The sequence below is a fragment of the Botryllus schlosseri genome, chromosome 8 (assembly GCF_051294905.1).
Source record: "Botryllus schlosseri isolate E-star chromosome 8, Bs_hap1, whole genome shotgun sequence".
Classification (NCBI taxonomy): Eukaryota; Metazoa; Chordata; class Ascidiacea; order Stolidobranchia; family Styelidae; genus Botryllus; species Botryllus schlosseri.
The window spans coordinates 20,336,431-20,819,288 of NC_137243.1; the positions used below are offsets into that span (position 1 = coordinate 20,336,431).

The following is a 482,858-nucleotide window of genomic DNA, read 5'->3' on the forward strand; positions in this document are numbered from 1 at the left end:
TCTGGCGGAAGCGGTTGAAGGTGATTATACCGACCAGGCAACGACAAAGGCGTAACCAGAAAAAATATTTGGGGGGGGGCGAAAAATCCGATGACGTAAATGAGCCCCTGCCACCTAAAGATAAGGAAAAATGGGCTAAACGATGGTCTTGGGCCCTTATTGGATGATTAACACAACACCTGAGGCGATCTTTATGCATATATTCCGCTCATATAAAGTGATGTGTGATTGTAGAAAACTGTGACGTCAATACTTTCGCGCGAAGCGCGAAAATTTTTTGGTTACAGAATGAAAATTGTTCATTATATTGTTACTTGCATATTGCAAATACGTTTTCATTATCAGATTTACCGGCAAAGCTGATAGAAGTGGTGTCATCGAACATTCAGGGCAAGTACACTTGAACTATGTTCATAACACACGGCAAGACTATTTAGAGCAGTGGTTCTCAACCGGTGATCCGCAAAGCCTTTTCAAGGGATCCACGAAAACTCCAAATTTGCAAAATGGTTGATAACCTAATAATAATAAACTATTTTTGGTTTGTTTTAAATTAGAGAGATGATGAAGCACTCTCGCTTCATAACTGCTGAAAGTTCAGGACTCACGTTAGTAGTTAAGTAGATCGGTCGCATGACGCAATGGGGTTCTTATGGGCGGGGTGGCGAGCTAACGAGAAACCGGGGGTGGCGAACTAACGTTTTCGTCTTATGGCGGGGGTGGCGAACTAACGTTTTCGTCTTATGGCGGGGGTGGCGACCTAACGTTTTCGTCTTATGGCGGGGGTGGCGAACTAACGTTTTCGTCTTATGGCGGGGGTGGCGAGCTAACGTTTTCGTCTTATGGGCGGGGTGGTGAGCTAACGAGAAACCGGGGGTGGCAAGCGGCTTTTATGTCTTATGGCGGCGGCGGCATGCGGCTATTGTGTCTTGTGGTCGCACGGTAACCCTTGTCAGCATAGGGATAGCTCGCACGCGGCTTCGTTGTTGGCATGTCGTACTTCGTGTTGAATATGTATCAAGTAAATAGTCATGTGATTGATCCTTAGGTAATGTGTATATTCCAAATTACGGCGAGTACGACAATGATATATCGGTATTCTTATGGACGCGGCGACGATTCGTACTTTCAGGCATCTCTCGCGTGGTGTTGAATATGTACGAGTCACCAACAATAACCGCGCAAACGGAAACGTGCTTGCAAGAGGATTAAGCAGTACAACCTATATTTCGAATAACCTGTGCACTGAATTATTTCTCGTCCAGCCGCTACTATCGATTATTACACTAGACCAGTCAGTGTGAAATAGTTTGATCGTAAATTATGATATATGATGTCGTAGTTTAGTCGTGTCAAATGACCGATCGTGTTCTCTTTCCTCGCTATTGGTTCCCACCTGAATAATACTTTCGGCTTATTCGCTGTTTCGCACCTACAGAATAATCTGCTGTTCGCAGTCACAACAAGAATCACAAGTATACACATTTACACATTCGTTTATTACTCTGAAATCAAACTCTTCACAAAAGCACGTACAATCGTATCATTCACTTTTTTATCATCGCCAAAATTATCCAAGTATTCCTCGGCTGAAAACCCTTGAGCTCTTTTTATCAAGAATGCTATAGCATGATCTCCACACACATCCGAAGTTTTACTTTGTAACTGTTTCCCAGTCACAGAAAATTCATCCGGCTCCAGGAATCCGATTATCTGAGGTTTTAGCGGTCCGAAACCTAGTGAATCATGAAAATGAGTATCGTCATCTCTGTATATAGACACCCAGTGGGACCCGGGAAAACTCGACTCATCGTAATTAATGACGATAGCGAATTTTCCGCTAATTGGTTTCTTCGGTAACTGGTCTACTGGATAAGTTCCTAGATATAGACTTTGTGTGTCAGGATGGTTATAGAGAATATCATTAATCTCAGACAGAGCCAGCGTAGACGGCGATTCGAATATCAACAATAACAGCGTTCACAAACTAACACTTCAAATAGGTGTGACATAGTTTGCAAAACCCCGCGATCGCTGACAAGATAATGTCTCGGCCATAACCATCTTTAGCGACTTGGTGTTACAGACATACCGATCGGTCACAAGGTAATATTTCGGTAATTAGTTTGTCACAGAGCCGTCGCAGACGGTGATTCAAAAAACCAACAATTTGACACTTTCTGGTGGTCGCTATATGTTTGGACACTTCGGAACAGCGGTTGACTTTAGTTGCATGATAAGAATCATGAGAATATTCAAGCAATGTATCAATTTATCAACTTGAAATGAAACTCACTACACAAACCAAGTTGATTCGTATTTGAATGTGTTGATCCGGTACAACTCTAATCCTTTGAGAAATCCATTTACCGCGATCTGTTGATTCGAACGTAACCTGAATATTACCGACTCCAACTTCAGTCGCGTTGAATTATTCACACATTCCACGCCGCTGTTTCACACTTATAGAATCAATACCAACTATCTCTGACCCGATAATATTCAATCATTTTGGTAATTTGCCAACTTTAAATCCATTCGCGGGATGTACTAAAGGTAAATCCAAATAATCCAGAATGAAATATTTGGACTTTGACATTGCGTGAATTGAAATAGGATTGACAAACATGACTACCAACTTTGATCCAACCACATTTCAAGATTATACTTTGAAACAAGTAATGTAACATTACAACTCTATTCACAATCCTGCTTTCCGTTTGTCAAAGAGATATTTTAACATCTTACCATACTCAAAAGAATTATTCACAACATTAACAATTGTTAAAAATCTAGTTTCACTTACTTGATTATATCATTACAACTCACAAATTTGAATTAATTCATCCTGGTTGTATTCGTATGCTCTATCTTTTTATTCAATTGTAAAGGTTGTTACTATTCTGAAGACAAAGTATTTACTAATCGGCGCATATACGATTTGACTTGGACATATTATATTTTGAGTATACGAGATTTGAATGTCTGAACAATAACTGAGAATTAATTTATCACAATTAAATCCGTATATTACAGCGTAAAAGATATTGGGGTGTCAGCAACTCTGTACGGTCGTAGTTACAACCACATTAACTAATCTACCCAGGCAACTCGTCATGATCATTCCTGAAATCAACACAAACACGACCACTGACTTGAGTTAACCGCGAAACACCATCAAGTTTTAAATCCGCTTGCAGCTGACGGATTATTCGAATGCATCGATGGAGAATATTATTGAACTCGTCGGTATTGTTACTTCAACAAATTACACCGACTGCGAAAGTTAATATCGAATGGTAAGACTTGATCACATAGTTGTTGATCACAGACATGGCAAAAAAACATTACCGAGATTTTATAAACTAGTCATATTACTCTACACATCTATCAATATCAAAATGCGAGTCATCCAATTTTTCTACTAAAGTAACATTTCACTTTCGGAATCTGATTCGGTATAGTCATACAAATTGTATTAAATCCAACATCAACACAAAAGGACTTTTTAGTTCATTGAAATCAAATCATTCGTCTTCGACTTGTGCTTTTTTAGATTACCCGCGACGATTCGTTTCGAGTGAGTTGTAACCAAAGTCAAGATATCTTTGTGTCCACAGATATGGAAGATGAATATAGCTAACACAATCACGAATCGACGTTTCAGAGTATTTCACGGGTGTAATAAACTTGTTAGTGTCACCTATCTAAAAGTACGCACGCGTTCGATTTCCATACCGACTGTTGCGATGTTTAGGATTCACTTACAATAACCACGGGTGAGGATTTAACATCAATGTCGTTACTGTCGGAATTTGCGACAGAGAATTGAAACATATGCACTTTACAGAGTGTGAAAATATCACTTTGAGTATCGAGTACCGTTCGAAGCTAGCGATCAATTCTTAATCATTTCAGTAACTCCCCATTGTGCGTGCTAAATGTAAAATATCGCGAGGTTATACACTCTAAGACTTTGATTATTGTAAAAGTAAATTGTGATATGTTTGTTAGATGCATCCAATTCAACTAGAAGTGTCTAGTATCCAACACTCGTAATATCAAAAAAGTACTTGCTACACTGTTATTTGCTAAACGTGTTTTGCATTGTTGTTCATTTCTGGTATTGATTGAAATTGTTTTTGAACCCTCAAATAATAATTCCCGACATGAAACTAAGCCGCCGAAAGTCGTTACCATCACAAAGAAACAATTTGCACGATGTTTACTAAATGTATCCTATAGTTAGGTGTACTGGAATTATTTGTAAAACACACACACACACACACACGATCAGAGAAATTGGAAATTTTTCCGTTGTCATTCGCTAAAGTAAATGTCATCACAATACTCTGTCACTAAAAGACGTTACTTGGACGTGCTTGAATTCTAGACATAGTTCTGATTTACCCAACACAAGACCCAAGGACAACCCTAGTTTCAGCCGAACACAGATATCCGAAATATCACACACTTCGCTATTCCTAAAGCACAAACACACGATACAAAATAATACTTGTTGTGTTGTTGCGGCATCATCACTCAACAATATCACCCTCAATACAAATGATGTTTATGTGTAACATGCTATTGATTTGAACCACACCCACCCGACGGAAGAGGATTTACTCAATCTTTACAAAATGGATATTGACCAACATCACATCACCGGATTGTATCTGTTTCGCTGGATACGAGTTATGTTAGTTTAACAGTAAACAAATTTCACCCTCTTGGATTATGAACTCAATGCGTTAGCAGTCATTCGATCCAGCACAATTGTGGTATCCATCCGGGTTTAGTTAACACAATTTACGACACCGAGGTCACCTCATCTTTCGTAAGACAACAAACCAAGGCTTCGGGATATGTCCATGTCATAACAATAAATCAACTACTCCAACAACAGAGTACATATGTTTTCTAGCACGGTGCTTACATCTTACACACAAATCAACCTACTTTGCTAACGAAAAGCGCTGAGTCATCACATGGTTGTCCTCACAACAATACAACTAAAACATACTATCATACAAAATGGCCGTTATAGTTTGCACACCAACGATACATCGTACAAGTAGCAAGTCTCGAGAATCCAGTTATTCAAAAAACGTGAAAGTGTTTCTACGCCAAGTCAGTATGTTGACGAAAGCATATATTGTAATATCACGATCGATTTACATTCGTTGGTCACAAAATGTCACTACTCTAAATAATTATTTTTCACTCAAAGCCTACTTGTCACCATTCGTTTCATCAAGCACGAGTTCAAGAAACCTGCTACGACATGAATTGTTATTTTTATGTTGTGTAAATAGGTAATAATTAATTTTAGTAACACTATATCAACATCATCGAGTTGCGCGAATAGATTTACATGTGGTCTTGCGGTTTTAATCGAAGTACACTGCACGGTCTAATGTAGAGTCATCTCTATTGTATAGCAACTCGGTAATCGATATGCATTAACATTTAAACAGCGATCGTGTTTCGTCACGCGAAAAATATGTTCACTACCGCAATACTCTACACAGGGTGTGCAAATCCTTTTCACACTCGTAATAGTATACCAACGGCTACCGGCGACAACGTTTAACAATACCAACGACACTAAACATACGATACCTACCCAAGTAAAATTTCCATTTTCACCTGGAGGTCGGTCGTTACTCGAATAGAAATACCATTGTCCTTTGGAGATTTATCGTTTACCCAGTGTAACAAACCCCTTTTCCTTTGGAAATTTATTTTTTCTCTGGGTAACAAACCTTTTTTCACTTGGAAATATATTTTTTCTCTGTTTAACAAACCTTTTTCACTTGGAAATATATTTTTTCTCTGGTTAACAAACCTTTTTCACTTGGAAATATATTTTTTCTCTGGGTAACAAACCTTTTTCACTTGGAAATATATTTTTTCCCCCGGGTAACAAACCTTTTTCCCTGAGCAACAAACCATTTTCACTTGGTGGTCCGTCGTTTACCCGAGTAAAAATATCATTTTCTTTTGGAGATCCGGCGTTTACCCAGTGTAACAATACATTTTCACTTGGAAAAATACTTTTACCTAGAGTAACTAATCATTTTCTCCTGGGTAACAAACCCTTTTCGTCTGGAAACTATCATGTACCTGAGTACCAATACCGTTTTCACTTGGAAATCTATCTTTTCCCTGGGTAACAATACCATTTTCGTTTTGAAAACTGACAACCACACCGGTCAATTTGATATTTTTTGTATATTGTTACAACAGACAGCGACAAAATATACACCAACAACGACTCCGATACATTTGTCTAATCAAATATTCACTTGCTCTGATGCATCCCATCAAAATCATTGGTTACTCACATACAATAACAATGTGCTGTTGTACATCGACATGTATGTTTTCGGAATTGGTGAATAAAGGGGTTTCCGATATGTCCGGGTTCGTGCTTTGGATTTTCCAGAGTCAAAATGTCTGAATAAAACACCTCCTCGACTTTGGTAACTGGTTGATACACGGATAATGGTGTTTGGAAAACGGATGAATTTATGTTCCCCATCGCGCTGACAACATCGGGTTACTTGTGAGTTTCCTCGGGTCTGTTTACTATATTGTGTCTTTACTGGTCAATACATATCGCTCCAGTCAGCTGAAACCGGATCACTAATATGAGAAAGTGTGGGGGCCGGATCCGGATATTCACTCATGACCCAACGACCGATATTGAAGTAAACATGTTACAGACCGTGTTTTGTCTCCATGAAAAATACCTATGCATACACCATCACATCAAGTACGTCACGATTGTTCACAAGTATTTGCGTAAACGAGGTGTATGTACAATGTGTCGATGCACAAACATCATGGGACACAAATTCACGTTCTCAAGTCTCATCATGCGCCGACTCTGTACATTCAATGTGGGCATAGACGACACACGACATGATACAATGGATAGTGCATTATGCATACCGATATATTCTCAGTCAAATATGCGACCCATACACAACCATATACCCTGATTTTCGCTGAATATCCACAACACCAACAAATCTGTACATTTCTTTTCCCTTGACCTCGACGATAGAGTTGTCATCCCAATGTACCAATCGAGTGTATGGTTCATCAGGTGTAAAATCCAAATCAAATGTCACCAAGGTATCGTTTTTCATTTTCAATATCTCCACCGCTGCATCTTGTCTGTGTCGTAAAACCACGGTGTGAGGCCAGAGGAATCTATGGAACGTTACGCGTAATCCCATAATTACTCGTGGATAAAGTCAGGTAACGACAACGTTTTCTCAGTGGTCTGCGTGGGGTGCACCGTTTCAATACGTAGCTGGATCAACTAGACCAAAAGTTTCCAACCGTGTTTTATAACGACCTGTAGAATTACGAGATAGCTCCCTCTTGCGGTGTGATCAACACGAAATAAGCCTTCAACTCGCAGAGACACACCTTGGATTACATTATCTAATCGTAATCGAACTCGAGATTCACACACACACACACACAGAGTCCCTGTTTACGATTCCAATCCGGAGTCACTGCTCACGATGTTTATCTGTAGTCGTTATGTGGGAGTAGCGACATCTGACATATTCAACGCGTGAAAGATTGATAACGATGGTGATCACCAAATACATTATACCATGTGAAACACTGCGACCTCAGCAAAAAAGTTCGCAGGTTAGGACGAGCAATACGTGGAGGGATTGAGCGAGTTACGCAACCCGATTATGTCGAAGTCTGGATCACGATACAAGTCTACCTGAGAATCCGAACAATCTTGCAAAATCAAGGTGTGAACCCGTGAAAGGGCTGTACTCGTGTGAGATTTATTTTTCACAAGTTGGGTGGAGGTCGGTTCATACTAAGACCATGTTACGTCCAAATATGATCGCTTGCCTGTCTCCAAGTCGTCTATGCCCACATTGAATGTACAGAGTCGGCGCATGATGAGACTTGAGAACGTGAATTTGTGTCCCATGATGTTTGTGCATCGACACATTGTACATACACCTCGTTTACGCAAATACTTGTGAACAATCGTGACGTACTTGATGTGATGGTGTATGCATAGGTATTTTTCATGGAGACAAAACACGGTCTGTAACATGTTTACTTCAATATCGGTCGTTGGGTCATGAGTGAATATCCGGATCCGGCCCCCACACTTTCTCATATTAGTGATCCGGTTTCAGCTGACTGGAGCGATATGTATTGACCAGTAAAGACACAATATAGTAAACAGACCCGAGGAAACTCACAAGTAACCCGATGTTGTCAGCGCGATGGGGAACATAAATTCATCTGTTTTCCAAACACCATTATCCGTGTATCAACCAGTTACCAAAGTCGAGGAGGTGTTTTATTCAGACATTTTGACTCTGGAAAATCCAAAGCACGAACCCGGACATATCGGAAACCCCTTTATTCACCAATTCCGAAAACATACATGTCGATGTACAACAGCACATTGTTATTGTATGTGAGTAACCAATGATTTTGATGGGATGCATCAGAGCAAGTGAATATTTGATTAGACAAATGTATCGGAGTCGTTGTTGGTGTATATTTTGTCGCTGTCTGTTGTAACAATATACAAAAAATATCAAATTGACCGGTGTGGTTGTCAGTTTTCAAAACGAAAATGGTATTGTTACCCAGGGAAAAGATAGATTTCCAAGTGAAAACGGTATTGGTACTCAGGTACATGATAGTTTCCAGACGAAAAGGGTTTGTTACCCAGGAGAAAATGATTAGTTACTCTAGGTAAAAGTATTTTTCCAAGTGAAAATGTATTGTTACACTGGGTAAACGCCGGATCTCCAAAAGAAAATGATATTTTTACTCGGGTAAACGACGGACCACCAAGTGAAAATGGTTTGTTGCTCAGGGAAAAAGGTTTGTTACCCGGGGGAAAAAATATATTTCCAAGTGAAAAAGGTTTGTTACCCAGAGAAAAAATATATTTCCAAGTGAAAAAGGTTTGTTAACCAGAGAAAAAATATATTTCCAAGTGAAAAAGGTTTGTTAAACAGAGAAAAAATATATTTCCAAGTGAAAAAAGGTTTGTTACCCAGAGAAAAAATAAATTTCCAAAGGAAAAGGGGTTTGTTACACTGGGTAAACGATAAATCTCCAAAGGACAATGGTATTTCTATTCGAGTAACGACCGACCTCCAGGTGAAAATGGAAATTTTACTTGGGTAGGTATCGTATGTTTAGTGTCGTTGGTATTGTTAAACGTTGTCGCCGGTAGCCGTTGGTATACTATTACGAGTGTGAAAAGGATTTGCACACCCTGTGTAGAGTATTGCGGTAGTGAACATATTTTTCGCGTGACGAAACACGATCGCTGTTTAAATGTTAATGCATATCGATTACCGAGTTGCTATACAATAGAGATGACTCTACATTAGACCGTGCAGTATACTTCGATTAAAACCGCAAGACCACATGTAAATCTATTCGCGCAACTCGATGATGTTGATATAGTGTTACTAAAATTAATTATTACCTATTTACACAACATAAAAATAACAATTCATGTCGTAGCAGGTTTCTTGAACTCGTGCTTGATGAAACGAATGGTGACAAGTAGGCTTTGAGTGAAAAATAATTATTTAGAGTAGTGACATTTTGTGACCAACGAATGTAAATCGATCGTGATATTACAATATATGCTTTCGTCAACATACTGACTTGGCGTAGAAACACTTTCACGTTTTTTGAATAACTGGATTCTCGAGACTTGCTACTTGTACGATGTATCGTTGGTGTGCAAACTATAACGGCCATTTTGTATGATAGTATGTTTTAGTTGTATTGTTGTGAGGACAACCATGTGATGACTCAGCGCTTTTCGTTAGCAAAGTAGGTTGATTTGTGTGTAAGATGTAAGCACCGTGCTAGAAAACATATGTACTCTGTTGTTGGAGTAGTTGATTTATTGTTATGACATGGACATATCCCGAAGCCTTGGTTTGTTGTCTTACGAAAGATGAGGTGACCTCGGTGTCGTAAATTGTGTTAACTAAACCCGGATGGATACCACAATTGTGCTGGATCGAATGACTGCTAACGCATTGAGTTCATAATCCAAGAGGGTGAAATTTGTTTACTGTTAAACTAACATAACTCGTATCCAGCGAAACAGATACAATCCGGTGATGTGATGTTGGTCAATATCCATTTTGTAAAGATTGAGTAAATCCTCTTCCGTCGGGTGGGTGTGGTTCAAATCAATAGCATGTTACACATAAACATCATTTGTATTGAGGGTGATATTGTTGAGTGATGATGCCGCAACAACACAACAAGTATTATTTTGTATCGTGTGTTTGTGCTTTAGGAATAGCGAAGTGTGTGATATTTCGGATATCTGTGTTCGGCTGAAACTAGGGTTGTTCTTGGGTCTTGTGTTGGGTAAATCAGAACTATGTCTAGAATTCAAGCACGTCCAAGTAACGTCTTTTAGTGACAGAGTATTGTGATGACATTTACTTTAGCGAATGACAACGGAAAAATTTCCAATTTCTCTGATCGTGTGTGTGTGTGTGTGTGTTTTACAAATAATTCCAGTACACCTAACTATAGGATACATTTAGTAAACATCGTGCAAATTGTTTCTTTGTGATGGTAACGACTTTCGGCGGCTTAGTTTCATGTCGGGAATTATTATTTGAGGGTTCAAAAACAATTTCAATCAATACCAGAAATGAACAACAATGCAAAACACGTTTAGCAAATAACAGTGTAGCAAGTACTTTTTTGATATTACGAGTGTTGGATACTAGACACTTCTAGTTGAATTGGATGCATCTAACAAACATATCACAATTTACTTTTACAATAATCAAAGTCTTAGAGTGTATAACCTCGCGATATTTTACATTTAGCACGCACAATGGGGAGTTACTGAAATGATTAAGAATTGATCGCTAGCTTCGAACGGTACTCGATACTCAAAGTGATATTTTCACACTCTGTAAAGTGCATATGTTTCAATTCTCTGTCGCAAATTCCGACAGTAACGACATTGATGTTAAATCCTCACCCGTGGTTATTGTAAGTGAATCCTAAACATCGCAACAGTCGGTATGGAAATCGAACGCGTGCGTACTTTTAGATAGGTGACACTAACAAGTTTATTACACCCGTGAAATACTCTGAAACGTCGATTCGTGATTGTGTTAGCTATATTCATCTTCCATATCTGTGGACACAAAGATATCTTGACTTTGGTTACAACTCACTCGAAACGAATCGTCGCGGGTAATCTAAAAAAGCACAAGTCGAAGACGAATGATTTGATTTCAATGAACTAAAAAGTCCTTTTGTGTTGATGTTGGATTTAATACAATTTGTATGACTATACCGAATCAGATTCCGAAAGTGAAATGTTACTTTAGTAGAAAAATTGGATGACTCGCATTTTGATATTGATAGATGTGTAGAGTAATATGACTAGTTTATAAAATCTCGGTAATGTTTTTTTGCCATGTCTGTGATCAACAACTATGTGATCAAGTCTTACCATTCGATATTAACTTTCGCAGTCGGTGTAATTTGTTGAAGTAACAATACCGACGAGTTCAATAATATTCTCCATCGATGCATTCGAATAATCCGTCAGCTGCAAGCGGATTTAAAACTTGATGGTGTTTCGCGGTTAACTCAAGTCAGTGGTCGTGTTTGTGTTGATTTCAGGAATGATCATGACGAGTTGCCTGGGTAGATTAGTTAATGTGGTTGTAACTACGACCGTACAGAGTTGCTGACACCCCAATATCTTTTACGCTGTAATATACGGATTTAATTGTGATAAATTAATTCTCAGTTATTGTTCAGACATTCAAATCTCGTATACTCAAAATATAATATGTCCAAGTCAAATCGTATATGCGCCGATTAGTAAATACTTTGTCTTCAGAATAGTAACAACCTTTACAATTGAATAAAAAGATAGAGCATACGAATACAACCAGGATGAATTAATTCAAATTTGTGAGTTGTAATGATATAATCAAGTAAGTGAAACTAGATTTTTAACAATTGTTAATGTTGTGAATAATTCTTTTGAGTATGGTAAGATGTTAAAATATCTCTTTGACAAACGGAAAGCAGGATTGTGAATAGAGTTGTAATGTTACATTACTTGTTTCAAAGTATAATCTTGAAATGTGGTTGGATCAAAGTTGGTAGTCATGTTTGTCAATCCTATTTCAATTCACGCAATGTCAAAGTCCAAATATTTCATTCTGGATTATTTGGATTTACCTTTAGTACATCCCGCGAATGGATTTAAAGTTGGCAAATTACCAAAATGATTGAATATTATCGGGTCAGAGATAGTTGGTATTGATTCTATAAGTGTGAAACAGCGGCGTGGAATGTGTGAATAATTCAACGCGACTGAAGTTGGAGTCGGTAATATTCAGGTTACGTTCGAATCAACAGATCGCGGTAAATGGATTTCTCAAAGGATTAGAGTTGTACCGGATCAACACATTCAAATACGAATCAACTTGGTTTGTGTAGTGAGTTTCATTTCAAGTTGATAAATTGATACATTGCTTGAATATTCTCATGATTCTTATCATGCAACTAAAGTCAACCGCTGTTCCGAAGTGTCCAAACATATAGCGACCACCAGAAAGTGTCAAATTGTTGGTTTTTTGAATCACCGTCTGCGACGGCTCTGTGACAAACTAATTACCGAAATATTACCTTGTGACCGATCGGTATGTCTGTAACACCAAGTCGCTAAAGATGGTTATGGCCGAGACATTATCTTGTCAGCGATCGCGGGGTTTTGCAAACTATGTCACACCTATTTGAAGTGTTAGTTTGTGAACGCTGTTATTGTTGATATTCGAATCGCCGTCTACGCTGGCTCTGTCTGAGATTAATGATATTCTCTATAACCATCCTGACACACAAAGTCTATATCTAGGAACTTATCCAGTAGACCAGTTACCGAAGAAACCAATTAGCGGAAAATTCGCTATCGTCATTAATTACGATGAGTCGAGTTTTCCCGGGTCCCACTGGGTGTCTATATACAGAGATGACGATACTCATTTTCATGATTCACTAGGTTTCGGACCGCTAAAACCTCAGATAATCGGATTCCTGGAGCCGGATGAATTTTCTGTGACTGGGAAACAGTTACAAAGTAAAACTTCGGATGTGTGTGGAGATCATGCTATAGCATTCTTGATAAAAAGAGCTCAAGGGTTTTCAGCCGAGGAATACTTGGATAATTTTGGCGATGATAAAAAAGTGAATGATACGATTGTACGTGCTTTTGTGAAGAGTTTGATTTCAGAGTAATAAACGAATGTGTAAATGTGTATACTTGTGATTCTTGTTGTGACTATGAACAGCAGATTATTCTGTAGGTGCGAAACAGCGAATAAGCCGAAAGTATTATTCAGGTGGTAATCAATAGCGAGGAAAGAGAACACGATCGGTCATTTGACACGACTAAACTACGACATCATATATCATAATTTACGATCAAACTATTTCACACTGACTGGTCTAGTGTAATAATCGATAGTAGCGGCTGGACGAGAAATAATTCAGTGCACAGGTTATTCGAAATATAGGTTGCACTGCTTAATCCTCTTGCAAGCACGTTTCCGTTTGCGCGGTTATTGTTGGTGACTCGTACATATTCAACACCACGCGAGAGATGCCTGAAAGTACGAATCGTCGCCGCGTCCATAAGAATACCGATATATCATTGTCGTACTCGCCGTAATTTGGAATATACACATTACCTAAGGATCAATCACATGACTATTCACTTGATACATATTCAACACGAAGTACGACATGCCAACAACGAAGCCGCGTGCGAGCTATCCCTATGCTGACAAGGGTTACCGTGCGACCACAAGACACAATAGCCGCATGCCGCCGCCGCCATAAGACATAAAAGCCGCTTGCCACCCCCGGTTTCTCGTTAGCTCACCACCCCGCCCATAAGACGAAAACGTTAGCTCGCCACCCCCGCCATAAGACGAAAACGTTAGTTCGCCACCCCCGCCATAAGACGAAAACGTTAGGTCGCCACCCCCGCCATAAGACGAAAACGTTAGTTCGCCACCCCCGCCATAAGACGAAAACGTTAGTTCGCCACCCCCGGTTTCTCGTTAGCTCGCCACCCCGCCCATAAGAACCCCATTGCGTCATGCGACCGATCTACTTAACTACTCACGTTGGCCGTCTGAGATGAAATATTCCACCGTGCAAAGTCATTCTAATTGCCAATAGCCTACTTATACGAACACATTGCTGTTTAGGGATGTTTTGCTGGGATTTTGGAAATAATTGTATGCAGAGATCCATTTTCTCCTATGAAATACACCGACCGCTATTCCAGAATAACTTCACGATGAGCTGCTAGATAGAAATGACTAGGCTAGAGGATATATTGATACATGTATGTTGCCATCATAGCCAAATGTGTCGTCGGACGGGTTACGCGTTATTATTACATTCGCCACCACCTATCTCCGTGGAAATGGATTGTCGGCACTCGTTCATATCAAATCGACGACGTGGATTTTCAAGACATAGCCCTGTATTTCAAGAAATGCAGCTACAGAATTCGCTTTAAAATAATAAAAAGTCGGTGTTATTTTCAAGAAAGGTCATTACGCTGTTGTTTATCACTAGCCTACAGATAATAATTGCACAAGACAGATGAAGGTTGCATGATAATAGAGGCAAATTTGGAATAAGAACTGGGGGTCCGCCGGGGTACGTGAAGGTGCACAGAGGGTCTGCGACGACAAAAAGGTTTAGAACCACTGATTTAGAGTTTGTATAGGGTGGACGCTGGACGGGACAGTTGTCATTTATTGCTGTTACTTCATGGCTTGCGGAGAAAGCTGTCACCACTCAAGAGATCGCTCACACACAAGGTCGTAGCCAGATTTACATTTTTTTTATTGTGGGGGGGGGGGGGGATTTTTATGAGTTTAGGGAAGCTCTCCCGTGGGAACACCTCGCAGAACCGTACATCCTGCCATGGGCAATTTCATCACTACCCTTTATTCAGACGATTCTTAGACGTACGCACACACATACCCTATGGAAGCTTCCAGTTGCTTCCAGTTGAAAAGCAGTGTGCATTACGGACCTATAGTCGCGCGGAGCGTACATGTTTTTGAGTAAATGAAAGTATTTGATCAATAATATTGGTGCGTGTATATGAGCAAGTGGATTCCATTCTTAATAATTACTTCGTTGAAGCACGGTTATTTAGTGACCTCTGGTAAAGATTGATGCTATAGTTTAGAGATTGGAATTGCTGATATATATACCCGACCAAATTACAAAACTCCTTTGATAAGACTCCTGCGATTTCAAATTAGCACTTTTTAAAGGGAGGTGGCGATATTTTCCTGTGCCAGTCGCATTCATGTCGGAGAAATCTGATTGCAGGGACAGGATCATTAGGCGCCAGCCATTTAAGTAGCCTACCCGAAAATCTATATCGAATACATGCGTCGGTTTTATGGCCGTCAATCATTTTGGGAGCGCACTTTGCGGAGTCGCATGTAACCTACTTTATATGTCTTCGTGTGTCCCGTAACGGGAATTGTCGGAGCTAACAGTCCCCAATCCCCATACTAAACTGACAACCCTAAACTCAATCAACCCAACGACCTTGGGTTACTCTCGTGTGTCTACTGGTACTGTTGTATTCTCATAATTAAGAATGCAGCTAAAATCAATTGTGGGTATTTGCGGAAGATTTTTTTCGGGACACCGATAATAAAAGCAAGACTGTTATGATCATGGACACTAAATCGCGCGAAGCGCGAAGAAATTTTTTTAGGTTGCATTCATCTGCCCTAAAATAATGTCATATTTATTGATTTTACGAAAAATTTTCCAAAAACTTGGGGGGTGGCGATCGCCCCTTTCGCCCCTCGCTGGCTACGCCAGTGGGCAACAAATGCAATGCACGCTCAATGAAGGGATTTACTTATGCCACTGGAAGATACATATTCTCACAAAAAGCAGCAAATGAAAACTTACGAACGCTGTCCATTAATGCCCGAGAGTTCAAAAAAATGTACTAAATGCCCGTATACGACTGGTAAATAGGCTACAACAGCCTAAATGTAATTGTAGCCCACAAATACATTGTAATAATATTCTGCGGCCCGCAGAGTCTTTTGCTGTTGAAATGCGGCCCGTCATACAAGGGAAGTTGAGAACCCCCGATTTAGAGGGATGTAGCTCAATGCCAAGGAATTTTCCGATGTCACCTCTCGTGCATTTTTGTTACAGCACGAACACGCGCGACCCATGCCGCATTCAAGTCGACGCGTATATAATTCCATTTACTTTCAACTTGTTGATAAAAATGTCAGCACATCGTGCAATCACGTGCAATCTTGTTGGACAATACCAGGATTACCCTACATCCTTCTTTTTGAAGAAATGTCAACACAGCAAGATTTCCAGTAAATATTTCAAAATCAGTTCAATTTCGGTAAACTAACTTTCTCGATTCTAAAATATGGTAACCCTAGACATTAGGGATATAATTTCATCAATGAACAACTGAACATACAAATTTACACAGTGCAAACTGCCTCAGTCGCCAAGAAGTAACCCTAATCAATGCCTACCATACACAGGCCTGCAAACATTCAGTATTTTTTTTCTTTCGATATTGTTTCATATTATATTGAATATTAAAGCCACTCGTGATTTCTAACCATTGGTTAGCGAGTGAAGCGCTGTGATTCAATCGTATCAGCAACGATTTTGAATTGTTATCATAAGTCAGTGGTTCTTAACCTTGTCTCCAGCGCCCCACAGGGGGCGATTCGGATTTTGAAGGGGGTGGAAACGCTCAGTGGGCGAAATGGGGGCGGTAGAGGGACGCTGAAGAAAAACGACCTCGCAGTAGATGGTGTAGTAAAGACATATGATTATATAGTAGGAAAATAGTTCTATATATCCCTGAGTTCTCTTTGCAAACTAACATTCGACAAAATCTGTCCAACCTCAATGTTTTTCGTTGCACTCGTCGCGAAATATCCACCGACGATTTTTCCATAAATGCATTGGTTTATTTAATTCATGTAAAATGAATTTGGCGTACTTTTGGATTGGCAATTCCAAGTTAAAACACTCACGTCACGCTAGCTACTCCAAGTCGTTTCGACGCCTTCCTATCTTTCCGTTGTACCGCAGTTTTGTGGTGTTTTGAAATGATGAAAATATTAAAAAACTGATGCTGATACTGATAAATCGGATTATTTTTCTCAACATTTTTTGAACTAGGTATGGTATCCTGCAGCGCACTGCGTGTCGAAATCGAAAAGGCACTGTACTGTACAACTTTGAAGACTGGTGCCCTTTGTATATTAGATGTTTTGAAGCTTTTTGGCCCAAAAGATTAACTAAATATACTTGTGTTTGAGAGCTACAAAATAAAATCGTCAGAATATTTCTTCATCGTATCATAAAGGATGATACTGCTTAGTGTTGTTACCCCCATTCATGTTAAAGTTAAGAGCTTGGTGCAGTACTAAATTTAATGTGAACAAATCTCTACCACATTCTCAGTTGATTTAGTAGTCACTCAAAGTAATAAAACAAAGTCCAATACAATTAACTTCCCCGTATTAACAATCGCAGAGGAGATTTCGGGATGTGTATATCGATCTCGAACCAAATGCTCTGGGCCCGTAGGCCATACCCGAGGGTTGGTTTAACAATCCGGATTTGATCCCGAAAATATCACATAGCCTACAATTGTACCGTTAATTAATCGAGTGGTCTAATAGTGAAGTTCCAACCCGAAACCGGACTTCGACCACTTACCCATTGTTTTTTACTACAGTCCTTAAAAGAGGGGGGAGCCAGACCCAGGCAGTTTTTGAAAAAGGGCGCTGGAGAAAAAAATTCAAGAACTACTGTCAGTGTTTCTTAACCTCGTCGCCAGCGCCCCCAAGGAGCGATTTGAATTTTGAAGGGGCGGAAACGCTCAGGGGCGATTTTGGGGGCGCTGTGCTCAGTGGAGCGGTATGGGGGCGCTGTAGAAAATTGGCGTCGCAGTAGGGGGTGCAGTAAGGGCATATGATTATACAGTAGAACAACAGTTTTATATATCCCTGCGTTCTGATTGCAAATTAACCAGGGCTTTGAAGCCGGAGCCGGAGCCCGGAGCCGGAGCCCCGGAGCCGTGCATTTTCACCGGAGCTGGAGCCGGAGCCGGAGCTCTACATAAAATTCAGCCGGAGCCGGAGCCGGAGCTGGAGCCCGTTATTTGAGGAGTAGCTCCGGCTCCGACGTATTTTATAAGATGCTATTATATATTCAACAACCACATCTGCTGATTTATCATTATTAACAGCGGGCCTGAATTTTAATGCTGTGCACAGCAATGGCATAGAGTAAAGTGCTGCAACTATGTTGTTATCGACAATTGACAAGTATTCCTTATGACGTCACACGCCGGCACGGCGGCACCTATGTCTTCGTTGCTATATCGGATGCTACTGACGGCTGACAGACTCTAGATGACTATAGATAACTAACCTATGGGTATATTAGTAATCTATATAGACCAGGAATGGCCAACCTTCGGCTGAAGGGGCACATGAAATTGATAATATATTAGGGTTGCCGGGGGTAGGATATTAGGGTTGGAGGAGGGGGATATTAGGGTTGCCGGAGATGCCGAGTTCATCGAGGGACGGGTTCACCGAGGGACGGGTTCACCTAGGGACGGGTTCACCTAGGGACGGGTTCACGGGACGGGTTCACCTAGGGACGGGTTCACTGGTAATCGATGAACGAGTGCGCGGTACACTAGCCGCGCCAAGCGGGTAAAATTTTCAAAGTTTATAAATAAACTAGGTCAATAATATTATTACTTGAGTATATTACGGGTCTACTGCATACCGCCCGCTAGGCTCAGTCTGCAAGGACACGACTATTCGGCGTCTGTCCACATCAATATCGAAGGTCTCCTATAATATGCGACAATCATTTTGTGCCTACATTTCACCATCGACGATCTTTATGCTAGCGCAAATGCGAAAAGACTTTCTCCCGTAATTGCGAGTACAGTTAGACTCAATCGGGTAAATTAGGCGTTTTTTTCATTTTCAGTCGAGGGTAGGCTACCAAGCAAGAAATCGTGTGACATTTAAACACGCAAAGCGTGAAGAAAAAATTTCACTGCTATTTTAGTTTATTGTAATGCACGACGTTTTACTGAAAATGTGACTGGACCGTGGATCTGATTCGAATGCGTCGGAACTGATATTTTAGTCATCAACATCCCAAGTGTCGCAGCCAGACTTTTAATTTTTGGTTGGCATTGCAAGTTCACAATCTGAGCAATTCATTTACGATAATATAATGGGAAATTACCTCGTGGGCTACGCAAACCCTCTCGCTGGCCACATTTGGCCCGCAGGTTGGCCACCCCTGATATAAACAGGCCCTTCGATAATTTCAGAGCCGGAGCCGGAGCTGGAGCCGGAGCAGTGGTAATAATGTGGCTCCGGAGCTGGAGCCAGAGCTAATGTATGATAGAAGAAAGTTCCGGAGCCGGAGCTGGAGCAGTTTAAATTTACGGCTGCTCCAAAGCCCTGAAATTAACATTCGACAAAATCAGTCAAAACTCGAAATTTTTCGTCGCGCTGCGCTGAAATATACGCCGTCATTGTTTGCAGCAGCATGTTACCATGAATGCAGAGGTTTATTAAAATTCACTGTGCGTACCTTTAGATCGCCAATTCTCTGTTAAACAGTCATCCGTCATGCTAGCTCGGGTTATTTTACACAAAATATTTCGAGCTATAGGTATTTTATCCTGCAGCACACGGTATGTCGAAATCGAAGAAAGAGGCACCCTGTACCACTTTTGAGAGTGATGATTAAATAAAGATACTTGTATTTGAGAGCTACAAAATTAAATCTACAGAATATTTCTTCATGGAATCATAATGAAAGATACTGCCTTGTGTCGCAACCCGCAACCTCACATAAACGTTATATAAAATGGACTGCTTTGTTTGGAATACATTCATGTTAAAGTTAATAACTTGGTGCAGTACTAAATTCAATGTCAGCAAAGATCTCTACCACTATCCAAGTTGATTTACTAGTCACAGAAAGCAATAAAACAAAACCCAATATAATTATAACGTTCCCGTATTGTCAATCGCAGAGGTGAATTCGGGATGTGTATACTGGGCGCGAACCAGCTGGTATGAGCCCGTACCCGCTGGTTGTTACAATAACCTTGATGTGGTCGCGAATATAATTATTATAGCGTTAATTAGTCGAGTGGTCCGCAAGCGCGATTCAAGGTATTTCCAATAGTGAAGTCCCAAGCCGAAAAGACTGACTAGACTTCGACATCTTGTTTTTACTGCCGACCTTAAAATATGAAGGGGGCGCTAGACCTAGGTCTAAGTCAGGGGTGGACAATTATTTTTCTCCGCGGGCCAAATGAAAAGCAGAAAATATGTTGGCGGGCTGAGTCAGAAATTTTAGCTGTATTCTCCAGCGTACTGATTTTATTTCTAAATTGAAAGCAGTGAACTACACTAAATGTTGCTCATTAGATGTGTTGATATTAGGGAATGAGAAAGTGACGGCTCATTACCAAAAAAATATTTATTTGCCGTCATATTTCGATACAATATTGAGCATGATACTTTTTGAACTCTCTTTAAACCGCTATCCGCGTTTTTCCATCAATACATTAAAATGTATTTAGTATGGCCGAAACAGCCCGAAAAACGTTGGTCTTGAGGATGCATGGTACCTCAAACCAGACTTCTATCGGTAAGGACGTTTTTACCACTACTTCCGAGCGAGATTTTTGTATACCCTAATTGGTAACGTTGTATGCCCTGATCGCGCAAAGCGCGGAATTTTTTCATGATTCATGATTCAATCAGTCAATAATATTGATAATTGCATATATTTTGCTATATTTTTTTTTATCTCTCTCAGCCCACCTACTCAGTTTTACCGCTAGAGCTGAGTGAGGTGTTGTCTTAGAAATATTCGGGAGGGTCCGTTCGTATAATTACTTCGTTGGCTGTTGTTATTTCGTGACTTCCCGTCTGCTACGTGACAAAAATATTGAAATCGTCAAAGCGTACTAAATTAATAGACGCACTCGATTCCGAATTGGTATTTCTTCACTGCCAAATATTGCCTATGAACATTGGATAATTGGGCATCTTGGTTTTCGGTCAACATAAGGGCAGTGGTTTTTGGTCCATAGGTTTTCTCACTGTCGATTTTTTTCCCTTCCCTTTGTTAATGTGATCAGCAGTTGCAATTGCAGTGTCTAGTCGGAGTCCCGTGTGGGCCTGGACTAGATATGTCTTGGTGCGTCGTGGCACGGTAATTACTGACGCCGAAATGCCCAATTCTATAAACCATTGATCTCTAAATCGCGAGCAGCGCGTGAAAAATTTGAAAGAAGTTGTATAAATTTCCAAAAAATACTCTATAATTCATTATCATTGACGATATAATTTTGGGTCCCCTTCGAGCTCGCCCCCCTCCCCCAATTGGGAAATTTGGGGTGCGGCAGTTACGGTCCCGGGGATACTATAAAGCTTATGGTCTTGATCGCTGGCTTCCGAGCAGTGTGCAGCTTGGCGAAATGGCCTTGCTGTTGAGCCAAGCTTGCAGTTCTTCCGAAATTCACCGTCCCTTGACCGAGTGTATGTCTCCGTGTTTTTATCATAGAACCGACTTAAAGTATACTCCTTAAACATAGCAACCTGCTCAGCACTAACTACTAAGAAGACGGGTTTACCACTGACTCCAGTAAACAAATATCTATTCCTCCGAACCTTCTTTGAATTTCTACTTTCGGCTTTTTTGACATCCTTTATGGGTGATGATGACTCATAGAAATCACGGTCACTGATTGACTTCTTTTACGAATGCGGGATTTGGAAACGCATCACGTAACAATATGAAACACATACCATGAAATACGTAATGTGACAATGGCAACAAAGATGGTTTGGTGACTTCTTGTAAATTTAGTTGTAACGGCATAATTTGCGACATTGACTTTATTTTGAATCTGGATTACGCATGTGAGGTACGTATAGGCGGCGTAATCGCGGCATGTTAATGAACAGGCTTGATAGTATACTGTCAGTCGCGGTCAGTTTATACATCCTATGGTTTTAGACCACGCAGTAATATTAAAAAGTAGATTTTATATTTTGAATATCAAGCAACGTTTCGCGGGCCGCACAGAATAGCTCCGCGGGGGGCCGCACTTTGCCCAGGCCTGGTCTAAGTAGTCAGTCTTACAGCTAGAAGCTCGCTGATAATGCTATAATTATATCATTTGATTGCCCCAGTTGATACATTTGGCGACTGTTAAAAGTCATTATGTACTTCGCATTGAGGCATTATGTGGCCCGAGTCGTCGCAAGGTATCGGGTACATTAATATATCAATTCACTGGATGTAGTGTAGGGTTAGAATTAGCAATGTGACGTCACATGACGTCATCATGTTCAGGCTCGCGTTCACACGAACCTGAACCTTTCAGTCTTTCAACCGTTCATACATCCCTAATATGAATGTATTAGGAATGGTCTATCTAAGGAGTGGTTGCCATCTTGTGGCACACTAGAAAAATTATAAAATGCTCGCGCCATACTCACTACAGAAGTAAAGTTGCTTTAAAAGTTACTGCGCTTACAAGCTGCTTATGAGTATGACATTCATTTCTAATATTTATGAAATTATTTTCAAAAGTTCTAAAAAGATTCACCGCACATCTGATAATCTGTGGCAGCTCACAATTTAAGAATCACTGTTTTTGTAACGGTGTTCGTGTAAGTAAGTTAACACCGTTACACTTTAAGAGCTGCGAAACGGCACTGGGCTGATGAATACCGAAATGCAATTTTCAAAAATTGTGGAGTTATGTATTGTAGGTATAATTGGCTAGCAGCGCAGTTCCAAAGGCCCATCTCTATTTATTATCCATGTGGAGGATGATTGGAGTATGCCCTCCCTCAGACGAAGGCAACGCGTGTGCAATTGAAATAAATTGACCAATACGAGTCTGTCACTGCTAACTATTCATCGATCATAATTCAACCGCGTAATAATGACTATATATTTTTGGCACAACAAATCACATATATCGTTTGATGATATAACAATGACGGGCTAACAGGATTCAAATTGGTAAACTGCAGGGCCCAGAGCTTCATCATCAACTCATAATTAGGGCTGGGCAAAATCGAGTACCTGAGTGATTCGATTCTGAATCAAGTTTTACGCTTCGAGTCGAGTCGAGTATCGCTCTTTATGACGTCACAACAGAATTTACTATGTTAAAGTTCAAATATGTACCTTTTATGCCACCACAAAGAACATCATGCCTGTTATCCGTCACATTAGAGATACTTCGGTAATTTTTCGACCATAACCGATTTCATTGCACTTCTTGACAATGTTGTGGAATGATCATGACTTCGAGAATGTGTTCTTTCCAGTAACGTTTGTAGCTATGCACTTTGTCTCGTATGCCGCGACACGTCCAATCAAGGTTTCAAGACTTCCTCACCGGAAAATAGTATCAAAACTAGAATTCTCGTTAGTAAATTAACTTTCAGTACTCGCAAAAATCCTATTTTACTACTTGACTCGAATCATTAAAATTAATGCTCGATTCAGGTTCGAGTACTCGAATCATTGTGCCCAGCCCTACTCATAATTACCCTTAACGGTAAACTTTTTCTTCTGTAGCATATGAAAACATAGTTACTTCTTCCTTGACTTCATGGCAGCTACGGCCATGCCAAGGTCTTCTTGTACGCTCGGTTGAGCAACAAGATCAGCAAACTCTTTAGCATCATTCAACCTTACCGCTTTGAGCTTGTCCATAATTTCGTGTCGCAGGCGTAATTTGGTCAAGTGATAGGCTTTCGGGGGTATGGACATGAAGGAAGCCAATTGTTTCTCAGCTTTAGCCATCAGATTGTCTGCAGTATCGATATCATCAACCAAACCTAGTTTCAAAGCATCGGCGACACTGAGCATTGAACCTTGGACCAAATGGAGCTCGGCTGCTCGATGGTTTATTGTAGATCGCATGATTTCGACGATATAAAACGGTGCCACAATGCCCAACCGAGTTTCGTTTAATCCAATCATCTTGTTACCGTCCGACTGCATTAGCCGATAATCACACATCAGTGACAATACACATCCAGCTGCTGGTGAATGACCGTTAATCACCGCCACGGTAGGTATGCTACATCCATACCAGGTCAGATACCATTCTTGTACGCTGGTCCAATAATCGATCACGTGCTCACGGGATTGTTGGTAGAAATCCATTATGTTGAGTCCAGCGCAGAAAACCTTTCCGTCAAAATTTGATGATATGATGACTCCACGGACATCTTTCGACGACTCGGCCTCTTTTATCGCCTTTACTGTCGCATGCAACATGTCCTTGTCGAGAATATTGACTGGTGGGTTGTTCAGTTTCATTTTGCATATTCCAGTTTTGGAATCGACGTCGATTAAAAGTTTATCATTCGACGAGCTGAAACATCTGACGGCTTGTTGACTCTGAACCAACTGTTGGACAGATTTTCCGGCTCGCACGAGAAATTTATTCATATTTAAATAAGCTTACTATAATCTGTAAAGAGATTTAAATATATGTAGCCACGAAAATTCAAACGACATTGACTTTTGCTGTAATAAAGAACGGTAAACGGAGAGAGTAAACAGCTCCCATGCTATAGGCCTACTATTACTGCGCCCCTAAAAGCTGACTGGTGCATTCTAATTAGGCGAAGGTTCAAAATACTACTTGGAGTGAAAATGACTAGCCAGCCGTACAAAAATTTGAGACCAGCCGTAGGTTTGACATCCCTACCTTAGACTGTCATCTTAACAGATATCAACGTTCTCGCACTTTTATAACGTTGTCTAATAGTGCCATTCGTGTAAATGAGCCCGAAAAACCATGTAGTATGAGATTTGCACCCAAAATAGTCGGCGCATACGATGTGGGGTGGTTGGAACCCTCGAAATCGTCGTCGGTTAAAGAGTTTTAGCATGTAGATATGGATCATTGGTAGGGCTGGGCAAAATCGAGTACCTGAGTGATTCGATTCTGAATCACGTATTATGCTTCGAGTCGAGTCGAGTATTCGACTATGACTCATTATGACGTCACAACAGAATGTACTATGTCACCACAAATAACATCACGACTGTTATCGGTCGCATTAAAGATACTTAAAGATACTACTGGTATTTTTCGACCATACCGATTTCATTGCACTTGTTGACAATGTTGTGGGATGAGCAAGACCTCGGAAATGTGTTATTTCCAGTCGCATTCGTAGCTTTGTACTATGTCTCGTATGCTTCGACACGGCCAATCAAGGTTTCAAGGCTTCCTCGGTGGTAAATAGTATCAAAACTGTAATTCTCGTTAGTAAAATAACTTTCAGTTGCGTGGGCGTCTAATTTCAGCACTCAAAAAAATCGTATTTTACTACTCGACTCGAATCATTAAAATTTAAACTCGATTCAGATTCGAGTACTCGAATCATTGTGCCCAGCCCTAATCATTGGTACGGAATGGGTGTTCTAATGATGATGACCGCGGACCGGGCTGTTTATGACAGTGGTCGGAAGCCCTTTTCGTCGAAGGAGCCATATTTACCCTACATTTGCACTTGTCAATGCCATTACACTGTGACGTTACAATTGAATACCCGTAGCGTCATGGGTGAAAACAAAACAATAAACATCACGTTTTAAACGAGGGCCTTGTTTGAAATTGATTTTTGTGCGTGAAAATTGGACTGAGACGGGGCCTACGATATATACGGCCTAATATCGCACATTACAGTTGCAGGATATAAGAGGCCGACGCTTACAAAACAGACATCACAACTGACTCAATAATTGCTTGCGATCTCACTTCTCGATACCAGACGCCTAGCCATTCACGTCTAATAAAGTCTTATAACAGGCAAAATTAGTACTTTCAGATGAAACAACCCAATTAAGAGCCAAGTGACAGTGTCGCAATGTATTTATCCACCAACACACATAAAGACAATGTAACGAGAATCCCCAACTTGGGCATGTAAAAGTATTTTACAGCGTGGTAAAACGAATTCAAGCACGTGAAAATGAAATTCATTCATTTGGAACTACTCTAAAAACGTACGTGAAGCTTAGCCATAGAAGTTCTGCAAATGAAATGAATTACTGCAGTAAGCAAACTACGTCTTGCTCAACTGCCGTTTTTTCAAGTCCTTCACAGCATCTTTTCTCGCAGAGGCATTTACCAGCTTCTGCTTGTTATTATAATATATGTTAACAATGATTTTGCTCGCCAATTTTAAAGCTCGATCTCGATGATCACAACATGCAAAACTTGAGGTCCCCCAAAACGATGCAAAACATATTGACCAGCTTCTCTCACTGCGACTTGGGGGTGAGAACAGATGATTTTATCATAGAACCATCTAGGATTGAAAAACTTGATGCAACAAACTTGGCGAGTGGTTCTGAGGGAGCAAGCAGTCCCCCGCGATCGAGGAAGTCGAAATAACGTGAACTTGCGCCACAGGACGCATCAAAAAACGACTCATGACATATTTGACAAAACAATTTTTCGAGGACCTTCTTACCAATGTACCCAGCCACAACATACGACACCTCCTCGCTGTCAGGAGATAGAACTGATAGAACTGACCACTGCTTTGGCCAAGGGGTTTGCTGAAAATCTCTGACAGCAATTGACGATTGTCCACCAAGCATTAATAAGACTCAAAAATGAAGCCATATCTTCCCTGTGAGGCAGGTAACTTTTGCAAGCTGCAATAGTTGACTCATGGAATGGAGCAAAAGCTAAGTTAACATTCGGTTTGTTATTGCTTGGATGCAATGAGGCAAATGTCAATTTTGGCGCTTTACGCAAATTCGAATCCAGCTTATCATCACATTCCCTGATTTTGTGAAGATGCATGCAACGAATCCAGCAGGCGATGATATACCTAAAGAATCAATGGTGAATGAGAATGGAGGAAAAACAAATTTCTTGGCTCGGAGTAAATTGTTTCGTATGTTTTTACAAGATGTACAGTATCGAAAAATAGATACGTTTTCTTGGCGCAGGATGGATGATGAAAAGAGAACTCATCATTTTCAGGGTATTTTTTTCTCATTAATTCAAATGCTTTTACATTGGAAGGATGATTATCCGACACTAGTCCTCGAACAGCAAATCCATGGCAATTGAGAGTAGCAATACAATCCACCAATTCCTCTGCTAACCAAGTTCCTGTAATTTCGGTCTCTGGCAGTGCCTTCACTACGGTTGATGTTGATTTTCACAGGCCATTGATCATCATTACAACGATACCTTTATACAAGTTACCGCTTTCATCTGCTCCATAATATTTACCAGCATGATATTGAACACCTTTCTGTAAGTACATCTCATCCACCATCAACATTATATCAGTGGAGATCTCGCCCTTTTCTTTCAAAATTCCACTTCCTTTGCTGTACCGACTCAAGGTAGACATTGAGGGAAATGGAAAGCTTCTGGTATAAGCTTGTGCACCGAAGTAATAGAGCAAAACGAATCATTTCAGATGAATATGGAATATGAGAATGGCCATTGGCCATCAATCTTGTAATATATTTGATTTTGAAGTTCTTCCAGTAAATTGTGCCCGTCAAATCTGATAAGCTGTATCTTCTATCAGCCATTTGAAAAGGTTTCTACTCATCTTTCTGAAATATCCTTTTCTTTGGTGGCTTTCTGCATGGAGTCACATTCGGGATGAGTGAACGCCGTTGCAGCTCCTGCCTGGATCGAATGGTAGGGACTGGTTTTTCGTCCAAGCTAGAGTTGTTGATGTACTTTGATTCAAAGTGCAATTCACAGATTACAGAATTGAGAGTTGGCTTCCAATCGCGCCTACTCACAAAAGATATCCATTTGTTTTGTAACTCCGCATCGTCGAATGGAAAGTGAAACGACGAAACTTTTTTTTTCAGTAGTTAAATATCCAGATTTACAGCCATAAGCACAACATTTGTTGACCATTATCGTTCAATTATACATTAAGCCAAGCCTGAATCGTCAAGCATACATACAGTATGTCAACATTCTCTGTCATAAATGCCGCATGAAATACCACTATGAATTCTTGTCGATAGCCTATTAGTGTGTTTAATACTGCAATATGAAGTATTGTTTCCAACTACCTAATTACCATACTTTGATGCTACCGGATGGTCAGAACGGTTCCTTAACATATCTTCACTGCAATCGTACAGAGTTGTTACTACGGTACTAGCTGATCGTGACATCATTTAATAATAATTGTAACTTAGCGACTAGCTCGAAAACCTTGCCTCAAAATGTGAATAGCGCAATCGCAACTTCACAGTAACAGTAGCCTACCTTGTACTATAAGTATAAGACGGTCAATACAGCAGCATTTATCCAGATGCAGCCGTCAAGCTAGATCTCGCCGATTGAAATGAGTGCATTTTGCTTGAAGAAGGGAGGCATCTGTATTGTCGACAAGCAAAGTAAAAACATTTGCTGAGTCAATCGTGATGTCTGTTTGGGAGTGTCGGCCTCTTATATCCTGCAAGTGTAATGTGCGATATTAGGCCGTAAGTATCGTAGGCCCCGACTGAGATATAATCAGCGCTCAAGTAACTCTCAACCGGGTCTTTCGGGAGTTGAGCCGGAAAGTCGACCCTTTTTTTAGTCAACCAACTACGAACTTGGAGTAAATTTATCAATTTTATCGGATTTTTCTCCGGTATTGTAAGTCTGAAAATTTTGAAAAAGTATCCTATTTTCAGATTTCCAAAATCTGGTAACCCTACCATGGTCATACTTCTACTTCTTATTTAGTATAATTGAACGAACGTAGTTTATACCCTAAACTGCACCGATTGCTTGATGGCTTGAAATTGACTCGAAAATTCGCTTTGAGTCACGGCTCAATCAACATTTCTTAAACGACGAGCCAAGTCAAATCATTTTTATAAAGTGACTCCTGTCAAGCCAAGTCCTGTGAAAAAGTCGACTCGAGTTCCCCGAATACTGTTGTACTGTATTATATATAAATCTAGATTTTAGAATAAGTCACTATTACCATGCCGTATTTTTAAGCATGATATACATTTACATCACATTGTCGGCAATGACCTATACTCACCACTATCAGGATCTGGCTGCTGATATGGCCTATAGTCAAGGTTGTTCTCGACAATTATTAAAAATTAGGGACAGTGGAAAATACGAAATGTGTGAAACTGATGGCTAGAAACAGGCCGTCACATTCACCAAGTCTTGTTCACTTTGTCAACGCATATATTTTGCGAAGCTGCATGATGACTTGAAAAAATGTCATCATTGCCGCGCTGTCCTATCATGCTATCAAGCTGTTGTTTTTGTTTTTCGTGGTGTTTGTCGGCTACGATGGTCATTTAAACAAGACCGATTGTCTTTATTTTGATTCCGTAAATAGCTGCCGACTTGTAGCCCGGCCCACTTCTAGGCTTTTTTAAGACACCACTTATGCGGACCAGGTGGCGATGAGGAGCCTATATAGATAAAACTCCAACACTTCATTCCCCTGGATGTCTGGCCACGTTGGAATTCACGACAATGAAAAAGTGGACAGATTGGTGAATACTTTTACCGAACAAGAAACTCGTCATGTAATACGTCGTCACTGCATGACATGGTGTGACCATGACTATCACATATTCTGAAATAACTCCCTGGCCTATGTCGTGGAATTTGTGTTATTCTGCTACCGTAATTTGTGACTTTAGTTTATTATACTATTCTGATATCTGATTTGTGTTATTTTGTGACGCCTTATATGATCTGAGTATGTTTTCAGCCATTTTGTTATTGTCAATATTTCATACATGTACAATGTTATTGACCGTGGTGCAAAAGGCCGTAAGGCGATACGCGCCAAATCTTTTTGTTTCATAAACAACAACAACCTAGGAATACCTATTACCGTGTCCTGAAGTGGTCATTCCAGCCGTAGTATTTGGCATACAGTGTACCACTGTACAACGGGGACTCACAACCGGTGATACGAGTACCAAAGTTTTCGAAAATCGAAAAGTAATTTGTTCTAATGTAAGAAATTTCTTCATTATATTCATAGATAAATAACATATGCGTCATTCGACTCAGTTGCATCCAGCCTTGTTCAGCATGTGGAGAAGAGACAATTGCAACCAACACATTAATTTTGCCTTCTTAGTGTGTGTTATTAATAATTAGGGGCCTACTCATTTGCTAATCCGCCCATGTTAATAATCCTATATTACATACATTTTGAGTGAAGCCGAGTTTTTCGTAAATTTGTTGGTATGCAACAAAATCATAGAACCTCAAGATGATAAGAGGTAAGAAAAAACGTTGAAGACCACTGGTGTAGACTGTATAGACATATCTATGATTTAATTGTATCTCGCTCGGGCCTTGCACTTGGCTAATGAACCCCGAAATGCAATATTTTAGAATCGTTGAATAGCTATGCATATTTGCGAGCTGGGCATATCAAAATGACACATTTCTATGCAATATACATGCTCCCTATGGTGTGAGGGATTAAATTAAGCTCTCCCTCTCTCTATCTCTCTCTCTCAGACGGACACACTGGGTTTAATTGAAATAAATTTACTAATACAAATCAGTCATTTCATTTCATCAATCATATAATCCAACAGGGCAATACACAGTGAAACACTTATTTGTCGTAGAAAAAATCGCATATCCTTTCACGACCAAACATAGGAATCAAGTGCATAAATGAAAGGACTCTCGTTTTGATATACTGAGTTTGGCGTATAGACCACACATCAAGCTCACAGTTACATGAAAGGCAGAATTTAGTTCGGTATGATATGAAAACAAAGTTACTTCTTCCTGGACTTCAAGGCAGCTATGTACATGCCAAGGCGTGTTTGTGCTTTTGGATGAGAAACTTGATCAGCAAAGAGGTTGGCATCATCCTTCCTTATCGCCTTGAGCTTATTGATATTTTCCTGTCGCAGAAGAAATTTTGTCAAGCGGTAGGCTTGAGGAGGTATGGACATGAAGGAATCCAACTGTTTCTCTTTATGCCTTCCGCATCAGATTTTCCGCACTGTCGATTTCATCAACCAAACCGACTTTCAAGGCCTCCGCGACACTGAACATTGTTCCTTGGGTCAAATGGAGCTCAGTTTTCATGGTTTCAGCGATAAAAAATGGTGCCACAAGGCCCAATCGAGTTTCGTTTAATCCAATAGTCTTGTTTCCGTCCGACTGCATAATCCGATAATCACACACCAGTGCCCATACGCAACCTCCCGCTGGTGCATGACCATTAATAACCGTCACAGTTGGTTTACTGCATTCGTACCAAGACAGATACCATTCTTATACGCTGGTCCAGTAATCGACCAGGTGCGCGTGAGATTGTTGGTACATATCCATTATGTTGAGTCCGGCGCAGAATACTTGTCCATCAAAATTAGACGTCAGGGCGATTCCACGGATGTCTTTTGATGACTCAGCTTCTTTTATGGCCTTTACTGATGCATCTAACATGTTTTTGTGCAGGATATTAACTGGCGGTCCGTTCAGTTTCATTTTGCATATACCCGTTTTGGAATCGACATCGATCAGAATTTTATCATTCAACGAATTGAAACATCTGACGGCTTGTTGACTCTGAACCAACGATTGGACAGATTTGCCCGCACGCATTAGAAATTTAGTCATATCTGAAGACAGAGGCAGCTTCAAAAATCTAAAGCTTGGTACAATCTGTAACAAACCAAAATTCAAAAGACATCGGTTATTGCCGTACCGGTATTCAAACCAAGCATTATGTAACGGTAGGGTCTATACATAGTATAGGCCGTATATAGGCTACTGTCTGAAGCGGTAGCACACAGTTGATAAAGGGCATTACAATATGCAGAAATACCACCTTGGAACATAAACAAAGTATGGCTATGGCAGTGGTTCCTAAATGAGTTGTTCACAACCACTGGTACGAGTACCATTAGTGGTACGCGAAGTCATTTCAGGTGGTTTGCAGTAAATGGATTTCTTTTTAAGTAAAATTAAAGTTTTCGCAAATCGTTAAAATATTTTTTAATGTAAGAAATATATCTTCATCGAATGCATAGATAAATACTTTATGCCTCATTCGAGTAAGCTGCACCCCGCCTAGATCAGCTTGTGGTGAAGAAACAATTGCGACTAATATCACCATTAATTTTGCCTTATTGGTATGCGTGTGTTATTAGTTATCAGCTAGGGGCTGCGTTTGATTCGAAATTTGTGGGTAAACTCATTTGGTAATCTGCCCAAGGTAATAATCCTATATATACATTTCGACTAACGTTGAGTTACCAGTTATTTTGTTTGTACGCAAGAAAATCATAGAACCTTGACGTGGTACGCGACAAAAAAAGTTGAGACATTTGGTGATCCGCAAATAGGCAATATAATTACTTCCATCTGATAGTTCCGTTGCGCATAGGGTTACATTTAAAACAAATGGCATTTTAAAACCCTCTGTTTGAAACATGTTTCAAACAGTGTTTTAAGAAAACTGCCATTTCATTACGTTTTTTTTCAAATGCTGCATAATTTTGCCATAATTGTGTAAATACTTTCGAAAAACATGCAGTATTAGCCTGCAAACCATTTGCACCCGACATAGTCGTCGGTGTATACCAGGGCTGTGGAGTCGGAGTCGGAGTCGGTGGAGTCGGAGTCGGAGTCGGGGTGATTTTCGCTTGATGGAGTCGGAGTCGGAGTCGGAGTCGTGAAAACTGTAATAGCTGGAGTCGGAGTCGGAGTCGGAGTCGGTGGGAAAATACTGACTGGAGTCGGAGTCGGAGTTTGTGAGAATGACTATGATTTCGACTCCGACTCCGACTCCAACTTCTCTATCATGAAAACATTTGCTCTCAAAGAATTTTCAATATAATTTTTATGTACCACCAATCACTGTTATTATTAAGCATACAGATCAGCTGCGGCCAGCCCATGGCAGGCAGGCCAAATTTGGCACACGAGAAGGTTAGGGTGTGGCCTGCGAGGTAATTCTCGAAATTATTTATGACATCAGGTACAATTGCAAGGCCAACCAAAATTTGATTAGCATGGCCGAGAAATTTGATGATGACTAAAACAACAGTTCTGAGGCATTGATGTATCCAGGGGTCAGCCACATTGATCCCAGATCTTCGTATACGACCATGAAGTAGAATATTTCATAGCAGATTTATTTGACTTGAAATTTTTCTCGGTACTTCGCATGATTCATTGTCACTAGATTTCTTGCATTCAGTATTTGAGCCCCCTTTTGAAAATTATAAATACATATTCTTCACAGAATTGAGTCTAACTATATTCGCAATTAGGAGATACGACTTTGCTTGTGCACTCGCAGCGAGATCGTCGACAAAACATTTGCACAAAATGATAGAGGCATGTTCACTGATACCGTCTATTTTGCTATGTTCAAACGTCGAATAATCCTGTCCTTGCCAAATGAGCCCAGTGGTATACAGATGCGACCCCCAATGTATGTTAGCGACATATTTATTGATATAGCTATAGCTAGCTAATTCAGTCGTTATCTTGCAAAAAAATTTCGCGCTTCGCGCGACCACGGCCTGATTGTGCACTGCACAGTCGGATGACATAATGTTATCAATTTTAGAGCGTAGTAATATAAGTCTTGTTTGCAATGTTTCATAATTCGATTCGCTCCTATCGACGACTAAAAAAAGATTATCAACATTCCCGTTGCCCGCGCAATGGTTCGTAAATCTCAGGTGTCCCTTTCGCCGAAAAAGTTGCCCACCCCTGATATAGATAAAAGACTTGCAAATTACAACTCAGTTGCGGAGGGGAAGAAAATCGCAAGATGCGTTTTCGCGATGCAGTCAAAATTGATGCAATTTTTGGAATTATACCATGATACTGTGACGGAGAAAATGCATCGGCTGGTTTTGTAAAATTGTAAAAATATGTGAATATGACCAAACGATGCTTCCCATTTGACAAAATTAAAAATATTTGTAGTGTAGCTTAGCTGTTTGGGTCGAACAGCTGATTAAGAAAGACTGCAAGTCCCAATCCTTGAATACTTGATTAAGTACATGTAGACTAGACATAGGCTATGGTCTTTGACTAGGCCTACTTAACTAAATTCCATTTATGACCAATGTCTATTACTAGTAGTAAGAGTGTTTGTGCTTGTAATCAGGATAGTGTGTAATGACAAAATTAGTAAGTTCAATTTCTTTATTAGTTGCTGAGTCATACACCAGAGCCAGCACCGTAACTGCCGCACCCCAAACCCCCCAATTCGGGGGGGCCAGAGCTCGATGGGGGGCCCAAAATTATTTCGTGAATTAGCATAAATCATAGAGTATTTTTGAAAATTTTTTCGCGCTGTGCGCGAATTCACGTAGCCGTTTATCTTTCTTATTGGGTATTGGGCCATTACCGCGCCACGACCCACCAAGACATACAATCAAGTTTTAGGCCATATAACATGCGACTCCAAGAAGTGTGCCAGAACGATTGGCAGCGAGAAAAGCTTGGTCGAAAAGGTCTATGCCCTTATGCAGATCAAAGACTTCGCTATATATACAAAATACATATAGGTTTAATTGTCCATAGGCGCCTAAATGACTGGCGCCGAATGTTCCTGTCTTTGCAATCTGAACCTCACAAGACAAATACCATCCCGCTGGGAAAATTTTTATGCCAGTGAAGAAATACCAATTTGAAATCGTGTGCTTCTCTTAGTTTAGAAGCCTACGTTTGGGCGGTTCTATATTTTCTGATAAAGCAGACTGGAAGTCACGAAATAACATCATGTAACGAAATCATATCAACGGTTCCGCCCGCCCGAAGATGTTTAATCATTATTTACGGGCCCTCCCGTTTTCAAGAAACTTCACTCAGCTCTACCGGTAAATCTAATTACGTGAGTAGAGAAGACAATAAATTGATAGCATATTATATATGCAGTCGCCGATCTGATTTACCGATTTTATCATAAATTATCGAAAATTTTCGCGCTTGGCGCTGGCTCTCAATACAGTACGGGTAATTTCGTGACAAACGTGAACAACGTGATGGGGGGTCGTTTTATCACCCTATGGGAGCCCAAGACCCACGTTCTTGGAGGCCTGACGAGGTGCTGTTTCGTTCCTGCCAACGGGTATACGCCCGAAGATGTTTAATTATTATTGAGTGGTCCTACCATTTCAAACACACCTCACTCAGCTCTACCGGCAAATCTGATTACGTGAGTAGAGAGGACAATATATTGATAGCATATTATATATGCAGTAGCCGATCTGATTGACCGATTTTATCATAAATTATCGAAAATTTTCGCGCTTCGCGCTGGCTCACAATACAGTACGGGTAATTTCGTGACAAACGTGAACAACGTGATGGGGGGGGGCGTTTTATCACCCTATGGGAGCCCAAGACCCACGTTTTTGGGGGCCTGACGAGGTGCTGTTTTGTTCCTGCCAACGGGTATACGCCCGAAGATGTTTAATTATTATTGAGTGGTCCTACCTTTTCAAACACACCTCACTCAGCTCTACCGGCAAATCTGATTACGTGAGCAGAGAGAAGATAAAAATTGATAACAGTGTATGCAATTCCCGATCATACTGACCGATGAAATCATGAATACTAGAAATTTTGCGCGCTTCGCGCGCTTAGGCGACTAAAGCTGATTCACTAAAGAAACTCCCAATGAAAATGATGAATAGTGGTAAACAGTGTATCGCCGGAGGGGGGTCTGGGGGGCGAAGCCCCCCAGACGTTCGGTCTATAACACTATGGGGGGCCCAAGACCAAAGTTTTGGGGGGGGGCTGACGAAGTGCTGTTACGGCCCTGACCAGAGCTTCACTTGGATTTTTTATCTACATTTTTATTATACAGGATTGGATATCTGCCATATTTGAATGATTCATACATTTCAGGATATTAGAGAGTCCATGTTATAACAACTTGAATAAGGAAGGATATTTAGCAAATCTTTATTTCATGTTAATTAGATGGTGGATAATTCGAGCTGTGCAACAATGAAACAATTCAGCATGCCACAGTTAATCATATGTTTGCATATGTTTAATGGTTGTATAATAGTCATTCAACCGACAATGTGGCATATAATTTTCGAGGTAAATTGGTAATAATGCTGGAGTCGGAGTCGGAGTCGGGAGTCGGAGTCGGTACGTTTAAAGACCCAGGAGTCGGAGTCGGAGTCGGAGTCGGTACGTTTAAAGACTCAGGAGTCGGAGTCGGAGTCGGAGTCGGTATATTGAGAATGTGTGGAGTCGGAGTCGGAGCCGGAGTCGGTGGTAAAATTTACCGACTCCACAGCCCTGGTGTATACGATATGGAATGACGGGAACCCTCGAAATCGTCGCCGGTTCAACACTTGTAGTACGTAGATATAGATCATTGGTACGGAATGGATATTCTGAAGATTATTGCCGCCGACCGTAAAAATGCTGCATAACGATGTAGTCCTGATCATAGATATTTTGGTCCGTTTATGACAGGATCGGAAGCCTATTTCGTCAAAGGAGCCATTTGTACCCTATATTTTCATTTGTCAATTTCAATCCCCTGTGACGCCACACTTGAAGATTCGTGACGTCATGGATGAAAATAAAACTAAAGAAACACGTTTCAAACAAGGGCCATGTTTAAAACATGTTTGGTTTAATGTGAATATTGTTTTAAATGCAACCCTATAGTTGCACAGTACATTGTTGCCTAACCGTCATTGTGTCATTCTACTCTTTTCTGTTTTGCTGTCGGTTGTGTTCTTCGATGCTTGCTTAAAGTCACATTGGTTACCTTTACTTTAGCAAAGCTTTGATTAGTTACGACAATTTAAGCAACATAGTAGGCCTACTGTAGCAGAAAGAATTCTGAAACCAAACAAAGTCGACATCAGTCAGGCATCCGCCTCCGCTACGAAATAATATTCGCATCGGAAGATGACCTTCGATGATTTTGCTTCGTTATTTGATCGAGAGTCACAGACCGACAATATGGAGATTGTTACAAATTTCGTGTCTTCGTCGGTCTATTCCTATTTTGATGAAAGTTTTACTTACAATGCCGCAATAGAACTTACCGACAAAATTTATCTCCAGCAAAAGAACCGAATCTCTGTCCGTCACTTGCTAGTAACTCGCACTCAGAAGCCCGAAGAGACGTTCGAGGGGTTTACCCGACCGTGCCTTGGCAGATCTAGCGAAATATTGCACATTCAAGAATCCTTCCGAGGAAGATCATCGCATGGAGTCGATCCGCGACGCCTTCGTTACTGGTCTTCGATAAAACACTATTAGGCGAAGATCATTACAAAGTGACGAGACTGTAACCCTCGAATTGTCACTGACAAGAGCCCGATCGCTAGAATTCTCTCAGCAAGCTCTAGTATTGCAACAATCCGTGTTCATCTGTCGTCGTCGACCCGCTGGAAAATCGTCGAAAACAAAAGTCGGACTACCATCCGCAGAAACTCACATTCGAATCAACTCAATCAGTAGAACAATCAAACCTGATCGAAATTGCTTCATGTATGGTTGGTCAATGGTCATTTGGTCAATCATGCCACACCCGACATAAATGTCCAGCGAAAAGGAGCGAGTGTGACTATTTTGGAGTCACAGGTCATTATGAAGTTGATTGCACGAGAAAGACCATACTGACAACAGGAAAACAGTAACTGCAATGATCTCGTAATTCAGCGCCATCGCAGTACCCAAATGTCTCACAAAAGCAAAAATCATAGTGAAGATCGGATGCTACATAACCTTTGCTTTGTTTTGCTTGCATTCGCAACTCTAATTTACAGCCCCACTGCAGACTGGTTGAGAAAATTATCTCATCTCTTCTCGATTTACGACAGTGAAGTATCGATGTGGCATTTTGTGGATTCTAGGGCACACGGGGATCAGCGGAAACGAGGAAGCCGACCGGCTAGCGATAACGGCATCTTACTATTCGGCCAATGTCGGCCAGCATTTGCCGATATTATCAAAACTCGAGGTGCGGAAGATCATCCAGCGGCATTGTCTGGTTCGATGGGACGAAGAATTTCAAGCATCCGCCAACGGACATCATTATAAAAATTTTAATCCATCCATTGCGAACAAACCGCCGGCACGTAGAAACCGCGTAGAAGAAAGTATCCTGTTTCGTCTTCAGTCCGACCACTGTCATCTGAATAACCATTTGTTTAGAATAGGTTCAGTGGAATCTCCACTGTGCTCTCTTTGTCGCTATCCTGAAACCACTGAACATTTTTTGATACACTGCTCAAAATATGATTTCCATCGTACTTTCCTCATTGCTAAATGTGCTGAATTGAATGCTGATTTCCGCCTTGAAATTTTCCTCATGGAGGATCAAATCATCCCGTTTACAATTGCATTTGTGTTATCCTGCAACCGTAATTTGTGAACAGCCGTGAATGTGTTCTTTTCAACTGCTCTGTAATTTCCCTTTTCTCGCCTTGATATTCTTTCGTATTACTGAAATGCTATTTTTTTAAATGTCTATCCAATACGTACTCCATCATTGACTGATTTTCATTTATTACGCAATTCTTGATCGTGGTGCAAAAGACCAACAGGTGATAAGCGCCAAATTTTTCTTTTTAATAAACAACAACAGCAACAACTTGAAATATACTCCGTACTACAATGCGGTTACATTTGCTTCTAAATCACATTCCTGCAAGATTGAAGTAGACTACCTACAGCAGGGCTGGCCAACCTTTTCAGCCAAAGGGCCACATTCGATCGACGAAATATTGCGCGGGCCACTAGCCGCGCGAAGCGCGAAAACTTTTCGAAGTTCATAGCTCAATAATATTGTCACTTGACTATATTGCGGGGCTGCAGTATATCGCTGGGCTCAGTTTGCCAGGACTGGACTATTCAGCGCCTGGACATATCAATTTCGAAAGCTTCGACCAACATGCGTCAAATCATTTTGTGCCTAGGTTTCATAGTCGACGGTCTTTCTGCCAGCGCAAACGCTAGGTCGCATATGTAGAACGCGACACTTTGTCTCGTAATCGAGAATATAGTTAGACTCAATCTGATACATTAGGCGTTCTTTCATTTTCACTAAGGGGTACCAATATTTAAAGCAAAAATCGAGTGACAACATGTTGCGCGAAGCGTGTAGAAAATATTTACTTTTGATAAATTTATCGCAAATTATTCTGCTTTATTGTAGTGTACGAAGATCTACCAAAGTGGGACTGGCTCATGGAAATGCCAATGCGTCGTAACTGATATTTTAGTCATCACATCTCAAGTGTTGCTTCCAAACTAATCAAATTTTGGTTGGCCTTGCAAGTTCACAATCTGTGCAATCCATTTTTTATAACAATTTCGGAAATTACCTCGCGGGCCCTTCAAAACCTTCTCGCGGGCCACATGTGGCCCGCGGGCCACGGGTTGGCCGGCCCTGACCTACAGACTGGATGGACAATTGGACATTCTTGTAAACGAAATGAAATATACGAAATTCCCTCAAAGGAATGGAAGATTTATGCGGTGATGTGGTGCTTGGTCTCGATTGCATAAACGAGTAATTTTCGATATGTACGGTGATAATGATACCTTGGAATTCCCTCGAAATCAGAAGTACACTGTGTGCGGAGTTGCTCAAGCATGTGACGAAGCACCACAAATTTTCAAGTTCATGGCACCGAGTTGCAAACCGATCACTACTGAATCCAGAAGATACAGCGAAGCCGATCTACATTTTATTAACACGGAAGCTGCTGAACTCGAGTCACGATTTTGTAATGATTCGACTTAAATCGAGTCATTTTCTCAAAATACGAAAATGAATCGACTCGAGTCAATCTATGTATTGACTCGACTTCGACTCGAGTCATATGACTAGAGACTCAGACGTCCAAGACGGACATTTCATTGTAATTTCGAAGAATAGTAAAATATACCCACACTATTGGGAAATTTCTATTGGCATTGGTACTTGAAAATGCGACCATAAAAAACTGCTAAAAGTGGAAAATTAGTATATTATAAATGCGAACCATTCGATATCACCAAACAGAGGTAAAAAAGTGGGTTCAACAAGACTTTAACTAGAAACTGAGCAGTCGACACATTGACTTGGACTCGGACTCGAGTCATAATACCATGACTCGGACTCGACCATCTGCTCGCTTACTTGGACTCGGACTTGACTCGGTGGTGAATTGAAAATGAATCGACTTGACTCGAGTCAAAACTATAAAAGCGAGATTGACTTGTGACTCGGAGCCTTGGTGACTTGGTTACAGCACTGATATATACAATTATACATACATCTGATATATGTTTAATTGTCCATAGGCGTCTAAATGGCTGGCGCCGAATGTTCCTCTCCTGGGAATCTGAACCCCACAAAACATAGAAAAATTATTTACCATCAGTGAAGAAATGCCAATTTGAAATCGTGTGCGTCTTTTAGTGTAGTTTGGGCGATTTCAATATATTTTGTCATCATATTAGCTATGAGGTCACTAAATAACACCATGTTTCGAAGTAATTATACCAATCGGTTCGCCCGAATATGTTTAATTATTATTATTTACGGCTCCTAGATTTTTCAAGACAACACCACACTCAGCTCTACTGGCAAATCTGATTACGTGAGAGTCAAATCATTGATAGCAATATATACAAATCTCGTTGACAAGTAGCGGCAAATAGCCAGACTGGTGTATTCTGACCAGAGTTGGATCAATTACATTATTTCAGTTCAATTACAATTACAATTACAATTACTTTCATGCATGTTTCAATTACATTACAATTACAATTACTCCATGCTAAAAATATCAAATTACAATTACAATTACAATTACTCCTTGCATGCTTCAATTACATTACAATTACAATTACAATTGCCGCTGTTGAACATGTAATTGAATAATCATAAATTCAACCGTGCTCCTTGACAACCGTAGCGTCGTAATTACCAACAATTCAAGTATTCATGTTTCATTCATAATGCGCAAATACCCGTTAATTATTAAAAAAAAAAACGTTTTCGAACTATTCCAGTATGCAGTATGTCGTTGAAAAAAGTATTATAATATATGCGCGTGTTGGATTTGCGTATATAGTATATAATTAAAGAAATATTATTATTTTTATCGAGGGACGTAGGAATTAGGATGAGGAGTAAAAACAAAACCGTGCTTTGTCAGATAAGACGTTATATAATATCCAGTGGTCTGGTTAGTTAGCCAGACGAAGTAACGATGCAGCATCGTGATCTGAAATCGTATTGTAGATTGCCAACCCACGGATAGATGCGCAAGATGTGAGTCACGGATGAATGCACCGACAAACGTACTGCAGAGCCGGCTAAAAGCAGCAAACTTTGTAGTCCTAGAGCTGGCGATCCAAGCGTCCAAATTTGATGCATCTGGTCTTTATCGTAAGCTATTGATGCACTAATTCCGAAAATACAAATTAAAATCTCGTCAGGGCAATGTATCTGCTCCAAAATAGCCGTTTAAGGCCGACTGTTCTGAAAAGTGAGAGCGCCGCAGCAGCATGACCACAACAATGACCAATTACGCCCAGCGATTGTTCAGAACAATGCCGATTCCAAGACTTTCACGACTATTTTGGGATGGTACCATTGCCTGGAAATATACTTTTATTGCGGAATCAGTGCGATTAGGACCATACATATCAAATTTCGACGCTTGGATCGCCAGCAATAGGACTATCAATTCTGCTGCTTTTAGCCGGCTCAGCAGTTCGCTTCTCGGCGTATTCAATCGTGAGTCACGTGTTGCGAATCCATCCGTTGGATAGTAATCTAATAATTGTATACAATGGCAGCCGAGGCCAGCATAGCGGTAAAAATAAAAAAACTTCGCCTGCAAGGGCACAGTCAAGGGCTTCCGAGAATGGATCCATCAAATTCCTTGTCGACATTTAAAGAGAATGCATTATAAGTCAATTGTTTTATGTTGTGCTTGTCAGGTCTCAATAGCAATTTTATGTAATTGAAATTGTAATTGAGCAAAATTTTTGTCAAATTACAATTACAATTACACAAAATAAAAATGCTTCAATTACAATTACATTACAATTACATTGAAAAATGTAATTAATTACATTCAATTACAATTACAAATTACAATTGATCCAACTCTGATTCTGACTCGGGGAGGGGGCAGAAGTTTGCTTTATCCCCATATGAGTGGCCAAGGCCAACGTTTTTTTGGGGGGGCGGGACTGACGAAATGCTGTTTCGGCCCTAAGTGCAGTAATCCTCCGATGAGATAAAAGCGTCCTCAGTTATTGCGGCTATTCATAAATGGGCTCATTTTTGCATGGGAGACATTTCACTCTTGTTAACGACCAAAGACCTGTCGCTTCTATGTTAGACAGCAATCGGTCCGTAAAATCAGAAGTACTAAAATTCAGTTGTGGCGTGTCGAACTTGATCAATTTTCGTATGATATCGATCCAAGGGAATTGAATGTTGCGGCTGATATGTTCTTGCGGACAATATCTTCATATTTCGCATCGATTTCACTATGCCTAAACGCGATACACGATACTCTGGGTCATCCGGGAGTCACAAGGTTGCATAGTTTTATTCTTTCATTCGAAAAACCTCTCGTCCTCCCTGAATGACGTTTGTGAAACCTTCGCTCGCTGTCGCATCTGTGCTCAAATTAAACCAAATTTCTACAAAAGCAGCTACCAAGTTCTTATGAAAGTAACGAATCCTTGGGAAGGAATCAACGTAGATTTCAAAGGACCTTTGAAATCTAACAAATGCCCATTCGTGTTTGTTGTCATAGACCAGGCGTTTTCAACCTGTGGGCCATGGCCCACTGATGGGCTACCACAGGAGCATTTGAGATGGGCCGCGGATCAATTTGGAAAATTGTGGAGTCTAGTGAAAGTTAGTTCAATTAGGCCCCACAAAATATAGATTCGTATGGTCGATAGTCTTCGAGCTTTTCAGTTGACTCTTATAATGACACGTAGTGAAATGTGTGGTGTCGCAACGTACAAGTCGAAAATGGGAGGAGAACGAAGGCATAAATTTTTCCTACTGGCTACGTTTATGCTGATAACCCACGACTAACAGCAACTAGAATATTTTCGATTATATATTATATTACCGTATTGCCCATAGTTGACTGCAGCGTTTCTGACCTCTCTCTTGTATTTCAATGGGCATAAAACAAACGTAGGTAACCACATTCAAATCGAAATCAAAACTGTCGATCCCAATTTATCCTCTTCCCAATTTTATGCTTATCTTCAGAAACATGAAAACTTGTCATTATTATCAGCCTATATTACAAATTCATAGTTTCTGTCCATTGATCAGAACTGCTTGAAGCTAACCCGACTTATACGTACGTGTCCAATGTCCATTTTCCTGACGGCCGTCGAACGTATCGCTCAACGATTTGGCCCGTTTTCCTATACTATAGAAACGCCATCGAAAATTGCGGAAACGCAACAAACCGAAACTTGTCCAATGTCCAGTCCATCAACATTGATGGCCACGAGCATAGTCTCGAAGGTTCGAACGGCGAAGTGAAGTCATCTGATGAAGAACCTCAAGAATCCAACCATTCAGATGATGCAACAGATGACTCCGTAACAAATCTAGGTGCCCAATGCCCAGTCCTTCTATTCTGTTCTGCTGTCGATTGTGTTCTATGTTGAATAAAGCCGCATTGGTTACCTTTATTAAGCTTTAGTTAGTTACGACCAATGCTCCCTCTAAGCTGCGCGCACAGAAAAATCTGTGCCACGCACAAACCAGCCAAAGTGATGAATTTTTATTATTGTTTTTCGTCGTTACGCACTGTTGTCCAAGGGACCGCGCAGTGAGCTGGTGAGCGCGGACAGACTCGAGAAAAATCAGAGGGAACATTGGTTACGACTTACGACAACGCAATGGTCGGTTGACGATAACTGTAGGCTGTACCTAGTGGTTCCAAAAGTTCTTCCGCCTGTGGCACACTAGAAAAATTATAAAACGCTTGCGGAACTCTTGAACGAAAGTTGCTTTAAAATATTTATACATGCTATTGCTATGGCCGTGCTTATTTATACGACTGAAACAAGGTTGCATTGTTGACAAACATACCCGCATTTCATCGTCAATTATTTTTCCAGATTGCCAGATTATCCTAAAAACCGCTGCACACCAAATTTGGTTCAATTCAAGCAAGTATATAAGCCGCCGCAGAGCCATTTAAAATTTTTCATTTATTATGACAAAGTTAAAAAAAAAAATCTGCCAATGCCATGAAATAGTTGAGCTGTCTTAAAAACTATGCAAAACAAATTTGTCTCGATTCCAACCCGTAGAAGCGGAGATATTTAGTTTTTCATAAATAATTCTGGGATTACCCACCGTCAATGCTATTTTTGCAAATCCAGAACTTTCAACTGCAATAACTTTACTTCTACATATCGGAATCGAGTCAAATTTGTTTCGCTTCGTTTTTGAAGACAACTCAACAATTTCATGGGGTGACAGTAAAATTTAGAAAAAATCAATTATTCAAAATAAATTTACATTGGCTCTGCGGCGGCTTATACTTGTCAGAATTGAACCAAATTTGGTGTGTAGCGTTTTTTAGGGTAATCTGACAATTTAATCAGCGAATCACTGGAATCCCGAAAAAAATGACTTTTTTCTCAAATTGTACTGACTACTTTTAAAATAAAATTGTTAGGTTACCTAATTAAAGGCTGCACACCAATTTTGGTGCAATTCCAACCTATAGAGGCATTGCTATAAGAGAATAAAGTTTTGGATTTATTTAATAAAAATACACATAGAATTTTTTCAAATTTGACTGGCTATCCCATCAAATTGTTAGGTTGTCCAAAAATACGATACACAGCAATTTGGCTCAATTCCAACCAGTACAAGCGAAGTACAAAATTTTGGATATGGAAAATAGTAGGCTATTTATGGTGGCAAATGCTTCAATTATTTATTATAGGTCCACCCACCGTAAATACTGTGACCTGAAATCTAAAATTTTTAACGTCAATAACTTCGTTTCTACTGGTTGTAATTAACCCAAATTCGTTGTGCATTATTTTTCCAGACAATCTAACAATTCCATGGGGTTGCCAGTAAAATTTGAAAAAATTTAAATTTATTTCTGTTGAACAAATTTAAAGCTTTTTCTCTTATAGCAATGTCACGATAGGTTGAAATTGAGTCAAAGTTGGTGTGCAGCGTTTTTCTAGGCGACCTAACGATTTTATCAAGTAGCCAGTGGAATTCGAAAAAAAGTCATTTTCACAACACCAGTAATGTGCCAAAACAAGGTTTTAAAAAACGGGAGTCTTTATTCTTCTGCATAAAGCGCGCTGGATTCATTGCTGCCAAATGGATTAAGCAGTGTTGGGATCAAGTCACTACCTTCAAGTCACGAGTCATTTCGAGTCATTGCACATTTTGACTCGAGTCAAGTCAAGTCAATAGATATTCAAAGGTGACTCGAGTCAAGTCAAGTCACTCGATTTTTGGAGGTGACTCGAGTCAAGTCGAGTCAAGTCAAGTCAAGTCACGAGTCAAGTCACATTTCAAGTCAAGTTGCCTTTTCGAAGTAGGAGGCATGATTACGTCATTGCAATTTGCTAGCTGTCTGAAATACAGATTGAGTGGTCATTGATTCCGAACCGGTGAACGAACATAGAGTTAAATACGCACGCAAGAAGACGCTGCATCACTCACATATACGTAAAACTATTAAACTACCCAAGTAATTACATAGCATCAGTTTATAGTTACCAGCCAAAATAGAGAATGGACAAACGAATTGAGAAGCTGCAATACATTACCCGTTTACAAATAGATATGATACAATTCGAGCATGCGTTGAGGACAATATAAATTATAAAGGTAAACGAACAGAGAACAGAAATAGACATTTTGCTATTTTATTACTACTAGAGTGAACGACAACGTAAGCTGTCAGCTTCGATCACTTCGTTTGCGGTCAATTTATTTATGATAGAACAATCCCGGCTCAGTGGAACGCTCGATCATTGAATTATTGATCACTTTCGGGGGTTATACCAGCGTTTCGCGAACAATCCGAACATATGCAAGATACAGTGATTTTTATCGACACCGATTACTTGATGACTTGAAATTGACTCGTGAATTTTGCTCCGAGTCACGAGTCAATCCACATTTCTGATACGTCGAGTCAAGTCAAGTCAAGTCATTTTTGCAAAGTGACTCGAGTCAAGTCAAGTCATACGAAAAAAGTGACTCGAGTCTGACTCGAGTCAAGTCATGACTCGAGTCATCCCAACACTGGGATTAAGTATACTTATCTAAAGTTGACAGCAAACCGTGAGAATATTGCGGTGTAAGCTTCAGTTAAGACAATGTGTTAATGAAATTCTTGCCAAGATTTGATTCATTCCAAAGATTTCTTCAAGACAAGCCAGCCCAATTATGACGCCTGAATTACCACACTCATCGTCACTGCCATGATTGGTTTCATTGTCATGGTTACATGAGCTCATTTATCAGCTGTTCAAGCAGTTAAGAGTGCCTTCAAGTGGCATATCCTTGTCTGCATGCCCAATATGAAATATAATATTTCTATTTTTTTTTGCGGCACACCTTAAAATATGTGGCGGTACGCAGTTTGGGAATCACTGCTGTAGACATATCTGATTAAATTCATCTCGCTCATGCCTTGTACTGGGCTGATGAACCCCTGAATGCGTTATTTTATAATTATTGTAGTGCTACATATTATCGAGTGGCGCATGTCAAAATGACACATTCCTATGCAGTAGCCATATGGTGCGAGTAAACTCTCTCTCAGATGGAATGACACTGTGTGTAATTGAAATAAATTTACTAATATAAATCAGTCATTTCTAACTATCCATCAATCATAATCCAACAGGGCAATACACAGTTAACCACTTCTTTGGCATCGAAAAATCACATATCTTTTCACGACCAAACATAGGAATCATGTTCATAAATTAAAGGACTCTTGTTTTGATATACTGAGTTTGACCATGACCAGTAGACCAGATATCCAGCTCCAATTAGTGGAAAGGCGGAATTTTGTTCAGTTTGGAACGATATGAAAATAAAGTTACTTCTTCCTGGACTTCAAGGCCGCTACGTACATGCCTAGACCCGTTTGTACTTTAGGTTGAGAAACAAGATCAGCGAAGAGTTTGGCATCATCCTTCCTTATCTCCTTGAGCTTATTGATGTTTTCCTGTCGCAGAAGAAATTTGGTCAAGTGATAGGCTTGCGGTGGTACAGACATGAAGGATTCCAATTGTTTCTCAGCTTTTCCCATCAGGTTATCCGCAGTCTCGATATCATCAATCAAACCGACTTTCAAGGCATCAGCGGCACTGAACATTGTTCCTTGGGTCAAATGAAGCTCGGTAGCACGTTGGTTTATTGCGGCCTTCATAATTTCAACAAAAAAAAATGGTGCCACTATGCCTAAACGAGTTTCGTTCAATCCAATCGTCTTGTTACCATCCGACTGCATTATCCGATAATCACACATCAATGACCATGCACAACCTCCCGCTGGTGCATGACCATTAATCACAGCCACAGTAGGTTTGCTACATCCATACCAAGACAGATACCATTCCTGTACGCTGGTCCAGTAATCGATCAAGTGCTCACGTGATTGTTGATACATATCCATGATGTTGAGTCCGGCACAGAATACTTGCCCATCAAAATTTGATGTTAGTGCGACTCCACGGATGTCTTTCGAGGATTCCGCCTCTTTTATGGCCTTTACTGACGCATCTAACATGTCTTTGTCGAGGATGTTGACTGGTGGTCCGTTCAGTCTCATTTTGCATATCCCAGTTTTGGAATCAACGTCAGTTAGGATTTTATCGTTCAACGAGCTGAAAGATCTGGCGGCTTGCCGACTCTGAACCAATGATTGGACAGATTTGCTGGCTCGCATCAGAAATTTATTCATATTTGAAGATGGAGGTAGCTTCAAAACATTGAAGCTTGGTACAATCTGTAACAAACCAAAATTCCAAACACTACGGTTATTGCCGTACCGGTATTTAAAACAAAAATATGTACCTTACCAACAATGTCTGAACCAGTTAGACAAACTCACCTAGGGCATCGAAATATGCAGAAATATCATTGTGGCACCCATACAATGTTAGTGTAGGCTATGACAGTGGTTTCTTAAGTACGGGTTGTGAAGCATATAAATTTACGTGAAATATGCTGTAATTCTTGTGGTTAAAATGTTATTAAAAATCTTCTACAACAGCTTTCACGCGACTGTACATTTTCAAGTCCATAGTGTTGGTTACTAAACAATAACTGACCAATGCAGACAAGCTCCTATGACAATATTGTTGCTCATAAAAACCATGCCAAACCCGTTAATTACGAAGGCCGGTTTGATGTCACAGAAAGTTTCGACCAACATTTAGCAGCCGAAGTATACAAAGCTCTAGCTTGCATGACATAACAGCCACGTTTGCACTAGTTAGTCACATTGTGACTGATTACTGTGGCATCAGGTAGCCTAAAATAAGGGAACCAGTGATTTACACCCTACGTGCATTGAAATCAGTATTCAAGTGGACAAGTTTCTGTGACAATAATTTTATTGAATCAATGATTACCATGTTTTATAGAACTGTATAACCTACTATAACGCTGTTGTCTGTGTACTTAGCTCAGAATCTCAGGGGTGACGCAGTCAGTGGGGAGGGGCAAATATTTGATGAGTTCAACAAGGGAACTACTAAATGTTTGTAACAAGATGGGCTGTAATAGAACTTTTGTCACAAAAAAGAACTCTGGGGGGCATCGAGAGGTAATTTCATCATTACACCATATACAGTACATACAATTCACGGACAGACACATACGCCATTTCTGTAGTAAAATAAGTTTGGTATTGCGAACGCAAGACTTATATCTCTTTATGACTACCGGATTATTACAAACCAGTGACGCTAATAATAAAGCGTATTTTATCACATAATGATAAATTAGTGTATTTGCTAGTAGAGAGAAGATTTCTCAAAGTTGATGAGCGATGATGGTCAAAAATACTGGTGCTTTCATTTTGCATACACGTGATCGGATTTAGGCTAATGGTGCAGCTGGAGGGAAGTACCGTAGTTTCTATGAGGATTTAAGACATTTTATTATACATCTTGTATCATGTTTATGCTACCACGGCCTCAAACAATGCTATGAACGTACCGTTTCATAATTATGACTAGATTTAGACTCAATCCCATAAATTACGCATATTTCAGGTTGAATAATTCTGATAAAAACATTCTATGTTTGTTTATTTACAAAAAATTACGTCGCTTCCGACGCCTGGCTACGCCTTTGGTGCCCAGTGGGCATTGCTCACCAGATGGGTCGCGCTCTGAAAGCCTTGGTATAAAGCCCTAGTATAATAGTACAATGTACAAGAAGACAACTGATTAAGTAGGTCTACTCGTACTTTAATTGAGGTTGGACCGACGCTTATGTTGCACAGTATCATCTGCGACGCCGTGATGGCATTTCAAACTCAACAGCACACGTCTTTCTCACGCAAAACTTGTGGAATCAGTGAAAGCTAACAAGCATGCTCCACAGTTATTGGGCGCCTGGTGCGTTACCGTAGGCTTACCAGAGACGAAACGTACGTTTTTTTTGTTGAATATCCTAGCATTTAACCAAAACTTTAAAATCTCCCCACCCCGTTTGATTCTAAACAAAGCCACTTAACTACAAACTCAGTTGGTTCCACATTTATTATGCCTGAGCTGAACCTTGGACTCAACTGTAAATATTGACCTATTCACTATTCACTTCGCGTGTCACAGAAAACACTTAATAAGTCCGGATAGATTCTGGATAGTGACAGAATTGGTTCACGCCATCCAGGTGATTTCGAATGAGACTCATGTAATGTTTGATTTTCTTTGTGGGTTTCCAGTACCCTTACCCGGTAAAAAATACTAGTGTGATACTATTCTCATTTTCAATAGAAATCAGCGACTAGGTGAATAATGAAGGTATATATTCAGGTGTCATTACATTCTACGGCTTAGAAATTTAAAGAGCTTTTTGGATGTACAGAAAGAGAGAGAGAGAGAGTCTTTATTTTCATCCAACCAAAATACATAACTATAGAAATTAAACATGGAACGGCAACGACCGATTTTGCAGCTTCGTTCCGCTCCGCCGAGGCTGGAGTGGAGAGTGGTTTTGCGTAAGCGACTGTAGGATTTCTGGCAATCCAAAAGCTATCTTCCCGAGCACAGAAATTATTGAATATGGTCTTGATCGAAAGCCACTGTTGCACCGATTCCGAAAATATAAATTAAAATAATGATCAGGCACTGATCCACCTAGAATCCGTCCTCCAAGTCGAAATATCGGCATTGTTCGAACAATCGGAGAGTCGCAACGGGTCATTGTTATGGTCATTGTGTTGCGGTTACCCGATTGTTCTGAACAATGCCGATATTTCAGACTTGGAGGACAGATTCTAGCTGGATCAGTGCCTGATCATTATTTAAATTTATATTTTCGGAATCGGTGCAACAGTAGCTTTCGATCAAGACCAGATTCAATAATTTCTGGGCTCGGGAAGATAGTTTTTGGATTGCCAGAAATCCTACAGTCGCTTACGCAAAACAATTCTCCTCTCCAGCCTCTGCGAAACGGAACGAAGCTGCAAAATCGGTCGTTTCCGTTCCATGTTTAATTTCTATAACATAACACACGGCAGTGATGGTGGTACAGAAAATATGCTTGCACAGTATTCGGTATTAAAAATCAATGATCGATAAGACCGTGAAGGTAATCTAGTCTGATCACACCAGCATCAAACAGGTACACTTGACTCTAAGCCAGGGCTGGCCAACCTTTTCAGCCAAAGGGCCACATTCGATCGACGAAATATTGCGCGGGCCACTAGCCGCGCGAAGCGCGAAAACTTTTCGAAGTTCATAGCTCAATAATATTGTCACTTGACTATATTGCGGGGCTGCAGTATATCGCTGGGCTCAGTTTGCCAGGACTGGACTATTCAGCGCCTGGACATATCAATTTCGAAAGCTTCGACCAACATGCGTCAAATCATTTTGTGCCTAGGTTTCATAGTCGACGGTCTTTCTGCCAGCGCAAACGCTAGGTCGCATATGTAGGGGAGACCGGGGACAATTGTAACACTTTTCGTATTTTTCAACATTACGTGTTCTTCTCATGGAAATTTCACTTCCAAAGTTTTATATAAAGAAGCCAACAACTCGATAGTTGATATGAAAACTAAATTGGAACTCAATCAACAATCAATCATGGAAATTTTGGGTCGCAAAAATCGCTGCTCAAATGTTACAATCGCCCCGTACCCAGGGGCAATTGTACCACCCTTGCGGGGCAATTGTAACAGTGGTATTTATAACTAAACACAAACTGAATGAACAACGAAAACGGAAGCACAAATTGTAATATTGCATGAAACTAAAGGAAGAGACGTTTGAACGCTTCCAGGCTACGCCCCATCGCATTTATGGCATCTGAATGCAATATCACCCTTCGTGTCTTGTTCAAGCTTAAAGTGTACAAGAGACACATTCATCCATCATCTCCCTACACATATTCGGCCTCTTCTACCAAGGTTCTGTTGTTCAGCGGGCATAATGGTTCGGTCATTCAGTCACCTGCGAAGGTGCGAAACCGACCTGGCTAACATATCTTGGTTGAATGGGCCGATGATAGTATAGTAAAACGAGGACGCAACATTGTGTGGCGTCAAAGCTATAATGACATTTATCTGTGCTGTAGAAAATTAACATAAATTGTTCACATCAAATATCAAAATGTAAGTGGGTCATGATCAAAGTCAGAGGACGAGAATTAAGACATGACTATTGAAGTTCGACACACCAAAAGTCGATCAACATGAGAAAGGGTGGTTGAATCACGAAAATAACCGAACCGTCAGATTCACATCACCACTATTGTATGGCCGTTTCGACAGATGATCATGCTAGAATTGGTATCGCAAGGCAGTATCTGTTCTGGTGAACTTCTGGCTGTTGCAAGATTATTCTGCAGTAGATGAATGGTAATACCAACATATGAACAAAGACATTCAGAATTGATAACATATTGTAACGGGGCAAAAGTAACAGAGTGTTACGATTGCCCCTGACACGCTCGACCATGATTTTTGTCTCAGTATGGTACCTTCCCGGCGATGCAAGTCCTATTCTTTCCACCACCACGGTAGACTATAGTAACATTGTTCCAGCAACACATATTACGTTGTAACTACTTGAGGTACTATTCGTCCAGACAAATTATTCCAGACCAGAAAAACTTTACTCAAGGGTCAAAAATTTCGTTTTTTGCAAATTATTCCGGGGTTTCGCATCGTAGCTCAACGTAACTCCAGGTATAATAGGAGAGATAACTACTGCATGCGCACTTAAAATATCAAGCTGGTTTCGCCATCCTACTAGCGGTGAGGTCGATTGTTACATTTGCCCCTAGTTACATTTGTCCCCGGTCTCCCCTAGAACGCGACACTTTGTCTCGTAATCGAGAATATAGTTAGACTCAATCTGATACATTAGGCGTTCTTTCATTTTCACTAAGGGGTACCAATATTTAAAGCAAAAATCGAGTGACAACATGTTGCGCGAAGCGTGTAGAAAATATTTACTTTTGATAAATTTATCGCAAATTATTCTGCTTTATTGTAGTGTACGAAGATCTACCAAAGTGGGACTGGCTCATGGAAATGCCAATGCGTCGTAACTGATATTTTAGTCATCACATCTCAAGTGTTGCTTCCAAACTAATCAAATTTTGGTTGGCCTTGCAAGTTCACAATCTGTGCAATCCATTTTTTATAACAATTTCGGAAATTACCTCACGGGCCCTTCAAAACCTTCTCGCGGGCCAAATGTGGCCCGCGGGCCACGGGTTGGCCGGCCCTGCTCTAAGCAGTCTGGCTGTAAAAAAGGTTACAGTAGTTAAAAAAATAAAATGGAAGAAAAATTAAACGATGGTAGCAAATAATCAATGAAGCAATGTCTGGGCGAGGTGGGGCAACAGTGTTTGTGTAACGACAAGAGGTGATCAAGTAGGGCTTTTTTTAATCTATTATAAGGCAATTCACGGATATGCGGTGGTGATGCATTCCAGATGATAGGTCCCGAGTAGTCGATAGATCTCTTAGTTAGGTTGCTATTGAGTGGGGGTAAGTAGATATTTCCTTTAGACGAGGATCTCGTGTAGTGGGAGTGGACATTTTTGGCAGGCATGAAAAAGTCATCAAACACAGGAGGCAAACTATTGGAAAAATATTTGTGAATGACTTTTGATACTTCGAAGCGATATAGTTTGTCAACTTGCAAAATTTGGTGCTTACGGTAGTAAGGCGATAGTTTGGTACGTAAAGGTACAGATGAGATCAGCTGTATCGCACGGTTTTGCAGGGTTCAAATTCTGCACAAAAATGTTGTGCATGCACTTCCCCATACTACGATTCCATATTGCTTCAACTTCAATATACAATTGAATAGTACATTCATATATATTGAAATGAACCCGAATATTTTCGGCTGACACTCGTCAAGGGTAATCGTCATCAACTAGTAGAGAATTGGAAAGAACATTGTATATCAACAATCGTATCACAAAATATGACGTCACCAGCATGAAATTTCGAATGAGAGAGCGTTCAATGTACTATTTTTAGGTGGTAGAAATTATATTGAAGAGATGAAGACTCATAACCACAAATCGCTTGCCAGAATGCTACACACATCACACCAATATATTTTACGTGAAACTGATGTAAACGACTGTTTTGTGGTGAAAATACAAGTATTCTGTCTAAGTAACAATTTATTAATATGAATGTATTCTTACAACAGCAAAATATGATTGAAACATTTTAATTGAACTTTTCAAAAATTACTTTTATCGTCCCTGTGGAATTAAAGTACCATTATATGTTCGATTTTCGAATTTTGAGGCCCATTTTTGAAATTTTGAGGTAATCAAGGTTTTGTAGAATTTCCATTTTTTCAGCGGTATCTTGTCCATGGTTATGTTTGTCGCATTGTTCAAAGTCAACCATAACCAAGATGTGGCCAAAAGAAAATGAAGCTTTACAAATAAAACCTAATTAATTCTCTCAATACGTAAAATGGACATCAGCGACTCTTATTTTAAAGCGCCGATATGCAATAGTGACCAACAGCTTGTGTTGATCAACGAGCATTTGGAAAGAATCGAATTACGACGATTCGTGGGTTAGTTTGACCCAGCAGTTTTTAGAAAGAATGATATAGGCTACTTTTGCCCAAGATTTGAGTATGGGAACAATAGTAGAACACATATCTGAAAAGGAAATTACGATTTGGACTCCGCATTTGACTCGTAAAAATGAAGTTTACATCATTATTTATCGAAGATTCGGTACCCGCTAGAAGCAAGGATCTTTTTGCCCATGCAAGATAGGGCAGCGATGATTAGTAGCTTAGAACCCGTTGCCTAGAGTTGAAATTTATAATTTTCGAAATTATAAATAGTTCGGTTATTAACACTGGTACACCAAACACAATATCCCTGATATCAATGAGAAAGGCCTAACCCGTCATAATTGATTAGCTATCTTATTACTTCAGGCACGACAGAAGTGTTATTGTATGCAATGGCTCATGTTAGATTCCACGGTCGCCAGATAAAATTATCTTTTTGCCCGCGATATCACGGCAGGAATTAGTAAAATCTATTTCACAATAAAATTCCAACTCTGACTCTGCAAACATCCCTTTAGAATCGAGTTGAAATTTATAATTATGGAAATCCCGGTACCCGAAATACATAAATGGCCCATTGTACCCATATCTGGTCGTAAGAAAAGGTAATCCCCTCCAATGTTCCCTCTAATTTTTGATGAGTCTGCGCAAACACGCCAACTCACTGCGCAGGCCCATAGACAACAGTGCGCAACCAGGCCCCCCACACGGTGATAAGCCTAATTTCTGGGGGGCTTCGCCCCCCAGACCCCCCTCGAGCCTTACGCTTTTCCACATTACTTATCATCTGTATTGGGTGTCCGTTTAGTGGGTGTATAGCCTGGATGCGCGAAGCACGAAAACATTATATAATTCATGATTGAATCGGTCAATATGATCGGGAATTGCATATATATATTGCTAACAATTTTTATCCTCTCTCTGCTCACGTAACCAGATTTACCGGAAGAGCTGATCGAGTAAGGTGTGCTGGAAAAGGTAGGACCCCTAAATAATAATCATATATCTTCGGACGTACCCGTTGGTAATGACTTCGGTACATGATGCTATTTCGTGTCCTCCTATCTGCTGTGTCAAAAGATATTGAAATCGCCCAAACGTACTAATCTAAGACGTACACGATTTCAAATTGTTATTTTTTCTTTGAAAATGTTGCATAAATTTCCAAAAAATTACTCCATGATTTATGTTTATTCACGAAATAATTTTGGTTCCCCTTCGAGCTCGGGCCGCCCAATGGGGGGTTCGGGGTGCGGCAGTTACGGTCATGTGCGTAACACCAGACGTGCGTGTATCTATTCGAGTCACATGATTCATTGATAGAATCAAAATACAGCATTTACATTTAGTTTTATTGTATTACACCAGATAATCACATTATGAGTGAAGATGGGGAACTACCCTCGAAACATGCTGTGGTCTCGACTTGAAGTTAAGCCATTGAGGGCATTTTTTTCAGAAAGCCGTCGCGTTTGGGCTTCTACTGAAATATTTTCGGGATATGCACCATAGCACACGTGCGACTCTGTGGCGCCGCAAAGGGCTGAGAAGCATTCACCCGCCATTGCGATAAACCTCGACATCATGGATATCGCACGTGTTCTGTGGTTCAGGTTTTGATGGTGTTTTGGCTACTGTTCTAGTGCGGTGGCTGTCTGAAGAAAATGAATGCTATTCTCTTCCATATTTCGCTCCTCTTCATATTTTGCAGAGCACACCTTTATCGCTTGAAAAAGAAAAACTCTCACCTAATTTTACAGTTTTTCTTCCGTTTTCACATGCCCCGACAACAGCCATGTTAAACGAATCGCACTTTTCTGCTAATTTGGCTTGGTGAGTAGATGAGAAACTACCCATTCGTTTTGATATTATTAAAAGCGGTCAGTATAAACAGTGTAGAATTAGCGAATATTCACTCAACGATGGCCACACAGGCAAGCAGCTATAGCGAAAACACTAGTAGCGACACAAATGGACGCCTGTAACCGCAAGTACTATAGACAGCGAATCGGAATTTTGTGCGATAATCTATGACGTAACAATAAAACCGTGTAAATGGTGACCTAGGCTACTATAAATTACTAGTAGACATATACGCACGAGAACTCACTTCAAATCAATAACGCGATCTATGTAGGCCTACCGCGTTAAAACACTGATGTGACGTCTTAATACCGGCAATATGCGGTCATTACTATCAAGACATAGAGTCAGATATAATGATACGTATATTCAAGTCTGACTGAAGCAAGAACAATATCAGCGTATGACCTTATCGACGGAAGATTCCCGTTCAAACGAATCGAATAAACCCAAATTTGTGCTGCTGAGAAGCTGATGTAATTCAGCGCCCTTCAGTGCACAGTTGTAGCATTTCCCGATCAACGTTTGCGAAGAGATAGATTTTTAAACAATATTGGTGCTTGTACTTGCATATTCTGCTTATTATCCTATCTCACCGTACGTGATCAAATTCGCCTGATTGGAAGTGATGACTTCGAAAATTCACGGCATGTAATTGCACAGTAAATCTTAAGCAATGCTCCACCACGCGGAAAAGACTATTCGTTAGTTTCTCGCAGATTAACTTGGAGCTAGCCCATAGTTATTTATAACTTTGTCAAACCATGTTATTTCGCCATTCCCAGAAAAGATTGCGCTATTGAAATGATATCAGTATCGCTGACGCGCACGGGACCATGCTAAAAGTAAAATGTCTTTCGGGAGGCGCACGTGATTGCAATTTCTCACGGAGCGCAATATCTACCTTTGCAGGCAGCACTTGTACCTCGGTTTCAGACTTCAGCGATAGCGGTATTTGCTCCTGGCAATGTTCCCTCTAATTTTCACAAGTCTGCGCGCCTGCGCGGTCCCTTGGACAACAGTGCGAACGAATAAAAAATAGTCATAAATTTGGATTTTTTGTGCGCAGTCTAGATTTTCTGTGCGCAGAGACCGTTTCAGCACTGCGCCTTTGCGCACGTGCGCAGCTTTGAGGGAACGTTGATCCCCTCCCCCCACAGATATGACAGTAGCAGTCTCCAGTAGTCTCTAGTCAGCGGTCTCCATTGCAAAACAATGCCGACTCGAACACTACACATCATTAACTGCATCAGGACATTGTCTAAAATGGATAAATCGCTAAAAACGTTACTTGACTTCCTGTTTTAATCTGACTGCAATTAGAAGGATCCCCGCAGCATACCGGTATGTGGAATTGGGTTGAAATACTGCCAAAGATGGCTTATCTGATCCAATATCTGTGTATCGCTGTCGGAAGTTTGAAGACTGAAGCGATTGCTTCGTTCGATCGCTGATTGTTTCTCGGGCGGAGCTGATATGAGCGTGCTGCGACCAGTGGCGTAGCCAGAAAAATATTGGGAGGTGGTATTTGATGAATTCATGTATAACTGCTACACTTTCACAGTCTGAGATTCCTCTTGGTAATTTGAAAAGTGGAAGTTTTGAGACGGATAGATAATAGGCCTACTCTTTTTCGCCTGCACCACCGAAATGCTTTGACGACGGAGATGCGAACTGGCCTTTATAGTAAGGTCATCTAGTCTGCACCCCCATTTTCTCCTACATGCTATCCGATATTGCTGAGAGCCTAGCAGGATAGCCGTTGATCCCCGCTTTCGAGTCTTCGGTGTGACCGGTCGGGGATCGAACTCACCACTTACCGATCAAGAATCCGGTCGCATCACCATTACGCTATCTCAAGCTAGATATGGCTCGATAAGCTATATGTAACGCTGGAACGCGACAGCGATCGATATCCGTAAGTTTTTATATTATATGGATTTAAATAATAATTATAATTACCATTAATATTTTTTCCTTCGTTTGTGCGTTGTGCAACTCTGTTGTCTTCATAAATATCTCGACCAGGGTGTGTGGGGCTGAGTCGGAATTGAGATGTCAACAGAGATTTGTCAGTGATCGATTACACCATGTAACAAAAATTTGGTTGAGCCGATTTTTTGATATTTTCTATACCATACTACTTAGTAAAACATGTTTCTGGCCTTTATTTGCCTCAAGTGTCGTTTAAAAATGTATTTTTAAGCTTTCAATTCATAATAGGTAATTGTTAGTAACAATCATCTTCTCAGTCTCAGTTAGTCAGTATTGGCTACAACAGCAGGCAATCTCAACTTCCTTTTCCTTTTCGTTTTGTTTTGTTAATGTAGCCTACTGATTGTGGATCTACTGAGTATAATCTCAACATTAATATCAACGATCAACATCACAAATGTTTCTGATGTCTGTATATCAGTTTAAAACAAGATAAGTACAAAATATAGATAGAAGTAAGGTATTTTTTGTACTTATTAACTTTACTTTGGCATGAAGATTGGAGACAAAGATAAAACCTGGGCATTTCATGTAATCTGCGAAACACGCCGATGGAATGTGGATGGATGGCTGAGGGGAGATCGGCATTCAATGTCATTTCCTATTAAAGAATCTGAAGGAAAATTCGAAACCTTATAGATAACTAATATTTCTGTAAGGGTGACATTCCAAGGTTCAGAATAACTAAAAAATGACTTGACACTGCATATCCTTCTATGCCATCTCTTCGCACCTGTTCCTTATTGCAGTAAGTTTCAACTGCCCAAACTACCACGCAAAAAAGCTCCAGAAGACTCGACAGGACTTAAAGATACATAAAATGACTCCGATGATGACTTCAACATCTCCAATATAGATATAAATCAAGAACCATACATTCCGAACCAACAAGAACTTGTTCACTAAATCAATTGCGGAGATTCTTACTCCAAGGTTGAAACTAAGGGACGATGTCCTCAGTCGAGAAAAGGGCATGAACGATTTTCACGGTATTTTTCCGTGCCAGGTTCTTGCGTATGTGGGAATGTTGGCAATCTTTTGTAAAGCACTTGAAAATAAAATGACTGCGAGAGAAGCATGAGCATTAGGGTTGTCCAAAATTTGGAAAATCTCAAAAAGTCTCCGTGATTGTGTCTCATTCTATAGATTATTGATAAAAAACAACAATTAGCCCGAAAGAAGCTTACAGGAAAGCCGTTAAGATTTCGGTCAAGGCGTTTGAAAGTAGCTGCTCAAGAATGGGCGTGCCACTGACCATAGAACGGCGAGAAGACTAGTAATCAAATAACCACGGCTCTTGATTGGCTAATCGGCTATGCTTCAATGACCACGGCAGCAGCAGCTTGCTTATCAGGTGTTCAAGAAGTCTGCTACCGGCGGGGATTCTGAGTGCGCATTGTTAGTAGTTTGGCAAGTGATGATTTAAGATTAATTCAGGACATGTTGAGGTACGAAATACATGATGAACAAACAACACCAGCTTCACAGAAGCTTTTACAGCATGACTGCTTCATTGTGAAGGAAACGGCTGAAGCCTACATGTCGTGTTTTCATCGAGAGAAAGCAAAGGCGCTTATGCAAGTGTTGAGCGAATTCACCGTTTCAGTACGGATCCACCATCAGTGAATACAAATATATAAAGCTTAACAATGACACTATACGTTGTGTGATCTTATTGGGCTGAAGCTGTAGTATATAGGTGACGTTTTAAATGCTCTAGGGGTCGGCGGAATCAGTCGGTTATGCTTGGCCCTTATCAGATGCTTACAACAAATTGAATGCACTTGTAGGCGTTGTTAAAGTCCTTAATGATAACGCAAAAAAGAGGTGGTAATGTACGCACACTCGCACAAGCTGTGCTGGATATGGTATGTCAAAGTCCTTATTAATCCCACAGAAAAGAGGTGTAAAGCAAAGCACAGACTATGCTGCATATAGTATCCAGCATAGTTTGGATATCATATCCAGCATAGCCTGTGCTTACATTAAACCTCTTTTCTGCAGCATCATTAAGGACTTTGACAACTCTTATAAGTGAATTCAATTTGCTGTAAGTATAACTGCCACGCATAACCGGCTGATTCAGTCGATCCCTAGAACCTTCAATACTTCACTATATACTACTATCTGGATCAAATAAGATCACACAAAGTAGCCTATATAGTGTCATTGTTAAGCTTTATATATTTGTATTCACTGATGGTGGATCCGTACTGAAACGGTGAATTCGCTCAACACTTGCATAAGCGCCTTTGCTTTCTCTCGATGAAAACACGACATGTAGGCTTCAGCCGTTTCCTTCACAATGAAGCGGTCATGCTCTAAAACAGTGGTTCCCAACGTGGGCGATATCGCCCCCCAGGGGGCGATTTGCCGATCTAGGGGGGCGAAAATGACGAAGGGGGCGACAGGGGGGCGAAAATGGACAAAGGGGGCGACGGGGGGCGAAAATAGCGAAGGGGGCGATAGGGGGGCGATGACGCGTAAAAACGGCTGACCTTTTTTTTTTTTTTTTTTTTTTTTTTTAGTCATCCACCTAGCAATGCGGAGCGAAATGCACAAAATTTGGGGGGCGATGATCGGTGTTGACCTTGAAAAGGGGGCGATGGGTCGAAAAAGGTTGGGAACCACTGCTCTAAAAGCTTCTGTGAAGCAGGTGTTGTTTGTTCATCATGTATTTCGTACCTCAACATGTCCTGAATTAATCTTAAACATTACCTGCCAAACTACTAACAATGCGCACTCGGAATCCCCGCCGGTAGCAGACTTCTTGAACACCTGATCAGCAAGCTGCTGCTGCCGTGGTCATTGAAGCATAGCCGATTAGCCAATCAAGAGCCGTGGTTATTTGATTACTAGTCTTCTCGCCGTTCTATGGTCAGTGGCACGCCCATTCTTGAGCAGCTACTTTCAAACGCTTTGACCGAAATCTTAACGGCTTTCCTGTAAGCTTCTTTCAGGCTAATTGTTGTTTTTTATCAATAATCTATAGAATGAGACACAATCACGGAGACTTTTTGAGATTTTCCAAATTTTGGACAACCCTAATGAGCATTCAAGGCATTTCGGGATGAAATTGAAAATTTTCTTGGAAATAAACGAAGCACTGAATATAAATCTCTGGTAACCATGCAATATGATCGAGATATACGAAAAAATAAAGTGGGGCATGCCCTTAAAAACGCATTACCTGCACTTTTACCTTGATTTCATGAGTTCAAATATGGGTGATGTAAGCAAGGAAAATAGTTACGCGTTTCAGGAGGATATGTATGAGTTGGAAAGAAGATGTTGCAATTGCGTCATGATGGGGATTATTAGCGGTCCATGATACCAGCAGATTTCTCAGTCTATAGACCCAAATCATGCTAACAAACCCACTTTGGAAATTTTTTGAAGTGTTTCCATCCTTTTATAGTCCATACGATAGCCACCATTTGTGCATATTCCTTCGTTTTGTTAGTGTGTCAGTACGTCCAATTAGGAATTATGCATATTATTACAGGGCAATTTTGAGTAAAACGAGAAATCAGAAAAAGTGACATTTCTAAAAGACTAGGTACACTGCAGAATAAATTTTTGTATTTTAGTGATTGGTTTGGAATAGCAAAACGCATTACATAAAACTTTTACTCAACTGAAATTTAGCAAAATTTTGTGACATGATGTTATTTGTGGTCCATAGTAAGAGAAGATTTCTCATTTCACAATCGCATGTCACGCAAACAAAACCACTTCTGACGATTTGTAAAGTGTTTGCATTGTGTTTGCAAGTGAGGAATTGACATTTCGTCAAAATTTGAGACGATTCAGGAAAAATTTTTGTATTTTGGTAATTAGTTTAGAATACTAAAACACAATGCATAAGAATTTTTAGCCAACTAAAACTTTTGCATAATTATGTTACATGGTGTTATGTGAGGTTTGCAATCGACTTCACAAATCTTTCACATAGTTTTGGCAAAATTGTCCAAGTATGGAAATAATTTCCATATCACAATTAGAAATTTATGTACTGTACCGCATACTGGCACATTGCCATATTCCAGTGGTTCTCAACCGGGGGTCCGCGAAGCATTTTCAGGGGATCCGCGAGACCTCTAAATTTGTAAAATGATTGATAACCTAATTTGAAATTCATAAAATCGGGGAAATCACTAGGATGCTGTGCTCCAGAACTGCTGAAGCTTCCGGACTTACATCAACAGAACTATTGCCTGATATCAAATATCCCACCGCGCAGACGCGTGTTAATTTTCAATTGGCCAATAGCCCGCGGAAACAGGCATATTGCTGCTTAAAAATGTTTTGTAGGGGCTTTTGGAAAGAATAAAAAATCATAGTGAAGACAATCAAGTTGACTTCGAAATGTTTGCAAATTATTTTGGATTTGAGGTTGTCAGTCTCAGCAAATTAGTGAAGAGTCGTTTGAAATTGAAACCACGTCACGAAATGCATTTTCTCCTATGGTGACATATATGCTGCGATCATTCCGAAAGGTGTCGTCGCAAGCGTTACGCGCAATTATATTAGCTCCGCTAACTCCTATTCGTTTTATCAAATCGAAAGCGTGGATTTTCAATGCACGACCATTTTTTTCAAGAAATGCAGCTGCGCAGACTTTGCTTTGGTATGATAAAAGTCTACCCAATTTCCACATATATAGTAAAATGTTTTTTTCAGGACAAGTCATTTGTTGGTGTTTATCCCTAGCCTACAATCAATATTTGCACAAGACAGACGATAATTGAGATGAATTTGCACTAAAACTTGAGGGGGTCCGCGGAGGTCCGTGACGGCCCAAAAGGCGTCGGCGAAGACAAAAAGGTTGAGAACCACTGCCATATTCCATTCCGAAATTCCATACCATACTATGCCCTGAGTGCAAGTTTACAGTTCACCCTCTCTCATCTGACGCGAATGTAGTGGTATTTTAGATTGAGGGAATATAATAAGATACGAGCAGAAGATATATTGAACATTACCTGCTGTTAGCATAGCAGCCGGCTCGAACATCCGTATATCCAGATCACTGACAGTAACCGAGTAAATCTTCTATTGCGCCACTATTACCTGGCGGTTTATTCTTCTGATTTGCTTTCGATAATTCCAATCATCGCTTTCTATTGGTCCGTAAACAAACGAGTCGTGGAATTTAATGTTCATATTTTTTTTTTCTGTAGACTGAAAAAAATAATATTTTTAATACAGCTAAACTCCTCACAGCGATGTAGCCTAATTCTATCGTAGCATGTTATATGTACAACAAATATTCGATACATGGAAATAGGCTTACTGAATATGTAAACACAAGTTACTATAGTAAGTTTGTAATAAGTCTTGTCGCGAATGTGTACCCCAAAATTATTGAGGTTCGAACAGCGAAACGGAGTAAACACAAGTTATACCTACGGTAACGGGACGGGACGTGAAGTGATACGGTAACGGAGGCTCCATTCTATAATTTAAAGACTAGAAAATTATGTTGTAAATTCAATGATGTGGATAATGAGCATGAAGCAAATGATCAACAATGTTATGCCTGCGTCATTCACTTATAAACTACATATGCAGCTATGCAAGGCACGCGTGTCGCGTAGCAGCCCTGCTAACTACCGCCATCTAGGGCCGATGATGTCATGGATAACCCGTATACGGTGTCTCCTATTTTACGCCGGTCTGTTTTGCGTTTATACCACTCGATCGAAAGTATTTGTTTACGAGATCACCTGGTACACATTGATATGATTACACGGAAAGTGCACTCTGCAGTATGCAGTATGTGGGAAGTACCAAAACACGAAGATATTACATAGCGACCAGTGATTTACCCCGTTATTTTCCTTTAATTTTCAAGTTCTACTTTGAGATCGTAGAATCATTTTTCGCAGTTTCACAGCTGCCTTAAATCTATATTCACAACAAAATATGTTGAATAAAATTAATCAACAAATGTAAGGATATCATAGGAAGTATTGGACATTCATTCATAAATAACCCAAAATTCTCCAATTATTTCTCCTTGAAAAGTCATTTTTCTGCTCAGCTACACACTTATCGGAGTCAATCTAGATATCCCTGACGGGAGTATAGGTACTTCGCAACAAAAAGTACACTTCGATATTTCCAAAGATACTGTCGGTAAAAGCCAATTCAAGAGAAGCTTTTCTGTATCATGGCTTCCAGTAGTTTTTACGACCGTTACACTGTCTGAAAGCGATTACTGCAAATCTAAATCTATAATGCTAGCTACTACTATTCGCGGCAGTATACTTTGGTCTGCTAAACTTAATCCACAATGGTTGGTCTAGAGACAAACGATATACATATTAAAATCAGTCAGACCCGCGTTCCAATGCAAGGAGTTGAAAAGACTTTAAATTACTGCAATAAATCGATTAAAAACGAGAATACTAATTACTTTCCACCCTGCCCATTCGATAATAATTATCCATAGCAAAAGGACCGCTGCCCTATACATTTTGTAAGTACTGGAAGGCCATGCCAGGGAGCACCATAATATCATCTTGGTCCATTCCTAACGGAATTAACTTAAGTACATTTTCTGCGGGAAAAACATTGTTACACTTTCGGACTAAAGCACCCGTCGTGTACAGTCCCCTTCCTCTGAGTATTCCGGCTCCATTTAAAGTCGATGGCGCATATTCGAGAGAGGAAATCGCGTCAATGGCTATAGTGCCAGCCTTTGGACTATAGAGTCAAAATGAAGGTTAGATTATGTACTTTTACGTTAGTTGCCACTCACCCCTGTAAACAGTGAAATGCGATGCCCTCACTTACTATAATTTAGTGACGCATTCAATCATTAACATATTCTAAGCTCGAAATCACATCTTTGCTCATGAATCCTATCCAAACAGCAGGAGGAAGACGAGAAAGCGGCTGGCAACTATTGCGAAAGAAAGTTTGTGCGTAGGATAACGTCGCCATCGCAATTTGACGAACAGTTGTATAAATGGCACGGTCAGTGTATAAGCAGTAGGCTACATATGCGCCTATACCTACCTGTCGTTATGAATATAAACTGACGGTATTCTATAACCCTAGCACTGTATGCATTGGCGTGGACGCGATGCCTGCAAGAGAGACACATTGACACAATGACACATTATTTTTGAAAAAGAATGATTTACACATTATTAATCGAAAAGATACAGCACACGCGCGTCAACGAAGAACAACTACCATATGGTCAGGACTGAATACAAGAAAACGCATTGCTCTATCAAGTATGCCGGACCCCAATTGTGGAACAGCATATCGCCGGCTATCCGACAGTTGTCGAGCATGTCCGCATTCAAGTCGGAATACAAGCAATTTCTTCTAAATCAATACTAGCCAGTCTCAAGGATTACCGGACCACGACCTAACATCGACCTCGCTCTCCGCCACAGGCCACCTCATTTTGTCGCTTGCGTCTTATATTCTCTGCATTACTTTTCATTCAGTGTGCATGCCTCTTATTTACTTCGCCTAGGCTAAGGTGGGTGTCTGATCTTAATGGCTACTCCAAGTTGTTTCGACACCTTCCTATCTTTTCATTGTATCGCAGTCTTGTGATGTTTTGAAACGATGAAAATATTAATAAACCTGATTGATTGATTGATTGAAGATAAGTTGGGTGCGTCACTACGCGAATGCATTAGTATCAGGCATGTTAACGGCATGTTACTTGTATGCCCGACTAGGAGTCATCATCATGTTACGAAAAGGTTATGCACACACACACCCTGTTTTATACGACTTACTATATCGAATCATAATATAGATCTGACTGTGCGGATGTGCGCACTGCACACTGCACAGTAGGGTTGTTCAGAAATATTTTTTTCCAAATTTCACTCGCTTAGTGATAAAATTGTCAGGTTGCCTAAAAAAAAACGCTACATACCAAATTTGGGTCAATTCCTACATAAATTGAAATTGAAATTGAAATTTCGACCATTTTTGAATTTATAGTATTTACGTGAAAAATTTCGACACTTCGTTATGACCAAATATCGTGTTCCAGGCATGCCTGAAGGGAAAGTGATGCTTTTTTCACTCGTTTACATCTTGATAAAGGCTTGTGATCGAGATTGGATGATGAAGTTGCTAATTTATTTTGAAAAATGAATGTGTCACTGATAAGCCGGAACTACATTGAAAGAGCCTCGGGAAAACGATAGTGATCAACATCGCATATGAATACTTTCAGCACTGAAATCCGGGACCATAAAGAGAAAATAAATTGCCAAGCAGGTAAAATACAGTAAAATATATTTCCCAGACTAAGAGGCGATATCTTTGTCGCACCAGTGTGAATATCACGTAATCAGAGCAAATGAGGTTGTGGATAACAGCAATACGCAATAAAGCGCATTGTCGTATTACTATAGGCTAAGTGAAGACAATTGTATGGAAAGACAATAATCAATAATCTGGAGATTATATTTCATCCGATCAAGACACACACAATGCGATAAGACACCATGCGATGTAATGAACATATAGGAGGATGCCGAAAGACATCCACCTCGCCCTATTAGTGCCCAATGTCACAGTTCAATGTACTAAAATTGATCTTATGGGTGCCCAAGTGCGGAGCGGATCGACAGATTTTCTGGTCCGGCTCCGATCCTGTTGTTCAATTATGTGGTCCGGCTCCAATCCGGCTCCGGCCAAAAATGTAAAAGTACGGCCAGAAATTCGGCCCTACACGGTACGGAGGTTCCGTGAATTTATAAATATGCATCGTTTATTTTCGCACTGGCTTGGCGGTTACTTGTGTGTGTGTGTGTGTGGTTGATTGGTAGTTATTTAGTTATAAAAGTCATGCTTATCCATAAAGATTCTGGCCGCATCAAAAAAGTAGTGATCCGGCTCCAATCCGGCTCCGGCCGTAACTGAAAAAATACTGATCCGGCTCCGATCCGGTCCGGCCAAAATTTAAAAAATCCGGCCGGATATCCAATCCGGCTCCGGTCCATGCTCCGCACTATGCCCATATGGGACATGGGTGTATTCAGACTAGTTGACACCAATTCTCGTACTGATCATTCCTATGCGATACCGAAGATGATGTTAGCGTTTTTCTTTTGTATCATCATTCAGGTTGTCTGTTTGCTTATATATTTCTGTTGCATGAAAATAAAGACTGTCTCTCTCTCTCCCTTACAAACGCTACAAAAAGTGTCCGGGAAGCCGCAGCTCTCGTTATGTAATAATGAATCAGAAGACGGCGTAAACAAGCTTGAAAACATATTCTGAAATTTTCCCCGGAAAGTGGCATATTTATGCATTGTAACAAAAAAGCAATATGTTTACATGAATCCAGAGGTCAATATATCTGCGTTTTGAAATGATGAAATTGATTTCACTTTCAAGATATTGTTGTCGTTGTTTCACAATATGCTGTTCTCATGTGTCCAACGTCACTAGCAACTTCAACACCCCAAACATCACATTCCTCACTAGCTGATCCGGCTTCGGCGATGACAACAGCACTCCACCGAGGAAGAATGAGGTTCTACGTGCAAAGGCACAGACACTGCCAGAGACGCTTCGAATAGGGCTTAGGGCTTCCCCACTAGATAGCGCTGTACGTCGAGCTCCTCGCTAGCCACAAAATCGATTCCTTATAGTCGCCGAACAGCGTTGTCAGGTATTGTGCGCAGCTCATACTTCAAAATAAAATGAAAGTAATGATCATGGTATTTTTGTCGTAAATATATTTATTTTATGAATAATACTTCTTTTTTAGTAACCAGCATGGCCGTCGCTCAAGTTAAAGAGTACGCGGCATTGCACTGCCGCAAAATTTTAAAACGTGGTTGTTAAACTGTCGGGCCTATTTTGTCTCGATGTTTAATTCTTGCAGCATGCGCCTTTGCGAAATTTGAAAAGTGGCCCGGGACCCGTTTTGAGCTGGCGACCCCTGCACTAAATTGTGGGTTTCTTAACGAAATGTTTTGAGCTATGTGTTGTCATTTTGCAGCATACGGCATGTGCAAACCTGGGAATATGGCTCTTTTCCATTTATGGGCGTGAGTGTGCACTTTGCAGCCTGTGGATCTATTAGGCACCGTAGGCCTTTTCCGCTCCAGGGCACACCAAGACAGATAAAGGTTCGACCAGCATGCGCTGCCAAAAGGATTTGTCAAGACTGAAGTTGATCCTTTACGGCAGGGGCGGGCAGCTTCTCCAGTTGGCGGGTCGGATATGGGAAAATGAAGTACTCGGCGGGCCGGATTCCTGCATCGACACATTATTCGCATATTTATCCACCTATAGTAGAAATGAATCATATTTAATGTTGATTTTAATCGTAAAGCATAGAGACCAAAACAGTATAGTTAATGAATATATTGACACAACGTACTTCAAGAGCTGTTGAAGTCAATGAGACATCTGTGGTCGATCAAAGTTGTCGACAAGTTCTTTGAACTCTGGCGGCATGTTGGAAACATTGGCACGCAAATGCATGTAGATTCGGGCCGCGGGCCACATCATGTAAGACTGGAAGCTGTCAGCGGGCCGTATGTTGCCCGCCCCTGCTTTACATGTAAAAAATTTCTTCTACTACCTGGAACATTATTTGTCCTATCCACATAAGGAGTAAGGAGCCCAAAACTGCATACTATCTTCAGACACTTCAGTCACTTTCATTTTCAGTACCATATTGTAACCTATACTTTTAAACAGCTAGGCAGCGTTATTGTGACGTAATATAAAGTATAAAATAGTGCTGTAAATTATGGAAACGGCGATGTTTTCAATTAGTTAAAAAGTTGAAGCTTTTTTCCATGTCCGTCAACAACTTGTATTATGCAATTCAGATATAAAACTGCAATCTAACATCTGGTAGGATGATTGACCCGGGCCGGCAGTTGCGAACCACTGGTCTAAATACTTCCTCATCTCTCTACCCATCAAACGAAACAACAAGGCAACGCAACATTTCAAACAAATATTATTTTATATCCAAAAAATAATAGGTAGATATGAATTTCAATGACGACTCGCCGACAGGTCTTGACATGCATATATATATAAGAACACAATATTACTTTTAAATTCGGAAATATTCTGATCACCGAATCTTCAACATTTTCAGCAAATATAAGCAGGATACTATCATAATAAGAATTTCTATATATTCCCATGTAGTCTACGTTATGGAATAGTACTCGGCCATGTGAATATATGGTGGAAGCTGGCAAGCAAACATGCTGATTCTGAGCGACATCGGCATATATAAGTATAGTAAAATAAATATCTACTTATCGGTCATGTATTCTGTCGCCGTCATTATAAAGTAAAGCGAAGCTCAGCAAAGTATCTATATTCGTTGCTTAGCTTGGAAATACGTGTGGTGAATGCCTAATCACACTACGCACAAGAGGATGCACTATCCAAGTATACTCGCTCTATTTCCGCACAGGCATTCACATATATGCCAAGACCTATTTCTGTTTTACGATTCGTGACTGCGGACACAAAAGCCTCAGTGTCTTGTTTTCGCATACCGGACAGTTTGTTCAAATGCGGTTGCCTTGTCAGTAGCTTGGTCTTGCGATAATCTTGGGCGGGCACGCCCATCAACGATTTCAGCCGCGTCTCGGCTTTATTCATGAGATTATCGGGGCTGTCGAGTTCGTCAACAAGTCCGATTTTTAAGGCTTCCGACGAATCGAACATTGTCTCTTGGAGCTGAGCTAACTCAGACGCCTTGTTATTGATTGCTGGCCGCATAAGATTGATAAAAAAGTGCGAAGCTGGAGGAGTCAGCTTAGCTTCTGTAAGTCCAATCGCAGCCGTAGCTCCGGTCCGCATAATGCGATAATCACACATCAACGACCACGCACAGCCCGCACCAGCCGTGTACCCATTTATGACTGCAACTGTTGGTTTGCTGCACCCGTACCAGGACAGATACAAATCTTGCACACGCGTCCAGTAATCAATTAAATGTTCGCGCGGTCGACGGTACATTTCCTTCCCTTCCAATCCCTCGCTGAACACAGTATCTGAGTTTGAAGACAGTATGATCCCCCGTACTTGTGGCGACGATTCTGCGTCCCGTATGGCCTTCACCGCAGCGTCCAACATGTCCCTATCAAGACTGTTGGCGTGTGGGTTATTCAGTTTCATTTTGCAAACACCGGTATCAGTGTTGGTATCAATTAAAATTTTCTTCGCTCCACTACTGAATTGTCTGACGCCATGTCGATTGATTGTAAGTCTGCAGCTGTAGATGGTCGCTCGCCAAACTAGCCTATTCATATTTCGTGAGATCCTATGCAGTGTATAGACAACAGATATGCAGTCACAGCGTTTGCGAAGGAGTATTTATACTCGATTTGTTACTTCATTCACGAGTTACAGTAAGCGATGTGCGAATTTTCTGGAATAACAAATATATCAATTATTACCTTTGCCAGTCCATTGGGCCTGCCCCTGCGCGTGAGTTCAAATATTGCGAGAGTGAAGGGAAACTATACAAAGTAGTACATCTATGTAAATATACGACAAAAACGGGGGATGAGGATATCTTTTGATGCGGTAATGCTCATTCGCTAGCTCATTTTAGGAAACTAGGCTTCTGTTCGAACTAGAATTCGTGAACTCACAAGTATAGCGCTGGGCTATAAAGCTAGTACTTGGGCGATTCTCTTACGACTAGAGTAATAGGCTTCGATTCGAGTATAGCATTCGAGTACCACTCATTATGATGTCTGTGATGCAGAAAGTTCGAATATGTACCTTTCATGCGGCCGAAATGAAAATAATTCTAGTTCTACACCACATAAAGATAATTTGCTGACCGTAGCTATTTTATTGCACGTTGCGCCAATGCTGTGGGTTGATGACGTCGTCACAGAACTGTTATCTCTATCAACGAGCGTAGCTTTGTACTACATGTTTTAGATGCCGTGATACGACCAATTCAGGTTTCAAGGTCCTGCATGCGCTGGGGAGAACGTATAGAAACTATGATGCTCTGTGATATATACATCTTATAGCGGAAAGGGGCGCATAATTTTAGTATTAGAAAATATCTTCTTTCAGTGCTTGACTCTAATCACTATATGATTAATACTAGAATCATTGCATCTAGCCCGAATAAAACGCGCAGCTGCGCACCTAGGAAGGCTTCTTCATTCCGGGGTTCTCAAAACCACCTTACGAGAATCGACACTGCTAGCCTTTCTAAAACATGAAATCAGCTTATAATTATACCATATTCTGTCACATTTAACTGCCTCACGCACTATCAAAATTGCTCTATAACATGCAAGCATGATCAAATCAAATTATTCTTCCCACTGCAACATGGTCAGACCCAATTCAAGACACACAACTTAGTCCGCATAGGTACAAATGTATCTACGCCTTAGTCTGAGCTCGCGGGTAACGAGTTCAATGCGAAATGGGCCAAAATCTGGATAAAACATTACATTGCAATCGCAATTAATTGTACCAGGCCTAGCTATAGTTTTCATCTTTCATGAAATGTACAATAGGTGAGCCGCTCGATTTATGTCAGCCCAATAACAATGATCCCCTATAATTGAAATGCAAATAAGTGTCTCACTAAACTCAACGTTTATACCTCAGCAGCACTAATTCAGCTGCCCTGTAATGAACGCCAGAAGGGCGCTTAACAAACGTCTCATGCTATAGCAATATTGGTTGCAGTGTAAAAGATGGGAGAGGATCTGTTTAACCCTTGTTGATCAGTTTCCGCCATCAGTACTACGCGACAGTTTATAAAAATTGTGTCATATGGGATATGAGCTTCTTAAAAAATGCATCGAAAAATTACTTGATGTTGTTAAATTTATTCGCTAAAAGCTTTTCGGCTGACTGCCGTCAGTAGCAAACGTCAGTATAGACCGACATGGTCATGAGCGCTGCTGACGAATGGATTTAATCCCGCAAAGTCCCCACACAATTTATACGGTTCCATTTCACATAGCGGGTAGATATTAGGATTGATTTTCGTAATTGATTTCCAGTCATGCCGCTGACATGATTGATCGACCATGGCAAAGTTCGATGTATAAAGAATACCGCTACGATCTAAAATAGTTAACAGGGATCATCGTATCATACAGTAATAAGCAAAACTTCGTAAAATCGCTATTCCGAAAATGAAAAATGTATTAAGTTTGATTTCTATCAAGGTGGACAGCGGTGGGTCTAGATTTACGTTGGCTGTGTGGGGTTTGTTGTTTATTCAAGAGAGACATTCGGTGCTTTTTGCGAACACAAAATTCGTACGGTAACATTCCTATTAGAGGGTTATACAATTTACTGGAATCACCACTCGCCATCACTAGATCAATTATTCACTTTTCGAAGCAATAGACATCAAGAGAGGAAAACTCCAATCTCGTTATTGTATGAGCGAAATATTTCCGCCCTGAATACATCCTTTATGCCACGGCTTCCCAAACTAGGGATTGTGTAACAAATTTCTGGAATCTCAGAGAGTCTACCAATTTCATACGAAACATGTCTATATGCGCTAATGACGAATTGTACTTCGTAATGCGAAGACGTCAGAATTAAACACCATTTGGCCCTCGGGCCGCACTTTGTCCGGGTCTGGATTAAATGAATCGAGCAATTACGTATGAAGCCTCTTACTACAGCATATAGACCTACTGGGGCGGTGGCAGAGGCTAACTCCACCTCGGCTTGAAATAGCGCAGATTGATTGAGACAGACTATATGAGAACTATATCTTATATTAATTCACATTCGATTGACATGTAGTAAAATTTTAGCAAATAAGAGTCATAAGTGAGTGTCTTGACTTTTGTGTGCCTCTTATCAAGAATTATCGTCACACTAAATTGTGCTTTTCCTTGGGCAGCTATTTGGTAATATGTCGGCAAGATACTGTTATTGAGTGTTATATACTACTACTATAGATCGATGTTTTTGACATTGCAAAAAAGGCAAAATTTTGTCAAAATGGCAGCGTTAGGTTACAAAATTGTCAAAATTGTTTACAAAGTCAAAAACCTTTTTGCAAACTAATTTCATTGGTATCATAGATAGATGTTTGCACTGTTGGTGAAGTTATCATTCGACATTTTACAGCTTGTAGCCTGCTTGATAGGCCTATAACGTTGTAGACGACCCTTTGTCTGCTCATTGTGAATCACAAACGGTCAAATGATACAAAAAGGTTGGCATGGTGTTGTATGCTCAACGTAGCGCAATATCCTAACTGATTTTGTGGCAACTGTGAGTACGGTGCAGCTCTTGCTCCGGTTTTGCTTTTCGAAATGCCGAAATTGTCTAATATACACGCAACAAAGTTTTCATTCATATGCGAGAGTTTCCGAGAGTTTCGCACGCATCCAAACGGTAAACTGTTTTATGTCTTGTGCAGTCATTTCGTGAGCCGTGACAGACGTTTTAGAGTAGACAACAGATTTTAATTAATTGTACCATAAAGCGGAATGTAACTACTGGTATTCTTCCTAGGCCCAGATTTCGTTAAATAAAGTTTTTTTTCATGAAATAATTTGTCATTTCTGAAGTCAAAAAGTAGTACAATTCTAACATTATGCACGAAAATGCCTAATTTATATACAAGAGGGCAAAATTTTGTCGTAATTAAGGTTTTAACGTCAAACATTTCATTTTTAGGTCAAAATCTTCCGTTCTTTGGGCAACAAAAACCGCCCTAATGACAGTACAGTAATCATATTGAGTCCATGCGATATTTGTGAAAATAACGCACGGCCACAAAATGGCGGCGATCCTGATCGATACACAGCATCCGTTCCCGTTATGGGACTTTAACGGAAAACAAACATGGGTCAAGCCGTTTTCTAGTAATGTTGATTTAGATAAGAGATAACCGTAACATTCTGCTATTCCGCGAAAAGTGTTCACAGGAGAGAACCTGGTAAAGTTCGTTTGCGAACGTGCCCCGCTGAATTATTAAGTTTGTACGACCAAAACGAACACGGATAGTGAACACAAATATGAACCGAATATTGATACCAGCGCATTAATAGTCTCTGGAGTCTATAGTCACGAGAGCTAATTCATAGATCTAACATCCATTCGAATTTGCTTGGCAGTCAAATGCATCAGGGAAGTAAGGTGGTATTGGGTAAAGCTAAACCACTGCATACGATTAGGTCCAATCAAAGCTAAACTGAAAATAAGCATGTTATTACTTAATCTCACACTATTATAATATAAAATGCATATTTGACGATTATCAGGTATCAGTTATCTTCAGTCTTATCAGTAAAATTCGAGCTCACGCTAGTGAGAAGGAACATACAGGCTTTCCTTGAAAACAGGCTCTAAATTTCCCCGTTTCTCTCTGTCTCTTAGGTTGTTGGAGGAACTTAATATTTCTACTTAATAGACTGTAAACAGCGAAAATAAAGTATGTCATATAAATACGGCGAAGTAAAAGTACAAGTATAAGTTACTGAAATTGGATTTACTAGAGTATAGTTCCACTAGTAGAGAATAAACATTTGAGTACTCAGAAAAGTAGAAATAATTCGCTACGTGACCACCTCTGATTTTGAGCTGGTGATTACGAATATTATGACTTATTCTAACGGCAACCTTTGTACAACGCAATAGCAATATTGACATAGGCCCCCATATGGGTACTAGGTAAAGTCTGCGGTCGCGTTAACTGCGAAGATTTACCAGAAACCGCCTGTTGTTTTATGTGTTTTGAGTCATGCGCGAGGAACGTATTGACACATTTTGGTCAGATATGATCAGAAGCGGAATTGCTAGTATCCGTCTGGGTATATTCTGATTACGATTAATCGATCTCTGCACAAAAGGTTTCGCTTTACAAGGTATATACACATAAACTGAAAATCTAATATTGCGATACTTTGCATCAGCTGGGAACGTCGGGTTTGTGAACCTCGCTGCTGATTATATTGACAAGTATTCTAAGAATACCAATTCCGTCTTTACGCAGTATCTATGCCTAACGTTCGATACCGTAGGTATCCGATGTGCTAATAGTATGATTGTGTGATGCCATCGTTCTGCCATGATTCTGGTCACCAACAGGCGCCGTTAGAGCACGAAGAACGAGAATGACAAGCACCACTGCTGTCCAAGGATATCAAATTTTCTGAACAACTCGACACGATCGACATTGGTCAAATTGGCGCTTGGTTAATGCTGATCCTTCATAGGTCACGTGACGTCATATTGCTAATTCCAACCCTACATTTCAGTGAAGTGATTGCCTATTTCAATGTATACACGATACCTAGCGACGACTCGGGCCACATAATGCCGCAATGCTGAAGAACATATATTGACGTTTTAAACATCGCCAAATGTATCAACTGGGGAAATCAAAAGATATAACAATCCCATAAAATCAATAAATTCCGTCGCTTTGTCAACAATTTCGACGAGGACTTGCAAGGGAATGTAAGCTCAGGCCAGACCGGACAATGTATTCGGCGCCCGAGTATTGCTACGTTGATATTGAGCAGAGTGTATTACGGGTTTCTGCCAATATTATGCCATTAACAAGTTATAGAGCAGTAGCCAACTTTCGATTTGTCAAATCGATTGCATACCTCAGAAAATTATTGACTGACGATAGGTCTATGTTCATTATTTCAAATTGCGACTGAGACTCAACGGTCGGCATCTGTTTGAAGGCAAAAGGTAGTGCAACTCGCATACAAAGGAAAATAATATTAATGCTAATGATTATTCCAATAAAAATATCATAAAAACGAATGATATTCGACCGCTGTCAAGTTACAGTTTACATTGCGCTTATCGTAACTTCCACTCCTTAAAGTACCACGAGGAGTTTGTAAATCGTAGACTCTGTGAATGTAGCAGTTACAAGATAATGGTATCAATTTGTTGAACTTGGAACTCATTTCCTGCGTATTGCTGGGATGATCATCACGCAATATCTATTTCACATATAAGCATTATTGTATTAGCTCAAAGGCATGTAGCTTGTCTCCGAGCGACGTCACACCATGGCGGCCTTCCACACGCATTCTAACTTCATTAAATCTAGTTATCTCTGATAGGAGAATCGACACACTGATGCTGGCTAATAAAGCTAAGAAATATGACCCACGCATTGCATCGGACATTTAATCCACTGTCGCAAAATCCATAATGATTGTAGCGATGTAAAATTGTATTTCAATAGGCCTATATATTGCAATGGGACAATGCCTTTGTTTTATGTAATTTAGTAGACAATATCTCCACAGCACTATTAGCAGTGCCTTACCACACTAGGGTTACATGTCATGAGCTTTTGTAGTGATTCCCAAATAATCATTACATATTTTGCATTCCGTCTTCGATGATAAGCCAATCTACAATGCTGACATATGACACAAAGAAATTGGTGTTAGAATTGGTGCATCGGCACTGTATGAATGGATAATTTTATCCAAAACAATTAGAAAATAAACGCCGGAAAATGTCTACACATCAAAATTAGAATATATCTGGGAGATTGAGCAACGGCGACAGTATGGAAAAAGTATCATGAAAGAATGTCGCTATGGTATGGAAAATTGTAAGTATATGGTATGGAACTATTGAGGCGGGTATGGAGTATGGAAATTTCCCATTCCATACCGTACCATACCATGCCCTGGTCAAAGGTAATTCGATAGTTGAGGGCAGGTGACAGCTCGTCAGTGATTAAGTTCTAACACAGAGGTCTCAAACACGCGGCCCGCGGCCCGTGAGCATTTTGTGCGGCCGGCGGCGGCATTTTGAAATTTCAAGTAGTCAACAATATGTTCAAGTGTCATATATCTTTTTTAGATATAAGAACTTAAAGTTCACGCTTAAACGACTATAAAAACCACTGAAATCTCAACAAACTTCACTATCACATCACTTTTAAAAGCTACCATGCGGTTGAAGATCAGCTATTACGTCACGTTTCTAGTTCATGATGATAAAACATGACCCGGCCGTTGATGATTCGTGACCGAAAATTGTGATTTGGTTTGGTGCGACCTTCTCGTGAAATTACTCGATTTCGGATTGACTGGGTGATTGAATAAAAATGACTCGAGTTGAGTCGGGTGAAACGTTAAAATCAGAGGACTTGCGACTCGGAACGGTGACTTGGTAATCTTACGGACGCAACAATCTATGAAACTGTCATAGGGAATAGTGTAATATATCAAAAGCTCGTAGCTTGCGTTGCGTAAGGTATATAGGTATCTAATCGGCTCAATATGGCAACCACTGGTATTATGTGACCCCCGTGACGTGTAATTGGTTATACATGCTCAGTGTTGTTCGTTCTCTTTATCCATGTTATTATCGGTGGCGAGTAAGGTAGTATAGTACGCTCTACAGCTGTAGCACCAATGAATTGTTCGCCGATTGGACATTTCTATTCCGGGGGTTCTTAACCAGGATCCGTATAGATCCGATCGGGGTACGAAGCACCACATCAGGGTGTACGAGATGCATTGTGGAATTAGGCCTATTTGCTGTGGATTTTCATGGCCAATTTATTCAACTGGAAAATATCTTCGTTCTATACGCGCGATTTTATGTGAATGGGCTTTCTGATTATAAGAATATAATATATATACCATCAGAAATCTTGTTAAAAATGGACAGGGGGCTACGAGAAGTCTTATTGGAAGCACATGGGGTACGATCGCTAAAAAGGTTAAGAAGCAATGCTATTATTATGGCTCAATAACGATTATATTCAAGATGTTATTGATATGTACCAATAATAATCCAAGACAAAATCTAACGCTGATTTAATTTGAGTTTGACAATGACAGTAACAATAGCCGATACTTATGACGACTATATCAAAACCAGGATTAGGCTACACCGCTCAAATGCTCTGATATCAGATCAAACTTCAGTAGATTTTAAAATATTCTACATAAAATTGTGGCACGTCAAAGGTCCGCCAGCTGCAATATTAGTTTTACGATGTCATGATGTATTCACTCGCATGATGTCTATAACTCATTAATTAAAAAAATATGCCCGGCACAAAATGAATTTTATTCAAATATTTGAAAATATGATTCCGTGTTAAGCGTGAATATTACGATAGTAAACTACATTTCCACGATGTTTGTGGAATGTCTGTTTGCAAGGTCCCGTCAAATATAGCATACTTGGAAATTATACATTGAATATCCCTTTTATTGAAGCTGTGGCCCGCGGCGTCATCAAAAACTAGGAAATTGGCCCGCGAGCACATTTGAGTTTGAGACCTCTGTTCTAACATGTGTGACGCAACAAGAAATGAAGTCTTGATTTTCGAAAATATTAATCTCTCATGATGTAATCTTATCTCAATTGTTTTAATCTTATTCGAATACGAGTTCAAGGTTCAAGTTCTAGGAATTAAATAAATGTGACCGTGAATAATCGTGATTACTTTTGGTGGTAAACGTAAGCCCAATCGCCAACTTCGTAATTTTGCTGTAAAGTGATCGTACAATCGCGCGATTCAGAAGTGTCACAGTCTCCACTGGTTATATTGATGGAGTAATCACCATATGCCTGGTTCGCTGTGAAATATTTATTATACTGGACTGCAATAGGGATGGTCCATGCCCCTGAATGATCCAGGCGTTCGTGAACAAAAAAATTTAAAACTTTGTAGTAGGGATGGTGTGAACCTATGAAAGGTTCAGGTTCGTGTGAACGCGAACCTTTTTGAAAGGTTCTGTGCGAACGGGAACCTCATGAGGTCACGTGACGTCATATTGCTAATTCCAACCCTATTAATGCACAAGTACACGATACCTAGCGACGACTCGGGCCACATAATGCCACAATGCTGCAGTACATACTGACTTTCTAAACGTCGCTAAATGTATCAACTGAAGCAATGAAATGATATAATAATCCCGTAAAATCAATATCTTTCGTTGCTTTGCCAACAATTTCGACGAGGACTTGAAATGTAATATAAGCTTACGCCTTATTAGGCGTCTTGGTGTAGCTCCGTTGATATTGAGCAGAGTGTAAAACGGGCTTTACCCCATTAACAAGTTATATAGCAGTATAGCCAACACCCCAATTGCAAGGATTTGGTTTTTATGGCACAATAAACATATGAAATCGAGATGGACCCCGTACGCTAGCTAGATTTGTTACATCAAACAACGATATCAATTACACTGATTGGTTGAATACGCATCATTCGCTGACTACCTACATGTAGCGTATTTCGCTCTTGATGTTGTATGATTGCGGGTCAAGCTCACAGCAGATAGTCACTAAGTATTCACAAACGGAAAGCTGTATATTTTGAGCAAACTTTTGTAACAAAGCAAGTAAATTTTTTGAGATTGTCAAGGTACATGCTCGTTTAGTGTTGATTTTTTATGCTGCCAGCGCCATGCATAGAGTGGCCCGCAGTTGAAATGCAATAAATTTCAACCAAAGATGTCATAATGACGTGAAAATTGTAACATATGAAAAAGGTTCACAGTGCAGAACCTACCAAGGTTCGTTTGTGAACGTGAACCTCTAAATTTGTAAGGTTCACACACAGAGCGCGAACGTGAACCTCACGTTCACACCATCCCTACTTTGTAGTATTTGTTGGCATTAAGATGCAAAAGATTGAGCAACGAAAGCCGTATAAGTTACGTCTGAACGGTAACTTCATATACGACGGAATATCAAATTGCTATACAACTCTGCTCCGACAGTTTACAAGTGATCTCAACTGTGTATAGGTAAGCGGTCCAGAACAGTGGTTCCCAACCTTTTTGTCTTCATTCCCCACTTCTGATTTATTCCGATCCTTCATTCGCCACCAGGACCGTAACACCACTTCGTCAGCCCCGCCAAAAAAACGTTGGTCTTTGGCCCCCACAGGGTGATAAACCCCCCAGAACCACCTCAGCCCCGCTTAACCTGTACGCTTTTCTCCCGCTACTTGTTTGCTACATTTGGTCTACTGTTTAGTGCGTCAGCACTTCATCGCGACTAAACGCGCAAAGCGCTAAGAATTTATATAATTTGTGTTTGAATCGGTCAATATGATCGGGAATTGCATAAATTTTGTTATGAATTTTTTATCCCCTCTCTGCTCAGGTAATCAGATTCACCAGTAGAGCTGAGTGAGGTGTGTTGGAAATGGTAGGACCTCTAGATAAGAATTAAACATCTTCGAGCGGACACGTTGGTATATTGACTTCGTCAAAAGATATGGAAATCGCCAAAACTAAAAGGCACATACGATTTCAAAGTGGTATTGGAGTGGGGGACGGGTACCCAATAATCAGATATTCGGCAATAATAAATCGCGCAACTAGCGCGAAAAGTTTTTGAAAAAGTGGCATAAATTTAAAAAAAAAATACGTAATTTATGTTAATTCACGAAATAATTTTGGGCCTCCTCGAGCTCGTCCCCCCCCCAAATTGGGGGCTTTGGGGTGCGGCAGTTACGGTCCTGTTCCCCACTACCCAGCACTTTTGTCATCACAGAACTATTTGCTGGTTTGTCTACACAAGACATACAACGACACCAGTACGTAAGACAATCGCCTATAACTGCAACATAAAACGTATTGTAAACCTATACCAGTAACGCTCAAAATTTCGCGAGAGCGTTATTTCACGTCAAGCTAGTCGTGCTGGATGCGTTTGTGACGCCATCATTGACCATCCAGAGTTAAAAATGAGGTTTTGTGAACAACACGCAATATAATTTTCGATACATACATTCCAGAGCAGTTAACTGGTAACGGTAATTGCGCATGTGTCTCCGTGAATATGTAGACCAGGGGTTCTCAACCCGCGGCCCGCGGGCCGCATGCGTCCCGATGACGTATATTTTGCGGCCCGCGACATCTTTCATTATAAACGCAATTACAATGACACGGTGTTGTTACAAATTAATTTAGATACTTGGCTCTTTTATCGCACCGTCTCTGTTTCGTTTGATTACTCATTCTTGAAGGCAGTGGTTTTCAAACTGGGGGGCACGCCCCATTTGGGGCGTGAAAGCATCTGAAGGGGGTGCGAAGCTGCGGTCAACTGAAAAAAATCACGCTGCCCGAAATTCATCCCCAATTCATAGTTATTTCTCTGTGTATAGTCCAAATTTCGTATTTGAGAATTCTCTAATCAACGGCTATAACCTTCCATGCCATCAAACTAGCCGTTCGTATTGCTAGCATTCTGGTTGCATTATATGAAGATAAGGGAGAACGAAATTTTTCCCAATCAAAAAAAGGGTGGGGAGGGGGCGTGTGGCGTGTGTAAAAAAAGTTTGAGAACCACTGCTTTAATGTGTTCTCGTTTCTTGATATATGCTCGACTTCAGATTGTTATTGTTTGGAATCGTTGTTCGGCTGGACTCTGGTTCAAGAGAATTCCGCTACGTATAGTAGGCCTACACTTTTAAAGAGTGTTTGACTCGCTGCAAACGGTTGTTGAGATTGCCGACGACGTTACAGACGCATCGTTTAAAATTGCTTCGAATATCGCTAAACCCAAGAAATCTGATATGGAAGGTGTGATTTCAATAAAACCGTAACATACTTTGCGAATATTTGCTGTTTCCGGAAGTTAGCAGCAAGGACAACATCACCTGACAAATTTCGAAGATACAGTCGTCTGATTCAATTGTGACCAGACGAGTAATATCAATATCTGTCAATCTTTTATCGCATGTTATGAAACACGTAACCGCGTAGACTACTTTAACCCAACCTTGGACGAATCCACCGACATTGCATAACTAGTTATCTGGTTGAATTTTATCAGAGTGGACATATATGCAGAGGAAATGCTGGCTGGGCAAACGTGAAGTGGGGGGGGGCAGCGAAAAATATCAACTTGACGAAGCTAACTTCTATAACTATTGGTGCAAGGCCCCAGGCATGGACGGAAAGGAGAGGGGTTGATTGGTTTGCTCAGAAATGGCCTCAAACACCAGACTTGTTCTCATATCACTCAGAGCTCAATGTGATAATGGCCTCTGTAACGCAAAAGTTATCGTCATTTTATACATGCTCGCCCACGCATTGGAACAGAGAGTTCGGCTCTCTGGTATAAAGATTTGTAGTTGCATATACCGACTTGGCAACGAATGTAATTCACGCTCCATGAAGGGATTTACATGCGCCGCTAGAAGATAGATATTCTCACAAGCAGCAGCTGCAAACTTACGAACGCTGTCCAGTGTATATTAATGCTTTATAATGAATATAAAAATGTAGAAATGCCCGTATACGACTGGAAAATAGGCTACAATAGCCTAAATTTAATAGTAACCCATGAATACAATAGGTAATATTGTTCTGCGGCCCGCGACGTCTTTTGCTGTTAAAATGCGGCCCGTTATACAAGGGAAGTTGAGAACCCCTGATGTAGACTGTCGCGTATATAATTTTGAACAAATGCGTCTATTCCCCACCAGAAACCATTGAATTCCCTACCAGTGGGAATTCCCCAACGTTTGGGAACCACTGGTCTAGAAGCTATTGCGTCTCTGCAATCTATACATTGGTATAGCTAAAGCTATATTCAGGTGCAAACCCTGAGCAAGTTGGTGCATCCGTCTTGTTCGATAGGAGTAATAGTGGTAAGATCTTTAAGCTTCCTGACTGCCGGAGTAATTTTTATTCGGGGTTTTCTTGCTCCCAATCGTATGATGTCACTCATGGCGGAAAGTCATATTGGTATATACTTGCCCTATTTTAAATATGTTAGCTAATCGCTAGGTCTGTACGAATGACGTCATCAAGATAAATCAATCACAAGTAAGCTTTGGCCAGTAGTGGCCAACCTGCTGCCGTAGAAGGAAGTTTGTGTAGCTATCGACAAGTAAACAAATTTTATGTGTTGGGGCCGTCGACGTGCAAATTTAATTTACGAATTGTCTCCAGAATTTTTGAGAGATTTAATAAATCTTGAAATTTTCTTCGCACTGTGCGCAGTTCAATGTGACTTCATTTTTCGATTTTAATAGAGTAGCGCTCATACAATCTGAGCCTAACAGTGCAGATGCGAAGAGCAGAGAAAATGATGCGCCCCATATAGAAATACCAACTTGGAATCGTGCGCTCCTCCCGAATGAAATTTCTTTCTGAAACTACTGATATTAATGACGAAATTCATTCATCGATCGTAACGTATCCCAGTAACTATTCATAACATGATCACTCGCGATTTCGGTGCGTATAGTAAGCCGATACGAAGAAGAAGATTAGTCCGGAGTTCACCGGAAATGGACAGGGACAGTTTAAGATGGGTATGGCGTCCAGTTATTTCATTACGGCTATGCGTAGAATGCGGCCGTGGCCTATGCCCTGGAATGCGGTCGTAGACAACATAAGTAATCGACATTCGGACGTGAATAGTAAAAAGGTTGGCCACCCCTGCTTTATCTTTTTACTGTATACATTTCGCAGCACATGTCACACAAAATGGAGGCGACAAATGCAAGCCCCTTCATATCACAGAAGTTTGATAGAGAGCAAACAGAGTTTCAGCCGTTTTTCTGGTAAGTGAGCCCGCTAAGGGATTACTTTGTCAATATACCGAGAATATTGGTATACAGGGAAATCCGACCATAAACTGTCGCAAACTGTCGCAGTAGGTTTGCTTCAATAGCAAACGATTTGTATTCAAACATTTGATGGTATCATAATTCAGAAGATATAAGTGAAGTAAATTACTTGAAACAAAGCGAGAGACATATAGTGTATTAATGGTGATGCGTCCGGCTTCTTTATTGGTAGCGCATCTCCGTCTCTCCTCATCTCTTGAACTTTTTCGACCGCGACCCAAATCTAGGTTTTATTTCATCTGGCGACCCAAGCCTCACACATCGACATGAATGCATTTTTAATGTCAGGATTTGGGATGGTCTGAATGTGAGGTGGTTCCCAACCTTTTTGTCTTCATTCATACTTGAGTAGCTTTCTTGACTACTTTGACCACCTCTGGTTACTAGTCGTAGCAAGTTGGCAAAACTCGCATCAGTGCTACTTATACTTCGCATTGTACATTGTGTGTGTCTTGCTCAGATAAAAATATAATTGGACGACTATTATTATTACTTGTAACTGGGCAGAAATTTGAGGCGTTCTTCTGCTCCTAATTAAGTAGCAATGCTGTTACTTTGACCGCTTGGGCGTACAATCGACGAAAACTGTATTTTGTAGTTACCTTCGACGCCGATCCTTTCTTGGCATGGTTTCCGTAATTTTTCAACGCTTCCAAGATATCTGTCTCCATCGCGTACTGAAAGTGCCATTTCGAGCTCGTGTTAAGCTCAACATTAACCACACCACTATAACCACATCATAGCACTGTGTACATTACACATGCACTAAGGCTACTATAGCGACTATGGTTGGGCGAAATCGAAGTGAGTAAGAAAATGGATGATAACTTACGTGGAAAGTTCAAACATGTACTTTTTGGCGACCACAAAGAGAATGATCTTGTTCTTCGTCGCATTAAAGATTATTTGAGAATATTTTTAAATCACAATTTAACAGAAGTGTCATTTCCGCTAACATGCGTACTTCCGTACTACACGTTTTGGATGCTGCGATACTACATAAAACCTTTAGAGGTGTCAAGGCTTCCATTTTGGTAAAATCATCGATATTATAATTCCCGTTGAATTATAGTTATTATCATGTAGCCTAATTGGGCGTATAATGGCATCAGTACTAGCGACTGAAAGCAGTACAAATGAAATGCGACAGCACACAAAGCAACTAGCAAGCGACTAACCTATCGCTGGATGACGCAGTGCTAGTACTATCGTGATCGTGCGGCAAGGACGCCAACTACGCAGGCGAGCAGGATGAAGCGTGCCTCGTGTTATGGCTATCGTACCCGCGGCTGCCGATATCAGGGACTACGCGCGGCGCCCGCAACAGTGACGACACAGCCGACGAGTCGTCGTCTCTTGGTGGCGTCACAAGCGTCTTGCCTGCTGTGAACAACAACATACTGCTTGGTTAGCAAGGTCAGAGAAATTATGCGCACGAAACGGATAAAAAGTGGATGATCACATGATTGGAGCATTGGAATGATCGTGAATAGCAGGGGCAATCAGTAACGAAGAACTGCTACTTTTCGGGAGCGCTCAAGCATCTCTTACCTACTTGCACTACTTGAGTCCTTGCTTATCAGACTAGTGTGAGCATGAGCAGTGAGCACTGACCGTGACCACTTGCCAATAACAAGACCGCGTGACTTGATAGGCGAAATATCCTGAATTATTGGTATTTGCTCCTCTGTTACGCTTTGTCATTGTGACTTGCGGAGTATATGTAGATTTTGTACAGATCTGTAATAAATCATGGGCAGACCATTTGCCGTCGCAAGCATGACTAAGGCTATTCCGAAGCACCACATATTTACTATATACACCACCATACTGGAGAGACGCGTCATGTGAAGTCAATGGGGAGGTCGCAGTATCAGTATATTAATATTTTCATCATTTCAAATCACCACAAAACTGCGATACAATGAAAAGATAGGAAGGTGTCGAAACGACTTGGGGAGTAGTCTTTAAAATCAGACACCCACCTTGGCCTAGCCAGGCGATGTAAAGAAAAGACATGCACACTGAATGAAAAGTAAAGCAGAGAATGTAAAAGGCAAGCGACTTTCTGAGGTGGCATGTGAGGGAAGGCGAGATCAATATGTCATCGGCTCATCGCCCAATCAGCGATAAGATATTGTAGCCGTATCTCGTATGTCTGGTTTGAACTGAACAGCTGCCGGTACAAGCCATAACTATATATACTATTGTATATCAACTCAAATATCCGACTGTTTATCTACTATGTGTTAATTTCATAAAACTAGTATGAAATGATAACTACTATATTTAGTATAATTGGTCAATGTAGGCATATTTATATACAGCTACAGCCTGATTTTTAAGTGTGGGTGGTTAATGGTTATGACTGAGTCGGCGAGTGGAACTTGAGGCTGCAATTCCATTTGCTAATGCCGGTTTGTCTTATCTTGTTTACCGAAAGTGTATTATGGTGCAATAAAATAAGTGCCAGAGCCCTATGCCCCCAGAGATCCCTACATACTATATCTTGCTCTGTATAATTCATGTCACGTCCGTATGTACCTGCCTCTGCCTATATCAATTGGCAAGATGGCAACCCCATATTAATAACAAATACGGTGATAATAATGGACATACTTATAGATATCGAAGATTTTCATGAGAGCAGTTTTCATGTATCATTTTGTAGTCACATGATGTTTATCGTCCATTATCGTCCGTGATAGCTTACGAGTTTTCACTTACATGCCCATTCATTTAGACGATGAATCTGCACATTTTAAGCTTGCGCACAAACTCTGACTATACCCCCAACTTTCTTGACACGGTATGATCATCGGTGATGTATTGCAAAGGACCAGTTGTGTCACTCCGTGTCTTGTTTTACCAGAGTGTAGTGACGACACATATATAAGTGCGAAACGATGCAAAGAACCGTCCTAAAAATTATTTTGAGTGTTGAACAAGAAGAAGGCGTTGGAGCGAGAGTGAGACGCAGCGTTGGCGGAGCCAAACTCAGATCGTTGGATCCATTTCTGCTTCTAGATGAATTCAGAGTGAGAAAACCTGCTGGTTTTCCTGATCACCCTCACCGTGGATTTGAAACCGTTACTTACATGCTACATGGAAAATCCACTCATCAAGATTCCTGCGGCCATAAAGGCACCATTGGACCTGGCGACTTACAATGGATGACGGCGGGGCGAGGAATCGTTCATTGCGAAATGCCTGCTGAAGAAAACGACGGGGAAAGTCACGGGTTACAGCTGTGGGTGAATCTGAAGAAAGACCTGAAAATGTGCGAGCCGGCGTATCAAGAACTGGTCGCAAGTGATATACCAAAGCCGAGTAAAGACGGAGTGACGATTGCTGTAATATCTGGAGAATCGATGGGAGTCAAATCAAAAGTATACACACGCACCCCAACGATGTACTTGGATATTAAAATGGCACCAGGAGCGACGCACGATCAGGATGTACCGAAAGGTTGGACGGGATTTGTCTACACATTATCGGGAGTTGTGGATATCGGTGGCAAAGAGGTATTGCCTCATCACACTGCGATATTAACGGACGGTAATATCGTCTCCCTGGCAAATAAAAGCTCAGAAGAATGTCATTTTGTTCTTGTTGCCGGGGAACCATTGAATGAACCGGTTGTTCAACGCGGTCCGTTTGTTATGAACACGCAAGAAGAGATATTCCAGGCGATGTCCGACTATCAGAATAATAAAAATGGATTTGAGAATGCTCATTCATGGCATGCCTCTTGAAACTGAGTTTTTTTTTTGTTTTATTTACACTCATAATTGGCGCTTCCAACAACTTGGTTATATGCGCCCGCACAGTAAATTTCATACACATACGCATATTTCAGTACACATTTGCTGCCATTTTTCAGGAGTTCGGCTCTCTCTTCCTCTGAGATTTTCAATGCGCTGTATTTACAGCGGGTTCGGCGATGAGGAGCCCAGACAACCCTCCGACGCATAGAAATATGGCAGAGCCGAGACTCGAACCACCAACCATTGGTGTCGTGGCTGCAGTGTTTAATCAACTGCGCCACTCGCTTCCCCTTGACCGTCGATGATTGACCAAAACCTACGATATTGATATGTATGGTCGTCGAAATGGACGGCACCGAATAGCCTTGTCCTTACAATCTGAGTAGACAGCAGTGGCGGCTCGTCCTATAGGGCAACTGGGGCATTGCCCCACCTAAAATTCTGTTCAATAACAGTTCTTTACCATTTATAGACGCACAGCAATCTATATATACCGAAATCACAGCAAAAATCGTATTCTTCTTGTCCTTTCGCTTGTAAATGCCCATATATATAGCGAAGTCTCTGCGAAAATCGAATTCACTTCCGTGTTTTCGCTTTGCAAATGCCTAGCCGGGGCATGCCCCGGTAGCGCTCATAACAAGCTTTCACTGTCTATTCTCTCAAAGCTGCGCACAATAAAGAAACAGTGATTTACTCTCTCCTATTCATAAAATGACCGAGCAACCGGGGCAACATAGCCTGCTCGCCCTTAAGGTGTGATGTAACAATCGTATCTACATCTGAACTCGGTTACCGTCATATGCGTTTAGTCGACCTTTGCTGGTATAGGTCGATTTTGATGGTGTTTCACACCATGATAATTCTTGAAACTTGGTATGTCATGTCGTGATGGTGGTATTTAACATTGTCCCAAGTTTCAGGGTTTCTACTTAAAGTTTAGGGTAGTAATTCCGTTTCCGAAGTTGAGTGTGTGCTGATTCGTCATGTATCGCAAACAGATTTTACTCAAAAGCCGGTATTGGTATCCATTGATTTTGACGATGGTCCATACCGAGATCGGTCATGACATTTGGTACGGTAAGTCTTAATGTTAGTATTCAACGCGGTACCAAGTTTCAAGTTTGTCACTGTACTGTGTTAGTGGTAATTTAGTTTCCTAAGTCGAGTGAGAGCTGACTCGTCATTTATCGCAAACATATTTTACGCAAAGCCGGTATTGGTCTCCATTGATTTTAACGATGCTCCTTACCTAGATCCGTCATGAGCTTTTGTATGGTATGTCTTGATTTTAGTATCGAACGCTGTGCCAAGTCTCAAGGTTGGCACTCAATGATTAGGGCAGCAATTTCGTTATCAAGGTCGAGTATGTTAAAGATGTGCGCTGATCTGACACTTAGCCTACCTAACGCATTGCGGATTTCACGCAAAAGTCGGCGTATCTGTGTTAACGCTAACTGTGTTCCATACTGAGATAAGTGATGAGATGATGATATCATGAAACAGTTTACTAACATCCTCGGTTTGCATTCAAATATTTACTTTTATTTTATATTCTCCAATGTCAATTTTGACCGTGAAATTGTGGCCTTCAGGCCATTTGCTTACAATTACAACCCCTGTCAAGCGCGATAGCTGTTTCGTTTTCGATGGCGGCTAACAGCTGATCGCTTGATCAATGATAAGCCTATTCCTCAGTAAATTTTACGCAAAATTCGGTGTTGGTCTGTTTGTATTAATTTTGACAGTGTACCATACCGAAAACGGTCATGAGGCTACTTCTCGTTGATTTCATGTAACAGTGTACCAAGTTTTCGGCTTTCATCCACGTATTTATTCGGTAATATATTTTCCAAAGGCGATTTTGCAGCAGACATATAGACCGTAAGCCGTATGTGTCGTGTGACAGTGTCCAGCATCAAGGCCAAAATATCTCCTATGCTGTATCGGGACCGAATTTCCGAGGCTGCTATCCGTAGTTCTTCAGAATTATGTTTTGGATTCAATATGACATTGTCCAATCTATGAGATAACAATTGCGTATGTGTCCGAACTCGTTGACCTTTCCAGCTAGGCTTACGCAATCTCTCGAGTTATTGGGCTCGAAAGTCACGTGACTTGTGGTTCGCTGGGGCCAAACAACTATCTTAGATAGCCGCTCCCTGTGTTAATTTGCGATATTGGTCTGTTTTCAAATCGTATTTTCTGACCCAGTGAGGTTGTTTGAAGTACAGTTCTGGGTTTTATGTTATCTTCTATGACTTATTAGCTAGTTTCAGGACTTTTAGACACTAACTAGGTAGGTTTATGTTGTTTTGCAGCCGCGCAAAATGCCAGGGTATAACGTGCCAATTTGTTATAATGGATGAGAAAACAATTCGGAGTAGTCTTTCCATCGACTTCTGAATTGCCAGAAAACGACAGGAAAGTGACTGAAATTAATAAAGCTAGTGGGAATGATAAATATAATTAACATTTGATCTATGTTGACTTGTTTGTTTGGTGGTATCAAATGTCACACCGGTATTTTGTGTGCCCCAAGACAGCGTAATCGAGTCAGCTTCAATAGCAAATGATTTAAGATAACCCACAATTATTAGACTTTTATTAAAGTGTTTATATAGTGAAATTGGCCTAAGAATAGATGCATCAACTGCAGGCATCGGTTAGCTATTAAGATATCTGTGCCATTTATCGAAAAAGATAATCAAGAATTTCGGTCAGCCAAATTTAAGTTTAACCATGCCAATCAGAAGGAAGTTATTGATTGTTTCTAGGATAGTGCTGAGAAGACTGCTATTGCCGGACAAGGACAAGAGTACCGTACTTTCAACTTGGTTTTTGTGATGATGCCGCGATTTACGATTTGGTATCATTCTAACTGGAATGTAAATATTATTTTAATGGAAGACCATATAGGTCTTGCTCTTACTCATGACACTACTTCGTATAATTTAGTACTGGCACTGTTGCCAATGTTTTTTCTAAATTTTGGTCAAGTTTCTATACATCAGTGTTGTTCAAAAACAACTTTTTTTCCAAATTTCACTGTCTCATGAACAAAATTGTTAGGTTGGCTTGAAAAAAGGTTGCACACTAGATTTGGCTCAATTCCAACATGCAGAAGCTATCAGATTTTACAGAAAAATTGAATTTATTGAAAAAATAAAATAGTTTTATAAAATTTTACTGGCTATGCCATGAAATGGTTGAGTTTTCAAAAATATGTATAGCAAATTTGGCTAGATGAGCCAAATTTAAAATTTTCTACCTTCAGTAGCTTTTGCATTGCCCTATACAAAATTTACACAAATTTCTTGAAGAAAAATCAGAGTGTAGGCTAATTCATAACCATTTTATTCTCTTTATAGATACTTTTAGCTGTTTAACAAATCAATGCAAACATTGATGCTAGCCTCACTAATCTGTACCTGATTGTTGTGCTAGTGAAGTTGCACTGTTCGCTATGCGTAAACCATATCCGGGGCATCTTGTATGATGCAATTGGTATCTCTGCCAAAAACTGCTCTCCAGAAGACACCATCTCCTTCATCGCAAGAACGAGAAGCACACTATTTACCCCTTTGAACCGTGAGAAAATGCAGCTCAACTGTGGAATGGAATGACGTCACCGTAGGGAGGTGGAGAGAACACTTCAAGACGCTACCGGCCATAAAAGTCGGGACCTGAACTTGGTAGAAATCCAGCCAAAACGCTGGGAAGGAACTGACATTGTTGTCGACATACGGTACATCAGCGCCACCAGTAGGTCATTTGTGTGAGACCAGCCTCGTAACCATACGGACCCAACAACACTTGTATCCCTTACCGTCGTTCTCAGTGCCAGGGTCAGAGCATCCTAAATTTACACAGACGCCGTTCAGGATCTTGACTTGTCAATGGAAGTTACTCACGTCGGCGCGATGCAGCAACGCAATAACTACAGATTGCCATGGAGTACTCACAGTTACACTGCTTGCTGTTATTCTCGTTTACGTCAATTTCGATATACCAACACAGTCCTCTCAATTGTATTGCTTATGCCTGCCCATTTTCAAGCAAACTCTGTGTGTTTAAGTGAGTCGTCAGTTAAGACTACCTCCACAGTAGCAGTGTATAGCTTAAGTCAAAACTGCATCCGTTTATGGCAAGTTGGCAACATTAATCAGGAATACCTAATCTGTGACCAATACCTACATTCTATTTGTTTCATTCTCGGTACAAAGGAAATACATTCTCAAGTTGTGAATTTGTCGAATTTATTGGCCAGTTATTGATTTCGTCAGCACTCTTAGAGCACTCTTAGAATTTTGTAAAATCAAGCGAGAGCATGCAAGATTAAGAAAGTATTGTTGTGGAAATATTATTATATCAGAATTAGGTAGTTCTTCTATTCAGAATCTTAGGGTATCGTCGGGTCCAAAACGAATAAATGGCATAAGTTTTGAGTATGCAATGCACAAGCTGCCCTGCACTTGTCAAAGTACTTGTGATGCTGGGCAAGTACTATAGTATCACCGACTCATTTCAAATTGAAGACTTTCTTCTAAACGCTCAAGTCTATTAATGATCTTGATTTGGTAGAATAGGGACACTTGATATCTATCTACACACATCACAAAAGTGCCGCAAACATGTCCCAAAACTACTTTCAAAAATATAACACTCCCATGGCAAGTATGCAATATTACGTAGTACTCTGAAAAGGTGGAAATACTATCTTCTTCTACTTTCATTCAGTGTGCAATCTGTGCATGCCTCCTCTTTACATCGCCTAGGCCAAGATGGGTGTTTGATTCCATAGACTACTCCAAGTCGCTTCGACATCTTCCTGCCTTTTCATTGTATTGCATTTTGTGGTGTATTGAACTGATGCTAATAAACCAATGATGATGATCGTCTGATTGCACCACAGCATAAATGCTTTAAAGTTCAAAGGTCTCTTTGCTTTTTGATAAGCTTTTTCTGAGTTCCTGTCACCCATTCGTTCACCATCTTTCTTCTCTTGCTGGCTTCCATACGTCCTCATCAGTGGTGCCGATTTCCGAGCCTCATCGGCTGTACTTAGCCATCTGGGCTTGATTACATGACGCTGCTCATGTAGTTAGGTAAGCAGTGGGGAGTCCAGATAAGCCTCCGACCCACTTGCGTCAAGTGGGATTCGAACTCAATTGCAACGCTTCCCCAATCTTTCAGGTAATTTTGCAGTTACCAACCTCTACGTCATAAACTTTCATTCTACTCATGGCTGAACTGAATATTTCCCAATTCTCTGCCATCACCACCATACGTTGCGGATATTGGATGGTCGTTGTCTAAATCATTTTGACTTCTTCTGACCAGATTCGGATTATTTTTGAAGAACTCGCAAATCGTAAAAGTAGCTTAACCAAATCCATCTGGAATCAAATTTGACACAGTACGGTAATGTTACAATATTACTAATCTCCGATGTTGACTGATCACTGTCTCCGTGTCGATAAGTATACACTTGAAGCATAATAATGCTGCAGCCATACAATGAATAGTTGGTAGGTCCAGATGAAGGTACTAAACCTTGGAATTACTTGTTTGACATAGGCTATCTTAAACTGCTCTATACTCCATCATGTTAATTGAATATTATACATTGTCATCTATCTGCACGAAAAAAAAATCAATCCTGTAACACAAACACACAATGTGACAGCAGAGACCAGCGCAGTAGCAGAAATTGCGACATACAAATGCATTTTGTCGCAGAGAAGATGATACCAGAAACGCGCTTGGCCCCAGACGGTGGTTGCTATGCTGAAAAGTCACGTGACTTTCGAGCCCAATAGTCATTTCCATTTCTGCAGATAATTAGTCAAGTCAGGTATAGTTCGAACATGAGCCGTGAGAAATCTTTGTTCCGTACGCCGTTTACGCAGTTACCACACTTCAAGTCACAGCTCACCGGCAGACCTCTCGCGGCACATACGTTACATCACTGTTGTCGGGAAGTTCGTGTTACCGTAGTTCGTACCAATAAGTTACTTGTTTACGTTGGAAAACTCCATTGTGACGTCATGTTGATAAAAAGTCGCTTGCAGCCCTTGCCCCACCACCCGATATTGTCACGAGCCGCCACTGGTAGACAGTAGTACAAATGCAGTACAAATGCCACCCCAGAGGAAGATATTGCACCCCACCTGAAATCGAATGCGTCAGAAATGTTTCACAGAGTTACGCTATGTAAAACTGGGCGTTATCTATGTCAGACATGCCGAAAAAACGTAGCATATAGCTATTTTTAAAAATGCGATTTTTTTGATGCTTGGGTCGCGAGATGTCCTTAAAAGTCAGATTTGGGTCGCAGTCTAAAAATTTTAAGAACTACTGACTTGTAGCTTGACTTGTAGACTTGTCGTTTGTAATGTTCCAAAGTAACACCTTCCCGTGTGTTGACTTGACAAAAGTTTAGCTGTTAAGTGTTCATATTTTAAATAATCCATCTTCCGCTTGCCGTACACGCGCTTTTAAATAAACTAAATGCATTATTGTCCCATTGATTTTGATGAATGAAACAAACCCTGATATTGTACGAGCAGAATTACATTAATTTAAATCCCGATATTATGAATCTACCTGGGATAACTCTAACTTTAAAGTCGTACCTAACAACAATGGTGAAATTGACATGAAGGGCGATTTGCAGATCTTGTATGACGGTAACTATTCGAATCTTCCATTTCATACCGCTTTTCCGTTGCGTTTATCTTCACCTTGCTGCTTCAGTCACGAAAATGCAGGTTGCAATATGTTAACCGTAGCTTCTACCGAATTAAATCTGCGATTTCTCGTCTTAGTCTACTTCCTCAAACTCCTTACTTGAGTATTTCATAGACCTTTTGTTTTCTATTTTTACTTGAAGTAGTTTCGTTATTCATTGAAAATCACTACTTCTACTTGTATACAACTATACAATTATAATTGGGTAAGCATTCACAGGATTACTTTCAGAAGTGGTCAGTAACAAAGTACTTCAAATTTTTGGAGTACTCAAGTACTTCACTAATTACTCTGGTCTCGGTTTGTCATTTAAGACTACTATGACTTCCACTCAAGCAAAACCAGTTGTTTAGTAGCTCTGATGATTATCAGGATGATGTCGTATTACTTTGGAATAATCTAGACCAGGTGCCCTCAGCCTTCTTGGCCAAAGGGCCGCATGCGATGTACAAATGATTGCGCGGATCATTCGAGAGTTGACGATCTTTTATAGTCATCACCTAAGTTACCAGATGGCAATGAGGCCTTTATTAGGACTGGACAAGTGGCGAGATAGTTGACCTGTTTCATGCGAAATTTCACGTTCAGGCCACTCATAATTTTTGGCTGTAACCCTGGCCATCATCAAGGGCGTAGCCAGAAAATAATTGGAGGGATTTGACGAGTCCAATGGAATTAATAGACTGATCCGCAATACGTAATTGGTTATATCAATGAGCTTTAGCTACTACGCACCAAAATCTTGATTGAGGAATTTTTGTTACAAAATCAGTGTATAATGTGCGTTTATATATTACCCGTGAAAAGTTTTCAATACCAATGAATGAATGTGATCGATAATATTTCATGATTTCAAGGATCATTCCCACCCAAAAAATGAATCAAATGAAAATAAATAAATGAAGCCCAGGTTGAGTAATCAACGCAGCTTATGTGTTGCTCATTCTTTATCGAGACGCCCCATCCTTCAGCGGGCAATGTCATCGTTACCCTTCCATTTAATCGTTTCATACATTTCACAGACATGCGAATGCTGGATTTGGTCATTCAATACAGTATTGGTGCTTGCATATAAGTGATCCTATTTAGCAGTTGAGCTACGGATGCGGTAATCTTACGCAAGTATCATTGATCATGTCACACGGTTAAGACTATTCATGAGTTTCTCGTGATGGTTCGCGGGTTAGCTACGGGCAGTTCCGTTACATTGTTGAACTATGCTGTTATTCCGTGACCTCTGGTAACGATTGTCGCTACTCAAAAATACAGGAATCGCTCAAACACACCAAACCCAATGAAAAACTACTTTGGTGGGACGCATGGGATTCCAAATTAGCATTTCTTCTGCAGGTCATGTTTGTAATTGCAAAGAGCGGACTATTCGGCGACGGCAATTTCTGTACCATGGCTATATCAATATCGAAGGTTTCGCCCTTTTGTATCAATATTTTATCGCCGATGGTCTTTCTGGAAGCGCGCATAGCGACCGAAACTTTATGGCTTGGTTTGTCCTGGCGCGGAGATGACATGCGTCGAAATGCTTAGGCCTATGTCCAATATCTGCCACCCGCAGACTGTACAGTGTACACCCCTAGACTATCGCTTTTCGACCCTTTTCAGCTAGCATTACCATATTTTTGAATTCCCAATAAGAGGACACTTTTCAAAAATTCAGAAAGCTCTAATAGCCTAAATGCGTAAAATGACTCGACTAGAGTCAATTTTTTGATTGACTCGACTTGTACTCGAGTCATTGTGTATGACTCGAACCAAGTCATATGACTCGAGACCAGGGATATCTAGTTTCTAGATATCCCTGCTCGAGACTATAGGGCTGGGCAAAATCGAGTACCTGAGTGATTCGATTCTGAATCATGTATTACGCATCAAGTCGAGTCTAGCATTCGAGTTTAACATTATCGTCACAACAGAATGTACTATATCAATTTTCAAATATGTACCTTTTATGCCACCATGACAAAGAATATTACGCAGCCTGTTATCCGTCACATTAACTTACTTGGGTATTTTTCGACCGTCCCGATTTCATTGCACTTCTTGACAATGTTGTGGGATGATCATGACTTCAGAAATGTGTTATTTCCAGTTACGTTCGTAGCTTCGTAGCTTTGTCTCGTATTCTGCGACACGGCCAAACAAGGTTTCAAGGCTTCCTCAGTGGAAAATAGTATCAAAGCTGTAATTGTCGTCAGTAAATTAACTTTCAGTTGCGAGGAGCGTAAAATTTCAGCACTCGAAAAAATCATATTTTACTACTCGACTAGAATCATTAAAATTAATACTCGATTCAGATTCGAGTACTAGAATTATTGTGCCCAGCCCTACTCGTGACTAGGACTGCCAAGACAGACATTTCATTGTAACTTCGAAGAATAGCAAAGTTAGCACATTATTGGTATTTCTTCTATCAGTCCTTGTACATGGAAAATAGGCCCAGAAACTGTTAAGAATGAGGAAAACGAGTGTATTATGAATGCGAGCCATTCATTCTATATCACCCGAGAAGAGTTGTATAAAAAGTCGGTTGAACCGGATTGAACTGAAACTGAACAGTGAACATAATGACTTGGTTTCGAGTCGCAACGCTATGAGTCGGACTCGACCCTCTACTGCAGATGTGTCAAACATACGGTCGCGGGCCGCATCCGGCCCGTCAGACGATTTCATTCGGCCTGCAAAGCAATCCTGGGTAGATTGAAAAATGCTTGAATTATCCAGCATTGTCTGTAAAAATGGTGAGAATTCTCCGTAGGAAATACTTCCTGTAAATATTCCCGCGAGACAGTAAATATGGAGTATGTTCAATGTTCATAGGCGGTTGCAGTTTCCCTCAGTCACCATTAGGAACGAGTCGGTGACATTGAAACCCAATTTCGAGAAAGCGAAATGTGCACAGTCAGTACAGAGATCAATGGAAAATGGACCAAAAAGTAGTTATTCGCAGAAGCGATAACGCCAGTGCGGATCCGTTATACGCAGGTTGTATGGAGCTGCGGGTACACATATAATTCAAATATCTGTGGTCGCACTGCAGTATTAATTCGGACTCAAACGGTGCTCCGTCTCCAGAGAAACTTTTACCGCGATTTAATAATAATAATTAACCTAATTCCAACGTCCGCGTTTACAGTTAAGTCTCTTACATTCCTCGCACAGCATGCGCAGGGCCGACGCTTGATTACGACTAAAACTGAGGATAGCAATATGTGAACTTATATCGTTGTTAGCGCCACAGTTTGAGAGTTCAAAACTGTATTAAACCGGCCAATCATCGTAGTTTTTCAATTGCATTGCTCGCGAATAAGGTGTTACTAGAATAGAAACTCGATGATCCACGGTCTAATGCGGTGGTCGGGAGCCTTTTTCGACCGAAGAGCCATATTAGCCCAATATTTACAATTGTAACTCCCAAAGAGCCATACATGCCAATCAACTGTTACGTCACAATGGAACATCCGTGACGTATTGTTAACACTAATATACGAGTTTCTTGGTGTGCGCCATGCCATATGTTTCTGTCCACATGCGTAGGTGGAGCCAAACACGGTCACTACACAGTACATATACATACATACATACCCACCCTGTGATACGTCAGTGACGTGGGATTAGGGGAGGAAAGTGGGGCAGTACCTCAGACGTCGTCAGGGATGTGTGAAGGAAAATTGAGATCCCTTCAATGGTTATGGGTATCTTTATTAATGACTAGATTTTGAACAATATTATTCCCAAAATCACGGAATTCTTATATTTATTTTTTTAAAACAAAGAGTGAAAGTAGAGGTTTGGCTCAGATGAGGCACAGACGGGCCAAGCCTCACCTGTGACAGCGCAACTCATCGTAAATAACTTAGAATTTATAACCACTAATATTAATAAAATGTAATTGTCGCGCTGATTCTAAAAATCTAAGTATTGATCGACTTTTAAAATATTCGGCGTAACGTGACGTTGCGTTACACACCTAAATTTTTATGGCGGTGCCAGAAAGCTGCTAACCAATCAAGAAACTGGATAGCTATATGGCGTTATTTTCAATTTGAATTTGTAATAGTGAATGTCACTTCCATGGCATTTTATTTCTTAGTGTGGATGAGAAAGACAATGTGTATTTGAAAACGGCATTGTCCCACAACTGTCGCCATATCTGCTATTCCCTTTCGTCAATCAAGGTATCGTGCAATCCTAGATTTCTAGGCGCGCGATGGTGGGTAGATCGAATTCGCGAGTGGTGTTAGTCGCCAATGCGACAGCAACTTAAATTTGAGAATTTTGAAAAGTGGGCGGTACGAGCCCCTAACTCTGAACACCTTACTGCCTTGACCCCTCAAAGACATATTTATGGTGACACGAGAATAATTATTCTCGTTGTCATGAACATTTACGAAGAAGTTGCAGCAATATTGATAAATTAGGTCCAAAATTAAAAATTTCTCAAAGAGCCATATCTTTCACCCAAAAGAGCCATATATGGCTCGCGAGCCATAGGTTCCCGACCACTGGATTATGCATATAGGCTTGATAATAAAGTATTCAAGTGATAAACGAAGGCATGATGTAACATTTGGGAAACTGTTGACTGTTCGGCCCGCGAGCGATTTGAAGGTTTGAATCCGGCCCGCGAGGCAATATGAGTTTGACACCCCTGCTCTATACTGACTGACTTGTAACTAGGAACCTTGTGACTTGGTTACAACCCCTTCATTTTCCCTGCAGAAGTATTGATACCTTGATTGGTATTATCGCAGCATAGCAAACATGTATAGTAGGCCTACAAAGCTAAGTACGTTAGTGAAAATGACATCTGTGAAGTCGTGGTCAACACACATCATTGTAACAAAATGCAATTAAATATGCATGCAAGACTAATACCACATTATATTCAATGCGGTGGAGATCTTTCATCTCTTCTTTGTGGTAGCATGGACGGTTCATATTTGAACTTCGCCCATCTGTCAGATAGACCCGAAGCCTATATATACATCATACTGTCTCAGAGAAGCCACATCAACGCAAGTCCGTAAGGAAAGAAATTTTATTTCAAAACGAACGCGTATGATGAAGAGAATACGAAAGCACAGTGGAGATTGCGAACAGACTTGCATCAGACGTTGGCGGAATTCGCAGCCATCCTCGCCTCCTGATTGGAGGCGCGGCTCTGCTCCATTTGATAACGCTGAAACTCCTTCTTCAGCACCGCGCACCTGGATATGAAGACACGCTCTTGATACCGTTTTTTTTCGATTTGGTCAGTAACGAAGTACTTAAACTTTTTGAACTGCTACCCAAGCAGGTATATTTTTTAACTAGTTCTACTTCTGCTCGAAAAGTAACGGTGTAATTGACCATTTTAAGTTAGTCGCGATATCTGATCACTATGGCGAATTTTTATGACTTAAAAACCGGAAAATTTTCACATAATTGAAAATTTTGACATTCTTTCACCTTAAAAAACTTAATTTTGACAAAATTTTGCCCTCATGTATGTGAATTAGGCGTTTTCGAAGATACTATTAGAATTGTACTATTTATCTTCATTTCTGGTTGGAACTGTCTGTCCTTACGAAGTAGTTTATACTGGAAAAAACTTTTCGCGTTGAAAACTGATAAATTTTTACTTGAAAAAGCTTCATTTCAACGAAATCTGGACATATGAGGGATTCCAGTAGTCACATCACGCATTATGATAAAAATACTTAAAATTTGTTGTAGTACAACGAAAGAGACTCCCTACATTCTCGGGTAGAAAGTGTCTGGCCTTACCAAATAGGTTGTCACGAATGGAGAACACCAATCACCATGTCAACCTATTTCTTTCATTTGGCCGTTTATCATTCACAATGAGCAGACAACGGCCGGCCTACAACGGTAGGCCTATAAAATAGGCTATAAGATGTAAAATACAGAGCAAACGTCCACGATAGAAACGAAATGCAGGTTGCAAAGAAAATTTGACTTTGTGAACAATTTTGACATTTTTTCGACCTAACGCTACAATTTTGACAAAATTTTGGCGTGTTTTGACATTATCAAAAATAAATCGCCCGACTGATCACCTACTCCAGTTATGCAACCCTTCAACGAAATCTACTGACTCCGTACTTTTGTGAGTGTGACCATTCATATTCTACCATCACAACTGAATGTATTACCGAATATTGTACGGTTTTGCAGTGTCATTTACTCATTAGTCACTACAACTTAGCCGCGGAGATACATCTCGCAATTTCTTAGTGGACACCTCCGATTAACTTTTAAAAGTATACGACTCCTCGGCAAAACTTGATTTTTGAAACTACGCACTAGGGTTTCCAAATGATCATTTTCTACATCTATATCGATTTCCTGGAATGTCTTGGAAACTTCTATTTCTAAGTAGAAATGTACGGCGCCTGCTAGGTTTACAAGTAACCCGCGAACCTCCTTTCCATGCTTTCTTTGGTGTACATGTCGCTTGTGTCGACTGTGGCAGACCGATCGCTCTCGCCGTCCGATGTCGGCTGGTCGCGGCTTTTCGCGGCCTGCTCTAAACCCGCCAGCTGTTCTTGGTCCAGGTCGCGTGCCTTGTCAATGCCAAGCTTCTGTAGTTCCTTCACAAATGCCTGAAACCGGTAGAGGAAATGTATGAAAACGGGTTTTGAGTTTGTGTAAGTTGATTGTGGTCAGCTATAGCGTTAATATACCCGAGCCTCCATCAGCCTGCACGAAATGCGATCACATAAACCATTAACGGTTTTGAGCATTGATTTGAATTTCAAGATGAAGCATCCACTTATTCGTGGTTGATAACGAACACGCGACATTGAGTATCGAAATTTCGTAGAGCCTGATGCATGGCAGACTGCAGAAAGAGGGTTAAATTACCTTCGACGCCGATCCTGTCTTGGTGTGGTTTCCGTAGTTTTTCAACGCTTCCAAGATCTCGGTCTCCATCGCGTATTCCGAGTCCCATTCGTACTTCTCGTCCACCGACGAATAGTCTTTTCTAGACCTGAAGGAATCCCGCAATCAGTAAGCAAAGAGGTTTATGCCAGACATAATATATTGGTGTTAGCGACGAAAACCGGCCCGCGAAACATCGCCATCGGATATTCTGCTGAGAACAAGGGCTGTACACCGTTTCGAGTAATCACATGCACTAAGCCTACTAGCGAGCGAAAGCAGTACAGATGAAATGCAGATACGGCAAAAAGCAAGCGACTAACCTATCGCTGGATGACGCAGTGCTAGTTCTATCGTGATCGTGCGGCCTGGCCGCCAACTCCGCGGGCGAGCAGGATGAAGCGTGGCTCGTGTTATGGCTATCGTACCCGCTGCTGCCGATTTCAGGAACGACGCGCAACAGTGACGACACAGCCGACGAGTCGTCTTCTCTCGGTGACGTCACAATCGTCTTGTCAGCTGTGAACAACATAATTACACTGCTTGGTTAGCGAGGTCAGAGAAATTACGCGTAAAATAGCCCCTCTATCACGGTAACTGTATATGTCTGTGAGGTTCTAGCTATATTTGCAGTGTCATTAGTCGTTCTGCCTTGCAGTAGCCCACTTGAAGTATGCGAACTCTCGACCAACCCCACTTTTTGAAACTGCATACTTGAGTGTCTATCAGGACTTATATTCTCTACTTCACTTGAATCAGTTATGACATGTCATGGGAATCGGAAAAGGAGCGGAAATATGCAGTGTTCCACTTGTACTCGAGTGACAACGCAGACTAGTTGGTCCACCTCTCATGAATAGCGACCTGTAGATCGCCAGTACAAGCGCACGTAGAAGTGCGAAGCCAAGTTAAAATGGATCGAATAGGCGAATTGAGATACGGCGTTGCGTATGCCTTTCGACGGACTAACATGTCAAATACCTATAGTATCTCCTGCGGCCACAACACAAAAGCCATTTCACCCAGTAAAGTCAATATCAGTCAAGAAACAACGCGTATCTATACTCAAAAACTACATTCCGTACGGAAAAATGTAACTACCTTTCGTAGTGCACTATGGCAGCAACAAGACCGCCGGACTGAGCACCGCATGCATAGAAACCCGATTTTGGTACTAACGCCCACACAGAGCTCCAAAGTTACAAGCACTAATTCTTCAAAACTATCTTGATTGCAAGTCAAAAGCAAAGTCTCCAAGTCCAAACCAAGCAGTACGCCAGGCTACTAATACCAACCCGCATTATCATAATTGAACTTGATTGATTTTTCTCATGGTGCTGAAATAGTATTGTAAATAATAATGTAATTTGTTATACACCATTATTGACCAGACCATGGCGTATAAAACCAACAGGAATGAACATCACGGATAGGATTAGAGAATGAGAGTGTGTGTGTGTGAGAGAGAGAATGGTTATTTGTCAACAGTGCAAATCAACAACAGACATAACAAAACGGCAATTTGATGAAATGTGATACAGAGATAAGCCCCAGGCCAGCAACTAAGCCAGGAATATCATACGACAGAAGTCGTTGCCTAAAAACCTTCGGATTACCGAACATGAATATATGAATGCAGGAAAAAAACACACAGCATCTTGGAAAATTAGAAATGAAATCAAGGTCATTGCAAATGGCGAGTAAACCATCGCATTGAAATGAAGAGCCTATACCTTTCTGGCTTTGATTTTCATAGCTTCTGGACTGCTTCAAGCCAGCGCTGACCGTTGGCTTTAAAGTCGACACGGAGGAGTGCGCTGTCACGTCGCTGGCCTCGTCGCCAGCGTCAAATCCGACGGCGGTTGCATCCTGCGTAAAAAATCCATTTGAGGACGTAATCTAAACTTCTTATAACTGGGGCTGGGCAGAATTGAGTACCTGAAAGATTCTATTCTAAATCGAGTATTAGGCTGTCGTTATGATGTCATAGAAGTATGATTGATTTGAAATTTCAAACATGTATCCATATTCTGCGACCCTAAGAATACGTGTTAGTCCTGCATTACATTGAGAGAAATTTGGTATTTTTACGACCATACCTATTTCATTGCACTTTGTGACAACACATGCTAATATTTTCGTTGCGACACCAAAATTTATATCGACATACTTCAACTTTTACGCCATTATTAACGGTCTATTTCGCTCTACGCCCCTGAATTGGTGTACCAATTCTTGTGGAGATACAGCCCGTTGGTGTCGTGGCTCCTATTTTCGTGCATCACCTCGACAAAGCACAATGGCTACACATAAACATCACCCATTAGACCCCCCCGCGAGATATACAGGCTATTCATAAGGTGTGTTTCACTCTGCACCCCGAGATAGATCACAATAAGGATTGGTGTGTTTGACTCTACATTTACACACCTGAGACATGTCTCCATAAGGTGTAGTTGGCTAGTTTCACCCAATGTGACGGGGATGGAAGAGTAATTTTGTACCAGAAAGGGTAGGTGGTCACTTTACACCGTACGATGGTGGAGATTGGTAAACACACCCATCTTCCACCCATGTATTTACACCTTTTCACAGCTCAACTACAACATCACGAGGCAGGCAAACACAGCGACTCGACACAGCCTAAATTTACCTTCCCAATAGCAAAAAAGGCAGCTAGAAAAATCCCGACAAAACACAAAACGCCCTCAATGCCGAGCGGCAAGCGCAACAAGCCATTTCCCATCACTTAACACTTTACACAACCGAGTCCCAGCGACACATCTGACAAAATAAGCTCTAGCGGATCTCAAGGCACGCAACCCACAGAAGAGTGACATTACCTGCAATGCGCCCAGATCTTTTTCGGGCGACAATTCAGATTTTTGACAACGCCTCGGGACAAGCAAATCCACGGAGCCTATCTTTTTAGCGGGAATCGTGACGTCATCACCTCCCAAAGTCAAATCATCGAGAGAATGCACGCGCCTGCGCGTAGGCGTTTCGTGACTTTTTTGCCTCCTCCTACCCAAACTGTTTGTGCTCAAACCCGCCCCGTGGGGTAGGCTCTTATGTGACGTCATCCTATTCGCGTTGTGACGTTTCAGAGACAGTTCCACGTCCGGATCGACGCGATTTTTAGCTGATTTGGACCCGATTTTGGATTGGTTCGGGAGAGTGTGGTATTTAGCCTCGGAGCCTCGCCATTTCGGAACCGGATATCCGGATTTATCCGGGTCCGTAATCGGAAATCCGGATCTATCCGGTTCGGTGCGAGTCGATGTAGTGCGGGTGCTGCGTAGTTGAATAGCTCGATGGGGGTGTGGGTCGTTGGGTAACTCAACCTCAGTGTCAACTAGGTATGTAGAATGGCGATTGGGGGGATGATGGGGCCCGCGTGGGTTTATCTTTATAGATTCGATGCGGGTGTACCGGGGGTCGCGAATAAGGCCTTCGGGCACGATTGAGTAACTGTCCCGGGACGTGGGTTGGTATTGGGGCCGTCCATTTTGTCTGTACTTTGAAGGGCTGCCGGGGTTGAAAGAATAGTTTGAAAATTGTGGCGGGGATGATATCCGGTAACTCGGATTTCTGGCGCCCCGGGGGTCTGGTCCGTGCCTAAATTGTACATATTGTCTGTGAGGCATTGTGGACCGACTGTGGGCGTTTTGTCTGGGATAGGGTGGTCGCCTGTGATCACCCACGCTTTGAAACGACCCATCAGCTACAGACGAATCGAATGATTTATCGCAAGGTCCGATTTGGCGCCTGGCTAAATTGTACTGTTTAGGCCCCGCCAGGCTTGACATTGACGATGATTGACACGAGTCGCGGCCACGCATCTCTTTGATGTAGCGCACTTGGATGTTGCTGTGGCTGCAGTCTATCTCCAGAGATTCGTCGGGCTGGGCAGGGCTGAGCAAGGGCTCGCGGGTGTCCCACTCCACGCTGCGCGGGCGGGAGAGGCGTGTTTGGGACGGGGCTTTTCGCGGGGACCTGTCTTCGGACACGCGGAATTTTCCGTCCGGGGCGCGGTTGATTTGCCGTACTGGCCCGGCTCCTGAATAGAATACGTCCACGTGAATTTCAATGAAGCAGAAAAATGTTGGCAATGACATCAAGTCACTGATATATATTGTAACGCAAACCCGAAGTGGTCACTGACGCGGTAGTGCAAGACTCAAGACAACTAGGTAATTGTAGTTGTATAATTAGACTATTTAGAAAGAAATGTCGGTAATCTAATTCTGATCTAATTTGTGTAATGTTTCCATGCTCTAATTTTAATTCGAATCCAACTTTTGGTTTTGCATAAAAAATGCTACAGGATAACGGTATATAGTGCGAAACAAGTCAAAGGTTGCTGTACAGACACATGCTTATGAACTTGGTTCAAAGTCGAAGTTTTCGCAAAATCAGTAAATCTAATGCTAATATAATTAGAAAAAAGAAACTGTGTAGATATATAATTCTAATTATAATCTAATTTGGAAGGCTGAAAATTTCATAGTTCTGGTTCTAGTTTCTACCCCGACTGCAACAACGGTAACCGACACGTTCATATCAAATTACTAATTCTGACCGCCCGTCAAAAATTACTTCGGAATCAATCAAAAATCGATCGCGACATATTGCGCGGCATTGCCAATCGTAACTTCGATCATAATAAATAATTGGGACCCCCCGCTACCGTACATCAAAATACCTAGAGCTACGGAGTAATAGCATCTGCAGTCGAAGACACGCAGAACATATTGATCGGGTATTGATATGAACCTGTAGATTGCTTTATGCAATGCAGTCCCAGCAGAGAGCAATGCATTATTGACAAACAACAGGATTGACATCATGTGGTAATTACGTTCCTTGCCTTGCATCTGCATTCGATCGGACGGCGTGTATGACTGTGGGGTGATGTTATATTATACACGATCAATCGCGTTCTCGTGTGACTTATAATGCGGTAGCTGCTGGTAATCAAATCTTAATCTAATTTGTGAAATGTTTCTGCAGTCTAAATTAAATTTGAATTTCAGGTTCTTCCGAAAATGCTACAGGCGAAACGAGCTAAGTTTGGTGAACCTCTACAACCTATGGACATTCCTCTGTTTATGGGAATGAATTAGAAGAGATTAAAGCGTATTTCGGTAATCTAATTATAATCAAATTTGTAGAATATTTATATGCGCTCATTGTAATTCTAATCAAATTCTGGTCTTCCCGTAAATGCTACAGAAGAATTCTATAGTGCGAGGCGAGCCAGGCTTGGTTAATAGGCATTTCCCGCCATGCTGCCATCTGGCCTTTAATTCGATCTCTCCCATTTTTTGGAAACTAAGTAATTCTAATTCTAGTCTAATTTGGAAAAATCTTTAGCTATATTTCTAATTCTAATCTCATTCGAAAAAGCTGCAAATTTGGATACGCCGCGATAATATTATGTTACCTTTGCCATCGCATTGCAGCTCGCCTCCTTGCTTTTTCGCCAGCGGCACTTCGCGAGCCAGCCCCGCCAGCTCATCGGTACTTGAATACGCGTGAGCCATCTGCAGGTCCGCGTCCAACATCTTCTTCTTCAGGCTGAACAGGGACTTGCTTCTCTCTGCGAAACACACGCGAGTGATATTGGAATCTAGGGGCGTTGGTAAGAAATTATTCATAGCGTATATAATTCGGTATCGATTCACGCGCAGTGTATCGTAGGATACCTTAGAATTGTTGTCCACTATTCGCATTCCATATAGTCAACTTTTTCAATAAGCTGCAGTAAACGTTAGGTACATGCATATTACATATGGATTTATAGTGTAAAAAGTTGCACTATAACTTATTTAACTCGAAGACATTTCGTGTGCTATTATTAATAAGACTCAAATACACAATACCAAGCATATACAACAGAGATTGAAATGACGACCAATTTGCAAATTATAAAAAATAACTCAGGATGAAATATGCTGATTGTCCTTGCCCTACAGTTAAATATATTATATATACCGCAATGAATTTAGACCTGGAAGCAATGATACGGTTTGGAATCACCAGTCCCCGTTTCAATTATAAAGAGTGTAAGTGTTATTTGCAAGGTGACGATGTGCGCTGCATGCGTTCTCGAATTTGGTCACCGACGGGATCCACGCAATCATATGATGTTGCAATACATAATTTCTCTGATGTAGGCGGTTTATCACAGTGCTAAACACGGTTTATCACAGTGCTACACACGGCGATTATCACATCAAGTTATCGGTCACTATGTAGTTGTAGTCGCTTCGAGAGGCGTTAGCATTGGAGATAGCGACATGCGCAATTGCGCATAGATATTTTCGGGATAACAACTGCAACACAGCGTTTGGCGACCCGAAACTGGCGTCTATATAGGCAAGGCTACAACTACATCTGGTAGATTTCGCACGCCGTTAGTAAGATAAACATTAATATGTACGAATTGTCCACACAACCTAATTCCAATTGCGACGGTTGCGACACGACAGTGCATGAATTCCGAGAGGTGTTTCCGCATTAGCTATCTAGTGTTTACATGGCGTTTGCTATTACGACTTACAAGGGGCAGATTATGGACATCGATACGCAAAGGCTCAGTTGTCCGAGATTATTCAGCGTTTGACCGCGGCGTTTAAGACGCAGAGGTGGCGATTTGTTAACGAAATCAGTTCACACATTCTCAAGGAATTCTAACATTTCAAAGAAATTCGTGTTCAGTAATTGGCTATATTTTTAGCGGTCAGTGAATAAAAGAGTAGTAGCTGTGGTCCGTGAACATACGAGGATTACAGCTGCGGTTCTGGGGTTATAAGGTCGCATGCGAAAGTGCAGTATGTTCAACTGTCGTTTTTCAGTGCGTGTCACGCTCAAATGTCGGGCGACCGGTATTCCTGTAGCAAAACAATCGTTGGACATAATTCTGTGGGCGCCGTTCCTCAGCCACAAGATCATGTTAGGCAAGATTACACAATCCCACATTTTCCTTCCTCAACATTGCATGAACGGACACAAGACCAGCGTAAAATCCATTGCACATAAAAATACAGTGAAATTCATAACAGCTGATTACACTGGCAGTGAGCTGGAAAAATCAGCTACTGTATGCATCGCGCTCTAACGCACACAACTCAAAACGCAGTACTCACTTTTTCCGGACGATTTCTTCCCCTCATCCGACCCAGACGAATCCGAGTCCCTGGACTTCTTTCCCAACCTGCAAACGTAAAGAACCTCTTACTCACACGACAAGCAAATCCTTTCGAAGGAACGCATGCATGCTACAGCGAATGATCGATACAAATCAAATTCAAAGGCCCCGTAAGCTAGAGAACACAGCTTGCATACTGCGCCGTACGAAGGGATACAAACCTTTTTCTGCGGAAAATATTGCAAAGCATATCGGCGATCGTGTATTCCCCAAAGACCGAACCGCAGATATTGACAAGATTAGCAGTCGCTTTGTCTACGTTATATTTAAATATAGGCCGATCAATCTACGACACCTTGCACAGCAGATAAAAATATGTAGTAAAGAGATTTGATCCGAAAATTAAAATACATGCTACAAGAAGCCATTACTGTGACACTTCCCAAAAGGGTTGTAGTGTAGGTACAGAATTTCAATTCACAATTGAATACCCAATAATATGTTCGACTGAGACTCGCCAGGGGTAATCGTCCTTTGACTTGTCTACTACTGGCTAACCCCTTAACAGTGTCAGGCGAAATATTTGGGTTAGTTTCAAGATGATTTTTAGTGTCATACTTTTACTCTGTCGAAGTTGGTTCTGCCTTCCGACTATTTGAGCTGCTGGAAACTCCTGCATTGCAAATCACAAAGAGTCTGCTAGTATAATATTATGAGCTTGCAAACATCTCAAGACGCATCTGATTTCAACACTCAAACTGGCACCTCGTAACAAACTATCTCTTGCTCTGTCGCGCGAAACGGTCATATTCACGAGTGGAGAGAAAAATTGATTGGCTTTTGGCAGACAATTTTTTTCCGGAATTACTAATGAAATCGACCCACAGCGAACATATAGCCAGCGCGAGACGAAAATCGATACGTTCAACTTGAGACTTTTAATCCCTCGGGAATCGGGAGGCCGCAAAAAGGCTTCGCATGCCGGCGGGGTGCATTTACGCAGCAAGCGTGCCGTATTCTGCTTTCATCAATATACTTTGGGGTATCTATCAAGCAACCGTCACCCCGACAGCATCAATTCCTAACCAGACTTGTACAAATTACTGGATTTTCAAAGTGCGCAACTAGAACTAGACCTGACACAAACACGTTTAGTTGGCTGAGCACATACAGACAATGAACGTACATTGCACACTCCACACGAGCAGTCGCCGATGCGTACGGCGGAAACACAAACCATATATGATTTAATCATCGTCTGGACGCGAATATGTCTAAACTTTCTATACAAATGACCGAAGCTCGCATTGAACCGTTTCTACAAACAACTGGACAATGGTGAGTCACCGTCAAAACAACAACGGTAGACGTGACGTTGCGGGTCGAAAAAGTTCAAGATTTATCCCGACAGCCACTAGCTTTCGTCAAAGGAACTCAGACCAATATCGACTGGGAAAGCGACTGTTATGTCACTAATTAAAATGTCGCAGTAGTGCGAACTACAGCATACTTGCAAGTGTAAATATTCCCACGAACCGGTACGCAAAACCAAATTAGTAACGCAAATAACCGAAGACTAAAAATTACTCTAATCAAATAACGTATCATATTCACTATCTCACGGTTATTACTTTCAACCGTCTAAGTTTACGTCTGGCTCTATATTTTTATGATAACGCGACCATAAACGGTGCTATGTTACGACAGCAAGATTTTACGAAAGGCGATTAATCGCGACGTCATCGAGACTGTGACGTCACAATGAGACCGTGGCCATTGAATCTCTTGACATATCATTACCGGTAGTCGATTGGCGACATGACTCAAACTTGGAGAACTAGTTGAACTAAATTAGACCAATTACAACGAACTGCTGGTAATCTAATTCTAGTTCAACTTGTGAAGCGTTTCTATGCGTTTCTATGCCAAGCTTGCTGTACAGGCATATTCCCGCTTACGAGAATGAATGAACTCTGATTGATATGAGCTAAACTTTATTCTGTTGTATTTATTTATAATTCGGAATTTAATTCAAGTTCAATTTCCAGGTTTTTGCGGATTCATTAATTTGTCAATGCTGAAAATTTTCTAGTCCAATTGTGATATCATCCTGCACCGATGTTTGATCTCCTTACGCTTACACCACAGTATTTCGCACTAACTGAAGATTAATTACACCCTTTCAACACACCAATGCCTGGAGATATGCGACAATTCGTAATATCGCTACACACCATATATCCCTCTGATGAGACCGACAGCAAGCACCGCCAAAAGCGATCGATTAGGCAAGAATACACGCAAAACCACACATCCTGACACATAAAATGTGTTCAGCTATATCTTAAGACTATATGAAGATGATCGCAAAAAGGCAAAAACGTCTAAGTGCCTTAATAAGGTGCTATCAGTATCCCGATATTGACCGCAGATTTGCTTAAAAGCTCTATTTCGCGCCGAATACAGCTTCCAAGCCGTAATTACGGCCTTATAAACTCTCACGGAATCCTCAAAATACCAAAAATTAACCACGATAATCTCCACGTGAGGCTCAACACAACAGCGGCTCGATCCAGTCTATCAAATCTAAAGTAACACGACACTGAGCAAGCGAAATAAAACCCCAATCACAAAGGTGACGCATTACCGCGCTAGGAAGAAAACAACTGTTACCCGCGACTATCTCACCGCTAACATCGCCATCTGCACAATAGCGGCACCAGAAAAGCGGGGTGCAACCGCGTTTTTGTGGGGACACACAAATATAAGGTTGCGGCACGGGTTACCGACCACCGCGGTTGAAACAGCGTCACCACGCTACTATTAAACGCCGGAAAGCGCACGGGCACCTGCCACTAATCACGCGTTGTTGATGTTTTGAATATAGTTTTACGTTTGGCTGTGACAGCGTAGTAATTCGATGATTGCTTCGAGAGCGCTTGTTGGGTGATTCAAGTACACGCCAAATCCCTCGACATCAAACACTTATCGATTTGAAATGATTCTGTCGAACAACTGCGCGAGTGTCTGTAATAACGCCGGCCTGTCCAGTGGAGTGTCGATACGTCTTCATTCGACTGAATTTGAACACTAATGAACTTTTTCGAGGGCGCTGTCGCGAATTAGTCATCGACAAACCGGAAAATATGCGCATATTTATGATCTGCTGTACGTCTGCGGATATGTAGCCTAATGTATCACTGGATGCAGAAAATAATTATTTGTAAACAAACAACCGTGGGGGTAATGGGGTGAACCATTGCGATGTCAGAATTTCAAATTAAAATTGCACGCGTGATCCCAGCCAATTTCCCATGTCTGTGATCGCCAAAAGATACGATTTTCCTGCTGCGTCCAAATCGGATTACTGCCAAAGTAACACGGTGTTATTAGCTACATTAGAGGTATAATAGAACTAATTGACGAACCATGCAACAGCGTATGTCGAAATATTTCTTCTAACCGCATTGGAAATTGGAATCTGTGTAGTAATTTTCTTCTGCCATATAGCTATAGGCGACACTGCTTAGAATAATCGGGGACTGGCCCGTTGCGCTGTCAAAATCTCAAACGAAAGTTCCGTTGGCACTGCGCTGCGCTATGCGTAAGACCTGATTTACTGCAGTATCCAAATTCGCGAATGGCGACCCATGCAACATCGTAAGCGGAAATATTTATTATAACCTCCTTGTAAATTGTATTCTGTATGGAGAATTTCATCTGCCGTGCAACCATACACTAAATTACACTGATCACAACCGACTGCCTAAACCTTAAATCTAAAACACTGGTCTCTAGAAAAAAAAAACCTTCATGAATCGCATACGGAAAGGCAGCGAAATGAATAAATCATCGCTTTGTGACAAAGAACGACTCACGACTGTCTACGGAGAAAATCACGGTTGCAGTTGACCGAATAAAAAATTCACACCCGATGACCAAATCTATACGCGAACGGCTTGAAACCGCGACGATTTCAACGCCGAGACGTTGGGAATACCAATTCACTGACAGTACTAGCCGCGCGACCGCCCACAGAACGCATGGCATAATCCCACCGATTTTATGTTAGTCGTTATCACAGACACATTTCCGATTGGGAATCTACTATTTCCTTCGATATTGGATTACCTTATAGATTAGAGCGCATTTGCCCTCATATCGATGGACGCTGTCAGATAAGAAGACGACCATAAATTAAACGCCGCCTGATTTCTCACTCCATTGTAGCGTTGGACAAGTGGGAAAGTTTCAGCATTTCGAAATCAGATTACAATTAGGATTAATATAACTACAGTTCTTTCCAAATTCGATTAGAATTAGAATTACAGTACTCGGGGATTGAATAGTTCACATCAAATCAAGTTCATTCTACCAAGCATGGGAATAGCGAATATCTGTTCACCAAGCTCGGCTCACCAAGCTTCTCTTGTAGAATTTTCAGGAAAACAGGAAACTACATCAGAATTTACATTGGAGCATAGATTCATTTCAGAAATTAGATTAGAATTGGATGGCCGGTATTCCTTCTAATTGTCCAAGTATAGTCCATCGGAGTGATAGGATATGAGATTTTCAAGACGGGGCACGCTTACATTTCCCTATACCGCAGTGCATAATGTTTATATTGTCATAAAGGTTTAAAACTTTAAATAGTCTCACAGACTCTTCGCCAAATGTTTGCGTTTCGATATAATCAGCATCATTGTCTGCACGCGTTATCCAGACCATAACGCGGCGCGCTTTTACACCTGTCTGGTCGAAGTCGGGTGTCTTTATTTGTTAGTTTTTGAGATTAGATGCCATCAGTAGCGTTCGCTCAAAGGTTAGCATAGTCCACAAGATATATATGTGCGTAAGAGAAGTCCGACACGGCATCTACTCGATATTAAAAGGGATGAGCTAAATCCATCGCATCTAACGCATATATTGAAGTATCCTCACAAAAAAGGCCAATGCGTAATAAGCAGAGGTGTTCAAATTAAAAACAAAGGCAACGCGTTAAATTTCTGATCAATTACAAGTATGACGTAGCGATTTAAGAGACGTGAGAATATGAAGGTTCCAAAATACTGTACTCATGTAGGCATAGCCTCAAAGAATAGATTTAGTGGAGGCGTCACATACTTTTAGTAGCCAATAGTGGCTATACTTTCGAAAGCGCGGCGTGCAAAAACTAATATACCATTACAATTTTGTGCAATTTAATAAAAATATAATCAGTTACCGTGTTACTAGGATTATTTCACCGAGTCGTTATGACAATTTCACTAGTGAACGTGGTCGAAACATATCACAAAACTACTTTTATTTGAAAAAATATAACGTTTAATAAGTAAATTGTTCCGAAGTCCTTCTTGGAGGTACAGAACTTCAATATATAATTGAATAGTATATTCATATTGACGTGAATCCCAATATTTTTCGCGGACACCCGTCAAGTAGAAACATAACCACTTGATTACGTAGTACATGCAGCCAAAAACTACTACAACTACTGATACATACTCTGGTAATGAGTAACAGGTAATGCCGTCTATACAGCAACAACGTAACATGAAAGGGCCTTGAATGAAATAACAGCACGTCAAAACTCGATACTTATCTAACGAGATGTTTTTCTAGTCCGCCAAATAAAAGAGAGCAATACTGTCACCCGCGCTGTATATTCGAAAATAAGAACCCTTTTAATCATGCTCCGTGTAAAACGTCTCATCTATTATGCAACACAATCGACTGCGTTAGGCAAAACATGTCAAACGAAGCGTGACGGGTTTGTATTGACAGCGCGGGCAATGCCACCGTTGATCAACCACGTGATAAGTGTAGTTAAACCTCAAGATTTGATAGCTACGTCGAGAGGCGTGGCGAGGGAACGAACGGGGGGATTTCTGAAATTCGCAAGTTACAACTGCTAAAATTCGGTGTACTTCAGGGTAGTCAGCGTGGCACCGTTGAAAAAAACAACCAGGATTAAAATTGGGTAGAGCGTAGGGTTGGTCTATTTTTCCATAAAGACGCAACCATCCGGACTCGGTGAAAATCCGGACTTTTTCCGGACGGTCGAACACTTTTAGCAGTAAATTTGAGGTGGATACTTTAAAAATTGTAAGATACGTCTTTCCTACAAGCTCAGATTGACCGATGACGCTAAAAATAGATAGAATCTTCGAAAATATATTCAGTTACATGGATGCAGGGGCTAGTTCACGATGTTCTTATGACGCTTTCAAATCTTAAAATGATGAAACCCAATCCCACAGTCAATTTCTACTTTTCGTCAATAAACAAATTATAAATTGGATGCAGTTCTGACCTAAAAAAGTGGAAGTACTCTTGTAACATAACGAATTAAGTACGAAGAACTAGTACAGTTAAAATCTGCTGAGTACTCCGGAAATGTACGTACAGTACTCCGTTTTTGACTACCTTTACCTTTGAGTATATACATTATACATACATTGCATGCCGACAATATACACCGAGTGATTGGCACCGTTAGTAACAGCACAAACAAATACAATAATGTGACGGCACGCTTCCTAAGGCAAAAATACTGTACATTAGTTGAACGGTGGTAACACGCCATGAATCATCCTATCTGGTGGGTGGTTCGACGAGTCCGCGTTAGTAATGACGCCACGAATGGAATATATCGACGAAATTATGCGTGGATCCGACAAAATTCCGCCATTACCATTCACTCATCATACTAGGCCTACATATAACGCGATTCACGTCTGACGCGATAATCCAAAACCCTTTCAGAGATACAACTATATCGCAATCGAGGCCGGCGATTACGTCCAACAGCTACAGCTGATAACTGGTATTTGTGAATTTCACACCAACATCAATTCAGATTAGTAGCCACCAACGTGTAATGGCTCAAATCATGGTAGGATTACCGACAAGGCAACACAAATTACACGCTTGACATTGCGAACACGAATCATATTCAACTGCAGCGCGACTATAGGAACTTTTACACTCCACAGCAATAACCATTCTGAGAATTCCTATCCAATGCTCAACTGAACATATCCAACTACGTTGGTGGATTAGACGTTGACCTACAAGCCTACCGCAGCCAATGATACTGATAAGGCAACACAGCGCTGCGATTGGTAAGAGTCTTGATCTAAATCCGTACCTGCTAAAGCTTAATACACTATACCAGTGGGTCTTAACCTTTATCAACCTGGCGCACCGCGAAGCTACTTTGCAAGTACTGGAGTACAGAAACAAAACTATAACACATTACAATCTAATGCGTTACGATATAACACAGAAGCCCAAAACGCACCCCTGTACATCGGCCACAGTGTTGAAACTACAAAGCCGCATGATCTCCACGCAAACTAAAAAGATTGCCATGAATATTTACTGTAAATTTTCTAACTGATCTTCACGCTAAACAAAAAGAGATCGCAATGAAGATTTACGGTAAATCAGTGTGACCTCTGCTGTCTGGTGCGTGTCTTCACCTCATGAGAGCCCTGCAGACTGGCCCATCGAACCCTCGGGGATGGTGTCCCGGTAAAGAACCACCGCACTGTACTGATCCAACTTCGACTCGACCGCCATACGTTACAAGGGGTATCCACCATACGAAAATTTTCACCTTTCCAAATTAGACGAAAATTGGAGTTACCTAATTCGCAAAATCTTGGAAATTGGATTAAAATAGGAATTAAAAAGACATACAACAAAACTAAAGTTCAGTTCTAGTTGACCAAGTCTGGAAAATAGACCCTCGCCGAGCTGATACCAAACTGCCAGCTCCATACTTATAATTTCGAACTGTAAACAGACCCTCAACTGCCGTAGACGCATTCCGAATACTAGCATTTTCTAAGCCTTTCACACCAAACGACTATTAACAGCGCTTGGCTACAGTCATCAAAATACCAGACCGGTACCGCGGCGCCAATCATTCATATCGAGCGCCGCAATTCACAGCTTCTCAAAGCCGAGCCCCCCGAAAATTCGCACCGGCTCAGACGCGACGCGACTACACGACGCACAATCGCGTTAGCAGACAAGGCAGCGCCTTAGAACACGTTATTCGATAGCTTGATTCGCTACCAATGGCAATATCACGTCTACACATCAAATTCTACTTAACGCCTAAACAGGACGGAGCGGTTTCTCGAGTTACCTACAGGTTTTACAGTGCAATTTAGAGCCACCAGTCAAGTCATAGACTTCGCTGCAATTAGCCCTCTATGCGGACTTAATCACATCGGGAAAAAAGCAAGAAACTAGTTAGATATCATGCGGAAAAGACCCCCGATCAGACTGCTAAACTCAGCGTAACAACTTCTAATCAGAGCAAATGGGAATGAACTTGCCAGCGGGGCCGGCTTACATGACCGACTGCAGCGCCGCACGCAATAGTCGCCGGCGGGTGGTATCGATATTGAGAAGGCTATACGGATATGCGGTACGCAGGCAGACTTGACAAACTAAATAATTTCATAGTTGTGTCATTTGTGAAACGTTTTTGCAGTTTAATTTTAATACAATGTATGGTTTTCCTGACAATGCTACAGATGAACTGTACAGTGCGGAACGAGTATAATTTGATACACACACATTACCCTTTCTCATGCTTATGAGGAGCTCTAACTTAATATAACTTAATTTCATTTAATTACCAAGTTTTCGCGAATTCAGTAATTCTAATTTTAATCTAATTTGGTAAAACCCACCCGCCTACCATTGGAACGCTGTAGTCATTAAAACTGCCAAGAATCAGAGGTCTACTGCAACTAATCTGCTGCGCAAATGGACGGATGAAGAAATATGGTACTACATCTAGCGGTAATACAAAATCTACTCGCATAGACGAATAACACGAAATGTGGCACGTTAAGAACACTTACGATTCCTTGTCTTCACAGAGCACGCCTGGAATATAAGAGAAAATGGGTTTAGTCTTGCTGCAACCCCATGCAAAAGTGTATTTCGCTTGGCAAAATTGTGATTCTAATGTGACAGTGTTAATTAACCCCCGGATACCCATAGAAGATTACCGAAATACCGAATTTACATACGAATCCGGAAAGGACTGGATCCGGAAAAGGGTTGGATACGAAATGGTCGTTGCGTACATGACTTAATATCGAGAAGATATGATATTTCCACCTTGCTACACCATAATCACAAAATAAATGAAACCATAAACGGATAAATTATATAATCCGGTTTTAATATAGCTGTATAATACTTAGTTTGTCGTAATTTGCAGGCTCATTTTAATCGACATGATAAATAGTCGCCAAGTATCGATGGCGTAATTTCATATCACTAGCGAATATCTTGAAAGTCGATTTTACCTAATTTTGGAATTATCATTCATCTTAAAAATTCAGTGCATATCCAAATTTATTTAGGTCCATTTCAGATTGAACGCGCAGAAAAGCGTTAACTGGTATTAAAGTTGAGACGCATTCTCAAGGGTTATAGGTCTAGGAATCGAGCAATATCGCAATTTTGACCCAATAGCTATCGCCTTCACTGATAACCCCGATATATTCAGCCGATATTCAAAAGACATAACATCTAGCTTACGGCGCATTACCAAAACTTCACGGCATTTATTTGAACATCTTTAAAGCCACAGTTATTTTGGAAGATGAAATAAACTAAACGGCTGCATCTGGAGACCTATAAGTTATACGAAATAGATCAATATTCCCCGTCTAGCACAGTCGCAGATTATATTTCTCTGACTACCTACTACCGTGTTGTGACGTCATTAAAATTACCGGTATTGTGTACCTCTAATGGCCGATACCGATATTTCTTTCAAAATATCGGAAAACCGATCATTGTAATCGGTCGGCGTGTTGTTACGATATTTTCAACGCGAAATTTCGGTGCCATCCGCGCCAATTTCATTCCTACATTCCGCGCGAACAAGTATACTCGCAGGTATTACCGCGCTGGCCGAATTCCAACATTCCAAGTCATTTTCGATAACCGCCATGATTTTCTTGGACCGCCGCGTGAAAACATATCATATTTCATACGCGTAATCATTTTAATTGCGGCTAGCGGTATCGATTCGAAATTTTTCAGCGGCCGCTAATAAACCAGCGTAGGTGTAAATCATCGCCAAATTAGGATCAAATCACGATTTACGCGGAACGAAAGCGCACAGCGTGTTATACGACAGATTGTCAATCGCCAACACCGCATACACTCTGGGTATAGCTACGAATGGCCATAATAGCACCGCTAAATTGAAGTACATATATATATTAGAGATGTACGAATCACGGTTTTTCGGGATCCGGGTCCAATCCTGTTTGAGAAAAACTTGCCGGATTCCTGTTATGACGTCCGGGCGAAATGAAGTCCCGAACAGCAGACAGGGAGGAATAATTACAATTTTTCTAGGTTTTCAGATTTAGATTATAATTATAACTACACAGTAGGGCTGTTAAAAAATAACATTTTTCCGGATACCGAGGATTCCCCGATTAAATTGTTAGGTTGCCTAAAAAACTCCACAAACCAAATTTGGCTCAATTCCTACCAGTAGAAGCCGACGCAGAGTCAGTTGAAATTTATTATTTATTATAAAAAAAAATCAAACTGCAATAACGTCGCTTCCACAGGTTGGAATTGAACAAAAATTGTTATGCATCGTTCTTTTCGGCAGCTCAACAATTTTATGGGGTTGGTAGTAAAATTTGAAATTTTTCTATTCTATCTTTTGCTGTTAATTCAAAAATTTCAATCGTCTCTGCGTCTGCTTTCAGTGGTTGGAATCGATCCCAATTTGGTGTGCAGCGTTTTTTAGACAACCTGACAATTTCAGCAGTGAATCCCGGAAATCCGGAAAAACAGGTATTTTGAACAACCCTACTACCGCACAGTCTTTTCCGAATTAGATTAGAATTAAAATTCACGAATTCGCGATGACTTGCAAATTGAATTGAATTCCGATTCAGAAACACACACGACAAAAATCGAGTACAGCTGATATCAAATCATAGATCTTCTCGCGAGTGCGATAACGCCAATTGTCTGTACAGCAAGCGTGGCTCGTTTGCAAGTTACTGTTCTCCAGTAGCATTTTCAGAAAAATTAGAAATTCGATTGGAATTAACATGACAGCATAGAAGCATTCCACAAACTAGATTATGATTGTATTAAATGTGCTTCGTTTCAATTAGTCTGAACAAACTAATAGAAGTAACTAGCTGTCCAAGTAAGCCTCTGATATCGTTCGGTGATCGGTACGACAGCATCGCATCTTATTAATGCAAGCGGGGTTCCGCGCCTGGCGTTAATTATTAAAGCCATCTCACGTCCGCATTTCCCAGACAAGTCGCAACAAGGCACCCGGCAAGCCCCGGCCTTGGCACCGCGTCCCAATCATTTAATATGTATTATAGTACTTTAAGAAAACGGCCGTGCCCATTAAATATGCATGACCTCCACGAAACGCATCGCGTCCGTATCCTACGGCCGTCTCGGAATTATGTCGCGATAATCGGAATTTCCTGCTGAATTATGCAGCGCGCCCCCCGCGGAGCAGGGTCTTCGAGTGTGGTCGCGTTTTTTCGATCTCGAGAAACTGACCGTAATTTCGTGTGGTCGGGCCGTTAATCTGCGGCGGATTAGTGTCGGAAAAACTGGGGCGTGTCTAAGGCTTGCAAAAATCTGGCGTCTGAATAATTCGATTACGAATAGGGTATTCGGCAGAGGTGTTCAGTAGGGTTGTTCAAAAATATTTATTTTCTTCAGACTTTAGCAGCTATTGGTTAAAATTGTTAGGTTGGCTAAAAAACCGTTTGGCTCAATTTCAACGAGTAGAAGTGTAGCTATTAGAGTTCGAACATTTTGAATTTATTGTAAAAAAATTAATAATTTTCATTAAAATTTTATTGGCAAACACATGGAATTGTTACGTTGTCTGCAAAAACTGTGCAAAACATATCTGACTCATTTCCAGCCCGCAAAAGTAAAGTTATTCGAGTTTATCAATATTAATATTTTTTAATACAAACAGTAAATACTATTTTTTTTTAAATCCAAGATTTTCATCTCCAATAAATTCGCTTCTACCGGATAAAATTGGATGAAATTTGCTATGTATCGTTTTATTGGTTTACTTGACAATTCCATGGGGTAGTCACTAAAATTGCATATGCATTTACCTCGATATCTTCGTCTGCGAGCGCACCACACGAACACCAAAGCGGCGGCGATGATCGCCACAGCGACTGCGGCCGCGACAATGGCGATTACGGCCGTGTTGGACCCCGAGGCGGCGGCAGTGACGTTGGAAGGGCCCACGAATATCGGGTACACGTTCAAGCCTGGAAGAAAATGTAACGGCCCTTTCAAACCAGTAACCGATCAACACATGAATGCGGATTGAAGATTCGACTCCTTCGGCCCAGACCAGACAGACGTGGGGCATTCGTGATGTGTGATCGCAATTGAAAACGACGATAACAGCATTTTAAAGGAATCGTAACCACATTCGTTTACATTCGAAAACAAAGTAAACAAGTAACCATAATCGTAATCGGTTATTTTACATATCTCATCGATTTCTCTGTAAAAGAACGATCGCTTCTCGCTTTAACGAGAAATCTGACGAAAACTCAAAATTCTTGAGCATGGGATAGTGCGTTATATGAGCTTATGTATAGTAGAAAAGTCGGATTTTTAAAATCCACGGCTTATTATTAAATCACAAGTATTAAATGCGCTCGTGATTGCGTCATGAATACTCGGCTCGATGCCCGATTATTAGGGCGATTTTTTGACATGTAAAAATAAGTCAAAATTTTGTCAAAATTGTAGCGTCTGGTCAAAAAATCGTCAAAATTGTTTACAAAGTCCAAATTTTCTCGCAACCTGCATTTCGTTTGTGTCGTAGATGCTTGCACCGTCGGCGAACTTATCATTTGAGATTTTACAGCTTGTAGCCTGCATAATAGGCGTACCGTTATAGACGGCCCGTTGTGAATCGTAAACGGTCAAACGAAATGAATAAGTTGACATGGTGTTATGCACAACGTACCGCAATATCCTTACTTAAGCAAGACTTTGTGGGCATTGGTTCTTATATCAAGAAGCGCATGATGAAAAATTGTGACGTAGACAACATTGTCAGAATGAAGCAAGACGACGTTTCACCAACAGTGTACGCACATCTTCCGTGTTGCCAGCCAACAACTGTTGCTGCTGAAACGTTCTTTCTCCGCTATTGGCGAGCTACTTAATAAAGACAGACGCTTTCTACCCGAGAATGTAGGGAAGTATCTTTCGTTTTGCTACAACAAATTATTTCTACCATAATTCTTCATAGTTTCGGATTTCGCTAAAATGCAGTTTTTTCAAGAAAAATTTGTCTGCTTTCAAGTCAAAAAAGTTTTTTTTTCCAGTCAACTAATTCGTAAGGACTGACTGTTCCAATCAGAAATGCAGATTAGTACGATTCTAACAGTATGTGCGAAAACACTTGATTTACAAAAATGAGATCAAAATTTTGTCAAAATCAAGTTCTTTGAGGTGAAAAAATGTAAAAATTATGATTTTGTAGGTCAAAATCTTCCGTGTTTCAGGTTAAAAAAACACCTTACTGATTACTAGGACAATTTTTTTTTGACATGTCAAAAAAGTCAAAATTAGGTCAAAATTGTAGCGTTAGGTCAAAATTTGTCAAAATTGTTTACAAAGTCAAACATTTTTTGACCTCTGAATTTTGTTTGTATCGTAGATTTTGCGCTGTCGGTGAACTTATCACTTGATATTTTACAGCTTGTAGCCTACTTTATAGGCCTACTGTTGTAAATGACCCATCGTCTGCTCATTGTGAATCATAAACGATCAAATGAAACAAATAGTGACATGGTTTTATGGTCAACGTAGCGCAATATCCTAACTGAAGCGAGACTGCTTGGACATTGCATGATTCTTATATCAAGAAGCGCAAGCTGAAAAATTGTGATATAGACAACATTGTCAGAATGAAGCAACACGGTGTGTCACCAGCAGTGTGCACACAACTCTAGTGTTCTCAGCCAACAACCGCTGCTGTTTAACGTTCTTTCTCCATTCTTGGCAAGCTACTTAGTAAGGACAAACACTTTCTACCCGAGAATGTAGGAAAGTAAGCTATCTTTCGTTCGTTGTACTACAACAAATTTAAATTATTTCCACCATAATACGTAATGTAGCTACTGGAATTCTTCATAGGGCCAGATTTCGTTAAAATACTAGTTTTTTCATGGGTTTCTTGGAGGTACAGAACTTCAATATACAATTGAATAGTATATTCATATTGAAATGAACCCGAATATTTTCGGCTGACACTCGTCAGGGGTAATCGTCAGCAACTAGTGGAGAATTGGAAAGAACATGGTATATCAACAATCGTATCACAAACTATGACGTCACCAGCATGAAAGAGAGAGCGTTCAATGTACTATTTTTAGGTGGTACACGAACTCCTTTTGTTGACAGAGTTTTGGTTGGTGTATTTTGATAAAAGTCGACTTCAAGTCACACAAATGACGTCATAGTTTGAGATACGATTGTTGATATACCATTTTCTTTCCAATTCTCTACTAGTTGCTGACGATTACCCCTGACGAGTGTCAGCCGAAAATATTCCGGTTCATTTCAATATGAATATACTATTCAATAGTTTTTTAATGTAAAAATTTGCTAGTTTTTGTGCCCAAAACGTTTTTCAGGCCGATCTACTTTCTAAGGACAGACAGTTCCAACCAGAAATGAAGATAAGTAGTACAATTTTGACATTATGTGCGAAAACACCTAATTTGCATACGTAAGGTCAAAATTTGGTCAAATTTCAGTTTTTTTAGGTCAAAAAAAGTCAAAATTTAGATTTTTTAGGTCAAAATCTTCCGTTTTTTAGGTCAAAAAAATTTGCCCTACTGATTACTAATTCGCTCAGCTACCCCGCCCTACTCGTAACTCACCTTTGGTGGAAATCACGATAACCGCGCTAGGCGCGCTAAACACGATCGTAGACACCGCGATCACGTGAAACTCGTACATCTGGTCGCGGTACAATAGCTCCGCGTCCACCCGCAATTCCGTGCTGTTCGCTTCCACGCGATCCACGGTATCCCATCTCGTCCACTGCCGCGCGAGTTGCGCCTCTCGCCTGGCGCGCCCCGACCGCACGTTTTCCGCGTCCTCCGGTGCGGGAGTTACGTCATTTCCGTCGTCCGCGTCCGCTAGAAGCATGCGCGACTCTACGACGTATCCTAGCAGGTCTTCGCGTTTGGAGTCCAGGGGCGGCTGCCACATTAAAACCAGGTGTCCGTCCTTGGTAACGTGGTAGTTCAGGCGTCCCGGCGGCTCTATCGTGGGTTGGTCGAAAGGCCGCGCGATGGGGTTTAAAACTGAACGAAAACACAATGTTGGCAACGGATAATTTCGAAATTTAGTAACGAAAGTCGGTAAGTGATATTTGACCATTCCCGCGAACTGTCAGAAAAGGGCGCGTAAATAGCTTTCTAATCTCAAAGCTCGCCGATTGCGTCGCCGTCAGAGGGCGCCAAGTGTCCGGGAATAGGAATTGGAGTGAGCTTCATAGGGCCGCGAACCGTCAAATATCGAAATCAACCCAAAACGAAATTACGAGAGGATGCCGCTCAAAACAAAGAATCGGACCTTTGCGAATGTAACAGAGCTCCGCAGAAACTTCAATAGAATCAAGCGTAACAATAAATAAAAGTTTCAACTGTCACGGGCGGTTCTGTACGATCACAAACCCAATTTTGACTGTAATCTATCTTTCGAAAGGAAAGCGACTTCTGTTTGGCAGATCCTGTTCACACAAACTTGATTTCATTGCACTTTACGACAATGCTTGAGGATAGATGAAATATACTACGACCCTTTGACAAGATAGAGAATCGGTCTCACCTTTGGTCCTGGCAGTGACCTCCTTCGAAAACTGCCCGCTGCCGAGATCGTTCTCCGACATCACCGCAAACTGATATATCGTGTCAGGTTCCAGCTCGCCCACGGTCGCTACCTTGCGGTATCCCACCACGCGATGCGTCCGCCACGAGTGGCCGCCCATGTCGGCGCGCTTGTACCAGATGATGAAGTACTGCGGGCGGCCGCCGTCGTAACCAGGCTGCCAGGACACTTGTGCGTTGTACTTTGAGGTGACCACTTTTACGTCGGTCACAGTGTGTGGCGAGGTATCTAAACGGTGTGATTAGGTTGAAGGCAAAGTTGGAAAAGTAGACGTTTTTCAGCTCTTTCGAATTAGATTAGAATCAGTATTATAGCTACACACTTCTTCCGAATTAGTCTACAATTAGCTACAAGGTTCTTCCCGAATTAGAATCATAGCTACACAGTTTTTTTCAAATTAAATTAGAACTGGAATTATACACACACAGTTCTTTTTTTCAAATTACAGAAGAGTTAGACCTACAGTTTTTTTTTTCAAATTAGACTACAATCAGCCACATAGTTTATCTCCGAAGTAGATTAGATTAGAATTAGAATCATAGCAACAAAGTTATTTTCCAAATTGTGGTAGAATTAGAATTGGAACTACAGTTTTTTTTCCAAATTAGAGAAGTAGATGTACATATTTTTTCAAATTATACTAGAATTAGAATTATAGCTACTAAGTTTTTACCAAATTACATTAGAATTGGAATTATAGCTACACAGGTTTTCCAAATTACAAAAGAATTAGTATTATAGCTACAGTTTTTTTCCCCCGAATTAGCGTAGAATAAGAATTATATCTACACAATTTTTCCAAATTACATTAAAATCCGAATTATAGCTGCACAGTTTTTACCGAATTAGATTAGAATTGGAATTATAGCTGCACAGGTATTACAAATTACAATAGAATTAGTATTATAGCTAGTTTTTTCCACGAATTAGATTAGAATTGAAGATGTTACTCACAGCGTACGTAGACCATCGCGTCCGCGCGTACTTTCCTAACAGGGTTGCTTAGGACGCATTGTAGTTTGCCGTGGTCGCTTTTCACCACGCTCCGAATAGTCAGATTGCCTTCTTCGACTGATATTCGTTGGTCGTCCGGTGGAATTGCGACTTCTTCGCCCAATTCATCAATCTGCAGAAATAAACGAAGGGCGTAGAGTCAATTGATAACGAAATCCACCCAGTGTTTAAGGTCGTTACTTCTATAGTTCAAGTTGCGAGTTTTAAAAAGTGAGTAGTTCTAGTTCTAGTTGCGCATTGTGAAAATACAGTAGCAAGTCCGTCTCGAACCCTCTCAACCATAGATAATAAAGACGGGCAATCGATATTGAGGCTTCGGAAATATTAGCTCCGTCTAGACCACAAAATATGATATACACACTACAATCAGTTTATACGCTCAGTCGGCGCGGCATTACTGCATATTTTACAATATATTGGCAACGCACGAGTTCAGATAACTTCTGATTTAAAAATAAAAGTGGAATCCACGGCGGATGCATCTAACTAATATTTCGCCAGTCGCAGTCTTATGCAACAACGAGAAAGTATTAATTATCATTGCTTTTTGTTGTCGAATAGGCCATTTATCCTAAATCCCGTACAGAAAGACGTTAAAATATGGACGCAAAATCGCGAGTTATATTCTTAACAAACGGAATATGACTCGACTCGACTTGGGGAGTCAATCCGTGTATTGACTCGGCTTGTACTCGAGTCAATCCGTGTATTGACTCGGCTTGTACTCGAGTGATTACGCATGACACGGACCGTATGACTCGATAATCGGACGGCCAAGAGCGACATTATCACACTATTGGTATTTCGTATATTAGCGCTGGTACTTAAAAATGCGACCACAAACTGTTAAAAGTGAGGAAAATTAGTATATTATGAATGAGAAGCATTCGATAACACCAAGCAGAGATGTAAAAAGTCGGTTTAACAAGACTGCAACTCGAAACTGAACAGCCAACACTATAACTTGGACTCGTACTCGAGTCATAACACTATGACTAGGACTCGACTGGACTTGACTTGATTGAAAACTGCAAAAGTGAGATTGACTTGTGACTCGGGAACTTTTACCATGGCTACAGCCCTGCGTGCAAGTAATCAAAACCTACTTGAAGTACTTCTTCACTGACAACCTGTCGTACAACGACGCGTCGCCGGCCATACCTCGACGAAATTCACCTCTGAATTACGAGGTGTCCACAAATAGCAATTAATTATTAACGTCTCACAGAGGGCACGCGTAACGCCATAACATAGATAAACTTTACTCCAGAAAGGTCAGAACCAGCTATTTTTAAAGCAGCTTGCCATTCAACCGGCCTGAAATTTCGTCGCGTTAAAGTCTCCGTTGGGGATCGATACGACCAGAGACGGTCAAAGTAGCCATAGTCGGTAATCGAGTAGAATTAAATTTCTACTTGATAGTGAAAGCAGCGATTGTCGAGTAAGCAAAACACGAAATATTCCTAGCATAAGATACTTCGGAACATAACAACAAAAATCAATTACGAAGACAATTCGAAACTGCATCCAGGGGATACAGAAATTGGAAGGTCCGAAGACACTCGGGCAGCTCGGAGAAGTAGATTTGATTGAAGGGGTGAATACATTCCAAAAATGCGTCTTCGCGACTAACGCATAATGACTGACAACACTATAAATTTCCGAAAATGTTTTCGGTTACGGCAGGCGTGGGCAAACATTTTAGCTCACGGGCCGCATTCATATGAATCTATTCGCTGGCCGCATTATATAAAATTGAGATATACTAAGCCAAAATTCAATATTGTTATTTGATCATATACAGTGAACGACGACATAAAAATAATATATGTATTTATATATTTATAATTTCATGATTACGTACACGCGACAGAAATATTGCCGAGAATTTTACAGCTCATCGTCTTCATTGTCAAAATTAGGGATGGAAGTATAGGTTGTCTCGATTCTTAGAACTGGATGTAAATTCGAGTCTGTGAGCAGCGACCTGTTCATAGATTTTCTGATTCTATGTATGGTTCAACTCCAGGACGCACAATGCTGACAGCATCATAACCATGTTACCTTGAAATACGCTTATAAAACATGTAAATATTATAAATATAAATACTTATGCAAACACAAATAAAGAATCCATCTAACACACCAGCGAATCGGTTTTTCCAAGAACAGCACGACAAATAATAAACCTGCTCGTGTTGTCAATCTGAAATCACACTCGTGGTCCGAATATACGTCATTTACGTTTCTCTTTCTGTGATGTTTAGCAATTGACACCTTTCAAAATGCATGGCCCTCGAGGTCGGGCTATCGCGCCATCAATGAAATGAAGAATATACTATGGTAAGAATATAACTTATCAATATCATGTTGAAATATATTAGGAAAAAGTTTACTCAGGTACCCAAAAAGTAATTTGAGTTTTAGTACGCATTTTATCAATACTACCGCAAAACGGTGTTGCGTGCCGCATGCATGTTCCGGTGAAAACGTGATAAGCTTACCTTCACCCAGGTGATATACAGCGGCGGGTCTCCCGTTCCGTTGCAGGCCATCGTCAGAGGCTTGCCTATCTCGGCGTAGTATTCCGCCCGTGGTTTGCGGGTGAATTTGGGGGCGTTGTACACGACCAGGCTGAATTCGGTGCTCCTGCCCTGCGTTCCCAGGCTGTTGTAGGGCTCGCAGCTGTACCGGCTAGAGTCGCTCTCTCGGACAGGGTCGATCACGAGGCTACCGTTTTCGCCCAGACTGAGTCGGTCATCCTAATGAAAAAAATGAGGCTTAACAGCGGGTAGCCAGAAGCAGTCAGAAACGTAGGACATCTTCTTTTTGAGAGTGCACAAGTAGGTTTTGAATGTCAGTGACGAAGTACTTCAACTTTTTAGATATTGGGCTGCTGATTCAAATTGTATAATTTTGGCAGTAGCAATTTCTACATTTATTCACTGAGTCAGTAACGAAGTACTCCGACTTTATCGAGTAATCAGTAGATTGTGAGCTATACTGATTCAAATGGCTACTGATCACTGACAATTTGACAAAATGTTGAAGTCACAGCCACAGCATACAATATCGAACCTTATCAACGCTCAAAGAGGTCCCGCTTCTTTGCCACGTCGCGATCGTAACGGCCGGCACAGCATCGGCGGGACAAGGCAAATTCACGCGCAGTCCAAGACCGGCGTACATCACGGCCGGCATCTTTCTCACGCGCGCCGGAACTGCAAAAAGAAACGACGGATATGACGTCAGAAACAGAAAAAGGCACTGCGGCCAGACTTCAGACTAGTAGAAACTAGTGGATTTTAAAATACGCAACTTCAGCTAGAACCAGTGCTATACTCACTGTTCAAATCTCACAACTAGAACTAGAACTAGAACTAGACCCTATTAAAAATCCCGCAACTAGAACTAGAACTATTGTTCTCTTTTTAAAATCCTCAAATAGATCTAGAATTACTCATTTTTTTAAATCCGCAACTAGAACTAGAGCTGCTCATTTTTCAAAATCCCAAGCTAACTAGAATTACTCGCTTTTTAAAATGCGCAACTAGAACCAGAACTAGAACTAGAAATCTAACTAGAACTAGAACGATAACTACCCACTTTTCAAAATTCATAACTAGAACTAGAACTACTCAAATATCAGTATCTAGTTGACTGTCAAGCAACCAGATACGGTAGTTTGTACTTCCGCACGTACACTTGACTGTGAGCGTGGCGTTCGCTATGCGAGAATTCCCGTAGCCGTTCACCGCCCGGCACCCGATCACGCCTGCGTCAGGCACCGTAACGTCGAAGGTGAAGGTACCCTCGCGATTCAAAGCTCTGAAATCCACATCCTTGTCTGATGACGTCATCGGCAGACCGTGATGGAACCACCTGGCAAATTTCAGAATTTTAATAAAGGCAAGGTCATTCCCACACAGCTATCATGTGCAGCCCGGCGGTTCCCAACTGTTTTCGCTCACCAGCCGGTATAATTTCGAAACAAATTTTGCGGGCCAGTGAACCTTTAAAGATCAAAATTAACCTAAAATGTAATTACGACAAAGGTATATGCAACTGAAAAGCTAATATGGGAAACTTCAACTTAATGAGAAATTTTGTGTGCATTTACGATGTTGAGCGTGATATCGGTGGTTTCAATAATAATATTGAGGCTAGTTCTTAGTCGAGAGCAGATCATTCATTCCATAATACCACACGATGCAGAAAAATACGTTCTCAATTTCTCAATTAATCTAAAATTAGATGTTTCATTTCTGCATTATATTGACAATCGTTCGATTTTGCAATTGAGATGTATAATATATTTGCCGGGACGGTAGGGAACTTGATATCGCGTCCCGCGTCAAATTCCCTATCTCAATTTCTATAAGCAAGAAGTTGGAGCCTAGATCGATTTGCAACTTAGGAAGGTATTTTTCTGCATCGTGTCGTACTAGAAAGTATATACTCAACATAGGACTTAGCGTACGTCACAACTCGCAATGCTGGAAGTCCTGTACCAAAATGTTTGCAAGTGACCTGCGAGTCATTTAAGACCAGTGATATATGAAAGATAAAGAGAAGTCTTAAAGCAGAATTCGTTCCATTTCGACAGTAGAATTTAGCGACATTTGACAGTATAATCGAGGCTAGCAGCCAGCAAAGTGATAGTTCTTTCAAGAGTAACGAACCTTTAAATCCAGTCAGTGGTTTTTACGGGACTTTGTCTTGCAAAAACATCAATGAGTTTGTCGCAATTATACTTTTTAAGCTAATCCGATTTTTGAAGGTTAACCGGTCCCCATGCCTATATATGGTTGAGAAATACTGCACTACAGTGCTTCACTTACTCGTAACGAATATCCCTCGGATATCCAACGGCCCTGCACGAAAACATGACTTGCTCGCCGTCTCGGACAGTCGTGTTTTTCGGCACTGTAACCAGGGTCGGGGCGGCTGTAACGACACGATGTTCATATTAGATATCACATAATACCCATCAGGTCATAGTACCCAGTGTAACCACTGTTTTATCTGTACTTGCACTGCTTGCCTAAGTGTGTAGGGCTTCTACTTCTCATGGAGCACATTTTTTGACAATAATACTGATAATTTGCAATTTGTATTTTGTAAAGTAGAAAGGGATCGGTTTATATCGCCTTTACAGCTGAAATCGTCATAATACCTTGCAAAATACCCTATGGATCAAAATAACCATCTCACAAGTACGCGGCATATACCTTTAATGTGTACAGTGGTCGCGGTTTCGATCAGAGACGCGACATTCTGCGCTCGGCAAGTGTACACGCCTTCGTGGCTTCGTTTCAGCTCGGATATCGCCAACCGGCCGTCGCTCATACGCACGCCGTCCTGTGAAATCAACCGCGATTTTGAGTCACAAGAGTAACGCGAAGCGTTGTATACTCTACTTTGCAGGGGACTGAATCGAGACCTTTCTGTGGACGCAACGCGGGGGCTAACGAATTTCAAACAAGACCTTCAGTTTAAATTGGATTTCGAAAGACATCTCCAACTCTTATTTTTTAGGGGTCTGGAGGGGCCGCAGCCAACCTCCCCCGTGGTGTTTGGTTGCGTTGTGTCTTTGGACACAGCGAATCCATGGTTACTTCAGGTTTATATTTTCGTTGCTTATTTTACCCATTACTGGTTTCTGGTGGTTAGACATAGACAGAGAACCGTTGTGGGGAACCGGAGTGCCCGGAGAAAACCCCACTAGGTAATATCCGCTGACACAAATAGGCTTTGAGGGGTTCAGGTCAGATTCATTGTGGGAAGCGATTATTCTGCGATGAAATAAGATAGGTTCAAGATACAGTTGCTTCAAAATATCGGTCGACAACCATCTAAAAAAATTTCTCTGCCCAGAAACGTTCACATACGTATCTTTGAGTGGTCACCAGGACATCATTCCAGTTAGAGGTGATCGAAAACGTAATCGCATTTCTCGACAAAGAGTAGCGATTTGGGATAATTGTGAGGATGGATTACTACCGTATGACGGAAATCTCCTTCCATGCACATTAGTAGACATCTTTTTCGATGCTGAATTATGGGTAAACGAGGTTTGGACGCTGTAACGGCGAAAACTCTAAATTAAGTATTAAAACATTTTTTTTCGTTCATGAAATATTACTCGTGGCGTGAAGGCGTGTAATGAGAGCGCTCATTCATTTGTGTCATACGATTTCAAATTCACAGCAGATGCGCGGTAGTCCGGCGGTAGAAAGGCAATTGTGCATCGAGTTAGAACAACGTCTAATTATGAGTATATAGGGCTGCTGATAAATGAAGCGTGTGAGTGGGTGTAGATTCATATCGACGGTGACAAGCTAATAGAAAATATCATTCAGCTGCGTCAGAAACTCTTCGGAAAGGTCAATTCGTAGGTCTGGTGAAAATCCAGTGCACGAGTGATTTCAGATCGAATCGAATATTAGGATTCGAGTCGAGTATTCGAGAATCTCTCATTATGAAGCCATAACAGTACATATATGTGACGTGGGAAGTTCATGTATGTACCATTTATGCGACCCCAAAGAAAATATTGCCAGCTCTATATTACATTGAAGATGATTCGACGGTATATTGTCGACCATAGCTATGTCTGTAGGGTTGCATTTAAAACAAATGGTTGTTTAAAACACTTTTTTTAAATCATGTTTGAGTAAATGTTTTAAACATAGGCCTTTTAAAAAATTGTTTCTTTTTAAGTTGTTCAATTATACCAGAATTGTGTAAATACTTTCAAAAAAAAAACAAGTTGTACAAGCATACGGACGATTACCACCCAATATCACCCACGTATACGATATGGGATGGTTGGAACCTCCGAAATAGTCGGTTCAACAGCTATATAGTAGTAGTAGTAGTATAGATATATATCATAGGTACGAAATGAATGTTCGGAAGATGGTGAACGCCGGCTGCAAAATGCTGCATGACGACATAGTCCTGGTTAAAGATATTTTTGGTCCGTATATGACAGGGGTTGGAAGCCTATTTCGTCAATGGAGCTATATTTACCCTATATTTACAATAGTCAATGTCAATCTAATATGACGTCACAGTTGAATTTTCGTGACGTCATGTCTTGAAAAAACATGTTTCAAACACGGGACTTGTCTTAAACATGTTTGTTTTATATTGATTTTAGCTTTTAATGCAACCCTAACTATGTCATTGGACTTTTGGACAATGCTGCTGGTCGGTCACGATTTCACAGAAAAGACGTTCCAATTATCGTATGTAGATCCGTACGTCATGTTTTGAAGCTGTGACGCAACCAATTGAGGTTTGAAGGCTTCCAGGATGGAACATGAGAGTATTCCTGTTTATAATATAGTTCTTCGTCGAAATGAGTGTATAACGACAATTCAATAAACGCCATATATCTGGTAGTCCATATACCTGTCCGTTTTTCATTGGATATCCGTCTTTGAGCCAGGTAATGAGCGGAGCTGGCCGGCCGGACGCGACACATCGAAGATGTAGAACTTGGCCTTCTTCTTTGATGCGTTCTCGCGGCGGTGTAATGTTGAACATGGGTGGGACTGAAAAAAGAAGACAGTTTTAGTTCATAAATTCAGTGTGTTTTAAAGAAAAGTAAGTTTTTATTCGTTTCTATCATAAAATAAAACGAATAGAACGTTTCGTTGATCGGAACCCTTTTTGGCAGATAACGCCGCAAAATTTGAACGTCTGCCAACAGGTGAGGAGCAAGCATTCGGGTTCAATTCAGTTTAAAACACAAGATTGCGTTGAAATGAAAAGATGAGTACGAGTTTATACGACTTGGAGATATCTTACAAGAAAAAAAAAACTTTGGCATGAAACATGTAAATAAGAGGTCGTAAACTGAATTTAAAAACACTGATTCGAAGATTCTGGCGGAAATTGAATAGGAGTAAGATTTAAGATTTAGACACGGAATTTTTGATGATTTTGAATTTTCCATTTCCGGAACTGGACATAATAAATAAAAATAGGGTTTGGTTTTCGAATCAGAACACGATTTGGATTTGACAAATTCACATCGCAGCAAATCACTGAAGCCTGTGACTAGCTTGAGCACCCCATGGTCTACCACATTCTCCACAGCGGTAGTACCTTACAGTAATTTAAGAAGTTGCTTCGAAGGCCACGAAAATACCGCAAACATCCGGGATAACCACGAAAATTTGTCAGAACAATCACGTGGACAAAAACACAATGATGATTTCCAGGCTATTCAGCACGCTCTTACAGTGTGTGTACCGCGACATAGCACCGACGAATCGGAATGAACGATCGCGTTACCTGTACTGTCCGATTCTCAACCGTTACACGGTTCCCAACGATTCTCTAATAAATTCGAACCGGCCAACAAGGTGAACCGAAGACGAAACCCTTAACGCTTAAAAACTATCGAAATTGTTCAGGAATTCGCAGGCAGGCCACAGTTACAGTAAATCGATCTTGTCAATAAATAGACCCACAAAAGCGTCGCGGTTTTCATTTACAAATTCCCGTCACACCGACGCATGCTTTGCGCTTCATGCGCAGGACCTGCGTATTTTATTCGCCTCAGATTGACGGGCCTATTGCGAGTCAAAAGCCGTGAAATTATCCGAAAACGCGTGGGAGATACACTGCTCTGTCAGAGTGACAAGTCTGTAATTACTTTGGGTTTATAATATCATGCACAGTACAATTAGGCATCGGTGGTTGTGAATATACGCACCAATAAGTGATGTCACTATCATCAAAACAATATTAAATTTCCTAATATTTGTTACTGTTAAAGACTGGAACCATGATTAAAGTGCATAGCATACACTCGACACTATTATGACCAATCAAGTGATAGTCATAACAAAATAGATAACTTTAAGATATTCTGGTTACCAGCCCAGAATTACTTGTTTCTGATACTCAAGTGGTCTCGAATAGTAGATCTTTAGATCTCTACTCGCACCGATCAGGAGGTTTTGTTCTTCAAGACATTGACACTTCTACCCCAAAATAGTTGCTATTTGTTCCAACTTTTGTAGTATGGTATTATTGAATGAATGTGGAATATTTTATAAGTGAAATCGTGTTAACCATTGGGTAATATTAATCAGTAGATGAACCATTGGTCTTTATCGTTAGTACAATCGTCTTCACGTATGCAATGCATACAGCGTGTCGTCAGTTCTCAAATTGACAGTCATAACTAACTACTTTTAGAAACACTTTCAGAACTATCAGACACTGATGTCAAAATTTAATTGCGAGACATAAATGTGTTAATCAACTATGCGATATGCAAATATCCGTACGTGTTACAAATTCCACCTTGCGCACATTCAAATTACAGGTAATTCAGTACCCTAGTCGTGAGGAAACATTGCCGTAATAAAATGCTCCGCGCCACATAAATACGGTGAACCCGTATCCCATCATCGCACCCACAGCGATAGGAAAGTAGTTTCTTTTTCGGCGTGAAGTAATTAGTATTTGTCGCAGACGCTATCGAAAATTAGGATACCATGGGATAGCGAGGTACAATAATAATGATGCATCGGGATTTAAAGAATGCTACAGATGTGTAAGAAGCGATCCAAATACCAAGGTTCTCGTTTTGGCGCCATAGCTACAGCCAAGACCGTCGCGGTCGTAACCAAATTCCAATTCGCACCTGTTCAGTGTTCACTTGGGGAAATTGCAGTATTACAGTCAATCCGAGCTTGTGTGGCCCCAACATAATCCAATGACGAATGACCGACCGACTGTTTTAGTTCGTACATTACTACGTAGTGTAATTTTATGGCCCTTATTACTTGTAAGTTTGACTAAATTTGGACCTCTTTAAGAATACACGGTAGGCATAAGTAGGGGTGTTAAGTTAGTTGACGAGTGTGTACTGCCAAGGTACGAAGGCGCTGGTAATTATTATAGTGTGAGTTTATAGCGCAATTTACATTATAGTAATTTCGTGATTATAGGGGCGTTCCAGATATGGGATATCGTTTACGAATTGAAATGACAGCATAAAAACTATGAAACACGTCATAATATTCAGAATTCAGAGATCATTGGGCGGGCGTAAATATTGCCCCCTGATTTATTATCTTCAACTCCCCAACTACGGTAATCAGCTTGATATACTGGATATCGCTCGCGTCAGTTCTTGTGAGATTGTGACTTAACGTTAACGTGAGCCGCCTTGAAGACATCACAGGAATCTGCTTAAACAGCCAGGCCTACCACCTATATCAGGAGTGGGCAAACTTTTGAGCTCGCGGGCCGCATTCGACATCTGGATCCATTCCCGGACCGCACTATATAAAATTGAGATTATAAACCTAAACGCAGCATTATTGGTATTTGATTATATAGCGAGGACAAAGAGATACTATATATGCTTATTTAAAACAAACCAAACATTGCTTTGATGATATCGTTCACGCGTCAGAAACAGTGGCGACATTTCATAAGGCTGGTCGACCGCAATAACCAATTTGTCAAAACTATAGAGAAAAAAGTCGGTTGTCCAGATTCTGAAAACATGATTGAAATTTAAATCTGTGATCAGCAATCTGTTCATAGATTTACTACTTCCACTTTTGGTTCAGTTCCAGGACACACAGATAAAATATCCATATAAAATATAAATATCCTAATTCTACGCATACAGAGAACGAATCTATCTAAGACACGTGCGAACCGTTTTTTTTTATAAGCACATCACTGCAATAATTAAAACTGGAGTGGCCAATCTGAAACCACACCCGTGATCCGAATTATGTCAATCTCGTTTAGGATTTCTGTCATGTTTAGCAGTTGAAACCTTTCAAACTGCGTGGGCCTTGAGATCGGGCTGTCGCGCCAGAAATAAGACATAAAAAATAATACATGAAGTATTTACCTGCGGACAGTGGTTCTCAAACTTTCTAAGACACCCCAATCAGAGGGACCTTGTACTAGCTTTTCAGTTTGTCAACCATATTCCGGGCAGACAGTGGACTGATCTTAAAGCCCATCGCTGAAATATGGCGTGGGTATCGACCATGCGCGTATAAAGTTATGACTCATTTTCTTATCACCAGAGATATAGCGCCACTGAAGATACCGCAACGGTAAATCCAAACAAATAACTTACAACCAACAACAACCGCCACTGTCATTATCTACCGAATTTGATACTGGTGCGATACAGGTGAACTTAATTGAGAAGAATGGGGACCCGTCGCGTATGAGTCAGGAATGAAATCTGCCTGCACAAACAGTCCCGGTCTATAATTCTTCAGAACCGAAATTACAATGGCAACACGGGCCAACTTTAACGAGCCACGAGAATCGATGTGACATTTGTTTCAAAGCGAATCGATGGAATGCAGATGCAGGTGCTACACGGCTTTAGGTTCTAGTATCGCACGACGCTGCCAATGTATTCAGTTGGGAACTCGTAAAAATCGTGTTTAAAAACAGAGATTAGCAAGGTCGAACATCGTGTACAAGTACATAGACCACCGATTAGGGTTGCATTTGTAGCAAATGGTTCTTTAAAACACTTTGTTTAAAACATGTTTTAAACAGTGTTTTAAACAAAGGACTTTAAAGAAATGTTTTTTCAAGTTGTATAATTATGCCTAATTGTGTAAAAGCTTTCAAAAAAAACATGTTGTATGAGCCTGCGGATGACGATTACCACCCTATATAACCGACGTATACGATATTGGATGATTGGAACCCACGAAGTAGTCGGTTCAACAGCTATAGTACGTAGATATAGATCATTGGTACCATGACGATGAACGCCGACCGTAAAATGCTGCAATACGATGTAGTCCTGGTGAAAGATATATTTGGTCCGTATCTGACAGGAGTTGGAAGCCTATTTACCCTATATTTACAATTGTGAAAATCAATCCACTATGACGTCACAATTTAATATGAGTGACGTCATGGCTTAAACAAACGAAAAAAAACAGTAAAAAACATATTTTAAACAAGGGCCTTGTTTTAAACATGTATGTTTTAAATTGATTTTTGTTTTAGACACAACCTTACCCAGGATTATATAGCGAGCAGAAAAGTCGTGTGTGATTTAACACGATAATCGCGGATTTGTGCAAGGAAAATACGTCGAAGCGCCGATGAAAGATACCGCCGTTCCGAAGAACAGAGATTTTTTGAGTATTGAAATTATTTTTTCGATGCTATTTTCCACTGTAAACCTCGATTAGCCGTTTCGACTCCCGCCGCATACGAAACCTATATGGTACAAAGCTATATAGGCATATCTATATATCTATATAAAGATTTTACTGACCATACCTATTTCACTGTAGTGTGTAACAACGCTGTGGGTTGATCAGAACAGAACGTCAAAATTGGCAGATATATTCACCAGTGACTTCTGACGCAACGCGACCAGAACGCATCGCTAACGCACGCCACGTTCGCAAATCTATTATCGTTACAAAAGTTCGACACCCGAGTCATTTAGTAGCGAAAGATGAGCGGTTAGGTCGACTAAGTAAATCTCCTTAAGAGTCGCCCCCATGAAATATTCATTCGCGACGCTATTGAATTTCGCACAAAGTTTAACCGCGCCGCGCAGGTAAGTTTCGGTGATTCACCACCTACAAAAAAGGTGACGATACTAACACGCCATTGGAAGCAGAAACCCAGTACTATCCCAGGTAAATTGGTGTACTGTCGGAAGAGGCTGCCACCATTCATCAATCATAAGTTGTATGCCGGTACTAATTATTCTGAACGAGCCAAATTAACGGTTATATTTATGCAGCTGGTGTTTCACATTGCCGGTGATGCCTCTTTTGAAATTGCTCACGATTTACGCACCAAGACTTGGTGGGCTTTACGGCTCTAAAAGGATGAAATCTAGTTGAAAACTACAGGTTACGACCGACGCAATTAAGTCACCCGAAAAGGCTTTATTGTCAGTGGCTAATAATGAAGTCGTGTCCCGAGAACTGCAGATACAATCACACAGCAGAGGTCGTGGGTGCTTGCATATTTCATAATATACACCGTACTGAAATATCGATTAGACAAGACAGGCAGATATGCGCGCCGGGATAAATAAGAACCCGCTGGGGAAACTTATACGCTATCTAAGCCCCGACGCCAATAATGTTGGGGTATGGTATAGTAATTTCTTGTTTGTATTCGGGTCTGTTCATTGATCAGGTTATGACTGCTGGAACATGTTTCGATAGTTATAGGTACGCTATTTGCGTCAATACAGCATTTCATAACGTATGGTAATAGCTAATAGCAGAATAAATCAGTGTTCCCCACAGCTTCGAGAAGATGTTTTGATCCCCATCCATACCATGTTCCGACCATATTCCGCGTAAATAATGATCGTAACAGGTGGACTGATCGTGATCAATGATCATGCATAAACTGTAGCACTATACACGGATGGCCCGGTGAGCATTTTGGCTACGACATAACGCATAGGCACCAATACAAATGGTCAAATGGTCGATTCCGATTCCGATTCAAATACTCGAATCATTTTGCTCAGCCCTAGTTGCAAACAACACATTGCAGTAATGAAAATTTACTCACCAGGTTCAGCCATGACCGGAATCACAACGAGTACAAAAATGTAATAGTTTAGCATCGTCAACAGTGGCATTGCAGTATCCAGCTTGAATATTTACAAATATGTATCACAACGCAACGGCCTTGCCTGGTCTTTACCGCATTGCGTTCTGTGACAACAGCTAACTAATATTCGAAAATCTATTGCTGTAAGTGTGAAGCAGAACCTTCAACGGAACAGAACATCCACGTTAGCGCGTGTTGAAATTGCTGTCGTCCTGAGGTAATTAAACATTATTACTACTACCAGCATAATCAGGATTAGGTTTATTATGTAATAGAGCTACTCAGATACAGCGAATATGATTTGCAGAACCGGTTTACTATACCTTCCTACGAGATAATTTTAATATGAGGATGGCGGCAACAGTATGCTAACGAAAGACATGTAGATGATGTAGTACATTATGAAAAAACAAAATCAAATTGACACATTAATTAACTCTCTACGCTACACTCAGATTAGTCGTAATACCAGATTATCAGCGCATCAGCCTATTTCAACTATCAATAAAAAGATATTTTGGTTGAAGGCAAATGATATGTTTTTTCGAAGCGCTGAAAGGATTATACTGAAAACTAAAGTTACCTCAAGACTCTTAGTGGAATACCATTTCTAATGCCATCTACTCTATTGTAGGAGTAAGTTGACTCCTGATTGCTACAGCTTTTAAAAAGAAGTTGTCGAAAAGCTCAATAATTCCGGAGAAGCTGTCCATCGAAATGCCTCATTGCACAGCGATATTTTTCTGCATCGCGTGGTGGGATATGATTTTCATTCCGCATGAAATAAAAGTAACTTTATTGCCATATGCCTCATATACCTGTATAGGTACGGCTATCTACGGTCAAATGGTATATATATAATCTGAAACTAATGTTACACACCTCACCCTGCCATTTCTAGATATTAGTACACTACCAAACCGCACCGCAACCAGCACTATATGAAGATGAATTCGCCTAAACCGAGAGTTGTGAGTCCATCCCGACCAGATGGCACGCAAAAACTATTTGCAAAAAATTAAGAACATCTGCCGTGTAAGATATCCCCAAATTGATGAATCAAATCCGTCGAAGTCTAGAAAATCATTCCCGCGCGTATAACCCACGGTTTTAATAACTCAATCCAAGTGTTTCCCTAAGTCAAAATATCTAAAATACGCGTCTGATCGATAAATCCAATCGGGAAGGGGAGGACTCCTGTGGGATACAGGATTAACAAGTGTATACTACCGCTGAACACAATAGCATCTATAAGTAAATATTGAGTTAGCTCACAAAATCGAAATTTTCGAAATTCATACGCGGCACCAAATCGATTACAGAGGATATATCAAAAATTAATATTAAATTCAACTTAACACTCGAGCTTCCAAGATTAAGCCGGGACTATAGTCGAAGTTTGAGTTATGGTATTTTAATGAGACCGTATTGGGACTTGACGAAAAATCTCGAACTAGCTTGCATTTCGTTGCGAAATTTCACCAGAATTGGCGGAACATTTAATTTGATATGTTTTAATTCGAGTCCCGGATTCTGGTATTAGAATTGCAGAGCTGCAATGCACAGAACTTCAATATACAATTGAATAGTATATTCATATTGAAATGAACCCGAATATTTTCAGCTGACACTCGTCAGGGGTAGTCGTCAGCAACTATAGTAGAGAATTGGAAGAAACATTGTATATGAACAATCGTATCCCCAAATACGACGTCACCGGCATGACATTTCGAATAATCGGTGCGAAAAGATCGCTAAGCTCAATGTACTGTTTTTAGATGATACACGAGCTTCTTTCTTAGGCACAAACTAGGTTGGCTCATTAGAATTAACGAAAAAGACCAGCCCTAGACCTGCTTCATAAAATACTAATTGCTTCAAGTGCGTTTCGTGATTTCAGCAGGGCCCAGCCGGTTATAAATTGCAAGTCCAACAACAGTCACGATACCTACATAAGCTCGCAAGTCCAACAACAGTCACGATACCTACATAAGCTCGCTTGCCTTGCGTAACTTAGACCAAACTGAAACGTCTTAAATTTTTCTGCGTAACTTAGACCAAACTGAAACGTCTTAAATTTTTCTGAGTGTAGAAAGACAATGTCGCGCGCCCGGGCGCACGCCGTCTACGAAACTAGTTTCAAATGCCATCGAACACATTGGGGTGGGACAATGGACAACTGTAAAATTTTCAGCTTTTCAAAAATAAATTAGAATAAGAATTATGACTATACAGCCTTTTTCCAAATTAGAATAGTATTAGAATTACAGCTATACAGTTTTTTCCAAATTAGATTAGAATTAGAATAATAGCTACACAGTTCTTTTCAACTTAGATTATAATTAGAATTACGGAATTCGCGAAAACTATGAGATTGAATCAAGCTCAGTTCGTAACAAACCGGAATTCATTCTCATAATGCAAGAGATTGGAAATGTATGCACAGCAAACAGCAAGCTTGGTTCGTTTCGCACTATAGAGTTCTCCTGTAGCATTTTGATTAGAATTAGAATTAGACCGGCATTTCGTTTTGTCCCGTTGTAATATAATGTAACCGCAAGATTATGTACAACGCCCCCTGGAAACCGGTTCTTTCTCCGTACGCGCGAGTTAACATGACATTATTACCACTTGGTATTTAAACATTTCTTGTGATTTCCGACTGTGGATGAGATACTTATTGAAATTCAGGTTGCGACGTAGAACTTGTAACTTATAACATTTATGTGCCACTTTTAACGCATTCTGTATACCGTATTTGAAGAGTAAGGTAAGGTATCTAAAAATGGACTTAACGATCGAACTTCCTGATATATTACCATTACTATACAACGTGTCCATCCGCTTATTACGGTATTGCTTGCCGCTACAGTAAAGGCGAGTACCTAGTAGAAACGGCAATAAACCTCACTCATGACCTCGTCCATACTAATTAGCAACGACGGCACGCGAGCAAACGTATACCAACAGCGAATTATGCAAACATTTTCGAGATTGGGTCACTTACTACATCAAGCTTCCTCGTAGTATTTCAGGTCAGTAGTTTTCTATTCAATTCAAATCTGAAACATCGATTCCAGTCGAGCGTAAGAAAATATCCCATCTGACAACGTAATAGGCTACTCAATGTCGTACTCGGAGGAATCAATAATGATCCACTGCAGAACTTATGAAATTCAAACTTGAAAATGGTGCGAAGTGCGAGAAAATTCGCATGAAACTGTCATCCACAGACTAAATATCCTCAACCACTGCTGGCTTGGTAATCACTCTGCCTGGGCCCTAGACTACCCAGTCAATATAGGAGAGGTTGATTCGGAACAGACAAATATAAACACCATACCGTACCTCATCACATGAAGCCTTGAGTAGGCCTCAGCCATACCTGCGAAACAGCGTCATTAGACACAACAAGTCCCCCAGCTGAACTCCCTACCACATTGATACGTTGACTTGCAACCATGCCTCATTCGGCAACTATTTAGTATTTACTATACACATCATGTGAAGCAAGCCACGCTCATTGTAAACCTCACTGCAAAAATCTGACGCTATCGACACTAACTGCGTAATGTTTATCGCTTCTTGCAACATTCAGGCGTTGTGCTCGCAAGAACCTTGTGCTACTATGCATGTTAAACAAGCAAAGCCTGGCCTTCAGACAGAGAACGCTCAAGCTTCTAGTAAAGAACAGAGTACAGACGTAGTATTTAGTTTCGTCGTGAAACCAGTATAGTGTAGCATGATCAACTATTGATATGCGTAGGCTACTTGATTGCAACAGTATAAACTCTGACACCTTGGCTTTCATTTCAGCGCTCAATATTTGGGATTCCGAAGCTCACTCACAGAAATACGGTATTTATTTACATCTTAAACCTGTCAACAAAACTAATGCTGTTCTGACAAAACGCAGATTGTGACGTAGTAGTCGTACCTATTTCATGACCTCGATTGACGTTGACAGTTGAAACGCTAGGTTTTGGGGCTAGCGTTTGGCACATACATTCGGCTTTGAGCGATTTCTGAGCACTGCAAACCTTGCAAAAGGCGCAAAATGTAACAAGCACACGCTAATACAAAATAACATTTTCCACGCGCACCCACGCAAGCGCGCAATCAGTTTAATCCACTTATCGCGAGACAAAATTGCCAATAGGGTCGGATCTGGAATTAATTTACACACGTGCTTGAGTATTCGATTGTTTCTGCCAAAGACAACAGATTAGGGATTGGTCAGGTCAGATAATAGGAAAAACTAATAAACTTCTTAAGACGTTAATTCAATATCGTAACAACCCCGCAAAATTTCGCGTGAACGCTGTAAGCTGTAAGACTGTGGCTGTATGCTCCTGTACATTGTGCAGTGGACACTGTACGTACAGTGTACGACGTACGTACACTGTGTCACTCTCGTATATTAACTAGTAACTACTGATCATCAAGGCTCAAATCTTCAGTAAATTCAACGGAACTGAGTTGGTAAGGTTGCTCGGAATCTTACAAGTCCTGTTTAACTGAATGCAGTAACACAGATCGATCTGGGCCTGTTTTGCTATACTATTATTAAAAACGAATTAGCCTACCCCTGTTAAGTTCTGATTGGCATTAAACATTCACACGCTCAGCCTGAAACGACCAGCCATAAAAGGTGATCACACAGAACCCACAGGGCGACATCCTAACTCACTGCAGGGGTTCATGATCCATTTCCGTTCGTAATTTCATCCGTTTCAGCTGACGCTGTCAGGTGTACAGCACGGGTCGCGATTACCATCGCCAATTCTTCGTGGAAATGATACCCGGAGATTCACACGGTCAAAGGAGTAAGCCGGCAATTATAACGGGAATAGCGGAGTTTTATATGATGGGGCGTGCCGGCCGTCATCATTAAGTCCGACATCAAAGGGAGATAAAGTGGGTATCGCCCAGGGATGAGAATATTTATATATACAATATACTTCGGATGTATGCAATGACAGCGGCGCACGGCATTTAGACCGCGACTTGAATTAATTTAACACTGTATCTATCTATAGATGACAGTTTGTTAGTTTGTGGTACTTCATCAAATTCGAAACCTGAACTGCGCATCTTACTAGACCGGTTGTTGGGATGGAATATTGTCGATCTAATGAATACATGTAGTGAGTAGTGTAATACATATTACCAGACATTGACTGAGGCTTTTCCAGATATACTGTCTTAGCTGAATTGGCGATAGCGGCAGATCAAAACGCCAAAATATCCATATCACAAGACGCGTCACTCGCGTATACGCCGCCATACACCACATTGGGAAACATAAAAAAAGCATACATAAATCCATCTCATCAAGTCTGCACTGTCATATTTTCCTTACAGTGTACTGTACAAGTTTTAACAGGTAAAATTGTTACGCCTTATCGAGACTCCGTCACACAAATAAAGATATGCAACGCTTTAAGCACGGTTCGCCATGCTTTGCTCACTAAATTCTCCTTCTCACATAGTATCTATACGGCTGAAACAATCGTTGCTCTGGTCATAGTTGGTTACTAGTAAGAAGTGGTAGTGCAGCACACGAAAAATCACCAAAAAAGACACCTGACATAGCATTGTGTACAGTATACCTTCTCATTAACAACTTTATTGTTTGGCTAATTAGGATTTATAGTGAGCAATAAGTTACTCTGATGGCAGCTTAGTACATTGTAAAGCATTTTAAAAGTGCTGGTACGTCGATAATAAGCCAGTGTGTGTCCAGTACGCTGAACTGATGAAAGATCACACCTGATGACTTGACGCGTGATTATTACATATTCCATAGTTATAAAGCAATACCCTCATTTTATATAACAAGCAGGTTTGTGGCACGAACAAAACTTGCTCCTGTGCATGCTAAACGCTATTATTTACATACTAGATTTAACAATGCTTTCTATCTTTGAAACTTGCAGAAACATAATGATCGAATCCCACGAATCTGCGACCTGCTGCCTCAAAGACGCTATCTCCATTTAATTAAATTGAAGTCTTCCAGGCACACGTCAACGGAACAAGGACGAAGACAAGCGACATTGTCGTCACGCCCGCGCAGGATAATGAAACTATCCGAGATCCTTTGATCGACCTATCAACCCTTTCTTTTGGTGGACATGGCCGGGGTTTCTGAAATATTAATATCTATACACGATTATTAACATTCATTTCGAGAATACGTATTACTGCGAGAAACGCGTTCGTGGGAAAGAAAGCCGTGCTATCCCGGTATATTCCGAGTTGATAATCCCCTGAGATTTGGCTTCGGATTATTTGTAATTAGAGATTTTGGGCCGGTTTTTACAGTTCAAAAGCAGGGGTGGTCAGTAAACTAGACTTACTGCTTTTTGGGGTTACTCAAGCGTTTTCAGACTGCTCCCGGTCCCACGTGTCAGTTTTTGACGCAAAACTACTTATATTTCACACTGCGACTTTTGTAAAGTCGATAGAATACAGTTCGGGGCGGATTTCTACTCAAAACAAGTACAAGCAGTGGGGTAGCAGTCACGTGGCGGTTCTGGCTCTTCGCCAGGGCGGCAGGCTGCAAGGGGGCGGCAAAATGAGGCTGTCCAGCGCACACAGCACGGAGATAATAATTCTGGAGTCGACCTCGGTCGGATTCGAACCCGCAACCCATTGGTGTTGCCGCTTTGGATTATACCACTACGCTATCTTGTCACACTATTACACTTTTGTCTGAAACTTTATCTTAACCATTGGTGTTTCAATTGCGAGCTGCGAGAGGAGTTTCTCTGAGCGCAAAATGATGAAGTCGTATATATACTTTCCATATCATGAACGGCGATCGGCTGTCGGCTCTATGAATTCTTTCCACAGAAAGAGACTATAAGTCCAAAAACTTGATTTTAAGGATATTATGGCTGATTTTGCTTCGGCGAAAGTTCGAAAAGTTCAATTTTGAGGCGCCTTATGTTGGCGTAATACATATATCTTCTCCCTTTTTTGTCATTTATTTTTGGCCTTTTGCCTTCTTTCTCAAGCAATCTGGAACTTCTGAGACGTAGTACATTATTTGTACACATCTTTATCGAAAGATTTCTTGAACATGGAACTACTTTAAAGGAAAGCGGGGGGCGGCAGCAGCATATGCTCCCCCGCAACCGAGTAGAAGTAGCAATTTAACAGTCATGTAAAAACTACGTCACGTAGAAGTAGATAAAAAAGCAATGATAGTTACTCAAGTCAGTATAGTTTCAAAAAGTGGATTTGGTCGACGGTTCGCGTACGTTTAGCATTTAATGGAAGGGAGCGACTTCCGCAATTGCAATGTGCATCTTGGCGGCTAACGTTAAATAACCCAGGACGCTACAAATAGGTGACATTGTCGATGTTGTCGTAACTATGTTGAGCTACCGTGGTACAAATGCTTTTTCGCCCAGTTGTAATGACAATTTTACTCAGAAACATGATTCTTCCTAGTCTCGAAATTTTAAGTGTAAAAAGTCTTTTCACCTAAAAAACTGTAAACAGAAGTTGAAGTAGTCGAAGAGCATGTCCATTTTGTGCAAGAAGTACAAATAAGCAATGACTCTTCGAGCACTCGAGAAAAGTATAAGTACTGCGTTACTAACCACTGCTGAGTGCGAGCGAGAATTTTACAAAACTCCTCGGCAAATCCTACCCGCGAACACCCGACCGGCGTGAGCGGCGCGAACAATATCGAGAATTTCCGAGTCTAATGATTATGAAAGAGCTTTTCCCAGGCGCTCCATTGCATTATTAATGCGTCGGCATGAAGAGAAGCGGCTCTCGTTACGCGAGCGCGAAGTTCTAGCCGCAGTTTCTGCAGCTTTCAATTAATTTAGCAATTCGAATCCATATACAAACGCATCAATTTTTAAAGTGAATATGCGCGCGGATGCATCGCGTCCATATACGTACGCTGATATGGGAATGTGTATTTCTGGAGCAATTTTTTGAAATGGACAATTATACACAAAATGCGATCTCCTGCATTAACGCTGACATTTATAGTGCAGGTATCATAATTAAAGGCTGGACTACCTACAACAGACCTGGACAACTAGATGATTTTAGTTCTATAATTAATCTAATTAAAGTGAAATGCCGGCAATCTAATATACATATAATTTCAGAAATGTTTCTTTGCTTTAATTTTAATCTAATTTTTGAAATTTTGTTCTGTCCTGATTCCATTATAAACTTTTTCCTTGTATTTCTGTAAATGCTATAGGAGAACTGTGTAGTGAGAAATGGTTCATGCTTGCTGAACAGACATTTGCTATTCTCGTGAGAATGAGAATAAACTACGGCTTGATATGAACGGAACTTCATTCAAATATCCACGTTTTTACGAATTCAGTAATTCTAATTTTAATCTAATTTAAAACAAAACTGTGTAGCTATAATTCTAATTCCAGTCTAATTTTGAAAATCCGCTTCTGTAATTCCCATTCTAATTCTAATTTGGAGAAGCTGTACATTTCCTAGTTGGCGAAGTCTAGCACACTACGAATACTCATTTGTGAACTACATTGCCGCCATCAAGCCCGTATGTGTATTGATTTTGGCGTATCGTGGCAAGCCCGTTAACCAGTAAGTATAGAGTTATGTAGAGTTGGGATATATTTAGGATCTGCCGCAAGGGACATTATGAGCAGCTTCGACAATTGCGAACCACTTGGTTGTGATTTATAGCAGGCGCGTCAAACTCAATTTTGACTAGGGTCACGTCAGTATATTGGCTGCTGTCAACGGGTCAGATAGCGATAACAATAGAAACTGCTTGATTTCGTGAGAAAACAAACATGGACAATGGCTTTACTGCAGGGTCCTCTGACAGCGGCCGAAATACCTTTCCAAATTGTGCCCCTTACATATCTCACCGTTTTGCGTTATATATAACAATGCAGTAACAAAACTGTATTTTACAACAATGCCGATAGGTAGAAACGGGCGAACCTGGTTTTTGATAGATTTATCTTGTATCTATACTCAAGTTGCGAACGTCAAATCCGGAGACAGGATATTCTTAGACTGATTTCAAGATGGTAAATGTGGAAAATGTAATCTTTGGTCATATCATAATCTTGATGTATAAATTTTCAAACCATCATGGCTCTCGTGGTCATTTGCATTGATCTGACGGGAAACACATTTGACCGCCGGGCATAGAGTCTGACACTCTCGACCTAGTACCCAAACACCACATACGCCAGATATAATCGAATCACAATTAAATCCCTATACCGTTTTGTGCAATAAAATGTCCTAATCGATAGAAAGTATTCAAATTCAATCACCTTCTCAAACAGTCAAAAATTTATCCCAAACACATATGAATCCGTCAATAGAGTTTGGTTTGACCATCTAAAATTGCGATCTCCGTATATTTCCAGTTAAGCCAGTCAATTAAAGATCAAAGTATGGAAGCTTTTACACTAATCCGACAGTCTTCCAGAGGCACCCGAAGTGTACGTACATGGTTATTAGGATCAAACCGAATTGAACGCCATGAAACTCTACCCGTGAGTACAAAATAACGATGTGAGAGGTAGGCTTACACTACACTCTCATGCAGAAGCTAAAATGATCGTAATTAAATTGTATAATCGTAAACTCGTAACTCCAAAGCCAAGTACGCAAGAAACCATTCCTATTAGCACAATCAGTAGTGACAACAAAATGGAGTAGACGTCGCTCTTGCAGATAGCAGACGGTATTGTTTTCCTTTCCAAAACAAATGTTGTCTTGAACATAGTGACATCATATCGAATCTATGATGTCACGGCATTGTCTAAATTGATTTTATACTGATGTCACCCATATGACTCTGCCGATATCTAATAATCATCAATTACCAAGATGTAGTAACCAAGTCACAAAGTTCCGAGTCACAAGTCAATTTGACTTTTATCGTATGGACTCGCGTCAATCGAGTCAATTTGGGCCTATTGTTCAATTGTCTGTCCTGATATACAAAACTTGAATGAACCATGTAGAATGTGTCAAGTCGTATGAATCGAGTCATGCGCAATGACTAGAGAACAAGTCGAGTCAATACACGAATTGACTCGAGTGAAGTTGAGTCAACGAAAAATCGCGACTCGAGTCATTACAATCTTGCTAATTACAGATACCGCATGGGCTGAGTCATTATAAAGATTTATACACTCTTGCTTCTTACACTGCAACGTTAATCTTTTCCAGAAAGCCATCATAAACACGCAGTCTATACCGCGCGACATACTTCTCGAAGAAATATTGCAACGTACGCGCGTCACCTATACCAATAATTATAACGCGAAAATAGCAAGCCTTCAAAATTAAATATTCTGGCGTCACTGGAAAGCTCCACAAACGCCACAACACAGTCCTAATAGAGCGGCAGGCCTACACTGTGAATGAGTTTTTTTCTCGCACAGCTATACGCTATATCTCACGGTATGGCGTCAAGTTGGATATCGATATTTTTCTTTGTTACGCTCAACTAACGTCCTATTCGAAGTCATAAAAGCATAGTACACTGAAATTCAAAAAATCAGTCCGCTAGTTCAAATGCGAACCGTACGATATTCGTCATGTGCGATATAGAGATCCACGCCGTTTTGCCGTACAATTTTGTGCAAGCGTGCAGCGTCATTTGCGTTTACCCAGATACATCCGTAGGTCCGTCTCGTGTCGCCAGTTATATATAGATCCATAATTTCTTCACAGTTCAACAAGGGGTAAACTCACTAAACTGTACTACACTACATTGAATAGTTGTACTCATACCCCATACTATACTCCTTATCGGTACTATTTGTAGTATTTGACTATGCATCAAGCCTGGTTAACAAAACAAATGTTCCATTTTGATACTGCACAGTGCACACGATCTATCAATGTATACTTATACAATACTGCATTAGACATAACCTTGTGGTAGCACAATAGCAACTCTCCCAGATAGCGCGCCTACTCCCGGTGAAGTCGTCGTATAGAAATAATCGATTTCTACAATTCTGCATTATTGTACAACTTAAATTGAAGCGATCCACCTTCTATTGTACCCTGTTCATCTGTACTATCGAGAATATAACCACTCAGTACACGCAACGCAACACTTTGCCATATTCAAGGGCCCGCAAATGTTACACATGTTCCCCCGTATACTCATTATCATGAAGGATAAGAAAACAGCTCCCTCGACACGCTACACCGACGGGGAACATGGTTTCAAGGTCCAATCAAGTGTCACATCGAGTGCAGAGTACAATCAAGCCACGCTAATCGTGGCCTGTTCAAACATTATCAAAACGTCCGTTTTGAAAAATCACATATTAGTTTATAAACGCAACGATAATACAGCGCCGAAGTGTACAACGGCTTCAATTGCGACAACGGGTTTTAATTGAAGTCCAAGTGCGTGCAATGTATTTGATAGAGTGGATAATAAACCTTCTAAAAAGTATTGCTAAGCAGACACGTAATTGAATCAATTCACATCATAAAAAACGTCGAGACCAAAGAAAAGCAATAACTAATCGCCCTTGAGTAGGTCTTTAATCGGCGTCATTTTCGAATTACTTTTGAAAGAGCCAGGGACTAATTGAATTATCATCGATGGCGTTCAAGCGGTGCAATACGGAAAGAAATTAAAGGCGACCTCTCTATTCTTGCTGCGAACGTGTGTACGAACAGTCGGGCTTGACTCATGGATGAAAATTTGTGTACCAGCCTACGATACTCAAATGAAATATGCATGACTTTTACTAACAATAATAATGACTTGAAACAATTATTGTTAACCCGAACAGCGCTGAACACCCAAAAAACGTGCTTCGTGACTTGAAAACCAAATTCTATAAATCAGGGATAAAACTTCGATTTTACTGCAGATGGAAAGTCATAACATCGTTTAACGCAAACCCCGAACTTCACGATAGGGGACATCTGGAAAAATGAAATAAATCAAAGTAATTCCACGATGAAATTATTTTCGTATTCAATGCCAATAAAGATAATCGGTTTCTAATTCATCCATTTCAAGTTTACCTCGATGTAATTATTAAAAACGTACAATTGAATCATCTGATTTTCTGAAGGTTCTTGCATGTGACCTGTTACTATACAGTCACTCTTTAATATGATTCTGTTAAAATTATGTATTTTAAAGTTTTTTTGCCTTGATGTTTCATAGTAATAGTAATCAACAGGGTGTGGTTAATAAACTACGGGCTCGTAAGCTTTATAAGATTTTGAAAGGGTACATGAACTGAACCGACCGCAAAGGCGATTCCGCACCTAGAGACCGAACGATTCAAACGCACAGTATATATTTCCAATTTGTTTTACGTCTCGACAGAAATTATGATAAATCAATACTTTTCCCTCATACTCGCAAATATATTCACAACAATGGACGGATTGTATCAATTCCAAACCGCATATACATACAGGGTAGCAATAGAGATTGTTACTGGAATATATGAATCAATACTTCGCCGGACTTCTTTTTGCTCTGGCTGACCTGGAACGCGTGTCTGGGGATTTGTAGCCGCCTGTAACGGGTGCCTTTATTTTGTACATGCAAGCTAATGAAAAGCTAATGAAGCTAATTAAGCTAATGAAAAGCTAATTGAGCTAATGAAAAGCTAATGAAGCTAATGAAAAGCTAATGAAAAGCTAATTAAGCTAATGAAAAGCTAATTAAGCTAATGAAAAAGTAAGCTAATGAAAAGCAAGCTAATGAAAAGCTAATGAAGCTAATGAAAAGCTAATTAAGCTTATGAAAAAGTAAGCTAATGAAAAGTAAGCTAATGAAAAGCTAATGAAGCTAAAAGCTAATGAAGCTAATAACTATGCTGTAGCACGGGGGCCTTTCGACCCACCTGGCGGGAGCAGACCTTTTAACGTGGCCCATTCATTTCAAAGGGGAGTTTGGACTTTGAAAAATTTCGAGCTCGCCTATATTTTAACGTGAGCGACATAACTGCCGCACTTTGCCGCGCGTCGCATACCCCAAAACATGCGGCCCTATAGCAAATCACCTATACTTGCTCGGATCGGTCCCAGATTTCGTGTGAGACTAGTCGTGGGGGGTGTTTGGCCGCGAAATTTTTTAGAAATTTTCCGATTTTCCGATCGGTGCGATTTCTTCACAGGACTCAACTAATTTTGTTGTGAATCCATCATCTGGATATTCGATTCCAAATAGGGATTTCTGATTCATGATTACAATAGTGCCTGTTCAGATTCAGACCGACCAGTGGTTGTCAAAATTTTCAACCTCGCGGCACCCTCTGTAAATAAAAAATAGTCCGTGGCATCCTGGCACAGTGCTTCTCGACCTTTTTTTCGCTAACGGCACCATGCAAACCGGAAGATTTGACGGTACCGACAGACATACAGAGGTGGCCCGATCGAGACAAAAGAGGTACCGGCGCGTGCTACAGCGTGCGCCGTTTTGACCGATAGCAGAAAATCGGGAATCGAAAAAAATTAAAAAATTATGAAATTTCTGAAAAATCGACCGGGCCCCGAATCGACCGAAGTCCAACTTCCCTATCCTTTAACATGGGGACGAAATTGAAAACAAGTGTAAGTCTGAAAAAATTTTCGGAAAATTTCTTAAAAAATTTATCGTGCATTTGGAATCGAATATCCAGATGATGGATTCACAACAAAATTAGTTGAGTCCTGTGAAGAAATCGCACCGATCGGAAAATCGGAAAATTTCTAAAAAAATTCGCGGTCAAACACCCCCCACGACTAGGCTCACACGAAATCTGGGACCGATCCGAGCAAGTATAGGTGATTTGCCATAGGGTCGCGCGTTTTGGGGTAGGCGACGTGCGGCAAAGTTGCGGCAGTTATGTCGCCCACGTTAAAGTATAGGCGAGCTCGAAAATTTTCAAAGTCCAATCTCCCTTTTAAAATGCATGGGCCACGTTAAAAGGTCTGCTCCCGCCAGGCGGGTCGAAAGGCCCCCGTGCTACAGCATAGTTGTTAGCTTGATTAGCTTTTCATTAGCTTTTCATTAACTTACGCGTACGTTTCATTAGCTTACTTTTTCATTAGCTTAATTAGCTTTTCATTAGCTTGCTTTTCATTAGCTTACTTTTTCATTAGCTTAATTAGCTTTTCATTAGCTTAATTAGCTTTTCATTAGCTTAATTAGCTTTTCATTAGCTTTTCGTTAGCTTAATTAGCTTTTCATTAGCTTAATTAGCTTCATTAGCTTTTCATTAGCTTGCATGTACAAATTAAAGGCACCCCCTGTAACCCAGTTACGCTAAATACCAATTCTATAGGAGTCAAATGCGTTTGAATGAACTGTATTTGTTTATCGCGAGGAAAGGAGTCATATTTTGTGTTATGTTTTGATATTCATGGCCTTTCGACTACTGTGGTAATTGGTTATGATTCCATATCTGCAGATGTGTGTCACGGCCCACCTCAAGGCATTTTTAATACATCACTTGTAAAGATCAGATGGCATGGATGAGCCTAGATAAACCTCCGACACTTGGGAAGGGATTCTGGACTCGATCTTGATGGGACTCGAACCCGCTACCATGCCATGTGTAAAAAGCACTAACAATACTCGCGGCCGCGGGTTATGTTTTTACTACTTCCTCGACAACTTATAAAAGATAGTTCTGAATTTTGTAAAGTAGATAGTTGCTTTGGGGTTTGTTTGCATCACCGTTTTGTGATACATCGTCATAACAACTGGGTGAATATCCTATGTATCGCGGTGATCGAATTTATATTCCAAAAATTACGCCTTGTTTTGTTTTGTGTTATTCATGGTGTTTGTCGACTATACTGGTCATTTAGACGAGGCCAATCGTCTATATTTCAATTCCGTATCTGCCGACTTGTAGCGCGGCTCACTCCTCGGCTTTTTCAAGGCATCGCTTTCGCGGATCAGATGCAGTAGGAGGAGCCTAGATAAACCTACAACACTCACACCTATTTTTAGTGTCACTATTAGTTATTCCGAGATAGATACACTTCGCAATTTCGTAGATTGAAACTTCCGATTTACTGCGATGGGCATGCGACCCCTAAACCGAATCTAGGTTTAGAAAATACTTACAAAATACGTTTAAAACCTTCACATTCTACTTCTACTTGTACTTGCAATAATTTTGACATGTCTTGTGAACCGCTAGTAACCTGGACGTAACTATAAATTTATGACATTACGTCTAGTCGTCTACCTATAATTGTGCATTAATACTGACTACTAGGGATGGTGTGAACCTCTGAAAGGTTCAGGTTCGTGTGAACGCGAACCTTTTTGAAAGGTTCTGTGTGAACGCAAACGTGAACCTCATGACGTCACGTGACGTCATATTGCTAATTCGAGCCCTATATTTCAGTGAAGTGATATATTAATGCAGGCCTACGTAGCTGCCCGATACCTATAGCGACGACTTGGGCCACATAATGCCACAATGCTGAAGTACATACTGACTTTTTAAATGTCGCCAAATGTATCAACTGGGGCAATCAAACGAAATAATAATCCCATAAAATCAATATTTTCCGTCGCTCTGCCAACAATTTCGACGAGGACTTGCATGGGAATATTAGCTTACGCGTGAATGGTCTAGGTCGGACAGTATATTCGGCGTCTGATAGTTGCTGCGTTGATATTGAGCAGAGTGTAAAACGGGCTTCTATACTTCCTACCGATATTACCCCATTAACAAGTTATGCAGCAGTGACCAACACCCTAATTTCACGGAATTGGTTTTTATGATACAATAAACATTTGAAATCGAGATCGACCCCGCACGCTTGCTACATTTTTTATACAATAGACAACGATGTCAATGTCATTGATTGATTGAATAAGCATCATTCCGCGATTACCTACTTGTAGCGTATTTCGTTCTTGATGTTGTGTGAGTGCGGGCCAAGCTCACAGCAGAGAGTCACTAAATATTCACAAACGGAAAACTGGATATTTCGAGCAAACTTTTATAACAAAGCAAGTAAAATCTTTGAGATTGTCAATGTGCATGCTCGTTAAGTGTTGATTTTTTATTCTGCCAGCCTCATGCATAGAGTGGCCCGCAGTTGCAATTCAATAAATTTCAACTAAGATATTATAATGACGTGAAAATTGTGATGTATGAAAAAGGTTCACAGTGTAGAACCTACCAAGGTTCGTTGGCGAACGTGAACCTCTAAATTTCCGAGGCTCACACACAGAACGCGAACGTGAACCTCACGTTCACACCATCCCTACTGACTACTCTTAACTACATATTATGCGAGTTTATGAATCCATGTACGTGTGAACATCCGAAACTTTGGGACGTGAACTTAGAACATGTGACAGATCATCAACCAGCATGCGGGTTGAAGTTAGGTTCAGGTAGGCTTACCATACGTCCTCTTTTAAGAGGATTCGTCCTCTTTTTTGACTTTTTTGAAAGTGTCCTCGGAGGACGCCCTTTTGTCCTCTTTTTTGAGATTTTGTCCTCTTTTTTGAAAATTTAGGCAGATTTAGAGCAAATTGCGAGTGATATGCCGTATATTAGCACAGAAGTGAAGCTCCGGCGGGTATTTCGGAGTGAAAAACGGTGATTTCAGCTCTGAGCAGTAGTGAAGACCTTTTTTTTTTTTTTTTTTTAGTCAACCGATCACAAAGTGGGAAAAATTAACCGCTTTTATGAGAATTTCACTCCGGTTTTGCATGTTGCAAATTTCTGAAAAAGTGTCCTCTTTTTTGAGATCCAAAATATGGTAAGCCTAGGTTCAGGGTTATAGTGTCGGCAATATTTGGCAATAAGTCACCTCAGCGTTACATGCTACATTGTCCCATGCAAACCTGTAGATGTTCATTGTGTGCCCTGCTAAATTATCGGGCAACCGAGTTTGCAACTCCCATATCAACCACATATGGATTAGGCGAGGCATGGGCTTGACCATAGAACCAAATCCTCGGCTGGCAGATATCGACCAGTACACTGCTCAGGCCTTAGACTATATGACTGGATCTGGAACTTGAAACTAATGTAATGACCCAGGTTAAAACAATAAATCCACCAATTTGTATGCGTATCAGCTTTGAGCAGATAACTCAAGTTGATACATACACAGCGGGGCTTATCTAACCTGACAATTACCGCCGTAAAGGATACGCACTAGTAACGAATTCCACCGTTAACGGCAAATTCTCCGCATTCATGAAGTGTCAAAATGATAGTTTTTTCATGAGGATTCTTAGTCTGAATGTTCGAAAGCCTACTGCCCTTTGGCAACGACGAGAAGTGCGTTTTTCATCGCATCACGTTTTGATCGAGTTGTATTCAACCATAACACTTTCAAAGATTTCAACGCAGCGTTTTCACACCTCTGTTCTATACGTGTATGGGGATGATGTCAGTTTCACAGTCAAGTGCCGTAGTTTAGTTTGTCGTCGACGAGGCTGTTCACGCGTCGTTGGAAAGTAATTTGTTGGACGCATCTGTCCAACAAGCCACTCGTGTTAGTGTTGAGTAGCCTATTGACGGCGTTGTAGTGAAAAAATGACTTCGATCGAGGAGACTGGCGTGGGTCGAAATTTGTGAGATCCGGAGCTACTTGCCTGCGCTCTAAATATGATGCGGTCTCAAATAGAAGTTGAAGGTGTGAAAAAAACTGGAAAATCCATTTTCTTAAGACACCCACCGTATTCGAAATACAGCCTAAAGATTTACTTTAAACTTCAATCTTTAATTCGAAACCACTTAATATTGTAGAGCGCAGTCTTCGTGGAGAGCGGTATTCGTGGCTATAGACATTCAGGTGTATATTGTCGGAAGCATAATTTTATAACAAGGATCCAAGCGAAACTTGTCAATACTACTCGAAATATGTGATTTGGGTTTTCATTAGAGTGCAACTGATAAGTCCAATAGCAAAGAGACATGCGCAGATGTAGAATCTGTTATACTTTTGTTTTAGTAGGCCGTGATCCACTTCAAATTTCTAGTTAAAAATTGAACTGGACAGCTGTCAGTAGCAAGCTCACTGGCACGACCTAGCGGACGTCAATTTGCAAGGCTTGTTGATTGATTAATTAGAGAGAGGGGCGATATCACATACAATTCGTTTGGTGTTAATCACCGATTCTGACAGTATACGCACCAATAGAGATAAAATGATAGTATAACTGCATTTCTATATCCCCCGAGTGAATGTATTATAGTTGTAGGCCAGGGTTGGACTTAGTTTGATTGAAGTCGTTTCGACTCCTTCCTATCTTTTCATTGTATCGCAATCTTGTGCTGTTTAATCTCATTATATTCTCAATAAACTGAACTGAAACCAAGTATACTATTTTCAAAAAAATCGAAGAGTGTAGATTCAAAATATGACCTTTCATCACGGATAAGGCACTGTAGCCTATCCGAGCAAGAACAGAAGTTTACCAATCCTTGTACAGAAGCAGTCTCCGACCCATTCCGCATCGGCTTATATCTCATTTCGAAAGTAAATTACATTGGCACATGTTTCGAAAAAAGTAATAATACAGCTCAGAGAGTTTTACTAGAGGGCAGTATTAATATGAAAAATATTAGCCAACGGTATTAAACACCAACGCACTAAAAAGACAACTGATTCGGCTATGACTTAAACTATACTTGCCTTTGTTAATAATTTGCAGAAGCCTTCATAACATTGCTCAACGGCTTTATTTGATAGTGATATTGATATCGTGATACTGTTATTTCATGTCAAACATAATAAATTAAAACCAACCGCACACACGATATCAGAACTGATCAGATATAGTCAGTAACCAATACTTTTACTTTTTCCGAGTATATTCAAGCAGGGATGGTGTAAACCTCTGAAAGGTTCAGGTTAGTGTGAATGAGTTCCTTTTTGAAAGGTTATGTGTGAGCGAGAACGTGAACCTCATGACGTCACGTGACGCCATAATGCTAATTCCAACCCTACATTTCAGTGAAGTGATAGTTCAATGTGCACTGTGCAGTGTAGTCTGTACACTGTACAGTGTAACCATAGTGTCATATATGGTGTCGACACAAGCAAATCTCACCACCAAATCATTACCTTTCTTTTTATCTGGAATGCTCTATTACCAAGCCTAGGCCAATAAGGCACTTGTCAGGAATATAGGAGTTTTAACGGAACAGTGACGTTCACGTTGGAATTAGGTTTATCATTTTTTTTTATCACCACTCGGATTTCTCCGAGTGCCAGAGACCTTTTGCCTCAGAAGCAATACAGTGGTATCATTGCCGCGACGCCAGCTGCATGAGCTCTCCCACTCTCGCTGCGCAGCAGCTCTTTTGCTCTTGAGCTACTCTCCCGTTTCGCCAGACAGCATTGTTGCGTCCCAATGCCAATCTCCATAACAATAAAAACTTCGAGACTGATTGTGGGGGTTCCACGGCCGCGAGCGGAATAAAATTTATATTTCCGTAATCAGTGCAGAGTCAGCTTTCGATTGATACCCGTTTTACCAAATTCAATGCTCGGCAAGCCGGTCAGAAATGACCGTCAAATTGCCTGTAGCCAAATGGAAATTGTGACGTGAATCAATTTCACTGAGTCGTGAGATTTGCTTGTATCGACACCATATAGGACACTATGCTGCAAGTTTTGTACGAAACCTTTTGAAAAGAAGCCTACAACTCCTTTCGGATAGGTTATATGCGAAAGCTACGGTAACATTTAAATACGACATCGCAATTAAGCAAAACTTTGCAATATAGTTAGGGCTATAGCAAACAAAAAAGCCGCATTTATTTTAAAACTTTACCGAACAATCACAATTAGTGGTCTTTAACAGGACTTGGCGAGCTTCACCTTAGCAGGAACAATACAACCGCGAATAAATATCTACAAACTAAAATGCAGCATTAAATGAAGTTTCCAATAATACGTTGAGGTGCATAATTATACCGTAATGACATTTAGGTTTAATGCTGATTTTTCATGGTTCACCGGCCCGCAACATTTGATTTGAAGTTTTGCCGGTCCGCGGCGTCAAAAAGGTTGAGAACCACTGGGTCATAATCAATGTTCAATGTAAAATTAAAGGTAGTTTAAAAACACACAAATTGAGTTGAGAGTGCAAGCGACAAACCCCACTTCAATACTCCGAAAAAGTAATGTACTTCGCTAATGGGCATTTCTGCGTCTAACTATCTTCAATAGAGGCAGGACAAAATATTCACCGTTTACAACCAACTGGACCCAGGTTCCATTCACGTACGGGGCGCTCTGTTGCCCAGCGCCGGTTTGTCTTGTAACGCCCAGAAGATAGACTTTACAGTTGTACCAACCGTCGTCTTGCGCCATCACCAGATGGATGGAGAGGTCCGAAGTGCCTGTCCTCAACGCCATTCGACCTGTTATGAAACGGATATTGATGTATCAGCTGATGCACCAAGGTTAGGAACGTGACTACAGAATGAAACGGGGAATGCGGGAAATTGCGTTCGTATAATGCTACTGCATTTACTGCGATCTTGCAATATCGCTTAAGCCTTAATTTCGATGTATATATTGAGAAGAAGTCATAGATTGTATAGCTACGGCCGGTATAAGTCAAATTTACATTACATATACATCGATTTTTCAGATAAAAGCATCAGCATCAGCATTAGCACTATTAGCATCGTTTGATTGTTGACTACTTCCAAATTTAATAAGAGAATGTTACTGTGAACATTCTAGCACAGATGCGACTGACATCCCAACCCACTGAACATGCGGCATACGGCGAGTCACTGAACATGCGATCTTGTATGAAACGAATACCCTAATTTAGAACACGGGCACAGTGCCGTGTATATTTCAGCAATTTTTTTGCAGCATCGCGATATCCCATTTGTTTGCTACGTCGATCTGTGTCTGCCATCTCGCTACATTATTGTTGAAAGAGTTCCCCTCCTAACCCTTGTAATTTTCAGACTTGCTACGCCACTGTCAAGTGTCCCACGCCCGTAGGTGTTTGGTTCACGGTGCATGGCGAACTTGTTTTGCCTTACGTGACCCGTGAATAGAATCATTATATATTCCAGCTCATGCGAGCCTGACTGACGAACTTCAGTTAATCACTCTACACATTGTGGTTGTGCAATTCACTGCTGCAATTTGTTACAGTGTGACGGTATAGCCGAAACGCACAATGTTTCGTCGCCACGGCCTGTCATTGCTGCTTTATATGGATGTGAATGGGGGTTTACAAATACAAGGTTTCCTTAAAAACATACTGTCAATGTCAAATTACAGCAAGGGAATGCGAGCAGTAGCAATCAATGCGTTTTATATGCTCTATACAACTCGCATCCTTTAAGTAGAGTGACAATTACACAATACGAAGTCATGCAAAAATGCGAGGCGATCACAACGAATCAGTCGTCTACAAACAATTATTCATTATAGTCAGCTGTTCTCAATCAGCATATCGATAAAAAGCCCAGGGTGGGCAACAACCTATCTACCATTCCAATAACAGATAATCAGATCGAAATAATTGCCAAGTATCGAAGAGACTCTGTGAAGCCGTATCGAAATAGATTCTATGCCAAGTCTAGTTTGTTGATATAAAAGCAACCAGGTTAACCCTGAATGAATTAGGCAAGACGATATATAAAGTATTTACATGAGATAGTCGGCAGGTATTCAAGCCTTTTGACGATAAAAATAACCGTTTATTTTAGGCGCCAGATAAGTGTCATAGGTATGTGAGAATAGAAGAGTCACAGGACGAGTACGGATTAATAATAAACATATTACATATAGTCGAAATCGGAGTCTCATTTTAAAACACGGATTCAATATGGTCTTTTCTTGGCGAAATCCTCTAAATTTATAGCATCCCCTCGACATATTTCGCTTACTTACTGTTTAAATGACACTATATAAATCGTGAAAACCTGCAAATCTGAAAATTGACAGGGCCACTAAGATCATAGATGTAGCCTATGTAACATGGAATTTCAAAATGTACGCTTTTCATTCAAGCATTTCGTACATCTAGTTCACACGATAACACATTCCATGCAAGATAACGGGATATTTCACATATATCCGGTTGTTTCGAATCAATATTCTGGTATAGTGCTACTATTCTTCAGCACAATGCAATCCGTATACGCATCACACGAACACATACCATACCTTCGGACATAGACTGCACTCTCCCTATAGAACACATATGGTTAGTCAATTACATATCTGGTGCTTTACATAGAGCGCAAGTCCAATTGCATAATCATATTATTGAAATGGAGCAAAAACCTGATAATCGCCTTGCATTTATTTCAATGTGGATGTTAGACTAAAGATAACCAGCATCGGACATAAATGATTCTACTTTGTAAATCAGAATTCTGAAATCACCTTTGAAAGATTCGTCGATATTTGGAGAATATGGCCCGATCTTGATGAAAACCGGCGATCCCTTGTCTTTGCGAAGCCACACGACTACTTTGGTTGGATCCGGGCGGTGATGACCCTCTCCGCATGGCAATACAGCTCTGTCTCCTTCATTGACTGTTACCACATGAGCCTGGCCATCTAAATTGAGAAAAAAATATTTAAAAAACCCAATATTTTAATTTCATTTGCGTCAGATTATAAATGACGTTCAATCGATGATGTTTCGAAAGTAGTCATTTATTCACCTTATCTCGTATAATGAGACTGCTTAATTGTCCTAACTTGCACTTAACAAATTTCCGTGATTCTTATTGGAAAGTTTGAGTAACGACCGTTCAACGAAACAGCCTATATGTTACGTACTACGCATTTATTTAAGCCGCAGCGACGTGAAGTATTATATGAATAAGATCTCCGGTAGGGGACACTGCCGAGTCGCACCAAGCTGAGTGAAAACAGCGCGCGAAATATGAATTCCAAGTTATCGTACATGGGCATGAGCTGAGCTCTGAACAGCCACTGCAATCAAAAGCTTGAGCTGCATCCAGAAGTGGTATATATTAAATGACAGAATATCACAACTGACCGACCAATGCGAATACAGGCAATGTTAACATGTTTCGTACGATCTTTATCTACACGTTTTTGAGACACTTATGATCAATAGTGCTTGATTTTCAACTGTCTACGTCTAGCCGCATCGCGGCGGAAGTAGAAAGCGCAGTTTTCAACACACGCGGATAAAATCAAAAATATACTGCTTCTCCAGTATAATTTGCTTAAAATATCACTCACTGGCTCGTTTCAGATGTAACTGCAAATATTTGAAGTACCTATAGATCTAGTCTGGCAAAATCATCCTCCAGCAGTCGAACCATGCCGGTTACGAATTAGAGCATCTTATTGGTCGCAAACTAGGCCCATACCTACTAGAAGTTTAGCAACAAGCTGTTATAAACTACGATAATGATTCGCACCTTTCGTGCAGACCCGGATTCTACGATTTAAGAATATTTTAGTTCCGTAATGCAACTTGTGCAGTCGCGTGCCACTTCCACTGCGAACAGTGCTGTTCTATCTCTGTGCTCGATTCGTCACACCATTGTCGAAAGTCGACCCGTGATTGGGAGCACGACTTGGAATCGGATAGAGCAGCGAATTCCACATATATATTGCAAGTAATCGCAAATTGATAATGGCTTTCCGATGTAATTACGGAGAGCAATATCCTTTTCAATTAACCTGCCAATCAAGCGATGGACAGATAAACGCAATAGCCTCTACTTTCTTTCCCTCATATAGAATGAAAGAAGAAACTATATACTGCGATATTGCCCGAATAGGGTCTGATCGAAATCCGTTAACATACGTTTTACCAACGAATGCAGTCCAGAATTTACAACAATTGTAACGAACGCATTTTGCGCCAACATCTTGACAGCATCACAAGTTCTATTGTCATTACACGACGTCGTTTACGCAAGCTTGCTATTATTTTTGTGTATCGTCACTGTAACAACATACAGGGTTAAGTCCCCCAAGCCGCACGTTTTGATATGATTTTATTTGTTTCCATTTTAGAAAGGAGAGTACCTTAAAATACGGCCTGTTGGAATGTACCTAAGCCTTTTCCCATATACGTCCGTACCGGCCAACCGGATACATATTTCCATTTTATATCTCAATTGCAAAATTCAAGTACATGAAGGTTTGTTCAGTAATTAGTGACTTGAAATATCATATTCTAAGATGATGATAGAAATTTAGAAAGTATAAACAGAGTTCATGGCATGTTTTGGAGTTACCGTACGTCACAATGCTTAAAGTGTTACTCCACACTGTTTAAAAGTAGCCTATGCTAAGACCAGTATCACGTGAAACCGAGAAGAAGACTTCTAAGACAAAATATAACGAAATTCCATAGTGCAATTTGACGGTCTTCCAGTAAACGGCAGCCATAGTTTTTGGTTATTACAGGACATCGCCTTGTACACTTCAATGGAACCATGTACATAAAACACATGTATTATCATAAAGGCAGTAGCAAGTTTCTCATTTTGTTAATAACTATGCAGGTATCGTTGTGCCAGTGATGTTGTTGTAGGTTTCGAAATCATAACGCAAGCTAAAAGGGTCGAGAACCACCGCTTACAGACAATCGACAAAGGTCTAGGAAGGTATGAACCCTACAACAAAATATGCGTCAACGAGCGATTCAATTCTTCCAATACATCTTTACCTGTACGACACTCGAGTATCGAATAGGGAATCAAAGTCGGCGAAAGTCCGGCATGCTCAAGAATCGATACGACAGTAGCAAATGACTCATCGACGGTGATACCTTAATCCGAAATAGTAGATGGGGAAACGCGCCGGAGTGGGTCCGAAATCCTGCGCTTCTGCTTTTAGGGCGGAATCTGGAGCGTAAAATCAGCAGTGGACAAAGCCGAACGCCACTCGACTACTTTGGTGATTATTGCGTGGAGATCCGGAGACCCATTATATGAGTGGAGATCAAAAGAAGGTTCTTCTTCGTTTTTATGAAGTCATAAAATCCATAGATCAAAACCCCTCATTGTAGAAAGCTATCGTTTACGTAACTACTGGACAGTGTCCATAATTCGCGAGCAAGACAATGTGTCGCGATATGGTTGATCAATGGACTCGCGATATCCGAGTAACTGTAAAAATGGCTTACACTTTAACGTACCCATAATCAACATGAATTACGGTTGCTCAAATGGCTGGCAACGATAAATAGATTTAATATGTGCTAAATTGCCGGACAAGCGATAGAGAACAGGGAGTCATTGAAATGAATATGGGCATCGCCAGTGACGACCATTCGTGGTTAACGATTATTATTATTATCTGACTATTACCCAACAGTTTCTTCAGTGTTACTGGCTTTCAACCACTTATATTCCTTAAAGGGGCACTCCGCTCTAAATACGACGTGGTCTCAAATTAAAGATAGGGAAAAATATTTTGGCCTCAGCCAATTTCTTCAGAAATCCACCGTTGAGGAACTGCAGCTAATCGAGAATTACAACTACCCCCATTCCATACCAGTTGAATAAATAAATTTTTATGGTGGCGGGGCTGCAGTCTCCGCTGCTCAACCCGTTGCGAATTTGCTGGCATCATATTTGCATCTGCGCTTGCTCGACCCAGTCAAATGGCGTGGAATGAGGAGGAGAATAGTTGGAGTTTTCTTTTAGCTCCAGCAAGCTACTATTACGGTGGATTCCTGAAGAAAATGGCTGCGACCAAAATTGTTCTCCCGATTTTATCTTTCATTTGGACCACATCATATTTTAAGCGCGATACCCCTGTAATATAGTTTGAAGTCAAAGGAGTGCACGATCACAGCCATACTGGAATGCAGTTCTTCCGTACCACACATACGTACTTTTATAGTAAGTAATGCATTTCGTAGCAGTGCTGCATCGTCCAACTTTGAGTTACTCGCGGCTATGCATATACTTACCTTAATCAATATGGTAATCGAAGGGTTCAGAGTAGATTCTTTAAAAAGTGGTCAATTCAACATTTTATCAAACTGGACTGGGTTTGCTACGTCCGCACTACTTATTACAGTGCTACTGTCCAGACAAGTGCAATATCAGTATCACGATATGCAACGTTTGCAATAAAATCGCTTTGGCGTGATCGCATGTATATGACCAACATGTGCAGGCGGTGGTTATATGGATCAATCAGAACAATATAGGAAGGCTTAATAAAGGTTTGAAAATACTATGATAGCGCAAACTAAAGCTATTCGCTCTACTGGTTGCTAACGAATACCCCTGGCGAGTGTCAGTCGAAAATATCCGGGTTCATTTCAGTATGAATATACTATTTAATTGTATATTGAGCTTCTGTACCTACAAGAAGCTCTTGCAATGAGTATGTCTCGTATTAATAGACTGTGGCTGTGGATGACTTGCGCATCCCAAAACCAACGGCGCCCCGCCACGTGTCACCGAATCGCCCATTCGGAAACGTCTCATCGAGTGTGAAAAGATTCACAACGACAGAGGAAATGGTCGGCGTGTATTGTGATTCGCAATGAGACATTGTCCGTGTAATCACATCGACTTCCTGGTAGTACAATGTAGACTTTGTCGCTTGATACACGGTACGAGACGTTGGCCACGTTTTCGGTGGGTTTGTGATGATAGCCGTATTGTGAGGGATTACGTTATCAACAACGGAAAGGTGGTATATAGCCGCCAATTTTTCGGGGATCTCGTCACTGACCACCACTGATTTCGCCCCATACCGGCGTCACTCGCAGTGTCTATAGTCAGTCGCACTATTTGAAATACCTTACTTATTGGTAGTTCGACGTGACAATGTCATTTTAAAGCCTAAATTCAAAAGACGTGCAACCCAAGTTTATTAAAATAGGAGGAACATGTCAACAGGCTCAAACTAAATATGATAACGAATCAAGATATTGCTAAAAACGGATAGCTTTTAATACAGGTCTAACAAGAAGTAGCGTGCAAGATTAAACGACAGTGGCGGAATGGAAAAATAAAAATCCAAAGGATAAATTGAGAGAATGGGCCGGATTCCAACTACGCAGGGAGACTCTAGTTGTCGGATTTACAATCCAATCGCATAAGAAATAACACGCATACCAGACCGCAATTAAAGGTAACTGTAAACCCACAATAACAAGATAGATGTTGTCACATAGCGTTAAAAGGTATTTCAAATAAGAAAAGTCCTGTTTCTACGGATGTGGTGTTGGTAGAAAGTTATATACACAACTAGAATAATGTGTACATCAAAAGATCTCCGCGCATACAAACAGAAGCGGGCTTTGATGTGAACGCCTGCGTCGCGTCGAAACTCAAAACAAGTGGATTTGCAGCATTTGAAAAGCGCGCCACACACCAGCCCGTCTCGACTTATATCGCATCGTGAGAAAATTCGCTGTTCGCTTGAATGAAATTACTTGGCGTGTTACGTCATCAACGCATCACGTGTCGGGTTTCCACGGGTAGGGTGTACACATGATACAATCGAGACTTCCATTTTGGGATTCGACTGGTTGACGTTAGATACACAGTGCGGTAACAGTCATCGATTTGTGGCAATGTAATTTCATTTAAGATTCCTGAGTTCTCGGAATCTTATCTCCACTAAAGCGATAATCCCATCAACTTATTTACATTACGCTTTCTCTGCAAATTTCGATTAAATGTCGCCAAAATAAGGTATTCAGCCACCAGTAGGTATGAGGCATTCGAACGTGTGTTTGATTCGATTAACGTGTGTTTGATTCGATTAGAGCCAAGTGTTTTGTATACAGGAAATGAATGATACATTCGTAATAAACACTATTTTTTCGGCTGACACTCGTCAAGGGCAATCGTCATCAATTAATAGAGAATTTGAAAGAACTTTGAGCATCAATTCTTCACTAGTTGCTAACGATTAGCCCAGACAAGTTTCAACCGAAATATTAGGGTTTGTTTTGATAGATTATATCCGTCAAGAGTATCTTCACATACCGGAATGGGGGATTGATTGTTATCGTGAAACACGATCAAAATAACTATAGTAACGATAAATAATAAGGATAAGCTGCATTCGATTCCTCTCACGGCAAGAATATTAGATTCGGATGTGACGTCACTTGGTGTAGAATGCAATAATAATAATTTAGAATGCAGTATAGAACGTTTTCATATTGACATGCAAAGTTCATAGTCCACCTTAAACTTATCCTTCGCCATAATGATGCAGATGCTGTCCGTAACTATTGAAAACTAGCCATCAACTTGCGTTGGGTTTACTTTTGAATCTGTGTGGAGTATGTGACTTTTAAGATATGTATTCTTGCAATAGAAGTCGTTATGAAGGTAATATTAAAATCCAGCAAAGAGCGAAGTCGCATTTCTTTCATAATAAACCCAACAGTCAAAATCGAACTTGCCTTGTAGAAACTTCAATAGAACCACGCACGACAAATGTGTTAACCAAAATACTACGTAAAGGCAATTCCTCATTAAATTAACGCGCCTATTCTTCGTTTTGAGTTGCACCCTTTTGATTTTAATTTTCAAAGTTCATCGTTCAGCAAAAATTGTTTAGAAATTTCACGGGTCTGCAAAATTTGAGAAACACCGTACTATTATACGCCTTTCGTTTACGTCGAAGCTATCGTGAAAGCGGTACGAGTATGAAGCTTCGTTACAGCAGAGGCGTGGACAGGAGGATAATTTGAATGCGTCGACTCATTTTTGTAATGAAATGATTCCACAATCTCATCGCAGGGCTACTCACTTTGTACAATATAATGACAGCTGCCCAATTCGAAATGTATTAGCGGAAGGGAATTCTCTAATAATCGAGGGTTACCATATGTTCTCCTTTAGGAGGATTTGCCCTTCTTCTTCAGGTTATTCAAAATGTCCTCTGAGGACGCCTAAATGTCATCCTTTTTGGCAATTCGTCCTACCTTGCAGCTTTTTCAGCTAGGATAATGGAAAGATTCGACTGAAAATCGGCATACATGACGCTAAATGGCAAATACGGACGATCCAGCGGGCAATTCGGGAGTAGATCGAAAGCAACGACCTTTTTTTAGTTACTCACCTAATTTTCAACAAAAATAGCGAAATCGGCTGTTTTCAGTCTTGATCAACTAACTTTTCTGATTTGGTTGGTAAAAGTGTCATCCTTTCCCGATTTCAAAATATGATAACCTTATAATAATCCGATTACGGTCAAGTTCATTTCCGCATTAAATCCCACATGGGCAAAATCATTTCCCCTGTGGAATCAACGGTATTCGGTGGCTTACTTATAACTAAAAGACGGCGACAGTTCGAATCAATCATTGGAATGACTTTTATCAACCACACTTGACCACTGTTTTCTCAATCACGAAACTTCTGATTGGACGTCGATCGCGTCTAAGAACGCACGAATAAATCAACGCGATATCCTCCCGATACTACATCCCGCTGGACCATTGATTATGATCGATTTTTGTAATTGATTTCGTACATATCACCCCGCTATGAATATGCTGTCGACTGCGATATAATATGATAGCCAACGGCTAGGAAAGAGCATAAAATCTTCCAATAAATGCAGTATTATATATTCTGTGGCACATATTTTATAGGGCTATAATTCATTAATAGGGCAGCTATTATATCATGAATAACTGCTACACGCTGAGGCTGATATATATTCCAAAGCCTGGTAGGAATAATGATGAAGCATAAGATTTGGTATCTTTGCAGATAGCAATCTAATCATGGTAACTCTCTGATTCTATAACATTAGACATGCCAGTGTTCACAATGGATGTTTATACGAAGGTATACAAAACAAACGTTACAGCTTTGGGTCAAGTCCGCTACGTTTTCTCAGACAAACTCATTTAAGATCCAAAGTTCAAGCGGTCGAGACCGTGACGAAGACATCGGCAGGTTAAATGCTTTCAGATGGAAATCCTTTCCCGAATGCGATCTTGAATATCCTTAGTGTATATCTGGATTGAGACCCTATGTCGTAGAATAACTCATGGAGTTTTAAACCCAGAACGGCTTTATTCAGAAGTGGCACAAGCTGTAGGCCTATCGCCTGTGCGTCGCTACTGAAGTAGTATGAAGAGTATCACCATGAATTTCTACTCAATAACAAGTAGAAGTATCAATTTCCAAGACATGCCAGAACTACTTCAAGGGGAATTTCAAAACGAAGGGTGCAAAGCATGGATGGGCAACATATACGGCCCGTGACTCGATTTTGAGCGGTCTGCAGACAGTTTCCGGTTCTACGTAATAATGTGGCCGCGACCACAGTCTGCCGCAATCCCCCACCATTACCTTACTACGTCAAATTAACTGTACGGGTCTACGAGCAAACATTTTCAATCATATACGCATTACCAAGACAAAGTCGCATTCCAATCGAACTGCTGCTCGCGTACAGTCTTTACCAAGGGTTTGTATGTCCGACATATAGTCAGATTTCAAAGAACTTGTTGACAACTTTGATCGACCATAGATGGCTCATTTTGACTTCAAGAGCTATAGAAGTACACTAAATACTGTTTTGGTCCCTGTTCCCTATGCGGTAAACTCAAAGCTTGCATTAAATATGATTTATTCCTTGTATAGTTAAATAAATACGCGGTTAATGTATCGATTCAGGAATCCGGCTTCCAAGTACATCATGTCTCCATAACAGGCCCGCCGACTGGAGAACTTGCCCGCTTCTGGTCTAAAACCTACTCAAGGAAGTATAGTAAAAAAAGATCTCATCGAGGGATCGTATACTCTAGCCGTTAATCTGGGGTGGATGTGGATACTTTCGAAACACGAAGACGTACCCTCGTGACTAACGCATAAAGACCAATAACCCTTTTAGGAACATATATAATTTTCAATAATATATTCGGTTAAGAGGACACGGTGGTTATTTCACTCATACTCGTGATGCAAACTTAACGCACATGTTTATACGTTTCAACACCCAAAGAGTAAAAGGTAATTAAGGTCGCCCACAAAGTGTCCAAGTAAAATTGGTGGTAGTCTAGAAGAGTAACGACTTGAAGTAGTGGTTCAAGTAGCCTATACTAAACATATAATTCAGTACTCCGAAGTAGATATATTTCTTTACTGACCACCTATTTAACATGTAGTCGAAATATTCGTTCGTCCCCGTTAGAAATACCTTACTTATTTCCGAAACCGTCAAACACAGTCCGTTTTCTAGGGAGTTATCGGAGAATTTCGAGTATTTTACAAATATGTAATCAGCTGATGCACTACTCATGCCGCCGTACGTGAGCGAGCCGCTTAGGAGGACCAATCAGTTGCGCTCCATCAAACTTTAACAAAATACCTTGTGGTTTCACCTCGCCTATACAAATCCATTCAAGTTGATTGGACTTTTATCCGTTCCTTACTATTGTTTCGTGATCATATACGAATGCCTACTTGGCGATAGAATATCACCTGGCACGTAGGTCAATGGGGTTCTGGTATAGTGGCGGTTATTCATCATTAAGTTAGGTGTATGGATCCGGATTTTGAATTACAACCTGGAGTGGCCGTTTTCCAGAAGTATTAAAATGTAAAGGTCGAATAATTATTTTCCTTTCGTGCTTTGGTTTGCATAGAAAATGAGGTTTAAGCAGCGTGTACTCGCCTTTGAGTACACGCTGGTTTAAGGCCCATTGGCCTAACAAACGTATGTGTGTATTTGCATTATTGGGTATTCGCGGCATTAAAATTAGACATCGTTAACGATATAAAGCAGGCGTTTGCAACCCCTTTTTTACTCATGTCTTAATGTACGTTATTAAGTTTGCGCCGACGTATACTAACCTTCAATGAAAAACACCAAGTTTCACCTACACAATAGATTAATTAAATGAAAATTCACACACATTTACCGAGTACTAGGATACAGTTGATGGTTTGGGCTGAGAGTTCTACATGAATGAAAATGTCGAACGCATTGTGGTGAACTCAGTAGTTACTTAGCACAGTTTTTGGATATTATGAAGACACTCTTGACTCTTATGTGTTCATAATAACATAATTTCTGATATTAATGCATACCACGCAAGCTCCATATCCCATTGAAAACAGTGCCATGGCACACAGCACGACCATTATAAAAGGTCCTGCTAAAAGCTTCGGAGAAATGCATCTGCATGATTATTGCTGTTAACAAAATCCATTATTTGCAGGCAATCCATACAATACCACATGCTATGAACCGCTATCAAGCACAAAATCTGTGTGTTGTACGAATTGCAGCGAACTCGACCCGGAATGTGGCGACAGTTTCATATACATTTCATGGAACAGAAGACAACACAGAACCAAACAAATGAGTGTTATGAATCCAACGACAGTTAGACTTCTTAACAGGTTTTCGCGGTTACTTCTCTGCATCGCATAAGGCTGTGGGTGAAAAGAATGTGTAGATAAGGAGGAAAGCGAAGCTAAAGCGCCACCCAAATATGGGCTTTAATATTTCATGACCGGGTGTATAGGCGCACTTGTAAAAACAAAACAACTATAATAGACAGGCGGATCGTAGATTTTCCAAACAACCAAACACAAATACGTCGTCGGGGGCGAGGTAGACAATGAATTTGCCCCGAGAGAAAAGTGAATCACCATCTCTATCTATATTTGATGAGATCTGGCGCAGATTAGAAGCGTACATTAAAGCGAAAGCTGCAGTAATGTCTACTGCTCGTATCCTAAAATAACGCGTCCAACAAGACTTGACGTTTTAATAATCATATAACTAATACTTCGAAGTTTGTTTGACCCACAACCAGCAGCAACACTGTGACCAAACAGTTGCCCGACATCATCCTGATAATGATGTTGGATATTGATAATAATAAATATTAAAAACAATAAATAGCTAACATGTAGGTTGTTCGAACATATTATTAGAAACGGAAGTAATCGAAACGGCATGCCGTTCACAATTCATTAAATCCATTCAATTCGATGCAGTCCTATCGAAATTATCATCATACTCTAGGTTATTACTTCCAGATTGAAAGAAATTAGGCAAATTTTAGCACTAACGTCCCTTACATCTTACAATACAATTACAACTTACTAATGTCCCTTACATCTTACAATATAATTACAACTGTATGCTTCAAAATCGACAGTAAAATTCCGGTGACGTCAGATTTTGTGATTCGATTGTTGATATACAATGTTCGTTCCGATTCTCTGCCAGTTGCTGACGGTTATTATCCATGATGACTAGTCAAGTTTCTACAACTTTTGCAACTTTTTTACGGCTTCCGGACGCTTCCTAAATACTCAGAAGCTATGTAGCATGGTGTTTTAAGCTGTTTATCCTCTACTGCTATTTTTTGCAACTTTTCTCCTTTTTTTCATGCAACTTTTTGCCACTTTTTTCAACTTTTCTTCTTTTTTTTCATGCAACTTTTTGCCACTCATTTAGATTTTCCATGTAACTTTATTTCGATTTTTTATGCATCTAACTTTTTACGGGAAATATTTCACACTATATGTAGATGGATGGCTTAATTATTTGCAGAGGTGGTCAACGTATAGTCACTCAAGAAGAAGCAGGAGTGGCGGTTCCAAAGTAAGTAAGTAAATAGGTATTCTACGCCTGTTTTTGCCTAAAAAACTGAAAACTGCCAAGTAGAAGTAGAAGTGGTTTAAAATCCTGACCACTTGATAAGTAGTGCGAGTAGGCAAAATCTACTTCAAGTACTTCAAAAAGTAGAAGTACTTCGTTACTGACTACCTCTGATTATATCACTGTCGTTTAAATTTGAGGTCCTTTCTGATTTGACATATACATTCAGGCTAGACCAGCACCCAAAATTATATCATCACTGGGTCAATTTTTTCAGGCTATTGATATTGTTGAAGTCGCCAACACTGAGTTTTGCTACAGTGCCTTGGATGGATCGATTCGAGTATCTCATACCCCTATAAGTTCACGGATCTTGCCCATAAATGCAACTTATTAGTGCAACTTTTGTAAAAAATAAGTGCAACTTTCCACAAATTTGACTGCAACAAAAACTTGCCCTTTTGATGACTGTTAGCCGAATATATTCGTGTTCATTTCTTTACAAAGATACTATTCAAGTAAAGCGATAGTTCGATATGGATTATGTTAAAACACGTAACACGCAATAGGCATGTGCAATTTCCCAAAGACGCCGGACGCAAAGCCTTTCGCAAAGCTTCTGGGATAAAGTAATTGAGCGACTATGTACACACCACATCTTATGCTATATAGTCCTTTGGAAGTTAGTAGTATACCAACTTTGGGAGCTTTCAGAGTGCAGTAGCAGTATAGGCATCCCGGAATGCCGATAATACATAGGAGTCGATCCCAATATCCAAGCATAAATAAAATACACCCATCTCAATACGACATCAGATGTATCGGAAACCACCAAAATGGCATAAAAACTTACTTGTGGCAACTGGAATCCACAGAAGTACGGCTGCAATCCAAACAAAGTAAAACGCATTGGTGGTAACTGTCTTGCAGCTTTCCATCGTCCGACATCGATAACGCACCCGCTTCGACCGTTTATCAAAAACCGCTACGTTACTCTACAGTATCAAAGTTCATGGTATTTTTGATAACATATTATTCCAATGTCTGTGAATGATTAGAAAAATTATTAGAATCGGGCGATTACGGCATCAAATCCGTAATATTACACTGCGCAGTGTAAAGTTAGCGGGCAATGTGTATTGCGTTGAGCAGGAAGAATCAATCATTAGGACAATATATAGCCTAGACACCAGCACCTGAGTATGGACTCGCTTATATATATGCGAGTGTGTATATGTCAAAAATTGTCAACTGCTGGAGCCCAAGTCAGATACCACAGTATCGACGCAATTATCACGGACACGCACATACATCAACATATGTCCGAATCGGACTCACATAAAGACACTCATCAGAATATTGACAATTATTGTTGTTTAGAATTCTACAATACCGTCCATCGTAAAATACAATGTCGCATGGAGCATACCAATTCTTGCCGGTAGCAGGCACGCACTTGATGGACTATAAATAGAAATACAGCGGCCGTGTAATATGTTACCAAAGATATATTTGATTCTCGCGGCAAACCGCGGTGATGGTAACGTCGCATATTTTGAGCGATACCCGGCACAGTCGAATGGATTAATTGGGAAATATCTAGCACAGACGGCTGAAGAAAATGTGACGACGGGAAGCCGAAATAAGAGAACTTTGAGTCAATGCCACTTGACACTAACTTCACCTCTACCGATCTCTTCGGGTACGAAGATATTGGCGACACAACCTACCACCAAGACATGACTGAATACACTCAACAATATCCATCGATATTAGAGTGAAGATAGCGTGTTGGTGAAGTAGGAATCGGTATTAAATAATTGGAACGTATTCGAACGCATATCACTACGAATCACTCAGCGACATATTATAACATAACAGAATTGGACAACTAGATGATTCTAGTTGATTACATAGACTAATCAGAGCGAAATCTAATCCTTATCCAATTTATCAAATTTTCTGTGCTCTAATTTTAATTCTAATCTAATTTCTGGTTTTCTTGATAATACTACAGGAAAACGGAATAGTGTGAAGCTAGCCCAAGTTGGTGTACATTGCACAAGCATATGTCATTCTCGTGCTTATGGTAACGAACTGGGATTTGCTATGAAGTTAACCCTAATTCAGAATGTTCAACTTAATTTATCGTAATTTTTTATTCAAGTTACAAGATTTTGGTAATTTATGAATTCTAAACATAATTTAAATTGCAAACTGTATTGGCATAATTATAATTATAATCTAATTTGATAGAGCTGAAAATTTTAAAATATTCCGACGCGGTACCATAGCGTACACTTGAAACCAGCCAGCTGATTTGCCTGATATGCACCTTGCACTACGATGGAAATGTGTGATATAAATGTTTAAATAACAGGATCTCTTTTACAGTACAGGATGCGGTTCGGGATAAACCCACCGTACCTTCGCGGTGAAGTGGCTGCGCTGAACGCTGCGCAAACAGCCCGTTCACCAAGGATGACGATTGAAGGACTTCGATATTTGTCTTATATCCCTCTCAAAAGACGCGTGAGGGCAGTGTGAAAGTAAACCGCGGAAGGTATCCAAACACACTTTGTTACATATTAAAGAGCAACGCCACTCGCAACAAGATTAAACTCAACGCACGCAGACCTGGAACAGATACATTCCGACATATGAAGTCATTACTCCACATTGCAGAAATGGGTATTGGATTTGATCAAAAATGGATAATTTCGTTCCTAGCAACGGGTGATACGTTTTGCTATTTTAACTCTCTACAGATTTATCATCACCATGCACTAGTTAGCGTGAAGATATTTGACTTCACAAAAACCATGCAATATTGATAGCAATAGCAGTTTGCACAAATTCATCCGAGGGTCGGTGGTACACACGCTGCAGTCATTATAATTAATGTTATGCACGATGATTTAAGCGCTTGAGCCCGAATTAAGTATTAACTGCAATGAGTCGAGTCGAATGAGTGACTTATTTATTGAGTAGTAAAATTACACGACCCTTGTCACTTGTCAGTACGAGTTAACGACAAATTTATATAGTTTCGATACCTTCTTCCATCTGTGAGAAGCAGTGAAACCTAGATCGGTTATTACACCACAGTATATTCAAACCATATACAGAAACGACATTTTTGTGAAGCAACATCCTCACAAAACGCAATGAAATAGCTATAGTCGAAACATATTCAATTGGATTCTTTTTTTTTGTGATAGCCACATGGTACAACTTTCAAACCATTTATAGTCTTGGTAAAAGTGATAATCGAACATTAGAATGGACTCCAAATTAAGGGCCATCCCACTAATTAAATAACTCCGGAGCTTCGTATTGAAATTACGTTATGCACGCTTTCATGGGATATATCATAGTAGATAGACGACGGCAAGAATTGACATTAAAACAAAAGACATACATTGCAGTTCTAGGATAGTTATGAAGAGAAAGTTATGGCACCACAACGCATCCGTACTACACACTCGTCTGCACCGCCTTTTCTACTGCACGTTCATTGCGAAATGGTATACTCTATCGGTTACCGAGGCAATTTATTTTGAAGCTATACTTGAGTTTTTTCGCGACCCGAGACATGCTGCCAAGGACAGCTAATCATCTCATTACCACGGCTAATCACGGAGCACCGATGCTCGTGGGAATTTTCATCAGTGCGTTCGGGGTTGATTGCACAAATGCACATGGCACTTGACAAGGTGTATAGGTGGCGATTTCTACACGGATGAAAAAAGAATTATTTTTGGTAATTACGAATGGTCAGCGCGGTCGTGTCCTTGAACTATGATCTAACTCGATCGCCGAACTTTGTCTTTGATCACGACAATTGATCGCGCCCTCGAAACGCTATTTATCGGTCCGCCGTGCTTCGAAGCGCGGTTGCAAATAACAGCTGATAAAATTTCGGTGTATGGACTTATGTGGGTGACGGTTTAACAATCGACTTTTGTCTGGGAACGACGTACGAACATGCCATATACCTGGCCATATACGCGTGTGAAGAGTCCATTTTTAAAACATAATTGCGATCGCCATTGGATACTGAAACTTGAATACTAAATTTCAAACGTACTACCAACATTCAGATAGAAACAATGGCGATATGAGGAAAGCATTGCCGATGATTCTGATATGTTACCGGTGTCGTGTCCTATCATAATCGTACGCTTTTATAAAGAGGAGGTCATGACGTGATAACTATTAACTAACCACCAATGAGTTCTTCTATTATTCCGGTTTCCTGGGAAAAAGAGCTTGCTTTCTATACGCTTTCGATTTGGAAAAGTAGATTCGGAAAAGGTTTGCATCAAGCACGAAAATTGTTATGGAAGCACCACGCATAATCCCCTGCTGTACACGGAAACTAAATATATATTCGGGGGCTTCACATATTTTGTGGCATCTCAAGTCTCGAAGATAGCCTACATCAGGGGTGTCAAACATACGGCCAGACCATTCCATCCGTATGGCATGCATTATCCTCACTGCAAATTCATTTTAATTGCCAATAACCTATACTGATACAAACATCTTGCTCTTTCGTGACGTTTTGTTGGTGTTTGTGGAAAATATCAAAATATGGAGATATAGTAAGATCAATCAGGGTGACTTCGTAGTCAGTGTCACCAAATTAGTTGAGTGGTTTGAAATAAAAACTGCTGAAGCATGTTTCCTAATTTTTTCCAATGGAGGGATTGAAACCTCGCCACGAAGTCCATTCTATCATGTGATATACATAACCGCGATGAGATGCTAGATAAAAATGACTATAGACTGGACGTGATATGTTCATTAAAATATCTTTTTTTCATTATGGGGCCATAAATGTTGCGATCACACCAAAAGTGCCCTCAGAAAAGTTACGCGTTAATATGACATCAACCTCCATATATCTTTGTGGAAAGAGATTTCCGGCATTCGTTCATATCAAATCGAAGACGCTGATATTTAGGACCACGTAGGCGTACTTCAAGAAATACAGCTGCAGAGTTAGCTTTGAACTAATAAAATTCTACTCAATTTCTACATAAATAGTACGATGTTGTTATCAAGAAAAGTCATTTTGTTGCTGTTTATCACAAGCCTACATTTCATATTTGCACAAGACAGATGAAAGTGGCACTATATTAAGTTAAAGTTGAACAACTAAAACTTGAGGGGGTCTGCGAGGGTCCGTGGCAGTCAAAAGGGGTTCGCGAAGCCAAAAAGGGTGAGAACCACTGTTCTATATAGTCAGTCAGGAAAGACAAAGCCTACTCTTTTCGCTATACATGCATATAAGTTCAGATTCACAAACCATCAGTACTTTGGAAATAGCAATGCGATCCTGTGGACATTGGAAAGGAAAAAAACGCAGACACCAATTTTGGCCTCACAGCATATAGATCAGTGATTGCCAACCTGGGTTGCAATGAGGTGCTTGTTCATGAGAAATTTACTGACATATAAATGACAATAATACATTGACTTCATCTCTATCGTATAGTTCGTAGGCAGCTATTAGTAGATGATGTATGCGAAAGACAGCAATATAGTCATTGGATGAATTGTTATATATCGTTGTTACCGTATTTTATAAAGTATGAACTCCCCTTTCGCGGTTATTGAAGCTACAATATTGAGTTTGCTGATGCGTTTACATACATGTAAATACTTTGAATTTCAATGATATTGATTGGAATATTCAGATGTGCGGAGCTAGTGTCCATTGAGTTCAAAAGGTTAGGAACACAGATATAGGTCCACTGGTTAATGGCTACCGAAGTCACACATCTAAAAACAAAGTGTCCCTCAATACGGCTTAGCGGTGTATGTATACAGCATGTTACGCTTGAAAGATCTCACCGTACGAAATAATATTGTCTTTATAATCTCTTTCTAAATAAAAACGTACTCGACAAAAAATCCTATTATTAAAATCACCCATTCAAAGTTGGCATGTTTCAGTGACAATCAAGTGCGCAGAGGCAACGCACCTACAAAATAAATCAAACTCTCGCGCCAGGTCGTTACGGGTGATATATGTTCGACAATCGCCAGCAAAAACATTGTTCAAATGTTGACTCGCCTGCCGAACGTCAATAGCGCTGGCCGCCGAACCGTAAATCTTCCTAACGGGATCGTGATATCGTTCAATAAAATCAACCGTCAAAAATAATCCTAGATTGTGTTGCTGTAAAATAACGCGCGTACGCGTAGGCGACTGTAAAAACACGGCTCCTTTAAATATCACGAGAAAAATGATATATCTCAATGAGGACCGTGTACGCGACAGAGATACCAGGATCGTCTTTTAATGGGATTCGAATCCAACGCTGTTATATTAAATGGAATTTTGATCCAATATACGAATCCTGTTGTCGTCTTCAACCTGATTGATCCAAAAATCAAGCTCAGGGCTGAGCTGTAAGCATTAATTGCCCATGTAGTTCATATTTATTTTGATTATTACTCCTCAATGCAATTAAGTAGCGTTACCATACGCCCTCCTTTAGGAGAATTTGTCCTCCCTTTACAGTAGGCTATATCGCTATCCTTTCAAGATTTAACAAATTACCCGTTTTTTTTTCGTCCGATACTATAAATTTTGTGATTTGTAAAAATGTTCTTACTTCCTGATCTCAAAATACGGTACCCGTACCTACATCAAGTATGCTATTAAGAATTCTTAGAAATTGTGAAACCACGGCTGTCCAAGTTAATACATAACCTCAAAGTAAACGAACATCAAATCACTTTCATGGACTTGAAATTTTCCGGATTCTTGCCCGGTTATAATCCAAAATTCTGATCCTACACATCTCTAGTACATGCGTAAAAATTACCCAGCTCACGCTTTACAACCGGTCAAACATGGTGATGCAATACACGAAAGGGGTGCGATAATGCTGGTAATTGATAACGGGAAAATATAACGCGCTATTGGTTCCATAGTCGCAGCTACGCGTCCATTAGCGACCGAGGGTAACCAGAACGAAATGTACAAGAGGCCAGAAATGCTTGTGGTTGAAATGAATTTTGGCAGCAATTGAAACATTGCAATTCCGTTGCGGTCGATAACGACCGGTATACGCGTCTTGAAAGTGTGGGCACGCGTAGATCAATAGCAATAAATGCGTTTTCTGGATAAACTGATTCGGAATAAAGTATACATCGCAATAAATTACACATGTCTTAGCATATCAAAGACAAAAATAACTTGCAAGATGATCATTCTCTGCATACTATATATTCCATTTCTTGTACGCGAAATAACAGGTATGCAAGTTACAATTCTGTCTCGCGTAATATGCTTGCGTCCATTACGCGTGAGAAGATACACAATTGTACATTAAAGTGAACTATAGCCTACGATTTCAGTGCCATTATAACTGCACGAGTCGGTGAGAATTGTCGAAATATTGCAAATTTTTATAACGGGCACGTCGCATATATGGGATCATAAATCCTACAAGCAAACTGCCCACTGACTTTTGCAATGATGGAGAGGTATATCCCGATAGAAAGTTACAATTTACGCAGCAGGCGTGAGGTACCCGCAATTCAGGTTAACTGAGCAATCAACAATACGGTCAAGAGTGTTTTATTTACTCTTGACAAACAGTTCGAATATACGGTCCGAACGGAGGATTCTATACTATCGTCAGCTTGTAAATTTACCGCCCTAAATCTCATAAACTATAAAACGCTACTAGAGAAGTATTAACGAACGCAGAACGTACTAGGTACCATCACTATAGCTATATATAAACTAAGGCTATTGCATTGATCATATTACTGCAATTTTACAGCGTATTGCGTGCAATGGACGGTCCACTGCATCAAATTCAATTAACCGGTGATGAAATCTCGTGAAGTTACACAACTATACATACTTATGACTTCCTACTGTCAAGATATACATTAACTAATGATAATGTGAAATCCCTACCGCAAATGCCACTGCGACTCTGCCATTGCATTACGCAAGATATGTTAATGCCGGATTATCCTGCTTTAAAGCAGTACGTTTGTGTATTACGGCAACGAATCCGGACGTAATACAGTATATAGAGCAGTCAACAGTCTTATACTTTGCCAGCCGTAATAGTCATGATATAAGAGCAAGCATACCCCCATAATAGATTCCTCTCATACACAGAAATTCACTATAATGCAGGATTTACATGATCGTATCTGCCTGGTCGTTGATGATTCAAAAAACTATCACGTCCAATACCGCCACATCGTCTATCAGCAACACCTTTGACGGCAGTTGATGGCATTCGATGGTGAGTTGTAAAGAATTCATCCTGCATGCGCATCTCCACGTATTTAATATAATATAGTTTCCTGGTATTATGTGTGTACTAGCGTATCGTCGAATTATACCTGGATAGGTGCTGCCTCTGATAGACGTCAATTAATTTGCGAAAAATTGAGAAGATTAACCCCTGACTTTTATAATTACCCTACTGTCGTATACAAACGCTCGCTCCCTGTAATGCGTAAATAATCTACGTTAATGATTTACCCAGGGTATATTGTCATATATCGTATGAATCACAAGGGTCGGCGGATCCAATGATACATACATACGCTGGATAATTTATGATATATCCACGCAAGGTATACTTAAAAACGACACGCTGCTGTTGTATCTGCCCTAGAATTACAGTCGTAGACGCGCAAGGGCGACGCAGTCGTGACTCTCCGCTCAATCTGGCTTGCTTTCTCTCATCAACTTCAACGGTAGCGATTCATTTGATAATGCACATTCTACATATCTCTTATCCTCACGTCAATATTCAACGGTATTGATTGTATGACGCACTTGAACTTATGGCGCATTCATTAGACGTATGAAGATCATGGAATTTAGCCAGGCACGCTCGTCAATCACACAAATTACTTATTTACATTCATATCGCATCGAAAAATGCAACAGTTCTATATCAGTTACTCCACTAATCTATAAATTAAAGTAATCGGCGGGTGTATTATACGTAGGAAGATAATGAAATTGAACCTCCGCAGACTTGTTAAACACACAATTCTCTGCGTTGCATTCATATCGCATCACAGCAACAGTATGCTATCCATTGGTCCAATAACAATCTATAAATTAAAGTAACCACAACTCCCATGATTCGCAGAAGTTTGCTGTCGCGCGAACGACAAGTCCATAGCGCAATATTACATCTCAACCAAGGCCCCTTTCACTTCGCGTTAGTCGCATTGACCGATGAGTTCCAGTCATTGTGACGCGATTCCGTTTACCTTCTGTACCTTCCGTTTGTTTTATGCCCCTTTCAAGCTCAGATACGCAACGAATCTCAATATTTTGTCATCTGAAAGTCAACAAAGCCTGACTCACAGCCGTCTCGAGTCAAGAACTGGAAGAATACCCGATCCAGTAGCTGGCATAATACATTGACTCATGCAATCTTAGTGTTGATAACAATAGACAAGGTAAATTCGAGACTTTAGCTACTAAAGATGACTTGACTTATCGAATCTGTCGCTGCCCTTTGACATCTTTTCACATCCAATCTCCGAATGCAAACATCAAGTCAAAACGATTACCAACTGCTACTAACCCTACAGTACTGTCTGCATGCTTACAGTAATCTAATGTTTGGCTGTCACATGCGCTTTTCCCAAATCGTGGACATATTCGGAAGAACAACCGCGAAGTGAACCCTATTTCTGATGGCCATACCAGTATTTTCGGAACCCTTGCCAAGTGGAAATTGCCGTGGGTTATTTCTGGAGTATAGGGTCGTTGTAGGATGGTAACTGTGGTCTCGAGTTTAGAACGCAAAATCGATAAGAAACATTGACATCGTCGATAGAAATTTGACGAGACTATACAGTCCTGGCGAGAAATTCGATGGTTTTTGTCGGATAAGATTACGAAACGTACGAGGTAGACCCAGATTTCGACTCCGCAGATATGCTGAATTAATCCGATCCGATAATGTGTAACTATCATTTTAAACGACTTGTATGATATTCATATATCTGCCAGTTTCAATGTAAAATTCCCGACAATGACACGTATCAAATAACTTTTTCACTCTCTACCTCATAGTACATACTTATACAATAACTGCAGCGGGATCATCATATACTAGCAAACTCGTGTCACTTTAGTAGCAATTTCACAGTGGCACATATAAACAATTCTACGCCACTGTATCATTTTACTCCAGAATTTCCGCAACTGTTTTTAAACGCAGTAAGCCCATGTGCAGTATTGCCTATTTGGTCATTGCACGTCCAATAATGAATCCACAACTGATCTTGATATATCTGCTCCTTAAAATAACTTTCACCTTGAAAATGACAAACGTCATCACCCTTACCCAATACATTACAGGAACAGCTCCATGTGATTAGCGCTTGGACGAAAGTATCTCGTACGTTTACAAGAGTTAATTGCAGAGATCGAGATTGACTGTCAAATTATATCTTCTATAACCATCCCATTATGCACGGAGTGTGAGCGGCAATTTACGATAAACCAGAATAACTAACAAGATCATTAGGCAGTAATCAATTATAGGCATTTCTTAAGCGCCTTATAGGCGCGGTTCATTTGGAAGTCCGATGGGAAAAGCAATGCGCGAGATTGCGTTGGTAAAGGCGAAGAGTGAAGTTGCAACAGCGCCACCGCATGGGTATTGGGTATTGACCGATTTTGTTCACCTATCAAGTCTTATTGATACATAGCTTACTTATAATTCCTCATTGCTTCGGCTGTTGGGTCAAGATATTGGAAAGTTGACTGGGACAGCCACTCTAGGTAGGGTATGAAGTCACTGGTTACCCGATACTGTCTAAACCTGGTACTTTAACCATAAACTGTCTCTTGTAGCCTGCTTATGACCATGTAACTTGATTCTCAGAGTGTCCAGTTACACTAGAACTGATTTTGCATTCACCACGCTTCAGCTGAGCTAAACATCGTAATATACATAACATACTCTCCCATCTGCAAGTTTTACTCAATACTGGGAGGGGGTAAGGTAAAGCCACTACGTCATAGAACTCATGTATCAAAGATAATAGGTAAAACACATCTCCATGCCACTTCTACAATCCTACACGAGACAGATGAGTCCCAGGCTTCGAGGCAGCAATACTGGCTTAGGCTTCAAAGTTACTGGTTATATCGAATGTATACCATATTACTCATTCACCCTTTCTGTACAAGTAGTAACAGCAACACTGCTACTTCGAGAAGAGTAAGATATGAGACTCCATCGACACTCTTGCCCGCTACCTTACACGATAGTTGGTGGCAGGGATTTCATGTTGATTCCCCAATAATGACACATCCAATAACCAGGTAGTGTAATCTTCACAGTTCCTCCACACTATACATGGGCAGACGACACGTAGCGACAGGAAAGTTTTTGCTTATAACAGAGTCTCTATCTTCCAGACTTTACCAAAGTGTCAACCGCGTGGAGATAAGACTTTAATCTGAGGATTGTCCAACTGAGAAAATCTCACGGAGATGTCGGGGTTGCTGTTTCATGTCGCGGTAGACGCGTCACATGACGTCACTTCCGCAAGACTCTATGTCACTGGCGAGATACTCGTCACGTCGCGAACTGCGATATAAATCTTCAAGAACATTCGTAACTGATGTTTGTTAAAATCTGTCTGTCCCAAAGCAGAGAGCGATGAGCGAAACTTAGGCAAATTCCAGGTATGAAATAAACATTGTGCCATGAAACCAATTAATACAAAATGCATTGTAATTAAAAAAATCGAATCAAATTCTCACATCTTTGAAATTCATAACATAAGGTTCAGACCGAAACACCCGTATAAACGTATACAGTATATGATCTGACTTGCCTCAACCAAAGTGAGACTTTGATATTGCAACCAAGGCAGATTTTCTTCAAAATTAACCCAAACTATACTTTCGAATCTGGCTATGCTATGCGGAAAATGAATCTATGTGCATGGTCTGCCTAATTGTACGCCCAGGTAACATGCATTGCAAGGAACTGCAGATCCAATCATGTCAGGTCCGGATAAAATCCAATGCGGTTAAAATTCTCCAACATCTTCTCAATATATCTCAAAGCTAATAACGTTCTAGCTAGACGATTACATATAGTACGCAAAATTACGAGATAGCAGAATGGTGCACATGAAGAGAGCCCAAATTAGGGAAGAAATAAGACATTCTGCGAATGCCATGCAATATTTTAAAAAGACTCTCATCATTGGACGTGAAATATCATAATATGAACGGAGATTCCCATCGTGTTATCATCTCAACTAAATATGAAATGTAAGATAGGCTTTTTCGTACCACGGAGAATTCTCAAAAATTCGAATTTGCATATCGCAATACAGGTGGCCTCAACGGCATATAATGAGACGGTAGTTATCCTATATCGGAGAATACTCCTATTATAGTTGTGGGAATAATGCTCCGCTAACAAGCTGCTGTTTTTTTTTTGTACGCGGTACCTTCATAAAGTCTGAATTTGGATACGGTAACTGAAATGTTATTATCTACCATTACTAGGGAATTCGCGACGTCATCATTGTCTCCTGCGTTTTATTAAGAGGACATGAGATTACGGGAACATTTATGATATAATTTTACAGCAAATGGGACTTGTTATGAGATGACGTCACTCTAAGGTTACCCGGATCGTGAAATATTACCCCGCACGGCCCGTTGATCATGAACATTTCTATGAAATGACTGCATGGTTGCTGTGATATAACGTAAATATTCAATTCGACATTTCACCTTCACAATTGTGACGATTTCATATCACTACCAGGAGTCCTTGTTGAACGTCTTCTTTACCAGTTAATGTCTTATTCATGCATTACCTGCTATGTAAATATTCCATGCAGTCCAGAATAAATATATATTGATTAACTTAAGCATGTATTCTATACCACATCCAACTTTCATTCATCGATCCGTGATGATTATAGTGGTAAACATACGAATATATTGCATCTCGTCCAGATAGAATTTATACCAACACGATCTGAATCTAAACAGGTATCACGGGCTAAGTCTGAGGTACAATTTGAAACAGGGGTATTTGACCCATCTTGAAATATAAACAAAACGACTATGCATTTCTTTTCTTGTGATCTAGAAAAAATATGACATGCTCGCTGGTTTATGCATCCTGACCTAGAAGTTGCATTGATTTAGCTGCTGGCGAAATCCAAACTTGATACATATTAATGATAGAATGGCGTAAATAAAATCTTATACAGCACAAGTATTACGACTGAAAAAGGTACACCTCTATACCTATTGCTTCAGATTTATAAATAAAAAAAACCGTACAAATGTTCATAGTAAACTGAATACCTAGGCGCTATCGGCAGTAATATATTAATAGCCTATACCCTGCAATCGCGCTGACCAAGACATATCTATCTGATGCAGTGGCGGACATATTTGGAACACACATCTACTTAGCAGCGCTGCCCTAATGAAGTTAATACTCCATAATGTAGTTTATATATAGCTGGTAAACTGCAGATACTAAGCGAGACATACTTAACTAACTTAAATGGGAAAATAACCCAAGTATATGAAGAGTACACATCTTATATTTAAGTACATATCTACCGAATGTTGTTGCATGTTAGAAGTCCTATATTGTCGGTCAAATTTCAGTTTTTTTTTAGCGTTTCATTCGTCAATTGTAACAACATGAAAAAATATCCAAATCCTCACAACAACATATACACAGGCTGCGATGATCCGTTCAAACAAAGTCATCCTGACGAATTAACAATCGTTATCTCATACGTCAGTCATATCTGACGAAAAAAAGTCAATCCCCAATATTCAAAGATCGATTCGCAAAACCACTTTGATATTCATCGCACCCGTAATTAAAATACATTGGCTCCTACCCCCACAACGCATTCGCTCGCAAAGCGCTTATAAGTTAGATGAATCTGGCGTAAATCAGGAATCGAATTTATGCGCATAGTGAACATGAATTATGGAAAGTCAAGTTCATTTAGTATTCTCCCGGGTAGGAGGGATTGATATCTTGATATCGCAATAATTGGCGCATACCATACGCTTTCCCGCGAACAAAAGACGAGGTATAGCATAATGATAACGTCAAAGATATGTCTAACGCTATGATCTATATTACATACCGCCAGCCTTATAAATATTTCTGTAAGATATCACGTTGGCGATACAACGCAAAGCAAAAAAGTTGGTTGATGTTGCAACGAGCCCTCATGCCGCACGCTGTAAGCAGCTACTACGATGGCACTACACAATGATACACATTAACACCGATGTGTATATAACAGGCGAGAGTTGTCTGTAATCAATTATGATATCTTATTCATTTGACCCGGTGTGTTTCACACATGTGAATTTATACATTCGAGATATCTACTGACTATACGCGAGGGGCACAGCTGTAAATCACAATCATAAACATGTAGCAATTGCATACATCATTCAATTGTATATTGAAGTTCTGTACCTCCAAGAAGCTCTTCAAACGTAGCAATCAAACATACTAACCAGAGATCGGCAATCTTTTCAACTCTGAGGACTGGTTTCAAAATGGACCATGCTGCGCAATTGTCCCATGATGCAGCTCGTCATGTCAACGTGTCGAGAACGTATACTGAACGTACAAGATTTGGTCGAGACCGCTTACTTGATTGCTTGAAATTGACTTGAAAATTTGTTATCGAGTTACGAGTGAATCCCCATTTTTGAAATGCCGAATCAAGTCAAGTCACCTTGAAGGCTGACTCGAGTCAACCCATGAATCGAGCCGTTCCAGTAGTGGAAATGAGTGAACTGAGTGGGAGCTGATGACTAAGAACAAGGCTTCAGTGACATCTTAATCATTAAAAAGGTAATCACTCATCACACAACCTCATATAATAAGTTGCAAGTTGCAGTGAGTCCTGGTCTTTGTACACCACATGGAAGAGGTACACCTTTGAAATATTCTGGCACACCCAGTTGAGAAGTATTGGGAAAGAATAGCATGATATACCACGACGTAAATGAGATTCACTGGTTTCAACAGACAGCAATGTAATAAACGGGCTATTAAAATCGTCAACACTTTCGCATTACGATTTAACACAGGCTGCCCGACTGTCTCTGAAATTCACTGACCTTCTTCAAAACAGTAACGCAGCGGCCTCCGGTTTAAGCCAGGATTTATCCGGATTGACGCACGAGCTATTAATAAATTGAATAAACGTTTCAACATGCAGTCTAAATACCAGCCGGTAGGAACTTAAACCAATTAACCAACCAACCAAACAAACAAACATTCCTTCTGCCACAGTTTTATTTAGCATCGAACTCTTACTACTTTCCGACTTATTAATCGGATTTGCACATGTCGAGTCTCTGTGAACATGCAACGCTAACAGTTTGCGATCCTAAACAATCGCATCAGGTCGTAATGGGGTTTTGAAGTTGCAGGCAGACAAAGTACAAAAGCTCGTAATCCGGTAATCATTATTACAAAATCGAAAATAAGAAACAGGAACTCAGCTGGAGTCCATCCGCAGGTAGTTGACTGCAGCGTCTCCAAAGCAAGGGCGGGACGAAGGGCTTTCAATTTGCAAGTCTACAATACTCAATACTCACGCCGAGGCAATTGCTTCATGTTTTATATTTCTAGTACATTTTTCATAAAAATCTGGACTCAGTGTGCACTTTTTGCGTTTTCGGAATTGGATGTCATTGTCACCGACTTGTTCGTGATGACGACAATAGAGCGAAACCACAACACCACTGTCGGATGGTTATAGTGTGGCCTATGATCTTGGTATTTGTTGCCTTGTGGGAAGCATTTTTAACTATAGTATCAGAAGATGCGTTAAAAACGTGCTTGAAAATGCAAGCCTTTTTCAATTTAATCAGATTTAATTCGCGGGCCGTGTTTGTTAGTGCGGAGCGGATCGACAAATTCCCTGGTTCGACTCCGAAGCTGGATTCTTGAAATGGCCAATATCCGATCCAAAAAAATCCGATAATATTCATCTGCGAGTACCTATTTCTATTCAGCTATACAATAGTAGTGGATTATGCGATACGGGTCCAGGTTATAATGCAAAAAACATGGCATTAGGAACTCGTAGGCCGTTAGTGCGAATTAAAACAATCAACATGACAATAAGTTTTAAGTTCACAGGTTGGTGTTGAATAGTGATTGAAACAAAAGAAAGAAGAAATTGAAAACTCAAAGACCAAGCCCAACCATTATCTGAAGGAATTATATCAACTTGGACTTCGCAAGCGGTTTATTTCTATGGACGGTTCAATGTGACGATTAATTCCAGGGTGAAAGAGGACAAGGATGCCCTTTTCTCTGTAACGGCATTGCCACATGTACTAAATATAGGCACTCACCGACAGCATTAGATTGTGCTATTGAAGGAAAACTTAATGCCGATCGGTGTAAGAAGCGAAATAATCTTTTGACCTACTGAAATACCAGATTCTCAGTTCTTCGTTTTTGCGGAAGGTATTGGATTTTCATTTTTCATATCTTGAGAGCTTGGTTCCTTATGCAAAGTGATCAGAAAGTCGGTGTAACCTGGTTCTTTCTCGTTCGGTCAGTGATATCAGTCCACATCTGTGTGGTGAACGCAATCATTCCATATTGGTCGATAGCCTATTTCAAATTGCAGGAATTTCTTCTCTTCTCTACAGCAGCACTCCTCTTCAAACAGCACAATCTAAATGTAGGGTTGCATTTAAAACAAAAATCAATTTGAAACAAACATATTTAAAACAAGGTCCTAATTTAAAACGTGTTTTTTTTTAAAGCTATAACGTCTCGAATATTCAATTGTGACGTCATGGTGGATTGACATTACCAATTGAAAATATAGGGTAAATATAGCTCCTTTGACGATATATCTGTACTATTAATGTTGAACCGATAATTTTGAGGGTTCCAACCATTCCATATCAATATACGCAGGCTATATCGCGTGGTAATTGTCCGTAGGCTCATACAACATGTTTTTTGGAAAGTATTTACACCATTATGGCGTAATTTTACAACTTGAAATATTTTTTAAATGGCGTTTGTTTATAACACTGTTTAAAACATGTTTTAGGCAAAGTGTTTTAAAGCACCGTTGGTTTTAAATGCAACCCTTTTTAGATGGGATTATGGTATAAAATCCTTCACCATATATAATTTGGCTGTTTCAAATAATTGGACCTTGACATTACTTTGCAACGGAGCAGATCTTGTTGTTTCTCATGAAGTATGGCATCGAACATTGCCCTGATGCCCTTTTCTTGGATACAAATCATTTATCTTTGATATTCTTGCATAAATATGATGTGCCCCTGAGCTTCTCTGTTTGTATGTGCCTGCTGATACAAAACAAATCCAGATTAGTTACCCTCACAGGTGCAATTGAGCAAGGAAAAAATGTTCCATATTCCACTTTCATTGCCCTTGATGTTCTCGACTTTCGGTTTCTCCTCTGCATCAAGAGCTTTTGTTGCTTTCTTCGATAACACAAGCCATTTACCTGCACAACGAGACTGGAATATTGGTGGGAAAATGACTAGTCAGAAAATAAGTGTTGTGATGACTGTGGATAAATAAAATACTATTTATGACACCCCTGTTCTACACCGTCAACATATAATATCTTTTTACGAAATAGCATAATTTTACAGCAATCTCAAGATGTTTTATCAAAAGATCCTGAATTAGAACTACTTAGAATTCTCTGCTTGACGGTGACTGCAAGATAGGAGCATGAAGGCAAATTATGATAAGCCTAATAATATAAATTTATGATCAGAATTCCAATAACCCTTGCAGACGGGCGGGCCACAAAACATGTGATGTGATTTGGGCTATAGGCTAGAGCAGTGCTTTTCAACCTGTGTGACGGTTCGCACTGGTGCGAATGAAAAAAATTGCAGTGCGAATGACGAAGGTGGTGCGAATAGTGCGAATGAAAATCCGGATCAAGTGCGAATGACGAAGGTGGTGCGAATGGTGCGAATGAAAATCCGGATTAAGTGCGAATGATTATTTGTTCACTTTTCTGACGCGGAATAATTCAAATAAACTTAATAGGAAATTTAGAATCAGTGTAACTTTTGTAGTTGCGACGCAATTGTAAAAACTTAGTAGCTCTTACAAGCCGTGGTGAATTAATATTCCCACTATAATTATTACGTCACCAAAAGTCTGGTTTGGAAGCTGGTGTAGTGGCAGTATAGAGATCTCTACAATCTCCATAGTGGCAGACATACATTATATCAGCCTGTCTGATCCTGCGAAAGGCTCGAAAAATGATGTCAAATTGACTTTCTGCTTACTTCCGCTAAACAATCATCATATTTTCGTAATAACTGTTCGATTTGCGCGAGGTGCGAAGATAGTAGTAAATACCATCGTTACAGCGACTCACATTCGCAAGTTTACTGTAACGTAAATTTTTACCCCTTCATGGTTATTAAAGTAGGGACCGTAAAGGGTATAATTTTGGGTCGACACGGTGCCAGAGTTATCTGCGAATACTATGTAATATATTTATTGAATTTGTTGCAAAAAATCCTGCGATCGTTTTACATATCATATGGCATGAAATTCATTATCAAATTTGTCCGACTGTTTTTTTCTGGAAATCATGGTCGAATACCATTGGGATGAACTAGTGTAGGGGTGTGGAACGAGCGAGTTCAGGCCTATGAGACTCATTCATTTCGAGGCCAACCCCTTCTGCGTCGGGGCACATGAAGACGTAAACTTTTGGCGAATAAACCGTTGATAAAATGCGGTGCCAAAAACATGAGCGGCGATAAAACCTCGGTCTAAAAATGACCGATTCTGGATGGCCAAAGCTTTCGAGATAAATTGGATATGCTCCGTTGTCGGCACGGAATAGTCGCGTTCTTGCAATCTGAGTAAACAATATAGTACAATTGTGATACGCAGAGGAATTTAGTTCGCCCTAATTTGAAATCGTATACGTCAGACATGTGTCGTAGAGCTGTGTTGGTTAGAATTGTGATGTGCACATTCTGTATGTCATGTCATATGCCCGTAACATCGTAGCATACAACTGAAATATTAAATATAAATTCCTCTTCATGGGTGAGGCTCGGGTCGCGAAATGCCACAAAATCTCAGATTTTGGTGGTAGTCTAAAAGCTGGTTTACCGTTATCAAACTGTTATGAATTATCAAGTTAGATTGGCGTGAATAGAACACGCAGTAGGCCAACCATGAGTTATATGCTCTTCTCATAAACTTGCGAGACAGAAGTTGGAGCAACGTGTCATCAGGTATCGGGCTTTAATGAGCCAAGTCTTCTTGATCGTTTTGCACCTTATGTTACAAAGATATAAGACAAAAGCCTCAACACATACATGTTGGTTTTTCATCCTTTCGACAAACCGGAGCTTCGTGGGACCTTTGTGTCAGCTCTCAAAAACGATTTCAGCCAGCAAGCATTTTTCACTCGCGAAAAATACGCTATATTTTGGATAGGAGTGAAGAACAAATTTTAAGGCCTGGCCATCCAAGCACTAGTAGAAGTTTTTGTACAAATTCCGAACAACATTTTTTGGTCGAGAAGGGTTGTATTGAAATAATTGTAAGTAAAACGAGCGAAAAAAGTTGCATTTTTAAATATACATTTGATAGCTTAAGCTACCTAGTTATCCATATTGTTGCACATCTGAACAAAATGTTGAGTAGGCCTATCTTCATCTTTTTGTATAATAATTTTCGATTAGGTTGTGCGAATGAAATTTATTTCACAAAAAAAGTGCGAATGGAGCTCAAAAAGGTTGAAAAGCACTGGGCTAGAGTTACCATATTTCTGTTAAGCAAATGCCGGACACTCTTTAGCGCCCACTAGTTGATTTAGAAATGAGGAATAACACATTGTCTGTCAATATGACGTCAAACTAGCAAGCATTGCCCATCAACTGTATACAGGACTGGATTGGAGTGGAACGTAGGTTATGAATTGCGCCATATGCAATGTGAGCTCTGGCGATTGCTACTTGCTAGGGTCTAGGGTCACGGGCCGGATGAAATCGTCTGGCGGGCCATGTATGGCCTGTCGGGATTGTGTTTAACAGCCCTGCTATACTGTTAGGTCGGTGCGGCTATCTGGTTGTGTGTTTTAACCATGTCCGAAACAACATTTTTTCAGCCCCCCTCCACCCAAAAAAGCACTAATCTTCGGCCCACCATAGGGTAATCAATGTAACTTCTGGGGCACTTACTATATGCATCTGGCTGTTTAATTATATGAATGAATTATGTCAATAATATTGATTCTTCCATATATTAGACTACTATAAAATGCACTAGCAGGTTGCACATCCGGTGATTTCCAACCTTTTATGGTCGCGAGCTCATTTTCAACTTGAAAATGTTCCGAGGTCCGGCTGAAAACTTGATTAGCTGATTGCTAATTTTTTTAGCTTGCCCGAACTTACTCACAGCCTATTTTGGAAGCAGATTACGTCCAACATCTTCGCGATCCCCAGATAAAGGCAAACGACCCCAAGATTTGGAACCACTGTCTGCGACTGAAGCATCCAATCGGCCTTAACCAACTCTAGGACTATACCGTTAGCTTATAATTGCGACTACAATTAAACTTATTTTAGTATATGATGGTTATTTATATTTATTTTTGATTGCATTTTTTGCAAGGGCGGTGTCTGGTGCACATACTGATATCAATATACACCGACCATCAAACAGCATATCAGTTCCTCTATCCGATACGCCCTCCACTATATTGTATGTTATATTGTAGCATAAATCTTCTTGAAAATAATATTGTATATGTTAATTTACGAAAAACTTTCGAGCCTACTTCAAGTCTTCAAAATTCCGGACATTTAGGCATATTTAAGAATTTCCCCCCTGACACAGATTTTTCAGTGAAATTCCGGGCATGTCCGGGAAATTCCGGACGTATGGCAACCCCTAGGCTAGGCAAAGTCGAGTATACTTGATCGATTCTGAATCACGTATTATGCTTCGATTTGAGTCAAGTCAATGGTCAAGTATTCGAGTATAACTCAGTGTGACGTCATAACAGAATGTTATCTGTCAGAGTTCAAATATATGTATCTCTTATGCCACCATAAAGAATATAATGCATGTTATCCATCACATTAAAGATACTTTGGTATTTTTTGAGCACATCGATTTCATGGCACTCTGTGACAAGGTTGTGGGATGATCATAACTTCGGAAATGTCTTGTTTCCTGTAACGTTCGTAGCTTTAAACTTGAAGACGGTCTCCACTGCACCGGTTAGCAATGTGTCAGTTCAGCCATCTATTCCATTTGACCCGACAATAGAACTCTGGACCGATTATTGGGATTGGGAAGCTGCACTATATGTTCAATATGGCTAATCAAGGCTTCAAGGCTGCCACAGCGGAAAATAAAATCGAAGCTATATAATTCTCGTTGATAAATTAACTCTCAGTGGCGAGGAGGGTATATTTTGAGTACTCGATAACAATCGTCTTTCACTAATTGGAATCATTACAGTTAATACTCGATACAGGTTCAAGTGATGCTCCAATCATTGGGCATAGCCCTAGTGATAAGCGATCACGATCTTATTAATAATAATTCTGTAAGGCAGGGGTGTCAAACTCGATTAAGTCGCGTCGTGTGCCGCAGTGAAACCTTCAAATCGCTCGCGGACCGGACCAGTCAGTGAATCCAAAATGTTACTTCATGCCCTTCATTTTCAATTGAATACTTTACCATCAAGCATATATAGATAATAGTTATCGTATATTCTATTGTATCATACATCATAAAGTTTTAATCTAGCAACTACCAACACGCATATAATGGAATTTGCAGAAAGAAGATGCTTGACCGGTTGAATATAGTTATGACCCTATAAAACAGTGGTGCTGATGACGATATAAGTTGGCACATTGCTATGCATCCTTTGATTTAGTCGTATCTGGCGTTAGCCCTGCGTATGCGCTGTAAGGAATACGAGACGTTGATTTTTGGTTTATTATTATTAAATCGCGGTTCGAGTTTCTCTGGAGTCCGGGAAATTTTTGAGTCAGAAATGACACAGAAGTGCGATCACAGATATTTGAATTATATTTTTGTGTAACCAATATATCATAATGTATGAAAAAGATACATAACTGTAAACGGTTTCGCATTGGCGTGTTCGCTAATATGAATAACTATATTTCCACATTTCCCTATAACTCTGAACTCAGCGTGCACTTTTTCTGCCTTCTCGAAATTGCTTGTCAATGTCACAGACTCATCCCTAGTGGTAAAAAAAAAGAAACCACTTCACCGCAGTCGGGTGATTAAAATGTGGCCTATGAACATGCTCGACATTTGCTGTATTGCGGGATTATTTAATGGATAGTTCCTACAAAAATTCTCAATAGACCTGATGGATCATATAAGCATACTCGGATCTGATGCGCAAGCCCGATGGAATCGTCTGGCGGGCCATATGTTTGACACCCCTGCCGCAAGGCATTGGAGTATCCCATTATGCCAGTGATTCGCACTGGTCCCACTCTGTTGGGCAATACACATCTAGTTCAGGGGTCGCCAACTCAAAACGGGTCGCGGGCCACACTTCAAATTTCGTAGCGACCGCGGGCCGCATGAATTCAATTTCAATATGAAGTAGGCAACAACGTTTCAAAACTCCACGTCATTAGAACGCCGTGCTACTTAACATAGGCGATGGATATAGTGACCACAAAAAAAGTAATATTTTATAAATGAATAAAAATGAAACAAAGGATCACTGTCATCAATTTTATTTTATTTTGAACTCTGAGCTGTGCACGATACCTGAAAATGCTTCTTGGCGCTATAGCGAGATACGTTACTAGCATTGGTGTCGTGATACCGATGCATAACCAACTGTGCCACTCACAATTCTATAATATGAATCCGGATTATACACAGAGCAATAACTATAACTACGAATTCGATATAAGTCGAGCGAAGCGCAAACTTTTTTTCAGTTGACAGCAGCTCCACGCCTCCTTCAGATGCCTTCATGGTACGCCCCCAGTTTCAGAACTACTGCCCTATGCAGTTTTCTAAGCGTCTCGGCCTTGGCAGTGTTTGGGCCATTGCACGTCAATTTCAGCAATTCAAAATGTTTTCTTATCTTTCTTTCGAAGCCTCAAATCAGGTCGCTGGCCGTATGCGGCCCGCGGGCCGCGTGTTGTTGACCCCTGATCTAGATGTCACCGAGGCCTGGTTACGATAATATGGCTTCATCATGAAACTGTATTACACATATTTGGTTTGATGTTATAATGCAGTATGTCTGACATTGGTTACGGAAAGCTCTAATTGCAGCGGGTAATATTTGGGCAGGGTCGAGGTGCGGAAAAAGCGGGGCCGTAACTGCCGCACCCCGTATTTTTTGTGTACTCATAATTTACATTTATGAATCTAACTGTATTCGCAATTCTGAGAGAACGATATATTCCTGGTATAGCTTAACGCTGTTGGAGCAGGGGTGGGCAACTATTTGCTACAATGTGCCAAATGCGAAGGAAAAATATTATGGCGAGCAGAGCCAAAAGTTTATTCTATATTCCGCGGCGTATTTATTCATTCCTATATACGTTACAAGTAGTGAATACCATTGGTTACAGTCGCAGCTAAGTGGTGGGTATTTCGTAATGTGGCAACACGCAAAGTTCGAATTTACTACACGAAAGCAGTATCGCTAATATTGGAAGCTGAAATCAACATTTTTTCGAGCTGACCAATCTAAGTTTATGTGACTAGCACAATTTCGCTAAAACATGCGAATCTGGATTTGTTTTATGTATGTAGGGAGTAGGCACAATAGTTCTATCTGCGGTAGCCTATACAAGCTAGGCGCTACTGTTTCCGTATATAATTATATCCAATCTTTTTTGCCATTACGAATTTCACATTCCATCATTTTACTTGCTACGACATACTTTGCTCTATTTACTTTATTTTGAATTACGCGTATACGTATATTCTACGTTCGCTGGGTACATAAATAAACGGGTTTCACAGTAAACCATCTTCGGCCCACTTTATACAGCGCATGGTTTTAGTTCAAGCATTCAAATGTAGGTTGCATTTTCCAAATTACAACTATCCCTCCGCGAAACTACGCTTTCATGTAAACGACGATTCGCATATGCTTGATAATTGCTATACGGAATGCCACTTCTATACATTATCATCGGGTACCCAGGCGCACCTGGGCTAGAAAAATCACAAAGACTCATTGAGCACCCCTCCCCACGGAAAACTTTAGTAAAAGGCGAAAGTTTTATACGTGGAAATGAGGAGAGGTCAGAGCAAAGTTAAATGTTCATTAAAAAATATTTGTTTTATTCGAACTCGGATTAATAAGAATTACGGTGTGGAGCGCGTTTTACTGAATGACGAGTATGTCCTTACTATTGTTTGTGGTATTTGTCGACGACAATGGTCATTTACACCAGGCCGATGAAGTGGCGAGATGACGTATAGCGGTATAAACCACTGCTGCAGCACCAATGGGTTGCGGGTTCGAGTCTGACCGATGTAGACTCTAGAATTCTTACGTAAGTGTTGGATATCGAATTGTGATTAGGGTTGCGTTTGCATGGCCCTTATTTAAAACAGTTCTTTTAGTCGTCACGTCACGAATCATTGCTGTTACGTCACAGTTGAATGACATTGAACATTGAAATATAGGGTGAATCTGGCTCCTTCGACGAAAAAGCTTCCGACCACTAATTCATTAACAGTCCAAAAATATCAGTAACCCGGACTATATCGTTTTGCAGCATTTTTGCGGTTGGCGGCCATCAGAACACCCATTCCGTACCAATGATCCATATCTACATGCTATAACTCAGGGCCGGCCAACCCATGGCCCGCGGGCCACATGTGGCCCGCGAGAAGGTTTTGAGCAGCCCGCGAGGTCATTTCCTCTAATTTATAATATCATCAAAAATGGATTGCACAGATTGTGAACTTGCAAGGCCAACCAAAAATTTGATTAGTCTGGCCGCAACACTTGAGATATGATGACTAAAATATCGATTCCGACGCAGTGACAGATCCATCAGCCATTCACATACTGGTATATCTTCGTACACTACAATAAAGCAGAATAACTTGCGGTAGATTTATCGAAGGTAAAAATTTTCTACAAGCTTGTCGCAACATGTTGTCACTCGATTTCTTGTTTTTATTATTGTTGCCCTTTTGTGAAAATGGAGGAACACCTAATATATCAGACTGAGTCTAACTATATTTGCGATTACGAGACAAAGTGTCGTTCAACATATGCGACATTGCGTTTGCGCTCGCAGTAAGATCGTCGACTATGAAACCTAGGCCCGAAATGATTGACGCATGTTGGTCGCATCTTTTGATATCGATATGTCCAAGCGCCGAATAGCCCAGTCCTCGCAAAATTAGCCCAGCGATATACAACAGGCCCACAATGTAGTCAAATGACAATATCATTGACCTATGAACGTCAAAAATTTTCGCGCTTGGCGCGGCTAGTGGCCCGCGAAACAATTCGTCAATCAAATGTGGCCCGTTGGCTGAAAAGGTTGGCCAGCCCTGCTATAACTGATGAACCAACGACGGTTGCGTGGGTTCCAGCCACTCCACATGGTATACGGCGACTATATACTGGATGCAAATCGTCCTAGTCTCATACTACAAGCTTTTTCGAATTATGCAACGTTTTTCGAAAAAGACATTCTGTTTAAGACAAAGTGTTTTAACACACTATTTGTTTTGAATGCAGCCTTATTTCTGATCATCGTTGAATGAGACGCGAAACGGCGCTAACCATGCCGAACCGTCGCACCGCAATACATTCAATTTCAAAGAGACATTCAGAAATAATGCGAAGTCTTATTTTCGGTTTTCAGACAGCCTACAGTTTTAGTCCACGCACTGGCATATAAACATAGGCTGCATTGTCAATATTCCTGTCTTAGTTTTCGCGGGCAGATCAGCGTAGAGTCACAGGCCGTATTTGACGCGCGGGCCGTAAATGATTAGCTTTATCATTGGAGGAGTGGTTCTGAACCTTTACTTACTTGGAGAACCTTTTCGTTATCCCGCATGCCTCCAACGGATCCTGAATTTACGTCTACTCACAGTAACACAAACCTACCACATTATACCGGTGCACTAAATGTACAGTGTGCATCAACAACACTGATGACAGAACAAACCAATAAAACGCGATTTTCTTGTATGAGTCGGATGCGTGTTGTGTTGAACTCCTGATAGTGGCTCAGTCAACACCTGCGGTATACGTGTGAACCCCGGTTGAGAACCACTGCACTGTAATTACAGAAATAGTCGATTTTGTGTTTCGTAGACAATGAGAACAAGTCGACTAAAATCCATATAAGCACTCACGACTAGGACTGGGCAAAATCGAGTAGGCCTACCTGAGTGATTCGATTCTGAATCACGTAATACGCTTCGAGTCGAGTCGAGTATTCGAGTATCAGTCATGATGACATCAAAACACTATGCAATCTGTCAAAGTTCAAATATGTACCTCTTATATTACCACAAAGAATATAACGCCTGTTCTCCATCACATTAAAGATACTTTGGTATTTTTTGGACCATACCGATTTCATTGCACTTTGTGACAATGTGGTGGGACCACCATGGTTACGGAAATGTGTTATATCCATACGTTCGTAGCTTTGTTCTATATGTTTCGTATGCTGCGATACGGCCAATCAATGTTTCAATGCTTTCACAGTAGAAAAACTATCGAAACTATATCGATAAATTAACATGCAGTTGCCAGGAGCGTATAATTTCAGTACTCGGAAATATCGTATTTTACTACCCGATTCGAATCATTAAAAATTACTATTCGATTCTGATTAGAGTACTCGAATAATTGGGCCCAGCCCTACTCAGCACCCAGTCGGTCTGAAGTCTGAAGAAATCGTATCAATGACCTCCACAAGGAATCTCGCATCTGCATCGTGTGGGCAATCCATAATTACATCTAGAATTATGATCAAATTTGCGATTATGATTATCAACAGCGGCTACAGACTCATCGATGAGCAGTGAGCACACGCGCAAGTACGCTTCAGTTGGGTTGCTAGAAGATTATGAGAATTTGACTACAGGAACTACAAGTGCAAGTTAAGAAACCCGATGTCTATAACCGTATATGTGCTGTTCAAAGTAGTCAGCACTGGTACTTCGGAGCAAGTAGACATAACACCACAATTTTCTACTAGACTGCATGTAGAAGTATCGATTTTTAAGACATGACAAAACCTCAAACCAGTCAACCTTCTTCGTCAAGTCTCTTAACGGCTTGCTAAGTTCCGCTAGGTTGGGGGAAAACTTTGTGATCTGGTTTGCCATTCCCAGGAACCTGCGAAGTTCTGTCTTATCAGTAGGAGAAGCATAATTCACAATAGACTGCACCTTCTTGGGATCTTTGCTGATATCATCTTGGCCGATGACCTGACCAAGATATTCAAGTTCAGTTGCAGCAAAGATGCATTTCTTCTCATTTAGAGTCATGCCAGAGTATTTAAGACGGTCCAATAGAGTCTTCAGCGTCTCATCGTCCGTAGTTTGAGTACCAAATACTAGAATGTCATCCATATGGCAAATCACGTTTGGAATTCGCTGAAGGATTTCACTGATACAAGATTCAAAATCAGGTTGATGTCCTATAACTTAAAAATTGTTCACACGCCTGGAAAGTCGATGCAAACAGCATACGCGCTATCAAGATGCCCTTTGCCGACAACGGATGGCATCGAAGACAATGATCTTCACAAAGAAGCAGAAGCATGTGTGCGTGCTCTGGTAAGCGGGATGTCTGCTACTGACCGACGCCTGGAAGAAATAAAGGACGCTGTGAAAGAAGACAAGACACTGTCGACTGTTATGACATGCGTTGTCGGAGGATGGCCAAAGAACAAAGAAACTTTAGATGGACCGTTTTACTTACGGACAATGCTTCAGTCTTCGTTCCTTCTCAATTTTCCCAGCTCTCCAGAGCCTGGAATTTTCAGCACCTCACTTCTTCTCCGAAATATAGCCAGGGCAATGGCTTCATCGAGAGAGGAGTGCAAACTATAAAGGCCCTGCTCAAGAAAACGGATGGTCTCTATTCTGACGCTACTGAACTATACGAACGCGCCCTTACACAACGGGTTGTCACCAGCTCAATTGAGCATGGGGCGCAGATTGAACATGAAGGTGATTTGCCTTCCTGAGCAGCTACGACCACAGACTGGTGATGCCCAAGACCTTCGAAAAAGGGAGACAGAGTATAGACAGAAAATGGTTGCGAGTTACTATAAAAGACATCGTGTGGTTGAGAACGACAGATTTGGAATTGGAGACCATATATAGGCCAGGCCTACATTCCAGATTGTGAAAATATGGGTATCATCAAGGAGATGCATGAAAGTCCTAGAGCGATCATCGTTGAAACGAACAATGGACTAATGAGGCGAAACCGAAGACACTTACGAAAGTACAACTCTCCGAAGGAACCAAAACCATCTTTTTCGCATCAGAATAAACCGGTTGAATATTGTCTAATAGCGGCAAAGCAACCGGGAAACCATCAAGAAGACAACGGGTCGACTGAGCCTACAATGGAGAACCCCGTGAAACGGTCTTCGAGAATTAGAAGGCCGTCTCAACGATTTATAGAGCAATGTTGATCATACACAGGTTTCAGACCTCGGGAGTAGTCTACCTCCCTGGTGATTGTCTGTTAAGTTTAAATGCCCAGCTCTTGCTAACTGTGCAAGGGTACTGTAACATTGTTTACATTGTTATTGCTGTTGTATTGTCGATGCCTTGTCACTTGTATATAATGTCGATGTCTCTCCCACTTAAAAAGGGAGATGTGGTGTCATGATATGTTTGATTGAGCCCGGCGATGGGTTCCTGTATTGTTTTGATATCAGACATGCATGTGGTTTGCTGAGGGAATACACTTCGAGTTCGGCTTGTAAAGGTGTCTAAGTAGTAAGTCTTACAGCTAGATGCTAGGTGATAATGCTACAAGTACAGAACTTCATTATTGCAGCAGAAAGAATTTTGTCGTGACGTAATGAAAAATATTTGGCCAAATTAACGTCTTGTTTGCTGCAAAACTATAAGAAGACATCCTGAAACTATCCTTCGTCCCAGGCCAGGCAAAAGACAACAACCGCCCAATGCAGTGGTTCACAACCCTTTTGTCTTCGCGGACCTCTTTCTGACCGTCACGGATCCCCGTAGACCCCATCCCGAGTTTTAGTTCCAATTTAGGTCAATTATCGTGGAACCGCCATCTGTTTTGCAAATAGCCTATTAACCCACGGGTGGTGGAAAACGACAACAAAATTGCGTGTTATGAACTAACATCACACTATTTAATTAGGGATGGTGCGAACCCATAAAAGGTTCAGGTTCGTGTGAACTCGAACTTTTTTGAAAGGTTCTGTGTGAACGCCAACGTGAACCTTATGACGCCACGTGACGTTATATTGCTGATTCCAACCCTACATTTCAGTGAAGTGATATATTAATATAGTCGATAGCTAGAGACAACTCAGGCCACATAATGCCACAATGCCTAATTAAGTACATGCTGACGTTTTAAACGTCCCCAAATGTATCAACTGAAGCAAACAATGTCGACGACTGACGAGGACTTGCAAGGAAATAGACTCTTATGCTTTAACAGTCTAGGCCAGACCTGACAATGTATTCGGCGTCTGACTATTGCTACATTGATGTGGCGGAGAGTGTAAAACGGGTTTCAATACTTGCTATCGATATTACCCCAGAAACGATTTATACCATAGCCAACGCCCTAATCGCACGGATTTGGTGTTCATGATACAATAAAGATTTCAAATCAAGCTTGATTCCATAAGCCTGCTAATTTTTTTTTACATTGGACAACGATGTATTCTTTCTATCAAATTCACTGATTGTTTGAATGAGCATCAATCGCTGACTTCCCACATGTAGTGCATTTCTTTCTTGATATTGTGTTATTGCGGGTCAAGATCACTAGAGAGTCACTAATTATTGACCCACGAAAAGCTGATATTTCGAGCAAACGCTTGTGACAAAGCAAGTATAATATTTGAAATTGGCAAGGTGCACGCACGTTTAGTGTTGATTTTTTCTGCTGCCAGCGCCATGCATAGAGTTGTCCGAAGTTGAAATGCGAAGAATTTTAACCAAAGATGTAATAAAAATTGTAATATATGAAAAAGGTTCACAGTGCAGAACCTACCAAGGTTCGTTTGTGAACGAGAACCTCTAAATTTTTGAGGTTCACTCACAGAACGCCAACGTGAACCTCGCGTTCACACCGTCCCCACGATTTATGTAGAAATTGGGGAGACGGCTAGACGCCTATAGACGGTAGCGAATTTTGCAGCTGCATTTTTGAAGTAAGTCGTGAAAATCCGCGTCTTCGACTTAATATGAATGAGTGCCTATTGCAACATACATGCCACAAAAATTGCGAAACCGATTTTTTAATGAACCTATATCGTCCGGACTAGTCATTTATATCTAGCAGCTCGCCCTGAAGTTGTTATGGACTAGTTTGTAAATGGATTTTTGTCAACATTTCGAAGTCAAGCTATGGACCTTCAATCAATTAATCGTCCGATTACATTTTCATCTGCCCAACACACACACACACAATGTGATATACAAGACACACAATGCGACGTGATGAACAGATAGGGGGATGCCGAACGACCGATCAATTGGGTCATTCACCTCGACCCAGTGTCCGATGCCACAGATGATATTTTTTTCTTCATCGATCCTTTTATTAAAAGCCATTGCTTGCTCTTTTTCTGTATATACCGGGACATTTACTCTAGGGTTTTCATGTCGCCGTAAATGCGACACGTCGGACGAGCATCCCAGAATAAGCTCTGATGGCGGGAGTCGAACCCGCACCGCCGGCTTGGATGGCGCCGACGCTCACCCCTACGCTATCTCACGTTACTGTTTGAGATTTTTTTCTTCACAAAGCCCAACATAACATCTATAAGCAATTGGAAATTTGAAAATTAAAATGAGTTTGCAAAGTAGGATATCTCATCTAAGACGAGCATTATGCTGAAGTGAGTCATGTAGTTTTAGCAGTAATGAAGGGAAACTTGGAGGGTTCACGGACCCTCTGAAAATGCTTCGCGGTTGAGAACCACTGATCTAATGATATACCATGACGTATTTTCAAACATCACTGAGCATTTCCACGCAACATTAGATAGCCAATAACGGAAGTCCACGGCTACCAAAAGTCATGTTCTCCTAGCTACACAATATGATACATATCCGACGAAAGAGTGTCATCGTGCTTGGTGCTGTCGCGCAGACATCGATGCCGCAAATCCGCAATGTACGAGACTACCCTTTCAGTTGCGAGGTAATTTGTGGTCCTCTGATATGCGTCGGATCGTGAAGTCGATTTATCAACAAGGCCATGACGAAGCTCATTGCCGCAATGATGTCATTTCTGTCATATCGTACAGATAAATTGCGAAATGCTATGCTGAGCTTCAATAGTAAAATTCCGGATTGCTTGGCATTGTCATTCGAGCATGCCCGAAGGCGTTATTTACCGGGTGTTTGATTGATGGTGTAGCTGTTGAGAATGGCCTGTGTCATCACCGATAATTTCCGGTGCATTTCTTCCTAATAACGAGAACACAGATTCACAGGCAATATACTCGGATTTCATAATCGCAATACAAATCCAGTTTCAAATTCCTGATGCGTTACATATTATCATTTAGATTTCAAACATTTGTAAGTACATGGACATTGAAATTTAACAACATCGGGATACAGATACCAGGCGATATTATCATACTAATATATCTAGAACAGACACTATAATCGGTGCTGACTAGAATTCATTGATAAGCAACAGAAATCAGACATTAGGGCGGCAGACCGAATTCATTCCCTTTTATCAAATGATGTCAAATGATTCCATAATATTAATTCTGAATCCATGCCTTCAATTTGAAGTGGGATGCTTCATTGTCAAAACTATGTAATATTTAAAATTACGGATGATTAGGTCGCTGTTCTAGCAACATATCTTCACAAATAACGCAATTGGTAAAACGGTCTTTTCGAAACTTCATGGCGACGATATATATTGGTATATTTCCATGATATCTTTGTTTTCATTCGTGACTTGATGTTAGCCCTGTGTGTGAATTGAGGGATTAAAATATTTTGCTGTGAGCACGGAGGATTCGACTTTGGTATTCCAGTTACATTCGCAAATACATAACACGACTTTAGGTCAAGACATTAAAAGAGTCATTAAACCGTCCCTCTGAACCAACGAAGACAATGAGAGATTTGAGCAAATTAGTTTTACGCCAATTGGCATATCTTGAAAGTGCTCATTTCGTTTACAGAATTCCTGCAAGTGGCTTTGGAGGCTGGGACACATCGAATCAATATATAATAATATAGAAATGGGACCATACATATTTCCATTATTTTTTTATCGCAGTACCTTACAATGGCTGAGCCTTGGCATTTCAGCTATGTGAGTAACTAAATATCCTTCTGTCCATTATCTGTCGCAAACTCTACACTTGGCGTCAAATGTCGCGCAGGCTTCTTACTATACACAACATCGCCGCCGGACTGTTATTATTTGACATTTGAATATGTTCGAAATTCCCTTCTTGATGGATTATTTACTTGAAATTATATCTTATTGAATGAAATTCTTAACTTTCGAGTTTCGATTGAAAGTTCAGGCCTTGAGTTCACGTTTAGCTGGCATTGTCATATTACATCATCGCCGAGGGCTTGCCAATCAGGCGTTGAGCACCAGCCGCAGTTTTGACACTTTTTATACCGGATGTACGAAACATTTTCGGCGAGACGTGCCGAAACTTGTAAAGTTGACATCGACCAGAATTTTCCGTAACAGTATTCAGTATTCTACCGGTTAAGTACGCACCCGTTTAAGTTCGCATCCCAGCTAAGTACGCAAAAATTCTTCACAATTTTTGGGTTCAACTTTTTCAACAATTTATTTGTTTTAAACAGCAAGCACAATAACAGAATGTCAGGAAAACTTTTACGTCACTGCTTGAACAGGTCGTACAAAGTCATTGATGCATATTTTGCATTTTTTGTTGCTTGGCTTCCACTGTCACCTGTCTCAGTTTTCGATGGAGCATTCAAATGAGCTTTTGAAGTTGTCTGCACCTCCTGCTTGATCTTGTAAGGCAGTACACAGCAACTGATCCTCAACTTCAAGCACTTTATTATAAAGTTGTTCGAAGCCATGAAAAACGATGCTGTTTTCGACAGGTGCAGAATCGTTGCTTACGCCAGCCTCGTTGTCATTGTCAGTCTGCATCGTTTCCAACACCTCATTCATGTCACCCAAAATCGCCTGTGAATACTCTTCTTTATTCTCATCATCAAAATGCAAAAATCCTTCTAGCTCGTCTTTGTCAATCGCAGGCCTAATATCCATAGAGTTTAAACAGTGCAGAATCTCAGACATGTCAGACATAAAATTAACTTCCTCGTCAATGCCACCATCCAACGAAGTTAATAGTTGAGCCTCGTTAAATTCATGAGTTTCTTACCGTAGCATTCGATACTGAATCCCATGCTTGCTTTAAATAGTGAATAACATCCAGCAAATGAGCAGGGTTTCCAGAAGCAACACCGGCACGGTTCGGACTGTTGTGTTACCGCGAGGACATCGTGGACTGCGAGCTGCGTTGCTACTACGGCATATGTCATATCAGTTTGAATATACCTCTATACCTACTGCCGGAGGTTAATCTGTGCTCCTCATCGCCGATCCCGCTGTAAATACAGCGCCTTCAAAAGCCCAGAGGATGAGAAAGCTGAACTCAAGAAAGCCGACAGCAGAGACCGATGAAAAGTACGCAAGAAAGCGGAAATGCCTCAAAAAGTCACGAACTTAGGAAATTACTGTGCGGGCGCAAAAAACCCAAGTGTTGATGAGCGCCAATTGTGTTAATAGAACTAACAAACCAGTACTGACATGCTCAGATATGATGTCCGAGTGGCAAAACGGTCCGCGCATATACCCCGAGCACGACGTTCGAGTGGGAAGACCGTCCAAACACATTGTAAATTCGCGCAACTGAACCAAACCTTCACCATAAACCCGCCCCGAGCGCACCCACAATGAACGACGCATCACCAAAACGTCAAAGTTTAGTCACAGTGTTGCGAAAACGCAGCAGGGCCGCTTGTGTTCATACTGGACTGGTTAGGTAAAAAAAATTCGTAAATAAACCTGTTCACACTGGCTCGGAAATCGACGATCACGGTCACATATAGATTGGTTTCTGTAAATAATTTCGGGAAATTTTACTCCCGAAACATTGGTATGAAAAGGGCCTCAGTTGCTAAAGATAGTTTCTGCTTGGAATGAATGGTCTTAACCGTGACGACAGAGCTGCGATATTATAGCGAATCTTATTCGTGTATTATTATTAATATTAACAGTAAAATCGTGATAGTGGCGCTTGTCACAGTACTGGTTTTGTGCGCCACTTCTATAGCGATTATTAGAAGGAATTAGCATTATCCAAATATATACAGAATCGCTCTGTATTATTGGTATACCAACGTGTACATTAAATATACGGAACTAACCGACAATATACAATATACCAACACGACATTGACACATTTAGTTACACAAATAATGAATATACAATTATACATGTATTAGCTATACTATATATATCGTCCTGAAGATATCACAGACTCCACAACATTAATCATATCTTTGGATCTGTTAGAACGTCTGTCAATTCCAAATTTATGCTGTTAATTTATTCGTGTAACTATAGAGATTGTAGGATGGAGTGACGACTGATTTAAATGCCCAATTGATATTCATCCGCGACATATTTTGTTGATGGGATTTTGTAGGAACTATCTTGTTAAAATGGATATTTTTGGTATTATTGCAGATAATACTTTTAATATTTGATATTGTAATAGTATTAGTGCATATTCACACAGAAATACTCATCATAATTAAACTGCACTATTTACACTGCGCGCAATAATTTTCAGCTCCCTTTAGATCAGGCCTGGGCAAAGGGCGGCCCGCTAAGCTATTCTGTGCTGCCCGCGAAAGGTTCCTTGGAAATCAAAACATAAAACTTGCTTTTTGAATGATTAAAACTGGCTGTATCAAATGAACAGGAAATTCGTTTACTTTGTCGTATGTTCAGTTCATTAATATGCGACGATAACGCTGCCTACGTACGCATGCGTTGTCCAGATTCAAACTAAAGGCAACGTGGCAAAGTAGAAATCACTCTTCCTATATAGTTTAGTTCAAACCTTCCTTGTTGCCATTGTCAAATTACGCATTATACGGTATGAGTTTCAATTTCTCGGTCACGCGGTCAAGGGAGAGCGAAGTTCAGAAAAACTGCAAGTTTCGCTCAACATAAAGGTTATTTAAGTTCTACAGAGTACACTGCTCGGAAGGCAGCGACCAAGAAAATAAGCTTTGTACTATTACATATACATTTCAGTGCTGTGGTTCCCAAACTGGGAGACGTGAAAGCATCAGAAGGGTGGCGCGAAGCTGAAGTTTATTGAAACAATTTTTCGCGCTCCGCGCGATATACCCCAGCTTATAGTTGTTGCTTTGTGTATTGTCCGACTTTATATAAGTCACAATTCTCTCATTAACAGCCATGATCTTCCATGCTATCAAACTATCTATTGGGATTACTAGAATTCCGGTTGCACTTTTCAATATTTTGTGATATCATGATAAGGGGGCTCGAAATTGTTCACTATCATAAAAAGAGGAGTTCCTGAAAAAGTTTGAGAACCACTGTTTTAAATTCCTAATAGAAGAACGTGGATAGGGGTTTAAGAAAGCAAAATGTATCATGTTTAACAATGTTACGAATCATGACAGCAAATAGATATTTTTTTAATTAACCGTCACTTTCTCCTTACCTAATATCAACACATTCACTGAGCAGCATTTATTAGGAATGTAATTTACAAATAATATTAAAATACGCTGGAGAATATAGCTAAAAATTTTTACTCGGCCCGCCAACGTATTTATGTTTCTCATTTGGCCCGCGGAGAAAAATAATTGCCCACCCCTGCTTTAGATCGCTCACGCTCCGCTCTGCGTAGTCCATAACCCATTGTTACAAGCACGACTATCAATCCCATATGGAATTCAGATGGTGAAAGTTGGAGAAGTTGTTGATAATAACGCATATTTGTCGATGGGAATGGGTCTGCATATAGGAGGTTGAATAGTTATACAGGAATGTCATACAAATTGGATGTCTTAATATGGGCGTATCAGTGTAGGCTGATCTTGGATACTTGTGTGAAGGACTTGCGTTTAATCTCGTGAATCTGCCATGTCTTTTAACTTGCCGACGAGAAAATAGAAGTCATTATTCTGAATGTTATGCTTGCACAGAAGTTTTGATTCATTTATAACCTATACTAAACGTGATAGTTATGGCCTAATAATCATAGTGGGAGGATTGGGGATCAATCGACCAGGAGGAATTTCTCAATGCTTTGAAGCAATGGATGAGTGAAGGGGAATCAGTTGCGGCGTATGGTGGCATATTCCCCACCGTGAGGGAGCTCAAGGAGCATGGGAAAGTGCATAAACTCCCGTCGCTAACTGAGCAAATTGATATCGACCGAGTAATTGACATTTTGAAGATCGCTTGCCACAATTGTCATTTTATTTCCAAGTTTGGGCCACGGCTTGAGGAATTGGATTTAAATCTTGTTGTTCCACTTGTCAGCTGCTTGAATGCTGTGTTCTGTGACATTGGTACTGATGGCATATCTACTTGTGATATGAAGCCATTAATCTTGCTACACCCCAAATTTTGCTGTTCAAATTCGTAGCTGATTGAACCAAATCTGGAATATGTTTTGTGCCTCTCTGTCACTGGCAACTCTTTTCTTCGAAAACGGATCTTCATTTCTTTTTATATGAATAAACATATCAATTGGAATCGTTTGGTGCATTCGTTTCTGCATCTGAGTGAGAGATACCACGCATACTTTTATGAATATGCTACAGTACATCTTTCAGGCAATAAATTTAGCTTTGGCAGAGCTGTCATTTTGAGTTGCTTTCTGGGCTTCAGCTGAATGATATCACTATAGAAATTAAACATGGAACGGCAACGACCAATTTTGCAGCTTCGTTCCGCTTCGCTGAGGCTGGAGTGGAGAATTGTTTTGCGTAAGCGACTGTAGTATTTCTGGCAATCCAAAAGCTATCTTCCCGAGCGCAGAAATTATTGAATCTGGTCTAGATCGAAAGCTACTGTTGCACCGATTCTGAAAATATAAATTAAAATATTGATCAGGCACTGATCCACCTAGAACAGGGGTGGGCAAACTTTTGAGCTCGCGGGCCACATTCAAAATCTGAATTCATTCGCGGGCCGCACTACATAAAATTGGGATTATAAACCAAAACGCAATATTGATATATGATTATATAGTGAGGACATGGAGACAATATATGTGCTTATTTAAAACAAGCCAAATATTGCTTTGATGATATCGTACACGCGTCAGAAACATATAGTGGCAAGATTTCATAGGCAGGTGGACCTCAATAACCAATTTGTCAAAACTATAGAGATAAAAGGCGGTTGACCCGATTCTTAGAATAGGATTGAAATATAAATCTGCGAGCAGCGATCTGTTCATAGATTTAGTAATTCCACTTTTCGCTCAGTTCCAGGACACACAATGCTGACAGCATCATAACCATGTTAGCTTCAAACACGCTTCTACTATGTGTAGATAAAATATAAATACCCCCATTCCACGGATACAGACAACGAAAGTACCTAAGACACGCCCGAATCGGTTTTTTATAAGCACATCACTGAAATAATTAAAAATAAAGTGGGCAATCTGAAATCTCACTGGTGATCCAAATTATGTCAATCTCGTTGCAGCTATCCCGCTGTGATATCAAGTATTTACCTTAGATCAGTGGTTCTTAAACTTTTAAAACACGCCCCGCCCCCTTATGATGGTCAAAGATTTCATGCCCCCTTATCGTCATATCACAAAACGCAACCAGGATGCTAGCAAACCTAACGAGTAGTTTGATGGCGTGGGAGGTTACGACTGTGACTGAGAGATTTGTAAATATGTAATTCAGACTAAATACATAGCAATAACTACGAATTGGATGAAAAGCGCGCGGAGCGCGAAAACTTTTTTCATTCGAGCTCATCTTCGCGCCCCTTTCAGATGCTTTCACGCCCCCAAGGGGGGCGCGCCCACCAGTTTGAAAACCACTGTCTTAGAATTATCATGGTGAAATATAATAAGAGAAAGTTAATCAAGTCCATGCATTAATTCGATTTTTAGTACGCATCTTATCAAAATTTAAAAAAAGTTTCTTTAGACACTCGCGGGCCGCACAAAACGACGTGGCGGGCCGCATGCGGCCCGCGGGCCGTAGTTTGCCCACCCCTGACCTAGAATCTGTCCTCCAATCTGAAATAAATATCGGCATTGTTCAGAACAATCGGGTGACCGCAACACAATCGCCATAACAATCAACCGTTGCGATTCTCCGATTGTTCGAACAATGCCGATATTTCTGACTTGGAAGACGGTTTCCAGGGGGATCAATGCCTGATCATTATTTTAATTCGTATTTTCGGAATCGGTGCAACAGTAGCTTTCGATCTAGATTCTAGACCCTCAGGAAGATAGCTTTTGGATTGCCAGAAATCCTACAGTCCCTTACGCAAAACATTTCTCCACTCCAGCCTCGGCGAAGCGGAACGAAGCTGCAAAATCGGTCGTTGCCGTTTCATGTTTAATTTCTATAATATCACACTCCTCAAAATGATTCTCGCGGACCTCGCCTCTATTGTAAATTGCTCTGCTAATTCGGTTGAAAATGAGACGGCTGCTAGCTTACGTCTCCGTATGGAGCAACGTATTGATACGCGGATTATTCACAAAGCTACATCCAGGGATAGCGCAGTTGTTGACCATAATTGCAGGGGCGGTTCTATTATTTTTATCTGCATAAGACGCGAAATGTACAACGGGATATAAGTCAATGCGATGTTGCCTAGTGGACAGAAACGACGATGTCAAAACGAATAAGTACAATCTTCCAATGTAACATCCACCTCGGCCTAATGCCCGATGAAACAGTGTACGATATTGATCTTTTGGAAGTGATAATATTTTCTTTGCTCTTTTTCATTCGCTTTCCGTTTTTTCATCGTTTGCGTATGCACAGAAAATAGTTTGGGCAGCTCTGTATCGGTATCATCGGCTTTCAATGGCCACTCAATTATTACCGCATAAAGCCCTATCAATTATAGCATTGTCTACGAGTTTACGGGATCCGAATATATAGTCGGCCGTGGAGAACTTATCGCTGAATAAGGCATTGCGGGGAATTGATTTCAGACGTGTTCTGGGTCGAGGACAGTTGTGAATATTTTTTAGTGAGAACATATTGATGCTTCCTCGTAACAAGCAAAATTTTAAACGTCTACCTCGAATATCTGCACCCTTTTTCGACGGTCAAATTCGTCCATGTATTTCCGAAATTGCCTATACTTTTACACGTAAAATAGGACAATCGGACTTTCGCGAACGGAATTTTACTACGCAAAGTCAAGCGTGACGGATCTAAACTGAGAACAATGAGTCGTCGCTCCATCCTACAATCTCTATAGTGTAACGTAGTTCTCTTCCTAGCTGGTGAAATCACTTTCTTCTCGCAGGCTTGGTGATGATAAAGTATATGTATAACTGTACTTGTAACTTTCCAAAAACGATTCCGCTCAAGTCAACAACACGAACCCATCACAAAAAGATGCCATCGTTACCTTTCAAGCTATAGTAACCATGACTGTCTTTAGCGCCACATGAAATACGTCGAAATTATATGCCTGAACAGACCGTGGCGAGATAGTGCAGTGGTATAATCCGCGGCTACAGCACGGTCTGGTGTAAATGACCATAGTAGTCGACCAACACCATGAATACCCCAAAACAAACAAACCGTGACTACCTTTAGCGCCACACGAAATACGTCGAAGTTATAGGCTCTAAATTCATCAACACGGTATTCTCGGTATTATTCTCCCAATTCCGGTAGATTTACATGGACATATTCATACTTTCAATCGCATCTAAGAAGAACTCGCAGGGCTTATATTGGAGATCATAAGACCATGGTGTAATTTTGCATGCTGACTTGAAGGTGACAGCTTGCCATATATATACTTTCGGACTGGTACACCCTTGGAACGTTTACACAAAACTTTTACAGCCCAGTACACGAAAGAAACCGGTAACGGTACAAGGCACAGGAAATGTGTAGACTATATTATTACCAATAGACAATCCCATCGGTCATTTATTAGCAACGTTGTTTAATTTCTACAGCCAATATAGCGAGTATCTCGTAAGCGTATCAAGATCATTGAGATATTTCTTGTTTTAGATCAGTGGTTCTAAACCGACAGTCCGCAGACCGCAGTGACTCTTCTGCCAGCCCGCCGTATATTTTGTTATAATATATCTTAATTGCAAAATAGATGATGTTGACGGCTTGTCACTTGATAAAAGAATTGAATAGTATATATATTGAAATGAGCCCGAATATTTTCGGCTGACACTCGTCAGGGGTTATCGTCAGCAACTAGTAGAGAATTGGAAAGAACATTGTATATCAACAATCGTATCACAAAATATGACGTCACCAGTATGAAATTTCATGAATGAAAGAGCGTTCAATGTACTATTTTTAGGTGGTACACGAACTCTTTTTGTTGACAGAGTTTTGGTTGGTGTATTTTGATAAAAGTCGACTCCAGGGCACACAAATGGAATTGTGAACGGCCTCGCCCAACGATTCGAAATCGGTCGTCTCGATAACTATTCGCGCAAATCGGATTATCTAACACAGTGGTTCTCAACCGCCGGTCCGCGACGACATTCCTGCCGGTCCGCCAGGTATGTTATAATTTTATACCTTAATTTCAAGATGCAATGTTGAAGGCTTGTCCAATGTCCATTGATAAAATATATAAAACATCAAATTTTAAAGTGATTCAGAACTCCATGAGGTAATATTAGGGCTGAAAAAATGTTCGATTTGACTTGAAGTTCAAGACGTGTCATTTGACGACATGCGAGCCGACAAGTACAGAACAGATAAGAGCTGACTCATTGCTAAACAGCGCAGTTTCCGCGATCATTGGTTTTCGATTCTTTCGTTTTGTGCAGGACCGTAACTGGGACACACCAAACCGCTCAATTGGAGAGGGGCCGAGCTTTAAAGGGGTCCAAAATTATTTTGCAAATGAACATAAATCATATCGTATTTTTTGAAACTTTTATCCACATTTTTCAATTTCTTTTCGCACTTTGCGCGATTTAGTGTCACGGAATTTCTTACGCTTAGTAGGTGCCCTTCTCCAAGAAATAGGCATGTCCGCGTCAGCCACTACCACGCTCCGACGTATCAACACATAATGAAGGTTAGGCTAACATGGGACTCAGAAATGGGTGCCGAAAATTCGGCAGCGAGAAAACCGGATTCAGTCATGAATTATCGAAAATTTTTGCCCTTGGCGTGATTAAGCAACCTAAACTCTCTGCTTAAACTGAGTGGAATGAATGTGCCCAGCCCACTGGTACAGGTGTAAACATTCACCCAACTGTGGGGTCTGAGGGCCCCAACACCAACTTTTTTGGCGGTAGGCTGACGAGTTGCCTTTTGGCCCGGATTTGCGGGTGACTGGTATAGCTGCTGTAAGGTCGTCTCGTGCGGCGCATTGTATTCGTATAGTTGCCAGAGTAGCATGCGTCTAATGGTAGTGGGCAATGAGCAAGATCGCACGAAAAGCTGCGTGGTTCTAATTCGAAACGCTTCTTCTCTCGATATTGTCAAAGAGAACAGTATGATTCGAGTTGGCGTGGCCGGTTAAACCCACGGCATTCGGCGCGAAAGACTGTAAACGATTCTCGGCGGCAGCACGTTTATCTGGACAAGGCAATTTTACCTCGACTCAGTAGACTCACTACCACCAAATCACATGGATGGCATCATAGAGATACTCAATTACCATCAAAACCCTCTAAATGTCACTCTATGGCACCTTATAATTGCAAAATACGGTTGCATACTTTACATTTTGGCTTCATTTCAACTTTTGAAAGTCTACCGGTCCGCCAGACATTTCTTGAAATTTCACCGGTCCGCGAGGTGAAAAAGGTTGAGAACCACTGATCTAACAGATGTTTGCCTTGCCGATGGCAGGATTAATGGCCTTTGATCTATCAGCATCAATCTTAAGCGGATAAAAGAAGTAAAACATCAAATTCAAAACTGATTTAGAACTTCTCCAGTCCTGCAATTTATAGAGGTGTGACGCAACATTATACCTGGTAACATGTTCGATTTGATTTGAAGTTCATACCGTATATCCGGTGACGACAAGCAAGCGACAACTATGAGCTGACTCCCTGAATAAAGCAGTTTATAAGATCATTCGTTAAAGCTGTTTTGTGGGTCGGCTGTTGTCGCTGTAGCAGGCGTTTGCGTGCGGCACATTGTATTCGTACTACGAATGTCGTATAGTACGTCTGGTGGTAGTAGGAAATAAGCAAGGCATATCACGATTCCCGACAAGGTGTTTGATACGACTCCGAAACTCTTCACCTGTCGATATTGTCGATGAGAATAATAATATTCGAGTTATAGTGTAGTCGGTTTATCCATTGCCTTAGACGCGGGAGACTGTGATCGATTTCCGGATATAGCGCGTTTATCTGGGCAAAGCCGTTTTGTTCGACTCTGCATACACACTACCGTTAAATTACATAAATACTACCATGAACATATGCTCTCTAGTTTCATGCCTGCAAAAAAGATTTCATACTTTTATCGCAATTGAATTTTGGATTTGGATCGTAATTGCATTTTGGTACACTGGTCCACTGACTACTTTTTTGAAGTTTACCGGTCCGTGAGCTATAAAAGGTTGAGAAAAGCTGTTTTAGGTTTAATTTTAACAGAACGAAATCCATTCTCCCAAAGTTGTGTCGTGGTCATATGCGAGCAAGGATAGAAATCGCATTTTGACTGAGATTCAGATATTCAGGAAACTTGAGATGCGATACCTAAATTTCAGTATAGTTTTTAAACAGCTTAAACTCTCCCCTTTGATTAAACCTGGTCGTAGTTGAATAAGTTTGTTGGTTGAATTGATGAAGGCAGACTATTCATTTGGAATAGAATGTACCATACATGATAGAGAAATAATCGTCCTATGGAAATTAGGCATTATAAACTAGTAATACCAGTGAACCGAGGTCGGTTGTTAAATTGGTATATACCGTATACGGCAACGTTCACCACGTACAGCATTTGGTCCATTCTACATTGTGTATCTTGAGCAGATGAAAATAACAGATCCGTTGATTATGATGGAGATTGGGTCTGTTCACATCATTCATAAAATTACATACTTCAAATTATAACAATCAGATTCTGAAATTGCTGATGAAGGACTCGTTTATATATACAGTTATACACGGCACAATTCTCGTACCTATTTCCTGGTCAAATCCAATGGTTGGGTATTCTACCCGGTGAATGTTTATAACTGGACGGAGACGAGAAATTTATGTATGTTATCTAGCTGCTTGGACATGAACGACCATGATTGAGTACCGAGCTGCAGATGGAGATGCTGACACACACCACTACTTCAGCATTCCAGATATATAAAGTTATTGCCAGTTGATACCCTCTTAAAATAAAATGAACTCTCGGTTACCTACTATCACCGGGACGTGCTGTATGCTATTCGCGGCGCAATGTAATTAGTGAGGGAGAGCTCCACATCAAGCAATATGACGATATAAATGATAACGCCCTGTTTCCAAATAACGCTGATATACCAACGGTAACGGTTATTTAACAGATCCGAGAAATTCTTCTCGGTATACCGCTATAGCGCTGTTTGCATGTCGTTACAAAAAAGTATCTATACAAATCTTTTTGTTGATAAGAGACTCGACTCTCACCGGTGGATGCCAGGACCAATCAGACATGACTAAAAGACACACTGAACTTCTGTCACTTTTGGTTTCTCAGAAATTGCTAGCGTACGCTACAAGTCGCCTCGCCGCATATTTCAAACTGAATGTCGTCTTATGACTACTAATCGATTGCATACGTTCATTAGTATCAAAGTAAATATGTATTATACTTGAAACAAAGTTTGCATGAAGATGACAATGGAGCATGAAAGTATAAAATGAAGACAGGACATAAATCACTGGGAGAAATAATTCAATAAATAAACGAATATATGTATAGTTATTTGAAACCCCATATTTCTAAAGAGAAAATTTCAAAATCCTCATTAGTCGACAAAAGATTATTGTTAAAGGTTTCGCAACGCATTGTTCTGCCTCGCAATAAGTTTTCATCCAACCAAATACCGGATTGTCCACCGTTAACGGAACCGCCAAACGAAATTGAATCGTGCTGGTACAGCGAAAAGAAATCATTGAAACCAGTCCAGTGGAATATTTCAACATTAGGTCGAATTGCGAACAACATAGATTCACCGGTTCCTGTATATCGCTTGTTTGCCACTTTAGGAATACACGAGCTCACTGCACCGAAAATATTTCCTTGTGTGTCTGATATCACGAATATACAAGGCGCGATGTCAGCAAAGGTGGAGGAAGTTTCACACCACGCTTCGCATTTGCGGTACAGTGTCTTCATACTAAACCCGTGGCACGAAGTGCTGTAGATTAAATCAAGTGTTTTCATAAAGCATTTCGACGGGAAATATTCGGAGACTGCTCGAAGTTCGTTTCCAGTTGCCGCACTCCTGTGCTCGAAAAGAGAAAAATCGTGGGTGTCGTATTCTTCGTTGTTGTTCAAATCGCGAGATGGTGGCGGTACTGACTTTGCAGTAGTTATTTTGTCGCGACGTCGCGTATGGCACTTGCCACTATTCTTCGGTTTGAAATTCTTTCCCCGCGAGATTGTTTCCAGCAAAATAACCGTTTCGTTCTGTTTGTTATAGAACGCCGCGTAGTTCTCAAATCGTCCGCTATCTTTCTTCATGTTCAAGTGAGACACTATAATGGTCGGTTTCTATACGAAATCGTCTAACAAATGAAGAGGTATTTCTGTTATGCATATCAAAGTAATCTGGTACTGGAATCACGCGAGACCGGTTTTTATGTGTCTGTGAGTACGCATCATGGAACATAAATAAACTTGATGCGTGCATTACCAAGACTATTAAACGTGACTCGACCAATAATATGCGGTGAACGAATTGCTTCTGCAAGTCTACGTCATCAACAGTCATGAGTTATGAGCGAAACATCTGATTCGTTAACGGCACGGCGCATACGTAATCTGTAAGACTCGTGTTGTATACGGGACCGGCAGTTAAGTTATCAACGAAAATTCTAGTTTCAACAGTATATGCAGCCACATGGGAGCGTCGCAACATCGATAGGTCGTATCATGGCATATGAAGCATGTAGTACAAACCTATTATTGAAAGTATGATCTACCCTTAGCATTCTCACAGTGTGCAATCAAATGGGTATGGTCGAAAAATCGAACAAACACATCATATTTATGTGATGTATCACTGGCATTATTTCCTTCGTGGTCGCTTAAGGTACATATTGGAACTTTTGTGGCGCCACAATGTGTGATACTCGAACACTTTACTCGACTTGAAGTTTAATACTCGATTCAAAATGCATTTGATCTCTCCCAGCTCCAGCTACACACTCAACATTATTCAGATGCTCCTGTCGACTTGAGGTGTACGAGATATGGTAGGTCAAGATTTTCGCTGGAATAACGATTACTACGGTGGCTCACTTCTTTATATACGAAACGGTAGCACGAGTTGTCGACCGCGATTATCGCCCGCGGTCTCGAGCAGGGATTTTTAAGCGCAGATATTTTCTCATACCAATCCTAATTCGCCGCCACGCCGGCTGTTTTGACACGTGCTAACGACATGTAATCATGCATTCCGCTATCACTTATATGCGAAACAGTAACGCGACGAATCGACCGCGATCACCATCCGCCATTACGTATACTTGAAATGTACAACAAATTGCAATGTATGAGATGTCATGAATCAGGAGCCTTTACTACTGAAGGCCCTATATAACGATTTTATTGACGCGAACACAAAGATTTCTCCCCATGAAGAATGCAGCAATGTGATTATGATGATATAATCATGAAATCATTCGAATGTAGTGACCTTGTCTTTATGGATTGGGGGACTGACAGTGTTAGCGCACTGAAGCCATTGCAATACTACAACATCCGGTCCTCCCTATCAGAGCCAGGGCACCAAATTGACCAGAATGTTTGTCCTACAAATCACTGCTCAAAAGATTCGATGTTGTCCTAAACATAAAAGATATGCGGAAACAATAAATTGCCAAGTTTATGTATCGTTCCACTGCGGCCACTGCGGCCACTGCCCAGATAACTTCAATAACTTGTTTTCCTCGGTAAATAAAGCGCATAAGTATACGAAACACGCGCGTCTACGTCATCCAACTAACTCTATAACATATGGTAGACAAAAAAGATTATCGCCCTGTCAAATATGCAGGACCTGATTTGTGAAACAGTATCTCACAGACTATCCGATAGTCACCGAGGATGTCCACATTCAAGTCGAAATACAAACAATTTATACTGAGTAAATACTGGTTAATCCACTAGTTCATCGGACCATGGACTGACGTATCGATGTCGCCTTCCGACACATGCCACCTTTTTTCACCTGTCTTTTTATTTTCTCTTCTTTTACTTTTCATTCCGTGTGCATGCCCCCTTTTTTACATCGCGTAGGCCTGGCGGGGGTCTGATTTCAAAGACTACTCCAAGTCGTTTCGACACCTCCATATCTTTCATTGTATCGCAGTCTAGTGGTGTATTGAACTGATGAAAGTATAAGCAATAAATTGAATTGAATTGAATTCTCTTAACTAAGTTGACAGATTAAATCTACCTGTTTTAAAACGCCACAGCCTTGTGATTGACCGGTGGCCTTTTCATTAAACTCATTGTCGGTTAAATTAGCTCACAAAGCGGAACGGTTTGAGAACCACATGTGTATCCTTGTATATCGGGTTGCATTCAAAACAAATGGTTGTTTGGAACACTTTGTTAAAAACAGTATTTTAAACAAAGGGTTTTCAAAAAATAAATTGTGTTTTTATAAGTTGTAAAATTATGCCATAATTGTGTAAATACTTTCCAAAAACATGTTTTATGAGCATGTAAACAATTACCACCCGTTATAGCCAACGTATACGATATGGAATAGTTGGAACCCTCAAAATAATCGGTTCAACGGCCATAGTACATAGATATTTCGTCATTGGAGCTATTTTTAACCTATATTTTCAATTGTCAATGTCAATCCAGTATGAAATCATAATTGAATACTCGTGACGCAATGGCATTAAAAGCCAAAGGAACAATGAAAAACGTATTTCAAACAATGGTCTTGTATGAAACATGTTTGTTTTAAATTAATTTTTCTTTCAAATGCAACCCTAATTGTATACGGATGGTAAAATAATGCGATTCATATTCGATGCAGCATAAACAATCGCTCGAAACGATATATAACTTATTCTCTCAAACTGTCACGGCTGGGTTCAAGTTTGAATTGCACCGGCGTGTCCGTACACGACTATTTTGCTTAGCAGTGACTGACCTCTGGTGTCGCAAGCTTGAGGCCTTTGACTGTCCTGCCAAGAACCCCGCTACTCGCGAGGTGGTTAAAATATTGACAGTCGGTGTTTAAAGAGAAGTATGGTAATAAATTTCTATACAAGTACAAATAGAAATAGCGTTTCACATGGAATGTTAAAACTCGTCCAAGTCAAAGTAGAAGACGTCGTACTGAACAGTAATCCAGTAAGTATTTTCAAAATGTTGATTTGGTCTGTAGAGGGGACGCATACTTTTAGCAGTGTATCAAGGATAATTCAACTTCCGAAATTACAGATGACATATTAACGATGAACGTAAAATGACTAACGATACTGCAAATATATGTACAGTCTTCGATAACAAAGTCAGCTGCCGTGATACAGGAGCTAGGTCGCGCAGTTGATATGACAATTTCTCTCACGAAAGTGAGGTAAACATACCCCATAAATGTTTTCAATTCACAGAATGAAAATTGTAACAGCTGATTATAGCTTTGTTTTATATTACCGCCTGTTAGTAGATGTGAAAGTAATTTAAACCAGTACCACTTGAGTATGACGTGAAAGTAGGATAAAACTCTTTGAGTATTCGGGAAAGGCAGAAGTATCCTCAATGTTTATATCCCAAGCACCCAAGTTTTCAAATGCTTAAAGCAAGTTTGGGCTTACTGAATGAGTAGAGGGAAAAGAATCCAGCAACACGCAAAGTTTTAGCATCGTAAAACGACTACGCCTATACTGCGATACGCCATAAACAACCACAACTGCTACTGATAGCGATGACTGTCACTATACCAACGATGATTGCATCAGATACAATGTTGATTCTGGGCTTGCCCATAAAGTTAGCTGTATATGATTAATTCTCGATAAATAATCGTGCGATCGCACTCACTGGTGAGAGTTGTATCTGTAATGCACGACCGCAACCGCACGGTGTTTCAAGTGGAAAACAGTTTGCGGAAGGGCACTTGTACGAGGTCCTGCGTTGGTGCGCAGCATAGTGTATGGAAATAGTGCTTGACGCATTTTGCGAGCTTATCTTCACTCTTCTCCACAAAGTTAATGACCACTTACATCGATAATTACAAAAGTAAAATTTATGAAATAAATAAACGAAATCAATTTATCCATCAGTGTTATTGTTTTAATATTTATGGTGTTTCGACATCAATAGTCATTTTACACCAGGCCGATACTCTTTAGTAGGATTCCTGATCTACCGACTTGTAGCACGGGCCTGTTTTGTTATAGGCTTGCTCGTACTCGGACGCGGACTCGAACCCACAACCTATATATTTTGCACCGTACAACAACACCTGAAACAATAGATCAGCTGCAAACACACATGAACTAGAAACACTATTGTTCAACGAGTTCCACTATCGGTGTTCTTATTGTCACCCAAATACACATACTCATCGTCATCTATCCATTACAAGAGGTGGTGAGTAACGAAATGCTCTTGCTTGTTCAAAGTACTTAATAGATTTCGCCTACGTGCACTAGTTTCTTAAGTGGTTCTGTGGTGAAACTATATTCAACTTTTATACTTGAACAGTTTTTCGGCAAAATTACAAACTTTTCAGACTTTGCATTTAGTAGTCTGCGAATACGCTTGCATCACTTTGTTAAAATACAATTGAAACCACGCGAAATATTCAACATAGTAATTGCTGAGAATATGATCGAAGATTGCACCTATTCGTAGCTTCGTTAGCCATTTTTCCATAGTACCAAAGATAGATGCATCTTGCACGTTCCATAGTACTAGGGTTAACATATTTTTGAATCGGGAAAAGGGGGACACTTATATCAAATTATAAAAGTTAGTCCACGGAAACAGCTGAATTTGATATATTTGCTGAATATCATGTTGCGCTGACTAAACGAAAAAAGGTCATCACTTTGACTCGACTTCCGAACGACCCGCTCAAACGTCCACGTCACGTAGCCTATTTAGCGTCATTTAGGTCGATTTTAAGTTGAACCTGTCCATTAGCCTATAGCTGTTCTAGCTGTAAAGGAGGACGAGTTTCCAAAAAGAACGACATTCAGGCGTCCTCGGTAAACATTTTCGATTTCCTGAAAAAAGGGGACATATGATAACCCTACATAGCAACCACCTCCGCTTAAATGTCAGATGTATGTGAGCCTTCGAGAAAATCTACATTGTGAAACTTTCAGTTCTCTGCCACTACAAGTCGGCAGCTATACAGAATGAAAATAATATAAAATAAGAATATCGGCATGGCGTAAATGATCATAGTAGTCGTAAACACCAAGAATAGAACAAACAAACAAACAACTTCCACTTCCACTTGAAGTAGTTTGGACATGCCTTCTTTAGGTATACAGTGCACGGACCGCAGTTATCCATCTCAACGACTCCTGTATTCGAATGAGAATACATTATATTTACAACCAACTTTTATACCACTTCGAAACGGGGAAAATTTTGAAAAGATCTACCGTTTTATTCCATTGACAATGAATTCAGGTTTTAATAAATGTTGGAAATACCCCGTGTTAGAACTTGGTTGGGTTTATATAAAATGAAGCGGTCAACCATGATGTAAACAATGGTCAGTGCAATTGTGATTTCGTCATGCGTATCGGTGGAGAAATACGGGCATAGAATAGAACCACGATACATCATATATCATTCTGTTTTTAATATTACGGTAATGGTATAGTGGGTGTCAAATTTTCTTCAAGCAAATAGAAGACTATTATGATTCTTTAATTGGTTCTAGCTAGCATAGCATCCTACAGTGTGATTACTTGATATTGAAAATACCACGGACCAAACGCTTTATACAGAGTTATATGAGACTAATATCAAGACTCCATTTGAGTATAAATTGAACAATTAACATCCTATATTTTACAATACATAAAACAAAAATCAGTCATCGAGCCGTAAGTAGCTTAAAGTTGTACTTGTTTAATAGTGGGCAATCACTCGTTAAATCTCCCCAAACGCATTCTTCGTTCGCAACTGCCAATAAAATTTGCATACGCTGCTGTTGTGAACGGGTTGCGACATTGCGATGACTGATATCAACGAATCTTTTATAACCTGACTATGGCCCGATATTTTCCAACTCGAACATAATAAGCTCACAATGTCACGAATACACTCTATATTCAAAGCGTGATTGCAGTTGTTACTACTTCCTACAGTTGGTTTGTCTGCTGCATACACTTGCACTGCTTCTTTATGTATTTATTTTTCAGTGTATGCAATTTATGCTATACGCGGTCAGTTGCTGAATACATAAACTTATAACGCGAGACATGAGCAAAATCACACATACATCCTATACTGCATTGCAACAAAAAAGAAATCTCCTACATTCATGCATCCTATATTGCATAAGCAATTGTACATATAGTATATAATATATATTGGCTGTTTGGTGTATATATATTTACCTATTAGGCTACTTTGGGGGACAATCGTACTTATTTTTGTAGCAGTTGGGGGACGAAAAAAATTGGGAGACAATTTTGTGTCCCCCTAATTCTTGGCGACATTTTTCCCTCGGTTGCTATCGTCTGTTAAGCAAATCCGTTTGGGACCACGCTTATTAGTCCCTCATTTGTCCCTTCCAAAAGAAATCAAGTCATGAAGTAGCAGGAATTTCGAGTTACAATGGCGACATTTTGACCCCTGTATAAACCCCGTATTTTGAAAAGTGGCATTAAGTCGACAATCAATAGGGGGGATTTTCTTCCACTTTTCGCGTGTATAAAATGACACCGCTTTGCATACATGATAGTTTTTGTTTAGGATTTACTCAGTTTAGACCATTCCAGTATATATAGGGATTTTAAGACTTTATACACTGTTTTAAAAAATGACGACATAAAAAATGCTGACTACCATTGTGATGACTCGACATAAGTTCTAGTTGCGATCTTGGTAGACACCGCGGATCGTACGATTTTAATGACGACTCCTATTATTTGGGCCCTGATTAGCTCTTGGCAAAGGCGAAAGGGCACTATACCATCGTTAAATTTTGTTGTTTAACACTCCTGATACATATTGTGAAAAAGAATCCCTGCTTTACCTTAATACAACTCCATCAAATATATGTATTGGTTATAGCATGATAAATATTCTGTAGTATTTCCCGCACCCAATATATCGAGCTGATAGGTCGTTGATTTGCTTGTGTCAAGACAGCTTTAAGATGCTCTGTCAGTTGCGAGCGTAAGGCATATACCTTTTGTCAGTTATTCTCAACCTTTCATGTCTTTGCGGACCCCTTTTGGACCGTCGCGAGCCTCAGCGAACCCCCGACTTTTATTTCTAATTTAGCTCAAATTATTGTTTCCGCTCAAGCCAGACAATGTGCAATGCGGTACTAAAGATGCATTGCGACATATTGAACAGAGAAGAGAATGGTAAAACTACCAAGCACGGTTATTATTAATCTATAGCATCCATCTCGGCCTAATCGTGAAGGTGATTGGCTTCCATTTTTTTCTCTTCAGCTGTGTTTCAGTTGCTTGTCCTAGCAATTCAGTGTTCGCTTTCCTGGCATTCGCAAATCCATGTCTTTGTCGGAGGAGTAGCCCAGATAAACCAAGGAGGGTTGTTGCTCTAACCGTGCAAATAAGAAAGGATTCACCTTACTAATGCTCAAGAGAGAGAAAGAGAGAAAGCAAACAAACTTATTTTTATCTTAACCATCGGATACCGTGGATACCAGTTTTCGAATCTTAGGTCTGACCCGCCCGGGGATTGAACCAACGATTTACAGATCAAAAAGCCGCACGCATCACTGCTACGCTATCTCCCCCATTCCTGCCACACCCAGATATTCCTACCCCGCTTGGGGGAGGGCGAGCTCGAATGGTGCCAAAATTATTTCGTGAATGAACACTAATTATTCGCTATTTATTTGAAAATTTTCGTAACTTTTTAATTTTTCTCGCGCTGTACGCGATTTCATGTAGATAAATGTTTGTTTATTAGGCACCCTTCCTCCACAAAAAATGCGCATCATCTGTAGACGTAGGCATCTAAGCGAGCGTTGGCCATTACCACGCCACGATGTAAAAAGACATATAAAGTGTGGGTCAACATGGGTCTCAGAGAAGTGAGCCAAAAAGATCGTCAGCAAGAAAACATTAGCCGAAAAGGATTTCCCTTATGTTGACCGTAAACTTCGATATAAAAATGTCTTGATCCGGGTACCTAAATTGCTGGCGCCGAATATTCATGTCGTGTCAATCTGGACCAGATGAATATAAAATGTGACCTAATATGGCCGCGGGTGTAATCATCCCTCTCCACACCCACAATAATTTCGTTGCTAGAGAGAGGAGAACAGCAACGACTAGCATAATAACAATATATCTCGTCGTAATTTTCAAATTATGTGCAAGGTCCAACGGACCATGTGACCTCAATCAGCTTTCCATACCTTCGTAAGTTTGTAGCAATTCCTTAAATGATTGTAATCACCCTATCATCTTACCAGAAACGCATATCTGGGTTGAAAACGCGTGATATCAATCAACCGTAATTTTAACATTAAATTCAACTGACGTAGCTCATGTCATCCGCTCATACCATGCAGCAGTGTTGCTTGAAAAATCAAACTCGTTTATTCGTCATCACGTACAAGGATAAAATGACTCTGCAAAGCTAACATAAACAAATAATGATGATCAGGCTGAAATGTGGCGATATATGTTCGGAAAGCAGCCAACTGCAAAGTTGACTTGTTTTGTCATTTCATAACGTCACAATGCTGCGGCAAGAGAGTGTCCATTCAAACACCTATCACTGGCTATCAGACATATTGTGGTATCAGTTGTAAATACCCAGAGTGTCGGTTTCGCACAATGCGCTGGTTACAACGCTCGGTATAATCTAGGCTTACAACCGATAATCTTACATTATATGCGTTGCACTAACTAAAACATGGGTACAGATATTCTATTTTCCTTATATTAACACACGGTAAGAAGCAGTCAGATTCGGCTATCAATTACGGCCCCGTCCGTTCAAGCCAAGGCAACAATACATATATTGACATTGACAGTCTGATGTTTAAGTGATCAGACCGTCACGTCATCATCGTTGATCATTATGGCAGACTAGGGAGACCGCAGGCACTTTGATCAGAATTGCTTGACGGCAAATTCATTAAAGTGTCTTCCCAGCTATCTTGACGTCTCGATTGTTTGCAGTGGCTGAAAAACAAGGCAGCGATCTAATGCCAAATTGTTAGCTCCATGCACAGTACATACGTTTGAAGATTATACACAACTCCAGTAAATTTCAAAACAAAAATGCAACATGATAGGTTGCTTCATCAAGATGGAGCTTTATCATAGGCCACACACTTGATTTTGAATCAATGAAACGAAAAGGCAGATGTTATCGTAACTATGTGCTCACTCACACAGCGTATATATACGATTTATCAATATTTAGAAAGTATCTAGCTAGTTGAATTATTTGAAATTAATCGGGAAACAATATAAAGTTAACGTTACGCGATAAAAGTAGGCCTATTCCCAGATATATTGAGCGTGAAGTCAACATTTTACTAATTGAGTTCTGTGAACACCTTTTCAAGGACGATTCTAAATCCGTTGCTACTCACATAGACGTTTAATAATCTGTCAGAAAGCACGTTACGCAGTGAAAATCTACCACGGCACGAATTGAATTAGTGAGGGAAACATCACAGGACGCAGCCTCCGTTTGGCGACTGTTCTGTCCAGTACTTACCCTTCCGCGTGACGTAGTTAACGAAATATAATACTTACAACAGAAGGGAAATGCATTCTATACTGAATACTCACTTTTTGTCATGGAAAAGGAGTCAGCGTGGCGATCCAAATTTGTACGCTATTGTACGCAGAATTCAGCAGCTATGTAGAATACTCTTCAATACACAGAACGAATCGTTCGATGAAAACACTGATTGGGAAGTAACTCCATCACGCATGTTTGCGTCTTTAACTTTTCATATAAGATTCGTGTTAAGGATTCATGCTGATATACTTGTCATGAAACTTTAGGGCCATGAGGTGCTAATACATCTTCTGCATCATTCTACATCATCTGCTAGTCCATCGTCCAAAGTAACGTCCATTTACAATAACCTGCTAATACGCTGAAACTAATCTATCAATCACTCGGTGACAGCGGACATGAGACCTTACCAGTTGATGGCACGCAATTGGTCGCGCGTACGTATACAATACAAAAGTCATCGACCTAATTCAACATTGTGAATTGTGCCTATCTCTGTAAGAAAGGCGGCATGTTAAATTTTTTGTGATAAAAGTAGGCTATTCCTAAGCTACTGATCGATCTGTATATTCTGCGAATTCGGTAGCCTTTGGGAGACAAAAACCGACTTTTCAGACACCAATACCGGGCCAACCCCGTGCCCAAGCCGTTGAATCGGATATCATCGCGTTCAGTTCGACGAGAGGAAAACGGGGATAACTCTGTCGAACCCCTAAGACCAGCGGTTGTCGATCGGTATTTCGATCTATGTTCTGATACCGACCGATCGAAAAACCAACTGCGTAACCCGTATTGGCGTACCATCACGGGTTTTGGGAAGAAAACTTTTTTCTACGCGTCTCAGCCCCATTTCCCGGGTATCGTTGGAATCGTAATCGAATTACGCGTCTGCCGGTACCAAATTTATCCGGCTACGATATTCGGTTGGCGAGAAATCGGTGATTAAAAAAACTGTGAAAAAAGCGCTATACACTGTTTTTTGAAGGCCGATCCCGAGTCGGCTGAAAGTCCGATACGATCGTATCGGGTATCGGTCTACGCGGGGCCCGAAGACGAACGCAGCGGTACCTCGTATGGCCCAGTGGTGTGAACGACCGAGACGGAACCTCGAAAAGCCCGCCTATGAAAAACGTGAACTTCTCGGATGATCCACCGATCCAGGATAATCCGAGGATTATAATCGAAAAACTCACATAACTCCGCTTCTACTGGTCGGAATTGAGTCAAATTTGGTTTGCATCGTCTTTGAAGACAGCTAAACAATTTCATGGGGTTGGCAGAAAAATTTGAATTCTTTTTCAAAATTTCACCTAATAAATTAAAATTTTTAATTTGATCTGCGGAGTCCTTTACTTGTTAGAATTGAACCAACTTTGGTGTGCAGTGTTCTTAGGGTAACCTGACAATTTAATAAGTCAATGGCTGGAATCCGAAATTTTACTTTATTTTTGAACAGCCCTAGTGTACGTACGTACAGTCCATTTATGATCAGTGCGGGACTTGAAGCACAGGCCTGCAGGCATAGGCGGAGCCTGGAGCCTATTCAATCATATTACGTCGCATGCCATGCAATACCTCGTTTACAATGATGATGACCCCATTAAACGCCAATGTAATCAAGGAGGTTCGCAATTCGAAATGAAGATAGGTTGGGGTTAGTTTATACAGGGTTTGGCGCTTTGGCCATGTTGATAATTGTAATTATAATTGATCGGGCAGGGTTATTACCAAAGGAAGTCATATGGGCGAATCGAAACCGTTAGTTGATTTGGCGGAGACAAATACTTTGTAAGTGGCCGGGATGGTAATATCTAGAGATATCATAATGAAATGCTATTGTCTCACGTACATTTCTACTTGTAAATGTACAGTACGAGTGCACAAGCACATACGTACATTTATGATTAGTGCGGGATTTGAAGCACAGGCCTGCGGACATAGGTGGAGCCTGGAGTCTAATAAATCACATAATGTCGCATGCAATACCTCGTTTACAATGATGATTATCTCATCATGTGCCAAGGTAATTAAGGAGGTTCGAAACCGCAACTGGCTGGTATCGCAACTGTGGATCATATCACTACGTTTTCTCGCGACGCTCTCACTAATTGAGTGGCCTTGAATTCGAGATCTAGACGTGTCTCCGAGTACAGGCGAATGTTGGGTTAGCTTTGCTGGATTTCAGGCGGTGCGTTCTCTTCGGTATCAAGCAGAATATTCATACACGCATCTGTTTAGAATTAGGTTTGACTAGTCTGACTATATGATGGATATACTAACCGACTCTGACTGCGACAACGAAGCATTTGATCCTAAGCCAATAAAGCTCGGAAGATATGTCTCTTCTGACAAAGGTACGTACCACGTAATTCCGTATGATTACATGTATTTCAATATATCAGTGGTTCCTAATTATATATTAAACAAGTGGAAATAGTCTAGAGGGTATTAAAGGACAACAGAAAGGTGGTATAACAATCTTTCGATTAAATTATAATCGCAAATTTACATTTGACAAATACATCAAGGTACGGCTCGTTCGTTGGGCTTTCTGAGACATAGGGACTACGCCATGTGTTTCGGTCATCGTAATTTATGTAAAATGTGTGTCATGTGCGTATACAATTATGCATAGTGTTGGTATGTTTCTTCCCTGTACCATCATGAATGATTCAGTTTACTGATATGATCATACAGCTTCTTATACGAGTAGCATAATATTAGTTGTTTCGCTTGAAGCAGGCCTACAGTAGGCCTATATCTATGTTGAAGTCGAAACTGGAAGTATTATCTCTACTCTTTACTCAACTATCAAATGTCTATACCACATTTCAGTTAATTTACTATTCGAACAGAGCAATGATACAAAGTTTTAAATTATTGATTCGAGCCCGAAATAATTCCAATGCTGACGCCAAGTTTTGAAAACGAACCATTCATCATTATGTCTATTATCAATTGAGTCAATTTGATGAGGAGTAATGTTTCGCAATGTTTCGATGATCGATGATATGGTATATTTCATCAAATAGCGTTGTTATCCACGTACAATGTACATTGTGCAATATGTTTACGGTTTGTTGACAAGGATATTACGTGATGTGTTCGCTCCCTTATTACTACCGTGTACCATGAGCCAGGGGTGTCAAACTCGAATTGCTTCGCCGGCCGGATTCAGACCTTCAAATCGCTCGCGTGGCGGACCAGTTACATCAATCAAAAATGTTACCTCAAAATCAACGCCTCAGTTGAGCACTTGAATACTCAATTATACAGCCCATGTATGATGCGGTTATACTCTATCAAACCCGTTATTCGCAAACAATAGAATTTTTTCAAGTCCGTAATAGAACCTAGTCCAACCTTTGACGACTTTGTTATTGTCGATCCGTCTGCAACAGTAATTAGAGGCAAAGTCGCTATTGCTCTTCGTTGATTTTAACTATGTTTCATATCGATTTGGGGAACATCATTTCGTATGGTATATTTTGATGCTGTCATCTTACCAAGTTTCAAGACTATGACTTTATGACTAGCGCAGTAATTTCGCTGTCAAAGTCGAGCATCTAGTAAATCAGCCCGCGCCAATATATGGTCGACTTTGATAACGTACTTACTACTTTAATTATTGGGTCACAGCCTTAAATCTTCATACAATGTTAGATGCCATCATGAAGATATACAATCCGAAATTTTGCCATATAGGAAACAATCAAAATGTACACATACCAATACTGTTATTCGTGAAAAATCAGTTATGCGGTAGGCTGAAGGTCAGGTGATTGCATCTTACACTGAACCAATTTTTGAGGGTGTGACTCGGTGATCAGGATAGTAATTTCGTTATGATAGTCGAGTATATCAAGTACATCGCTGACCTGCCATCTACGCTACCGCATGATAGATTTTTCACAAAAGCCGAAATTGCTATAATGCTATATGTAGGTTTTGAATGTGTTTTATCCCGCGGGGGATAAAAAATATCGTATTGTATATTCTGATGGAGACATCTAGCACTGTATCGAGATTAAAGTCGCGTATGTCAGGGTGCGCGCTGATTTGGCATTCAGCCTGCCGCATAGCAGATTTTACTGCAAAAGCCAGTATTGGTATGTGTACAATTTAAATATATTTCATACGGCTATGGATAATCAAATTCATATTGTATATCTTGATGAAGGAATCTAATACTTAACCAAGTTTCAAGGGTGTGACTCTATAATTACAGTAGTAAGTACGTTATCAAATTCGCGTATCCAGGGTCTGCGTGCGCTGGTCGACACTATATCGGCGCGCGCTAATTTACTAGATACTCGACTTCGACAGCGAAATTACTATGCTAGTCATATAGCCATAGTCTTGAAAATTGGTACAGCGCAAGATGACAGCATCAAAATATACCATACGAAATTATGTCACCCAAATCGATATGGAACATAGTTAAAATCAACGAAGAGCAATAGCGACTTTGCCTTTAATTACTGTTGCAGACGGATCGACAATAACAAAGTCGTCGAAGGTATCTGGGCCTGACAGTCACGTGGTTTTCCGAGTGTCCACACCACCTTTGAGTTCACGCTGGTCCAACAATCTCCAGTAATATAATGGCAAATACGGTGAGGTGTGCGCACTATAATGTGAATTATCTCGCAGTCATTTCTCGGTCATCATCAGCGAATAAATTTTCGAAGATTGATTACCTTGTAAGGAAGGTATCATGTTATGGGCGATTGCACGCTACTCGAGAATTATTTAATTTGACACCTTCGAGTGAACTCAACCAACATCTCAAAATGATACGATACATTTATATGATTGTAAAATTGTCTACAGCATCACATACATCTGCATGTAGCGTACCAGTTACTCACTGTTAATGTTAAATACAGTATGGGCACTCCTTTTACCAAAACTATCTATTCAAATGCGACGCATCAGTCACTCTTGAATCTAAAATGACAGACAACACGATACATGATACATGCAACACGATAGTCTAACCTACGCAAATTCGTTTCATCACAGCTAATCGGAACAAGCATCTTTCAGATACTGTTGATAATGAAGATGATGTCAATGCTCGGAAGAGGCTTGGATCTTCGCTACATATCATCAGTCAAAATGAGATGCAGAATGATAGAGGTGGCTCATGTGAAACACCTCCTATGAATAAAAGACTAAAATCACTCGATCGTCAATATAACGACGGAGAGGCTGGACCCAGTGGACATGAAGAGGGTGAGTTTACAATATTTTGCCACATTTCATTTTCAACATAAGTGTTCAACCTAATATTCTCATATTCAACAGTACCAAAATATATTGATGACAATTTATTAATTCGTAGTGGTATTACTATTCCAATACATTTATCGTTCTAGCATATAGGTACAATGTACATTGTACATGGTCGGTAGGATTAGTGAAACGTTACACACAGAACTCCTCTATCCCGCAGGAAATGAATAAATACCTAAGGCATCATTTTTCAGATTATGAAATGGACCCAGATGCGCACGAGGAACTAGACGAAGACTTTGAGGAGTCATGTATCAGTGAAGCTTCGGAATATGAGCCACAGTCTTCATCTTCGACTACGGACAGTTTCAGTAGCGATGATGGCAGGGAAGAAGAGAAAACCCGGAAACCCGCAACATCTCAGCAAAAGTCATCCACTTCAGACTGTTGCGACACCAATATCAACAGCAATAATGAGGCAGCCATGGATATCTCATGTGGCTCACAGTCATCAACGTGGGCTCCAGATGGTTCTGATTGTGAGTGGACAGACCTGGAAACCTCAACGCCAAAGAAGAAAGCTGTGACTTCAAGGATAAAGAAAAAGCGGGCAAGGCCGAAGAAAAAACCGGCAAGGCCATGCCTTTACTGCAAGAAGTTCCAAACGAAACTTAACCGACATTTAATAAATAAGCATCCTGAGGAAGATGAAGTCAAAGAAGCTCTGGCTTTAAGTGGAAAATTACGGCTCCTCAAATTCGATTTATTAAGGAAGCAAGCAATCATGCAACACAACAAAAAAATGCTACAACTGCAGATGCCATTGGTCTGTGAAAGAAAAAGCCGTCTTTCCCAATTGAAAATTTGCCAGAATTGCCAGGGCTTTTATGCCCGACGCTCCTTTCCGAAACATGCTCAATTGTGCGCAAAACGGCATGATGTTGGAAATGTAGTCGGACATACCATGGAAATAATTGATGACAGTGCCTGCCCTGATTTTGTTTCCCTGCTATCAAGGTTTAATAGTGACGAGGCCGGTATCTTATGTCGACGAAACCCAATTATAAAACTGGTTGGGAGAAGTCAGTTTAACAAGAACAGGCACAAGGCCGGAAAGAAAGTGGAAACCAGAAAATCGGTAATGACAGGTATGCGACTTCTTGCCAATCTATACCTGGAGTTTTCGAAGACAATCGGAGACAAATCAATTGACATCAAGGAAATGTTTAACAAGAAAAATTTTTACGCCCTGGCCGAGGCGATCCGTAAAATGACTATCGATGACGAAGGAAAATTGAAATACGGGCTAAAACTGATGATTGGAAATTTGCTGAAAACCACAATAAAACGACTGAAAGGACACTTTTTAATACAGGATATCGACAAAGCCGCAGAAGATATCATAAAATTTGAAGATGTATTGAAGATGCAATGGTCTGACATGTTCACAGACGCAGAGTACCAGGCAGCAAATAGTAGAAACGAGATTTTGAGGAAGCCAACAAGACTTCCGAATGAAGATGAAGTTAAACGACTAAGGGATTATACGGTGAAACAACTTGAGACACTACTTGCTGACGAGTATGATGCCCCATATGTAGAAAAATTCATTTTCGTCAGGGACTTGGTCATTTCCAGGTTAACCTTGTTTAATGCCAGGAGGGGTGGCGAGCCAAGTCGTCTTCATATCAAGGACTGGATCGATTGTAAAAATGAAAAATGGATCGATTTACAGAGAACAGAAGGCTTGGGAATCGATGATCAGGTTCTGTTGCAGAATCTCAAGGTCATATACCAATGTGGGAAAGGGATGAACCATTTGGTTCCAGTGCTGGTGCCACCAGACTGCGTCAAAGCCCTTGATTTCCTAGCAGATGAAGGTGTACGCAAAGAATGCCAAATACGCGTTGGAAATATGTTTCTATTTGCAAGTACACGTCACTCTGACGGACATGCTAGTGGATATCATAGTGTACAAAGTGTGGCCAAAGCAGCGGGATTGGACACGCACATAACAGCGACTTTAATGCGTCACAGAGCGTCAACCCTCTACGCCAATCTCGACATACCCGAGGATCAGCGACAGGCATTTTACAGCCACATGGGGCATTCAGCGGAAATGAACAAAAATGTGTATCAGTGCCCACCTGGAATTCGAGAAATTACTAAAGTTGGCAAGCACTTCGCCGATATGGATGGTCTCGACTTGAATAGTGAGTATAAATGCATATGATTCATACAATTCTTCACCTCGCTAAACTAATTATGATACTACATCATGATTTCTATTCGTATTGTAATGCGAGAGTATTTGTGTTTTGAGTTACGTTCTAGACACTAATTCTGAATCAGTGAACATTGTCCAGTGTCTCATTTTGAGGTATGATATTTCGTTTCAGATGATGGAAAACCACAATCACCTGATCAAACCTGTGAACAAATGGATTCTGACGAGGGTGGGCCTGTAGACTCTCCCGAGAAACAGCCTGATATGCCGGAAAGTATACACCGACAACAGCCCCATGCCTCTGCAAGTGAGGCAGAATACGAGATGACGTCTTCACAAACGCCAATAAAGAAAAAAGTGGTTAATGCTGCCGATAAATATCGCAAGTCAAAATCCAAGAACGTGGTGAATGCACCTGATAAATGTGCCAACAAGCATAAAAAAAGTGAGCTTTTTTAGATATGTCCAAAATTCAATTCAATAAACTTGGTTTCTCGTTTCAAGAGCGTCAAGAGCGCCATAGATGGACTCGTGAAGAAACAGCTGAAATCCTAAACAGATTCAAGGATGTAATTTATGAGGAAGGAGACAGCAACAAAGGCAGCTTGCCAGGTAGAGTGGAATGGGTTTGTTCGTTTGTGGTATTCATGGTGTTTGTCGACTACTATGGTCATTCCCCCCATAATTGCCGACTTTTAGCAGGGCCCACTTCTGGGCTTTTATAAGACGCCGCTTACAGGGATGAGATGGCGAGGGGGGATGTAAATTGATGCTGTGTGTTCGCGTAATATACATTTATTAGTTATTGATCATGGCAGTGAAGATATCGATTTCTTTGGATCCTACTTCCGAGCTAGGCCAACCTTCGATGTTATATGATTTCTTCTGGCCGTCGTCGTTGAAATACCATTGAACCTTACAATAGTTATATGCAGCTAGTTGCCCAAATTATAGATTTAATGAAATATGCTCGTGTCTTTTTAGGGTACAAAGAAATTGGAGAATTTGTGGAAAGCAGTGACATCCTGAAAGGTTTACCGGACATGCAGAGGATAAAAATGGTTAAAACCAAAATCTTCAATGAGAGAAAAAGATGCCGCTCTGCACTGCATAAGGGGATGTCACAAATGCACGAATAGTCATGGACTATGACATCAGACTTTCAGCACGTAGCGTCAGTGATCTCTAGCACTGACGACTGTAGATTACGATTGAGCAATTTCGTTTAGTACCTGGTGGCAATTTTAAATGTACAATTCGTTTCATGATTTTCGTTGCATTCTCTTCACAACATTTTGTTGCGAATGTGTTTTGATAAATTGGTTTCGATCGCATGCTTCGAACTATTTCATTTCTTGGTGTGATTTAGCAGGTTGACATTGGTAGAATCGAACGATTTTTTGGCCGCTTTCAGCATTGGCTGGAGGATGCACCCATGGCTCACCATGGGGCGTAGCCGTATTGCTCGAGGTCCGAATTACTGAACAGTGAACAAGTTGGCGTATGGCTTAAAACAAATGGAAGTTAGCAATTATCAAGTGCCCAAGATTATCACGAATCAAGATTCAATGTGATCTGCTGTAGGGTTTTTAAGAGAAACATGAATTTGGAGCGAAGTTTATAAGATAACTCCTTACAATTTGACGCGGCTATAACATGGCGAGAGTCTGAGATCGGTTTAGAGACATGTTAAAGTGGTCTTTATTCGGTAATATTGGATCAAAAAGTGTACAGTGCCTTAGTGGAAAAATTGCCTCATACCTGCTAGTAGACTGTATGGTCCATGAGACGTTATACTTCCGAGGGATATTAGGGCTGCTTATATTAAACCGAATATATTTATTACCTAATTAGAACTTGGATCTGCTATCGCGACAGAGTAGCCACGGCTGGCCAACGAATGTCATAGTGATTTGGATACTAGTTGTAAAAAACTGGTGATCTAATCTGCAGCATGGCCAACTGTAGCTTCTTATAAAGACACATGTTCCGTATTTTCACAGCAGTTTTCAAACGCAAATATGTGCGTGGTGAAATGGCATGGTCATTGGTATAATCCACAGCTGCAACACCAATGGGTTGTTGGTTCGAGTCCGGCTGAGGACGACACGAGAATTCCTACCCAAGTGTTGGAGGTTTATCTAGGCTCGTCGTCATCCTGTGATCCGCGTAAGCGGTGATTTATAAAAGCCTAGGAGTGGGCTGTGCTAAAAGTCGGTGAATACGGAATCAAAAAATGAATATAGGCATACTCTAAAACTACGAAATTAGTCAAAACACCATGAATAAAAAACAAACAAACGGCGAATTATATATCGCGATCATCGATATCGTACAAGGATGACGTCGTGGATTTCAAATAGTGACGTCAAAAGTGATTGTCATTGGTAAATGACTCTTTTGACGAAACTGGTTCCCGAACCTTGTCATATAATACGACGTCAATGTCCACCTTAGTTCAGTGACAGCAATGGTCATGGTCTGGTAATTCAAAATGGCGAATTGTCTCCCTAAGTAACAAATGTCCACTAAAGTGGTCTATTAGATATTGAAAAAGTTGGGAAAAATTAGGGCGACCGCAGTTGGAGGACATTTCGTGTATATTCTAAACGCTGCGATATAAACCGCAAATCACCAGTGACAAAGCGCGGAATCGATATTCCAAAACCAATCGAGTTATTTTCAGACGCCTAGCTTGTCTCCTTCTGTTGGCGATAACTGTCGCCCAACTGCTTCAAAACAGGACTGTCCACCAAAGTAGTCTAATAGGTAAATATATATATATATATATATAATATCGAAGTAAAAAAAATGACCAAGATTAATATGAATACAGTCCGTAATTCCACAATAGTCTATTTCCTTATATTGTAGTTATGTCGTCGATATATACATCCTACAAAATGAATGAAATCATGATTAACTATCCAACAAACAATATGTTATATTTTATATGGGTTCATTGCATAATGCATTCTTTAATGTACGGGAATTTCGTTAATGTTTATGCTGACCGGTGTATATCCTCGCCGAGGAAAGTCTGCCTTTATATGAGGAAGTTTCTCTGATTGGCGGGAATTTCCCAGTTTCATTTGGTACTTACCAGCACATTTAAAGCTCGATGTAATCACGAAATGCTCCCTTGATATAGCTATTAATTATTCATGCATGTATTACTCATGTAATGGCATTCAAGAAGACAAATGGTCACTCATTGATACGATTTACACGCTTAATCCTGGCGCCATTTGTACCAAACTAAACATGACCAGTGCCAGAAATCGGTAATACAAATGTAGATAATTTTGCACCCTGTTATCACCTTGAGACCTCAGGCGAAATTCCGAGATCGGAAATCTTTTCTCCACAACCTTACATTGGATTGGATCACAAAGAAAACATAGATTGTTGATTGCTGGGGCCGAGCACGATGATCCGAGTAATTGAATCTGAATCGTGTATTATTTCTAATGATTTGAGTCGGGTAGTGCTAGATAAATTCTTCCGGTACTGAAATGACACCTGAGTTAATTTATCAACGGGAATTATAGTTTCGATTAGGGTTGCATTTAAAACAAAAATCAATTCAAAACAAACATGTTTAAAACGAGGTCCCTGCTTGTTATTGTTTTTCATGTTTTTTCAAGTCATGACGTCATGAATATTCAACCGTGACGTCATACTGGATTGACATTGACAATTGAAAATATAGGGTAAATATAGGTCCTTTGACGAAATAGCTACGTACTATGGCTGTTGAACCGACTATTCTGAGGTTTCCAACCATTCCACGTCGTATACGTCCGCTCTATCGGTTGGTAATTGTCTGTAGGCTCATACAACATGTTTTTGGAAAGTATTTACACAATTATGGCATGATTTTACAACTTAAAAAAACAATTTTTTTCTTCAAGGCCTTTGTTTAAAACACTGTTTATAACATGTTTTAAACATAGTGGTTTAAACCACCGTTTCTTTTAAATGCAAATCTTGTTTCGAAGCTATTTTCTAGGGATGGAACATTTTCAACTACGTAATGCTATAAAGCTAGATTGGTCACATTGCAGTATACGGAAGATAGTAAAAAGCTATCCACGTGGCTGAAAATGACATATCGGTAAAGTGGTGATTAACTCACAGCATTGCGACACAGTGCAATGAAATAGGGATGGTCGAAAAATGCCAGATAATCTTTAATAAAATTACAATATTTGTGGTCGTATAAAAGGTACATATTTGAACTCTCCACATCACTAATGCCAGCGTGACGTCATCGAAACCTAATACATGATTCCGATTGCAATCACTCAGGTTTTTGATTTAGCCCAACCCTAGTGATTACTTCTTCAACAATCTGCGGCATCTTATACTGATCTTAGCGTATATACGGCAAGACAGAAAGGGCTTTGCAATACTACCCATTCGAAAATAAACTGTTAAAATTGCGGAATCTCCTAAAATTTCAAATCGCATTTTCGCAAATTCTGACCATCATTAATGTAGCTATGCATATATCCGCAGGAACCATTCAGGGGCTCCCAATAGTGACCGGGCGAATGTTCAATCCATGGAATAGGAATAGGACGTGGTATATTTTTTCCCTGATGTTTTTGCGGCGTATACGCCGACTCATGTTGTACATACACAATAAGCACGATCTGTGCATATGCACACCATCTTACGCAACGGGATGTGCATATGCCAGTAGAGAAGGAATGTACAGATAAGCGTTGTAAGGCTTTCTAATTCTTGCACCACAATTCGATGTTATCCCGGTAATGCGAGCGCCAAGCGAGGAATTCATGAATACAAGTGATACTAATCAGGTCTTTGGTCTGACCCGGCCGAGTTCAGACCCACGACCTACCGCTCAAGACGGCGGATGCTCCACCATTACGGTATCTTGTCATGTGCAGTGCACGTACGAAGTCCAGATTATTATAAATAATTTTATTAGATCAACACACCTCAAGAATGCGATAGGGCGGTTCTAGCAAGCACATGAACGAATAGGTTTTTCCAAGTACAGCAATGAAACTAAAAAACTGTCAAGAAATATCAACCCGAAATCATATTCATGATCCAAATTAAGGCATTTCCGGTTTGACTTTATTGAATGTTTACCAACCGAAATATTTTCACATGTGGGGGCCCGAGGTTGGGCTATTGTACCTGCAATACACCCGTTCAACGATATATCGGTAACAAACTAGGAATATTATAATACCTCAACCTGATTTTAGACAAATAAAAAAATTAACTCGCAATTCTGCGGAGGTCAATAGTAATCCCGAATGGTCTAGGGGTCAGGATTCCTGACTCTCACCCAGGCGGCCCGGGTTCGATTCCCGGTCTGGGAAATAGCGTATTGTAGACCAATACACGTGTGGATTCAACCATTTTACTATACTCTGTTATAATGCCGGGTGGTCTAGTCCAGGTTTCGGGAACCCTTTTCGTCAACTGTTTATTTTAGATGGCAAGTAACAAAGAGCCATACGACTATATGAATCAACTGTCACGCCAAAATTCAAGATTTCATGATGGCACTACACGGGTTTCATGATGTAATGCGGTTGATGCTAAACCTGTTTGTCGTCGAGGATCTCTTTTCGACCGTCTAGGACCCCCGCGGACGCCACATGCCTCAGTTCAAATTTACCTCAATTATCGTGCCACAGTCATCTGTCTTGTGAAAATATTAATGATAATGTAGTGAAAAGCAGCAACAAGCCTCATACCATACGTAGAGATTTGGCATAGCCTACTTGTATGATGTCAAAGCGAATCCCGCAGCTGCTTCACAGGGGAAAATGAAAAGCGTGGGGAGGTTTTAATCTCTTTATTGGAACGCATTAGGAAAATAAAACTGCAGGACTTTCAATTTCATACAGCTATTCAATAATTTTCCGAGACTGAAAACTTCAATTCCAAAATGTTTAGCAAATATTTCGAGTATTCTCTGAGTACTCCAATCTTTCTTTTTTTCACAAACCCCAACCAAACAGAACAGAAAGATATTAGTATCCGTAAGCTATTGTTAATTTGGTAATTAACATGAGTTTTCACTGTGGGATATTTCATCTCAGGTGGCCATTCTGTTGATGTGAGTTTTCAGGTGTCAGTGGTTATGAACGAAATTGCTTCGTGATTTTCCTGATGTGGAAAATTACAAACCAGATTATCAATTATTTTGCAAATTTAAAGGTTTCGCGGACCCCCAGAAAAGGCTTTGCGGACCCCAGTTGAGATCCACAGATCTAATGCATTGGTTCGCAGCAGACGGTTTGCTTTGATTGGGCTAAGTTATCGCCGCCCCCATGCCATAAATTTTGTGATTGTAATAAAAATGTCCTCTTAAGGATAATATTAAATAAAGAAATATGTTTCGTTATACATAGCCTGATACACTTCAGCTTGAAAATGGTTGCTGGTCTGTTCGTGTTGAAGGTTACAAAGAAAAATGTACACGTCGCTTAAAATTTATTTTTACCCCCCACCAAAAAAAAAGGAAAACATCTGTCATAACTCGCTCATGGCAAAGTTATTTGCGTATGTGGAAATAGTCCTCCAGCATTCAGTTAAATGAATTCACTGAGATAATCATAAAAATTATTTCAAGTATTTTCGGCCTCAATGTCTCATCGGTCTAACATCTTCCCTACGTCTGGTGGTAGTGGGAAATGAACGACGTAGCACGATAAGGTGCTTGGTCCGACTCCAAAACGTTTCTTGTTTAGATGTTGAAGAGAAAAGTATCGTATCATTAGAGTTGGTGCGATCGGTAAATCCACGGCCTTCGGCACAAGAAAGAGTAATCGACTCTTGGTTGTAGCAGGTTCATCTGGGCAAGGCAATTTCATCTGACACAGCATAAATACTGCCGTTAAATCACATTATTACCATCATGAGCAAATTTAATTACTAAAAACAAAATTCTCTCCATGTCACTCTTTCTAGTACAGGGGTTCTCAACTTTTTTTTGACATGTACTCCTTTGGCGATGGTAAAAAAATTGCGCCCCCTGACCCCCTGCACTTATCGTCATGTCAAAAAGAGCAAACATTATTACAGTAGTACGGTAGCATAGTAGCATAGTATACATATGGTATATCTTACACAAAAGTTTGAATCCGCATTCCAGTTGTTAAGTCTTTTGCATTACTGACAAATTTCCCCAAAACTTGTTTGAAAATATCAAAAAAAACAACAACATTGAACAGGACATGAATTCATTTCAAAGTAGGTTACACTGGGACTAATCCTAATGCTGGTAGTGACTACAGAGAGCACAGCGACGTTCTGTCCTGCCATGCCAAATTTCATCAGTTTTGGGATTGAATCAAATTGTGTTGATTTAGAGCAGGGGTCACCAACCCGGTGCCCGCGGGCACCAGCTAGCCCGCGAGGACTAGATGAGTAGCCCGCGAGCCCCTTCTGAAAATAGGTGGAATAGCAGCATTTACTAATATTCGTCAGATTATTACCAGTGAGCTTTTAGATAGGCTATATAGATTGATTGATTCAGCTATTCTTGTTTAAAACACACTAACATGTAACTTACATATATAAACACTTAAAAACATCTTCAATTACAATTAGTAATATATAGATGTATGTGATAGAATCACCAGAAATTCAAGATACGGCGCATTGCCTATACACAGGGTTGCCATACCGTCCTTATTTCTAAGATTTGTCCTTATTTTGAAGGGCCAAGTCTTAGAAAACTCAACTGTCCTTATTTATCAGAAAAGTCCTTATTTTTGACTTGCGTCCTTATTTTGTCTTATTTTCAGCAACTATACAGAACTTGATCGTTTTCCTCTGGTATCTGTGTTGTATGATATTCTAAAAATATACTTTTGCGTCGAAATTCCATGACATCATAAGTGAAAGAAACACCAGTGGCACACGTACACACCACAGAATTTGAATTCTAAGTGGTGAGATAGCTAGGGCAGTGAGTGGTAGGCCTATAGCAGTTTCGGCTGTACCAATCTATCGGAGCGCACGTCATCTTAGCAGAAAAGAGCAGTAGGCTACCAGGTTTCTGCTGTAAAAAGTAGTAAAGCGATAAATCATTGATAAATTTATCTAAACTATATTTCACATATAGATAGTTTGGTCTACTAACAAGGCTACATCTGATCAAAATGAGCGAGCATAAAAATGTTTTTCGTGACGTTTTACACATATCGATATCTGCCATTGTGACATTAACCTGGAGGCCATAGGAAAGACCGCTATTTCCACTCACAATAAAACTAAAATACACGAGAAGTGTATCATAATGAGCCAGTGGATGAATATTTTTCACAGGTCGATCAGCACAGACTATAAGACAGCCTCTGCTGAGTGTACCTGCGCATGGGCATTCCATACTGTCAAACACCAGAACTTTCAGCATGCAATCATTCCTCGCCAAGGATTGCACATCGCAATAGTTCAAAGCAAAATTCCCAGATTCCAACACTTCAAAGAAGTTTGCTTCGGCCAGGAACAAGACTACAAGCTTTGTTACATGAGTTCTTGCTCCATACACTCAAAAAATGATTTTGTCTGAAATTGGTGTACAGCCTTCTTCCATCTCGACTGACCTCTAATCACAACAAGGTGAAGCTATTTCCTCTAGTCATGAGATTCTTCAACGCCAAAGTTGGAGTGCGCGTGCGTCTTCTTGACCTGCGATCGATGCCAGGCGAGTCCTCGGCACAGATCACGAACATTATTTTCTCCTTTATTCAAGAGAGGGGCCTAGACATGAGACAGCTGTCATCCTTTTCTGCCATTAATCCATCAGTAAATTTTGGAGGTTCACGCCCTGGTAGAAAAACAAACGTCTTCTCTCGCCTTAATGAGCAAACATTTCATCTGATCACAGTCGGCTGCCCTGATCATATCTTGCATAACGCAACAGAGAAGGGATCTGAGCGCCTCACACTTGACATCAAAACAATCGCATTGGAGATTGGTAGCTAAACAAGGAAAAGAAAGGACTTATTGAAATTACAGTCAAATCCCAGCTACAAGTAAAGATAAACCTAGACCTTAGCTGTCGTGAGATCTATGAATCACCTTCTAATAACAAGCAACTGCTGGTGCAGATTATTCTGGCAATAAGTATGGAATGTGATATGACACGGCTCTTATAAATGCAATGTATGTACAAAAACGCTTTTTATTGCTTATCTAATTTTTCGACTGTCCTTATTTTTGGGTCAATGTCGATGGCAACCCTGCCTATACAGTAGGGTTGCCATATTTTTGTGAAGCAAATTCCGGACACTCTTTAACGCCCACTAGCGGATTTTAAAATGAGTTGTAACACATTAACCGTCAATATGACGTCACACCAGCAAAGCATTGCCCATTGACTATATACACTATACAGGAATGAAGTCGAGCATAGGTCATGAATTGAGCCATCTGTAATGTGAGCTCTGGTGATTGCTTCGCTATAGGGTTTGCAATATATTCCTCCACGCGCCGGATGAAATCATCTGGCGGGTCGTGTCTGGCCTGTCAGGATTATGTTTGACAGCCCAGCTATACAGTGAGGTCGGTGCGGCTATCTGCTCATGTGGTTTAATCAGGTCCGAAGCAACATTTAACAGATAAAGGCGGACGAGCCCTAAATCTGGAACCACTGTCTGTGATTGAAGCATCCAATCGACTTTAACCAACTCTAGGAATATACCGTTAGCTTATAATTGCGATTACCATCAGACTTATTTCAGTAAATAATGGTTATTTATATTTATTTTGATTGCATTTTTTTGGCGAGGGTGGTGCCTGAAGCCCATACTAACATCATTATACGTTGCATTAACTCACGCGCGGCGCGGAGAACAATTTTTAATAGCATAAATCTGCTTGAAAATAACATTGTTTATGTTGATTTACGAAAAACTTTGGAGCCTGCTTCAAGCCTTCAAAATTCCGGACATTTAGGCATATTTTAGAAATTCCTCCCGGACGCAGATTTTTAGGTGAAATTCCGGACATGTCCGGGAAATTCCGGACGTATGGCAACCCTACTATACAGGCGACATGGCGGAATGCCGTTCACGGTCTTCCTGAAATGGTGGAGGGTTCCGTTACGATAGCTCGACGACCAGGACAATGCCGAAGTAGTAAACAATATTACTATTCGGAGTCAGATAGCCGTGATGTACTAGCAGATTTTCAATATCCGTATACCCATTACGTATTGCATCTTTTGGCACAGCTTCTTTCTATTACACTCAACGCAGTTTAATATACCATGTTTCTAACTTTCTGTAATCGTTGTTGCTGTCCGGTATAATGAAATCCTGTCATTTCTGGATGCTGAACAGTTGGAGATTGAAATTGTAACACTGCAAAATGACCCCCACCTCAGTCTGCAGCAAACGTTTGGTGCATTGTTGATACGGAAAAGTACAGTGGTGTATGCGCAGCAGCTATGAAGGTTGCAAGCGTCTATGGTTCAACTTATCGTTGTGAATCAGCCTTTTCGGACATGAACTTCATCAAAAACAAACACAAAACACGGTTAATTAATGCACATCTGGAACACTAGCTCAGAATTGCAGTGTCAAGTTAAATACTAGAGTACAGCGCACTAGTTGATATCATACAATGCCAGGCTTCCCACTGACTGCTATAGAAACAGATAACATGATGTCCAGTCATGCCCAGTGCTATGAATATCAAAGCGGAAATTTAGTGTGGTAGGGGTAAACGGCGGGAGTAAATAGTAGCCCGCCGCTTCAATCATTACGCAAAAGTAGCCTTCGGTTGCAAAAAGGTTGGTGACCCCTGATTTAGAGTTTCCTAATTGAGGGCGAAACCGGGCAACCTATATTGTCTTTGGCCACGGGGCGGGCAACTTCTCCAGTCGGCGGGCTGGATTGCTAAATCGATATATAAGTCCGGTACTACAGATTCACCAAGATATCAATTCATTAGGAATAATATATGGCAAATGCCTATAATGCAATTCTTCTCGTCCCGAAGAACTTGCGCGTAAGCTCTACTCCCGTATATAAAAACATACAGTCACTAAGGGCGGAGCCCAATTTCTCTGCTGCGTAGCGATTCTCTACTCAGCAACGATTTTGTTACTCAACTCACGCCAAAAAGTATACTCACACTCAAATGCGTTCGAATTGGCACTCAAATCTAAGGTATTGTATATCGCCGCTTTTTCATGATATGAGGTTCTGCTGAGCAAATGAAATCAGTGGCGCTTGGGTGGATTTTGTGTTTATAATTGTATTTGTAATTCTCTTCTGTACCCTTTCGACTTAATTGTCGTACGGCATCTCAGTATACCGGAATGGTAACTTCTACTCTCTCAAATGCGCTAGCGTCTAGTTCCGTTGCGTGAATGAGTGAGATGGCGCTTGCATGGGTGGATTCTGTTTCATATAATTCTATTATCAAAAAGTCATGTCAACTGCCTTTTGAAATTTATAGATACAGAAATGGCGACAAAGGGCCGGTACTTTACGAATGCTCCTCCCACAATTGAGTAGATGCAGCATCTTATCTTGAACCTGAGCTGATGGAGTTCTTGGTGATATCAGTGTTGGGATGGAGTCACTATACCTCCAGGCCTTACAATATTCGGACGAGACTCTCGCCAACCGAGCAGCAACCAGCAATAAGCTTTTGGAATCAAGAAATATATCAGGGAGAAAATGTAGGGTGGATATGGCGAAGTTTAATCGTAGATGAGCTAAGTAAATCGTGCATAGGGGAGCTTCAGTTGGAAAGAAACCCTAAAAAATGTCAATTCTCAATTTATTCACACGACATCGATGCATTCTTTTGTTCTTTGAAGCCTGCACTGACGTTGTCGCCTGCTATGAAACTTACCTTTATAAATTTCGAATGGGTTTGTAGCATCTTGCAAATATACTTCTGTGGGACAAAGGAATGTTCTGGGTGTCTTCACCATCATTGGTTTATTAGCAATTTTATCAGTTCAATACACCATAAAAAATGCGATACAATGAAAAGAAAGGAAGATGTCGAAGCGACTAGGAGTTGTCTATGGAATAGGACACCCACCTTGGCCTAGGCGATGTAAAGAGGAGGCATGCACACTGAATACAAGTATAGAAAAAGTATAGAAAAAGGAAGCGACAAGAAATAGGGCGGCATGTCATGGGAAGCGAGATCGATAGGTCAGTCGTGGTCCGGTAATCTTGAGGATGGACTGTATTTATTTAGTAGTAATTGCTTGTATTTCGACTTGAATGTGGACATGCTCGTCGACTGCCGGATGGCCGGTGGGATACTGTTCCATACATCAGGTCCGGCATATTTGATGGAGCGATGATCTTTTCGGTCGATCATGTGATATTTGGACGACGTGGACGCGCGTGTGTTGTACTTGTGCGCTTTTGATTCAGAGGTAAAGAAGTCATTGAAGTATTCGGGGCAACGACCGCAGTGAAACTGATACATAAACTTGGCGATTTCTAGTTTCCGCATATCTTCTATGTTTAGGACGCCGAATCTCTTCAGCAGCGACTTATTGGATGGGCAGCCAGGCCCCTTAGGGGTCCTAGCTATGATTCGGAGCACTTTATGCTGTAGTTTCTTCAAGAATTACTATTATTTCTATTGGGCCATCTTGAAAGGGTCTGGACTCTGGAGGAGGTAAATCAGTGAGATCGACGTCCAAGTAGTAGGTTTTGTGACGAAATAACGTGGAAAGCGTCTCGTTGTTATGACAAAATCGTCCACGCGTGTTGGGTCAAGGCTAAAAAAATCTGGCAACGCACTTTCGGAAAATGCCGTCTGGAAATCAATATTTAACTGAGTAGAGAGAATTTGCGCGCACTCAACGCTGAGTATCGATCGATACTTAGTTGAGTGGAGATACGCATTTAAGCATTACTTAGTTGAGGAGAAGAATTGGGCTCCACCCTAAAATTTGAGGCTTAGGAATGTATGGAGGATTTCGGCAGACTGTGGCAATGGGCCCGATTATCACGTGAGACGGGAAACCGTCCGCGGGCTTTCGGAGCAATTTAAGAGGGAATTTTCGCTTTATAACCTGAAAATATATATGTGACACTTATATATTATCAAAATAATATAAATCTAAAATATCGTCGCGGGCCGCGTGTTTGAGACCTCTGCTCTACACGCTCACCAGAACGATGAAAATGGAGTGGTAAGCAGACTTGTCAACTTTTCAACATTTCTAATTAGATTAAGATTAAGCTACACATTTTTTCCGACTTAGATTAGAATTAGAATTAGAGCTACACAGCGTTTTCCAAATTAGAATAGAATTAGAATCAGAGAAACATAGCTGTTTCCAAGTTAGATTAGAACAGGCTATTTGTAGAACTTTGATCATGTGACTCGTAGCGCATAGCAACCAAAAATTGGTCAGCACGCCACTTCCTTGCGCGCCTGCTTCAGCGCTAAATATCGCATAGTCTACTGTGAATTTCTGGTTGTAAATGTTTCTGAAGTTTGTTATAGAAGTCATCAGTGATTTAACTATGCCGGATGTCAATCCTGTACAAAGCATATAGAATGATACCATCAGATACCGTAGTTCTCTTCTCAGGTGATAACATATGTGTATTCGTACTTGTTACTTTCCAAAAACGATTTCGTTCAAGTCAACAAAACGAACCCATCACAAAAGAGGCCATCGTGCTTTTCAAGCTATACTAACCATGAATGCCTTTATGCCACGTAAAATGCGTCGAATGTATATGTTCCAAATAATCTAAATTGATCAACACGATATTCTCGGTATTATTCTCCCGGTTCCGGCATATTTACATGAGTATATTCATTATTCATACTTTCAATCATATCTAAGAAGATCACACAAGGCGTATATTGGAGATCATAAGAAGATGGTGTAATTTTGTACGCTCTTATATGTATTTTCAAATCAGTCTTTATCAATGTTGTCGGACTGGTACACCTATGTTACGTTTACTCAAAACTCCTACACATCATTACACGAAGGAAACTAGTAAGGGTGCAATGTATAGGCAGGGTTGCCATACCGTCCTTATTTCTAAGATTTGTACTTATTTCGAAGGGTCAGGTCTTAGAAAACTCAATTGTCCTTATTTCTAAGAGATATCCCTGTTTTCGACTTGCGTCCTTATTGTGTCTTATTTTCAGGAAATACAGAACTTTGATCGTTTTCTACTGTTGTAATTGTGGCATAATATTCTAAAATTATGCTGTCGCGTCGAGGGTTTATGACATCATAAATGAAAGAAGCTCCCCGTGGCGTACACACCACAGGATTGACTTCTAAGTGGTGAGATATCTAGGGCAGGATATATTTTAGCAGTAAACATCAGTGCCAGGTTTCTGCTGTATAATATGCAGTAGAATAAGCTTTGGGAACGGCAGGATTTATTGCGTAGTGGAAAAGGGCGCAGTGCAGACGACACTTGGGTTAAAAGTAGTAAAGCTATAAATCATTGAATAATATCTAAATTATATGCACGTATAGTTCTAGCTACCAATAACGTTAAATCGGATTATGTAAAATGAGCAAGCGTAAGAACGTTTTTAGGAACGATTATGAGAGAGAATTCAAGGGTATCAAATGAAGCCTAAAGGGCGAGTGTCTCGAACATTGCAATATCTGCAGTTGTGACATGGACACCTGGAGGCCTTAGGAAAAATTGCTATTTCAACTCACATTGATACCCAAAAACACGTGATGTGTAAAATATTGATTAATTCGAGCAAGTCGAAGAATAATTTTTTCACAAGTCGATCAGCGCCAACGACCAGAGACTACAAGGCGGCAGCTGTTGTTGTGGGTATCTGGCAGTGTTGGGATGACTCGAGTCATGACTTGACTCGAGTCAGACTCGAGTCACCTTTTTCGCATGACTTGACTTGACTCGAGTCACTTTGCTAAAATGACTTGACTTGACTTGACTCGGCGTATCAAAAATGTTGATTGACTCGTGACTCGGAGCAAAATTCACGAGTCAATTTCAAGTCATAAATTAATCGGTGTCGATAAAAATCACTGTATCTTGCATATGTTCGGATTGTTCGCGAAACGCTGGTGTAACCCGTGAGAGCGACCAATCATTCAATGATCGTGCGTTTTACTGAGCCTCCATTGTTCTCTGACAAATAAATTGACCACAAACGAAGTGATCGAAGTTTACAGCTTACGTTGTCGTAAACTAGTAGTACAGTAACATAATAGAAATTTATCTACCTTAACCAAACCTCTTGTTTTATTGATTTTGATTTCGAAATAGTTTATATACACCTCAACCATTGGCGCATGCTCGAATTGTATCATATCAATATGTATAAATGGGTAAAGGGTAATGTATTGCATCTTATCAATTCGTTTACTATTCCCCATTATGGTTGGTAACTTTAAACTGAGGCTACGTATATGTGAGCGCTACAGCGCCTTCTTGCGTGTATATCTAACTCTATATTCGTTCATCGGCTCAAAATCAATGACCACTCAATCTGTATTTCAGAAAGCTAGCAAAATGTAATGACGCAATCATGCCTCATACTACGAAAAGGCAACTTGACTTGAATTTTGACTTGACTCGTGACTTGACTCGACTTGACTCGAGTCACCTCCAAAAATCGATTGACTTGACTTGACTCGAGTCATCTTCGAAAACCGATTGACTTGACTTGACTCGAGTCAAAATGTGCAATGACTCGAAATGACTCGTGACTCGAAGGTAGTGACTTGATCCCAACACTGGTATCTGGGCATTCCATATATACTGTCAAATACCAGCAATCATTCCTCACCAAAGGTTGCACATTGCAAATGTTCAAAGCAATATACCCACGATTCCAACATCGCAAAGAAGTTTGCTCCGGCCAGGACCAAGACTAAGCATTGTTATAGAAGTTCTTTCTCCATACTATCAAAAATTATTTTTTCTGAACTTGATGTATAGGCCTACTGCCTTTTTCCATCTAGGTTGACGCCTCTAATCACTACGAGGTGAAGAAGTTTGGTTTATCACCCTATGGAGGGCCCAATACTAACGTTTTTTTAAATTTTATTATGACGAAGTGCTGTTTCGGCCCTGAGTAAAAGTATACCTAGACCCAGGGTTGTAACCAAGTCACAACGCTCCGAGTCACAAGTCAATCTCACTTTTATAGTTTTACCTCGAGTCAAGTCGAGTCATTTGTGGTCACCACCGAGTCAAGTCCGAGTCCAAGTCAGCGAGCAGAGTGCCAAGTCCGAGTCATGGAATTATGACTCGAGTCCGAGTCCAAGTCATTGTGTTGACTGCTCAGTTTCCAGTCGAAGTCTTGGTAAACCCACTTTTTATAACTCTGTTTGGTGATATCAAATGGTTAGCATTTATAATATACCAATTTTGCTCACTTTTAGCAGTTTATGATCGCATTTTGAAGTACCAGAACCAGCAGACGAAATCCCAATAGTGTGTTGGCTTCGGAATTACAATGAAATGTCGGTCTTGGCCGTCTGTGTCTCGAGTCAATGACTTGGTTCGAGTGATGCGCAATGACTCGAGTCCAAGTCGAGTCAATACACAGATTGACTCGAGTCGAGTCGAGTCATTTCCGACTTTTGAATAAATGACTCGAGTCATTACAACCCTGCCTAGACCTGAGCTGTCGTGACATTCATGAAGCACTTTCTACGAAAAAGGACTTGCTGGATCAGATTGTTTCTGGCGAAAAGTATGGAATTTGATATGCCACGGCTCGTATAAATGCAAACTATGTACAGAACGCTTCTTAATGCTAATCTGATTTTTCGACTGTCCTTATTTTTGAGCCCATGTTGATGGCAACCCTGTGTATAGGAAATGCGTAGACTATATTATTACCAATGCAAAATGTCACCAATAATTCAATGGCAGCCAATAGTTATAGCTCGTAAGCGTATCAAGATGTATTCTTGTTTTAGATTTAAGTTCGACAGAACAAAATCCACTCTCTCAAATGTGTGTCGTAGGCATGCGAACAATGGTAGAAATCGGTTTTTGACTTAGATTTCTATATTCAGGAATCTTGAGAAGCGACACCCAAAGTTTAGTATAGTTTTTAAACTGACTGAACTTCCCCTTTCATTCAAATCTGGTTGTAGTTGAATACGTTCGTTGGTTAAATTGCTCTATAGTCAGACTATTCATTTGTAATCGAATATACCAGATAGGCCTACAATGATACATATTAGAGAAATATTGGTCCTCCGGAAATTAGGCATTATTAATTAGTAATGCCAGTGAGCCGATGTCGGTTGTTAAATTGATAGACTTTACATTCACCACATAGCATTTGGTGCATTCTACATTGTGCGTCTTGAGCGGATAAAACATAATAGAACCGCTGAGTATAATGAAGATTGTGTCTGCTAATACTATTCATAAAATTATGTAGGCTATACTTCTAAGATACACACTTGATAATCTCCGATTATAATAAACATATTCTGAAATTGCTGATGAAGTGCTCGATGAGGCACAATAATCATATCTCTTTTCTGGTCAATATTGAAAAGTTGTCTATTTTGCGCTGGAGAATGATTATAACTGAACGGAGTCGAGAAAATGTGTACACTTTAAAGCTACCTTTTGAGTGCTTAAGCAGAATAGACATGAATATGATTGACTAACCACGCTGCAGATGGCGATGTTCACAATGTTCGTCCAGATATGGAAAGTTAGTGCCAATTGATGCCCACACAATGGGTGTTCACAACTATCCCGGCAAGCGCTGCATGGGATTCGCAGCACTCCCAATGTAATTAGTCACGGAGATCTCCCCATGAAACCCCATGACGTTATAAATATTAAGGCACTGTTTCCATATGACGCTGACATAAAGGTGGCAACGCTGATTTAATAGATCCGCGAAATTCTTCTCTCTAGCGCTGTTTGCATTTATTTACAATGAAGTATTTTAATAATAATTCTTTTGTTGATCAGAGACTCGACTCTCACAAGATGACACCAGGAACAAGCAGGCATGACAACAAGAAACACTGAACTTCTCACTTTTGATTACTAAAACATTGCTATAGCTTACGTTATAAATGTCGTCTCGTGGCATATTTCAAGAACAATGCTGTCTTATGACAACTAATCGATCACATAAGTTCATAATATCAAAACTAAATATGTATTTTCCTAGAAACAACGTGTCCATGAAGGTGCCGATGGAACCTTAAAGTATAAATTGAAGAGAGAACATAAATTACTTGGAAAAACAATGCATAGAATAATCTGTGGTTACTTAAAACCCCATATTTCTAGGGAGAAAATTTCAAAATCCTCGTCATTTGACAAAGGCTTATTGTTGAACGTTTCGCAATGCATTGTTCTGCCTCGCGATATGTTTTCATCCAACCAAATACCGGATTGTCCACCACTAACGGAACCTCCAAACGAAATTGAATCATATTGGTATAACGAGAAAAAATCATTGCAACCAGTCCAATGGAATACTTCAACATCAGGTCGAATTGTGAATAACATAGATTCACCAGTTCCTTTATATTGCTTGTTTAACACTTTTGGAACACACGAGCTCACTGCACCGAAAATATTTTCTTTTGTATGGGATATCACGAATATACAGGGCGTGATGTCAGCAAAGGTAGAGGAAGTATCACACCATGCTTCGCATTTTCGGTACAGTGTTTTTAAACTAAATCCGTGGCACGAAGTGCTGTATATTAAATCAAGTGATTTCATGAAGCATTTCGACGGGAAATATTCGGAGATTGCACGAAGTTCATTGGGCGTTGCTACACTCCTGTGCTCGAAAAAGGAAAATTCATGGGAGTCGAACTCTTTGTTGTTGTGGAAATCGGGAGATACTGACTTTGTATTATTTGTTTTTTCGCGACATTGGCTTTGGCACTTGTCGCTAATCTTAGGTTTGAAATACTTTCCCCGCGGGATTGTTTCCAGCAAAATAACCGTTTCGTTATGTTTGCTGTAGAACGCTGCGTAGTTGTCAAGTAGTCCGCTGTCTTTCTTCATGCTTCAGTGGGAAACTATAATACTCGGTATCTATACGAAATCGTCTGACAAATGAAGAAATGCTTCTGTTATGCATACCAAAGTAATCTGGTACGGGAATCACACGAGACCGGTTTTTATGCGTCTGAGTGTAGCCTACGCATCATGGAACATAAATAAACTGATGCACGTATTTACCAAGACTGTTAAACGAGACCCGATCACACAGAGCAACAAAAATCTATTTTCAAAAACCATGATATGTGAGATCGATATAGGGGTATATCAGGGGCGCTGAGTCTGAAAATGACATTACCTTTGGTCGAATTGTGTCTATTATTTCTAGATATTGCCACTTCCTACATATGCCATGAAAATAGTATGTTTGTGGGTTTTATAGGTTATCTCGTGCTTCTGGAGGTGAATATGGGCTAAGATTACAGTTTATATCATCCCCTCTCTATTACTAACATGTGTGTTGTATAGTGGACTTTTATCCTGAAAATGGGAGACTATTTTTCCGACAAATTACGTCGATTACCTCTCTCATAAGTACTACTGCGAGAGCCAAATGACACTATCTCATCATCGATGGTTAGTGGGTTCAAATATACCACGCTTTCAAACGCTTTTTAATCTTAGATATTGTCCCTTGCCGTCATTTTCAAAAATTTAAAGTAATGGGTGTTGTAATTATGTTGAAAAATGAGTGATGTAGCTCGACATAGAATGTGTCGTAATGACCCGGTTTTGTTTTGCCACATTTGTTACGAGAACACGTTGAACATGAAGCGATTCAGTATGTGAAATTTCCCAAAGTGCACTTACAAGGAGAATGTTGGTATGAAATTCAGACAACAAGATAAACGCAGGGCACCGCAAACTAATAATCGCAATACTCCCAAATAACAATATAATAGGAGAATCCGATGAAAATACGAATAAATGGGGTATTTTTGTGTTCGATATGTGAAAGAGAATAGAATAATTCAGCACAGTTTCGTTCCGCCGATCTAATTGTGTTTTACATTTCTCACATTCTCGTGGTTTCAGTACAGACTGACCTACAAAAACATTTAATATAGGGTATTAGCATGAAATGTAACCTAGTTTAAATAATAAAAAATGTTCAAATTCGGTGATATTTTGAAAAATAGAGCCAATCTGCAATACCAGCGGCATTTTTGAGATGAACGTCCGTGATTTACCCTAAAATCGTTCTCGTTCGTTTGTAAAAACACGATAGGAACCTCGCGAAATAGCCACCATAGTAATTGCTGAGAACATTATCAAGATTGCACCTTTGTAGCTTCATCAGCCATTTTCCCTTAGTCCCATGGATAGATGCATCTTGCACTTTACATAGTACTGGGGACTGGGGTTACCATATTTTGCAATCGCGAGAGAAGGACACTTTTATCAAATCATAAAAATTGGTTTACCGAAATTGAAAACACCTGATTACTTGATATATTTACTAGAAATGTTGTGTTTACAAAAAAGAAGGTCATCACTCTGTTTCGACTCCTGAATTAGCCACTTTTAAACAACACTTCTGTTACGTTGACTAAAAGAAAATTCATCACATTGACTCGACTTCCGAATGACCTATTCAAACGTTCACGTTGCGTATTTCACGTCATTTATGTGGATTTTCGGTTGACACTGTTCATCAGCCTAGCTGGCAAAGCCGTAAAGGAGGGCGAGTTTCCGAAAAGGACGACATACGGGCGTTATCGGTGGATATTTTCGATTTCCTGAAAAAGGAGGACATATGATAACCCTACATAGTAACCACCTCCGCTTAAATGTCAGATGTATGTGAGCCTTCGAGAAAATATACATCCTGAAACTTTCAGTACTCTTCCATTACAAGTCGGCAGCTATACGGAATAAAAATAATATAAAATAAGAATATCGGCATGGTGTAAATGACCATAGTAGTCAATACACACCATGAATAGAACAAACAAACAAACAAACTTCCACTTCCTCTTGAAGTAGTATGTAGTAAGTAATGTATGTGAACCTTCGAGAGAATCTACATTCTGAAACTTTTCAGTGCTCTGCCACTTCCACTTGATGTAGTGTGGACATGTCTTGGAAATTGCTTTCGCTAATTGAGGCGACACATATAGCGTACTTGTACGAAGTACGTCCACCTGAATGGCAACGCTGACTGTTTTGCACACTTCCATCTATTACGAGCGTGTCCTCTTCAGGCACAGTGTACGAACCACAGTTATCCAACTCAACGACTCCTGCATTGGAATAATAATACATTACATTTACAGCCTTTTTTATACCACGTTGAGAGGGTGACAATTTTGAAAAGATCTACCGTTATATTCCATCGACAATGAAGTCAGGTTTTAATAAAATGATGGAAATTCCCCGTATTAGGAATTCGATGGGATTAGATAAAAGGAAGCGGTCAACCATGACGAATATAATGGTTAGTACAATTGTGAGGAAGTAAAGCGTATAGGTGGAAAAATACCGATATAGAATGAAACTACGATACATCGTAATATCAGTCTGATCTAAATAGTACGGTAATGGTAGTATAGAAGACTATATATATTATCATTTGGTTGGGTTTAGCATAGCATTTCACAATGTATAATGACTTGATATTGGGAATACCGCGCAGCAAACGCTTTATACGAGACTGATATCGAGACCCCATTTGAGTATAAATTGAACAATCAACAATCAACTATATTTTACGATACACAACGCAAAAATCAGTGATTGAGCCGGAAGTAGCCTATAGTTCTAGTATTGTATTAGTTGACCGTCACTCATTAAATTTACCCAAAATCAACTTTCGTTCGCAACGGCCGTTGATGGGAACGGTTGCGATATTGCGATGAGTGATATTCAACAAATCTATTATAACCTGGCTATGGCTCGATATTTTCCCAACTCGAACTTGATCAGTTAAAAATGCATGTCACGAATACACTCTATATTCAAAACGCAATTTAGTAGTTCCTAAAGTCAGTTCGACTGTAGCATATTTACTTGCTTTTATCCCCATTATTTCCCAGTGTATGCGATACGCTGCCATTTTCAATTTACATATCTTGGAAAGTTATAACGAACTATGCTTGGTTTCATGACATTACACCATACACGATGCATATTGAGTGAAAGCACAAATACATTCGATGCTGCAAAGCAACAAGAATTAAACTTTCTGACATTCAATGCACCCTACATGTATATAAAGTTTATAATATATATTAACTGTTTATTATATATATTCTTGGAATACATACGTACCATATATTTCCCTCATAGAAAAGAGGTGGCATGAAATATTGACCAAGATCTAAAACAATATGAAACCAGTCCATAATTCCACAATAAATTCCTTTATTTTATTTTAGTTCTGCCGTCAATATACATCCTCCAAAGTGAACCACAGCATGATCCCATATCAAACAAATAATATGTTCTATTTTAAATTTGACCAGCGGAAATTTTGTTGATGTCTACACTGACCGGTGTATATCTTCGCCGAGCAAAGACTGCCATTATACTCGAAAGTTTCCATGTTCGGCGGGAATTTTCCCGCTTTATTCGGTACTTACCAGCGCATTTAAAGATCGATGTAATCACGAAACGTAACCTTCATGTCGCTATTAGTTATTCGTGCATGCATTAGCCTACTCATGTAAAGGCATCCAAGAATACAAATGGTCACTCATTGATACGATTTACATGCTTTATCATGGCCCTATTTGCTTCAAACTAAACATGACCAATGCCAGAAATCGGTAATAGAAATGTAGATTTAGCACACTGTTATCGCCTTGAGACCCCAGGCGAAATTTCGAGAAGTGAAATCATTTCTCCACAACCATACACAGCATTGAATCTATTCGAACTTTACCAATATGTTGTTTAAAGATCGCTGTTAATTCTTACGACTTGAGCCGAGTCGTGAGATATAAATTTTTTGGGTACTGTGATGATACCTTCGTTGCCCGCTTATAGTTAAGTATATCAACGAGAATTATAGTTTCGATGCCATTTTCTACTAATCAATACTATAAAGCTCGATTGGTCATATCGCAGTATACGGAAGATAGTAAAGAGCTATCCACATTGCTTGTAATGACATATCAGTACTAAGTCGTGATGAACTCACAGCCTTTCGACACAGTGTGACGAAATACGAATGGTCGAAAAAATACCACATATTGAATGTGATAGAGAAATGGCCTTCTATTCTTTGTGGTCGCATAAAAGGTACACATTTCAACTTTCCCCATTACTCATACCAGCGTGACGGCATCATAAGGAGTGGTGCTCGAATACTTGACTCGAGTCGAAGCCTAATAGTTGACGCAGACTACAATCACTCAGGTTTTCGATTTTGGCCAGCCCTAATGATTACTACCCACGGCATCTTATAAAGATAGTGAAGTATATATGAGATGGCAAAACGCGCTTTACAATATTAATCATTATCTGTGAGGTCTGTAAGTTCCCGGGTTGTAACCAAGTCATACGGTTCCGAGTTCCAAGTCAATCTCACTTTTATAGTTATGATGCAAGTCAAGTCAAGTCATTTTCAGTTCATCACCGATTAAAGTCTGAGTCCAAGTCAATGAGTGGAGGATCCGAGTCATAGTGCTGTGACTAGAGTCCGAGTCCAAGTCATTATGTTCACTGGTCAGTTTTGAGTTCAATTCTGTTCAATCCTCTTTTTTCAACTCTGCTCGAGTGATATAGAATGGCTCGCATTAATAATATCGTAATTTTACGCAGTCCTGACATCAGTTTTTGATGGCCCGAATTTCCATTTATCAGGACTGATAGACCAATAATGTCGTGACTTTACTATTTTTATAAGGTACAATGAAATATGTATTTTGGCCATTCTAGTCTCGAGTCACGCACAATGACTCTAGTACAAGCCGAGTCCACATATAAATTGACTTGAGTTGAGTCGAGTCATTTTACGCATTTGAAAAAATGACTCGGGTCAAGTCGAGTCTTCTAAAAATCTTCACTCGAGTGAGTCATGACTCGAGTCATTACAACCCTGGTAAGGTCCGTGTTAACTGCTAATGTTTTACAAAAGTTCTTACTCACTCGAAACGGGACCATTTGGAGGTTTCCAACGGAGACCGTGCGAATGTTCAATTATTGTGTAGTGGAAAATTCAGTTTGTATTATATGATAATTATATCAGATCAATACACCTCAAGAATGAGAAAGGGCGATTCCACCTAGCTACAGAGGTCTCAAACTCAAATGTGCTCGCGGGCCATTTTCTAGTTTTTGATGACGCCGCGGGCTGCAGCATCAATAATAGGGATATTCAATGTGTAATTTCCAAGTAGGCCTTATTTGACGGGACCTCGTAGACATGCATTCCACAAACATCGTGGAAATTTAATTTAGGATAGCATTATTCACGCTGGACACGAAAAAAATCACAGTTTCAAATATTTGAATAAAATTGTTTTTGTGCCGGGCATAATTTTTTTAATTAATGAGTTTGCATCATGACATCGTAAAACTGTCGGGTTATAATATTGCAACTAGTGGACCTTTGACGTGCCACAATTTTCTGTAGAAAATTTTAAAATCTACTGAAGATTGATCTGATATCAGACATTTGAGCGGTGTAGCCTGATCCTGGTTTTGATAAAGTTGTCATAAGTATAGGCTATTGTTATTGTCATTGCCAACTTCAAATTAAATCAGCGTTAAATTTTGCCTTCGATTATTATTGGAACATATCAATAACAACTTAAATATAATCATTATTGAGCCATAGTAATAGCAGTGCTTCTTAATCTCTTTTGAAAATCGTACCCCTTGTACTTCCAATGAGATTTCTCGTAGCCCCTGTCCATTTTCAGCACAATTTCTGATGGTACCTATATTAAAATCACAAAGCGTATTCACATAAAATCGCGCGTAGCGCGAAGACTGTTTTCCAGTTGAACTAAATTGGCCAAGAACATATTCCACAGCATATAGGCCTCACTCCACAATTCATCTCGCACACCCTGATGTGGTGCATCGTACCCGGATGTGGTCTACGGACCCTGGTTAAGAACCCCTGGAATAGAAATGTCCAATCGGCAAATAATTCATTGGTGTTACAGCTGTAGAGCGTACTGCTACCCTACTCGCCACCGATAATAACATCGATAAAGAGAACAAACAACACCCAGCATGTAACGTCACGGGGGTCATAGAATGCCACTGGTTGTCATACTGACCTGATTAGATAGCTATATACCATACGCAACGCAAGCTACGACCTTTTGATGTATTACTATTCACATGACAGTTTCATAGATTGTTGCGTCCGCCGGATTAACAAGTCGCCGTTCCGAGTCGGAAGTCCTTTTCTGATTTTTAAGTTTGACCCGACTCAACTGGAGTCAATTACCCAATCAATCCAAATCGAGTAATTTTACGAGAAGGTCGCACCAACCCAAATCACAATTTTCAGTCACGAATCATCAACGGGTCATGTTTTATCGTCATGAACTAGATATGTGACGTAAGCTGATATTCTACCTCATGGTAGCTTTTAAAAGTGATGTGATAGTGAAGTTTGTTGAGATGTCAGTGATTTTCATATTAGTTTTAGGGTTAAATGTAAGTTCTCATACCTATAAAAGATAAATCGCACTTGAATATATTGTTGAGTACTTGAAATTCCATAATGTCGTCGCGGGCCGCACAAAATGCTCTGGCGGGCCGCATGCGGCCCGCGGGCCGCGTGTTTGAGACCTCTGAAGCACTTGCACGAATCGGTTTTTCCAAGTACAGCACTGAAACTAAAACTCTTGCTGGAATTGTCAATCCAATGTCACATCTCCTTCCTCGAATTCAGGCATTTACGTTTGACTTTCTGAGATGTTTGTCAACCGGGTCGGGCTACTGTACCAGCAATAAACTCCTCAAACGATATAACTATAACAAACTATACATTATAACCGGTCAGCATCGTGGTGAAATATGATTTAGAAAAAAGTTAAATAAAGTCGCCGCAGTAATCAGAATTTTACTACTAATTTTATAAAGATTTTTTGTGAAATTTCTTGAAGATTTCGTATGGACTGCGCAAACTGTTGTCGGAGGTGGTGGTGTGCTCTACTCTGTTTTAGACCAATAAAAATAATTATTCGGCAATTCTGCCGCACCAAATCGTAATCGCAGATGGCCAGGGGTCAGAGAGAGAGAGAGAGAGAGAGTCTTTATTTTCTTCCAACCAAAATACATAACAAACGGCAGTGATGGTGGTACAGAAAATATGCATGCACAGTATTCGGTATTAGATAGGAATTGTTATGTTCTTGATCTTGTTCGAACAATAACTCATACGACGAGGTTGCAATATGAAATCAGTATGTATTACCAGCAGAATAACTTCAAGGCAGCGACGCGATCCAGAGTACAGTTAAAGGAAAGACCACGAGACAACAGAACACAGGGTATAAATACAAGCACGACACCCGAGGAAATAATGATTGCTTGTAATTACTAGCCCTATAGAAATTAGGAGTTGAACAACACTGAACGCAAATGCACGAACATAACAGTCCTCCCCTGTAAGTTAGAGGGTTGCCCACATCTACGTAGGTCTATAGAAATCGGTGGGTTTCCTATTCCTAAGAGGATAACGTCTACCCATCGGACGGGCAGGACTAGTTGCAGGACCTTGTGCCCTGTTCCTAACCAATGGTGGCTCAGCTTGTGACTGTTGAGGCTGGGCAGCTTCCTGTGTGGCTGTATTATTGCCAGCTGAAATCAAGCGTGGTTGGAGTTGGTTCTTGTGCCTTCTCCAATACCCATGATCTGTTTTTATAATGTACACAACACGCCCCAGTATTTCCGTCACTACGCCAGCACCCCACTTTGGTCCGCTTGGTATCTGCGAGCGTAAACCGAGGAACCAATCTCGAAATGAGTGACTGATTGTCTAGGCGTAACGGGTTTCGATTTATCGAAGGGCGAGCACAAACTTAACAAATTGCGCGGCTGTCGACCATGTAAAATCTCGGCAGGCGTTTTCCAGTCTATGCCCGGGTGCGGTACACATCGGTAAGTAGCTAGAAGTGTTTGGAGCGCGAAGTTGAGATCTTTTCCCCCGTCGCAATTTTTTATCAATCCAGCTTTTAGAGTCTGGACGAAACGCTCCGCTTCCCCGTCCGGGGCAGGGTGAAAAGACGGTGATACGATATGGCTGATTGCCAAATTAGAGCAAAACGTATCGAATTCATTCGATGTGAATTGCGGCCCGCCATCCGTGACAATTGTTATGGGCAAGCCTTCAATAGAGAAGACTTCCCTCAAAACGTTGACCACACACAGGGTTGTGGTAGAACCGACATTCATTACTTTAACGAAAGGATATTTCGAATGCGAATCGACGATGACATGAAACATTTTATTATTTATTGGACCTGCGAAATCCAAATGAATTCGTTCGAAGCTTTCAGAAGTTTTTGGCCATTCGCGATATACTGACGATCAGGCGCTTTCATTACCTCACGGCAAGCGTCGCAACTCTTAACGAGAATTCCAATGTAGCGATTAATGGAAGGCCATGCGATGTAATGTCGAGCCATCTGCTTCATTTTCGCGATACCCCAATGTCCTTCGTGCAACAATGATAAGACTCGCGAGCGAAGTGACTGCGGAATTACTACACGCTGAAAACCATCAATATTGAGCATGACTATGTCTTCGTGCAGAGAAAGCGAATGTTTGCGAGTCGAAAACCAAGAAAAATCATCAATGTGCGTCTTTGGATTCCAATTACCATGAGTGACAGATAATTTTACTAGTTTCAAGATTTTGTCCTTCAGCGCCGCGTCGCGAATTTCCTTGCGAGTTAACGGTAAGCCATCGAATACCATATTAATAGCGTGAACGATCTCCGCGTTTTCACGAATTTCCCGTTCGTCAAACTCAGGGTCTGGACCCTTTGGTAGGCGAGATAAACCGTCGGCGTTTCCGTGCTGATTAGTCGGTTTATAGCGAATATCGTATTGGTAAGTCATGAGCGTTAGTGCCCATCGCTGTAAGCGTTGCGCTGTAATCACGGGAATTTTCTTGTCTGGCGAGAAAATTGCTAAAAGCGGTTTGTGGTCCGTTACGAGCGTAAATTTTCTACCATGCAAGAATTGACGAAATTTAGTGACTCCGTAAATGATTGACAGAGCTTCCTTCTCTATTTGAGAATAGGATTTTTGCGAATCGGAAAGCGTTTTCGATGCGGTTCGGTCTCTCTTCGCCATTGTGCTCGATTGAGAGGACAGCGCCGATTCCGAATTGAGAAGCATCAGTTGACAAAATAAGATGCTTGTTTACATCATAATGAGCTAACTGCGTAGCGTCGATTACGTCGTTTTTGAGAATGCGAAAAGCTGCGTCACAGTCCGTATTCCAAATGAATTTCGCGTCTTTTTGAAGAAGACGGTACAAGACAGCGGCTTTATTCGTAAAATTAGGAATAGACGCGCGATAATAATTGACTTTGCCCAGGAATGCCTGTAGCTGGCGAACATCCTGAGGTTTAGGCAACTGTTTGATTGCTTCAACGGATTTGTTAGACGGGCGTTTGCCGTCCATGTCAATGCCCGGGTGCGGTACGCATCGGTAAGCAGCGAGAAGTGTTTGGAGCGCGAAGTTGAGATCTTTTCCCCCGTCGCAATAACTCATACGACGAGGTTGCAATATGAAATCAGTATGTATTACCAGCAGAATAACTTTAAGGCAGCGACACGATCCAGAGTACAGTTAAAGGAAAGACCACGAGACAACAGAACACAGGGTATAAATACAGGTACGACACACGAGGAAATAATGATTGGTTGTAATTACTAGTCCTATAGAAATTAGGAGTTGAACAACACTGAACGTAAATGCACGAACATAACAGGAATGATCGATAAGACCATGAAGGTCATCTAGTCTGATCACACCAGCATCAAACAGGTACACTTGACTCTGAACAATATGGCTGTAAAAAATGTTTCGTTAGAAAAGAAAAATAGAATAAAAATTAAACGATGGCGATCGCGATCGCGAAACAATAAAATAGTTAAAGTTCCATACAAACAATGTAGGGTGCAACGTATTGAAATCCGAACATCCGACTAATAAAGCTGTATTTTATAGTGGAGCATTTCAGAACAATAGCAATATGTATGCCGCAATTCGATACCTTTCTCCCAGATGGTCTAGGGGTCAGGATTCCTGGCTCTCACCCAGGCGGCCAGGGTTCGATTCTCGGTCTGGGAAATTGCGTTTTTCAGTATCGTCACAATTCTCATAGCACATTTTAGACCAACACTCGTGTGGTTTCAACCATTCTACTGCTCTGTTATAGAATAGCTTCTTGGAGGTCGAAAACTTCAGTATACGATTGAATAGTATATATTCATATTGAAATGAACCCGGATATTTTCGGCTGACACTCATTAGGGGTAATCATCAGCAACCAGTAGAGAATCGGAAAGAACATTGTATATCAGCAATCGTATCACAAAATATGTACGATGTTCCTTCCAATTCTCTTCTAGTTCCTGACGATTACCCTTGACGAATCTCAACCGATAATATTCGGGTTCATTTCAATATGTATATACCATTCAATAGTACTCTGTTATAATGCCTGATAGTCAGGACCAGCAGGCTTTCGGGAACCTTTTTCGTCAATTCTTCATTTCAAATTGTAATTAACAAAGAGCCGTACGACGATATCAGTCAACTGTTACGTTAAAATTCAAGATTAATGACTTCATGATGGCAGTATATGGGTTTAGTCCTCTATCGCTACAGCACCAAAAGTAATCAAGCCGGTTGCCCGACATATGAACATGTGACCAAACGAAAGCTGTGCAATGTGCATGCGACACTGCGATTGGCTACAGGGGTCGAGAAGCTATTGCAAGCTGCAGAGTAGGGATGGTGTGAACGTGAGGTTCACGTTCGCGTTCTGTGTGTGAACCTCGGGAATTTAGAGGTTCACGTTCACAAACGAACCTTGGTAGGTTCTGCACTGTGAACCTTTTTTATATATTACAATTTTAACGTCATTATAACATTTTGGTTGAAGTTTATTGCATTTCAACTGCCGGTCACTCTATGCATGGCCCTGGCAACATAAAAAAAAATCGACTCTAACCAGCTTTGTTACATATGTTTGCTCGAAATATCCAGCTTTCTTGCGCAATCACGCAATATCAAGAGCGAAATACGCTACATGTAAGTATAGCCAGCGAATGATGCTTATTCAACCAATTAATGATATTGATATCGTTGTGTGATGTAAAAAAAATAGCAAGCGTACGGGGTCCATCTAGATTTCACATGTTTATTGTATCATAAAAACCAAATCCGGGCGATTTGGGTGTTGGCTACAGCTGTATAAATGGTTAATGGGGTAAAACCCGTTTTCACTCTGATCAATATTAATGTAGCAACACTCAGATGCCGAACATTGCTTGGTCTGGCCCAGACCGTTAAGGCGTAAGCTTATATTCCATGGAAAGGCCTCGTCGAAATTGTTGGCAAAGCGACGAAGGATATTGATTATATGGGGTTATTGTATCATTTGATATCTCAAGTTGATACATTTGGCGACATTTAAAATGTCAGTATGTACTTCAGCATTGCGGCATAATGTGACCCGAGTAGTCGCTATAGGTATCGTGTACATCTGTACATAAATATATATCACTTCGCTGAAATGTACGGTTGGAATCAGCAATATGACGTCACGTGACGTCACGAGGTTCATGTTCGCGTTCACACAGAACCTTTCAAAAAGGTTCGCGTTCACACGAACATGAACCTTTCAGAGGTTCACACCATCCCTACTGCAGAGTACTAATTGTATTTCCGGTACCATCATATGCTATTTTTTCGAAATTTAAGGCCGGTAACATGCAATGTTAAAGCAAATCAACAATGGTAGCCAACAGTAAAAATGTGAATCTTCATTCAGTATCATACTTTTTACAGTTAAGCGGTTTTCCAGGAAATCCTAAATTTATCTACTGACAGTAACGTACGTTCCGATTATTTCTCCCAAACAAGAATAATACCTGCAGAGACGGAAACAATGAGAGGGTAAACTGCCGTCACCACTTGGTGGAGTCGAGAGCTACTGGTCCTTTCAGTCGCGTTGCAGTTGCGTGTGACTCTATACATCAGCAGTACCCGAGCGACGTTCGCAGTTCTTGTATGACTTTGTAATGGGTAAAATTGCTGGAAAGACTTTACAAGAACTCCGTAAAGAATTGAAAAAACGTGGAGCGAAGACATCTGGCCAGAAAAGTCAACTATTGGAAAGGTAAGTAGGGCGTGTTACTGCGGTATGCGTAGGCTTACCATACGTCCTCTTTTAAGAGGATTTGTCCTCTTTTTTGACTTTTTTGAAAGTGTCCTCGGAGGACGCCCTTTTGTCCTCTTTTTTGAGATTTTGTCCTCTTTTTTGAAAATTTAGGTCAGATTTAGAGGAAATTGCGAGTGATATGCCGCAAATTAGCGCAGAAGTGAAGCTCCGGCGGGTATTTCGGAGGGAAAAGCGGTGATTTCAGCTCTGAGCGAAATGAAGACCTTTTTTTTTTTTTTTTTTTTAGTCATCCACCTAGCAATGAGGAGTGAAAAACGTGTTTTTGAGCTCTGAGCGGAAGTGATGACATTTTTTTATTTATTTTTTTTATTTTTTTTTTAGTCAACCGATCATGAGGCGGGAGAAATTTACCGGTTTTTGAGAATTCTTCTCCAGTTTTGTATGTCTGAAATTTCTGAAAAAGTGTCCTCTCTTTTAATTTCCGAAATATGGTAAGCCTAGGTATGCGCACCACTTTAATTAAGCTGGGTTTTATATAAACAATTGCAAGGCAGTCGGCCATCTGTCCATCTGTGTGTCTGTCTTGTAGCAAATTTATGAGCTACTTCATTGTTGTTACATAGACTCGAAGCTTATGACCGAAACCAAGATTTCCGGGGACCTCAAATTGTCTTGCCAGCACCAGACCCTGTGGAGTGGCCAAAAGAAGGATTTAGCCAAATATGTGAGGATCACCCGCACTCAGTACCTCCAGTGAATAAGGATTTGATCGACGGATACTTCCGGTACAGACTAGTTTCAGACAAATCATGCTGTGCAGATCTCAAAGGCATTGAGAAAGGGGCAAATCTTTTAGAAAGTGAAAGAGTAGTGGTGGCCAGCTTCGTTGAGAACAACCGCAAGTTTTTTGTCTCGGGCTTGTTGTGCGCAACCATGCGTAGTGATGTTAGTCATTGTGTTGGAATACTAATGAAGGGCCAAGAATACTTAGGTCTGTTTTTTCAGCTCACCTATAATGTGAAAGTTGCGTCACTGCCAAGTGGTGAAATCCAGAATAGTCCGTGTGAATGCCCAGCAGGAGCCGGTCTTCACAGTACGTGCCAGCATATTGCAGCCATTCTCTTGATGCTTGCATGTTTCAAGGAGTCCGGCGCACTTAAGGTTGCAAACGGCTGTACTGACGCTCTTCAGACTTTTCACAGGCCTCGCAAGTTTCGTTTAGGTAAGACAAGGATGATCAAAAACAGGTTTATTATCTAAGATTCAGAGTAGGTTATTTATATATATATATAATTTGATCAAAACTTGAATTTTATCAAAACTTAATGTAACAATTCTTGGATTTACAGCTTCTCTGGTTAAATGCCAAGGCCTGTTTGTCCAAAAGAACGATGAGGATCCACGACCTTCAAAATTTCAAAACTGGCCTGGCTATAATGATTATGTCAGAAATCAAGTCATTGGTTTCGGCTTTTCTTCTGGCAAAGACCTTCCGATGCGGCACATGTACGAAAAAGCAAATTTGTTTGAAGCCACTCATGATCATAATTATTTTGGTATTGACTGGAGACAGTACTGGGTGGACTATTCTTTAAAGGTGGGGTGCTTCTTTTCCTAGTAGGCCTAGTGGTAGTTATTCGTAACCATGTACTTCCATTGCACCTCATCATCACCCTGCACCACTGTAGACTGTTTCTTTTTAATGAAATTGTCTATTTTGTTCCCAGATTACAGAAAAAGAAGCCGAACATATTCAGTTCATTCTTTAAAATTTTTAAGGTCTTACTTAGACCTATGATACGCTCGATGTGTATCCTTTTCGAGGCAACTCGGCGGTCGTGAATTAATACTTCCTCATCAAATTGGTTTTTGTCCCCAAGCAAATGTGGAGTATTTACAAAGACGTCCCGATTGGCAAATAAATCCTGCACCAATAATCCACGATCAGCCATGATGCTGTCCCGTCGCTGGAGCTTGCTTTTATCTGTCATTAGCACAGATCTCTCCATAATTTGTCTATCGGTCGTCCTACCACCATAAGTATCGGACACATAAGAGACAAGGCCAGAGGGAGAACAGCCGATGATGGTTTTCAAGGTGTTGTGGTTCTTATAAGAAGAAAATGTGGCTGATTGTGCGTTCACATTAGATGGCTTTTCAATGGAACTTCGGTCGCATCTAATATTACTCTGGTAGAAGGAAAATTCTTGCTAAAATCTTGTGGCATGTGTTCTTGTGTCAGCTCATACGATGGCCAGGTGTTCAACTCTTTCAACCGGTGGTACATGAAATTGACCCACATGTTGAACAACTGACCTACTCGAACTTTGCTGATGTTGAATATGAGTGAAAGTTCAAAGTCGTCTTTTGCCTGGCGAAGTTTCATGAGAGTGAGATAGAGTTGCTCTTGGGGAGACAGACGGCTGCATTGACTTTTTAAGTAATGGGCAGCTGGACCAAGAACATTAAAAAAAAATTAAAGTGATGGTAATCCTCAAATCCAGTGAAATATTTCACAGCTTCGGGTTTGTCTTTCAAGCTGTCCAATCTCAATCCATGTGATGGCATCAAACAACATTCGGTCGTTTCGTCAACATGTCCATCATCGTTTACAGACATATTCAATTGATTACTGCACCCATCATTATCGATTACGACCTCTTCGCTAAACCCTATTACTGGGTTTAAATTCGAGTGGATGTTGTCAGGACAAATATCTTCAAATGGATCATGATGCTTGCGCTTTGCTCTTCCTTCCCTTCCTTTGCAGACCGTCCAAATGGGAAAATAGTAGGCACTACACCGTCGCGCAATAATTTCCTCTCAGCTGTAAACAGAGAAACGAAAATGAATGAATGAATTTCTGGTATTGAGACAGATAAAATGAGGGACTTGTTCAACCAAATATTCAGCTGTTCAATAACTCCTGGCTTATATACTACCTAACGGAAAGCAACATGTAGGCTACCAGCTGGGCTGGAGCAATCGATGCCCAACGGCAATCAAGAAATTTCATCCTTACCATTTCTATCGTCACAATAGTCGGCCTCCACAAAATGTGCGCTACAAACACGAGCGCTTGGGCCCGGCTGCCACAGTTTTTTGGTGCGACTGTCAAGCCTTCGTATCGCCACTATCCACTTCTTTCTGGTGTCTTCGCGAGTCGGAAATCGGTGACCGCCGGCATTTGAGCAACGGGGAACAGAACAACACGGCATCACTACTACTACTCTACTACTATAACTACTCCACTACTACTACTACTGCTACTCCACTACTACTACTGCTAATCCACTACTACTACTACTACCACTCCAATACTACTTCTACTACACTTCCTGCGTCGTCGTCGTAGATACGTAAACAAAGGACCAGTCGCACGCGCGCCCTCTAGTGACCGCAATTTCGGTTTACCCTCTCATTGTTAACTGATATCAATAGGCCTTTTGCAGGACACGGATCACGTGACCCGTAGCGCATAGCAACCACAAATTGGTTAGCAAGCTACTTTCTCGCCCACCTGCTTCAGTGATAAATATCGCATAGTGTACTGCTGATTTCTGGTTGTAAACGTTTCGGAAATTTGTCGTCAAAGTGGTCGTAGATTTACCTGTGATAGATGTCACTCCTCCAGAGTAGATTTAGAATGATTTCGTCAAAATAACGCAGAAATTCCTGGGTAACGTAGCCGTATTTCTGATATTGTATAATATCGTTTTATGGTTGTAAACGTTTCATAATAGTGCCATGGAAAAGCGCAAGGCTTCAAATGTGTTGGATATCTTTTCTTCTAGAACTATGTAAACTCCTTGCGTGAAAATGTTCGATTTTGTAGCTGTTATTTGGTAGTCAATTATGATTTTATGACACAAAATTCGACATTGCAGGTGATCGACTGCTTGATATTTATTGCAGCATTAAGTTAGGTGTGGATAGTATACTATACCATAGTTGTAGTGTAATGGCAGTTGGTAACCATTGCAGTATTTTGATAATTGATGTCGATTGCAATATATAGAGGATACCGCCATCTTTAAGCCTGAAGAGACAATGACTGGCAGTACGTTGACGTGTTAGGAATTCAGGAAATGTGCTACATACAGTATATATAATAAGCATCCTATGCTATTGTATGGCTTCTCAGTTGACCAATTCAAAATATTTAGATATATACCTACATTACAAGTTCTTGATCATTCTGTGATGCTGCCAAGTGCCACTACCCGAAGAAAAATGAGCATCAGCTTCAAGTGATGGTGAAACAAACTGTCTCAAGGCCTGGATTACTTGATTGATTGTCTGGATTGGATTACTTTACTGTTTGGCACTGCAAATATCTTGGGTTTCAAGACATGGCTTTACCACATGTATACGAATTAATGATCTGATGGAATATCCCAAAAGAGCCAGACACAGGCAACTAAGAAATTGATGAGGCCCTCGTCAAAAATTCAGCCTGGAGCCAATTATGATCACCACATAAAATTTGGTCATACGGCAAAAGGCAGTGTGGTTTAATGCCAACGGAAAATTTCAGCTGATGATCTGAACACTGACTAACTGTCCTGAACTTCTTTCCCGATGCTTATGTCCGCTTCGAAAATGATATTTCATTTTGCCTATAGCAAGATAACCGCACTTCCGTAGACCCTATGAATCTGTCTAAACAAGTGGCTATGGAGGTAGAGGAAAAGACATGGGCAACGGGCATTAAGTCTCAGCAGTTATTGAACCTGATAAGGTTGACATGCATTTTTCTTCAACAATATCTTAGGATCTGAGTATTGAATGCAAAAAAATAATTGATAAATTGCTCTTCGCTTTCCATGTTTATTTGTAAATTCAATGAATCAAAGAATGTAATTAGTTAAGAACATTACGAAGTCAATGAAAAAAAGGAACAATTCTCGTCGTAAGTTGGTTGAACCAATATACAGAGGGAGTCAGTAACGAAGTGCTATTTTCCGTGAGTACTCGCGTCTTTATGTGTTGAGGCTACTCCCACTTCTACTTGACACTTTTTAGGCAATACTTTTTTGTCGGACTTGAGATTTTGTAAACTAAAAACTAGCTTTGGCGCATGATTGCATCCCCTTTAAGGGTGAAGTTGTTATAACAACTGGGCAAAATAGCCCCAGTACCACGGTAACTAGATAAATTTTTGGAAATTGCACCTATTCGTAGTGCCATTAATCTTTTGCGTTGATACAGATGCACCGTGCAATGTTAACAGTTGTCACCCAGCATTATTTTCCAAAACTAAGCGACCATTGACCAAATCTAACGAATTTCTTGACTACTTTTCAGAAATTCATTTCTACTTTCACTTTAAGTACTTTTGACATCTCCTGGAAGTAATTATTTCTACTTGTACTGGAGTAGCGTTACTTCTACTCGGTTACCAACAATGACTACGTTGACCACCTCTGGGTATTGGATGACCGATCTTGTCACTGCGTTGACTTGCTCTAAGATGTATTTGATAGTTACTTCCCGTAGTTCGCTGAATATCGCATATGCGACATCAACTATTAATCCCGTGTGATTTTCCAAATCCACTTCAATCGCAGTTGTGAAGTAGTGGTAACAAGATCAGCATTGTATAACACAACAATGAAGTGCACTGCTTTGATTAGTCTTGATGGCGAGTTAATAATAATAATAATAATATAATAATTTATAGAGCGCCGAATATAACAATATATCATTACTACACTAGGGCGCTGTACATAAAAGGCAATAAAATATAAAAGTAAAGGATATGTATAAAAGACGAAGTGCATAGTTGTAGGGCGGAATGAACACTACTCTAGTTCGAACGCTCGTGCGAATAAAACGGTCTTGATTTTGCGTTTGAAAACATATAGCGAGTCACATAGTCTGATAGAAATTGGAAGATTGTTCCACAGAATGGCGGCCGAGGAAGAAAAGGTTCTCTCGCCGTAGGTCGATGTTCTGACTCTTGGAACGGACAAGAGCTTTTGCGACTGAGAACGTAGCGCTCTTCCGGGATTATACATTGTCACTAGCTCACGAAGATACGCTGGTGCACTTCCCTCCATGCATTTGAAGACGTACAGAAGAAGCTTGTATTCAGACCTAAATTTCACGGGTAACCAATGAAGAGATCTAAGAATCGGTGTTACGTGATCACGCTTCCTTGACCTAGTTACCAAACGAGCAGCGATGTTTTGGAGTTCTCCCAAAAGATACTTCCGATGTCTTCAGCGACATTGTTTTATGGCAGCACGCCCCTGCTCCCAAATCAGCAGACCGTATATCCTGATCCTTGTGGGTCCCAGCTGCTTCAGTCATATCTTCAATCCAAAATCAGGCTCCACAACAGACAAATAGTACTACTTAACTAGAAAATACTCTTACCGCAATATAAACCAATTGCTCTACTTCAAATGCATGAATTTAAGTACGTATGATCAGTGTTAAGTACTGTAACACGAGTACGTTACCGAGAGATTTCTGCGTAATTCTGACGATATCATTCTAAATGCTTTGTGCAGGATTGACATATAGCATAGTTAAATCTACGATGACTTCTACAACAAATTTCCGAAACGTTTACAACCTGAAATCAACAGTACACTAAGCGATATTTAGCACTGAAGCAGGTGCGCGAGAAAGTAGCTTGCTAACCAATTTGTGGTTGCTATGCGCTACGGGTCACGTGATCCATGTCCTGCAAAAGGCCTATTGGCTAACTTTACTCATCCATTCTCAAATTCTTCAGCGGTGCCACAGCTTTGCGCTACAGTTCGGCATTGAGCTAACGCGCAATCGGGGATGTGTGTTAGTTCATTTCTCGCCGATAATCCGAACGGAATTTGTGGTTTTGAAAACTGCATACAGGTATCATCATGGCAGCTTTTCTCTCTGAGCAATCAGCACATCGTGCAATCCAAGATTTAAAGGTGTGCGATATCAGGTTAGGTGACTTTGTGAGGGATATTGCTGCCGGCCGATGCGATAACAATAGTGTTTTTGCAATGATACAAACTTTGTATTAAACTCTACGACTCAGACTTGTCCGGCATGGAAAACCTACGTAACTTGAAAATAACCAATATATTGGACTGATATAGATGAAAAATTATTAGTAGGCAATATATTATGTAAATTTTAGGATTGTGACAAGGGGGTATTGAGCCCCTAAACTCCCTGGGTACGGAAATGTCTTGACCTCACATAGACTTGTTCCGGCTACCACACGAAGTCTGGACGCTATGAAAATTTACATTTAATTTATGCGATATCGCAAAACAATACCATGTACAAAAACTATTTTCGAGCAATTTAGGGGGATAGGCTACATCTCCCAATTAGAAACATACAAAGAAACCTGTAATTTTTGATAGTCAATTGTCGATCAATTGTATAATGATGCATTCGATTATTTTACTCAACGTTCGTAATCCCAGATAGTCCCAGGTATAGTTTCTTAACCGTCGTTCCCTGAGACAGTCTTAGGGGCTCCCCGGAGGTCAAGATACTCGCTCACCTCATACTTATGATTGATGATGACACGCCCGTCTTGGCCATCATTGATGGTTGCATTCAATGATGCCCTATCCGTATAGTCAAATTGTGACTGTTGTCCTATTGTACGTCGTTTGCAGTGGGAAGGTTCTGGTTCTAGATCGAAACCCCGTCGGTCTGAAATTTTTGTTCCATCCCCACTATTTATCAACTCATTTGAAATCAAGCAATTGATATCACGCTGTTGCATTTAGACCAAATGGTACGACGGCACCTCCTAAGGCAAAGCCTCGCATACTTAAACTGGTCTCTGAAAGGAATGACAGAAAGCACGCTGATTTGCAATTCCATATGATAATTTGGATTCGCGTGAAAATCATATTTAAATGTTTTATTTCTTTTAACACTCTGTTGTGCACCGGTAGTGCACCATAGTAATGTATTAGATGCGAAGTTAGCTTTGTAATGTGGTAAATCTCGGGTTTCCAAGGTTTTATATGTTAGCAACTGTCCCTGAAACGGTCCGGGTACGACTGCCGGAATGAGTAATATTATTTAGCAGTGTCGCGAAACAATATCATTGATATTTTAAAATGGTTTTCATATACATATCTGATTTACATCATCTTACGAATCTAGGAAATTTTCTATACTGCAGTTTAGACCAATTAAATATTAGACTCGGCAATCAACCCCTCTGACGCTTAAATTCCTGAGGTGCGGCTCGCAACAGATTCAATTCTGAATGCAGCCCTCGAGCTGCAGTTTACCCAGCTCTGGTTTCTTATCAATTTCTTAGCGTGTAATTCTGAATTTTTTTAGATGCTTGCGTGGACCCCTATCAGACAAAAATCTTTGAACTGCGAGATTTGGGTAGCTGATGACTAAACAAAATCATCACATCAGCTCAGTCTTGAAACCTGCACGACGTGCAGTGCAGGTACACGTGAATCTAGGCCACGCCGTCAGAACTCCACCGATTCTCAAAAGCCTTTCCCAATATTTTGGAGTCACTGTGATATCACCATATATTCAAACATTACAATGTCACTGTAACAGTATTGCGTTTTGGAAAACCGCTTTCTCCTCAGGTATTGTGCTTGAACACATCTTAGGGAAATGTAATATCTTGAATTATGATTGTACGATGTTGTTTTTAGCCCGATACCAATGTTTCATGTTACGTTACTTCATAGGTATTCAACGGGGAAAACCAATGTTGTTATTACTACAACAACACCAATCTTTCTTCTAACCCGAAAGACGTTCTCCCTGCTTCACAACAAAGCATAACGTTGTATATGAATTTAATGACACTGTGAAAATAGGTACGATTACAGTGCCGTATCAGACAGCATATTTCACCCTCAATCAGATCCTATATATCGAAGGTACAACAAAATGATACGTTGACTTTTGAACACAATCAGGTCATGGTCAGGTCATTATTCGATCGGGAAGCTCTCGCTTGATAATCCAGCATGTGTTATCGATAAGAGATATACTCCTTGTAGGCAAAAGGTCGAAATTTATTTCATTTGTATGTTCTCTAGGTTTACCACCACATCTATCCACAGTATCGTGAAAATGTGATTCCCCATTGTGAATTCACGCCTGGCAGGAAAAAAAATCACATTTTAAAATATTTGAATAATTTTGTTGCTGCACTAGGCCTAGCAGTTGCATGTTTAGTTGTAACACCATGCGAGAGTATACAAATGCATCAGAACATCGTAAAAGTTGTCGCGTGAGAATGTTGCATCTAGCGGACATATTTAATGTGTCACAATTGGAGACATTCACAAACCACTTGAGGCGCCAACACCTCGTCCTGTCGTCCGTAGTACACATAAACAAAACCGTGCCTCTCATATAGCTTGGTCGTCTTTATTCACTAGAAACCAGGTCTGCGACTGCCTGTTGGATTCGGATAACAGAAATAATCTCTTTGTATGTATGGCATATAAACATATTTACGCCTGATGCATCTTAGAGCTAGTTGAGTTCAGTGCAATTTATGAATTACCAGGTTACTTCACGTACCGGTATTTCATTTCAAGAAAGTGACGTTTGAATATTAGCTTAGGCTGAGTGACATATATTTAATTTTATAGACTGTATTATCATCGATCTACGTTATAACATGCCACGATATTGCTGTGTACCTGGTTGCAAGAGTCGGAGAGGTGGCCATTTATTTCCTACGTCACCAGTGCAGCTGAGGAAATGGACAGTAGCAGTTAAGAGATCTGACCCAAAAACGAAACAACTTTGGACGCCTGATTTGAGTAAAGATAATGTTTGCTATGGTCATTTTCTTCCGAGCGATTATGAGCCGAAAATGAAACTTAAAAGACTGAAAAAGGAGGCAGTGCCAAGTGTCTTTGAACATGATAAAAAAGCACCACTAAAAACTGCCAGGAAGACGAACAATTCAAACCCATTTAAACCAGAGCCTACTGAAATAATTTATTCCGGAACACATAGCGACCAGGAATTGACAACAGACTCGGAACATGTGGGCATTCAGTGCCAACTGGGTGCTTCGATGCCAACTTTCAGTTTACAAAATATCAAGGATGACCAGAAAGCAGTTCAGTACTTCACTGGATTTGATGACATCGAACAGTTTCTGTTTTTTAAGGACATTGTAATGTACGATTTGCATCGATTGGAGTACACCTGTACATTGCTTTCAAATGAAGAACAAGTTTTTATGACACTGATCAAGTTACGACAAGCTCTTGATCATCAACTGCTTGGCTACATGTTTCATGTCTCAGAAGCAACAGTTTCCCGCATCATTAATGCTTGGATCAAGCATATGTACAGTCTATTGTCAAACTTACCAATTTGGCCTTCAAAACAAGTGATATTGGATACCATGCCAGATGATTTTAAAAAACTCTATCCATCAACGAGAGTAATTATTGACTCTACAGAAATCCCAATTGAGAAGCCATCTGACATCCATGCACAGTCCATTACATTCTCAACTTACAAGAATAGGAATACCATGAAAGTATTAATAGGTATTACACCCAAGGGTGCTGTTTCCTTCATAAGTGACTGCTATGGTGGATCCGTTAGTGACCGCAGCATTATTGAGCAATCTGATTTGCTGGCCGACGCCAGAACAATGTTTGAAAAAGGCGACAGTATCATGGCTGATAAAGGATTCCTAGTGCAAGATTTGTTTGCACCATTCGATGTAAAAATCAACACCCCTACTTTGATGAAAGGCATGACTCGGCTCTCTCAGGAACAGCGGCTAGATGATTGCGCGATCTCCTCAAAACGTGTGCACGTTGAAAGGGTTATTGGTTATGCAAAGACATTCAAAATCATTTATAATGTATTGCCTTACAATCTCCTGCATTTGGGAAATGAAATAGTCTTTATCTGCTTCATGATAGTAAATTTTAGGAAAGGCATAGTTTGATATAACATCGTTTGATGCTTTTACTAATTTGTGTTTGATTAAGTAGAGTTGGTCAGTGTTGATGATTGTTTACTCTCAGTAATGCATGGATGTTCTTATTTCCACTTTAATATTAGATCCCGCCATAATAAACCTAAATATCACTCTTTTGGATATGATGACTGTACTGAGCGCGTATTACTACCTAGACGCAAGTTGGATTTTAATTTACTAAACGAGATACAAGAAAACTCCCAATATATAGGTAATTAAAATGTATCATGGAATTTGGAAATAACAATAATCAACACAACGGCAGAAACAGCTTTAGCTCGGAAAAATATTTTATCAATGCCACATGGCATTCAGCAGTTTTTCATCTTGCGGTGATGCAATCTTGACCACCAAAAAAGGACGCCAATACATTTCGTAGAAATTTTGCAGCTTGGGAATCATAAATTTGGTAACAAATTCTGGGTCAAACTCTATATACTCAATGTGGAGATCACAAAATGCATATAATACAAAATAACATAGTTTTTTCTCAGCGCAAGCCATTTGGCCTTGTACTTGGGCATACCATTTATGATTTTTCTTCAAATGATAGCCATCTGCAGCAGTCACCAAATATGGAAAAATTTTTCCGGGTGTTATTAGCTCATCCCTTGCCGTGTAGGGGCACTTGACCTCCAACACACTATCAGGGAGAACCAGACCATCAGGTGTTGCTGCAATATACGGATATTCTGGATGTATTATGAGTCCAGACCTCGAGGTTTTTCGACCGGACAAATGGGAGAAGGCATCTATCGCGGCTGTTTCATACAAACTCCCACGTATAATGGCATCTGATCTTAAATCACTATTGTTGTACATCGATTCGCACAATTTCCACATGCCACGTCGATCAGTAGCAGATAGGATTTCTCCAAATCTTGATGCTGTTAAGCGCCACTTCCTTTCAAATACCACCGAGGGGATTGACGTTGCTTGATTGTCGCCTCAAATATTTCTACAGCTTTCTCTGGTGGGCACTTAAAATTTATCAACATAATTTGGATTGAGCATTGACGTGAGAAATATCATACTTACAGCAAGAGCTTGATCAATCCAGTACTCCCCGAATGGCCTTTCTAAATAATGGTGATCAATCATTGCAGCATGCATGTCTGCTCTCTCAAATATATATTAGAAAGATATCGCTGTTCCTGAGGTCTTGCAATGATTGATTGTCTTGCTGCGTACAAAGTCGGTGAATTTGCTATCGGAAGAGTTTTCATTTTCATTCGGCGAAATTGAGTTCCCAAAAATGTCACTGATTTTGTAAGTTTTACCTAAATGAAAACATATGAAAGTTATCAACCTTCATGTATATAAACTATAAAGTAATACCTGAACTTCTTTGAGAAGGATGATGGAACGTTTGCAATGTTTCTGTGCATGCCTTTGAAATTTGAACAGTCTTCGACTGCTTATAGTCCAGCAACATCAGAGCAAGACATGATAAATGCTTGCAAGTTGCATTTGGACCGCTTCCTCCTGGGCATTCACATTCACTGAACAAGAGTTCTCCACTGTTCTTACAACATATCTTGCTCCAATAACTGACATGCCTCTTCATCGATGCTTTAGCAATGGCAGTGAAGTAGTGTAAAGTCTCAATCAATAAAGCTGAGCAGGCCTTCACGCACATCCCTTCTAACATCACTTTTCCTTTTTCCAACGATTTCACTGTCTTCGATCCTTCCTTTCTCCCAAATTTAATAAAATACGCCTCAATAGAGCATCCTGAGAGTGGTGGAATTAATTCAAAATTCACTGGTTCATAACCAAATTTGGGCCACTCTAGTAACTCTGTACTCCTGACGTACGACGTTCTACCAAAATCATCATTCCTGTCATAAGCGAGCAGCCTGCAATGCAAAAAGTGACATTGATCCAGAGTGTCATTACCAGTTGGAAAATCCATAGCTTCTCAACTTACGTAGCAGCCTCTAGAGGCAAGCTCACATGCTACAGCTTAGTTCGGTCTTAATCTGCACTTTTTCAAATATAGTTGCGTATTGCACCATGTAACTAAATGAACTTAGATTGTACCATTCTCACGGCGTCATATCTGATCAAAACTAGCTCTATATACAACCACATGTATAAATAAATGACTTTCATAACTACCTTTCTATAAGTTTCGCTTTCCTGCCACATGTCCGAGCATTCCTACTGCCCAGCTCTTTTTTGAGATCGTGCACCGTCCATGAAGAATAATCAGTCGACATTTTCTATTGCAATAGCCACAAGCTAGCTAGGATATCAAAATACAACAAATGAAGACGACGTTTATATTGGTATCCACTGTAAACACTGGATCACTAGGACGAGGTTCTGGCGCCCCCAAGTGTATGAATGTCTCCCATTATAGGTAGAATATTTTAGAATTTTAGAAAGACTGATCTTATATCAGATCATTGGAGCAGTACAGCCTAATCCAGATTTCAGGCATACTCCTGATAACCAGGCTATTGATCATGTCATTACCAAAGTCAAATTAAATAAGCGTTCGATTTACCTTCGAATATTGCTACAGATCTATAACAACTTGAATATAATGATCAGTGCGCCATGGCAATAGATATGTCAAATTCCCGAAGAATCCATTGGTGTTACGGCTGTGAAGCGTATGCTACGACTAGTTTATTCTCGCCGCATTCAATTGGCGATAATAACAAGGATAAAGATACCCCAAATGTCTCAGGATGTAACTAACGATACATCAAGAGCAGTTCCAGGACACGCAGGGATTTCAGGTAACGAAAAAGCAGACAAATTAGCCCGAGTAGGCTCGTCAACGCAATATCAATCGAGCCAAACTCCAATCATTACCGTGCCAGACGCCAAAGCCGCGATGAAGAGAGTTACCCAGGAGATCTGGCAATGCGAATACTCTGCCGATGAACGAGGATCCCACTACAAGCAATTCCACAGCACACTCACCACAGGACCCGAGAAAAACGGCCGTGTGTCACATCGAACGCCTGATATTTCGACTACGGTCAGGACACTGTGGAGTAGCATCCCATTTATTCAGAATCGGCTGCTCGGACTCTCCGATGTGCGAAGAATGCGATGTCATCGAAACAGTCGAACACTTTTTGATGTCGTGCATTAAATACGACTTTCATCGATCATTTTTAATAACCTCTAGCAATCAGTTAAATGTACCGTTCACCATACGCAACCTACTCTCGTCATCGCAATTGTCCACCGCCGTCGCTGAGTTCGTGATAAATTGTAATAAGTTCATTTAGTTACTGCTTGATTTGAATTTCCTGAAGACCGTGGCGCACAAGGCCATAAATGGCGAAAAGCACCACTCATGTTTGTGATAATAATAATAATAATAATACATCAAGAGCAGGGCCGTAACTGCCGCACCCCACTGAGCTCGAAAGGGGCCCAAAATTATTTCGTGAATTACCATAAATTTTACAGTATTTTTGGTAAATTTGTGCAACTTTTTACAAAATTTTTTCGCGACGCGCGCGATTTCAAGTTACCAACTATCTTTAATACAGGGTACTCTTCCTCCAAGAAAAAATAAGCAACATTTATAGAAATGGGCATATAGGCGTTGGCCATTACCGCGCCACGACGCACCAAGACATATAAAGTTTTAGGCCATGTAATATGCGACTCCAAGAAGTGTGCCAGAACGATCGGCAGCGAGAAAACTTTGGCCGACAGGGACTGCCCTTATGTTGACCGAAAACTTCGTTATATATACAAAATACATATAGGTTTAATTGTCCATAGGTGCCTAAATGACTGGCGCCGAATGTTCTTGTCTTGGCAATCTGAACCTCACATTACCAATACCATCCCGCAGGGAAAAATTATATGGCAGTGAAGAAATACCAATTTGAAATCGCGTGAACTTTTAGTTTAGTACGTTTGGGCGATTCTATATTTTTTGATAGAGCAGACAGGAGGTCACGAAATAACATCATGTAACGAAGTCATATCAACGGGTCCGCCCGCCCGAATATGTTTAATTATTATTTACGGGCTCTACACACAAAAAAATCTGGTAGATTTACAAATAAATTTCTGTAAATTTTACAACGAATTACCGGTCGCAGCCAATAGCAGCGTGTGGCTTGTCATTTTACATTTTCATATGTAATATTACATTAATTTAGCTGCTAAGTCAAGTTACCAGAATTTCTTCGCAAAGTTACTGACAGTGACAGTTACTCGCTACGGCATTTTACCAAGCTATTGGCAAAATTGATTAGCTTCCAAGCCCCAGCAACCAGTGGATACGTGGAAGTGCATGTCACTGTGATATCATTCTCGTTGCGATTTGACCTGATTCAACCTCGTTCGCGAGACAGGATTAGGTCGCACGGAACTGGTTGACCCTAGTACCAATTTCGGTATAGTGCATAGTTGGGTGCAAGAAGCAGCTGACAATGTAGTTACACCATATACATTATCTTATATAAGGCTGTGGCTACACGGTCGGTCTCGGCGGTTAGATTTGTTGTAACAGATAGGGCTAATGAGTTACAAAAATCAGTTTAGGATATATAATCTTATTCCTGAAACTAGAAATATCAGCACAGCAGCAGGCTCAGTTGACCATTTCTTAATGGCGGACACGGCGACCTATAACAGGTTACCTTAGGTTGCGCGTTGCAGGTTTTTCTGAGATTCGTAGTAAACAACCAACAATCAACTGTGACATCACAAATAGCGTCCGGTGAGGTAAGTAAGTAGGGAACCACACGTGGAGCAATAAATATCAATATATACGAAATTAGATGCAAAAGAAAGGGACTATAGGTGTTGATAGATGTTTCTGTATGAAAAACCAACCTGGATTGAACATTATAACGTGGACAGTAAATATTATTGGTGGCATATGTGAGCGGATGAATATCACTTATTTCAAAGTCGTCTGCGTGTCGAGCCGAGTAGCCGACTGGCCGCCATTAATATTGAGCTTTGGGCATGCAAAGGCTGACGGTGCGAAGCTTGTGACTTGTGATTGAAGAAAGTAGAGACTTTCGTTGAAGATTCTCAGGACTGATGAATGGGATGCGCATCGTAAAAGGTACAGTAGCCTACTGTAGTATTAGTTACCGTGAATATCTACGACTGTGCACACCACCCAGATGACTTTGGTTTCATGATTTAAATATTTCAGTCGCCCCATTCTCAGTTCTATTTTGGGATATTAGTCGACTTGTATAATGACCTGAGACACCACATACTCTGCCGTGGAGTAGTTGAAACTGTTAGCTTGTTATTGACATTTATCGGGTCATAGCTTAGATATGTTTTCATCCACTGCTCGATATGTTTGGCTCACATGCCGCATCAAATGAGGCACCTTTTCTTTCAATACATTGATCATTTAAGTCATGAATCTCTGATATATCATGTCAAATGAGGAGTCGTCAACTCACAATGTACCAGTACTGGTACTTCAAAACTTGTTATATTTTTGTTAGCCTATTTGTCTTAGTCTTTATAAGTCATGTCTAGGTTAGCAACTTGGCTTAGTATAGCGACTTACGCATGAATTATTTTTAGTGGAACTGCAAGATACTAGTCACACAGAAGGAATGAAGACGAGAAAAAGAAACAATTAGAAGTTTATCCGGCGTTGGAATTAATTCACCTTCTCTTGGGACCACTCGTGCTATATTTGCATGCCTCCTAAACAAGAATTATACCTCCAGCAGCAATACTTTTTCATCGTGAATCATGAATGAATATACACCCAGTTGTCCTAATGTCGTCTTGAGAGCGCGAAGAAACTTTTGCGATATTTTGGCATCGCGTTGCTTTGGGATAGGTATGGATGTAGGCTGAGACGTGAATTTACAAGCTGGCATGTAATCTGATTTACAAGGGCAGCATGTAGGGTTGTAGGTAGGTAGGTAGGTAAGGCGGTAAAATTACAGTCTCGGTGGTAAATGTACACAGAAGAAAATGTAGATTGAATATACCAGAGGTGACTGTAACATTACAGTCTGGCATGTAAAGTTAGATTACCGGACGGTTGTAAGTTGAATTTACATTGAGTGATGGTAATGTTATATTACTGCCAAGTGGCTGGCCACCCTGCTTCCAGACATTTCGCGGTAAATCGAGGTAAATTTTTTTTTCAGTGTATAGTTTCGAAGACATCTCACTCAGCTATACCGGTAAATCTGAGCAGAGAGGACAAGAAATTCATAACAATATATATGCAATTCCCGATCTTATTGACCGATTTATCATGAATTATCAAAAATTTTCGCGCCTCGCGCTGGCCCACGAAACGGCACCACTATAATTTCGTGGCAAAAGCGAACAACGTGATGGGGGACGGTTTATCACCTTATGGAAGCCCATGACTCAAGTTTTATTGGGGGGCCTGACGAAGTGCTGTTTCGTTCCTGCCAACGGGTATTCACCCGTAGATGTTTAACTATTATTGAGGGTTCCTACCTTTTTAAACACACCTCACTCAGCTCTACCGGTAAATCAGATTACGTGAGCAGAGAGAGGGTAAACATTAAGAGCAATATATATGCAATAACCGATGATATTGACCGATTCAGTCATGAATTATATAAATTTCGCGCGCTTTGCGCGTTTAGGCGACAAAAGCAGACACACAGAAGGGAAACCAATGTAGATGACAAGCAGCGGTAAACAGCGTATAACCTGAGGGGGGTCCAGAAGTTGGGTTTATCACCCTAGGGGGGCCCAAGACCAACGTTTTTTTTTTTTTGGGGGGGGGGGTGACGAATTGCTGTTACGGCCCTGATCAAGAGTGCAACACAATGCCGACGGTTGCCATACCGACCTGCTTCGATATCTAAATAAGCTACGCGACACAAGCTAAGCCCTTTTGATATATTACCATTCTCCGTACAAGTTTGATAGTTTATTGCGTCCGTGGTTGTACCAAGTCACAGCGTTCCGTGTCACAATAAGTCCTTCTCTGATTGTAAGTTGTAACGTTTGACGCGACTCAATTAGAGTCATTTCTATTTTATCACACCTTGAGTCCGAGTTCGAGTAATTCTATAAAAGGTCGCGTTCAAGTCCAATCACAATTTTCAGACACGAATCATCAACGGGTCATGTTTTACCCTCATATACAAGTAATGTGACGTAATAGATGATTTTACTCTGCGTGATAACTTTTGAAAGTGATTTAATAGTGAAGTTTGATGAGTAGTTTCGGGCTGCTGGAGTAAAATTGGAGCGAATTTCCAGTTCTCAAATTGAAAAAAAAAGATACTTGGCAGTTAAATATTATCGAATATTCGTAAGTCACAATGCCATCACGGGCCGCATGCGGCCCGCGGGCCAGAGTTTTTGTGACCTCTGATCTATAAGCTCATTTGTAATTTAGCAATTGGCGTCATGAACAATACGATGACACTTTCAAAGGTGAAGCCTCGCATTGCTGAACTGGTATCTGAAAGAGAATAGCAGAAATCACACTTATTTTCAATCAATATTCATGATATTATTATCGTTTTCATATTCAAGCGATCCAGAATATCGTCGACTGACATTCGTCACGGGGGTAATCGTCTGCAAGTAGTATAAGAGAATCGGAAAAACATATTTTAATGGATTTGTTCTTTTACCAATCTGTTGATGCGCCTGGGGGATTTTGTACGCCAGTATTCTATACTAATGTATTAGATGTGTCGTTAAATGTGTTTTGTGGTGTATTTTTTTATGACTTAATGAAAATTCGGGGTTTTGTGATGGCTTGAAGATTGGCATAAGCGTTCCACTTGTTACTAAAGGTTATGGACCACTGCTGTAGAAATTATGCACTTTGATTTGGAAAACATAATATTTGCAAAATCATTGGGTTGACTCCTAACACTGGGTTTCAACTGCCGTGTGGGAGTATAGATAATTAGGCTATAAGGATAGATGTAAAACACGTGACTGCCACTGTTCCGTAAATCCGTAAATTTACACCTTTTTTAGCAGTAAACGAGTTTACATACGTGTTCGTAAAAGTAATTTACTGTTATTGACGCTTTATTCAATTACTGACATGAGATCGTAAATCGATTCACCGAAAGAATCGGTAAATTATTTCATTCGTCACATGTATGGGTGGACAATCTGGACATTTCTTGTGGCCAAAAAGAAAAGATTTTGATAAAATTGTAATTTCATATACAGTAGGGTTACACTATAGTTCAGTGTCTCCCAAACTTTTTTGAGCCACCGCCCCCTGGACAACGTATAAACTGCCAGCGCCCCCCGACCCTCCCTCACCACGCCTAAATCAAATTAATGTTGTTTTGCATTTATTACAGTTAAAACGAGAGGTATCAAGCTTGTGTAGACTATTGTTATCATCTTACTCGTCATATTGGGTTTGAGTTTTGATTAGAGAAATCTCATTCTAAAATCTCCAGTCTCCGCGTCCTGAAGCCTACTGTCAAGTCGGTTTCTGCTGTGAGTCAAAAACCTTGTCACGGTACTGACACGTTATATCAAATATGAGCGGGGAAGGGCAACATCAAAAAATAAGTCACCCCGACTCTAGTGAGAGTATTTCTATATGATTGAATTGTGTATCCAATACGATTGATTCGAGATATTGAGCTTCATTGAATTCAAAATTATTCTACCTGCACTACGACGTAATCAGTTCCTCAATCATATCATGCTCGGAAACTTTACATGATGTAGGCCTATTGATAATCCGGTAAGGAATTTCTAATTCTAATATATCCCGGTATCAAACCACCATATCCTTGTGCAGTTTTCTAAGATGATTGATTTATGCTTTTCCGTCAGAATCTGGTATTCGAGCTTGGCCGGTAGCTCATGCAAGATTGAGAATTGGAATAGTTCACGTCTCGCAAAATTTCGGTGAAATATCACGGGCTTATCACTCAATCCGGACAGTGCTGTTTTCGTCTTTATCAGGGTTCATTATTACTAAGAACGGAAATAGGCCTATTCTACTCATAAATTTTGTGGCCTATTTTACTCATAAATTTCGGAGTATATGCCAGACAAGTAGGCCTAGAAGGGATATCGCTTCTCGAATCCAGAACGTCGTGTCGAAGGCCTTGGTTGCAGCACTGTGGATAATCCAAGATCGTTTGAAGTAGGGATTAAAGTCACTCAAGGCAGATTCTCTCATAGAACCACCACACCTGGTAGTGAGTAGGGCTGGGCACAGACTTGTAAAAACTACTGAATTTTCTAAAAGCGCAACTAGAACTAGAACTAGAACTACTCAATTTTTAAGCCTCGCAACTATAACTATAACTAGAACTACCCAATTTTCAAATTACGCAACTAGAACTAGAACTAGAACTACTCAATTTTCAAAACTCGCAACTATAACTATAACTAGAACTAACGAAATTTAAATATCGGCAACTAACTAACCAAAACACAACTAACTAAATTTAATTCTCAATCAACTCATTCTTTTTTATTATATTCGAATTCGGCGTTCCAGACTTCCACATGAACGTCGGTACAGCGAAATTACTGAAAAATCAGACGTACAGAACTTTTCTGTAATCAGTACAGAATAAACTAAACCATTTTCTGCAGCGGTTATACTGATTGCAGTGAATCAACATGAGTCGCGAAAATGTTTTTCCGTTGAATTTTTCCCTCTTTGGAGAGTACAAAATCCCAGCATGCGAGAAAGCCCTTCCACTGGGCGCAGATGTCGCGGTCATCCCAAGAAAATCTTTCGCCAAGTTCCGTAATTCTGGCAAGTCGGTCATATTCCGCCAACAGTTTAGCACATTCTGACCCAGGAGTAGTCGCTGATCTCTGGCATACTTTTTCACCTCATACGCGCCGGATTTAACTTCAAGCGACACTGACTTGGAGGTAGAAAGTTGAAGAGTGAGATTTTCGGTAACTTGTGGGTTGGGGAGCCAGGAGGAGACGACCCAGGCAATTTTTGCAGTTTCCTTTGTAAAGATATATTGGGCGAATCCAGATCGTCTTCTCTCTGTGCCTGGGCAGGCGTGGTCGCCATCATAATCACGAATCAAATCTCGTAAGTTTAACAGACGCGACAGCTTAGTTCCGAGATGATACTCGCCAGCGCACAGCAGGAGATCACTAGTTCACATTCCAATTAGTAAGCAACCTCAGCGGGAGATCGCGTGTCCCTGTGCGGTGTCCGGTCAATACCGAGAAAACCATTACCGAGAATGCCATTACCGAGAATGGACACTACCGAGAATGGACATTACCGAGAATGGACACCACAGAGAATGGACATTACCGAGAATGGACACCACCGAGAATGGACATTACCGAGAATGCAATATATGCAATGCAGACATGCTATGCATATGTACAGGTCGTGTGAGTGCATCACGGCGTTGCCACATTCGGTATCGATGCTCAGGTATACATTTCTCGACAACGTCAGTCCCAGTAAGCTATATTCTTGACATTGGCCATTCTCGGTAATGTTCATTATCGGTGGTGTCCATTCTCGGTAATGACCATTCTCGGTAACGTCCATTCTCGGTAATGTCCATTCTCGGTAATGGCATTCTCGGTAATGTCCATTCTCGGTAATGGTTTTCTCGGTATTGGTATAGAACCTCCCTGCGCACTGTCGATTGTTGTAAATTTGCCTAAGTTATCAGTGAACTCGGTATAATCAATGTATTAACTATGATCCAACAATGAGCATTTGATCCTTTGTCATGATCACATTAGTAACCCTCAGTAACCTCACTTGTCACGCGAGGAGAGTTCTTTTCGCGCAGGACACACGAGTGTTTTCTAGTTGTTCGGCAACTAATATTTTTTTGAAATGCACAACTAAAACTAGAACTAGAACTACCGAATTTTCAAAATCTGCAACTACAACTAGAACTAGAACTACGGAATTTTCAAAATCCGCAACTACAACTAGAACTAGAACTACGGAATTTTCAAAATCCGCAACTACAACTAGAACTAGAACTACTCAAAAAACTGTTAGTTAGTTGACCGTCAACTAACTAAATGTTTAGTTTGTACAAGTCTGGCTGGGCACAATGATTCGAGTACTCGAATCCGAATCGAGTAATAATTGTAATGATTCGTGCTGAGTATCAAAAGACGATTTTTTTGAGTACTGAAATTATACGCTCCTTCCTACTGCAAGTTAATTTATCAACGAGAATTGTTGTTTCGATACTAATTTTCACTGTTGAAGCCTTGAAACCTTGATTCGCGGTATCGTAGCATACGAAACATATAATAAAAAGCTACGAAGGTTACTGGACGGGGCGCATTTCCGAAGTCATGATTATCCGTCAACATTGTCACCAATTGGAATAAAATCGGTATGGCTGAAAAAATACCAAAGTATCTTCAATGTGATGGATAACAGGCATTCTATTCTTTGTGGTGGCATAAACGGTACATATTTTAAATATGACTTATTATATTCGTTTATGATGTCATAATGAGTGATACTCGACTCGACTCGAAGCATATTACGTGATTCGGAATCGAATCACTCAGGTACTCGATTTTGCCCAGCCCTAGTGGTAGTGACCAATAACTGCACAAATGCTTTGTAGTTCTGGCAGCACACAATGAATAACGTTTTCTAGGGCTTCTGCAGACTGCTCAATTAGTCCATTGATGGGCAGGATCTGAATTGTCAAGTAACAATGGACTTTTCCGGTACAGCTGATTAAATAGAGACGGACGACCCTAAATTGCCCTGAGTGAATCGGTTTTGCATATTTACTGCATATTTAGCTGCTTTATTCAACAACCGTTTCAACACTGCGGAGCAGTTGCTTTATAAGCCTATACCGCCCACATTTCCTCAGAGCGCCCCCCCCCCCTACCGCCAAATTTTATAGCCAGTGCCCCCAATCGCCCATTTAATCGCCAGCGCCCCCATCACGCTAGTAAACGCCCCCAGGGGGGCGCTGGCGCTTCCTTTGGGAACCACTGCGATATAATGTAAACAATCTAAACATGGAACTATGCATATTGCTCACAGTAGCCTACTTCATTCTCAATATTTAGTGGACCAGTGCAAAAATGATGTCGGAACCATATATTTGATTTCATTCATATTATCACTGTAAATGCGGTATAAAGGTCACTAAAGACTATGCATATTGCACATAGTACTTCATTCTCAATATTTAGTGGACCAGTGCCGAAATGATGCCGGAACCATATTTGATTTCATTCATATTATCACTGTAAATGCGGTATATAGGTCACTAAAGACTATGCATATTGCACATAGTACTTTTTTTTTTTTTTTTTTTTTTTTTTTTTTTTTTTTTTTTTCTTGAAGCTCAGTTGTTGCCAATGTGTATGTCATGCTCGACTCAGGAGACATGCATGTTGCACTTTCGGTTCACACCTGTTTAGCCAGGTTTTGGCAATTTTCGTCATTGCTTCTTAGTTGCATTATTTATTCAATGAGATGGAATAAAGTAAAAACCTGTTAGTCCTATCATTTGAAAGCGTTATATTGTAGGTAGAGATTGGGATTGTGACAACGCATCAGATTCATTCTCATATAATTATAGATAGGAGGGATATTAATTTAGCATATTCAATGCAGTAAAGACGTAAGCGCAATTGGGTATATAATGGAAGGCTATTCATAGCAGGTCTTTCAGGGAAGAGAGCACCATAGGTAGAGGGTTCTCCGTGTCTTCCAGTCTTGCTTTCGCTGTTGCACAGGTGTTTTGGTATATTCTGGTTTCATATACCTTTGTGTCCTCCTCCATCTTGTTTTCAATATCCAGTTTGATTCTGTGTTTTATGACTTTTTCTTTGTATATGGTTATGATGAATTGGGTTGCTAGGTCGATCTTGTTCCAGTTCTTTTCGTGGAGAGAGTTTTCGTCTAGCTGCATGTTTGCTTTTCTCGCTTTCGTCAGGATCGTTGAAAGTTTGTCTAGGATTCGGCGTGAGGATGGGCATGTGTACAAGATGTGATTTAATGTATCTTTGTAATGTTTACATTGTCTACATATAGTTAAGGCGCACCTTCCTGTTTTGTGTTCAAGGAACCCCATTGTTTTTCGTTTCCATCCAAAAATATATCCCTCTCTCGCTACACGGTAAGTTGTTATTCTCTCTCTGTTTTTCAACAGTGAAGCTAGATGTTTATTCTTCATCTGAATAGAGATCCATTTTATTTCCAGCTCGTCTTCTTGGTCCATATTTTCATGTGTTTTCTTTATTTCAATGTATATGTCCTTTAGGCTGGCAGTGTGCCACTCCTCGATTCCCCAATGTAGTTTCTCGGCGTTTTGAATGTTGGTCCTCCATGTTTTTGTGAGGAAGGGTAGATGTGGTGTGTTGTTTGTGTATAGGTTTTCATTCCACTTTTTGATAGAGGGTCCGAGTTCATATAGAGCATGGAAGTGCCAATATTCGGTGGGTTGGTTAAGTCGTGTTAGTATAGCGATCTTTTCCAGCTCACAGGCCTTTAGCCTACTCTGGACGTGAAGGATGTTCATACCTCCATCTTTGATCTTCCTTATCAATTTGCTTCTGCGTATAATTTCGATTTTTTCTGGTGCCCAAAGATAGTCAAAGATGGTTTTCGAGATAACCGCTGCGGTTTGAGAGGTTGGCAGACTTGTCCTGGCAAAGAACGTTATGATCGATGTTATGTTTGTATTGATGATGTTCTTTTTGCCTAGCCAGGTAAGATTTCGGTGTCTGCTGCCGGATAGATTTCTCTTTATCTTCTCAGCTATCTCATTCCATGAGGTTCCCTGGTGTTCTTCCCCGAAGTGTTGCCCTAGAACTTTTATGCTCTCTTTTATATTGTCTCTGAATTCCTGTGCTCTTCTGCAGTCTGTTATTTTACCGATGCATAGCATTTTCGTTTTGTCTTTGTTGAGTTTTTGACCAGTAGCTTTTTCGAGGCGGGTGAATTCGTTTAAGGATTCTTCTATTGATTTAAGGTCTGTTGTGATGATTGTTACATCATCCGCGTATTGCTGAATTTTCATGATGTGAGGTCCAATTTTGCATCCTTGTATGTTACTGTTTTCCAGGATACTAAGCATCAGGGGTTCTGCAGTGATTGTATATAGACACATGGATAGCGGGCATCCTTGTCGTAAGCCTCTTTCGAGTGGGATTTCCTCGGTTAAATGACCGTTGACTTCAATACGGCTTTTTGCATTTTTGTATAGTATTTTGATGAGGTTTCTCACTCGTATACCGAAGTTGAATTTTTCAAGGATTTTAAGCATGTATACGTGTGGAACCCGATCAAAGGCCTTTTCCTGATCGAAGTTTGCAATAATAATCGGGTTTTCTTTCATCTTGTGGTAATCATAGGCTGATTTGATGTTTCTCAGGATGTCAGACATCTGTCTCCCTGGTATCGCACATTTCTGTTGTTGGGATATGAGCTGATCTAATTGTAGTTTTAGTCTGTTTGCTACTATTCTCATTAGGAGTTTATAATCCACGTTGGTCAGGGAGATTGGTCTCCAATTTTTCATTTCAGCGGGATCTCCTTTCTTGAATATTAGGCTTACTACCGAGTTACTCCAAGAATCTGCAATGCTGCTGAATAGGAGGGCATTATTGAAGAGTTGAACGAGATCATCTTTCAAAAGATGGTAGAAGGAGGTGTAAAATTCAGCTGAGAGGCCATCGGGGCCAGGGGTATGGTTGTTCTTTTGGTCCCGAAGCGCGTTTTTTATTTCCTCCTCTGAGATAGCTAGATCTTGTTGCTGTCTAACATCATCGTGCAGAGTTTTTGTTATCTTTTCTATTAACTTGTGTTGTAGGGTTTCATCGAGATTATTTTGGTTGCACCATAGATCTTTATAGAAGCGGTGTATGTTTCCAATTATTTCTTCTTTTTTTTCCGTTATTGCACCAGAAACAGTTTTCAGTCTAGTGATTGTTCTCTTGAGTTTTCTTGTTTTCAGCTTTTCGAAGAAGAGATGCGTTGGTTTTTCACCTTCCTCCATTTCTTCTTTGTAGAGAAGTTTCATGTGAAGGTTTGTCTTTTCTTTTTCGATGTTTTTCAGTGTTTTTAATATGTTCCTCCTTTCTTGGGGCGTTGTATTTTCTTTCTCTAGTCTCCTGTTTAGGTTGGTTTGATGTTCTTGTTTTTTCTTTCTTTCAATTATTCCGTAAGAGATAGAGGCTTTTTTCACTTTCTTTTTAAAAGCGTCCCACCACAGGGCGTGGGTGGGATATTCGTATTTTCTTATGGTGAACTGGTTGTGTATATTTTTGAGTTCAGCTTGGAAGTTTTTTTCTCCATAGTGGGAGGTATTATTCTTCCAGAAACCCATTCCCCACCTGGGTTGGAGTATGGGTTTTATATCAAGCGTTTCATAGTAGATGTGATCCGAGATCGCATTTATATTGTATGTCGCCGAAGTTGTTTGTTGTGCTATGTCCTTGCTGACGTATATCCTGTCGATCCTTCGGGAGTTAAGTCGAGCATTGCTCGTAAAAATTTTCTTTGAGGGGTTTCTCCATCTGAAGATATCTACTAAGTTATACTGGTCTACGTATGTTTTCCAAGTTTGGCCAGCTTTTTCTAGTTTGAAGATGTTCTTCTGTATTTCCCTGTCTCGACTATCTGTTATCATGTTGAAGTCTCCGCCAATGATTGTAGGGCCTTTGAGTTCTCGGAGATGTAGTACAAGTTCCACGAAGAAGGTATTTTGCGCCTCGCGTCCGGATGGAGGGGCATAGATGTTCACTATATTTAGTGGTTCTTCACTGTCTCTCGTTTTTATTTTAACTAGTTGGGCGCGGTCTTGGATGAGGATAACGTGTTCTGTGCTTCGCTTCTCCACTACTTCTTGTTTAAGTAAGATAGCTGTTCCTTTATAGTATCTTCCTTTTTGGTTGTCGTTACTTATATCTGTATAGGAGAGGAAATTTTTGTAGTGCGTGTACCCGTTTTTGATTGTCCATGACGCTAATTTTTGTTCCTCAAGTCTGTGGATTTCTTGTATACAATAGATGTCTGCGTTGGTTTGGGTAATAAAGTAGGTGAGATCCTTCCAGTGTTTGTTTGCTCCGTTCACATTAATTGTGATAATCTTGCAGTCGAAAAGCCCTGTGTTCTGGTTCGTCGCCAAGGGGGGGTAGGGGGTGGCTTGGTCATCCATTGTGAAGGTAGAAGGGAGTAGGATATTACTTTCTTCAATTTTTGACATATAGTTAATTATTTCTCTCATTCATTTTCTCAGTATTTTTTTGGTTTTGGTTTTTTCGACTGTTTCTTCTTCTGAGCTGGTGTGAAATGGTCTTTTGGAGCTTGGGCTGTGTGGCTTCCTTTTTTTTTCTGAGGCTATGGGGCTACATGACATCTGGCTAAGAATCTTGATGTGGATGTGCTGTCGTTCTTCTGTTGGTGCATTAGAAATGCCCTTGGTTCTGTTTCTGGGGGGTATTTGGGGGGGTTCCAGGGAGTCGGGGGAGGGGGTGGGTTCTTTTCCAGCTAGTAGTGTAGATGTTTTCATCTCTTCGGGGTTTTCTACATCGTCTGATAAGGAAGGTCTTTTTTCGGTTGATACTTCGAATAGGTCTGTGTTTGCATCACTCTCATTGGAGGAGGAGGGGGAGGAGCTTTCGGATATTGTTGGTAATATCGGGGATTTCTCGTTTTCTTCTTCATTATTGGTTTCTTCATTGTCATTTTCTTCATTAGTTGTTTCGTTATGTTCGTTGTTTTCTTTTGTTTTTTTCTCTTCTATGTTTTGAGGATCTTGGTGTTCGTTGGATTCATTTGGGTTGTTCTCTTCATTACTTTCAATTGTCATGTTGTGTTTTATCTCTTGCGGGGTGGGAAACTCGTCTATGAGTTTTGGGCAGTTAGCTCTACGGTGCCCTGGTTGTTTGCATTCGAGACATGCTGTTACTCCCAAGCAATTACGGGCTGTGTGGCCTTTCTGAAGACAATGGTAGCATTCAGGTTCGTATTCCCCAGGTGGGTAGAAAACTTTGCAAGATATTCTTCGGATGTTAAAGAAGAGCGGAAGTTTGCCTTGTTGGTAGTTTTGGATCAGAACACGTCTGTATCCGTTGTGTACTTTTGTCCCGCGGTGCATAATACGGATAATTTTGATCACTTTACCGCATCCTGTTTTTTCCACTAGTTCAGCAATTTCTCTGTCTGTGGCCTCTGTTGGGATGGCTCGTATATTTATAGTTTGGTATGGTTCTTGTGGGGGGTTGATCTCGATGAGACCGTGTTGAGTCCGTATTCCATTTTTTGTCATGTTTAGGAGTTCTTTTATAACGTTTTGGGTGCTTTCCATTTCATGAATGGTTATGTTGTACGTACGCGCTCCTATTTGGTAAATCGATTCTATGTAGTCCGTCATATTCCTTATGGGAGGGAAGTCCATTATTGCTGAGTAGGTTTCAAAGACTGTCATTCCTTCAGGAATGGTTACATCCAATGATCTTGGGCGATGCTTATAGGCTGCCATACTACTGTGCGGGTGATAAGTCCGCAAGAGAGTAGTGAATGTTGTCCTGCGGAGTGTTAGTCCGCAGTTAATACGCGCGTGAAGAGGAGGTCTTGTCCTCTTTATTTATTTATATATATATATATATATATATATAGGCTATCGTAGCAAGTAAGTCTCTACGCAAAAGTCTTACTATTTTTTGTCATTGAGTCCTCTTCTCGGGTCTTGTTTTGTCTTTGTGACCCGTCCAAGCGTTCGTCTGACTTCCCCTGACGGCCCCTCTACTAAGGCGGTCAGAGGAGAGCCTTTCCGCTTTGTCCTTTCCTTTTCTTTCAGCTGCTTCCGTTCCGTAAATCCCAAAATTCAATCCAAGGTATAATCCAAGGGCGGGCAACGCCCGAGCTCTGGCGGACCTGAATCTAAACTGCTTCCCGCGCTTTCGCTAATCTGCTATTTTGGAGACTAACTTAACACGAAGCTACCATGTTGCTGTTCTGCTTTACGGTTTGCACATAGTACTTCATTCTCAATATTTAGTGGACCAGTGCCGTCTCCGACCCGTAGAGCTGTTTATATCCAGGCGATTGACAGAGGTTTGTGGTGATCGCGAGAAAACTTACGGTAACCGTAAACGTAAGAAAATTTCTGGTAAATAGATGGAGCAAGAATATATCAATACTTTAGATTTAGCAGATGGATGATGTCTCTAAAACACCGGGGATGCGTCAGAGTTCTCCCTGTCACAAGTTTGATGGCGATAAGCCACACTTGTGGTCCATCATAAAACTAAATTCTGGATGCTGCTATGACCCCCTTTACGGCGTTGTCATAGCAGTTCACGAGTGTGTTTTTTCCTAGGTTAGTGTGTGTTCTGCTATCTTCTCTGTGCTATCTCCTTTCTGCTCTCTTCTTCACTTCTCTTCTATTCCAACCATGCATGCAGGCGCATGTTTTTAAAAAAAAATGCTTGACAAAAAAGTAGCCAAATTGTGACTAACTGCATATCGACCACTGTCACACCCACCGTGACAAAAGACTTGACGAAATATCTCCCGTTTCCGACCCGTAGAGCTGTTTATATCCAGGCGATTGACAGAGGTTCTATAGATTATTGATAAAAAACATCAACGAGCCTGAAAGAAGCTCTCAAAAATGTCATTAAGATTTCGGCCAAAGCGTTTGAAAGTAGCACTCTACGAGTGGGCGGGGAATAGCAGAAGTGGGCGGGCAATCACAAACTTACAATCTTGATTGGTTGAAACATGTAATAATAAGCTCCTGCTTGGCTGAAAGACTCATCGTCGAAGGTAAGGATTTCGCTCTACTCAGTAGTATTGGTTTCCAGCAATTTTGCAGATATGGTAATTTGCCATCGACAGTTAATAGTACCTGTGACATAGTAAATTACTTTCTTCTTGCAGCATGTGTAAACCAGTGTTGCTATGCATTGCACAGGTGCATGGCCAATATAGATATAAATGATCTCCACTGCATGCATCCAGCTATCTTTGAACCTTCCCAAATTTACTGGCAATGATTGAAACTCAAACATTTCCCGTCAGTAGTTAATATCTCAGTACTGCTTCTAATGGCTAGTCGACATCTCCCCCATAAAACCAAAACACATTACACTTTTTATTTCAAAATACAATAACGGCAAAAAGACTATGGGCGCTGCTATACAATAACGCCATTCATTTTGGGAAAGTATGTAGCTCATGGGGAGCCTCGGCGGTAAAATTACTGTTTAAAAAGGGCGACCCACAACAACTCGAGAACTGGCGGCCAATATCGCTGACAAACGTGGACTATAAGATTCTGTCCAAAATCCTCGCCAACAGGATACGTGAAAACATCGGAGACATCATTGGGGAGACCCAAAAATCGGCTATCCCAGGGAGGCAAATGACTGACGTCCTCAGAAACGTGCGGGCCATAAAAGAATATGCAGAAATAAAAAATATACCAACCATTATATCAAATTTCGATCAACGCAAAGCATTTGACCTTATTTCGCACCAATTTCTTTTCGAGATTAAGGGAAAATTCAACCTGGGGAGAAAAATTACCCAGTTAATAAAAACGATTTACCGGAACTCGACCAACAAAATCTACATAAACGGAGCCTGCACAAAAAATATCTTCGTAAAAAGAGGCCTCAGGCAAGGATGCCCTCTGAGTACGTATCTATATAACATCGCATCCGAACCGATAGCCGAACGCATAAGGAAAAATGTAAACATCCGTGGCATCAAAATTGGCAAACACGAGTCAAAACTTCAGCAATACGCAGATGACGTCACAACCATAACGAAGGATTTCAACTCGGTCGTGCACGTCTACAAAGAATTTGAGCTACAAAAAAAGCCACGGGCCAAGAACTGAATAAAAACAAAACAGAGATCCTCGCCTTGAACAACCCGAAAGATATTCACATGGCGGGACACCTCCAAAGCCAGATAAAAACAAAAATAAAAATATTGGGACAACAATTTGGCGAAGACCAGGATAACGAAAATTGGACAAAGACAGTACAGGTCATACGCGGCCAACTATTCGATCTCGGGAAAAGAAATTTAACGTGGTATGGTAAACAATTGGTATTGAACACTGTCATAATGCCAAAAATAATAATTAGGACCATAGCCAGTGACCCAACCATGGAAATAGTAAACACCATAAACAGGCTATTCTTCGGATTCATCTGGTACCCGGAAAAAATGGAAATGGTGTCACGCAAAAATCCTGTGCGTCAAAAAATCCAGGGGGGGATGGCAATCCCCCACGTACAGTCCAGAATGAGAGCCGTTAAGGCCGAAAAGGTGAAAGTCTTGGCCAGCCTGGAAAAACCAACAGAATTTTGGCATTTTTTGCCTTATATTGTCTAGGCCCAACAATCAGGAAGTGGAACACGGCATTGTTTTCAAACAACATGCCACATAAAACTGAACTCCCACAAGAGTGGAGGGAAATAACGAAAACGATAGAAAGTCTGAACTGGCCTCTGGAGGAAATAAAAGAGGCTACGCAGAAAAAATTCTATCAGGCTATAAAAGCCACGTTCGAAAAGGAACATACGGGCTCGACCCCCCTCAAACATCGAGTGGGGTAACATCCATTTCCAAACAGGAAGTGTAGAAAGGATTATTACTAATAAAGAAAGGATCACAGAATTCAGAGTAGCCCACGAAGGATATCTTTTTGGGGCAAAAAGAATTTCTAAAAATATCCTAAACAACAAAAACGGAAAAAGAGTGAACACCAAATGTCAGAGATGCGGCCACGGAGAGGAAACAGCAAAACATGTCGTGTACGCATGCCCCGTCGCCCAGAAAATACTAGGAAAATTGAGCAATTACATTCGGGACGAAAAAGGAGTAAAAATAAAAATAACAGAAGATCACGTGACCAAAGGAGAAGAAACAGAAAAAAGAAAAGAACAGGCCAAAGTGATCCTGGCCATCTACAGACATAAAATAATACATAGCCGAATCCAACTGGAAAACGGGGACGAAAAACCAAAAAGTACACAGAATGTGGTAACTGAAATACTCAAAAAAACGTGCGGCACGCTTAGACAAAGGCTAAAATTACTCGAAGACCCGGACACGGAAATGAAAGACCTGACGGAAAAATTAGACAGAACACAGAGTCTAACATAAGCACAAAAGAGGAAGCAAGAAGAAAAACGCAAGACGTTGGGGGGGTTTCCTGGGTTCCAAGATAAAACTTGGTCAATCCAAACGCCAACCAAAAACAAAAAATAGTAAAAACTCCCTCAGGGGAGGATGGGGACGCAAAACAAAAACCCCCCAACTGGTTGCGACGGGTAGACAGCCTTCCAACGCAACGGGAGATACTGCCCCTGTTACCCGTCGCAGCAGTTGGAGTATTTGGTTGTAATAAGGTATGGAAAAGACAAAAATAACCACTGAAAATAAAAAGCAAGAAGGAATAGTTATACTAATTTCAACTTTAAAACAACTTAGTTGGAAACAAGCACACCTTAGTTGGAAAATATATTTAAAAAACCCTGACCCGGAGGCGACCCCAAATCTTAGAGAGGGTCGAAGAAGGGCAGGAAATACGGCGAGCCGCAAAAAAAAAAAAAAAAAAAAAAAAACTTCGAAACAGGATCCTCTCCCAGGTTGGAATAGGTTCAGAGGTTCACGGACACTTGCTGTTCAGTGTAACCACGCTTATTTCGGAGTCTGAGTCCACTAGTGGCGATAAGCCACACTTGTGGTCCATCATAAAACCAAATTCTTGATGCTGCTATGACCCCCCTTTACGGCGTTGTCATAGCAGTTCACGAGTGTGTTTAGATGGATCGCCCGAAGCGAACATGTTGAATATTTCCGTTTACGATGTAAAGATGGATTGCCCGATGCGAAAATGGTGAATATTTCCGTTTACGGTGTAAAGATGGATTGCCCGATGCGAAAATGTTGAATATTTCCGTTTACGGTGTAAAGATGGATCGCCCGAAGCGAACATGTTGAATATTTCCGTTTACTGTGTATAGATGGATCGCCCGAATCGAACATGTTGAATATTTCCGTTTACGGTGTAAAGATAGATCGCCGAAGGCTAAGATTTTGAATATTTCAGTTTACGGTGTAAAGATGGATCGCCGCATGCTAAGATTTTGAATATTTCCGTTTACGGTGTAAAGATGGATCGCCGGAGGCTAAGATTTTGAATATTTCCGTTTACGGAGTAAAGATGGAGCGCCCGAAGCGAACATGTTGAATATTTCCGTTTACTGTGTATAGATGGATCGCCCGAATCGAACATGTTGAATATTTCCGTTTACGGTGTAAAGATGGATCGCCGGAGGCTAAGATTTTGAATATTTCCGTTTACGGTGTAAAGATGGATCGCCCGAAGCGAACATGTGGAATATTTCCGTTTACGGTGTTTAGATGGATCGCCCGAAGCGAACATGTTGAATATTTCCGTTTACTGTGTAAAGATGGATTGCCCGATGCGAAAATGTTGAATATTTCAGTTTACATTGTAAAGATGGATCGCCCGAAGCGAACATGTTGAATATTTCCGTTTACGGTGTAAAGATGGATCGCCCGAAGCGAACATGTTGAATATTTCCGTTTACGGTGTTAAGATGGATTGCCCGATGCGAAAATGTTGAATATTTCCGTTTACGGTGTAAAGATGGATTGCCCGATGCGAAAATGTTGAATATTTCCGTTTACGGTGTAAAGATGAATTGCCCGATGCGAAAATGTTTAATATTTCCGTTTACGGTGTAAAGATGGATCGCCCGAAGCGAACATGTTGAATATTTCCGTTTACGGTGTAAAGATGGATCGCCCGAAGCGAACATGTTGAATATTTCCGTTTACTGTGAAAAGATGGATCACCATAAGCGAACATGTTGAATATTTCTGTTTACGTTGTAAAGATGAATCGCCCGTGTAAGGGTGGAAAAGTCCTGGATGGCTCCATATAGCAGTTGTAAGTCCAATTGTGTAGGAGGCGATTCGTCCTTCGTTGAAGCTGAAATCATCTCACGAGTTGGCACCATGCGGACCAGGTATGTCGTCTGATAACCTGCTAGAGTTGTAACCTGAGACCCACGTAATGGGTGGCTGGGTAGATATACTTAGCTCTTTTCGTAGTAGTCGCACGTCCCTGCGTTAGTCCTTGATCTGACAACTTCAACGTGAATGCAACGACTGTATTGCCTCACATAGATATATTGGTCGAATACGTATGGAATATACAGTAGGATATCGCAGATGATTCTAGTTTGTAATTGAAATGCACGAGCTGATAAATGGTAAGTCACGTGGTAGCGAGAAGAAAGATATAAGTCACGTGATATACGATATGGGCGATGTACCATAATGATGTTGTATCTTACAAAGTGTATGAACCGTGAGAGGGCGCAGGGCGTCCTACAACACATAGTAGAAGCTAACTTGGTTATGATTCTTGTCCTGGAACTGAACCAAAAGTGAAATTAGTAAATCTATGAACAGATCGCTGCTCCCATATTTAAATTTCAATCCTGTTCTAAGAATCGGGAAAACCGACTTTCATCTCTATAGTTTGGACAAGTTGGGTATTGAGGTCGACCAGCCTATAAAATCCCGCCACTATCTTTCTGATGCGCGTACGATATCATCAAAGCAAAGTTTGTTTTGTTTTAATCAAGCACATATATTATCTCCGTGTCCTCACTATATAATCAAATACCAATATTGCGTTTTGGTTTATATTCCCATTATATATAGTGCGGCCCGCGAATGGATTCAGTTGTTGAATGCGGCCCGCGAGCTCAAAAGTTTGCCCACCCCTGCTCTAGACTATTTCACTTGGTAGGAAGAAAATCGTAGTTTTTTCGAATTTTATGCTGCGCAAGTGCGCATAAATAGATAATTGACTATAAATATCCACCTTGCCGTTCTCAGTGATTATTTCGTATGGTTACCACTTACCATACCTCCTTCTTTTTCAGGTTTTTGGAAATGTCATCCGAGGACGCCTATGTCCTCCTTTATGGCAATTCGTCCTTCTTTACAGCCTTTAGAGCTAAGATAGTGTACAGATTCGAGTAAAAATGGGCATAAATGACGCTAGATAGGAAATTCGTGGTTCGAACGAAAGTGACGTTTTTTTTGTAGTCAACCAACCACAATGTCGTGGAAAATTTGCTATTTTTTCCGGATTTTACTCCAGTAACCTAAGTCTGGAAATTTTGAAAACGTGTCCGCTTTTCCCGATTCCAAAATATGGTAACCCTATTCTATCAATATTAACATGACCTGATGCGAAATATTTCTTTGTCAAAAAAGCAGTTTGTCAATCATCATTGGATTGTACGTTTTTGCACAACGGAAATACATATTCTCCTGCATCAATTGTTCATTCAACTAAGATTTAAAAGTGGTATAAAGCTATAGAAATTTGTCCTTGAAAAGCTTAACACAATACTCACATGCGTCTCATCTGACCGATCGAAGGCCATTAATCCTGCAATGGGCAAACATCTGTTGGATATTCCGATTTGTGCGAATAATTATAGAGACGACAAATTTCGCGTTATTGGGAGAGGCCGTTCACACTTCCACTTGTCTGCCTTGGAGTCGACTTTTATCAAAATACACCAACCGAAACTCTGTCAACAGAAGGAGTTCGTTTACCACCTAGGAATAGTAGGCTACATTGAACGCTCTCTCATTCGAAGTTTCATGCTGGTGACATCATATTTTGTGATACGATTGTTGATATGCAATGTTCTTTCTTATATTCTCTACTGGTTGCTGACGATTACCCCTGACGAGTGTCAGCCGAAAATATTCGGGTTCTTTTCATTATCAATATACCATTCAATTGTATACTGAAGTTCTGTACCTCCAAGAAGCTCTTCTTTAGAATTGTAAATGAATAATTTCCCGCTGAGTCAACAAATTGGGTATACCTAGTATCCCTATATCAAACGAAAAGCTTAAATCTGGTATCTTTGATAGATTTCAGATTCGGATACGGGTGTAAGATTCCAATTTCATATTAGGAAGGAGTTTACTGCATGGAATTTCTCCTAAGATGTGGTAAATAAAACTTTATAGATGATAACAAAGCACCCAACTACAAACAGTTGGTCCGAAAATTTGTATCGGCATACGGGAAACTTGGAAAACGGGAAACTCGGGAAACTTGGCACAAACACGAGCATAAAAGTTCACTTCCTGTTGAGACATCCTGATACATTTCCTGACCATCTTGTTCATTAGTAGACGTTCTACCAAGACATCAAAACAACAAAAGAGCGATATCAGGGCAGATGAGATGAACATATTATGGCATATAGACCATTGCTGGAACCTTTCGAGAAACTGCAATAAATTGCTTACAGGCGAAAATCGTACGAAACACAATTGTGCTTTGAAATAAATTATCATTATTAATATTATATTCCAACTGATTATTTCAAATTTACAATAGGTTGTTGACAGGGCTGGGAAAAATCGAGAACCTGAGTGACTTAATTCTGAATCACGTATTTGCTTCGAGTCGAGTCGAGTATTCGAGTATCACTCGTTATGACGTCACAGCAAAATGGAATATGTTAAAGTTCAAATATGTACCTTTTTGTGCCACCACAAAAAATACAATGCCTCTTACCCATCCCATGAAAGATACTTTGGTATTTCTCCGATCCTACATGTTTTATTGCACTTTGTGACAATGTTGTGGGGGGATCATGACTTCGGAACTATTTTTCCAGTAACTGTCGTAGCTTTGTAGGCTACTCTACGTTTCGTATGCTGCGATACGGCCAATCAAGGTTTCAAGGCTTACACAGTGGAAAATAGAATCTAAACCATAATTCTCGTTAGTAAAATAACTTTCAGTAGCGAGGAGCGTATAATTTCAGTACTCGAACAAATCGTCTTTGCTACTCGACTCGAATTATTAAAATAATTACTCGATTCAGATTCGAGTGCTCGAATCATTGTGCCCTAGTGTTTGACGTAAAACTGATTGAATTAATGCCACGTTATCTGAGTATCTAGGTAAATACTTATATACATGACTGGAGTTTATGATATCCGTGAAAGTCTATAACTATGATATATCCAATACCCCTAAATATAGTGCGGTTGCTGTATTTTGATTTAAAAGAGTCTTCTGTGTGTAATAATAACAAGTAGATTGAATTCCTGAACTTTATAGCACGACTGAGCAGATTTTCTATCCAGCCATTAAAGCGAGACTTGGTCAAAATAGCACCATGGGTTATCTCCAAAATAAGAGCCAATTTGAAAAAAAACAAAGGTCATATTCGGAATAAGTGCCCTTCAGATCAGAACCCCCAAAACCACACTTACTTTGTCTGCCTAAAAAAAGCTGGTGTTGACCAGTGTAATTATGAAGCACGGGTAGGCCTACATAATTACCGACATTTGTTATGTTGGTCATGTCGAACCATTATACGTGATTCTATGACTACAATATATATGAATTAACGATTCATTGGCGATACTGTATCTGATCAAATCAAGTAGGTAATTTGTAGATCTATTCCCTCATGCCGCTCATCGGGAAAATCTCCGATACAACTTGAAATACACGTGAAAATGCACGAAAGGAACTATACATCGTGATGGTCCCGAGGAAATAATAAAATATAGTAAAAAGATAGTCATCGTTGTTCAGTCTCGAATCATACGTCGACCGGCCGCAAATAAGTATTATCACGGGTATTATGTCCCACAGTTTAGCAACTTAAGGAATACCCGGCGACTGCGTATTTCGAAGTATTGAAAAATAAAGATGTAATAAGGTGAATCATTGCGAACTGACATTCGACAAAATATGTCAAATCTCGAATTTTCGTCGCGCTATGCACGAAATAAATACCGACGGTGTTTGCAGCATGTCTCCATGAATGCAGTGGTTTATTGTAATTCCTAAAATGAAATACGCGTGCTTTTAGTTCGCCAATTCCCCATTAAAACAGTCTCGTCCCACTAGCTCGGGTTATTTTCCGCAAAATATTTCGAACCAGGTATTGTATCCTGTGTCGAAATCGAAGAAAGATGCATTGTAACACTTTTGAGAGGGAGAGCCCTTTGTAAGATGCTTTGAATCTCTTTGGCCGAATGATTAACCATAAGTATACTTGTATGTCAGACAAACAAAATGAAATCGTCAATAATATTTCTTCATCGTAACATAAAGGATGATACTGTTCAGTGTTGTGTGTGACCCAAAACCTTACATGAACGTTATGAAATATGGGTTGGTTGGTTTGGAATACTTAATGTTAACCCTAGACTGCTCAGGTTGGGGTCCCAAAGACCCCATCATTGACACCTGCCGCTCACACAAAAAGACACCACCTCCAACTGGGAGCAAGTAAGAACGGGCTGCATACTACAATAAGTTGAAGGATATTGAAAAATGTGCAATTCGTTCCCCGTCTGGAACTGCCATCGGATCGATTGATGCGGGAAAACCACTATTGCTGGAATAATCTGTGTTTGCCAGGGAATCACATCCGTGACAATTATAGTTCAAAATATGCTGGTATTATCACGCACTAAAGGAATGTCATATGTAGGCTCAGGGGAAATGCTTACAGTTCCTCCCCTAACGTTAGGCTTACCATATTTCGGATATGAAAAAAGAGGACACTTTTTCAGAAATTTCAGACATGCAAAACTGGAGAAGAATTCTCAAAAACCGGTAAATTTCACCCGCTTCATGATCGGTTGACTAAAAAAAAGGTCTTCATTTCCGCTCAGAGCTCAAAATCACGTTTTTCACTCCTCATTGCTAGGTGGATGACTAAAAAAAAAAAAAAAAAAAGGTCTTCATTTCGCTCAGAGCTGAAATCACCGCTTTTCCCTCCGAAATACCCACCGGAGCTTCACTTCTGCGCTAATTTGCGGCCTATCACTCGCAAGTTCCTCTATATCTGACCTAAATTTTCAAAAAAGAGGACAAAATCTCAAAAAAGAGGACAAAAGGGCGTCCTCCGAGGACACTTTCAAAAAAGTCAAAAAAGAGGACAAATCCTCTTAAAAGAGGACGTATGGTAAGCCTACCCAACGTGTATGGACATACTGACATTTATTGAAGGTTTTAGTATTCAATTCATCGTTATCTACTCCTGGCTCTTTTAACATTGATGTCATATACATAGTTACAGAAAATGTTCCCCTTCCTACCAATGATTCGGGCAAGAGCAAGCTAACATCTAAACAAGGCAGGAGATTTCATCACGAGTAGATAAGGCATCATTCAGGTCGTAATTGGCCACTTTTGAGCTAACGAAAGCGAGTATACTATTGCATTTTTGAAGGAAATTTTCCCAAGTTGAAGATGACAAAAATTGATATCTAGCACTGTTATTGCTCAAAAGATCACACATAAACTGTTTTTGTTGTCCACATTGTTACTTTTGCATCGATCTATTTCTGTACCGTTGCATATTAGTGTTTGTTTTTCAAATGCATGCATCATTTCGTTTCTAAACGCATGAATTAGGGATTTGAAAATTCAATACTGCATTCGCAAATGTTACATCTGTGAAGTATATGTATCTTGTTTTATCATTCCTCATTTCTTTGCATAACATGATGGGATCCTGAAAAGTCGACCTGGATTTTGTGGAATGATCATGGATAGGCGACGTCTTGTCAGAGAAGATTGATGTATACAGCGTTGCTACTGAAGTATTGCTGCAATGATTTACTCAGGTTCAAATAGAAGTAGCGAAAATAGAAATCTGTGACGTACGCAGTTAGTTGGAAATAGTCACATTTGAAATTGGAGGGTGAAGCTTTTATGACTACCACAAAATGGCCATCCAATGAATATGTGGGTGCTATTTTCAAATACATTCAAAACCCAGGGATATCTAGATAACCCTGGCAAAAACCAAGTTGTGATGCTGTTGTTTGGTAAGTGGTATGGAAACACAGCAATTACTCGAGGAAGTAGGCAAACCTACCCGAGTACTCAGAAAAACTAGAATTACTCCTCTAAAAACTACCTCCACTTGATATTTATTTATATATGATGGTATTGATGTACCAATATGATGGAAAAGTGACACCTCAATTTGGAATGAAGGTTGTGTCACTTGCAACAGTGGTTGAACGTCCGCGGCTGTGTGAATGTACGCCGCGTTGGCCGTCACAAGGCTACTGCGTTGTGATTGCGTATAACCGTGAGTCGTCGATGTGTGAATTGGATTTGCAATACGTGCATGACGCGCGAAATTCAACCTAACTTGACCGCGTTTATATGGCAGTAGTTTGCTAGCTTAATCCGAAAAAAATCCCAGACGCGAGTAAGAAATGCGTTTCTAAAACTATTCAGCACGTTAACGTTGTATTTCACTGATAAATATACCCAATGTATCATATATCATTGCTAGTTCCATAAAGAAGTATTGCTGAGGAAGCTTTTGTTTACAGCACAACTGTGTATGCGATGAAGCGTGACCTGGTACACGCTGAAACGCAGAGCTCACGGTAGTTTCCAATCATTGTATATATATCATTGGCTCAAGCTGATTCGTATCTGAATGTGTTAATTCGGTACAATTCTAATTATTTTCAGAAATCTTTTTAACGTGATCTTTGATTCGACCGTAACCTGAATATTACCGACGCCGACTTTCAGCCGCATCGAATTATTCGCACATTCCACGCCGCTGTTTTCACACCTATAGAATCAATACCAACTATAACTCTACAAGAATCAAGAATCACAAGTATGCACATACAATAATTATATTCAATACTGAGAAACCAAACACTTAACAAAAACACGCAACAACAACACGCAACTAATCAGTGGCCAACTCTAGCATTACCAAAAAATTCAGATATTGTTGATTGAAAATCCTTGAGTCCTTATGATCAAAAATGTTATAGTACCGCATCGGAATCCATTCGCAGGATGTACTAAAGGTAAATTCAGATAATCCAAAATGAAATATTAGGACTTTGACATAGTCTGAATTGAAATAGATTGACAAACATGACTACCTACTTTCACCCAGTCACATTTCGAGATTATACTTTGAAACAATCCTTGAAACTTACAACTCTATTCACGATTCCGTTTCCGTTTGTAAAATAGAGTTTCAGAAATACTATCACTATGACATCTCAACATTTTAACATCCTGCCATACGCAAAAGAGTCAGATACTAAAACCTTGTCAAGTAAATCCGTTTGTAACGCACCATACCAGCTCAGCAGTATCCGTATGAAAAGTAAACAGGATTACGCGAGTAATCGCTACAATCTAAAATCCATAGCAAGTTCGGTTTTAGGCATATACCGCCAACTCGTCTTTTTTGTTCAACTGTAAAAGTCGTTACTATTCTGCAAGACAAAGAAATTACTATGCGACATATTTTGTAAGACAAAAGTGATTACTTCTCGGTGCCGGCGACTTGAGATTAACATAATATGTTTGAGTATACGAGATTTGAAAGTCTGATTAACGTAGTTGAGAATTCATTTCTTACAATCGAACGCAGGCATTATATTGAAAATTATCATGATGTAAATGAACATAAGGATTGACACATTGATTTGACATATGAGATTTTGTAACGGTCTATCATGACTTAATTATTAGTTAGTTATAAAACTATACGTGTCTGAAATGTTCTTGATTGGAAAATTATTCCACCTTGGTACAAATCAATCTGCGTATCGTGGATATCAGAAAATATTTTACAAATGTAATTGTTTCCAGTCACCGAGACTAAAGATGAAACAACAATTTCGTTTGCTGGTTAGCAACCGGTGCAATACTTTATTATCAGAATCTGTGACAGTGAATTGAAACATACTCACCTTACGCAGTACGAGTAAATCACTTTGGACTCCGGGCGGCGTCATTCAATCCGTGTTAAACTCTGTTCACACTCTCTATCGAATGCGTGAGATGTAAAACATTACGAGATCGAATGCGTGAGATGTAAAACATTACGAGGTAACACTATAAGACTTTGATCAGCAGAGGAGCAATTTTGAATATCTTCACTGGTGCACCTTATCCTACTGCACTTGGGTAATATACAAAAACTCATAGCAGTATTAAAATAGAAATATGTCCTACAAGAAATATGTCCTACACTGAAATCTACAAAAATCTGTTTGTATTGTCGTTCATAGTAGTGATACCGATTTGAACCGCCTGGAATAATAGTCATCATCTAACCAGACTACTAAAAGTCGTTGCCATCACAAAAACAATTAGCATGACGTTTGCTAAATGTGTCCTTAGAATTATTTGAAAAACACACACGCGATCAGAGAAATTGAAAATATTCCTATTGTCATTCGTCAAAGTAAATGTCATCACAATACTCAGTCACTAAAAGACCTTACTTGTATGTGATTGAATCACCGACAATTAACTCACCAAATCAAACCCTAAGAAATCCCACTCACTCATCGGATATGAAACAGCGTCGCTTAATCGGTGTACATCGTTTTTCTAAATGTAAATCATATATGTCCAGCAGAAAAAAATTTTCACTCACTCGGAAATGAAACCGAGGTCTCTATTCGATATTTTGTTTGTGTCAAATACTTTGCAATGAACACATTTGAGTGGAGTGGCTGAGCTTTACATCATCAAGCTGTCATTTGTAAATCAAGATTTCGGTAAACTTGTAAATGTATCGTTTAACTAACCGACATTTAGTGATTGGCGAACATACCATACGATACACATCCACCTTCGAAATACTGCGTTGATCTTAATTTCCATCATCGTGATAATCGAAGTACATTTCTTTCGAATTCGTAACAACAAGCTTTTCTATGACATGATAAATTTTTGACAAGTTATGCTTAGAAGATTGGTTGCATATCGCGAAAAATAATATACCACTCATATTGATACTGTTACTCCATTGATCGATATTTTCAAACGAGTAAAATTTATTACTTGAGTTTCTCCGCTTACTATATGTAAATGTAAACTCAGCCGTCTTTTACCACCACAAAGACATTGATAAAAAGTAGGCAATCAAACGCTACAAGTTTAACTTTTGTAGGTTGTCAAGGTGGTTTTCGGCCCGTATTCTACGGTTCGTTACACATGGCTACCTCACAGAACGAGGCCAGGCATTGAGCGCACGTGGTCATTCTTTTGTCTGAGAACGCCGCACAGTTAACAGGGTGTTCTTATTGCTCTTGCATTCTAATTGACATTATTGTAAGTTCTCAGAGTATTGCCAGCGTATTTTTTAACGGTGTGTTATTGGACCAGACTGATTGACCTTGATTCTACAATACATCGTAACTGGGATATTATTGTGTCTGTAGTCTGGACTTATAGCAGTCAGTTGAAGATACTCGAAGTCCGTCATTACTCGCACCGGTACTCTAGTCCGGCTCAAGCTGAGCCGTTTCAATCCTGTGAACAATTGCTTTCGCAGTCCCACGGGACATAGGTTGTGTATGATTACCCCACGCAACTCATTTCTTACCAAGGGTATATGAAATATATTCATGGTACACGAAAATACTCGATTTTCCCATGCTACGAACCTGTACAACGATTGGTGGCGCTTTCAAACTGTTTCGATACCTCAAGACCTTTATTGTCTGAATGGATCTTCATGTATCTTAATAATAAAATAGTTCAACACAGAACTAGTATTAACAGAAACATCGGAGTTGTTTACACAAAAGTTTGTAAGTGTACACTGTATACTGTGTACTGTACACTGTACAGCAGTAGTTCCCAAACGGTGGGGAATTCCCCACTGGTGGGGAATTCAATGGTTTCTGGTGGGGAATACACGCATTTGTTCAAAATGATATACAGCACAGTCTACATATTCACGGAGACACATGCGCAATTACCGTTACCAGTTAACTGCTCTGGAATGTATGTATCGAAAATTATATTGCGTGTTGTTCACAAAACCTCATTTTTAACTCTAGATGGCCAATCATGGCGTCAAAAGCGCATACAGAACGAGCAGTTTGACGTGAAATAACGCTTTCGCGAAATTTTGAGCGTGACTTATCGGTTCACAATACGTTTTACGTTGCAGTTATAGGCGATTGTCTCGCGTACTTGTGTGGCTGTGTGTATTGTGTATGGTCAAACCAGCAATTAGCTGCTCTGTGACGACAAAAGCGCTGGGTAGTGGGGAACAGGACTGTAATGCCGCACCCTAAACCCCCCAATTGGGTGGGGGCGAGCTCGAAGGGGACCAGATTTATTTAGTGAATTAATAAATTTAAGTATTTTTTTTAAATTCATAACACTTTTTCAAAGTGTTCAATTCTTATTTAGGGGTCCTACCTTTTCCAACACACCTCACTCAGCTCAACCGGTAAATCTGATTACGTGAGCACTGAGCAGAGAGGGGATAAAAATTGATAGCAAAACATGCAATTCCCGATCATATTGTCCGATTCAAACACGACTATACAAATTTTTCGCGCTCACGCGTTTAGTCGAAATAAGGCGACGCACTAAACAGTAGACCCAATGTAGCTGATAAGTTGATAAGTGTCAGGGGGAAAGCGTACAGGCTTAGCGGGGCTGAGGGGGTTCTGGGGGCCCAAGACCAACGTTTTTTTTTTGCGGGGCTAACAAAGTGATGTTACGGTCCTGGTGGGGAATGAAGGCTCTGAATATATCCGAAGTGGGGAATGAATACAAAAAGGTTGGGAACCACTGCTGTACAGTATGCGACTACCATGTGTAAGTCCAGCACAATTGGGGTATCCATCCGAATTTAGTTAGCACAATTTACGACACCGAGGTCGCCTCAAGACAACTAACCAACCAAAGTTTCAGGATATGTCCATGTCATAGCAATAAATCAGCTACTCCAACAACAGAGTACATATGTTTTCTAGTTACGGTGCTCCCATCTTACACACAAATCAATCTACTTTGCCAACGAAAAGTGCTGAGTCATCACATGGTTGTCCTCACAACAATACAACTAAAACATACTATCATACAAAATGGTCGTTATAGTTTGCACACCAACGGTACATCGTACAAGTACAAGTACAGTTATTGATGTACTTATGCAACACTACACTATGGTTTACTCAGTGCCAATCAACTGGTTCACTCGGTGCCAATAAACGGAGATGTGCAGCCCTATGCTAAGTTCTCTGATATCAAGAAGTTTGCTGGTTGTGAAAGAAAAGACTCCTATTCCTTCCCTGCATAAATTAGCATTTTTTTCTAAATTTAAAGTTACAATCGGATTAGGATTAGACATGGATTTGAATATACACAAGTTGTGGATTAGGATTTGAAGTTTCGAATTTGGATTGGATTAGGATAGAGAAATTATAAATTCGTTCATCTCTGGTGCTTGGTCGTGTTGACGAACGTACGATATGCGGTATGAGCTCCACTTACTTCAGTACGCTACCATAAGAAATCAAAGAGACAAAGATGAAATTTCGTCAGCACGAGTCTACTGCAACTTATGATGAAGTGCATTCAGAACGCCGACGAGATAGCCAAAGTATTCTCGTTTGACTGTCATCGTATTTAACAGTCAAAACGCAACGGCCAGGCAGCCTATGCTACTAGTTGCAAATGAGCTGAGTAATAGACGAGACAAATTCCCCACTACAAATGAACGAGCAATCAATTTTCAAATAGGAGTCTCGACCAAACAACCCTCCTCTCTTTGGGTACGGAACTGACCTCGTGTATTCTTTTTTTAGCTGGTTGATCTCGGTTTTCTGTTTAAACATCACCGCTTCATCGGACAACACCTCGTTGACCCGAGGTTTGTTTTTAATTTTTTTTGCATTGCTGGCAAACTGTAAGGCAACAGCAGTTAAAACTCAAACCGCAAGACAAGGAATTATATGTGTGCATTCCATTTACTCTACAAAGGTTACCAGTGAATTGGCATGTTGAAATTGACAATTGAAGGCCCCGCGAGGGCATGACGTTGCCCTAACTCTAACCGAAGGTAATCAGTAACGCAGTACTGCGAGTAGGTGCACTACTTACACAAGTTCAAGTTTCTATGGCAAACCATTTTTGCGTACTTGAACATAGCTACTTCTGTTCGTACTTAGTACAAAAGGGGACTGCTGGATCGTCTCTTGCCACAACCCGCGTATCAAGTGCCGAATATCCTATTCACGCTCATAGTCGGTGAAATATTCATGTTCGAACTTGTTTCATGAAAATGATAATTATGTAGGCTAATTCCTGAGAACAAATTCACCAAGCCCCGCATATCCCACTTCACAATCATGTTCCGTGGCACATTAATATTGAATTTATTATTTCAACATTGATTCATCGCTATGATAATGAGAGTTGTAATGTCAAATTCACTGGTAATGCTTGTAAGAGATATACAGAAGCAGACATACCCGAAGCGTGCTCTCGGTGTCGAAAAATGAAACTGCAGTAATTGTACAGATAATTGCCGTCAAGGCATTTCCGCCTAGAGAAGGTTGCAGGATCCTCGTCAATGGAGATTCTTCGTAGTGATCTCTCCGATCGGAATCCCCCTCGTGGGGGTTTCCTAACAGTGCAGGAGTTCGATGGCGCGCTGATCCCGAGGCGGTTCACTAGACCACCTGCGTGCGCCATTAGTGCTTCCGCCAGGGTCGCCCCCAGGGAACGTTCAGCAATTAACTGATCTAGGAAGCCTTCCAAGGGATCCCGAGGCTCCAGCGGGGATAGGGTCTCACCTAGAAGTTCGTCCCAGATATCTCGAGCTTCGGCCGACCTGTACTGGCTCCGGGATTCACCGTCTCCCATCACCCGACTAAACGAGACCATTGTCGCCCCGGCCGCGGGGTCTAGAGTATCCGGTCCATTGGCCGCCCCGGTACCTGTGGATGTTGGGATCCCGCCGCCCTCGGGATCAGGATATACTAGCCCCTCAGCCGCACTGTATACCCCGGGGGGATCGGGCCCATTTGCCGCTTCCAGTACCCCTCGCACAGTCGCCCCTTCCTCAAGGGGGCTAGGATGACTCAGCCCAATGGCCGCGCCGCGCCAATCAGAACTTGCGGGCCCTTGCTCAAGGGACCTTTGGGGGAGAGGTCCATTGGCCGCATCCCTCCCCGCTGGGCTAGGGTCAGTAAGTTCTGCCACCGAGCTATTGGCCGCCTCGGATTCTAGTCTCAGCACAAGTTCTCTGTACTTCGCGTTTTTCCTGTGACACCGGATGGCCTTGATGCTCCACTCGAAATTGAGCGCCCTCTCGAAGATTTTGTAGTCGATCTTCCCACCGGAAGATTTGAGGTGCAGCTTCGCCCCTGCCAGAACTTGCTCCTCTTCCAGGCACCACTGCCGCCTTTTGTTCGCGATTTTCGCAACCGCTTCCGCCGCAAACGCCACCGAGTGACTCCGTTTGCGGTGTTGCCCTCTGCCTTGAGGCGAACTGAACGACCGGTCACAGGTCCCACACGGGAATCCATTCCGAGATCCACCCCCTGGGGTACAGCTCCCTGGAGTCTCTTCGGTCATCGCTAACTTCTGGATTCTTGCTGTACTTCCGAATCACTACTGATCTGCTCTAGTAGCGAGAAAACATTTTGAGTCAAATCGGGACAATCCATAATAGTTGCATCTTCATCTTTATCGAAGGATTGGTTTCTGCCAGCAAACTGGATCAGAGATGAGGGAATATTTCGAATTCAATAGCGACTCCGGATTGCGCTGCGTTTGTGGTCTCCCATCAGTGCCTCGGAAATTGCAGCAACATGTCACAGACAACTAACTAGTATCCACAGCAAAACGCTAACATATTGATTGACTATCGCTAATTGCTCTTTTCCCGCCTGTCTGTCAAATAGCTGAGCTATACCGGTAGTGGTGGCGAAATGCTATCTCTGCTTTATATAAAATGCACAATTGCACATGATTGTCCGATAATAAATCACATTCACGCATCTCGTCCGAAAATTTGAGAAAATGAAAATATTCAATAAAGTCAAAGTGGTAAAATTAAAATAAAATATCAACAAAAAAAATGATTTAAATCAGCCTGATTTAAACCAGAACCCTACCAAATAGGTGTGAAATAGTTTGCAAAACCCCGCGATCGCTGACATGATAATGTCTCGGACATAGCCATCTTTCGCGACTTGGTGTTACAGGCATATTGATCGCTCACGCGGTGAAATTTTCGTAAGCAGTTTGTCACAGAACTTGATTTCACTCGTAAGATTTAATAAGTAACGAATAACAGACCGTCAGTGTCGGTAACTTGAATAGCGACAAATTGTCACTTATTTCTGATCCAACCCTAATCCTTTGAGAAGTGAACGCTTATTCAAAAAGGTGTGAAAAAATTGTAAAATCCCACGACCACTCACAGGGTAATGCTTCAGACATAGCGATCCCTCATGCCCGCTCACAAGGTGATATTTCGGTAATTAGTTTATCACAGAACCGTCGCAGACGGTGATTCGAAACCCAACAATTTGGCACGCGATCGCTCTATTTTTGACACTTCGGAGCAGTCGTTGACTTTAGTTGCATGATAAGAATCATGAGAATATTCAAGCAATTTGTCAACTTGAAATAAAACTTACTACACAGCTCAAGCTGATTCGTATCTGAATGTGGTAATTCGGTACAATTCTAATTATTTTGAGAAATCTTTTTAACGTGATCTTTGATTCGACCGATCATGTCTGGGGTGTGTTAGGACTGTGTTGACGCTAGGACATCGTGTCTGGGGCGTGTTCGGACATCATGTCTGGGATGTGTTCGGACTGGGTTACCACTGGGAAGTCGTGCCTGGTACTGCAACTGACTTTACTTTATAGTGAATATAGCGATTATCCTCATTTCAAACATGACTATCCTCATTTCAAACATGAGACTGACCTCATTTCAAACAAATCTGACCTTATTTCAAACCAATCGAACCAACCCTGTAGCATTACGGTGGCGTTCCAAAGGGGCATCCCTAAAAGACGGAAAAGCGGAATCAGCGGAAACAGTGGAATCTGTGGAAAACGAACCCTAAAACGCGGAAACAACGGAAACAGCGGAAACAATAAAAAATGCTGATTCCTAAAAGACGGAAAGCGCGGAAAAGCGGAAACAGCGGAAAACTTAATCATCGATTAAATAGCGGACTTTGATACTGACATAATCTGCTGGTTGCAGAATCCAAATCAGCGGAAAACGGAGCGTAGCTGAAGCAGCGGAAAAGTTAACCATACGACTTTGAGGCAAATTTGACGGAAGATTGACCATCGATTAAAGAGAGGACTTTGATACTGATATAATCTGCTTGCTGCAGAATATAAATCAGCGGAAAACAGAACGTAGCCGAAGCAGCGGAACAGCGGAAAATTTAACCATACCAGTTTGAGGCGAATATGACGGAAAGTTTGACCATCGATTACATAGCGGGCTTTGATACTGACATAATCTGCTCGCTGCGGAATATAAATCAGCGGAGAATGGGCCGTAGCCTACGCAGCGGAAAATTTAACCATATACCATATTGAGGCAAATCAGCGGAAAACAGAACGTAGCCGAAGCAGCGGAAAGGTTAACCATACGAGTTTGAGGCAAATGATACTGGCATAATCTACTTGTTGTGGAATCTAAATCAGCGGAAAACATAACGTAGCCGAAGCTGCGGAAACAGCGGAAAAGTTAACCATACGAGTTTGAAGCAAATTTGACAGAAGATTGACCATCGATTAAAGAGAGGACTTTGATACTGATATAATCTGCTTGCTGCGGAATATAAATCAGCGGAAAACAGAACGTAGCCGAAGCAGCGGAACAGTGGAAAATTTAACCATACCAGTTTGAGGCGAATATGACGGAAAATTTGACCATCGATTACATAGCGGACTTTGATACTGACATCTGCTCGCTGCATAATCTAAATCAGCGGAAAACGGACCGTAGCCTATGCAGCGGAAACAGCGGAAAATTTAACCATATACCAGTTTGAGGCAAATTTGACGGAAGATTGACCATCGATTAAAGAGAGGACTCTGATACTGATATAATCTGCTTGCTGCAAAATATAAATCAGCGGAGAATGGGCCGTAGCCTACGCAGCGGAAACAGCGGAAAATTTAACCATTCCAGTTTGAGGCAAATTTGACGGAAGATTGACCATCGATTAAAGAGAGGACTCTGATACTGATATAATCTGCTTGCTGCAGAATATAAATCAGCGGAGAATGGGCCGTAGCTTACGCAGCGGAAACAGCGGAAAATTTAACCATACCAGTTTGAGGCAAATTTGACGGAAGATTGACCATCGATTAAAGAGAGGACTTTGATACTGATATAATCTGCTTGCTGCGGAATATAAATCAGCGGAAAACAGAACGTAGCCGAAGCAGCGGAAAATTTAACCATACCAGTTTGAGGCGAATATGACGGAAAATTTTACCATCGATTACATAGCGGACTTTGATACTGACATAATCTGCTCGCTGCGGAATCTAAATCAGCGGAAAACGGACCGTAGCCTACGCAGCGGCAACAGCGGAAAATTTAACCATACCAGTTTGAGGCAAATTTGACGGAAGATTGACCATCGATTAAAGAGAGGACTTTGATACTGATATAATCTGCTTGCTGCGGAATATAAATCAGCGGAAAACAGAACGTAGCCGAAGCAGCGGACACATCAGAAAATTTAACCATACCAGTTTGAGGCGAATATGACGGAAAATGATACGCTACGACTCGTATAAATACAACGTATATGTACACAAACGCTTTTAACGCTAATCTAATTTTTCGACTGTCCTTATTTTTGGGTCCATGTCGATGGTAACCCTGCATATAGTGCAATTGTATTTTAGGAAAATAGACGGCTAGATTGCGAAACGGTGATGATGGGCCATATTTGCTGTGATAAAATATGTCATATGGGCGACAATGCGGTGCAATGCAACCTACAACCTAAATAATATTTACTTTCTTGAAAATATATACTTTCGTGGAAATATTCTAATTGTAGGGTTACACTATTTCTACTTGACAAACTGCATGAAAATAGCGAAAATTTAGTAAGTAGATCACAAAATATTACGAAGTAAAAGTAGAAGTCGCTAAGATAATATCTACTTGAGTAAGTACCAAAAGTAGAGGAAAACTACTTGAGTACTTCGAAAACGTAGAAGTACTTCGTTACTGACCATCTTTGCTTAATGAACGAAATCGATTGCGATTACGATCACTTCTTATTCACGAGATTGCGATTACGATTGCAGCAAAATCTGGAAGTAATCAATTGCGATTACGATTACATTGGAAAAGTAATCACGATTACTCACGATCACATTTAGCAGATTATGTCAGTATCAAAGTCAAATTCGCCTCAAGCTGGTATGGTTGAATTTTTCGCTGATTCCGCTACTTCGGCTACGTTTTGTTTTCCGCTGATTTATATTCCGCAGCCAGCGGATTATGTCAGTATTAAAGTCCTCTCTTTAATCGATGGTCAATCTTCCGTCAAATTTGCCTCAAACTCGTATGGTTAACTTTTCCGCTGCTTCAGCTACGCTCCGTTTTCCGCTGATTTGGATTCTGCAACCAGCAGATTATGTCAGTATCAAAGTCCGCTATTTGATCGATGATTAAGTTTTCCGCTGTTTACGCTTTTCCGTGCTTTCCGTCTTTTAGGAATCAACATTTTTTATTGTTTCCGCTGTTTCCGTTATTTCCGCGTTTTAGGGTTCGTTTTCCGCAGTTTCCGCTGTTTCCGTTTTTCCGCTTTTCCATCTTTTAGGGATGCCCGTTCTAAAGAGAGCGGCTGCAGCCAAAATTTTTCTTTCGTTTTGCCCTTTAATTTAAGACCTCATCATTTTTAGAGCGCAGTGCCCCTATAAAATGAGACCGGAAAGTTGACATGGGCCAGGAGCTCTAAGAATAACTAGCTTATTGAGACAGTTTATGATGCATCAGTTTTTCTGGTCTTGTTTTTAAGACAAATTTTGCTAATCAAGAAACATCATGGTCCGTAGTCTTATAAATCAGAATAGAGCACAAGGCGTAATTAGGTTTCTTTGACGAATTTTGATCCATCAAAGGTCATTGCAAACACAATCTAGCGGTGACTTGAGAGCGGAGAGCTAAAACGTATTTGGTGGTGCCATGTTTGTCCATTTCTCGTTGGTCACATGTCACACTTCAAATACAGGATGCATTTGCGCCAGAACAAAAATTCAAAGTACCGTACCTTGTCACTTTTCACTGACACAATGATGTTGGCACGTCGCACCCACCGCAAATACTATTATATACTCAGACTACACTATATATTGTTTGGAGAACACCAGTGAACTGAAAATCCAGGTATCTTATGTTTCCCTTCATGCAGAACCTAACACTGACATGAATACCCACACAGCACTCGTGGGCGACAATGGACTTATTTTCGAGCAATTTCAGTCTTAAGCTTGAAACGAAAAATCGTTGTTAAGACCGATCAGTCTGACCGACTGGTCTTTAAGACATTTTTCAATAAAAAGTCACTTTAAGACCATACGACCAAATTTGTCTTGTTATTTTTTGTAGTGGAGATAACAGTATACCAGGTATTCTAATCTGTTATTCAGCGATATTCCTTAACTTAATCTTACCGTTGTACAAGATGGATGAAATGCAGAAGAAAATAAATTTACGAGATGAACAAATTGCGAGCATGGCGGTTGACATACAGGATCTCAAAATGATAGCTTCTGTTTCTGAAAACACCAAGCAAGAAGCGATAGACAATCTGACGCAACGGCACCAGGAGGAGTTGGAGTCATTGCGAAAGGCCATGGAAGGTGAACTTTTTATTCATTTTACTCGAGACTTGACCTCGTAGGCAGACTTATATAAACTACTAGATTTTTGGCACTTCTTCGATAGTAGGTAGACATCGAAAAGTGTTCACCATGATCACCAATGAATGTTTTCCATGAACACAAATAAAAATTTATAAACGTCAAAATATATTGTTTTTGCGTTTGGAGAGGGTTAGGGTCAAATTTGGGTTTAGGGTATCCCAAGATTAGGGTGGGAGGGGGGATATTAGGGTTGGGGTTAGGTGGATATTAGGATTGGGGTTAGGTGGATATTAGGGTTGGGGTTAGGTGGATATTAGGGTTGGGGGAGGGGAGATATTAGGGTTGTGGGAGGGGGGATATTAGGGTTGGGGTTAGGGGGATATTAGGGTTGCGGAAGGGGGATATTAAGGTTGGGTTAGGGGTGTATTAGGGTTGCGGGAGGGAGATATTAGGGTTGTGGGAGGGGGATATTGGGGTTAGGGGGTATTAGGGTTGTGGGAGGGGGGGTATTAGGGTTGCGGGAGGGGGCTATTAGGGCTGGGTTTAGGGGATATTAAAGTTAGGAGAGGGGATATTAGGGTTGTGGGAAGGAGATATTAGGGTTGTGGGAGGGGGGTATTTGGGTTAGGGGGATATTAGGGTTGCGTAAGGGGGATATTAAGGTTGGGTTAGGGGGGTATTAGGGTTGCGGGAGTGAGATATTAGGGTTGTGGGATATTGGGGTTAGGGGGTATTAGGGTTGTGGGAGGGGGGGTATTAGGGTTGCGGGAGGGGGGGTATTAGGGTTGCGGGAGGGGGGTATTAGGGCTGGGGTTAGGGGATATTAAAGTTAGGAGAGGGGTATTAGGGTTGCGGGATGGGGCTATTAGGGCTGGGTTTAGGGGATATTAAAGTTAGGAGAGGGGATATTAGGGTTGTGGGAAGGAGATATTAGGGTTGTGGGAGGGGGATATTGGGGTTAGGGGGATATTAGGGTTGCGTAAGAGGGATATTAAGGTTGGGTTAGGGGGGTATTAGGGTTGCGGGAGTGAGATATTAGGGTTGTGGGATATTGGGGTTAGGGGGTATTAGGGTTGTGGGAGGGGGGTATTAGGGTTGCGGGAGGGGGGTATTAGGGCTGGGGTTAGGGGATATTAAAGTTAGGAGAGGGGTATTAGGGTTATGGGAAGGAGATATTAGGGTTGTGGGAGGGGGATATTGGGGTTAGGGGGATATTAGGGTTGCGGGAGGGAGATATTGGGGTTGTGGGATATTAGGTTTGTGGAAGGGGGGATATTAGGGTTGCGGGAGGGGTATTAGAGCTGGGGTTAGGGGATATTGAAGTTACGGGAGGGGATATTAGGGTTGTGGGAGGGGGGATATTAGGGTTGGGGATAGGTGGATATTAGGGTTGCGGACTTGCGGGAGGGAGATATTAGGGTTGCGGACTTGCGGGAGGGGGATATTAGGGTTGGAGGTGGGTTAGGTTCCCCCTAACCGGGTTTTAACCCACCTGCAATCTCCCTTTCACCCCACCCTACTATCCCGTCTGCCACAGCCCTAATATAGACTAACCCCAACATCCCCATCCCACAACCCTAATATCCCCCCTACCACAACCCTAATATCCCCCTCCCGCAACCCGAATATCCCCCCTCCCGCAACCCTAATATCCCCCCCCCCGCAACCCTAATATCCCCCTCCCGCAACCCTAATATCCCCCCTCCCGCAACCCTAATATCCCCCTTCCTAATCTTGGGATACCTAACCCCAACTTTGACCCTAACCCACCTCAAATCCCCCTTTCTTCAAACCTTAATATCCCTCTTTCCCATACCCTAATATCCCCCTCCCATAACGCTAATTTCCGCCGAGCCTAACATCCCCTCCCAAGCCCTAATATCCCTCATTCCCCGATCCTAATACCCCCAACCCGACCCTAATATCCGTCTCTCCAAAGACACAAAAACCAACAATTCATTTTGACGTTTATAAATTTTTATTCGTGTTCATGAGAAACATTTATTGGTGATCATGGTGAACACTTTTCGATGTCTACCTACTATCGAAGAAGTACCAGATTTTTTAAATGCGCATGTAAAGTAAAATTAGAGCTACTCACTTTTCAAAACTCGCAGCTACAACTAACGACTTTTTAAAATCCGCAACTAGGTAACTTATGACCAGGGCAATTTTATTTTTACCCAAAAGCGAACAATTTTAACGTAAAAAATCATAATTTTGACATTTTTTGATCTTAAATACTAAATTTTGACCTCGGGTATGTAAATTAGGTGTTTTCCCACATAATGTTAGAATTGTACTACTTATCTTCATTTCTGGTTGGAACTGTCTGTCCTTGCGAAGTAGTTTGGCTTGAAAACACTTTTTTGACTGATAAATTTTTACATGAAAGAAACTTCATTAAATCTGGACCTATGAAGTATTCCAGTAGTTACATCACGTATTGCGGTAGAAATAATTTAAATTTATTGTAGTACAACAAAAAATACACTCCTACATTCTCATGTAGAAAGTGTCTGTCCTTACTAAGTAGCTTAAAAGCCGATAATGGAGAAAGAACGTTCAGCAGCAGTTGTTGGCTTACAACACTGAAGTTGTGCGTACACTGATGGTGACAAACCGTGTTGCTTCATTCTGACTATGTTGTCTACATCATAATATTTTATCATGCGCTTCTTGATAGAAGAACCTATGCCCACGCAGTCTTGCTTCATTTAGGACATAACTGATGATACGAATTACTGAATTCCAAATGAGCTAAAAATATTGAAGATATAATCAGGATTTCCAAAGGACGAGGTATCGAGTTTGAAATGGGTGAGGTTCCGACTCCCAAAACCCACCCCTGGCTACATCACTATTGGTAGTAATGACTCTAAGCTAGCTGCACCGTAGTCAGTATTTGCGGAATTTCATGTAATAAGCGTCAGTGTAAAATACAGCGTTGTAATGACTCGCGTCATGAATCGACTCGAGTCACGATTTTCTGATGTCTCGACTTGAATGGAGTCATTTTCTCAAAATACGGAAATGGCTCGACTGGACTTAATCAATCTGTGTATTGATTCGACTTGGACTCGAGTCATTGCGCATGACTCTGACCAAGTCATATTCTGACTCAAAAGTCAGACGACAAAGACAGACATTTCATTGCAATGAATAGGCTAGTAAAGTAACTACAGTATTGGGATTTCATCTATTGGTACTCGTACTGGTACTTCAAAAGGCGACCAGAATCTGCTTAAAGTGAGGAAAATGAGTAGGCTTTTATGCGAACCAATAACAGAGTTATGAAAAGTGGGTTTGACAAGACTTTGTCTGGAAACTAAGCAGTCGACATAATGACTTGGACTCGGGTTCGAGTCATAATATCATGACTCGGACTCGACCCTCTGCTTGATGACTTGGACTCGACTTGACTCGAGTCAAATCTATAAGTGATATTCACTTCTGACTCGGAGCCTTGTGACTTGGTTACAACCCTGTTAAAATAGTAAACCATTAAATAGGCCCATTTACGTGGTGCAGTCCTCTAAGAGATGATTCCTCTTGAGTGAGTTCATGAGACGGCTTGCTGATTTGTTAGAATGTGATTGAGTTTACTTTACATGGTTGTACTGTATACAGTAGGGATGGTGTGAACCTCTGAAAGGTTCAGGTTCGTGTGAACGCGAACCTTTTTGAAAGGTTCTGTGTGAACGCGAACGTGAACCTCGTGACGTCATATAGCTAATTCCAACCCTATCTTTCAATGAAGTGATAGCCTAAATTAATGTACACGATACCTAGCGACGACTCGGGCCACATAATGCCACAATGCTGAAGTACATTTGGCGTTTTAAACGTCGCTAAATGTATCAACTGAGGCAATCAAATGATATAATGCTCCCATAAAATCAATATAATCCTTAGCTTTGCCAATAATTTCGAAGAGGAGTTGCCAGGGAATATAAGCTTACGCCTTAACGGTCTTGACCAGACCGGGCAATGTATTCGGTGCATGAGTATTGCTACATTGATATTGGGTAGAGTGTAAAACAGGTTTTTATACTTGCTACCGATATTAGGCTACCCCAAAAGTAATACAGCTGTAGCTAACACCTCAATCGCACGGCTTTGGTTTTAATGATACAGTAAACATAGGATGTGAAGATAGACCCCGTACGTTAGCTAGATTTGTACATCAAAAAATGATATCATTCTTATTGATTGGTTGAATAAGCATCATTAGCTCTCTACATGTTATGTATGTCGCTCGTGATGTTGTGTGATTGCGGGTTGGCTCACATCAGAGAGTCACTAAATATTCACGAACGGAAAGTTGGATATTTCGAGCAAAATTTTTGTAACAAAGCAAGTAAAATCTTTGAGATTGTCAAGGTGCATGCTCGTTTTGAGTTGGTTTTTTCATGCTGCTGCCGGCGTCATTCATAGAGTGGCCCGCAGTTGAAATGCAATAAATTCGATCCAAAGATGTCAATATGAAGTGAAAATTTTAATATATGAAAAAGGTTCACAGTGCAGAACCTACCAAGGTTCTGTTGTGAACGCGAACCTCTAAATTTCCGAGGTTCACACACAGAACGCGAACGTGAACGTCGCGTTCACACCATCCCTAGTATACAGGTGTCACAGCTCATGGGATGCACCAGTCCTGGACTAAACTCGGGGATTGTGCTACGACATTTGCAACAACCAGAATTACTTTTATATACTTCTAGAATGACCAAATACACCTTGCCTATTTATCCTGGTACTTATTAAATTGAATTGGATAATATATTTTAATTGATATTGAAATATACCTGAATATTTTCACCTGTCACTGCTCAGGGTAATCATCAGCAACTAGTAACGAATTGGAAAGAACATTGTATATCAACAATCTTATCACCAAACATGACTTGTCACCGGCATGAAATTCCGGATAAGCGAGGCAAAGAGATGCTTAAGCTCAATGTAGGCCTTCTATTTTTAGATCATATTCCTACGGCCCTACACCAATTCTTTCTATTGGCACAAACGGGGTTGGTGTAATTTGATATAAAATGAATTGAGTAAATTAATGTCATTGGGTATATTATATGCTCGCTTTATATTTTATGACGATAGAAAAATGTTATCGCATGTATAGAAGTTTTACCTCTGACCATGTAAATGATATCTGAATTCAGAATCACACAAGGAGACCAGGACACAAATGATGCAAGAATTTGAGAGAGAACGTCGACGCTGGAGTATGAAATTTCAAAACACAAAGAAAAACGTTGCGGATTCCGAGAATGATGGAACCGGCGAGGTAGAAGAGATGTTAAACCATTATGACAAAGCAATTGGTTTCTCACGCTTTAGACATGAACATTAGTTTTTTTTCACAATTTTCTGCTTCATTAACTTTGCCTCTATGGGTTGAAATACAGCCAAATTCTCATTATTCAACGTTTTTTAGGCAATCCCAGGGTCCCCAGTTATATATACATATAGTTTTAATGAATCCAAAATTATCAAATAGAATAACCTTTCTTCTAGGTGCTGGAATTAAGCTAAATTTGATGTGTAGCGTTTTTTAGGCAACCCAACAATTTATGGGGCACCTGGTAGGCTGGTACAATTTGAAAAAAAAAGATGTTTTTGAACAACCCTAATGGTCATATTCTATCTTGTGAGCCCAGTGAAATGACGGTGCTAGGCAATTATGCAATGATGATTGATGATGATGCAAAGACCGTTCCTTTGTTTCTAAGTTGTTTGAAACAAAATGCTCTAGGCCAGTGGTTCTCGACCTTTTCAGCTGAGAACATTTCAAAACGAAATTCAGGTACAGGTGAACTTCCGTGATTCAAAATCAACCAGGAATGGCCTACTACAAAAATGTGCAACTAAAACAAAAAAATAGATCTTTGATTTCGTGGAAAGTTTGATTATTTTGCCTTCGTAGCTCACACGTGAGTATCACCTGTATCAATGTAACTAAATAAATTATCGAAAATTGCATTTGTATTTGTCGCGAAAATGCATCCTGCAATTTCTAAATACCCATCTTCAATTACATGCTAAAAGAAAGCGACCCATCTACGAAATCTACTTTTGACACTACTTACTTGAAGTAGTTTTGACATTGTTTGGTTATCGTTACTTTCACTTGTGATTCAGTAGAACTGAACAGTGTTGCTTGTAATAATTTCACTTGTGTAGCAGGACTAACAACTTCAAACACCTGGGCGAATGATAGTCTGAATGGGCCGCTGAATAGATTGTCTCCATTTATTTTTGAATTGATCCGGGTAAATCAGGGGCTCCCTTTGCTTCGCCATGGCCCCCTTTGAAAATGAAAAAAAAAGCAATGCATGCTTTATTTTTAAACCCTCTGACAAAATGATGAAGCGTTATTTGACATTAAAAACAATCGTTTATACAGTAATTGGTTGTTAAAATGATATAAGACGTAACACACAATAAGTATGAGAGTACATTAATTACCTATTACATATTCAGTGGATGTGAGTTTTTAGCTGACAATGTTAGGGAAGAAAGTAAACTCAAGATCGAGAAGTAGCTTATTGCCGTAACGGTACTAGTCTTTTTATTAAATTTCAATTCATTTCCTTTGTTAAAGTGGAGTTGACTTTGAGATGATGTTTTTTTGAATTTTTTTTCCATGACTCCCCTAAAAAGGCTCATGGCTCTCTGTGACTGGGAACCGCTGATGTAAATTGATCGTATTTTCGCTCCATTCTAGACTTCCAACGCTGCCGTACTTTCATCACAACCACAAGCAGATGAATTTCAACGATCGGCCATTGACAGGTGCGTTCATATCAACTTTCAGCACACACCGATACAATATCTTGATTGTGATTTTACAGCCGACTTAACAAGTCTGTTGAGGATCCACATCAAATATTACTCGACGGGAGCATATTGATAACAAATCCAGAAATTCAAGGTATGTTACGCTGAGAATTACCTTCAGATTTTCACCAAGTCAAATCAAGGTTTTTAAAATATTTTAATATAGCATTTAATGGACATTGAACTCTAAATATGATCTCTTTGCTTCCACATGATACAAGAGCTCTCAATGCCACTCGCAATACATATCTATTTACGCTGTAATCATACTGGCCGAGGTTCGGTTGTACACTGCCGGTAGTGTACAAATGCCTTCTGATCTGACAACTCTAGGCTCAAATGGAAATTTTCAAGCAGATATATTCAAATTCACCCTTCATCAAATCAACCACAACACCGAGTCAAGTCGCAGCCCCAGAAGAGGTACTGGACCACTGGATATTATCGTAGTACCATATGTATTACAAAATACCACCATTTGACATCAAGAATAGCGAGGCTCAATCTTCGTCACATCGTTATTGTGGGTTGAGCATTTGTTAAATGCACCTAGTTCAATTCACTTTTAGATCAGAATACATTTGTACAATGCCACACGCCGTTTCGTTACATACAACCAAGCCGTGGCCAGTATGGTGATTGAATGATTATTCGAGTGAGCTTTTGTTGCAGCTTTGTTGAAATTGCCAGAAATTTGCATTGGATTCCAACACCAGTTGCAATAAAAAGTTTCATTTAAGCAAAAGTTTTTTTAAAAATTACAACGGTATGAGATACTCAAATGGCTCCGTTATGTAACCCAGCAGTTTAAGATTTGCAGGGTGTCTGTTTGTTATTTTTTTTTCTTCGCTATTCAACTGATCATGCGTATATTTTTATGATCTTTAGGTATGAAACCTGCATGAATCCACTCTCAGCATCGTTAGAGCTGTGAAATTTGATACTTTTCCATTTCATGGACAGCCTTGGCGAGACCACCGAAAATTACTTGTTGTCGACGGTAAACAGCTAGAAAATGCTGTAGTGCCGAAATAATTTTCCACAAAAAGACAAACAGCCCAACACCCTAGGTACGCAAACTTGATCCAGGGCATCACAATAAAACTCAGTGTTCGCGACTTTAACAAAATCAATAGCCTGAAAAACGTGCCCCAGTGAAAAATGTCATTTTCGCCTTTCTTGACTGGACAATGGACATCCATGGAATGGAAAGGACCGCAAATTTAAACGAAAGGATCTCCAGCAGAGATGATTGCAAAATCAGGTCATTGATTACCACGTGCTCGTCAATCGTCGCCTGATTTATCGCGTCTCCAACAATCCTAGTTCCGCTGGCTCTAAGAATCGCGTCTGTAATATGCCCGGTGCCGGCGGTGTGCACTATTAGCATCAATGGCTTGCACAATCATGCATCTGCTTTGCGTCGTGTGCACGATATCATCGCTGGCCTACACAATCGCATCAGCAATAGGCCTAATACGAAAGATATATCATCGCAACTTAACTTCATCGCTAGCCTATAGCCTAACTATCGTGTCTTGGGCCTAGCATGGTTTGGATTCTATCTCTCGATGGCTTGGAGACAGTGCTGTCAAGCGTATGCTGATTAGCGATTGTGATTCAACAACTGAATGACATCGAATGTCCGCAAACATGTGTGACGCCTGAGTACATGCGGAATTGATTTCCGCTAATACTTGAACATAACAATCGGAAGATGTGCGTCAAGATTCCAGTTATAAAAGAAGACAGGTTTGAAGCACCTGAAATCGGCGTCAATATAGCACATATTCAATAAAAACTCGGACATTTTGACTTGCGCAAATTGTCGCTGAGGCTACGTAAGACACGTGGATAAGCACGCGTATTTAGTTGTTCCACATGTTGATGCATGAGGATAATTTATTTGTTCTCGATAGATCAGGGAGTCGCTAATTACCACCACTTCCGGACTCATCGACAAGCTTATCATGCGCGTATAATCGTCAACACGAGGAGATTGTATAATCGTCATTTACGCGTGTACTGAACCATAATGAATTGATGCTATATTAGTGAAATCGAAAAATGTCGAAACCCCGCCCTATTATTTTTTAACCCCCTACTTATTTTGCGGCTGGCTACGCGCCTGACCGCTTGGCAACAGTCTCAACTAAACTTGACCTCAAAAGACAAGACGCAACCTATGTGCGTTTGTGTGTGCGTGGCCAAAAGCAAAGTCATACTTTTTTTGGCTGGGACTGTTGAACATCTAGATTGCAGTTGTGTCATAAATATCATTGAGATGCAGGCATGCAGCTAATCCAATGCTAACCCAATCCCATTGCTATACAGGGGTGACCCCCAATATATGCAAGTACTATATTTATTGATCGAATTCATTCATTATATTTGAAAAAAGTCGTGCTTCGCGTGACCAGGGCATGACTGCACACTGTACAGTTGCACACTAAGTTTTCATGACATGATTGTTATCAATTTTAAAGCGTAGTCATATAAGTCTTGTTTTCAATGTTACCTAATTCAATTCGTTCCTATCGAACGACTAAAAAAAGGTTATCAACATTCAAGTTACCCGCGCAATGGTTCGTAAATCTCATGTGGCCATTTGGCCGAAACGGTTGGCCACCCCTGACATAGATAGAATTCGACATTATTTGGAAATAACAATTCTGTTGCATAGAGGAAGAAAGAAGCAATATGCATTTTCATGATGCATTCACAAATTGATGCAATTTTTGGAATTATACCATGATATTGTGACAGAGCAAATATATCATCTGGTTGCAAAATTGATGTAAAGATAACCAAACGCTCCGTCCCACTTGACAAAATTAAAAATATTTGTAGTGTAGCTTAGCTGCTTGGGTCGACCAAATGATAAGGAAAGACTGCAAGTCCTGGTCCTTGTTACTTGACTAAGTGCATTTAGACTAGACATATGCTATTTGACTACTTCCTAAAGTTTGTTTATGACCAATGTCTATTAGTAGTGAGTGTGTGTGTGCTTGTAATCAGTACAGTGTGTAATGTGAAAATTAGTAAGATGCATCTCTGTATTAGTTGCTGACTCATACACAAGAGCAACACTTCGATTGTTTTATCTACATTTTAATTATAAAGGATGGGATATATGTCATGTTTTATTGATTCATTATTAGAGAGTCCATGTTATAAAAACTGATAAAATATGAAAAATGGAAGGATATTTAGAAAATCAATCTTTTATGCATAGTGTATAATTAGCGCTGTGCCACAATGAAACAATTTAGCATGCCATCGTTAATCACATGTTTGCATATGTTTAATGGTTATATGATAGTCATATAACCGTCACTGTGGTAATTTTCGAAGTAAATTGGTAATACTTTTGGAGTCGGGTTGGAGTCGGAGCCGGTACGTTTAAAGACTCGGGAATCGGAGACAGTATATTGAAAATGTGTGGAGTCTTAGTCGGTGGTAAAATTCACCGACTCCACAGCCCTGACTCAATTACTCATCCTTGTATATATGAAACCAATCTTGGCATCACAATTCTTCTTCACAGATCTACAAGATGTGCAGGCTGTTGGTAATGTCAACTTAGAACGTGGAGAACCGTTAGACTGTCTCCTAGAAACTGACCGTAAGGAGATGAGCGAAGAGCAATGGAGCAAGATGCTCAGAGAAGTACTGAACTTATTACTGAACATGATATTCTGTGTCTTCGGAGTTCTTTGGCAAATGATAGCCAGTGTAGCATGTTAACTGTGTGTCTCAGTGGTTTTCAAACTGCGGTAGTTTGCAATTTGAAATCTATGAGTCTTTTTTCACAAATAGAAGTAGCGATTTTAAGACAGGTCTGAAAGGTACTCAAGTTGTTCCAAAAAGGAGATTTGGTGGAGACTGCATTTTAGTAATACCTGCAATTTTCAAAAATAGATTCAGTTACAGCCCAATTCACCCAGTTGAAGAATTTTCACTAGTGAAGGAAATATCCCCAAACCACTGTCGACTATAGAAAATCGAAAGTGTGGAAAGTAAAGTTGCGTTACAAAGAAGTAGAAGTAGTCTGAAACATAACCACTTGAGTAAGCAGTGCTAGTTAGCAAAGTCTACTGGAGTACGCTACTCTAGAAAAGGCAAATGTACTGCTTGAGTGCTTGCACCGCTTGTGCTTGTTATCAGCAATTGATGATTGAACATTAGGGTTGTTCAAAAATACCTATTTTCAGCATGGCAGGGATTCTATTGTTAGGCCGCCTAAGAAAACGCTGCAAACCAAATTTGGCACAACCTCAACCAGTAGAAGCCGACGTGGAGCCAATTGAAATTTGAAAATTCATTTTAAAAAAGTTGAAAAATTTTTTTCTGTCAACCCCATGAAAAATGTTGCAAATTTGATGCAGTTCCAACCGGTAGAAGCGAAGTTGTTTCAGTTTTCCATTTATAATTCTGGAATTTCCCACCGTCAATGCGATTATTTCAAATCCAATAGTTCCAATTGCAAGAACTTCGCCTCTACCGGTTGATTGTACAATTTGAATTTTTTTTCAACCATTATTATAAATTCAGACATTTCAAATCGCTCTACTGGGTGGAATGGAGTCATGTTTGGCGTGCAGAGTTTTTTTAGGTAACCTAACACCTTAATCAGTAAATCCCTGCCAGAAAGAAAGGTATTTTTGAACAGCCCTATTGAACATCTTGTTTCAATCTGCTTTTTAAAATAATTTGAGGACTTTTGAAATATGTCGCTTTTCACTTTAACTGCACTGTTGAAACCATTCAATCACTGCGATTTTTTGCAGATCAACATCTTACGAAGTAAACTTGCTAATATGAGCGCGGGTGAGAAATTGATATCGACGCCGAAGCAGAAAAACGCCAATCTTTTTGAAGACGACGAAGAGATGACAGCCGAGGTAAAACTGCGCCAAATATTTTTTCACATTTGTAAGATGCGACTGTGTAGCTTAGTGACAACATCAGTTTCAGTTGCAAAACAGAAAGTTTGATACAAGAAAATGGTGATTTGTATTGACTTTCTGTGATTTTTGACCAAACTAGGTTCACAGCCTTCCACAATAGAAATTAGTATCAAAACTATCAATCTTGCTGATAAATTCACTCAGCAGGGGGTTCGTCGTTTCAGTACTCGTAAAGATCATCTCTCTCTGCTGGATTCGAGTCCTTGTGCCCAGCCCTGCTGTTTTCATGACCTTTCATGCTTTTGCCAGGTCAGCTCGTTCATTGTTAAGTATAGCTTTTGTTTATGTCTGTCCACTGTGACTGTTCAAAAACAATTTTGACTCAGTTCCAACCTATAGGACCATAGCTATATACTAAAAAAGTTTTGATTTATCTAATAAAAAAAGTTATTCCTATTAAATTTTGCTGGCCACCCTATGAAATTGTTGGGCTGTTTAAAAAATGATTCGCAACAAATTTGGCTCTATTCCAACCAGAAGAAGCCAAGTTATTCGAGCATAAAATTTTGGATTTGAAAAAAGTAGTATTTACGTTGGATTATTTCTATACATTGTAGATCTATAAAAAATAATTGGAGAAGTTTCCACCGTAAATACTATGATTGGAATTCTAAATTCAAAAAATCAAAATTTGTTGTGAATCGTTGATTCAGACAACCTAACTAATTCATAGGGTAGCCAGAAAAATTTTGAAAAGATTTTGAATTTAGGGATTTTTTAGGGAATATATAGTTTTCATATTTCACTCAATTTACTGCCCTTTTCAGATCGAAAAACTAAAGAAAAGCCTCACGGCTCTGGATATCGAGAACAAGGAGCTGAAATTGACGAATCAGTCTCTGGAAGACAGCATCAAATTCGCGGCGCAAGACGCGCAAAAACAATTCCACAATCTGTCGGAGAAATGTCGCGATTACGAAAAGCTCGTCACGGGATTACGAGAAGAACAAATGAAGGCCAGGGCACAAGACGTTAATATTATGGTAAATTTAGATCAAATTTTTGAAGTGCGGCTTTCTGTGACGTGATCGATTTTGTCGCAGTTAAACTTGAAAAAGCAAATTACAAAATATTTTGATGAACTGCAATCCTTCAAAAAAGAACGGGAAAGAATAACGGAATTGCAAGAAAAACATCATCGGATACTACTAAAGGAAGCGGTGCCAAAGTCAAATGAGGTTTGAGCAATCTGTTTTTTTTTTCATCTGCATCAGGGTCGGATTCGATTCACGATTTTTGGCGACTCGACTTGACTTGAGTCATTTTTTAAAATATAGAAGTGACTCGAAAGGGAGTCAGTTTGTGTGTTGGCTTTTACTCGATTCATTGCGCATGGCCTGACCAGGTTATTTGACACGAGACTCGCACGGCCAAGACTGGCATTTTATTGCAACTCCAAAGAATAGGCTCTACTAAATTTACCACGTCATTGATATTTCCTTTATCGGTGTCGGTATTTGAAAAAACAAGACGAGAATTTGGACAAGTGGGTAAAACCACCATGTTATGAGTGTGGGGCATTCCACATCACGATTGAAACTCTAAACCAGGGGTCGCCAATGCGCAACCCGGGAGCTGCGTGCAGCCTGTGACTTGATTTGAGAGTTTGGAAGAAAGCTAAGAAAACCATTTTGAAATGCGCAAATTGACTACAGTTTCAACATAATTGTTGTTGGTTTTTCAAAATCAACTATTCTCCTGTGCTCAAAATCACTATTCGTCACTAGCTAAAACGACTGTGGGGATGACAACAGCATTCCATCGAGGGGCAATCAGCTGATATGAATGGGCGTTGGGCATGGGCATATTGCCTTGTCGTGCAATGACCCAAACACTGCCAAGACGAAAACGCTTAGAAAACGGCTAAGGACAGTGGTTCTCAAACTGCGCGCACGCCCCCTTGTGGTTTGAATAAAGTTTAAAAATAATTTTAAAGAGACTTTTCGAGCTACAGAGCTTCAAAATACAATTGAATGATATATTCATAGTGAAATAAGTCTGAATATTTTGGGGGGACACAGGTAATCATTGGAAATCTCTCCCAGTTTATGACGATTACCCCCTGACAAGCGTTAGCCGAAAATAGTCGGGTCATTTCAATACGAATTACGAATATATCATGCAATTGTAGAACTTTAGTTAGTGCAATGTTAATATTTTTAAACTTGGTAAATACTAATACCAGAACAAGCATTGCACCTGAGAAAGCTTTTTTACCGAATAACAATTATTAAATAATCTCCATTGTGGACCGTCATAAACTGGTGGTACGTTCCCCAGTTTGGTCATCGTTGGTTTCGATGTTTCCAGATACTGAACGTAGGCTACTCGATAGTGCACATAAGAAAACTTGAAGAGCTTCTTGGAGGTACAGAACTTCAATATGCAATTGAATATTATATTGATATTGAAATGAACCCGAATATTTTCTGCTGACACTCGTCAGAGGTAATCGTCAACAGCTAATAGAGAATTAGAAGGAACATTGTATATCGACAATCGTATCACAAAACATGACGTCACCAGCATGAAAGAGAGAGCGTTCAACGTACTATTTTTAGGTGGTACACGAACTCCTTACTATATACTATTCAATTGTAGAAGAAAACTTGCAGTATTTTACTTGTTGTCTCTGCCGGTCAGGCTCTGCACTCACTTTTTTCCGCCTGTCAAAAAGAACTCTCACATGTACGGGCAGAGAAAGAAACGATCGAGTCCAAACTGCGGAGCGAAGTCTATTTCATGGAGGAACGATTAAAAGCCGAACAGGTTTACTTTCGCTTTTCTGTCTTATGAAATCACATTCGGTCGACAAGTTTACGGACGCCTGACTACTGGTTCTAGTTCTGGTTGTGTATTTTGAAAATTGACTAGTTCCAGTTCTAATTGCAAATTGTAAATAAATATTTAGTTTCCGAACAACTAGAAAATACGTCTCGTTGTTTGGCGTCAATCGTAATTACTGAATTCTGTTGTGTGATGTTCTTCAGCGATTGCTAGCTCAGAGTCACCACTACTAACATTGGCGTAGCCTGGGGTGGGTTTTGGGGGATTTATCTCCAATCTCTCTTGGCTCATTTGCAATTCAGTTGCAATTTTCAAAATATGCAACTTGAACTGGAACCATGCCAAACTGAGTAGTTTGTTGATCGCCAATTGGCTAGATTGGTATTTTGTACAAGTCTGATTAAGATTGTGCGCCATCCCTAAATAGGTTGACAAGCCCTGCTGTAAAATGCTCTCCCGTAAAGTGCCTAGGCTGTGTTCTTTTCAGTCTTCAAAGTCCCAAATGGAAAGCTCACTCGCGTCGGAACTTCATGATGCTCGAGGTGAGATTTTGAATCTAAAGTCAGCCAAGGACAAACTCGAAACTACGTTGAAGAGAAACTCCGATCTTGAGGTGATTCGTATTTTTTTCAAGTTAGGTTCTAGTCATTTCATATCTTCTTTCGTTTATTCAGAAGTGTGTTAATACCTCAATTCTGGAATTGCAGCATTTTGTGATCTATAAGTATCATCCGACATATTTGGTAGAGGTAGTTGCTAACTAACCTTGGGCCTACCATACAAATACAATACAACCATGGATAAGAAATAATTTTTCCAAACGCAGGGTATCACCGCTCTGTATCAGACCGGAGAATTTTACATTTTTTGGACCAGACCGTGAGCTTGAAATTCCGAAAATAAAACCTATTTTGCTAAATCGTGGACTGTGTATATAAACCGGAAATGAGTTCTATTTTTAGTTTTAGGTGCGCATTTTTAAAAGGAAGTAGTTCAAGTTCTATATGATCATTTTGAGAATCCAGTACTGGTAGTTGCGAGTTTTAAAAAGTCGGTAGGTAGATCTGGCTGCGCATTTTGAAAAGTGAATAGTTGTGGTTCCATTTGCGCATTTTTAAAATCCACAACTTTGTACATGTCTGTTTGGTGTTCTTGTCGCGTCATCTCATTTCGACATCATTTTTTACAGAGAGACTTGGAGAAAACAAAGTCTTCGTACGAAGCTCTCCGGGCAAAATCCGATGAAATCATTCAAGGTTTGAGAAAGAAGCAATTCACAGAAATGAAGGCTCGGGTGTGACACTGCGAAATAGTTGGCCGATTTTTGAGTTGCTGTAAATCTTTCTATACTCAGGAAGAAGCAGAACGGACACTTGCGGACACGAAACATAAATTGAGATCGTTGCACGGGGCTTTGGAGACCAGCGAACAAGTTCAGAGAGATTTTGTACGACTATCGCAGTCGCTACAGGCATGTATTCTTCGTTTTTAAAGAGCGCAGGGTCTAGTGATGATCAAGATTGAACAAAATTCAGTAGCAGTGGGATTCGATTCTGCATCGAGTATTAGGCTTCGATACATCCCATCGAGATTTCGAGGTTTCCTCAGTGTAAGAAACTGGAAACTAGCATTTTAATTTATGTACCGGTATTCGTTTTAGTGGCAAGGAGTGTAGCATTTCAGTTCTTGCAAGAATTCATCCCTCACTACGTCACTCGAATCAATAAAATTAGATACTCGATTCAGATTGGAGTACGTGGATCATTGTGCCGAGCACTAGTAATGGTTAATGAGATAATAATTAGTAAAAAGAATAGTTTATACTGACTGGGATGTCTGCAATGATGTGAATTGTATGCGGACTTTTCACACAAGTAATTAATTGACACCTTAAACACGTGCAAACGAATTTGAAATGACATGAAACATGACCGTTTCGCGGATGTGGTCTCCACCTAGTTGAAGTAATGCTGTACAAGTACAAGTAGGAGTAGGAGTAGCCATTTGAAGACATGTCGGAATTATTTCAATTGCAGACAGAAAATGAAGGTCTGAACCGTACTTGAGTGATTTGTTTGAAAATTGAAATTGGCAGAGGGGTCGAAAATCTGTAGCAGTAGATGTGGTGTGGTTGATTTGAATGTGCGAAGCAAAATGATCTGATCTGGAAATGGATTGAAATCGGAATTAGTAAGCATTTCAAATCAGAGTTCCTCCTCGTGGGCAAAAAATGGCTTATGCCTTCCCAGCACAGGTGTCAAACATACGGCCTGCCAGACGATTTCATCCGGCCCGCAAAGCAATTCCCGGTAGATTGAAAAATGTTTATCATATCCAGCACATTTGTAACAAATGTTGATGTTTTGGAGGGGACATTTTCATAAGATAATCCCTCAATACAGCAAATGTTGCGTATGTTCATAGGCCACATTATAACAACCCGACTGTGGTGTTGTGGTTTTACTATAGTTTAATTACCCTAGGAACAAGTAGGTCACATCGACACCCAATTCGAGAAGACAAAAAGTGAACATTGAGTTCAGTGTTTTATGGAAAAATGGAACAATAAGTAGTTGTTATTATTAGGGCAAGTTTTTGCAACTTCTGCAACTTTTTTTACAGCTTCCGGCAGCTTCCTAAATACTCGTAAGATATGTAGAATTGAAGGAATCTTATAGTGCAACTTTTTGCAACTTTTGTCCATATTTTTCATGCAACTTTTGCAACTTTTTCGATTTTTCATGAAAGTATTTTCGATTTTGGTGAAATACACGGCCAAATTCGACTGAAACACCGTAAATCAGCACCGAAGTAACGCTTTTACGGGTATTTCGGGAGCTGAGCCGGAAAATGGACCGTTTTTTTTAGTCATTCGAGCAAAATGTGGTCAAAATGCAACTTCAGCAACTTATTTCGAAAATAAATGAATAAATGCAACTTTCCACGGATTTAACTGCAACAAAAACTTGCCCTAGTTATTATTCACAGAAGCGAAAACGCGAACGCGAAAACGTTATATGCAGTTAACATGGGAGTTACACAATAACATTCGAACATCTGTGGTCGCACTGCTGTGTTACTTCAACTCAAAAGTCCCCGGAATCCACCAAATCGCGATTTCAATTTCCGCGTTTACAGTTGAATATCTTGTATTCCTCACAACACACACACACGTGGACGTGGCTAACGTCTTATTACGACCAAAGCAAAGGCACTGTTTTAACAGCTCATAAATGTATTCAACTGCCCAATCATCGTATATTAACAAATTCCATTGTTTTCGAATAAAACCTATATGGTCCGGGATATGATGTTTGTCAATGATATGCTTGATAATAAAGTATTCAATTGAAAGGCAGGGGCATGAGGTAACATGTTCGAATAAGCTGACTGGTTAGGCAAGCGAGCGATTTGCCGGTATGAATCCGGCCCTCGACGTAATTCGAGTTAGTCACCCCTGCTGTACAGTGTACACCTAGTTTCGCACTGCAAAGTACTGCAGAGACAATTTTATGAAAACCATAAGTTATTTGATAAATAAAATTATTGCTTTGCAAGTGGACGTAAAATAAGGTGTGAAAGCAACCATTATCATGCTCAGAAGCACAAGAACAGAAAATGTCTGTTCTGCAAGCATTGCTCGTTTTGCACATTACAGATCTCCTGTAGTAGTTTCAGGAATAAACTAAACTGACTTTGGATTAAAATTAGAATGAGAGTAAACAAATATTTCAAAAATTACATTATCGGCATTTTGCCTGTAGAATTATCTAAGATTACCTAATTGTCAAAGCCTGCTGCTGACACACGTCAATTGCTTCAGGTCGAACTGGAGCAAGTGAAACAGCAGCGAGAAATGGAACGCAAAAGCGACGCCGGCAGTGTGGACTCAACGGAAGCTTTGCATACTCCCACCAATTTAGACGGGGGGACCTCCGATGTTCCCCCCGTGCAAAGAGATCGGGCCGTTTCCGCTGCAGACTCTGAAACGAAAAATCTGCCGGACTCTTGAGCACATATTCGCGAACAAGTTCTTTCTGTGGTTTGCCCACTTGTCCTATAGGAATTACGTGTGATCACCGTCTATCGGGTCGAAGATGGCAATTAGAGTGCTAATTAGGTCTGGGCAGAAGTATTACTGGTTTTGATGTCATAACAGTGTGAATGATGCAGAAATTTCATATGTACTTTTTTTTCGCGACCAGAAAGAATATAATGGCACTTCTACGTCATAGTAAAGATGATTTGGTATTTTTTCGACCATAACTGTTTCATTGCACTTTGTGACAATGCTGTGGATTGATCGCGATTTTCCAGATATGTCATTTCCATTAAAGTGTGTGACTTTGTATCGCATGTTTCATATGCTGCGATACAAACAATCACAACTTACAACCTTCCACGGCGTAAAATAGTATCACACCTGTTGTTCTCGCTGATAAATTAAATGCTAGTGGCAAGGAGCGCATCATTCAAGTCCTCTGAAACAACCATCTCGAACTTGTCGACTTGAAAATCATGGGAATGAATACTCGATATACGGTAGATCCAGAGGTGGTCAGTAATGAAGTACTTCTACTTTTTCGAAGTACTCAAGTAGTTTTCCTCAACTTCTGGTACTTACTCAAGTAGATAGAATATTCGCTACTTCTACTTCGTAATATTTAGTGATCTACTTACTTACTGTTCGCTATTTTCAGTTTGTCAAGTAGAAGTAGTGTAGCCCCCAATTAGAAAGAGAAACTGTGGAATTGTCGGGCTGTTTTCACGGAGTTCTAACTTTCAATCTTAAGAAAATTGAAGTCAAACCCAGAATTTCCGTCGCGCTTCACATCAAGTATATATAGAGTTACAAATATGTTTTCACGAAAGTGAATACTATTTAGGTTGCACATTGCATTGCACCGCATTGTCGCCCATATGACATATTTCGTCACAGTAAATATGGCCCATCATAACGTTTGAAACTACCGTTTCGAAATCTAGCATTTACCCATCATATCGTAATCGTAACCCATGGCGTGTCCTATTCTGGAAATGTGGGCTCTGACGTTTTCAGTGTTAAATGTGTTGTAGCAGACCAACGTTAAAACTGCCGTGAAAAAAGACATAAATATATTTTCCGCTTTTCTGTTGTAGTATTTGTAGTTCTCGTTCAATTCACAGTATCATTTACAGTTCTTGGTTTCAATTCTTTTTTCTGGGGAACATACATGTTTAAGTTTAAAAGCAAGTGTAGCATCGACGTCTATTTTGCTAAACAATTACACTATATGGCATTTTTGCGTTATGCCATATTTTGTTATCATCGTATACGAATCGCGCAAAGTGATAACAACGTATCCATACAACTTCTCCGTATTGCTCTTCTACTAAACTAAAGGCCGTAATATGCGCGAGGGAACATGTCATGACATTTTCTAAAACGCGGGATGTTCGAATTAACAAAAGATTACTATCCCATTTCCATAGCAAAACTATCTTTGCATCTGATGATTCGGTCAAATGTTCATGCTGTCGGAAATTTATACCTCCTGGGATGCATCAATATGCGTTGTACATGAAGCTCTCTTCACCTTCCGCATATCTCAATTTGCAGCTTTTGAGAGTCCATGCGAACGTATTATGACCGTTTTTAAAACTTCTTACTTACTTGAGTAGATTTAAAGCCAGCAAATTCTACTTCTACTTCAAGTAGTTTTAGGTTGCTTATGGAAAAAGTAGTTCTACTCGTACTTGAGTAGATTTTTGCGTCGCTACTTCTACTTGAGTAGATTTCTTGGCTACTTTGACCACCTCTTGGTAGATCATTGTGCCCATCCCTAGTACTAATAGGTAGAGGTGGTCAGCAATGAAGCGCTTCTACTTTTCGAAGCACTCCAAGTAGGTTTTGCCAGTTTAGTTTTCAGCTTTTCGCGGCAATAGACCTAGAATTTTTACTTTTTTATATGCCCAGAAATATCAACTTCTACTTGTATTGTCAGAGGTGGTCAAAGTAGTCAAGAAGGCTACTCAAGTAGAAGTAGAAGTAGCAACGAAAAAATCTACTCAAGTACGAGTAGAAGTAATTCTTTCGTAAGCAACCTAAAACTACTTGAAGTAGAAGTAGAATTGACTGACTTTAAAAGTACTCAAGTAAGTAAGTAGTTGTGAAAACGATCCTAATTTGTTCACATGGATTTTATAAAGGTGCTAATTGAGCTATGCGAAAGGTGACGAGCTTGATTCATATTGATACATACCAGCAGGTAACCAATTTTCGATATCATAAGCATTCGTCCACATCATGAGATGAAAATGATAGGATTGATATGGAAATGCGATACTTATCCTGTTTTCTCGAACAGCACATTTTAGAAAATAGCATGGTATGGCGCCATCCCCCATATTATAAGGTCCGTAGTTTAGTCGAAGAGCAACGCGGAGAAGCTGTATAGGATACGATGTAAACACTTTGCGCGATTAGTAAACGTAAATAAAAAATACGGTGGACCGTAAAAATGCCATATTGTGTAGCTTTATTTCCGTAAATTAAAGGCATTAGTACACTTGCTTTTATACTTCAATATGTATGTTATCCAGACTAAAGAACTGATATTTATTATAACTCAAAGTGTATGATACTGGGAATTGAAAATGGAACATAAATACTAGTTCCAAAAGTGGAACACGATTTCATGCCTTTAGTCCAGAAAGTTTCAAAGGTGTGCGAATAATTATCGAGACGACCGATTTAGAATCGTTGGGCGGGGCCGTTCACAATTCCATTTGTTTGCCTTGGAGTCGACTTTTATCAAAATACACCAACCAAAACTCTGTCAACAAAAGGAGTTCGTGTACCACCTAAAAATATTACATTCAACGCTCTCTCATTCGATATTTCATGCTGGTGACGTCATATCTTGTGATACGATACAATGTTCTTTTCAATTCTCTACTAGTTTCTGACGATTACCACTGACGAGTGTCAGCCGAAAATATTCGGGTTCATTTCAATATGAATATACTATTCAATTGTATATTGAAGTTCTGTACCTCCAAGAAGCTCTTCAAAGGTGGTATGCTAAAACAGTTCTAAAACTAAAAAAAATGTCCGAGTCCACTTTTCCAGGTTAGGACACGCCATGGACATGCTAGATTACGATATGACTAGTAAATGCTAGATTGCAAAACATTAGTTTCAAACGTTATGATGAGCCATATATCCTGCGAAGAATTATTTCATATGGGCGAAGGGTGACAATGTGGTGTGAACTCAGGGATATCTAGATATCTAGTTCTAGATATTCCTGTGTGAACGGAACCACGCCAAGCCGCTACCTAAATTATATTTATACTTTCTTGAAATCATACTGGTAACGCCGTATATCCACTGCGCGCGAAGCGCGACGAAAATTCGGGGTTTTACTCTACTTTTATGAAAGTTAAATGTTGATACTCCGTGAAAACAGCCCCGAAATTCCTCAGGCTATCTTCCTGATTGGAAGATTGAACTACTTCTACTTGACAAACTGAAAATAGCGAAAAGTAAGTAAGTAAATCACAAAATATTATGAAGTAGAAGTAGAAGTAGCGAAAATCAGATCTACTTGAGTAAGTACCAGAAGTAGAGGAAAACTACTTGAGTACTTCGAAAAAGTAGAAGTACTTCGTTACTGACCACCTCTGTGTATTGTATTAACGTCACTTCAACGTGACTACCAACGATGACTACGTTGGCCACCTCTGCATACTGATCAGAATCTATCTTGTTCTGTGGTAATATTATGAGATAGGACAAATGCACTCTTCGAGATGTGTGATCTCTAGGTGGGGGAGGGGGTGAGTTGAGTTTATTCATTTCATCCTTGAAAACACTGCAAGATTGCGATACAGATAGGAAGATTTATTCATAAAATTTGTCTTCGCGATATTATAGTGACGGCAGGCAATAGTTATTTATATTTCGCGGGGATGATAGCTAGGTGGTGGCGATAAGCGCCTACCGATGGATGCCAGTTTGAGAGACTGCAGCCGCAACTGGTAGTTCAGCATCCTCCTTTCTACTCATTACATCGCATTGAGTGTGTCTCGTTCGGATGAAAATATAATTTTTCGATTATTATAAATATGGTGGTAATATATACAACACAAATCAGTTCTACCGGTAAATGGGTTTCGGCTTCCGGTGGCCTTGGAGATGACAAAAATCTGCCACAAATACCGAAGGGGGCGATAGGCGGACGAAAATATAAGAACATCCAGTAAGATGTATTTATAGTAACCACGGTCAAAAAACAAACGAGAGGCGGCTTATTCTACATATCACGCGAAAGTTGCCTGTAAAAACGATCAACTCAACAATAAGCAGACGGGTAAACTGGTTTTCAGGGCGCCTACGAGAGGAAATGGCCCCTATTTTAGAGTTAGGCGAATATATTTACCGTTTATATGTCCTCATTTTCGTAAATAAATGGGTCGAAAATTTGTGTCGAGCTTGATAGGGGAGCGATGAGTCGATTAGGAAATACTGATCTAGCAGCATATGATCAGATGAAGAGTATATTAGGATCAGTGTGGTCCTCGGAAACATATGTGAGTCACATTAATTTGACTCTGTAAACTCTATATGATGGCAACTCGCTCACGACATCCACGCGTAATCATACCAACATCAGAATGATAGTTGGACATCGTTTCGGACCTCGAAATGTCCTAATTTGCGTTTATCTCAAATTAAATCAGATATTAAAACCAGTGTAGCCCTCGGAAACTTATATGGGTCACACTGATTCAACTTTGAAAAGGGTAGGCAATATAATTGCAACTCGCTAACGGAATTTTGACTCGAGTCAAGTCAATCGATTTTCAATGGTGACTCGAGTCAAGTCAATAATTAAGTAACTCGATTTTTGGAGGTGACTGGAGTCAAGTCAAGTCACGACTCACGAGTCAAGTCAAATTGCCTTTTCGAAGTATGAGACATGATATAACCTCATTGCATTTTGCTGGCTGTCTGAAATACAGATTGAGTGGGCATTGATTTTGAACCGATGAACGAATATAGAGTTAAATATACACACAAGAAGGCGCTGTATCGCTCACATATATGTAGAACTGTTAAACCTCAGTTTATAGTTACCAGCCAAAAGAGAATAGATACGAATTGATAAGATGCAATACATTACGCATTTACAAATCGATATGAGACAATTCGAGCCTGCGCCAATGGTTCAGGATTATATAAACTATATTCGAATTCAGTTTCACTGGTTCGCAGACGCTTTATATATTGCGGTTGGAATAGCCTATCTGAAAAGGCTTAATTACAAATCATTACTAAAATCGGGATTAACAAAAAAATGGGTAAGCGCAAAAAGGAGGATTTGTCCTCCTTTTCAGGTTTTGAAAATGTCCTCCGAAGGACGCCTAAATGTCCTCCTTTTCGAGATTTTGTCCTCTTTTATTATAATTTTGGTCAAATACGGCCAAATTCGACTGAGACACCGTAAATCAGGACCAAAGTAATCGCTCATACGGGTATTTTGGGAGCTGAGTCATCGGCAATAAGTTCATCCTTTTTTAGTCAACCACGTGACAATGTGACAGAAAAAATGTATTTTAGGCGCCGAGCGAGAAAGTTGTCCTCTTTTTAGTCAACCACCTGACAATGTGACGGAAAATAAACTGTAGGCCTATTTTAGGCGCCGAGCGAGAAAGTTGACCTTTTCTAGGGGAAGCGAGTGGCGCAGTTGGTTAAACACTGCATGCAGTCGCGACACCAATGGTTGCTGGTTCGAGTCTCGGCTCTGCCATGTTTTTCTATGTGTCGGAGGTTTATCTGGGCTCCTCTTCGCCGATCCCGCTGTAAATACAGCGCCTTGATAAGCCCAGAAGAAGAGAGAGCCGAACTCTGGAAAGATGGCAGCTGAAGACCAGAAAAACGAAGCAATACCGCAAAAGACATTGTGTTAATGCAATTAATGTGCTGGGCCCAAATAACCATATAGGCGATAAGCGCCAATATTGTGAATAAGCAAACAAACCGGTACATCACCTCTCATTTCGCGCTGTATTTGTGAATAGTCATTATACAAATTGATGATGTTGGGTGAAAAAATGTTCAAATTTAGTTATTTATGTACAATGTACATCGATGTAAAATATCAATAATCATCGACTCATCTAGGGTTTTCACAATTTTCACTTACTCGCCCTGGCGACAGGTTGAGGCACTGGCTCACCTGCCTCATTTGACCGCACGTCACTGATGGCAATGGAACCACTCTGAAATAGCCATCAAGGCCGACTGTGCCGAACAATCGGAGCGCCGCAACACAATGATCAATTGACCCTGATAATGGAAAGCGATTATTCGGAGCAATGCCGATTTTTAGACGGCTATTTCGGTGTGGTTACGTCGACCTGACCAGCTTTTAAATTGTAATTCCGGAATCAGGGCAGCAACAATAATAATAGCTTTTGATTAACATCAGTATTGTTAAATAGGGTCCGTCAAACCACTAGGTGTCGCCAGACTTTAGGTGGTAACCGCCGTTGTTACGTACGCGGTTGCCGTATTCAGAAACCTGTAGGTTACTTTCTCGATTGTGTAAGGGTATTTTATATGGAAAAAATGGCTACAACATATTCTACGGGGACCGCTATAAAATGAACTAAAACTTCGGAAAGCTTCTACGGAAGGAAATAAGGCCGATTCGATAACTAGGTGAGAACGTGAAATTGTCAACTAAATGTCGGCTACCAGCTCCGCACCAGAAGTTTTCGAAGTTTTAGTTCATTTTATAGCGAGCTCACGGTCCACGTAGAATATGTTGTAGCCATTATTTCCATATAAAATACCCTTACACAATCGAGAAACTAACCTACAGGTTTCTGATAACGGCAACCGCGTACGTAACAACGGCGGTTACCACCTAAAGTCTGGCGACACCAAGTGGTTTGATGGACCCTGTTGGATGTTAGCTGCGGAAATTGACCAAGCGGTGCGCATCTCGTATTCCCAATGTTGTCTCCAGCGGAGACAATTGAAGCGTAGCCATTTTGTCTCCTTGGCTACCTAGTCGTCGGAAATTTTACCTGGGCGCTTATGGGTTTACGCGTTGTACCTTCATAAAACGGACTAATAATCAGGTACTGTTAGTTATCAGCCGTCCATCTTTTGATATTGCGTTTATACTAAACCATTTATTCCTATAACTTACAGATTATAACATCGGGAATTCTGGTAATAGATTAAGAAGTACGATAGAAACAGGAGATAACTCAGATGACAGAACAGCAGTTAGCTATAGAAGTAAGATTCACAACTCTGAACTAATATCACTGATCACTGGGTGATCCTTTTAAATTTTTCATCCATATGCATTTTCACATCCATGTACAGGTGATTCCAAGATAATGTCGAGGGGGGGGGATCAGTCGGTCAGGTGTGCTGTGCTTATAAGTTATAAGCTTATGGCTGTACCAAACGTTTGAAGGCAGTATCGAGTTTGTGAGGAGTTATAGCGAGGATGAGGAAACGCAGTGTAAGCGGCGATATCCACTTACTTTTTATCTGTGAAATTTTAGCATTTATAAGGGAGAAAATTTTTCATCTAACACTTTGCTTGAAGCCAGCTTGACACTTTGAAAAATTTTCTATTTACAGATACATGAACAGACGATTGTATTATGCATTAGTTTGCAGCTGAAGGAATGCTTAAGAACACCTGATTATTACTATGGTATGTGTTCAGTTTCCCTTGGAAGCAATGATGCTCTAAAGAACGAATGGATTAGAGACATCAAGAGAGAAAATTGGAAGCCCTCAAAGTATTAAAGGATCTGCTCCAAAGTCCAAAGAATGGAAAGAGCTCTGAAACAATGGAATGAGCAAGAAAGAGCCGCGGAATAGAGACTAACACCGAAAGGAACTGTGACATCGAGCAGACGAGCACTGGGCCAAGGTGGATGCCAGTTTGAGAAACTGCAACTGATCGTTCGGCATGCTCCTATCTGTGTGTGTCTTGTTCAGATGAAAATATAGTCTGACGATTTTTGATTTATTTTCACCAGCGGCCTGACTTTTCCGTGCTTAGTAGCAATTTGGTCGAAAAGCTGTCACAGACCCAATGAAATCGTCTCGAGACCCTCACTTAAATAGGGGGTGGAATTTCTACGGAAATCATTTATGTATAATTATTAGGGCGGTTTTTTTTGACATGTCAAAATTTTTCATCAAGTCAAAATTTTTTCGACGTCTGCATTTCGTTTGTATCGTAGATTTTGCACTGTCGGTGTACTTATCATTTGATATTTTACAGCTTGTAGCCTATTTTATAGGCCTACCGTTGTAAACGGCTAATTGTCTGCTCATTGTGAATCGTAAACGGTCAAATAAAACAAATAGGTAGACATGGTGTTATGGTCAACGTACCGCAATATCCTAACTGAAGAAAGACTTCTTGGACATTGCATCATTCTTACATTAAGAAGCGCACGATGAAAAATTGTGATGTAGACAACATTGTCAGAATAAAGCAACACGGCGAGTCACCAGCAGTGTACGCACAACTTGAGTGTTGTCAGCCAACAACTGCTGCTGTTAAACGTCTTTGGCAAGCTTCTTAGTAAGGACATGCACTTTCTACCCAAGAATGTAGGGAAGTATCTCTCGTTGTACTACAACATCTTTTAATTATTTCTACCATAATACATATTGTAACCACTGGAATTCTTTATAGGGCCAGATTTCGTTAAAATATTGTTATTTTCATGTAAAAAGTTGCCTGTTTCTAAGCCAAAAACGGTTTTTTCAGGCCAAACTGCGTCGTTAGGACAGTCAGTTCCAGTCGGAAATGAAGATTGAGTGGTACAATTTTAACATTATGTGGGAAAACACCTAATTTGCATACGTTAGGTCAAAATTTGGTCAAGTTTCAATTTGGTCAGCCCTATTAATTATACATACATACATCTAGCTAAAAATCGCTAAAATGAAAATACTATTGTACAGAACTAGTTCCATATATTTTAATAGTTCTACCATAAAAATCTTAAAACCTCGTATACCCAGTGTGTCTTCCGATACAACCCTAAAGCCAGATTTCACCCAAAAGATTTCAATGTTGACAATCGCGGCAACTAAATCAACTCCACCAGGAATTATTTCATTATTTCAGTAGCATCAATGTCAACATGTTTCTTTCTTGGCTAGTTCTGTTTTACATGCAAGTGTTCAGCATTCCTGACACTCAGGCAATTACATGAATTAGTTTTGTTGTTCTGTTTGATATTTTGGTTTTACAGTGTACCGTATTCAATGACAAGCCTATTTGGTCATCTCAATCTGCAAGAAAGTAATTATCCTTCTTTATTTCGGTGTCACAAAAGACTGGCATATTTCCGGCAACGTTGAAAACTATTTATGAACTGCCCAGTTGAACCATACTCTATGTGGATCGCTAAAATAAAAATACCGTATATCACAATGATCTCGTTGATATATTTCTGGTGCATAGAACCGTATAGTCATAGTGCAATTACAGTTTAATAACCATGGCAAAATCATGGACAGGGCAGAAGCACTTTAGGTTTAGATAACTTCTTTGAGACATCGAGAGCAAACTTGATGTGTTCCTGCACTCGCAAGTAAACATCACCGAAGGCGATTAGCATCACTGCTACTCAAGACTGCTTCACGTTGAGTTTGATGTAGTCAGAAGCTAATCGTTGAAATATTCGCGTCGGAATGTCGTTGCAATGCAGTATCCCTTGAAGTTACACACGAGTCTTCGCCGTTTTAGATCCATCTATGGATACGGAAGTCGCAACTCGCAAATGCAATCCATGGCGTCATTCAAGGCTGACATACCTATTAGAAAGGGTATACTATAGTTCATTAATATGGTCTGTGTTAGTTTTGTGATAAAACATACTTATTCCAGACCAAAACCCCCCGAAAAGCGTAAAAACACGGAAAATCCCAGTAGTTCACCATAAGCACCAGTGCGCAAGTAGGTAGCCAGAGCTGTTTTACAATTTTCTCCGCCGTCACGGTAAGTTGCGCACTCCAGTGTTTATATAGCTCAGTGAAATTGACAGATAGAGGCTGGTGCGGATCAGTGAAACCACATTTGATCGTAATGCAACAGCGTTCGATGTTTCACAATCGTTAGTTAAATCACCTTGATTCAACACTGTATTTATGCTGGTGTCTGAAGCTTTGTCTGACCATCGTTGTTTCAATTGCGAGCTATGAGAGGAGTTTCTCAAAGCTCGAACTCAAGTCTTACTCACGTTCTACCATGAATGATGATCGGCTATCATAGGCTTACCATACGCCCTCTTTTAAGAGGATTTGTCCTCATTTTTGACTTTTTTGAAAGTGTCCTCGGAGGACGCCCATTTGGCCTCTTTTTTGAGATTTTGTCCTCTTTTTTGAAAATTTAGAGCAAATTGCGAGTGATATGTCGCATATTAGCACAGAAGTTAAGCTCCGGCGGGTATTTTTTTTTAGTCATCCACCTGGCAATGAGGAGTAAAAAACGTTATTTTGAGCTCTGAGCGGAAAAGATGACCTTTTTTTTTTAGTCATCCACCTGGCAATGTGGAGTAAAAAACGTTATTTTGAGCTCTGAGCGGAAATTACCTTTTTTTTTTTTTTAGTCAACCGATCACAAAGTAGGGAAAATTAACCGGTTTTTGAGAATTTTACTCCGGTTTGGTAAGTTGCATATTTCTGAAAAAGTGTCCTCTTTTTTGATTTCCAAAATATGGTAAGCCTAGGCTATCAGCTCTCTCCATTCCTTCTATAGAAAGGGATCAGTGCGACAATATAGCTTTCGATCGAGACTGGATTCAGTAATTTTTCCGCTCTGGAAGGTAACTTTTCAATTGCCAGAAATACTACAGTCGCTTACGCAAAACAATTCTCCGGCCTCAGCGACAGCCTCAGCGAAGCGGAACGAAGCTCCAAAATCGGTCGTTGCCGTTCCATGTTTACATTCTATCATTCCACTGTCCAAGTGTCCATGCATTGTGCGATACCCGCAATATCTGATTATATCCACGGGCCCCGCAGTCATCATAGATATAGACATCCGAAATACTATATATAGAAATATATAATTTCTTATGTAATGATTTTCAGAACTCTGAAATACTGCATTGTTAAATTAGTGGCAAGGAATTCCTACCGATTGAATGTATAGTGCCATACTTCTTTGAGAGATACACTTTCATTGTGTAACTGCGTACCGTACCGGCTATATCATGGAGAAAGATCTGTCTGAAATTAGCAACAAGCTCGTTGAAGCTACGATTGCCGCGAGTAATTCAACAACTGATGTGAGTAATCGCATTCATAGCTAGCTGTAATATCGTCACTGTGGAATCAGAGTTGCTTATGTCCATTTTCACATTGTTAGAAAACCCCGGAATGGAATTGGTGGCAACGTCACGCAGGATTTTCTGTTTATTTGCCTTATTATTCTATACAGAAAAGCTCTCCTCAGGGCATCCCTAAAAGACGGAGAAGCGGAGGCAGCGGAGACAGCGGAGGCAGCGGAGAATGGACCCTAAAACGCGGAAACAGCGGAGACAGCGGAGAGAGCCAAAAATGCCGATTCCTAAAAGACGGAGATAGCGGAGGAAGCGGAGAGCGGAGCTTTCGGTCATTGACCTTTATAGACACGCGCGACATAGCGGACGGATACTGAAAGCGGAGTTCGGGACCCAGCGAAATGGACATTGCGGACGGTTATATAATATAGAAAGCGGAGATCAGGGCGTATCGGAAGATGTTTCGAAGCAGTGGAGAATAACGGAGAAGTCAGCCATGCGAGTTCAAGGCCAATTTGGCGACTGATTGCCCGTCGATGAGATGACATAGCGGACGGATACTGAAAGCGGAGTTCGGGGCCCCGCTAAATAGACATAGCGGACGGTTCTATGATATAGAAAGCGGAGATCAGGACGTATCGGAAGATGTTTCGACTATCGTCATGTGTATTTAGGGATTCGAACTAACTTTGCCAATATTTTGATTTTTTTTAAATTACTTATCCACATGAGTCGAGATGTCGTTAGGTAAATTATTTTCAGGTATTAATCATTACGAAAAATTCACGAAGCTCCGATACACTATATTTTAATTTTTAAAAATTAGTAATCCACATGAGTCGAGATATCCTTAAGTAAATCATTTTTAGGTATAATTCATTACGTGGCTTCTGTAAATCATATGCACGGTTTTATGCGGACATATTAAAATCCAGACTATGTATTGATAATAACTTGCTTCCGAGAAATAAACAACAGTCATTATACAAATTCGCTAGATATTCTATTATGTGTATTTAGGACTATATATTTTCGCGGATAATATGAGCTCTCAGATAACACTCATCAACGTTGAACTATGCGCAGTTTTATGGCAAAATATTAAAATTCTACATATATTTCGCGCAATCAATTTATGTGTATTAAAGACTATATATGATACACAAGACCTCTGTAAATATTGAGAAATCGCATCATCACTAATTAATTAATGTTCATTTATTTCGAAAAAAGAGCACAATAGGCTATATCAGAAATAGCGTTAACGTCACAAACGCATCCAGCACGGCCAGACGGCATGAAACAACGCTTTCGCTCGATTCTTGTAGTCACCACATTTCATACGATTCATTCCTTTTCATGTCACTAGAATATAGGTAATTAAATCGACAGTGAAACGTCGCCGGCGTCTTATAACGTAATAATGTAAGCTGCATCAGGTGCTGCTATAATGTTGACAGCGAATATAGTAGGTAGAAAGTCCACGTCTGGACACCTGTAATCAGGTGCGCAAACTAACGTAGTAAAACGCATAACAGAGTTCACGCAAAAGTCGATATTGCTTTGTGATGATTTTGATGTTATTCCATACCGATTGGGAAGATAGCACTCCTAATTTCATAACTAACTACATAATCCCTAGTAACGTAGTCAGACGCATAACGGAATTTGCGCAAAATCGGTATTGCTCTGCGATAATTTTGATCACTATGTTTTTGATAATATAACTTGCTTCCGAGAAATATATAACATTCATTATATGTTAGATGATACTTTGCCTTGATATTCTATTATGTATTTAGGGTTAATGCGACATCACTATGTTGGCGACAGGCCTGATTTGAACACACCAATTTTGCGAATTTACCATCTTGCTTTCTATAAATAACATTCATATTACCCATAAATTTCGAAAACTATGATGTCTATGCAAGGCTATATTCGCCAGATAATATTATTATGTGTATTTGGACTTTGTATTTTAGCGGATAACATGAGCTCTCAGATAACACTCATCAACGTTGAACTAGGCGCGGTTTTATGATGATATATCAAAATTCTACACATCATCACTAATTAATTAATATAAAGTGCGATTTTGGGCGCAGACAGACAGGTCTCTGCATTTCACGACCTAATATGAACGGGCACTACAACTGAATAGGGCTTCATTCGAATACCTGCAAGTTTACTTTGCATGTCGAGTATAAGGATAATTTAATCAGCACTAAAACGCTAACGGACTCCGCAGGCGCACAATTCTTGGCGTTATAATGAAACAAACTTTTCGGTGCAGGCACGCGATTCCTAACTCGCAGTCACGGTTTCTACAGTTCCACATTTTACGACTTTTATTTTCATTAGACGCATACAAGCGACTCCCAAGGTCGGGGCTATGAAAACAAATCAAGCATGAGTATGTGATTCTAAGGTTGTACCAATCCCCAACCTCAGGGGATTTTGATGATGTATTAAAATTCCACGCACATCTCTGATCTCACCTGAGCTATGTCTTGAAGCCTACGGGACTCTGCAAATTGTTTCGATTAATTCTGCCCGTTTTAATTTAAAATAAGGAAGTCCATTTCACTCAATGTATCGATGCCTACGGTACTCTACATAATTTTCTGATTAATTCTCTCTATGTTAATTTATCATAAGAAAGATGATTTGACTCCAAAAGTACGAAATACTTGTTCGCTTGAGGTAAGCCGCAGCGCTTGGAGTGGAATTTTACGAGGTATGTGGACTCATTTCGAAGGGCTCTATGCCATACGAGCATACTTTACGCTCCGATTCGATCCCCACACATTCCATATAATTACTAACATAACCATTGAGTACCAGCCTTGAAATTTTGCGTAGTACTAGATGCATGTATACAATTTCATGACATCCGACAGTACGACGGAGACTATCAAAATATCGAAAGAAGTCCTCTATTCTTCTCTGAAATAATCAAGGTTTTATCAGGACTTCCCTTCGTATAAACTCCAGCAAAATCACTAATAACCTCTCAAGTTTACTCAAGTAACTCTAATTTTAAACTCGAGTACTAAATCCCTATTTTCCGCAAGCATGATAGAGGCTATCGCTCGATACTCAACGATTCGTAATTCTGCTGGAATACAAGTACAATTAGGGATGTAAAAGTAACTAATATAGCCTAGGTGGTTATGTTTGTAGATTATTAACACTTCTTCTTATCGGTTTTTCAGGAGAAACTATACCTACTTTTAGGACTTTATATTTTGAAGTAGTTTGAGGTTACGTTTGTTTCACCTTGACAAGTGCTATTATCAAAAACTGATTTTACCAAACTCTTACACTTTAGCTAAACTGCTACACTGAATCTTGTAAAGTAGATATAAAAGGAAAACGATTAACATAAGGTAAGCGAGAAGCACGCAAATTTCGATTGCATACAAATACCACAAACTGTGTTAACTCGTACTTTTCGAGAGTACCCAAGTAGGTTTTTTGCCTACATGCACCAAATACTCTCAAGTCCTTATGATGTTGGAGTACATCAACTTCATGATAGCTACAGTATTTAACAGAAATAGACCTAGAGTACTAACGTTTTACTTACTCGGAAATGACTACCTTATTTTAAAGGATTCCTCGCTCGAAGCGAGATTTTATGTGGTTTTGGATAATATCAAAGATGTAGGCTCCATTTGAAGGGTACTTCGTAAAACTCTAATATTGCGCAGTGAGAGTTCGCAAATTCTCGAAGTATTTTTGTTATTTCTCTTGCGATAAGTCATTCTGCAGCGCGAAATGCGTCACAGGATATAAATGAAACTGGCACCACTCATCAACACCACTGAAAACAGTACATTTCAACATTTAGTAGCAGTAAATTTCTAGTAAAGTACAAGAAGTGATGATTCCCGAGTGAGTTAAAAAATAAGTATTGAAGGTATAGTTTACCCGAAAACCGAAAACTCTGAAATAGAAGTAGATGCATTGTAAATAGTTAATCACTTGATAAAGTATAGTGCAAGCAGATAAAACCTATACTTGAGTACTACAAAATGCACGAGTACTTCGCTATCGACTCCCTCCGCGTAAAAAGTGACTACGGTTTAAGAATACTTTTACCGATACTTGACAGTTTCAGTTTTAGATAAAATTCGGAAACCAAGTAAGTTCATAAACATAAGCGAATTAAATGAATTTACTCGAATGTACTATGCCGCGCTGATAAGATTAATTATAATATAATCATTGTGTTACAGTGAATTTTCTAGCGGAGAAAATCTTTAAAATCCGGCTGGCAATTGGAAATTCAGAGTCCGAAAATCCGGCTGGTGAATGTCCAGTTCGAAATCCGAAAAAATTCTGCCAGAACAATGCTAATTAATGATATATCAGCAAAAAAATCCGGCTAAAATCGGACCGTCACCCCAAATTCAAAATACGGATCTATTCCGGCCAGGTAAAAAATCAATAAAATCCTACTCCGGCTCCTGAACCGGACTCAGGCCATCCCTGGACAAAGTCACTCAACTATGTCAACGTTCTAAATTGCTGTGGTGATAGGTTGCCATGCTAACCACCGTAGTAAGCAAACTTTGCTGTGACAATGCTTTTGGGTGATGGCGGCTACTTTAGCAGTGTGCTTTTTATGCCGTTGTTTCATTGGAAAACTATGGTAATTCATTACCCTATTGCAGCTTAAATGCGTAGTGCTGTGTAGTTTATTTACATACATGCATAGTTCTATAAGCACGGCATCACGGACTGCTGGTGCCGTTATTATAACTGTAGCATGGATATTGGATATGCTCGATGACAGTTTAGACGACGAGAGTACAATGGCTGTGACAAGGCAACACTTGGCAGACACATCGGATTCATTCCAAAAATATGCAGATAAGGAATTTGGTCACTGATGCAGATTTTTGAAGGGAACTACATTGATTCTATTGAGCATCATTAAACACAGCCCATGGTTGATGTAATTAATCTGCGGACTGCGAATTTTTGCGACGATAAATTGCAACGAATACATTCTGGCTTGTTTGGCATCAGCCAGACAACTGCATGCCAAAGCATCTACTGCAGTGACTGCACTGAAGTTCCCGATGTCATCAGTTGCATTCATGGTACCGATATTCCGATAACATAACTGATGCCAGGAAGCATTCACGGCATCCAAAACTAATTCTCCAGTTCCTGGTATTGACTTCACCCCTAAGGAAGCTACGGAGGTTGATATGTGAAGTTGAATCCGCGCTTACGCAAGAGCTTATTCTGAACATCTGATCAATACATACTTCTGATCATGTTTATTGGAAAATTAGATGACAGAAATAATTTGCTGCTATATCACAATAAAAAATGAAGAATCTTTTTGCATGACGTGGCATAATGGTAGAATGGAAGAATCAACTCTAAATTTACGCTACAGATAATTAATAAGGAAAGAAATTGACCGATCTGTGAAATGAAATTATTGTAACTTGGTAGGGGGGCGGAATAACGTATTTCAATATAGAAAAATGGCATGGCAGACAATGCTTGTTATGATTCATTCCTTTCCAAGTTCCAATCATCGTTTTCTATTTTAACTCATGCTCTTTCATACGGATTTGGAATTCTTGTTTTCTCAAGAATCTTTTTTCATGCTGAATCTGGGCCTGCATCAGCTGAGCTCCTATGTCATCGCAGCTCCTTTTACAAGGTTGGGATTTTCCGTCTAAAATAAAAGAAGTGCATATTATTTCTATGAGCTACCTGCCATTCACTAAAAACTGGTATTTTGCAACCAGTTGATCACAAAGTGCAAAACCGATATCCAACTCCTTCACCGATAACCTCCCCATATTAAGCCGATATTAAAAAGATGTGGAAAATGCACATTTAAAAAACTTTGGAGCATTTATTTCAACAGCTTTACAGCCATGGCCGGTAGGGTGGAGTGAAAATAACTTCTTTTTAAATCGAAAAAAAGGGGTTCTTAAATCCCGACAAAGTCAAAGTCGTTCGCTGGCGTTGGACGCTGGTCCGTCGAAAAGGATGATATAGGCTACGTAGCATAAGTAACCCTAGCCCTGCGTTATACTGGGTAAGTCTCGATATAGTATGCATCTTGATTAGTACAATTGAAAGGTTAGCAAAATGTACCATAGTAATTATCCTTCATTATGGTCGGCGCCGCCTGGCCTATTCTCAGAGGAATCACCTGCAACAAGGCATTCGGACGATCCAAATTACAAAATCAAAGGTAATTGCAAACTCCTGGCAATAACAAATTTTCATATAGGGCAAATAAATTGTGGTCAGTGTCAAAATTGGATGTGGGTCAAAGATCCTGATCATAACGATGCGTTAAAGATATTTACATTCAAATTTTACTGACACATGTAGGGTAACTAGTAGGCCTACTTGTAGTCATAGGCGCCGACTTACGCTGCACCACCTCGTGACCATATTTACGAGGTGGCCGCCACCTCGTACAAAATGCTCAAACGCCCAAGTGATCTGTGACCAGTAATTAGTAATCAGGCGCATCAATGCGACCTTGTTAGAGACGTCTTCGATTTCGATATGCGCGTGTGCCAGGCTTGTAGCCACGGGGGTTTCGGGGGTTAAAATTTCCTATTTGAAACACGGTGTTTCTCGCGGCTGATTTGCGAGAAACGTGTTTGTCAATTAGGGAGAAAAGTCTGTGATGATCTCTCGCTGAGATGGTCACTAAATTAGGTCATTCATTCTCGTGCGCGTGGCTCGTCGCTAGCCCGATTTATCGCGTATCGAGCTAGCCTGATTCCTCAGGCTTGATCAATCGCATCTGCATTGGCCGCTTCGCCCTGGTGTGCACGATATCATCGCTGGCCTACACAATAGCATCTGGAATAGGCCTGGTGCGAAAGCTATCATTGCTGGCCTAACTATTGCGTCTTGGGCATAACATGCTTTGGCTTTTATCTTTCGCTGGTTTGGAGACAATGCGGTCGCATTTACGCTAATTAGTGATTGTTTTATGTCATATTGACTAAAAAGCGAAATCGCGATACTCAGTAACATCGAATCGCTGCAAACAGACTTTAACATGCGTAATTGATTCCCGCTAATACTTGAATAAACGATCAGAAAATGTGTATCATGGCTCAAGTTCTGAAAGACGACTAAGGTTTGAAAGCGGTGCCATCAAGTTCAGATTTCCGAAAACTGTCGCCGAGACTGCGTAATACGCGCGCGTATTTAATTGTTCACCAGATATCAGGGACTGACAGCACTCCCGGACTCTTTGGCAAACTTATCATACGCCTATAATCGTCCATACGAAGAGATTATATGATCGCCATTTACACATGTACTTGACCCGAATTAAATTGATGTCATATTGGTAAATTTGAAAAAAATCCATGTCCCCCTAATTTTTTGACTGGCTACGCGCCTAGCGTGTACTGAGAAGCACCATCCTAGATCTCCTATCCCTACCAGGCGCCCAAACAGACGTTCTGCTTTTCTGAAATCCAAATTATGTGCACCCATATTCATTTACAAAACCATTCATGAGCTAGCTAGCTTCGTAATAGTCTTGGTAATATAGGAGCGTGAAATTGGAGGGTGTGTGCCTGCAAATTGGAATTCATGATTCTGATTAGAATACACGCTTTCTCATTTGTCATGATCCAATCATCCATATTACTTGTTATTGACTGGATACATTCTTACTCCGAAATTGTCGCACAAAGTCATTTTTCAGTGTTCCTTTCATTATGAACGTGCAGTAGGCCATGCCATGTCAAATATTAATGCATCACAATACTCTGGGTGGCACAAATAATTCGATTCGTTTGAACGACGATCAACTTGATTGCTGGATGTACCGTTACTCTTATCGAGAACAACAATATCGAATATTAAACTATTAGGCATTAGGCAGACATCGGATTTCTATTGATAAGATCGTGGCATGCGCCCGGAAGTGGAATTAATTCTAGCCAAGGGGTGGCCAACCTGCGGCCGTAGAGGCAAATTTGTGCGGCTATCAACAAGTAATTTAAATAGTATGTGTTGGTGGCCTCCGACACACAAATTGAATTTGCAAATTGACGAATGTACTCCGAAATGCTTTGCGAACCTATATCGGGAAATGCAGCAATGCCGCCCAAATCACTGTTTTAATCAGCAAACAATTGCCGAGATGCGAGTTGGTCGACGCGAAGCAAGAAGCCGCAATAGACAATTACTGATTGGCTGCGCGATTTCGCGTTTGTAATCATCATTATTGTCTGCTTGAAATATTCGAGAGTTGTCGTATGTTACTTGGCAGGCGTAGTGTATTTCGTTACTCACGCGGCGCTTTGTGCGTGAATAACATTGATGCAATTCCAGATTCTCAGTGACGTAAATTCTGATTTTTGTTCGCAGCGCAGGCCGCAGTACTCACTTTCGAATGATCGTACTGTTTTAAGATTCCATTTAATAACTCGACTGCATGGTTTGATATTAATGAGTGCAGGCCGATTTAAAACGACACGGGAATGGTTTAATGCTGCGCAGTGCGCATATAGCAGCGGCATGTAGTAAAGTGCGTTTAGTGCGACGATGACGTCATCGACATGGAACAATTATGACGTCACAACACTTCGACACCTCGTAAAAAAATTAAAGTTGGCGCCTATGCTTGTAACGCAATTGATATGCACTGTAAGAGCAAAGTTGTTGAAGAATGGGATTTTGGATTTATTTTGAATTACCCACAGAAACACTTTTTAATCCAGAATTTTATACCCCAAAGACTTCGCTGCTATGGGTTGGAATAGAACAAAAATTGTTGGCAATATTTGTCTAAAATAAATGCTGTATAGCATATTTAGCTCAATTTCCACACACAGAGGCGAAGTTTTTAGAGTAGCAAAGTTTGGATTTGAAAATAGTAGCATTTATAAGAATATGGACTATGATTGATGGAAACGTAGAAAAACTTCCAACCACCACTTCTGACTGTTACGTACCTGGAATGGGTGTCCGGACAATACCGAGAAAACCATTACCGAGAATACCATTACCGAGAATTGACACCACCGAGAACGGACATTACCGAGAATGGACACCACAGAGAATGGACGCTACCGAGAATGGACACCACAGAGGATGGACATTACCGAGAATGGACACCACGGAGAATGGACATTGCCGAGAATGGACATTACCGAGAATTGACACCAAAGAGAATGGACATTGCCGAGAATTGACACCACACAGAATGGACATTACCGAGAATTGACACCACAGAGAATGGACATTACCGAGAATTGACACCACAGAGAATGGACATTACCGAGAATTGACACCACAGAGAATGGACATTACCGAGAATTGACACCACAGAGAATGGACATTACCGAGAATTGACATCACAGAGAATGGACATTACCGAGAATGGACACTACCGGGAATGAACATTACCGAGAATTGACACCACCGAGAATGGACATTACCGAGAATTGACACCACAGAGAATGGACATTACCGAGAATATTGACAATACCGGGAATGGACATTACCGAGAATGGACATTACCGAGAATGGGCGTTAACGAGGATGAACACCGCCGAGAATGGACACTACAGAGAATGGACATTACCGAGAATATTGACATTACAGAGAATATACATTACCGAGAATGGCCACCACCGAGAATGGTCATTACCGAGAATATGGACAATAGCGAGAATGGACATTACAGAGAATGGACACCACCGAGAATGGCCATTACCGAGAATGTATATTTCCGAATATGAAGAATGTCGTGAAGTCTAAAACAGAAAATACCTAATATCAGGACGTTGGGATCAATGTTATTTATAGTTGTTACGCGCTGTTGTCCAAGGGACCGCGCAGTGAGTTGGGGAGTGCGCGCAGCCTCGTGAAAAATTAGAGAGTGATGCACATACGATTTGTGTTTGTGCAATGTGCAATGTGCATATGCATAACATGCGTGCATTATAGTCATTGTGCACATGAGACAGGACAGAAATGTGGTAATCTAACCCGTTTACTGTAAAATGTCTCGTACTACTTTCTGCCACCGATAAGGTGATAAGCGTCGCATTGTTTCCTTCTCAACAATTAACAAATAATAATAACAATATGCTGCTGGAAGGGGAAGGTGCAGAATAGCCTTATAAGGCTTTCTAAGTCGGGCAAAGTAAACATTATTGAGAGGACATTACTGGTAGCCTAAAGCCAACCGTTTACTGAAAATGACTAAGATGCATCAACCGAAAATGTAGGCCATGATCCGCCTAGATCCCCTTTTCGAGATTTGAAAGAATTGATGCCTTCTTGCTTCATACCAATCACAGCAGCTCGATGAGTTCCGCTAGTATTACAGATAGCCTATCCGTTTCTTTGAAGAAAACTATTATGTCATAGTTTGCCTTTTCGCTTTCAAGCAGATAAAACGAATTGAGATACGAATCACAGCAGGTTGATGGGTTATTAGAGGTATCCATGCCAGAGAAGCGACGGAATTCCTTATCGAACCATAGTTTCTTTAGGGGTTCTTAATCATATTATGCTCTTTTAAGATTAGAATCACAGCAGGTTATTACAGATTTGTGCGCCAGTGAAGCGAAATTATTCAATGTTATGCCGTAGTTGGAATCATCACCACACCAATGTGGAGTGTTCGAGACAATCAGCTGATTTAAAACCAACCGTATCGGTAAATCACATGCTTTACGACTAAAAGTCATGACAGGTGTTGGTCAGCTAAGAGAGGTGGACGGCGAAATGGCAGAACAATCAGGACCTAATGTATTAGCAAAATACATTACTTCGACGCGAGGAAATAAGTTAATTGCTGTTGGCGAGTTCGTATTTAGGAGAATGAAAGTTTCGAATGGTACTTCGTACTGGATATGCAGTTTATGCACGCATTATGACAAAAAAATGTCGGTGTTCATTGAAAGTCCTTGAAGAATCAGAGCCACCAATCGTTCTGAAGCAATCTCAAGAACACAATCACTGTGCTACGTTTGGCATAGTAGAGGAAAAAGAAATGGTTCAAAGGTATGATGTTATTTCATTATCGTTTTATGGGAAATGTATTCACGTCTAGCCAGACCAGTGGTTCTCAAACTGCGGTCCGCGAGACAATTTTTCGAGACCGCGAAACACGTTCCAACAAATTCACTAATAATTTTGAGTTTCCTGTTTGCTATTTCGGCTCGTTCGTGAATCGCGCAATACCGTTTGTGAACCGAATGCATAAAGAGTAGTGATCAACCGTTTTCGGGGGTTGGATTTGAATTTGAAATGGTTGAATGTTATTCACAAAACTAGTCGCTGGAATTAAATATATGAAAAAGGAAAAATCCTGATAAACGGCGGTAAAGTCAAATGATTCAATAAATAGTTTGTTACGCACACATGGCAACAAACCTTCAAGTCTATTTTTGAATGCAGTCCTCGAATTGTGCTATAATGACGTCAAGTTTCATTACGTTTGAAGCTCGTCTTTCGATATGTTTACTTGCCATGACGCTAACGTATGTTGCACTCAACGAAGGTACCGAAAAAAATAATAGGTGCCATTATAGCCTGATACAAGCCCTACACTACACAATGATAATGATTGCTGGTTTGTTCGTGTTGAAGGTTACAAAGAAAAATGTATATGTCGATCTAAATTTAGTTGACACCCCCAAAACAAAAAACATTTATGAGAGACCCCATAGCTCGCGCACGTCGAATTTTTTTGTATGTGAGGAAAGATTTTGCCAGCATGCAATTGTAGACAAGTCCACGGAGTGTAATCATGGAATTATCATAGAGAATTTTCAAAGTATTTTCGGTCCCAGTTATCCATCGGTACCACATCTCCCCTACACAGAATGGCACGCCGACGGCACATTTAAAACTGTGCCAAATCTCTTCCATCAGATGTACACCATCCATTTTACAAAAGATCATGAAACTGTCCCTGGAGTTTACGCTCTCTTGACCCATAAAGACGTATCCATGTACAAAGAGTTACTGCAGGTAAATCATAGACGTCGTTTCGATGGGTTTACAAACATGTGTAGAGCGCTACACCTGCATGAGCATGGGTGCATATTGGAGTCTGCATATTCGACTATGCGTAACTGATTAGCCTACTCCTATATCAACAGGTGTTAAAACAAAGAAGGCCAGACTTGAATCCGACAACACTTATGCACGACTTTGAATCCTCAGCGATTCGAGCATTCTCGGAAGTACTTCCGAACATTAAAATCACGGGCTGCCTATTTCATTTGAGCCAAAATGTGCAGAGAAAGGTCCAGGAATTAGGTTTGAAAACTGAGTATCAATCTAATTCCGGTTTCTCCGCTCAGGTAAGCGTTCATTTTGGCTACGGCGTCAACGCTAAGTGTAAAACGGGATGATTACTTTCAGGTGAAGTGCTTGACGGCCCTTGCTTTTGTGCCCGAGTGCGACGTCAAACAGTGCTTCGAAATATTGACTTCTTCCAACTCGGGCTGGCCAAGTTTTGTCGAAGACTTGGCTAATTATTTCAGGGATACATATATAGGTAGGCTATATTAACAGATGCAATCTTTTTTATTGTTGCGGATTGGATTGGCCACATCGAAATTCTTGCTGATCTGGAATATTTTGTATTGCGTCATCAGGTTTGAATCAGTGTAAGATAGTATAGCATTTTTGGTGTGTTGAGATGTCTAAAACTATGGGGTAGAATCGAAGACTACTCTAACGATGTTCATATTGTTATTATTGTATCTTCACGACCTTGTTGTTATATCTTAACCACCTAAATCTTTATAATTACCACCCGTCAGACTAGATTATGTCTGCGATGCGTTTATATACCAACAAGACTAATCGATTCGCACATTAAGTCATCAATAGCGGCGCAGAAATTTGTTTGCGATTCACTTTCGCCGCTTTGTGACCAAGTCATTATTCACATATCAGCATACTGAATTGAATAAAATAATCTATCCAACTCTATATTTTAATATATAACTTAACTGGCATATGTTTATGCGTGTAGAGACGTAAACGCGAACTGGCAATTGTACGTACTAACGTACATAGATTTAACCCGATTAATCTACTACAATTTAAAACATTGCCTGATTGCAAAAAAGCACACCTCTCCCCCTTTTGATTCACCCCTGAAGATTGATGACACTTTTGCGAATTGTCCATCAATAACGTCTTTTCATTACCACATTATATCAAACATTGATAGTACGGATCTGCTTCGCGAATATATGAAGTATTCAACTCATTATTGTTTCTGCCTTAAGTATCACGAATGATCAACAACGCAGTAATAGGCGGCCGCTGTTCCCACCCAGCATTTGGAATGTGCGACAACGCACCATCGGTGGCATGCACCGAACCAACAATTCTGTTGAAGGCTGGCATCACGGCTTCCGCGTTCTAGTTGGGGGATGTCACGTAACCATTTGGAAATTTTTATAGTGTATCAAGTGAGTATAAACAATGGAAGATGTATATGTGTACTTGGTTTCAACTTGAATATACACATATTTTTGAAGGATGGATGTCATGCAAAATCGAGTGCAGCTGTTACAAACTTCCACAGGCCAGGCAACGCATAAAAACAAGAAATAATACATCGTCATTACCGACAAATTGAAGCGGCTTTGTGATGCAGCGTGGTCAACCGGTATGACTACAGATTTTCTGCCAAGAGTGGCATACAATCTAAGTGAATAAATAGATAATAGCGATCACCACATATTTAGCATCCTTTCTGATGAAGAAACGTCAAGTCTGTGTTGGTGATCACCGCTGTACCTATTTATCCTCTGGATGTTTCATTTTAGCATGCCACAGACAAGTAATAAAATGCAAATAACCTGGAACATGATTGCTTATAATTTTGGAACTAGAGTTTCTGGGCTTACAGTAAATTCAGAACTTCTCAGTCTCTCATTTTTGCTAGCCTTAGAAGCTTTATAACAGTAGGAAAGGAGCGACAAGGAAATATAGCGTGACTATATGCAAGATAGCGTAATGGTTGGCTGTCAGTTGTCAGGTTGCTGAGTAAAACGGCAGCCTACTGATAAAATATTCTGCGATTGTAACAGGTAGAATTATCATGCAGGCATGTCATGCATATGTAGGTACAGATCGCGTGTATGTGCATCACGGCGTTGCCACATTCGGTGTCAATTCTCAGGTATAATTTTCCCGACAACGTCCGTCTCAGTAAGTTAGATTCTCGACATTGGCAATTCTCGGTAATGTCCATTCTCGGTAATGTCCGTCCTCGGTATTGTCCATATTCTCGGTAATGACCATTCTCGGTGGTGTCAATTCTCGGTAATGTCCACTCTCGGTGGTGTCAATTCTCGGTAATGGCCATTCTCTGTTGTGTCAATTCTCGGTAATGACCTTTCTCTGTTGTGTCAATTCTCGGTAATGTCCATTCTCTGTGGTGTCAATTCTCGGCAATGTCCATTCTCTGTGGTGTCAATTCTCGGTAATGTCCTTTCTCTGTTGTGTCAATTCTCGGTAATGTCCATTCTCTGTGGTGTCAATTCTCGGTAATGTCCATTCTCTGTGGTGTCAATTCTCGGTTGTGTCCATTCTCTGTGGTGTCAATTCTCGGTAATGTCCATTCTCGGTGGTGTCAATTCTCGGTAATGTCCATTCTCTGTGGTGTCAATTCTCGGTAATGTCCATTCTCTGTGGTGTCAATTCTCGGTAATGTCCATTCTCCGTGGTGTTCATTCTCTGTAATGTTCATTCTCGGTAATAGCGTTCTCGGTAATGGTTTTCTCGGTATTGGTATAGAACCCCTGGAATGTTGATATCTTCCGGCACCGTGATCGATGGAACGGGACCATTTTGGGTAGTAAATTACACAAAATCCACATTTTAGTCTTTGCTTTCCTGCTGCGGTTCTGGTTCGCATTTCTTCATGTCGGAATCCGGATTTCTTTCGGGTCGAAAGAGGAGTTCAAAGACTAGGCCTACCTGTACAGATCGACATGGTTGGTGTTTGATCGCCACCCGCACCCATACTTGGACAATTTGATCAGTCCAAGCCTAATTAGACCAATTACGGTTAAGTGAAGGTTAATCTAATTCCATTCTAATTTGTGATTGCTATTTTTGCTCTAATTCCAATCTAATGTGTGAAATGTTGCCATGGTCTTATTCTAATTCAAAACTAATTGGGAAAAGACTGTAGTTTATCATTCTAATTATAGTCTAATTTGTAAAGCTGCAATTCTAATTGTAACAAATTCTGGAAAAAATGAATTTTTACAATTTTAAGGTTATTTGAATTAGGAAAAACTGTTGAGCTATAATTCCAATTCAATTTTAATTTACAATGCCTTCTACAATGGTTCTCTGCTCCTTCCATATTAATATCGGCCTATGATATCTGTTATCGGCAGGGTTGCCATCGACATCGACCCAAAAATAAGGACAGTCGAAAAATTAGATCAGCATTAATAAGCGTTTGTGTACATATACGTTGTATTTATACGAGTCGTGGCATATCACGTTCCAGAAACAACATGCTCCAACAACTTCTTGTTAGCATAAAATGCTTCATGGACCTCACGACAGCTCATGTCTAAGTTCACCTTCACTCAGGGCCGAAACAGCACTTCGTAAGTCCCCCCTAACAACACGTTGGTCTGTACAATATAATTTAGATAAATTTATCAATGATTTAGAGCAGTGATTCCCAAAGTGGGCGCCAGCGCCCCCTGGGGGCGTTGGCGAGCGTCAAGGGGGCGCTGGACATGAAATGGGCGATTGGGGGGCGCTGGCTATGCAAATGGGCGTTAAGGGGGCGCTGAGAACAAATGAGGGGTATAGCATTGGACCGCAACTGCTTTATAATGCGGGAAATAATGATAAATAAATCAGGCCAATCGCAGTAAAAGAATTAAATATCGATTCAGTCAGGGCAGTTTACGGTCGATCCCGGCGTAGGTGTTTTCAATACCGATCCGTAAATGTGCCAGAAAAGTCTGCTGTTAGTTGACAATGCTAATCCTGTCCGTCAATCGACAGATTTGGCAATCAGCTGTACCAGGAAGCCCATTATTATCTGACAATGCTAATCCTGTCCGTCAAAGGACATATCCAAAAGTCGGCTGAATCCCAGAAAGCGTGTTACATTTACTTTCAACCAGGCGTAGGGACGTTTATTGCTGTCGTTGAATCAGAGTGCTACTATGAGTTCCGCGAAACGGAAATGTAGACAATACAGCTCGAGCTACCTTCGGTATGGGTTTATTCCTGCGCCCGATTCGGAGCTTCAGCCTATGTGTTTGCTATGCAATAAAGTTTTCTCGAATGAAGCAATGAAACCTTCAAGACTTTCGGAACATTTATCAAAAATCCACCCAGATAAAGCAGCCAAAGATTCATCGTTTTTTCAATCACTCTGGGACAATTTCAAAAAGCGAAAAACCATCGGCTCACTGTTTTCAAGCTCTTCTCAGAAAAGTGATGATGGGTTGCTTGCATCATACAATTTATCTTTGATGATTGCAAAAAAAGGCCAACCTCACAATATCGGCGAAGAAATAATCCTACCAGGCGCCCTGGAAATTTTGAACACTGTTGTGCATCACAAGAACTCTTCTTCAGTCATCAAGTCGATTCCTCTCAGTGATAATACGGTATACAGAGGCGGATTGATGAGATGGGTACCGATATAGAAGATAGGCTGTGCAGCATAATTAGGGACACTGAGTTTAGCCTCCAACTGGATGAGTCTACTTTGCCAGGAAATGAGTCGCTGTTACTTGGTTACGTTCGTTTTCTGCACGATGGAAGCTTACATGAAGACCTGGCAATGGCTTTAACTCTGGATACAGGTACTCGAGGTGAGACAGTGTTTCAAGCTATCAAATCCTACTTCGATAAATTTCAAATCCCACTGACGAACATCATAGCATGCGCAACCGATGGTGCTCCATCCATGGTCGGTCGTTATCGTGGCTTCAACGCCTTTCTAAAGGCAGCGAATCCCCGTGTACTCACACTTCACTGTGTAATTCATCGGCAGCATTTGGTGGCAAAAAATTTAAGCGTTCGTCTCCTCCACGCCATGAATACTGTTATTAAAGCAGTGAATCAAATTAAAGCTCACGCCCTGAGCACGCGCTTATTCAAACAACTATATGCAATGACAATGACGAAGTATTTGAACGTTTGTTGCTGCACACCGAGGTGCGATGGCTTTCCAAGGGAAACTGCCTTGCGCGATTTTACTCGCTGTTCCAAACTGTCGTGGAATTTTTGCAGAGCTGCGACCCAGGGCTTGCGCATGACGTTCTGGTTTCGAGAAACGACATCGCTTGCCTGACGGACGTATTCTCCAAATTTAATGACTTGAATTTATCTCTTCAAGGTAATGAGATAAATCTTATCAAGGCGCTGGCACTTTTTTCGGTGTCCAAGGGGGCGCTAGCTAGAAAAAGTTTGGGAGACACTGATTTAGAGTGTTGGGATCCAGTCACTACCTTCGAGTCACGAGTCATTGCAGATTTTGACTCGAGTCAAGTCAAGTCACGAGTCAAGTCACAATTCAAGTCAAATTGAATTTTTGAAGTTTGGGTGATGATTCAAAGTCATTACATTTTGCTAGCTGTGTGAAGGACAGATTAATTTATTATTATTCATCTTGGATCAAATAACGCATATCTAGGTAAATATACATGCAAAAAGACGTTGTATCCTTCAGGTACACGTAGAACCGCTAATAAAATACGCGAGTAACTGTGCAGCGCCATGCTACATTCAGTTATTATCAGCCAAAATATAGGACGTAATACGAAGCTTCGAGAAGTTGAAACAAAATGATATGGTACACCCATCTACACATCCGTGAGAATATTAACACTCAAACTATATTTGTTCGATTTAAATCATGCTAGAGGGTTGGTAAATGTGAGCACTGCGCAACGTAGCCTATAATCATTGAGCCATCTAAAAACAGAGACACATTGCTATGTAGCTTAATCTCCTACTAGTACTACTACTACTACGACTGTACGACAGCGTATGCTGTGATCGTTTAGTATGCGGCCAGTTTATTTGTGATCTAACAATGGAAGATCCGTGCAACATACAATCAGTAAATGATTATGGTTGCTCTCACAAGGGGCAACGGCGAATCTCGAACAATCCGAACATACACAAGATACAGTGATTTATGCAACACCGTTTAGCGGAGATGGGGTGCCGATGAATCCCTGGGACCGAAAATACTTGAAAAATTATCGATGATAATTTCATGCATACACTCCGTGAACTTGTCTACAATTTCGACGTGCGCTACTTATAGGGTCTCTGACAGATGTTTTTGTTTTAGGGGATGCAAACAAAATTTCGATCGGCGAATACATTTTTCTTTGTAACCTTCAACACGAGCAAACCAGCAATCATTTTTATTGTGAAGTGCAGATCTTAGATCAGGCTATATAATGACACATAATATTTTATTCAATACCTTTCTTGAGTAGATTTTTTTTGATTCATGTATAAAAATCATAGGGTGGGGACCGATGATACAAAGCTAAATCAAGCAAAATAATCAAGCATGCTAATCATGCAACAACTGAAACATGCTTACATACAGAAACCCTTTATGTAATAATTGCATATGATGTTTAATCGCTATAACGAGGTATTTGGAAGTCACAATGTCGATTTACGGGCAGAGGTGGTCAAAGTAGTCAAGATAGCTACTCAAGTAGAAGTAGAAGTAGCGACGAAAAAATCTACTCAAGTACAAGTAGAAGTACTTCTTTCATAAGCAACCTAAAACTACTTGAAGTAGAAGTAGATTTGACTGACTTTAAAAGTACTCAAGTAAGTAAGTAGTTGTGAAAACGATTCTGATTGGATGGATTATAAAAAGGTGCAAATTGAGCTATGTGATAGGTGACGAGCTTGATTCATTTTGATGCATACCAGCAGGTATCCAATTTTTGATAGCATAAGCATTCGTCCACATCATGGGATGAAAATGATAGTAGGCCTATTGATAAGGAAATACGATGCTAATCCTCTGTTTTCTCGAACAGCACGTTTTGGAATATAGCATGGTATGGCGCCATCCCCCATATTATAAGGCCCGTAGTTTAGTCGAAGAGCAATACGGAGAAGTTGTATAGGATACGGTGTAAACACTTTGCGCTATTAGTAAACGTTAATAAAAAATATGGTGGACCGTAAAATGCCATATTGTGTAGCTTTATTTCCAGAAATTAAAGGCATTACTGCACTTGCTTTTATACTTCAACATGTATACGCTATCCGGACAAAAGAACTGATATTAATTATAACTCAAAGTATATGATACTGGGAATTGAAAGTGAAATATATAAATACTACTTCTAAAAGCAGAATATGTATTTCATGTTTTTAGTCCAGAGAGTTTCAAAGGTGGTAAGCTAAAACAGCTCTAAAACTAAAAAAGAAAGTAAAAGTCCACTCTTCCAGATTAGGACACACCATGGACATATATGCTAGATTACGATATGACAAGAAAATGCAAGATTGCGAAACATCAGTTTCAAACGTTATGATGAGCCATATACTTTGATTAATTATTTCATATGGGCGAAGGGCGACAATGTGGTGTGAACGGAACCACGCCAACCTTCCACCTAAATCATATTCACCGATACTTTCGTGAAATCATACTGGTCACTCCATATCCACTGCGCACGAAGCGCGACGAAAATTCTGTGCTTTACTAAACTTTTATGAAAACTAAATGTTAATACTCCGTGAAAACAGCTTCGAAATTCCTCAGGCTATCTTCCCGATTGGAAGATTGAACTACTTCTACTTGACAAACTGGAAATAGCGAAAAGTAAGTAAGTAGATTACAAAATATTAAGCAGTAGAAGTGGCGAAAATCAGATCTACTTGAGTAAGTACCAGAAGTAGAGGAAAACTACTGATTACTTCGAAAAAGTAGAAGTACTTCGTTACTGACCACCTCTGTTTACGGGCAATATGTATGTACCTACAAATTTATAAGTTTGAGCCTAAATCGAAACGCGATTTTATGGCATCAGTTGAGTTTATATTAATTCTATTTTTGACGGTTGCGACCAAACATTCTTTTTATGGCTTGCTGTAGCTTAGATTATATTACACAACAAGAAATGTTGTCACACCTGAGTTTTTGAGAGTATGTCTCATAGGTCCCCGGATCGTGTGCCTTCGGAACTACCGGGTGGGGGCCGATGATACGACTCGAGTCAGGTCATGACTCGGGTCATCCCAACACTGATGATTTGTAGCTTTACTTTTTAACCCAAGTGTCCAAGTTTTTTTTTCAGTGCGCAATAAATGCTGCCTTCCCTACAGCTTATTCTGCTTTAAACTAACCAGCAAAAACCTGACACTGCTTTTTACTGCTACGATGACGTCCGCTGTGTTAGGTTGGGTACAGCCGAAAGTTGTACATTACTCACTGCCCTAGCGAAGCTATTGCACCACTTCGAAGTCAAATCAAGTGGTGCGTACGCCACGGGAGTTCCTGTCATTCATGATGTCATAAAATCTGGACGCAAGAGCATAATTTTAGAATATTATGCAAGACATATACCAGAGAGAAATAATCGAAGTTCTGTAGTTGCTGGAAATAAGACAAAATAAGGACGCAAGTCGAAAATAAGGATATTTCTTAGAAATAAGGACAGTCGAGTTTTCTAAGACGTGACCCTTCAAAATAAGGACAAATCTTAGAAATAAGGACGGTATGGCAACCCTGGTTATCGGCCTTGTGAGTGTGTCAATAATCAGTATCGGCCTGCAAAAATAAATATCGGTCGGCCTCTAGTTTGCACAACACTGCCAGAATACTTGCTCCCACCTTGAGACTCCCAACAGGCCTGGTCCTGTCAGCCACATCCAAGTTCTTCTACGTCTCATTATTCGTCATTAATTAGCAGAGCTTCAACCGTACACAGAATACATGCCTAAATAGCAAGTTCACATTTAGCAACATATTGTGGAAAAGCATGACGAAAACTCGACTTAATGGGTGAGAGATATTGACAGGTGGAAATAGGTTTTGTATTATGATAGAGCTCCTATCACAATACCTCCTTGACCATCTATTTACTTGCGACCAAATGTTGATCTTCTGGGTTCTAACCCTGATATTTAATCGACGATTGGCCGTACAATGCCACAGATGCTTTATTCTGGTCGATATTTACAATGTTGCTGAAAAGGCACAATTACTGGCAACATGTTTCGGCCATAATCAACACATCACGTGTCGTCTACTTTGGGATGAAAATGGAATATTTCTGAGTCTTTTTCTTTGGGTAACATTGGACAAATTCTCACAATTTTGCTACCCATTTTCCTATCACGGCCCCGCTAAACAACCTCAGGCCCGCATACGGCGAACGGGAAGGAGCAAGCAATTTTCATCTGTTGCTTTACTCTGATACACCGACTATTCCATATCATATTGGATCCATTTCAGCAAATTCTCGTCCGTGAATTTGAGCGGATATTATCAATTTTCAACAAATATTGCGACTGCTGTGCCTTGATGTAGAAAAAAATGCATTGAGACACATTCACAGACATGGATTAGCATGGATTTCGAAAAATTTCCCCAGCTGTAAATTGTATTGAAACTATTGTTGTTGATAAATTTACTGTCAGCGGCGAGGAGTGTACAAGTACTCGATAAAGCATCGTATGAAATACGTCGGAGCCGGAGCTACCCCTTAAATAACTGGCTCTAGCTCCGGCTGAATTTTATGTAGAGCTCCGGCTCCAGCTCCGGTAAAATGCACGGCTTCGGGGCTTCGGCTCCAAAGCCCTGATTCAAACGCTATGCCACGCCTTTCAAACTGCTGTTCACAAAGTCCTGGTTTTTGATCCAGCACATACATGATCACCCAAATCATTTCCATCAGAAATTGTACACAAAGTCAGCAAGTCGTATTTTGTCAAACATTGTTAGTTTAGCGCAGCAGACGAATGGTTGGACATGAGTTTTTCCAGCAGGGTCCCGGCGTACTGCAGACGATGGCCCAGTTCGCGACTGCATCCGTATTTCTCAATCAGCCTCTGCTTGTACGTGCGAAAGTTTCGTTCACGGTCGATCACACCCATCAGAGGACAGAGAATCACTCTGATGCGGTCCTGCATCATAGAAAAATGCATTGAAGCACTCGCACAAGTGTTCATAGTCAATGTTGATACTCAAGTAGAAGTAAGCTAGTATGTCTCTAATCTATCACCAGTAAAAGATGCTTAAAATAGTCAGGGTCATAAGTAGTGCTGGCAATAATGATTCAAGGACTCCAATCTCAATCGAGTATTCATTCTTATGATTCGAGTATTGCAAGAGATGATTTTTTAGCACTGAAATTATACATTCCTTGCTATACACGAGAACTATAGTTTTGATTGTATTTTCAAATGCAAACTTCGATTGGTCATATCTATGGCTGGGCAAAATCGAGTAACTGATAGATTCGATTACACTGGTCAACAAAATGAATTTTTTTTTTAGGCAGAACATATGAGAGCCGTTTTTGGGGTTTTTGAAGTTGCTGATTACGAATATCATATTAGTTTTGTCAGATTGGTTCCTGTCAGAAGATATCTATGACCCTAAAAAGCCCAAAATTACTGTATTTACCCTTAAATATTTCACTTGGTAGGAAGAAAATCGTATTTTTTTCCAATTTTATAATGCGCGTAAATGGCTAATTGACTACGAAGAACCCTCAAGTCATTCTCAGTCATTCTATCAATATTAACATGGCATGATGTGTTTTTCGAAAAAGCAATTTGTCATGCATAAAAATTGTACTTTTGCACAACGGAAATTCATATTCTCCTGTATCAATTGGTCATTCCACCAAGATTAAAGAGGAGTATAAAACTATAAAATTTGTCCTTGAAAGGCTTAACTATAATACTCATATGTGTCTCATTTCTTTTGACTGGTAATGGATAATTTTCCACCGATTTACCAAAGTGGGTATACCTAGTAACCCTATCAAACAAGAAGCTTAAATCATGTATCTGGTATATTCGAATACCGATGAAAGATTCCAATTTCACATTAGGAAGGAGCTCACAGCATATAATTTATCCTAATATGTAGTAAATAATACTTTTTAAATGATCACAAAGCCCCAACTACAGACAGTTGGTCCGAAAATTTGTATGTGCATATCGAAAACTTGGAACAAACATGAGCATAAAAGTTCACTTCCTGTTCAGTCATTTTGGTATATTTCCCGATTATCTTGTTGATTAGCAAGGGGAGAGGTTCTACCAAGACATTAGAACAACAAAGGAAGGATACCAAGGCAGATGAGATGAACCATTGAATACATTATGTCAGACCGTTGCCGGAACCTTTCGAGAAACTGCACTAAATAGCTTACAGGCGAAAATCGTACAAAAAACAATTTCGATCTAAAAGATATCAATAATATTGTATTCCAACCGATTATTTCATGTTTACAATAGGTGGTTGACATAAACCTGATTGAATTAATGCCACGTTATTTGAGTATCCAGGTTAATTCTTATATACGTGACTGAAGTTTATTTATGTAACTGATATCCGTGAAAGTCTGTAACTATATTAAATTTATTACCCCTAATTATAGCGCTGTTGCTGTAGTTTGATTTAAAACAGTCTTCTGTGTGTAAAAATAACAAGTAGATTGAATTTCTAAACTTTATTGTACGACTAACCCGATTTTTTATGTAGTCATCACCACGAAAATGGAAGATTTTGGTCAAAATAGCCCCATGGCTTATCTCCACAGCAAGAGCCAATTTGAAAAAACCAAGGTCATATTCGGAATCAGTGCCCTTCAGAACCCCCCAAACCACTCTTACTTTGTCTGCCTAAAATATGTGTTGACCAGTGTTATGAATCATGCGATATGCTTCGAGTTAGGTAATCGAGTATCACTCATCATGACATCACATCACAACAGAATGTACTTCGTCAACGTTCGAATATGCACCATTCATCCCACAGCAAAGAATATAATGCTTGTTATCCATCTCAAAAGATACTTTGGTATTTTTTAGACCATTCCGATTTTATTTCACTTGGTGCCAATGTTGTGGGATGATCATGATTTCATATATTTGCTACATCCAGTAACCTTCGTAGCGTTGCACTATGTTTGATAAGCCACGATACCGCCAATCAAGGTCTCCAGGCTTCAACAGTGAAAATTAGTATGGAAACTATAATCTTGTTGATAAATAAACTTTCAGTGGCGAGAAGCGTATAATTTCAATACTCGAATAAATCGTATCACAGCCTACGAAACATGTAGTACATAGCTATGCACGTCAGTGGAAAGAACATGCGAAGTCGTGATCAACTTTGCACCTTCAAGAATCTCTTGAAATATTTCATATACCCGGGGCGGGCAACATACGGCCCGCAGCGGGATTGCGAGCGACCCGCATACAGTTTCTGGTCTTGCATGATAATGTGGCCCGTGCCTATCTGCATTTGAAATCACATATCTTCGGCCATGAACCTGAACAACGTGCGTTCCAAGCTAACTGATATCCACGTGCAATTTTAATTAAGGGTTTCTACGAACAACATGTATTCAGAGTTCAAAGAACTTTTATCAACCGCTGATCAACAGCTTCTGAAGTACGGCAATAAATTCATTGCATCATGTTTTTATCTCAAGGCTTTAAACGGAAGGTTTAGATTAAAAAGGATTTAATCCTTCTATAAGTGGATATATACGCGATTACTGTATCGATTGAAGAACCCGGCCTCTCAAGTAGGCTACTTTAGTTTCCCCTATGCGACCCTGCCGACTGGAGAAGTTGCCCGCACCTGCCATATCCCAAACACAATCTCACATAACCTCAAAGAAGTTGATCTGCATGGTCCCGTTGCTGAGATGCAGCACGATGGCGCTTCTCGCTCGAAACCACGTTCTGAGGAAGGGCAGACGAGCGTACTGGTCACCTTCCTTTGGTGCTATGGACGCCCCGGCCTGAAACGCAAATCCACAGTCAAGAAAGTGTGCCGGTATTTAAAGTTCAAACCTACACATCTTAGTTGAAACGTAGCGACTCATTTCAAGTGTTGCGATGTAATCGGTAGCCTTGAGTCGAACGTCATTTCGAGTGACTCTGGACATTAGATTTTTAGCAAAACACATTTTCAGCAATACTTGTTTGTTTTTAAAATTAGAATGATTACGAGCTTTTTTCAAATAATACAATAATTATAATTCTAGTTATTCAGTTTTTTCCAAATTAAATTAGATTTATAGCTGTACTGTTGATTTCCGAATTAGATTAGAATTAGAATTGTAACAACTGGTTTTCTGACACAGTTGAATATAATTACTGAACTCGCGAAAACTTGAACTTGAATCAAGTTCCGTTCATACAAATCTGAGCACGTTCTCAAAAGTACGAGAATGGCAAATATCTGTACAGCAAGCTTACTTGGTTTCATACTATACAGTTCTCCTGTAGCATTTTCAGAAAAACATAAATTAGATTAGAATTAGAGCAAATCAACATTTCACAAATTAGACTAGAATTAGATTACCGGCATTCCGCTCTATTCAGTCCAATTTAACAACTAGAATTAACCAGTTGTATAAGTCTGCTATAAAGGCAGCGCAGAGTAAAATCATGCTTCAGTGTGGAGACGAATAATGTCACCCTATCTTGTCAAAATTGCCAAAAAATACCAACTTGAGAGTATTAATGCGCCTGATTTACGAATGGTTGTAAATACACTTTTATTTCAAATGAGATCACGATAAACTCGACCCACCTTGAGCAAATGCTCGCTCATGCAGTTGCGGAAATACTTGAGCAAGGTGACTTTTTTGGTTAGCGTAGGCGGGTATTGTTGGAGTGTGTAATAAGGTTCTGCCATGTCTCTGTCAATGTACTCCACTTGCTCGTCGTTGGCGTACAGAAGTATTCGTGTGCTATCATTGAACAAAACTCCATTGCTGTTGTCACATAGCTGGTAACCTGAAATTTGAAGCGAATTTATCAACATTCGGACCACAACAATTTCTATATCGTTGCTGGAAAACAAACTGTCCGGCGCCAACTTTTTGATTTTTTTTCTTCCATCGCTATTTGGACATAGGTCTTTTGTCTTAACCTGGTTCCGAGTTCTTAAGTAGCATGAATTTCTAGTGAAGTGGACATATGAATTTGAATTGTCGAGGTAAATTCAAAACAAATCAGGTTTAGGACCAAAGTATATGGTCAAAGTCAAAATTTTCAAAAAGGGAAGATGTAGGGACCACTGTTGAACAGCTAGAAAACTTTGCAGGTTTTTGAAATTAGATTGGAAACGGCTAGGCAGTTTGAGTTTTGCAAATTAAATTAAAGTTGAAAGTAGTGAATTCGCAACAACTTGACAATTGAATAAAATTGCCCGTTAGAAAGAAATGCAACAGAAATCAAGTTCAGTTCGTATCGAAACAGAGTTGATTCTGATATAGACGAGAATGGCAAATGTCTGCATACCAAGTTTGGCTCATTTTGCATGATGCAGTTCTCCTGGAGCATTTTCTGGAGGACAGGGAAATAGATTAAAATTGGATTAGAGCAGCGGTACTCGCTTCGTATTACAAGAAGTCATCAAGATATGATAAAAATTTCAACTCGTTTTCTGAAATTGGGTGTAAGAACCAAAAATCATGATAGAAATATTAGAGTTGACACTTCAGGCCATATAATAAAATCATTTTTAGAGATCAATTATTTTCATTTTTCAGCCATTTTATAATACAGAAACGACGCATCTGGCATCGCTACTGTGCATACCAACAGGGATATTTAAGATTCCAAAATTTCCATACCTAGGCCGTACTTACCCGTATAATCCACCCATTTGCTAATCCAGAGTACCGGTAGAGCTGCTGGGTCTTCCACCTCATCTGTAAAACAAAAATATCTGTCAAATAAAAAAATTTCACATGTAAGCAGATTATCTGAATGCTATAGTTTCCTATTGAATTTTTCAAAACCTTGTTTTCTCACGATTAGATCAGAAAATGCCTGTCTAAATCTAAAATACATTGTTTCATACACATCAGTGCCATAAAGTACAATCACAATAAGTCATGATTTTGTTTGGAGCAAAAATTGGGCAGAGTATTTTTTAAATGCCTTAAAATTGGATTTCATTCCCGTGGTTGTAATGACTCGAGTCACGATTTTTTGGTTACTCGACTTACTCGAGTCAATTTTTGTATTGACTCGAGATTAGGACAGCCAAGACAGATATTTCACCGGCCACTTGGGGACAACAAGGGACCAACGCGGGTCGAAAGCAGGTGACCACGAGGGAAACCAACTGGTAACCACGAAATTGTGGCGGATCTGTCGGTATTAGGTAGGGTACCAATTGGGTGCCCAAGACGCCGGATAGGTGCCACAGCCCGCCGCCGCAGGCGACCACTAGCCCTGTCTCCTACTTCTGTACTATCTCATCCACTAATATCATACCCCGAAACCTACTACAATAACATCTATTCACACAGTCATCGGGAAAATCAGTATATTGCAAAATTTATACATGCAGTGAAACTATATACAATTGGCGATAGTGAGTAGTAATAAATGAATAAACCACAATGTGTGGGACACCCTTCTCCTTTTAGAAGTGTGCCTTATGGTGTCGCACGTTGGCTTGAGAAAGTTTGAGTGATCCACAACTAATTTGAGGCAGCAATTTGAGGTAGTAAGAGGTGATGAAAAAATTACCAAAATTGGCAAGACTTGAAAAAGACGCAATTACCTCAAGCTAGCAAAATAATACTAAAAGACATGGCAAAAATATGTACGAAGAGGCAGTGTCACATGAAGCAAGGTAATGCATGATAAAGAAATTGGAAAGCAATATGCAAAAAGGCATCACATAAAGCAAGGAAAAGAATGATAAAAAACATGGCAAGGATATGCACAGAAAGCATTATTATATGAAGCAATGAGCAATTGAAATAGGTTACTGTAGTCATTCAATATGCAAGTCAAACATGATTACGCCAAGGCATGACATTAATTTCAAAATCTGAAGAGGCAGCATGTACGAGATCAGTTTCGGAACGTGAAGAGTTTGCAAGGGGTAGTGGGTAATCCCTCTCAGTTTGTTTTCTAGGGAATTTCTGGGTGTGAATAATTTCGAATGCAACACACACATTCCCTAATTTTTTAACTTAACACGTGGACCATTCTAACGGAAGGATAATGTCGTTCTAGGCCAGGCAGATATCAAAACTAAAAAGACTAGCCAACTTCAAATTCCACGATTCAACATATACGCAACGATAGACGTATATTTTTAGTTTCACAGCAGATACGCGGAGTTTCTCCCGTGCAAAGAAATAAGCGTTAACATCGACTACAGAAAACCATCCAATATATTTAGTGTAACATTCGTACAGCGTACATTTGGGAGGTCTACCATAAAGATACGACTCGGCAAAGAAATTACACGACTGCACTCACAAAGTATTTCTACTCTATCAGAATTCTCCAATAGGTTTTACCTACTTGCACCACTTACTCCAGCAAATATGTTTAGACTACTCCAGCTTCTACAGTTTAGGAAAAAATGACTACTTACTCTTTACAATTTGGATTTTGTAAGGTGGCTAGTAGTTTCAGGATGAGTTTGTTTCAACAACAGCATGAAATAGCCTCTTTATCTACAGTGAAGACATGAATTAGTCATTTTGCATTAGCCTACAAAGATACATATTTCGATTTCGATATTAGCCTCCCCGATTAACTGCTAAAAGTATGCAATCCATTGAAAAAAGTCTACTCTCTGATACTACTCCGTTCATTTTGTACTTCCACCTGAAATAGTTTTGGCATGCCATGGAAATTGCTTCTTCCACTCCAAATTTGGTAAAGCATAACTCCTATTCGAGCACCTCTGGCAATATTTCAATTTCTTGGTATGTCCTGTCACAGAGTCCAGAGTGCAATAGTCACACAGCCGAAGTAACTTGGATTATCATACCATCGAAACACTCTTCGCGTGCTCACAGTCAAATGAAACGATTGATATTATGAATACGCCGCGCTTTTCTGGTTGAAAGTAACCCCAATGCTTCAGATTGAGGCATTGTGGCACTCTTGATTCTTCTTTCGTCCGTACCTTGAACTACCGGCACAATCTCTGGAGTTGGCAAGCCATCTTCGCATGGAACCTTCGACAACCTTTTCGGTGCATTCATTTGTGGCCAAGTTCATCTTGGCTGCAGCTGTTTAAGGTAAATCAGTCCATAGCTGAATAAAATACTTCAAATTCTATCGAGCAACATACCAAATAAAAATTACTGTATCTTTCAGACCGATTTTGTCAATCTGTCTTCCGAAGATACTGCAGCATTTTGCAATTTCATTTTTTATTAGTCTTGGCATTGTCCACCTCATGAAGTCGTCAGTATTATTTCCACCAGCACCGATAACAGCCTTCACCTATAAGAAAGTGCAGATTAGTACGTGCCTGCACCTTAATGGGCAGTGGTATTTTATAATTTATTCAAATACTCCAGAATCACTTTTTACAAGCTGATCCATCTTTTTGAGTTCCTCTTTACATGGAAACGCGGCAGGGAGTTCGGTAGGCAGAGACACTTCGAAGTGTGGCAGAATCAAGTCCATGATTCTTTCTGTTTTGTAAACACTCTTTGACATTTGCTTGATGTGTTGTTGAACGTTGAGGACTTTATGACCCATGGTTTGCAATCTAACATCCATGGCTCGCAATGCAGCATCCATGCTGGCTTGCAATTGAGCTGATATGCCTTTAAGATAAAATTGATAGTTTTAATTATTTACATACTGCGGACATCAAAATCATACACACCACGACTGTGATTTGGAGTGTGTTTGACGGAGGTGGCTATATCCTCACTAATGTCAATTTCACTGTCGAGAGATTGATCTGGTTGGCCATCCACGCAGTCGGGCACTTCCTCTCCATCGTCTATTTTATTGTCGTCGAGAGATTGAAGCGATTGATTGAGTTGCCCGTGTGTGCAGGTAGGCTTTTTGACTGAGAAGCCTAAAATACAGTAAGACTGTAGGAAAAATGAACTCTAATTTGATAGCCACCAATTTCAACTGATTCCAAATTCATATTTTTGGCATGGTGCCAATATATTCCTTTGCAGCTAGCATTTTTACTGCGGCTCAGGTTACAAAAGCAGATTATTTGGCGCCGACAATTTCTGTGTCTGGACATCTCAATATTGAAGGTTAAATACCGACTTGCGTTGCTATTTTGTGCCATAACTTCAAGTGAAATCCCAGCAAACACCCGATATCCCATGGAGTTACTGGTATGTCCACAATTGTTCCCACTCGTCCCACCTCCCACACTTAGTTACGGAGGACTTGCTAAGTATGCCCAACATTGGACGTCAATTTATGTAACTCCAGGTGACTACCAGAGGAAGTGAATTTTAGAATGCTCTGATGCTAGTCACCAATGACCATTCCAGTAGATGTGATAATGGCGAGATGCCTGGATGCCACCTACACAGGAGTTCGTCAGGATGTCCCTACTTGGAAATCGTTTCTATGAATTCAAGTGTGCATTGTGCAATCAATGCAAAATAAGTTTTCTGAATGCACTCATGATATACATTTCACCATTTGTAATCTATCGGAGTGAATACGAGAATGTTGATTAATGATATGGCGATGACTTTTCTATCGCACGGAACTTCAGAAGCCCGCCTATCGATGATCGCGATATGTACGATATAGAGACATAACAGCTATTTTATTGTGACATTACTGGATCGAAATGTCCACGTCAAGGCAAAATATGTTATTTCAAATACCGTAATTTTCCATGTATAATCCGGAAAATTTACACGATTTTTTGCCCTAAAATCGGAGGGTGCGTATTATACATGGGAACAACACGCTTGAAAAAATCTCCCTCGATAAAAAAACTGGAAATCAAACCTTTCTTCATGTTTGTTTCCAATCGCGCATCACTTTCAGCCGTCGCGGGTAGTAATTCGTATTATAGAGTGTGACGCGCTGCCAATTAACGGAAGCGCGTTGCTAATTACGAGAGCCGTGTGCACAATCACGCGATCGCCCGCTGAGTTGGTTTGCCGTTTGTACGCGAGCGAAATGAGGTCAGTAATAGACACTCGCACGCGGCAATTCTCGCCAATTCATCGCGTCAACGACAGGCCCGAACAATCGCATGTACAAGAGGCCATGTGCGCAAGATATAATCGCTTGCGTAATCAGTCACATCTCCAGCAGACCTGTTGCGCATGACATAACCGTTAGCCTAGGCGCAATCGCATCTGTAATAGGCATCGTGCGCAAGATGTCGGTTCGTTTGCCCAAACTAACTCGCCGCCGGCCTCGCAGGCTTTGGCTTCTATCTACTATCGTTTAGAGACAATACCGTTAATTGTATAATTATTAACAATCGCGTTTGTAATAGGTCTCCTCGTGCTCAAGATGTATCGCGCCACCCGCCTCGCAGGCTTTGGCTGCTATCTACTATCGTTTAAAGACAATCTCGCTAATTGTATAACGATTAGCGATCGTTGTGTAACGACTGTTCAAGAGTGACATCTCGGAACTATTCATGTACTGAAATGAAGGGTGCGTACTATACATGGGTACAGGCTTTTTCCCAGAATTTACATGCTATTTTAGGGGTGCGTATTATACATGGGGGCGTACTATACTTGGAAAATTACGGTATACCGTATACCAGGGTTGTAACCAAGTCACATTGTTCCGAGTCACGAGTCAATCTTGCTTTTCTGGTTTTGACTCGAGTCACGTCGAGTCATTTTCAATTCATCTCCGACTCGAGTCCGAGTCCAAGTCACCGTTAAAAGGCTCAAGTCCGAGTCATAGTGCTATGACTCGAGTCGAGTCCAAGTCACAGTATTGAAGTCATGTTCAACTCATGTTTTCAATCCTGAATTAGCTTATAGGTTATAGAGAATCAACGAATTCATTCTACATGCTATCTGATATAGAACCAACGAATTCACGTCTAGATTCCAGCTGATAGAGAATCAACAGATGCATGGTTATGTAGATGTACAGTTTTTTTTTCACATTATCAGGTCGTTGACTAAAAAAGGTCAGCTTTTCTGCTCAGCTCCCAAAATAGCCGCCGGAGCGTTACTAATATGAGATTAAATTTTGGATTAACTACAAATAGAGATTTTAGAATTTTACCGGCCACCTCATGATATTGTTATATTGTGTAAAAATATGATTCATAGCAAATTTGGCTCAATTCCAACTAGAAAACGCGAATTTATTAGAGTGGAATATTAGTCGGCTTACTAATAGCATGTAATTATATTATGTGAAATTATTTCTCACCGAAAACTCTCCCTTTATTTTCAAATATAAAATTTTCTCCTCTCATATCATTGATTCTAATTTTTAAAATAAGCCAGATTCAGTGTTCTTTTTATGCAACATAACAATTTTACCAAGTAGCCACCCTGTGAAATAAATAAGAAGTTGTTTTTGAACAACCCTATTGTACAAACATCATACAACATTAGCCATTTATTATTATTACTCACGTGCACAATGCACATACCTAACAAAACGTCAAATGGGTGGAGTGTATTGTGTGTTTTCACTGACAGCAGATGAAATCAATAATGAGTTAGAATTCAAAAATACCAAAGTGGAAAGGAGATCCTCATAGGCTATATGTTATAGCGGCATGGCCTTAGAATAAATCCACATCTACTGAAACACGTTCCACTGGTGCACTATACAGGAATTGACAAGCATTTTGAACCACATTGAAGAGCATTGGATACTCATTATTTCTGGTCGCCCAATAATGCAAAGAATCAACGCCTCCAAATCTACAAATGAGCTTATCAGTCTCTTCCAAGTACTTGACCATCTAATGTATTTCATTGCCTCTAATTGAACTTTGCTTCGATTGTTTGCTTGTATAATTGAAAAGTCTGGAGTACTTTGATTATGGAGGATCTATTACCTCTTCATCACAGGATGATTTTGTACAATGCATTGCTACTATATGTGCCATTGTCTGTTGTTTTTACGGCGGCATATCTGATATCAGACGAGTGCAACGAAAGCAGTGGCGACAAATAGCGATATCGTCAGAATTCGTCATATGCGTGAATCTAGCCAGTACGATTCGCGAATTTCTTTATCTTCAAGTCATATAAAATATGCCGAGTCAATGACTTGGGTCGAGTCATGCGTAATGACTCGAGTACAAGTCGAGTCAATCCAAATATTGACTCGAGTCGAGTCGAGTCATTTTCCCTTTTCAAGAAAATGACTCGAGTCAAGTCGAGTCACCAAAAAATCGTGACTCGAGTCGAGTCATGACTCGAGTCATTACAACCCTGCCGTATACCCAATGCATGTGAAATCTTCCGACATGAAAACTTGACAACCGTAAAATGGTATGGTGATGACTATTCCAATCACGGAACTACTCAGTCTATTATCGATAATTAAGGCCGCACTGCGCAAGACGCCAGCGATTATGCATATGATGCCTTCCTTCAGATACCTGTCGAGTCTCGAGTGCCGACTGTCGAGCCGAGCACGCCTGTTGCTTATTCATTCAACCATAAAACCAAAAGACTGCGTTCTTCCATAGTGTCCTATATGGTGTCGACACAAGCAAATCTCACGGCTCAGTGAAATTGTAACACGACACAATTTCAATTTGGCTACAGGCAATTTGACGGTCATTTTTGAAGAGAGAGAGTTAATCTCACGTTACCCTCTCGTTTTGCCAGACAGCATTGATGCGTATCAATGCCAATCTCCATAACAATCAAATATTCGAGGCTAATAGGCTTTTTGCAGGACTTCGATCACGTGACTAGATACGCATAGCAACAACAAATTGGTTAGCAAGCTACTTTCTCGCGCACCTGCTTCAGTGCTAAATATCGCATAGTGTACTGTTGATTTCTGGTTGTAAACGTTTCGGAAATTTGTTGTAGAAGTCATCAGAGATTTACCTATGCTAGATGTCAATCCTGTACAAAGCACATAGAATGATATCTCAGAGTTACGCAGAAATCCGTCGTTCACGTAGCCGTATTTCGGATACAGTATAATATCGTTTTCGGGCTGTAAACGTTCGCAAGTGTCATGGAGATGCGCAAGGATTCAAATATGTTGGATGTCTTTGATTCATGAACTATGTAAACTCCTTGCGTCAAAATGATCGACATTGTAGCCGTTATTTGGTAGTCAACTATGATTTTATGACACAAAATTCGACATTGCAGGACATTGACTGTGTGATATTTATTGCAGCATCAAGTTAGGTGTGGATAGTATACTATAGTTGTATTGTAGCGGTAGTTGGTAATCATTGCAGCATTTTGATGATTGATATCGATTGCAATATATATAGGATACTGCTATTTTTAAGCCTAAGAGACGATGACTGCCAATGCCAGTACGTTGATGTGTTATGAATTCATGCAATGTGCTACATACCATATATACATTAAATATCCTAAGCTATTGCATGACTTCTCAGTTGAACAATTCAAAATATTTAGACCTCTACACCTATAATAAAAGTTATTGATCATTCTATCATGCTGCCAAGTGCCACTACCCGAAGGAAAATGATCATCAGCTCCAATTGAGGGTGAAACAAACTGTCCCGGGGCCTGGATTACTTGATTGATTGCCTGGATTGGATTACTTCACTCTATGGCACAGTGCAAATATCTTGAGTTTCAAGACATATGGCTATACCACATGCATACGGATTAATGATCTGATGGATTATCCCAAGAGAGCTGAACATAGGCAACTAAGAAATTAATGATGCCCTCGTCAAGAATTCAGCCTGGATCCAATTAATATCACCACATAAAATTTGGTCATGCGGTGGAAGGCAGCGTGGTTTCATGCCAACAGAAAATGTCAGCAGATGATCTGACCACTGACTAACTGTCCTGAACTTCTTTCCCGATGTTGATGTCTGCTTTGAAAATGATATTTCATTTGTGTACAGCAAGACAAGCGCTCTTCCGTGGATGCTATGAATATGTCTAGACAAGTGGCTATGGAGGTGGAGGAAAATACATACGCATCACAGTCTTGGCAGTTATTGAACTTGATACGGTTAACATCCATTTTTCTTCAACTATTTCTTATGCTCTGGGTATCAAATGCACAAAAATCTTCTTCGCAAGTTTATTTGAAAATTCAATGAATCAAAGAATATCATAAGTTCAGAATATTACGGATTCAATGCGAAAGAAACAATGTTAGTCGTCTTTAGAGGATGTTTCTGAGTTGGTTGAGCCAATACACAGAGGGGGTCAGCAACGAAGTACTATTTTATCTGAGTACTAGCGTCATTATGAGTTTAGGCTACTTCCACTTCTACTTGACACTTTTTAGGTAGTACTTTTTTGCCAGGTTTGGGATTTGGCAACTAGAAAGTAGCTTTGGCGCATGATTGCATCCCCTTCAAGCGTGAGGTTGTCATAACAACTGGGCAAAATAGCCCCAGTACCGCGGTAACTAAATTAATTTTTGAAAATTGCACTTATTTGTGGTGTCATCACCCTTTTGCGTTGATCAAGAAGATGCAACATGCAATGTTTACAGTTGTCACATGGCATCAATTTCTAAAACTAAGTGACCTCAACCAAATCTACTTCATGTAACGAATTTCTTGACCGCTTTTCAGAAATTCATTTCTACTTCCACTTGAAGTACTTTGGACATGTCCTGGAAGTAATTAGTGCCACTTGTACTGGAGTATAAATTAAGGCATTACTTCTACTCGGTTCCCAACAATGACCACGTTGACCACGTCTGGGTATAGGATGACCGATCTTGTCACTGCGTTTGAGCTGCTCTAAGAGTTATATGATAGTTACTTCCCTTAGTTCGCTAAATATCGCACATATGTGACATCAACTATTTATCAAAATCGAGTGTGATTTGCCAAATCCACTTCAATCGCAGTTGCGAAGTAGTGCTGATAAAATCGGCATTGTATAAGGCAACAATAAAGTGCACTGATTTGCTTAGTCTTGACGGCAGGTTCTCCCAAAAGATACTTCCGATGTGTTCAGCGACGTTTGTTTTATAGCAGCACGCCAGCACCCAAACCAGCAGACAGTATAACATTATTATTAATATTATCCTGATCCTTGCGGGTCCCGGCTGCTACAGTCATATCTTCAATCCAAAATCAGGCTCCACAACAGACAAATAGAACTGCTTGAACTAACAAATACTCTTACCAGAATATAAGCCAATCGCTTACTTCAAATGCATAAATTTAAGTACATATGATCAGAGTTGAGTACCGTAATACGACTACGTTACCGATGGATTTCTGCGTAATTCTGACGATATCATTCTAAATGCTTTGTACATGATTGACATCTAGCATAGGTGAATCTCTGATCACTTCTACAACAAATTTCTGAAACGTTTACAACCAGAAATCAACAGTACACTAAGCGATATTTAGCACTGAAGCAGGTGCGCGAAAAAGTAGCTTGCTAACCAATTTCTTGTTGCTATGCGTATCTAGTCACGTGATCGAAGTCCTGCAAAAAGCCTATTGTGGGGGTTCTAGGGCCACGAGCCGTGAGATTTGCTTGTCTCGACACCATATAGGACACTATGGAAGAACGCAGTCTTTTGGCTTGCAATACCGGAGGAAAATCCTGAGAAAATGGTAAATTTTCCCCACTTCGTAGTCGGTTGACTAAAAGATAGGTCAGCTTTCCGGCTCAGCTCCCGAAATAGCCACCGGAGCGTTACTTCAGTGCTGATATACTGTATATCAGTCAGATTTTGCCCTATATTTAACATACATTCTCAGAAAAGAGGATAAAATCTCAAAAGAGGACATTTGGGCGTCCTCCGAAGACACCTTTAAACCAGTCAAAAAAAGAGGACAAATCCTCTTAGAAGAAGACGTATGGTAGCCCTAGTCTCACGAAAGTGTACGTTTGGGCGACTACGCAATAGCTACGCAATATCTTTTTGACTATATTACAGACCGAAGGTCACGAATTAACAACATAAAATAAAGTAATTATAACATCATACCAGATTCTATAATTATGAATTAAGCGCCCCCATATCTAGTATCTACCTACATGTAAATCTGACTATCGGGGGCTGACAGGGGATTGAAAATAAATAGGAATATGATGCAATCACCAATATTATTGACGAAATTCAGTCTTCACCTTGAAAATTGACCAGCCTATGGGGCCCAAGACCAACGTTTCGAGTGGGGGGACGAATTGTTGTTTTGGTTCTGATTCTAGCTACGACCCACCCTAACATAGTATATACCACTTACTTATATTATAAGTTGACGGCTATGGCGACAGGTCCAAATGATGAGTAAAGAATTGTGAAATAACATTTATTGGCGCCCGTTTCAAGTAGAGTCATATGAGAAAGTGAACGTGAGCCTAAAATTCTGCGTTCAACTTGGTACAGTTACGGCAAGCTGCCGTCTCGAGAAACGGCTAAGAACGGCACGGTTATGCTACATATCAGCAGCTGTTGATTTTTAATGTTTCGTTGCGCAAATCGTAATGTTGTTTTTGACGAGTACGAGATTTCAAATCTTTGTCCGGTGTAATATAGGCCGACAACTCGCCAAGCAGCAACAGTCAGGCTGCCTTTAACTAAGAATAACCGAAAATCAATTCATAAGTTACTATATGAAACTATAGGCAGAGTGGTAATTATTATCCTGCTGCGAGTTAGTGGCGTCTGAAGTGTATTGATAACTAGATATACACCATGGTGGGTTTTCCTACTACTTGCAATCACACTACAATGTACTTCAAATATCTATTTACCCTTGGATACTTACGCAATGACGAGCACGCTAATACTTCTGAGGTAATAATGACCAGTGAGTGGCGTGTTTGAAAATCGGGCGCTTGTGCTACCACTAACTTGGAATCTCTTCCTTGTTCGAAAATGTTCAGTTCATGTCATGGTATTTGTACAAATATGAAGTAATCGTACTTTCACGAAGAAATCGATTAGATATGGGAAGTAGTCGATTACGATTACTTTGGAATTTTTTCAAATGTAATCGATTGCGATTACGATTACTTCAAAACGCTGTAATCGTCGTAATCGATTATGATTACTAATCGCGATTACCCCATGTCTGGTGAGGACTTGATATTCCCTGAGAGTTTCGCAGAAGAGAGTTGAACCGGATTTGAACTCGATATTGAACAGTGAATTCGATGACTTCGACTCGGGTCACACAATACGAATCGGTGGTGAGTTGAAAATGACTCGACTTGACTCAACTCAAAACTATTCAAGTAAGATTGACATGGTCACAACTCTGTTAGATGTTACTCGATAGGTACTTTCAAATTTTTTTAAGTAGTAGCCTACCCAGCTATGTCTTGTTTCTTTACACTACTCAAATGAAGCCGAAAAGGTGTGTTCTACTTTTGCATTTTTTCAAGTAGGAAAAAGATTTTATGAAAGATATAGTTTTATCAATAAGAGTTATAACCGGTCGAGCTACCAGGATTGTTAATTCCAAAAGTGTTAGGGGTCATGGCCAACAGGTTGGAATCCTCTTATCTAGTTCTTGCGAAACGAGGAAACGAATCTTCACACAAACCTCGGTCTGCTGGCGACAACATTTTGTTCATTTGGACTTTCTGCAGACACGATGCTCCCTTCTTTTCTGTACGATTCGCTACTCTCTGCTACACCACTGGCGGCGCCCTTACCCACTTTGGCTTCCGACTGCTGTGCGGGACTCGGTGCCCCACGACCCGTGGGGCTGCAAAATAACAAACATGTTGATTGCAGTCTCGTCGGAGGAGGTTAACCTAGTCAGCATTGTTACTCAAGTAGAGCAATCACTGCAAAGCTATTCTAATATAATAAACGCTGTGAAAATTTACAAAAGTGAGACATGATTACTGCCTGACTGAACACTGAAGAGCTTTGCAGAAATGGCTATTTTTGGGCATGACCTTGAGTCATAGGCGCCGACTTTTATTTTTTTACGAGGTGGCGAATTCTTGTGACGTCATAATTGTTCCATATCGATGACTTCATCGTCGCATGAAAACGCACTTTACTGCATGCCGCTGGTGTACGTGCAGAGTTGAACCATTCGTGTGACGTTTCAATATCGGCCCTGTACTCATTAATATCAAACCATGCAGTTGAGTTATTAAATGGAATCTTAAAACGGTACGATCATTTGAAGTGTAAATTCGGCCTGCGCTACCAGTCCGTCCGACGGAATCTGCAGTTGCATCAACGTTATTCACGCGCAATGTCCCGTGTGAGTACCAAAATACACTACGCACGGGCCTTGCGAGTAACACACGACAACGCTCGAATACTTCCAGCTGACAATAATGATGATTACAAACGCGAAATCGCGCAGCCAATAAGTAATTGTCTCTTGCGGTTTCTTGCTTTGTGTTGACCAACTCGCATCGCGGCAATTGTTTGATGATTAAAACATTGGAGCATTTCCCAATTTAAGTTCGCGAAGCATTTTGGGAGTACATCGGTCAATTCGTAAATTCAATCTGCGTGTCGACGGCCGCCAACGCAAACTAATTGAATTACATGTTGACGGCCGCACAAATTTCCTTCTACGGCCGCGGGTTGGCCACCCCTGGGCTAGAATTAATATCACTTCCGGCTGCATGCCGCGATCTTACCAATAGAAATCCACTGTCTATTTGATGTCTAATAGTTTAATATTCGATAATGTTGTTGTGGATACGAGTACATCCAACAATCAAGTTTATTGGAATGTAGAAGGTTACCTGTTCAAACGAATCGAATAAACTCAGAATTTGTGCCACCCATAATCTTGTATTGCATCACGTTAATAATGAAAAGAACACTGAAAAATGACTTAATGTGCGACAAATTCGGAGTACGAATGTATCATGTAGATAACAAGAAATAAGGATGATGGCAAGTGAGAAAGCGTGTATTCTAATCAGTATCGCCACGAATCGGTTTGAGTGTGACACCAAAGTGTCCTATATGGTGTCGACACAAGCAAATCTCACGCCTCAGTGAAATTATATCTGCTGCAATGCTCCCGCACGGCGCCATTTCACGAACTGCCGAACGCATGCTAACGATCAGCAGTGACCATCGCTTGGTGTTGGCCACGCTTCGTGAACACCTCCCGTTCGTCCCGAAGCGCACACCGAAGGAGCCGCTACCAAATTGGTTCGATCTCAAGGACGCAAATAAGATGAATGTCTTTACCATGCACACACTCCACGCCCTCGAGATCCAAAATGCTATACCGACCGCCTTTGCGCCACTTGTAGCAGCAGTCAAGGATGCAGCCCGTGAAACGCTCGCTGAGGCCCTTAGCAAGCCACGGCCAAAATTAGCCTGGGAATCCGACCCAGCAGTGCTCAGTGCACGCCGTAACCTTAAGACTCTCAGACGTGCTGCGTACACCTCTGGAACACTGGACGCACATAGCGATGCTAACGGGGCAGCTCTGTACCTTGCAAACGTTTACGACGCAGCTCGCAAGGAACGAGTCGAAGCTATTGCCCTTTCCGTGGAAAACGAGTTGGAAGCAGGCCGATCAAGAGCAGCCTGGAAAGCCATCGGTGAACTAGTTGGCTTCAAGAGGGCCCGCGTGAAGGCCTGTACGGAAGACCTCGCTGCACACTTCGAGACCCTGTTATCTACACTTGCACCGGACATCGATGTGCTCGTTGCACCGCCTTCACTAGCAGCAAATCCTCTAGTGATCAATACAGCCCTGATCACGCTAGGTGAGCTCAAGACAGCCATGCGTGGAGTACCACAATTCAAGGCCACCGGTACGGACGGCATCCCAACAGCTGCTTACACCTCGGGCGTTGCACCTGTGCTCCTCGACGTCATGAATGGCGTCCTAGAAGGCGGCCCGGTGCCCCCTGAGTGGCTCGAGAGCGAAATCGTCCCTATCTACAAGAAAGGCGCTGCGAGTGACCCAGCGAACTACAGAGGCATCTCCCTGATGCAGACCGCTGCCAAGTTGTTCGACCGAGTATTGCTCCTTCGCATACGTGAGCAACTCTCTACCAAGCTCCTGAATGCTCAGAATGGATTTCGACCATCTCGCGGTACTACAGAGCACATCCTGGCACTGCGCACAATCATTGACACCTGTCGCTCACGCAAAAAGAATGTTGTGGCCGTCTTCGTTGATTTCGCGAAAGCCTTCGACTCGGTCTCGCGCCCAGCCATGGCAGAGATCCTCAGATTCTACGGAATTCCTGAGGTGATAACGTACGCCATTATGGCCCTCTACACTGACACACGAGCGCGAGTCCGAACAGATGACGGCCCAAGCGGAGATTTCAACACTTCGGCTGGCGTGCTTCAAGGTGACACCCTGGCACCATTCCTGTTCGTGGTCATCCTTGACTTCGTCCTGCGAACGGCCTTCCCGGATAATACGAACTTCTTTGAATGGCGGCCACGGCAAGGAACGCGCACGCGTACGACTCGCGAGGCAATACACGTAGGTATTCTTGCCTACGCAGACGACCTAGCCTTGCTTGCCCCGAACACCGCATGGGCACAGCGCCTCATCAACCAGCTAGAGGCCGCCGCCGCTCTTGTTGGACTCCAGATCAACGCCAAGAAGACTGAGGTTCTGGCCATACCAGCTCTACCGAAGAACGCGACGCCGATTCAACTGGGAGAAATCGATCTCAAGTATGTAACGAGTTTTGTGTACCTCGGTATTGACGTCGCCGACTCTGGAAAAGCGCTCAAGGCGAGGCGAGCAAAGGCCTGGGGTGCGGCAAGACGGCTACATAGCCTCTTCCATTCAAGTGCCCCAACCCAGCTCAAGACCCGTATCTTCCGTGCCACTGTCGAGCAGGTTCTTCTCTACGGAATAGAGGCACTCACGCTGACAGAGAAGCTGGCGAAGACGCTCAACGCTAACTATGACGCACTCCTCCGCTATGCACTCGGCATTCACCATCCGGAGCATATATCCACGAATGCATTGCGAGAGCTCACAGGAACGGTCCCATGCCGTCTACTGGCAGCTGAACGACGCTTCCGCCTAATCGGCCATCTAGTGCGGCATCAAGACGAGCAACCAGCCGCCGCCATCATCAATCACATTCCGACGGAGCCATGGCGCAGAGGTGGCTGGAATCGGAAAACATGGCGCTCGACAATGGAGACTGACCTAGCGCAACGCGGGCTGTCGCTTGAAGACGCCCACGACCGCCTACGTTGGAGACGCTTAATACGAGCCTAAAACTGATTATCTTGATGTTTTTTTGTTTCCTGTTTTCTTTTGCCCTTTTCATTTTTATTTATCTAATTGAAAAGTCGATATATATATATATATCACGTCACAATTTCCTTCTGGCTACAGGCAATTTGACGGTCATTTTTGACCGGCTTGCCGAGCATTAAAATTGGTGAAACTGGTATCAATCGAAAGCTGACTCTGCACTGATTACGAAAATATAAATTTTATCCCGCTCGCGGCCTTGGAACCCCCACAATCAGCCTCTAATTTTTCATTGTTATGGGGATTGGTATTGGGACGCAACAATGCTGTCTAGCGAAACGAGAGAATAATTCAAGAAAAAATGACCCAGACAGCATTGTTGCGTCTCTCGTTTCGTCAGACAGTATTGTTGCGTCCCAATGCCAATCTCCATAACAATCTAAAATTAGAGGCTGATTGTGGGGGTTTCAGGGCCGCGAGCGGAATAAAATTTATATTTTCGTAATCAGTACAGAGTCAGCTTTCGATTGATACCAGTTTCACCAAATTTAATGCTCGGCATGCCGGTCAAAAAAGACCGTCAAATTGCCTGTAGCCAAATGGAAACTGTGACGTGAATCAATTTCACTGAGCCGTGAGATTTGCTTGTGTCGACACCATATAGGACACTATGGTGACACCGTATTGAGTAGCTTTCGTGGCGACAATTGTTTTCTCTTTATATCGGTGTTCAAGCTGTATTGCTGCATTTCCCGATTATTGCCACAGGCAAAGCCTTGTTATAGAAACGAATCTGCGCAGAAATGAATACCAATTTGCAGGTACACACCAACACATCACATCCTCCAATTTCGCGCCCGATTACCTATCACGAAGCTAGCTAGTTCATGAATGGTTTTGTAAACGGATATGGGCGCACATAATTTAGATTTCAGAAAAGCAGAACGTATATTTGTGCGCCTGGTCGGGAGAGGAGATCTAGGATGGTGCTTCTCAGCGCACGCAAGTCGCGTAGCCAGTCGAAAAATTAGGGGAATTGTGATTTTTTTTCAAATTTACCAATTTAGCATCAATTCAATTCGGGTCAGGTACATGTGTAAATGCCGATCATATAATCTCTTCGTATCAACGATTTTAGGCGTATGATAAGCTTGCCTAAGAGTCCGGGAATGCTTTCAATTAGCGAGTCCCTGATCTCTGGTGAATATACGCACGCGTATATTACGCAGTCTCGGCTACAGTTTTCGCAAATCAAAATGTCCAAACTCGATGACACTGATTTCAAACCTTTGTCGTATTCCAGAACTCGAGACCAGACATGGGGTAATCGTGATCAGTAATCGTAATCGATTACGACGATTACAGCATTTCCAAGTAATCGTAATCGCAATCGATTACATTCGAAAAAAATCCGAAGTAATCATAATCGTAATCGACTACTTAACATTTCTAATCGATTTCTTTGTGGAAGAACGATTACTTTTCATTTGTGCAATGCCCATGACATAAACTGAACTATGAACATTCATGAGCAACGAAGAGTGTGATTTAAAACAGGATTTGGATAGCAGAAATGTCGGGTTTTCAAACGCCTCTGTACTCATTATTGCGTCACAAGTATTAGCTTCGTTCTTGATTGCGTAACGAATTATCCGCACGTAGTAAATAGATATTCGATGTAAATAATGTAGTACTGTGATTGTAAGAACACCCGCTGTGGATTATGTCACTGCACTGATCATTACACTGCACACGCCACTACCTCGCAGCAGGATAATAATCACCACACGGCCTAGTTTCGAATAGTAACGTATATGTACAAATTGTACATTGTACAATGTATAGATGTTTTGTTATGCTTAGGTAAACGCAATCTGACCGTAGCTGATTGGCGAGCGGTAGGCCTATTTACGTATACAATGGACAACGATTTGAAATTTTGTACCCGTCAAATTAAACATGACAATTTCTACATCGAAGCATTAAAAATCAGGCTGCTGATAAAAAAATCATAACCGAGCCGTTATTTTCTGTTACTCGTATAACGGCAGATCAAAATATATGTATTAAGTGGATTGCAGTCAGAAGTTGATGCTTACCTTATCATATTCTCATACGACCCTACTTAAAACGGGCAACAATTGTTCTTTCGCAATTTTATACTCATCATTCGGATATGCCACTAGCCATCCGCTTACACACCATGTTAGCGTGGATTTCAGCTAGAATCAGTACCGAAACAGCACTTTGTCACCGCCATTCTCACCAATGGTGATCTTGTGCTCCCCATAAGGCGATCAATAAAGCGTGTGGTGGGCGAAGTCGCCCAGAACCCCCTTAAAGGCCGGGCTTTTCACAAGAACTGGAAAACACGATTTGATGCGATGGATCAGCTGTGAATTTGCTGTCAAGTCGCGCCAGGCGCGAATATTTAGGCACATATTTTATGACTATAACTTTATTGTATGTTGTTAACTCGTGACCTCCTGACTGCTATATAGTCAGCAGATATTGGAGTCGCCCAAACGTAGCGGACGAAAAGAAAACTAAACGAAAAACTTTTGTCAGACGCACCAAAAATTGTCATTTATGCACGTGGTTCATCATTTTACTCAGTGAGTGCCCCCGGTGGCATTTGTATTGTGGGGTTGAGATTGAGAAGACTATTCTTCGCGACCATCCAGCGCCGCTATGGACAATGGACAAATACACAATGTTTCGGCCAATGTAGCATGTCTTGTTGTGTTGTGTTGCGGCGCGGTATTGGCTGGCACCGAAATGCCTATTTCTGTGTGAATCATGCCATGGTATATTATGTCATGCACAGGAAATGACGTCATTATATCTCATTTAAAAATAAAGACCTTCTCTCATGAGGCCTTTTCATCGCATTGTTGTCTTCCAAAGATAACTTCTCAGAAGCAAAATGAATGTAATCATGAGTAATCGTGATTACTTTTCAAGAGTAATCGTAATCGCAATCGACTACTCGCGGATTTTGCTGTAATCGTAATCGCTTGATTCATAAGTAATCGTAATCACAATCGATTGCATTCATGAAGTAATCACCCCATGTCTGCTCGAGACATGATACACATCTTCTGATCGTTACGTTCAAGTATTAGCGGGAATCAATTTCGCACGTTAAAGTCTGTTTGCTGCGATTCGATGATATTCAGTTTCGCGATGTCGCTTTTTAATCAATATGACATAAAACAATCACTAATTAGCGTAAACTCGTCCGCATCGAGACGCGATAGTCCAGCCATAGGCCAGCAATGATCTCTTTCACTCCAGGCCTATTGCAGATGCTATTGTGTGAGCCAACGTGTTAATCGTGCACACCGGGCCGAAGCCGCTAATGCAGATGCGATTGCGCAGTCAAGCGATGATACAGTGTGAACTGGGCCTATTGCAGATGCGATTGTTGAAGCCTGCGAAACCAGGCTTGATCTAGACGCGATAAATCAGGCTAGCGACGTTTGCCACGCGCACGGGAATGAATTACCTAATTTCGCGACCATCTCAGCGGGAGATAATCACAGATTCTTCTCGCTAATCGACAACACGTTTCTCTCAAACCCGCCGCGCGGAACACTGATTACACAATTATTGAATTGCAACTGAATATTAGATTTCGAATGATCATTTCAAAATGATGGGGTTTCGCATTTCAAATAGGGAAGTTCGACCCCCGAAATCCCCGTGGCTACGCGCCTGGCACATGCGCGTATGGAAATCGAAGACGTCTCTAACGAGGTCGCATCGATTCGCCTGATTACTAATTACTAGTCACAAATCACTTGGGCGTTTGAGCATTATGTACGAGGTGGCCGCCACCTCGTAAATATGGTCACCTCGTAAGTCGGCGCCTATGCCTTGAGTAGCGCGGTCACATCATGGAAGCAGAAGTGGTCAGTGACACAATACTTGTACTTTTTCAGAGTGCTCGGGTAGGTTTCACTTACTGCTGGTTATGATTTTAGACTACTTATAGCGTTTTCAGTTTTTGGGAGAAATTAAGCTAAAATAGTTACTTCTACTTGTACTTGAGTATAAATTTACAACGTTAAATAACTTGAGTACTAACCCTGCGAACTGTACGTTACATATAAAAATAGATTCCCATTCTAGCAGTGGCAGATTGTACTTTTTTAACTATCTATCACAGGGGTGGGCTAACTTTTGAGCTCGCGGGCCGCATTCAACATCTGAATCCATTCGCGGGCCGCACTATATAAAATTGGAATTATGAACCAAAACGCAATATTGGTATTTGATTATATAGTGAGGACATCAAGATAATATGCTTATTTAAAACAAACCGAAGATTGCTTTGATGATATTGTACACGCGCAGAAACAGTGGCAAGATTTCATAGGCTGGTCAACCTGAATAACCAATTTGTCAAAACTATAGTGATGGAAGTCGGTTGTCCTGATTCTTAGAACAGAATTGAAATTTGAATCTGTGAACAGCGGTCTGTTCATAGATTTACTAATTCGGCTTTTGGTTTAGTTGTAGGACACACAATGCCGAGAGCATCATAACCATGTTAGGCTTCAAACACCCTTCTACTATGTGCAGATTAGTAGTTTGCCCACCCCTGATCCATCACCATGTTGTGGTTGTTTTACCGATATTTCTTTCAAAGTGTGATATTGACTCGATATTATTGTCAAACCAATCATGGCCGGGCGCTAAATATGATAGATGCCATATTTTTGGAAGATCGGTCTTTATCGGTACTGGCACAGCAAATCAGTCGACTTCTAATACAGGCATCACATTCTCAGTCTACAAATCCAACCTCCCTCCAGCTCTGGTCGATTTTCTTCCGCTCTTGCGCTTGATAGCCGAGGTTGTGGGCAGCTGTTGGGCAGCGACGGCGGGTATGCCGGTACTTTTGCTGGTTGTGGTCGGCATACCAATGCTAGACGTTGTGGCAGTGACCGCCGTGTACGCGCCTTCTCCCAAGTTAGAGAGATTGCCGTCTTCGTCGCAAGGAATTCCAGACTGAACAAAACATCATGATTTTTGACATCAATCAAGGTTGTCGTGACTCAACATTTAGTCGAACTGCGCATGACCCGGCAAATTCATAACTTGGAAGAATAGTGTGGTTAGGCATTTCGTTTATTAGTGCTGTTACTTGTGAAATAAGGTTAGAACCTAGAGTGAGTAAGCTAGTACAATATTAATGGGAGGCAATCGATATCACCTGAGCATAGTTTTAAAAAAGTAGTCTGAACATGCCTTGTTCTCAAAACTGAACAGCAAACTCAATGACTCGAACTCGTGTCATAAATAATAATGTGACTCCGACTCGAACCTCTGTTCGCTGACTTGGACTTGACTCGGTGGTGAATTGAAAATGACTCTACTTGACTTCGGCTGGCTACGCGCCTGGTGCGTCCCCATCAGCCCATGTATAATACGCACCCTTAAAATGGCTGCAAATTCTAGGAAAAAGCCAGTACCCATGTATAGTACGCACCCTGCATTCACAGTACATGAATATTGAATAGTTGCGTTTTAGTACACCATGTTGTTCTGTTTTGCGATGTCGCTGTCGAACAATCATGACATACTGATCGCTAATCATATTACAATTAACTGCATTGTCTCTAAACAAGAGTAGATAGTCGCCAAAACCTGTGAGGTTGGCGACGCAATAGTTCAGGCTAGCGACACACGACATCTTCCGCACGAGGCCTATTACAATTACAGATGCGATTGCTCAGGCCAGCGGTTATCTCGGGCGAACCAGTCCTGTTGGAGATGCGCCTGATTACGGAAGCGATTATATCTTGGGCACATGGCCTCTTGTGTATGCGATTGTTAAGGCCTGTCGTTTACGCGATGAATCAACAAGGATTGCCGCGCACGCTTGTAGCAATCAGCGACCTGATTTCGCTTGCGTACAAACTGCAAACCAACTCAGCAAGAGATTGCGTGCTTTGCAGACCACTCTCGTTAATTAGAAATACGCTTTTCGTTAATTGGCAACACGCTTTTCGTTAATTGGCAACACGCTTCTCTATTTGGCAGCGCGTCACACTCTATAATACGAATTACGGGGGGTCAAATGGCTAGAGGTGATGCACGATTTAAACAAAAATGAAGAAAGGAGTGATTTAAAGTTTTTGATGGAGGGATTTTTTTTCAAGGCTTGCTGTACCCATGTATAATACGCACCCCCCTATTTTAGGACAAAAAATCGGTAAAATTTTGCGCATTATACATGGAAAATTACGGCAATTCATTATAATGATGCAAGTCGAGTAGTGGGAGATGGAATTTTGGAGTTCAGAAATGATTTGCTTCTTGCGCCCAACAGTTAATTTATCGCGGCATACGAAACATGTAGTACAAAGTTACACGCTTAGTGGAAATGTCAGATCCGTGAAGTCGTGATCAACTCACGGCACTTTCACATTGCATTTCGTTCAGTATAGACGATGTTCAAAGTTGAAATGGGCAACCATAAAGCCAGTTCCACATCATATGAAATATAATCTGCTATCTTCTCAACCATGCCAATTCCATTAAACTTATTGACAACGATGTAGGTTGATCACTTCTACACAGAAATGCCATTTTCATAACGTGAAAAGCTTTGTACCACATATTTCGTACGCTATAGTACAACTAATCGAGGTTTCAATCCTTCCACAATGGAAAATAATATTGACTCTCATTTTAGTTTGAAAAAATAATCTCTCACTGCTCGTCTTGAAGCATGAAAATTAACACTCGATGCAGATGAGACTACTCAAATCATCGCGCCCTGTCAAAATGTTTTTGAAAATATTAGTAAATACCTTCAAATACATGACTATAACTGATTTGGGTACAAAAAATGAGGAAAATAAAATTTTTCAATTATGATGCTATCAAGTACAGCAAGCACAATTTACGATTCTTTGAAAGCCTGATTTGATTTACCTGTTTGCGTATTTCGTTCATTTGACCTTCCGTGATAGGATCATATTGAACTTGGGGATTGTTGGACAATGTGTTGTACACCAAATTTGAGTCAATTCCGACCAGTAGAAGCGGAGTTATTCGCGCTTTTCGTTGATATTTGTCGGATTATCCTTGAGCTGGGGATTATCAACGAAAAACTCAAATAGCTCCCTTCTACTAGTCGGAATTGACTAAAATTTGTTTTGCATCGTCTTTGAAGACAGCTCAACAATTTCATGGGGTTCACAGAAGAATTTGAGAAATTTTTTTGAAAATTTTTTTAATAAATTAAAAATTTCAATTCAAGATTGCACGGCGTTGACTGGTTGGAATTGAGTCAAATTTGGTGTGCATCGTTTTCTTGGACAACCTGACGATTTAGTCACTAGGCGAGTGAGATTTGGAAAATAAAGTTTTTTTTGAACAACCCTATTGTACATGCTTAGTTCCTGGAAAAAGAATTAAGTTAGTAAGTGCTGCAAGTATGCAAAGGCACTTGAGAATTTGAAGAGTACAAGTAATTTGTTACTGGCCTCCACTTACCGAAACTAATTTCAACTTTTCGAAAATTCAAAGTGTAAAAAGTAAGTAGTTCTGCCCAGTGTTGGGATCAAGTCACTACCTTCGAGTCACGAGTAATTTCGAGTCATTGAACATTTTGACTCGAGTCAAGTCAAGTCACTCGATTTTTGGAGGTGACTCGATTCAAGTCATGTCACATTTCAAGTCAAGTTGCCTTTTCAAAGTATGAGGCATGCCTGCCTACACCATTGCATTTTGCTAGCTGTCTGAAATACAGATTGAGTGGTCATTATTTCTGAACCGATGAGCGAATATGAAGTTAAATATACAGACAAGACGGTGCTGTATCGCTTACATACACATAGAAATGCTAAACTACGTAAGTAATTGCATAGCCTCACTTTGTAGTTACCAGCCAAAATAGAGAATAGAGAAACGAATTGATAAGATACAATACATTACCCATTTACAAATTAATATGATACATTTCGAGCCCGCGCCAATGGTTGAGGACTATATAAACTATCTTCGAATTCAATTTCTATAAAACAAGAGGTTTGGTTCAGGTAATAACAGAGAACAGTAATATACATTTTTGTAATAAATTACTTTACTATACTAGTTAACGACAGGATAAGCTTCGATCACTTCGTTAGCCGTCAATTTGTTTGTGAGAGAACAATAGAGGCTCAGTAAAACGAAAGAGCATTGAATGATTGCTCGCTCTCACGGGTTACACCGGCGTTTCGCGAACAATCTGATTGCAAGATACCGTGATTTTTATCGAAATCGATTGCTTGATGACTTGAAATTGACTCGAGAATTTTGCTTCGAGTCACGAGTCAATCCCCATTTCTGACACGCCGAGTCAAATCAAGTCTAGTCATTTTAGCGAAGTGACTCGAGTCAAGTCAAGTCATACGAAAAAGGTGACTCGAGTCTGACTTGACTTGACATGACATGACTTGACATGACTTGACTCGAGTCATCCCAACACTGGTTCTGCCTAAAAACTGTATTTAAAGCCCACTCTGAAAAGGCAATGTTTGTTACTGACGCCTTCTGCAGAAGTCCTGATAAACAGGCGCATACCATGTTTTTCCATTACAGGCTGCAAAATGATCTACACTACATGAACTTTCACCGTGTTCTCACATCTTTCAAATGGTTGATCTCCTTCTTGAGCTCCTTGACGAGAATCCACGGATCGTAACTCTCTTTCCTGGCAGGTCGTAACGCAACACGCTTCATTCGCATCGAAAATCTCAGAGTGGACAGCTGCAAATAAAGCCCGAGATACATATCAATTTTTTAGGTATTGTCAATAGCGAATGGTAATGATCAGGGCTGGGCTTGATGATTCGAGCACTTGAATCAGAATCGGGTATTCATTTTACAGATTCAATTCACAGCATTATCATAAATTGCAATGAGAGGTATGATTGAAAAAATATCATTAGTGTTACTTAAAACTGTCATTTTATTCATTGTGGTCGCATGAAGGGTACATCTTTTAACGTTGCAGAATTTTCATTCTCGATTTTGCCCAGCCATAGTACTGATATTATCTGATACTAACTTTTGCAATTGGTAAAAAACTGAAGTAAAATGCAAGCGATGCAGCATGCTTGTACTCATACATGGTCAAAGTAGTCAGCAACTCGGCTTTACTACTCAATTACAAGTAGAAATAGCGATCTTCAATTGGAAAATGAATTGTTCGAAAATTACTCGGGTCAGTAGTTTCAAAAATTTGATTTGAAACATGGTCAGATACTTTTAGTAATTCATTCCAGGAGGCAACTTGCGAAATTGCAGGTGCATCTTTAGGACGAACGCAAAATAACCAAAGGCACAACGAATGATGAAATTTTTGAAAACGAATCAGTCGCCGTGGTTTACGGGCTATATCGCGCATCAATCCTTGTATCAAATTCAAGGAAGTAAAGTAAATGTAAGTGTGAATATTCGTGATTGCTGTTGCATCTGATCGCACTTATTAGAAGTAATCGATCACACTCTTTGCAATACACAATCATTATGTTTTGGTTTTAAAGTATATGAAAATCAGATTTCATTGACTCTGCACATTTCATTTTGCGCACCAGTCATCTATAGTAATGTATTAGATGTGTAGATCGACGTATTTTGACGTATTGCGGTAGATGAGCGATCGCTCCACCATGTCTGACCAACATTGTGCATTGATAAAATGTTGAAACAAATGCAAATGTACCGTCTCCTCCAACTGGGCTTCTTTCCCATAAACATTTGCTATCAGATTGGTGCAGCATCTTCCTTGAAACCAACCTCCAAGACGTGCGCTAGTCTTGTTTGACGAAACGGAACATAGTCTCTTCCATTCTCAGCAAGTGCAATTATGGTTTGTTCAAGGAAGCTCAACGATTTGTTGATGTACATCGCCTCTCGTTGGTTTAGACCAGGGGTGGGCAAACTACGACCCGCGGGCCGCATGCGGCCCGCCACACCGTTCTGTGCGGCTCGCGAGAGTATAAAGAATCTTATTAAAATGCGTACAAAATTAATACAGACACTTAATTAAACTTTTTCACCATATTTCACCATGATAATTCTAAGGGCAGGGGACCCGAAGCTGAGCTCGAATGAAAAAAATTTGCGCGCTTGACGCGATTGATATCGGTGTCCGGTCAATACCGAGAAAACCATTACCGAGAATGCCATTACCGAGAATGGACACCACCGAGAATGGACATTACCGAGAATGGACACCACAGAGAATGGACATTACCGAGAATGGACACCACCGAGAATGGACATTACCGAGAATGCAATATATACAATGCAGGCATGTTATGCATACGCACAGGTCGTGTGAGTGCATCACGGCGTTGCCATAGTCGGTATCGATGCTCAGGTACAAATTTCGCGGCAACGTCAGTCCCAGTAAGCTATATTCTTGACATTGGCCATTCTCGGTAATGTCCATTCTCGGTAATGACCATTCTCGGTAATGTCCATTCTCGCTAATGTCCATTCTCGGTAATGACGTTCTCGGTAATGTCCATTCTCGGTAATGGTTTTCTCGGTATTGGTATAGAACCATTGATATCCCATTCATAATTATTTCCAACTATTTAGTCTGAATTTCATAATTCGAAATCTCTCATCCACAGCCTGACCTTCCATGCCATCAATCTATCGGCCCACGCAGTTTGAAAGGTTTCATCTGGTAAACATGACAGAAATCCAAAACGAGATTTACGTAATTCGGATCACGAGTGTGATTTCAGATTGGTCACTCCAGTTTTACTTATTTCAGTGATGTGCTTAAAAAAACGATTCGCGAGAGTCTTAGGTAGATTCGTTCTATGTATGCGTTGAATTAGGGTATTTATATTTTACCTGCACATAGTAGAACCGTGATGCAGCTAACATGGTTATGATGCTGTCAGCGTTGTGTGTCCTGGAACTGAACCAAAGGTTGAATTCGTAAATCTTTGAACAGATCCCTGCTCTGAGATTTAAATTTCTATCCTGTTCTAAGAATCGGAACAACCGACTTTCATCGCTATAGTTTTGACAAATTTGTTATTAAGGCCGACCAGCCTATGAAATCTCGCCACTGTTTCTGAGGCTTGTACGGTATCATCAAAGCCATGTGTGGATAGATGTAAATGAGCATATATATTATCTCCCTGTCCTCACTATATAATCAAATACCAATATTGCGTTTCGGTTTATAGTCCCAATTTTATATAGTGCGGCCCGCGAATGGATTCAGATGTTGAATGCGGCCCGCGAGCTCAAAAGTTTGCCCACCCCTGGATTAGATCCTCTGACTGTGAATGATGATATCAAAATCGTACAATCATTTTGTAATTTGCGATTGACCGACGACCGTAGTAGGCTACTGAAGTAAGTAGCTTTAATAAGTAGATTTGGTTGAGGAGTCGCACACATTTAGTGGAAACTCTGAGCTGAACTGTACTTTTGAAATTCCAAGATGCATTTTGCAACAATGCAGAATCACTCATGATAAATAGAGAGGTGTTTGAAAATCGATAGTGTTATCATGATAGTTGGAGATATCGCGCGGTCGTTATGATAACAGCACTTTGCTACTGACCGCTTCGGACAGACAGACAGACAGAAGTTTATTTCCAAATGCAAGAAAGTATTGCGGTGAAATGTTGGCCAGCGATACGATCATCAGGTCTTCAAGTCAGCTGGTCACCTTATACAATGTAGTCATATATGGGCCTATATGAAACATCAATTACATGTAACCAGTGGCGTAGACAGGGGGGGGGGGGTAATCGGTGTCCGAAATACCCCCCTCCCCCCCGTCTTACATATATTTCCATTGATCTAATATTTCTTCTTCTAATTCGATAATCCCCTAATTGACGCGCGGCATCATCACGCCATCGGTCAATCAGACAATGCAGTGCGGTAATGCCTTTTTCTCATATTGTTCTCTCGTCTACGGAAGCCCGAAAAACGCATCTCACATGGCTCTCCCGTCTCATCTGAACGACATTATCCAGTTACAGAACCAGAAGTCACAGTAACAATAACACTCGCATTGAAATTTCGATACCGCGCGAGTTGGTTTTCGTGCTTGACAGTCTATTGTCAACAAACGTTTAGAACATGCGCGCTAGGCTTGTATCATTAGAGATAGCGGATTCCTACAGTACCAAAACAGATCGTACTAATCAAATGTTCTGTATGGAATCTATTATGTATTGATCCAATTTGCGATCATTTAGTTCGGTTGTTGCGTGTGGGTTTCCAGATCTCCAGCCGTTTCGTGTCTCAGGCCTCTGACGCATCTGCTGACTGTCCTGTTATAACGCGCTTGGCCAGTAGTAAAACATTGGAGGCTAGGAAAATTGGGGCCGTTCTGTGACTCGCGGCGCGTGATAGTGCTACTCGATGTGCTTTTGTGATGACCAGAAGATATAGTCTTGGCCTCGACAATTCCCAATTGTCACTTCTACACCGCAAACGCGTTTAGGAATGCATTTTGATCGCGAGCCTAAGCCTGCGCCTGGCCACTGTTATTCACGTGATGCAATCGCACAAGCTCGAGCGGTAATTAGTCTTTACCATCTCCACACACCAAAAATACTGCACCATCTTGGCAGACAGTAAAAATCAGATTGATTTAAAACAAAATTAATCCAGATTATTTGTATCAAACGGCAACAGACTATAATTCATTTGCGTGTCTTCACTGTTCGAGTGTTCGTCTTTGAGCGCAGAATGGAGAGATCTTCCACTGTGCTGTAATATGATCTGAGCGCACTTTCGTGATTACATCCTCGCTTTGGTAATTAAGGTCAAGATACCTTGCTGTCATCGAAATTTGTTTACTACTATCAAAATCCGCGCGCATGAAACTCGCTATCGGCAAATAGTGGCGCGCAAGGCAAAAGCGCCTTCCGTTTGTTACTGTAGCATGCGACTGCGCAGTGCGCATAATAGAGCTATATTTTAAGATAACTGGCAAATGTTCAAGTGTATAAAGACGTAAACACAAACGAGATTATCTTACCCTTGTTGTATCGGCATTTGTGTGTATTAAACCGCAATAAAGTGGTTAGCATAACGAATATCATCTTTTCAAAAAATATCCCCCGTTTTAATAAATATCCCCCGTTTTTTTTCGGCTGGCTACGCCCCTGCATGTAACCCATATATATATATATAATTAATGATTGGAATATCACTGCTGTCAATCTAGCTATGTAAAAACAATAGACATTCGGTGACGTCCATTGAGATCACTTTTTATCAAGTCTAGTGGTGGATACATACCATGCCAATTTCGAAAGTAGGGTCACTACCTATTCAACCATATGATTCCCAGGCCTTTTTTTCGATGCCATCTATTTTCACTACATCTGAAACCAAGATTTCTTATCATTTACAATTTTTCAACCCCTGGTACTCACCCCGGTCTTGCCGATTCTTTCGGACCCAGCCAGGTCGACGAAATTCAATTTTGAAGTCACATATCCTGCATTTGACTGAATTCTTGATCTGGACTGTAAAAATAATTTTAGGAATTGAAATCGATTTCCACTGAGATTTGGATCAGTGGCAAAAATCTGCTATGGATGAGATTCAAATTTGAGAACAATTTTAGGGATTAGTAGCCTATATCAATGTTAATGGTCTTAACGTTCACGTGCCAAGCAAGACAATATCTTTAAGCGTATTATGCAGCACGTAGGGCTTAAACCACTTTGCTTTTACAATTGCGTGTGATGTTATAAATGAGACTTTACGTTGCCGTGTAAAATTACCTGCCATAACTGTAGTTAATTTCTGTTTCTTTCCAGCTGAGTTTTTCGTAGCTTACTGTATATTTATTCCACCAGAAACTCCATCATTACCTTTGTTAAGGCTATTTGTTGCAAACATCTATTGCAAGCTTCAGTGCTTTGATTGTGTGCAATCATAAGCAGGCTATACTTTATAAGACTGCGGTGATTACTGTGAAGCAGATTTTCTGACATTGTGGCAGATCATGATCACTCGCACCAGGTCACTAAGACTATAGTATAAGTCAGACGTAAGCCAGGTTCTTTCAAAATTCAGACAGTGCTTTAGTACAAGTATACTAATGAGAACGATTCATTTTCGATACTGCACCAACACACACAAAGCAAATTGAAAATATCTTACTTCAATATGAAGGGTGAAGATACAGTGAGATCGTGAAGAGTTTTTGTTGAGAGAATGAGCTGCGATCACGCGATTCGTTTCTCCTTCGAATAGGAGATTAGGTGCTTCTTCCTCATTGGCAGCTGTCAAATAATACAACAGTGAATTGACATATCAGCTGCTTTCAAATGTAAGCAGCAACCAGATGATACAACTCATCAGCAAGTAATGAAGGATGGTATAACCGGATGATAATTTATCCATTGTAGCTCAAAATTGGCAAACAGTGCACCCATTTGATAAAACATATGGACATACAGACGTTTTTTGAATATCCACTGGATATTTGCAAGTAAATAAATGGGTCACATCATAAGGTACTTTTTCTAAACAATTATCAAAGTAGCTTGAAAGTTTTTATTAATGGCAGCAGTTTCAGGTTGCCCCGAATGATATAGGCTACTCTTCAATTGTATGTTGAAGTTCTGTGCTCCCAAGAAGCTCTTTGAATGATATAACCGGTAGGCCTACATAAGAAATACAAATGTACAACATGATATTCACTTCTGCTCGATATGTATAACACACCATACTCTGATAACGTGTGACAAAGGGGGAGAGGAGGCCAAGATAAGACACTTTTCTGATAATTCAACGCCACTCAAAGAGTAATGCCTTCTGAGGATTAATTTTGGTACTAATGGAAAGCCTGTGATCTGTACTATTTATGACTATGGCCTGAGTTATATTGAACAACATACTGATGGATTTCTTGGCCCTCAAATATCATTGCTCAAATGTCTCAACTTACCCCCAGGTGAGGGTAAGAAGAGACACACTGTGTTCAAGATGAGTCAACAAGCAATTCTTGCTCATTACACCACCAATTCATCCCGAATGATGAATCAACTACCAACACCATGAATAATATATAATTGTCATGAAATAATTCACTTTTAAGAATTTTCAGAATTTGTACATCATAAACACATTTGAATAAAATATTCATATTTATTCCCGAAGCTTTTCGGCTGACCCTCGTCAGGGGATATCGTCAGCAATATTGCGAGAATTCGAATAACTATGTTAACCCTACTCCCGCGGTCGACCTCCATGCCAAATTTTAATGCATCAAGCATAAAGTTTATAAAATGCGAACAACGGGACTTGAACCGACGCCCAATATATCGCCAGGATCAGGAAATAGCACCCTAATCAACTGAGCTACTCGGAAGACTCAGGCAAGAGAGGTGACGATGATATTGAAACCAGTGAACGCGATTTCTCAAAAGTGAAAGAGATATTTGTTTTTCGTTTTCATGTGACGTGATACATAATCCTTCCCAAGGTGAATGACCACGTGGTTGTCTTACATATCAATTTCGGCGTTCAAACAAGACATTACTGAGCTTGAAATCTTTACGCAGCCGTGCGCACCGCGACTGGGAAGTTTTCGTTATAAGTGTTACTCACGGCCTCCGCTGATTACGTCATCGCGATAGAGGCAACGCGCGTTGTAATTCCTGTTTATTTGGCTTTGCCTGGTCCAGTTATATAAGTACAAATCCATGTTACTGATCTTATAGAAACTATTGATCATACATAACTAACAAAACCTTCAATTTGCAACTGCACAAGGCCATCGGAAGAATATATAATGCCTTGTTTGACACTACTCATAGGCGCGGGATTTCTCATGTTGCTTCATTCCATATCAATTTGAAACGTGTTCTACACATCGGATGTCCGATACAGGTTCGTCAGTATATGGGCATATGATCACCATCTATTCATTGAAGTGTACAGTAACTTCGTTTAACATATAAAACAGATGATTCAACTGTCTGTATGATGTTGTTATTACAGGCGTGAATACCGTGTATACCTTACACACCCATGTCTGCAGTGTTTAGCACTGGCGTCGTGTAACTTATATAAGACCAATCTTCGTGATACTGATCTTGTTGAAGTGTTATGGACTGCATCTAACTGTGTGTGTGACATTCAACTGTATAAGACAATCGTAAGTGAGTGTATATGGCCTTATGCGGCAATGCTCATACGTGCGCGGCATTTTTCACGTAACAGAATATTGCTTCATTTCACACCAATTTGAAGCGTGTTCTATCCAACTAATTCCCGATATTATGGTTGCAATGAACTCTTGCGATCAACAACTACTCTAAAATGACAACTGTGTCTGCTTACGACGTGCGACAACGGAAGATATAAGGAATTATAAGATTAGCGTTCATTCAGGCGAACTGAGCTACACATTGTATTTTGCGGGAAACGTTTTTCTGTATTCAATCTGCATTTTGAACAGGTTATGCCATAAGGCAATGGGTTATATATAGCTGGGCGAATGCGTATCGACATTCGCTATTTATAGACGATCATTGTAACCGTTTATGACCCCACAACGCAAGATGTCGTTAATTGATTGAAGCGTGTTTGTGAAAAATTGTGCATGGATCCTCTAGGATCCACCCACGGCGAAAGTGTTAAACAACAATATTTATCGCTAATTATGACGTCACACAGAAAATATACAAAGTTAGGAAAACGAGAGAACTGAAGCGTTGGCATGGAGCGAAGCAAAACAAGTTGCTGCTCGATTTTCAAATGATACACAAATTCTTTCTGTTGGCATAGACTAGGTTTACTCATAGTGATGATGATGAGCTCAAGAACAGACAAATGTAATAAATTGCAACCCTTAGCCAATATAGAGAACATGTCCTCGTGATAGTTAGCAGCACATGTATGATTTTCTAGTAAATGCTTGCCGATAGAAGATTTTGACCCATGGCCTGGTTATGCTCGAGAACAAGCGGATTGTTATGCTGCGATTTCGAGATATAAGATTTGACAGACGGTGGGATGTGTTCTTTAATACGGTCCTGCAGCCGTTTGGAAGTTCTCCCTACGTACCGACAATCGCAAATTGAAATGATATCAAAAACCAATGGTCCATGGGACAGTGTTGGGATGACTCGAGTCATGACTTGACTCGAGTCAGACTCGAGTCACATTTTTCGCATGACTTGACTTGACTCGAGTCACTTTGCTAAAATGACATGACTTGACTTGACTCGGCGTATCAGAAATGTGGATTGACTCGTGACTCGGAGCAAAATTCACGAGTCAATTTCAAGTCATCAAGTAATCGGTGTCGATAAAAATCACTGTATCTTGGATATGTCCGGATTGATCGCGAAACGTTGGTGTAACCCGTGAGGGTGACCAATCATTCAATGACCGTGGGTTTCACCTAGCCTCGATTGTCCTCTCACAAATAAATTGATCGCAAACGAAGTGATCGAAGCTTAAAGCTTATGTTGTCGTACCTCTACTGGTAAAGTTAAAGAATAGCAAAATTTCATTGCTGTTCTCTGTTTCTATCTTACCTTAACCAAACCGCTTGTTTTATTGAAATTGAAGTCGAATATAGTTTATGTAGTCCTCGACGATTGGCGCAGGCTCGAATGGTATCATATCTATTTGTAAATGGGTAACGCATTGCATCTTATCTATTCGTTTCTCTATTATCTATTTTGGCGGGTAATTATAAATTGAGGCTATGCAATCACGTAGTTTAACATTTCTACGTCTATGCAGAGGTGGTCAGTAACGAAGTACTTCTACTTTTTCGAAGTACTCAAGTAGTTTTCCTCTACTTCTGGTACTTACTCAAGTAGATCTGATTTTCGCAACTTCTACTTCTACTTTCTAATATTTTGTGATCTACTTACTTTTCGCTATTTTCAGTTTGTCAAGTAGAAGTAGTTCAATCTTCCAATCAGGAAGATAGCGCGAGGAATTCGGAGCTGTTTTTACGGAGTATTAACCCTTACGAGGTGGGGCCGTATTTTGCAGAATTGACCTTCACTTTTCAAATTCTGACCATGACCCCACCAGGTCTTGAATCTGGGCCGTTCCAGTTTAAAAGTGGGCGGAGTATAGCCCCTACCGATTCCACTCTTGATGATACCCCATGACATGTCTGAGGTTTTTTATTAAGTTTAAATAAACAAGCTTTCCCCCAAAAAAATCTCTCTTTCTCTCAATTTTCAAGGCTGACCCTCAGGATGGCGTCAGAGAGAGGAATGTGATGCTTCAGTGCGTAGCCACTGTTGCCTGGTTTCAAACAAGCCGTCAACCATGGTTGTAAACCGCGCGGTTCGTCAGACATCGAAAAATGGAAAATACATATAAAATTTACAAATGGGCGTGGTCAGTGAGTGGTCATCATGGTCAAGTTCATGATCAAGACTCAATCGGCCCCTACAGACCAGTTTATGGCATAAAACAACGCGATATGCTTTGTTTTGTCATATCCAACCATTTGCAGGCATAGTAAACCTGTTTATGACTCATATGCCGACTGAGTTTGCACTTGAACTTGACCTAGATCTTGAAAATCACTGAAGCGTGACCAAAATTTACAAATCCCCCTCAGAAAACTCTCCGGAAAACGTTTTGATGTTTGAAACGGTGAAAATTTACACAGAAAGCCGTACGTGTCGACTTCTGATGTTCTGGCAGATTTTCTGACAATATTTCCCACTCGGAAAATATCCGGAAGTTTTAGGTGATAACCATATTTTATTTTATTTTTAATTTTTTGTTTGTTTTTTTAAACTAAAATTTTTGAGTAAGGTACCAAATACATCGGAAAAGTCTCAGCTTTTCAAAAAACGTAGTACCCGATGTCTAGGGCGTGTCAACATGGAGAAATCGGTGTCGGAGACATGCCATATCATATATGATACGCCCACCTCGTAAGGGTTAACATTCAATTTTCATAAAAGTTTAGTAGGCTAAAGCACAGAATTTTCGTCACGCTTCGCGCGCAGTGGATACGGAGTGACCAGTATGATTTCACGAAAGTATCGGTGAATATAATTTAGGTGGAGGGTTGCCGTGGTTCCGTTCACACCACATTGTCGCCCTTCACCCATATGAAATAATTCATCACAGTATGGCTCATCAAAACGCTTGAAACCGATGTTTCGCAATCTAGCATTTTCTTGTCATATCGTAATCTAGCATATATGTACATGGCGTGTCCTAATCTGGAAGAGTGGACTTTGACTTTTTTTTTTAGTTTTAGAGCTGTTTTAGCATACCACCTTTGAAACTTTCTGGACTAAAAACATGAAATACATATTCTGCTTTTAGAAGTAGCCTAGTATTTATATTTCACTTTCAATTCCCAGTATCATATACTTTGAGTTATAATTAATACAGTTCTTGTCCGAATAACATACATGTTGAAGTATAAAAGCAAGTGCAGTAATGCCTTTAATTTCTGGAAATAAAGCTACACAATATGGCATTTTTACGATCCACCATATTTTTTATTAACGTTTACTAATCGCGCAAAGTATTTACACCAGGGGTCACCAACACGCGGCCCGCAGGCCGCATGCGGTCCGCAAGGTCATATTTTGCGGCCGCGACCTGCTTTGAAATTTCGGAGGAACGATTACTAAAGCATTTTGAAATGCAGACTCCCTAATTAATAAGAGGTTGAAATTATTCTTGCTACGCGCGGTTCAATGCGAGTTGATTATAGATTGTAACAGATTAGTGTCCTTTGTAATCTGAGCCCCACAGCGAAAATACGAACAGCAGAGGAAAATGTTGCGCCCCTGAAAGAAATATGAATTTGCAATCGTGTTCTAGTCAACGGGGACTAATAACAATGGGCCCACCCAAAGATGCAGTACAACATTAATAACTTCCTTAAATTTCTTAAGAAACTTACTGCATTAACTATTCCGGTAAATTTGATCACGTGGGCTAAGAGAGGATAAATATTTGATAGTAATATTTGGAACTATACTAATATTAATGACGAAATTCACTCAATAATATGAAAAAATTTCCGCGCTTGGCGCGACTAGGATATGAAGTCCTGTGGTTGTTCAATGTTCATAGCATTTCGGTGCGCATAGTAAGCCGATGTGAGGAAATCGAGTAGTCTGGAGTTCGTCGGCAATGGACATGGACACTGGACAGTTTGATGTGAGTATCTGGCCCCCAGTCAGTCCGTTACGACTATGCACTGGAATGCTGTTGTAGCTAACATGTCCGTTGCCCATGGTAGAGAGAACAGTGTTGTATTGGCGTAGAGATATAAAAACCTATAGCTGTGATACTGCCTTGCCTAATTATATCGCGATATTAAAGTCATGCGGCCCGCGGCCTCGACAAATTTTGAAAAGTGGCCCACGACCCTTTTTGAGTTGGCGATCCCTGGTTTACACCATATACTATACAACTTCTCCATATTGCTCTTCGACTGAACTATTTGGGCCTTATAATATAGGGGAGTGCGCCATACCATGCTATTTTCCAAAACGTGTTGTTCGAGAAAACAGAGGATTAGTATCGCGTTTCCTCATCAATACTATCATTTTCATCCCATGACGTGGACGAATGCTTATGCTATCGAAAATTGGATACCTGCTGGTATGCATCAATATGAATCAAGCTCGTTACCTATCACATTAGGGTGGAGTGAAAAATGGAAAATTTTGAATTTCAAAACGGACACTTGATATGTTGTGCCAAATTGAAAAAAAAGAATTTCTATAATAATTTTGGGCTCGTGCACCCTCTAGTGGTCGTGCAATTGCACCGAACGAGCCAAAAAATAGCTAATTTCGCTATATATTGATGACCGCTTCGGCTAGAAAGCTGATTTTGGGCTCAAAAGATGCGGAAGCAACAAGTTTCTATCTCACTTCCACAGAACTTTGTCTTAAAAATGAACAGAAAAATAGTTACGAGCAAATTATTGATTTTTAGACCATTTTTCGGAAAAATTAGGCACTGAAGCAGGGTACGAGGCCAAAAGCGTGTAGTGATCAATCTTATGACTGACAACTCCATATTGCAAACACATAAATTGCTAATTCAAGTGTCCGTTTTGAAATTCAAAATTTTCCATTTTTCACTCCACCCTACTATCACATAGCTAAATTTGCACCTTTTTATAATACATCCAATCACAATCGTTTTCACAACTACTTACTTACTTGAGTACTTTTAAAGTCAGTCAATTCTACTTCTACTTCAAGTAGTTTTAGGTTGCTCACGAAAGAAGTACTTCTACTTGTACTTGAGTAGATTTTTCGTCGCTACTTCTACTTCTACTTGAGTAGCTTTCATGACTACTTTGACCACCTCTGCGTATATGTGAGCGATAAAGCGCCTTCTTGCGTGTGTATTTAACTCTATATTAGCTCATCGGTTCGGAATCAATGACCACTCAAACTGTGACAGCTAGCAAATTGCAATGACGTAATCATGCCTCATACATACATCGAAAAGGCAACTTGACTTGAAATGTGACTTGACTCGTGACTTGACTTGACTTGACTCGACTTGACTCGAATCACCTATAAAAATCGAGTGACTAGACTCGAGTCACCTTTGAAAATCGACTGACTTGACTTGACTCGAGTCAAAATGTGCAATGACTCGAAATGACTCGTGACTCGAAGGTAGTGACTTGATCCCAACACTGCCATGGGATCCAGCAACAATAGGAGTTTCGTTATTATTTTGTCTTGTAATGTCACATCTGGTCAACTACTAGAACTAGATAAATAAATACATTTAGTGTGTCTTCAACAGTAAATTTTGAATCTTGCGAGGTTTTCAATAGAAAAGATGTTTGATACCCATGTCTCAACTTACCCCGATGGTTTTGTCTCATCTTACCCCCACACCTCAATTATTGTATAAACTTGAATAAAAAAAATTTGTCAATTACTTGTCAAAGGTAAGTGCATGATTACACAGCTAATATTGAACTCAAACAGCTCCAGTAATGTTGTTTTATAATATCAAGTATTATGATAGGTATGCCCTTACAAACACGAACTCACATAACTGACATAGACTATGAAAATATAGTTTTGGGCATTTTCCTGCCCAACCTCAAATTTGTTTGCTTCGTTAATATGGCAGGACTATAGAATGACATTATGGGAACAACATAGTTGAAGTAATCTGTCCATCAGAAAATTTTTCCATGCAAAAATTGCATATCTCATTATGCCCCATGACTAATCTTGGCCTCCTCTCCCATAATCACTCTATTTTGTGAGAGCAATTTGCAAAAGCAACCTTCCATATTAAAAAAAAAACTAACTGACACAAAACTTTACTCTCTGCATTATAATTGAGGCTGGGCACAATGAATTGAGTATCAATTGTAACGATTCGAGACAAGTAGCGACAGGCGATTTTCTGGAGTACTGAAATGATACAATCCATTTCACTGAGCGTTCTATTATCTGCGAGAATTATAGTTTGGTACTATTTCCCAACGCGGCAGCTTTGAAATCTCAATTGCGTGTACACGTAGTGCAGTTTGAAACTACCATAGTATTATCATAAAGTGCAATGAAATACAAAATTTATTTCTATGTGATGTAGGACGATCAATATATTCTTGGTGGTTGCATAAAAGGTACATATCTCTGAACTTATCACATCATCCATACTGGTATGATTACGCAAAAAGTGATGCTCTGACACTCGATTCGGAATCAAATCACTGATGTATTCGATTTCCTCCAGCCCTATTTATAATATAAATGATGAAATACGTGTCCCTAACAAAAAATAAACACATGAGAAATAGGAAAGCAATTTGTATAATCCGATTTGGCATTTGCAAACCTTGATGAAGAGATAGGCCTTTAATGCATACGCTGCCGTCTTCCGCATCAACTATTGTCATTGCCTTGTAGGATTCACCTTGACAAAACACAGCATCAAAGACAGTAAAACAAATGTCCGTTATCAAGCGTAAGATTACAACTCACTTGGACCTGATGAATCTGGCAACGTCAAGAGCAAGTCGAACATGGACTCGTTGTATATTTCGAGGTAGGATACACGTACAGCGACCGCACTGTCCACTTGCTCTTCAATTTCTTTGAAAACCTATGGCAGACACAACATATTCACAAGTCTAATTGCAAACAACAATGAATTCTATCAAGCCAAAGATTGATCAAGTGAACTAAGCTTTCACATATAACTGGTTTTAAACGAGTTGTAGGCTGCACAGCTTGGTGCATCACTCAACACATTGTGACGTGAGCCTAGTCCAAAGTATACCATGAGCTCTATATCATATTGTTTCAAATTTCCAAATCAATTTAAAATTGGATGCTTGATTTCTATTGTTCACGGCTGATTGTCCAATTCCTTGCATTTTGCAAATGAGATATAAAATTAAAATATATTTGGCTGGCTGGCTGTTGGAAACCACTGACCTAGCAATCAGATTACCTGAGGGTTTACAATGCGAGAATCAAAATTTCGACTGGATTACGAGAAGAAGTGATTCTAAAGACTACTTCCAGTGGAAGTAGAAAATGAAAAGTACGCAAGTCAAGGGGTTACACGTTTTTAGCAGTTCATGTCTACTTTAGTAATAATACGGTACCCGTAGATCTTTGTGACTAAAGCAAAATGATAGGATACTAAAAATTGGCACAATTGTACAAAATATAATCAGTTACCTTGATATGGGGGTTATTTCGCGATGTTGTTACGATTTCTCTCATGATAGTGATGTGAAATCGTCACAAATATACTTCCTACATTACAAATTCCAATGTGAATAAAGTAAATAAGTTATGCTTTAAAATCTTGTAAGTACTATATAAACATAACCACTCAAGCAATCAGCACGAGAAGGCAAAACCTACTCAAGTACTTTGAATAACTAGGTTACTGACCAGAGTGACCACCTCTCTTAACTGCACAATACCTGTGTGACAGCTCTGGGAATGATTCCTCTTTGCTTGAAATTATCAGTTGCTCCTGTGATGGAAAAAGTTTTTCCAGCGCCCGTTTGTCCGTACGCCATCAAAGTCCCATTGTACCCTTGCAGAGATCTCTTGACCAAGTTCGACGCCACTTCAGCGTAAACCTTTGAGTAACCAGTTTTTAGGAATGACGATACAGAGAGGCCCAATAAAAGTAATCGGTTTGATTACATTGACTGCATGCGTTGACCCGTACATTAATTACAGTTGAATCATCCTAATTCGGACACTGGATAACCCAGGCAGTCGCTTTATTCGGACAATCTGATCGGGAATGAGCAATAGTAGAAATTGACAATTAATTCTCCAGTTAATTTGGACACAGGTTCACATCTCCTATCGTTAAGTAAAGATGACACAATAACCAGTAGACTATTCCATTCGTTTCAATACAATATGAGTGATTATTAGGGCAATTTTTTTTGACCTAAAAAACGGAAGATTTTGACCTAAAAAATCTAAATTTTGACCTTTTTTGACCTAAAAAAACTGAAATTTGACTAAATTTTGACCTCACGTATGCAAATTAGGTGTTTTCGCATATAATGTTAAAATTGTACTACTTATCTTCATTTCTGGTTGGAACTGTCTGTCCTTACAAAGTAGATTGGCCTGAAAAAACGTTTTTGGCTCAAAAACTGACAGATTTTTACATGAAAAACTAGTATTTTAACGAAATCTGGCCCTATGAAGAATTCCAGTAGTGACATTACGTATTCTGGTGGAAATAATTAAAATTTGTTGTAGTACAACGAAAGATCCTTTCCTACCTTCTCGGGTAGAAAGTGTCTGTCCTTACTACGTAGCTTGCCAAGAACGGAGAAAGAACGTTCAACAGCAGCATTTGTTGGCTGACAACACTCAAGTGGTGTGCATTGTGCACACTGCTGGTGACAAACCGTGTTACTTCATCCTGACAATGTTGGCTATATCACAATTTTTCAGCTTGCGCTTCTTGATATAAGAACCATGCAATGTCCAAGCAGTCTTGCTTCTGCTAGGATAATGCGGTACGTTGACCATAAAACCATGTCACTATTTGTTTCATTTGACCATTTATGATTCACAATGAGAAGACGATGGTCCGTTTACAACGGTAGGCCTATAAAGTAGGCTACAAGCTGTAAAATATCAAATGTTAAGCGCAAAATCTACGATACACACGAACTGCAGAGGTCAAAAAATGTTTGACTTTGTAAACAATTTTGACAAATTTTGACCTAACGCTACAATTTTGACCTAATTTTGACTTTTTTTGACATGTCAAAAAAAAATTGCCCTAGTGATTATAGTGAAACAAGGACGATCCATACAGTAACCATCAACAATGAGCTCGTGCCCATGTAACTAAGTAATGATTCTTCGCCTAATTCCGCCAAAAGTGAGCGTAAGCAAAGTGTCCAAATTCAGCGGAGTCAACTGTACATTAAAATTGCCACCCTACTACGAAAAGCAGGAAATATCCAAAATAACGCAAAAAATATTGACACGAGGCATATAAAAAGATGATAGGATGATGAGGGCTATCACATAAACACGCCACTGTCAATGAATGGTGTGATATGGTCTGATTACTGCATTAATATACTGGATTGCGATTACTTCAAAACCACCTCATGGTGATCACAGCCTAATTTTGCAGTAATCAATTAAGATTACAATTACGTGGAAAAGTAATCTCGATTAGTCGCTATAACAATTCCACTGCTTCAGACGTACACCTGTGCTTTGAACGCATATCAGAATAAGACAAGGTTGCCTCATATCGACACAAGATATAACATGATGTAGTAGGGTGGTGTGAATTTTGTAAATAATGGCAAAATGAAGATTGGTGACGGAATCAGGAAAATATGACAACATAAACAGAAAATTTAGTCATATCTGCCACTATGTATCATAACGTAACACACGGATGCTATACACCTACATTCTTACAATCCATATAATACGAAAGCTGCCACATATTTTTTATGATGAACAGTTTGGGGAGTGGACATAATTTTCTTTAGCACAATGAGCATGGCTAATACTTGGGTTATAGTGATGAGCAGTGTAGTTGAAATATCTCAACGTTCTACTGTAAGCAACTGGATACATCGCACTATTTAGTGTTCCGTTTACATCATAGTTCTTGTATAAGGGAAAAGTTTGATAACGGGAGTTGATCTTTTACAAAACAATAGAATATCTGCAAAATTACCGATTATTACGACTTTGAAATTTCTCAAATGTAACCGATCACACGATTACCATTGATTGAAAATGCTGTAATTGATTATTGCAAAATCACGATTACCCTGTGCGGTGATGATGCATTACCAAGTAGATCCACCCAATGACGGTTTTGACAAAATTATTACAGAACATTGCTCACCCCACCTGTTCTTGACTTGCATTGTGAAGGATCCCGTCCACCTTGAACAATTGATTGTTTGCAATCTTTTGCCACTCGCCTTTAGCAGCATGAATGTTGATGACCTGACAGAGAAATAGTAAATAAGGAATGCAATAAGAGTGCTCAAGGACCCCAGGTTAAGAAAATCACATGATGGGTCCAGGATAGGTCAATGTTAAAGCTAAAACTATAAAACTACATTCTCCTATACAATATCTGTCGTTATTTTTGACTTAGGTCCTTATTCTATCTTATTTTTTGTCATCAGGTAGCTTTTTTGTCGGCAACAACAAGACCAAATGGCAAGAAGAGACCAAGACAGGTCTAGCTGTTGAGACCAAGGTTAAGGCATCCACGCAACCATCAAAAATGAGTTAGGTCAAGAAATGCTGTACACCAGGGCTACTCAACTGGTGGACTGCAGCTCGAATGCTGACCTTTTAAGTCTTGAATCCGGACCTTATCTAGTTGGTTTTTTTAGAAAGCGTAACCATCATCATCATCATTGATTTGGAAACACAAAGTGCCAAAAATGTCAATTCACCCACTTGCAGTGACTAAACGAACAATGAGTACATTTCATTCAAAGGCGCTCAACTCAGGTATGCCGTGCTCCCGCGAATACCTAGGAACTTTTTTGGGTATGCGGCATACCCATAATCCAGTTAGGCCTGGAACCGCCTGACTAGTTAGTGAATACTGCGTTTTAGAAATAAGCAATGGATTTTGTGATGCTGCTCTTCAAGTGAGCAAACAAAATCCGCACCAATACATTGATCAAACGTGATTAATTAGAAGACGCGACGCGACAAGATCAAAACCTTGATATTAATGTCCAAGGATGTCAATTTCTACACAGGCAAAATGCAGCGATTGTCATTTGACACGTACTACATAGAAATATGATATCTTTCACGCCTGCTGTGATTGTCATGTTTGCTAAGACATTGAACATGGACGGAATTGATTAAAATACATGCTGTTTGTGAACGGACGCAAGCGATAGTTCTGGCCGCAGATAGATGGATGATTTTGATTCGCGCTAATAGTAGAACACAACGATCAGAAGATGTCTTGCAGGCTCTTGATATCGAAAGTTTTGACTCCTCTGGAATGAGTGCCACTACTGAACAGAGTGCAGAACAGATTTTGCATTTGTGAAAATTATTCATTTAACTTTAGTTTATCACCCGTTACTAAAGATGCGTATTTGTTTTTTTCTTGAGACGGAGAGACTGAAATCTAGCGATTCATGAAACAAGTAAATGTGGCGCATTTTCTTTAATTTGTATTGAAATCTCCGATTTGCAATTTCATCACATACCCCCGTAGCTGCACAAAGAAAAGGGGATGCTGAAACGCAAAGTTGAACTCAATCTGGAGTTCATACTGGCGTTATGATGCATTCACAGGTTCATCGTCAAATAATACAGTCAAAATATATGGCGAAAGAAAAATATTATGCAGCCTGTTTTATGCCTTTTCATTAACAAGAAGGTCGATCATTCCATAGGCGAAGTTTGCTGTTGGTTTTGTCCTCACATAAATCTTCGCTCCCTTCTGATTAGACATGTTTGATTGAAAGCTACGAAATGGAGGCTTGCAGACTTGATAAATCAGCTACAGCAACAATACGAAAACCTAACCTGTAAGAAAAATATTACTACTGTCGTTGCTATAGTATCGACAACTAGGTGGCAGTATTTCTAAGGAAAGAAGATTCATTGTTTGCTGCAATATTGGAAGTTCTGTACTTCGAAAAGCCTATTTAACCCTTTTAATGGGGGGTCAGATTTTGCAGAGCTGACCATCACTTTTCAAATTCATACCATGACCTCACCAACCACTTAATCTGATCTGTTCCAGTTTAAAAGTGGCCGGAGTATAGCCTTCTACCGTTTCCACCCTCGATCGACACCCCATGCCATGTCTAGGGTTCTTTATAAGACTAAATAAACAAACTTTTTCTCTGATAAATCTCTTTCTCTCTCTCCTTTTTCCAGACTGACCCCCAGGATAGCGTTAGAGAGTCAAAAATGATGCCTCAGTGCGCAGATATGGCCACAGTCCGGTTCAGGAGCCGGAACCGGAGCAGGATTTCATTGATTTCTTACCTGGCCGGACTGGATCCGGATTTTGAATTTGCGGTGACGGTCGGATTTTAGCCGTTTTTTTTCTGCAATTTGAATAATTAGCATTGTTCTGGCAGGATTATTTCGGATTCCGAACCGGACCTTCACCAGCCGGATTTTTTAGGACTCTGAATTTCCAATTGCCAGCCGTATCCGGATAGATTCGGATCCCGAAATTTGGGAATCCGCCCATCTCTGGTAGTGCGTAGCCACCGTTGCCTGGTTTCAAACAAGCCGTAAACCATGACCGTAAACCGTGCGGCTCGCCAGATATCAAAAAATCAAAAATACATGAAAAATTTACATATGGCCGTGGTCAGTGAGTGGTCATAATGGTCAAGTTCAAGATCACTACCGAATCGGACCCCTACCGCCCAGTTAATGACATGAAACAACGTGGTGGTATACTTTCTCCGGTCATATCCCACCATTTGCAGGCATAGTAAACCAGTTTATGACTCATATTCCGTCACGAACTTCGACTTGAACTATGTTCTTGAAAATCACCAAAGCGTGACCACAATTACCAAACCCCCTCAGAAAACTCCCCAGAACAACGTTTGATGATGATGAAGGTACAGAACTTCAATATACAATTAAATAGTATATTCATATTGAAATGAACCCGAATATTTTCTGCTGACACTCGTCAGGGGTAATCGTCAGCAACTAGTAGAGAATTGGAAAGAACATTGTATATCAACAATCGTATCACAAAATATGACGTCACCAGCATGAAATTTCGAATGAGAGAGCGTTCAATGTACTATTTTTAGGTGGTACACGAACTCCTTTTGTTGACAGAGTTTTGGTTGGTGTATTTTGATAAAAGTTGATTCCTAGGCACACAAATGGAATTGTGAACGGCCTCGTCCTACGATTCGAAATCGGCCGTCTCGATAATTATTCGCACAAATCTGATTATCCAACAGATGTTTGCCGATGGCAGGTTTGATGTTCGAAACGGCGATAAATTACACAGAATACCGTACAAGCCAACTTTTTATGTCCTGGCAGAATTTCTGACTATATTTCCCACTCGGAAAATATCTGGAAATTTTAGGCAGGGGTATTTTCAGCCGAAATCTTCATGTAAGATCGTCGGTATTCAAAAATTTTCATGCCCTATACCTTCAAATTAGGTATCATATAAATCAGAAGATAGCAGTCTTTCCATAGAAACCAAAAGCAGTCCGCTACGACATAGCCTATATCTTTGGAAGAATTGAGAGATGAACTTGAACTTGGGTCACCAGTGACCGCCCCCCCACATTAAAAGGGTTAATGACATTTGTAGAACAGTTGGAAATTGCCGTAACGTGCGCTTGTCAACGAGTCTCTACTCACGCTCAAACAGGTACATTACAAGCCAAGGATTGCTTCACGATGCATTGTACTTGAAAAGTAGTTGCAGGGATGGGGTGGCGTAGTAGTGGTGCAATGATGCACCGCCTTCTCCATGTACGAGACTGGATCGACTCGAGTCAGTAGAGTCTTAAATTTATTTAGGCTCCTCCTTGTGTCGGTTGTTCTTACGGCAGATTCAGTCGATTCTGGGCTCTGGAAGATAACTTTGAGATTGCCAGAAATCCTACAGTCGGTACCGCAAAATAATTCTGAATAAAGCCTCAACCAATGATATATAAACATTATACAATGTTTGGAAACTGCCACGCCCCTTAATAGCATATGCAGATATGTCCGAACTGTTGCGTATGCGCACTAAACTTTGGTAAAGTACAGTCAAATTTGACCTGTTTTAGACCGGTTGGGTAGCCGCTGACGAAAAATAAATCACCAAGTCCGCTTGCTATGGACTTCAGTTGAATCGAAGAATTTTGTACGGTATGTTTTTCAGGTTAGCTCAGGGGTTCTCAGCCCTTTCTTGCCCGTGCTTTCTTGCGCGTGGCTCATTTTCTGATTTATAAATGTGCTGTGGCCCACTTCTTAGCTTGGAGTCATTAGCCTGTTCAATGCGTGGTGATCAACAGCGGCGATATGCATATTTCTCTAAAATATGCGTACTTTTCACTAAATTTACTGCTTATACTTAAATCTTCACATCCCGCGACGCGACGAAAGTGTCCAAGTTGAATAAATATGCTCCAACAAACGACCAACGGAATAATCTTGGGCCCCATCGAGCTCCCCTAATTAGGGGTATGGGTGCAGCAGTTACAGCCTGGTAGATCATAGGCTAAAACTCCCGAGTATATTATGATTGTCCGCCGCACTATTCGCGTCGCAAAACACAATGATCAAATCCCCGCATCCAATGTGTGTCTGGGATTTTAGTTCCACTATTGCGGGGAATAATATAATCATTCTTGGCCAGCTTCAAATATTTCATTGGTGAATAAACCAATGATGATGAATGGGTCCTACAGAGAAGTGAAGAAAACTTTTTTTTAATATGCATTCTGTACAATGTACAATGTATGTCTTGCACCAAAACAACTGAAGTTGCGATGTCAGAATATTCAACCCAATAATACAATCAATTCATGTGACTCTTACATTATGTAGGAGGACAGGACATTTTAAACCGACTCCAAAGAATAATGCGCTCCGATCCTCAATCTATTACGATTCGTTGCGGTGGTGCAGTATACCTCCACCACAATTTGCAATTATGGCTATTTCTATCTTACAATAATAGAACCTGCCGAAGTACAGTAAATCTATACATCAATTACACTTCATTGCGAGTTCATTGCATACCCCTTTCAACGGCATACTACATATGAACCTGCCCGAATGCTTCTTTATTTCAGCATTACCTCCCAGTTATTATATAATCAAAATTATTTTAGGTGTTGTTAGCCGTTGGTTGTCAAAGCTAGTGGAAAAAGCCGCCGTTTCTCCTTAACATTTTCGGCTTGTACATGCTGACTCCATATGTGCCACTACATCTAATTCAAGTCGGATGAAAAGTTTTATGTAGCCCACATATAATTAGATAATATATTTTGTAGCGATCAACATAACAAATATAACTTAACCTACTTTAATTCTGAAATTTTCTAAATAGCTTTGTGGCCCACCTCAAATGCTGCTGTGGCCCATCCTTTGGAGTAGGGGTTAAACCCGCTCAGAGGCCAAACGCCAGACGCCAAACGCAGAGCGGCGGCCGAATGTCTATACGGCGTATGGCGTCTGGTTTTCCGAGACGCCAAGTAGCTATACGGCGTTTGGCGTCTGATATGGTGAGACGGCAAGTATCTATACGGCGTTTGGCGTCAGTTATGTTCAGACGCCGAGCTGGTATGTTGAGACGCTGAGTAGCTATACGGCGTTTGGTGTCTCGGTAAACTGAGCAGAGGCTAAATCCTTTCATGGCGCGACTATTAAGTTCTCACAACTAGATGATACCGAAGATTGCATATTGTTACATTTTTTTCATAATAAGCGTTGGCAGAATCCCAAATGATTGTATGTTCAGATTGAAAAAAGACCTACTTGATCACCTCCTGTCGTTATACTACTAACTCGACTCACAATTTTTCTGCTGACCTCAGTTATTTTCCTAAAAATGGATTTACTTATTCCATGGCTTATTCAAGAATAGTATATCAGGACTGATCAATGAAAAATAGGGCCTAAACCTGCCTTTTATCTGTTACAATAAACATGTTCAGAGTGGGAAAAAATGAACATATGAATTATCTGAGGCCTTCGATATCACCCTTGACAGTTCCACAGAAGTGACCTAAAGCTGAACTGGATGGGGAAACATTAAACACCATGACTTGGACTCAGCCCAGTGCTCTTGGAATTGACGCGGTGGTGAATTGAAAATGACTCGAGTCAAATTGACTTGGTTACAACCCTGTCCAGGCTGTTACCACCCCATATCAGTGTTGGGATGACTCGAGTCATGACTTGACTCAAGTCACCTTTTTCGTATGACTTGACTTGACTCGAGTGAGTCAAAATGTGCAATGACTCGTGACTCGAAGGTAGTGACTTGAACCCAACCCTTTATTTGTACACTCGCAATGAATTTCAGACCCAAGTCTGTAGATACAGTATGTAATGAGAACACAATAAGAAATATACAACGAATGCCACAGCAAAAATTATCAAGAAACAAGCAACAAAACCACAGTAAAAGTCATTAAGAAACAAGCAACGAAACCACAGAAAAAGTCACAAAGAAATAGGCAGTGGAATCCAGAGTTGGATCAATTACATTATTTCAGTTCAATTACAATTACAATTACTTTCATGAATGTTTCAATTACATTACAATTACAATTACTCCATGCTAAAAATATCAAATTACAATTACAATTCCAATTACTCCTTGCATGCCTAAATTACATTACAATTACAATTACAATTGCTGCTGTTGAACATGTAATTTAATAATCATAAATTCAACCGTGCTCCTTGACAACCGTAGCGTCGTATTTAACAACAATTCAAGTCTAGTTCAGATTGTGTAGTAATAAATGCGTTTATGTGCGTACATAGTATGCTATGTGAGATGTCATTATGGCGTAATATAAGCGTGTTTTGAATGCTCGGTAATTATGGCTCACGTAATTGGAAATGTAAAATGTTATTTACCTAATTTCCTATGGGTTAGGATTAAGGATAGGGTGCAGTATGTCGTTGAAAAAGTATTATAAAATATGCACGTGTTGGATTTGCGTCTATAGTATATAATTAAAGAAATAATAATATTTTTATCAAGGGACGTAGGAATTAGGATGAGGAGTGGAAACAAAACCGTGCTTTGTCAGATAAGACGTTATATAATATCCAGTGGTCTGGTTAGTTAGCCAGACGAAATAACGATGCAGCATCGTGATATGACATCGTATTGTAGATTGCCAACCCACTGATAGATGCGCAAGATGTGAGTCACAGATGAATGCACCGAAAAACATACTGCAGAGCCGGCTAAAAGCAGCAAACTTTGTAGTCCTAGAGCTGGCGATCCATGCGTCCAAATTTGATGCATCTGGTCTTTATCGTAAGCTATTGATGTACTAATTTCGAAAATACAAAATAAAATCTCGTCAGGGCAATGTAACTGCTCCAAAATAGCCGTTTAAGGCCGACTGTTCTGAAAAGTGAGTGCGCTGCAGCAGCATGACCACAACAATTACCAATTACGCCCAGCGATTGTTCAGAACAATGCCGATTCCCAGACTTTCACGACTATTTTGGGATGGTACCATTGCCTGGAAATATACTTTTATTGCGGAATCAGTGCGACACTAGCTTTCGATTAGGGCCAAACATATCAAATTTCGACGCTTGGATCGCCAGCTATGGGAATATCAATTCTGCTGCTTTTAGCCGGCTGAGCAGTTCGCTTCTCGGTTTATTCAATCGTGAGTCACGTGTTGCAAATCCATCCGTTGGTTAGTAATCTAAAAATTGTATACAATGGCAGCCGAGGCCAGCAAAGCGGTAAAAAAAAAACGTCGCCCGCAAGGGCGCAGTCAAGGGCTTCCGCGAATGGATCCACCAAATTCCTTGTCGACATTTAAAGAGAATGCATTATAAGTCAATTGTTTTATGTTGTGCTTGTCAGGTCTCAATAGCAATTTAATGTAATTGAAATTGTAATTGAGCAAAATTTTTGTCAAATTACAATTACAATTACACAAAATAAAAATGCTTCAATTACAATTACATTACAATTACATTGAAAAATGTATTTTATTACATTCAATTACAATTACAAATTACAATTGATCCAACTCTGGAATCACAGCAAACATCATTGAGAAATCTCCAGTGGAACCACAGTAAAAGTCACCAAGATATAAGCAATGAAACCGCAGTAAAAATCATTATGAAATAAGTAAATACGCAACGAAACCAAAGTAAAATGTCCCCAATAAATATATAAACATCAGAATTTACATCTGGGTACATAGCATGCCATAAAAATCAGGATCAGGTATCAGCTGTCCCAGGCAACAGTGCTCGAGCGTCCATCGACCACAGCCGTCACACGCATCCTGGAAACAAGTTAGAATCAATATACCTGACGAATGTAATCTCGTACAGATGAATCAGAGTTGTAATGACTCGACTCGAGTCACGATTTTTTGATAACTCGACTTGACTCGAGTCATTTTCTCAAAATACGGAAATGACTCGACTCGAGTCAATCTGTGTATTGACTCGACTTGGACTCGAGTCATTGCTCATGACTCGAACCAAGTCATATGACTCGAGACTCAGACCGCAAAGACTGACATTTCATTGTAATTTCGAAGAATAGTAAAGTAACCACCTTATTGGGATTTTGTCTTTTATTACTGGTACTTGAAAATGCGACCAGAAACGGCTAAATGTGAGGAAAATTAGTATAATATAAATGCGAACCATTCGATATCACCAAATAGAGTTATAAAAGTGGGTTAACATGACCTTAACTGGAAAGTGAGCAGTCAACACAATGACTTGGACTCGGACTTGACTCTGTGGTAAATTGAAAATGAGACGACTTGACTCGAGTCAAAACTATAAAAGTGAGATTGACTTGTGACTTGCAGCCTTGTGACTTGGTTACAACCCTGCGATGGATCAAAAATTGCAAAATGATCTCTGGCCCTCAAATCTTCAGCCGAGAATATATCTTTTGCTGGCTCAACACTTTGATCCAAGCTCTACGTATCTTGGACATTTACATGAATATTCATGAACGTTCAAAATTTGTTGCTCGAACGCATCATTGGTCCCCACTCGGTAGGTCCAAAGACACACTAGTGACACAACCATGGGACCTGGGACCACCTTCAAGAATAAAATAGATTATTTGATTATATCAACTCAAATGTTGGAGTAAAATCACGTTTCGATTTACACCCAAAACAACAAAATTATTGGCACATACAAATTACCCGTAAATCGACATTTTGACTTTCAATTACCTCATTATAGCGATAAAGCACCACAGGAAACTATGATTTGCAGCCTCTATATGTGTAGGCGTGTTTCTGTTGTTAAGTGATTAGTTGATTCAAACATTTTGCTTGATTTGGGTATGGTACCATAGTCCCCCCACCGTATAAGTATTGTAATTAAATTGAAAATAGTCAACTCGAGGATGGTATTGAATTAAAAAAGATGTGGCATTATATACCCTGATACAAGCCAGCATGCATTTGTAGACAAATTCGCGTACTGTAATCATAGGATTATCTCAGATAATTTTTCAAGTATTTTCGGCCCCACCGTCTCATCCGTACCACATCTATCCTATCTATTTCATGTTTTTTTATTGGGTTTGGACCACTGCATTCAATGCAATAATTTCCCAATTCTTATTCATCTGCAATTCTGCATGCAAAACATACTACGTATTTAAAATGGTTTTAATCCAACATTGACTAACATACCCGTCGCATCAAGCAAGATTCGACCAAACTGCTGGCGGTAGCTCTCGCAAGCTCGTCGAAAATGATCAAAATCCAGGTTTGCATCGGGTAGAGTTCGACGGCCTATTACGTGAAAGTAGATTGCAAATCAATTTTCTCAAATCTCAATACGTGAACGCATCACAAACCTTCAAAGCAAGTACTCCACAATTTCATCCATCTTTTTCAACATCAATCCTAGTCTTTAACCTTGAACTTCTCACAACCGAAGATCATTTGGAGTATACTGGAAAGTATAATGGAAAGTGGAAACGAAATTTTAGGTGTGTCTTGAATACGATCTCAGTGAAGCGAACTGTTGATTTACCACAGCATACGTGAAGTGGAGATACAAAGGATTTTTCAGCTGTTTCAGTCTATTCTAGAATCAATCACTAACTATAACTATAGGCCTACTAGAAAAGAATAAAATATCTTGTTACTACACGTCACATACTGTAATCTTCTTCAGGTGGTACCTGTAGTAACATGATTGACGATCTGTCTAATACGAAACGAGTATGTTCTCAAGCAGCCAGATCTTCAGTATCGATCCAGCACCGAAGCACACGCGATGTCGTCACTTAGTAGCGTGTACAGGTACACACGAAACAACCATCAAATCACTTGCCCACTGGCCAATGATATGACATGCTTTGCTTAGATTTAGCTGCAGAAAACTCCTGTTCAAGCCTCAACCTTCAAATCAAACCCTATTCTCAACATACAAGATCCAGTGAGAGAAAGTAAAAGTCCACTCTTCCAGATTAAGACACACCATGGACATTAGGGTTGTTCAAAATTTGGAAAATTTCAAATATGCTACGTTGTAATGTCTTATTCTATGGATTATTGATTAAAAACATCAACAAGCCTGAAAGAAGCTCTCAGGAACATCGTTAAGATTTCGTGCAAAGCGTTTGAAAGTAGCTGCCAAAGAGTGGGCGGGCCACCGACGGCGAAATTGCAACTAGGCGGGCAATCACGAAACCACGATTCTTGATTGGGTAATCGGTTATGCTTCAATGATGACGGCGGCTGTCAGCTCTGATTTGGGTGCTTCACCGTGTTTGACAGAAGGAGTAGGTTTTGCTGCTGCTGAGTCTGTTGGTGACGGCTGTAATACTGTAAAAGCGTGTTGTGGTTTGATGAGTCAATAGTAGTAATGTAACAGTGGTTCTTCGAATGTATCAGTTGTAGCAGTAGTTTCTGTTTTGCGGAGGTCGAGTCTGTTAGTAGAGACGGGAATTTGTAAAGCGCATTGTGGGTTGATGCATCAATAGTTGTAATGCAACACTTGTTCCTTGCTCAATGTTTTAGTTGCAGCAGCATTTTCTGTTCTGATGAGGTCGATTTTGTTAGTAGTGGTTGTGGTTATGTACAAGGGCATTGTGGGTTGATGAGTTAATAGTCGTAATGTAACACTTGTTACTTAAATGTTTTAGGCGTAGCTGTAATTTATGATAGAAGGCAAAAATATTACTGTCATGGCAGACGCAAAACGGCGAAAGACTGTGCACTTGCCACAGAGAAGAACAAGATCTCGATCTGAGCATTACTTGGTCGGATATGCTTGCGATTACATCTGTGGCTCGAGATTACCAACCTTGCGAGAAGTAATGAGTTACTTTCTGCATCTGAAAGACCATTGCCCTCAGTCAACCCCTACTCGTGAGCTATGTAATGTGGTGGTTGATGATGTCATAACAGTGTGGAAAATGGCGAGAATTGCCACAATACTTGAAGGAAATGCGGTGAAATTACTTGAAAAACTGAACAGAAAATATATTTTTCTGAAGACGACCATGAAACGAGAAAGTGATCCTAAGGGTAAGAGGAAAAAATTCACGGAAGATTTGGACAAGTTGTGGGATATTGGAAGTACAGATGCGATAGCAATAATACAAAATGACATTTATCTATCACATGATAGAAAGCTCGAAGACATTGCATTCTATGAAGATCAACAGCAATCTCGCAAATGCATAATGTTGGGAAGAGACAAGATTCTCGCTAAAGACATCGAAAAGAAAACAGCAACCATGGCGGATAGAACTGTTAAAAACATTCAACATGACTCAAGTGATGACTATGTTGTTTTAGCATCTTCTTCATCTTCAAAAGAGGGTGATAGTTTGAGTTCAAGTTCTGATTATGATGCTGATGTTGGTCTTGGCACCTCGACAGCCATCAAGCTGATGGCACCTAAAAATATTATGAATAATACCCATGTGTCCCAAGCTCTGGATCGATTGCAACTAACAGACAACAAGGCAACGATGCTGATCGGAGCATTTATTACGGCTTGTGGCGGTGACATAGCAATGTTCTCTCTGTTAAGATCTCCGACAAAGAGAGCCAGGGAAACAAATCATCTTGAAATTTCCAAGGATATTTCAGAAAAATTTGCAGAAAATAAACCTCAACATGTTGCTATTCATTGGGATGGAAAGCTCACAGAGGATAGATTAGGAAATCGGTATGAGGCTCTGTCAATTGTCCTATCTTGTCATCCTCAATACTCAGAAGGAAAACTACTTGGCATTCAAAAGATGCAAAATGCTGCAGGTCAGACGCAAGCAGAAACCACTTTCAACATAATTGAAAGTTGGAATATACAAGATGCTGTAACAGCGTTGGTTTTTGACACTACAGCAAGCAACAGCGGCTGGAAGAAGGGTGCAGCAAAGATTCTTGAAGACCTTCTACGAAGGAAGGTGTTCTACCATGCATGTCGGCACCATGTGTATGAGCTGGTAGTGAAAGACGTTTGGAAATCTTTATTTGGAAAGGCCACAACTGGACCAGAGAATGCATGGTTTGCCCACCTTAAAAGGAACTGGAGCAGTCTTGACAGGGAACAGCAATTCAAGACTCTGACTATTCCTCTATGTTTTGCTGAACGAGCTGCAATGATAGTTGATAAGTTCAAGCTACTGTTGAACAGAAAAGATTTTTTCACACGGGATGACTACAAGCAATGTGTGACTAATGCTCTTGCTCTTCTCGGTGCAGATGAAGATATACGTCATCACAAACCTGGTGCAGCACACCATGCGAGATGGATGGGTACAATTCTGTATGCTCAAAAGATGTTCATGTGGGCCGACCAATTAGATTACAAATCTGAAGAAGTTGAACTGCTGCGCCGCTTCAATTTATTTTTGGTTCTCTTTTATATCCCTGCGTGGGTGGATTCAAGCATTGGTCGTGATGCAGCTGGTAATGACTTGAGATTCGTTCAGCACATGTTGAGTTATAAGGAATATGATGAGCAAGTTTCCACAGCTGCTTCACGAAAGCTTTTGAAGCACGACTGGTATATTGTTGAGGAAACCGCTGTATACGCCTTGTTTTCACCGACGGAAAGCAAGGAAACCCGGGAAAATATGGCAAAGGCGCTCCTGCAAGTAGAGCGAACTTCCAGTTTCAGAAGGGGCCCACCCTCATTGAATGCAACTATACAGATCAACAAGGACAGTACGTTGTCTGACCTTATTGGGCCCCAGTCGTGGTACATATTTGAAGTTTTTGAATGCTCTGGGGATTGGCTGCGTCAACCGGTTGATGATTGGCACTTTTCAGATTCATTCAATAAAATGAATTGCTACGTTAGTTCTGTCAAAGTCGTTAATGATGCCGCAGAAAGAGGTGTCAAGCTAAGCACAGACTATGCTGCAATCTTGACTGACAATGAACAGCAAAGAGACAGTTTGCTTCAAGCTGTGGAACAGCATAGGAAGATTTTTGGAGACAGCAGGAAGTCTACTCTTATCAAAGGCCAGTGATCTGCAACACTGACCCTGCGATATACTTTTTAATGATGCCTTTTGTAAATAGCATTTTTGCCTTTGTTAAATCTTGAATAAAAAGTGTAATATGCGTTCGTTTTAGAGAGAGACGTCGACTTACCATAACAAGCCATAAGGAGAAATTGACTACTGGTTTGCAATTTATGAGTTACAGTCGTTGTCAACTGGTAAGTTTTAGAAGGCTCGAAGGTAGCACGATGCATGCATCTAGTTCATTCTTATCTTAATTGGCCAAGCTCCTGTGCAATACGTAACAAAACTGTTATACACAGTGTTCAGGTAGAAAATATTTTACTGGATTGTTATGCTGTTGTCGATGGCAGCATTAACAACGTCAATTTACCATATCGCCAATGCCACGAACAGAAATGGCTGCAAACCAACACAACAGAGTAGAACGAAATCGTGACCAGCAATGATCACAAAATCAGTATTTCAGCCAATCAGTAGCTTATTATTACAGGTTCCAACCAATCAAAATTCTAGGTTCGTGATTGCCCGCCCACTTCATCGATTCCCCGCCCACATGCAGACGGCTACTTTCAAACGCTTTGCACGAAATCTTAACGACGTTCCTGAGAGCTTCTTTCAGGCTTGTTGATGTTTTTAATCAATAATCTATAGAATAAGACATTACAACACAGCATTTTCGAAATTTTTCAAATTTTGGACAACCCTAATGGACATATATGCTAGATCAGAGGTCTCAAACTCAAATATGCTCGCGGGTAAGTTTTCCTGTTTTGACGACGCCGCGGGCCGCAGCACTTATAGGGGTGTTCTATGTCAGCGGTTCTCAACCGGGGGTCCGCGAAGCAATTTCAGGGGGTCCGCGGGACCTCTAAATTTTTAAAATGGTTGATAACGTAATTTTTATTTTATTTTTTAATTTGAGAAAGCATGAGGCAGTTTCGCACCACAACTGCTAAAACCTCATGACTCATATGATCATAATAATCGTCTGACATGAGCTATCGTAGTGCGGTAATTCATTTTCATTGCCAATCTTCCAATAACCTGATTATACAAACATATTGCTGTTTAGAGACGTTTTGTCGATGTTTGTGGCAAAAATAAAAATATGGAGATAGTAACGTCAATCAGGGTGACTTCGTAATGTCTGCGATACCTTCTCGATTTGAAGTTGTTGGTCTCATCAAATTAGAGAACAGTCCTTTGAAATAAAAATTTCCTAATTTGTCCCAATGCGGGGATTGTAACCTCGCCACGAAATCCATTCCATCCTGTGATATACATAACCACCATTTGAGCAGCTTTTGGAGGAACAGAACTTCAATATACAATTGAATAGTATATTCATATTGAAATGAACCCGAATGTTTTCGGCTGACACTCGCCATAAATAGGACAATAATATACCTGCTCTTAAAGCTCGGCTATCAGATTTGGCGCATTCTTATTGCGGATGCCCTATCGACAAGGCTGCTTTTTTATAAAGGAGTGTTTCGTTGCTATAAAAGCATTACGCCCCACCCTGAAATTCATATCACCAGTTATATTGGTATGCAGCCTTGTCTTGTTAATGTTCAATTGTTCATGGTCGAAAATGTTTGCTCGTAAATATATATGTCAGTGGTCGGGAACCTTTTTTGTCCGAAGAGCCATATTGGACCTATTTTTTCCATTTTAACTCCCAAAGAGCCATACATGCAAATTAGCTGTTACGTCACAATTGAAAATTCGTGACGTCATAGTAGCACTAATTCGAACTCACTACATGGGATTCGTCGAGTGCGCCACATTTTCTCAGAAAAAAACTGGTATTGTTAACGTTCGAAAATAAAGCTCGAAACGAGAGGTGAGGCACAGACTGGTCAGTGGTCAAGCCTCACTATTGATAACACAATCTATCGTGAAAAGCTTGGAATTTATTATAACTAATATTAATCAAATGTAACCGTCCCACTGATTCCAAAAATCTAAATACTGATCGACTGCTTGGTTCTCAAATTATTCGGCAGTAACTTATAACGTTGCGCCGCACGCATACATTTTATCGCCGGTACTACAAAGCTACTTACCAATCAAGAACGTGGATAGCCTTGGCATTATTTGTAATTCGAGTTTGTAATTGTTAATGTCACGTCCACGGCAGCTCATTTCGCGCCGTTGATCGTGAACACAATGTGTATTTGAAAACAGCGTTGTGATATGGGCATTGGGCATTGCCATGTCTGCTATGCTCTTTGATTAATCAACGTATCGCACAATCTAAGATTTCGAGTCGGGTACATCGAATTTGCAAGTGATATTGGTCGCCGGCGCGACAGTAACTTAAATTTGAGGGCTTTCGAAAGAGGGGTTCCAAGCCTGAAGATGACATTGTCTTGACCTCTCAAGGACGTGTTTAATCGTTTATACTGCCACGAAAATTAATCTGTCCGTGATGAAAATTTACTAACAAGTTGCTGCAATATTGATCAATTCAGTACAAAAATGAATATTTGGCAAAGAGCCATATCTTATACCCAAAAGAGCCATATATGGCTCGCGAGCCATAGGTTCCCGACCCCTGATATATGTAAACCCGAACAGAACAAGTCGTTTCATGACAGTCTTTCTCAGGTTGGAAAACTTGGATCCATTCTATGGCGCATAAAACTTTTTGATTAGGATTTCACTTTGACGGTAGAAACTCTCTGCGGGCCGATCAAAATGCCGTCGCGGGCCGAATCCGGACCGCGGTCCGTATGTGCCCGTCCCTGCGCTAGATGCTGGGCGTGATGTGTTCATAAAATATATATTTCTTCAGTTTGGTGCCATAAATGTTGCGATCACGCCTAAAGTACCGTCGGAAGCGGTATATGTTAATATATAGCATTAGCCTCCATCTACCTCTGCGGAAATGGTTTTCGGCACTCGTTCATATCAAAACGAAGACGCGGATTTTCAAAACAAGACCACGCACTTCGAGAAATACAGCAGCAAAATTAGCTTTGAAATATTAAAAGTCTACCAATGTCGACATAAATAGTATGATGTTATTTCAAGAAAAATCATTATTTTGCTGTTTATCACAAGCCTACAGTTCATATTTGCACAAGACAGATATGAAGGTTGCACCATAATAGAGCTAAAATTTACCTAAAACTTGAGGGGGTCCGCGAGGGTCCGTGACGGCCAAAAGGGGTCCGCGAAGCCAAAAAGGTTGAGAGCCACTGTTCTATGTCTTTCCAAGTAGGCCTTATTTGGCGGGAATGAATTGTTCTATTGAAAGTGAGCCGATCCAGCAGACTGACAGTAAAAAAACGCACATCGTCAAAATGTGATTTATTCTTGTATCAATTTAGGCCTGGCACGTAAAGAATCATCACATTTATAACTATTTGAATAGAATTGTTGTTGTACTTGATATATATTAATTATAAGATATAGACACCATATTGGCGACCAAATGTATGATGCCATCATAAAACCTATCGGGTTAGAATTTTGCAGCTACTATGAATATTTTGAAGTTAACAGATTGATAATAGAGACTGATCTGATATCAAAACATTTTTAGGTTGAGCATTGTCATTTCAATCCAGGATTCGGGTGTACTTGTGATATGTAGGCTAATAATCTCATGGCCAAATATCTTCAAATGCAGGAGCAGAAAAAATATAAATATAACATAAATATATTATTGAATGTGTCTTAGTGATTGAAATGTCGGAAAGCCGAGCGGTCCATTGTTGTTACATCGTTGGAGCGTACCACTAAGGTACTCGGTACCTTGAAGTGACCTTAAACAGATTGCCCATGGTTGCCATAACTACTTGCTTAGTTAGCGAAATACCAAGCCCCAACCTTCTGATCTATTACTATTCCCCTGATACGCGATTAGTTTGTTGCGCCATGGTTCTAACAAATTCACGGCATTCCGAGTCACTACGAGTCAACTCGAGGCATTTTCATTTTGACATCGAGTTAGCCCGAGTTTGAGTAATTCTATGAAATGTCGCGTTGAATTCCAACTCACAAATTTCAGTCACGAATCGTCTAAGGGTCAGGTTTTGTCATCATGAATTAGAAATGTAGCGAAATCGTGAATCTGCCCCTGCACTGCATGCATGGTAGCGTTTGCAATAGATGTGTTTGATGAATAGTTTCAGGCTTTTGCAGCAATTTAAGAGGGAATTTTTACTTTATAACCTGAAAAGATATATGTCACACTTATATATTGTCAAATTATTAAAAATCTAAAATGTCGTCGCGGGCTGCACAAAATGCTCTGGCGGGCCACATGCGGCCCGCGGGCCGCGTGTTTGAGACCTCCGTGCTAGATTACGATATGACAAGAAAATGCTAGATTGCGAAACATCAGTTTCAAACGTTATGATGAGCCATATACTTTGATTAATTATTTCATATGGGCGAAGGGCGACAATGTGGTGTGAACGGAACCACGCCAATCTTCCACCTAAATTATATTCACCGATACTTTGGTGAAATTATACTGGTCACTCCGTATCCACTGCGCACGAAGCGCGGTGAAAATTCTGTGCTTTACTAAACTTTTATGAAAATTAAATGTTACTACTCCGTGAAAACAGCTTCGAAATTCCTCAGGCTATCTTCCTGATTGGAAGATTGAACTACTTCTACTTGACAAACTGGAAATAGCGAAAAGTAAGTAAGTAGATCACAAAATATTAAGAAGTAAAAGTAGCGAAAATCAGATCTACTTGAGTAAGTACCAGAAGTAGCAGAAAACTACTTGAGTACTTCGAAAAAGTAGAAGTACTTCGTTACTGACCACCTCTGTTTACGGGCAATATGTATGTACCCTCAAATTTATAAGTTCGAGCCTAAATCGAAACGCGATTTTATGCCATCATTTGAGTTTATATTAATTCTATTTTTGACGGTTGCGACCAAACATTCTTTTTATGGCTTGCTGTAGCTTAGATTATATTACACAACAAGAAATTTTGTCACACCTGAGTTTTTGAGAGTATGTCTCATAGGTCCCCGGATCGTGTGCCTTCGGACCTACCTGGTGGGGACCGATGATACGACTCAGTCAAGTCATGAATCGGGTCATCCCAACACTGATGATTTATAGCTTTACTTTTTAACCCAAGTGTCCAAGTTTTTTTTTCAGTATGCAATAAATGCTGCCTTCCCTACAGCTTATTCTGCTTTAAACTAACCAGCAGAAACCTGACCCTGCTTTTTACTGCTGAGATGACGTCCGCTGTGTTAGGTTGGGTACAGCCGAAAGTTGTACATTACTCACTGCCCTAGCGAAGCTATTGCACCACTTCGAAGTCAAATCAAGTGGTGCGTACGCCACGGAAGTTCCTGTCATTCATGATGTCATAAAATCTGGACACAAGAGCATAATTTTAGAATATTATGCAACACATATACCAGAGAGAAATAATCGAAGTTTTGTAGTTGCTGGAAATAAGACAAAATAAGGACGCAAGTCGAAAATAAGGACATTTCTTAGAAATAAGGACAGTCGAGTTTTCTAAGACGTGACCCTTCAAAATAAAGACAAATCTTAGAAATAAGGACGGTTTGGCAACCCTGGTTATCAGCCTTGCGAGTGTGTCAATCATAGGCGCTGAACTCAGGTATGCTAGGTATGCCGCGCATACCTAGGAATTTTTTTGGGTATGCGGCATACCCAGAATTTGGTTTGGTCTGTTACTGACTGGGTGGTGAATTGATCGATTTAGAAATAAGCGTTTTATAGTGCTGCTGGACACGTAAGTAAACCGACAGCAATACGTTCAGGCGCTTAACGAAACTCCGTCCTTCAGTTACAATTCAGTTGTCCGTATTTTATCAGTGTTGCGCGGGGCCACGGCCAATTAGCCGGAAGCGCGTTTCCAATTTGCGAGAATCGTTTGTGCACACTGCACAATGTAACGCAACGCGATCTCGACGCTGAGATGATTGCGAAATTAGGTCATTGATTACCGCACGCAATCGTCGCAGGACTGATTTATCCCGTCTCCGTCAGGTCTAGTTGCGCTGGCTTGATGAATCGCATCGGCAATAGGCTCGGTGCGCACTATACCATCACTGGCCTGCGCACGATAACATCGTTGGCCTACACGTGGTTCGAAATATATCATTGCCGCCCTAACTATCGCGTCTCCGGCCTAGCATGCTTTGGCTCCTATCTATCGGTTGTGATTAAAGATTGATATCACGAAACTTACTGACATCGAATGTCCGCAAAAATGTGTGACTTGTGCGTACATGCGTACTTGATTTCCGCTAATACTTGAACATAACCAATAACCATCAGAAGATGCGAGTCAAGGCTTGAGTTATAAAAGTTGAGAAAGGTTTGAACCACCTGAAATCGATGCGGATTCCATTATAGAACACACTCCATAACAACTCGGCTATGCGCCTGAATATTTGATCAAACGCGAGTGGTCAGAAGACGCAACGCGAGGCAACAAGACCGAGAACTTGATACTAAAGATGTTAATTTGTTGCGAAATGTTGCGAAATGTTGCGATTGTCATCTCCTGCTGTGAAGGAACATGATATCTTATGCGCCGGCCGGAACTATCGCTTCTTCTGTGATTGTGATGTCAGACTGGCTCAGACATTGAACAATGAACATGGACGGAATTGATTGAAATACATACTGACCGTGAACAGACAGCGGCGTAATTGATTTTGACTAACGCTAATACTAAAACAGAACGATCAGAAAATGTCTTGCAGGCTCTTGATATTGAAACTTTTAACTCCTATGAAATCAAAGTCACTAATGAATAGAGTCCAGAACAGACTTTCTATTTGGGAAAATAATTCCTGCAACCTTATTAGCCGTCGCCGAAGATGCGTATTCATTTGTTCTCGAGGCGGAGTGATTGAAATCTCCCGATTGTCGGCACGTGTGTTGGCGAATATGTTGCGGAGATTGCGAGCTCGCTAATTGACTGCACAGTCGCACGCGTTGGTAATCTTATGGTAGCGTGATGTGTCGAGTATATTACACAAGGATGCTGATCCGATCGATGTATTATCGGCATTGGTGCATGTTCTTAATCATAATAAACTGATGCCACCTTGGTAAATTTGAAATGGATTCAATCAATTCAGCAAGCGGCCGGCTGGCTACGCGGCCTGCCTAATCATATCGTAATTTTGTCACCATATACAAGTGCCAGGTGATATTGAACGCTTGCGACTCGGCTAATTTGCCAATTCTGGCGCACTATGACATCATCCCTTCGTGACGTCATCGATCTCGCATACCTAGGGAAAATCAGAGTTCAGCGCCTATGGTGTCAATAATCAGTATCGGACTGCAAAAATAAATATCGGTCGGCCTCTAGTTTGCACAACACTGCCAGAATACTTGCTCCCACCTTGAGACTCCCAACAGGCCTGGTCCTGTCAGCCACATCCAAGTTCTTCTACGTCTCATTATTTGTCATTAATTAGCAGAGCTTCAACCGTACACAGAATACATGCCTGAATAGCAAGTTCACATTTAGCAACATATTGTGGAAAAGCATGACGAAAACTCGACTTAATGGGTGAGAGATATTGACAGGTTGAAATAGGTTTTGTATTATGATAGAGCTCCTATCACAATACCTCCTTGACCATCTATTTACTTGCGACCAAATGTTGATCTTCTAGGTTCTAACCCTGATATTTAATCGACGATTGGCCGTACAATGCCACAGATGCTTTATTCTGGTCGATATTTACAATGTTGCTGAAAAGGCACAATTACTGGCAAAATGTTTCGGCCATAATCAACACATCACGTGTCGTCTACTTTGGGATGAAAATGGAATATTTCTGAGTCTTTGTCTTTGGGTAACATTGGACAAATTCTCGCAATTTTGCTACCCATTTTCCTATCACGGCCCCGCTAAACAACCTCAGGCCCACATACGGCGAACGGGAAGGAGCAAGCAATTTTCATCTGTTGCTTTACTCTGATACACCGACTATTCCATATCATATTGGATCCATTTCAGCAAATTCTCGTCCGTGAATTTGAGCGGATATTATCAATTTTCAACAAATATTGCGACTGCCGTGCCTTGATGTAGAAAAAAAATGCATCGAGACACATTCACAGACATGGATTAGCATGGATTTCGAAAAATTTCCCAGCTGTAAATTGTATTGAAACTATTGTTGTTGATAAATTTATTGTCAGCGGCGAGGAGTGTACAAGTACTCGATAAAGCAAGCCTGGGCAAAGTGTGGCCCGCGAAAGGTTGCTTGAAATTAAATATATTTAACCTATTTTTAATGTTGCTGTATGGAATAAAACCATAGTATGTATGTATGTATGTATGTATAAACTGACCGCAAATTCGTTTACTATCAAGCATTTTTATTAACATGCCGCGATTACGCAGCCTCTATGTACCTCACATGCGTAATCCAGATTCAAAATAGAGTAAATGTAGCAAATTCTGCCGGTACGATTAAAGTCATAAGAAGCCACCAATCCTTTTTGTTGCCATCGTCACATTACGCATTTCACGATCTGCGTTTCAAATTGTTACGTGATGCGTTTCCAAATCCATAATTCGTAAAACAAGTCAATCAGTGCCGTGATTTCTTTGCGTCATTATCACCCATAAAGGATATCAAGCTGAACGTTGAAATTTAAAAAAGTTTCGGGGGGGGGGGGAGTCAGGAAAAATCCGTTTTTTTTTTAGTAGTTAGTGCCGACCAGGTCGCCATGGTTAAGAAGTATAATTTATGCGACGTCAGCTATTACCGTGCCACGACGCACCGAAACCTATGAAGTTTAGGCCAACGTGGAACTCCAAGAAGGCACTGCAATTGCAACTACTGATCAAATTAAGTAAAGGGAAAAAAGTTCGACAGCTGGAAAACCTTGACTGAAAAGTAGTGTCCTATTGTTAACCGAAAAGCACGATGTCCAATTGTGCATAGGCAATATTTTGCAGTGTAGAAATACAAATTTGGAATCGTGTGCGTCTTTTAGTTTGGTACGCTTTCACATAGCAGACTGGAGGTCACGAAATAACAACATGTAACGAAGTAATTATATCAAAGGGCTCTTCCAAATATTTCGAAGACAACATCTCACTCGGCTCTGGCGATGAAACAGGAGTACGTGGGCTGAGAGGGATTAAAAATATATAGCAATATATATGCAATTACCAATATTATTTACTGATCGAATCATGAATCTTGGAAAAATTCCGCGCTGGCGCGATTAGGGTATAACATGTTACCAATTATTACCAACATATTTTATGCTCGTCATTTGGCCCGCTGAGTAAAATAACTGCCTACCCCTGCGATAACCTGATCTCCGACTACTCGACTCGAATCATTAGTTACACTCTATTCAGATTTGAGTTCTCTAACGATTGCGCCGAGCCCAATTATTGACGCATCCCCGTAAACCTAATGGCATGAGAAATGGACAGTACCGGTCAGCTGAACTTTTCCAGACAAAACACTTGAGAAACCATGCACGGCTGTCATGATCGACGGTTGATCACGTTGATCCACCTCAGGAAAACCAAACTCCATGCAATACGTGATGGAGACAAAAGAATTTCAGTTACCCGCGTGAAATGCATTGCAAGCAACAACGTAAATTTCAAGTCAAGTAGATAGCCTACATGTAGTGTAGATATTATGATTTCTTAGGGTTGTAATGACTCGAGTCACGATTTTTGGTGATTCGGCTCGACTCAAGTCATTTTTCCATATGCGTAAAATTACTCGATTCGAGTCAATTTGTGTATCGACCCAGCGAGTACTCGAGTCATTGGGCAGGACGCATGACTCTAGACCAGGGGTGGGCAGACTACAGCCCGCGGGCTACATGCGGCCCGCAACACCGTTCTGTGCGGCCTGCGAGAGTCTAACGAAACTTTTTTTAAATATTGATAAAAAGCGTACCAAAAATCGAATTATTGCAAGGACTTGATTAAACTTTTTTTTAGTATATTTCACTATGATAATTCCAAAACTGGGGTGCGGCCCCTCCCCCCTTGGTGGAGTGAAAGCATCTGAAGGGGGCACGAGGCTGAGCTCCACTAAAAAGAATTTCTCATTCAATTCATCTTTGTTGCTCTGTATTTAGTCTCAATTTCATACTTAAAAATCTCTCGTGCCATCAAACTATCAGTTCAGTTAAGTTTCCTAGCACCCTGGTTGCGTTTTGTGATATGATGATAAGGGGGCTCGAAATCTTTCCCCATCATAAGGGGGGCGCGTCTTAAAAAGTTTGAGAACCACTGTTCCAAGGTAAATACTTCCTTACTATATGTTTAATTTCTGGCGCGACAGGCCGATCAAGGCCAACGAAGTTGGAAAGGTTTCAACTACTAAACATAACAGAAATCCTAAACGAGATTGACATAATTGGGATCACGAGTGGGATTTCATATTGGCCACTCCAGTGTTTTAATTATTTTAGTGATGTGCTGATACAAACGATTCGCGCTTATCTTAGGTAGACTCGTTCTCTGCAAGCGATGGGGTATTTATATTTCATCTACACATCGTAGAATAGTGTTTGAAGTTAACATAGTTATGATGCTGTCAGCCTTGTTTGTCGTGGAACTGAACCAAAAGTGGAATAGGTAAATCTATGAACAAATCGCCGCTGACATATTTAAATTTCAATCCTGTTCAAAGAATCGGGACAACCGACTTTCATCTCTATAATCTTGACAAATTGGTTATAGAGGTCGATCAGCTTATGAAATCTCACCAGTAAATTTCTGACGTGTGTACGATATCAACAAAGCAATGTTTTAACCGTTTGGCGTCGGCGTGGGTATTTTTACCCATTGCCGGTACGAGGGAAGCGTACTGTAATAGAACCACTATATATCCCGTTCTAATCGTGCTAGGTCGCTGCTGTTCATTTCTGCGGATAGATATTGTTTGTGCAAGTTCATTGATACCATATTATTTGATATATATTTTATCTAAGACGTCGAAATCGGTTATCAAATACCGTAGATAAATATGTTGCAAAATACACTGTCTCGGCAACGCGCGCGTCATTGACTACTCTCACATAATGTACTGTATGTTTTGTTCTAGCCGTCTTAGAGCATAGTTGTTTCTTTCTGTGAAAAGCTAGTGTCCATACAAGTTCACACATATCTTCATATCTGATATTAGTTACATATAAGGTGTTCAGCCGCGTGACAAAGATATCTGCCGACCGCATCATTTCGCGGAAATGCGCGTTCCCGATACCCATCATATACCCGTTCGTATATTTGGTTGTATTCGTCATAGCCAGTTGTTGTAGTTTGTTTCTATGAATAGCGCTTGTCAGCTTCTAATTTTCTAGCTAAAACAACTATACTAGTTATGTCTGCATCGCTCAAGGTTGCATTTGAAAATCGGGAAGAGAATTCTCGCAGCCTACCGTACCAGCTTCAAGCAGATGGATGAATACTGGTCACATAACGGGATATATATCGAGTTCTAATAGTGGTATACCTTCATAGATTGTGTCTGTGAATAGTTGTTGCCTATACGATTCTAAATAATGGCTAATAGTCAAATTCGGAATAAATACAATATTACTCAGCGCATATACTTACGCAAAAGTACGCATCTGGATATACAAAGAGCTGTCGTATAACGATATATATCTTACGTTCTAGTAATGAAAGGCATTTACGGATTGTCTCTTTCAATAGAATTAGCCAATCTCCACCTTCGAGGTCAAAATAAACAACATTAGTTATGCCTATGTCACCCCAAGGCCGCTTCTGAAAATCGTGAAGAGAATTCCTGCAGACTACCACACTAGTGTCAAACGCAGGGGCGAATATCCGTAACATAATGTGTGATATCCTGAATTTTATCGGTAGTTGACATTCTTAGATTGTTTCTGTGGAGAGTACATGCCCATAAGATTATATCTACATCAGACTAACAGCTAATAGTGATGTATATATGGCAACAAGACCAACTAACGTCATAAACCTTACGTAGTAGTAAGATATGCGTTTGTGGTTTGTCCTTATGGTTAGGTCTTGACAATCTCCTTTTATCAATACTAAAGTGACCCATTTACGTGCTCTATAAGCTTTGTAATTGCCCTGGAAGGCTAAGCTACCTAATAAATACACGCGCGTCACTCGCCGATGACTCATTCACTCTGCGGCCTGGTGCGTGTTTATTGTGCAAACCGTCAGTACTGTATCTTTTGGATAATGGCGATATTAGGGCGTATTAGATCGACTGAGCCATCTCCATGATCATGATTTCCTCGCCGATATGATTCACAAGAAGCCTATGTCACCAGATATCCATGTTAAGGTTTATAAAGAGTGCAGTAAATGTAATACGTTTCTCATCAACGAATTCTCGGCTTGCTCTTGATATAAGCGGCCAGACACAGGGCTCAAAATGAATTGAGTGGCGCAATCGGATACGAGTTGACGTTCTGATTCGAACGCTACCTTGGCTACCGTTTTCCAATCCCATTAAGGTACAGATTTTCGTTTTTGAAAATTGAAGTAAAATTTTTCGAAAATTGCATCCGGTGCCAATCGGTTAAATAAGCGTCTCCATTACCTCAATATACAATCAAATACCAATATTGCGTTTTGGTTCATAATCTCAATTTCTTATAGTGCGGCCCGCGCATGGGTTTAGATGTTGAATGAGGCCCGCGAGCTCAAAACTTTACCCACCCAGGGGTGTGCAAACTTTACAGCTTGCGGGGCCACATTAAAAATCTGAATCCATTCACGGGCTGCACTACATTAAGTTGGGATTATTAGCTAAAGCGCAACATCCTTATATAATTATATGGGGACCGGGTACTTATGGAGATGATATCTATAAATATTGTATATATTTAAAACAAATCAAACTATAATTTAATGATAGCATACACGCTTCAGAAACATTGATAAGATTTTTTAAGCTGGTCATCAGGATTGTACAAAATTTGGAAAATCTTTAAAATTCTCTGTGATCGTGTCTCCTTCTATCTATAGACTATTGATAATTAAAACAACAATGAGCCTGAAAGAAGCTCACATCAAAGCCGTTAAGATTTCAGGCAAAGCGATTGAAAGTAGCTACCCACCCACCCACCCAAGAATGGGAGTGACATTGACCACAGAACGGTGGGAAGACTAGTAATCAAATACCCACGGCTCCTGATTGGCTAATTGGCTATGCTTGAACGATCACGACAGCAGCAGCTTGCTGATCAGCTGTTCAAAGAGTCTGTTACCGGTGGGGATTCTGAAAGTGCATTGTTGGTAGGTTGGCAGATGATGATTCAAGCTTTATTCAGAACATGTTGAGCTACGAAATACATGATGAGCAAACAACAGTTGCTTCACAAAACTTTCACCGTATGACTGCTTTATTGTCAAGGAAGCAGCAGACAATGACTTGGACTCGACTTGCCTCGAGTCAGAACTATAAAAGTGAGACGGAACGTTGTGACCTGGTTTCAACCCTTTGATTCCCAAGATGAGTCAAAACAACTTGACATACAAGTAGAAATGAATATTTGAAAATGACTGCAGTAACTGGTTTCAAAGTGTACAAGAACTAATAATACTCCACAACTCACCATTTCCAATACATGTCAAAACTATTTCATGTAGAAGTCAAAATTCAAGATTTGGAAATGAGTAGTTTCAAAGAAACACATACTTATCGCAGTTGATCGATATTTCTGAAATTGCAACATCAATCTTCGCGACACACAAAATAACCAATGACACTATTAATAGATAGGCCTATAGAATTTTCGAAAACAGTCTTACGATCACTTGTCATGACAAATCCACTCAGTCAAGTCGTGTTGAATTACCCGAAAACTGTGCTGTGTTTAAAAATTGAGTACCCGTAAACTGGGGTAACTTTGGACAATTTCCAACATTTCCGCTATAGATCTTGGAAATGCTAGGGGAGACAAGTTTTGTGTTTTTCAAGGGTCATGGGAGCAAAGATTAGAATTAACTACTCCAAAATCTTCATGATCATAAATAAGTACCTTATATTTTGAAATTATCTGTGTCCGAAGTTACTCACTCAGGTATGTGGGGTACCTTTAGGCAATGTCGTTTTTGGATGTCTTTACACTACATATGTTATGAAACCTCGTGACTGAGGCTTATTTGGTAAGAGTTAATGAGAGAAGTGGCTAAAACTGAAAGAAAATAGTAGGCCTACACGTCTGGCCAATTGTATTAATTTTATTCAATCCCCCCCAAAATAAAAAATAAATATAAATAATAGTTTATGAATGCTAATGCCTTTTTATTCATCCCTTATCTCAATTTCCCCTCTTGTCTTCACTAATTGGAACTTATAAATATCATATGGTGATAAGGGGTATACCATGCACTGGCGGTGTCAGCAACAGCAAACATTAAGCATGTTATTGTGATGATTTATTGCTGATTTAAATTATATTGCTGTTCTTTAAAAGTTACACTTTCCCTTTCCTATGTCAAGGGTCATGGGAGCACCATGCACTGGCGGTGTCAGCAACAGCAAACATTAAGCATGTTATTGTGATGATTTATTGCTGATTTAAATTATATTGCTGTTCTTTAAAAGTTACACTTTCCCTTTCCTATGTCCTCTGATGCAGTGCTTTTCAACCTTTTTGAGCTTCATTCGCACTTTTTTTGTAAAATAAATTTCATTCGCACAAACTAACCGAATATTGTTATACAGAAAGAAGATGAAAATACAACATTTATTTGATTAGATGTGCAACAAATTAGCTACTATCTATCTTAGGCTATTGAGTGTCTCATTAAATAGGCTACTAATATTTTCGCTCGTTTTGATTTCAACTATTTCACTAAAACCCTTCAACTAGTGCTTGGATGACCAGGGCTTGAAGTCTGCTCAGCACTCCTATCCAACATACAGCGTATTTTTCAAGAGTGAAAAATGCTTTAAGCTGGACAAAATCGATTTTGAGAGCAGACAAAAAGGTCTAGGAGGCTATAGTATGCCGGAAGTGTGAATAACTCACCTGTTTGTGTTGAGGCTTTTGCCTCATGTCTTGGAATATAAGGTCCAAATGATCAAGGAGAGTAGGCACATTTGAGCTCGCTACCTTATGATACGTTGGTCCAACTTTTTTTCGATTTCCCATTTTATGTCTCGCGAGTATGTGGTAATAGCAAATGAACGCACGATCAGTAGTATGCTATGATGTGACGGACATTAGGGCTCTTCAAAAATGACTTTTTTTCTCAAATCGTACTGACTACTTGATAAAATTGTTAGGTTACCTAATCTAAGCCCACACACCAAATTTGGTTCAATTCCAACCAGTAGCCGATTTGCTATTGGAGAAGAAAGTTTCTATTTACTATAAAAAAATAAAATAACCAAAAATTTGAAAATTTTCTGTTGACCCCATGAAAGTGTTAGGATATCTATTAAAATTATGTTCACCAAATTTGGTTCAATTCCTAACAGTGGAAGTGGAGTTATTGTCGTCGAAAAATTTGGATTTGAATAATATAGTATTTACGGTGGGCACCACTATAATAAATAATTAAAGAGTTGGTCACCGTAAATACTTCATAATCCAAATTTTTCGACGGCAATAACTCCGCTTCCACTGGTTAAAATTGAACCAAATTTGGTGAACATCGTGGGTGTGTGGGTGCGGTAGTTACGGTCCTGGTTGTTCAAAAGCTAAAACTCTTAAGTAGATTATTTTCGTCCGCTGCTCCATTCGCGCCGCGAAACACAATTATCAGATCCCCGTACTGTGTGATTGGGACTTTAGTGATACTATTATAATCATTCTAGGCCAGCATCGAACAATTCATTGGTGGATGGGGTACTACTGAGAAGCGAAGAAAGATTTTTCAATATGCATGACGTACTCTGTATGTCTTGTACCAAAACAACTGAAGTTGCGATGTCAGTATATTCAATCAAATGATACAATCAATTCCTGTGACTCTTTCATTATGTACAATGATTTCCAGGCCGGACATTTTAAACCGACTTCAAAGATTAATGCGCTTCAATAAATTCTCAATCCATTAGGCTTCGTTGAGGTGGTGCAGTATACCTTCGCCAGAAGTTGCTAATAATTTGCGACTATGACTATTTTTAGCTTACAATAATACGGCCTGCCAAAGTACAGTAAATCTGTACATCAATTTCACTTCATTGCGAGTTCATTGCATACCCTTATCAACGGCATACGACATATGACGCTGCCGGAATACTTGGTTACTTCAGCATTATCTTCCAGTTATTATACGCTTGAAAGTATTTCAGTTTCTTTTAGCCGTAGGTTGTCATTAGAGTCAATCCATGTCAGTTCTCCTGGCCACTGTAACCACTACCTCGGAATTTTATGGAAATTGGTATGCTTAAAGAACTTTATTTTCTGATTTGAGAAAAGTAGATATTATAAAAATCGGTCAAATAGAATAGAAGATATAGCCCTCCAAAAATTGCGGTTTTTGAAATTGCTCAAGCGGAAAAAATGCTAAAAATTTAGACATGTCATTTAAATTTGCCATATTTTGGTCAAATTAGGGGTGTTGAGGGTGATACTTTCAAACTTGGTCATTTACACCCTACTTGCATAGCTTGACCTGTGACCCCATGATTTTGTTCGCACCTTCAGAAATCACTCACGCGTGACTGCATTTTCAATTGCAAATATCTCTTGCTGACCAGGTGGTAACACCAAGTTTGAAGTGTCGTTGGAAAGCTCATGTAAAGGACTTCTGAAATCAACAATATTACTAGTAGGGAATTAATCGAAACAATCCAAAAATTTGTTGTAAAACAGTCTTTAAAAAGTTGTCACGTTTTTGAAAATTTTTACTATGACACATTCATAACAGGCTGCAAGCCTATTGATTAACTCTTGTATTTCTAGTATAGGTTCCGTTTTGGAAGCTGGTTCTCACAAAAAGATTCTCCACTACCAAAAACAAAAATAGATCATATTTTATCAATTGAAAATTGGATATGTCAAAAAAAAAATTTAATCTCAATGTTGAAGCAAAGCTTGTCAAGGTTTTCAAGGTGATGAGATGCCAGAATTAGTGGAGATTGCAGACAAATAAAGTGAAAAATTGTAATGAAGCAACTTTCGAAAATATAATATAAAAAGAAAAATCAATAACCCAAATTCATCAAGAGCTCAAATCATTCGAGTCCTAACAATGGTCCAGAAAATCTCAAAATTTTTGAGCAAATGAAAGGTTGGTGAGAGATGCCAAAGAGCAAGAAAAAGACAATGAAGTTTGTTCTTTGCCAGCACCACGAAAAGGAAATTAACTTTCAGAAGAAACTAGGAACTAACATGCATATAACATGTTTGAATCTAAATTCTCATCTCACACTCGTAAAACAAACTCTGTAGAATACCTAATTTCACTTTTATTCTATCTGTCAATTACTTTGTATGGAGGGTAATCGGTATAATTCAAACAGATCACATAGAATGTGTTGACAATAATTTTAAAAAGATTTTTAAGAACGTAAGGGAATTTCGCTGCACAGTTTGAGTTGAATACACAATACTTTGAAGCAGATATCAGAATACTGGATGTGGATGTGGATCTAGGATGTGTCCTAGATCAGTGGTTCTCAACCACCGGTCCGCGGACCGGTGCCGGTCCGCGACGACATTCCTGCCGGTCCGCCAGGTAAATTACAATTTTATGCTTTATTAATTTCAAGACGCAATGTCGAAGGCTGGTCCATTGATAAAATAAATAAAACATCAAATTCTAAACTGATTCATAACTTTTTGAGGTAACATTAGGGCTGGAAACATGTTTGATTTCACTTAAAGTTCAATACGTTTCATTTTACGACATGCGAGCGACAAATATACAGAACAGATACGAGCTCCCTCATCGATAAATAGCGCAATTTGATCATTGGTTTTCGATTCATTCATTTTGTGCAGGACCGTAACTGGCACGGCCCAAACCGCTCAATTGGAGAGGGGCTGAACTTGAAAAGGGCCCAAAATCATTTCGCCAATGAACATAAATCAGCGTATTTATTTAAAACTTTTTCCAGCATTTTTCAATTTCTTTTCGCGCTTTGCACGAATTAGTGTGCCTAAATGTATTGCTTATTATTAGGTGCCCTTCTCCGAGAAATACGCATGATTTATAGGGATTTTGGCGTCAGCCAATACCGCGCGTCACGACGCACCGACACATAATGAAGTTTAGGTTAACATGGGACTCCGAAATGTGGACCAAAAATTCGGCCGCGAGAAAACCGCTTCGGTTGTGAATGATCGAAAATTTTCGCCATTGGCGCGATCATTTACGTAAACTCTCTGCTTACGCGGAGTAGAATAGATGTGATCACAAGTACAGGTGAAATATCCACCCAACTGTAGGGTCTGGGGACGAATCCCCCGGAAGTTTGGCTTATCGCCCTGTGGGGGTCCTAAGACCAACGTTTTTGTGGGTGGGCTGAAGAAGTGCATTTTCGTTCCGGATTTCTGGATGGCCGGTATAGCTGCTGTAATGTGTTTTCTCGCGGCACGCATTTTATTCGTAGTTGGCAGAGTAGCCTTCGTCTTGTGGCAGTGGGCATGAGCAAGGTAGCACGACAAGATGGTTGGTTCGACTCCGAAACGCTTCTACTCTCGATATTATCAAAGAGAAAAATATTATTGGAGTTTGCGTGGTCACTTAATCCCACGGCCTTCGGCGCGAGAGACTGTACACGACTCTCGGCGGTAGCACGTTTATCTGACAAGGCAATTTAACCTCGACTCGGCAGACTCACTACCATAAAATCACATGGATGCCATCATGAATATAATTAACTACCATCTAAACCCTCTAAATGTCACTCTCTAGCACAGGGGTTCTCAACCTGGGGGGCTTGTGAGGCTCTCAGGGGGGGCGCGAGAAATTGACGAAGTCAGTATAGGGGGGCGCGAGAAATTGACAAAGTCAGTATAAATTGTACGTGTCTGAACATGTGTTTCACATCCATTATGAGAAGATGATTATTGAAGATGATATTTATTCCATATTCAAGAAAGCTTGCAAAATAAAAACTCTAGCAACAGCGCTCAACTGAGTATAGTCTGATTTCAACTTCATTTGAGCAAATTTTTGAAATTCTTTGGAGATATTGAGAGCAATTCCCACGTGTAAGTCATTCATTGCTTCATAGCTTTGACAGTAGCCTAAAGCTTGTCGCGCTGGGCAGCTCTTGTTAGTAGCTTGCGAACTGCACTGCCTAAGACAGACTTAGATGCAACATAGGTAGCCCGGAATTAGACTATAATTCAACACAATTAATTCATTTCGAAAACTGATCAAATTTAGCCTGGCAGGACAGAATGACGCCTTGCTCTCTGTACTCACTACCAGCATCAGAATTAGTCTCAGGGTGACCTACATTGAAATTAATTAATGGATGTCTTGTTTTTTTGTTATTTTCAAACAAATTTGAGGAAATTTGTCAGCAATGTAAAAGACTCAACAACTGGAATGCAGATTCCAAATTGGCGTAAGATATACCTTATGTATGCTATTAGATCAGGGGTGGGCAGCCTGCAGCCGTAGAAGGGAATTTGAGCGGCCGTCGACGCCTAATTCAATTAGTATGTGTTGGCGGCCGTAGACATGCAAATTGCAATTACGAATTCATCCCCGCATTATCGAGAGATTTTAATTAATCTTGAAATTTCCTTCGCCCTCCGCGCAATTCAACAAGACTTCATTTTTCGATTTTAATGCAGTAGCGCCCTTCTTAATCTGAGCCTGAATGGGAATTGGCAAGAAATAGCAATTCGTTCGCGGCCCTGAAAAATTTGCGCGCTCCGCGCGACAATATGCACCTCCCGGCAACTATTCATAACATTGCCACTCGAGATTTCGGTGCGTACAATAGGTCTTTGTGGAAAGTAGAATAGTCCGGAGTTCACCGGGAATGGATATGGACAGTTTACCGTAGGAATTTTGCGTCCAGATCGTTCATTGCGGCTATGCCCTGGAATGCGGCCTTACGCTACATAAGCAATCGAAAGGCGGCCATGATTATCAAAAACGTTGCCCACCTCTGTATTAGATGATGTGCTCTTTTTGACATGACGATAAATGCAAGGGGGGTCAGGGGCGCGAGTTTATTGACCATCTCCAAGGGGGGCGCGTGTCAAAAAAGGTTGAGAACCACTGCTAGCACCATATAATTGCAAAAAACGGTTGCATACTTTACATTTTGGCCTCATTTTAATTTTGAAAGTTCACCGGTCCGCCAGACATTTTTTTGAAATTTTACCGGTCCGCGAGGCTAAAAAGGTTGAGAACCACTGTCCTAGATGCTTCTACACTAACTCACCATATTTAAATCAGGGTTTCGCTGTTTAAACTGGGCCTTTAATTCTTTCAGAGTACATAAAAGTTGATGTTTTTCTTGATACACATTCTTTTTAATGCCAACTCGGTATTTTATTCCTATCATCATCCTGCTACATTCGTTATTTAAAAAAAATTACAATCTTTTGAATTCTTTCCTACTTTTCGTGGTGGTGGCAAAGAATATCCGTTGTCTTTTTCCTAACTCTTTGGTATCTCTCACCATCCTTTCAATTATTCAAAAAATTTTTCTTCTTCACCAATGTTACTGGAACCATTGTTAGGACTCGAATTTCTGGAGATCTTGCTGAATTTGAGTCACAGTACTTCTTTTTCCAAACCTGATTCATTTCTATTTTTTAATTTATCTGGCTCTATTAATTCAACTTGAACTACCCTGACAACTTTGCTTTACAATTGAGATTTATTTTTGAATTTTTTGTCTTGTCCCATTTTTAATTAATATAATAATAATACATTTTGAATTATTGATGATTTCTGCTTTTGGTAATGGAAAAACTTTTGTGACAACCAGCTTCCAAAACAGAACTTATTTTACGAATATTCATGCTACAAATATAAGACTGACACCTGTTATGTTAAGTAAAATTGCAACAATTTTCAAAAACTCAACAATTTTTTCAGGACTGTTTCACAACGACTTTTTCAAATGTTTCGATTAATTCCCCACTAATATTATTGTTGATTTCAAAAGTCCTTTACAAGAGCTTTCCAACGACACCTCACACTTGGTGATACCACCTGGTCAGCAAGAGATATTTGAAATTGAAAATGCCGTCACGCGTGAGTGATTTCTGTGCTACAACCAAAATCATGGGGTCACAGGTCAAACTATGCAACCCCATGTGTCAAAAAACGGTAAGAGAATGAAGTAGGATGTGAATGGCCAATTATGAAATTATCACCTGCAATACCCTTAATTTGACGTAAATATTGCAAATTCAAATTAAATGTATAAATTTTATACATTTTTTCCGCTTAAGCGATTACAAAAACAGCAATTTTTGAACGGCCATATCTTCGATTCTAGTTGACCGATTTTGATGAAATTTGTTCTTCTGAAATCAGAAAATGAAGTTTTCTATGCATGCCAATTTTCATGAAAAACTGAAAAATTGGTTACATTTTTGTTACATTTTTCCGTTTTTCTGGTGAACTCGACATGGAGTTACTCCATAGCCAGTAGAAAAAGCCACCATTTCGATTTCTACATGCTGACTTCATACGTGCCACTACGTATAATCAGGGTCGGATGAAAAGCTTTGTAGCTATGTAGCCTACGTATAATTAGATAACACGAATATATTTTTAGCGAATAACATAAGAAATATGACTGAACTTACATTAATTCTGAAATTTTCTAAATAGATCTGTGGCCCACCTCAAAATTCTCTGTGGCCCACCAGTGGGCCATGGCACACCCTTTGAGAATCCCTGCTCTAGAGAAACTTGATTCGCGATATAATACTACGAAGCAAATTCCAACAACCGTGTTTCCATTCCTCACAGCGCATTCGCAGGGTTGGTGCTAATATATTACTAAAACGAAGTAAGCATAGAAATATGCCAACTTAAACCATCGTTAGAGCCATTGCTTTATATGCTTATAACTTTACTCATCTGACGCTTATGTTTTGGCACCGCATTTTATCAGCCGTTTATTGACCAAAACTTACCTGTCTTCACGTGACCAGACGCAGAAAAGATTGGCCTCGAAATGAATGAGTCTCATAGACGTGAACTCGCTCGTTGCAGATCCCTAGTAACTACAGTAGTTAATCCCAACGGTCTTCAACCATGTTTTCCAGAAAAACCAGTCGGACTAATATTATCATGAATTCTCATGATAAAGCTTATTCGCTCCAGTACCCAACACCGTGACCCTATTTGTAAAATCTATCTCAGGATTTTTGCAATAAATTCAACAAATATTACATACATATTAACACATAGCTCTGGCACCGTGTCGACCCAAAATTATATCTTTTGCAGTCCATACTTTAATAATCTTTTAAAGGGGTAAGATTTGCGTTACAGTAACCTGCAAATGTGAGTCTGTGATGATAGTATTTACTACTATCCTCGTGCCTCGCCCTAATCGAACAGGTATTACGGAAGATTGTTTAGCGAAAGTAAGCAGAAAGTCAATTTAACGTCATTTTCCCAGCCTGTCGCAGGCTCAGACGGGCTGATATACTGTATGTCTGCCACTACACCAGCTTCCAAACCAAGCTTTTGATTACGTAATTATTATAGAGCGAAAATATTAATTCACTGACGGCTTGTGAGAGCTACGACTAGTGGTGCGTCGTAACTTAAACAAGTTTTTACAATTGCGTCGCAACAACAAAAGTTATATTGCCGTTGAATTTCCTATAAGGTACATTTGAATTATTCCAGGCCAGAAAAATTTACAATTATTATTCACGATTTTCATTCGCACTCATATGGGATTTTCATTCGCATTGTTCGCACCACCTTCGTCGTTCGCACTCATCCGAGATTTTCATTCGCACCGTTCGCACCATGCTCATCATTCGCCCTGCAATTTTTTTCATTCGCACGGGGGTGAACCGTCACACAGGTTGAAAAGCACTGCTCTGATGGATATATTTATTGTAATTTACAATATCCCACATTCAGCAAGTACATCTTCAAGAGTATGTGATAAGTTTTCGAAGTAGCTTGCACCCGATTACAATCTCTCGGCTTATAGACTACCCATTTCTTCATATTTTGACAAACTCCTAATTTATTAACCTTCTCATTCGATTTTAAAAAGCCATAAGGCCGGTCATAACGAATATAGTTGACGATACACTTTGAAACAGAGTAAGCAGCCACTTTCCGGAGCTCTAAATATCACAATTTCCACTGTCCAAAGTTACCCCGTTCTGATAAAATTTGACCGGATAACTTCAGACATTAGATTTTCCTATATTGATCTAAGGGTGAGCCCAGTGAGATTTTTGCCATGGATTAAGACTAGTTAGAGCAGGGGTCGCCAACTCAAAATGGGTCGCAGGCCACTTTTGAAATATTGTAGCGGCCGCGGGCCGCAAGTACTCAATATCGATATAAACTACGCAACAACGTTTTAAAACTCAACGTCAGTCCAACGCCGTGCTAACTAACATAGACAATGGGGGCATAGTGACCACAAAAGAAGTAATATTTTATTAAAGGAATACAAATACAACAAAAAAAATCATTATCATCAAGTTCATTTTATTTTTGAGCTCTGAGCTGTGCATGATACCTGGAAACGCTGTTCAGCCACCAAGGAATCGATATTGGGGCTAGCGAGAAACGTTACTAGCTGAAAGATCATCTCCACATTAAGCTTTACCTTGCGGGGAAGCCCTAAGCCAGTGGTTCTTAAACTTTTTATACACGCCCCCTTTATGATACTGAGAAATCTCGCTCCCCCTTTACCGTCATATCACAAAGTGCAACCAGAATGCTAGCAATCTCAACGGATAGTTTGATGGCATGGAATGCTATGATTGTTAATTGATGAGGGAGTTCTATTATATGAATTCCGGACTATACACAAAATATGAGCTTGCTGCTGTAAATCGCGCGAAGCGCGAAAATTTTTTTCCAGTTGACCACAGCTCCGCGTCCCCTTCAGATGCTTTCACACCCCCACAAGAGGGACGAGCCCTCCAGTTTGAGAACCACGGCCCTATGCCGTTTTCCGAACGTTTCGGTCTCGGCAGTGTCGGGGCCATTGCACGTCAAGGCAATAGGCCCAGCTCATTCATATCAGTTAGTTATTCTCCCTCGATGGAATGTCGTAGACATCGCCATAGCCAAAGCTAATGACGAATAATGATGTTGGGCATCGGAGAATAGCCGTATTTTGAAACAACAACAACAACAATGTGTTGAAACTGTAGTCAATTTCAGGATTTCAAAATGGTTTTCTTAGCTTTCTTCTGAAATTTCAAATCAAGTCACGGGCCGCAAAATATGACCTCGCGGGCCGCGTGTTGGTGACCCCTGAGTTAGAGGATAGATAGAGGTATCTGCTGCCAAGTTTTGAATCTATGAATCGCATGCTAGCTATGTTTGGTTGCAAGAAGTTAAACGGCTATAAATTTTGATGAAATTGGTCCCTGCCATTAATTTATCAATGTTGCGTCAAGTTTATCTGGACGCAATTGTAAAAACTGAATACGACGCACCACTAATCGTAGCTCTTACAAGCCTTGGTAATTAATATTCACGCACTCTAATTATTACGTGACCAAGAGCCTGGTTTGGAAGCTGGTGTGGTGATGGCGGTATAGGGATCACTACAATCTCCATAGTGGCAGACATACAGTAGGCCTATATCAGCCCGTCTCAGCCTGAGACCCGCTGGGAAAATGACGTTAGATTGACTTTCTGCTGTCTTTAGCTAAACAATCATCATATTCTGTATATCATGCATTCCCGTAAAATCGTAGCATACAACTGTAATATTAAAAAATTAATTCCTTTTCATTGGTGAGTCTCGGGACGCGTGATGCCAGAAAAACTGAGATTTTGGTGGTAGTCTGAAAGCTGCTTTATCGTTATTAAACTGTCATGAATTCTCAAGTTAGATTGAGCTAAAGAGTAGAACACGCAGTACGGTATCGTGAGTTATTTGCTATTCTCATAAACTTGCGAGACAGAAGTTGGAGTAACGTATCATCAGGTAGCGAGCTCTAATGTGCCTACTCTCCTTGAACGTTTTGCACCTTATGTTCCAAAGAAATAAAGCAAAAGCTTCAAAACAAACCTGCGGGGTTTTTCATCCTCTCGGCAAACTGGAGCCTCGCGGGACCTTTGTATCAGCTCTTAAATACAATTTCTGCGGCCCTGTGGATATAAAGCTGTATCAGCTGTACCAGCTGTATCAGCTGTATCAGCTGTATCACTCTGTGGATATAAAGCTGTATCAGCTGTATCACCCTGTGGATATAAAGCTGTATCACCCTGTGGATATAAAGCTGTATCAGCTGTATCACCCTGTGGATATAAAGCTGTATCAGCTGTATCACCCTGTGGATATAAAGCTGTATCAGCTGTATCACCCTGAGGATATAAAGCTGTATCAGCTATCAGCTGTACACGGCTCTATCAGCTGTATCACTCTACCTGTATGGAATCTGTGTCTTGTGTTCAAACAATTCTTGATTTTTTTAATTACTTTTAACTTTGAGAATCATCGCTGCTCCCATATTATAGACCAGGGGTTCTCAACCTGGGGGGCGCGCCCCCTTTGGGGGGTGTGAAACATCTGAAGGGGGGCTCGAAGAAGCGGTCACCTGAAAAATGGAGCGCAATTTGCCTCCAATGCAGGCGTGTTTCTCTCTATATAGACCCAATTTCATATTTTTTATTCTCTCATCAACATTCATAACCGACCATACCACCAAACAATCTGTTGGGGTTGCTAGCATCCCAGTTGGATTTTGTGATATGACGATAAGGGGGGCGCGAATGACGATACGGGGGGGGCGAAATTTTTCACTATCAAAAAGGGGGGCGCGTCAAAAAAAAGGTTGTGAACCACTGCTATAGACAAACCGTACCGAGATTCACCCAGGCATCACTCTGCAATTAGTATCAGGTCTATACTATGTCTGCGATGCGCAAAATAGTCTAGTAGGCTGTCACACATTTAGTGAGTCAGCTCTACTCGCGTACACGCACGAAATTTCTATATTTCATGATTGAGTCGGTCAATATATGATCGGGAATTGCATATAGATTGCTATCAATTTTTATAACGTCTCTCTGCTCACGTAATCTAATTTAGGCTACCGGCTGCTGGTAGAGCTGAGTGAGGTGTGCTTGAAAAGGTAGGAGCCCTCGAATAATAATTAATTAAACATCTCCGGGTATGTATACCCGTTGGCAGAACGAAACAGCACTTCGTCAGGCTCCCCAAAAACCTGGAATCTTGGGCTCTTATACGGTGATAAAATGTCCCCCATCACGTTGTTCACTTTATTGCCACGAAAATATTGTTGTAATGTTTAGTAAGCCAGCGTGAAGCGCCAAAATTTTCAATAATTCATGATAAAATCGGCCTATAAGATCGAGATACAGCTGTGATACAGCTGATACAGCTGATACAGCTTTATATCCACAGGTAGATACAGCTTTATATCCACAGAGTGATACAGCTGATACAGCTTTATATCCACAGGGTGATACAGCTGATACAGCTGATACAGCTGGTACAGCTGATACAGCTTTATATCCACAGGGTGATACAGCTGATACAGCTTTATATCCACAGGGTGATACAGCTGATACAGCTGATACAGCTGGTACAGCTGATACAGCTTTATATCCACAGGGCCATTTCTGCCAGCAAGCATTTTTCACTCGTGAAAAATACGCTGTATATTGGATAGGAGTGCAGAAAAGATTTCAAGACCTGGCGATGCAATCCCTCAGTAGACGTTTTGGTACAAATTCCTAACAACATTGTTTGGCCGAGAAGGGTTTTTGTGAAATATTTGAAAGCAAAACGAGCGAAAAAAATGCCAAATGCCTTTTTAATGAGACACTTGATAGCTTAAGCTACATAGTAACCAATTTGTTGAAGAGCACTGTCATAGACTAAGATGTGAATGAGTTTGCAATTTCAGGCGACAGTATGCTGTGTAGTACCACCAATGTATGCTATGTTCAGTAGCAATATTGCTATGTTTAGTAGCAAATAAATTTATTGCTGACAAAAAATAACAAACACACAGTTTATGATTATAGCAAAAGAGTCAATGCTTATAATTATTTTCCATTAGTAGCATATAACTGTAAAATGACCACTCATAATTACAGTTGGCAGCAGCATTCAATCCCGCACAAGATGCATTGAATATTAAAGGAAGCGGTATAGAAGGATATCACAAGGCGAGCAAATTCTAGGGTATTTCAACTTTTAACCACTGGAGCAAGCTAACATAGTGCATGAATAAAATCAACACTGTCGACTAATTCTGACGGTCCAGAGGAGACAAGCAATAATGATAATTGGCTTACGTGTCAAGTTTTTGCTAATCCACACTTCGTACACTATACATGTCCATTGTCCATGGTGAACACTAATTGGTGGTGGACATGAAAGCAAGCACTTCTCAATGTTTACAACCAGACCAAACCAAAATAACGACATCAATTGTTTTTGAACTATTCTACAGACTACAGAGATTTCTGAGCCGGTTATTATTTGCAAATCTGGTGTGACAAAGCATACTTCTCACCTATCGTTCGTTCGAGCAGAGCAAATGTTTCCCGAGATTACATTGGCTATAAAAAATCGCACTGCCAACAGTATTGTGAACGAAGCAGTACGGTAATAATTTCCACATTAATAGAATAAAACTGTTCAATTACCACCACTCCATATTCAATAGCACAGTTTATAGTAGCATTAAACCCCACACAAGATACATAATACATTGAAAATTAAACTGCGCAGCATGAAAAGGCAAAGTCGAAGCGGTGCAACTTCTTTTACTGAGAGAGCTGCAGCCGAGCGGAGCATATTGATGAATTACGATTCAAGCCGATATACACATGTCGACGGGGAACTCGACTAAGATTGGCTTATGGTCATGAAGAATCACTGCATGGCTCCATCAACAACAACTATATACCGTAACTCATGGACTATATTTCTACAGCGGTGGCGAGGAGGGTTGGTGCGATGACATGCAAAATAAGGTCAAAAACATGCAAAATAAGGTCAGTCGCGACATGCAAAATAAGGTCAGTCACATGCAAAATAAGGTCAGTCGCGACATGCAAAATAAGGTCAGTCCGCACATAAATCCAAATCTATACTCCAATTACAAATCCAACTTTTTTCTTATGAAAAATAAATTCAAATTATCTTTCCTGTATAGTAGCCTAGTTTCAACATTGAAATTCCTTATCTATATTCCAAATCTTAAGATTTTTCAATCAAAAGATAATCATGATTATCTTGATTACGAAGTCAGTCGCATGTATAATATTATTATCTGTCCGCGCATAAATCCAAATCCATACTTCAATTACAAATCCAACTCTTTTTCTTATGAAAAATAAATTCAAAATATATTTCCTATATAGTAATTTCACGATTGACATTCCCCATCTATATCCTAAATCTGAAGATGTTTCAACAAAATGTAATCAGACGATTATTACAATTACGAGAGGTGAGTCGCATGTAGAATATAAAGAGTCCGCGTATGAATCCAAATGTTTACTTCAAATCCTACTGTTTTATTATGCCACTGACCTTATTCTGCAATCTGCATGTGGCGACTGACCGTATTTCGCATGCGACTGACCTTATTTTGCATGCGACTGACCTTATTTTGCATGTGACTGACCTTATTTTGCATGTCGCGACTGACCTTATTTTGCATGTCGCGACTGACCTTATTTTGCATGTCGCGACTGACCTTATTTTGCACGTGACTGATCTTATTCTGCATGTCGCGACTGACCTTATTTTGCATGCGACTGACCTTATTTTGCATGTGACTGTCCTTATTCTGCGTGTAGCGACTTATTGCGACCTTATTTTGCATATCATCAAGGGGCCTGGCTATACCCATCCAACAAGTCTCTGCTGAAGAGATTCGATGTCCTAAACATAGAAGATATTCGGAAACTAGAAATCGCCACGTTTACGTATCAGTTCCACTGCGGTCGTTGCCCCGAATATTTCAATGACTTCTTTACCTCGGATTCAAAAGCGCACAAGTACAACACACGTGCGTCCAAATATCATATGATCGACCGAAAAGATCATCGCTCTATCAAATATGCCGGACCTGATGTGTGGAACAGTAGGCTATTCCGCCGGCCATCCGACAGTCGACGAGCATGTCCACATTCAAGTCGAAATACAAGCAATTACTAAATAAATACAGACCATCCTCAAGATTACCGGACCCCGACTGACCTATCGATCTCGATTTCCATGACATGCCGCCCTGTTTCATGTCGTTTTCTTTTTCTATACTATCTTTTCTACTTTCATTCATTTTGCATGCCTTATTTTTACATCGCCTAGGCCAAGATGGGTGTCTGATTCCATAGTCTACTCCAAGTCGCTTCGACATCTTCCTTTTCATAGTATCGCCTTTTTGTGGTGTATTGAACTGATAAAATTGCTAATAAACCGATGATGATGATGACATATAAATTCAGGGACTCTATTCGCGGAGAGTATAGAATTTTCATCATGTTTAACGCGGAATGAGTATGGCTGATTATACGATTCCTAAGATTATGAAACACTCGAAACATTCCAGAGAGGCAAATTTTTACAAAAAATTCCAACGAAACAAAGTCAGAAACAACGGATGAAGATTTTCTGACGCAGGCGGTATAATGACACAATGGCCTGACAATTTATATCCACTTTTTTCGTGACGGCTGGAACAACCCACCGCTGTAACATTGCTCCCAGTCTTCCTCTATATTTGGAATTTCAATTTTCACGGGGACATATATCTGAATTTTCATTCGAATTTTGATATTTCAATGTTAAAAGTAGTGTAGGTAACAAAATTTATATTTTGATTTCCAGTAGAAAAAAGTTGGATTTGGAATTATGATTTTTGCGCGGACTGCATGCAAAATAAGGTCAGTCACATGCAAAATAAGGTCAGTCACATGCAAAATAAGGTCAGTCGCGACATGCAGAATAAGGTCAGTCACATGCAAAATAAGGTCAGTCACATGCAAAATAAGGTCAGTCACATGCAAAATAAGGTCAGTCGCGACATGCAAAATAAGTTCAGTCACATGCAAAATAAGGTCAGCCGCATGCAAAATTAGGTCAGTCGCGACATGCAAAATAAGATCAGTCTCATGCAAAATAAGGTCAGTGGCATGCGAAATAGGGTCAGTCGCGACATGCAGATTGCAGAATAAGGTCAGTGGCATGAGAAAAAAGTAGGATTTGAAGTAAATATTTGGATTTATACGCGGACTGTTAATATTCTACATGCGACTCGCCCCGTAATCGTAAGAATCGTCTGATTACATTTTGTTGAAACATCTTCAGATTTAGGATATAGATGGGGAATATCAATCATGAAATTACTATGTAGGAAAGATATTTTGAATTTATTTTTCATAAAAAAAAGAATTGGATTTGTAATTGAAGTGTGGATTTGGATTTATGCGCGGACCGATAATAATATTATACATGCGACTGACTTCGTAATCAAGATAATCATGATTATCTTTTGATTGAAACATCTCAGGATTTAGGATATAGATAAGGAATTTCAATGTTGAAAGTAGGCTGCTATACAGGAAAGATATTTTGAATTTATTTTTCATAAGAAAAAAGTTGGATTTGTAATTGAAGAATAGATTTGGATTCATGCGCGGACTGACCTTATTTTGCATGTGACTGACCTTATTTTGCATGTCGCTACTGACCTTATTTTGCATGTTTTTGACCTTATTTTGCATGTCATCGCACCAACCCTGTAGGCGGTGGCAACAGCAAAAAAATGATGTATTCTTAACGGCTAACACAAGATTAGAAAAGTACCGGTAATCGCCCAGGCCAATGTGGGTGTCTGATTCCAAAGACTACCGCAAGTCGTTTCGACACCTTTCTTTATATCTTTTCATTGTATCGAATTTTTTGGAATTAGATTGTCGTCAGTTAATACTCCATACAATAACAACAAAATCAAAACTGAAAAGTACGTACATTTTACAACATTATGTTATTAGTAATCTGATACTTAATTCTGACCGTTAAATTCACATGAAGAACATGACATTGACAATAACCTGAAACTGAACTCGGACAAAAACCGATCTTAAAAACTGATAGGAAAGGATAGCATATTGTAACCGCTCGGCTCCGGAGCCATAATGACTCTGGCTGGACTATCTGGTTGCAAGACCAGTCATGCGTAGGGTAGCATGCGGTATGCGGCAGAGATGAGCATGGATTAGGATTAGGTTTTGAAAAAACAGGATTTGTTAAATTTTGTCGGATTTGGATTAGACATTTTTTTCAGAACGGATTAGGATTTGGATTGGATTAACTTATTTTCTGGGAGATTGAAATGTCGTGTGGCGAATGGCGACAAACTTTATTCAGATCAGTTATTAATGTAATTATGGTTACTAAGTTATCTTGAATCAAATGAATCGTTGGTTGTGAAAGAAAATTTTCGAATCCCTCCATTGCATAAATTAGCATTTTGTCTGAATTTCCAGTTGGAATCGGATTAGGATTGGACATGGACTTGAATATGAAAAAGTTACGGATTAGGATTTAGATTTGGATTTGGATTTGAAGGTTCGGATTTGGATTGGATTAGGACATAGAAATTTCAAATCCGCTCATCTCTGGTATGCGGATTGGATTGGAAGTATTGATGTGTTTATTGTGCCTGGCTTCGTTGTAATATATCCGTCGAATCTGCAATGTGTATCTGGGTCCAGACGAACCTGAAGTAACTTAGCCGCATTCAGTCAGACTACGACCGAACGGCTACAATATAAGTCATAAAACACGTCTCAGCTCCCCGGACCGTCAATACACCTAGTAGTATTCTACAGAAATAAAATCAAAGTTTTCACACTGATGTATTCGAAATATGCACCTCAATACGATAAATAACCAATCAAATCGATATGTATGTAATTTTAACAGAAACACGAACCTTTCTTTGTGAACAGCGAACTGAAATTATACGAAATTTGTTATTCAAACATTGTCCAGGTTCGCAGATTTAATTGGCGAACTGACGGGGCTCGTTCACTTTCGGACCAAATTCACTATAGCATTATGGCGAAAATGACGTTTTGGTCCTCAAGTGAACGAGCCCCGTCCCGGTCCGTATTGGGGCGCGGCGCATCGAGGCGCATCAGTCGCAGGCGGACAGAGCTATCGGCGTTTTTTTTCGATCTCTGCTTGTTCGGGTTGGATTTCATGACAGATTTGTTTTGTGATTTTTTGTGGGTGGGTAGTCATGATGTGGATGATGTCGCTTGGCCACAGGCAAGATTATGGAGCAAGATTATATCAAAAGTTTTGCCGCAGAGCACTCGACTGGGGATGATGTCTCTTGGCCACAGACAGCTTCGAAGCAGGATCCTCTCCCAGGTTGGAGTAGGTTCAGTGGTTCACTGACACTTGCTGTTTGGTGTAACCCTCCTATTTCGGAGTCTGAATCCCCAGTTACTGTGGCAAACCTTCCTTTGTTTCTGCTATCTCCTCTCCTTCTCTCTGTTATTTCAACTTCTTTTCCAACCATGCATGCCGGGGCATGTTTTTTTTAACAAAAATGCTTGACAAAAAAGTAGCCACTCGTGACTAACTGTGCATATCGACCACTGTCACACCCACCGTGACAAAAGACTTGACGAAATATCTCCCGTTTCCGACCCGTAGAGCTCTTTATATCCAAGGTGATTTACAGAGGTTTGTGGTGATCGCGAGAAAACCCACGGTCACCCTCACCGTAAACGTTAGTAAATTTCCCTCTTTATATCCAGGCGTTTTACAGAGGTTTGTGGCGATCGCGAAAACCCACGGTCACCGTAAACGTTAGTAAATTTTTAGAAAATAGATCGCACAAGATTATATCGAATCTTTGCCGCAGAGCACTCGACTGGGGATGATGTCTCTTGGCCACAGACAGCTTCGAAGCAGGATCCTCTCCCAGGTTGGAGTAGGTTCAGTGGTTCACTGACACTTGCTGTTTGGTGTAACCCTCCTATTTCGGAGTCTGAATCCCCAGTTACTGTGGCAAACCTTCCTTTGTTTCTGCTATCTCCTCTCCTTCTCTCTGTTATTTCAACTTCTTTTCCAACCATGCATGCCGGGGCATGTTTTTTTTAACAAAAATGCTTGACAAAAAAGTAGCCACTCGTGACTAACTGTGCATATCGACCACTGTCACACCCACCGTGACAAAAGACTTGACGAAATATCTCCCGTTTCCGACCCGTAGAGCTCTTTATATCCAAGGTGATTTACAGAGGTTTGTGGTGATCGCGAGAAAACCCACGGTCACCCTCACCGTAAACGTTAGTAAATTTCCCTCTTTATATCCAGGCGTTTTACAGAGGTTTGTGGCGATCGCGAAAACCCACGGTCACCGTAAACGTTAGTAAATTTTTAGAAAATAGATCGCACAAGATTATATCGAATCTTTGCCGCAGAGCACTCGACTGGGGATGATGTCTCTTGGCCACAGACAGCTTCGAAGCAGGATCCTCTCCCAGGTTGGAGTAGGTTCAGTGGTTCACTGACACTTGCTGTTTGGTGTAACCCTCCTATTTCGGAGTCTGAATCCCCAGTTACTGTGGCAAACCTTCCTTTGTTTCTGCTATCTCCTCTCCTTCTCTCTGTTATTTCAACTTCTTTTCCAACCATGCATGCCGGGGCATGTTTTTTTTAACAAAAATGCTTGACAAAAAAGTAGCCACTCGTGACTAACTGTGCATATCGACCACTGTCACACCCACCGTGACAAAAGACTTGACGAAATATCTCCCGTTTCCGACCCGTAGAGCTCTTTATATCCAAGGTGATTTACAGAGGTTTGTGGTGATCGCGAGAAAACCCACGGTCACCCTCACCGTAAACGTTAGTAAATTTCCCTCTTTATATCCAGGCGTTTTACAGAGGTTTGTGGCGATCGCGAAAACCCACGGTCACCGTAAACGTTAGTAAATTTTTAGAAAATAGATCGCACAAGATTATATCGAATCTTTGCCGCAGAGCACTCGACTGGGGATGATGTCTCTTGGCCACAGACAGCTTCGAAGCAGGATCCTCTCCCAGGTTGGAGTAGGTTCAGTGGTTCACTGACACTTGCTGTTTGGTGTAACCCTCCTATTTCGGAGTCTGAATCCCCAGTTACTGTGGCAAACCTTCCTTTGTTTCTGCTATCTCCTCTCCTTCTCTCTGTTATTTCAACTTCTTTTCCAACCATGCATGCCGGGGCATGTTTTTTTTAACAAAAATGCTTGACAAAAAAGTAGCCACTCGTGACTAACTGTGCATATCGACCACTGTCACACCCACCGTGACAAAAGACTTGACGAAATATCTCCCGTTTCCGACCCGTAGAGCTCTTTATATCCAAGGTGATTTACAGAGGTTTGTGGTGATCGCGAGAAAACCCACGGTCACCCTCACCGTAAACGTTAGTAAATTTCCCTCTTTATATCCAGGCGTTTTACAGAGGTTTGTGGCGATCGCGAAAACCCACGGTCACCGTAAACGTTAGTAAATTTTTAGAAAATAGATCGCACAAGATTATATCGAATCTTTGCCGCAGAGCACTCGACTGGGGATGATGTCTCTTGGCCACAGACAGCTTCGAAGCAGGATCCTCTCCCAGGTTGGAGTAGGTTCAGTGGTTCACTGACACTTGCTGTTTGGTGTAACCCTCCTATTTCGGAGATTTCGGAGTCTGAATCCCCAGTTACTGTGGCAAACCTTCCTTTGTTTCTGCTATCTCCTCTCCTTCTCTCTGTTATTTCAACTTCTTTTCCAACCATGCATGCCGGGGCATGTTTTTTTTAACAAAAATGCTTGACAAAAAAGTAGCCACTCGTGACTAACTGTGCATATCGACCACTGTCACACCCACCGTGACAAAAGACTTGACGAAATATCTCCCGTTTCCGACCCGTAGAGCTCTTTATATCCAAGGTGATTTACAGAGGTTTGTGGTGATCGCGAGAAAACCCACGGTCACCCTCACCGTAAACGTTAGTAAATTTCCCTCTTTATATCCAGGCGTTTTACAGAGGTTGTGGCGATCGCGAAAACCACGGTCACCGTAAACGTTAGTAAATTTTTAGAAAATAGATCGCACAAGATTATATCGAATCTTTGCCGCAGAGCACTCGACTGGGGATGATGTCTCTTGGCACAGACAGCTTCGAAGCAGGATCCTCTCCCAGGTTGGAGTAGGTTCAGTGGTTCACTGACACTTGCTGTTTGGTGTAACCCTCCTATTTCGGAGTCTGAATCCCCAGTTACTGTGGCAAAACTTCCTTTGTTTCTGCTATCTCCTCTCCTTCTCTCTGTTATTTCAACTTCTTTTCCAACCATGCATGCCGGGGCATGTTTTTTTTAACAAAAATGCTTGACAAAAAGTAGCCACTCGTGACTAACTGTGCATATCGACCACTGTCACACCCACCGTGACAAAAGACTTGACGAAATATCTCCCGTTTCCGACCCGTAGAGCTCTTTATATCCAAGGTGATTTACAGAGGTTTGTGGTGATCGCGAGAAAACCCACGGTCACCCTCACCGTAAACGTTAGTAAATTTCCCTCTTTATATCCAGGCGTTTTACAGAGGTTTGTGGCGATCGCGAAAACCCACGGTCACCGTAAACGTTAGTAAATTTTTAGAAAATAGATCGCACAAGATTATATCGAATCTTTGCCGCAGAGCACTCGACTGGGGATGATGTCTCTTGGCCACAGACAGCTTCGAAGCAGGATCCTCTCCCAGGTTGGAGTAGGTTCAGTGGTTCACTGACACTTGCTGTTTGGTGTAACCCTCCTATTTCGGAGTCTGAATCCCCAGTTACTGTGGCAAACCTTCCTTTGTTTCTGCTATCTCCTCTCCTTCTCTCTGTTATTTCAACTTCTTTTCCAACCATGCATGCCGGGCATGTTTTTTTTAACAAAAATGCTGACAAAAAAGTAGCCACTCGTGACTAACTGTGCATATCGACCACTGTCACACCCACCGTGACAAAAGACTTGACGAATATCTCCCGTTTCCGACCCGTAGAGCTCTTTATATCCAAGGTGATTTACAGAGGTTTGTGGTGATCGCGAGAAAACCCACGGTCACCCTCACCGTAAACGTTAGTAAATTTCCCCTCTTTATATCCAGGCGTTTTACAGAGGTTTGTGGCGATCGCGAAAACCCACGGTCACCGTAAACGTTAGTAAATTTTAGAAAATAGATCGCACAAGATTATATCGAATCTTTGCCGCAGAGCACTCGACTGGGGATGATGTCTCTTGGCCACAGACAGCTTCGAAGCAGGATCCTCTCCCAGGTTGGAGTAGGTTCAGTGGTTCACTGACACTTGCTGTTTGGTGTAACCCTCCTATTTCGGAGTCTGAATCCCCAGTTACTGTGGCAAACCTTCCTTTGTTTCTGCTATCTCCTCTCCTTCTCTCTGTTATTTCAACTTCTTTTCCAACCATGCATGCCGGGGCATGTTTTTTTTAACAAAAATGCTTGACAAAAAAGTAGCCACTCGTGACTAACTGTGCATATCGACCACTGTCACACCCACCGTGACAAAAGACTTGACGAAATATCTCCCGTTTCCGACCCGTAGAGCTCTTTATATCCAAGGTGATTTACAGAGGTTTGTGGTGATCGCGAGAAAACCCACGGTCACCCTCACCGTAAACGTTAGTAAATTTCCCTCTTTATATCCAGGCGTTTTACAGAGGTTTGTGGCGATCGCGAAAACCCACGGTCACCGTAAACGTTAGTAAATTTTTAGAAAATAGATCGCACAAGATTATATCGAATCTTTGCCGCAGAGCACTCGACTGGGGATGATGTCTCTTGGCCACAGACAGCTTCGAAGCAGGATCCTCTCCCAGGTTGGAGTAGGTTCAGTGGTTCACTGACACTTGCTGTTTGGTGTAACCCTCCTATTTCGAGTCTGAATCCCCAGTTACTGTGGCAAACCTTCCTTTGTTTCTGCTATCTCCTCTCCTTCTCTCTGTTATTTCAACTTCTTTTCCAACCATGCATGCCGGGGCATGTTTTTTTAACAAAAATGCTTGACAAAAAAGTAGCCACTCGTGACTAACTGTGCATATCGACCACTGTCACACCCACCGTGACAAAAGACTTGACGAAATATCTCCCGTTTCCGACCCGTAGAGCTCTTTATATCCAAGGTGATTTACAGAGGTTTGTGGTGATCGCGAGAAAACCCACGGTCACCCTCACCGTAAACGTTAGTAAATTTCCCTCTTTATATCCAGGCGTTTTACAGAGGTTTGTGGCGATCGCGAAAACCCACGGTCACCGTAAACGTTAGTAAATTTTTAGAAAATAGATCGCACAAGATTATATCGAATCTTTGCCGCAGAGCACTCGACTGGGGATGATGTCTCTTGGCCACAGACAGCTTCGAAGCAGGATCCTCTCCCAGGTTGGAGTAGGTTCAGTGGTTCACTGACACTTGCTGTTTGGTGTAACCCTCCTATTTCGGAGTCTGAATCCCCAGTTACTGTGGCAAACCTTCCTTTGTTTCTGCTATCTCCTCTCCTTCTCTCTGTTATTTCAACTTCTTTTCCAACCATGCATGCCGGGGCATGTTTTTTTTAACAAAAATGCTTGACAAAAAAGTAGCCACTCGTGACTAACTGTGCATATCGACCACTGTCACACCCACCGTGACAAAAGACTTGACGAAATATCTCCCGTTTCCGACCCGTAGAGCTCTTTATATCCAAGGTGATTTACAGAGGTTTGTGGTGATCGCGAGAAAACCCACGGTCACCCTCACCGTAAACGTTAGTAAATTTCCCTCTTTATATCCAGGCGTTTTACAGAGGTTTGTGGCGATCGCGAAAACCCACGGTCACCGTAAACGTTAGTAAATTTTTAGAAAATAGATCGCACAAGATTATATCGAATCTTTGCCGCAGAGCACTCGACTGGGGATGATGTCTCTTGGCCACAGACAGCTTCGAAGCAGGATCCTCTCCCAGGTTGGAGTAGGTTCAGTGGTTCACTGACACTTGCTGTTTGGTGTAACCCTCCTATTTCGGAGTCTGAATCCCCAGTTACTGTGGCAAACCTTCCTTTGTTTCTGCTATCTCCTCTCCTTCTCTCTGTTATTTCAACTTCTTTTCCAACCATGCATGCCGGGGCATGTTTTTTTTAACAAAAATGCTTGACAAAAAAGTAGCCACTCGTGACTAACTGTGCATATCGACCACTGTCACACCCACCGTGACAAAAGACTTGACGAAATATCTCCCGTTTCCGACCCGTAGAGCTCTTTATATCCAAGGTGATTTACAGAGGTTTGTGGTGATCGCGAGAAAACCCACGGTCACCCTCACCGTAAACGTTAGTAAATTTCCCTCTTTATATCCAGGCGTTTTACAGAGGTTTGTGGCGATCGCGAAAACCCACGGTCACCGTAAACGTTAGTAAATTTTTAGAAAATAGATCGCACAAGATTATATCGAATCTTTGCCGCAGAGCACTCGACTGGGGATGATGTCTCTTGGCCACAGACAGCTTCGAAGCAGGATCCTCTCCCAGGTTGGAGTAGGTTCAGTGGTTCACTGACACTTGCTGTTTGGTGTAACCCTCCTATTTCGGAGTCTGAATCCCCAGTTACTGTGGCAAACCTTCCTTTGTTTCTGCTATCTCCTCTCCTTCTCTCTGTTATTTCAACTTCTTTTCCAACCATGCATGCCGGGGCATGTTTTTTTAACAAAAATGCTTGACAAAAAAGTAGCCACTCGTGACTAACTGTGCATATCGACCACTGTCACACCCACCGTGACAAAAGACTTGACGAAATATCTCCCGTTTCCGACCCGTAGAGCTCTTTATATCCAAGGTGATTTACAGAGGTTTGTGGTGATCGCGAGAAAACCCACGGTCACCCTCACCGTAAACGTTAGTAAATTTCCCTCTTTATATCCAGGCGTTTTACAGAGGTTTGTGGCGATCGCGAAAACCCACGGTCACCGTAAACGTTAGTAAATTTTTAGAAAATAGATCGCACAAGATTATATCGAATCTTTGCCGCAGAGCACTCGACTGGGGATGATGTCTCTTGGCCACAGACAGCTTCGAAGCAGGATCCTCTCCCAGGTTGGAGTAGGTTCAGTGGTTCACTGACACTTGCTGTTTGGTGTAACCCTCCTATTTCGGAGTCTGAATCCCCAGTTACTGTGGCAAACCTTCCTTTGTTTCTGCTATCTCCTCTCCTTCTCTCTGTTATTTCAACTTCTTTTCCAACCATGCATGCCGGGGCATGTTTTTTTTAACAAAAATGCTTGACAAAAAAGTAGCCACTCGTGACTAACTGTGCATATCGACCACTGTCACACCCACCGTGACAAAAGACTTGACGAAATATCTCCCGTTTCCGACCCGTAGAGCTCTTTATATCCAAGGTGATTTACAGAGGTTTGTGGTGATCGCGAGAAAACCCACGGTCACCCTCACCGTAAACGTTAGTAAATTTCCCTCTTTATATCCAGGCGTTTTACAGAGGTTTGTGGCGATCGCGAAAACCCACGGTCACCGTAAACGTTAGTAAATTTTTAGAAAATAGATCGCACAAGATTATATCGAATCTTTGCCGCAGAGCACTCGACTGGGGATGATGTCTCTTGGCCACAGACAGCTTCGAAGCAGGATCCTCTCCCAGGTTGGAGTAGGTTCAGTGGTTCACTGACACTTGCTGTTTGGTGTAACCCTCCTATTTCGGAGTCTGAATCCCCAGTTACTGTGGCAAACCTTCCTTTGTTTCTGCTATCTCCTCTCCTTCTCTCTGTTATTTCAACTTCTTTTCCAACCATGCATGCCGGGGCATGTTTTTTTTAACAAAAATGCTTGACAAAAAAGTAGCCACTCGTGACTAACTGTGCATATCGACCACTGTCACACCCACCGTGACAAAAGACTTGACGAAATATCTCCCGTTTCCGACCCGTAGAGCTCTTTATATCCAAGGTGATTTACAGAGGTTTGTGGTGATCGCGAGAAAACCCACGGTCACCCTCACCGTAAACGTTAGTAAATTTCCCTCTTTATATCCAGGCGTTTTACAGAGGTTTGTGGCGATCGCGAAAACCCACGGTCACCGTAAACGTTAGTAAATTTTTAGAAAATAGATCGCACAAGATTATATCGAATCTTTGCCGCAGAGCACTCGACTGGGGATGATGTCTCTTGGCCACAGACAGCTTCGAAGCAGGATCCTCTCCCAGGTTGGAGTAGGTTCAGTGGTTCACTGACACTTGCTGTTTGGTGTAACCCTCCTATTTCGGAGTCTGAATCCCCAGTTACTGTGGCAAACCTTCCTTTGTTTCTGCTATCTCCTCTCCTTCTCTCTGTTATTTCAACTTCTTTTCCAACCATGCATGCCGGGGCATGTTTTTTTAACAAAAATGCTTGACAAAAAAGTAGCCACTCGTGACTAACTGTGCATATCGACCACTGTCACACCCACCGTGACAAAAGACTTGACGAAATATCTCCCGTTTCCGACCCGTAGAGCTCTTTATATCCAAGGTGATTTACAGAGGTTTGTGGTGATCGCGAGAAAACCCACGGTCACCCTCACCGTAAACGTTAGTAAATTTCCCTCTTTATATCCAGGCGTTTTACAGAGGTTTGTGGCGATCGCGAAAACCCACGGTCACCGTAAACGTTAGTAAATTTTTAGAAAATAGATCGCACAAGATTATATCGAATCTTTGCCGCAGAGCACTCGACTGGGGATGATGTCTCTTGGCCACAGACAGCTTCGAAGCAGGATCCTCTCCCAGGTTGGAGTAGGTTCAGTGGTTCACTGACACTTGCTGTTTGGTGTAACCCTCCTATTTCGGAGTCTGAATCCCCAGTTACTGTGGCAAACCTTCCTTTGTTTCTGCTATCTCCTCTCCTTCTCTCTGTTATTTCAACTTCTTTTCCAACCATGCATGCCGGGGCATGTTTTTTTTAACAAAAATGCTTGACAAAAAAGTAGCCACTCGTGACTAACTGTGCATATCGACCACTGTCACACCCACCGTGACAAAAGACTTGACGAAATATCTCCCGTTTCCGACCCGTAGAGCTCTTTATATCCAAGGTGATTTACAGAGGTTTGTGGTGATCGCGAGAAAACCCACGGTCACCCTCACCGTAAACGTTAGTAAATTTCCCTCTTTATATCCAGGCGTTTTACAGAGGTTTGTGGCGATCGCGAAAACCCACGGTCACCGTAAACGTTAGTAAATTTTTAGAAAATAGATCGCACAAGATTATATCGAATCTTTGCCGCAGAGCACTCGACTGGGGATGATGTCTCTTGGCCACAGACAGCTTCGAAGCAGGATCCTCTCCCAGGTTGGAGTAGGTTCAGTGGTTCACTGACACTTGCTGTTTGGTGTAACCCTCCTATTTCGGAGTCTGAATCCCCAGTTACTGTGGCAAACCTTCCTTTGTTTCTGCTATCTCCTCTCCTTCTCTCTGTTATTTCAACTTCTTTTCCAACCATGCATGCCGGGGCATGTTTTTTTTAACAAAAATGCTTGACAAAAAAGTAGCCACTCGTGACTAACTGTGCATATCGACCACTGTCACACCCACCGTGACAAAAGACTTGACGAAATATCTCCCGTTTCCGACCCGTAGAGCTCTTTATATCCAAGGTGATTTACAGAGGTTTGTGGTGATCGCGAGAAAACCCACGGTCACCCTCACCGTAAACGTTAGTAAATTTCCCTCTTTATATCCAGGCGTTTTACAGAGGTTTGTGGCGATCGCGAAAACCCACGGTCACCGTAAACGTTAGTAAATTTTTAGAAAATAGATCGCACAAGATTATATCGAATCTTTGCCGCAGAGCACTCGACTGGGGATGATGTCTCTTGGCCACAGACAGCTTCGAAGCAGGATCCTCTCCCAGGTTGGAGTAGGTTCAGTGGTTCACTGACACTTGCTGTTTGGTGTAACCCTCCTATTTCGGAGTCTGAATCCCCAGTTACTGTGGCAAACCTTCCTTTGTTTCTGCTATCTCCTCTCCTTCTCTCTGTTATTTCAACTTCTTTTCCAACCATGCATGCCGGGGCATGTTTTTTTAACAAAAATGCTTGACAAAAAAGTAGCCACTCGTGACTAACTGTGCATATCGACCACTGTCACACCCACCGTGACAAAAGACTTGACGAAATATCTCCCGTTTCCGACCCGTAGAGCTCTTTATATCCAAGGTGATTTACAGAGGTTTGTGGTGATCGCGAGAAAACCCACGGTCACCCTCACCGTAAACGTTAGTAAATTTCCCTCTTTATATCCAGGCGTTTTACAGAGGTTTGTGGCGATCGCGAAAACCCACGGTCACCGTAAACGTTAGTAAATTTTTAGAAAATAGATCGCACAAGATTATATCGAATCTTTGCCGCAGAGCACTCGACTGGGGATGATGTCTCTTGGCCACAGACAGCTTCGAAGCAGGATCCTCTCCCAGGTTGGAGTAGGTTCAGTGGTTCACTGACACTTGCTGTTTGGTGTAACCCTCCTATTTCGGAGTCTGAATCCCCAGTTACTGTGGCAAACCTTCCTTTGTTTCTGCTATCTCCTCTCCTTCTCTCTGTTATTTCAACTTCTTTTCCAACCATGCATGCAGGGGCATGTTTTTTTTAACAAAAATGCTTGACAAAAAAGTAGCCACTCGTGACTAACTGTGCATATCGACCACTGTCACACCCACCGTGACAAAAGACTTGACGAAATATCTCCCGTTTCCGACCCGTAGAGCTCTTTATATCCAAGGTGATTTACAGAGGTTTGTGGTGATCGCGAGAAAACCCACGGTCACCCTCACCGTAAACGTTAGTAAATTTCCCTCTTTATATCCAGGCGTTTTACAGAGGTTTGTGGCGATCGCGAAAACCCACGGTCACCGTAAACGTTAGTAAATTTTTAGAAAATAGATCGCACAAGATTATATCGAATCTTTGCCGCAGAGCACTCGACTGGGGATGATGTCTCTTGGCCACAGACAGCTTCGAAGCAGGATCCTCTCCCAGGTTGGAGTAGGTTCAGTGGTTCACTGACACTTGCTGTTTGGTGTAACCCTCCTATTTCGGAGTCTGAATCCCCAGTTACTGTGGCAAACCTTCCTTTGTTTCTGCTATCTCCTCTCCTTCTCTCTGTTATTTCAACTTCTTTTCCAACCATGCATGCCGGGGCATGTTTTTTTTAACAAAAATGCTTGACAAAAAAGTAGCCACTCGTGACTAACTGTGCATATCGACCACTGTCACACCCACCGTGACAAAAGACTTGACGAAATATCTCCCGTTTCCGACCCGTAGAGCTCTTTATATCCAAGGTGATTTACAGAGGTTTGTGGTGATCGCGAGAAAACCCACGGTCACCCTCACCGTAAACGTTAGTAAATTTCCCTCTTTATATCCAGGCGTTTTACAGAGGTTTGTGGCGATCGCGAAAACCCACGGTCACCGTAAACGTTAGTAAATTTTTAGAAAATAGATCGCACAAGATTATATCGAATCTTTGCCGCAGAGCACTCGACTGGGGATGATGTCTCTTGGCCACAGACAGCTTCGAAGCAGGATCCTCTCCCAGGTTGGAGTAGGTTCAGTGGTTCACTGACACTTGCTGTTTGGTGTAACCCTCCTATTTCGGAGTCTGAATCCCCAGTTACTGTGGCAAACCTTCCTTTGTTTCTGCTATCTCCTCTCCTTCTCTCTGTTATTTCAACTTCTTTTCCAACCATGCATGCCGGGGCATGTTTTTTTAACAAAAATGCTTGACAAAAAAGTAGCCACTCGTGACTAACTGTGCATATCGACCACTGTCACACCCACCGTGACAAAAGACTTGACGAAATATCTCCCGTTTCCGACCCGTAGAGCTCTTTATATCCAAGGTGATTTACAGAGGTTTGTGGTGATCGCGAGAAAACCCACGGTCACCCTCACCGTAAACGTTAGTAAATTTCCCTCTTTATATCCAGGCGTTTTACAGAGGTTTGTGGCGATCGCGAAAACCCACGGTCACCGTAAACGTTAGTAAATTTTTAGAAAATAGATCGCACAAGATTATATCGAATCTTTGCCGCAGAGCACTCGACTGGGGATGATGTCTCTTGGCCACAGACAGCTTCGAAGCAGGATCCTCTCCCAGGTTGGAGTAGGTTCAGTGGTTCACTGACACTTGCTGTTTGGTGTAACCCTCCTATTTCGGAGTCTGAATCCCCAGTTACTGTGGCAAACCTTCCTTTGTTTCTGCTATCTCCTCTCCTTCTCTCTGTTATTTCAACTTCTTTTCCAACCATGCATGCCGGGGCATGTTTTTTTTAACAAAAATGCTTGACAAAAAAGTAGCCACTCGTGACTAACTGTGCATATCGACCACTGTCACACCCACCGTGACAAAAGACTTGACGAAATATCTCCCGTTTCCGACCCGTAGAGCTCTTTATATCCAAGGTGATTTACAGAGGTTTGTGGTGATCGCGAGAAAACCCACGGTCACCCTCACCGTAAACGTTAGTAAATTTCCCTCTTTATATCCAGGCGTTTTACAGAGGTTTGTGGCGATCGCGAAAACCCACGGTCACCGTAAACGTTAGTAAATTTTTAGAAAATAGATCGCACAAGATTATATCGAATCTTTGCCGCAGAGCACTCGACTGGGGATGATGTCTCTTGGCCACAGACAGCTTCGAAGCAGGATCCTCTCCCAGGTTGGAGTAGGTTCAGTGGTTCACTGACACTTGCTGTTTGGTGTAACCCTCCTATTTCGGAGTCTGAATCCCCAGTTACTGTGGCAAACCTTCCTTTGTTTCTGCTATCTCCTCTCCTTCTCTCTGTTATTTCAACTTCTTTTCCAACCATGCATGCCGGGGCATGTTTTTTTAACAAAAATGCTTGACAAAAAAGTAGCCACTCGTGACTAACTGTGCATATCGACCACTGTCACACCCACCGTGACAAAAGACTTGACGAAATATCTCCCGTTTCCGACCCGTAGAGCTCTTTATATCCAAGGTGATTTACAGAGGTTTGTGGTGATCGCGAGAAAACCCACGGTCACCCTCACCGTAAACGTTAGTAAATTTCCCTCTTTATATCCAGGCGTTTTACAGAGGTTTGTGGCGATCGCGAAAACCCACGGTCACCGTAAACGTTAGTAAATTTTTAGAAAATAGATCGCACAAGATTATATCGAATCTTTGCCGCAGAGCACTCGACTGGGGATGATGTCTCTTGGCCACAGACAGCTTCGAAGCAGGATCCTCTCCCAGGTTGGAGTAGGTTCAGTGGTTCACTGACACTTGCTGTTTGGTGTAACCCTCCTATTTCGGAGTCTGAATCCCCAGTTACTGTGGCAAACCTTCCTTTGTTTCTGCTATCTCCTCTCCTTCTCTCTGTTATTTCAACTTCTTTTCCAACCATGCATGCCGGGGCATGTTTTTTTTAACAAAAATGCTTGACAAAAAAGTAGCCACTCGTGACTAACTGTGCATATCGACCACTGTCACACCCACCGTGACAAAAGACTTGACGAAATATCTCCCGTTTCCGACCCGTAGAGCTCTTTATATCCAAGGTGATTTACAGAGGTTTGTGGTGATCGCGAGAAAACCCACGGTCACCCTCACCGTAAACGTTAGTAAATTTCCCTCTTTATATCCAGGCGTTTTACAGAGGTTTGTGGCGATCGCGAAAACCCACGGTCACCGTAAACGTTAGTAAATTTTTAGAAAATAGATCGCACAAGATTATATCGAATCTTTGCCGCAGAGCACTCGACTGGGGATGATGTCTCTTGGCCACAGACAGCTTCGAAGCAGGATCCTCTCCCAGGTTGGAGTAGGTTCAGTGGTTCACTGACACTTGCTGTTTGGTGTAACCCTCCTATTTCGGAGTCTGAATCCCCAGTTACTGTGGCAAACCTTCCTTTGTTTCTGCTATCTCCTCTCCTTCTCTCTGTTATTTCAACTTCTTTTCCAACCATGCATGCCGGGGCATGTTTTTTTTAACAAAAATGCTTGACAAAAAAGTAGCCACTCGTGACTAACTGTGCATATCGACCACTGTCACACCCACCGTGACAAAAGACTTGACGAAATATCTCCCGTTTCCGACCCGTAGAGCTCTTTATATCCAAGGTGATTTACAGAGGTTTGTGGTGATCGCGAGAAAACCCACGGTCACCCTCACCGTAAACGTTAGTAAATTTCCCTCTTTATATCCAGGCGTTTTACAGAGGTTTGTGGCGATCGCGAAAACCCACGGTCACCGTAAACGTTAGTAAATTTTTAGAAAATAGATCGCACAAGATTATATCGAATCTTTGCCGCAGAGCACTCGACTGGGGATGATGTCTCTTGGCCACAGACAGCTTCGAAGCAGGATCCTCTCCCAGGTTGGAGTAGGTTCAGTGGTTCACTGACACTTGCTGTTTGGTGTAACCCTCCTATTTCGGAGTCTGAATCCCCAGTTACTGTGGCAAACCTTCCTTTGTTTCTGCTATCTCCTCTCCTTCTCTCTGTTATTTCAACTTCTTTTCCAACCATGCATGCCGGGGCATGTTTTTTTAACAAAAATGCTTGACAAAAAAGTAGCCACTCGTGACTAACTGTGCATATCGACCACTGTCACACCCACCGTGACAAAAGACTTGACGAAATATCTCCCGTTTCCGACCCGTAGAGCTCTTTATATCCAAGGTGATTTACAGAGGTTTGTGGTGATCGCGAGAAAACCCACGGTCACCCTCACCGTAAACGTTAGTAAATTTCCCTCTTTATATCCAGGCGTTTTACAGAGGTTTGTGGCGATCGCGAAAACCCACGGTCACCGTAAACGTTAGTAAATTTTTAGAAAATAGATCGCACAAGATTATATCGAATCTTTGCCGCAGAGCACTCGACTGGGGATGATGTCTCTTGGCCACAGACAGCTTCGAAGCAGGATCCTCTCCCAGGTTGGAGTAGGTTCAGTGGTTCACTGACACTTGCTGTTTGGTGTAACCCTCCTATTTCGGAGTCTGAATCCCCAGTTACTGTGGCAAACCTTCCTTTGTTTCTGCTATCTCCTCTCCTTCTCTCTGTTATTTCAACTTCTTTTCCAACCATGCATGCCGGGGCATGTTTTTTTTAACAAAAATGCTTGACAAAAAAGTAGCCACTCGTGACTAACTGTGCATATCGACCACTGTCACACCCACCGTGACAAAAGACTTGACGAAATATCTCCCGTTTCCGACCCGTAGAGCTCTTTATATCCAAGGTGATTTACAGAGGTTTGTGGTGATCGCGAGAAAACCCACGGTCACCCTCACCGTAAACGTTAGTAAATTTCCCTCTTTATATCCAGGCGTTTTACAGAGGTTTGTGGCGATCGCGAAAACCCACGGTCACCGTAAACGTTAGTAAATTTTTAGAAAATAGATCGCACAAGATTATATCGAATCTTTGCCGCAGAGCACTCGACTGGGGATGATGTCTCTTGGCCACAGACAGCTTCGAAGCAGGATCCTCTCCCAGGTTGGAGTAGGTTCAGTGGTTCACTGACACTTGCTGTTTGGTGTAACCCTCCTATTTCGGAGTCTGAATCCCCAGTTACTGTGGCAAACCTTCCTTTGTTTCTGCTATCTCCTCTCCTTCTCTCTGTTATTTCAACTTCTTTTCCAACCATGCATGCCGGGGCATGTTTTTTTAACAAAAATGCTTGACAAAAAAGTAGCCACTCGTGACTAACTGTGCATATCGACCACTGTCACACCCACCGTGACAAAAGACTTGACGAAATATCTCCCGTTTCCGACCCGTAGAGCTCTTTATATCCAAGGTGATTTACAGAGGTTTGTGGTGATCGCGAGAAAACCCACGGTCACCCTCACCGTAAACGTTAGTAAATTTCCCTCTTTATATCCAGGCGTTTTACAGAGGTTTGTGGCGATCGCGAAAACCCACGGTCACCGTAAACGTTAGTAAATTTTTAGAAAATAGATCGCACAAGATTATATCGAATCTTTGCCGCAGAGCACTCGACTGGGGATGATGTCTCTTGGCCACAGACAGCTTCGAAGCAGGATCCTCTCCCAGGTTGGAGTAGGTTCAGTGGTTCACTGACACTTGCTGTTTGGTGTAACCCTCCTATTTCGGAGTCTGAATCCCCAGTTACTGTGGCAAACCTTCCTTTGTTTCTGCTATCTCCTCTCCTTCTCTCTGTTATTTCAACTTCTTTTCCAACCATGCATGCCGGGGCATGTTTTTTTTAACAAAAATGCTTGACAAAAAAGTAGCCACTCGTGACTAACTGTGCATATCGACCACTGTCACACCCACCGTGACAAAAGACTTGACGAAATATCTCCCGTTTCCGACCCGTAGAGCTCTTTATATCCAAGGTGATTTACAGAGGTTTGTGGTGATCGCGAGAAAACCCACGGTCACCCTCACCGTAAACGTTAGTAAATTTCCCTCTTTATATCCAGGCGTTTTACAGAGGTTTGTGGCGATCGCGAAAACCCACGGTCACCGTAAACGTTAGTAAATTTTTAGAAAATAGATCGCACAAGATTATATCGAATCTTTGCCGCAGAGCACTCGACTGGGGATGATGTCTCTTGGCCACAGACAGCTTCGAAGCAGGATCCTCTCCCAGGTTGGAGTAGGTTCAGTGGTTCACTGACACTTGCTGTTTGGTGTAACCCTCCTATTTCGGAGTCTGAATCCCCAGTTACTGTGGCAAACCTTCCTTTGTTTCTGCTATCTCCTCTCCTTCTCTCTGTTATTTCAACTTCTTTTCCAACCATGCATGCCGGGGCATGTTTTTTTTAACAAAAATGCTTGACAAAAAAGTAGCCACTCGTGACTAACTGTGCATATCGACCACTGTCACACCCACCGTGACAAAAGACTTGACGAAATATCTCCCGTTTCCGACCCGTAGAGCTCTTTATATCCAAGGTGATTTACAGAGGTTTGTGGTGATCGCGAGAAAACCCACGGTCACCCTCACCGTAAACGTTAGTAAATTTCCCTCTTTATATCCAGGCGTTTTACAGAGGTTTGTGGCGATCGCGAAAACCCACGGTCACCGTAAACGTTAGTAAATTTTTAGAAAATAGATCGCACAAGATTATATCGAATCTTTGCCGCAGAGCACTCGACTGGGGATGATGTCTCTTGGCCACAGACAGCTTCGAAGCAGGATCCTCTCCCAGGTTGGAGTAGGTTCAGTGGTTCACTGACACTTGCTGTTTGGTGTAACCCTCCTATTTCGGAGTCTGAATCCCCAGTTACTGTGGCAAACCTTCCTTTGTTTCTGCTATCTCCTCTCCTTCTCTCTGTTATTTCAACTTCTTTTCCAACCATGCATGCCGGGGCATGTTTTTTTTAACAAAAATGCTTGACAAAAAAGTAGCCACTCGTGACTAACTGTGCATATCGACCACTGTCACACCCACCGTGACAAAAGACTTGACGAAATATCTCCCGTTTCCGACCCGTAGAGCTCTTTATATCCAAGGTGATTTACAGAGGTTTGTGGTGATCGCGAGAAAACCCACGGTCACCCTCACCGTAAACGTTAGTAAATTTCCCTCTTTATATCCAGGCGTTTTACAGAGGTTTGTGGCGATCGCGAAAACCCACGGTCACCGTAAACGTTAGTAAATTTTTAGAAAATAGATCGCACAAGATTATATCGAATCTTTGCCGCAGAGCACTCGACTGGGGATGATGTCTCTTGGCCACAGACAGCTTCGAAGCAGGATCCTCTCCCAGGTTGGAGTAGGTTCAGTGGTTCACTGACACTTGCTGTTTGGTGTAACCCTCCTATTTCGGAGTCTGAATCCCCAGTTACTGTGGCAAACCTTCCTTTGTTTCTGCTATCTCCTCTCCTTCTCTCTGTTATTTCAACTTCTTTTCCAACCATGCATGCCGGGGCATGTTTTTTTAACAAAAATGCTTGACAAAAAAGTAGCCACTCGTGACTAACTGTGCATATCGACCACTGTCACACCCACCGTGACAAAAGACTTGACGAAATATCTCCCGTTTCCGACCCGTAGAGCTCTTTATATCCAAGGTGATTTACAGAGGTTTGTGGTGATCGCGAGAAAACCCACGGTCACCCTCACCGTAAACGTTAGTAAATTTCCCTCTTTATATCCAGGCGTTTTACAGAGGTTTGTGGCGATCGCGAAAACCCACGGTCACCGTAAACGTTAGTAAATTTTTAGAAAATAGATCGCACAAGATTATATCGAATCTTTGCCGCAGAGCACTCGACTGGGGATGATGTCTCTTGGCCACAGACAGCTTCGAAGCAGGATCCTCTCCCAGGTTGGAGTAGGTTCAGTGGTTCACTGACACTTGCTGTTTGGTGTAACCCTCCTATTTCGGAGTCTGAATCCCCAGTTACTGTGGCAAACCTTCCTTTGTTTCTGCTATCTCCTCTCCTTCTCTCTGTTATTTCAACTTCTTTTCCAACCATGCATGCCGGGGCATGTTTTTTTTAACAAAAATGCTTGACAAAAAAGTAGCCACTCGTGACTAACTGTGCATATCGACCACTGTCACACCCACCGTGACAAAAGACTTGACGAAATATCTCCCGTTTCCGACCCGTAGAGCTCTTTATATCCAAGGTGATTTACAGAGGTTTGTGGTGATCGCGAGAAAACCCACGGTCACCCTCACCGTAAACGTTAGTAAATTTCCCTCTTTATATCCAGGCGTTTTACAGAGGTTTGTGGCGATCGCGAAAACCCACGGTCACCGTAAACGTTAGTAAATTTTTAGAAAATAGATCGCACAAGATTATATCGAATCTTTGCCGCAGAGCACTCGACTGGGGATGATGTCTCTTGGCCACAGACAGCTTCGAAGCAGGATCCTCTCCCAGGTTGGAGTAGGTTCAGTGGTTCACTGACACTTGCTGTTGTGGTGTAACCCTCCTATTTCGGAGTCTGAATCCCCAGTTACTGTGGCAAACCTTCCTTTGTTTCTGCTATCTCCTCTCCTTCTCTCTGTTATTTCAACTTCTTTTCCAACCATGCATGCCGGGGCATGTTTTTTTAACAAAAATGCTTGACAAAAAAGTAGCCACTCGTGACTAACTGTGCATATCGACCACTGTCACACCCACCGTGACAAAAGACTTGACGAAATATCTCCCGTTTCCGACCCGTAGAGCTCTTTATATCCAAGGTGATTTACAGAGGTTTGTGGTGATCGCGAGAAAACCCACGGTCACCCTCACCGTAAACGTTAGTAAATTTCCCTCTTTAATCCAGGCGTTTTACAGAGGTTTGTGGCGATCGCGAAAACCCACGGTCACCGTAAACGTTAGTAAATTTTTAGAAAATAGATCGCACAAGATTATATCGAATCTTTGCCGCAGAGCACTCGACTGGGGATGATGTCTCTTGGCCACAGACAGCTTCGAAGCAGGATCCTCTCCCAGGTTGGAGTAGGTTCAGTGGTTCACTGACACTTGCTGTTTGGTGTAACCCTCCTATTTCGGAGTCTGAATCCCCAGTTACTGTGGCAAACCTTCCTTTGTTTCTGCTATCTCCTCTCCTTCTCTCTGTTATTTCAACTTCTTTCCAACCCATGCATGCCGGGGCATGTTTTTTTTAACAAAAATGCTTGACAAAAAGTAGCCACTCGTGACTAACTGTGGCATATCGACCACTGTCACACCCACCGTGACAAAAGACTTGACGAAATATCTCCCGTTTCCGACCCGTAGAGCTCTTTATATCCCAGGTGATTTACAGAGGTTTA

General features: G+C 40.6%; 9 protein-coding genes, 5 long non-coding RNA genes, 1 other non-coding gene and 3 pseudogenes across 31 annotated transcripts; 5 read left to right on the top strand and 13 right to left on the bottom strand.

The window, feature by feature from the left end:
- Positions 1-23,147: 23,147 nt before the first annotated feature.
- LOC145444929 (enoyl-CoA delta isomerase 1, mitochondrial-like) lies at positions 23,148-24,985 on the bottom strand. Its single transcript, XM_080322990.1, has one exon. It carries the CDS (start codon positions 24,676-24,678, stop codon positions 23,812-23,814), a length of 867 nt encoding a protein of 288 aa, XP_080179116.1. The 5' UTR covers positions 24,679-24,985; the 3' UTR covers positions 23,148-23,811.
- A 7,846-nt stretch (positions 24,986-32,831) lies between these two features.
- Positions 32,832-63,882, bottom strand: LOC145445037 (uncharacterized). Its single transcript, XR_013916865.1, has 2 exons — positions 63,379-63,882; positions 32,832-40,572 (listed from the first exon to the last, which is right to left on the bottom strand). It is a non-coding gene; the product is annotated as an uncharacterized LOC145445037 (long non-coding RNA).
- On the bottom strand, positions 47,060-335,988 carry LOC145445025 (enoyl-CoA delta isomerase 1, mitochondrial pseudogene; annotated as a pseudogene).
- On the bottom strand, positions 69,353-70,806 carry LOC145445001 (enoyl-CoA delta isomerase 1, mitochondrial-like). Its single transcript, XM_080323087.1, has one exon. It carries the CDS (start codon positions 70,676-70,678, stop codon positions 69,785-69,787), a length of 894 nt encoding a protein of 297 aa, XP_080179213.1. The 5' UTR covers positions 70,679-70,806; the 3' UTR covers positions 69,353-69,784.
- LOC145444968 (pirin pseudogene) lies at positions 85,859-88,145 on the top strand (annotated as a pseudogene).
- LOC145445007 (uncharacterized) lies at positions 99,553-224,762 on the bottom strand. Of its 2 annotated transcripts, XM_080323093.1 has the most exons (23): positions 224,752-224,762; positions 173,593-173,783; positions 161,568-161,744; positions 159,395-159,568; positions 132,993-133,135; positions 130,805-130,934; positions 130,415-130,520; positions 129,277-129,455; positions 128,652-128,794; positions 128,078-128,335; positions 125,514-125,685; positions 124,500-124,787; positions 123,545-123,973; positions 120,743-120,904; positions 117,455-117,479; positions 108,565-108,632; positions 106,860-107,015; positions 104,257-105,473; positions 103,147-103,282; positions 101,737-101,932; positions 101,396-101,522; positions 100,952-101,133; positions 99,553-99,735 (listed from the first exon to the last, which is right to left on the bottom strand). In XM_080323093.1, exons 2-23 carry the CDS (start codon positions 173,675-173,677, stop codon positions 99,636-99,638), a joined length of 4,653 nt encoding a protein of 1,550 aa, XP_080179219.1. In that variant the 5' UTR covers positions 173,678-173,783; positions 224,752-224,762; the 3' UTR covers positions 99,553-99,635. The 2 variants fall into 2 exon arrangements, with proteins under 2 accessions (XP_080179219.1, XP_080179220.1); XM_080323094.1 differs by lacking the exons at positions 159,395-159,568; positions 161,568-161,744; positions 173,593-173,783; positions 224,752-224,762 and adding an exon at positions 139,152-141,144.
- Positions 197,016-197,131, bottom strand: LOC145445655 (U5 spliceosomal RNA). The gene has a single exon (XR_013917101.1). It is a non-coding gene; the product is annotated as a U5 spliceosomal RNA (small nuclear RNA).
- On the bottom strand, positions 226,275-227,826 carry LOC145445033 (uncharacterized). Its single transcript, XR_013916861.1, has 2 exons — positions 227,507-227,826; positions 226,275-226,888 (listed from the first exon to the last, which is right to left on the bottom strand). It is a non-coding gene; the product is annotated as an uncharacterized LOC145445033 (long non-coding RNA).
- LOC145445010 (uncharacterized) lies at positions 229,820-236,258 on the top strand. The gene is made up of 5 exons (XM_080323097.1): positions 229,820-232,697; positions 232,952-234,910; positions 235,097-235,369; positions 235,429-235,536; positions 235,909-236,258. The coding sequence occupies exons 1-5, from the start codon at positions 232,586-232,588 to the stop codon at positions 236,061-236,063; spliced, it is 2,607 nt and encodes an 868-aa protein (XP_080179223.1). The 5' UTR covers positions 229,820-232,585; the 3' UTR covers positions 236,064-236,258.
- On the bottom strand, positions 261,862-270,566 carry LOC145444859 (uncharacterized; annotated as a pseudogene). Its single transcript, XR_013916810.1, has 2 exons — positions 269,285-270,566; positions 261,862-269,089 (listed from the first exon to the last, which is right to left on the bottom strand). The product of XR_013916810.1 is annotated as an uncharacterized LOC145444859 (transcript).
- LOC145445568 (uncharacterized) lies at positions 278,158-279,517 on the bottom strand. The gene is made up of 2 exons (XM_080323755.1): positions 278,567-279,517; positions 278,158-278,508 (listed from the first exon to the last, which is right to left on the bottom strand). Exons 1-2 carry the CDS (start codon positions 279,141-279,143, stop codon positions 278,363-278,365), a joined length of 723 nt encoding a protein of 240 aa, XP_080179881.1. The 5' UTR covers positions 279,144-279,517; the 3' UTR covers positions 278,158-278,362.
- LOC145445441 (uncharacterized) lies at positions 281,422-282,972 on the top strand. The gene is made up of 2 exons (XR_013917021.1): positions 281,422-282,287; positions 282,770-282,972. It is a non-coding gene; the product is annotated as an uncharacterized LOC145445441 (long non-coding RNA).
- LOC145445411 (uncharacterized) lies at positions 293,305-295,151 on the bottom strand. Its single transcript, XM_080323603.1, has one exon. The coding sequence runs from the start codon at positions 294,658-294,660 to the stop codon at positions 293,404-293,406; it is 1,257 nt and encodes a 418-aa protein (XP_080179729.1). The 5' UTR covers positions 294,661-295,151; the 3' UTR covers positions 293,305-293,403.
- On the top strand, positions 318,710-335,422 carry LOC145445017 (uncharacterized). The gene is made up of 12 exons (XM_080323117.1): positions 318,710-318,938; positions 324,119-324,243; positions 325,684-325,751; positions 325,811-325,890; positions 329,344-329,465; positions 330,587-330,700; positions 331,534-331,749; positions 331,810-331,944; positions 333,410-333,535; positions 334,041-334,166; positions 334,743-334,847; positions 334,908-335,422. The coding sequence occupies exons 1-12, from the start codon at positions 318,761-318,763 to the stop codon at positions 335,043-335,045; spliced, it is 1,533 nt and encodes a 510-aa protein (XP_080179243.1). The 5' UTR covers positions 318,710-318,760; the 3' UTR covers positions 335,046-335,422.
- Positions 335,989-337,301: 1,313 nt separating the features above from the next.
- LOC145445035 (uncharacterized) lies at positions 337,302-341,856 on the bottom strand. Its single transcript, XR_013916863.1, has 3 exons — positions 341,217-341,856; positions 339,350-339,521; positions 337,302-338,084 (listed from the first exon to the last, which is right to left on the bottom strand). It is a non-coding gene; the product is annotated as an uncharacterized LOC145445035 (long non-coding RNA).
- Positions 341,857-347,019: 5,163 nt separating this feature from the next.
- On the bottom strand, positions 347,020-347,622 carry LOC145445512 (uncharacterized). Its single transcript, XR_013917061.1, has 2 exons — positions 347,473-347,622; positions 347,020-347,408 (listed from the first exon to the last, which is right to left on the bottom strand). It is a non-coding gene; the product is annotated as an uncharacterized LOC145445512 (long non-coding RNA).
- A 10,244-nt stretch (positions 347,623-357,866) lies between these two features.
- LOC145445023 (uncharacterized) lies at positions 357,867-362,748 on the top strand. Of its 2 annotated transcripts, XR_013916847.1 has the most exons (4): positions 357,867-360,889; positions 361,021-361,224; positions 361,286-362,349; positions 362,419-362,748. XR_013916847.1 is itself a non-coding variant. In XM_080323123.1 (3 exons), exons 1-3 carry the CDS (start codon positions 360,308-360,310, stop codon positions 361,433-361,435), a joined length of 936 nt encoding a protein of 311 aa, XP_080179249.1. In that variant the 5' UTR covers positions 357,867-360,307; the 3' UTR covers positions 361,436-362,748. The 2 variants fall into 2 exon arrangements, 1 of the variants encoding a protein (XP_080179249.1); XM_080323123.1 differs by having other exon boundaries at positions 361,286-362,748.
- A 5,305-nt stretch (positions 362,749-368,053) lies between these two features.
- Positions 368,054-443,681, bottom strand: LOC145445015 (kinesin-like protein KIF9). 14 transcript variants are annotated; one of them, XR_013916841.1, is made up of 16 exons: positions 427,120-427,993; positions 419,855-425,733; positions 419,735-419,796; positions 417,605-417,703; positions 415,165-415,326; positions 414,209-414,329; positions 414,063-414,140; positions 405,381-405,502; positions 404,645-404,737; positions 399,847-399,980; positions 396,022-396,227; positions 375,754-375,831; positions 374,706-374,911; positions 373,777-373,908; positions 370,793-371,047; positions 368,054-369,858 (listed from the first exon to the last, which is right to left on the bottom strand). XR_013916841.1 is itself a non-coding variant. In XM_080323107.1 (16 exons), exons 3-16 carry the CDS (start codon positions 419,943-419,945, stop codon positions 370,862-370,864), a joined length of 1,770 nt encoding a protein of 589 aa, XP_080179233.1. In that variant the 5' UTR covers positions 419,946-421,312; positions 438,302-438,407; positions 440,369-443,677; the 3' UTR covers positions 368,054-370,861. The 14 variants fall into 14 exon arrangements, 11 of the variants coding, with proteins under 11 accessions (XP_080179233.1, XP_080179232.1, XP_080179236.1 ...); XM_080323107.1 differs by lacking the exon at positions 427,120-427,993 and adding exons at positions 438,302-438,407; positions 440,369-443,677 and having other exon boundaries at positions 368,054-371,047; positions 419,855-421,312; XM_080323106.1 differs by having other exon boundaries at positions 368,054-371,047; positions 427,120-427,221; positions 427,287-427,993.
- Positions 443,682-482,858: the final 39,177 nt, after the last annotated feature.

What these genes read in the sequence shown, in the direction of transcription:
- LOC145444929 (XM_080322990.1), bottom strand. Translation starts at nt 24,678, where the DNA reads ATGAATAAATTTCTCGTGCGAGCCGGAAAATCTGTCCAACAGTTGGTT.
- LOC145445001 (XM_080323087.1), bottom strand. Translation starts at nt 70,678, where the DNA reads ATGAATAGGCTAGTTTGGCGAGCGACCATCTACAGCTGCAGACTTACA.
- LOC145445007 (XM_080323093.1), bottom strand. Translation starts at nt 173,677, where the DNA reads ATGGAAAGCTGCAAGACAGTTACCACCAATGCGTTTTACTTTGTTTGG. An exon ending in CCGAGGGATATTCGTTACGA is followed by an intron (nt 129,456 to 130,414) that starts GTAAGTGAAGCA and finishes GAAATTTGCCAG; the next exon opens with GTGGTTCCATCACGGTCTGC. An exon ending in AAGATCTGGGCGCATTGCAG is followed by an intron (nt 103,283 to 104,256) that starts GTAATGTCACTC and finishes TTTTTTACGCAG; the next exon opens with GATGCAACCGCCGTCGGATT.
- LOC145445010 (XM_080323097.1), top strand. Translation starts at nt 232,586, where the DNA reads ATGCAGAATGATAGAGGTGGCTCATGTGAAACACCTCCTATGAATAAA. An exon ending in TGCCAACAAGCATAAAAAAA is followed by an intron (nt 235,370 to 235,428) that starts GTGAGCTTTTTT and finishes TCTCGTTTCAAG; the next exon opens with AGCGTCAAGAGCGCCATAGA. An exon ending in CAACAAAGGCAGCTTGCCAG is followed by an intron (nt 235,537 to 235,908) that starts GTAGAGTGGAAT and finishes GTGTCTTTTTAG; the next exon opens with GGTACAAAGAAATTGGAGAA.
- LOC145445568 (XM_080323755.1), bottom strand. Translation starts at nt 279,143, where the DNA reads ATGGATTTTCCAACTGGTAATGACACTCTGGATCAATGTCACTTTTTG. An exon ending in TCCTTCTCAAAGAAGTTCAG is followed by an intron (nt 278,509 to 278,566) that starts GTATTACTTTAT and finishes GTTTTCATTTAG; the next exon opens with GTAAAACTTACAAAATCAGT.
- LOC145445411 (XM_080323603.1), bottom strand. Translation starts at nt 294,660, where the DNA reads ATGGCAGCCTATAAGCATCGCCCAAGATCATTGGATGTAACCATTCCT.
- LOC145445017 (XM_080323117.1), top strand. Translation starts at nt 318,761, where the DNA reads ATGGATGAAATGCAGAAGAAAATAAATTTACGAGATGAACAAATTGCG. An exon ending in AACAAATCCAGAAATTCAAG is followed by an intron (nt 325,891 to 329,343) that starts GTATGTTACGCT and finishes TCTTCTTCACAG; the next exon opens with ATCTACAAGATGTGCAGGCT. An exon ending in TCACAGAAATGAAGGCTCGG is followed by an intron (nt 334,848 to 334,907) that starts GTGTGACACTGC and finishes TTCTATACTCAG; the next exon opens with GAAGAAGCAGAACGGACACT.
- LOC145445023 (XM_080323123.1), top strand. Translation starts at nt 360,308, where the DNA reads ATGCAGTCCTCGAATTGTGCTATAATGACGTCAAGTTTCATTACGTTT. An exon ending in TGTACAAAGAGTTACTGCAG is followed by an intron (nt 360,890 to 361,020) that starts GTAAATCATAGA and finishes CTATATCAACAG; the next exon opens with GTGTTAAAACAAAGAAGGCC. An exon ending in ATTCCGGTTTCTCCGCTCAG is followed by an intron (nt 361,225 to 361,285) that starts GTAAGCGTTCAT and finishes GATTACTTTCAG; the next exon opens with GTGAAGTGCTTGACGGCCCT.
- LOC145445015 (XM_080323107.1), bottom strand. Translation starts at nt 419,945, where the DNA reads ATGGGCGGATTCCCAAATTTCGGGATCCGAATCTATCCGGATACGGCT. An exon ending in TGAGCGAGCATTTGCTCAAG is followed by an intron (nt 373,909 to 374,705) that starts GTGGGTCGAGTT and finishes TTTGCGTTTCAG; the next exon opens with GCCGGGGCGTCCATAGCACC. An exon ending in TGCAGATCAACTTCTTTGAG is followed by an intron (nt 371,048 to 373,776) that starts GTTATGTGAGAT and finishes TCTATGATGCAG; the next exon opens with GACCGCATCAGAGTGATTCT.